The following is a 477,041-nucleotide window of genomic DNA, read 5'->3' as shown; positions in this document are numbered from 1 at the left end:
ATTGCAACTTTATTCCCTCCTCCCCACCCCGCAGAGTAGCATGTAGGCGTTAGCATGCCGGCAGACCTCTCTGCTTTCCTCTAATAAAGAGCTTTCTCTCTCTCTCTCTTGATACCAATTTTATCGCAAACTTAAAAAAAATCGGGTTGTTAAATAAATACATGAAGCAGTGGCGCCTCCCCAGCCACTTGCGATTTCTCTATGCCGTCATAAAATATTAAGTGCAGAGCACTTAAGGGGCTTGCCTTGTCGTCGTAGCTCGCTTGCTGGACCCAAGTAAAGTCACACGGCGTTCCGTCGTAGCGGCTGTCGTCGCGGCGTAATCCTGAGGCTTCGAAAGCCAAGCGGTTTATGTAGTCATAAGCGTTCGAACTCGTGAACCGCTGGCGCTTGTCATACGTCTCCCCGTTATTCAGCGCAAAGAGAACTTCAGGTAAATTTGAGGCAAAAATACGTAGTTAACCGACAGCGCTCGCGTTCATTTAGTTAGGAACACTCGTTTGGTTGGCTTTTACGATAGTAAGCGAGAAAAAGTGGCAGTGCAACGCCGTTACGTGCGGGGGGAAATGAACGAATGAATGACATTTATTAAGATGGGGGAGCCCACATGGCTGTAGTTGGGGAAGGGGAAGAAGGGAGGAGGGGGAGGTGATCACTCAATCGTTAGAGATGACTTGTTGGAGATAGATGATCAGTGATTTCTTTGGGAGGGGGATTGTAGACCCCATCTCACACTACCCTTGCCAGGCCACTCCTAATGGAAAACACTCCTAGAGCATGCAGAAAATTTGGGTCTTCGTACGGGGGATCATCAGGAGACGAGTTGGCGGGCAGAGCACTGAGCAAAGAATCAGCAAGCACAAAAAGAACAGAACTTCCGCTGGTGCAGTTTCAGGCAGGGGGCGCGTGAGCAGGGCGAAGGCGGAAAATTTGAATTGAATTGGGTGGTAGCAGTGGGCGGATAACGGCGCTAGAGGACATTATGGCGGATCACTGCTATGCACTTCCGACAGCTTTCGCATTGAGTGGAATGGCTTTGATTGTTTTGCGGGATGGCGGCCCCCGAGCAACGCAACAGCCAGGAAACTTGACTGCACGATTGTAGTGTTCCATTTGATCGCGTCCCTTGAATGATAAGGCGTCGTTAACACACTGGTAACTATGCTTTAGTGCTGGCCTAGATTACGTCACTGGAGCGCGAAATTCGACAGTTTTTAAATATGTCCTGTGTTTCTTTTTTTTTTCCGGCTGGCCACCCATTGCTGGTAAAAGGGGGAAGGGTTGGGGTAGGCCTGGTGTTTGTCGGCCCTCCCATACGTAATGGTATAGGGTACCGGGTAAGGGACAGAAATTACAATGGCCGGGCATGGGGCGGGGTTCTTTCTTTTGCTTTGGTGGTGGTGGGCCAGAGTGTATCCATATTTAACCAGAGGTTCTGTCGTGGGAGCAGCAGGTGTTGCTTGCACCCTGTAAATAAAGGTCGAGTGTAAATGCGTGCGTGCAGCGGCATTGTCCGCCTCATGACAGGCAAGGGAAGGTACCCAGACGACTCGTATCTCGGGTAGCCTGAAAATATCGGACCCATGAACCAGCGCGTACTGGTAAAGAGGGCCTGGACTGCGAGCCAGGCGAATGGCGAATCTGTGGTAAGTGAGCATGCCAGACACATAGTCAAGTTTCAGTATCATTGTTTATTTGCATACTAGCGGTGCTAGTAATCGTCGTCATATGTGTCGAAGAGGTCATCGTCTTCTTCGCGGTGAGTGGTGGATGCCATGTTATCCTCAGCATTGTGGACTTCCACCAGCTCTTCGTCATCGATTCGCGGTTGCGGTGGCGGCATCTGCAAGTGGACTCGGGAAGGATTGGTACACTCGTAGCCATGTCTCCAATTATCCATAATGGCTTCTAGAGAATGCGGTGGCCACCACGGTGACCTCTCCCAAGCAGGGTGTTTTTTCATGTTTAGCATTAGCGCTGGAGTATTTTTTTTACATGCGTGATAGCGCTTGGCGACAGCGCTGGAGTTCTTTTTTTTTTTTTTTTTTGCTAAGGCCAGTGGGCGAGCAGAGGACTCGGCTGTCCCCTCGAGGCACGCGCTCATGAACGCTGGACATTTTCTGGCTCCTCGGGGTCCTTGGCAGGTTTTTTTTTATAAAGTCACTGCGCGTGCCGGGGACGCGTTCACGAGTGCTCGGAATTTTTGGGGTATTTTTTTCTGCACCACTGAACTTGCGGCTTGTAGAACAGATTCGCTGTTGAAAACATTTTCAGTGGCTGGAATGGAGCCGAGTGAGTTGATAAAGGAGAGTTCTTGAAAATTCAAGGAAGCTGTATTTTGTCTTTATGGTCCTTTTAACACAGTGGCACAAGAAGTGGAAGAGCACTGTGGAGCGGAACAGTTCGTCTCAAATGGGGTATATTAGAAAGTTGACGTTGAATGACGTTAAATTTTTGACTTTGACATGTGCGCGAAAGGTTTTGGCTGTCTTAATCAGGCACCAAAAGCAATGCCATCCAATTTTCCTCCCTGGACCCTTTCGCCCATACATATGACATGCAGCATTCCCGGAATTGACTCCAAAAAGAGCATGCCTCAAAGTGGACTCCTGCAATTAACACTTCACCATATCTGCTGGATGTACTCTGACACAAACCACATCTTCACAGATGGCGCTTGCACATCTGAGCGCAGTTCTTCTGGAATATTTATTCCCTCTACTGGCCACACGTTCTCCTATCGCCTCGAGCGTGCTACATCATCGATGACCGCCGAGCTTCACGCCATCAAGGAAGCTATGCGCTACATTTTACGCCAGCGGCCAAAGCCATGGGCTGTTTTCACGGACTCGAAGGCGGGTCTCCAAAGCCTGCAACGCAGCGACTGCTTCACCATTCATGAATATGCCTCTCGTGGCATCAAATACCTGCACCACCTTGCCAACGACGCTGGACACCGTATAACGTTTCAGTGGATTCCCGGTCACTGTGGTGTTCTAGGTAATGAGAAGGCGGATGAAGCTGCTCGCAGGGGCCTGGATATGCGCAATGTGAGGAAGATTTTCTTCACTAAGCGTGATGCCGCAACTACGGCGAAGGCGCTCGTTTTAGTGGAACGGAACCGTCTCTGGTCCCTTCCAGATCACCACCATGCCTTCCTGCGCCCCATAGACCCTAAGCTCAAGATGAGGCTGCAAGAGGTACTTCCGCGCCGATTAGAGACGCTATACCACCGACTGTGCCTCAACGCAGCGCTTACGAAGTCAAACCTTTTTGGGCTTGGTATCACGAAAAACCCTTACTGCGACAACTGCGGATCGTTGGAAACCGTGGAGCATCTGCTGTTGGAATGCCCTGCATATATAAACGCAAGGTGCAATCTTGAGCAGGAACTACAGCGCCTCATCCCAGGACCAATTACCTTGAAAGCCCTCCTTGGTCCATGGTCATCCCCACGAGCTCAACGTGAAGTACTGTCGGCGTTGTTCGCCTGTCTGGACAGGATTGGTTTTATTCTCTTTCTTCCTCTTTCTTCTGCCCTGTACTCTATCGGGCCTTTTCTTTCTCCCTTTCCCCCTTCCCCCGCCAAATATCAGGTCGGTGCCCAAATTGCGGCAAACATCTCGGCTTTCTCCTCTAATAAAGAGCCTTCTCTCTCTCTCTCTGAACCTAAGCTTAAGCACACATGCTGTTCTTCGATTTTTTCCTACCTTGCTAGATTGGGCAATTTATAATGACTACAACGTATTGCATGTATATAGAAAGCTCAATTTATTACCTTCCCAACGTAAACTCAAAGCGCCTCTGCAAGCAAAGGCTTGCATTAACCATTAACACAGCCTTTTCGATCACCCGGATTCAGCGCGCACAATTGCGTGTTCATCTCAGCCATTGGTGGTGACGAGCGATATTCGCAAGTTATCGGCGCCCGCATAGGCGATCCCTTCCCAATTTTACAAATTATTTAGAGAAAAATAGCGGAACATTTATCCTAGAAAGGTGGTCGTGGAGCTACAAAGCACTGAAACGCTTACGTTAGAACAGTTTTGCAGTAAGGTGTAGAAACAAACAAACAAGTGACCCGGATGCATTTCCCCGAAATTATTAAAAATGTGCGTACACACGTTTCGTAACGAGATTGTGAACACAGAAAAGGCGCAGAATCCTTGAATAACAAATGCGGCGGCCTTAAAACTAATAAAGCAGACATGCTTCCTCAGAACGCGTTCATTAAAAACATGGAATTTAAAATGCCTTTATGCGGATAAAGCTTCCAGGGGCACTGCTAGTAATTCTTTAAACAAGTTAAGGGAAATTTTCGCCATAATTTAGTCAACACGGAAGTAATGAAATGTAAAGATACCAAAGGGCAGCGGCTCAACCCGGTGCTTGTCGCGGACAACTGCGCAGGCAGCGGTTCTGCAGGAACCGCTAATAAAGGGCACGGCCAGGTCAAGAGGGTTTATAGCTAACTCACTTAATAACATCATTTTGTTTCCCTAGATGGCGCCATTCAGCACCCCCCCCCCCCCAAAAAAAAAAATGGCGTACACAAAAACAAAGAAATCATAAAATCGCATTTTAAAACAGAACCAGCAGTGAAGAAATCTAGAGGGCATTTTTTCATTCACGAAATTAATTGTTGCGACGCCGATTTTCTAACAATTCGTAAGATAAAATGCATTCTTTTTTTTTGCGTGTGACCAAAGCATGGTACTTGATATGTGTTCATCGCTACCATGTGAGAAATGGTCCTTTTCCTTATGCTCCCCTGCTTGGTCCTTAGATGACTGCAGTATGCAATAAATAAATAAATAAATAAATAAATAAATAAATAAATAAATAAATAAATAAATAAATAAATAAATAAATAAATAAATAAATAAATAAATAAATAAATAAATAAATAAATAAATAAATAAAAAATTCAAAATATAAGTACCCACGTCGTGGGACAAATAGTTATCCTGACTACGAATTATACCCGCTGCGGTGGCGCAGCGGCTAAGGTGTGCTGCGTATCCCGTTGACGCGGCGTCGATTCTCGGCCACGGCCGCCGCTTTTCCGATGGAGGCGAAAAGCGAAAACGCCGTGTGCTAGAGATTTCGGCGCACGTTAAGGATCCCCAGGTGGAGCCCTCCACTACGGCGCGCCTCATCGCCTTCGTAGCGTGGGCGCGTTAAACCTCATCATCAATAAATCAAGTTGCATGCGAATCGGGAATCGTACATGTACGATTTTTCATCCCTATGCGGAGAAGAAACGTGACTATGACACGCAGAAGCGGTGATAGGAACGACGGGACCCACTTCAATCCTTCCAATATTTTCGAAACGTCAAGAAAAAATAATTCAAAGCTAGAATGAATAACGCGTGGAAAACGTAACGTCTTTTCGCCTAATCAATCTGGTTTCAGGAAGGGCTATTCCCCAGTGTCGGCACTCCTAAAAAGCGCTTATCTTGCGAGGAATCGAACAAAACTCACGACGCTTGAAAATTCAATGCATTTCCTTCAAGCCTTTGGCAGCTTTAAAAAAATATAAGCTTGTGGTTCTAGGAAATTATTTTATGGACTAGTACTTGAAGCTTACAGACAACAGGTTGTCACAAATTATGAAATATCGATTTTAAAGGCCATCAAATCTGGGGTTCCGCTGGAAAGCATTCCTTGGCCACTACTACGTCAAGCCGATTGTGTTATAAATAAAACAGATGCAGAGTGTGACTTAAATGCATATGTATCAACACTTACAATGTCATACTTAAAGGGGCCTGGAATACTCTTTTAACTATTTTTCTGAATCCTAAATGCTTTAGAAGGTGGTCAACCAACACATCCCGCACTTGGAATAGCGGGTCGCAAAGTACCGCAGCCAGAAATTACTCCTCCATAGCCATCAGATAACTTTTAAACTTGATCAAAATATTTTTCTCTCTTTCCTGGAATTAGAGTTCTTTGATCGATCTAATTACGTTATTACAGTACAGCGATGTAGGTGACTCGCCGCGGTGGCTCAGTGGCTAAGGCGTTGCGCCGCTGAGCGCCAGGACGCGGATTCGATTTCCGGCCACGGCGGCCGCTTTTCTGATGGAGGCGAAAAGCAAAAACGCCCGTGTGTACGAGATTTGGGCGCACGGTAAATATCCGCAGGTGGTCGAAAATAATCCGGAGTCCTCCACTAGGGCGCGCCTGATCGCCTGCGTTGCGTTGGCGCGTTAAAACCTGCAATCAATCAAATTAATCAACAGCGATGTAGCGCCTATTTGTCGGATTTACTTCAATTGAAGCATCAAACGCAATCGATAGCCACTTGATAAAAAAAATCTACAAAAGCAAAGCAGACACGGAAGGCGGATCTGCTGAGACGAGCAATTCACGCAGTGCCACTTCTGGCAGGCGGTAACTATAGTGTTCACATTGCTTCCAGACGCGAAGGAGCGGGTGAAAGCGTTTATCGGGAGTGTTGCGGGGTCCATATAGAAAACAAAGCTCCAACTTAGACAGGGACAGATAAAGTAAAGAACACAAGCACTCTTTATTCCTGTCTAAGTTCACGCTTTGGTTTTCCAGTATGCATCTACACCAATTAGCTCGTCTGTCCATTTTATTATTAGATCAAGTTCGCTTTTTTTACCGCGAAAAATCAACCCTTAAATATTGATTGATTGTGGGGTTTAACGCGCCGACGCAACGCAGTCGATGAGGAGCGCCGTAGTGGAGGGCTCCGGAATAATTTTGACCACCTGGGGATCTCGTACACACGGGCGTTTTTGCTTTTTGCTCCATCAGAAAAGCGACCGCCGCGGCCGGGAATCGAACCCGCGACCTCGTGCTCAGAACCCTTAAATATTCGTAACTTTCTTCAGATTAGCCATTACAATTGTCGCCTCAATAAAGAGTCTCGGTGTGATATTTGAACAACACGGAGTGTGCATTTTCAAGACGCCGCTAACCATATTTCGCTGGTAATTGTTATTCTAATGAAGCTTAGCACTTAAAAAAAATCTAATGGTACAGCGCACTTTTTTCAGACATTTAGTACTGCAACCTGATTGGCAGAAACACATACTTGTTCAACATCAAGAAGCTAAGTCCTATTATTGAAAAAAACCCTGTACACGCCATCTCTAATGATTTGATGGCGATACCAAAGTAGTTCTCATTAAAAATAATATTCTTAGTTGACCTTTTTTACGACACCCTTTTGCAGGTGGGTTAATAAACTGGGCAAAATAAGGTGATAGCGCACAGCGCGCAGGTGTCGAATCTAAGAAGGAATGACATCGATTCTGACACGTGCCGTAAAAATTGTTGACAATGGCGCTCTAATGCACGTAAATGGTCGCTTATTTTGTGCTTTTACTTGGAAGTGCCTCCACTATGCGTTTTGTGGGGGTCGAAAATGTGGTCCTACTTCGACTTTTGTCAAGCAGACACCTAAAATAAGGAATGAAGATTCAAGAAGAGATCCCTGCGTGGGTTATTCCGGGACTGCGATTCGACCCAGACGTTCTTTAAAAACATTCCTCGAAAATAGGACATTCAGAACACCACAAAACAAACATCTGTTCAAAGTGCCGCTAAAAGCGCTGCTACTGCTTAACCGTATGCTTCATGAATTTTTTTTCCCGCACATACAATGTTCCTTGCGGCAAGCAGTAATGGAATTCGTCTGAGTGTACCAGCATTAGAACAGTAGTTACGACTATTTTTGTAAGCCATTTGCGTGAATGATTTAGTTTGCAGGTGCACATGTGGCTTATGCGGGCTGGATAATGTTCTGTAATTTTGAAGTGTGAATAACCATTATTATTACATTAATATTATTACATGCCCGCCACGGCTGCAGCGTCATCCCCGAGTGCGGAATGGCCTAGAACCATACTACTAACGGTTCACACATTTCTCAGCAGACGTCTTTTAACGCCTCGCTTTCGGTACTATGCTTTATGTTCTTCGTTTTACGAAATGTTCTCGACGTAGATGCTGCGATTTTGGAAATTTTGTTTTAAAGCGAAGCTCTTTAGCAAATCGTAAATTTTCTTGCCTGCAGTTAAAAATACCAAGAAATTGCAGAACGCGCGCACGTGAGCGTGGGCCTCGCGGTGACTACGCGGCAGTGAACAAAACCAACGCCGCATGTGTAAACATTGCCTAACGCGTCGCCCGCTTTCCCATGGGAGCGGTAGGGACACTTAGTTCAGGCACTCATCCGGTATTTGGCGCTCGCCGGCGGACGTGCCGCCTTACGTCACTGCTCGCGAGTCGCGAACACTGCACCCACTTCTACAGCGTGTGTCTCTCAGCTTGCCTCGAAGGCGTCGGAGCGCCGCTTGAGGAACACAAGACAAACTGTCAACTATTTTACATAGTTGTCGAGAAGTGGCGCTGGTTGACGGACATGAAAGCACGTAGGAAGGCTACGGAGCGGGAAAGGGTAGGAGAGAACAACAGGAGAGTGGCTGTTTGGCCATTTTTCGCTCAATAGTTAGGCAAGTATTATACAGGCGGCGTTGACAAAACCAGGAAAATGCCTAGCGCTCGTGTGTGCCTGCATCGCCACGACCGCCCTCATCCCCTGAGCACGTTTGTCAAGCCAAGCATGCCCACGTAGGGAGATTAGCCAAGATTTGCGCGACCGCCCGGCAGTTAAAAAGCAAGAAAATGCCGAGCGCATGTGTGTGCACGCTTCGCGGCGACCGCCCCGCGTCATCGGCGCACGTTTGCAAGCCAAGCATACCCACTTAGAGATTGGCCAAGATGAAGAAAAAAAAAAAAACCTTCAGAGTTCGCTGTAATCGTGGCAACACTTGCTCTCAAAGAGAAATACAGGTCATAGCGTACGCCCCTCCAGGGTGATTTCCAAAGATTATCACTTCCAGAAAAATTAAGAAAGCTCACACTTATAGCTACAATGATGGAGTAAAGGTCGTTGCTGATGCAGCGAAGAAGCGAAGCGGCTGAAATGGGGATGGTCGTGAAGGCTGTGCATAGCTTCGCTATCTTCAGGTCTTACGCGTTAGTGTGAGCTTCCGTCATTTCTTAAAAAAATGTATGGTAATGTGCTGGAATCGAGATCAGCGTAAGAGCGGCGCGCTGCCGTGTAAAACTCCACGTTATTCTTGAGTTAGCGAGGTTTTAGTTGTGTTAAAGGGGATATTGCATATACGCATTCCTTACGACATTGACATAGCGCACAATTTCTACCAGATAAATATTTCTAGAAATCGTTCTAACACACATTATTTTGTGACTAGACTGCTGTGAGAAGTTAAACGACGCTAACAAAGCGTAAAAGTGTAAAACAAAAATTTAGTTAGTATGACATCACGGGACTGTTGTCAACGGGACTGTATATTGACAACGGGACTGTTGTCAATATTTCTTATGCTCACAGTTAGTGTACTGCATGATGGGCTGTCTCCAGTTGCTGAATGAGTGTAGTGGCCCCGTCAGGCGTTAATTCTGCCTTTAGCCACACCACCTAAGACAAACTTGTACTGAGGATTGTCTTGAATAAATTGAATTGAATTGAATTGAATTGAAACGTCCTTAAAGGACGTAAATTTCATAATGATCCGGGTTTCACAGGACGTTCCACCGCACTAATGGTTGATACCATAAGTACTTCCATAACAAGTACCATAGTTAATCATAGAGATTCCTACTACTATTTACAGCTGGAAATCTGTCGCTGCAATCACGTGCCATCGCCGGCGCTGCCAGCAACATACATCTCCTGTTGGCTTCGCTAGCCGCGTGGCTTCTTTCTGCTTTTGAAGCCAAAATAATCGAACAAAGGTGAACATTTTTTTGGTCATTTTGAGTGTGCATTCTAAATAATTTCTGACAAATTCGCCTTTCGCAGCTTCAGTGTTTGTATGAATAAAACAACTTTAAATAATCTGTAAATGTAGTAAACTCTAGTTTAAATGAACTCGAAGGGACCATAATCTTATCAGAAGCCCTCCCAAAAAAGAATCGGCAACACGTCCAGGTGCATGCAAATATCTTTCTTCAAGGCGTTGAATGAATCAGGCTTACAATTAAGGAAAAAGAAAAAAATACAATTTATTTGCGTGTGTAACTTGATAGAACAGTCTTCAAGTGCTCTTACCTGGTTTTATCCCGTCCAAGCGGCCACGGAGAGCGTACACCCGCTACCCCAAGCAACAACGCCACCGAGACAGAGAGGGAACTCCTCGCTTTCTCGACGGTGACGCTGTGGGACTCGCGAGTCGAACCGACGCGAACTCACATGCTCGCGCTGAGAAACGGCATTGGTCAGGAGAGCTGCTACGTTAGCGAACAGGAAGTCTCCATCGTCGCTTGTTTTTTTTTACTTTTTTTATCCTCCTAGTTTTGCGCCTCTCTCCCCCAGTGCAGAGCGGCCACAAAAATGGCCCTCGCTCTTGTTGTGGACTCCCAGGGCTTCCAACTTCTCCGTGCTCGTGCTGCCCAAGAGTCCCAGTGCCGCCTTGTAAGCCTTGCGAAGCATCGCGTCGATCTTTCTCCGTTCGCACTGCCTCCAGTTGTGGAAGGCCGCGACGTAGGCAACGTGGCTGACGACGAAAGACTGGACGAGCCTCGTGAGCCTCTCCTCATTCATTCCGCCTCTTATGTTGGATACCCTCCTGATGAGTCTCACTGCCGCGCCGGTCTTGGCCGCGAGCTTGGCCACCGTTGCTCCGTTCACCCGGTTTCGCTCAATGAGCATTCCCAGGATCCGGATCTTGTCCACCTCGGGGATGACTCGTCCCCCTTGCGTTCGCACCTTGATCTTCTCGCAGTCTCTGGTGCACTGCTTCTTGCGGCTTGTTCTCTTGGGCGGAAGCACCAGCAGTTCCGATTTTGACGGGGACCATACCAGGCCTGAGCCCTTTAGCTGATCTTCTATCGCCTCCACTGCTTCCTGCAGCTTGCTTTCAATGTGACCATCGCTGCCGCCCGTGACCCACAGCGTGACGTCGTCGGCGTAGATTGTGTGTCGCACGCCTTCGATTCGCTGCAGCCGGTTGGCAACGCCGATCATCACCATGTTGAAAAGGAACGGCGATATGACCGCTCCTTGTGGCGTCCCCTCGCTGCCTAGCGTCTTTTCCGGCAACTTCAGGTCCCCCGCACAGATTCTGGTCGTCCGGTCCGTCAAAAAGTCTCTAATATACTCGTACGATCTTCTTCCTAGGTTCAGGCGCGACGCTTGGGCCAGGATCGCAGAGTGTCGCACTTTATCGAAGGCACTCTGCAGGTCCAGACCCAGCACCGCTCTGTTGTCCTTGGTGTTCGTCTCATCATCCACGATCTCGCGTTTAAACTGGATCATGGCGTCTTGGGTTCCCAGCTTGCCCCTAAACCCGACGAGCGAGTCTGGGTACAGCTCTGCTTCCCCGCTGCCATCTGTTCATGAGCACGTGCTCCAGGAGCTTGCCCACGCACGACGTCAGGGAAATCGGTCTGAGGTTCTCGATTCCGGGCGGCTTGCCAGGCTTCGGGATCAGGATGGTCTTAGCTTCCTTCCACTGCCGTGGGAGACGTCCGGCCCTCCAGCACTTGTTGAAGTAGTCCGTGAGGGCCGCCGTCGCCGCGTCGTTCAGGTTCCTTAGCGCCTTGTTGCCGATGCGGTCCGGGCCCGCGGCAGATCTTCTGTTTAGGTCTTGCATGGCGTTCCTAACCTCCCACTCCTCGATGTCTCGGTCCAGCTCCGCGTTCTCCGCCCCCTGGTAGTCCGGGTGTTCTTCTCTCGGGGAGACCGGCAAGTACTTGGCGTCGAGTCTTGCCTTCACCTCGGCCTCCCCGTGCTCCGTCGTTGCTCTGTGGATGATCTTGCTCAGTCTGTGCTGTTGCGCACCCTTGGTCTGGGTCTCGTCCAGGAGATGTCTCAGCAGCCGCCACGTTTTGCCGACGTGGAGCTGCCCGTCCGCCTCCCGGCACGCTTGCTCCCATTGCTGCCTGCCGAGTTCTCTGCAATGGTGCTCGATGTTCCTGTTGATTTCGGCGATCTTCTTTCTGAGCCTTCTGTTCGTGCGTTGGCAGCTCCATCTCATTTTCAGGGCCTTCTTGGCCTCGATGAGGTGGGCCAGTCGGCTGTCCATCTTGTGCACGTTCTCGTCAGTCTCGATCTCCGTCGTCGCCCCGTCGGTCGCCCTCGCGATCGCCTCGGACCACGATTCGATGTCTTCTATGGCTGTCTGTTGGGCAGGTAGTTTCCTTCGAAACTCCTCCCAATCTGTGTATTTGTGCTTTCTTTTGCCTCGGTCCGCGCTGTGGCCGAGCGGGATCCGCACCTCCACGATCATGTGGTCGCTTCCTAGGTCGGTCCCGGTGTTCTTCCACGTTGCGTCCCTTTCGTCGCTGATCTTTACAAACGCGAGGTCCGGGGTTGTGTCCCTGGCCACCGACGTCCCCGTTCTCGTGGGAAATGCCGGGTCTGTGATCAGGGTCAATCCCGCGTCCGTGGCATCTTGCAGCAGTTCCCTACCCTTCTCGGACGTCTTGTCATAGCCCCATTCATAGTTCGGGGCATTAAAGTCCCCGCACAGCACTATTGTCCCGTTGCCCGCGACACTCACTGCTTTCTGTATGAGCGTGCGGAAGCTTTGCTTTCTGTGCATCGGGCTGCTGTACACGTTTACGACGAGCGTGCTCTCCCTCGCCTTCTTGCCGGTGATCACCTCCACCGCGCAGTTGTCAGTCCACTCACCGGTGGCCAACTCGTGCTCGACAAAGGCAAGCCCCTTGCGGACGAAGGTGCACACCCCGCCGACCGGTCTACGGCCGCCCTTCTTGCGCTCACTGTTACCGCTCGGGACCTTTGCTGCCGTGGCGTGCGTTCGGTAGCCCGGGAGCTTTGGCGTTTCTGCACTGAGAGTCTCTTGTAGCATGATGACGTCTGGTTTCCTTTCTGCGTGTTTTAGGAGATTGCGGAAGCCCAGCAGACGGCGCAGTTCGAGAGGCTCTCGGAGGCAAGGACCGGTCGAGCGATACTGCGCCGCCTGGGAGTCAGCGTAAGAAGGGAACTCGAGACGGAGGACCGAGTACCGGAGGGAGCGAGCAGACGCATCGTCGTGTGCCCGATCCCACGGAACGTGAATCCCACCTACAACCAGGACAGGAGGTTGGCGAGAGCCAAGGCGCTCATCGCAACCCACGCCAACGACGAGGGAGCCGTGTTCGTGGACGCGGCGAGTTACCGGAACATCGACGGCGCCTACAGCGTCAGCGTAATCGAGGCCAGAACTGGCGCGACCAGATCGACGGCCAGCGTGAGAGTCAAGACGCCGTGTCAGGCCGAGGAAGCGGCGGTGGCCCTAGCCATCGCGGACCCAAGATGCACGACGGTGCTGTGCGACTCCAGGACGGCAGTGCGCAACTTCGCGAGGAACAGGGTGTGCTGTGCGGCCGCGCGTATTCTGCGCAAGGCTGAAGCCGACGGTGACAATGACAGTGTCGTGATTAAGTGGTTTCCCGCACACGCGGGGGAAGGGGTAGCGAGCACGCTGGGGCTCGCCAACCACAACGAGACGGCCAACGCCGTGGCGCGAGGACTAGCCGGCCGCGCCGCGGGAAGGGCCGCCGACGACGTGGACTGCCCCGACAAGGACACTATGACCAGCTACGGCGAGGTGCTCTCATGGTACAAACTAGGCAGGAGAACGATGGCGCCGCCTCACCCAGGGCTGACCCGAGCCGAGGCGGTTGTGTTTAGGCAGCTGCAAACCAATTCAGTGATTACCCCAGTGCTCGCGAAACACGTGTGGCCGGAGGTGTACGTGACTGACGTGTGCAAACTGTGCGGGAGTGAACGGGCCACACTGGCTCACATCCTGAGAGACTGCGTGAACCAAGAATATACAAACAGAGGTGATGCTCTCCCACCGCCGTTCGAGGCGGCCAAGAGATCCAATGACTACGAAGAGCAACACAAGGCCGTCCAGCACATCCTGGCGGCGGTCGAGAGGCAGCGACCGGATGGGCGGAGCGCTGAAGGGGCCAGTCCCCGGAAGCCGACGCCCGCAAGACGCTAGCCTCGCCGCCAGGACGACGTAAGGCCACGTCGATCCAAGCCTCCGCCTGAATAGGTTGGGGCAGGGAAACTGAAGGCGCTTCAATAAAGTTGTATTCTCTCTCTCTCGCTCTTGTTTTTTCTTTGCTTTGCCGCTGGCTCCGCGGGTTGAAAGGTGGGAGAAGTGGTAGTTTTACTCGCGTGCCTTTTTCCTCGCCCCTCCCTTCTTACATGGCGCGAATTCGCTTCGCGATGTGGTTTATCTTACTTTTATTTCCTTCTTGGTCACGTGAATGTCCCGCCGCACCTCGCCAAGACTGCCATGTTCGCTATCCAGAATTGCCAGCAGTGGTGGCCACCACGAAAGTTGTTCGTCTTATCTGAATAGTACATGTAAGGCTGTTCGTCTTTAGCGGATATTTTTGCACTGGGTCTATGAAAAAAAAAATTACGCCCACCTCCCCTCACGGGAACCCTGGTATGATGCGACACTGAAGGGGGTTCTATTGTGCGTTTCCATTGGGTCGATTACTCGAATTGCGTGAACAATCGTCGGGAAACGCGAGAGAGAGAGATAGGGAGAGCAAGCGTAGCGCGGACGACCGTCGACTGAGAGACCGGCCGAAGCGCGGCACTCCGCTTATATGCGCAGCGCGCCCGAAGGAGGGGAGACCGCGGAGAGAGAGGGCGCTGCTGTCATGTGCCAGGGCACCCCCCCGAGAGGGGATGCATGAAAACCCCCAAAAATGAGGAAAAAGAACAAAAGAACGACATTTCGAAGTGCGCGCCAGGAGCGCGCCAATCAGCAAGCGCCATCGCCGACGCACCAAGGAATCCTGGGAAAAGGTGACAGCACACTGGTCGGCCAATCGAGGAAGGCCACGCAGGTGACAAGTGGCGAGATGGCCATATAAGGACAGGGAGGAAGCCAGAAGCCAATGGGAGTGCGCCACGGGAGAGCCCAGAGGGTATAAAAGCGGGGCGCACTAAGAGAAAGGGGGAGGCAAGAAACAGAAGACAACCAGGAGGCGGCCGGAGCACGTGCGCTTCAACGAACGAGCCAGGGGGACGCGGCCAGGCCATCGACCACGCCATCTGAGCCTGGGCGGGAGCGGGCCGACTGCGCATCGGCACCGTCATCCTCGGTGCACCACGAACCTGTGTCTTCGTGGCCCCAGCGGCATCGGTCGGGCACCAGCGGCCAGCGTCCACGCTCCGTCGACGTTCGTCTCGACGGCCCCGAAAGGCGAAGTTCGTGCCAAGCCTACCTGAGACCTCCAGCGGCAGCGGCTACCAGGGGGTAGCCACCGAGGAAGCACGCCGCCGAAGGGATGACCACGCGCGTCGAACGCCGGCATCAAGGACCTCCAGCAAGAGCGGCTACCAGGGGGTAGCCACAGAGGAACGAAGTGAGGACGCGCGGAGCCCACGCCGTCCAAGTAGTGACCGCGCGCATCGAACGCCGGCACCGAAGCGAGAGGAGGACGGCTACCACCGGGTCGCGGCCACGCAACGGGTGCGACACGTCAGCGCCGACGACAGCGGGGTAGGCCAGTCCATTAGGGACATATTCGTAGGATACAACTAGGGAGTTGTAGTGAGAAAGAGATCAAGTAGGACTTGACGTAATGAGTGAATTTAGACTGAAGGTGTAGGACGTTATTGTAGAGGCTTTTGAGTTTTGATTTGAATTGTATATTGAGCTGTGAAGTTAGGGGTTTGTGTTTGAGTTGTGTTTTGGGTTAGTTACAGATGTGGGTGTTTATCGTTTGTGTGTAGTTTAATCATTGAGTGCTTTGCGTGAAGGTTTTTTTGTGTGTACATTAAATGTGTGTTATGTCAAACTCGCCAACGGCCTCCCCGTGTCCATTGTTCCGAGCTGGTTAAGACCACCCCACCATCCGTTCGCGTGACAGCTGCACATGCGCACAGCGCGCTTGCGCCGCGTGCAGCGCCGCCCACCGGCGGAGTGAGAGTGCGCTGCGCCACGCGCCCGCAGATGTTGGGCGAGAGTGCTCGCTATCGGAGAGAGGAGAGGGGGTGAGCGGAGAGACGCAGCTGTGCGGACGCGGACGACGACGACGCAGGAAGGACAGGGCAGCCGGCAAGAGATGCTCCTCTCAGCGTCGCATCTAAAAATCATTCCCACGTTGTTCGGCATAAGCGAGAATTCGTCTTACCCGAGTTCGTCTTAACGAGAGTTCACTGTATTATTATTTTTTGCCGCCTTAGGAAGCTTTTGAGCTTGTTTTCAAGCCACACCAGGTAACGGTGGAACGTTTCTCTGCGGTACATGACAGCACACTCGCTGAACCGCGATTCGCCTAGACATTCGCAACAGATTTCCCTCTGGCACTTATCAGTATGAAAATTTATGTAACCAACATGCAATGATGCGTCCATCCATGCCAACACCAACACTGCTACATCATACACTACACATACGGCAGCGAGCAGAGACAACCCGAAGAGGCGCAAAGCGTCGAGCCATGAACATTTCTGCGAGACAGGAGTGCACGCCTTCTTTTCTCTTGCTGGCACGGCATTCTTCCGCTAAGCAAATGAGCCGCTGTGCGCATGTGAAATGCACTAGGCGCGCTACAGCGCCAGGAACGTTAATACCAGCAACAAAGACGTTCGTTCCCACATTTGTTTTGCTGGCTGTATATTTCAAGCAAAGCTTAATAATCCAGGTAAAATCTACAATAGGGCTCTGTCTTCGTAGCGTCAATTTGACCTTAAAACTTTGCCAAGGTCAAGCCAATGCCTCCTGCGGCTGCGCAGTGAACGAATCTAATCTCTAGTTCCTTCTAAGACGTGGGGTGCGGAAAGGGATTTCCTCCACTTTTCGGAGCAATGACCAAAGGGTTTGGTAAAGCGTTTATGATGGTGGAAGCGCGCATTGGGAGTAAATACCTCGAAAATTGTTGTTAAAATTGCCCCAGTAATATGGTTCAAGCTTTCTATACCCTTGCATGCATTCTGTCTGTCATTATAGTCCCAGAACGAGAGACAATAGAATGTCGTAGGTTCGTTTTTACCGCCAAAAGAGTCCTTTAGGTCAGTACGCTAATCTCAGCGGTCTGATTTCCGTCTTTCGTTTCTAAAAGTACATAAGCTATTCGGAGAACTTCTTAAAGGCTAACTGCCTTGTCTATTCTCATCTCCGACGCTTGCGTTCGTGTTCGCGCTATCCGAAAAAAGTTTCGTCCACAGAGAAGACATTATTGCCGCTATCGTTAAACCCACGCGGTTATGTTGAAATATCGTGGCCCGCCAGTCCATTCGGGTCTTGGAAAACGTGTCCGTGTACTTTATCTCACTATGAAACTTCCGTTACATCTCACAAGTCACAAATAAGAAAGGGAGGGTTCAAATTTCCTTTTCGGTCTGCCACCACCCTAGGCCTCTAAGAACGTGATTTGCTCTCGATATTCAGCGTCTGTCATCGACGCAGTCTCGAAGTTGCCACTTCTGCTTTCATTTGTCTCCAGCCACGGCCGAATTGGCTTCTGTGATATTGCTGCTTTTAAAAGGACCAGTCCGAGCCGAAAACCGAAGCCTGGCAGCAAATGTTTGCTTCCCTGCCGTGTCGTGTCGACGTATCGATCAGTGTACACCTCCGCGCAGAATAAAACGATCCGGAGGAAACCTGGACAGCCCCGAGTCCGAGTCTCTCGCTCGTAAAGCAAGAGGAGTCGAAGGCAGACCGACCGTCAAAGACGAAGGAAGAGCAAAACTTCAAAACACGCGCGTACATGAGGGAGTCGAGTCTGGAGAAGCAAGAAAAAGATCGCTGAATCTGTAGCTGGTAGGTACGGAGCGCGTTGGCTGAGCCGAAGTAGGTCTTGTCGGTCTTGTGCTTCTTTCCCTTGTACGAGTCGGCATCCCTTAGAGAGTCCAAACTGGGAAGAAGGTTGGTAAAAAAAAAAAATAACGAAGACGATACAAAGATACGACAACTACCCCAGACCAAATTTGCCAAAAATGCGAAATTTGTAATCAAGTAAATGTTTCTCCAAGGCTAATATTGCCCCGAACCAAGGTTAGTGAGTCGTTTTGCTGATATTTTCTTGCCAGCGCCTGGCGAGCCAGGGTTACCTCATCCTAAGTTGGAAGGTGATCGAGTGTCCATTGGCTTTCCTCCTGGCGTTAGGCCGGACTCGGCAATCACTCTTGAAGAGACAGACGTTAATTCGTTCGCCAGTAACCTTGACTCTTTCGGTTTCATGGACAGTGTTCTCGATATGATCGGATGTTTCAGCAAAGTGCTGCGCTCCAAGATGAATGCATGCTGATCAAACGCGGTAGCGTTCGATCTGCTTTCTTTACCTTGTGCAGGTAACTTTTTTAATGAAGACGACACCTTTGGTAATTTAGTCAGCTCCATTTCAGCCAAGATAGACCTTTTATAAGCCAAACGAAAAAATGCAATACTTATCAAAAAACTTTCAAATTTCGCGCTACGGTCAACTGTGTTAGCTGCAAATATAATTATCAGTGTCCATGGGTTAAACGCACGTTAGCGTTGAAGTGTCATGATCAAGCGGAACTAGCAGCCTCACTGCAATCACCCAGTCATTCTTCTAAACGCTGGCTTAGGCCAGCAGCTGCCAATTGCACAAAAAAGTTTCTGACGTCACAAAGAAATCGCCGGAAAGTGTTTTGGTACGGTTGAGGCGCTAAGGAAAGCGATCCCAAGAAGAGAGAGGACCACCATCTGTCGTTTCCTTCCTGTGAGGTCTCACCTTAGCGCCTCAGCTTTTCCAAAATGCATTCAAACCAGTTAGCCCAGCAACGCAGCCTATCCAGAAAGTATCTTGGGAACCGCCACTGCTACATATGTTTTTTTAAATATCTAGATTCCCGCCAGGGAACAAGCTGGCCGGCGGATAGCTCTGCGACATCTATCGGAATCGGCAGATTTTGTCAGCCATCGAGACACGCTTTTATCTCATGTGATTAACTAGAACTTGAGGAGTCTCAAGAAGCAATTATTTCAGAAATCTGACCAACAATTATATTTTTACAGCGACGAGAAGGAGGGGAGCGGCTTAGCCCAACCCCGGCTTGGCCGGCCCAGTGCGGTGCCGACATACCCACGGGTGACAAGGAGCGAGCAGCACGGAAAGAAGCCCCCAAGCAGAAAAAATCCAAGGGGAAACGACAGAACAGCTACGAAATAGAAGCAGAAGAAATTGAATTCCAGGACCAGCAAGAAACAGCAGACAACCGCAGACCCGAGATGCACCCACTTCCTCAGTACCTACCCGACAAGGACGGCACCTCATGGGCACACTACCTGAGCAGACGGCAGAAGCAAGCAAAGAAGAAGTAGGAACTGCAGGAAAGAGGAAAGGAAAATGCAGAAGCAGCCAACCATGCGAACGATACACAGAAACCGCGCTTCAGCGTCGTAAATAAGAGAAGACATCCAAGCCTCCCCAAAGAAGATGCAAAGATTATTATCGGACCCAAGAAAGGACTGCAAGTCAAGAATTACTCGGCGCAGCAGCTTGCAAAAGTTGTAGAACGAGCTGGCCCGGCGGAAGCAAAAGCATGAAGAATAACATCGTGACACGAAAATGTTGGCTCGAACATAATTGCTGTAAGCATGTCCGACAAAGAGGCAGCCAACGTATTCAGAAACATCGATGCTCTACAACGGAACGGCAGCAGGCCCGAAGTCACCGCTAATGTCGCCTTCACAGCGAACGTAGTGAAAGGCGTGGCCCATGGCTTCGAGCCTGGAACTACAAGAGAAGAATTAATGAGCTCCCTAAGAGTGGATGTTTGGCACCTTGACCACGGCGCTCATCACCTTTGAAGGGGATACAGTTACAAGGGTTGCATACGCCTACGGAGGTGAAACTACTTCCTATCTATACAAGCCCACCAAACAAGTATGCTTCACCTCCCTAAAACCAGAACACAGGGCAGACGTATGCCCCACCCCTGAAGTCACCATCTGCAAATTATGCGGCAAAGAATACCCGGAAGAACGGTACACTTGCATAAAGAAGCAGGGCCGTAGCCAGAAATTCTTTCGGGGGGGGGGGGGGGGGGGCAGGGAGGTTATGGATTTCTGGAAGGGGTAGTAGTTTTTCTGAAAGCAACAGTAAGTATTGCTTACGTGCTGCCTGGATAAGATTTCGGGAGGGGTTCGAACCCACAAATCCCCCTCTGGATATGGCACTGAAAAGAAGTGCTCATCATGCAAAGAAGGGCACGCTGCAGACAGCAAAGGCTGCAAATGAAAATTCCAGGCACCAAGGATTCCTCCCAGAAACTGGAAGAGGGAGAAGAATGAACCCAAGGACACCGAGCTTAGGTGGTTCGACGAGGATTGGCCAGAAATGGCGCACAACCCAGGACCACAGGAGGTGACCCCACCTAACCAGGGACAACCCAGGAGGTCCAGGAGTAGAACCCCCACAAGGAGGAACAAAGAAGAGAACACTGCAAAGGTGAGCCGGGAAGATGCCATTTTCCAGGACGATCACACACAAAAACGGAAAACGCCAATGACAGATAGATACAGAGAAGAAATAAGTGCACGAAAGGACCTTATACTAGAAATCAAGGCAGAAAACGCACTGCTAAAAGAAAAACTATAGAAATATGTGAAGCGTCAAACCCCCACAACAGAAGCCATAGAAAGTACATCAGCAAATATAACCACAGGACTCCGCCTACCCAAGAACAGACAAACGCCAGAGAGCGAAGTAGAAGCCAAACTAGAAGCCAAAGTACAACAACACCTCAACAAATTCATGAGCTCTATCCGTACGGAGCTTTACGCATGCATGTCAAGTCAAGTCATGCATGTCATGCATGCATGTCATGTCAAGTTAATGCATGGCAGAATGATACAGCTACTCCAGAAAACAACAGGATCTAACACGCAGGAGCAAGCCACCAAAAAGGAAGCTCACAGGCACAGGACAAATCGGAAGTTCGAAACAAATCATCGTAGAGAGAAACAATGACAATATGGAAACAGAGACCGAAAGAGAAGAAGATTGTGAAGACCCATAATCAGGCAAGTAACAAAGAACAGCTCACAGTAAAGCAGTGGAACTGCAGAAGCATACGTAATAAGAAGCACTCCCTAGAAGCATACAAAAGTAGCATGAATCAGAAACCAGACGTATTATGCTTCCAAGAAGTCGAATTTCAGACGAACCTCCAAGGCTACAACAGAATGAATTTATCCAAGGACTTAGGGGCTGCCATATATCTAAAGAAAGACATATGCAGCAGAAAGCATCACCTAAGCACCAAGGAGCCCACTGCAAACCGAGTAGAGATACTACCGACCCAAAGAGGGAAAAAAAGCTACTACATCCTAAACGTATACAGTTCCCCCCGAATACGAAAGAAAGCTTCATTCCCCTATTAAAAGAGCCCACGCAAAGAGCAAACAAGAACAACTTAATAATACTAGGGGATATGAATGCACCACACAACCAGTGGAACTACAATTTCGACTCGGTTAAGGGAAGAAATTTGGTAGATACTATGGAACATCTTGACCCACAAGCTATAAATGATACAACCAACCCTACAAGAACGGGAAACCAAAGGTGCAGGGACGCGTGCCCAGATCTGACCACAGTACCGATTACAGATAGACTTACAGCATGGAAGAACACCACAGACAATATGGGTAGAGATCACGATATTATAGAAATTAACACGCAAACGGACAACTTCAGGAGAAGAGCCACGAAACAAAAGATTACGAACTCGGACACCTTCAGGAAAAAGCTCAGTACAACAACAGAAATAGGGACTATAGACACCTGGTGCCATAAAGTAAAAGAAGCGCTCAAGACAGCCACCAAGAAATTTTGGACAAGAAAATGAAAACCTCTGCGTTGACAACTACCTTATATTTCTATGGAACAAAAACCAGAAACACATTAAAAGGCGGAAAAAGAAGAGACGCAACAAAAGCCTAAAAGCCAGGATCAAAAACCTAACGAAGCAAGCAAAAGAATACGCTATCCAATTAGCTGAACAAAACTGGCAAGACTTCTGCGACACACTAAAGAAGACCTTAAGCACATCGAGAACATGGGCCCTAATCAAAGGAATGCTTAGGCCAGAGAGAGAGAGAGAGAGAGAGAGAGAGAGAGAAAAAACTTTATTCTTTAAACAGCCCTAGTCCGGACTGTCGTGCCGCAGTTTCTTCATTAGGAGACGGCTGGTCCGTAGAAATACCGGAGGTCCGCACTAACACGAAGGCAGTGGGCCGCCAAAAGTTCTTGCGTCGATTTGACATCTGCGCCAGGACCCGGGTTCAACACCAGGAGGGAAATTAGGCATAACCTAAACATAGTAGCCCATGTCTTTGAGGGGACAAACGAGGAACTCATAGAAGCACCGAAAGAAATATTCGAGCTAAACGCGAAGATTCCCTCCATCACAAGGCCATATGAGGGGACAGAAAACGAAAAGCTAGATTGAGACATCTCAAAAGAGGAACTATACCAAGCTATACTACAGTGCAAAAAGAAAAGCACACCAGGAGAAGACGGCATCAGCAACATGATCCTAAGAAACTTGGGAGAAAAACAAGTGGAAGCGCTTGCGGAACATATCAACAACAAGATGTGGAAACCCAACTACCTACCACCGCAGTGGAAACACTCCATAATAACAGCAGTATCGAAACCTGGAAAGCCCCTAGGCATAGAAAATCTAAGGCCAATATCTCTCATACCCTGCCTAGGAAAGGTATATGAGCGAATAATCATGACTAGACTAGCGAGACACCTGGAAGAAAATAACATGTTCACAGACAGCATGATAGGCTTCAGAAGCGAACTCTCCACCCAAGCCGCCTCCTGCAGCTAAAACACGACATACTAGGGAACACTAACTCCAAAGATCAAAGCATCCTAGCAATCGACCTGAAAGGAGCCTTATACAACGTGTCACATGAGTTGATACTTAAGGCGGCAGAGAAAACAGGATGCGGCTAGAAAATCTACGACTACATTGCCAACTTCCTTTCTAACAAGACAGCCACCATAGGAATTGGGAATACTAGATCCGCACCCTCCGAGATGCCTAACAGAGGAACACCACAGGGCTCTGTTATTTCCCCATTGCTTTTTAACCTGACCATGCTAGCAATAGGAAGAACGCTAGAAGAGAACACACGGATTGGAAAGTCCGTCTACGCAGATGATATAACAATTTGGACCAAACAAGGCCCTCTAAACGAAAAGGTAAATACTCTACAGGAAGCCATAGACAGCATAAACGGTCCAATACAAGACAACGGCTTAAAATGCGCTCCAGAAAAGTCAGAATTGATTAAAATCAGCCCATCCAAGGAACCCATTCCCACAAGAAGCATCCAATTAGACAGAAAAATGTCCAATTCAAACCGACGGTCAGAATACTGGGCATGTACGTACAAGAAGACAGAAAAGCAACCACCACGCTGAGAAACCTAAAAAAAAAAAACAACGTAACAACTAGCGAGGGTCATCAGACGCATCACACGTACCAGAAAAGGTATGAGAGAAGAGGGCAGTCAAACCCATCCAATCAATTAATGAGCAGGATCCCGTACAGTCAACCGTTCCACCACCGGGACCAAGGCAAGAAGGGGGAGTAAACGCTATAATAAGAACGGCGTACAAGATCGCCCTCGGGTTACCCATCTACACCTCCAACGATAAGAAGTTCTACAACCTGGGAATCTGCAATACCTTCCAAGAAGTCCAAGAAGCCATTCTCGAAGCACAGAAAGAGAGGCTATCGAAAATAAGAAGCGGCAGGTAAATCCTAGGAAGAACGGAACACACCATTCACACCGAGTTCGTACAAAGAACAACGGAGCTGCAACCAGAACAACGCAAAACTCTTAAAGGAGCACTGACACCAATTTTCGGCGTTAATATTACTGCACAGTTCGCTTCCTTCACTCAACAGAATACCCTGGCTGAAATATGAGCGGCCTGCGACGCGAAGAACATAGTTCTATTGGATCTCATAATATCGCGCCGACGGAGCAGCGCGCGGAGCGGCACTCAGCAAATGGACATCAGCGTGACATCACTCCTGGAGAGGAAAAAGAAGTGACGCGACAGCGCTCGTCAAACATTCGTGACGTCACTTCACGCGCGCGGCCCCACGAGCGGCGAGCGGGCGCAACACCCTCTCAAGCGGGCTCCGGTGACGTCCGCACAAAGCGGTGAGGTCAGGCAGGGATTCTGTCATATGCGCCGTTCGGGATGAAAGAGCGGGATTTTGAAAAAAAAAAAAAAAAAAACGATTTTCAGGCCGTTCAATGTAATTAAATATCGCGCGCTGAAGTATTTGAAGTGCTGTTTCAGGTTGGCCAGACCATTAAGCATCGATAAAAGCAATAAAAGTGTAACATAAAATTTTCGTGTCAGTGCTCCTAAGAAAATGAGCCCCCTCTACAACAAAAGTGGAAGACTAGCAAGAATTAACTAAATAAGGAGCACATACGGGAAAAATCCAGATGCAGCACACACGGATGCCGCCACCAACCACCACGAAATATCATCAGCCGTAGTTGTGGATGCACGGGGCAAACTTCTCGACTTTCTCATGAGCAGAAAACAAACACCCCAAGAAGCTAAAACCACAGCTATACTACTCGCTGTAAGATGGGAACAATATAACAACAAAAACCTCATCATCATCACGGATCCTACAAGAGCAATTAGAAATCTAATATGCGGCCTTATTCCCACAGAAACCAGGAAGATCCTAGCAGCCGAACCAAAAGGCCAACATAGAATATTATGGAGCCCAGCACAGGAAGGCCTTGAAGGAAACGGGAAAGCCGACTCCCTAACGAGGCAAATCAACAGCCGCAGGGAAACGGACCACTCTTACACCCTCCCTCCCTTCATGTCGCTTAATGAATGGGTTTTTACACAAAGGCAAGCGAGAAAGACCATGCCCGCACCGCATCACATGTTAGATGCGGAGGAAGCAATAAACATAAGGAAACTACAAACCAATGTTTTGCCACACAAATCAAGACCTCATGGTCCCAGAGAGATAAGACGAAGAATGCCACAAATGCAAATTAAGAGCAGACTTATTCCACACAGTCTGGAACTGCCCTATAATCTAGCAACAGAACACCTACCAAACCTCTGGGAGTCCTGGGATTTAGCACTGTCCAGCTCGGACCTTTCGACACAGCGTGAGCTGCTAGCGAGAGCCAAGCTGGGGGCCTTTGCTACTGGAGTCCTGGAAATAGGACTTCACCCATAACTCTTCTGCAGTCTAGCTTTCTCTCTATTTTCAAATAAAGTTTACTCCCTTTCTCTCTCTTTCTCTCTCTGTCTGTCTCTCTGAACTATCTACATGATTTGTTCGAAGTTTGCAATACGATTGGTATCATTGTTATCGAAACAAGGCTGTCGACGTTTTAATGAACTAAGTTTGCATTCGGTGTTCGTGGCCTTTTTAAACTGCCACTTCGCGTTCCAAGCGAATCAGTAGGTGTCGTCGTTAGGGGGGGTACGGTTTTGGCGGCCAAGCTCGTCAATCCCACAGAAAGAAGTTCCAGTAGTTCTAGTAGCCATCATCATCATCACCACCAACAACTTTATTGAGAACGAGAGGGAAGCTAAAGAGGAGCCCTCTTTCTAGGGCCCCTGTGGCGTTTGTCCTGGTACAGGCCCTCTAGATTTTCCAAGTGCCGGCGGGGGAAGCTTCCAATAGCGCATACTGGACAGTCGCTGCTGCTATTCTATAGAAAAATGCTACATACCCACCGAGAAGCACATACCTGCAGGGCGGGATTGGCCAACGGTTAATAAGCGTGATGCAGGCTCGGCCACGTACAAGGCAATCATTAATCGCAATAGAGTCAGGAGTTCGCACAGGTTTGTCAGATCGTACGGGAAAGGACCCACTCAAACAACCATGGCAGTAAGAACATCGACGAAGGGGGGGGGGGGGGGGGGGGGGCAAGTGTGGGGTATGCCACTCGCGAAGTGTTTCACCCATATTGCAGTCAGCCCAAGATACACCACGCAAGGCATCCTATTGACAGGTGTTGGCAGGGGGGGTAGCAACAAAGATGGAGTAAGGGTCGTAGCGCCAGTGAAGCAGCAGCAAATAGGCTGCAATCGTGGACTTAAACCGTCGTGATGGTCGCGAAGATTGCGTACAGCTTCGCTACTTTCAAGACTTACGCGTCAGTGTCAGCTTCATTCATTTCTGTTTTGCTCTCAGTACCTGTGACGTGCAAATGGGGCATATATTAACCGAAGGTGAAACCAAACAAAAAAAAAGCCACATAGGCAGTGCTGAAACGGCTTTTATTGCACATAACTCTTCTGGCCTTCATGTTCAGCATCGAAGGCTCAGAACCAAAGCAGCAGCTTGCAATACCTTGGGGTGGATTCCTTGTGTCCTCTCTATAGTGTTGTGAGGCTAAAGTGTGACGTAAGAGTAAGCAGGCTGAGGTGGCAGGGAGTCCAGAGTGAGTGGCTTGTAGCACGTTTCGGCGGAGAAGTTCCCCATGGCGGCTCTGCCTCTGCAGCCTAAACGCTGGTCCTCTAGCATGATTCGCTTGTAGAAAATAGCTTGCTCGCTTGCGTCGCACTCGAATGGTAAGGGTTCCCGGTCACGGTTGCCGTCACTCATTACGTGAAACCTGAAAACGTAACAGGCAAACGCTTTCACGACATGCCAAAAAATGTCAGAATGGTAAATATTTTTGATTTTCAAAAGTCCGCTCTTCTTCAGCGATTTGCCGTGTTAAACAAGCCTACACACTCTCCCCTGCCCCGTCATGTGACAGTCTAGTCTGGTCAGGGCTTGTGAGGCTTAGGCAATCTTCCCGTAGCCAGATTTTTGTAGGTTCCAGAAATTCGTCCATAGTCAGCAGGGCTTTCCGATAAACATGTTCTTTGCTTTCCGCGTGCCTTATTAAATATTGGGCCGCTCATATTCAAGTAAACTGCGACAGCCTCAATTACTTTGTAAGGGTTAAAGGCTATTCCTTTAAAGGGACCCTGCAACACTTACCATCGACTACTCGGAATGTGTCTTGGGGTAAAGTCTGTTGTGTCAGCAATCTCCTCCCGCAAGAATTATGAAAATCCGTTCACGATCACCGAAACTACGCGCGATGAGAAATCACGCATAATTGTTTCCTCTCAACTCAAACCGCAGACAACCCGACGAAAGCTGCTCCGGGAGGCGGCTCGCGGCGTTCTGTTCGGCGGCCTTCGATATATCACAGGCCGGGGAGTTTTCTCCTTTTCTCAGCAACATGGAGGGGTCCTATTTCCGGTGTGGCGCCACTTAAAGCAGGCATGGCTGCCTGCTTTTTTATTTTCTCATCTACAAATTGGTTTCTACAAAAAAAAAATATTTGTGGGCCATCGCTCCTTTTTATTTATGTTTTATTGGCTGTTAACCTGCCATAGCTTGGCTGGAGCGGGTTTCGTTCCCCGAATTTTTTTTTTCGTTTTTTTTTATGGGGAATACGGAATTAATAAAGGAATAAAGGCATGGCTGCCTGGTCGCAAGCAAGCGGTAAGGCTGGTAGGGCTTTTTTGAAGTAATAAACCTTTGTTGTCGAGTGGTCTCTTTGAAAAGAAAGTAATGAGCCAGTCACTAAAACTCCGCGCGCACTCAAAAGAAAAGAAACACCAAAAGTATGCGTACAGTTGCAAACATAGAAGAGGTTGGTACACAAAAAATGCGAGAAATAAGCCGCAAACTTGACCAGTGACAGCCAATAGGACAGCCATGTCCCAAATGATGTCGTTTAGGCCACGCCAGGGGTGCATAATGAGGAGAATTGAAGAGAGCGCGGTTGATTTTTCCGCGTCTTTCACGGCGATTTTTGCGCGCTTACCGCTTCACGTGCACGTGTAATATTTGGCTCAGGTATTCCTGGCAGTGTAAGCTAAACGTCACGCATGTTTGCTTGCACTAAAACGCAGTCGTTATGGGCGATAATTTCTCGGTATTTCTTCGCAGCTGAGAAGAACGAAGTTATTTATCAATAAGCGATATGTTACAGAGATAAAATTCAGCCCAGCGAAAGACACGCACAGTGAAAAGGACGGGACGGGACGGTACGAGCGGCCGTCCCGTCCTTTTCCCCGTCCGTGTCTTTCGCTGCGCTGAATCTAATTTCTGTCGTCCCGTCCTTTTCCCCGTCCGTGTCTTTCGCTGCGCTGAATCTAATTTCTGTAATACGAACCAACTCGCCCAACAGCAGGTCTTACTGAAGAACGATATGTTGTGTGCGGTGCCTGTCACAGATTTCTACAGTATGTGTACCTAGGCGTATTGGACACTCGAAGTGAACTTGCACAGTGCGAAAAACCACGAGTAAAACTGAGAGAAAAAATCCCTAGAATGGAGTGTGGCTTTGCACTACCCTTGCTTATTCCTAGCGGTGCGAGTGAAGTCCCCTTCTTCAGTTTTGTCTGATGTTTTGCTTCATGGGCGTGACACATACTGGTCATTACTCCACTTCAGTGGCGTACGCGTACCCATTTATACAGCTTTAAAACGATATAGTGCGATCTGACAAAGGAGTTAAAAACATGACCGAGGAATCAGTGAAGTTACGAACCGTAGCAATGACGCTCCAGCCTCTAGGTGAACTTCTGGTAGGAGTGACTTGTCCAATCCGCCCACGACTGCCGGACGAGTGAACAGCCACCAAGTCGCAAAGGGCTTCGAACGAAGGTTGTTCCCGGGGCTGAGCCACACCTTCTCGTCGCAGTCCGAGGTAAACCGCTTCCATGGTATTGCGGAGTCGAGAGACTGCAGGTCCGTGAGGCCCTCGATTCTACGAGACAGCTCGTACAGAATGCTCAGGGCCGCCGTGCTCCCCACCGGGCCGTCGGAGTCTCTTGAATTCCGCAGCACAGACAGTTCTTTTGTCGCGAGAACGTTCCCGAAGACGATCGTAGTCGGTTCTCGGATAACCTTTTCCTTGTACACTTTTCCTTCATAGTTCATCGGTGGAAGCGCATCAAGCTGCATACAAGTACGCTGAGACTTCTCGGTGTGCGTGAGCTTCTTGAAAAGCGTGGCCTCCAGGAGCGTGGCCGGCTTTGAGTAGCAGTGACCCGGACCGCCTTCCTGGTAGAACTCCATATTCAGGAAAGCCCTCATATTTCCAGGTTCCTCCTGGAGGACCTCTTTGTTCGCCTCGGCGGCCCTCTCGTAGTCCCCTTCCAGAAAATAGGCGTACGCCAGGTGCTCCCTGATGACCACGGCGTCGTCTACTGTGCCATCCTCGACTCGCTCCAGAGCCTCCAACATCCACTCCTTGGCGGTCTCGCCGTCTTCCAGTTCACTCGCTGCCTCTCCCAGGTGGAAGCAGTCCCTCGCAGTCATCTTAAACGAGTACAGTGATGAATCGGGATCGACGGCGCGGCCCTCGGCGATCTGCTTGGCAGTGTAGCCCTCATTCTTCTGAAACTCGAGGACGGCCCGCGCTGTCCTCATGATGTCCTTCCTGGTGGGAAGCCGGTAGCGCCTAGCTCTCTTGCCGCCCGGTTTCATGGCTAGCAGAAGCTTCGAGTTTGTGTCGTCCTTGGCTTCCTCGAGCACCTCGATGTAGTCCTTGGCGAGCCTCTTGATGAGCAGGAACGCGTTCATGGGCAGGCCCAGGTACTCCTCTGGGTCGACGCCATCGTACGAGCGCTGCGCCACTTCAAGGGTGTCGAGCTTTCTGCGTATAGAGTCGAGCCTTTTGCGCTCAGCTTCGATGTAGCGCCAGAACCAGCGGCTCACCTCCCGGTACGACCGGGTGAAGAACGGGTCGTCGCGCCGAGAGCTGACGTAGTTGGGCGGGATGTATGCACCGCAGGGCTTGACACCGAGGAGAAACAGCGCGATCCAGAAAGCGACCACCGCCGCGGCGTAGGCCAACTTCGTCGCCATTCTGCTTCTCGATTCTTACGAATGGCGGAGAGAACAAGACGAACCCTTCTTCAGCTCTCGCTCTTCTTCTTCTTCGTCCTTTTCTTCTGTCGCGATTCAATGATCACGCGCACGTTGGGGTACCAGGCTGTTCTTTGTGATGACGATTGTGATGACGAGAATCAAGCCTTTCCTCTTTTGTGTTTGCACTGTTTGTTGTTCTTTTCTTTTTAAAGCAAAGCTTTCTAGCTCTACCAGCCAACGGTTCCTTCGTGGCGTGGGGGACAACAAACTCCCAACGCGGCGGAGGTGGCGGAGGAGGAAAGGAACGGGGGACGGAGGGTTTCACTCACTCAGCACACTGTAGATGGCGCGGCGAATTTACCCAGCGTTCTCCCCGCGGAAGTGCCAGCTCGCCGGCATCGGCGTCGGCGGTACGCCTTTGTCGTCTACTTTTGCGACGGCTGTTTTGGGCCTGTTTTGGTGCAGCTTCGCGCCCATTGCGTGCCGCCTTGGCACGGCTTGATTAACTTGTTCGAAAGCACCACCAGGGTAACCCGCACCCGACGGAATTAAGTGGTCGTACGGCAAACATACGTTAAGGATTGGTTTGGGGGGCGGGAAAACAAAATATACAAACCACATACAGACATCTCACCGCTAGAGAAACGCTACCTTTTTGCGCACTGCTTGCCACGAATGGAACACTGTTTTCTAAATTGGTGAATACAAATCGGTTGTGTTTTAACAGGTATTACAAAAGGCGAAAGAAGCAACTCGTTCTGATAAATAGCGATTATAAAAGTTCCCTAAGCTTTCTCGGAATTCTCAAACTTACTAAACTAACTAATTTAAATCGGTATAAATGGGAATCACTGAGCTCACATGCCGAATTGTTTCGGTGTCTGCGCTTGTGTCGCGGGGTGGTGTAGCCCCAAGCTAGCACATCAGGATGGCTAGGTTCCGCTGTCTCACCCTTCGAAAGACGCCCCTCTCCGTTTTCTTTCTCCCGACTCACGGCCGGGCTACAGCGGCGGCGTCCGCCGCTCTAGTCTGGCAGTGGCCGACGCTGCGGCTGCGTTCGGGACGCTGCCCCCGCGAATTCCAGTTAACGGCTGACAGAATCTCTTGTTTCACACTTTGTAGAGCTACTTCAGGGAATTCAAGTGACGTTGCATGGGCATTTGTTGTGGGTGTCGTTGGAAGCTTTGCTTTCCAACCACCTCCACAGCGTGGATTGGAGTCAAGTTTTTCCTTCTCCTTCCTCTGCACATATCCACACCAAAAGATTACCCAGGAATTGGTTTTATAAGAATAAAGTATTTAGGTTAACTGAAAAGCAAAGAGAAGAAAAGTCAAGGAAGAGGAGGACGAGGAGGGGGACGAAACGTTTATTGGAACTGATAATAACGAAGATAAAATGGGGGGGGGGGGTGTTGGCGGGAGAGGAAAAGAAAAGGAAAGGCACTGGGGATATTTTGAGCTCAGCAGGGAGCTCACCTGCATACAACTCAGTGCAGAGGAAGGGAAGTAGAGGGGGAGTGACTGGATCAAGTGGAGAGGGACAGAGGGAGAGAGAGGAAAAGGTTAGAAAGAGTCCTAGAGTCAGTCTGTCAGTCGTAGAAAGCTGTCAGTCCGGGCCACGGAGCAAGATAAACAGGAGCGCCGACTTCGCTCTCTCCGGCGGGCTCTTAATGTCCATAACTCGCGGAGCACAATGTAGATGGCGCAGCGAAAGGGACCTTAGCCGGCGGCGGCTAAGCGGCCGGCGTTCCCCGGGCGCCGGCGGGCGAGTTGGCGGAACACATTTCGTCGGCTCTGTCGTCTGCTTCGGCGACGGTAGTTTTGTGCACGGACTGCTTTGGGCCTGCTTTGGCGCGGCTTCGCGTTCATTGCGCGCCTCCTTTCCACAGTTGATTAACTTGTTCGACAGCACCTTCCGGGTAACCCGGACCCGAAGGAATTGAGTGGCCGTACGGCAAAGATACGTTAAGGATTGGTTTGCATGGCGGGAAAACAAAATATAGAGACCACATAGGAACATATGGCTGCTATACAAACACTACCTTTTGCGCGGTGCTTGCCGGAAATGTGGCTCCGTTTTGTAAATTTGGGAATACCAATTTGGCTGTGTTTTAACAGGTTTTACAAAAGGCGAAAGGAGCAACTGGTTCTGATCACTGGCGATTATAAAAGTTCCCTCAGCTTTCTCGCAGTTCTGCAACTTGCGTCCAAAACAGAGTGTGCCTAGAACACGGGCCGGCACTTACACGCTCATCAGAAAAGAACAGAAATGCGATAACATCACCCGCGACTGCCCGCGACGTAGCAATCTGCTCAAGATCAAGTCTCTGACAGTGCGGTCTTTTCACAAGCCTTCATTTCGCGATAACTCGCCGAAAGAAAAGGTTTAACGAGCCGGTTGTTTTGCTGGTCAGCCGCTTAACGAAAAAAAAAAAAACGCCGGGAACCCTGGTAGGCCAAAAAATTGCAGCCATACAAATCGCAGCATTTTATTTGGAGACCGCGGTGTTATCGACGAGATAACACGACCGTAGAGCGACAGTGAACATCGGGCGGTAAGTTGCGGCATGAGTTAAAATGAAGTATGCGTTTGATATTCTTGGGTTCCTTATCAAGCTGACAGTGTTTTTGTACACTTGATACAACAGGACAGCCGTCCAATTCAGTCATTGGCACAGAAATGTGCATCATTGCCGTTTGCCGATGGAGTCTCCGGGCGACGCTCGTAAGCGTTGTTCGTGCGCAGAAGCGGCATAAATAATTAAGCACGCGGCCGGAGAGCGAAATAGCAACAGAGGGTAACCTTTGCGCTGCATCGAGTCGTCGTAAGCAGAATCACGCTAGAATATATGTTGTGGCGTTCCATATTACTCTTGCTCATTCTTTGGTGCTTCTGAAGTCGTCGTCGTTCAGTTGCGTCTTACATGTGCTGGGTTAGTACAATATTTTTTAGTGGATATTCATAATGTCAGACTAAACGTTCCGGGAATAAGCGATCGCCATGTGTGCGGCGGCGTGCGATTATCTGCGCCGTCTATTGCGGCCGCGCACGGGTGTTTAAATTCCGCGCGTGCACGCATGCCTCCTGCATAGTAGGACAGGCCTAAGACAGACGTCGCTGCGCAAGAAAAGATGCCTCTGGGGAGAGCGAAGAAGGGAAGAGTCATGTACAGAGGCACAGCGACGAGAGGGCGAACGAAGGAGGAAGAGAGCAAAGGGAAAGCTGGGCGGCCGGCGGCGCGTGGACATTATCGGCCCGAGCAAAAGATTTTTTCTGGGCCACAGTCGGCGCTCCTCTTTATATCTTGCTCCGTGGTCCGGGCACATCAGTTCAGGCACTGCACTCCGGGCTACGGCCGCTGTGTGAGGCCGGTCGTCTCCAGGCAATGGAGCAGATGGCCGAAGACTTCCCGTTGGGTTGCCGCAGGCCCCTTCGGGAACAGAAGGTCCTCAATGCCATCGCTGGGAAGGCCTCGACGCTGGAGCGCTCAGTGGAGCTCTGCTCTCGGGCCCGCGTGGTGGGGGCAGAAGCAGAGTAGGTGCTCCAGCGTCTCTGGTTCCGGGCAGTCCATACATGTAGGGGAGTCCTTGCGCCCGTGTCGGTGCAGGCGCTCCACCACATTGCAGCAGTCCAGCCGCATGCGGAGAAGCAGGCAGCGGGCATCTCTGCTGACGCGTGCGGGCAACGGTCGGGGCGCGAGGCCGCTCATGACCCGAGGGTCGGGGTGCATCGTCTGCCCCATGCGGGCCAGGGTGGTGCGGGCCTCGTCGAAGGCGGTGACGTCTCGGGAGACTGGGATGCCCTCCTGGTGGACCTCGCCGGTTCGGGCGTCGGCATCCTCGTAGCCCCGGATGCCACTGTGGCCCGGCAGCCAGTGGAGCCGCAGGTCGCAGCCTCGGTAGGCTTGGCTGTAAGGGAGCTCACCGGGTAGCCGCTGCTGTTTATAGGCTGGTCGGCAATAAAAGACAAGCGGTATAATTTTCTTATTTCAGAAAGGTTACCGCTGCTTCTCGACTAAGAAATCTTGACTCTTGACTAAGAAATCTCGAGGAAAAGGACGGGGAAACGAGACGCTAACAAATAAGGCCGCCTGCGCAAGAAAAAAAAGAAGAAAAAAGTGCAGAGCAGAACTGCACAAACAAAAGAATGACGCAGAAAGAGAGTAAGTGAGGAGGCCCGGAGGGGGAGATTGGGGAAGAGAGAGAGGGAAGAAAGGAGAGCTTGTTCAGTGATGTTCCGTGAGGGGAATTTTCCCTTTTTTGGGAAATTTTCGTCTGTATTTTGGCCAAAAAGGAAAAAAGGAAATGTTTAATAGATTCAAGTAATTATAGGAACTATGGAGTAAAAAATAAAAGTAATGTCAGTAAACCGGACCTCGCATCCTTTATTGCTTTTTTGGTGTTGTTCTTTTTTAAGTTCCCCAAACAGATCCTCGGATTTGGGTTAAAATTTCGGCAGTTGTGTTATCGCAAGCCACAAGCAGCTAAGACTGTTTCCTGCACAGTTCATAAAAGATGAGGGAGCATATATGAAAGATTACTGTGTGAGAACAAGCTAGTGAAGCGTGGAGCGGCGGCGGTTGACGGGCTGAAGCCTGCTCGCACGTATTCCTGCGCAGTATACAAAAAAATATATTGGGGCATCATTCACACAGCCGTTCACACAACGGTCAAAAAGCGACGGCGTCAGCAGCCCCGGCGGTGAGCAAAAATTACCTCGATGACCCAGCACTGTCTTGCTGTTTTTCATGCGGGCAGTTTGAACTTTAATCTTTAGCATGCAAAGTAAGCATGCTGTTTGGTTCGAAACGTGAAATGCATAGTCAAATGCTTCTGACTGGAATATGAACTGAAATTTAGTTCCCGCCAAAACTCTGATTCTCTGAACGGCGTCTGTGTCCGGAAGGCTACGTAAAGTAGACATCACATAGGTGGTGCTGGCTAACGTGGAAAACCGAACAGGAATGCACGTAAAGATTTATCAAGTGCAGAAAGAGAGCGCAGGGAATTTTGCAAGGAATTATTGAGAAACCTGCGGAGAAAATATGCTTAAAATAAGGAATTTTTGACCCGAGAAATGGGAATTTTTCTCCCTAGTACGGAACATCACTGAGCTTGTTAGGAGGCGTGGTTCCATTGCAGATCCGGGTAAGAATGAATGAGTTCAGACAGGGATGGTTGACTCCGTCTGGACTACTGTTGCGAGGAAACTCTTGAAACCAAAGCGCCAGGGGTGTCAAGAGAGAAATAAGGCTACCACAATCATAGGCAACAATTATAAACCATTCAAAGGGAGCAATACATCAAAGGATCGAGGTTTATAGTTTTAGCAGTGGGAACAGTAGTGCGCTCGGAACAGGGGCCCACGAAGACAGGAAACTGAGAAGCTTTTTTTTATCCCATGAAAAGTTTTTATATAGTCTTTCGCCGCGGTTTACCGAGAAAAAGCTTCGTGAAAAATCTCGGCTCAAGCGAGTCTGATTGATATGGTCATACTTACGTTTTATTGTCCAAGGCAATACAATGAAAAATTGCTGCAACCGTTTGGAGGGGCCTTAAGGCATTAAACGGGGCGACTTAAACGACAAAATCCTTATTGTTGATCCGGAAAGAAAATTTCGAAGCTGCGAGGAAACCACGTCTTTCCCGCACTAAACCTTTTTGGTGTCCGTTTCCGTGGTAATGTCCCTCTCATTTTTAAAAAAAAATGATCTTCCGTTCTCGGGTAGCATGCCATTTGTCCTGATCCGGGGCTTCTATCGGAAAACGAAAACTTGAGCAGGGGGGGAGGGCTATGGCTGAAGAGGCTTCACTTCCTTTTACGATATCGTCGATCTTCCTTGGGTTCGCGTAACGAGGCACAATTCCGTTCTACGCAGTTGTACTTGTACTTGCTTCCGTCACCCTTGACTTCATGTCGAGAAACCATTCCCAGGTGCCCTAACCGCTCCGACACGAATACAGCAGGAAAACCACGATTTTAATAAATATTTTAGTTGATAGTAAGCCATGCTTCACAGACACGCAAGTGCTTTTTAAACACAGAGACCATGCTACCAGGAAAATTGCTGAAGCCTTCCATATCCAGATTAGGGGCTCGGATTGTATACGTAACCTATCACTGAGCATTCTAGATAAAGAAGTGTTACTTCTTAAGGAGAGCGGTTAGAAGAAGAAACAAAGAAAAAGAAGAGAAGAAGGAAAGGGGGCGGTTCTCTTCAAGTACGTCCGTACGCATGTGCGACGGTCACACGTGCCTGATTATTGGTTCTTGGCATGGTATACATGTGCTTTCGATTTTAATAAATCTTTCAGTTGATAGTAAGCGCTGGTGTCGTTTCCCTTTCTCGTCCCTGTGTCAGTTTGCGCTTAAGTTTTACTCATGGAAATCATAAACCGCAACGCAAGCTTCGGACTTTATTTCAATGAAATGTAATACTAGCATGGCTTGTCGATATGTACAATGACTGCATTTTATTGCTCTACTCCGCCATGTGCCTTCACCCTGACAATTTCGTATTGTCGTCTAGTCGGTAGGAATTTAAATGACCGTAAGGCTCACGTAAAATTCTCGGAGATAACATGAAATTGTGGGTAAGGTACGCCCTGGGTATCTGACATATAACGCGATGGCATTTACTGACTTTAGCTAATTCAGTCGATTCTTTCACGTGTTAAGCGGTAGTACCGAATGCTTAATTATTTGGCGATCTGAACAAGATATATACGTTTATAATTATACACTACCGCGGTGTCAGATGTTGGAACCGATGCGATTGTGCCTGAAAGTCACGCGTATTGTGTGGCGCCAAATTCGTCAAGCTATCAGGCGCTTGAGATAGTTTTACAATAGCCTCAAGGTGCTCTTTATTACATTGAAAAAAAGGTATGTACCCTAATTATTTTACAAAGATGGCTCAGCCGCAGGCTCTTGTCATATCCAAGCTCCAGGTACGCTTCAATACAGGGTTAGGTGTAAAGAAATGGTAACTGTTAGTGTATAAATTAAACAAAGTAACATGTTTACCTCCCCTCCAAGTATTGCCTTAGGCTCTTTAAAGGGACACTGAAGTGATATGTAAACATTGCGGGATTACTAGCGCAAATTGTAGTCCGGAGTCCCCAGGCCATGTTTCGACCACTCTAGGCGCGTTTACGCGATTTTATTTAGTAGAAAAACTAATTCGAAAACGCTGTCCTCCTCTCTTTACGCTCGCCCATTTTCTGTGGCGTTTTCGTGTGACGTCAGGAGGGGATGAGCTGGCAATTGGCTGCGCCACGGCTGCGCTACTGCACGGCTCCCCGGCCGACAGAGTCAGTCGGCCCAGCGTTTCGTCCGCCGGCCGCCGGCGGGTCGTCGCAATCAAGGAGGTTAAAAAAAAATTGCTTGGTCGCAATTCGTTCGCTTAGTTGAAACGAAGCCAGGACACGTTTGTGAATGGAAGAATGTGCCTTTCTTTACTTGGTTTGTTTGTACACTGTATCTAGCTCCAAGTCAAGGTCGCTTCACACAAGCGCTGCACATGCGACGCTTCACTGACTGGTACGCCAGTAGGAAAATATAAGGCCTCTTGAAGGCGGGAGAAGAGTCAGCGAAGTCAATATAGGTACTAAGAAAATATAATCAACTGATATTTTTACCGTACAGCGTAAAACTAGGGCGCGGGAAGCACTTTTTTGCGCTGGGCGAACAAGCACAGCGGTCAGCAGCACGACTACGCATCTGCGAACGCTTTTCCGTCTACGAAATGCAATTGCTAGACGTGAGCTACTGTGGAAACTCGGGCGACGCTTACTGCACGATCGCAGTACAACAAATAGTCACCTAAGCGGCTTGAAATGCCAAAACTAAATAAAAGTGTAAACCGGTTGTAAAATATATACCCTATATTAGCAAGGCATTCCCGTCCCGCTCCGTGGCCTAGCAGTCTCAGGCGCTAGGAATTCTCCGCAAATGTTTCGCGAGTCACGAGATCGAATCCCCGCGGGTACGTGCTTTTTTTTTTGTAAGTTAACTTATTTGTTTTCCGCCGATGTTTTCTATATTGAGTTCACCTTTTTTGGGGCCGCAACGTTCATGGCTACACGAACTAGTTCACAAAACGCGCGCAGGCTGGCACTGGCGCGCTAGCGAGTTCTCGTTGGCGTGCTGTTGCCATAAGCACCGACTGCTTGCAGGCAGTGGGCACAGGCCAGAATGAACAGACCCTTGGCCTGGTGCGAACACGCTTTTTACGATACAGGCATGAGGGAGGCAAGCTCCAAATATGGGGGAAAAGCGCATGACATTTGGGCGTCTGCGGGTACGCGGAGGGCGTTCATGCACTGCGTAGGTCTCGGCTAGTGAATGCTACGACTACAAGCCGTCCTGGGAGGCTTATCTTGTGCATTTTACAGCCGACAACATGGCAGAAGCGCGGTACGATGATTACTGAGATATTGAGAATGCCCATCCAACAAAGCCATTGGTTATGTTTTACAGAACCGAAACCGAAACTGAAACTTGTGTGATTGCTAACCTTGGGCATCGTCCAATCACGGCGCCCCTCCTCTCAACGTCACAGCCTTAGTTGGTGCGGCCGCCGCAAACCGCGCATGGTAGTTTTTCTTCTTTCGCGCTTTGTAAAATAATTACCGATTTGTCAACCGGATAAACGATGAAAAGTGTGCTAATTTGAGCCAGTCTACGCAGTGCAAGCAAAAACGGGAGCTTGACAAATTCACTTCAGTGTCCCTTTAAGGAACAGCTTGAAATAAAAGACGGTGGACGTCTGCGCCTGTGCAGCCTAAGATGTGGGCGCGATAGCGTGCTCCTGCAGGATGTTGCTGAGAAGATCACAGTTTCAGTGTCTTGAAGCGCCACGCGGACAAACGCCGCTACCGATCTTTTGGTATTGCGACGGTGACCGGGCCTTGGGAGCTTCGAAAAGTAATTTGCGATTTTTGAAGACGATAGTTTTTCTTGGGCTACTTAAACCCAGAAATTGTGGTCTGTCTGCATGTCTGTTTGCTCTGCCTGTGACTCGATTCAGCCAGCCGGCCAAAGTGAAACGAAGTCTGCGCAATAGTTCTAAATATTCACAGCCAAATCTAAACGTCTAAGTGCGTTTTATATGTTCCTACTTGCCGGCATTGTTGAACAAGAACAAGACACTGCGCAAATATAAGACAGAAAATCAATACACAAAGGATATTTATGGTAATTCTTTATAAAAAAATCCATAGATGCTTGATTTTTGCGAAATTAAATACTACATCCACTTCAGAAAAAAACTCACACTGTCGCCTGCTGTCACACGCGCCACTATAGCTTCTAGCGGAAATTCTAAAAACTCAAGCGGCAACGGTTACGACAGGTTCCACTAGATCGGTTCCATGTTCTGCTTGGAACGTACGTGTACTAGGGCAACGCAGTTCTATAAACGCTGAAGTAGGGCGCCTCGATTCACACGCGCCTCGGTCGTACTGGCATCGAAGCTCCCGGCCTGGAGCAGTGGAACGCGGTAAATTTAAATGGACTTGAGCAAACCATTAGCGTGTTTACCTTGGGAGGAGCGCGACGCAAGAGGAACAACATAGGAAGTGAGCGGAAAAGTGAAGGGGGGCATTTACTTGGCAATTGTCGACATTTGCAACAAAAGCAGCAGATAGAAGGCAATTTTTGATATGAGAATAATTTCTAATTTGTACAATTTTTAGTTCGTTTCTGTCCATACTCTAGGCCTTCCATTGGTTTCTGAGAGATTAGCGTAAATAGCTACTTCTTACTGCAAGGCTATATAAGGCTAGGATCCCGGGTTTCTCTTCCTGAGGCGACGATGTACTCTGCACCGCTTCTACACTCCTCCTCGCCACCACCGGCGCCTCTTTCACAAGTTTCCTACGCCTCGCAACAACCAAAGCCTCGTTCACTTGCTGTGGAATGAACTCTCGTCGTCTGCTGGGAGGAAGAAGAGTGGGAATCAAAGGAGTGTAGGGGCCCACAGAAGCGGGGATGAGCCCGAAAATAACAACGGAAAACGCTGACCCAGAACGTGCAGCCACCACCGGTGCCGCCTCAGGTTCCCATAGTCGAGTAGCGGCGAATCTCTCCCGCATGAAGAGCAACTTGCCCGCTAGGAAGGCCAACGCGAGCCAATAACAACAATATGTGAATTCACTGTAGCAATACAGTGATGTAGCAAAACCCGCAATAGCTACAGCTTCGCTGGCTTCGCTGGCTGGTGAAAGGGCTCTGAATTTTTGTGGATATAGGTGACGCACTGTTGTCGCCGGCACCAGTTGCGGTGGGAGAGGTGCCTCAGTGTGATAATAGAGAGTTTTCGCATAGCGGCTCCCGTACGCTACGCTAAGGTTAGCGGGTAGCGGGGCCGGACTGCGCATGCGCGCGCGGGGAGTGCGAGGAGGTTGCCCTCAGCGGAGGGAAAGAGCGGGCATGGCGAAGGCAGGCCGCGCGGAACTAATCCACCCCACCGTGACGAATTTGCTCTCCCCAGTCGCGCCCCGCTACCCGCCGCCGTAGCGTTAGCGGACGGAGCACGCTATGCTAAAACTCTCTAGTTTTAGCATAGCGGCTCCCGTACGCTGCGTTAAGGTTAGCGGGTATCGGGACCGGACTGCGCATGCGCGCGCGGGGAGTGCGAGGAGGTTGCCCTCAGCGGAGGGAAAGAGCGGGCATGGCGAAGGCAGGCCGCGCGGAACTAATCTACCCCACCGTGACGAATTTGCTCTCCCCAGTCGGGCCCCGCTACCCGCCGCCGTAGCGTTAGCGGACGGAGCACGCTATGCTAAAACTTTTTAATAGGGAGTTTTAGAATAGGGGGCCCCAACGCTCTGGGGCCCCCAAGCGTCTTGGGGCGTCGTACTGCGCATGCGCAGAACCCAAGCCGTCCTTGGGGTTTTGGGTTTGCGTTTAGCGCGCACGCTATTTTGCTGAAATAGCGGGCGCCCCAAAGCTGGAGTCTGCGTTCTTGCGTCGCTCTCGCAGCCAGCGAGACTGCGCGTGACCATGGCTGAAGCGAAACCTGCGGCTCGTCACCCGATCAACTACGACGATCGCTGAGCTGAATTTGTTGATTCCGCGCGTCGTTCGCTAGATATGGATAAAGCAGGTAATCGTGAAGCGTTTTCTGCCTTCAGAAACAGTCCGCGCACACGCCGGCCGCGCCTGCCAGCTCGGCACGCTCAGCGGCTCGAACCGGCGCAGACCACGGTAGCAACCGCTTGTCGCTACTCTTCCGAATCAATCTGATCACTAAAAAGAAGTTCCACATGCGAGAAAGTAGGTGTTAGTGTGATGAAAAATTGTGCTAGGGCTTGTTGTCAGGGCTTATTTTAAAAGCGGCGATCAGATATCTGCCGCGATGCTAAGCCTACGCTGAGCGGACGCGGACGTTCGGCGATCCGACCGATCGCCGCGGCGCGCGGTGCGCGGAGCGGCTGAGAGATGGCGCTACCTGCGCGGAAGCATCGAAACAGGCAATGCAGATGTCTTGGTCACCGATCGCTGAAACAGCAGTTATAGCTGAAATACACTTCCACATGCGAGAAAGGGGATGATAGTGTGGTGAAAAGTTGTGTTATGGATTGTCATTCGCAGTTGCACAGATAGCGGCGATCAAATTTCCGCCACGACGCTAAGCCTAAAGTTTCCGTCACCCGAGCCGAGCTGAGCAACGCAAGCCGGTTGCGGGCTGTCGGGGGCGCCCCTCTTCTAAAACTCTCCGCGCGCGAGCGCCTTGCGTTTGGGTTCCCCTAACTTCTTGGGGGCCCCCAACGCCGGCTTCCCCTATTCCAAAACTCCCTAATGTCAGTTGCGGCCGCAGCTTGCGACCGTGCGGCCACTGACTGGCTGGGAGAACGAACTTCACTGCGCTGACACTGCCCTTGCTGAAATCGCGTGTCTTTAATTTCGTCTTCGCCGTAATTTCATTATCCTGCTCTGCACACTCCTGTACGATTTCAAATTTCAGCTTCAGGCCAGGGCGTGCGTTTGGTTTCTTCCGCCGTAGTCTCCGGTTGGCGGCGATGATGTCTTTAATGTGGACGCGCCATGAGCACGTCCGATATCTGACGGTTAGCCCCTACGGAAAATCGCTTATTGTGCCTAGTAGTGCCCTCGCGTTAATAAATGAGATGATGGAAGCAGATTGGCTGCAGCGGATATACTTCTCCAGAACGTAAGGAACAAATTTTGGTACTTCCCCTTGGTGCCTATAGTGGGAGACTGTGTACTACGTTAAGAAAAATACCACACACCTAAGCGCTTCTTATGGCGAAGTAAATGAGTGTTCAATTGGCGAGTAGGAATTACGGTTCAGCGGACGCGGCGGTGTTCTACGGTGGCGAGAGGATCAAAAGCGGCCGCCGCGCCGGCAGTGAGATCAGTGGTGCGCAGCTCATTGCACCCTGGCTCGCGGGTACTGATATATCTTCACAGACAATGTTATGTGAAGAGCATTCAGGAGATAACGGTTATGGGCGAAATTGGTGCAAAAAATGTGAGCGGTATTAAGGTGAAAGCCTGACATCTCTGTTTCAGGCATGCGCATTGTGAGGTACAGAAAATCATGAGGTACAAAAAAAAAATTGCCGTAGCTTGCACTAGGGGTGCGAGGCTGGAGAAACAGCAGAGCTGGCGGCCCCTCTCCCTTCGTCGGAGACCCGGCTGTTGCACCTCCCATGGATTTCTGAACTTGCCGCTGGCAGTTCTCCATGACTGGCAGGTCCAATTCGTTTTGTCCGCAGCCTTTCACATCTCTCCCAAAGTGGATGGCGTTAGCCCAGAACCCACGGCAACCGGCTTCGCGAACTCGGCGCCACAAACGCTGGGCAGTGTGTTCTCTCAGGTCGAGCTGGCCGACGCCGGGAGCTCCTCGCGAGGCGCACGTACGCTCACATGCGCTGGGTGTTTTTTATTAGGTGCGGAGTACCTTAGGACCGCACAATGTCCGTTCGCGTCAATCCGTGCGCACACCACCATCAGGTGAAAATCAAGCGGAATTCGATTTGAGCCGTGAGTTGCAGTTTCATTTAGGGAATAATCAAGGTGCAACTCACGGCTAAAATCGGGTGACGGTCGGGGCGCAAATCGGATGTCACTCGGGGCGAAACTTGGATGTCGTTTCAAGTCCCCGTACTCCGCACCCTCGCCATCATTCGCGGAGTGGAGATGCTGCCATTTTCTCGGTACTTTTTGGGTGTTCCTCACGTGGCGAAATCCCACGCGCAACCCTGGACAACGCCGGGCGCTCCGCTCGAGGCGCACGCTCACGTGCGCTCGGTCCTTTTTATTCGATTTTACTTTCTGGTAACGCCATACGGCGGAACTAACAGCTCAAACAGATCTGCTGTTAATTGTAGGAGCGCGAGTCAGGGATCGCCCTCCGGGAGAGGGAAACAGCAGCACTGGAAGTGAAGGTGCCGCCGGGGTAGGACAGGAGGATTCTGGCTATGGGCAGCGAGCGAAGCGAGCTTAAAACTGTGCTCGTTGGCCAGGCGGCTACTCAAGTGGAGAAGGCCGCAAAGTTAAAACGCGGATCGACAGAAGGTCCAACTAGGCTTTCCTCTTCACCTCCTTAGGAAGGTCTAAACACACCCAGTAATTTTCTCTTTGCTGCATAATCGAGTGCTAGCATAATGCTGGCTTTTTGCTGGCATAATGACGCCTATCCGGAACATAAAGATGCGAAGGAAGTAGTGTGTTGCGACCAAGATGCTGATCTCCCGTCTCGCGCCTCACCTCGCGCAGGGGTCCAGCGCAGAGCGCCCGGCCTGGGCGGCACGTGAAGAACACCGTCTTTGTCGCTCCCAAAGCGCACGAGCTTCATTCACATCTCGGTGCCAACTACACCCTCGTTTAGTGAATACGGTTAGTGCAGCTAATGATACTGTGCGCTAATGATTCCAAACGTTGCGCCTATAAGGGGTTCTCGCCGTTAGTTTTATTTAAATCTGGGCCTGTATTGAGCGCTTTGTCCGTCCGCAGAGGGTTCGTCGATAAAAGTATTTTTGTCCGCACCGACGATTCATCCGAAAAACAAGCCCGCCTGGTTCTGAGGTCGAGTATCATGACGCGCAGGGGCGTTCCCGCTAACGATGTTGCGCCCGCCTGTTCCACAAATAAGGAATGCGTGCGTCGCCCCCTTATAGTGCTTTGCGGCCAACATGATGAGGTGAGTCCAAGAAAGCCGAAGCTTTCTTGGTCTTACCAGAGTTTGTCAATGCTTTTCTGGTCACGAAGCATGCAAAATCGAAGTGGTGATATGATTTGCCCCAGAAGGTCAGACATTTCTGAGAGCGCGGCGCGTTCGAAAATTGTAACTGAAACGCACTGCACGAAAGCCAAGACTACAGTATCACAGGACACATGATCATGATGATGATGATGATGACGACGACGACGACTATGAATAAAATCAGAAACGCGCTTCAACTGGCCGTGATCCAACCTGAACCTCTCGCATTATAAAGCGAATGTACCTCCGATTGCGCCATGATCGCCACCGGGACGCTCAGCTTTTATTTATTTTTATTTTTTGGGGTTGGGGGGGGGGGGGGGTTAGTTGCGCGGCCGTTGGCATTCAAACAACACACACTTCACCTTTAGCGCATTCTCTCTTCAAACGAAGTTGAAATCCTCTCCGTCAAACGACGACAATGGTCTAACGACAACGATAGGTGGAAAGGGGGCGCTCGGCTTTCGTGTGAGGGATTCGTTTGCTGTCGTCTGAGTTTAGACTTGACTCGCGGGAAGTTTCTACTGTTATCGTTGACGTTTTGAGTTTCATTGCAGCGGCTTTAACTTTGGTACTCCGCAATTTAATTTTCGCACGCGAAAAGCCTTCGCGTTTGAACCATCGCCATCATTATACAGAGGGTATTTGAATTTTCGTAATTTCATGCATACTGCATCAGGTTAGAACACGCCAGCAATGGTGCATGCGGAGGGATCCGACTTTGGCCCTAACGTTCCGCTTCGAGCTCTCAACGTCACGGGGCACCCGAGGCTTGTCGCACAAAGATATTAACGTTGTTGGGACATCGTCGGGCTCAACGTTAAGGTCGTCACCTTGCGTTAAGGCTAACTGTACATAGGCCTAACAACGCACCCACTAACGTGGATGAGTACCGATGACCGCAACCGTCGGGAGATCGCGCCCTAAATTCGCCAATTTCAACCTGGTGGTGATGTCAACGTTCCCACTAACAATTCACGCTCACCAACTCAAGGTGACTGGATAATACCGATGTCAGCTAGCGGGAGAACCTCACGGTGAACTGACAACTGTTAATCTCATGGCGGACTCAACAAATACGATCGATAGCGACGTAATGTCCCACCTACATATATGCTTTTGCAACTCAATGAGAAGGAATGGTCACACATTCCGATATCACAAGGGGAGTTTTATACAACCCCATAACTTTTTAAGCGAACACTTCTACGCCGCATAAATTTTTTTGGCACAATTTTTTTATGTGTCGTCATCATCGTCGTCGTAATTCCAGAAGGTATGCTGTGTGGCAACGCAGTGTCTAGAGTGCCGTAGGACGGCCGTCTAGCTTAGCGCTACAGCCATGGCTAGAGTGCTGTCCTACGGAATTCTAGTTTTTAAGATTAGGGTGATATAGGACAGAGTGGCGGACGTTGGAGTGTAGAAGTTCCGTTTCGCCTTCTCTCTCAAGGGCGGTGGCTGGAGTCCGGCTTTTGCCTCTTCTGTTTTTGTTTTTCTTAAATCTTAATTTTAAATAAAATTTTCATGGCTTACGCTAGTTCTTAGTGTATGAAATGATATTTTTCAGTTAGGTTACTTTGCGATGCGTTACGTTAATGGAAGGTGAAGCACTGCCAGACGTGGCATTATAGTCTTTCTTGCGCTACATAAACGCAGAAGCTTTGGTCTATCTGCCTGCCTGCCTGTCTGTCTGTCTGTCTGTCTGTCTGTCTGTCTGTCTGTGACTCGATACAGCCACCCGGCCAAAGGGAAATAAAATCTGCGCAAAAGTCTTATATATCCCAGCCAAATCTAAACGTCTAAGTCCGGTGTCAGTGTTCATACTTGTCAACATTATTGAACAAGAAGAAGACATTACGCAAGTATAAGGCAAAAAATCAATAGATAAGTGATATTCGCAGTGGTCCTTTATTAAAATATTCTGGATGCTTGGTTTTTGAGATAGCAAACCAAATACTCCATCAACTGCAGAAACCGACGCCTGCCGTTGCCAGCGCTACCTCCTGGCGGCATTTAAGAATCAAACGGAAACAGCAACGAAAGGTTCCACTTAATGGGATCCACGTTCCTCTTGGAACGCTCATGCAGTAGGGCATCGTGGTTCTATAAATGTTGTAGTAGAGTGCCTCAATTAACGCGTGTCTCCGTCGTATGGCAGCGCTGGCATCGAGACACCCGACTTGAGCAGTAGAACGCGGTAAATTTAAATTGACGTGAGCAAACCTTTAACGTGTTACCTTGGGAGGAACGAAACGGGAAAGGAACAGCATGAGAGGTGAGCGGGAAAGAGAAGGAAGGCCTTTACTTGACAGGGGCGTGAGTCGACTATCATCTTTCGACGACATTTGCAAAGGAAAAGATACGCGGCCATTTTTTTTAGCATCAGTTTTTTTAGTGCCGTCATCGTCGTCGTCGTCATCCTAGATGAGATATGCTGTGGGGCAGCGCAGTGTGTAAAGTGCCCTTCGACGTCCCTCCAGCTTAGTGCTACAGCCATGGCTAGAGTGCGGTCCGAAGGTATTCGAATTTTTAAGATTAGCGTGACATTATCCAGAGCGGCTGCTGCCGTTGGGGTGTAGAAGTTCCGTCTCGGCTTCCTGCTATGAAGGGCGGTAGCTCGAGTCTGGTATTTGCCTCTTTTGTTTTTGTTTTTCTTACATCTTAATTTTACATAAAATTTTCACGGCTTACGCTAAATTTTAGTGTTTGAAATGATTTGTTTTTCTGTTTGTTAGGTCATTTTACTGTACGTTGCGTTAACGGAGGTTGAAGCACTGCCAGACGCGGCATTTTTTTCGTCGAAACACCGATAAACGTAGCTTTAGCGGTGCGCTCATAAAACCGTCGGACGGCACTCTAGACACAGCCTTGCGGCGAAGCAAACTCTAAAGGCCCGATTTTAGAAGCCCGGTTATGCGAAAACCGTCGTTGTTGTGTCTGGTACAGAAAATTGCCGCTGCCCAAAGAGTAAATAAAACCTTTTTTGTTGGTATGGGTATGGGATTTAAGCCTGCGTTTATGGGAGAAGAGCCTAGGGTGTTATTACTGCGCAGCCTGCGCCATTTGCAAGTGGTGGAAGAAAAATGAATGAGTTTAATGAAGATGGCGTACTAACGTAGCCGTCGCCCTTCACCTGCTACGCCAGATGCTGCGCGACAACTGAACAATACGGCACGTGAGTAAAGGAGATGCACCCCAGCCGCGCCGAACAATGACTCTGGAGAAGCTGTAACATGTGTCACCTTTTTGCATATGCGTTTCGCACCAAAAGACTCCTCAGACGACCACATTACCACGGAGAGCGTCATCTCCGTCTATCATGGATAAGGTGAGTAGGGGTTTATATAGATAACGTGGAGGCACCGCTTCCGAGCCATTCCAGAAGATTTCCTAAGCGACCGTGAGACGTTCATACTCATGTGTCTCTCCTAGAATATAGCTGTAACCTTTTCAAGTTGCCCGGATATTTGCTCAGAAATATATTCGACCTCAAATTAGAAATAATCATGTTTTATTTCTTAGACTCGTTTGGACAATGCCCGGCAAAAACGTTTGTGAATAAAATATACGCTCAAATTTCAATACAAATGCATTCGCCATTCATTTTGCAGTATCATATCCATCGTTACTGCAATGGTATTGCATGCCATATTGCAATACTATATTCATCAGCTTCGCTATTCAATACTGCGAGCGAAGATCGAAGGCAATTACTTGTTCTTATTTTTATTAAAATGACAATGAGGCTTCAATATCTTCTTTGATTCGATGGTGTCTTCGTTTCACAGTGCTCAAGCTCAAAAATAATGCAACAATTTTTTAAGCAGAACTGCTATTAAAGTTTGGTTGATGTTGTCATGCCCCCTTGGTAGCGGCATAGCGCTGCTGGGCTTTTGAATACAACGAGTACTGCGCCTACTTTCGACAGGAACATAAAATTCTAGAACTATGAATAATGACAGCCCACACGCAGGTCATGCGAATTATTCAGCTGCCGTTGAAAAGCGACCTTGTATTCGCTCGCGATGCACCAATACAATTTAAGCAAGTTCCACCGACCCCATGAACGGAAGCGTGCAGGTTCAGCTCGTGAATAGGCTGTTCTAATTTTTAAATGCTTCTTCCTGGTGGCCGCGCAATCGATGTCATTAAATATACATTTTTTTCTTGACGTCAGGGGAGTGCGTTTGGCTTTTATCACGATTCCTCGAAAGAAATCTTGCAGAAACCACTACGCCGGGCGTGTACGACGTGCGAAGCATTATGTACGAGGATTTAAGACAGAAAATACAAGAAGAACAATTCTGACTTCTTGGACGTGGGCTAAGCCACGGGGATATCCAGCGCCACCGCTCGCACATGCGCACTTATGGTCGGTGGCGCCTTGAGCCGTGTGTTCACTAGTTTTTAGATGCGACGCTGAGTGGAGCATCTCTTGCCGGCGGCCCTGTCCTGCGTGCGTCCGTCGTCCGCGTCCGCACAGCTGCGTCTCTGCTCCGCTCACCTCCTCTCCTCTCTCTGATAGCGAACACTCTCTCCCAACATCTGCAGAAACCGGCCTGCCTTGGCCAAGGTATTATTTGCAAAATAAAAACACTCCTCACAATGAGCTGTAAGTGTCAACCTTTTGTAACAGCGCTTAATGCGTTCCGAGAGCAGCCCGTCATGAACCATGCCTGGTATTCCATTTTCAAGGTTCCGGCCTTCGCTTTCCGGGCAGCGACTGTGCAGGCGACGCCTACGCCTGAAATCACCTCCACGTGGAAGAATGTCGTACTCTGTTGCACATATTCATAGTGAAAGCACGGACTGAGATAACCAGGGCAGAGCACGCATTAGCGCTCTGATGTGCAGGTGAAAATGCTAAAAGCCCGGAATTACACCCCCCACCCCTCCGAATCCTCTGCGCATCCAATCGATGGCTGTTGTTCAGCGCGAAAGCCAGGCACTAGAAAGATGAAAAGAGAAAAAAGCCGTTTATTAGCCCTTTTGACATACAGCCCGCAACAGCGTTTTAATTACTGGGTTCAGGAGCATCATAAAACGCTCGGTATGTACTTAGCTTGAATTTATTTTTACGTCGACCACCCATCATGTTGCTTTTACCCGCTCGGCCACCCTTTGATATTTGGAGGAGCTGTTTTGCGCCCGAAACGCTTAATCGGCGAATGAATTCTGTTTTTTTTTTTCTGACCTGAACACGTCAAAAAATAAATAAATAAAAGCTACCGCTGCAGCGGAGCCTCTTGGCTATACAAACGGGCCCCGCGCCCCGTGAATGAATCTTCACCAAGCCGGCCGCTTTTGAGCAATGACGAAACTCGTCATTTTATCGCTTCTGTTAGTGCATTAGCGCACATGACATTAAACGCTTTTTACCGCACTAACCTGGCGTGCTTTATTTTGGACGCGCTGCATTTTTTTTTAGTTATCAGCGTATTCTAGAAAAATTCTTCTCCTGACGACACTCAAAGCCCAGGCGTTCGTGCGAGACCCGAGTATATTTCGATGGGATTTGATGTTATGTCTGTAACACATTTTGCGGAAAGCATAACGGAGCGTAAAAGGCTCAAGCTAGTATGGTAAGCCCCCTGTCAAATTGCCTCTCTTTAGATGATAAAAATAAGCGTAGATTATATTATAATATAGTATATTACATTATATTTCATTATATTATGTTAAGTTACATTATAATAATATATTATATTATGCGTGACACTGCTAAGCAAGAGGTCACGGGTTCGAATCCCGGCCGCGGCGGCGGCTTTTCTGATGGAGGCGAAAAGCAAAAACGCCCGTGTGTACGAGATTTCGGCGCACGTTAAAGATCCTTAGGTGGCCAAAATTAATCAGGAGCCCTCCACTACGGCGCGCCTCATCGTCTGCGTTGCGTCGGCGCGTTGAACCCTACAATCCATCAATATATTATGCTTGACTCGGCGAGCAATGGAACGGAAGGTGATAGGTGTAACGTGTACGGATAAGAAGAGAGCGGAGTGGGCCAGGGAGCAAACGCGTGCTAAGGACATATGAGTAGAAATTGAGAATAAGAAATGGGCGTGGGCAGGACATGTAATGCGAAGACAAGATAACCGTTGGGGTCATTAAGAGTAACAGAGTGGATCCCAAGAGCACAAGTGCGTGGAAGGGGGCGGCAGGAAGTTAGGTGGGCAGATGAGATCCAGATATTGATCGCAGTTAGTTAGCACAGAACCGGGATAATTGGAGATCTATGGGAAAGGCCTTTGCCCTGCAGTGGGGGCAGACAGGCTGTTATTGTTGTTGTTGGTGGTGATGATATTATATTAATCATCATCAGCATCATCACCTACATACTGAGGTCCACTGCAGGACGAAGCCTCGTCCATTGACCTCAACCGCTCCTGTCTTTCGCTGCCCAAGTCCACTGTTCGGCCCCGAATTTCCTTATTTCCCCCCTCCATCGTGTCGTTTGCCTTCCCTTTCTTCTATGCCCGTCTCCTGATACCCGCTCTATTACCCCGGTGGTCCACCGGTGGTCATTTCTTTTCAACATGGCCAGCGCAAGTCCATTTCCTTTTCTTTATTTCAACTTTGATATCATCCACTCGAGTTTGTTCACTGAGCCAGGAAGCCCGCTTCCTGTCCCTAAATGTTGCTCCTAACATTCTATGTTATATTATATTATATTATAATATACATGTATTATATTTTATATATTATATTATATATATTATATTATATTACATTAAACAGAAACATTAAATATAGTGAAATAACTTCATCCAAAGTGCTTCATTGCCCACTCTGCTATGCAAAAATAGGACTTAGTACCCGCCTGTAACGAAGCGTCTCCCAGGGGACTTTCTTATATTGAGGGCTTAGTTCACCACAATATTTTGTGTTCTAAAAGGTTACGCGCTCACCCGAAAAAATTCAGGGATACACTAGAGATTGCTTACGTGTGTAATTACGTAAGCTTGGCCAAAAGTGACACATCTACGTCCCTGTGACGCGTAAGGTGGATGCGAAGTCAGGTATTTGTTTTTAAGGAGGTTTGTTTTTAAGAAGCTGATGTCAGCCTTCTCCCGGGAACGCACATCTGCCCCAGAAGTGTTCAGTGAGGAAGAACGAATTCTTTTTAGCTTCTCCCCAACTTCGCTGCGAGCTGTTAACAAGGGACGTGCGAAACTCAGCAGGAAACTCGGCCCAACTGTAGAGTCGGTTAGCGGATAAACGTGCTGGTACAATTTTTTGTAGTAACCAGCCTGCCTTTATTTCCTTAATTTTATTTTTAACCTCCGCGCTCTAACTGGCCGTGTGCGCACAAAACTTTTAGCAAATGAGTTTTGTTCCCTAGGGGCACCTCATGCTTAACAGCGCCCTTTCCTCCGGGGTCCCCGGCTCGCCTTCAATTTTCTGCAGTCGCAGACGCATTGTTTGAATACGCGGACATAACAACGGGAAACTACATCTGCCGTGGAGGAGGCGACTCAGCTAAACCGGTGAGTGAAAGGTAAACCGCTTCTAACTAACGCATTTCCAACGAAAAGTGGCGACGTGACCACAGAAAGAACATTCGTACGTGCTTACACATTAATAGACGTATGCTCTCACGGCTACGTGGTTATTGCCGGACCTCCACCGCCCTTTTCCTTCATCAAGAATTTATCGAAATCTTTTTTTTTTTCGCTTACATTTAATGCTCCTTAGTGAAACGTTTATAAGTTCTACCGCTTTTCGCTGGTGTTGCAATAAGCGTATTGGCCTGAAAGAAAAATAAAACATCGTTCCATCGGTGGGCGACCTCCAGTCAGAGGCAATCTAGTCGAAATGAGTCCAGAGGATTATTTATAGCACTTAAAAGTTCTTCACGTCAGCAGCCGCTTGAACTGTCGAGTCCGCCCAATTCGCCTGGCCGTGTACCGGAGAACATTTGGGATCCACTGGCTTCCCATCAAAACAGAGTTTTATTTTTGTCACGGAAAGATCCCGAGATGAAGCCGCTTACGACTGCGGATTCCGGCGTTCCAGGGGACTCTGATGTGGCTGTATAGAAGAAAAAACTATCGTAATCAGTGACAGCCGAAGTGAATTATTAAGCAGTAAAAAGTACAATATTATAGTGGGTGTAAAACTAAATATTGCTGGAGCAGTAGCGAATTTGTTTCGGGAAGCTGCAACTTTTTTTTTTCAGCTGGTTTCATTTTGAGAGCAGTTAAATTTCAATTTTTTTATGGATAACCCCTCCCGTGTGTTGAGCATTCAGATCACTTTTTTTTACTACTTGACACAATCTTTTTTTTAATGAATTCGCATATTTATAAGAAAAAAAAAATGGGGACGCATTATTTCTCTCGTAGAATTGCGGCAAGAGAAAGATTTCCAAATTTTACTGCCGGAAACAGAATCGCTAATTATGATGCACGCATGCAAGAGCGGAAAGGAGCTTATATATGTACTCGCCTGTATGCAGCACCTACGCATCAGACTCATGCAGGACATTATTTTGAAAATTAGAAGGGTTTTACAGTGTTTCAACACGCCTAAATGGTTGGTAAAAAGAGGACCAGGAACAAAAACAACAGAAAGACAAGAGATGGCGAAAGAGCCACGCCATATAGAAGCTGTGTTGTAGTTTTTTTACATATTGTGCGTGTATAGTCATTTTCTTGTGCGCAGTGCAGTGCATAATCTTGCAACAGCTAATTTGACTGTTATCGTTGCTGCAATCAGTTCAAATTTGACTTAAGTCGGAAACATTTTTATGTTTGTAAGTATCCTCACTACAATTTTATTTTCGAGACCATCTGCCTCTAATAACCGCCCTGCTGATCTGCACGCTGGAGACTTGTGGCCACTGAGCAAATGCGTATGTTTGTGGGAATATAGACGGTATTCACTGAAAAGTTTAGCTGTCAATTTCTTCGCTTGGCAACACTGGAAACGGCCACGTACATAATCGAAGCGCCACAATCATGGCGCGGCTTGGGCCACTACGTCCGCACGCCGCAGAAAAAAAGCCCCGGCGTGCATCGTCTGCTCCGTTTACACCCGGTTCTCAACGGTGGTGTAAACAGAGATGTTATCAATCACACACTCACATTGGAGTCGAGGCATTGCTTCGCATTCAGGGGGGGGGGGGGGGGCAGAGTTTGGAACACATGTGCTTAGCACGTAGAAGTATCGCCATCCCGCGGAGCCTGACGTAACCAGTGACGGCGCACTCACAAGGTTGCCTGCATGCGTGCTTCACCAGTGAATACAACCTATTGTTAGCGGTCGCCAACGTTTCACTTTAATATCCGCCTACCACAATCCCGGTGCTGCCTTCGATGTGTCGCGGGTGGAAAATCTCAAAGATTACGTCTGCTCCCTACATAATTTGTGGGTATTTGAATGCACACAATATGATCTGGGTGAGCATGCATACGGACGTAAGGGGGCAGAAGCTTGCTAACTTGCCAATTAGCTACAGTATTGGACCGCTAAACGATGGCAGAATCACTTACTTCAAGTCCCCCACCTTCACCAGCTGCATTGATCTACCAGTCATCTCCACTAAATTTCCTCGACGGTTTACATGAACCATTGACGTAGAAATGAGGGGAAGTGACCATTATCTTATTTTGATAACTGCCCTGGACGCCTCCGAGTCATCTTTCTCTATGAAAGTGAAGTGTACGAACTCGGAGATGGCAGTTCGTCATCCCCAGTCAGAGCTGTGACTGGGGATGACGAACTCGTTGATTCGATCGCACCTTGTTTGCGGGACACCACCCGCTGCGTAACAAACGCCATGATATACCAAAAAATGATAGAGTACCAGATGGTATGCGCCATTCGAAGACACGTGGAGAGGAAAGCGTTGCGCCCCAAGGCCATAGAGGACCTGCGAGCTTCTCTTGAAGCGCAAATGCCTGTCAGACGGCACCTGAACAAGCTACGCCAACAACGTTGGAGGAGCTTCTGCGCTACACTGAACGTGAGGCAGCCTCTGACACGCATATGGCGAATTGTGAATTTGATGCAAAAAAGGCACCCAGCAGCTCCATCCATTCATTGTCCTCTTCCTGCACGGGTGCGCATCTTTGAAAGAAGTGGCCGAAAAATGCTGTAAGCTTCTTTACTCATCAGCAACGCCTCCCGAATGATTCGTATGTGCCTCCTCCTCCATGAATTCGGAATTGTCGGAGGCAGCCATTGATCCTCCTTTTACTATTGAAGAGCTTTCTTCGGCTATCTTTGATGTGAACAAGCGCTCCACACCAGGACATGAGGGCGTCAGCTACGAATCCATAGCCCATCTATATCGGCCCTGTAAACTACCTCTACTAAAATTCTACAATTTCGCATGGCCAAAAATAAAGCGTGGAAGCTTGCAAAAATAGCTCCAATTTTAAAACTTTGAAATCGCCAACCACTTATGCATCCTTACGGCCTATCGCCTTGCTCAGCTGCATCGGAAAGCTAATCGAAAAGGTGATACATGCCAGGATGGCATGGTTTCTCGAGAGCATGAAGGCTTATCCCCAGGAAACGAATGGTTTTCGTCAGGACAGATCAGCAATAGACAACATCATTGCTATAGTGTCCTCACTCAAAGAATCCCTTAGTTCTAGCTGCACAGCAAGCGCAATTTTCCTGGACAGAAAGGTCGCCTTTGGTTCGAACCTACACACAGCAATTCTTGCCGCTCTTGAAGACCATGGCTTTGGGGGCATGATAGCGGACTACCTTGATAGACTACACCTTTTCGCGTCCACTCTGAAAGGCTTTAATTCTCATTACGCCATACAAAAGGGTGCCCCACAAGGTGCCGTACTATGTCCGTTACTGTTCAACCTGAGCTTCATTTCACTCAAGACAATCCTGCCGCATGGAGTGAAGATCATGCTGTACGCCTATGATATCTGTGTGTGGTATGCTTCTCGATCCAAACGATGTACACATCAGCGTTTACAGAGGGCCCTATACAACATTTCTAACTACCTCGCAGCCCGCAGCCTTCAACTTTCTCCAGATAGGAGCGTGGCCATGGCCTTCACACGGAAAAATATGGATCGCTATTTAATAATACTAGGCAGCGCATACTTTCATATGCACGAGTTCAAATATTTAGGATTTTTAATACACCATAACTTGACCTGGTCACCCGGAGTCAAACATACGGGGCCGCAGTACTCCGGCCGCTCAGCGTTTGAAATGTCTTGCAGTTTCGCGATGGGGCAGTGATTGCCATTCAATGGTTATGCTGCACAAGAACTATACGGATTCGGTACTGCGTTACAGCCTCCCTCTCTTGCTTGTCTCCCTATCTGAGACAAGCAAGAAAAGCCTTGAGGCGGGAAGAAACAACAACCTATGCATTTCTCTTGAACTTCCGAATGGATCTTGGAGCGTTTGAACCGCAGCAGAGGCACGTTGTTTGCCTTTTGGAGTAATTAGACAACAGGAGACTCTTTGATTGCACTTAAGGCATAGGCTGCTCACAAAAGATCACTTCCTATGTCGCATCGCCACCAAGAGCAGTAAGTCTGGGTTCGCCCAAACGACTCACAGCATACCGCTGTATGTTCGAACGCAGCCCCCCCCCCCTTCCCCCCCGCCACCCCAAATATTGCCGCCACATTTCCCTCCGTGGAAATTTTCTCCCATACAAATTGAATGTGGTATCCCAGGAATTGGCCCTAAAAGACTATGCCCCACTCAGAAATCCTCCACATTGCTCTAGACTACATGTATAGAGCGCATTCAGCAAGAACATTTGTATTTACCGCCGGTTCATCAACCATACAAAGTTCTTCCTGTGGATTATACATCCCACTAACTGGTGAAATGCTTTCTTTTCGTCTGGAACGTCAAAATCTTTGACAATGTCTGAGCTGTATGGCCTTAATGAAGCTTTCGTTTACACCCTACGCCATGTGCCCCACCAGTGGAGCATCATCACACACTCTAATTCAGCGCTGCAAATTGTATCGACGAGAAGTAGGGAATTCCCCACCCCCACTACTCAAATCGCAGCATCTGACATCTCATACGCAGCATCTGACATCTCATACCACCGTGCCTGCTCTACTGGACACCGCATTAAATTGCAGTGAACACCTGGACACAGCGGCATCAAATGGAACCAAAAAGTCGACGAAGCAGCCCGTAAAGGCCTTCTGCACCGGAAATACCGCAATGTGTTTTTTAACGAAAACAGAAGCTTCTGCCATGGCTCACCGCTTTTCATTGACGGAAACAAACCGTTTATGGAATACCTTGCAAAATACCCGAAACCTTTTGCACACGATTGACCCAGCATTAAAGTTCACTCCCGAAACAGCTTCATTGTAACCTGGAAAAGTTATATCATAGTCTGTTGTACTGTGCATACACAAACACTCACCTATTTCACCTTGGAGCGACGCCAAATCCACACTGGGATAATTGTTCTTGTGTTGAAACAGTTGAACACATTTTGTTAGAATGGGCGGCCTACATGGAGCCGAGATCACACTTTCCTTGAAAACATCTAACGTCTAGAATAGAGACTAATAACTCTCAAGATTATTTTAGGACCGTGTACTTATCACTCGAAGCAGCGGCAAGCCCTAAATAGTTTGTTCTCCTATGTGGATGATATATTAATTTAAAAATTGTAAATTATGTGGCCCAAGCTGAGAACAAAAAACAAATGCGTGCGATGTTTTCGCGCTAAGTCCACGACAGCTTCTTTTCCTTTTCCTTTTCTGCTCAGCTCTTCCTTGGCCTTTTCTTTCTCCATCCACAATCCTCCGCGGAGAAGCATGTAGGCGACTGTAAACGCCGGCAAACCTCTCTGCTTATTCAATACAAGGCCTTCTCTCTCTCTGCAAGCAAAATGTGAGACTGACTTTTTTTCACCGTAATGGCTCCGCTGCTGACTGTGGTCGTGTTCCCGTGGCTTTGTCTGGTGGTGGAATATTTTTGCAGGACCTCGCCCCAAGATCCTCTAGACCCGGGTCCAGTAAATGAATTGAGAGCATCCCAGTGGAGGGAAGCACATCGCAATTAATAAAATGAGGGGAAGGATCACTTTATGGAAAGTGCAGCAATTGATTGATTGATTGTGTGGGGGGGGGGGGGGTTTAACGCGCCGACGCAACGCAGGCGATGAGGCGCGCCGTAGTGGAGGGCTCCGGATTAATTTTGACCACCTGGGGATCTTCAACGTGCGCCGAAATCTCGTACACACGGGCGTTTTTGCTTTTCGCCTCCATCAGAAAAGCGGCCGCCGCGGCCGGGAATCGAACCCGCGACCTCGTGCTCAGCAGCACAACGCCTTAGCCACTGAGCCACCACGGCGGGTGAAAGTGCAGCAAACTAAGTCACGCTCATTGTACATCGCCGAGCTCGAGTCGATCGATAAGTACGCTGAAACAGAGATAAAACTAGCGGCTTCAAGCACGAGCGCTAAAGGAAAACAGCTACTAAGGCGTGCCGCTATCTCCATCACACCTATACCCTCGTATAGGAGTCGCGCACATATTTACACACAGACCCACAATCTCACTCCTTCCCAGCCAGGAGACACTCTGTAGCAAATCAAATCGTTCATGTGACACCGAATGTAAAATCACAATTTGTCGGTTTAAGTAAACAGCGCTATTCGAAGTGCGGTGGAGCTTTCTTTGAAAAAGTGCGTAGAATGCATGAACTGCGATAAAGGATCGTCGTCCGGCCATTTGTTTGCGTACAGAACGAGTGGACGCGAGTGAAACAGAGAGCGCGTGTGCACACAGATTAGGGTATTTGACCGTTTGCTGACCTTGTTAACAAACGGCGGGACAATGCCACAGACAATCATAGAAGGAAGTGAAGCTCGAAACAGCGCACGCGTGACTAGTTCCTCTGGACGGCTCAGTTCATTTCTACAGCAATCGTCTGACTTCCTCTTCCATGAACCCCTTGCCTTAACACATGGGTGCAAAGCTAAACTCTTCGTTAGAATTGGCTGCGTTGATAAATTTAGATGAGTTCCTTTAAAATATACCCTTTCTTTCGTCTACCAGCCAGATTTTTAAAAAATATGACATTCTCCCTGCGTTTTCATTATATGATTACCGGCTCCTGATAACGTAGTCTGGATCATTCACTAATCAAAATGACGACTTCATTACATGTTCATCGAAATTAACAGCAAAAAGCTTAACTCGTCCGAAAAGGCATGCAGAGAAACGGTCTGTACCTACCACCCGAACCAGTTAAGGCACACAATAGTTAACCTATAGTTTGCCGGCCCTGCTTAACAAGATGAACTCGGAAAATTTTGATGGAGCTTGGTATCCCAACTTACGTATTAGATTGTATAGCCAGCAAACATGTAGCGCCCTCTGAGCTCACGAATTCTTCGGACATTTGTGTGTTTTTTGAGTTCTCACAGTTGCTTTTATTGTAATGGTCAATACGTTTTTTTTTTTCTTACGGAGAAAGACCCTAGACTTTTTGTTAAAACCAAGAGTCCTTTATACGCCTGTGTCTGTATATGTTTCGGAGGCAACGTTATTTATTATCCCGGAAATAGTTTTATGCCCTTCCGTTTATGAATTGTATATTGCATTTTAACTCGAAAGTGTTTTATTCCAGGGAACACAAATATTTGAGTGACGTCATATCCGTCACGGAAATGATGCCAGTACAAGGAAGGAATCGGACTGTAAAAGGTGCACCCCCGCACATAGGGTCTCCTTGCGGGGAAGCAACCTTTAAAACCAAAGAGTACGTTATTCTTTGGGTTGCTAGTTTTCGGGTTTTATCTTTTAACACGAAAGTGTTTCATGCCGGGATACACCAAGATTTCACTGACGTCATATTCGTCACGGAAATGACGCCATTACACCTTTGCCGAAGGGACCCACGAGCAGGACGTCGCTCGCCAAGCACACCCACAAGACCGCCGCTGACCCGCAAATCATGCTTAGCTGCAGATTTCGCTGCACATCTCACTTTCGTGTTTTACCGATTCCTATGACAGAGGAATCAACCACAATTTTTCGGTTATGTTAATATCTTCTTGACGAGTGTCGCACTGCCGACACGGCTGCCATTGTGCACGGGGCTGGAGCCTGTATCAAGCTGGATCCACAGCCTTTATGTCCAGCCCACTCCCCATAATGGAAAATGAAGAATTAAATTGAATTGAGTGCAATGGTGCGAAAACCAAGTTGATCTATTTGGCTAGCTTGCAGTACCGAGAACAATTACGTCCCCGTCTCTACAGTAGCAGTTGTTCAGTAAAATGCGTAATAGAAAAAGTGTGAATACAATTGCTCTCGCGTCACAGAGTTTGTGCACCACTGCTCATGACATCGCAAAAGGTGTAGGGTGAAGCGGCTTTGCTGGAACTTCTTTAAACGTTTCTCTGAAAATAATAGTAAACAAAGTATTTTCAACCACGAAATAACGTATCGGGCCATTTTTGTTAGACACAGCTTTCCGTAACACGTAGACTGCAGCAATTAGCTATTACAGGGTTTACGGGGTGGGCTTCGTTTCCTAACCCCCCCCCCCCTCATCCCGTCGAACTGTTGTTTCGGCTGCGATTTGTCCCTGTTTAGCCCTGTTGTACAAATGCGGTCAAAACATATTCGACTGCTGTTAGCGTGCGTACCATCGTCTTGTCTTATGGCTAGGCGTATCTAAGGCAGCTAACGGCAAATTTTCTAGAATATAACTAACGGGGACAAAGCACCATCGTCGTTGCCTTGCACCACGCCAACGATTTCTGGCACTTTTTCCCCCGTTACATTAGGTAGCTGCACGGCTGCCTAGGAAGAAATTGGTGAGGCTTTCCTACGCGTTAGCAAAATGGGAGAAAAATAAATGGGGCGACATTTGTAAATAGAGAAATCAATGCTCGTTGTTGAACAGTACCCAAACTGGCGACGAGAAGATTGATTTTTTGTAAGCTTTTGATAATCTTCTAAGAATGTTCTCAAAGAATCAAGATCAAGCTACGAGCTGAAAAAGTTGGGCGCTAGACAATGCTTGTTCTCTCTCTCTCTCTCTCTCTCTCTCTCTCTCTCTCTCACACACACACACACACACACGCACAAACACACACACAAACACACACACAAACACAAATACACACACAACACACACACAAACACACAAACACACACAAACACACACAAACCCAAACACAAACACACAAACACACACACACAAACAACACACACAAACACACACACAAACACACAAAGAAGCCACACAAACACACAGACACAAACACACACACAAACACACACAAACACAAACCACACACACACAAACACACACACAAACACACACACACAAACACACACACACACACATAAACACACACACACACACACACAAAATCCTGAGCCATTCGACTCTGAGAAGGGAGACGACCAGTGAAGCATTTTACCGCACGGCATACAGGTGACACAGAACTTAGTCGAAAAGTACCAGCAAATTTTCTTTTCTTGAGCCTTGACAACGGTCACAACAAAGGAAGAGACGTGAATGCAGGCACACATTTTGAAAATGTTGGTTATTGTTGATTGACAATGATTTTGTTTAATAGCGCAAGGGCTACTAGGCCAAAGAGCGCAAGCCTATTATTAATAACCTGCTCTAATGGAGACGTAAATGCTTGAGGTCCAAGTCATGTTCTGACCTCGCAAATGATGGCCATTTTTAAACCTACCTGAGATGCATATCCAAGTGATGAAACGTATAATCTCGAGGTCGAAATCACGAATTAAATGGCGCGCAACTTTTGCGGTGACCGCGAACAAATGGAGCAAACGCCGAGACGTTCGTTTTCTAATGCCCTGCGCTATAAAACACCTCGCGCTTCAAAGCACGGGGAGCCTCAACAAGGACATAAAAAATACGTAGAACCATAGCCATATAAGCTCCGCCTAAAGCACCCTTGAGGTACAAGTTTAGTTAACTTTACTTGGCATGATGACGAATGAACCGCCGCATCCAATTCAGCTGCAAAGCTCAACGTGGATATGAACGATACAAATTGCAGTGGTGCACGGAACGAAGCCAGACAGTGAGGCACAACCAGCTTATCGGACCGTTGGAGGAAATAGGCTCTCAAGGAAGCGAACTCACCGGCTATTTCCTCTCCCCTTCGAAACAGTTAGGAGAGGATGAACGGCACATTTAGGTCCCGCAGGCTCTACATAGTAGCACCCATTTTCCTGCTTTGTAGCTTGGTATACGACCATTCGAATGGGGTTCTTTAAACTACAGAAGTGTGGGTTGTACCTACGCACAAAATTGAGAGATAACGCGGTGTGTCCAGGAGGGGTGTCAGAAAAACGAACGGAAATATAATTGACATAAAGATTGTACGTTAATGCAAGTGTTTTTTTTTTCTTTTTTGTTCGCGCCATATCGCGGAGATGCTGCAAGATGTGCGATTTCTATTGTCTTTGTTCAACCGGCATGGTTTTCCTTGATGTTAGAAAAGCACAGAAAAAGCGCCAAAGAAATTAAAATAGCAGAAGGAGAGAACAACGGTTTGAAAACGAAAAAATGGTTGTGTGGCATGCTCCCCCGATTTTCCTGGAAACTCTTAGAGGAGTAATGGCCATTTGTTGTGACGTTGCGCGGGATAGCTGCGCCGTTAACCCATCCTCTGGGGAAATATGAGCAGCATTGAATCCTACGAGATCTCAAACGGTGAGTGAACGTGACTGAGAAAATTGGGTCGTGAAGAAAAGGCGGATGAAGCAAAAACTCAAAGAAAACTCAGCGGAAGAAACTAAGGGAATGGAGACAAAAGAAGATTGTCTGATTGGCCTGCCTTTTCTCGCTTGCGCCTTTATTCGTCGCGATATCGTAGACCCTTTCGTACAATCAAAACCTCGCTGCTCAGCGTCATCATGTATTTTCCTCCAGATAGCTGACCCGTAGAGAGCGATAAACACCCGTTGCCGTAATCACAAAAGCAGAAGATAAAGTAAGAAAGAAATTAGGGGATTGTTTCGGGAAGTAAACCGAATATCGAGTGAGAGTTCCGGCTATCGTTCTTAATTTTGTCGTACTTGTCTATCTAAGTATTGTGTTATTGTTTACCTAAATATTTGTTATTATTTGTATCAGTGTTCGTGTTACTTTAGCACGCTTAAAGACAGCACAATTGCGTACACTCTTAAATTAGTATTTTATATCAGCTCCCATTCATTAGGATCCGCTGCTATTGCAATGTACGTGGTAGTTCAGCCCTGAGATTGGGTTATGCGAAGATTTAGAAATCAGTAAACAAACGTTGTTCTTGACAGCCCTTGCATAACATTTAGTTCCTTCTAACTCGCGGTTCAGCGGTGAGATCGCGAGAAACACCCGCTTTTTTCCTTCTTATTTCTTTTCCCGGAAAACGACAAACCGCAAAACTGCGCATAGCTCGCCGTGCTAACGCAACCACGACCGGATTCTTCAAAAGGGTGCATATAAATCCACGCGTCAAAAAATTCCCCGCATTTCCCCGAGGGGAAGAATGTGAAAGTGCGAATGCACGAGTTGAATTTGCGCGGTTCGGTAATGTTCGCGAAAGAGAGATCCCACACACACACACAACTGCAAAGAAAGAAAGATGCATTTATTCACAGACACTTATTTGTGTTGTCGTTGTACTTGATTGCTAGAGCGGATCTCAGCTTTGAAATTTCGTGTCAGTACTCCTTTAAGCAGGTGCATTAGCCCTTCTCACGCCCGATTCCTGGCCAATCCCCCACGTGGGTATGTGCCATGTCAGCGGCCAGGCAGCGCGCGCCCATCTCCCCCCGTTGCCAAGGAAGACGAGGAGCGCGCGCACCCGCAGCTGTTGCTATGCGGACGGCGGCGGACGCTTCAGGCTCGCTTAAGAAGTGCATTCGCACTTAAAAGATTATATCCCGTAAAACATTTCCTACATTGTAGGTATTCCGACTTTATATTTCATTAGCCAGGGGACAAAAATGTCAAAAAAGGAAAATCGGAGATGACAAAATTAGAGAAAAATATTCATTAATTGTCTCTAATTTTACCAGTCGATACAACTGATACAGTAGCTTGACACAGCGGTTGATTCGGCAGCTAGCCCAGCTGCGGTTTGTTATCACTGCGGGAACGTGATCTCCACTGAAATTTTCTCTCAACAAACTACACTAATGTGCTCCTAAATGCACTGTCACGGTTGAATACCCCTTTTCAAGAGAAGCCAAAAGCGGTGAACTAAGCGATTGCGTTGTTTAGCTTATCTGTTCGGGAAAAGACAGCCGTGAAAGCGCATCTGCTCTCAAGAAAAGTCTTTTACGAAGAATATGTCCGGACATTTTCCTTCCTGGAAACTCTGAGACACTTTACTTCCCCTCACGGTTGCTATTGTAGTTTTCCCACTTTAGTAGCGGGTGCAAAATGAATACACAAATAAATGAAAGACTAGAAAGAACATTACAGATTGTAATTAAATGAAGAAAAACGCACTTCCTAGTGTAGGAACAAAAAAGTGACGGTCGTGTATGTTGCCATTAGCTGATTGTTTCATTTTCTTTCTTGTGACCTAGATAAATACGGTAAACTTCGCACTGCTTTCAAAGACTATATGTACCTTTCAATGATCAGTTTCAATATTAAATAACGAGGTTACATGGTGCCGATGAAGAAAATTCTTAGTTTTGGTCATGGCGACTTTTTAACAAGGATGGGTGCCCAAATAAATGAGAGTAAGAAGTGTGCTAGACACAAAACGTTCCAGGCAATAGGAGGTCTGTTCAAAACGATGCTATGATTAATTGCCGCGTCTTTTCTTCTCTTGCTGCAAACTGCCCCAAAAAGCGATGGCGCATTGCACGCCCCTGAATTGCTTTTAAATTAGGCTTAGGCTGTCAGTGCTCAGCAAGGTGTTTTTTTTTTCTAGAGCTTCCACAACAGACCCTCCAACTCCCTACTGCAACATTTCACTCGCTATTTTTTTTTTCTTCCTAGTTCCAACCTAGCTATCTGCGCTTTCCACAGAAAGCTTTACACGTACCTATTACGGCTTCCTTGTCTTGATTGCGTCCTGCGCACACCTAATTCTTTATTTTCTTGGTAGGATTTTCGCTCAAGCGTTTGCTTTCATGTGATGTACTACTTTAATCGACACTCCCAGCTATTGTTTAAACCTTGCTTGCACGCAATAAATCCCTTGTGTAACTGATGTCTGCTGACGTGCCTAGCAAAGCGAAAGCACTATTGCTGGCCCTGGCGATAGAACCATGAGCTATGGCCCACGGTAGTTTGTGTTTTAGGGGTGAAGCGCATTTGGGGATGGGGCTGTCGGCGTCTCCTGTCGTCGTCTTCCGTAGTCACGGTATTAAAACACCCGGACACTCGTTTTCCAACGACTCACGCTAGAATGTAATGCGTACTAAAAGTGTATAATGAATAAAGCGTGTTCGAAATAAGCTAATACAATTTAAAGACTTGTGCCTTGCTCCATGTCCGCTTCAGCAATCGCCAAGCACAAGCAGAATGTGTTTGTAGACGGGCTATAATTTGTTACACTGAGACACCCAGCGGCTGTCGACGCTAGGCCTTATCGGGTTGGGTGGACGGTCGAAGCAAGCAAAGGCATACATATCTGGTGCCGGGGCCTAGTTGATCACCGAGGATGAGTCCCCAGGGCGGGGCGCGGGTATTACACCGCACTCGCGTTGACCCCTGCCATTACTCCAAACTAGGGCAGATTGGGCATGCAAATTGCTTAAATCCGGTTCAACGCAACAGAGGGCGCCACCGCATCACCAAGGGCGCGACTGCTCCTCCCACTGGCGCTTCTCCGGCGCCCAATCAGCGCGCGTCGTGGGGCAAGAGAGAGATTTACAATCTTTGAATACACTTATACAATGCATTACACTTATACACTTATACAATTTGCCCTTCCCCAGGTTTCAGGTTAGTGGAAATGGCCCGTTTTTAAGGGCGAAACCCCTTAGGGGATGGGGCTGTCGGCGTTTCCTGACGTCGTCGTCGTTTCTTGTAGTCACGGTGCTAAAACACCGGGACATTCGATTGCTTTCCTACTCCCCGCGCTAGAACGTAACGCGCACTAAAAGAACACACCGGAACACTCGTTTTGCAACGCCTCGCGCTAGAACGTCTGATCCCCGTGGTCAAAAACGCGTACTAAAGGAACATACCTGACAGTCGTTTTCCAACACCTCGCACTATAACGCTTCGGGCTTCAAAGACACGAGAGCCTAGGCTTACAGCAAAGACGTAGCCTATACCTCTACCACCAATGGTTTCATCTCCATGGGCAAAAACGCCGAGAAGCAAAGATTATACTTGTGCACTGCATGTTTCGCCCATCCCCAAGTTTCATATTATTGGAGATGGACCGGTTATTTTGTTCGTTGTATTTGCGTCGTTCGCGCTTTGCGGGCTTTTTCTGAAGTGTAGCTGTGGTGGCTAGCGCTAGTGTCACTAAATATCTGTGTATCCTCTTGCCCCCCTCCGAAGCACTCGATACGGAGCCACAAGGTGCCCCCGCTTGTTATGGATTTTTTCGTTCCTTTTGGCACCCTTTCGTTTATTTATTTATTTATTTATTTATTTATTTATTTATTTATTTATTTATTTATTTATTTATTTATTTATTTATTTATTTATTTATTTATTTATTTATTTATTTATTTATTTATTTATTTATTTATTTATTTATTTATTTATTTATTTATTTATTTATTTATTTATTCCTCAGGGCCCACTTGGGGCTATGGCAAGAGTGAGCATTGAACAGTACAATTGATTGATTGATTGCAGGGTTTAACGCGCCGACGCAGCGCAGGCGATGAGGCGCGCCGTAGTGGAGGGCTCCGGATTACTTTTGACCACCGGGGAATCTTGAACGTGCGCCGAAATCTCGTACACCTGGGCATTTCTGCTTTTCGCCTCCATCCTAACAGTACAATTAGATAGAGCAGTATGATGGTGCATCAAAAGCCACATTCAGGACGAATATTTCAACAGGGGTATGCATCGGTTGTACAAATATTTCAGTAACGGGGAAGCCTATTATTAATATTTTTTTTCTCGGTGATACCAGGAACATAGCCTGTAAGACAACCATTAAAACAGACAAACAGCTTGCGTACATTGCAAAGTATGCTCTCTGCCAGAGCAACTCGTCTCTCAATTCTTTTACGGAAACGTTTTGTGATTACAATTTTTCTGGCATTTCGAAAAGCAAACCGATCATTTTGAAGACATTTGTACGAACAAAAAAAATCAGCCCATAATCAAGTGATCAAATTAACAGATGACTGAGCGGAGCGAGAATATTTAAAAAATGAAGAAGGTGAACCGACGTCTATGTAAGCTTATGGTCAGGCAGCATGAATGCTGACGGCGGTAACTTGTATTGTGGCCACAGCGTGAAAGTGGAAGATGAATACGAGATGTGGATTGTCTCAGAGTTGACGGAATAAAGAGAACAATACTACTTTTTAATCTTGACTAGTGAGCAAAATGTCAACGACCCTTAGGTAAACTGACTCGCATGTTTCGAAAACAAGCTGGTGAGCGAATCGTAAAAGGCACTGGCGCAAAAAAAATGCAAAGGCGATACGTCGAGCCCAAACAACTCGTAAGACTGACATGAAGGGGAAAGTTTGCCGACCTTTGAAACCCCCTGAACAATAGGCAATGCGGGGTTGGAAGCGTGGCGCGTCTCCTGAGAAATTCTAGCGGAGCAGCATCATTATTGTGGAGACGGATAAACATAACAAGGGTATGGCCAGAAATGGAATCGCTTAAGACATGGATTACTTTGGGAGCGGATCGCCGTGTTGTGGAATGAGGTACGAGCTCATATGGATGAGGTCGAGACAGACGTGTTTTGAAAATTGAATGCGAGCATTGTAGTTGGAACACACACACACAAAAAAAAGTCGTCCTCTCTCCATTTTTTCGTAATGCATGTACCAGACCGAGTCAGTCTGTAAATGCTGTTCGTTATTATTTGCGCATATACAGACACGTCATGTAAAGCACTGCCTCGCACCATGTTTCAACGAGGTTATGGCCCGTCGTATACATTCACGCCAGTGATGCAATCTCCTGGAAAAAAAAAGAAGTAAGAAAGTATTGCGATGAGTCGCATGCTTATTCAGCTAATCACGTCAGAATTGCGTTCACTGAGAAATTGCTCGGGGAACCTGAGTCTTAGAAAATTCCTCAGTGCAAAGTGGGCGTGATGGATGCAGTGCATATGGCAAATGCAGAACAAACACTCAAAATGCCAACAGGTTTCTCCCGTTGGTTAACCTCCTTGCCTCTCATTCTGATATCTTTTCCTCGTCTACACTCTGATGTTTTTGTCACCTTTGTGGGATCCAGCTTTCCACAGGTGATGCTGTCTGCAACTCCACAGGTCCTCGTGAAAACGCGAGCGCCTTGTGCTGCCTCCTGCCGTGATCTCTGGCTGAAACTATACTGATGTATCGTTTGTTATCCCACGGCAGCTCTTGTAATGAAATTATAGCGCTGCGTTGCTGGGGCGTTTTGTAGGAATTCCCCGCAATTCTCCGTCGCGCTTGGGTGAAGTTGATTCAGCTCATCTAGCAACAGAGCAACAAAAGCTACAGTCTTATGCCGCTTGTCCAGGGTGTGAGTTCTTTACAGCCAAATATGGCTGTAGCAAAAGTCGTTGGAGTATTTTCTTTTTTTTTTCAATTTTCTTTTGTTCCTCTTCGCCATTGATGTAAATTTATAGCATTATAGCGATGACTTCGCTAATTGTTTTTTTTTCGAAGGCGCAAGCCGTACTGCACAGTTGGTTCGTTTACGTTATTTTGTATTTGTATTTTGAACATTGTTTTGCGCACTTTTTTCGGTTATTCTTCTCTTTTGGGAAGATTTAGAAGATGCATATTGAAACGACGGAGACGTGATTAGAATTAGCTGCATTTACACTATTTACAAAAGGGGAAAATCGGAGTCGTAGAAGATGGCGGTTTTAGCTCCTGCCGGGCGCCACACTGATCGTCGTCTTTCTCGTCCTCCACGATTGGCCACAAGCCGTGCAGGAGGATTTCTCCTCGTATCAGTTGCTTCACCACTTCGACAAGGAAGGCTGCGCCGTAACATAACCCCCGGCGGCGGAAGAGCCGTTCCGCCGGTTGCTATTCAGGAGCCGACAAAGTAGAGGTGTACGGTTTCAGCAGAGCGACATGGACAATGTCTGTCGGAGCGACGGAAGAGGATGGCTGAATCGGGGTGATCTCGTACGTCACGTTGGTCACCTGGCGTAACACCTTGCAAGGGCCAGTGTAGCGTGAAAGAAGTTTTGATGACAGACCCACGAGGCGGCGAGGAGACCACAGAAGGACTACTGAGCCCGGAACATATTCTGCGGGACGGTGGCGTTTGTCGTAAGCCGCCTTTGGTTGGCTTGGGACTGGTTGATGCGGGTACGGGCAATCTGTCGTGCGTAGTCAGCGCGTGCAATGGCGTCGGTCGCGTATTCTGTCACAGAAACCTTGGACGAAGGAAGTAAGGTATCTAGCGGCAAGGAAGGTTCCCTTCCGTACAAAAGAAAAAATGGGGAATATGTGGCGGTGTCGTGCAGTGACGAGTTGTAAGCAAACGTCACAAACTGTAACATTACATCCCAGTCGCGATGGTCTGGTGAAACATACATTGCTATCATGTTGGTGATGGTACGGTTGAGGTGTTCAGTGAGCCCATTCATTTGTGGATGATACGCAGTAGAGAACTTGTGCTTAGTGCCGCACGAACGCAGGATGCCTTCGATAACTTGGGCTGAAAAGGACCGCCCTCTATCGGTGACGAGTTGGTGAGGGGCTACATGGTGTAAATTAACATCATGTAAAAGGAATTCCGCAACGTCGGCCGCACAAGAGGTTAGAAGGGCCCTGGTGATGGCAAAGCGAGTTGCATAGTCAATGGCAACGGCAACCCACTTGTTTCCCATAGAGGAAGTAGGGAAAATTCCGAGCAAATCTAGGCCGACACAGTAAAAGGGTTCAATTTGGACGTCGATGGGCTGCCGGAGGCCGGCTGGGGCAACTGTAGGCGTCTTCCGTCGTTGGCAGGGGTCACATGAGGTCACATAGCGCTTCACTGATCGGTACATGTTCGGCCAGAAGAAGCGGCGGCGAACGCGGTCGTAGGTCCGCGCAATGTCTAGATGGCCTGCAATTGGTTCGTCATGAAGTTGCTGAAGGACGGCCAATCGCAAGTGTTCAGGAACGACGAGCAAAAGCTCGGAGCCATCGGTACGACGATTTCGACGGTATAAAGTGCCGTCCTTCAGTAAATAGAGACGAGTGAAGCATCCTGCTGGGGAGAGTGTAGGCGTTCGTTGATGTGTCGCAAGCATTCATCGCGTCGTTGTTCGACCCCGATGTTGAGGAGGCATGAGATAGAGCAGACTTTGTCTTCAATCTCATTTCCATCAGGGCTGTCGCCGGGATGCGCAACAAGGAGTCGGCGTCCTGGTGCAACCGCCCGGACTTATGGACAAGAGTAAATGAGTATTCTTGAAGCCGGAGAGCCCAGCGGTCGAGCCTTCCGGTGGGGGTGCTTCAATGACGAGAGCCAGCAAAGGGCATGATGGTATGTGTCCACAGAGAAGGCCCGTCCATAAAGATGTGGTCGAAACTTGGTGACAGCCCATGCCAATGCCAAGCACTCACGTTCAGTAATTGAGTAGTTGCGTTCGGCTGGAGACAAGAGACGGCTTGCATAAGCGATCACGCGATCTTGGCCGTGTTGGCGTTGCGCCAGAACCGCTCCGATCCCATGGCCGCTGGCATCCCTGCGAACTTCTGTAAGGGCGGAAGTATCGAAATGGCCAAGGATGGGAGGCGTCGTCAATCGAGTTTTTAAAGGCAAGTTCTGGATCAGGCCCCCAAGAAAAAGGCACATGCTTCTTAAGAAGCTGTGTTAAAGGGCGTGCGATGTCGGCAAAACCTTGTATAAAGCGTCGAAAGTACGAGCATAACCCAAGAAGGCTGCGTACGTCTTTGGAAGAAGTAGGGACAGGAAAGCTTTGAACTGCCCTGAGCTTTTTTGGTTCAGGTTGTACGCCTCGCGCGTCGACACGATGACCAAGGATGGTAATTCCCTTGAGTCCGAAGTGGCACTTGGAGGAGTTCAGCTGGAGACCGGCTTTTCGGAAAACGGCAAGGATTGCCGATAGACGAGAAAGATGAGTCGCAAAAGTAGGGGAGAAAACGATCACACCATCAAGGTAACAAAGGCATGTGGACCACTTGAAACTGTGAAGGAGTGAGTCCATCATGCGCTCGAATGTCGCTGGCGCAGTGGAAAGGCCGAATGGCATGTCCTTAAACTGGTAAAGTCCGTCCGGTGTAACGAATGCAGTTTTTTCTCTGTTCATGTCGTCGGCGGCGATTTGCCAGTAGCCTGAGCGAAGGTCGATAGAGGAGACGTACTTGGCGTCGTGGAGACAGTCGAGGGCATCGTCGCTTTCTTAGTAATGTTGTTGAGATGACGATAGTCCACACAGAATCTACAGGTGTTGTCCTTCTTCTTGACCAGGACCACCGGCGATGCCCAAGGGCTGCACGAAGGCTCGATGATGTTTTTTTGAAGCATCTTATTGACCTCCTGTTGGATGACCTGGCGTTCAGTGGCAGAAACACTATATGGCCGCCGATGGAGGGGGCTCGCATCGCCAGTGTAGACGCAGTGTTTCACCAAGATGGTTTGGCCTAAAGGGTGGTCTTCGAAGTCAAAAATGTCTCGAAATTACCTCAAAATGGTCAAAAGGTCGTCAATTTGAGCTGGGGTTAGATCAGAGCCAATTATCTTAACAAATTTGTTACATTTGGCCTCGCCGCGCGGCGTATCATTCGGAAAATCGGAATGCCCTTCAGTCGTTAAGGTCAGAGTGGGGCAGTGGTCAAGGGAAAGCAAGGTCGTCAAGGACATTTCTTCAGGGAAGACTTGTGGGGAAGAACCAAAATTCAAAAGCGGAAGGGCGGCGTGATTGTTGCTGACTGTAATGAGGGAATGAGGGAGAGTCACCTGACGTACCAGCAGAACGCCAGGGATCGGGGCAAGGGCGTACGAACCATCGGGTAGGGCAGGACTGATGTACGTCAGTACGACTGTGCGTCATGTACGACTGATGATGTACTGATGTACATCGAGTAGGCAGGTCTAATGTGTCAGTTTTTGTGGCAAACGGGAGAACTTCTCCGACCGAAGGCGACATTCTACTTCATCAGTGATATGGGGAGAAATTGGCAGTCTAAGTCGAACTTCACCCGTGGAGCAGTCGATGAGCGCAGAAGTTTCTGTAAGGAAGTCGAGTCCAAGAATGATGTCGTGAGGGCAGTGCGGCAGGACATGAAATAATAGAGATTTGGTGATTCGCGATGGTGATACGAGCGGTGCAAGTGCCAAGAATGGGTGGCGTGCCCCCATCGGCCACTCGCGCTACACAGGAAGGGGAAGCAGTGCGAACTTTTTTGAGACGTCGGCGAAGGTCAGAACTAATTACAGAAACTTGCGCACCAGTGTCCACTAACGCCTGAACGCATACACCATCGACGGTTATCTGTAGAAGGTTAGGACGGGGCGAAACAGTCAAAAGAGGATTTTCGAGCCGGGTCGTCAATGCAGCGTCACCTCCAAGCGCTGCATCGTCTAGTTTTCCGCAATGGGGCGTCCAGGATAGGGGAGAGAAGAGAAACGGCGGAGCTGGGACGATGGCCATAGGTGACAGCGAGGGGACGGTGAGCGACTGTGGCGGTCAATAGGTTGTTCTACAGACGGGCGGGAGCCCGTGGCGTTCTGGGCTCGGCGAGGGACAAAAGGTCGGGTCGTCATTGGGCGTTGGTAATTATAAAAACCGGAACGGGGTCGTGGTGGCCAGAGGCTTGGACAGTATCGAGAAACATGACCGACGCGGTGACAGGCGAAGCAAATTGGTTTGTTGTCAGGTGTACGCCATTCATCCGGGTTGCGATATCGCGGAGGCATGTACGGGGCACGGAGAGCACTGGCGGGCGGAAGATCGTGGGAGCAAGGGCGACTTATGGAGCACAGAGAACCGAGTCCGCGATTGTCAAGCTCCTGCCGTACTACGGTCTGGATGAGGGATATCGTTGGTGTTGCGTGGTCTTCTGGGGAAATGAAGTTTGGTGGAGCCATTGCTTCCAGCTGCCGGCGTACAATGCGCACCACATTTTGGGGTGAAGTGTCGCGCGGAGCAGGTGGTGAGCCCTCGCAAGACGACGTGGCCGCTTTGTTGGGGAGCCTGGTGAAGTTTTGGACAATGCGGCGGCATTTAGCTTGCTCGAAGCGTCGGCACTCAGCAAGGACTCCATCCACGGTAGAGCAGTTCTTGATAACAAGTAAGTTAAAGGCGTCATCGGCGATGCCTTCCAAGATGTGGCCTATCTTGTCGGACTCGGACATGGGGTCGACCTATGCGCAAAGGGAAATGACATCTTGAATGTATGCTAAATACGGCTCCTTGGCCGTCTGAGCACGCGTGGAACGCTCTTGCTTGGCAGCGAGCTGACGTCCGAGGGGCTTCCCAAACACCCGCTTCAGCCTCTATTTGCAGATATCCCATCTAGTGAGCTCATGTTCATAGGTATCATACCACGTGAGGGCCGTCCCCTTGAGATATAACGCGACGTTTGCCAGCATGGTCATGGGATCCCAGTTGTTATGGTTACTTACACGCTCGTACTTGGTGAGCCAGTCATCCATGTCGACGTCACCGGGGCCGTAGAAAAATTCAGGATCGCGAGGGTGGGTCAACACAATCGACGGTGGCATGGCCGGTTGCCCAGAATCGGTAGGCATGGCGTCCTGAGAGAGCTGGCGTCCGCTCCGAAGCTCCGTCGTTTCACGGTATCGTTGTAGCACCTCACCACGATGAAACAAGGTAGACGCGATTAGAATTAGCGGTATTTGCACTATTTATAAAGGGGGAAAGACGGAGACGCAGCAGATGACGGTTTTAGCTCCTGCCGGGCACCACACTGATCATCGTCTTTCTCGTCCTCCACGATTGGCCACAAGCCGTGCAGGGGGATTTCTCCTCGTAGCAGTGGCTTCACTACTTCCAAAAGGAAAGCTGCACCATAACAATATTTTTGAATTTTTTTAGATCATTTATGTGTAATTGTTTTTTATTTATTTATTAATTCAAGGTTGCTTAAATTTCTGTCTGACCATTTATCTCCGTTTACTTTATTATAACGATAAACGAAGTTACTTCAACCAAATCTGCATTTTTTTAGAATTGCTGGTCGTTACATGGTTCTGGATGAGAGGGCGGGAGTACCATTAAAAAAGAAAAAAAGGATGGAACATGACGACTACAATTGCTTTAGTACCCACCCCGCGCATAATTCCTTGTAGGGCCGATTGACAAATTACGGCGTGCCCCAAGTAGAACTTAGAACGTGTGAGCTCCAGGGATTGAGCCTTGACGCTAACGGCTCATATTCGCCGAAAAGACTTCGGCAGGTTGTCGGCCCCAACAAGCTGTGCATGGCGCCATACTGGTACGGTGTCATCCGGCAGCACCACCAATCCCGAAAACCGGCGCTAAAAGAGACTATCGCTGGTTCTAATCTTGTACAGGGCCGTGTATGTGTGTGCGCGTGTGTGCATTTAACTTCAAAGGATCGGCGACGGGACCCTTCCGAAAAACGGTCAAGTGCGCCACACGGGGACGGCGTCACCGGGCCAGGAATGGGTCACAGTGCAAAGGGTACCTTGGTACCGCCTTGAAGACGCTGCTGGAACACCACCGATAAGAAGAACTCCTTATGTGACAACCTAAGTGGCTCATTATGTTCCCGCTGGACACGAGAGGACAGCGGTCATTGACGGCGTGGGAGGAAGAGTGGAAGAAAGACTAAAGGTATTAAAAGAGGAGGCCGACCGGAGGGCGGGGCAGTCAAATTCAGGGAGTCAGATCCAGAGAGTCAGATCCAGGCAGTCAGATCCGGAGAGATCGAGGGACAGCGATTCGGAGGCGGACGAGACGTGTCGCGAGACGCGTTAGGCCGAAGACAGGGGGGCTTCGGGCCCCGAAGTCTAGCCATCGCTCGGGTACGACATCTGACGGGAGAGCGACCTGGGGAGCGGCCGAGACGAGACGCACGAAGCGGTAGGCAGAAGGCAGGAGCGCTTAGTACTCCGGAGTCTAGCCATCGCTCGAGTGCGACGTCTGACCATTCATCTGCACACTTAAGCCAACCGACGTCCAGACATCGTACGAGACCGAGTCAGCAGCCTCATCACTGTGTACGCCACATCTTCGTTCTAGCCCGAGCCACAGCGGCGTAACCGCGGCGAACATCAGGCCCTTCGTACAAGCCCGTGCCGCATCACGCCAAAGCAGCCCAGCGACGCCGAGGCGTAAGCGAGATCGAGCCAGTTGATCCTATTAAATTCCATGTAAAAACTTCCATGTGTCTGTGCCTCCATCTCCTCATGCCCAGTGTGGACCCAGGGTCACGTTAAGAATCGCCGATCAGCACAACGCCCGACAGAAAAAGTCTGCGACATCGTAGCTACATCTTCAGACTACGAAAACACAATTGACCGGGGCCCAGTCCAAAAGAGTGCACGAAACCGCTGCGTATTCTCGGTTGAAGACCAGTAGGCAGACGCTGTTAAAGGAGCACCAATTTATTGGCGACCTTCCAACGGGTGATTCTGTCCAATTCTGAGGATGATGATGATGTCACGAGCTTCGCTGCCCGTGCGGTGGCTACTCGCTTCTTGTTTCTATTTCGTCGTCTTCCCAACCAGACCACATTTTCTAACAGGCTCCGGCCGGCCAAATATGAGGAATCTGGTTGGGTTCACGTCTAATTCTTTAAAACCTTAATGCGCTGTGCACTTGCGTCTGTAGCATCGAGACGACGAAGTAGCTGAATTGGCCGTGTCCAAGTCATTCCCGTAAATCTAGGCACTATGCATAAGTTGACATGTCCATCATGACTTCCGGAACTTTCATGATTGCCCGAATCAATCTTTTCCAAGAGCCTCCCCACCAGGGAGCTTGCTCAGCTACGAAAATCAAGTGGCTGGAGTTGTTCAAGAAAAAACCTTGAATTTCTTGCGCCAATAGGATCCAATTCACTTCGGCTGTTCCTGTTGCTTTCTTCTCAAGGTAATTACTGCGTACAGATTTCGGATTGTTGCTGCAATCTGTGAACCTCTTGTGCCAAGCGGTCAATCGTGCGAGGTGGTTCGAGTTTTCTGGTTGAGACGTACTTTCTGCGCCAGAGTTGTCAATTCCTTCACGGTCGAAGGCTTTTAAACGCGTTGGATCTTCGGAAGGTTCTCCCTTCTCTGTAATTTTTACGTGGTCAACACCCGAAGAGGGATTCTTCTGCGTTAATTCGCGGCGTTCAATGGCCACTTGAAAGCTTTTCACATTTCCTGAGCCGATGGTCGGTGAGATCGATGTCGCATCGCCTTGCACAGTCCATCCGAAGACCGTTTCCACAGCAGTGAGGTTTTCGTTAAGGCGATGAATGTACCCTGTCACGAATGTCCAATAGCAGTCCGTTCCGATAAGTAGGCTGATGCCTGGTTCTGGCTGAACATTGAAGCCGCAGACGTCGGCGAAGGCCATCGCGTTGGCTTCAAGTTTGTGCAGAGTCATTGGTTCTGTCAACCGAGGTAGGTCGTTGCATATCGCGGTAACTTCAACAGCCTCGATTTGAAAGCTATGATGGTCGTACTGGCTGTAAAGGGTCAGTTGAACTCTTTTGTACTTCTTGCAATGAAACGACGAGTTCCCCAATCCACAAATCGTCATCTGCTCCTCGGCCAGTACCTTTGTTCGTAACTTCCTTGACAGCGTTTCTGTAATGAAGGTACGCTGACTACCTCCATCAAACAGCAGTCTTACCAGATGTTTGCTAGCTGTTCCCTTGGCCTACACTTGTGCCGTCTGGAGAAGAACATTTCTCTCGGGAGTCACGGTCTCAATCGCCGTACTAGACACAGCCGTGATTTTTTTATGTGGTGGGCACTTCCAGTTTGGGTCGCACAAGGGAGTGATGTGGCGCCTCTTGCAATTTCTACATGATAGTCTTCCTGAAGTCTTGCACTGCTTGGCGCGGTGATAGGGCCTCGCGCAGCGAAAGCAACAACCCAGTTTTTTCAACGTGGCTTTCTTTTCTTCTAAAGAAAGTTGAGCCGTACAGTCGTTCGTGCTGTGTTCATTGGTATCCCAGAAATTGCATCTATCTCTGGACAACCTTACTGTCAGCGTAGAAGCAGAACCTTGAACGCTGTCGTTGACGTGACGCTTGAGTGAAGGCGTTTTAATTGGCGTTTCCGTTGCTGTCGCAGTCATCATAGAAGTAATTTCCCGACTCCGTACTTCTAGCTGCAACAGGTCAAGCAACATTGAGAGTTCATCGGGCCGTTCACCTCCCGGTTCTCGTGCTCGTACTTCCTTTAACGTTTGTTCGTTGAACTTGAGCACGAGCTCATAGGGTAACCTCTGTAACAGCGCAGTCTTAAGCATGACTCCGTACGACTCAGTGCGTACACCCAAGTTCTTCAGTGATCTAACGTTAGTGTGTACACGTTCACTCAGTGTCTGAAGGCCGCTCAAGTCGTTGCAGGAGGCCACTTTAGATAGGTTTAGCAAGTTGCTCATATGCGCATTGATTAACAAGGTTTAGTCACCAAAACGCTGCTGCACCAGTTCGATTGCTATGGGGTAGTTCTCTTTGGTTGTCCATAAGCCGCTTATCATGCCTTCCGCTTTTCCCTTAAGTTAGCTGCGCAGGTACTTAAATTTGTCCACATTGTCTAGCGATGGATTTTTATGTATTGTAGATTCGAATTGGTCCCAAAATTCTGCCCAGCGAATAAATTCTCCGTCGAAAGGCTGTATTTCGAGCTTCGGTAGTCTAATCTGAGCTCTTTCGCGGGATGGAGCGACCTCCTGACTTGTACTAATCGCTGAAGGGCACGTTGCCGCAAGTTGTCTCTCCGAACGATAGATCATGCGATCGATTGAGTCCTGGTAATGTTCTGCTCTGGCAAATTCCTCATCTAGTTCCTGATCTGCTACATGCTGCTCTATCTCTTTGTCCAAGTCGGCTAATACAGTCTTCTTCTGTTTGAGCATATTGAGGTGTTCATTCAGCTCACCGATAGGTAGTGGGTTACCATCCAGCAGGGATTTCATCTCGTTAATGATCTTTGTCGTTGATGCGCGGAGGGTCCCACGTTTCCTTTTCAGACGGTCCATGGCGAAGCCCGGTACGTTGATGTTACTCTGTCGAAGCTGATTCGATGCGCCGCTCGAGGCCGGGGTGTCCTTTTCAATAGTCTTGCCTCATCGGTAGGGGTCTTCAACTGTGTAAACCTTGCATCCTGGTCACGGCACCAAAATGTTGAAGACCAGGAGGCAAACGCGGTTAAAGGAGCACCAATTTACTGGCGACCTTCCAACGGGTGATTCTGTCCAATTCTGAGGATGATGATGATGTCACGAGCTTCGCTGCCCGTGCGGTGGCTACTCGCTTCTTGTTTCTATTTCGTCGTCTTCCCAACCGGACCACATTTTCTAACACCACGTGAATGGCGGCGGCAGCGGCAGTGTTGCCTTCGACGCCCCACTTTCTGCCCCTCTCCGCAGGTATATCGCAGCCCCAAGAGCCGACGCCACACTCGCTCCACTATCTCCTGCGCCTGGGCTGTTGACAAGCCGCGCCTTCTCTCCCCCCTGAATTGTTGCTCGCGGACGCGCTCTGCTTCCGAACATTTCCAGGTTCAGGTACCCCTGACGATTACTTTGAAACAGAAGTCTCACCCACGTGTTAGTGAGCCCTGAATGTGGGCAGGCCCCAAACACCCATCTGACGTTTCTTTGACCCACCAACCATTTTTACTCGACTATTTGAATGCTTCTCGGCAATTTCCACCGCACACTTAATTCTGAAGACTGTTTAGAATTGCCTCATTTAATGCATGACAGTTCGTTGTGATTGCGTTTATTTCGCAGCGTCAAGGCTCAGTGGGTAAGCATTAAGCCATTCACGAACTCTATTCACGAAGCTAGTTTAGCATCACGGATATTGTCTAGCAAGGCGCGGGTGGCAGAAGCGTCGAGCCACCGATGGTAACGAATGTTAGGCCTCAAGGCCTGCCACCATCACCTTTTTAAAGACGATAGTCTTTCTTGGGCTACTTAAACCCAGAAATTTTGGTCTGTCTGTATGTCTGTCTGTCTGTCTGTCTGTCCGTCTCTCTGTCTGTCTGTGACTCGATTCAGCCACCCGGCCAAAGCAAAACAATGCCAGAAAGGTACCAGGGCACATGCAATGTGTGAACTGCCAGCTGCTTCACTGACCCACATGGTTTGGGCCTGCCATCTCAAACCCCAGTCCGCCAACCCCGGATTCCTCATCAGTAATTCCGAGCAGTGGGAGGCCGCGCTGCTCAGCTGCATTCCCGAAGTACAAGCTGCGGTCATCCAGCTGGCGGAAGACGCCGCCAGGGTCCATGGGCTCCTGGCCGCCGTCTGACGAAGCGCCCACCCGGAACCTCCCTCTCGGGTGGTTACGCTCAGCAAAGATGACAAATAAAGTTTTATCTCTCTCTCTCTCTCTATGTCCGGTGTAATGTTCATACTTGTCAACATTGTTGAAGAAGAACAAGATATTACGCAAATATGAGAGAACAAATCAATACAGAAGTGATATTTGCAGTGTTCCATTATAAAAAAATCAAACATGCTTGACTTTTGCAAAATGAAATACTTCATCAACTGCAGGAAAAGAATTCACTCCGCCGTCGCCTGCTGTCGCCCGCGCCACTATAGCTTCTGGCGCCATTTTAAGAAATCAACCGGCAACAGTTACGCAAGGTTCCGCTAGATAGGTTCCACGGTCTGCTTGCAACGCACGTGGAGTAGGGAAACGCGGTTCTATAAACGTTGAAGTAGGGCGCCTCGATTAACGCGCGTCTTCGCCGTACGGCAGCGTTCGCATCGAGACAGCCGGTTTGGAGCAGTGGAACGCGGGGAATTTAAAATGATTTAAGCAAACCTTTGGCGTCTTTACCTTGGGAGGAGCGCGACTCATGAGGAACAACATGAGAGGTGAGCGGGAAAGCGAAGGGAGACATTTACTTCGCAAAAGCCGATAAAGACTATCGTCTTTTGACGGCATTTGCAACGAAAGGAGCAGATACGCTGCCAATTTTTTCTTAAAATATCCTTGGTCCCACAGCACGTTCATAATAGATGGTGAAGCCACGACCCCTGCATGACCATTTTATTTGTTGAAACATTGGCGCCGTAGAAAACACAAAAAATAAAGGAAAAATAGTCAGAATGAAAGGCAGGAATTGTTGCTGTAGGACGCAGCACGGGCCGCAATTTCTAGGCCAAGCCCGACCCGGCCCGGCCCGATAGAGTCCGGGCCCGGCCCGGGCCCGACAAATTTTTACAACATGAGCCCGGCACGAGCCAGACAGAGTTCAATAACATTAGCCCGAGCCTGCCAGACTGTTGTTAAATATCATCCCTAGTCCCACAGGCTATAAACATGAACTCTAAGACGTTTGCTGTTAACTTAAAAAGCATAAGCACAAAGCGATTTAAATTTTCTTTAACCTTGGACCGAACTTTGTACACTTTAAATGTCCTCACTTATAGGCTGTATTTTCGGCAGTCGTAGAACTTCATTTGCCAGCCTTCGAAATCCCGGCACACCGAGGATACCGTAAAGGATTCCGAGCAAGTGGCAAATTTTTGTTATTATTGCAATTCTTCAACAGTTACTGCACCTTTCGTTGTTCCATTCCTTGCTGAAATTTGAGCAAACGATGCTTCCGGTTTCACCACTTCATTTTTAAAGCGAAGCTTCTTGCCTCTACTCCCCAAGGGTTCTGTCGCGACCGTTGGTGTCAACATAAAACTCCCGCTAACAAACAAACGAAGTTACTGGCACCACCAGGAATCGAACCTGGAACGAATAAAGAAACGGAGCGAGAGCTCATTGTCTTACCGATTTAGCTACGAGCCGACGCGGAGACGGGGGAGACAGACGGTGCACTCACCGAGCACATCTGCTTATTTACCCCCTGCGTTCTCGCTGAATGCCACGTGATAGCGTCACGCGACCCCTCGCATCACTGTACGCTTCGCCCACGGCACGTGTAACTGCCGTGTGCGGGGATTGCGCATATGCTTAGGAGTTATAAAAATTAAAGGAAGCTCACACCAACGCATTCAGTCTCACCTCACCTCCATTCCTGCCGCCGATCTCGTCGCCTCCATCGGCGGCGGCAGAGACGGAGTAGAAGTGAGATCGTCTAACACAGGGTTTGAGCATCCTTTAATTTAATAAAAAATTGTTTCGACTCATGTGCTTCACCAGTACAGTACAACGAACTACTGTTAATGAATCATGCATTGATTTAACCTTAGCAAAGAATATCTCTTTGATGTAATAAATGGTGTGGTTAAGTGCTTCTCATTGTCTCTGGTTTCACTCTTGAATTCAAGTAACCTTGCATAGGTAATCGTTGTGGGTGTCGTTTACAGCTTCGCTTTGCGACCACCTTGACAGAGTGAGTTAGCGCGCTTGCTTGTCTTTTCATCTGGTTATGCTGGCAGCATTATTTTATCATCACTTCTGTTCTTTCTTGCCTTGAATGATGTTTTTTAAAAAATTATCACCCGAAAGAATTATGGGCTCTGTTTCCGAAATTGGCCCTCGAAACAGTGCAAAGTCCAGGTCGCGTTTTTTTCTGTTTGCTTTAGTTTGAAAAGCGCATGGAAAAGACAATCATGCTGTTTCTGTGGCTGGAGTGCCCTCGTTTTCTGGCCCGCTCTGAGTACGCTGATGGGGCCCAGACGTTTCTTTTTTATTGATGTGAAGGCTAAGCACGTCTTTTTTCATATGCTTTAATAGCGTCGTAGTTAATTTGCACTTCGCTTTTTTTTTCCCTAAACCTGAAAGATCACCAAGAAATCTTTTTGTTGTCAACCATTTAGAATTTTCGGCACAGGATTGCCGGGCCTCACGGCCTGCCTGGGCTGTCTCAGGCCGGCACGGCCCGAACAAATTTTGTTTAAAGCCCGAGCCCGGCCCGGGCCCGAGAAAATGCGTGTTTCCCGGCCTGAGGGGCCGGCCTGGGCCCGTGCAGTGCAATTGGTTAGCCCCAGTCGCAGTTGGGTGAGGGGACGAAACCTTCTTTGCAAACGTCTGGGTTTTAAGTGCTAATGCACTTCTTAAGCGACCCTGAACCTGCGTCCACCGGCGATGTCCGCGCACGTGGAGATGGGCGCGCGCAGCCTGGCCGCTGACATGGCACATACCCACGTGGGGGATTGGCCAGGAATCTCCTCGTCTTCCTTGGCAACGGGGGGAGATGGGCGCGCGCTGCCTGGCCGCTGATATGGCACATACCCACGTGGGGGATTGGCCAAGAATCGGGCGTGAGAAGGGCTAATGCACCCGCTTAAAGGAGTACTGACACGAAATTTCAAAGCTGAGATCCGCTCTAGCAATCAAGTACAACGACAACACAAATAGGTGTCTGTGAATAAATGCATCTTTCTTTCTTTGTAGTTGTGTGTGTGTGTGTGTGTGTGTGATCTCTCTTTCGCGAACATTACCGAACCGCGCAAATTCAACTCGTGCATTCGCACTTTCACATTCTTCCCCTCGGGGAAATGCGGGGAATTTTTCTTACAGTGTGCTTCAAAAAAACTAAGTAGTCTGTTAGAATATCGTAAGTCTTGCTGTTACTACTGCAGCGACCTTGTTGACTTTGACTGGTCCAAGTCAATCTTCAGATCAAAACAAGGCTGTCGAGGCCGTTATACCTGTATTCATCGCCGGCGAAGAGGTTGGCACGCACTGCTTGAAGCAAAGAAGAGGAGGGTTGCTTCCCCGCTGCGTACTTATGCTTTCTTTACGGGTTTATGCAGCGGTAAGCGCGACTTCAAGGTGCTTCCCGTTCTAAGATGAGCAGAATTAAATTTTAAAAAAAATTCATTCGCACTGCATTCTTTTAGAGAAAAAATGTAGGGCGTTCCACCATGCAAGGTAAAATGGCCGTCACGACACCAGCAAGAACTTGGCGTCACCGGGCACAAGTAAAACTGAGGCGTCGTGTTGCCCAAACGCCGACTCGAGCGCGCCATTTTCAAAACAGCACAAAACCAGAACGCGACGCCGTCCGTATACCTTTGGTTATGAACTTAGTTCTGCTTTATTTATATTTGTTCGTATTTGTGTTACTCGTGACGGTCTCTTTTTAAAAAAAAAGAACCTCTTTACCGTTCGCACAAAACATCCCCCCCCCCCCCCCCTGCTCGCTGATATTTTGAGCCTGCTGCAATAAAGATATCCCATGGGAGTTCCGTATGATGTGTGACCGCGTCGGCTTTCGGGATGACATCTCTCTCGTGCGGTAACACAAGCGGCTGGGGTTTTAGCTATTTAAGAGATATTACTGATTTCGGAAAGAGGAAAATGGCGGAATCTGAGACTGTTGCCACATTGTTTTCGTTCTGCGCGAACTGTGCGCCTCTTGGTGCGTTGCAAGCGGATCCCTTCTTACTGTTTAAGGGATAATTAAACAGCTCGTGTTCTCAACGTCAGGAAGCGTGTAACTAAAAATAGCAATCGTCGCTCGAGGTATTCTTGCGGACTGCTGCGTATCACGTTTCATAAGTGATCTTAGTCTTATGTGTTTGTATATGGTGATATAAACGTGCACGTTGTGCTTCAATTATTGGGAGGTCGACGCCCACGAGCGCATATCAGTAAGAAGGCTCAGGCTCCAATCTCGTTGTACTTATGCAGTAGTCTATATTTCTTTCTTTTTATTTTTACAAAATTTTCTGTGCGTTCAATGTGGCTTCCATAAATATTTGACCTTTTTTCTTTCATTGTCTCCTCTAAAAAGAGCTACCACGAGTTATAAGTATTTGTGCAAAGGGCCAATTTTTAGCAACTTTTTTATTATCAATACGTCTAAGATGCGATTTGAATTTTCCGCGTTCTTCTTCTTATTACGCTTATGTAAATGGTTGCACAACGTGCACAGCTGTGTTTCTGGATTTTTTCCTGGAGGAAAATTATTTCATCATCGGCCCATAGATTCATTTGGTTAGTCTCTAACCGCTTGGTGTAACTCCGCACACTACGATGATAGTCTAAGCACTTTAGCAATATTCCGTGACTTTACAACCATCAACCTCTTCTATTCGCCTCTTTATGTTCATATTTCGTATTTAGGTTAAATAAAGGCATGGTGACTACAGTATTACAAAATGCGGGTACAAATACCTTTTAAAGCGTGCATAAGGCCAACTCCCTTCAAGATGCGTTTCTTCAGACTGCCACAAAATCGGCCTAGGGCACGTTGGTGAACTTAACGAAGGCGACAAACTTTGGGCTTATCGGTTTATTGATTCACTGAGCTGTCCTTTCAGCATAAGGCGTATTTCTACACTACGATCATAACCTAAGTGACTTGAAATATTTTGTCTGGAAAATCCTCAAACTCTTCAATTCGAGTACATCATAGTTTGTAACTGAGTCAAATGAAGGCATAAGGCTATTGTATAATGCCGGTATAAATACTCTCCTAAACGTGCGCTAATGCCTGTGTTTTTTCATGCAGGTTTCTTCAGGCTGTCATAACATGGGCCTGGAGCACGTGTTTGTATGTTGCATAATCAATGATTAGCCCTACCCTGCTTTGTATGCACGCGCCAAGAAAGTAGCCGTGAACGCAACCTGCTTTTTTCTAATAACGGACGTACTTACAGGAAATGCAGTGCTTATATGGGCAGAAGCACGTGCCATCATCGTTCGCATGACAACGCGCTCGTTCGCATGGCAACGCGCGTATTTGTTATCGTCTTTTGTCTGCTTCCGAAAAGATTACACAATGCACCACTGGGGAAGCTTTTATTGCGTAAGCGTACCTGTCATGAAGTGTTCACGTTGAGAAAGTATACGCGATATTAATACGCGCCGCCAGTGGTTCGCAGTTTCAAATGTTCGGCGTTGCCTTCCTAGGAAGGACAAGGTCATTAAAAAAGTACAAACAACATAGAAAGGTTTTCATGTAAAAAACGTCATACTATTAACTGGTGAGAATACCATCTGGAGTTAGAGCCAGAAGGCTGGTTGGGATGCAAGTGTGTGTGTGTGTGCGCGTGCGTGCGTGCGTGCGTGCGTGCGTGTATGTATGTATATATGTATGTATGTATGTATGTATGTATGTATGTATGTATGTATGTATGTATGTATGTATGTATGTATGTATGCATGCATGGATGGATGGATGGATGGATGGATGGATAAATGCATGCATGCATGTATGTATGTATGTATGTATGTATGTATGTATGTATGTATGTATGTATGTATGTATGTATGTATGTATGTAGCGAACCAGAAAAGGAAATCAGGGCTCGTTGAAAGTAAGACAGAAATAAGGGTTGCCAGTCAAGAAAACCTCGGAAAGCAAAGGGGAGGATGTGGTAGGGTATTGAAACAGATAAAGAATTTGGACAGAAAGAAAGAAAGAAAGTGGAGAAAAATGCTCGCCGGGTGGGATCCGAACCTCTGACCTCCAGAATACCTATGTCCTATTCTAATTCGCTACATGCATAGCGAGGGCCTCTGTTCTGGCAGCCTTGGTGCCATAGGGAGCTTAACAGGGTTCAACGCTGGTCGAACACTCTCGACACGCCGTAGACACTCGAGTCACAGCCCGGGGGTTAAAAAGAAGGTCCCCTTCACCCTGAGTAGTCCGACTGGCGCTGGCTGCCGCCCCCATGTGCAGGAAACAAAAATACCTTAACTAAATACCCCAGAAAGTGGAGGGGAAAATAGCCCCGCCGGTAGAGTAGTGGTCATCGCACAAGACCGGTATTCTGGAGGTCGTGGGTTTGGATCCCACCGGGCGGCCATTTTTTCTCCACTTTCTTTCTTTCCAAATTCTTTATCTGTTTCAATAACCTACCACATCCTCCCCTTTGCTTTCCGAGGTTTTCTTGACTGCCAACCCTTATTTCTGTATGTATGTATGTATGTTTGCATATGTGTATGCATGTACGTACGTACGTACGTACGTACGTATGTATGTATGTATGTATGTATGTATGTATGTATGTATGTATGTATGTATGCATGCATGCATGAATGTATGTATGTATGCGTGTATGTATGTATGTATGTATGTATGTGATGATGATGATTGTTTGAGTTTAATGGCGCAAGGCCGACATGGGCAAAGAGCGCCACACTCAAAGTTATTTGATGAGGAGGGAACACGAATAAAATCAGTTAAAGACTATGAGCACGGCTGGTGTAACGGGCCAGGGTGAAGAAGAAGAGTGGTTAAAATATACATAAGGTGGCTGGTGTATAGAACCAGAGGTAAAATTATGGGTGGTATGAGATGAGTTGTAAGAAGTGAACTTCTGATAGGAACTTAAAGCTGCGCTGAACAGAAAACATGGCATCGTCTCCTAAGAAGTATGACGGGTGTGGTGGAATATGTCGTGTGTGTAGTTGTGGGAAGTGTTTGCGTCGTGTAATGTCGAGTGCCTTACATTGTATGATGATGTGGATCACGGATAAGGCCTCTCCGCACCTGCTGCGCAGAGGTCTTGGAGATCCAGTGAGAAGGTGCGAGTGCGTTGCATGTGTGTGCCCGATCCGTAATCTAGCCAAGGCAACTTCAGTGTATCTATTGCGTGTGTCAGTGGTGTATGGTCCCAAGTGTGGTTTTATTACGTGTAATTGTCTGTTTGTTCGCTCCAGTGTGTTTGCCATGTTTTGCGAAGTTGTCTGATGTGTGGTTTCACGTCGGTGTAGGGTAATGTGGTTATGTCTACTGTATTCAAGAGTGTAGCAGCAGCAGCCATTCGATCCGCTGCTTCGTTCCCGGTTATACCACAGTGGCCAGGGACCCAGCAAAGGACCAGTTCAAATTTGTGGACATACACAGACATAATACCCTTGACTATCAGATTGACAACATGGTTTTTGGAAGACTTTGTTAACGACAATGCCCGCACAACACTGAGGGAATATGTATATATAATGGATTGGGGGATGTGGCTCTGAAGTATATGATTAACAACAAGAAGTACACCGTAAGCCTCTGCCGTAAAGATACTAGTATTATTATTGAGAGCTCTAGTGACATTAAGGCCGGGCCCATGCGCCGCGAAAGACATCGATGTGGCAGTTTTAGAGGCGTCCGTGTAAAATTCAGAACATTGATTCTTCTGCTGCAAATACAAGAAGTGCTGCAGAATTGCACATGTGGGGGCCCGGTCTTTATCTACATGTTGGAAAGATGTGTCACAGGGCGGATATGCCACGGTGCTATAAAATCTGTTACAGAAGTTTGGATGGTGTCTAAAAAGGAGACAGACTAAAAAGGAGACAGGAGACAGACACCGTTTTCTAACTCTGTAAGAGAAGGGCGCAGAGAACGATGGTCGATTTAAAAGGAGTTTAGTCATGGACGTATCATAAAAAACGGATTTAAAAGGATGGTGAGGCATGTATGAAATTTTAAAAGCATGAAGGAGATCTGTGTATGCTCGCTGACGTTGTAGGTTCCATTTGTAGCACTCTACATAGAGGCTTTCGACCGGGCTAGTGCGGAAGGCGCCACACGCCAGGCGAAGCCCGAGATGGAGCACTGGGTCCAGCATTTTAAGGGATGTTTTACTTGCTGGCCCATAAACAACGCTACCATAGTCCAATCGTGAACCTATCAAGTTGGTAAAAACACGTAAAAGAAGTTGTTTGTCAGCACCAAAAGACATGTGCGACAGAACCTTCAGGATATTCATTGTTTTTAAGCATTTATGTTTTAGTTGTTTTATGTGTGGAATGAATGTCAGCTTTTCGTCAAAGATAATGCCTAAGAACTTATGTTCCTTTTTTAAAGGAATAGAGACACCGTGGAGTTGAATGTCTGGATCCAGTCGAATGCCACGCCTCTTGGAAAACAAAACACAAGTGCACTTCCCTGGATTAAATTTAAAACCGTTGCTATCTGCCCAGCCGGCAAGCTTGTTCACACCAAGCTGGACTTGCTGCTCGCAGACAGACAAGTTACAAGACTTAAAAGATAATTGTACGTCGTCTACATAAATTGAACATGAAATCGACGGTGGCAATGCCTTCCGAAGAGAATTCATTTTCACAATAAACAAAGTGCAACTTAAAACTCCACCTTGCGGCACACCGTTTTCCTGCACATGAACCCTAGAAAGTGCAGTTCCAACTCGCACGCGAAACGTTCTTCCAGACAGGTAACTGGCAAGCGTGTTCATCATGTTACCTGACATGCCAAAGGACTTCAAATCGCTGAGGATGCCGTACCGCCAAGCAGTATCGTACGCCTTTTCAAGATCAAAGAATACTGTCATACATTACTGCTTGGGGAGGAAAGCATCTTTAATATATGACTCTAACGCGACGAGTTGATCGCTGGTAGATCGCCCCGCCGTAAAGCCTGCCTGGCAGCTCTCGAGAAGACCGTTGTACTCTAAGAAGTACACGAGTCTCCTGTTTATCATCTTCTCAAAGAGCTTACACAGGCAGCTTGTCAGGGCAATGGGACGATAACTGGCGGGAGAGGAAGGCCCTTGCTTTAGGAAAGCCACTACTATGGCCTCCCTCCAAGAGCGTGGAATGTGCCCCAAAAGCCATATTTTATTGTATAGGTGTAAGAGTGTTTCAAGAGTGTCTGGGTGTACGTGCTGTATCATGGTGTATTTAATCTTATCTGCGCCTGGAGCTGAAGTTTAGCCCACGTGTTCAGGGCAGCCCTCAATTCATAGAGAGTGAAGTCGGAGTTGTAAGAAGTTTTTGATTTGTCTTTGCCTTGTAAGGGCTTTTTTCTGCTGATGTTTTGTGTTTCATGAAAGTGTTTGTGTAGTGTGCTGAACTAGACACGTGTTCGGAGTGTTGTGCAAGTGTGTTAGCCTGGAATTCCAGTGTGTTCCCTGTTGTACTAACCAGGGGCAGGCTGTGTGTAGGTTGTCCTTTTACTTTTCGTATTCGTGTCCAGATTTTGTGTGTGTCTGTGTAAGAGTTTATGGATGTCAAAAAGGTGTACCAACTTTCTCGTTTTGCCTCACGTAGCACAGGTTTTCCTAACGCCTTGGCCAGTTTGAATAAAATGAGGTTACCCGACGTCGGGTACCGACGAAGGATACCTAACGCCTTGTTCTGGGCCTCCTCGCACCCGCCTACAGTCCTCATTCCACCACGGCCTCCTCTGGTTGCGCGGAGAACCAGAGGCGTGGGCAATGGACTTTTGGGCAGCGTCGATGACGTGCGCCGTGAGGAGTTGGGTAGCTTCTTCAATGTGTAGGTGTCCTATGGATGTGTAGTGTATACTTTGGATGTATCTGTAAATGTGTTCCAGTTAGCTCTTGCTCCATTGAACCTGTTTTGGGAAGATGGACTGCATGGGCCTTTATCTATATATGTTAGTGAGGTGGGGTAGTGGTCACTACCATATGGGTCCGTACCCGCGCCCCCTCAATACAAGGAAAGAGAACTGCGGAGCCAATAGCCAAATCAAGATATGAGTATGTGTTGTGTCCTGTGTTATGGTATGTAGGCTGTTTCTTGTTGAAAAGGCAAGCTCCAGAGGATGTTAAAAACTTCTCTATCAGGCGAACTCGGGCATCCGTGCGAGAAGAGCCCCAAGGAGAATTGTGTACATTAAGGTTGCCTGTTAGGATGTATGGTTCGGGCAGCTGGTCGAGCAGCGCCTCAAAGTCAGAGCTCGAAAGTGCAAGATCACGAGGTATGTAAAAGGAGCATACCGTTATAAACCTATTAAATATTATTGTGCGGATGGCTTCAGCCTCAAGGATGGTAAAACCTATTAAATATTATTGTGCGGATGGCTACAGCCTCAAGGATGGTATACAAGGTTACAGGGTGGCATGCTAAGGATTTGCGGGCGAATATGGCCACACCGCCGGAAGAGTGTTTGCAGCGAACCCTGTCCTTTCTGTATACGAGGTAACTATTCAAGAAATTTGTGTGCTTGGAATTCAGATGTGTTTCCTGGACACACATAAAACTTGGCTGATTGGCATGCAGAATCTCATACACGTCGTCAAGATTATTCAGAGGGCCTCTGCAGTTCCATTGAACTATGTTTTCTCTTCCCATTATGATGTGTTAGAGCTACTGGAGTGTGACTATTTACGTAAGGTCCTTCGGGGCTTGCACTCTTGGGAGGGGTTTTTCAACTTCTCTGGAGGTTTAGATGGAGTGACCCGCTCCTTCCTCTGCAAAGCAGACAGGAAAGGTCCCACATCCATCTCATCAGCAGATTTGGAAGGGATACCCGGCGTACCGGACCCCCTGGACTTGGCACCCTTTCTGGTGCCCTTCGTTTGAGCCGCGACCACAGAGGGCGTCAGGAGCGCCCCGGGTTGCACAGGCGGTGCGGCGGGGGTGGGAACTACTGCGCTTTCCTCTGTCTCCATCTCCACCGTGCCCTCGCGTGTGCTTCGGGCCGGTGGAGAGAAACCAGTGGATGCAGCAGCATCCCCAACGGACGTGGTTGCCACCACAGCCACTGCTGGGCCACCGGAGGCAACCCGATGGGGCACGGGGGCGGGACCAGGTCCGAGTCGCGGTACTGGGTCCCCGCCGAGACCAGACGCCGCTCCACTCCCCGGCGAGCTGCGTCGTCGTACCTCCCCAGGGGGAAAGAGGCGAACCTCTTTCGCGCCTCTGGGAAGGTGGTGTTCTCGTTTACTTTCAAGGCAATGATCTCTCTTGTTTGAATTTTTCACAGCTCCTGGAATAGGCAGCGTGCGGTGCCTGGCAGTTCGCACAGGTGAAGCTCCCGGATTCGCATTTGTCGGCTAGGTGATCGTGCGCTGCACATTTTGCGCACGTTGGTTTACCACGGCAAGAGGTTGTGCCGTGTCCAAACCGCTGACACTTGAAGCCGCGGCGTGGGTTTGGCACGTAGGGTCGGACCGGACATCTCCTAAAGCCTGCGTTGACCAACTCACAAAGTGTTGAGCGGTCAAACGTCAAGATTATATGTTTAGTAGCTATTATTTGGTCATTTCGGCGTATCGTGATTCGCCGCACTGCTGTCACGCCCTGATCGCGAAGGCCGTCGAGCAGATCTGCTTCAGTCTCATTTATTAGATCTCTATCACAGATCACGCCCTGGCAGCTATTCAGGCAGCTTGATGTCAACATCGACCATGCGCGTTTGCTTCAACAGGTTACAGGATTGTTGTTTGTATTGGACTTCAATTAAGACTTCTCCGGCTGTGAGCTTTTTAGCCTTGTACGATTGCCTACAAGGCTTTCAAGAAACTTGGAAATGAGAAAGTCAGGCTGGGAAGTGATGGGTTTTGATTTATCCAGGGATTCTATTACCAAAAAGCTCGAGAAATTATCGGGCTTTGGAATAGAAATCGAAGACAAAAGAGGAAAGGATCGTTCGGTGCGGCACCTTTTCAGGGACCGATCACGTTTGGGAGGGGGGGGGGGTTCAGAAAATGCCATATATCATAGTATAGAAGCAGGGGACGGGGGTACTTTCTTCATCAGCCTTACCCTGATAGCTGAAGAGGTCCCGGAGCTCCCTGCCTAGTAAATAGACAGGGAGCCCATCCGCCGGAGCTTAACCTGGGCTCCGACGGCCACCGTTTGAGGTTTCTACCCTTCACCTTAAAACTCATTACCACGGTCGGTTACAGCGTGAGTATGGGGGCTCCGGGTCCGCGGTGTCGCCAACACCGTCACCAAGATTGATCAAGGTGCCCCGTGCGGGTGTGTGTGTGTGTGTGTGTGTGTGTGTGTGTGTGTGTGTGTGTGTGTGTGTGTGTGTGTGTGTGTATGTATGTATGTATGTATGTATGTATGTATGTATGTATGTATGTATGTATGTATGTATGTATGTCTGTATGTATGTATGTATGTATGTATGTATGTACGTACGTACGTACGTACGTATGTATGTATGTATGTATGTATGTAAGAAACAAAACATCGGTGACAACAGCGACCACAGTCGTAGTCGCTACCTTGTCACGTCATTCATCCGTCGAAAAGTCCCTGGGACGCGCCGGTATAGTATTTGTGAAAAAGAAAAACGGAACAAGGTTATTTAGCGTGGATTCATCATCATCATCATCATCATCACCAGCCTATCCACGCCCACTGCAGGGCAGAGGCCTCTCCCATTAATTTCCAATTATCCTGGTACTGCGCTAACTGCGACCAATTTTCCCCCGCAAACTTCTTGATCTCATCTGCCCATCCAACTTTCTCCCACCCCCTGCAGCGCTTGCCTTCTCTAGGGATCCAGTCTGTTACCCTTAATGACCAACGGTTATCTTGCCTTCGCATTACATGCCCTGCCCACGTCCATTTCTTCTTAATTTCTACTATTTCCTTAACACGCGTTTGTTCCCTGACCCACTCCGATCTCTTCTTTTCCCTTAATGTTACACCTATCATCTTCCGCTCCATTGCCCGCTGAGTCGTTCTCAATTTAAGTTGAACCCTCTTAGTGAGCCTCCAAGTTTCTGCCCCGTAGGTGAGTACCGGTAAGATGCAGCTGTCATACACTTTCTTCTTCAGCGACAATGGTAGGCTGCTATTCATTATCTGAGAATGCCTGCCATATGCACCCCACCCCATTCTGATCCTTCTAATTATCTCTGCCTCATGGTTAGGATCTGGGGTCACAACTTGGCCTAAGTTGATATATTCGCTTACCCCTTCCACTGCTTCGACACCTATCTCAAACCGCTGTGCTGTCCCGAGGTTATTGATCATTACTTTAGTTTTCTGCATAATAATTTTCAGGCCCATGGTTCTACTCTGTTCGTCCAGTGCGGAAAGCATGCTTTGCAATTCGTCCCCCGAGTTACTTAGCAAGGCAACGTCATCAGCAAATCTGAGGCTACTGAGATATTCTCCATTCACCCTTACTCCCACCTGTTCCCAATCCAACGTTCTGAATACTTCTTGTAAACATGCTGTGAATAACATTGGAGAGATGCTGTCTCCTTGTCTTTCGCCCTTCCTTATAGGTATTTTACTGCTCTCCTTATGGAGGGTGATGGTAGCTGTGGACCCATTGTAGACATCCTCTAGTATTCTTACATAATGCTCATCTGCCCCCTGCTACCGTATTCCTGAATGACTGCGGAGGTTTCGACCGAGTCAAATGCTTTCTCATAATCTATAAAGGCTATATGTAGGCGTTCAGTATAGTCAGCGCACTTCTCTATCACCTGATTGATCGTGTGAATATGGTCCATTGTTGAATAACCTTTACGGAACCCTGCTTGTTCTTTAGGTTGACTGAAATCTAAGGTTGCAGAAATTCTGTTAGGAATTACCTTGGTAAGTACCTTGTAGACGACTGACAGTAAGCTGCTCGGCCTGTAATTTTTCAAGTCCTTCATGTCACTTATCTTATGGATTAGGATGATGTTCGCGTTCTTCCAAGATTCCGATACACTTGCGGTCATTAGGCATTGCGTATACACGTTTGCCAGTTTTTCAAGTACAATTTCTCCGCCATCCTTCAAGAGGTCTGCTGTTATCTGATCCTCACCAGGTACTTGGCCCCCTTTCATTTCTTTCAAAGCCTTCTTTACTTCTTCGGTCGTTACTGATGGGATGTCTATCTCCTCTGAACTACTTTCTCGTTCGGCATTATCCTGGATGTTTCGGTGTACAGATCCCTATAGAACTCCTCGGAAACTGTGACTATTTTAGCCCTATTTGTGATGACATTGCCTTGCTTGTCTTTAAGTGCATACATCTGATTTTTCCCCACGCCAAGATGCCTCTTCGCTGCTTTTAGGCTACCTCCGTTCTTTACAGCGTATTCCATCCTCTCCATATTATACTTCCGTATGTCAGCTGTCTTACGTTTATTGATTAACTTCGAAAGCTGTGCTGGTCCTATTCTGTCAGCTGGGGTGGAGATTGTCGCGGTTTGCCGTTTTCTAATTAGATCTTTCGCCTCCTGGGAAAGTTTATACCAGTATCCTGTCGTGCCCCCAACTTCTACTGCGCACTCCGTGATAATGCGTGTAAGGTTGTCGCTGGCTTCCTGTGTCGTAAACTCTGCTTCCTCGGTAAGAGCTGAATATCGGTTCTGCAGCGCGATCCTGAATTATTCTATTTTACGTCCTACGGATAGCTCATTAATCGGCTTCTTTCGTACTAGCTTGTTGCGGTCCCTCCTCAAATCTAGCATAGTTCGAGATCTTACCATACGGTGGTCACTACACCTTACCCTTCCGAGAATTTCCACGTCCAGCCTGACGCCAGGGTTATCGCATCATATGAAGTCTATTTCATTTTTATGCTCCCCATTCCGGGTCGTCCATGTCCACTTCCGGCTTTCCCGTTTGAAGAAGAAGGTATTCATTATGCGTAGGTTATTCCGTTCTGCGAATTCGACTAGTAGGTCCCCCCTGCTATTTCTACAGCCATAGTTCCCAAGAATCAGGCTGGAGACAACTCCAGCCTGATTCTTGCCTCTTTTAGCATTGAAGTCCTCCATAACTACGGCATACTGTGTTTTTACTTTAGCCATTGCCGATTCCACATCTTCATAGAAGCGTTCCTCTACCGGGTCGTCGTGGCTGGATGTGGGCGCGTAGCCCTGTACCAGCTTGAGCTTGTACCTATTATTGAGCCTAATTACAAGACCTGCTGCCCTTTCGTTAATGCTATAGTAATCTTTCATGTTGCCAGCTATGCTTTTATTGACTAGAAATCCCACTCCCAGTTCTCCTCTGTCCACTAGACCGCGGTAACACAGGACGTGTCCATTTTTCAGCGCAGTGAAGGCGTCACCTGTCTTCCTAACCTCAGTAAGCCCTATGACATCTCATTTAATGCTCTTTAATTCCTTGAACAACACCTCTAGACTTAGCGTGGATTATCGGCGCTTAAACAAAGTAACCACGAAGGACGTGTATCCCCTTACACGGATTGATGGCACCCTCGATCGACTGCGCCGTTCGCGTTATTCCGTTCCCGTTAGCCGCCCTCCCGTCAATTGACCTGGAGGGCGGCTATTGGCAAAATTGAGGCTGACGAGCGTCAATGGGAGAAGACAGCATTTATTACCCCCGACGGACTACAAAAATTCAAAGTGATGACGTTTGGGCTATGTACTGCGTCGGCAACATTTCATCGCGGCATGGACACTGTTTTAGCAGGCTTGAAATGGCAGACGTATCCTGTTTACCTTGATGACGTCGTCATTTTCTATGGCAATTTCGACGACCACTTGCGACGACTTAGAACTCTACTTCAAGTTCTAAGTGAATGCTGGACTGACGCGCAACCCCAAGAAATGCCGATTCGCGTACGACCAGCTTAAAGTTGTTGGCCATGTGGTGAGCAACGACAGAGTGCGCGCTGACTCCGAGAAAACTCTGGCGGTCAGCCATTTCCCGACGCCATTTGACAAAACGGCTGTCAGGAGGCTCTTGGGCCTCTGTGGCTGCTACCGTCGTTTCATCAGGAAGTGTTCTCCCATTTCTGCTCCTTTGACTCACCTTACCAACGAAAACGTCACGTCTGAGTGGGCTCCTGAGCAACAGCAGACCTTTGAAGCATTGAAGGAAGCGTTATTGACAACACCTGTTTTGGGACACTTCAGCCAGGTCGCTGCGACTGAAATTGACATTGATGCTAGCAACAGGAGCTTGACGCAGTACTGATTCTAAAGCAAGACGGGGCTGATAGAGTAATAGCCTATGCGAGCCGCGTGCTGTCCAGGGCGGAAAGCAATCACTCATCAACCAAAAGAAGATTGCCTCGCATTAATTTGGGCAATCGCAAAATTTCGGCCACACCTTTATGGTCGCCCTTTCTCCCTAGCCACGGATCATCAGTCATTATGCTGGCTCGCCGATCTCAAAGACCCGTGTGGTCGTATAGCTCGCTGGAATCTTAGCCCTCATTCACACAGCCGTTCTTCACCCCGTCATGTCACCGTCACGTCACCGTCAACGTCACCGCCAACGTCACGGGCGACGGTTTTTCGGGCGATTTCTCGCCGAAAACGGTGCGACGGTGACGGGAGGCCGAGCTTTACGTTTCCGTCCCGTCAACGCGACGGGAGCATGCCCCGCGGTAAACCAGCTATTCAGAAAACAAATTTTTAAGGCTAAATTTAGCGAAAAGTGAGCACAAGCCGTTTTCTTTACTTTTCAGATTAAACACGCTCAATTCTAGGCTAAACTGATGACTAGGCAGACGACCCTGTACTCTGACGGAGAGCTCCAGTGCGAACGCTACTGCGTTTACGTCTCCGTCGCGGTTTCTTGACGTGACGGTGCCGTGACGAAGAAGGTGCCGCCTGTGTGAATGAGGGTCTAGACTGCAAGAATTCGACGTCGCAATAGCATGTAAAAGCCTGGGCGCAGACACAGTGATGCCGACTGTATCTCCCGCGCATTCGTGGATACTGCTTTAGACTATAACCGACGATGATGACAACGCCTTCTTGGGAGCGGTCAGCATTGAAGACATGGTGACGCGCCAGCGGAGCGACCCTGATCTCCGACAGGTGATTGACTTCTTAGACGGCCCATCAACTGCAGTCCCTAGAGCCTCCAAACGTGTCGTACAGGCGCTGACTCTCCGAGGCAATGTTCTGTGTATATAATAATGGCCGCGGATCTGCTCCTTTCGTTGCAAATGTTGCCAAAAGATGATAGTCGACTGGCGCCCCTGCCAAGTAAAGGCCTCCCTTTTCTATCCCGCTCACCTCTCATGCCATTCCTCTCCCGTCTTCTTTCTCCCAAGGTAACGCGCTAGAGGTTCGCTCAAGCCAATTTAAATTTACCGGGTTCTACTTCTCCAAGTCGGGTGTCTCGATGCTAGCGCTGCTGTGCCGCGGAGACGCGCGTGAATTGAGGCATACTTCTACGATGTTTATAGAACCACGATGCCCTACTGCACGAGCGTTCCAAGCGGAATGTGGATCCCATCTAGTGGAACCTTTCGTTGCTATTGCCGTTTGATTTCTTAAATGCCGCCATGAGGTAGCGCTCGCCACAGCTGGTGACGGTTTTCTGCCGTTGATGTAGTATTTCATTTGCTATTGCCAATCATCCGAAATTTTTTAAATAAAGGACCATTGCAAATATCCCTTGCGTATTGATGTTCTGCCTTAAATTTGCGTAATGTCTTGTTTTCGTTCAACAATGTTGGCAAGCATGAACACTGACACCGGACATAGACGTTTAGATTCGGCCTTCAGTATATAAGACTATTGCGCAAATTTTATTTCACTTTGACCGGCTGGCTGAATCGAGTCACAGACAGACTGACACGCAGACAGACAGACAGACAGACCAAAATTTCTGCGTTTTAGCAGCCCAAGAAAAGAACTTTCAGTCTAGCGGTCGCTCATGGCTCCTGGTCGCGCCTGGCAATCTACGCCAGGAAGGAAGGAAGTAAACTTTATTTTCCTGAGTACCCTTCGTCCAGGGCGCCGTCTTGGGAAGCCGTGGCCATGGCTTCCTCCGCTCTGGACGTCAGCAGGAGCTGTGTCGCAGCGCTGAGGTCAGCCAGACTTGCCTCCCAGGATGCTAGAGTTGGATTCGGGATGGGGGTCAACTTTGGATGTCGATCACAGGCCCATATTGTGTGGAATATGTTTGGGTAACCTCCGCAGAACGAGCAAGTAGGGGTGCCGGGTAAGTTTCGAAAACGATGTGTGAGATGTTCAGTGGGTAATGTGTTTGTCTGAATCTGTCGGAGGAGGACGGACTGCCGCCTTGTGAGTGTACGATGTGCTCGAAAAGACTCGAGGTATTCGCGCGGGCTAAAAGACGGCTGTGCATCACTTAAGGATGGCTGTGTACCGCCTAAGGTTGACGAGAACTGGTCAGGTGCCCGGTAAATAGTTGCTCGGGCGAGCGTATGTGCCCGCTCATTTCCTGCCAAACCTTCGTGCCCAGGAGTCCAAATAATGTGGAACGTGTACGGTTTGTAGTCGAGCGCGTCTTTGATGAGGCGGGCTGTGAGGTGGTGTAGATCATTTCTGACCAATTGTCTGCAGGCGGCTTGCGAATCGGTGACGATGATAATGGGTGTTTGCGGACGAACTATATGGGTGGTAGCGGCGTATATGGCTCGTGCAATAGATCGAGTTTCTAGGTCGTCTATATCATGTACATTTGGTTCAAGCGTGACTAGTTCGTAGTTGAGGAGTCCGACGACAGCCGTGAAGCCTCCCTCATCTTCCCCAGGATGTGTGTCAACGTAGTAAACGTGCTTGACGGGGCCGAGGCGCTGCAGTGTTTTCGAGGGGACGTTGGTCCTGATTTGGCGCCGTTCAGCATGCCGGTCGGGGTCCATGTTCTTTGGCAGGGGAGCGATGGTGACGCGTGCTCGGTGTTCAAGAGAGAGGCATCTTTTTTCCTGCGACGCGGATGGTGGTGGGTCCGCAGAGTAGCCAAGATCCTGCAGCATGTCCCTGCCTTGGTCGGTGCTATGGAGTCGGTGGAACTGTCCTAGGCGCTGCGCACTTAAGAGCTCCTCCAGTGTGTTGGTAACTCTGGTGGCCTGGAGCGCTTGCGTCGATGTATATTGCGGCACTCCTAGTGCTTGTTTTAAGGCCTTCATTCGAACTACATTTATGCGTTCGAGTTCCGTCTTCGTGGGATTTTGATATGGGAGGTAATACAATATACGGGAGTCGATGAGCGCTGCGCTGAGTCGCACAAGGTCGGCCTCTCGCATTCCCCTGTGCCGACTGGCTATGCGGCGTAGGATATGTATCACCTGTGTCCCTTGATCTAGCAACTTCCGTATGGTCATAGTTGATTTGGCATTACGAAGACGAAGTGCTTCTCAGCGGATCGCTGCTCTGTCGGTCTTCTAGTTTTTGCGTTTTTTTTTACGTTTATCTCGCCGGGACACCGCCCCCTGGTAGCGGATATGATGGAAGTGGAGCATGCGGACACTCCGCCAGGTAACCCGCCGTCGGACAGTGCCACGCCAAGGAAACGAATCTGCCTCCTGAGTGAGGCGGGCTCCGAGGACACCGAGCTGTATTCTGTGCCCAGCGATGACAGCACTGACGACGACTTCGAGTTGGTCCTCGGGAAGAAGGCTAAAAGAAGGCTGCGGGCAGCGGCTTCGCGGTCGACTGGAACATCCTCAACGTCGAGAGCATCGACTGTTACTACCCCGGCAAGGCTCCCTGTTCATACCGTCTTGTTCGTGCCGGAGTCCCCGAACGACAACCTCGGGATGCTCAACCGGCAAGCGATTTCTGTCTCCTTGGAAGCGATTCTGCCGGGGAAAATTAAGAAGGTCAGGATCAACACACGAAAGAATATTTTGGCCATAGACGTTGAGCATTCAGCTGCAGTTGAAACGTTGCATCAACTAACCACGTTGGGGGAAATGAAAGTTCATGCCTACATATCTCCAGGCCAGGGCGCTTCCGTGGGCGTCGTCTATGATGTCGACGTCTCCATTCGAGATGCCTACTTACCCATTCTCATAAATCCGGCGACGGAAGGCGCGACCATCAAGCATGTCACTCCTCTGGGTAAATCACGCTGCGTTAAGCTTGTGTTTCAAGGTGACTGCATCCCGGCTCACGTGAAGGTTGGCCACTTTCGGCACGCAGTTCGACCTTTCGTGCCGAAACCATTACAGTGCCACAAATGCCTGAAGATCGGCCATGTCAGCAGCGTTTGTGGACGCGCCACTGTATGCTCGAAATGTTCCGGATCCCACGATGCCAAAGCTTGCACCGTAGGTGTTCTTAAATGTGCCAACTGCCAAGGCGCACACGATGCCTCTTCAAAGACCTGCCCTCGCCTAAAAGAGGAACAGACGATTCTGAAGCAGATGTTAAAGACCACTCGTCACATAAAGACGCATCTGCAAAAGTGCGAAGACGCCGACGATCGCGACGGCGTAGGTCATCGAGCGCTTTCGTGACAAAGGCTGTCCACGACATCTCACGGGAGGATCCCCCAGCGTCGCAGGCACTGCCTCCGCCCCCGCCCCAGTCGCTACCTCCACCTGCAACGCCACCACCAGCGGAACCAACAATCTGCTTGGCTACAGCTTCAACGGAGGAAGCCAACAAAACTGGGAAGTCGTCCCCATCGGCGGAGGATTGGCCCAGGCTGCCGTCTCTGTCACCTACGGAGCCCCGACGGGAGGTGCTAAGTCTCACCAGTCTTCGAATGCCTCTTCAAAGAAAGAAGATCTGCAAATCATCGCAGTGCTCAGGGCGCTCATCAACGCCACTCGCAAGCTTCTTTATACTCTAAAGACGCCAACCGCCTCGTGCGCTATGGAAGTCCTGGACGCCCTGGATTCACTACTTGCTAGCCTCGAGTGAAAACATGGCCAAGGTGTCTTCATCAGTACGTCAGGAAATACGTGGAGCTTCCATTTTGCAGTGGAATGCCAGAAGCTTAAAACCTCGACTCTCTGATTTTCGCCAATTTGTGCGTACGAATCTCTTCCCGATTATTGTGATATGTGAACCAAACCTACCCACTCCCATTAGACTATCCGGCTATCAAAGCATCGAATCTTCAACCTGTGGGTACCGCAGCAAAGTAGTGGTATTCATCCGCCGAGATCTCATCTATACAGTGCATTCATTACGGCCGCATGACACCAACCAATATGTGTGCCTCACTGTAAAGAACCACAAGCTCTCCTTCACCCTTCTCGGTGCGTACATTTCTCCATCAGCTAATATTGACGTCCAGAGATTGAAGTATGTCTTCAGAACAGCACCCGGCCCTTGGATCATCACCGGAGATTTCAATGCCCACCACCCACTCTGGGGAAGCTCCAAGATGAACCACAGGGGCCGAAGACTCGCATCGTTAGCATCTCAATATGGACTGTGCTTGCTAAATGATGACAGCCCTACGTTTCTCCGTGGCACATCATACGGGAGCTCTCTAGACCTTTCCTTGGCTTCAACTCGTTTGGCTGGCCGTCTACGCTGGTGCACTGATATTGAAACTCACGGCAGCGACCATATTCCCACATACATCAAGATTATGGGATTCCATCAGTCTTTCTCGCCCACTGTAACCGCTTTTATTGACTGGCCTAAATTCCAATCCACGATGGAGGACGCCTGCCGGGATGGGCTTTCAACAAGCCTCGAGGTTGCTATCAGTAATGCAACCCAATCATCCAGGAGATATACCTCGTTATCTGCAATAGTCATGGATTTTGATATCGAACACGAACGCCTGCGAGCAATTCGACGGCGCGCCGAGCAACGGTACAGGCGTACAAAATCCGTGCACGACTTAAGGGCTGCCAGAAGCACACAGAAGCAAATACAGCGACGCATTGCGCAGGTCCAGGCACACAGGTGGAAATCATTTTGTGAGTCTCTCGACCCTCGAAAGCCTCTGTCCTCTATATGGAGAACAGTGCGTGGACTGGCAATGCCTGTGCAGCAGCGATGCCCGTTCAAGGCATTGGCACTCCATGAAAACCGTAGGGAGTTGGAAGTTGCGGAGGACTTCTGCGTGAGGGTTGCTGCAACAGCCGATAACGTTGGATCTGCGAGGAACAGCCAAGCTCCTCGTTCCCGTGAAGAACGTATGGATGTTCTCTTTTCAATGGAAGAATTAGAGGCAGCCCTGGCATCCTGCAGGCGTCGTTCTTCACCGGGTCATGATGGAATAACGTACTCCACCTTATGCCACCTAGGCCCTGGAGCTCGACAAGCGCTTCTGGACCTATTTAACCAGACATGGACAGATGGTGTCGTACCCCCACAGTGGAAAACAAGCCGTCTCGTTCCATTGCTAAAGCCTGGCAAAACTCCCCTTGATCTGGCATCATACCGTCCTATTGCCCTGGCAAGCTGCCTTGGCAAAATCATGGAAAGAATGATCCTCACGCGGCTACAGTGGTTCCTCGAATACCACAACGCATATCCGGAGGCTATGGCCGGTTTTCGACGAGGGCGTTCTTCTATTGACTGTGTGGTAGATTTAGTCACGTTTGTACAGCAAGAAAAAAGCCGCAAATGGCTCTCAGCAGCCCTTTTTCTCGACGTCAAGGGGGCCTATGATAACGTGCTTCACGAGTCAGTACTAGACGCCCTTCAGCACTTTGGACTCGGTGGCAGAATTTACAAATGGATACACAGCTTCTTGTCCGAAAGATCATTTTTTGTAATGAAAGAAGACGGCCCAACATGGCAGCACATCATCAAACGTGGTGTTCCTCAAGGTGGGGTGCTAAGCCCAACACTCTTCAACCTAGCGATAATCGGGCTTGTCCACGCTCTACCGAAGACTGTCCGTATATCCATTTACGCCGATGACATCTGCCTCTGGGCTTCGGCTGTTAATCGACCTCAGCTGCGAGCATGGCTTCAAAAAGCGGCCAATGTGACGAGGGCATACCTCCGAAAGCAAGGACTCAGTATTTCTAGTGAAAAGTGCGCGGTCGTTGCGTTTACCCGCAAAACCATGTCCCGATATCCCATAACCATCAATGGAAAGTCGATACCTCACTACAGAAATCACAAATTTCTTGGCGTGATCATCGACAGGGACCTGCCATGGAGCGCACATGTGTCTTTCTTAAAGAAGAAACTCACCGTCATCGCCCACATTTTAAATTTCTCGCTGGAAAGACGTGGGGCACATCGGTCAGAGGAATGCTGCAACTGTACCAGGCACTCTTGGGAGTTTTGCGCTACAGCTTGCCAGCGATATCCGGTGACTTCAACCTTGTTCAAGTTATAGATGAACACACTCGAGGGTCTAACATCTTAGATCTTGTATTAACCACTGCACCGGAAAGCATAGGATCCGTATGATACATTGATGGGTTCAGCGATCATAAGCTCCTTCAGTTTACATTTAACACTCCTTTAAAATTTCCAGGTGCCATCATTAAAAAAATACGCGATTATAACAAAGGTAATTACAGGGAAATGAACGCAGAATTGGAGGAATTCTTCAATGAATCCTTTCTACCCTCATTCAGTTCCCGGTCTGTGGATGACAGCTGGGTGCTCTTCAAGAACAAGATAGCCGAACTGGTCGATAAACACGTGCCTTCAATAACAATAAAAAATGATCAATCTAATCCGTGGTTCAACAGACAACTCAGAAACATGCGAAACAAAAAGAAACGATTGTATAAGAGTGCTAAATCTACTTCCAGTGCGTCGTCATGGGCCAACTATAAGGAATTTCTGAGAACTTTTAACTCTGCAGTACACAGTGCCAAACAAAAATACTTTTCTGAGGATTTACCTTCGCTGTTAAAAAATAACCCCAGAAAGTTTTGGAAGACAATTTCAAACAATCGTTCTAATAATGACATTGCAATACATGGTGACAACGGTGTTCCCCTCCAGGAACATGCGTGTACGCATGCATTCAACCATTTCTTCTCGTCGGTATTCACCCAGGAAGATCATTCCACCATACCCATGGTTCCCGAATACGATTACAGGTATATGCAGCCAATTAATATTACTCCTGAAGGCATCGCTTCACTAATTGGCAGTCTTAAAGTTTCCACTTCATCTGGTGTCGATAACATCAATTCAAAAATATTAAAGAACACTGTGCACATCTCTAGTCAAATTCTGTTCCATATTTTCAGTAAACCATTGACATCAGGTCTGTTACCTGCCGACTGGAAAATCGCCAAGGTTGTTCCCATTTTCAAATCCAATAACAAACATGCACCCGAAAATTATCGCCCGATTTCTTTGACGTGCATATGCTGTAAACTACTGGAGCACATTATTGCATCTAACGTGTATAAACACCTCGAATCCAACAACTTTTTTTTCGTACATCAGCATGGTTTCAGAAAAGGCCTGTCATGTGATACACAAATGCTGGAATTTACAACCGACCTACACTCTAACATGAATGCTAACCAACAAACAGACTGCATTTTCCTTGATTTTTCAAAAGCGTTCGACCGTGTTGCTCATTCCCGCCTCATTACAAAACTATCAGCCCTTTGCCTGGATTCTTTAACTTTATCATGTATTCGGAACTTTCTGTCTATGCGCCAACAATTTACCGTGGTCAACAACTTTTCTTCACACCTCGCTGATGTTACTTCTGGAGTTCCCCAGGGGAGCGTCCTGGGCCCGTTACTGTTCCTGATCTACATAAATGACTTGCCCCTCAACATCTCATCACGGATACGACTTTTTGCTGACGATTGTATTATATATCGTACGATTACTAGCGTTAACGACCACCTTTCCTTACAAAATGACTTAAACATAATCTACAAGTGGTGTAATACATGGCAAATGTCACTTAATTTGAGTAAATGCAAAGTAATGTCTTTTAGTCGGAAACACGATAATTCAGATTTTCTTTATTCCATCAACCACAGTGCAGTTTCGCAAGCCGCTTCCTATAAATATCTTGGTGTTCATCTAACACCTAATCTCTCTTGGAGTACCCACATTTCCGCCATCTGCGCAAAGGCTTCTAAATCGCTCGGTTATCTGCGACGAAATTTACGATGCGCACCAGCCCTTGTCCGCAAACATGCGTATCTAACCTTTATGCGTTCACAGCTGGAATACGCGTCGGCGATCTGGTCCCCTCACCAAAACTACCTAATCGTCCAGCTGGAATCTATTCAAAACAGAGCCGCCAGATTTATTACACGCAAGTACGACCGTCATCTTAGCGTTACCCAAATCAAACAAGAGTTATCACTTCAGCCGCTAGATACCCGTCGCACTATCGCGCTATTATGCCTTTTTCATAAATACATAGTTCGCGTCACACCCAACCCACTTCCTCTTAACGCCCCAGTACGTACGTCACGCCGCCTTCATAATAGTCATAGTTTCACGCGAATTTTCGGCAAGACGCTTGATTTCAATTCATCTGCATTGCCTCGAGCAATCATGCACTGGAATGATCTTCCTGACCAAATTGCATCCATACTTAGTCAAGATGGCTTTAGCGATAATCTGCACCGACATTTTTCTAGTAATTGTGTAATGATGAATTGCTAGAATAATATTGTTACTGTTTATGGGTGTTTCTCCCTTGTATTTGTGTTTTTGTGATGTTTTTTATTCCACAAAAACCCTGTGCGTTTGTGATCATTGTCTGTTAGAAACGTGTATGACGTGTTTCATTTACGTCTGTAAGCCGATTACCCAAACTCTATATTGTGTACTTGTCTTTTCTTCTTTTTCCCCACTATTTTTTTTTTGTGTTCTTTCAAAAATGTAACTCCCCTTACTCAATGCTCTTCAATAGGCCTTAAGGTATAATAAATAAATAAATAAATAAACATGCTCCACTAACCTTCGGGCGATCCAGAGCATCCAAGCGCAGGCTCTCCGCACGTGTCTTGGTTTGCCTCGATGTGCTTCAACAGTGGGCACATTATACATTGCCCAAGACTATCCTACAGCAACTTATGTGATCACTGAGACGCTACGCCTACACATCAGGCTCCTCACGAGGCTACCATGTCACCACCTTGCGCAGCTTCCTCAGAGTCGACCACGCTCTTCCTTTGCAGCCATTGTCGCAGCGCACAGGGCTGAGGTACCGTCAGACTACACGTCTGCGGTCACACCGTCCTCCCCATTGTGGTGCCTGGCAACACCGCACATTCGTCTGCATGTTCCGGGCATTCGAAAAAAGGCCGACTTACCACCACTGGCTCTCAGACAGTTTTCTATGCAGTTACTGTACGAACAACACAATGACCGGAAGCATGTATACACAGACGGTTCTGTGACGTCCTCGAGCTCGGCAGGTGCGGTGGTTATACCATCAGAATCAACCAAGATTCGATTCCGTGTCGCCCATGTGACGAGCTCGACGGCTACTGAACTTGCAGCCATTCGTGAAGCTCTTCAATACATCATGGAAGCTTCTCCCCAAAAATGGTCCATTTTTACCGACTCCAAAGGCGCCCTGCAAAGCTTCCGAGCAGCCCTGCGCTACGGTCCTTCGCACCAAATAGTGAGAGAACATCGGGAATTATTTCACCAGGCTGTCATAAAGGGCCATAATATTGTATTTCAGTGGCTGCCAAGTCACTGTGCAATCACCGGCAATGTCTAAGCTGATGCAGCTGCCCGCACAGGCCATGACAGTTGAAGGACCATCTTGCTTCCGCTTGCAAGGACTGATGCCGCTAGGCTGCTTCGTCAGTTCACGCGGAGGACCTCCATTACTCAATGGAATAGACCGGACTTTGTGCACCCGCGCCTCCACAACCAGGACCCTCTACTCCAGCGTCGTCTTCCGTGTGGGCTGACTCGATCACAGTCTACTTTACTTTGTAGGCTGTGGTTGGGAGTGGCCTTCACGAAGGCCTACTCCTTCCTCATCGGGATGGCCAGTAGTGCCCACTGCGACGCCTGCGAGGTTGAAGAGACAATCGACCATGTGCTTTGTTGTTGCCCCGAGTATTCATCGGAAAGACGCGTTTTGGCAGCCGAGCTCAGAAGATTAGACAATCAACAGTTCAAGCTAGAGACTATTCTAGGACAAAGACCCCTACAATCGACTTCGCAGAAGGCAACAAAAGCCCTTCTGCGTTTTATGAAGGACACAGGCTTAGCTGAGAGACTCTAGTGCCCACGAAGGGACTAAAGTGTGTGCGCGACCCCGCTCCTATCCCCCCTTTTTCGCCTGCCATCTCTTTTATCCCATGAACACCCTTGGATAACCTCTCGGCCTTTCCTTTCGCTTTTCTCCTCCTCCTCTCTCTGCATTGTGAGACCGAGAACCCTGATGTGAGAGCGTTGGGGAATTGGTCTACCTTCTATGGTGATGTGCAGTTGTTCTTGTTTCTGATGCGCCGTGTGCTTCGTGACCACCAAGAAGGAGGTCGTCGAAGCTTGCCACGATGATCTCGCTTCCGGACACCTCGTCTATAACGCGCGCGCGCGCTCGCTCCCCTCATTCTCCTCCCGCAACGCCGCGATCGAACTGAAAACTAATGGGAACGTGAGTCGACCCCATGGCTGCTTCGCATACTACTCAAGGTTCCCCTACGGGAAGATGGTAAATTTTTATCGAGCGTGTAGTTCAACGACACGGAGAGCCAGATTGCATAATCACCGACCGTGGTTCTGTATTCACAGCTCAGCTAATACAGGACATACTAACAATGGACTGGCGGAGCGCCTCAACAAAACGTTTACAGACAGGATGGCGATGTACGTAGATGTAGAGCACCGGACATGGGACGAAGCGTTTGCGTTCGTGACCATCCCGTACAATACAGCTATCTAAGAGACAACGGGATTTCCTCCGTTCCTACTAGTGCACGGACGGTAAGTGACCACAATGCTGGATGCCATGTTGCCACTAATTCTAGATAAGGCTACTGACGAGGGTGTCCGACTCGTCCCTCAACGTGGAGAGAAGCCTCGGCAGCTGGCCAGGATCATCATAAAACCCAACAGACCACAGGCGCTGCTCGTTTTACCCTTCGTCGACGTGATGCGCACTTCAAACCGGAGGACAAGGTTTTGGTCTGGACACCGGTGTGACGGTCGTGTGTGTGCCCGGACTACTCCGAGCCATATGGAAGAACTTTGGCCGCAAGAAGTTTTCCCGTGGGAATGCGCGGCCGCTTCGCTAAGGACACATGGTTCCTTTTTGCCTCGGGACGAGCCAGGCTTCCCTCCGCTCGACGCGTCCTTGGCGGGTGGGCAGACAGCCGCGTCGTCCACCGCCGCTTGAAGCCGGCCCTTCTCCCCTTTTTCCCCGCCGCTGCTGGGACGTAGGAGGAAGAGGAGATAAAGAGGAGCGAACGGAGAAGATCGAGGTTAGACTTGGGGCGCTCGTCTTGCCATTCGGACGCAGCCGTAGGAGCAATCCGAAAGCGCGTCCCTCCCAGGAGCCCACTCGCGGCCAGCGTTTCCTGCCCCGGTCTACACCTCGAGCCCGCCGAGCTACCGGTCCTGCCCAGCCTCCCCTTCCTGACCGCGGCCTACAGCTCGAGCTCGCCGAACTACCGGTCCGGTACTGCCTCTCGTTCCTGCCCTCGGGTTCACCGCGCAGACCTTTCGAGCCACCGGTCCCGCACTGCCTCCATCTCCTGGCCCCGAGACCCAGTTGGCCCGTCGGCGTCCCGTCGACGATTGACCCCCCTGCAATCCGAACGATTCCGCCCTACCTGGTGAGGAAGCCGGCCCCACTGAGGCACCCCATTAAACTAATTGTTAATGTTTTTCCCCCGCCTCAGTGTGTCTCATTTCCTCCTAGCTCTGCGTGGACCCACCTTAAGATGACTTTGTGACTAACCCATACGCCGAGCGTCACACCGGAGTGCTGCCGCGGACTGAGCGAAAAACGGCTTATGCGTATTTCAGGCCGTACACGGTACAACGTCGTATTGGCGACCTTAATTACGAGGTACTTCCGGACAAAATTTATCGATCGTCTTGTCGAACTCTACGCCCGGATGTAGTGCATGCTTTGCGTCTAAAGCCTTATTTTCAACACTGGGATGCGTAAATTGCTACCCAGATGCAGTGCACGGAATCTTTTCGATGTTCCGCCGCATCGGGACGATGCGTCTTCGATGAAGGGAGTAACGTTGCAAGTATGTACTTCCCGTGGCCGGAATTGAACCTGGGACCCTCCCGTTATGAAGCCGGCTTCTATCCGATTGCTCCATTTCAACATGGTCGAAGCGAACGCCAAACAGCAGGTACCGATTCGCGCCGTACACCCCAAACCAAAACCTTAGCCTCACGGAATGCACACCCGAGAGTGGCTGTGCGCATACTAGAAAAGTTCTCCGTACCTCCAGAGTAGCACAAACTCGCAGTGCGGGATCGGCCAACCAAACAATCCATAAGGAGAAAGCTTCGCTTCAACCAAAGTCATCGTTAGGTAGAGTGGTGCATAGTTTTTAACAGCGAAGCTGTTTAGCAAATCGTTATTTTCGTGTACGCAGTTAAAAATAGCAAGTAAATGCCGACTGCTCTTGAGCAAAAACATGTGAACGCGTGCCTCGCGGTGACAGTCCGGTAATTAAAAAAAAAACAAGAAAATTCTGAGAGCTCGTGCGTGCGTGCCTATCGGTGACCGCCCAGCGTCCTCGGTGCTCGTTTGTCGAGCCAAGCATACCCACTTAGAGAGATTGGCCAAGATTGGCAAAAAAACACACACAAAAAACTCCAGCGTTCCCAGTAGTCGTGGCAACACTCTCAGAACGAGAAAGGCTCCAGCAGCGTTCGCAGTCGCGGCAACAGCTGCTCAGAACGAGAAAGACACGTCATAGCGTACGCCCCTTCGAGGTGATGTCCAATGACTATAATTAAAAACTTATAGCAACGATGACAGAGTAAATGTCGCTCCGGGCAGCGATGAAGACACAAATCGGGTACAATCGTGGACTTAACCGTCGTGATGGTCGTGAAGGTTAAGTACAGCTTCGCTACCTTCAAGTCTTACGCGTTAGTGTGAGCTTCCTTCATTTTTTTTTCTTGTAGGCCAGTTATAATCACAGCGCCACAATGAAATACAAGTGAACATGAAAATGTAAACGATTTTTTATTAACGTTACTTAATATGGGAAGCATACCTTGAGTGAACACCACCACGCTTTCTGTCCCGTTTCTAAAAATGATTTCCCTTACTGCAAAGTTCGGAGCAGTCAGTTTCTGTTTTGTTTGGAGCTAAACTCTCGAGTAAATAAATATTTCTCTCTCTCTCAGAATTCTTCCACCCCGTGAAAAGGGAAGTCCAGCGACCGAAGCTGGCGCTCTGGTGGCATTGGAGATTAGCTATAATTGTAGGAATACTGGTGCGATCTCTACGTCACAGACTACGGACATACACGATTGGTGGGCAGAGACAATGACGGGGTATTATAGCGCGGCTACGCCAATCACGGCGTAGGCTCTAGCGCGCCGCAGAGGTGACCGCCGGACTGCGCGAGGCATCGCGCAATGTCTTTGGGGAGACGTACGCCATGCGTGGCGAGTAGTATATGCGACTTGGAAATGAGGCGGCGGCGGCACAGGGACTGTACCGTGTGGCTGTAACCACACTCCCTTCACTGAGCAACTCCAATGTGGGAAAGCCACCTTACAAAAACCAAACTTAAACAAATTAGTTCAAAGTCGGCTTCACTTCTAAACGTAAATAAGTTGCTAGGAAGACGTTTTTTAGGTTCAAGTTATCCTTTCTATGTAAACATGTAGAAGCCATCGACCTTTCTAAAGCGAAGCTTTTTACCTTTACTCCCCATGAGTTCTGTCGCGACCGTTTGTGTCAACAGAAAACTCCCCCAAACAAATAAAATAAGTCACTGGCCTAAAAGTGACTGGCCACAAGTTATTGGCCAGAAGTTACTGAATGTCAAGTGATAGCGTCACGCGACCTCTCGCGCCGCTGTGCGCTCCGCCCAGGGCACGTGTAGCGGCCGTGTTCGGGCCTTGCGAATGCGCTAGGAGTTATAAAAATTAAGGGAAGCTCACACCAACGCATGTCATCTCCCTTCTCATCCATCTCTGCCACCGATCTAGTCGCCTCCGTCGGTGGCGGCAGAGGCGGAGAGGAAGTAAGATAGCCTAACACCGGGTTTGAGCTTCCTATAATTTATTAAAAAAGAGTTTGCCCTCATGTGCTTTACCAGTACAACACAACGAACCACCGTTCATGAATCATGCATTGATTTAACCTTAGCAAAGAACATCTCTTTGAAATAATACAGGGTGTGGTTAAGTGCATTTAATTGTCTCTGGTTTCAGTCTTTGTGGAGCCATGTGCATGAATTCAAGTGACTTCGCATGGGTAATCATTGTGGGTGTCATTTACAGCGCCGCTTTCCAATCACCTTCCATGGTCTATTGGCACGCATTTTTTTTATTTCGGATGTATTCGTCTACACGCTGAAAATTGCTGGTCTGCGCTAGGTCTGTCGCCGGGGGCGATATGCTGGAACCTGGCCATAGACAGCTTCGCTGCGAAAAAAAATTGCGAAGTCATCATGTCCTCAGAAGTTGATGGCCAGCGAAGCTCGAAGTTTTCTCTCCACGGGCTAAACATTGCCGCAAACGCGCCGCGGTACCATTCGCTAGTGTGCCCTCAGCGTGTCACACTTCAGGGCGAGTTTGTAGTACATTCGCCAGTTACGCCTAAGATTAGGGTTTTAGGCCTCGGACTAACAGTTTTATTACATCCTCGAAAAATTATGACGTCCACCAGGCAGCTGTTCAGGCCTAGTACTTATATACCCAACGACGAAGAACTTTCACCGGGAGTGGGGCAAAACAGTCAGCCGGACACATCTGCTGTGGCGTAGCTGGACTTAAAAATACCTCTTCGCGTTGTTTTTTTTTTGTGTCCAAATAAATAAATAAATAAATAAATAAATAAATAAATAAATAAATAAATAAATAAATAAATAAATAACCTTGGGGACGCGCCCGTGTACGCGCCCGTGTACCAGCATAACACAGCGATCCAGCCGGGAGTCGTTACTTGCTGGCAGCGTGTTTCGGCCCGCCTAAATTTGAAAGGCTTCACATACTTGAATTACGGCGAAAAAATCTTTGGCGAGCGAAATGCGATCTTTTTATCGCTCTGGTCGCGAGCGATATGCAGGAGTTCACATACGTTTACGAAACACGATAGTTTTTTTAAAAGAATTATTGAATTATTATTCCCTGTGGCATCCCGGTAAATTTTTAGTGTGCCAGGGTGATTCTTCCCTACCCGAGTCAACTTTTATTTATCGCCATTAGCCGTCAGGCTTCCATACGGACGGGAAATTTTCTAAAAAATGACACTCTCGTGCTCAGTAAACTTTAGCGCATGACTGTACGCATTCTAGCCAGGGCGGTACTGTTAGTATAGGATAACAAAAAAACATCCAAATTTCAAAGAAGCTGGCCACCATGAGGTAAACTAGAAAGTAAATTACGAGAAAGGCTCGTGCACTAAAGTGAACGTGCATTCGGGAAGGCTGTGCTTGAAACGAGTCATAATTGATGACTGTAGAAATCTGAAGAAAAAGTAAAAATTCCATAATTCTCAAAGGAATGCAAGACAAAGTTGAGGAAAAAAACACAAAGCTAAAATTCGCATTCTTACATCAGTGACTTATAAAAGATTGTATGGAGCAGCCGGACATAAGGATTGTCAGGTGTCCAATTCCACTGCCTACAAATATATATTTTAGCTTCATTTTTTACTCTGCGCTTAAGGATGACCAATCTCACCGATAACACATCACCCTAGCTCTACCATACTGTTTCATACTGATATATAAAAGAGTGAAAACTGTCTCTGCAGTGAGGTGCCGCCACGGGGCACGCCATAACAGCTAACAGTGTTCCATTCTTATTTGGCTTGTCTGGATACATAACTTCTTGCCATTCCTTGCCAAAAAAGAAACCGCAGGAGCAGAATTTATTTGCTTGCTCACCTTGCATGAGGCTATAAAAAATCTCTGAAAATAAATATTATATTAGATATACTTTTATATTGATAAAATAACTTGATACAGTTTTATAACGACATTTTTTTTTTACTTTTGCAGCCAGAGGAAACTTTCGAGCTTGTTCATGATCCAAAACGCTTCTGAGCACCGCACGACGCCCTGCTCACTGTATTGCGGTTCGTTTAGTAACCAGCGTCAGAGTTCCCTGTAGTATGCATTCGTATGAAAATCTACGGGCTCAACTAGCAAAAACCCTGTGACGGGTTCGCGTCACGGGAATTATAGCATAGATTATTTCTTCAATTCCCCCGCCGTCACACAACTCTGTGCTTTATTGAAACGTAGGGCGCTCATACTGATTCGTTTATTGAATTTTTCCGGGACAACAAGAACAACAAGAAGAATTTAATAAATCGACTGTGCTAGATCAATGTCTTTCAGAAAATGCGGAGGTCGTAAATGTGTCCGGACGGGACGAGTGCGCGTGGGGCGCTCCATACGTGTCTCGTGGGACTACTTCGAATTCCACGAAAGTCTGTCCAGCGTTCCCAGCACTTTCAGCGAGGGACATGCACTGGCGAAGCTGTCGCATGACGTCTGGAGGAGTCCCATAAAATGCTACGGGGCGCCCGGAGATATTACTGTGGCGCACCGAAATTAACTTGTGGCCTACAGCGACGAGAAGAAATTGGTTTCACTGCCGATATCCCCCTCGATGTTTTGTTAGTCCTTTCGCCGCGTGAACGCATTATATTTACAAATGTTCATGGTACTTCCCTCAAGTGGGCCGTCTCGAATCTTTCATACTTTTTTAGTATCGTAGATTTTCTTCCTTAAAAGAGTGGGTAAAAACAGAAACCATAACAGCTAGCGGCTCAAAAAGAAACAAACATGATGCATTGCCATGACAGAACACGTCCGGCGGAGCAACATCGTCGCTTGTCCATCCGGACGCCTTCCCTCTCTTCGGGCGCGCGAGAACTCGTAGCATAACTTGGGGGAAACGCGGCTGGCTTTTTTGGAAGCGACGCTGCGCCGGGGGATGAAGGGGAAAGGAAGTGAGAGGTGGGGGAACGCACGGGACGAAAGAAGGGGTGCGAAGGGACGGGAGGGAGGAGGAGGGCAAGGAAGGGGGGCGACCTGCGCGCATGCGCACTCCGGCCCTTCCCACGCAGCCAATAAAAAGCGGGCTTTATTAGAGAGGGCAGCCCCGGTGAGAGCGATTCGGACTGCAGCGGCTGCACACGGGCTCGGCGAGCGTGAGTCCCGCAGAGCGCGGAGTGAACTCGTCATCCGGCCGCCGGCAACGGGACTTTTGCTGCGGGACCACCGGTGCTGCGAGCACGCGAGGTGCAACTTGTTTCGTCTCCCCCCTCTCGGTTCGTCTCGGGAGCGGAGCGACCCCCGAAACTCTTGGCCGCTCGATCCGGCCTCCCGCAGTCGAGTGGCGATTTCTTTCCTGCACTGCGACTTCCTCCTCATCCCGCCCTCGCCGGAGGTCCCGCTCGGGCCGGCTTCACTGCACTGCACACCGTCCCTTCTTCTTCTTCGTCGCCTGTGCGGACTGTGAGAGCCGAAGAAAACTTTGTTTCATAGAGAGCCCCAACTTCCCACGAGGTGAGTACGGCAGTAGGGGCGCTGTTGTGCTGTGGTAGAACTCCCTTCCCCTATCCATGGCATGTCACCTTTTTGAACCCATCCTTTTTAAGATGGGGTTGATGATGTTCACCTGAAAACGTTGCGAACAATATTTTTTATTTGCAGTCAAACAACGAGAGAAAGGTTCGGGCAGTCTATGCAGCAACATCGGTTTTTGTGGTCTTTTTTGCAGTTATCCAAGCGTCGTTTTCACTGATCCAACGTGGACTAAAGTCTGTAGATGCGAAATATTCGTGGGCTTCAAAACGTGTTTAGATAAGTAGTTTACACATTTTATGGTTTTAAATTTAGAGGCAGAGGTTTCAAGGTAACACATTCTACATGTGTGGGCATATTCGGGCCTTTAAACGTGCTTGCCAAATACCATTTTTTAAGTGTTAAAAGCACGTTAGATTGAAACACGCCATTTTTGAAGAACAATGGGAGTTTTGCATAATTGCGTTAGTCCCATTAAAAAAAAATACCGGATTGTTTGTATTTTGATTGTAAGAAAAACTTTTTCAGGCCCAGGCCGTGTTTGAAGTTTTGGTTTTCTTCCAACAGTTTATTATATCGTATCCATGTATAGAAAAAAATTGCCCACTTCAAGTTCCGTGTTAGATCTAACAGTTCCCATGTAAACTGAGCAAATGTGGCAATTGATCTGATGTTGCACAGTGCGGTGCCTTACCTGTATCCAGCCGGCTATATTTCTCGGATTCTAACCAAATAACACACACTTGTGGACTTAAAGGTAAAAATATCGTTTCAGGTATGTTGATTGGAATGCAGCATGGTTGCTAGTTATTATTAGCCTTCTATGTAAAAAAAAAAAAACAAAATCGCAAGATAAGTTGCCTTCGTTTCTTTGAAAAAACAGTATGGCACAAGTCAATTTGAGAGCGAACTTGAAGCTTCTGAAATATCGGGATAAGAACATGACTTTTAATGAGCTAAATGTACACTGGTAGCGTATCAATATCTCATTTAGTTTTTACTCCCACAAAAAGTAACATTAAGAACAACATTGTTTGCAAATGTCTTAGAATAGATTATTTCCTGCAATTATAGATGTAACCATTTTTATAGTAGCCGGCGAATTTTTTTTATTTCGAGGCTAGTATTCTTGGCGACGCCTAGTGGTCTCCAGAATTCTAACAAAATTTGAGAATAACCGCAGTAAAATTTCCCTTTTCCACAAAACAAATGATAACATCAGCAGGTCTATTTTATTTATTTTAAAGGACTGATGAGCAAGGTCCAAGGAAAAACCGTTTCAGTTATTATAAAAGCTATACAACCGGAAACGCCTTAGAAGAATGGATTTCTAAGATAACACCCCCAAAATAATCCCGAAGTGTGACATGTACCCAAAAGAAAATTGCGCGGGTTAAGAATTATTGGCTACCATAGGAATAAGAAAAGTATGACACAGCAGTATGTGTACACGCAATCGAAAAAAAAAAATTGGCCCGGTAACACTTCTTCAAACTTTTTTTTTAATCTGAAATTCTTTTGAATGCATTCAACAATTGCATCCTGTTCTTATATTAGAGGGTCACAGTATACTGCAGCCAACGACACTGCACCCATAACTTTTTCAAAATATTTTTTTCTCTTTCTCTGCCTGCGCATTGTTTGTGCACTCGAGGGATCGAGGCTATCGGCCGGCTTCCGTTCAGTTCCAGCAATCAACTGATGCGATAGCCACTTTAAGGAAAACCTCGACAAAAGGAAAGCAGCACCTGTTCTATGCAGTTGATAACCACAGCTTTCGCAGTGCTTCCAGTCACAAAGCACAGGGGAAAACGTTTATCGGCAGTGTTTCGAGGTTCCATTAAGCTGGCGTACTGCGACTGCTGGACAGTTGTCGTTTGAAACCGGAAATAAACATAATGAGGAGATCATTGTAAGATGAAAGACAAGCTTAAGAAATCAAAATCGTACGCAGTGAGACGTCACTGGTTCAAAGTTCGGCGGGAAACAAAATATTTTTTATCTTTACGTTGTCACAGAGGCAGAGGAAAGCAAACTTTTCCTAACAAATTACGGGTGATTTTTCAGAATTGAGGTTTTTATAGTTTTACGCACTGAAACTATACCTGGGCTATAAGACGCGACGTACTGGGGCGCTGTGAGTATTATTCAGACAACCAAGGGATCTTTAACTTGCGGCGGAAGCTTGTCAGGCGCGCGTTCTAGTATTTCGCCCCCATCACAAAAACGGCAGCCGTTGCCAGTATCGAGTCCGCGTCCTGGGCTCAGCAGCACCACGACATAACCACTAAACTGCCGCAGTCCGTGATTTCATCTGACGTACGCACATCCGAAGAGACATTACGTGGTTGAATTTACAGCATATTAGTCGGGCTCATTGTTGGAGAGTTCTGATACCTCATACGTTATTAACACACAGACTACTTTTGTGGCACTCCGACCACAAATCGATTCTGTCCAGGTAATTTTCTTGTAAAGCGGCCATGAAGACAAAATACGAGATTGGTTCATTGGAAATACTGTTCTGTCCGGATAACAGGGATACAAATTCCGTTGCAAGCTTCAAACAAATAATGTTGATATTAAGGAAAACATATGAATCAGTGACGACTTCCCAGCCACGTTTCGGCGGTTTTTTTTATAAAATCTTGTGCTTTTGGTGGCCGCCAACCCATAAGCCACCGTGGAGAAACACCACTGGGAGGTTGTAGCGGGCTCTCTAGTTTTCCGTTTGATCGTATCGCTACGATACCAACTTGTAGTTACAGACTAAAAACTCTGTTTTAGTGGTGGCCCATATTGCGTCACTCCCATAGCCTTATTAAATCACAGCAGCTTAAAATTTGAAAACTTCCAAGCGTTTCTTCGCTTAAAAAACGTCTTGCGGGGATAGAATGAAGCTGTGTGAGTTTAGAACTGAACAATGCTATATTTTGCCTTCATGGACTTCTAACTTAGCTACCACGCGATTATTTGTGGGGTTTAACGCGCCGACGCAACGCAGACAACTAGGTGCACCGTAGTGGAAAGCTCCAGATTAAGTTTGACCACCAGGGGATCTTTAACGTGCACCGAAATCTCGAACACAAGTGCGTTTTCGCTTTTTGCCACCACCAGAAAAGCGGCCGCCGCGACCGGGAATCGAACCCGCGTCCTTGGGCTAGCAACCAAACGTAGCAAACAAAACGTTCGCATAGTCGATCCCTGTTAGGCGCATATATTTTTGTATCGTGCTCTTTACGGTCCGAGCATACAATATAACAATCATCCGCGAAGGAACTTACACAGTACCAACTTCGGATCATTTTCTTTAGTTTCAGCCGGTTCCGACTTTGCTGCGTAACTTAGTAGCCGTCTCGTATACAATGCAGCTAACGTCCAACCGACGTCGAGGCTTTAACGAACCGTAATGTTTTTCCAGTGCCAACAGAGATGCGTAAGGGACATAAATGCGTAAAAAAATAAAAATGTCCCGGAGAAGCGAAGAAGGGCAATCCAGAAAACAGTAAAGCGGTTGTCCCAACCACGAAGTCCGCTACAGTACTTGGCTGCAGTAAAACGACCGAAATGGCTGGAATTACCTCTCGTCCAGCCGACGGTTCCAAGGCAACGTGCCTAAAATACCGACTAGGGGAACGAAGCCGCGGAGGATAACAATGTATGCCCCGAACGTGGGCACAAAAGACTGGCCGCACGCATCGACATGCCCGCCGATTACTTCTTTATTCCCCGGCCGGTCGGTCCAGCGGGGGCCTCACGCAGCGACTGTTTTGCGGGCCAAACTCGTTTCTGTTCCCAGGACGTCTCCGTGCTTCCAGGGGCAACGTCGGCGACGTGGGGACATTCCCTAGAACACACAGCGCCGCTGGCATAGTGCGAGGCTACGCCGTGAAGAAACTAGAAGAAGGGAAGCAAAGTTCATTCACTTGTTCTTGGTGTTCAGTGGTGGAACTGCCTGCTCGAACTGATGCTGATTAGGTGGAATGCCGCCGGTACTGGCGAGATGCTTTGGCGAGGAACGCAAGTTCGGTTCCTGTCAGTGACCGTTTCATTTCTGACGCAAGTAAGTTCGAAAAAAGTTCGTGCACGAATTTAAATAAATACCAAATAACAATTCATCTGCGCTAAAGTCAAGACGGCGGAACAGAGCATTATTTCATTTGAGACAACTAGCCTCTGATCAAACCAGCCTCCACTTGGTAACTAGCCTCAGATCAAGTTCCGGAGGACTATTTCATTCACACAAAACAAAATAATATGGTAAACACTTTCACATTTCGCGCTACACGACGTGAGCACGGACGCATTCAGCTCGTTTTACCTGGCTCGGATTTTTCCGACGAACTTCATCCAGCGGAAACAGGCGGCGGGATTTTTCCCCCTCAAAATTCCACATATTCTAGTTCAGTCTTCTTCGAATGAAATAATACTTTGATAAATGTGTCTAGCATAGCTGAACAAAAACCTACCCGACCGTTGTGGGCGCTCCACCGCGCCCCGGAGGCTGCTGCCGCGAGGCGAAGTTCGCACCATGTAGAAAGGGTTTTACGCGAAATTCAAAAAAAAAAAAAAAAAAAAAAAACCCAAAGCCCCTTTTCTAAGAGAAAGACGGTTACAACGCTAAGCTTTCTCCCAAACAATCTCAGTCAAAGTCAAAGTCCAAAATCCAGACTGATTCGACTGTGTCGAAATGGCGAAATCGGATAGACGTCGGCTTCATAATGCAAGGGACCCGTTCGATTTAGACCACGCGAAGCGTCTTTTTCTTGGGGCGCTTGATGTGCCTTCGCTTATCATCATCACCATCATTTTGGGATACCCATCGTGTAAAGTTGGCTTTCCTGCAGTTCGTTATGGTGACGGGACGGTCGCCACCAGGGGGCATAGAAAGATTTGCTTTAAAAACAGAATTACTAGCGGGGATCTTCGATTATCACTTGACGATGGACTTCCGTAGAAGGAGGCAGGAATTCGTCCTTCGCATATATTCCTATCTGTGGGGAATCCTCGGACCACCCCCGGACTCTCCGCTGTGGGCCAGAGACTGAAACGAACAGCCTCAGCGTGTTTCAAATGGTACGATGAAATGGAATTAAAGGCGCCGCTACAATTACGCAGTCATGTTTTAGGAGCGAAGCACCTTAGTGGCTCGGGATGTCGGCGTCTCATGTCGTCACGTTGCTAAAACACTCCGGGCCCCTCGTTTTCCGACACTAGCTAAAACACTGTAGTGCCCACAAAGGGTATAAGTGTCTGCGCGGCCCCGCTCCTATCGCCTCTTTTTCGCTTGCCCACTCTTTCGTCCCATCACACCTCTTCCCCTGTGTCGAGTAGGAATCCGGGCTCTAAGACTAAATAACCTCTCGGCCTTTTCGTTCCCTTTCTCCTCCTCCTCGCGCTACAACGCTTCGTGCTTCAAAAACACGAGAATTTCGCAGCAAAGCTGTATACCTCTACCCCCAATGGTTTCATCTCCGTGGGCAAAAACGCCAAGGTGCCAAGGCCTAAGACGCCGAGCGCTCAGCATCGAAACCGCATGATGGATGATAAGGCGCGAGTAAACAATGGGACACCCCCCCACCCCGCCCATGTGTTCCTGGTAAAGATTATGTTTGAAGATTTTCTTTAAAGGTTACGCAGGATCTAGTGACTCCCACCGGCGCTGCGCTTCTCCGGCGCCCAATCAGTGCTCGCCGTGTGGCAAGAAAGAGACCTACAATCTTTGAATACACTAATAGGTACACTGCATGCTTCGCTCATCCTCAGATTTCACTTTAGTGAAGATGGCTTTGTTTTTTATGGGCTAATCATATTAGGGGATCCGGCTGTCGGGGTGTCATGTAGTCAGGATACTAAAACACCGGGATACTCGTTTTCCAACGCCTCGCGCTAGAACGTAGCGCGTACTAAAAGAACACACCGGGACACTTGTTTTCCAACGCTTCGCGCTAGAACGCATGCTGCGGCATGTGACACGAAAACAATTTACGGCCAGTCTGTCCCTCATTTAACTGCTTAATTCCGGTTCAACGCAAGAGAGGGCGCCACCACCTCGCGCAATTGCTCCTCCCACCAGCGCTTCTCCGGAGCCCAATCAGTGGGCGCCGCGGGGCAAAAGAGAGACATCTTTGAATACACAAATCCACTACATGGTTTCACGTTGGTGTAGTGGGCCGGTTTTTAAGGGGCGAAGCACCTTAGGGGCTCGGGATGTCGGCGTCTCATGCAGTCACGGTACTGAAAGACGGGGACACTAGTTTTCCAACGCCTCGCGCTAGAACGTGACGCGTTTTAAAAGAACGCACTGGGATACTCATTTTCCAATGCCTCATGTTAGAACGCTTCATCTCCGTGGGCAAAACCCCGTACTAAAAGAACACACCGGAACACTCGCTTTCCAGCGCCTCGCGCTGAAATTTGTCGTCTCCATGGGCAAAAACACGTACTAAACGAACACACCGGGACGCTCGTTTTCCAACGGCTTGCGCTACAATGCTTCGTGCTTCAAAGACACGAGAGTTTTACAGCAAATCTGTAGGCCTCCAATGGTAGCCCTCCAATGGTTTTATCTCCGTGCGCAAAAACGACAAGCCGCCAAGTCCTATAGACGCCGAGCGCTCAGCATAGAAACCGCATTATGGATGATAAGGCGCCTGTGAGTAATGCGACCCCCCCCCCCCCCGTCACCCCGCCACCACCATGCGTTCCTGGTAAAGACTACGCAGAATATTTTTTAAGGCTACAAAGTATCTAGTGACTCCCACCGGTGCTTCTCCGGTGTCCAAAATAATCTTTGAATATACTACTGCATGCTTCCCCCTCCTCAGGTTTCACGTTAGTGAAGATGGCCCAGTTTTTTATGGGAGAATCCCCTTAGGGGCTCGGGCAGTCAGTGTCTCATGTAGTCACGGTACTAAAACACCGAGATCCTCGTTTTCGAAAGCCTCGCGCTAGAACACTTGCTGCGGAGTGTGACAAGAAGACATCTGACGGCCAGTCTGCCTCTAAATTAATCGCTTAATTCAGGTTCAACCCAAAAGAGGGCGCCACCGCCTTAGCAAGCACTCGGTTGCTCCTCCCACTGGCGCTCCTCCGGCGCCCAATTAGCGCGCGCCGTGTGGCGAAAGAGAGACTTACAATCTTTGAATACACTTGTACACTGCATGCTTCTCTCTTCCTCGGGTTTTACGTTTGAAGGGATGGCCCGTTTTTTTAGAGGCGAAGCAGCTTAGGAGCCCGGAATGTCTGCGTCTCATGTAGTCGCGGTACTAAAACACCGAGACACTCGTTTTCCAACGCCTCACACTAGAATGCTTCGTGCTTCAAAGACACGAGAATATTACAGCAAAGCTGTAGACCTCTACCCCCCAATGGTTCCATCTGCGTGCGCAAAAACGACAAGGCGGCAAGGCCAAAGACGCCGACCGCTCAGAATCGAAACCGCATTATACACTTTATTATTGAAACCGTGTCATACATTAAAACCACATCATCAAAACCGCATTATACACATATACACTGCATGCTCTGCCCCTCCTCAGGTTCCACGTTAGTGGAGATGGCCCGTTTTTGGCGGTTTATTTCGTGGGTAACTTCCACTCGCAGTAAAAAAGTACCTTTGACGTCATAAGGTGCCGGCGAGAAGTATTTGGTGAACCGCCCCTGCTTAATTTATTTTTTGTGGTACCTAGCTTATGTTTCTCGAATTTTGTGTTCAAGTTAGCACCATTATTTTTGAGACAAATAATTCCTTTGAATGAACTGAACTTTTATTTCGACCTCACGGCCCTCTTACCAAACATCCCCGTGATGCACCTCGTAGTTCGGATATTGATGCGTGGCTTTGACAACAGATTTGCGATCAAATGCTTTGACAAGGTGTTTGCGAAGAGTAAGTAATAGAGTGCATTTTTCAAGAAAGTAGCACTGTCTATTAGATTCATAACCCTGGCGATTTTTCTACGTGCACATAAGCTACGGGAGTTTTATCAAGCGACCTCGATAAAGAATAAAGACCTTGGAATCGAACTGGCCCATCGATGGCCAGCAGGACTAAGCACTGTGTGTCAGATGCTTTTAAAGCTTTTAAAGCACTGCTGTTCATTTTTTTCTTCTGGCCGTCCCCCCGCCTCCCAGCGTAATGCTGTAAAGGGCTGCGGAAATAAATAAATAAATAAATAAATAAATAAATAAATAAATAAATAAATAAATAAATAGGCCAAAGCACACTCACACAGTTTTGCTTTCGTCTTGCCCAAAACACTCTACGTGCTTCTTAATGTACCAGTGACACTATGCCTAGATACTAACATGTCGGGATAGCGCTGAAGTGTTTCCTCTCAACTTGAATACACCACGAAAGCGGGGCACTATAATAAAAATACACACCCTAGCGAATGGTGACTATACAACAGTGCTAACGCAAGGCGAAAGAAAAAGTATGAAGGCCGAAAATATAAAAAAGAAAAAAAGGTGACGGAGGGAAGTTGCAGGTAGAAATTAATATGCGGTCGGGAAACTGAGGTGCGGAAAAGGAAGAGGTTAGGCAAATGCGGGCAGGAGGTGTCAGCGGCGGAGAAGGTGGGGAGTAGAAATTAAAGGCCTGGTCCGTGTTGTGCACTCGCGGCTGGGACAAACGCGTGACACCATGCACAGAAAAGACATATTGGTTTTTTTAACCAAGGACACAGCACTAACCATATATATATATATATATATATATATATATATATATATATATATATATATATATATATATATATATATATATATATTCACACAGAGCGCGAAAAAATAAGGTTAGTAGAGACAGAGACACACGAGAAAGACATAGACAATAGAAATAAGTTTACTGACGTTTCCGGAAGAGGACTTCCTTTCTTCAGAGTACAGAATAAGTTCGTTTCAGAGTTATATATATATACAGAAAATGTAGCAAAGGCGAGGGCAAGGTAAGAGAAGGGAGAGTTTGTACAATTGGATCATGGTTGGTGGGTAGCAAAAGAATGAAGAGAGAGCGGGAAAAAAAAAGGATAATAAGAACACATAGTCACGCGGTACGAACATATGAAAGAAAGAGAGAAGAACCAAACAGAAAAAAATTAACAAGGTAATTCCCCCTCCCCCGTGGCAACAGGGGTAAAAGAGGGGTCAAAACAAGATATGCCCATGCACATGTTTGACAAGGGCAAAAAAAATTAGTCATCGGGAAGTCCTCTTCCTGACACGTCAGTAAACTTATTTCTGTTTTCTATATCTTTCTCGTGTGTCTCTGTTTCTACTAACCTTATATATGTGTATATATATATATATATATATATATATATATATATATATATATATATATATATATATATATATATATATATATATATATAATCTTTTTACGGAATAGCGAGTCCAGGCGTTCGCTCCATGGCGGCAGCGCAACCGGGCCGCTAGCGGCATCGTATTACCAAAACAGCCGATAAACGGGAGATTGTTTTTACCCTCGAACGGTAACCCGGGGAACGAAAACAAAAGCGTGCACGACGAGAAGCGATGGGGAAAAAGAGGCACATGGAATTAATAGCAGGCGAACCTGGTGCACGGCTAGGACATAAGATATTAAAGTCTTCTATCAAAAGGAGACCGTGACCAGCAACAGGCGGTGCGATGGCTCAGGTGTATTTTTTCGAGGGCGTGTAAACACTATACAACGTACAAAGTCACAAATATATATATATATATATATATATATATATATATATATATATATATATATATATATATATATATATATATATATATATATATATATATATATATATATATATATATATATATATATATATATATATATCATACAATAATCTACTGACGGCTATCACTGCGAAAGTAAACAATGCGCTATAGAATGCACCAGCTTGTCAACCAGCTTCTCGCCATAGGGTGGACAAGCTGGTTGAACACTGCTTGAACCAAATATTCACTCTCAAAATACACAGGTAAAATCTGTCCAGCCTGGTTAACACAGTGAGCAGTGACAAAACGCGTTCTGATAAGCGTTTGGGGCACAGAATTACAAACCGCAAAGTACGCTGCTGCACTTAAAGTGAGCGCTCTCAAGTATACCGGGATTTTTTAATAAGTACCGTCCGCCCTCAAGAAAAAAGTTTTAATGACATTGAGGAACAGCCCGAAGAAAAAATGCAGTCAAGAATCCTAAAGACATTCCCTAGAGACATTTTCCTCCAGTTGTAAAATTCGAAGCACGAAGAAAATCTCGTACTTCTAAGATGATGTACGCTCCTGTCGAACGGCACTTAGGCAATTAGTAAATTAGGCAACCGCTATCGCCGCAAGGTATTCAAATCTCCATCTGCGTTGACTGCAGACAAGAGATTGTTACGCCTGCGGCGTTAGGCACAGCTCTTCCCTCGAAGGCCTAGACACAAAAAGCAAGAAAATACCCCGAGAGGGCGACTGAAAAACGTCGATTTCCGAAAAAAGAAGAAAATGACAAACAACAGCAATTATGTCGAAAGAGTGCTCTATGTACAAGAGCTCCTTGACCTCGTGCATGAGGTCACACCTGATGGAATGAAGTGAAACGCAGCACACGTTGCAAAAAGTTTAGTACAGTGTTGTAATCTACAACAGAAATAAAAGACAAAGTAAGTGTTAACGACAACGTGAATAGGATAGCTACCTCGTTTTAAAAGATGTGGTTGGAGATAATTACATCGGGATGTGACCATTAAACCACTACACTTCATTTTCCGCGGTGTTTCGATTCACCACTAGGTTTCTCAAATGCAATGGATCTTATCGTCATGCAAGGATCTGAGAAGAAGAAACGCAGGTTTTGTTTGATAAGCATTGTCATGCGCGCAGCCTCTTCCATTTTGAATAAGTCAGCGAGAAGGAGTGAGAGTCGGAGTGAGAGTTAGAGTGAGATGAACAGGACGATTTAGCTCTCCTTCCGAGAAACGCATTTTCAAAACCGCTCGCCAGTCATCCGTAAGGTCTTTCCGAAACTGGAAGAATACACGCGAGATATCTCGCCAGGGAGAACGACGTCAGTTTCGGTATATGACGTCCTCCAGAGGGGACTGGAAGGTAACTCTGCTTCGAAATTCTGCAAACAAAGCTGACCGTCAGATCACGCCATTTGGGCATTCCGAGACAAAATGTCTGACGTCACCCAGTTCACCAGAACCACCGCACGTCGAGCACAGCGGCAGTGAGGCAAGGTTTAGCTTATAAAGCTGCGCATTGTTCGGGCCGAATTCTTCCGCATGGGGGACAGTAATGCCGCCTCTGCTCTTTTTATGGCTTTGTCGCGCCAGGCGGGTAATGCGGACGCCACAGGGACCTAAAATTATCAATGGCCTGCCTTATGCGCCGTTCATTTGGCACGACTTCCAGCAAGCGAGTGCAACAACGCGCGTCTTGAGCCGACGTGTCAGCGGGTTTATTTCATAGCCCTCCTATGAGGAAAAATACCCTTTGGAAGAGCACATAAAGGCCGTTTTTATAGAGAATTATATGCTGTTATTTCACGGTTTTTTTTTTTTTTTGCAGTAAATGAGCGCCCATTTCCGCATGCCGCTTTTTCGTCCCAGCTTTTTAACCTCACAGTCCTCCCTTCATTATTTCGAGATAGGTGTACGTCCTTCGATATATTCAATCATATACCCGTTTGTCATGATCCTGGCGTCGCTCCTTATCAAGGGTACGGGGGCCATAAGGTGGCCTTAAGCCCATTTCTCTTCTTTCCTTCCGGCTCTGAGTGTTGAGCCGCCGATAGTTTCCTAATCAAACATTTACTGTCACCACCATTGTTTCAGTCGATCACACGTCAGAATTCCTTTATGTGGACTAATAGGTGACACCACATTTATTACAGACTGTGATGTGCATTCGGATCCAGCGAAAAATGTGTCCGTCCTTCCGTACGTCGCGAAATTTCTGCACTCTCGGGCTCACGTGCGCCAGGAAGGCCGAAAAGAGTTCAAAATTATGAAAAATGTTGTTCGGCGGAACAGGCTCCTTGTGAATCTCTCCTATGCTGTTGGTATGTGCGTACCTTAGAAGTAGGAATAGCGAGATTTTAGACTATGTGTCAATTGATCAGCTTCATCATAGTCATCATTTCGATTCGTTTCTATGCAGCCGGGGATGAAGCAGTCCTCCCTAACACAATGTTGCTTGATAATTTATCTTATCTTTATCTTAAGCCTGGTTATGTTCACTGCAGGACGAAGCCTCTCCCAAATATCTGCAGCAACGCCTATCGAGTGGCTGAACGCCGATAGTGTGGTTGTATAATCATTGGGAAGTTTTTAGCTGAATCAAATAAATAGCTGAATAATTAGCTTAATAATTAGCTGAATCAAAATCACGCTCATAGGAATAAACATCGGCTATGCCGCTCTTCCCTAACATGAGGAGGGATGAAGAAAAATTATTTCGCAAATGCCGTAACGTCTCCAGCATCAAAAATACCGAAATTCATGTTTTGTTTCCTAACCCCGTTCTTTACAATAGGAATGAGCCGAACTTTTGTTTTTAGATATTTCTACTGAAGGAAGTCTTCTGCAACGCTCTTGCTGCTCTCAATTTTTAAAACTCTTAGGAACGATTCTTGCTTGTTTTCCCAGATTGAATTATACCGGGTGACGTGTTTCAAAGGCGACACCTTCGTAAAGTTTCGTGAGTTTTATAGCTGAAGGCGACGTGACAAAGTATTACTGACACAAGCGTAATGCTTCAGTGTGCGGGTGCTCTGTACACTATACGCTATTTCAGGAAGTAAAAGCAGCGCCTTAACGCTCAGGCGAAAAGTAGCAACAACGATAATGGCGAAGCTATTCTTCTGTGACGTAGAAAGCTGATAATCAGAGAATGTAATCGTGCTTTGCGTTACGGGCCTCCGACCAGGGGTCATATCCGACCACTGAATAAAGTAGCCGTGACCACTGGTGTTCTGGCGAGCTGGCTAAAAAAAGCCGATCCCGCTTTACTTCGACGCGTATCACGTACAATACGCGGCAAATGAAACGCAAACCCGAAAATATTAATCAGAACACGCATAATTGAAAAAATACTGTTCATTGAGGTCTAATAGTGGCGCGCTATTGGTATATTCGGAAAGCCACAATTCCGGTGTTTGTTTTTGTAACCGAGCCACGCGTCATTTTGACTTGCGTGGAAAGAAATCGTGCTATTTGCGTGCTCTGATTGATATTTTCGTGTTCGCGTTTCATTTGCAGCGTATTGTTCAACAAACTAAACACGTCTGTGGGCTCTTGACGTTTACCTGTATTCACTGCTTGACTGGCCGCGGTTGGACACGTGAATTCATCATATGTGATCCGCCAGCCAGCCATCTGCGATGAACTACACGGACACTTACAGGAACTTCCCATCGCAGACCCACCAAGCCATTAGGTTTCCCCTAACAGAGGCACTTATACGTAGCCGCAAGAAAGGAATCAAACTCCTAATGGCAGAGGTGGGTGCGTACGTTCAATCCCGGGCGTAGCCTCTGAAGGCGAGGCTGGAGGTTCGAAAGTGAAAACAGCCCTCCAAGCAGCTTTTGATGTCAAACGCCCTACCTTCGAATGGTCAATCGACACCGCTTAACACGTAGTTTTGGCTATGGCTGTGCGCTCAATAATGGCACTGCCAAGATCAATAGCACTTACCGAGAGTGAGTTTTAGTTTTATATAAAGCAAGAATATCCACGGGCTTATTTCGGCAGCCTAAATGCGGTCCGTTGACCGCATCGCGAGAACACCTGCTCGATGGCTTAATAACTGGAAAGAATAAAATTGGCGCTAAAGAGACGAAGATGAAGCAGAAACAAAGAACACATACAAGCGCCTACTTCGCCTTCGTCTCTTTAGCGCTTGTTTTATTCTTTCCATTAAGCATGAACCAACTAGCTCAAGAAGTTTTGTTAAGGCTTAATAACCACGTCGTAACGACAGCTGCATGGCCTGACGTTGTAAGATAGAATAAATTATCATTATTATGCAACAAAATTAAGACGATAGCCTTGAAAGCATGCGTAAATCCGGCGTCCTCATCGGCGTTATCGGCGGTGTTGAGGGTGCCGGGGTGCTTGCGGTGGTGCCAAAAATCTGCTTGGCTGAGACGCCGAGACACCCAACAACGATGGGCTTGTAGCCCATTGGCTACAAGCACGGGTACGCGCCGGTCCAATGTTAGGCCTAACATTGCCCTTTGAGGTCTAAAATCGTGAACCGGTACCCGACGCTCCGGGTACAATGAGTTCGCCGTTACGTAACCGAACCCCTCGAGTCGACTCAAGGGGGTGGTCAGTGACGATGACAGCTTCCGTAGAAGGTTACGGCCGATTCACCAGTTCACAATGGCTGTAGTGTCAACATACCCACCGGAAATTCACACATACCCAATCGGGGTACTGGCCAGGATCCACGACAGCTGCTGTCAAAAGCTCATGACCGATTCATATCGACGTATTCATACGGTGAAACAAACGTATGAGGCTGTCGCCTATGACACACGTAAGCAGTCTGAAGTGTCTCTCTAAATTTTGAAGTCAAGCTTTCTATGCCTCATTTATGGCGTCAATGTCTGAGCAAAACGCACTGCAGGAAAGCCAACACACACAATGGGTTTCACAAAATGATGTTGTTGATGATGATAACAAAAGCATTTTATGCCCCGCTGATGGCTTCTTTCGCCTCACTAGTGCCGCCCATCGTTGCCCCTAAGCACACTGCTGGAAAGCCAACTTACACAATGGGTTTTTACAAAAGCGCATCGAGCGCGTCAAGAAAAATGCTCCCGTGGTCGGAAATTCGGAATCGAACCTGCGTCCCTCGCGCTATGAAACCGACATTTGATTTTGAGAAAGGCGATTTGATTTTTTTATAACCATTATGTTTAACGATGCTTATGCTGAGCCCGACTGTAGAATGAAGGATAACCGGGCGGCGTCGTGGCTTTTACACCACCCACTACAAAAGTTCAGCATGGCTTGCCAAGCAATATTCATGTTCCGCACAATGCTCATCCCATTTAGATGTGTAAGTATACCGCAGCATCATTCACGAAACACCAACAGGACACCATGGCGTAATTCGAACGTTGTGTTGATTTCAAAAGATTGAACCGAAGACAATCCCCAGCTCCACCCACGATTAGTCTTCACTCCGGAAGAGTCGAGGGGAAAGAACGTACAAAATTTTGCTTTCTCCTTTTCCGTAATTTTTTTCCTCCCCTCAACGACGAGTCCACGCAAGCTAACACGGCTCTCGTCGAATTTCTCGTGGAGTGGTCCTTTTTAATTTTTATTCTAACGTTTGCGAAGAAAATGAATGCGACCTGAAGAAAATGAAAAATTTCGCTTTTCCGAATTGTACAGAATAGCTGAAAATATTCCTTGTTTTTCTTCAGTACGAGTGCGAAACCCGCGGGGGTTATTTGTTCCCGACGAGAAATGAATAAAAACGTTGTCGCTGGGGTACCCTTACACCCAAACCCGAATTCGTACACTACCTGTCAGGCGTACTGCTCGAGTTCAGATCGATAAGAACGAATATAACCACACCCACATTCATTTTCTACAAGGATGTGCTTGTTCCGTTCAAGTCAGTGTGGTCGCCCTTCGGTAACGTTTGGAAATTTTCATTCATTCAAACTTTTATAAAAAATAATAGATTGCTCCACTTGGAAGGGAAAATATCGTAAAAGAAGTCAAACTTTTCGGGTGCACGAAAACTCGGTTTGCTACGTCTCCTTGTCTCGAAGCAAATTTTGCGAGAATAAATTCCGCAATCCTCGGTGATGCACTGCAGCTTGGAATACAAAACTGTGTTAACAGTTCTTAATCGTTTGTTGTCATACATTTCAACCTTCTCTAAGTTTGCTCCGAATTACCGCGATTTGGGTTGTGTTATGAAAAGGAGGATACCGCGCAGCAGAGCTCTTTATTCCATGTAGGACTGGACGCTAAAAATGCCGACTGGAAAATTGCTGATAATTTTTGTTGACAAAACCGTCGGTGCACTGAATTTTATAACCGATAAACTGAAAATACAAATGCTTTTTGACACTCCTTTTGAGCGATGAAATTTTTTAAACCGGGGAGGTAACCTGCAACACGTTCCGTTCAGATTGATTCTCCCGGGGAGGACCCGTTTCAATTTTTTATAATACGAATAATCATAAAACCTAATTCCCGTTCCATAAACAGAGATACAGAAAAAGAAACCCAGGGAAAAAGCTGTCATAGACAGCTTGTCGAGGCCGCAGCTCCCATTTCGCAAAACCGCAGCATTGCGACAAAAAAAAAAAAACAAAAAAAACACGCAGTTTTAAATGAAACCGGTAAATTTAACAATAAAAAGCTAACAATAAGACATTTTTTTTTCGATGCACGCAATACCCCTTATCTTCAACGGTTATAAAAAGAACAGTTAAACAAGAAAGCAAGAAAACAAGAAAGCAAATTACAGACATTAAAAGGTTAACACATTTCGGTACACATGACACGTAATTGACGCTCAGAACATTTATAGATATCAAAATCGGCGCACTCAAATACGAGAAGGCAGGGCATACTGTATGCGCTGTTTCCCGGTGTTCAAACGGGCTATAAAGACCTCCCAAGGATTCTTATTCCTGAAAGGGCAATTCATTTCTTTCTGTCGCAACTGGACCAAATTACGCATATGGTTTATGTCTCTTTTTTTGTTTATATTTTGAATCGGCTATGCACACGATACCTCGTATCAACAAAGTTTCGACCTCTGAACGTGGCTTGGCTACAAAAATTGTTATTGGAATCCCTGTATTGCAGTTGTTTCGAAGACAATTTCTTAGACCTATATTCTTTATACTTCATACGTAACCAGCCTTTATCAGGTTTGAAATGGCAGAGTCAGAATTCAATCTAAAGACTTTAAGTACTCAGTTTGATAAGCAGATGCGAAATCGTAAGCATCTAGCAAACAATGATCGCGTAGCGGAAGGTGTACAAGTTGCAGTAAAAACTTGAATGCGTAAAAAGAAGTATTTGTCGATTTAATTGTTTTCACTATACGCCGAAATAATTTCGGTTTATCGCGAACTTTTCTCTCTACCATGACACGATCAGAAAGGAGAAGGAGGAGGATAAACTTTATTGACACCATCGTAATGTGGTGTGGGGCCCTCAGTCCAGGACTCCATTGGAGACCCCTGCCGCAGCGGCCCTTTCCACCAGCCGAAACTGGGAATCGAGACCGGAGCTGGACAGCTTCTTCTCCCGCTGCTCACGGGAAGGGTGGGATAGAAATAACTACCAGTAGTAGCCACGGCGGATTTAACAGGTCCTCCTATTTCATACTGCACCCAGCCAGTTTTGGCCCGCATTAAAGGTGAAAAAAAAAAAACACACGTTAGCGTCGAGCACATACAAGAGGGGATTTATTATATAAAAAGCACATACGGCATACCTATCGGTTAGGCAAACCCAAGGGAACCGGGAAAAAAAAGGCAGGTTTATTAAAATTTAATCTATACCAGGTGATTTTTTGCTTTTATTGAAAGCGGAAATGCTTCCTTCCCTACCAGGAAATTTCGCTGCAGCACATTTTGAAATGGAGGTAGTCTACTGCGTACGTATATGTTCGCGGTAGTACAAACAGACAAGTCTCGCGGGGTCAAGATTGATTGATTGATTGATTGATTGATTGATTGATTGATTGATTGATTGATTGATTGATTGATTGATTGATTGATTGATTGATTGATTGATTGATTGATTGATTGATTGATTGATTGATTGATTGATTGATTGATTGATTGATTGATTGATTGATTGATTGATTGATTGTGGGGTTTTACACCCTGACGCTAAACAGGCGATAAAGCGCGCCGTAGTGGAGGGCTCCGGATAAATTTTGACCACCTGGGGATCTTTAACGCGTCGAAATCTCGAACACAAGGGCGTTTTTGCTTATCGCCTCCATAGGAAAAGCGGCCGCTGCGGCCGCCGCGGCGGGTGGTTCAAGTGTGAAACGTGAGTGATACGGCACAGGATAAGAGGAGTTTCCAGAAAGGACCGCCGGTCATATGCTAGCCAATTCCCCACATGGTTCTCATAAAACTATCTTCACTTTCAGAATGTTATGCGTGCCATCCAACGCCCACCTGGCCGGTTCGTTCTCAAACCGTACACAGAGTTCATATGTCTCACCCTTATCCGCAGTAATAAGATCTCTGCCTTCATTCTTTTAGTCCCCGGTCACACGCCATGGGCACTGGGGAAATCACGCAGCGAACATCTTCACGGGAGCAGTTACGTCTCCCCGCTCCTAATATCCCGTCTTGCCCGATCGTTTTCGCTCGTGACCCTCGCTTTCACCCTGCTCACGCGTCAGCTGTCGAACGTCGAGCCATTGATCTTGATCTCTCGTCCTGAATGGTTCTCTTCCTCAGACGCTGCCTTAGAACAACGCGGAAGCAAAGATGGTATACCACAAAATACTGCACAATCGCACGGCGTCATCGATGAACGTTCAGAATCCGCGTACAGCTAATCCTGAAACGCCCGTTTTAGTCGCGGTTTGTTCTTTACGTCGTACGCGGCAAGCAATACTAGACGATGATTCATGACCAGTGGACAGCTCTCGACATGCCGGCTCGAGTCACTACCTAGGGGGTTAAAAAAGAGGTCTCTTTCGAACCGAAGTCGTCACAGCAAGCGGCTCTGGCTAGCTACCACCCTTGAACTCAGAAAATAGGTATTGATGGAGGCGAAAAGCAAAAACGCCCGTGTGTACGAGATCCCCAGGTGGTCAAAATTAATCCGGAGCCCTCCACTACGGCGCGCCTCATCGCCTGCGTTGCGTCGGCGCATTAAATCCTACAATCAATCAGAAAATAGGTACATACACTTTAGACGAAAAGAAAAGAGAGGTGAATTACCAGTTGAGCCTCTGTAGCTAAATTTGTAGAGCATCCGACGGGTTATCCGGTGGTTGTGGATATTTAAATCTCAGCTTTATGCGGCTAGGCGAAAGCGGTCCTGTGTATGCCGAAAACTCTTCCTCCGGAACCTGATGAGCATGCGTAAAGGAAACACGTTGGAGAGGAGTTACAAGTGAGCAGAGAGAGCATGGCTGGATTTATATCACTCGCAGCAGGTGCGCGCAGCGAGCTGTTGCATGAAGCACTGATCAAGCAATAACAGCGGGCGTCTTACGAACATCAATTCCACTAATGCATTCAGTGCAACAACGCCAGAATGAGCATACGCTCAGACAGTGTAGACAGAAGAGAATAGCTCTACTGTTTTCTTCGATAAGTGGGATCGTCATCGCACTCATCGTTCGTTTCCGCTGGTCAGTGAGGAGTCGGTCGAGACGATAACGAGGCTTCTTGGGGCGCAGGCTTATACACGGACCCAGACATACATAATGCGCTGTAATTATATTTTCGTCACGGTTTTAAAATGTCGCTCAGTTTTCTTCCGCGGCGGCGGCCGAGTCATACGGTGAGTCAGGGAGCGCGACTCGCGCTCTTCCCACGAGTATCAGAAAATTGATTTGATTGATTGTAGCATTGAACGCGCCGACGCAACGCAGGGGATGAGGCGTGCCGTAGTGGAGCGCTCCGGATTAATTTTGACCGCCTGGGTAACTTTAACGTGCGCCGAAATCTCGTACACACGGACGTTTTTTTTTTTTTGCTTTTCGCCTCCATCAGAAAAGCGGCGGCTGCGGCCGGGAATCGCACCCGCGTCCTCGTGCTCCGCAGCACAACGCCTTGGTCACTGAGCCACCGCGGCGGGTAGCACCAGAAAATCGCGATATCACCGAATGACAAACAACACACGAAAACCACCCGCCATCAGACGCCAACACAAAGGCAAAGCTGGACTACTTCCGAGGAGTAATATACGGCACCAGTCCGTTTGCGCTAACAGCCCGAAGGGCACATAAAAAGGACGCCCCTCGCGGACGTCGGAAGAGCCCTTCGGAACTACCGCCCGCGAAGGTGGGAAACGACTGCGGGGGCGTTAAAAGGATCTCCGGGCTGCATCGCCTATCGCGAGCGAGCAAATTGTCGCGCATTTATCAGGTCGCGCAACGGAACACAGCCGGCTCATGTATGGCGAGCTGCTTCCCCTCTCGCTGTATGCATCATATCCACGGCAGCAAACGATGCCTCCCCCGTAACTCGATCCGTGAGAGCACGCAGCGAAAAAAGGAAGCTCGATGCTTCACCCTGGTGTTATTTCGAGGAGCGAGGCGGACGAAAGCTATTGTTCCAGCGAATGAGGCGAGACACCGGCCATCAGTTCCTCGTCCCCGCCCACCTGCGTTTTGTTGTTGAAATAAGGAAGCCTGGCCGTGGTCAGCTAAGCTGCTGGCGCAAATGGCGAAAGCTTGGCTACCTCCAAAACTGCGCCTTGCCCGACAAACCGAGGACCAATAGGTTGCTCGTTGTGATCCTCCAGCCCGGATTCTGTCTACGCATATGCCGCCCGAAGTGCGATCGAGAGACATTGCATGCTGCACTATAGAGTGTAATATTCGGATGTACTAGAGAAAATTCTGGCGCTAGCGTCTTGGCCAGCCGCACTTCAATGGCCGCGGCATCATGGGGCCACTGTGAAGCGTTCTACTGCACTTCCGATGGCTCGAGAATAGGCTCAACTATTGTCCGTGGCAAAAAAAAAAAAGGAAAAAAATGAACTCGTAATCGTGCTGTTTTACGAATAATCACACTGGTTTTTAAAGGTGTAGTTAATAAAGCGATTCGTATCTTGCAACACCAACAATAAAAAATGGCTCCATTGTTACTTTTGCCATCTACATCGCCAGTTGCGCCGCTGTAAAATTTTAAAATTTGGGTTGGAGTCAAAAAGGACAGTGAACTGAGGACATTAAGGTACTACGTGAAAAATAGGTTCTACGAGAGGAGCATCTACCGTCTGAAGGCAAAGTCTACACTGTAAAATGATTTACACAGGGGATTTTTGGTGTCTACAGCTCACACCTTTACACCCTACCAAAGCCACATCACCCATTTAAAGGGGCCTTTTTATTGTTAGTTACCCCCTTTGAAAAGGTGTCTGGTTTTTGATAGGGTTTAAGAGTGTTAGTTATAGATAAAAAGGGTGTAAATCGTTGTACATCGTGGAAAGAGCGGGATATCGCCGAAGAATGAAGTAAACTCCCTTTTGGTGCCGAAGTAGCGCGTTTGGGAGTACATGCTGCTAGCTAACCACACGCACGAAGGGCGCCCGACTCAAGAACAATGTTACTCACAATCGAGAAGTCACGTGACAGTCCAGTTAAATGAAGAAAGGAACACTCCACACTGCTCCGTATCAAGGTTTCATTCAGTCTAGGAGGAGTGGGCGGCTGTAGCTCCGCGGTGCGGCCATGACCGCTAAACATTAAGGTGATAGTGACGCGGCGGAAACGCTGCATCAGGAGGGCTCTAGCATGCGCATCTGAGCTTCCTGAACATCCCACTGACCTTCGTCCTGTCGTGGCACCATTATCGGAATCTCGGGGCTGCAAGAATACTGGTTCTTTTTTGAACTCAAAATTCTACACCCGCCTCAAAATGGAATGGAAGGCCCGCCATTTTCTGGCCCCGAAAAAGGCCCGCATACATAGGATTTGAACTGGGTCGGCGAAGCAAGTTTTCGCGCACAAGATACGGCGCTCAATGATGATGATGATGATTTATTTTTTTTATGTCGCAAGGCCGACTAGGGGCAAGGAGCGCCAAAAACAAGGTACTTCATGAAAGATAGGGCGCCCAAGGTGATTCCTATCACTCACGCTGCTCGGCCAGTAATGAGACTACACACTTACTGCGGATGGCCCCTAGCTTTTCCGAGTACCGACAACAGGACTTTGAAACAGCGCGAATCGTCAGCCCGCCTAGTCCGACCGACTGAATTTATGCAAGCCCACTGAATCCAAGCTGTGAACGGTGACCACCCACGGCAAAACGGTATTTCCTCGAGACGCCAGTCCTCCACCACTTCCTTTAACATCCGTACATCATTAGGTCCATTATTAATTTATTACAGTTTCCCAGTGACCATAACCTCGCCCCCTTCCCTCAGAAACAAAACTACACTAAAGCGGAACGTGTCGTCTTTGTACTCTCTGTGAATAAGCCTGCATGTGCCCACCACCATTATCGCCACCACGGTGGCGGGTGTTACCTGATCCACTGGCTGTCAGTTGTCGGCTGTGCTCCCTCCTCAAAATCGACTAATCGGAGGCGTTATGAGCCGTAGCCCGGCGCACATACAGCACCAGCCGAACATACTTATAGCCCTCAATTTCGAATACCCGAACCCACCAACGCTTCAAGAGCACTCTTGACTGCTCAAAATCGACCAACTGAATGCACCGTAGGTATAAGTGCAACTTGACGCATATGTACTCTCTATTGGGATGAAAACTGTTTGCACACGCCTGCAAGGAATTTCCCTCCCGTAAGTCGTATGTGGTCTTTCAACGTCCTGCCTAATTAGCGCGGTGAAAAAAGGAAGTTTTATTTCTGGGAAGGTTTAGTATGGGCGATTTAGTCGCGGAACGGCGGCTTTGCGGGCCCCAGCATGCATTCAATGGTTATTTGTTCGCGTCTTTCGAGGTGCCATGAACAAAATTCAACAGTGTTTTAAATGAAAAAAAAAAAAAAAAGAAAGACTAGCTTTCGGTAACTTACTAAACTATTCCAGTCCTGGAAGACTTTTTCCTTAAATCAAAAAAAGATGGTCTTTGAACATCCCTGTCTAATTAGGGGGAAACATGAAACTTGTACGCTTAGGGGTTGCTTCTGTTTGTGTCTTTGAAGGTCCATGAAGACAAAATACAAATTTGTTTATTTTAAAGTACCAGCGTTTACTGGCTCACTCAACTTCACTCCGGACTTGCAAGGTGCTTTAAAAAACAGGACAAATTTAAACAGTTTCACATTTCGCGCTACACAACGTCCCCATTGACGTAATAGGGTGAGCCCTAACAGCAGAGTTCTTACTGTGTCAACTGCCGTTAGTATTCAAGTCATACGATTAAACAGAACTAGAGGCGCCACCAGTCTCACAAGCGAGACCCTCTGACGTCATAGACATCTGGTGACAAAGTAGCGCGTGTACTGCCGCTATTTCAAGTGTTGTACCAAACATCTAGCTTAGTTGTTGGGAATTTGCGCTAAAACTGGCGCCATTGTTATTGTGTAAATGCAGTTTTTGAATAAGACAAACTTATATTTTTATTTTGTCGTTATGGCCTTTTCAAGATGTCCTATAGACAATCAAACGTCTCAAGTACATGACATGATGCAATGGTTCTCAAGTGGGGGACCGCGAGGGCATTTGGGGAGTCAGCGAAGCCTCCTTCAAAACTTCCCGCCTCCCGCCTTCGCCATTCTTTTCTCGATTTTGCCAGCACTTGCTTGCAACGCAAAAAGGTGGCTTCGCCGCATTACTTGCACGTTTAGTTGCTCCGCGTAGCACATATTTTAACATCTGCTTTCTGAACAACGCATCAGCTATGAGAAGAAAAAAATCAGACAGAAAAGGCAGCATTTGGGTTTTTACAAGATTTTAGATTCAAGGAAAAATTGTTGCACATTATGACGCGCATCGTCATTAACGTCAAGCAGAAAACGCGGGCATTGAATATGTGTGTGGGCGACGTAATCTGCAAATGCAAATTGTTTGAAATTATGGCACCGATCAACGTGGGCTCCATCGTGGGGTCCCCCATTGTTTTCGTAAGGCCAAAAGGGATCCCAGAGGCAGCTATGGGTGAGAACCACTGATATGTCATAATGCATGAACTTTGCTTTCGAGTGTCGCGTATACATTAGCCATACAGATAGCTACTGAGCTTTACTCTACAGATACGGGCGAATTTGTGACCTTCACTTCAGATGAACTGACGGATAACGTCTGTACACTGGGAGCAATTTTTGGCGTAAAAGTCTAGCAGAAAATTTTTTTGTAGAAAGACACTTCCCGTGAGTGTTTGTTAAAAGAAGTCAGCGTGATATGGCGTGTATGAGTTTGTCCTTGGCCCAGGCGAATAAGGGCGCATGGGAGGTAGAATACAGTCAAAAGGGTGAACCTTGACGCTACCCGAACGCCGAATAATGGAATGCATTGATTTCTGTTAAAATTTGTTTAACAGTTTATAGTAAAGCTTAAATCTTGAAACGGTGAAAAATTGGTCAGGTAAGTATAATGAACCCACCGTGTGCGAAAATTTATTTTTATTCTAAATTGATTTGTGGTTTTTATCGTGTTTTTTATCATCTTCTTAAGCTCCTATGGAAACGAGCGGGAGGTCCCTCTCCACACGAAATAAAATCCTGTGTACGCCACTCACCGCTGAAGTGATGAAAAAAAAAACAGTGGTTGATTCCTCTCTCGTGGGAATCAGTAAAACACGAAAGTGAAATGTGCAGCGAGATCTGCAGTTGAGCATGATTTGCGGGACGGCGGCCGTCTTGTGGGTGTGCTTGGCGAGCAACGTCCTGCTGGCGGGTCGCTTCGTCAAAGGTGTACTGGCGTCATATCAGTGATGAATGTGACGTCAGTGAAATCTTGGTGTATCCCGGCATAAAACACCCTCGTGTTAAAATATGAAACATAAAAACGAACAACCCTAAGTATAACGTACTGTTTGGTATTAAAGGTTGCTTCCTCGCAAGGAGATCCTGTGTGCAGGGGTGCACACTTTACAGGCCGCTTGCTTCGTTGTACTGGCGTCATTTCCGAGGCGGATAGCACGTCAGTGAAATCTTGTTGTATCAGGGGGAAAACACTTTCGTGTTTAAAAAAAAATTACGGCCAGATTTTATTTGGTTAACCTCGCCAAAAGACAAATCTTCAGGAATACTTTATTTGTTTCTAGCCATTTGTATTGAGTCCTTTCTAAACGCTGAAACGAAGTCGTTACTTTACAAAGCTAGTAAATGTTGAAGAAGCTCTGTCAAAACGCGTTTAAAGCATTTTTATACCCTTGCGTAAGAAATTTTGCAAAATCCCGCCACGCTGGGCCCATTCGTCTGTTGAAAAATTCCCTCACCAGGTTTCAGAGTTTAGGTCTAGTCGTTTGGGCTGGGCAGTCATCGACCAGTTAAGTCAGTCTGTCGGTCGGTCGTTGGGCTGGTCACGACAACTTACCTTCATTAGTGCGGGCGGAGCTTTTTTATCCCCTCACGTTTATAGTCATCCCACTGTAGCAAAGCTTGAAGGTTTACGCTTTTGCGATTTTACTTAACGCTAAACTTTTCACGGGGACCTGTTAAAGTCGAGTGTCGAGGCGAAACAGCCTACACGTTCAATTCATGTCTAACGCAACGCCACTTTTGCTTCATTACGCTGCTACCATAGGATTCCATGATATTCACTACATTGTTGCCCTAATACTTCGCAAGCGTGCACTCATAGGGGGCTAAAGAAAAAGATGACACGAAGAGCAAGCACGGATCCATGCGTTGTTTTCTGTGATCTGGGTTACGCGAGTTGTGAGCCTTCTTTTTCACGGAGCAAGTTGTCCAAAGGAAACACGTTTCCCTGGAAGTACACTGACGCCTTATCGCTCATGATTGCTGGAACTCCCTCTTGTTAACTCTCGCGGAGAGCCCCGCATAGAAACAACATCACTCAAGTTCGTGACGCTGGCCCCTGCCAACGACAAACGTGACGTGCCTACATTGTCAGTGTGAATGATTTGCTGGGATGATGCATGAGGTTTACAACTCCAGTCCGAACGGAAGTTTTAAGTTCTCCGCCCGCGATTGTGACAAACCGATCCTTTATTCCTCCCTGCCCAATTTCGGTGTCCACCTTGTGTTCCAAAAACTCGCTCTTATTGCTTTTGAAGCACCAAGAAAAAAAAATCAGCTTGTAAACTTCACCACTTCTGATGAGGTGAAATGGAAAATCATACGCAGGAATTTCTCGCATACGTTATTCACATGGCATGCCAATACGTCACAGTGCACTTGCGTCACAACTTGCGTCACAACTTGCACTTAATGACTGACGCGTCCCCTGCGTGATTTCCTGCACAATAGTTTAGGCGTGTGAGGTGGCAGTCTACCATTCACTCATCTTTCATCTTTCCTTCACTGACAGGTAGGTGCATAAATACACCGAATAAAACAGTCTGAGTTATAGAAGCTGAAACAAACATCGCACAATCAGCTTATACAGACGCGTTTTCTAGGTCCCCAGCTTATGGAGCAGCAGGAGGACGCCGCAAAAGTAAAACGATATTTAAACACTGAATTTAACGCTGAGCGCTCGTACACGTGTTCTGTTACTGTTTACTCCGATCATTCTGCCACTAAAGCAATTGAAGCCGTTAAAGCCGTTTCAGTTAGCATTTATACTAAGGAGGGAAGGGTGTTGAAGGAAGGCGGGAAAGTTAACCTGGCTAGAGCCCAGTTTTCTATCCTGCACGTGGGAAAGGGAACATCAGCAAAAAAATGAAAGCAAAGAGCGAAGAAAAATTGGAGCAGACAGCTATGCCCAGCGCTGAAGCACTAAGCTTCTTTGATATATTGATGGGCTAAGCAAATCACACGCGTATACGCATTTCTCTTAACCATCATGCAGATGCCGTTTCACCATTTCCTCTTATCGTTCCGCTTATAATTCTCTACTAAGGCAAGAAAAAAAGGCCCTACTCACTTCACGTCGTTCGATCCAATAACGGAAACGTATCCCTATACGTCCGTACGACCGAAGAACATAAATATACGCTCGTGAGCCATAACGAGAGAAATGATATCACCGTTTCGGTTGAGTGGCTGACATTGGCGACGCCGACGCCTCGAATTTTCCGAAATCAGGTTTCCGGTGTTGTTTTCAAAGCCATACCAGTCGGCACGTGTGCGTGGAGAGCTTATATAAATTGCAGTGAAAAACAGATCAGGTGAATGTCGTTTCTCCTGGACTCCCCGAGCATAGGCGTGGCGACAGCTCTAACTTTTTACATCGCAATGTCCAAGCTACTAGCTTTGTATGATAGTAAGTTTTATTAGATTTGTGTTGTTCTAAGTGTGACTGAGAGCTGCTCCCGAAACAAAATTATATTCCCGCCGAATATCTTGGCAAATCCAGGCAGGTTTTTTGCGTAGTTATTTTGGTGGCGACCCCCCCCCCCCCTTTTTTTTGAAGTAGTGCACAGTGTCCGTTGCAAAAACATTTCTGCAACAACAGAGTGAATACAAAGATATTTATGCTAAAAAATTTTAAAACTACTAGCACTTGTGTCACGGCTCATTCATGCGAACTATGGTCAGCACAAAACAAATCATGGGCGTACTTAAAGCAGAATCAGTACATAAACGGATATTGCAGCATTCTTTTAATTCAAAGTTTCGGTCGGAGGGTTTCTTGCAACAACAAATAAAAGAAACTTGGATAAAAAGCGGTGCTGAAGTGAGGGAAACGAAAAACAGCGAAAACAAATCCCAAATAAGAAATTAAAGCCATTCACTCAATTTGAAAGCTGTCGGAAGTGCAGAGCAGTAGGCGTTGCGCTGCTGAGCACGAGGTCGCGGGTTCGATTCCCGGCCGCGGCGGCCGCTTTTCTGATGGAGGCGAAAAGCAAAAACGCCCGTGTGTACGAGATTTCGGCGCACGTTAAAGATCCCCAGGTGGTCAAAATTAATCCGGAGCCCTCCACTACGGCGCGCCTCATCGCCTGCGTTGCGTCGGCGCGTTAAATCCTAGAATCAATCAATCAATCAAGTGCAGAGCAGTGATTCGCCATAATCGTATGTAGCGCCGTTATCCGCTCACTGCTACCACCCAATAGAAATCAAATTTCCCGCCTTCGCAGTGCTCGCGAGCCCCCTGCCTGAAACTGCGCCAGCGGGAGTTCTGATCTTTTTGTGCTTGCTTTTCCTCCCGCCCGTGCCGGCGTTGCACTACCACTTTTTTTCGCTTACTATCGTAAAAACCAACCCAACGGAATTTCAAATAAATGAGCGCGGGCGCTGCTGGTTAATTACGTATATTAAAGACGATAGTCTTTCTTGGGCTACTTAAACCCAGAAATTTTGGTATGTCTGTATGTCTATCCGTCCGTCTGTCTGTGACTCGATTCAGCCACCCGGCCAAAGTAAAGCAATGCCTCCGCAATGCCTCCGCAATAGTCTCCGCAATGCCTCCGCAATAGTCTCCGCAACCCGTCTAAGTCCGGTGTAATGTTAATACTTGTCAACATTGTTGAAGAAAAACAAGACGTTGCGCAAATATAAGATAAAAAATTAATACAGATGTGATATTTGCAGTGTTCCTTTATAAAAAATTGTACATGCTTGACTTTTGCGAAATTAAATACTTCATCAACTGCAGAAAAAAAATTCTTTCCGCCGTCGCCTGCTGTCGCCCGCGCCACTATAGCTTCTGGCGCCATTTTAAGAAATCTACCGGCAACAGTTACGAAAAGTTCCACTAGATAGGTTCCACGTTCTGCTTGCAACGCACGTGGAGTAGGGAAACGCGGTTTTATAGACGTTGCAGTAGGGCGCCTCGATTCACGCGCGTCTTCGCCGTACGGTAGCGTTGGCATCGAGTCACCCGTTTTGGAGCAGTGGAACGCGGCAAATTTAAAATGATTTAAGCAAACCTTTGGTGTCTTTACCTTGGAAGGAGCGCGACGCAAGAGGAACAACATGAGAGGTGAGCGGAAAAGCGAAGGGAGGCATTTACTTGGCAAAAGTCAATAAAGACTATCGTCTTTTGACGACATTTGAAACGAAAGGAGCAGATACGCGGCCAATTTTTTTGCCTCAAATGTACCTGCAGTTTTTTTTTTTTTTTGCAATAAACAATGGAGAGATTGATGACAAGCGCCAGCCGTTCACGAGTTTCGAACTCTGATGACTATATAAACCGCTTGGCTTTCTAAGACTGTGGGTTACGCCTTGACGAGAGCGGCTACGACGGAAAGCCGGCTCTACTTGGGTCCAGCGAGCGAGCTAAGAAGACAAGGCGCGGCCCTAAAGGGCTCTGCACTTAAAACCGAGACTGCCTCGTATACTGGTGCGAGCAGCGCACAACAGAACAAAAAGAAACCGCACAGAAAAGGCTCTGGCTCACGATTTCGGTTCAAGTGGTGCCCAGTCGCCGTTTTCTTGAGCAAAACAAAAGTGAAACTTCTGCACACCGCCAATAGTACTGCACTTGCGCGGTAGCGTCGGCTGTGCAGGGAGTTCAAGGTGACCCCACCCCCGCAAAGCGGACAGAAACTACGCCGCATCGTTCTTTTTCTGAGCGATGTTGTAAGTCTTCACAATAGACAACAAGCGTATAGTTGTCAGGAAAGATTTTTGTGAATAAAAAATTAAGTCGTGGTATGTTCTGCACAACTTTGTTCCTATGCTTCGGTACTAACGGGCTACGAATCAGGTTAGACAACCAGGGATTCTTTAACTTATCCGGAAAATCATGCACACGAGCTTCTCGACAGTTTGCCTCTACAAGAAGTTCAGTCGTCCCGGTTCCAACCCGGAACCTTAGGCCTAGTAGGCCGATCTGTAGTCACAGCGCTTCTAACAGCAACATTCAAAGAGGGATTGATCTTGCGACGCGCATTTTCTTTTTTAACGGGCACATGGGATAGCAAAATGTGCTATCAAAGCAGCCTAAAGACCCGGCTAAGATTCAATGTCCATACAGAATACGGCAACAAAACAGCTTAACCACAACAGGCACGCGGTTGTATGTAATTTCTTCACGCTCTTACGACGAGGCGCTGCAGGATTCTCTGGTAGCGCGAAGTCACGCTGACCCGTGTTTCCGTTTCCCGTGAATGCGATAGCATTTATAAGTAAAGACTTCATTGTGAGCCCGCCAATGTCATAACTAATATACTTGGGTAAAAAAAAATGTCTTGAGTGGCTGGAGAAATAAATACTTAGGAAAGTGCAAACAGGTGCAACAAATCCTACAAATGGTTCTAACGGTGGGCAAGTTGACACGTTGTAAGCAGACGTAGGTTTTAGCTACTCTCCCTCTATGTTGCGCCAATTTTTTTGGGGCGAAGCTGTTTAAAAATGGGTATTTTTCGTGTCCGCAGTTAAAAACAGCAAGAAAATGTCGAGCCCATGCGAGCGCCCCCACGCGAGTGCATGCCTCGCGGCCAACGCCCAGCGTCCCCGACGCACGTCTGGCAAGCCAAGCATACCCACTTAGGTTGTTTGGTAAACGTTGGAAAAAAAAAAAAGAAACTCCAGCATTCGCTGTAATCGTGGCAAAACTTGCTCTGAAAGAGAAAGGCGCGTAATAGCGTACGCCCCTCCAAGGTGATTTCCAATGATTATCACTTAAGAAAATAATAAATGAAGGAAGCTCAAACTTACAACAACAATGATGAAGTAAAGGTCGTTGCGGCAGCGAAGAAGAAGCAAATCAGCTCCAATCTGATGGTCGTGGAAGTTGCGTACAGTTTCGCTACCTTCAAGTCTTACGCGTTAATGTCAGCTTCCTTCACTTGTTTTTGCTACATGGATACGTGGCGGTATCGTTAATCTGTCGTGCATGTCGGATGTACGAGTTCACCGGTATCGGAATGTGCGTTACGGCGCACAGGTATCACAATGTGGGATCAACTGTCTGTTTTTTTCCCCCTAAAACCGTTGTTCGTCCAAAACACCTCTAAAGGATGCTTGTTATCTGTCAAGCTATTTGCACCAAGATTGAACAATAAGGGTGTAAAAAAGTGTGTGCAGACATGAGAACCGGCGTTTCACGCAATTCGGCAGGGTGGAACGTACGATTACGTCATTACTTTAGAATATCACGGCAGTTGCCACAACTGCCCGAGCAGGGAATACCGTAGCACGGAAGGGTGTAGCCCGAAAGAACCCATTCCCGTTTGACCCCTTCCCATTTGAACCCATTCCCGAAACGCCCTTCCCGCTTGACCCGTACCATGTGCGCCCGTTCCCGAAACGACCTTCCCGTTTGGGCGCTTCCTGTTTCAGCCTTTTCCCAAAACGCCCTTCCCGTTACAACCCGCTCCCAAAGCGCCCTTCTCATTTGAACCCGCATCGTTGCAACCCATTTGAATTTCTGAAAATATGCCATACTGTCTTCGAAACTGTTCCCCAAAATGTGCTTACAAGCAATGGGTCATGCGCTAAAAACTTGTATGCACCAAATTTTCCGGAATCGACCGATACTTCCGGCCGATAAAAGTTTCCAAATGCCTTAGGCCGATACTGCCCTCTTGACAGAAAATTTGTAGCGGCGAAAGTGTACTATAAAGATACCCAATATCTTGAGTAATGCACGCATTCGATTTTTCTGCAGTTGGTGTTCGCACGTGCGGCTGAAATTTATTTATCAGCCGCTCTTATGCCCATTGTTGGGAGCGTAGCTTTGTCTTCGGGTTCGAGAGATCTATAGATCAAGGATGTCCGTAAGAGAGACTTTTAAAAAAGGCAAAACCATGTGCAGAAATCTGAGAATTGGTTACCAATGCCTTTCCTACGTGAGTAATGGGCAGATATTTTTACTTATTTACCAATACTTTACGGCCTGATCGGGCTCATGCAGGAGTGAACATAAAAACACATCAGTATTGATTGGCGTAGTTTAAAAACGCCACACACAAATAAGTAAAAGACATAAATATGTAATAGACGCAAAGGGGTCCGAACAAGGATATGCATTCGTAATGTATTCCAGTTTGAAAATACGACGATTCAACCAGAACACATATTTACAACACGTGAGGAGAATTCTTCTAACGATACCGAGTTCACTGTTCGTTCAGATAACTTATTCCAGTAAGAAATTGCACGAGGAAACAACGAGAACTTTTGAATAGTAATTCAGCTGATTGGCTGCCTAATAGTCTTACTATGATGTCTTCTCGCTGAACGTGTAAAAGGCCCTTGGATGTAGTATTCCCGTGACAATTTTAAGTTTCTGTAGCAAAGAAAATTTAGGCTCGCAACGACCCTGCGCTGCTTAAGTTTCTGAAGTTTTGCCCTATTATGCAAATTGAGTACGCTAGAGTGACGGGAATAAACAGAATCAATAAAACGTAAAGCTAAGTTTACAATTTTCGCCGCTTCTCATGACTGCGATTTTTTATAGCCAGATGTGGCATATGTATCCAGATACATAGGGTTACTTTACTTTTATACGCCTTTTTATCTTTTATGGTTTTCATCTGTTTCTTTTCGACATTGATGTACACTTGCGCTACTTTAACGATTAAATGTGTTAGTCTGCCAAATACGATTTCTTTCAAAGTGAGGGTGTTTTTGCGATTATTTATTTGTACTTCCGCGGTGCTTTTCTGGACTTTTTGATTTTATCATTTTTTTGGTTTGTTAATTTAAAGATTTGTTTCTTAATTTAAAATATTTGTTTATTAATTTGTTAATTGTTTATTTGTTTGTTAGGCTTTGTTAATTTAAAAGATTTAGTTGGTATGACGAATTGTAACCAAATGTCGTCGTCTCTAGATTCAAAAAGTGAAGCCCAGGTTTGAAAAGCAGTCAAGGACTCTGGCCGTACTGAGCATGCTATTGCAACGGCTGTGCACAAACGGAAATCAATTAAAAATAATATGAAAATGTTTTTTATAACGTTTCATAAACTGGGTACGTTATTCCGGGAATGGGCTAAATAGGAAAATACGAACCGGGAAGGTTCTTTCGCCCCTGGTTGAAATGGGAAGGAATAAACGGGAAGGTTGAAATGGGAATGGGTTCAAACGGGAATGGGCGAAGTGGGAAAGGGCGAAACGGGAAGGTCGTTTTGCGCCGGGTTGAAACGGGACGGAACAAGCGGGAAGGGTGAAATGGGAATGGGTTCAAACGGGAACCTCCCGCACGGAATGCTTAAAAAAAACAATGTCATTTTGATAAAGGAGGAATCGTTAAGCGACTAACGTATTTCAAGTGCCGGCACTCGGTGCATTTTTCTGACATTATAACGTTGGACAAGCTCAGTTTTCAAATCACGCTCAGTGTATTTGGTAGAGTGCTTGCCGAGCATAAGAGTTACTTTTAGAGCCTAATGAGTATTGTCGCTTTGACTGGTGGGAATATGAAAAAAAATCTTTTGATGCACTATTCATTCCCGCAACAAGGTGGTCGCGTTCGAGCTAATCAAATAACTTCGCAGTAATCTAGTTTTGTATGGCGCGAAAAATCAAATAACCCTGATAGAGACTGCGCTGCTGAGCCGTTCATGCTGTCTTCGGAAACTTGGATAAAAAAAACTGGCTTTCATTAGTCCTAATTAGTGAAACCGCCACGGGCAGTTTGCGCAAAAGCTGCTCAGGTTAGGACATCACGCTTTGTTCCGAGAGAGTAAAAATAAATGTTGTTTGCATAGCAAGAGTAAGGCCGGATAGCGAAAAGGAATGACATGCGGCTAATGAGTGCTGGGCGAGGCCGAACAAGGTTTTGGCAGCTGACCTGACCCTGAGGCAAGCTAGAAATGACCATGCTGTATTACTTGGTTATATATATATATATATATATATATATATATATATATATATATATATATATATATATATATATATATATATATATATATATATATATATATATATATATATATATATATATCAGAGAGAGAGAGAGAAAAGGAAGGACAAAAATGATCAGAGATGGCCAGCAGAAGCCCAATGTGCAACACGCAAAAACTTGGCCAAACAAGCAACATGGAAATCGAAAGAAAAGACAACGCTGACGCAGGCGGGCTAATCACCTGACATCGTAACAACAGCCAGAGTGACAGCTCCATTTTTCTCAAACGTAACACGTTCTGACCGCTTTAATACACGTCAGGTACCAAACAACATGAAAGGCGCGATTTATCATGGCCAGCGCTGTTGAATATGCGCGATGGGCATGTTTTTAGTCTATTGTTGCCGTCAATATTGATGTTAGACAGAAGAATAAGAGGTGAGGGTAGTGTCTGGGGTGGTACAGTTCAGGAAGTTATAAGTGGTGTGATGTGAGGAAGATGTGGGGAAGATCTAAAACTAGTGGGGCAGATGTGAAAAAAAAAAAAAAAAAACTTCCGCCACCTCTGCAACTGAGATGAGGAGACTGAGGACACATCGGATCTTGTGCCTTCACTGGCGTTAACTTATCTTTTTGTATGTGTTTAAATCTGCTCTTGTTATAGCTTTAAGGTGTTTTTTCTATGTTTTTAACTTGCCGTTTCTATAGTTTTATATTAGCTTTTTTACAGCTTTCACTTGGCTGTTCTTTAGCTTTAACATGGTCTATTTTATAGCTGCTAACATGACATTTTCTATAGCTTTAACTAGGCTCTTCTTTAGCATTACATAGCCTAACGCAGCCAATCCCCGACGCGCGCCTCGGCACCCGAAGATCTGCGTCGGGATGCTCACTCCCCGCATCTGCTCGTCGGCTCCTTGCCTCCTCGCCACTTCCCCTCGCACTTCTTAAAGTAGCATTTCAATCTACACTTTGCTGCCCCGACTTTTGAGCGACGCCCGGCACGGGTGGAACTCAAGTTTAAACAGCTCCGCTGTTAAAAAATGGCTGCGGCTTAGCTCAGCTAACCCTGGATATGCAAAACGAAAGTTTTACATAGCCTGGTTAAGTCTTGGTTTCCCGTGGTTAACCTTTGATTTAGCTGTAATTTTTATACATTCATCCAAATCCTGCCTTTGTATACGGTTGTGGACCACAGCAGGGGGCGGCAGAAAGTTAGATGGGCAGATAAGATCAAGAAGTTTGCGAGGATAAATTGGTCACAGTTGGCACAGGACCGAGGTAATTGGAGAATAATGGGACAGGCCTTTGCCCTGCAGTGGGCGTAGATAGGCTGGTGATGATGATGGGGGTCCCGCTTCAGCATTTTCCGAGCCGAACGTTCACACCCGGGGGGGGGAGGGGGGGGGGGGGTCATCCGCGGGGTGGTCAGGCGCCGCTTACCGACGTCGGCTCAAAGCCTCGAGCTCCCGCGCAACGCTCAGAGAAACCGGCTCGGCCTCGCTCTCATTCATGAGGAAGTCCGCATGCACGCGGAAAGTCACGTGGTCATGTGCGAACCAGCTGCTGAAAGCGCACGCACCAAGCCGGCAGCGGCGGTGGCCGCGGCGAACGCTAACTGCACTCGTCGGCCGTGGCCCTTACGAAGGGTGTTTAGCGAACGCGGCCGTGGGTAGAGCTCGGTCCGGCGAGTCACGCGATGCGTTGCGAAGGATACGGCGAAGCTGCGGTCAAAGGAAGGTCAAATTTACCGCGGCGGCGAAACCGCTCGGCCAGATTACCCCGCGCTTTAACAAGCGTGTCTGCGCCAACCAGAAAATATCGTGCGTGAATAGCATTCATTTCTGCTTATGAAGCGTTGTCCACTATACCACCACGTGTACGTGCTTCATCATGGGAAGTACGTGCTTCATCATGGGAAGCAACTAGCTCGCATCGACACATTAATTCAGTTGATTGATTGATTGATTGATTGATCTTGTTAACTGGCCGAAATGGTTGAGTCCACTAATGGTTCGATAAAGAACTGCCCAATATACACCCCCGAGGGCACGTGGCATTGCCGATGAGATGATTATAGTTGCTGAGGGCACCACAACTTGCATTGACCCCACATCACTGTCATGCACGATGCTGTCCTCGACTATTATTTATGCCAGGAAAAGCGGCCTAGTGCGGGCAATTTAGGAGTGGTCTACACAATTTATAAGTGTTCTCTCGTCAAGAAGACCTCCATAAGGACTGAGTCCTTCCCTCTCCTCCTTTCCCGGTGGCCACTGGCCTTCCTTTTCATTCAAGCTCGCAACAACAACCACAAGAATATTTACGCTTGTATTATGCGAAAGAGTCAATGAGTCAAGAACATAATTTTCCATCTGCGCGTTTTCCTCCGCCTCTCTGTTACTATGACTGAGAGCCTTGACCAATCGACCTTGTTAGGCTTTACGTTTGGCATCCTAACATCTTGCCAACAACGTCAAAATAAGAGCACGCCAAGCCTTGGGTATACCGTTCGATGACGTCGGACCTTAAAACGAAACGACAGGCTTAACGTTCAGCCAATTCGCACACCCGCGTCCCCGTCCCTCCCTCCCTCCCCTGCTGCTGGCTACATACGAACGCTCACGCCGTTACTAACGCTTCATCCTAACAACCGCACAACACATGAGGGTAGGGTGCATCAGGTAGTGTATAAGATAAAACCAGCTCGACGAATGAAGTTAAAACAGGAACGGAGAATTGCACGCCAAAGGTCAAGTGGCCTGTTCACCGGCCTCTCGTTGTGAGAAGCCAAGAAGGTGTCAAGAACTGATGCTGAGCCTCCGCAGAGAGCTTTCCACGCTGACATCAACTCCTTTTCTCTCTTTTCTTCGCTACCTTTCTCTTTTGACAGGTAAACTTTACTCAGGTGGAGACTAAACTAACATTGTCTCAGTTCTTCGTCCCGTGCCTTGGGGGGCTCCTTGGTCCAGGAGTTCTTGGGCTGCGGTGTGCAGGCGGGCCCTGTTAATTATCTGAAGAGGCTGGATTATTTTCTTAACTTAGGATCCTGAAGATTTGGTGCAGTGAGTGGCTCGGCGGTTAGCAAGGTAGAAGAAAGAGATTCAAACCAGCCGAAACCAGCATCGAGCACAAGATTTCCTCAATAATTTATTAATTTATTTATTTATTTATTTAAAATACCTTACAGGCCCCTGTTCAGGGCATTGAGTAAGGGGGGTAACAAAGGAAAAAGTTACAGATCAATCATCACAAAATCACGAGTTAAAAAAAACATCAGAACAACTTATGACAAGGTTCGCAATACACGTGCAAGTTCGAAAACGATAACAAGAAAAGGAAAAGTCAATATCATATCGCACACACGTAAACTGCGCACAAACATTGCAAGTATACTGAATGCTAACACGCTAGTAGGTAAACAGGAGAACAACCAAAGATACCCAAATATGCGCAGACGAATAGCACCAATCAGTTTCTGCAGTCTCGAGTATGCACAAGGGAAAGATAACAGGAAAAAACGCAGAACAATACTTGCGCACGTAAAGAGACATTGTCGGCATGAAATGTTCGTACTCAGGCACAAAGTGCGACACTGGCAAAAAAAAGAAAGAAAGAAAGAAAAATAGAAAGCCCAAGCTAAGACAGATTGTTTTGATCTTCCAGCAGAGAAAAAAAAAATTGGAGGAATTGAAACGCTTCTAACGGAGAGGATTAAAAAGGGAAGTAATTTGAGGGGGCGGATGACGGCGTTAGAGAGATAGGTGCATGCTTCTTCAGGAAAAACAATTCGTGTTGCGCCTAAATAATCACTTCCGCCGCATACAATGGGTAAACGAAGGGATTTAAGGCACTGATTACGAACCTTGGCCAGAGGTACAGATAGGCAGACAAAGCTTTGATGCTCTTTCTCTCTTTTTTTGGAAAATTTGTGATGAAATGCTTGCTTGGTTCTTGTATTGTACTTTCTTAGCGTTTGAATAAAACTAATTGAAGATCTATTGGGGGGTGGGGGGGTGTATTTAAAAGGGCCATGCAGACAAAATACGTTTGTTTTATTCGAAAGATTTGGTGTTTTCTATTGCCCCCTGCGCTGGTCCGTTAGCAAACGTTGTTTTATTCACTAGGAAATTATTAAATTTAAGTTAAAATTTTGATTCTCCCGCCATGTCGTGTGTTTCGTGACGTCTGCGATGAAGCAACAAGGAGAGGTTTTCAAGCGAGCGTTAGTACGTCGTTTAGTCTGCAGCAGACTCCGGAACGTCTTGTTTACCTTCAGTTCTCCTAGATGACGCCACCATGCTGTGCTGAACCTCTGTCCGCCCTAGCTTTGCTTCTGACCGTATTTGCACCTGGCTTGTTTTTAATGAGGTCGGAAGCAATCGTTTCGTGAAACATTCGGTGTGCTCGACAAGCAGGGTCAGGTGAGACAATGTCGCTTGCGCCAATCTGTTAGTGTCTTGTGAGACAACCCCGGGAGCCGGGCTGCTGTGCAGAGTGCGCACAGTACCAACAGCGGTATGCACTCGAACTTCCATGTGTACACGTACTCTCGTAACTTCTATTATTTACCCCACCATTCTTACTGCTATAAAATGAATATGCCTTACATTTAAGCGAAAATAGCTCGTTCTGGAAGCTTATAAACCCTGCCTAACTCATGTTTGCTTTTGTCGGCCTGAGCCAATCGCACAGCTGTGCATATTACGCCATAGGTTATAGTTGCGGGAAATGAGCTAGTGAGTCGCATGGTGGCTCCTTTTTTTTCTAGTTATATAGCTTATTTGAGCGAAATTTACGTTAAAAATGGTGTCAGTATGATTCTAACGAGGCAATCTTTCGAATGAACCAGATTTGTGTTTTGTCTGCATGACCCTTTTAGGAATAACATTCGATAAGAAGTGCTGAGTGGCAATTAATTATCCGCTGCTATTTCGGGTGTAGTTTAAATTGTCGTGTACTATGAAGTTGACAGCAATCTAGGAACCTATCTGCAACCACCGACATTTCGCTAGGTAGCTCTGTCAATGCGCAGTAAACCCCCGCACTGCTGCCATCCCCGTGCCGACGGTAGTGACATCGCTTCCGCCGACGTACGCCAAAGAGCCGCCGTCGATAGTTGCTAAAGAGAAAGCCGCGCGGAGAAAAGAAATTTCAGTACAGACAAACGTGGTCCCGGCTGTACAGCTTGTATCACGAATGTCAGGTTACGGTGGCGTAATGAAGTTATCCGGGGCCGTCGGCGGGTCGCGATAAAGTGAAGAGCTCCGCAATTGACTTGGGCAAGCACTTTGTTCTCCAAGTTTGCTTTCAACTCGCTCGTGGACATCTAAAAGGGCTTGTAAAGTGACGCTTGTTGCAAAGCTGACCCTAAGAGCAACTTTTCGAGTGATGGAAATACTCCCGACGCCGCGGCTACCTCGCCAAATGGAATCGTCGGCTGCTGAACGCCTGCAAGTCCGAGGCACACCTAAGCGAAAAAGAACAACTTTTGACAAAGAGAAACTTTGGTGTTCTTGGAAGGCCTCCCCTAAAAAGTGTCTGCCTGTAATCTGGTTTACTAATCACGGCCGTGAAGCGTCGGACGTTACGAGCTTAGCGAAATTTCTTAGTCGGAACGCTTCCCGCGCTGACGTCATTGCATTCAAGCGGAAAGCGAGCTCAAGGGGGCTGCGGTTTCAAAGTATAATGATGGCGAAAAAATAGCCTCAAGTGAGTTCGCGATGTAAATACAAACTCCCGAAGGCCCTACACTTCTTTTTATACTTCCGCTACTTGCGTTGGCGAGATCGTGCCAGTAAATTTGTAGGAGAGTTTCCTAATCCTCTCGTAGTTTCGCGGAACATAAGGAAACTGGCATATACAAAGTATTCATATCGACAACAGGCGCGGAAAGACGTAGACTAAGAAAGAAATACACAGGACGACGCGCTTATTCGCCTCTGTTTTGAAGTATTCGCCTCTGTTTTGAAACCAAAAAATCATAAATGACTAAGTTATAAATGGTACCTGCTGATATCGTGCCGTGTTGGCGCTATTAGAAGTTTAGAAAAAAAATGCACTTTTCTGTCTAAACTGCAAACGCTCATTATTTACGCAATGGTATAAATGACCAAACATGAATATCCTGAGTAAAATCCGATTATTCTGTCTGCAATAACCACACTCTTCATTATTTTACTAATATATATATATATATATATATATATATATATATATATATATATATATATATATATATATATATATATAATTTAAAAGGGAGGACTGACATAGGTGGTCGAATCACTGCGCAAGTAGGCCCCATAGAAAAAAGGAAAATTGTTCGGGAAAGCTGGATCACGATCGTGAAATCCCTGTTTGTTAATGCACCACGGACATCCCGGTATTACAATCTTGGTGTGGCCGCGTGCTTGGGAGAACATCCCTGGCTGCTTGATTTTGTCTCGACTGTGCTGTAACCCGTCTCTCACTTCTGCAATGCCGTTGTGATTAAATATCATTGTAAGTAGCGGGGGAGACGGAGTACGAAGTAAGCCATTGTAAACATTGGAACTTCGGAGCCGCACGGAACCAATACCTGTCACCCCCGCTAACGCCGCCCACCAACCACTCTCAGCGACGCAAACGGTCGTTTGCGACGCCACGATCCCTTTACGAGACCTGGCATTTTTCAACGGCACTTGCGATCGCGACGACATAAAAGATTGGTTGCCGTCATACGAGTGAATGAGTGCCTACTAGTGCGAAGATTGCACAAACCTGTATAACGTAATCCTATACCTTACGGAGTGTTTCTGGTGAATTTGACAGACTGGTGGTTCGAAAAATTAGCGCTTAACTATGCCTACGCATGCGCGTACAGTAGTAGAGGTAGCATTTAATAGGTTACATCGAAGATGTTCTGAATGTCTGCAGGCTCGTCAACGCGGCTATGACCAATCAAGATAGTTTTACTTTTCCTATCTGTAAACAAATACTGTTCACATTTTCTTGTCACGAGGTGTTAGTATGAACATCATTCCAGTTTCTGGGACCCGCATATAAATATATAAGGATTTTGCTTTCTGTAGTGTGAACAAACGTTGCATGTACCACTTTTTTTTTTCCACATATTGTTTGCGCCTGTTCGGTGCCTGTTCACGGTTTGCGGAGCCCAGTGAAGTTGCTATAATATAGTTTTTTTCACACACCAAGTTTTCACCTTCGCTACCTTTTTTGGAGTAAAATTAAAACAAAAATAATTAGAAGATTAGGCCCATTTTGAAAAAAAAAATGAAGACGACGCGTACCAAATGTTCATTGTCGACGGCTCCAAGGCTCTCGCTTAGGTCATAGCGTCTTCCAAAGTTAAGTTGAACTGCGGGGGAAAAGAGGCTTTAGTCGCAAGATAAAAAACCTCAAGTTCGCCTTTTACTTCTGAAGAGGGCGACGCGCTAAAGTCGTCTACTCCTTATAAGTGGTAGACGCAAGAGGCAGCGCCCAGGCTTACAAATAAGGTGCCCTCCATCCGAAGTTGTCGGAGTGGCACTAGCCCGCCTCCAGCGTAGGATACGGTTACATTTACATAAACACTAGAGAAAGTGGCGCAAAATGCAGCTTCTCCGGTAGCATGTTTCGTACGGCACCAAACGTACAATACGAAGGTCGTGAGTTCGAGTCCCACACGGGAAGCCTCCTTTTTTTTGCTTTGTCACTGAGGAAGCCGATCAGAACTGCAATAACCGTTTAAAATAAACGTTTATTCAATCAATTTCTTTCATATAGCGAAAATATGGTGAACTACTTTCTTTAAGCTTTCTCGGCTTTCTTGCCCCTGCCTAGTCCTCTTTGTGTTCATTCAAGGCGCGATGCGTCTCCACCTGAAATGCAACGGCCAGTGGTGGCACTCGAATCCAGAAGATCATCACCAAGAGCAGAAAGACGCCCTGGGCTCTGCGCCGCGGTATCGCGCCCGATATTCTAGGACTAATTTAATCTTACAACGAGAAACGAAAGCTGTGCATACTTCCGCAAAATGCTTCGCAATTTATTAAAATCACTCTAAGCCAGTACAATTTGCAACGCAGGCTCCCGCTAGGAATTCCCACACACAATACCTCTTTTCTCCAAGGGTGGGTTCGCGTTTAGAGGCTCTCTTGTAGTGCCGCAAAAAAACTCTACACGGGTTCGCAATACAAGAGGGGCCTATAGGAGATGTCGGCCATAAACAGCGAGGAGATAACTTCATTCAAACTGTATTCCCCTCGGTTTTTTCTTTTGCAACGGTTCTACGCAACAACCGCGGTTCCACGGGAACATCGTGCTATATCCCTGCGCAACAAAGCTGGAAAGCAGACAGGTTAACCTGATTATGTCTTAGCGCGGAGAATGAATAAATTTTCACCATGACGTCTTCCGCAATCCAAGACATTATTCCCGTGTGGGCGCGCGCGCGCGTGTGCGTGCGTGTGCTATTGTGTATAGTAACAAAAAAAAAAGCACTTGTTCCTATTTTCAGGTTCTCGTTTATTATTCGTGGGAGCATTACGTAAATACTATTCTTCACGAAAGGAGAAACAGAAAAAATTTGCATTGGGCGTTCGCGCGTTTGTGAGCGAGTTCTCGAGTGTATTTTCAGTGGTTTACGAACGCTAAGCTTGAGTTATACTTCGAGATTGAGCCTAAAGAAACGCTAGAAGGTCATCATCATCATCATCATCATCAGCCTATCTACAGAAACGCTAGAAAGTAACTCAGTTTTATTCTTAAATTTTGAACACCTTTATTTGATAAAAACAACAATGAGTTTATTTCCTGGCTTAGAGTTACCTCAGGTCCTCCATTACCGTCAGTATTGTGACAGATTAACTGTAGAAAGACAAAAATACCTGGTCTTCAAAGCCTTGTCTAAGGTCATCACTCACTGATGTGACATTTGATCAATGCACAAATACGGTTTTATTTCGCATGTTAGTGGATAAGAATTCTGAAACCAACACTCACGACGACGCAGGTTCGAGACGGGCAGGTTCTTTTTTACACGTAAGAAATAAAAAAGACGGCTTTTTACGGGAGATATGGGGTACCGTAAATACAATCAGCTTTAGCCACGACGTTGGAACTAATCGGCCGAATTCCACCACGTAGGGCCTCGCGTTTCAAGTGTCGCTTCTGCTTCGGGGCATTCTTGAGTTCGAGTCATGGTGCCTTCACCGGTGGCGCACCGGCGGAATCCCTGCTGCACATTTAAACCGGAAATCCTTTTCCACAGCCATGCCTGAATACGAACGGTGTAGGCGCATCAGACTCCCATATTAAGCTACCTCACCGGCACGCCCTAGTATGGTGCAATTTGATTGTTCACGGGGCGCCCAAAAATGAATTCGCGACAGCTCGCGTGTGGTTGTTGGAACTGCAATCACAAAGCAGCGCCATCGACCCTTTTGATTGGAAGCTTTTGCTACAGGGCATTACCCTATACTTTTTCGGGTAGTCCATGGGGGAATGGGGTTTCTATATTTAATTTGAGCCTAAAGAGGGACTTTGGGCTTGGACATCGAATGACGAATTGTGTTCACGCAAAACCTGGTGAGAATCCAAAATCCTCTGCCGGTAACGACAGAATGAACATAGTTATTCATTCACTCGGTAAAGTAGAATTCCAGAGGGCTTAGATTTCGCATGCATTTCACAATGCACACAGGCATTGTACAGAAGAGGGAAACCACAAATAGCGTTCACGTAAGGCTTTTTCGTTTGCTTAGAGCAAAGAATAAAAAAAAAACGCTGCACACATTTGCGACCAGTTAGTCTCCTCTCGCTCCTTGCTGGCAAAATTTTAATCTCGCACACACATCTCATTTTAGAGCAGGTATCACCCTCCTCGAACGGCCATTTTCTTATCGGCTTACGTAGCTGCCATTCACGAATAAACGACAACAAAAAAAAAAACAAATAAAGAGACACAGAATAAAAAATCGGAATACGTGGATGAAGCCCGGCGAAAACTCCAATAGAAGACTTTCGCGAGAGCGCTACTCTGGCACCCGGGAGGGCCAGGAATAAGGGGTATCGCTTATACGGTTCTCGGCTGCCGCTACGAGGAAACTAGAGGCGGAGAGAGGGAAGGGAGAGGGGGAGGCGGAGGAGGCAGAGGTGAATTCACCGGGAGTCGATGCAACTGTGTTTGAATTGGCCCCGAACTCGGCAGTGTCAACAGAGCACACGGGCAGTTGGCCATGTCGTCTTGCAGAGGCAGGCTTGGACGTTGCGCTGCCCTTGCTGGACAGAGCTGGCGCTCCACAGGGTGTTGGCAACGGGGTCTCCTTTTCTTTGTTTCTCTACCGGACCTTACCCGGGCGCTGATATATCTCGGGTAGTTTTAAACCGGTCCCGAACAGTGCTTCGGAAACTAATATCCGGCCCGAACGGGCTTGCATGACACTCCCTCCGTTCACTCCACTTGTCTCGCCGCCTACCCGCGCTTCTCCGAGACGCCACCGATCAAGAAGAAAGAGTTTCACTTTGGGCGATAAAAGCGGAGCCTCTACACGCTGTTCTCGACAAATTTATCGCTCGAGGAAAGAACGATCTTCTCATAATACCGTCCGGAGTTGTCATAATATCAGCTTGAGTCTATATATACGCTTCACTGCTCTTCAACGGCGGGGGAAGAAAGCGCCCGCTTCAGTGTTTGGATAGACTTACTAAGTACAGCTCGTCGCGTGTGCTGTTTGTGAACACGAAACGTAATTCCGAAAAGGTCGCGTCATATTGAAGACTTGGACGACATTGATCTTCTTTGGCATGCAGTTTTATTTCATGCTTTGCATGCTCTTCTGATAATTAGTGTGCGCTTTACTTCATTGCAATAAAGACGAGGAATGGTTCGGCTTAAAACGAAGTAACCATAATTAGTGCTTCCATAAAAGTAAATCAGCGTTGTTTCTAAACTCTACTATGATTGCATAGCTCCCCATTGCTTTGATCCCTGCAGGCAATACTCTGTTTGTGAAAATCAAGTACATCTTCATGGCAAAGTGACGCTTTACTGAATCACGGGGATAGAAATGCACTTGATGTTCATTATGATCATGCACGTTACAAAACCATGGCCTCCTATTATTATTAATTGATTGGGTTTGTGTTTACTGTCTGCGTCTGGACTAAAAGCTTTTTCTTTCCTTAGTGCGGAAAATATTTTCATGGTGATCTGTGTCACGACCAGCAAAAAAATTAAAGATGAAGTTTATTCAGGGTCATGATAGACAGACAGAGAGAGAAAGAAGGGGAGGGAGGGAAAATGGGGGAGCCGTAGTGCCCACTCCCCGGCCTTCGTTACAACTCTGGGGTTCCAGTCCTTCCAGGTTAGCGAATATTGAAACTCAATGAAAGGGGAAAAAATCTGCACGTAAAGTCTAAAAAAAAGAAGGGGGTTGTAGGTAAAGAGGGCGTAAAATCGGTGAAAAATGAGCCCACGCTGCGTTTGAAGAACGCTCTTTCTTTTACTGTTGCTGCTTCGAAACATTGCGCTCTCAGCGCAGGTACGCTACTGAAGCAAATGGAGCCAGTAGATGGAGTAGCCTGAAATAAAAAAAAAATAAGAAGAAAAGGTGAGAAGAAAAAGAAAGAGAAAAGAAAAACTTGCGCCCTCACAGTGATATGAGAGTATTTCACCCGATCTGACATGGGGAAAGGAAAGCCACTTCAGCAGTCTGACGTCATTCCAACTGCCGACAGAACTAGCGAGTAGTGGAGGCCCTCCCGCCAAGCATTACCCGGCAGTGTGGGCAGCCTTGTTTCCCTTTTGACAAAGAACCGAGAAAGCCCCCGTAGTACAACACCAGCTTCAACCGCGCCCACGCTTCTTAATGCGTCGGGTCAAAAACGACGGGGAAAAAAATGAGAGGGAGAAGTGCGGATTAAGACACGACAGGAGTAAAGAGCACAAAGAGAAAGTGGTATTACATAGTACATACAATGAGTCCACTTTTATTCGCCCTCTCAGCGCTAATGCTCCGCCGTGGTTTTCCTTTTCTTTATGGAAAACTGAGAAAAGGGAATTCTAGACGCTTAGAAAGCTACCAAACAGTAGATTAAATGCCACGGAACTCAAAATGAAGAACTTGGCAGCCTGGAACGGCCATTTAAGTTGGGAACATCGCATGTAGTGTTGCGTGGGCAAACCTACGTGCGTCAAATTATGCAAGGCCGAGCATTAAAAAAAGTCATAAGAAACTTGTTCGTTCCTTTTAGTTCCCTCAGCACGCGTACATGATCCGTAATACCCGACTTTTCATCCAATAACACAGAGCACTTCTATAAATCCCTGTTTACTGAGATGAAACTTCGGCCGTGGGCGAACAGCCTAAACTAAATGAAGCCAATCGAAAGAAGCCGATTGAATGCCTGCTGCGTACTACTACTATTACTATTACTACTACTACTACTACTACTACTACTACTACTACTACTACTACTACTACTACTACTACTACTACTACTACTACTACTACTTCTACTACTATTACTACTACTACTAGTTCTACTACCACTATTACTGCTACAACTACTACTGCTATCACTACTAGCTCTACTACCACTATTACTGCTACATCTACTACTACTACTACTACTACTACTACTACTTCTCCTTCTTCTTATACTTCTGCTGCTACTACTGCTAGTACTCCCACTAGTACTACGACTACTAATGCTACTACTACCACTAATGATAATATATTATTAAAAATTATGATAATAGATGTTAGCGTCGTCATCATCGGGACATTTGTGTCTCCTACAAGGCGTAGGCGTCCTTCCTCTACATCCAGCCCGTGTCTTGCGATGCCCGTGTCCAATCTTCGCCCGAATTTCATTATTTCGCCAATACATCGAGTATTCGGTATTCCCCTAATTCGAGTTCCGTCTCTCGATAGCCACTCCGTGAGGAGGAGGAGGAGGAGGAGAAGGAGGAGGAGTAAAAGGAGGAGGAGTAAAAGGAGGAGGAGTAAAAGGAGGGGGAGGAGGATTGCTAGTGGTATCCCCTTTAAAGCGGGGTGATGATGTGTCGTCTTAGCAAAAGAAAATGAATATACCTATGTTTTATACCCGTCTTTTAATATTAGCGCTGCCCTAGGGCAAGCGCAAAAAATTTATTAGCCACAAAATACTCATTTTTTTCTTTTACAGGGGGTAGCTGTGCTATGCAATATTCCCCTCTCTGCTTTTCGTCCACCAGCATCCTAATCTTCGTTTCGTCACCTCGACATCCTTGAAGATGACTCCCTCTCTGCTACCCTTAAATCCTAGGGCTTCTGGAAGCCGAATATTTCCCTCGCGTAGATTTCGATGGATACCCTCGCATTCTAACCCTATGTGCCGCATAGTTCCTGCTTCTTTTCCGCGGACGACGCGTACCCCATTATTTGGTGTATACTTCCCCACAAAGCTCTTAGTTCGTAAGCAACCTGCTCCAGCCTGAAAAAGTAAAGCACTGCCCTGGGAATTCTCGCAGAAATGTTTCTTTCTGATGTCCAATTTCTCGCCCCTGTACATCTCTATAACGACGTTTCGGCATCCATTTTTTTCTCCCTTTATTCGTTTCTATCTGCCTTGCCTCTTTTTGATTACCATGACTGTCTTGGATTCGCCACTGTTCTTTGCGTATTTCATCGTTAGCCTTCTAGTCTTCCTTAGCCACTGCGTGCTCACGCTTTTCATGTTTAGGTGCCTCAAAATTTTAGCTGTCCCCCTACGTTGATTCATTGCTTTCAACCTCCTCTCAAAACACATTTCGCTCTGCGCTTCTCGAACTTTAAACAACGGCAAACCCATGTCTCTATGCACTGCTTCGTTAGTTGTTTTTAGATGCGGCGCACCTCTTGCTCTGAGGCATGTCCCTCCTGCGTCGTCGGCGTGCGTCCGCACGCCACCGGCGCATGCGTGACTCTCCCCCGTTCGTCTCTCCCACAGCTGTGCACAACACTCTCACTCCGGCGCATTAGCCTAACGACAGCTGGCGCGCTTGGTTGGCGCGCGCTTCGCTGCGTTAACGCTGCGTTAACAGCTGCTCCGGTGCGCATGTGCGCGCATGCGCCACTCTCTCCCGCGGTCTCCTCTCCTTCAAGCGCTGTGAATATAAAGCGGGTATCGCTCAGCTGCGGTTCAGTCAGCGCTCGCTCTCGTTCTTCTCGAACATCGACGATGAAACCAAGATTCGACCACTGCTGCGGCAACCGCTCACTGTGCACTTTACTGACCATAAAGTCATCATTCTTAAATGTAATAAAGAGCTGGGTGGTGGTCGCTAAAACACGTGTACTCTCTCATTTCGCGTATGCACGCGCCGCATCACACCAGGGTTCCCTCGCGGGGAGATGGGGGCAATTTTCCATGTTCTCCGTTACCCTGGTGGTCCATGCCACCTGTCGTCAATTCTCCGCATTACATACCCAAGCTAAATTAGACGTTACAAACTGAAACCGCTTTCGTTAAGGATTTTCAGTTCCTGTAAAAGGAATTGTAAGAAAAAAACAAGCTCGAACAATGTACACTGCAAAAAAAAAAAAAGAGTGCTTCTCGTCAAGCATCAATCGGACATCTTATGCGCAATAAAAAGAACGGTAATTTCGGCAGACAGTAATTTTTGCCATGATAGCAAAACAGCGCCCATGTTTGCGTAATACGCATAAATATCGCCCGTAGAAAGTTGACAACATCTATGGTACGGGGGTCAGTTCTATGCACTACTTCAAACCTTGATTGGCTAGCAGTACTGGCTTCGATTTCGTAAGTGGCGTATTGCGTCTTGGAGCAGACTCCTTACTCCTTACCAATGGCATTACTCCTTACCGATGCTCCTTACGGATGACAAGGAAATAGTAATTAACGGAACAAGATTTATTTTCTTCTAAGTATTCAATCTCCAGTAGAAAAGTCAGTGTAACTATATATAGGTTTAGTATTAAGACAACCTTTCAACACATTTAGACTTAGCATCATAGTTACAAACGATACAAATGGTGTTTGTGCCACGTGTGGCCAGCGGATATTAAGTCATTTTTATTTAAATTACCGGAAGTAGTCTCAAGCTCAAACAAAAAATGACAGAAGATTTGGGCACGCCAACCACAAAATATTGGGCAAAAGTAGCACACATTCGGGCTTGCAAAGCGTTATGCAAACCACCACCGCAGGCATGTTCTACAATGTGAGTTTATAGCACTTTGCTAGTGAGGGCGCCCATCGTATTCAGTGTACCAGCACACATCTCGAGTGATCTAACCTCCTAGTAGTAGCACTACTACTACTACTACTAGTAGTAGTAGTAGTAGTAGTAGTAGTAGGTCAATGCGACCGCCGGAATCATGCGGCGCAGCGAGATAACGGACCCAAGTAGAGCTATTCAACGCAGAAATTTGGGCTAGTCGGTGATACGACTTCAACATGGTAAAAAGGCCACTAGACGGGGACAAAAGAAAAGACAGTGACACGGTACGAGCGCTAAACATTGTGGGGGCCCGTGTTCCCCTACGCCTCGCCTGCACATGTTTCCGCGAGCTGGGAGCCGCCATTTTGGGTAGCCGGCGCGTCACGTAGGTCGTGTCCTCTTCATGACCCCGCGCGACGCGCCGAACCGGCTTGCCGCGAACGTGTGCGCGAGGGCGCGAGGGAAGGAGGACCAGTTTGTCACCTTCCTTAGCGCCACCTTCTCCCCGACCTGGGGAAGATCCCCTCTCCCCTCCGAGCTGACCTGCGGGACGAACGAGCGCTCCGGCGGGGAGTCGACTGGGCGATTTGGTCGGAGTCGGTTGGCTCGGCTGTGCCTACGCCGAATGCCCCGATGACGGTGAACCCAGTTGGCTCCACGGACTCTGCCGAGAGATTCTGCCCTGATCGGTCGCCTCGGGATGCCTCCCCTGCTCCCGCGGCCGTGATGACGGATATCGAGGTCTGAGCCCAGCGGCTTGAGCGAGCGACAGGAGCCACTGTCTCCCCGCGAGCGATAGTCGTGTTGTCTGGTGTATGCACTGTATCTGCCAGGCAATAAAGCCTCCCTTTGGATTGCCGGAGCCTGTCTACCGCATGTGAGTACTCGAACCCGTGCGTGAGTCTTCGGATTCCGCAGGGCTAGTGTACGGCGCGTAGCGTTCTCTAGCAAAGCTAGCCGGGGTCCTCTGCTATCCCGTACGTTAGCCCACATTGGCGCCCAACGTGGGGCCCACAACATCAACTGAGTCTTTATTGACAAGAAAGGCTATATACATACATACAAATGCGCAGAAACACTAAAAAGATACGTAAGGCGCAGCTTTCACAGAAAATGTGATTGACGCTGTAGATAGGCTTTTTCTTTCTTGTGTGCAAAGTCAGCGGCGGAGTGCTTACGCATTCGTCGTTTTCCTTGAGAATACAAAACGCCTCGAAGATTTCTCTTTGTAAGTTGCATCCTGAAGCTGCGCAGGACGCGTGTTCCCTGAAAGTCAGGCGTGCAAGAGCACCACCGGCAGTGATCTTCCAAATGTCCTCCCCCCCGCCAATGAGTTTACGGCTGCGCGGTGCTCTCTCAATCTTTCATTAATGCAACATCCGGTCTGTCCGACGTAGCATTTTCCACAATCTAGTGGAATCCTGTACACCCCACATACTTTATATTCCACGAAGCGTGTGGTATGCTTAGCTGTGCAGCCAGCCTTCCCAGCTTCATTGTTCACGGCTTTGCACATACGTGCAAGCTTGCCTGGCGCCAAAAAAACAACCCGGGTGCAGCACCTTCCCGCCACTTTTTTGAGCCGGTGGGACAAATTGTGCACGTACGGCCCGACCACAGGCCGCGCCTTCTGGCGTTCAGGTTGATTCACTCTAGCCTGGCTCCCTGAATTTGCTTCTTTGATCAAGCTTCCACCCTGCTGAAAAATTTCGTATATACGGAAATATGGGAATACGGAGTACTTTACTAGAATGACACAAAGCTGTAAGAAAACACGGAATATTTTTGAGAAATACGCATGAACGAAATAGTACATACTTATCCAAACATTTGACACCGATTTTATGTCTGTAAGTGTACTAGAACCGCCAAATAATTGTCCGTATGAACTCCGTATATACGGAGTATACGGAAAACATACGGAGCGTCATTTTGCCTATTATTGAAGATAAAAACACGAAACCTGTGCCAAACGTTTTTATTACGCACAATAATGTGATTCCCTGTTTTTTATACTCACATCTACTTTCGGTTGTCTTGGGGAGGCATAATCCGTATGAACTCCATATTCCCATAATTCCTTATATACGGAATGTTTCAGTAGGGCAGCTATGGAAGCCAGCAATTCTGCAGGAAGACCGGCATTGCGCAGGCGTCGAGCTTGGTGCTGAAGGCTACATGAAACTTGGTAGCAACAGGACTTTTTGAAAGCCGCACGCATGCAGTTTTTGGCGATACCCCTTTTCACAATCTTGGAATGGGCCGAATCGTAGTTAAGGACTGTTTTTTGTTTTTTTTTGGACCGGGGATGGTATCTCCAGCACACTTGACCCTCGTGGAAAAGGTTGCTTAAATCTAGGAACTGAAGGCTTCCCCCTTCAGGTAACTCAAAGGTGAACTTGAGCCCTTTGCCACATGAATTAAAAACGCCTAGAACTTGGTTCACGAGTTCAGCCGAATCTTCGGACAGACCGGACGTCGGACAGACCGGATGCTGCATTAATGAAAGATTGAGAGAGCACCGCGCAGCCGTAAACTCATTGGCGGGGGGAGGACATTTGGAAGATCACTGCCGGCGGTGCTCTTGCACGCCTTACTTTCAGGGAACACACGTCCTGCGTAGCTTCAGGATGCAACTTACAAAGAGAAATCTTCGAAGCGTTCTGTATTATCAAGGAAAATGACAAATGCGTAAGCACTCCGCCGCTGACTTTGCACACAAAAGAAAAAAAAATTAACGCCAATCTACTCTGTGAATGCGTTTGGAAAGCAAAGCTGTGAACGGCACCCACAATGCTTACTAATGCGACGTCACATAATTTACTCACTTAGCTCTACAAATATTGAAACCAGAGAGAAGTGAAATTCACTTTGCATACCCTTACCCTCTACTCATTCAAACAGATATTCTTGGTAAGGTTAAATTAATGCATGAAGCATGAACGGTGGTTGGTTGAGTTGTATTGGTATAGCACATGAGTGGAAACGGCTTTCACGAAATTAAAGCTCAAACTCGGTATTAGACGATCTCACTTCTCCGTCTCTGCCATCGCGAACGGACGCGACGAGATCAGCGGCAGAGACGGAGCAGAATCAGGAGGAGGAGTAGGAGAGGCAGAAGGGGGAAATACTTCTAATCAGATTCCTGAATGGCCCAGAGTGCGGTCCAGGGGAGTGGTTCCTCCTTCACTGTAGCCCATATTCAGTCCGCGCCACGTGTACTCCCTCTACCAGCTGAAGTTGGGTAGGCAGAGAGGGGCTGGACAGCAGCATCTCCCATGGCTCTTGTTCGGTAGTTGACGGGAAGGGAGGAGGGTGCTCAGGGCTAAAGTCGCACACCCCGATTATGTGGCAGAGTGTTCCTACTTCTGAGGAAAGTTTACATTCAGCGACGTAGCGATTCGGGTGCATTAAGTGAAGACGCGTCATGTGTGGGAATGAGCCGGATTGTATGAGCCGTAGGGTAGGTTGTTGTTCTAGGGAAAGGTCAGGGTAAGGCGAAGGTAGGTTCTGTCTCAGAAGGCGATAATGCTGGGTTACGTCCCTGATTGAGACAAGCGGGTGACCGTCATCGTGCAGCTTCATAGCAGGGGGGCTAAAAGTACGGCTTGGTGGACGTATTCGTTGCCTTCCATGGAAGCATGAGCGGGCATCCAGATGAGCTGAATGGAACCATTTGGGGAGTGGTTTTTTAGCACACGCAGTGCGGGTCGGGACACCAAACTCGACAGGTAATTCCGGTAAGGTTGTTGGGAAGTGGTGACTACCTTACGAACCCATGGTTGAGTGAAAGCCAAGGCGATGGCTGCATCTTCTGCTGCCATCATGTCTTCGGTCTTAAGTGAGGCACAAGCAAGGGGTTGGTTCTGAAAGTAGCCACGATGATGGCGTACTGCTGCCCTCGATGTTGGGAGGTGTCTGTGTAGCTAACTGCATGAACCCCACCGAGGGTGGTGTTGAGCGCTTGAGCCCGTGCTTTTCGGCGACCCGTGTAGTCTGAGGGGTTCATATTTCTAAGCAAAGGGAGCATCTTTGTTTCCTATTGCCAAAAGTCCAGGAGTACATCAAGCGGAGTGACATTCTGTGCTGCCCAGCGAACCTCGTGAAAGATAAGGCGACCCGCCGCAGTTCTGCTCATTCGGAGCTTCTGGATAGAAAGATGGCCCTCTTTCAGCTCTTCCACCGTGTTGTAGAGCCCCGTGCTAAGCAGGCTCTTTGTGGACGCACTCATTGGAAGACCAATGGCTTGCTCAACCACCTTTCTAATCATTATATAAGGCATGTTTACGTCCTGCTTGCCGAGAATAAGACACGGAGTTGACGTAAGTGATGCTCGAGAGGACAAAAGCTTGAACTAATCGAACGGTATGGGATTCCTTGAGGCCTCGCTTCTTGGTGGCAACTCGCCTGATCATGTGTATGATTTATTGATGGTGTGTTTGAGGCGCTGCAAGGATACGTCACTCTTGGTGTTGGCCTGAAGATGGAGGCCCAGGATCTTGATGCTGGGGCTTTGAGTGATGGCCTGGCCATCAAGGAGTATTTGAATGTGTTCATTGAGTTATCGATTGGCGTGAGGGGGGACGACAAGGAGCTAAGATTTTTACGTGAACACTGGAAGCCACAGGCCCATTGGCGTACTAGAAGTGAGATGCCTTGGGTTGGTGTGAGCTTCCTTTAATCGCTTTCGCGTGGCATTTAGCAGGAATGCAGGACTTATACCCCTAGATGTGCTTGGTGAGTGCACCACTTGTCTTCCCCGACTCCGCGTAAGAGTTGGGGTGGGACTTAAAACTATTCGGGCTAGTTTCCTATGCAATAAAGAAAAAAACGTGGGCTCGTAGCTTAATCGGTAAGGCAACGAGCTCTTGCTTTGTTGCTCTGTTAGTTCCAGGTTCGATTCCTGGCGGTGCAGGAAATTCTTTTATTTCTTCGCGGGAGTTTTCTGGTGACACCAACGATCACGAAAGAACCCTTGGGGGGTAGAGGTAGAAAGCTTTGCTTTAAAAAGCCTATATCTACAGCGTCAATCACATTTTCTGTGAAGCTGCGCCTTACGTATCTTCTTAGTGTTTCTGCGCATTTGTGCGTATGTGTATAGCCTTTCTCGTCAATAAAGCCTCAGTTGACGTTTAGCACTCGTCCCGTATCACTGTCTTTTCTTTTGTCCCCGTCTAGTGCGCTTTTTACCATGTCGAAGCCAAGTAGACCTTCATGTACCGTTCGTCAGTGGGTCACGCTGAGGCTTCGAAAACCACGCAGTTTAAATAGTCATAACCGTTCGAACCTCGTGATCCGCTAGCGCTTGTCATACATCTTCCCGTCGTTTAGCGCGAAGCAAACTATAGGTACATTTGAAGCAAAATATACGTAATTAACCGGCAGTGCCCGCGTTCATTTAGTTAGGAATGCTCATTGGGTTGGTTTTTACAATAGTAAGCAGAAAAAGCGGCCACGCAAGAAAAAAAAATGTCGCGTTCGAAACGACGCAGGAAGGCTCCAGCCGCGCAAAAAACAAAAAAAAAATGGCGTGTTCAAAATGCCGCAGAAAGTCTAGCCGCGCAAGAAAAAAATGGCCCGTTCGAAATACCAAAGAGAGGCTCCAGCCGCGCAAGAAAGAAATCACGCGTTCGAAATGACTCAAAACAGCTCCAGCGTACCAAATTCAAGCAAGCAAAAAAAAAAAAAAAATCCCTCTGGTGCAGTTTCACGCAGAGGGCGCGCGAAAACTGCGAAGGCGGGAAATTTAAAACGGATTTGGTGGCAGCAGTGAGCGGATAACGTCGCTGCAGCCCATTATGGCGAACCACTGCTCTGCACTTAGTTCCGACAGCTCTCACATTGAGCGGAACAGATTCAATTTATTTATTTATTTATTTATTTATTTATTTATTTATTTATTTATTTATTTATTTATTTATTTATTTATTTATTTATTTATTTATTTATTTATTTATTTATTTATTTATTTATTTATTTATTTATTTATTTATTTATTTGACTAAAATTATTGAGTTGATTAGTCGTTTTGGATACAGTTGTCCACTTCACCCTTGCGGGTATGTGCCTTCCTGATTTTTGAGATGCAGGGCATGCAAGTTAACCACAAGTTGGTCGTTTGGGAATGACGCTGGACATTGAAGTGCAGCCCTAAAGCCTGTGAAGGCAGCCTCCTTCGAAGAGGTGCGTGGGGCAGCTCACCTTCGAGGTTGTATAAACAAGGCGGACCGCTCCATCGAATGTTCCGGACAGTTCGTGAAAAAATGTCTTATTTCCCCTGGTACACCACACGTTGGTCACAGGGCCCGCGAGTTAAGCTCATTATTCCGGATACGGAACAGCAAATGGCAGATCTGCACTTTTCATTCCTTTGGTAGCGCATGGGCACAAACGGGGGCAACCTAAACTGTTCGGTGATGGCCTGAATTAAACAGCGCCGTTCTTTGGACACCGCTTTCAACGAGCGAGAATAGGAAGACGGTTCTCGGACCAACTTAAAAGCGGCTTCGTTACCTTGTCGCCTCTTCGGGTATTCATTTTGTAGAAGCAGATGATCTCTCTTGGGCGACTTCAACGCAGAAATTTTGATCTGTCTGTCTGTCTGTCTGTCTGTCTGTCTGTCTGTCTGTCTGTCTGTCTGTGACTCGATTTATCCACCCGGCCAAAGTGAAACAGAAGCTCCGCAATAGTCTTATATACCAACAGCCAAATGTAAACGTCTAAATCCGGTGTCAATGTTCATACCTGCCAACATTGCTGAACCAGAACAAGACATTACGCAAATATAAGGCAGAAAATCAGTACATTAGTAATATTTGCAGTGTTACGTTATTACAAAATTCATGGATGCTTGGTTTTTGCGATAGCAGATGAAATACTACTTCAACTGCAGAAAACCGTCGTCTGCTGTTGCCCGTGCTACTATAGTTCCTGGCAGCATTTAACAAATCAAACGGCAACAGCAACGAAAGGATCCACTAGACAGGTTTCAAGTTCCGCTTGGAACGCTCGTGGAGTAGGGCAACGTGGTTCTATAAGCGTTGAAGTAGGGCGCCTCGATTCATGCGCGTCTCCACCGTACTGCAGCGCTGGCATGGAGACACCCGATTGGGAGCAGTGGAACGCGGCAAATTTAAATTGACTTGAGCAAACTTCTAGCGCGTTATCTTGGGAGGAGCGAGACGGGATAGGAACCGCAGGACAGATGAACGGTAAACAGAAGGGAGGCATTTACTTGGCAGGGGCGCCAGTCAACTATCGTCTTTCGTCGATATTTGAAACGAAAGGAGCAGATACGCGGCCATTTTTTTATCAGATTGTAACCTTTGGCCAGACCCCGTATTACTTGCCCGTTCAACTCCACTTTTTGGCCTAACTCTAGCCAGGGTGTCCTCCCCCCTAGGTGGTTGCCGAATCCTCGACGATCGTTTTCAATCCCTAGGCGTTACGGCCATCACCGTTCTTTCCGTGGCTCGTGGCGCTGAGCCAAGGTTTCTGTCGAAGTATTTAGTAAGTCCCCTCCTGTACAGTTTAATTAAACTTCTGGCCATTCTTTTCCCACTTTTAGCACACTCCCATCATATCAACTTTTATTTTGGAATGTACCAATGTTCACGTAGACGCACTCTGTATTAAAAACAGGCTTCCTATTTGGCGTACTAAGGAAACAAAAGAAACGTAATGAGTTTAACTAGCGCTGTAAAGTGCAAGGTTTGAGTTTAAGTTTGCTTTCATGGGTTTTTAAGAGAATTCATAATACGCTTTGTAGTTTATCTGAATGATTTTGGTATTTTTATTGATGCGAAGTTAACAGCGGCGCTGACAGCTATAAAATACACGATATCGTGTGTAGAAGCAATAAAACGCAACAAAAATGTCATAAAGCTGCATAAACATCATACGCACCTTGTAGCCAAATTAATGTCCGTGTTTCTGCTCCGGAGCTCAAAGCAGCTTGTAGCGCAGTTATAGCATTTACGTCATTGACGTAAACGCAATCTCTAAATTTCTATGCTTTGACTTGGTAGCTCAAACAAGCTGCCACATGCAGTGCGCGAAAACACAGCGGAAGCAGATAAATGTGTTTCTATGCGAACAAAGATATCCCAAACAAAAAATATCTCGCTTAATTGCAAGTAGACTAGCTTGTTCTGAGAGGCTGGGTAAGGGTGAGGCAACCTGTACACGAAGCAGCTGCTGCGTTTCTCCGGTGGTTGTTTTTATAGATTGGTGGCTCGAAGGCAGTGTCAACGTGCGTCTCATAAAAAAAAGGGAAGACTGACGACAAAAAAAGCCGGTAGGGCGTTCGAAACCTTTCTTATAATTAAATAATGACGCCCTGCAGTTTTCGCGAAAAGTTGCATTTCTTTGTCGTGTTCAAGGTAAAAAAGACAAATGCAAGCAAATGATAAAAAGCGACGTTTTGGGGTGAAATTTCGCTGGCTGTCGAATCATTTCACGAGCCGGATGTCATTTTTTTTCTTCTTTTAAATTGCTACTTTGGCATGCAGTGGCAGCGTCAGAGCAATTTGCAAGGTAAGCGCAGAAAACGCTGCTGTACTTCTCTCTTTTTTCTTTTTTTTACTTCTGCCTCACAATGGCGTTTAGGCAAGCATTCGGGCAAATCCTCACCGCGTAGGACGCACATCACCCTGCCGGCTTTCCACTCTGCTGAACTGAATTATATATGCTTCACTCGGTTGCCCGCTGCACCCAAGCACAAACTCATTCGTTCTAATCATGTTTCCACGTGCCGCCGGGAACGTTACGCCTTAGGCTAATAATTTTCCCCGATTTGCAGCGGAGTTCGTGCTTAAAAAAGTAAAACAGTAGTGAGTGCGAAGTTATGGTCGCTGCCAAAGCGGAAACACGAGGGCTACTCTTGCAATTGCTGCTTCGGGAGTTCTGCGTAGGCTGTAGCTTTGTAAGCTGCTCCTGTCCCTTCGTATTTCTTCGTTATCGCATTAATATTCAAATTCAAATGTCCTTATTTCATCATCCTAAATCACATTTCGGTTTTTCGGTTCGGTTCGGCACGGTTTTTTTTATATATATAAATCTGAGCGGAAATTAAGCACAAGCTGCTTAAAGGCCCGACGTTAGAGAGAGACTACAGGGGCCATGCAAACAAAACACACGTTTGGTTCATTCGAAAGATTGCCTTGTTAGAATCATACTGACACCACTTTTACGTAAACATTGCTCAAATAAGCCATATAATAAGGACAAATAGAATGGCCGTGCGACCCACTAGCTCATTTCCCGCAACAGAACCTATGATGTCATATGCCCGGCCGTGCGATTGACCGAGGCCGCAAAAAAAAATAAAAAAACGCAAATTAGGCAGGGCTTACAAGCTTACCGAACGAGCTATGTGCGCTTAAAGTAAGGGCACATTATTTTTATAGCAGTAAGAATGGTGGGGTAAACAGTGAAAGTTACGAAAGTGCACATAAACATGCGTGCTGCTGTTGGTACTGAGCGCACTATGTTTAAACATAGTGCGCGCAGTAGTGCAATACAACGCGCAATACAACGAATATGAGGGAAATTGGAAATCAGAATGATATGGGTAGTTATTAAAAACAAATTGAGTAAAGCGGTGATGTGGGCTAGTTGGTGCCTAATTCAAAACAGCGCTAGTAAACTGGACAAGAAAGCAGTGTTGTGTGCTGTCATTCCTTGACCCATTTAATAGCGCTGCTTCGAAGCCCTTAATGATGATGATCGTTGAATGTTTATGGCGCAAGGCCAACTGGGGCAAAGAGCGCCAAAACAATAGTCGATGATAGGGGTGAAACCTTAAACACTAACTAAAATCAGCCAAAACAAAAGTAAAATCACAACACGACAATGAGCATGGCTGGTGTATAGGGCCAGATTTCATGATGCGTGATAGGAAATGAGGTTTAAAAACTTGACGTCGGACAAATACTCAAACACACGTTTCACGGAAACAATGGCATCATCACCTAGGAAAAACGATGGATGTAGGGGAATATGTTGTCTGTAGAGTTCTCTGAAGTGTTTGTGTCGTGTTGTGTGAAGTGCCTTGCATGTGATTAGTATGTGTACTACGGATAGGGCCTCTCCGCACCTGCTGCACTGGGGTCTAGGAGATCCCGTCAGCAGATACGAGTGAGTTGCATGCGTGTGCCCCATCCGTAGCCTACCCAAGGCGACTTCCGTGTGTCTGTTGCGTGAGTCAGCTGTGTACCGTCCCAAGTGTGGCTTTATTACATGTAGTTTGTTGTCTGTCTGTTCGTCCCAGTGTGTTTGCCATGTTCTGCGCAGGTGTTGTCTTATGTGTGGCTTGAGGTCTGTGTACGGTACGGTTGTTATGTCTACAGTGTTCCTGAGTGCAGCAGCAGCTGCCCTCTCGTCTGCCAACTCATTCCCAGCGATCCCAGCGTGTCCTGGAACCCAGCAGAGGAGCAGCTGATGCTTCTTTGCATACACAGACATGATAATGTTAAATACAAGATTAACTATGTGGTTTTTGGGGGGTGTATGCGATGACAGTGCGCGAACAACACTCAAGGAATCTGTGTAGATGATAGACTTCGGAATTTGATTTTCATGTATGTGTCGTACAATCAGCAAAATCCCTTCGAATTCGAAGCCCTTAAAGAAGTACAGGAAATAGTATAGTTTTAACATGCTCTACCTCTCTTTCTATCCACCGGTAAGTGTTTCTGATACGTATGAACTTCGCTAACTCGTCTTTGCTACGTTGAAGTGCACTGGCGGCGTATCACGTGCTGCCTGGTCAGGCTTTTGTCGGACAGCTCGCTGGGTGACCGGCTGTTTGGTTCGCCATCTGCTGTAAGCGCTGTTTTTTTTCACGTGAAATGGAGCGGTCAGCCCTTCAGCAAGCATTTCTGCTATCATTTTTTCTTATTGCACTAACTTCCTCAGCAGCGCGGTCAATACGATAGTAGAAAAACAGAAGAATTCAGATATCCTGATTACATAGGGCAATAAAAGTAAATAATAAATCAACATGAGCTCCACAATAACTCCGCTGGTAATTGATACCAACAACGGGTTAGTGTCCCCCAATTTTTCGTTGTTGTCCCCACTACATCTGGTTTCTTGAGGAAACAAGTAGCGGTAATTTAGTTAAGTGAGGGCCGCTGTTTATAGTTGCCGCTTTGTATGTTTCCGCCATTTGTTCCTCTCCTTATTCCTCGCGACCGCCTTCGAAGCCAAAGATAGACTGCCCAGCCAAGTGCATATTTGCGCAGAACCACGCGACGGACCCTAAGAGGAGAGGCACACGGGAAGAGTGGGGCCAGGTTCTTGTACGCACCTATGCTTCCCTTGTGGGGGCTACAGTGGTATGTCCTGTGGTACGATGCTGAATTCGTCCCGCAAGGCTTACCGGCATTTCGTTCTGCTGGGGTTATTTTGGGCTCCAGCCTCGAGTTAACAAGCCAATGTCGTCCAAAAAGGTTAGGATGAGAAACGCGACTTCTCCACCGTCGCCTCTGCGCAAACAAACGCATGCAAGGGTATGAGCTCGGCACTGCCCACAGATATCGGGCCCTATTCTAATACCAGTAATGCGTTGTTGTCTCCCCGTCGGTACACTTCATTCTGCCGTGTCGTATCCGCAAGCTCATGGTAGGCGATTAAGCATAACAACCTAAAAAAACAAGCATAAAACAAATTGGTCGATGCTCCCGCAGCGCACGACGTATTACGTTGGGCAGAGTATGGAGTGATGCCAGCTTTCCTTGCCTTGCTTAGGCAAGCTGAGGTTCATGCAAAAGGGATAAACAAGGATCGACTCTTCACCCGGGGCAGCCTTTTTCGACATTATATATTAACCTTTTGGGGAAAGATGCGACGAAACATGGTTGCAGGTATTAAAAATTCAAATTTTTGAGGCGGGCCGAAGCTACATCCGGGTTATGCGGGACGCTGCAGAGAACGCCTGTGGATCAATTTATTCTACCTAAGGATCTTTAAAGTTTGCGCCGATACCTCGACACACGAGAGATCTCGTTTTTTTGCCTTCAGAAACAAAAGGCTACTGGTTTCGGCAGCCAGCCCGCGCCCTCGAACTCAGTAGCACAAGGCCTTAGCCACTGCGAAACCATGGTGAATGTCACAACACTTCTGTTTATTTTCCGTCCCTACCAAACTTCTTTGCTTTGTGTTCGCGTTTTTCATGCTGAGCAATGTCGAATCCGTACTATATAATACCAGTTGCTATGTACGATGATGTAGGTCAATTAGAATGTACTGTCACCACATCAGTCGTAGAACGATGGTTTGTACTTGTGCGTCAAAGTTCAAAGATAACACATCAACATGCGTGCTACCACACGCTAAAGTAGATTTGGTGTCAGATCATAAAACTTATGTTGACAACTGCGTGCTCTGACTGTGTATCTGCTCACTTAGCTGCAAATTTCGTCGAAAGACGACAGTCTTCTGCCCCCACGGCGAAGTAAAGGCCTCTCTTTTATCCCCGCCCACCTTTTATGCTTTTGCCCGGCCGCCTCTCTCCTTCCACGATAAATATGATGTAGGTTTGCTCAAGTTCAGTTTTCCCGCCCTCGCACTGCACGTATGTCATCTGTTGGAACCTTTTGCTACTGTTCGACCTGGAATGCCGCTTCGAGTTCTTGGCTCTGGAGCATGCATTTTTGTATATAAAGTCAAAACATTGCTTTTAACGCGTTTTTTTTTAATTTTTCTACAGCAAAACTCAAGCATACATGTATTTTAATTTACCAGAACACTGCAAGTACCAGTTATGCATTGTTTTCCCCCTCAAATATGACTAATGATTTCTTTTTGTTTAGCAATGTTGACGGGTATGAGCAATGTCACCTGCTTTAGTAGTTTGGAAACGTTTTTCTCATATAAACTTCTTCCTCAAAAATTGTGCTGCGGTTTGGGTGTAAGGTTCAATCAAGGAACCGACCGAAAGACCAACCAACCGACCAACCGACCGACCGACCGACCGACCGACCGACCGACAGACAGACAGACAGACAGACAGACAGACAGACAGACAGACAGACAGACAGACAGCACAAATTTCTGGGTTCAAGTAGCCCAAGAAAGGCTGTCGCCTTTAGAATGCGAGGCAGCTATCGGGGTGCTTTTTTGTTATTCGACAAAAGTTTTGCGTCAACTTTATTTGTTGGTGGCTATGGACTATTGCTCGCCAGTGACATCCCTGCATAGCGGGATTCAAAAACGCACGCCTCATTTTGCATGGAAAAGCTGGAGGCGCCATTGGCTGCGTGCAAGCGATCTTCATCTCCTGAGCATGACGGAGTGACATATACTGCTCTCTGTCACCTTGGCAAAAATGCCAGGCAAGCCTAGTTGGAATATTTCAATGAACGATGGTGTGATGGTTCCATTCCACAAGAATGGCAGTCTAGCCACCTCGTTCCGCTTCTAAAGCCTAGAAAATCTATGCTGGATCCAATGGCATACCGACCTATTGCACTTGCGAGTTCCGTTGGAAAGCTGATGGAGCGAATCATTCTTGCACGTATGGAGTGGTTCCTTGAGCATTACAATACCCTGATGTTATGGGGGATTCCGTCATGGGCGCTCATCCACTGACTGTATCATTGATATGGTGACTTTTGTGCAGCAGCGGAAAAGTGCGAAGCCCATATGTGCTCCATTGTTCCTTGACGTTAAAGGGGCCTATGATAACGTGGAGCACGATGCGATTCGTAAAGTACTATAGGCTGTGAGGTTCGGTGACTGGGTGTACCAACGGATGCAGAATTACCTCACGGGGAGGTTATTCTTTGTAATGACTGCAAATGGACCGCTATCAGCTCACTATACAGACCCTGGTGTTCCCCAAGGAGGCATCCTGAGCCCTACATTGTTCAAACTTACAATAATTGGCCTGACTTTCTGCCTTCCAAGGAGGGTTCAAGTGTCCATATACGCCGACGATATATGTGTTTGGGCAGATAGCGTGACTCGTCGGCATGTGCGCGCCCGACTGCAAAATGCCGCAGACTTGACGACCTCCTACACGGACAAGGGTTGGAAATATCCAGCAGCAAATGCGCCGTGCTTCCGTTTACACGAAAGGCTATGTATGCGTAACCTTTGTATATTAATGTCGAAAGGTTGTCTTATGTGAGAAATCACGAGTTTCTCAGCATGCTTTTCGACCGAGGCCTTTCTTTGAGCGCTCACGTAAACGTTATAAAGAAGGGGTTTTCTGCAGTGGTACATGTACTCGAACTCATTGGCGGAAAGGCGTGGGGAAAGCCAATGAATTCGATGTTACAGTTGTACAACGCACTGTTCTTCGGCTGTCTGCAGTATAGTGCTCGTGTCCTTTCTGCAGCGTGCCGCACAGCTACTCGGTCACTTCAGGGTATACAAGCTCAGGCCCTGCGAACCTGTCTCGGCCTACCATGGTGTGCGTCTATAGCAGCGACCATTGCCTTGGCTCGGAATCACCCTTTGGCAACCTTTGTGGCAGTTGAAATACTCAGGACACATATGAGGCACCTCACCCGTCTGCCTGATCATCCCCTCGCGGGTATAGCAGCGACCCCTCTTCGGGCGTTGTTCACAAACGTCGTTCGTTTGTAGCTTCCCACAACACCAACATTCCATCGAACTATACGCCGGCGATGCGATCGATCCTTCCGCTGTGGTGTGTGATGCAGCCCCGAGTGTGCCTAGATATTCAAGGAGTAAAGAAAAAGCGTGATATTCCAATACCGACCCTGCAGTAGCTAACTTTGACGTACCTGCAAAATACATACAGTGACCGAACCCATATATACGCTTGGTAACATCGTCGGGTTCTGCTGGCGCTGTTATTACACCACGAATGTCACTCGTAGAGCAAATTCAAGATAGCCAATCCTACAACCTCCACGGCTACAGAACTTAAGGTCATCCGTAGCACTCTTCACTTCATCGAGCAAAGTTCGTGCCGGAGATGGGCGATCTTCTGTGATTCAAAGCCTGCACTTCAGTCACTCCAGTCAGCCCTGTGCCGGGGACATCACGAACAGTTACTGACAGAAATAAGAATGGTGTACGACCGTTCCGGCAAGGTGGACCATGATGTACCCCTGCAGTGGCTTCAGAGTCACTGCAGTATTGTCGGCAACAAAAGTGCGGCCGCTGCCGCCCGGTTGGCGCATCAAACAGCGCCGACTGTACTCATTCCACTGTCTAGGACGGACGCAGCTAGGGCCCTCCGCATACTTGCCCGGGAAACAGCAGTCTCCCAGTGGTCTGCAGAAGAATTCACATGTGCACGCATTGGTGCCCTTGACCCGCACCTGCAACGTCCCCTTCCACTATGCCTCCCACGGTATGACGCAACTCTTCTTTGCCGTCTCGGGCTGGGGGTGGCTTTCACAAATGCTTATTCATACACAATAGGAATGGCAACAAGTGAGGAGTGCGAAACGTGTGGCACGCCGGAGACTACATGCCAGGTTTTATGCGAGTACCCACGTTACTCGCCTGAAAGAAAGAAGCTGTCGTCAGCACTGAGGAACCTGGACTCTCGGTGACCCTTTTCAGAAAAGAAGATTCAATGTCACTGGCCTTTTCTGTAATCCGCTCAGGAGGCGATTAAAAGGAACTCTTACGCTTCCTACGGGCGACGAGCTTAAAAACAAGACTATGGACTGAAGGACTCCAGTGACTATCACCGAACTTGAACGTTTAGTGCTTCAGCGATGGGCATACTTGTCTGCTCTAACTTTTCTTCATTCTGTGCTTTCTCTTTTTTCCTTAAGTACCCTTTCCCACGTGCAGGATTGCAAACTAGGCTCTTGCCAGGTTAACTTTCCTGCCTTCCTTCTACATCCTTCCTTCCTTCCTATGGAAGAAGTAATCATGGGATAATCGGGTACCGATTCGTTGCAGGTTTGCTGTAAGCAAGCCTTATTTGGTTCATAAGTGTGATGAAACGGGTACAGGTAACACGCGTGCATCAGACGCATCATGACTTCCGGCTTTAAAAAGCATTGTCCATTGAATGTCTTGCTGTGGGTATCTACCCCTGTGCTACATTCTTGAGAGTACGCGAAGAAGGTTCGTGTAGTGGACGATCCAAGCGAATGATTGATGGACGGATTGATCTTGTTGATTGACTGATATTACCTCTTCTATAATGTAATGTTTAATACACACGCACATGCAACTAAATAAATTACCGATTCCAAGCCCCCACACCCCTCCTTTTCAGGACTCGTGCCTTGACGAAAAAAAAACGCTTTCGTTTATAAACAGGTCCAACTGGTACAAGCTGTGGTCATATATTAAGGTTGACTGGACCTATTTTTGGTTGGTGGTTACATGTCTTGCTTTCCCAAAAACATGGGTCCAGAGAGTGCGGGGCTCCGAGCAATGCGTACACCGACCTTCTTGTCAGTGTTTAAACCTTTAAACCTTCATAGGAAGTTAGCCACTTAGTGAAGCGGGTATTGGTCGTGCGTCAGGGCACGCAGGAACCTACTTCAACATTCCAAAGGGGACCCGACACAAAAACCATCGAACCAGAGGTCCACTTGTCCGAGCTGAAGATTTAGAGTTTGACTTGATCCGCCCAAAGTGTCTTCCGGCTGCTTTGAAGTGCTGTCAAGCGTCTTTTCTCGGCACAGGGCGTAGCCGGGAACTGCCTGCTCGTATTTTCGAACTTAATTAGACGAGTTCTTAAGCGCCTCTTGTAAAAGCAGCGGTGCCAGCAGCAGAAACGTTCAGCCCCGCCCGCTCGTTGAAGCACTTACGCTTCGCAGGGGTCGATACGCGCGCGCGAAACGACCCGGACAGTGTACAATGCGAAGAGCCGCCGGCGAGCGAAACTGGTTAAAGGAAGTGCATAAATTCCTTAAGTGGCGAGAAGCTGAAACGGGAAAAAAGACAACGTTTATAGGAGAACCCCGCTAGTTTTCCCCCTAGAAGGTATTTATGTATTTCGTCGGGCGCTCGCACAAACTTCATACTCAAACAAGCGATGCCCTTTCGAATATGGAAGTTGGGTGCAATTTACAGAATACCATTAACGCTGTGGTGAGATATTTTTATTTTGATATAACAGACCTATTCTTGTATCCAACGCTTAGAAACGCGCACAAAAATTAGCTCAAGACCACGTCGAAGCGAAAACATTTCATGTACCAAGCAGATCTGCGTACGCTTCAATAAAAAAAAATAACCCGAAATCCCCAACGCTTCTCTTCTTCTTAAAAAAAGGTATTTTGTAGATTAATGTTGGAGATTATTATATCGATTCAATGTTTTTAGAAGCGAAAAAGAAATCCTAAAAAATTACGCATTTCCTCTAGTTTTTTTTTTTACCACGAAGTGTATTATTCTCCGTAATGGAGGCGTGTAGAGCTTAAACGTGTCTAGTGCCGTCGCCGACTTGCTACAATGACACCAACAGATAGATCTGTACGTTCCTCAATAATGATAAAGAAGGCCAAACAAAAGGCAGATGCCATTGCTACCTGTAGTGGGTGCAGGGGAAAAACTGCACAAAAAGCGCACAGTAAATTTTTCTTTCACTTTGCCGTTCCATCAACGTGAAAGAGCCGATGCTCTTTGGAGGGTCCGTCGTGCATCGAGATTACCTTTCTTTCGTACCTAATTGCTAAGGCGACTTGGACACCAGAATGGTGCAACGCGGCCAAGTTGAGCTCTGCAAAGCGCTCAGTTTCATACGCTTAAAACGTTTTTCACTTTGATTCTCTTCTTACTCTAAACAAGATGTTTGAAGCATCAGAGAAGAGCGAAAACCCGTCAACTCCATCGCAAACTTCCAGCGAGTATAAAGTCCGGTGTCTCCCCAGAGACAGCGAGAGGAAATAGTTCATAATATTTTTTTTTTCTTTCGCTATCGCCGTAACATGCTGCAAAACAATTCAATTGCGAAATCAATACATAGAATCTCGACGCGACCCTTCATGTTAGAGAGGTTCACTTGCGACACACACCCAGAGGCTGTACGCCGTGGTCGTAAACCAGGGCATCATTGGCGACCATGCCTCTTCTGGTCAGGAGTCCGACCCACGAACTCGTTGCGGCGGAGCTAAAACGCGACGACACTGCCATGACGAAAGAAAAAGGGGAAGAAAAAGGATCCAAAGTTCAAGGAGGCCGCATCTGCTGATAGGTCGACTGGGACGAATAAAGAAAATGTGACAGGGAATTAGGGAAGAGGGCACCGGCCGGAGGTATACGAGCAAGAAGACGATCCCGACAGAAAGAAGGGGGGTGGGGGGGGGGGATGCGGGGATTCTCCGGTCTCGTCCAGCCGTACCTGCGTCCCCAGACGACGCTAGCCAATATCCGTCAGGCACACGTTTGGCCGGTGCAACCTATTGCCGTCCGTCTGCGTTCGCTCCGCTGTCGACGTCGTTCGAAGCGTCTACGAATGACGCGCTCAACCGGGATATGGATGTCCTCAGTCTCATTGTAATGGCGTCCACTGGACTCTCAGGCGCATAGCTGAGCGCCCACGCCCCCTTATTTCTGCGTTATTTCCGAGAAGGGGCAAATCTCTTCATCCGCCTCGTCTTTTTAGACTTTCTTCAAGCCTCCACGGGGCAATTCGGCCCTGTCAGTTCTTCTCCCCGGTGCTCAATGTCAATTCCAATTTTAGGGCCACGCGGATCTTCTCGGTATAAGAAACACATTTTCGTTTTTCGCGCGCGTCCTGCGCGAAACTATAACGTCTAGTTTTCCCTGACAACTGCGCTTCTTTCTCGGCTGTGTCCGGATTCTTCTTGAAAACTTAAATATATTAACCTTTACTGCGACCTTGTTTCGACAGCACCGGTAGGTAGCGCCGATGTTCAATTTCTTAAAATACAATCAGCGGAGCCTTCCTTTGGTATGGTTGGAGGGCGAAAACGTAATTCGATGTCCATTCCGGGAGCGTAGGAAAACTTAAGACATCACCAACCCACACACAAAAAAGCGAAGGTTCAAAAACAATAACGTTCATAAGGAACTCTTTAAAAATATGTGAACAACAGTGAAGTTCACTGTACTTCACCATACTGGCCAAAGGCCAGATCACCTACCGTTATTTGGTTTACTTCTAGCCTTCATCTTCATATTTTAAGCATACTCCTGCGATTGGTAATGTGAGGCCCGCAACTAATACGACTTTTCAAAGTCGTGAGTGTATTTGAGGCGTTTCTAAAAAAAAAAAAAGAGCCAGATACACCTAACGCGAATTTGAAAAACAAGCGGAAGTTCGTTACCGGACCTAACGGCAGCGCCGTCAAAATTATATCTTACATGTCAGCTAGGAGAAGTTTATGGCCACAAGTAATTAAAAATTATGGCGTGAATTTGAGCAATATTGAGGTGATAAGTTTGGATTTGGTTCATATTGAATTTAAACACTCAAGTTGACGCTGCATTCTTATGAGAACCTAATTTAAATTGACTTTCAAGCATTGTTCGATTGAGTTTTGGTGAAAAATGCATTAAAAATGTGCATCAAGGCCTCAAGAACAGTGGAACTATACATTGAGAGCAGGTGAGTCCTCTTGGCACCATAGCTGCTCTTTTCGAATTCTTCCCTGGGATAATTATCTTGAGCACGCCTCGAGGCACTAACGAAGTAAGCAAGCTCTTCATTGCTTTACCACGAATTTCCAAAACGCTTCACAGAAAGTCTGCTTATATCTTATTCTTCACCTTGATGAAGTGGTTCGTACTCCCAGAGCAAGGGGGGGGGGGGGGGAGAGGGCTTGTAAGCCGCGGCTATTTAGTTGAGGACGGAAATGGTAAATATGGGAGCAAAAAAATATAACAAGAGTTATTTCCGTAGAAACGGGGGAGACGAACTGAAATCATTGTTTCACATCTCTGTTTCATTTCGCTCACTTCTTCCGTTCACTTCGTCGTTGAAATCTGGATCTTTCGCCGATCTCTTAATTGCCGTCTGAATTCATAATAAGCAAGCTCCGAAACGCAAAAAAAAAATCCCGAAAACACCCACGGAAGTCTGCACACTAAAGCCAAAAGGAAACTCCCATTGGGCAAATGCATTTAGCTCATTTTGATCCATGAAACAGCAGGATATGACTCATTTTCGATACGAACTATGGTCTGCGCAGACGCTTTCAGGTCGTTATCTCAACTCTTTTCTAGCCATCCCCTTTTTAGGGGAAAGTTCTGAATTTTTCTTGTCACTGCAGCTTTATCCGCCTCAGTTTAGGTTTCTGGATCTGGCTCGTTTCGAACAAAAAAACGCCTCATCAGTTCGTATTTGTTACAGCCCCACAACGTGCAATGTTTTATTACAAGCATGTTTCAGTTTCTTTTAAGTCGAAGTTGTCCTTCCTGAGCTCCTAAATAGTTTTCTCTTTCGTCTCGCGTATTCCTCGACTCTTGGCATTTCGTCATGCTGTATTGACACTGCGGCAGTGCAGCTATCGTCGAAAACTGCAGTTAACGATTATTTTGCACTAAAATTCGTGCAAGTTCTGTCTTGCTGCTATGATTCAAAAAGAGTACACCGAAGCAAGGTTTCTACGAAACAGTTTTATTCCCTACTGTGGAGGGCGTGGTGGAGGGCTCCGGATTAAATTTGACCCCCTGGGGATCTTTAACGTGAGTCGAAATCTCGTACACACGGGCGTTTTCTTCTTTTCGCCTCCATCAGAAAAGCGGCCGCCACGGCCAGGAATCGAACCCGCGTCCTTATTCTCAGCAGCACAACGCCTTAGCCACTGAGCCACCGCGGCGGGTAATCATAATTGATTTAGCTCCAGATTTTTTTTTCTACCCTCCGCCATGTACAGCATGGATCGTAGTAGGCACAAATGGCATCCTTGTTTTTACTACATATAATTTTTGAATTGCGGAGTGCATTTCTTCCCCTTCTTCGTCAAGTGCACTGTATTACCTTAAAGAATTGTGTCAACCCGTCACCTGAGCGGAAATCTAGTTTCATAATGCTCCCAAACAATTCTCTGTTCACATTTTCACATGTCCTTTTAGTGGCCTAAAACACCATCATAATGGTCTACCATTGGCCATCAAAATTTCAACGCATTGAGTTAGCACAAACAAATTCATATCCAAGTGTCTGCATTGTTTTTATCCATCCTGAAGTTCGCAGGGGATTTTGTTTTCTGCATTGCTAGAATAAACTTCTGATTTTTGTTACAAGCATTATGTATCTCGGTGATGTTACTATAAGCGGTCTGTATGGAACAACAGTGGCTTTGTTGTTTTCACCATTATACATTAAATTCAGCTCACCATGCAGCATGTCCGCCCGTGTTTGGTTTATTTTGCGTCAGAGTATTTAGCGACTCATAAATGTTCAACTTTTTTTTTGAACAAGCACGTTTATCAGCCTTATTGGTATACCTTACGGGCGCTAATTAATGTCGCGGTGGGTGGTAGGTGGGGGGGGGGGGAGAATCGTTGGAGTGCCGTGGTCATCTGGATAATTTAGGAGTACCATTGTGTTCTAAGAGAGATATAAAGAAAGACGATAAAGGAATGCCCCGTCACCGAGCAACCTCGCTGGTTTCTTTGCCGCCGCGCAATCCAAGTACGTAACTCAATCACGTGCCCCGACATGTCTATTGCCTTGTGTTGAATTCAGGCAGCTAAGGCTGTCGAGTTGTTGCAACGCCACGTTAGCTAGATTCTAGAAGATGTTGGTTGTGAGGATAGACTCGCGTTACAACGCGCTTATTTCTTCAGCAGAGTGGCCTCACATTTTAACCTGATTATCGTCCATGTTAGGGGAAAGAAGTTCATGATCATGGCAATGATATCCATCGTGACGTAGCTACTTGTGGTGCGATCTCAGAAGGAACTTCTGGGGCAGCACAAGGGCTTATAAGCTCTTAAGTTCTGGTCTTCACCGCTAGGCGGAGGGTTTTTCAAACGGGATAAATTTGTGGCGGAGAGAGTTTTCGGCATGTACAAATGATGCGCTCAAACCAAACCGGGCACATTATCCTACTCTGCGATGAAGAAAAAGAAAACCTCGCCTATTTTCATTTTACAGAGTTACGCGATCCTAACCATTTTTTTCTATTAAGTAAACCGGGTCACAGCCTAATTATTACAGGCAGCTTCTTGGCCAATCCCCCGCGTGGGTACGCGCCATGACTTCAGGAACCAACCAACCAACCAACCAACCAACCAACCTAACCAAGCTGGAATTAATGAATTTCTCGGCGCACTCGTAGTAAACTGCGATATAACCTGAATTCATTCGAACAGTTCTTTTCTCTCGAGAAGGCGCGGAAAGGGGACGTGCAAAATGAAGGAAAGCGATAAGTATTAGAACTCTGCCGAACGACTGACGATTTAGTTTCTTCTGAATACCTAGCTGCTCTTTTTGGCGCGTGTCCTATCGATTTCATAATACGCCCAGCGCGAAAAGCCGTCGCGGCTTGTTCCCTCCGACGATGCGAAAAGACATTAGTCGATAGCGAAATTGAAAAAGACCGGGCGCGCAAATCTTTTTTCGTGATTAATTGAAATAAAACCTTTCGTGATAACAAACCAAAAAAAAAATATTGCTGCCAGAACGAACGGAAATAGATGTTCGTCCACGATTCCAGAAAATACTTCCTTGTATTACGTTTAGTCTTGTGCCAGTTGTAGAAGTCGGCATTGGGCATACGATAGACCATCCGGCAGCGACAGCGTTTTAAACAAAATCATATCTGAATGTAACTACAAGATAAAGGGTCTGCTTCTACACATGACCGGCTTCTATTCTGGGACAACGTCAAAGACCCCTCGGAACCTTAGGCGTTAACCCTTAAAGAAATATCTCTTTCACTTACACCTTGTGACTGAGAAACCTTAGCGACGCAATATTGCAACAAGACGCATTCATTTGCATTAAGAAATTGGTATGTTAATGACGGCTTGTAGGAATGCGCCCTAGATATTGACGTGGACTTCGCCCGAAGCTCGGAAGTTCTATTGGCCCTCGAAAGGGTATAAGATTAATCATGTTGTGATTTTATTGCAGGTACATGTACACGAATTTGAAAGAAAAAAAGTCTGTTTTATAATCGCTTCCTTCTCAAATGCGGAAATATTCCTATCCTGTATCCGCGCTTCACCGAACAAATAATGTTTCTATAACATTGCAACAGCTTCACGACATTCTTCTTTACGTCCGCGTATGTGCCTAGTAGATAAATAATTTGGTAACAAACATACGTAACCGAAAACTGTTTTGGAATCGGGCAGAGCAAAGTAATGAGACACATGACACTGACTTTTTTACATTGCTGCTAATGAGTTAGAATAGTAATTCAGCACTGCTGACTACGACAGATTATTTGTTTGCAGATACAGACAGACAGACAGACAGACAGACAGACAGACAGACAGACAGACAGAGACAGACAGACAGACAGAGACAGACAGACAGACAGACAGACAGACAGACAGACAGACAGACAGACAGACAGACAGACAGACAGACAGACACAGAGAGAGAGAGAGAGAGAGAGAGAGAGAGAGAGAGAGAGAGAGAGAGAGAGAGAGAGACTTTGGTTATATAAAAGCAAAGCGCTGTGCCATCAATGTGTAACTGCCTCAAAGGCTTCTTTGCACAGGTTAAGGGTACAAGCGCTTTTCAAGGCACTGGAGATCGGGACCCAATAACGACAGAAAAATAGCAACTCGGGCGTTCCACGTCAGTCAAAGTGTTTAGAACAATAAAAAGTTGCAAATAGCAAACATTGCGGTCTAAAATCCTGTTTTGTTTACCATTTTAGGCAAAATAAGCAAGCCGGAAGTTAAGAGACTTCTGCCACCATTTAAACCACGAGGGCCTTAGAATAAATCTTCATACAGCCCTCAGCAAGGAAGAAAGGCGAGAAACGTCAATTTACAGTAGTCACGGAAAGACACGAGACACTCCGCGGACTTGGCCAGAAGCCATGCAATGGAACCACATACGACCACATAAATACCATTTCCAGTCGAGTGCAGGAAACCATTAATGTAGCCGTGCGGGTAAACTGGATAACGGGACAAGCAAGCCAGATGTGGAAGAAGGCCGCTTACGCTTAGGCGATCAGCCCTGCTAAACTCTACCCCAACCTGGCCTTAATCTACCCGGCTCGTTAGAATCCAACGCCGCAGCCAGGCACGTGTCCAATAAATCCGTGCAGAATTTGATACCACAAGATCCCGCTCCACTGCTTTGAACTAAAATGACCCATGTAAGAATTTTGTCAGATTCTGGGCTGAGGCCAAACGCCCTCAGTGAAATCTACTCGAAGCACATTTTCGGTAGGGCGCCTCAAAATGGTTGCAGCTCCTTTACAGCTCTTACACACTGAACAGAACTCAACGCCGTGAGTTCCGTGAGCGCCGTAAGTAAAACCAAATCAACGCGTGGTGAAAGCACGTGTGAGGATTCGTTAGTGGTCGCCTTTCAGTGCCCCCAAACAAACGCATTAATCATTGCCTTTGGCACTGCGCGTCCGCGTTAATTGTTTCGCAGCGACGGTGGGCGCGAATGGTCCGGCATTGGGAGGTTGCGGCATCGGCCCAGCCGGCAGCACACGCCTCGGCGGTTAGCCATCGGTGCGTAAGCAAGCGTTCAGACGCTCGACAAATGGTCACCCTCCCGGCAATATTGTTTTTTGCTAACCGCGAAAAGTTCGCGGTATTATCTCGTGCACTAATTATGTCTTTGTTTGTTCTTACGTTGCGAAGGAAAGAAAAAAAAACGAAAAAAAAACTGAGAGTTAGAAAAATAGAGTTGTAAGTTCTAACAGAGTCCGTCAATGCTTTTAAGGACTCTGGTTCTAACCTCACACTTTTTTTCTTTTTTTTTTCGGAACATTCGAACGCACGTGATGTATAAAGACCAAAACTAAACATATCACGGTCAGCTCCTTGATGGGCCTCTTCATCAAAGTTCGGAAACCATGATTCCGTTCTTAGGGTCAAAATGTTTCTTTCTCCGTGGTAAGGCTATTTATTTCATGCGCCTCTGAAGCAAGAGCTTGACTCGCACTTTCCCCAACGCTGCGGTGAATTCTTCAGAAACCCTACTTTGGGCGACGCACACGACGGGAGGCAGTTGTCATGATTCCATAAATAAATTCGTGGGGAATTTTTATAGGTAGTAAAACCACTTTTCTTTGTGTTTTCTCGTCGTTCTATTTGTTGAACTCCCGGGCGCGCTCGGCTAGCTCCAACCTCTGCTTGGGGTCGTAGCAAGGGGTTGCACAACACAAAAACTATGGCGGCTGGAGTGGCTGCTGGAGAGCTGTTGGCAGTGCCGTGCCGTTAGACATAGGGCTCGTGGCAGCGCCTATACTCCAAGCCATGTTTTGACTTCCACCTTCCTTTCATATATGTTATTTTACAAGGGAGTTATTATAACACACGCTTCGCTCTTCTTTCGTCCGTAGGACGAAGAAATCGACCGCGTATCTGCTGACTTCATGAAAAATGTCGCCGAAAGACGATAATCATCTGCCGCCTCTGCCACGTAAATGCCTCTATTTTCTTCGCCGCCAACCTCTTATGCCCTTCCCCTCCATTTCCATCCTCCCACAATAAACACGCAGAAGGTCTCCTAAAGTCAATTCAATTTTCGCGCTTTCCACTGCTCGCGCCACCTACTGAAACTTTTGGTTACAGTCGAACTTGGATCACTGCCACGAGGTCCACGCTCGCGTGAGCTCTTTTTGCATTGCGGGGTCAAATTATTGTTTTCAACGAGCATTTTTTATTTACTTTGTGCATTGGTGCTTTGCCTCAAATATAACTAATATTTTCTTTTTGCTTAACAATGGTGACAGGTATAAAGTATGTCTCCAGATTTTATTTATTTATTTATTTATTTATTTATTTATTTATTTATTTATTTATTTATTTATTTATTTATTTATTTATTTATTTATTTATTTATTTATTTATTTATTTATTTATTTATTTATTTATTTATTTATTTATTTATTTATTTATTTATTTATTTATTTATTTATTTATTTATTTATTTATTTATTTATTTATTTATTTATTTATTTATTTATTTATTTATTTATTTATTTATTTATTTATTTATTTATTTATTTATTTATTTATTTATTTATTTATTTATTTATTTATTTATTTATTTATTTATTTATTTATTTATTTATTTATTTATTTATTTATTTATTTATTTATTTATTAACTACTGCGGGCCAGAGGAGGGCCATAGCAGGAGTGGGGACAAAATAATGTGTACAAAGCAGATATATCATCACACGATCAATATTATGTGTACATGCCGGGTGGAAGGTAAGAACAAAAAAATGGCAAATAAATACAAATTGTTCATATTGAAGCAGTAGATACATAGTACGGGACTTATAGATGTTTTTGGTTAGTTTCGCAGACACCATACGCTGTAACACAAGGTGAAAGCGGAGGGGAAAAAACTGTGAGGGGGGTGAACACCGGCTGTCGGTGTAGCGTATGTGGCCGCTGTAGCGCACGAACAGTGCCAGGCAAGGCATTCCACCACTCTACTGTGAGAAGAAAGAAACTACGCTTGAATGTACCCGTTCGAGCAAATAGTGCTTGAAGATTAATATTGTGATGTCTTCGCGTTGACGATAGTCTGGAAAATGGGAAGTCATCACTGCGTGAGTGACCTGGCGAGTGTAGGGCAGAATACAAATTTTTAAACGACTCGATGCGGCGACGTGAGGCAGCCGTGGTTGTATTCAGGGACAACGAAGCAGAGGTGGGCAATAACGGGTTCACAAAAGTTTTGGCTATATTACCTTCTCTTTCAAGAATTTTTAAAGACGATAGTCTTTCTTGGGTTACTTAAACCCACAAATTTTGGTCTGTCTTTATGTCTGTCTGTCTGTCTGTCCGTCTGTCTGTCTGTAACTCGATTCAGCCACCCGGCCAAAGTAAAATGCTTACTGCGCAATAGTCTTATATACTCACAGCCAAATGTAAACTGCTAAGCCCGGTTTATATGTTCATACTTGTCAACTTTGTTGAACAAGCAACAGATATAACACAAATATAAGACAGGAAATTAGTACTCAAGGAACATTTAAAGTGTTCCTTTATTAAAAAAATTCCTGCATGCTTGGCTTTTCGATAGCAAATGATATTTTACATCTACTGCAGAAAACCGCCGCCTCCTGGCGGCATATGAGAAATCACGCGGCAACAGCAAAGAAAGGTTCCACTAGCTAGGCTATACGTTCTGCTTGGAACGCACATGGAGCACGGCAACGCGGTTGTATAAACCTTGAAGTCGGCCGCCTCGATTCACGCGCGTCTCCGCCATACTGCAGTGCTGACATCGAGGAACCCCGCCTGTAGCAGTGGAACGCGGTAAATTCGAATCGCCTTGAGCAAACTTTTAGTGTTTTGACCTTGGGATGAGCGCGACGGAACTGAAACAGCATGAGAGGTGAGCGAAAAAGCAAAGGGGGACACTGCCTTGGCATATGTCTCAAAGACTATCGTCTTTTGACGACATTTGCAACGAAAGGAGCAGATACGCGGCCAATTTTTTAAACTTGTGGCCGGATAGCTGAATCGAGGTGCAGACAGACATACAAACATACAGACAGAGAAAAATGTTCCTGTTTGAGTAGCCTAAGAAAGACTTTCGTTTTTAAAAAGCCGCTCGTTATCTCAGCTACCGGACCGGTGTCCTCTGCACGTGCCGTGGCTGACCGCGCGTGTTCTCCTCTCGCACTCTATGCATGCTCACCGTCAACCTTCGGCCACCCATTCGCCTCCGGCACTTCATGTTTTGGTACTAAATGGTGGATATTGCACCCTGAAAAAATGATTTCTTAGCAATGCACTTCTGTGTAGGGTGAAGCCGACTCTGGGAAGATCGGTGTAAGATTTGTCTGGTATGCTGGCTTTCTCCCATTATTCAATGCACACTAAAGCCTAAAAATAAAGAAATTGTGAACGCGGCGGGAGGAGACCACCGACGACGATCGGGCCGCGCACGCCAAGCATGAGCGCTATGCCCGTAGGGAGCCATAATAGCGCGATGCGGGAAGCTGAAGACGTCGGCGCGGCTACAATCCCGCTGAACGCTTTCCCGGCGGTTTGAGCTGGAGTTCGTGGCCAGTCAATTCGGTGTCGCTTGTGCGGTGTGTGAGCGTTTGTCGTGCCCCGGGGTCATCAGTACTGTTACCACGGTAACCAACAAAGAGCTTTGCTGGTCATCCACATTCGGAGAGAGGAATGAGAAAAGATTTTTTGCCCATTTTCTGTTTCGCAGGTCGAGGACAGCAAACTAGGAAATAGCATGGTTCGCATTCCCCCCTCGTGTTACCGGCTTCCTCCCTTCCTGTAATTGACCTCAAGTGGTACACTTACTCATAGCATAAATGCAATGAGAATTTTCCGTGAATAATCTATGCCTGAGATTGCCCCCGACACCAAAACAACGCACACATAACGAACACCCAACAGCGTTATTTTTATTATGGCAGAAGTTGTTATGGTAGGCCAAAATGAACCAAAACAGCGCAGCTAACGGCTGAGAACCTGCCCCCTGTATGTGAGCTCTTAGCCGTGTACGCATGCCTGCTAGCACGATGCATTAATTTCCCGCGGCACCACTTCACGCTTAAGCACATCCGCTTTGGAGAAACGCAGATGTTGTGCGAAAACGCCTTAATTATTTTAGTAGAGGGAAGGGGGAGACTAGAAGTGGACTTCGGCTAAGCAGTGCCTATCGACGACTGTTGAACGAGACTGAAACTTCCGGTTATATATGCGTGGCTATTTGTTCCCAAACTCCCTTTATCGACGCACGCAAGTGGAGGCCAACCTTCTCAACGTTTTCTAATTATAGCAGGGTTCAGTTAAAAATGGTAGCAAATAAACAAGCGCTTTACAGCCAGTCTTTGGCGAAAAAGATTACGAGCTTGCCGGTTCGCATGCCTAATTAGGCGATTTTTTCCCGGGTAATGCATTCAGTGAGCACGGCTGTATCCTTCAACAAGCCGTTCATCAAGGAATGCGCTCCTATACGCTTCTTAAAATAGTAACGGTTTCTGTGCGCTCTTCTGTACCTGTAATCTTCATACCGCAATACGGCTTGGTATTATAATGGGAGTATATACTCACAAGTGCACACTACATTATATATATATATATATATATATATATATATACATTTTTTTTTCACCCCTTTCTTTCTGACTCAAAAAATTCTTCATCTGTTTCTATGACCCACCACAACCTCCCCTTTGCTTTCCGAGGTTTTCTTGACTGCCAACCCTTATTTTCTGTCTTAATTCACCGAGCCCCTCATTTCCCATTTCTGATTCGCTATATATATATATATATAATTTGGGAATGAGGGGCTCGTTAGGAAATACAGAAAGAAATGCCGGCAGTTTACAACGCCAAAGGAGGCATAGGGAAATGGTTAGACTATTTTATTCGAGATCTAATCGAAAGGCGTGGGTTCGGTCCCCACTCTGGGCGCGTGTTTTTCTTTCTTTCTTTCCTTCTTTCTACGTAAATTAATAAAAAGATATAATTTCAATAACGGTCAAAAAAATAGGTTGGCGTTGTAGACTGCCGGCATTTCTTTCTGCATATATATATAGCGAATCAGAATGGCAAATGAGGGGCTCGTTGAAAATAAGACATAAATAAGAGTTGGCAGCCAAGAAAACCTCGGAAAGCAAAGGGGAGGATGTGGTAGGTCATTGAAACAGATAAAGAATTTGGAAAAAAAGAAGGAAAGTGCAGAAAAAATGCCCGCCAGGTGGGATCCGAACCCACGACCTCCATTTTTTTTTCCACTTTCGTTCTTTCTTTCCAAATTCTTTATCTGTTTCAATGACCTACCACATCCTCCTCTTTCCTTTCCGAGGTTTGCTCGGCTGCCAACTCTTATTTATGTCTTATATATATATATATATATATATATATATATATATATATATATATATATATATATACACACATCACGCAGTGCACAGTCTGGTGCTGGACTTTGTTTTTTGTCTGCCTTCGAACGCTAATGATTGGAGGTACCCACTGGATGCGTAGGCGAGGGTTGTGGTATGTAGGTTGTAGTGTACTATACATATATACGTACGTAGATGCAGCCTCAACCAACCCAACCCGGAAAAAGTCAACTGTGCACGTTATACTAGCCGCGTGAATTAATCTATCCGCTAACGAATGAAGATGGCGCCAGCGTTCACGCTTCTTGGTTGACATCTACAATTACGCCAGGGTAATAAGCAACGTCATTCAAAACACCAGACATCTGAAGAGGAGTTCTTTCGGTATGTTTCCTAATAGGGACTCACTTCGTACATTTATTTATGTGTGCGCTTGAATGTGTCAGGTCGAGCGTCTGAGCGGGAAAAAAGGTTGGTGATAGCAGCCATTTTCCGTCGCTGCAACTGGCGGCGCAGTTAAGCCATCTAGCGGACGTTGTAAGCGGTTGTTAGACGCTAGTCAGTGCGTCACGCAGAGTGAGTTGAGGCTTCAAGAAGTTTTAATAACTCGGTCAAATTGTTTGGCTCGTTACTGCGAAGCTGTATTTGCCGCTCTCGTTACTTTTGAGCTGACACTGCTGCCGCTGTTCCCCGGCCAAACGCGCCACTCATGCAGGGCGGCTTCTCCTCGCCTGTTGCTCCGGTGCCGAGAAAAAGTATCCTCGGTTTCTCAGAAAACCACGAGATTGCACGCTGGTCTGCGCGTATATCGTTCTCAGCCACAGCGGATGTGTCCCGACAGCACGTGAACAAGCACGAGTGAAGTTGCTCTAAAACACCTCCACAGCTTCCAGGACATCCAGGCCTGAAAGAATGGTCACGCAGAACAGGACACGTGTCCGCTAGCAGCAAACCGTGGCGCAGTCCGCGAATGTTTTTTTTTTCAGTATGCTGTCTTGAAGACGTGTCCCTTGCAGCGTCCTTGGGAGTGCCGCTTTCCGTGGACATTCAAGTAAAGGACGTTTGAGGACCGTGGAGAATGTCCCAAACGTGCTTTACGGGCTATAAAAAGCTCTGATAGAGTACCTGCAGCCCATAGGTCAAGATGGAACAAAACAGGCCAAAGAAACTGAACGGAAAACGAGAAAAATACAAACACGGGCGCTGCTTTGGAAAGAACACAAAAGAAGAACAGTTAAGCAGAAATGCTATCTCCTTGGGCAACAAGTCGACTGACGGTTTTTGGACGCATGCGCCCGCTCGCTAGTACATCGAAAAAGCCATCAGTATGAACCAACTGTTTTGTGCCTACAGTATTAACCAGCTAGCCCGTCTTCACACTCTAGTAGAGGCCTAGACTAGTCTCTGTAAATAACTCAGCGCCTTCGTGCGAATCTAGATATTCATCATCACCCCCATCATCTTCATCTCGTCACCAACTGGAGTGACAAGTTGGGCATTTTAGCCCGGCTAACATCGCCAGACTTCCTTACAGATCGTTCGTTCTCTCTATGAGCCACGGCAGCAACGCGAGGCGGCAATGAAAGACGACGAGCATAGAGAAAACTACGCCCAGAAGTGACGAACGAACGAGAAAATACCACACGCACTTTTGTCTCAACCCAGTTTTGCCAAACGCCCGTGCAACCATTTCAATTGGTGCTACTTGAACTCCATTGTGTAGTTCAAAGCACTGACATTAATGACGACGTACACCTCCGCCATTTTTTACACTCGTGGCTTCCCGAAGCTTTTGGTACATTTATTTTTTGCTCCATTTCAAAGGCGCATGCTTTCTTATATGTGCTCACCTAATGAGTAAATTATTAAAAAATACCGCGGTAATACAAACGACAAGGAAAGAATTAAGTTTTGAAGGATTGTCATTACGATTAGGAAAGAAAAGAGCATACCGTAAACGTCCGTTAAGGCACACTCAAAGGAAACGCAAAAATTTGTTCGTAGTATTAGAAATTTGGCTCCCGACGTTTTTCTGCTTTCTGCACGTTACAGGAGAAAAAAAAATGTATTTCATCTTAACTATGAAATTCGGCTGAACTGAGTTCATCTAAACGAGGGCGTACTTGTCTATCTGAATAATTTTGTAAAATATTTCACGCAGGAACCTTTTAGTATATTTCGTCTTTTGTATCAGTTACAGGGGCTGGTGGCAAGTGTGGAGATCCAGAGATTATTACCGCGACGCTGGTTAGTCACGGTTTCGTGGATTTTTTTTTCTGCGTCAATAAAGACACAGTCTGACTTCTCATTGTACGCAATCCAATCACGTGCGAGTCTGGTTTACTCCGGCTCCCCCAAGGTGGCGGTAAGTGTCCACGATGCAACTCGGCCGTCCACTTCGAAAGGTTGCCGACCCCTTCCCTATGCGATCCGGAATATTAGTTTCAGTTGTGGCATTGCCAGTGATCGCAACATCCTTACAAAAATGAGAGAAGAAAATAAACGCACGCAAGGTTTGACTTAAAGGCACAGATGACGCCAAATAATTTCTCAGTGTTTACTTTTTTACGTGTATGGTACCATTGCAAGAGAGTTTGTTGCTGGGCTTGTTGGTGCATATTAAGTTTAGAGGAAACCAGCTGAACTTTGAAAACAAAGCACTAAGTGTTAACAAAGAAGTGACAAGAACACAGTGACAGGGACACAAAACTGCCCCTGTCACTTATTAGTTAACACTTAGTCCTTTCTTTTTCTACGTTCAGCTGGTTTCCTCTAAACTTAAGGTACCTTTCACAGCCCTAATCCAGCTTCAACGCTTTAAATCCAAAATGATTTCTTGTTGCTTTATTTTGATAGTTTACTACGAATCCATAAGTGCAAGCGTGTAGACGTGTTTGCTTATTCCTAAAAGCGGGATAACATAAAGGCGTTTTTTTTTTGTTTATCTATATATATTTTGCCAACCAAGGTCTGTCCATTTAACGCCAATCGCATGCAGCAAGCCCATACGTAAGGCAACAAATATGAAGCATGCGCAACCCTTCGGATAGACTCGGGCATGCCCGTAGTGGCCGGTGCGTCTGCAGGCCTCTCATGCGCCTTGCAGATCGGTCACGTTAAGTGCGCGCTTCCTACGGAGTTACCCACGGGACCACCGAGCGCAGGCAACACGCGCAAGTGCTTTGAACGCAGGGCTCCTGCATGATGGCCGGCAGCGTATTACGCTCCGCGATGCAGCCCTCTATCCCAAGACACCATTTTCTTGCCGCACGGCAAATATCACCCCCACCACGCGACCGAGCTGCCCAGGTGGTCTTTCCGGTGCACGACCCTAGAGGAGTGGAAGCTCGGCCACTTTTGTGCTGATGCACAGCATGAACCGCATCGGTGCCGGGCGAAGGTCATGCAAAACAAGTCAGTTTCTCCTGGACATGGTTGCTGAAACGAATTATCTGTAATTTGTGCTAAGGAGGTCGGATTAACTTAATATCATGCTGGGACAAACGCACGAGTTTACAGGGAACAGCAAAAGGCACAATAGTGACACAACCTCTCTATGTGCTTTTTTTGTGTCTCCTGTTCTCCGCATCCAGTTCACGCCGTTTAACCCGCATTATGCGAAGAATGTCCTAACTAGTCGGGGCAAGATCCTTAGTACCGCTTTAGGCAAAATATGCTTAGCGGCCCCCCGGCGCCACGGCCTTGTACATTCGTTTTATTATCACACTTTACCGATGTCAGCTAACGAGGTAAGAAGTTAAGGATTCCCAAGCTTCGGTCGGGCCAGTGAACAACCCTTATAGCGCATATTGCGAAATTAACATCGCTAGAAGTGTGTGGTAAAAACAAAGTGGCCTCTCTCAAGGTAATATTTCCCGATTAATCAAAACAGAGTTTCGGTATTATAGAAACCATCACGCAAAAAAAGATGTTGCTACATTTAGTCACATATTTCTGGAGAAAAACTATTTTAAATTTAAAAAGAAATTTCCGGACACCTAAGTCTGCTCGCGTGCTTCGAAGGAGAAAACGTTGTGGCTTATCCGGGGGGTGCTTATCACAAACCCCTTTACTGCTACACCCTGCGTTGTGTCCCTTTGTTCGCTTTCGCTTCTTCGTATTTTGTCGGGAAATAAATCCACAGGCAGGCTGGCGACACTTGACGCCACAGCTTCGCCAGAATCAGAGTCCTGGCATTCGCCTATCATACTCACGTGCCGTCACGCTCACCTGTCTCCCCAACACGCACTAGGCTTACTTCATTTCCACCGCTGCAACCTGTGGAACTAGCCTTGTGATAACGCACTTGCCTCTTACTCCAGAGTACTGGGTTCTATTTCCATGTGAAGTACGATCTGTTAGTTTTGCAATATTTATAGCGGAGGCCATTTTATGTATAAAGCAAATACAACAACAACAACAACAAAAAGCGCCGGTTTTCGGCCTGTCCCTTTCCTTAAAGTCCCTCGTGTAGACACTGGCGCTAGAAAATCCTATCACGGTTTTTGGCATAATGGAGCGCTTAAGCACATAAGAGCCTTACATTCAAGGAAGCAATATTGCCGAGGTGTCTGTGAAACAAATGAGACAGCGAGCCTTGTTTGTGTTAATAACACGCGTACAGCCGCTACTGGGCCTGATTTACATCCGCGCGCGCTGTATTGCTGCCGCATTCGTGGCTGCGCGGCTGGACACAATTGAGTAGCTGACCCGGATTCTGCCAGTCTCGCGAGATTCCCTTCTCCCCTCCGGGAAAGGGTGCCCGTGTCAATTAGGAACATCGATGTGCCCGCGCAGTGTTTACGTCTCCGAGAACCCAGCACTGATAAAAGGATAAGGAGGCTCCTTGGACACGAGCCCGAGACCGCAGGCAGGCTGAGGAACAGGAACGTTTAAAGGGACCCTTCAACACTGTTTTCAACGTGTTTTTTTTTTCTAAACCCTAGATTCTCTCAGAACGTAGTCAACATACACATTCATTATATAGAAGATGGGGTCACAAGGTACCTCCGACGAACATTACTACTTTACGCCCATCACGTAACTTAGAAACTTGCTCAAAAGATTATTCTCTCTTTCCCGGTCTTGAAGTTCTTCGACCGCTAGAATTGCACCATTACAGCGGCGTAGTGGCGGTTTGCCGGTTTTCTTTCAGTTGCGGCAATGAACGCAGTCTATATCCACTCTAAAAAAACTCACCACAAAAGCAAAGAGGAAACGGAATGCGTATCTGCGGCGACGAACAAATCACGCAGTGTCACTCCGTGCTGGCGATAACTGTAACTTTCACAATGCTTCAAGGCGCGAAGGATAGACCGAAAAAGTTTATCGGAAGTGTTGCAGTGTTCATAGAGTTTCTTACTATATAGACTAGAAAAGAATTTGGCGCTAGCGTCTATGCTTCTCATATCAAGGCCGTCTGTGTCGTCATGGGCCTCCATTATGAAGAAACAGTAATGCAGTCACTGATGGAGGCAAAAAAAAGTATAATTACGTTTCAGACCCCGCGGGGGTTCCTTGTTCCCAATAAGGCAAAAATGGACCAGTTCTCGAATTTAAAGGTGAAGTTTGTGACGCAATGATCGCATGTGTATCAATGGCAACGTCCCTTCATTTTGATTCATCGCATCGGAGTGCGTTTATGTGAACGAAGATTCCAGTAAAAGGCGTGATGTCCCGTTTCGTTCTTTAGGCAGAACTACCGCGTTGTCCCAGTCAATATCGGGCTGTTCCTTGTGCGCATTAGAAACCACTTTCCGGCTTTTTCACGTCGCGTTGGTGCTCTTCCGTCTTTCTGGGGAGCTTTCCTGTTTTGCCGATGTAAACGTCAACGGCTAAATAGAAAAGTTGAAATTTGCGTCGCAAAGTTCACCTTTAAATTCGACAACTTGTCCATTTTGGCTCATTGTGAACAAGGAACCCGTGATGGTTTAGAAACGTGTTTATGCATTTTTGACTTGGTCAGTGACTGCATTACTGTTTTTTCATACAATGCCTGACCAAACGAACTCCCGTCGAACCCTTGTAAACTGCTTACATCATGCCTCAAACTCGCCTTAGTTTTGTCATTGGCTTGGATTGAAACGTTTTATTGGCCGTAATTTTGAATACAATTCCCCCAAAACGCCAAGAATAGTGTGAAATTATATAATTATAAAATAAAACACGCTGCACCAAAGCTACGGAAAAAGGAAGTAAAGCGTATTTTTTGACGGAACAGTTGTGCCTACTATTCTGCAGACCAAGCTGGTAGTTAACGGCAATGTTAAAATTTAGGGGGAAAGTCATTACAGCCTCTTAGTTGATTAATTGTACCATTATATCAAATAACGTGTTTGAAGAGCTCGGAAACGTTTTTGAGCGCGCCTATGAAAACGTCCCTTCGTGGTGAACCAGTGCAACGACCATCAGCTACAGTTTAACAAAACTTGTTGTTGAGCGAGTTAGTTCATACTTGAAGAAAAAAGAAAACGTGGCGTCAAACAGCCGTGGACGAAGACAAGAGAGGACGGATATAGGCGCCCGTATCTGTCGTATCAGTAGTTCAGAGCAGTTCAGACAGTAGTCCAGAGGAGATAGACATCCCACCAGTAACGACCGAAGAAGTAAGGAAGGCTTTGAAAGAAATGAAAGGGGGCAAAGCACCTGGTGAGGATCAGATAACAGCAGACCTCTTGAAGGATGGCGGAGAAATTGTACTTGAAAAACTGGCAAACCTGTATACGCAATGCCTAATGACCGCAAGTGTACCGGAATCTTGGAAGAACGCGAACATCATCCTAATCCACAAGAAAGGCGACATGAAGCACTTGAAAAATTACAGGCCGATCAGCTTACTGTCAGTCGTACACAAGGTACTTACCAAGGTAATCGCTAACAGAATTTCTGCAACCTTAGATTTCTGTCAACCTAAAGAACAAGCAGGGTTCCGTAAAGGTTATTCAACAATGGACCATATTCACACGATCAATCAGGTGATAGAGAAGTGCGCTGAGTATACTGAACCCCTATATATAGCCTTCATAGATTATGAGAAAGCATTTGACTCGGTCGAAACCCTAGCAGCCATTCAGGCTTTACGGAACCAGGGGGCAGATGAGCATTATGTAAGAATACTAGAGGATATCTACAATGGGTCCACAGTTACCATCATCCTCCATAAGGAGAGCAGTAAAATACCTATAAGGAAGGATGTCAGACAAGAAGACACAATCTCTCCAATGTTATTCACAGCATGTTTACAAGAAGTATTCAGAACGTTGGATTGGGAACAGGTGGGAGTAAGGGTTAATGGAGAATACCTCAGTAACCTCAGATTTGCTGATGACGTTGCCTTGCTAAGTAACTCGTGGGACGAATTGCAAAGCATGCTGTCCGCACTGGACGAACAGAGTAGAACCGTGGGCCTGAAAATTAATATGCAGAAAACTACAGTAATGATCAATAACCTCGGGACAGCACTGCGATTTGAGATAGGTGGCGAGGCAGTGGAAGTGGTAAGCGAATATATCTACTTAGGCCAAGTTGTGACCCGAGATCCCAACCGTGAGGCAGAGATAAGTAGAAGGATAAGAATGGTGTGGGGTGCATATGGCAGACATTCTCAGATAATGAATAGCAGATACCATTGTCGCTGAAGAAGAAAGTTTATGACAGCTGCATCTTACCGGTACTCACCTACGGGGCAGAAACTTGGAGGCTCACTAAGAGGGTTCAACTTAAATTGAGAACGACTCAGCGTGCAATGGAGCGGAAAATGATAGGTGTAACATTAAGGGACAAGAAGAGAGCGGAGTGGGTCAGGGAAAAAACACGTGTTAAGGATATATTAGTAGAAATTAAGAAAAAGAAATGGACGTGGGCAGGGCATGTAATGCGAAGGCAAGATAACCGCTGGTCATTAAGGGTAACAGAGTGGATCCCTAGAGAAGGCAAGCGTTCCAGGGGGCGGCAGAAAGTTAGATGGGCAGATGAGATCAAGAAGTTTGCGGGGATAAATTGGTCACAGTTGGCACAGGACCGAGGTAATTGGAGAATAATGGGAGAGGCCTTTGCCCTGCAGTGGGCGTAGATAGGATGATGACGATGATGATGATGATGATCTGTCGTATCTTGTCTTCGCCCAGGTACGTTTGGCTCTTTTTTTTGGCAGCTTCAACTTTCGCGGCGGCATATTACCCGCTCAGTCATACGTTCCTTCGACTCCGGCATGACCAACGTTAGGTACAATCACGCACTGTCTGCTGTTTCACCGAACACGCAGATGCCACGGCTCACGGCCAAGGATTTAACCCCCCCCCCCCCCCCTCCAATACCCCCGAACGCCGCCAGGAGAATTTGTACACCAGCCCCCCAAAAGGAGTCCACAACCACAAGTATTCCGCCCTAGGGTTCATACAACCCCTCCCCCCCCCCCCCCCCCCCCCCAGGAGGGATTCGACGCCCCCTCGAAATCGAAATGAAATTCTGTATAAACCCCTTCTCACGGCTGCCAGAGAAGAGGGGGGATTTCGGCTGCCTCGTAGCTTGTAGGCATGCTAATGCATGGTGAAGAAAGCAAATAAAAAAAACAGCTTAAGAATCTAATTGTCATGCCAAGCCCAAGCCAGAAGCTGAGGTCTTCCAATAACCCCACAACGACGTGGATTCCCAGGTGCAGTTTCCTCTTTAGTATACTTACTAAGTATACTTATTTATACTAAGAAACTCTATTGCAGAGTCGCTTTAAGGCAGGCAATGTAATTCGGCCACTTCAGAGCGCAGCGTCGTTTAACAGTTAAGTTGTCTAGCAAATTGTAATTTTTCGTGTCAGTAGTTAAAAATGCCAAGAAATTGCCGAGTACACGAACGTTAGCGCGGACGTGGCGGTGACCGCCCGGCAGTTAACAAAACCAAGAAAATGCCTAGCACTCGTGTCTGCGTGCCTCGCGACGACCGCCAAGCGTCCCCTGCACACGTTGGTCAAGCCAAGCATACGCACATAGGGAGATTGGCCAAGACTACGGTAACCGCCCGGCAGTTAAGAAAAAACAAAGAAAATGACGAGCGACCGTGGGTGTGTGCCTGGAGGCCACAGCCCAGCATCCCCGGCGGCATTTGTTAGGCCAAGCATATACAATTAGGTAGATTGGGCAAGATTGGCCAAAAAAACTACAGCGTTCGCCGTAATGATGGCAACACTTACTCTGAACGAGAAAGACACCTCATATCGTACGCCCCTCCAAGGTGATGTCCAATGATCATCACTTCTATAAAAATGCAAGAAGCTCAAACTTATAGCAACAATGATGGCGCAACAAAGGTCGTTGCGGCATCGAAGAAGTAATCGGCTGCAGTCGTGAACTTAAACCATCGTGATGGTCTTGGAGGTTGCGTACAGCTTCGCCACCTTCAAGTCTGAAGCGTTAATGTGACCTTTCTTTCTCTTTTTTTTTTGTTTTTTTGTTAAGCTTGGTGTTGAGTGATTGTGGTCATGATTAACACAGAACTCGGAATTCGCAGAGCGGGGAACAGCGATATTTATCTCAGCGGGCGTAATAAAATATTATTTTTCCGCTTTCATAAACGCAACATGAGGGGAAGAGAAGATATGGATTAAAGAAAGTCCATCAGGAAAGAGCACTTACAACGCACGGCCTTTGTTTTCTGGTAAAGCTCCGAAAAGAGGGCGTCAGGTTCCTGCAGGGGCGACCGCATCACAAACTGCCAAAATGTTGTCTCACCGATTTGCAATGTGGTTTACCGCGCCAGCCTTAAAGGGACCCTGCGACACTTCCGAAAAAATTACGCCCACCTCGCCTCGCGGGAACCCTGGTGTGATGCGACGCTGAGGGGGGTTCAAGCGCAAGCGGAGAGCAACCGTCGACCGTAAGGCCACCGGAGAGCGCCACACCGGTTATATGCGCAGCGCGCCCGAAGGAGAGGAGACCGCGGAGAGAGAGAGAGTACTGCACATGCGATGATGATTGATGATTGCTATTGGTCTCCCCTTTGAAGCGGGGTGATGACATGTCATCTTACCAAAAAGGACTAATATAATCATGTTTTACACTCTTGGTTTAATACTAGCGCTGCTTAGGGCAGGCACTAAAGCTTATTAGGCCTGTATTACTTTTTTTCCCTGTTACAGGTGGTAACTGTCCTAGGCAATATTCCCCTCTCTGCTTTTCTTCAACCAGCATTCTAATCTTCTTTTCGTCCCCTCAACAGCCTCGAAGTTAACTTCCTCTGTGATACCCTTAAATCCTAGGGCTTCTGAAAGCCCAATATTCCCTTCATGTAGATTTGGATGGATACCCTCACATTCTAACACTATGTGCCGCATAGTTTCTGTTTCGTTTCCGCAGACCACGCATACCCCATCATTTTGTGAATACTTCCCCACAAAACTCTTAGTTCACAGGCAACCTGCTCTAGCCTCAAAAAGCAAAGCACTGCCCTGGAATTATCGTAGAAATTTTCCTTTCTGATGTTCAATTTCCCAGCCCTGTACATCTCTAACGACGTTTTAGCTTTCATTTTTCCCTCCGTTTATTCGTTTCAATCTGCCTTGCCTCTTTTTTGGTTACCTTGGCTGTTTTGGATTCTCCACTGTTCTTTCCGTATTTCATCGTTTGCCTTCTAGTCTTTCTTAACCACTGCGTGTCCACGCTTTTCAAGTATAGGTACCTAAAAACTTTAGCTGCCCACCTTCGTTGATCCATTGCCCTCAACCTCATCTCAAAGCATATTTTACTCAGAGCTTCTCTAACTTCAAACGACGCCCAGCCCATATCTTCCTGAACTGCTTCGTTAGTTGTTTTTCCATGCGCGCCTAAGGCCAAACGTCCTACCGTTCTCTGGTTTACTTCAAGGCCTGATAGAACATCTGATTTTAAGCAGAGTACAGCATTCGCAAACGTGAGACCCGGAACCATTACTCCTTTCCACATTCCTCTTACTACTACTTATTACGGAGTGAGAGCGTGCTGGGCCTCACACCCGCAGATGTTGAGAGAGAGTGTTCGCTCTCACCTGGGCACGCGCCGGCGCCAGTGCGTCTGCCGCGGCTATGACGCAACACAATCCAACACAATCACTTTAATCTAATCCAATCCAAATCTAATCCAATCCAATCCAATCCAACCCATGCCAAGCCAAGCCAAGCCAAGCCAAGCCAAGCCAATCCAAGCCAATCCAATCGAATCCAATCCAATGCTCCTCGCGAGAGAGTGTTCGTTATCGGAGAGTAGAGGGGGTGAGCGGAGGAGAGTGCGGACGCCGACGACGACGGACGCACGCAGGAAGGACAGGGCCGCCGACAAGAGATGCTCTCAGCGTCGCATCTAAAACGCTTGCGCTCTTTTCTTCGCGTATGGAAGCACTGCGAAAACAATGGGCATGGCCAGCACGGACAGGCACTTCGCGATTTGGTGGTCATCGTAGATACGCCTTCCGTTTCTGCTTTCCTTTGTGGCTTTCTTTGTGAAGTGTCCATCGAATACCTTCATTGCTGCAACCGAAGTAAAAAATCCGGCCAATAGCCGCTGTACCAAGACCTGGAAAGAGAGCACTATCTTTTGAGAAAGTTTCTAGGATATCTGATGCGCATACAGAAGTAATATCTGGCTAAGGTACTTTGCGAACGACTAATTTAAGCATGTGTGTGTTGACTACGTTCTGCAAGCATTTAAGATTTCGAAAAAAGTTGAAAAAAGCTTTGCGGGGTCCCTTTAAAAACTTTGAGTGTCAACTGGTTTAAGGTTATTTCTTGTTCCTTCTTCGTGTACGCACAGATCATGTGAGTTAGACTTGTTAGCTTTGCGCGTATGCGGGTGTGTCGTCTCCATCTACGTCACCAAACCGGCTAGCAGTATGGTTTCAGAAGGCGGCAATTATTAAAGCAACTATTCCGCAAGAAAAAGTATGCATGCAGGTCACTCGGAAATAAACCCAGACGGTGTAACTACATTCTAGACGTAAAGGTGCTAAATTAACTTGAAAAGCTTTCCTTGTGGATGGAAAAACAATTTTCGTTGCAATATTTCGACGTGAACAAAATAACTCAAATTATCACAAAATGGCGACACCAAGTACGTAAACAACATCCCTCATCCCGTTTCCCTATTTTATTTCTACGAACCTAACGCCAAATAACAATTTTATCCACTGTCAGATAGCGCTGTCAGATCTGAGCTGCTGTTTGTATTGGCCAGAAGCAACTGTTCTTTCATATATATTTAAAAATAAAATTAAAAGGCCAATTTTTTTCATATTTTTACAAAAATGACCACTCGCAAACAACAGACCAACGGCACCGAGTATGAAGTAGGAAGAGACAAAAACAAATTCGTTGCGCTGATAAAACCTTGTTTTCGCCTTTGTTTTTAATTCTGCTGTTGCTTTCAACATCTTAGCAAACAAGCCAGCTCAAAAAAGCCTATTTGCAAAATAAACTCCCACGGGAAAAAGCCATTACATAAAAGTGCGAGGTTTGTTTCCTTTTTTCAATGCTTTCGATGCCTCCACTTATTAAGAAATAACAAAAATCTCGAAAAGTCAGTGTATTTTTATCTTTGTGCAAATTGAGTGTTCATTTCCTCGGCACATGCCGTTTACCCGGCCACACTAACCATCTAACGACAGAAAAAAGTATATTTGTATGGTTTGTAAAAAGAAAAACGCAGAGAGACCTGCTAAAAAGCGGGATTACGGCAGAAAAATTCGCTAAAAATGAGGGCTAACAACCTCAAGTACACGACCCGAGCGATGCAGTGTTGTGTACTCGTGGCAGTCAGTCGTCGTTTTTTGCGCTGTCTTGCAGTACTCCTTTACCAACCAACTGGCCCCACCTCAGACCTTAAAAGCGGAGTTTTTTTATTCCGGGAAATGTCCTTCAATTCGTGGAGACAGACTGCCAGACTGCCAATTACACTTGTCCTTGTCGCACCACTATTAACGCTGACAGCTACTGCCGTCGTGTCACCCTCGTACTTGTCAGTAACGGAGGGAAAAGTCGCTTTCGACGAGACGGAAGCCAATCGATATCATAAATAGGGCCAGAGTCTAAGCCCCGTAAAGCCTTCGTGCAAATGGCGCATTAAAAACCGCTTTCTCGCAATTTGGACTGATCAATACTGCTTAACGACACCCCTCTTTTCCATCCGCGAACAGCACTAAAAATAGTCGTTCATGTTTTTCTGCGTCTTACTTCCTTAGGAAGACGGATTTTTTTTATTATTTATGCTAGTTTATTTTTTTTTTTGCAGACAGTATAAATGATTTATCATTGGGAACTCGAGTTTATAGTTATTTTGTTTTTGTTGTCAGACTGGTGGAGGCAAGAGAAACCGAAGAAAGTTCGACGCAGTCCAGTAAAGACAACTGATCGAGCTCACAGCAAAGAACATGTTTGTAAGAAACACTAAAATACAGTAAAACAGTAAAAACACAGTAAAAACACAGTTAAAACAGTAAAAACACGTATGTAACATTATGTGGCTTCCTTTTCATTATAATCGCAGTGTGAAATTTGTGGGTCTTCTCAGTGCCGTTGTCTTTGAAAACATCTTATGGATGTAGTATTATTGCTGCTTGTAACTGTGTTTCATCAATATCATAGGACGGGCCAGAGAGGTTGGGCGGGTAGGATTGGGCTTTAAGCGGTTGCAACACCGACAAGGAGGAAAATAGCCACTCTAATAAGAAGACAAGTCGAAAGTGGTACAATCTGCGCTTGTATGAAAGGGGGCCATTTTTCAATTACTTTAGTTCGACGAATATCAGTGCTAAGGTTCGCTCATTCAGTTTCTTCTCGGGATCAAAGCAGTCAGAATAGTTAGCCAGAAGTTTCAAGTACTCACTGCAGCGGCTCCCTCCCTCCCTCCCTCCCTCCCTCCCTCCCTCCCTCCCTCCCTCCCTCCCTCCTTTCCTCACTCACTCGCTCACTCACTCACTCAGAAACGACTCCCAGAAAACAAGTTCGGACAAGCTTAGTCGCAAGAGCAAATTGCTTAAACAGTATGCCATGTAGGGCCCGATGTTTGCCGTCAGTTTTTCAAGCACGGACGGAGGTTTCTTTTGGACTGACTGTTGCAGCGGGCTCTAATATTAGTATATAACCTTGTGTATCGGCTCTCCTGCGACCCTCCTCCATATAACCTGCATATAGACTTCATTCTTCCCTAACGTATCTAATCTATAGCTACCCGACGCCATTTGAGAACTGCAATATTCATCGTTTGGTACATTTGTGCCCGGTAAGTCCTTATTTCTGTTGCTCTGTGTTCTGATCTTGTTTGCCTAGTTCTTGCTCCAAGCTCACTTACGTATTTGCTCACCTACCGGTTTAATAGAGAGTCCCACAGCTTCTTTACTGTGCGACCTGAAGGAGCTAAAAAAACGTTGCTCGAGTGCCTTAAACGACATTATCTAACCGCCATCCTTGTCGTCAAAATAGTCTTATTACTTAGAAGTTCAGTACGCAGTGTTTTTACTCGGCGTGCCTTGACCCACTACAAATGCTTGTCCTAGAGCGTAATCCAGAGTGTGCTTGCATTCGCGCAACTGAACTCTTATGAATCGGCGGTGTAAACAAGCGTAGTTAATAGCTGGAGCGAGAGAGAAGATTGAAGGAAGAGAGGTCGGACAACTTCTTCTTCCCCTTAACTGGGATGAGAAAAACGTAGACTGCACGCCCCTGCTGGGCCGTGAAGTAGTCCGAGGTCACTGTACCGCGCTGAAATTTTACTACCACGCTCAAATCGGAGGTCAAGGCACGTGAAAGAAACTGGGCAAACGACTATCAAGGGACAGCAACACTGTTCTGTCCCGTTGGTACTTCGTTTTATGCGCTCCCTCCGGGAAATTCAACCAGTTGCCCGCAGACGGCGCTCTCAAACGCGCAGGAGTAATTTCGCGCCGGCTAAACACAGCACCCCAGAGAAGCTCCTGACCGCCAACGAAGAAATGAGAGACACGTTAGCACTCGTAGCCTTTGAGCGCAGGGCTCTCACGTTACTCCCGGTCTTCATCACAGATGCTCCGCTCGTCAAACTTTTACCGCAGCCCGGCAGCGTCCCACACTCTGTTCTCTAACGGCTTCCGCGCGTGGCCTCGTTAGTTTTTAAGGAGCGCCGAGCCGGCGTTTAGACGGCTGTCATCAGGAACCTTCTTATAAAAGTGAAAAAAAAATTATATCGTCACTCTCATGGAAGAACGTGACTCCTGAATCATAAAGCATGTTTTCTTTCGTGACTCGGCCACAAATGAACAAGACAGTCTGTTTACGGAAGGTGGTGCTTGAACGGCGACTCACTCGACGATTATACTTGCTGTCACGAAGACGGGGCATACTGTTCCAGCCCTGCCTGGTATCATCATGAAGTTGCGGCTCATTTTTCCCTCTTCTTTATATCCCCAAGCAAGTAACACCACTTCTCTCCCCACTGTCAGCGTTCTCTGGGAGATGTCACACACGCACACACTCGCGCGAACACACACAAAAAAAGGAAGTGGTGGATGTGACGCTTGAGCAGCCCCGACTACGCGCTGTAGGAGTGCGAGCGTTAAAGCCCCCTGCTCGCATCACTTTCTGGTCAATGCGAGTCGAAACGTAGGAGCAGGTCACCCACGACACGGCGCTTGCTTTCAACAAACGCGCAGTCGGAAGCCGCAGCTCTGCTCGCAGCCCATTGAAGCGGGATAAAGCGACGTCTGCACGCTGCCGCCACGTCCGTGTATTTCGCTTTTTTTTTTCGACTCTTCCCGGGGTAGAAAAGCCCTACTTCGCCCGTTTGTACGGCTTCGATGTGAGATTGAAGTTTTTTGACGTAAACCCACGACGTTTCCGGATGAATTGAATCTTTTTGTGTGTAGGTTTACACTCGTCTATTAAAGCTGCTGTTGACGACGAGCGCACTTAACAGCGATATGGGGAAGTGGTTAAAATGATGCTTTCAACATCTCTATCTCTAAAAATAAGCTAACGGTTTGACATGTACAGCCAAGACATACAAAGGAGATGGAGAAAAGTATAGTCGCCTACGATAAGCAAAGTTTGGGCCGTGATTCACGGCCAAGATTCGGGACGATTGCAGCAAGCCACGACAATTCGGAAGATAAATTTATACTTGGGATGGTATCTGCGCTCTTCGTAATTCCTTTTATAGCGGGATTGCTTCGAAGAATACTCCATTTATAACCCTGCTAGATAAGGTAATGAGAAAATGAGGACTGAATTCAGATTATGGATGGCAAGTGCGGGCAGGATTCATTTGCGTTTTCTTGTGCGCATTCAATGATAATGATGATGATGACGAGTCTTTGGGTGTGTATGGTGGTTCAGTCTCAATGAGCTTTTCATGCTTACTTTTGTCCCTGTGCTATTACTTACTCCGTTCTCGTTACTTCCAAAAAATGATTCATGGAAGGATTGTTTTACTGGAGAAGTGTAACTCACCATTCAGTTCATTTTCTTGCTAAAGACGCGCCTTTATTCGCGGGTAAAGAAGGCTACTGTTCCCTACTTCGAAAGAAGGGACACACTCTTCAAAATAAAAAAGGGGGTATTTTGAGCCCGTGGACCTCAGAATGAGCACGCATAATTTTGAATAGTACCTGAGAGCTGTTACAGCCAGAATGATTCTCTCATGTCACTAGCCCTCCTGACTGCAACTACAACTTGCTGTCTTGTGGGATACCTTGCTAGGTTGCGTGAATATTTGCAGGAATTGAACGGAGAATTATCGCCTTTCATTTCTATTTCTTTTTCCCCGAAAAGTACTTTTTTTCGTCTTCAATGGCACCGTCAATGAAAGACATCATCCTGCCATTTCTGGTGAAGCGGAAACCGCAACCAACCCCGAGTTTTATAAAGGACCGAAGGGTCGATGACGGCGCTGTTTTTTAGCCAGTTTTGTCACCATGCAAGTGTCAATCCGGTTTATACCAGCGACACTTGCAATCGGTGGCAACAAAATCCATCATTTTTTATCCCGATGCTATTGTCTGCACCCTCAACGGATCATTTGAGAACCTTTTGGTTTTACCGATGTAAGACGAACCGCCCGTTAGCGGAGCGTGATAAACGACACGCTTAACGCCTGCAGAGGTGTTGTGTGGCCCACAGGGTTCATCCGGTTTGACCTTGTGGTCACCCTGGTGAACTTCACTAGCCTATGAGGAGAGGCTCCGGTCGGGGTACGGGAAGGTTTAGGGAGCGTTACAATAACGCTGGAAAAGTAAATTAATTTATTGCCATCCATTGCAAGTCGTGCGAGTGTGAACCACAGCGTGTGAGGCCAGGTTCAGACTGTTGCTGCAACTGTCGTAAAAACAAAACAAAAAATGACGTCACTTCACGTCTCAGCCAACCGAACTGCGTGACAGGACATTTTTTAAATGCAGAGAATTTCTTAGCCTCGCCTCTTCCTGCGTCGGACGGCGTCCACAGCTCCGCGTCCGCAGCAGGTGCGCCTCTCCTGCTTCCCTTCTCTCTCTCAACAGCAGCTGACGCGCGCACGTGTCGTAGTCAGCCCGTTCGCTCCGTCGCGGTCTCCGCGTAACAGGTGCGTGATAGCAGCGCGGTGGGGCGTGGAAGGGCGCGCGCTGCTCGCGCATGCGCGCTCTCCCCCCCCGTACTGCTCTCCCTCTACTGCGCGCGTTGCAAATATAAAGAGGCTAGCGGTCGCTCGTGCTTCAGTCACTGCGTTGCTCCTTCCTTCCTTGGTTGACGCTCGCTCCCACGTTTACTCGTGTCTGCTACTCCAGCATCACGGAAGAAGCGATGGAAGCAACACTACCTTCAACCAGTACTGAGGCCCCAATGCTCTGCATTTACTCGTGTTCCCCTCGCGGGAAGGCGCGGGAATTTTTTTACGTCCATAGATCACGATATGGATTTTGCATCGGTAGACTGAACATAGCCTGACACGTGCAGGTTAACAGGAGTGACCGGAAATCGAACCAGGCGTGAGATCCTAGAAGCACATGAAGTTGATCGCTTAGGTTATGCGGGTTGCCCCGGTTATCGTAGCCTCTCTTCACCTCAGCATCCGGGAGCGGGGAACGAAAAGGAACAAGTATTGTTAAAGTTTAGTACAACGACGCCACTGAATGCTTTCTCCGGTTTTTCGCTTTCCCATCGCTGGCTCTCCTCTCGCGTTAGTGGGGAGTTGCGCTGCACGGAACAACTTCCCACACATCTTCACAACTGGGAAAATAGAACACACCTCTCACCCCCCCCCCCCCCCTTTCTGCCCTCCAGCTCCGGGGAGAAATCGTAAAAACCAGCATAGTTCAGCTATCCCCCAGGACGAAGAGTTTCCGGACTCATATTTGAAATAGAGGTACAAAAATAAAAGAAGTCCCAGTTCTTTTCATATTTATCGTCACTTCTACTTGCCTTTACAAAGAAGTGGACAAAGGAGGACTCTCCCTTAATCCCCGGCCATTCCAACCCTCCTTCAAGTCTTTATAACCACCGCTGCTGCCACTACAACGTACGACTTGCTCGTTCGCCAGGAGAGCTACATTTTATGCTCCTATCGGCTGCGGGAAGCTAATAGGGCTCCCGGGAGTCGTCAATAACTGCGCCGGCAGTCTGCGACAATAGCATTGCCTCAAGCTTCCCTCTCGCCGTTCTGTTTTACTTAAATTATCATCCTGCCATTTATACTACAGATGTACACGCGAGTTCCTGGGATTAGTTTCAAAGTAGCTTCCAAGCGGTGTTTATGAGCGCTTTTGCTTTTTTTAGAGCCTATAGGCACTACCAAAGCTACGCTTGTTACCAGCATCGAAAAGTACCCTGTGATTTGCTCGCCGAAGCCGATTGCTTTTTTTTCGTTCCCATACTCCTGTTATTAAAGAATTTTCTTTGAAGTGACTGTAGAACACTTTTATTGCACCAATTGAAGGTAACCGGCTGATGACGGCGACATTGCTTGTATGAACGTCAAGGAAGATATAAATATATTTGTAGTGAGTTGAAGTTATGTGCGTAGAGCAGTAACGGATATATGGGGTTGGGGGGCTAATCTAAGGGCTTCATGCACACATTCAATGTGTTTTAAAAGCGGTTTGAATGTTTACAAAGTTCGAAAAATTGTGCAGCAGGATTTTTTCAGGCGCGACTGCACATATAAACAGTAGAGGAACACTCACGCCTAGGCTTACACAACAGTTTCCATATGTGTGTGTTTTTATAACGTTTCATCTACCGCTTTTATATCATCGTACAATAAACCAACTATAGCTAGAAGTGGCATAATAGTATTGAGATTATATGCTTTGCTGATTACTGGCTCATGACCACGGCTGAAAATGTAGATTCAGTTTCGGTTTTCAGTCAGTACGGAGTGGCACACAACACGTATTATGCCGTTCCGCTGCTCTCGTCCAAATACCGCGTACAATAAAAACATTTCTTTTTCTAGTGACTGTGTTTTATCTCCTGTACCAAAGGCCATTTTCTTCTATTTTTTAACCCTAGGTGTTTCCTCACAATGTCTGTTTTTTTGTTTTTTTTTTAGGGAAGTCAGATTACAAATCTTCATGGTAGTGGAACGGCTTTAATTTTTTTCGTTCGCCTCACCACATCCCCGTCCCACTACCCTCGCGCACAAACAAAGGGTTTTTCTCCTCCTCGCCCGAACTACCAATAGGGCTATACAGACGACCACCAGGATCCTGGAATAGTGGGCCAGCGGGAGATGTGCTGCCCGCAGTAGCGTGTGGGCCTATTGCAGTGTGTATGAAAAACTTTGAAATTCAAAGGCGTTAAATTTATAACAGTTCGCACAACTACGAACTGCCCCCTTCAGGATTTCACAACCTCCTACAGTTCTGGCCGGGGAGCAGTTGCTGGAATTTTCAGTGCCTGGATATGAAGCAGTCTAGTTGTAAATCAGCCCGGTGTGCCCCGGTTTTACATTTTTTAGAGCTTTGTAAATTTGCAGCAGAGTTGGTACCTTTTTTTGCCACACCTGGCTGTCCCAGCACAAGGCAGTCTTCTATTCATGTATAAAATAAAGCTGAATTGATTTAATTTGGTTTCTATTCGCTGCATCGCTTGAACTTTCGTTTTTATTTTGAGGGGACATGTGAAGGGCGAGCTTGTCATATAAGAATATGTTATCACTTTACCAGTCGTTTCGCTAAGCATGTTTCCGTGTTTACGGCAGCACTGCTAACACGTCACCACTTGCTAAATTAAGATCGTAAGAAACTAGAAAGCTTTTTTAAATATACGCTAATGGAACAAATTATATTTTATAAGGGTATGTTTTTCGCAACTTAACTACTGGTCTTACTTCCCACTTCACTAAACTTGATGTTTTGATTTCACAAGCTACACCATAGTATAAATTATAGAAGACGCCAAGCTTGTTCGATTTTCTGCTGCCCGTCTCGGCCCAAGACACGGATCCTGCATCACCCTTGATGTTGTTAAGTTTAATGACAACGTTCTTTCAAAAAGGTCTGAAGGCGGGCTAGAAGGTCTGACAACAATTTTATTTATATAAACATTCGTCGTTTTTCCCCTTGCTAGTCAGCCCTCATGACTATTTTTGTTTCAACATGTATACCTTCATCCAAAACTTAGGGGGAAAAAATATAGCCTCGTTTCACATCGTGAACGCGGATTACAACCAGCGTCAGAAGAACTCACTCAAAACTAAGTCCTCAGCTTTTATTTTAACGCTCTTTAAAAGCACTGTCAGTCCTTTGATGTAGTAAAGCTGTTTGGATGCATCATACAACTCTGTCAGCCCTTCAACGGTCCTTCAACTTTTCCTCTTCCGCTAATTAGCGTTACGCAAGTCGGTAGATAAGAGGATCGCAAAAACTTCCGCCCAACAAACTCTGACAGGCCCAAACCTTGTCGCGTAGGTTTAGTGCAAACCTCATTGCCTTCAACAATGAAAATCACAAAACACAAGCACGACTGCATCAGGCGGCTGCTTGGCGCTAATAAATTACAGTCAATAAAACGGGGCTTGTGAGAAACGAACAAGAAACAACCTTTCGTGCGCCATCTATGCATAACGCGCCTGTGACAGTTTACTGTAAATGAATAGGCCGATGGTAAAAAAAAAAAAAAAAACTACACTAGGAAATGGGTGGAGGTGGATGTCATTACATAAGTGGTTGAAGTCACGTTGTGAAAAGATTGGCGCTCGAAGTAAGTAGAAATTCAGCACGTAGCTGTGCTGACAACAGCGATTCCTCATCAACACGCGGAAATCGAGTTTCCATGCACTTGTAAAGAGCATCCGTTGATATTTACTACAATAAAGTAAAACAGAGGTGGTCAAAGCGAAGGATTATCAGCTCTTGGATGAGCTGGGCGCTTAAGTATAGAAGGACGACTGAAAAGCGAAACACAAAAGCGTTTTTTTTTGCTAGTCCAGTAATACGTTTGCGCTCAATTCTATCAAGTACGGAATACCAACTAGGCTAGTATATTATGTTACTCAATCAGACGTCTTGGTAAGCAGGACAGGTCACCTACGTGTTCGGCCACAGACTCGTCCTTTCTATGACTTCAGTTGGTTAACCTGTCCCTCACGTATATATTGACGATTTTTCCCAAGTGTAAGCTCACGGCCTCTATACAATTCTACCCATTTTTTCTGCCCAACGCCACAAGCAAACTGGCAACACAAGAACCTCCGCTTTGAATTGCCTGGTATTGCTGTTATTGTGTATGTATAAATTTATTGCCGTTGCGGACAAGGTTGGAAGAAGGCCAGCTTCCCCCAGACAGAAATACAGTTTTAGTGCCATCACTGCAACTTGTCTAAACGAAAACACGCATCGAGAATTCTCTGAGCAGCCAGGTGCACTTCCCGATGCAGTAAAAGATTTTCCTTTTTCATTTTATTTTTTGTGTGGTAATCACGGAGTCGGCCGGCCTGCCTTTTGCTTCCTGATTTGTGTTGTCCTCTGATGCTATTTGTGCCGGAAGCCCGAAATACTCGTGCCATTTCTGGTTTTTGTGTTGCGCGTTCTGTGTGAAAACAGCAGCATCTACATTGACAGTAGTGGGCGCCACCACATATGTCGGCGATATCTGGTTAGACACGCTGGTTAGCAGGAGGAGTTGAAACGATAGACTGTGGAGAATGAAGGAGGCCCACAAACCCATTTTTACGGGAACGTAGTGTCGAAAGTGCTAAAAATAGTGCCTCCATTCAGCAGCCTATAAAGTTTTTCGTGATAAGGAAGCCGCGTTTGACAAGCCGCCTGCTTAGACTTTCACGACCGACTCGTTGTTTCGACTACCCGGTGTGCGGTCGGAACGTCAGGCCAAGAAGCAGTGCGCCAGAAAATATCCGTAAATACTGCCAGGAAAAGTTCCCACAAAGCGATGGGGGCGCCCTTTTTTACCCTTCAATTTCCTCCGCTTTTGCAGGAAGTGTTTTTCTTCGCACAGCATTTTTGTTGACGAGCATTACATTTCGTGTTGTTAGAAATGATGCCCAAAAGAGGGAAGGGAAGGGAAGGGAAGGGACTTAAAGGAAAGAAAGGCAGGGATGTCAACCAGGCGGTCGCCCAGTTTACTATTCTACACGGGAAAAGGGGAACAATGTAAAAAAAAAGATGAAAACAGTAAAACAAGGTGAACGTAAGGACGTCGCGTAAAGAGGTGTGCCCAGCGTTGGGGCACTATTTACGATAGATTTTATTGGCTTCATAGAGTGTAGTCTTTTCTGCTGCAGCCTTGGGTGCAAGTTCGTTGTTTTTGTCGCCTTGTGCGTAGATGACTGGAAAAGGCCAGTGGCCCAGGATTCCTTAAAGTTCCCTTAAAGTTGAGGAGAGTTGCCTTCTTGCCGATGAAAAACGGGAACACTCGCATATAACATGGCGTATGGTCTTCTACGTGTCACTGTCTCACTGTCTGCCATTCCGATCAGACAGGAAAAGAAAATCACTAAGACACTTAAGAAGTTCATATAACGTGAATGCGGTAATATCAGTGTCCAATCGCCGAAAGTGTGCTATTATTATCCTTATGATTGTTTTTCCTCTGCGTCTTGCTCCCCGCTACTATAACTGAGACCACTGATAAATCGCTCTTGTTAGGCCTAAGTTTAAGCTTACCTAGCGTTTTTCCGCTCTAACGTTATATTTAACGACCTGCCAAGCAACGTAAAACTCACTGTACGTCAAGCTGCGGTTACCATTTGAGGACCTGAGATTTCAAAGCGTTAAGCTAGGCCTGACATCATGCCAGCACATACTCGTGTCCCTTGCCCTCTCCTACTGCGTCGCCAGCACTTCGGCTGCATGTTGTAAAATGTTTTACCTTATGCCATGTTCAGACTACCGACGTAACAGCGATATTGTGAGCTATGGACGTAAAAAAATGCGTTTCACGCAGATCTGGCGGCCTTTATCCCTTTACACACGAGCCTTTAGATCATGTGTTGACTAGTGACGTCAGAACTTGACGGGCGCCAGTGAGGCTCGGCGGAGCCATGCCTAGGCTAGCGAAGCGAGCGAGAAGCTATGCACAGCTGCGCCAGGGGTTGCTAGGCAACGCGAGGTGACGTCACCACTTCACGACGTTTTTTAGTGCCACAGGCAAATAACGCTTGGCTTAAACAGCTCTGCTATTTAAAGTGTGCCCAAACTTTCGCCTTCAAATCAAGGAAGCAGACTTATGTGCCCGAGAATTTTTTTACACTTAAAGCGTGCACAGACGCCAAAACGGTGAGAGTAAAATAAAGTGAGAGTCAGTACCATCGTTTCCGAGTTTTTTTTTTCATTCCACGAAGCGTTGTTACCTGTTCGTCGTCAAGAAGCAAAGGCTGTCCCGAGCTTCACACCTGCAAACTTTCCACTGAACGTTTGCTAGGGTTGGCTTTGTTACATAAGACATCAATATGTGGCAGAGCACGCTTTACAGTGATGTCGCAATAGTGTTTTCTCTAAACTGGGAAACTATGTTCACAAGAGGATAAGCAATCAAATGCTTGTCAACTTGCTTTCAGAGCGCAAAAAAACTTGCTCCTGTATTTTAACTTTGTTTCGGATACTGGAAGTATTCCCGCTTTGTGGCGCTGGCATGGGTAGCACCGCTTCTGAAGCCCGGCAAGTATCAGGCAGACATTGCCACATACCGGCCCGTTTCACTCACATAGTGTGTGGCTAAGTTCATGGAAAAGCTTGTGAATGCTAGGCTGATATGGTGGCTCGAAAGTAATAAAAAGCTTCCGTCATGCATGACTGGCTTCAGGTAACGTTTGTGCGCACAAGACCGCGTCTTCGACCTTGTTAGTCATGTTGAACACCAGCGATCTTATAGACTCTCAATACTGGCTGTGTTTTTGACGTGTCCAAAGCCTACGACAACGTCCTACAAAGCGGCATCATAACAAAGCTACAAGAAATGGGAGTGACAGGAAATCTTCCCCGCTTCGTGCACGCTTTCATCACGGTTCGCTCCATGCGGGTGCAATTAGGGGACGTTTTAGGTAGCACTAAAAGTGTATCGAGAGGTGTGCTGCAGGGAAGTGTTCTGTCCCCTACACTTTTCAATGTGGCTATGGCGACCCTCCCTCGATCCTTAAAAAAAATTACACCCTCTTCCCACGTGGGAACCCTGAGGGGATGCAAAGCCGTGCAGTAGTAGCGTGTTAATTGGTTGTTAGAGTAAATACACGTGTAGTAGCGTATTAAATGTCCTTTATTTATCGAGTAGTTATGGGGAACTTTTTGCGGCTTTTCGTTCTCGAAGCGAGGAATCCGCTGTTCGACGCTGGCGTTTCGAAGCGTTGTCACGTTGCCGAACACCATCTGGATCAGCTACTCGCCGATGGCGTTTCAAAGCGGCTTCTCATTCTCGTAGCGAGGAATCCGCTGCTCGACTCTGCCGTTTACGTTCGGCGTCGCGAGCTCTCCTCTGTGCAGCCTTGTCTTCAGAGGCACGAGACGAGACGAGCGGCGAGGAGGAGCGGCGAGGAGGAGAGCGGCGTTATCACAGCTGGTTAGGGCTCCTGGACCGACAGTGTTGCCGGTGTCTTCCTGGGCCGGCACGAGACGAGCCGAGCGGCGAGAAGGAGAGCGGCGTTATCACAGCTGGCGTGGAGAGGGGGACGACGAGGAGAGGTGCGGACGCCGGACGACGGAGGGTCGACTAAGAGATGCTTTGCATCCAAAAGAATTGCAAGTCTGTGCACTTATCAATATATTCAAACGACTTATGCATCTGGATCTCCGGATATCAACACAAGCGGTTGGCTATGATAGCTCAAGGAGTAATTCATTCCGTACAAGCCTATCTCTTGTTTGTGGGACTTACGGTCTGCGCGGGAAAACCTTGCCTTGTTTTGTTTCCTGGAAGGCAACGGAAAGCTACGCGTTTCAATCTAACCTTAGGTAGCTTGCCAATCCGGCAAGCTAATCGTGCGAAGTTGCTCGGCATCACCGTAGACTATAAGTTATTGTAGAGGCAGGCCGTGGAGTCTCTTGTCACGTCTTTGGTACCTTGCTTAAATGTGTTTCGACGAATTGCTGGAACCAACTCGGGTAGTCGCCCGTAATCCATGCTTCGGCTCCACTAGGAGCTCCTTTTGAGTCGAGTTCTTTACCAACTGCCTGTTTTGTCTCCCTCCGAATCCCAGTATGCTAGTCTGGAAACACTGCACCGACAGGGTGTTAAGATATCTATAGCAGTTCCCCAGGCGGCGGCAAACATAAATGTCATTGACGAGTCCCATCTTCTACCGCTTTGCTTGATGGCGTCTTAGCGGCTGCTCTTGAAGCTCGTTAGGCTAGGAGAGTCCGGTGGAATCTCGCATACACGTGGCACTCAACACTCTGAGCGTTCTCTAACCGAATTGGCGGAAGAATCAACACCACTTGGACCCGCCGTGGTCTTCCGACACTTTGGAGTGTCAGCTCACCATCCCGGGCATTCGCTCGAAGAGATTTACACCAGTGGCTGAAGCGAGAATGTTAGCACTTGAGCACTTGAACCGGTAGTACAGTAGTTGTGTCCACGTGCGTACGGGCGGATCTATCTACCGATAATTAAATACCAACGCAGCGGCCTTTGTGACTTCCGGCATGAACGTTTCCTGGGCCACTCGCATTGACCATTTGACGTCATCAACAATGGCGGAGTGTACAGCGATTGATGTGGCCTTGAAAAATATCAAATTGCTTTGAATGCGGCGTGTAGTAATTCTAACGGATTCGAAGTCAGCCCTACAACTTTTTCAGCTTATATTTCCCGAAACCATAGCTCCAATTTGAGAGTTCGTGCTCTGCGACAATCCTGTGCTTCAGTTTCCCCACAATGCACGTAGTCGACTAATGATATTTTGTATTTCGACGAATGATGATTTTGAGCAGACGATTTGACTCAAAAGTTGTACTATAGCCTAACCCAATGTAACCATGTTGTTCTGCATAATGCAATGCCACAGCCCAGATAGAATTTTTGGGTCAGTTGATATGCCCGCTGCTGTCGTCACCGAATTTGTTAGGGGTGACGGATTGTATCGGCCAAGTGAGCCCATTGTGGCGAACCTGAACCACTGCATCGCCTCGTAGAATGCAGGGCGTCTACACTAAGTTCTAATACTTGTAAGAACCCATCGCTTGCTGCCGCTTGCCGCCCTTAAAGATAGCTGCACATATTAGGAGTATGTGCAACTCCGATGACATTGCAGATGAGCCAGTTCTTGAGCAACTGCACATTTTTAATCTTCTTGTTTTCCTAACCCTACACGCTACCATTAAGATTATCGATGTGCATCACTGCTGAAGCAACCGCGCAATCTTTTTACACTCTAATATTTTCTGGACAAACAAAAAACTCGTAGTTTATCTCGGATGCTGTAGTCTTGCGTCCACGCGAACATACCTTTAAAACTGCAGCAAGTTCAACGTTACTATCGTCCTTCGGAGTCAGTAAGCTATAGAAAGTACCGTACAGAAGAGTCCGAAACTGTAAATGAGACGTGAAGGCCACGACTCGGGGTACGCCCGGACAGAAAACAAAAGAAACAAAAGTAATTGAACGCAACTATTGTGCCAGCACGGGTTCAGAAGTCACGAAGTAGTGTAACGATTCCTTACGGCACTTTCCTAATAGCAAACGTGGGCGCAACTCTACTTAAAAGTGCCAAAAGTCAACACAAGGCGTAAAAAAATAGAGCCGGGGTGTTACTCTAATGGTGTGGCCCTGGTGCTGATCCGCTCGCGCAATTAGAGATGTGCGCTCTATTCCAAATGGCGCGTTTCGCCGGACACAGACCTTTCCGATGAGCTTGAAAAGGGTGCCCCCCGGCGCATCTGTTCGCGTCGCAACGCGCCTTTGGAGGCCAGACCGCGTGAAACACGCGTTAGGCAGAGCGGTATGCAATGGGTTTTATAGCCGTGCCGTTTGGCACAAACTAAATGTCACTACAGGTTAGTTAAACCCCTTTAAGTAACTACTTTTGAGAAAAACTGGGACCGCAACAGCTTTTTCATCTTGCCCGTTGGTAACGCAGGCCAACCTGTTTCGCATATTGGCTAAAGCTGCGGCGTTTCAGGAGCGTTAATTAGTTTCGCCGTTTCGATCCTTTGGTGACCCTAGATAGAGGGGCAACCGACGTTGCCATAGATTGCGTGGGACACCCTGGTGGTGGGGCCTACGTAGATTTGATCTGTACGCCGGCAGTTAGTGGAGATGTTGACGACCACCGAGCGAGAATCGCGCGAAGCCCATCTTGCGAACTTAACCCCATCGAGAATGTCTGGGGAATAATGAAAATGCACCTCGCCAAATGAAATCACTGTGGCAGCACAGCTGACGAGCTGTGCAATGGAATTGCACAGGAACAGGAACGCCTTCCCTCCCGTCCAGAAATTGTAGAGTCTCTTTACGAATCGCTTCCCCCACACATTCGCGAGGCAATACGGCAAGTTTGCACACACCTAATCTGCTTGTAGCCTATTTATGTACCGCCTATTTATGAAGCGAATAAACCATCCCAGTTGTTTTCAGTGCTTGATATCAACTCCTCCATACTCGTCACATAACAGCCAGCACTGGTTCTTTATCACAGACCTGCTTGAACGCCAGTTTTCTGTAGTCACTGAGATGACAATAAAAGGAGCGCCCGACAACATATCGCAAACATGAACGGCGCCGCTGCGCACGTAAGCGCATGCCACACGCTATCGGCCGCCGCAAAAAATCATACCGCTCGCTCGGAGCACCGCGCACGGCACCGCGGGGTGCCACGCTCAAGAGAAACGAAGCGCTGCGGCCGAGATCGAGAAAACTGACATGGACTGACTGGACTGGAACACGCATGCGCCCTCAGCTATCTCGACAGCAGGCGCTCGGCCCGAAGACGTCGCTTCGATAGTTCTTTCTTGTTAAATAAGGGCTGCCTTAGGCGGCGATAAAAGGAATGCTGTATATGATATGATTTTGTATTTGTTGCTACTGTGCTCCAAAATGAAATGAATGCGGACAGAATTGTCGATGTTTCGTGTTCGTAGGCATTTGTGGGGTAATAGGTTATTTTCCTCACGAAGCACAACATGCTTAGTGTTTTCAATATGGGATACCGAAAAGCTGGTGCTGGCGATGTTAGAGTTGCGAGCACAAAAAACAAGTAGCAATTGAAGCAAGTGAAGTATTTAAAAAAAAAAACAAGTGAAGCAAACTGCAGCTTTTATGTTATTAGGTGGAGCCGGCGCGGCGCAGTCAGTGGATGAGATGTTATTGCTGTAGTCATTGTGAGAAATTTAAACGCTATTGTGTGCAGACGTGATTTTTTTTCTAGGCATGACGGACAATCAGTCACGAAATGTGTCTTGTTCTATTGTTTCTGCTAGTAACATGTGTTGCATTCTTATTGTTGGAAATGAACGATTTTTGTATTTTTTTAATTTACTTATTTTTTCTCTCTGTATTGCTGGATGTTATTGCGAAACATGCATATTTGATGTAAACGTGTCCTCTGTTGCGAACTGCAGAGGGTCAGGAGCCAATGCCTTGACTCCTCCCCCGTCAGCAGGCATTGTAACACCGTCTGCTAAAGAAATGAAGTCTACTAGCTGGTTTTCGAAAATGTTTATACTCCCCAAATGAATGCTGCACGCTTCACCCCACAAAAATATAGAGTATGTGAAATTAATGTGACTGCGGTAAAAGAGGGAAAAAGAATAGGCTGTTAAAATGTATTATTCATCGTTCCCTGGGCTTTCAAGCATTTCAGACAAATTATGCCGATTTTATTTTAGGCTGTGACTAGCGTTCCGTACAGACGAAACGATATACAATTGGTAAAGTTCCGCCCAGACGGAACGGAGCGCTGCGGGTTATCCTTCCGTCCAGACGGGATAAAACTGAGAGCTCAGCGCTCCGTGCAGACGGAGCCGGCGTGAAATTTGTACAGTTCCGTCCATACGAAAGCAAAACCGGCTGATTAGACGCCATGCTCAGTCTCCAGATTTGGTGTAGAGGTTGCGCCTCGGATAATGGCACTATTGTACCGGGTTCGATTGCCCCCGGAACTGCTCTATCTTTTTTGCGTGGTTGTGCTAGCGTTTTGTAACAGCTAACTTTGCGCCCATTTCACAATTGACGTGGTGAGAGCAGTCGGTCTTGATTTTGCACTCAACCGGCCGCTCCGCGCGCTCGACTAGAGCCAAGGCCGACGGATCCATCGCCCGATTACCGGCCATCTGTAGTTCGTAACGGTGATTACTAATTGACGGTTATTCTGGCTGGTAAATGAGCGGAAGCGGTTCGTTCGGCTGGGTAAATATCAAGAAAGACTGCTCTCGCTGCTTCTTGTGAAGCGGGCGTGGTCGAGCTTGGCGGTTCGTTTGACGGCCGATCACCTGTAATCGTTGAGAGTGATCATTAATTAAATGTGACTCTGGCTAGTCAATGAGCGGAAGCGGTTTGACCGGTTGGGTAAAAAGCAACAAAACTCAAGAAAGGCGATCGGACTAATTCTAACTCCGTCAAACGGAATTCCAAGCCGCTATCTCGATCACGCCGGCTTCACAACAAGCAGCGAGAGCAGACTTTCTTGATATTTACCCAGCCGAACGAACCGCTTCCGCTCATTTACCAGCCAGAATAACCGTCAATCAGTAATCACCGTTACGAACTACAGATGGCTGGTACTCGGGCGATGGATCCGTCGGCCTTGGCTCTATAGTGAGCGGTAGCGGAGCGGCCGGTTGAATGCAAAATCAAGACCGACTGCTCTGCACCGCGTCAATTGTAAAGTGGACGGGAAGTTAGAGGTTATAAAACGCTTGCACAACCACGAAAAAAAAAAAAGACAAAGCATGTCCGGGGGGAATCGAACCCGGTACAATAGTGCCCTTATCCGAGGCGCAACCTCTACACCAAACCTGAAGATGAGCTTGGCGTCTAATCAGCCGGTTTTGCTTTAGTGTGGACGGAACTGTAAAAATTTCACGCCGGCTCCGTCTGGACGGAACGCTGAGCTCTCAGTTGTATTCCGTCTGGACGGAAGAATAACCCGCCGCGCTCCGTTCCGTCTGGATGGAACTTTAGCAGTTGTATATCGTTCCGTCCGGACGGAACGCTAGCCACAGCCTTCATTTTAAGCCATTTCTACCCAAATATACCCGGTGTTCTCAATCAATTATCAAACCGACGTGCGGTTAGAGTCTCTTATCTACCTTTTACATGAACGAAAGAGGAAAACACTCAAGTAATTCACAAATGAAACCAAGAAACGCTTTTGGTGAAAATGCAGCGATCATCGCGAACATCTTCACCACTTCTTTCGAAAGGCAACTGCATATCATTCTGAATATTTCGTTGTATAGTACAGGCGCATCTTTCGACAGATATATATTCCAGCACCAATAATATAATATTATTTCGCGAGATCTTCCAAATTTGATCCGGCCATTGCGTTACTGCCATATATCGAGATTCTTAATACGTAGGATGATGTTTTGAACAAGCAGCGTTCTTTATAATACAGGTTGTACTTGTGCAATGCACAAGTACAACCTGTATTAGTGTAAGCCCACTTTCAGTGTGCTTGCACACGAAGTGCAAGCACGCTGAAATGCAAAATTTAAGAACACGTTTTCTATTACCTTAGGGCCAATATTGCAATTTGCACTCACATAAAAGCAAAGGTAGGATGGGATTTTCCCATTGTTTCGAAACTTCAAACTTCGAGGTCCCACAATGGCGTTTATTGCGTGCGAGAAAAAAAAAGTATGCAGTCCCGCTTACAGCGGTAGCGAGAATTATCCGGCCCGAGAGAGTGTGGTTTAACATTCAGCGCGATATGCGCATGCAAGTGCTAGGACTACTTCGTGCACCCAGGACATTAGGGCCGCTGAGAACCCCTCCACACGCAAAGCCTTGCGCAACTCGAGTCGGGCCACCAGACGACTCCTGTCCTAGCCTAAACGCGTTTCGCGAGCACTTGTGCGGTGAATACTATAGGGTTCGTTATCATTCCAAGCGCGCAGCCTTTTTAAAAAGCTTAAGCATCTGGCCCTGTCAGACACCGTACTTAAACGGCGAGGGTGCCTTGCCACCACCTAATGGGCTACAATAGTGGCCGTCGGAGCCGTTTCCCAGTGTTTAGTCGGGACTGCGTTTCCTCAGCGGCTATTAAAGGCTTTCGCGCTGGCGTGTCGTAACGAGCTTAGAGAAACGTGACTTTAAATTTTGCCGCTTTCACGCCGAAAAACAGTGCTTCCAGTCACCTTTTTTGTCCCCTTTTCTCGCAGTTTCGCGACGTGATCTGAACTCGCGCGGCATTCTGGGCCAACTTTTCTTCGAATCTTTGGCATCAGTTCTCTAAACTCACTCCTTTTATCTCGTCGCCCGATGTAAACAACGCGGAACTTCTCAGTTCTAACGGATGAAAAGAAACCATCAACGGATCTGCTTGCTCCTCTGAAGAAGAAATTTTATAGTGAGCAAACACGATAGAAACCGGAGCGCCTCTTCCAAACAAGTTTTCCGTTCTATTTCTACCGCTTCCCTTTTTTCGCCTTGCTTTGCTGAATTGCCGTCCCAGATCGAAAGTGCCCCCATCTCGCGTAGTGCGCTTTGAACAAACGATCCGTCGGATACGCCCAAACAAACGCACGCTGGCACACACACCGACACAAAAGAAATGGTCTCAAGAACATCGCGTTGATCCTCCTGTCTCGTTCATTTGCGCTCAAAAATAATGCGGTCCCGTTCCGGCGCGTTCTGTTTGTTCGTTTGTCTGTTAGTTGTGTTCATTCAGCCGTCAAATTTCGCTGATTGCGCGCTTCACGGCAAACATAATGCTGAGACAACAGTCGACTGCCCTGTTGTGTGTGCACGAACAGAGATGAAAGTTGAAGGGCGAGGAGCGGCACTGATGAAGACAGTTACAAGATAAAAGTTTCAAGTACCACACGTGACAAAGTAATCGGGGAGCCATTTTTACGCTCTCTCTTAAGCCCACTGCGAAAGAATAAAAAAATAAATCCGCGTAATCACCGTTGCATCCTTACACCACACGTGCTTCTGCTTGTCTTCCTGGAATGGCTTTTTTTTTTGCTCATTTATTTGTCGGCTTAAAAGGAAGTTTTGAAAAGGATACTTACACAATTGCTTTAAAATAACAGCGCGCGGGAACATTTTAGTACACAATGCTTGGAATCCAGCTGAATACTTTTCCAAAGCTTCAAAGGCTGGAGGGAACGTTGAATAATGCATTATTAAGAGCGTTTCACGCGGGCTTCGATTTTTCAGGGAAGTCCTGAGGGATTTTATGGTGGAGAAGACCGGTGTTACTTGAAAAGCGAAGCGCTGCGCTGTTGGAGCTCAGACTACTGCACTAAGCCCAGGCGTTCCCACATCCCAGTGGTTACTGAGCAGTCCATCCGCCTTCTTGCTTCTCTCTGGGTTAGCAATGGACGTAAGCAGCGACGAAATCATTGAGGAACAGTTTTCTGGACGTGGCGCGTGTTATGCGAATAACGACGCGGTACTACGTATCGGTACTTCTAAATTCCCGACACACCGATAAGGCTAAGCGCGTCGCTTATACGCTTGGGAGCATATTGCTTTTCTTTACAGTAATGGTGGTATTGGTTTTGTTTTCCTGCATCGGCGATGGTAAATACGCAGGCGTTTATACTAGGAAAGTTAGGAGATTGCCGCCATATATGCAAAAGTTTTTTTTTAATACATAACTAGCCTCGGTAACGAAATACAGCGCGCTTATCAAACAAGCTCTCAATGTTCCACAGTAGATGAAGACTGTCCTTGCCCTGACCGGCACTTGCTAAACCTATGGGATACCTACTACATACTCGTGAACCGCTACAAATGTAATGGGAGGCGATTTCGAGACCTGAAGCGAGCCCGGCTCAAACATAAAGAAATTAAGCGATACGAAAAAGAACTGTCTTTCTTGCGTTGGACGGAATACTGCGACAGCTTCAACAAAGACACCTCTACTAAAAAGCTGTGGCACACATTTCGATCCCTTAACGGCAAGAAAAAGACTGGTAACTGTATTGCCAAAATTGCTCTCAACATTGGGTGTTCTATCGAAACAATTGAACAAGAGGCCGCTTACAACTTCTTCCCCAACGCCAGCCTTACGCCTCCACCTCCCCACCCTCGCGTAACGGTTACGGACGAGGACAATGAAGAATCACTGTTCACTATGGCGGAAATGGAGACTGCCCTCCACCAGGTTAACAAGCGTAGCGCTCCTGGTAAAGACGGTATCACTTGGACTATGCTTCAGAATTTAAACGAACAAAACAAACAACTCCTCCTCCAACTCCTCAACGATGTTTGGAAATCTGGCTCCATCCCTGCCTCCATGAAACACTCGGTTATACAACCTATCCCCAAGCAAGGGAAACCAACAAACCACGTCCGTAACCTCCGACCAGTCTCTCTAACATCCACGATAGGTAAACTTCTTGAAAGGATGGCTGCTAATCGTCTCACTTACCACTTTGAACAAATGACCAACCACTTTCACCCTGGCCAGACTGGTTTCCGCCCCAACATGGGGACTCATGACAGTCTGTGGCTTCTAAGACGGCTCATCAATTCAGCTCGACCAGGCCCGCCATCAGGACAACCACATATTCTGGTGGCAGTTGATCTGCAGAAGGCCTTCGACACGGTGTCGCACGAAGCCATACTGGACGAAATCGAGAACAATTATCCGGGCAAGAGGATGTACAACTACGTTGCCAGTTTTCTAGAAAACAGAACGTTCGAGATTCGAACGGGCAACGACGATCCGAAGACATACTACAATGATCGCGGAGTACCACAAGGCTCCATAATATCACCCCTGCTATTCAATTTGGTGATGAGAAAGGTGGCAATTGACATACATAAAACCAGCGGCGCGCGCCTCACCGTCTATGCGGATGATATCACGCTGTGGACGGAGCGAGACGATTATCCTACCACTGAGGAGGCGTGCATAGACCTTCAAGCAGCCCTTTTTGCCCTAGAAAACGCCATCCAGGCAGCAGGAATGCATCCCTCACCGGAAAAGTCCACTCTACTGCTTTTGGGTGGCAAAGAACAGGAAAGACAAAAAGTCCATCTTTACCTTGAAAATCAAGAGATTCCGCTGTCCTCGCAAGGTTGGATCCGCCTACTCGGCGTTCCTATCAGTCAAAAAGGCAACGCCACAGAATGGCTCAAGCAGGTCCGACAGGGCTGGGATGCTACAGCCCACCTTATCCAAAGAATCGGCACAAAATTCGGTGGCGCAAGCACCGCCCTCATCCGGAACATCGGTAGAGCCATTCTAACTTCCCGGCTAACATATGGCGGGACCTGCTTCAACCTGACGCAAACCCAATTAAATAAAGTTCGAACACTGCATCATAAACTGCTTCGAGTCATCACCGGACTGCCTCGGCACACCAAGCTAAATGACTTGTATACTTTTGCATCGCTGCCACCAATTGAAACAACGCTGGAAGCAGCGCGCGACAACCATTCCGACCGTCGCGAACTCACCGTTCAAGGTCGTCATCTCATCGCCTACGATGAGACGCGAACTTTTACACCTGGCCCGTCAGCAGACCCTTCTTTGACCCGAAACCCGCCTTGGCAATGGACACAACCGGTAAATCACAAACCAAGGTCGACAAAAGAGCGCAAAAGGCACAAGCATCAAAGAAACACCCTATCTCGCTTCCAGCACCTACTAGAACCAGGCACATATGCCATCTACACTGATGCCGCACTAGCATCCGACCGATTTACGTGCGGGATACACCACGTCAACGATCCGAGCTTGACAGAGTACTTGACGTTCTCTACGAAAACAGAAATCGACCCACTTACAGCAGAACTTAAAGCCATTCTACTGGCCACCGCCCTACTTAAGAGGGATCTCCCGTCCATCAAGACAAAACACAATCCCTCTAAAGTCGTCATATATACTGACAATGCAGAGGCAATCAGCACAATGCACTCTCCAGATCCGCATGACTATATCTCCAATGCAATTAGACGAACCATCGACAACCTTGCCGAAATGAATGACACCACAATTCTTATAGAATGGACCCCCGGCCACCAGTCTAACCCAGGGAACGAGACGGCCCATCGCATGGCATCTGTGTCACTTCGTACCTCCCAGAACTCTCGTGCGATGCCCGCCCCACTTCCCGAACCTGCCCTCAACAGCCCAGTCGTCGAACGCCGTATCCGAAAAATGCGGCGACGCCGTCACCTCAAGGAAACGACCCCAAGGCCAGACCCACCAGTTCCCGAGGACATCCCGCGAGGCCTCCAGGTCCTTCTGCACAAGGCCCGCTCCGGCACAGCGGTCACTCCTGACGTCCGCGACCGATGGACGTGGTACCGACGTTTCGGCAGAAAAAGACCAGATGGCTCCACACCTGTTCCCCCTCCTACCCTTCCCTGCCCCTTGTGCAGTGCCGACCAACCCACCATACACCACCTTCTCTGGAACTGTGCCGGACTCTCCGAGGAACGGCGTAGGTGTCTACCTCCTCACGTCACTTCCCTTCAAGAATGGATAACGCCTTCGAGCGACGTGAAAGAAACTTTACTGACCCTGTGGGCATTTGCTGAACGTACAGGTGTAGTGAAAATGACCTAAATCAAGTGGTCCGTGTGCGGGGCGGACATGCTTTGTGATTGAACCCAATCCCCCCGCTGGTTTATTTCCCCTCCTCTTCCTCCCCTTCCCCTGCACGAGGCGTCCGACCTCTCCCTTCTAAATAAATTCATTCATTCATTCAATACATTCTGCAGCCACGTGCCGTAAGTGAGGCTTCTCCCAACCGTATCGACATAGCTACCGTACGTATGGCGGCAGATTTGAAGAATACTCGCGGCAATAAGGAGCTGTACTTCAGCATTCTGTTGCTGGTTGAAGGGCGCTGAGAACGTGGAAGCGGGTGAAAGGGCAGCCATGCGCAAGCCTTTGCGAGGCTTAGCTCATGCTTGGCGGTGTTCGTATACTGAAGGGACGTACGACTTCGTGCAGCGTGCGTTGTCATTCCAAAAGGCGATACACGGCATTTACATCAGGCGTTGATCACATGGCGGGGTGAACCATGCTCTGTCTGATATGTCCGAAACAACGGAACGAATCACGATACGAGTTCAAAGGGATGTAAAAAAGACTTGATGCCGGTCCGACGAGGTATATGCAAGAAGCTTCAAGGTTACCACTATCTATGGGCCTCCTACGACGTGCATGGGGGGGAGGGGGGGGGGTGCTGTCAATTTTAGGGGCGAAGCTTTTCTTGCTCGGGTCCTGTCCCGTCCCTCGTTGCTGCTGTACACGGCACCACGATGATTATTGTGGAAGTATCCCCCTAGGGATTGGCCAACCAAAGATTATCCGAAGAGGTCAAAACGTTCAACGCGTTCGTTGCTACCCAACAAGGAGGAGAGGAAGAAGAAGAGGTTGTCATTCGTCGCCTGCGAGCTCAAGACACGTACCGGGGGTACGCGACAGAAGACGCTCTGCAGAAGGCGACGGCCAAGGTGGCTAAAATGTCACACACCGAATTCGCCAACTTACCCATGGAGATCCTCATCGTCCCAAACAAGCCCTACATAATCACCACAAACATCGACGTCGTCAGGGGCTTGTCGACGGAGCGGCGGGAAGACTCAAGCTTTGCGAGCGAGGAGGGGGGGTCTTGACGCGGCGGCGCCCGGTTTCGATCCCACGACTCTCTGGCCGCGACGAAAGGTACCTGGCGCAATTCCCACTGCGCTACAAACCGAGACGCGAGCATGGCTACGAACGCGCCTGATGTCCTTCACTCATTCAGATGGTGCGCGCCGTCAAGAAGACCTATAACAATGTTTCACGGTTTCACCGATAATTTTAGCTTCGCCCCTCTCATCATCATTCACTTCGTGGAGATGGCGGGATTTTTTTCTTTTATTCTATGCCCTTGTTGACTGCATGTGGGCGTTCTTTCGGCTTTAGAGCTTTTATTTGTCTGATATGTGCGGCTTGTAATTTTCTGTCTGTTATCCAAAATATGTCGTCAGCATTTGTGTTTATCTTCTTACGGCCACCCCTCCCCCTCGCTACTCCGAACAGAGTTCTCACAACCCCGCGCTACTTCAAGCTTTTTCTCTTCCTACTCCTCCCTCTGGGTTACAAATGGACATCGTAATCTCAATAACAGCAGTGCGGTACACTGGCAGTCTCGGCTCATTTATCTTTTTTGATTGCCCACGAAGCTGTAATAACGGCCACTACCATTTAAAATTACGAGAGTGATGTATTGTCTTATGAGTTGATTTTGATTCTTTTTTGTGTGTGAGCGATCTTGCAGCCAAGCTTTGCCTCGGCGGATTGTTCTCCTACAGATAAATTTTGTACAAGCTCCCTTCGAAATAACGCACTCGTTCTCATTCATGATCGCTCTGCAGTTTGGTCACTTGTTACCGCCATAAATTATTCAACAATCTCTGCTCCAAACTCCGAAATATCCAGAAAAAGGAAGACGAAAATGTCTATGTAATTACCTTTGAACCCCCTCCCCCCCCCCCCCCCCTTCTTCCGCAAAGAAGAAAAAAACATAAATATTGTGACCACATTACGAAAGTCCATCATAATCGCTGATTACGTTTAGCTGAAGTTCATCAATTTCAACGAATAGGCCGGAAGAACGGCGACATTTTTTTTTCCTTTCTACGAAACGTCTCTCAATCAAGCAATCCAAGTTGATTTCTTCTTCCTGTTTTCGTTCTAGAGGAAGACAAAATGGTGATCTTTAGAGCAGCCGGCACTCAATTTTGTTGAATGCCACATTTCGTAGTTCCCGACATTGAGCGCTCCATGCAGAAGCCTTGTAGAGCCATATTGCAATCCCGATGCAAGTCATAAAAATTTCTACAAAGTTACGTTGCCGTTGCCTTTCGAAAGAATGGAGATACGGGAAATAGGAAATGAAGAGAGTTTATCCACTGTGACGGCCTTACACTGCGCTTATCAAGGGGGCAAGGGAGTTCTAAAAGAATGTCGTAAGAGCCAAAACATAAGCAAAGAAGGTGTCAAAGGAGAAATAAAAATAGATCAAGAGATACTCAAAGCGCTCGGCGCTAAAAGAGAACTATCACCAGCGAATATACAGGGGTCCACACGAAGAAGTCTCTGGAGGCGTTTGCATATGTCAGTTGGCCTGAGAAAGCGTAGAAGGGCTTTTGCTGCCTTCCAGAAAAGTGGCCTTGAGGCGAAAAAGCTTAAACAGCGCTTTCACTGCACCAACAATCGTTCAGTCTGCGATGAAGTACAGGCAGAGTGGACGGATCAGCTGTAAAAACCGCAAAGGAAGGTTTGACATCCACCTGAATACAGGCATACGGCTACAAAGGAAAGCTATACAGCTTTCTCAGAAACTTCGCAGTTGAAGAAAAATTCGTCCTGGTCCAGGACGAATTTTCCAGAACGAATTTTTCTTCAACTGCGAAGTTTCCGAGAAAGCTGTATAGCGTTCCTTTGTAGCCGTATTGCTGCATTCAGGTTGATGTCAAACTTTCCTTTGCAGAAACATATTCCGCCTTGGGGATTTCCCCAAAATCAGGTTGACTAAATAGCTGAAAAACCTTAAGCATCTTTAAGATGACTGTTCGAATATCAGAACGAGAGTTTACTATAACACGCGCTTTGAATTATTAAAGGTAGCGAAGAAGGACGAATAAAAATGTAAAAACGACCTATTTTTAAGCCAGTATATTCCGAATCTCACATATGTCTGGTATTCATCAGGGAAGAGCACCTATCGCGCCGGGGATTTTCTAGGATGTAAAGGAATATGAGCGCTCGACAATGGATGGGTGAAATTGCGCGCAGCCAGAGCAATCTCCGGCGGGAAAGGTTTTCATTAGGGGTCCGCGGAGACCGCTCAAAGACCTGGCTCGAGGTCTTCAAGGAGACGGCGCGGCCGCGCGAGCGCCAAGAGGAGAAAAAGGCCACCGTGTCTAATGAAAGCGGCGCCCCTAGTGGGCCGAATAATCACTGCCCTAGGAGTCATGGCTCGGCAGCGCTCAATTTGGCCCCTCCAATAGTGGTCATGGCCTCTGCAGAGGCTTATCTGTTCGAGGAGATTGATAACCAGGTGCACACTAAAATGGCGAAACCCGAACAATGGGCTCGAAGGCAGATGGGCCGGCGTTGGCGGCCTCATTCATGGATGACGCAAGCAATCGATGAATGCGAACAAGATATCGGCCACAGAAGGGGTGGAGGGAAACATTCTGGAAAGGAACTTCGTTAAACTGCGGTGAAAGGGAAAAAAGAAAGAGGGGTTGTGGGGATTCCTGTGCGTCTTTGGGGGCGGCGGATGGAGAAAGACTGGGATGTGACCCTCTAGGGGACCTTTACACTGGGCCATATAACCCGGCAGAAACATCTGCAAACTAACCTAGCAGCATTTGTTCCCGTAAGCGTTTTTGTGGGGGCTTCCTCCACCGGAAAAAACAGCCCGTAACGAGCCCCGCTGATGCCGATATTTGCTCTCAGTCAGTGCAATGACAGTGGCATTGTGAAGTAAAGTTTATAACAAGCCCTTAATGCTCTAAGAGAGGGTTTGCTTTTCACACGAAGACCTGCCTTACAGTCGAAACGTAAGAACAGTTCCCCTTTTCGACAGGCGTGTCTCATTTTCTTCAGCTTCAATTCCCGTGATTTTTGCTGCGGTCGTGTCAGCGGTGGTCTTTGTGACACTTCGCTTAGGCGTGTGCTATATAACGACCTTTACATGCTCCAAAATAAAAGGGAGGCAATTGGCACCGGTCAATCATATCGATGAATTAGGCCAACGTCAATTCGGCATCCGCTGTATCAGTCTTTTTGCGCATAGATGTTTTTGTTGTCTCAACATATGATTATGTCCACATGATCAGGTATGACATCCAATTCTATCCTAGTTAAAATACAGCAGTAACAGAAACTGTCAGAGCACAGGTTCAGTATAATTCGCTGTTTTCATAGCCTACCATGCAAGATTTCCTGGACTGGCGCTAACGCGTTGAGAACCTGTCCTTTTTATGGTCACGTCTCGTCGACACGGCCTGCTGTTAACTTCACCTTAAGCCGCTTCCCCAGGCCATTGCACCTACGCAGAGAAATACCCATTTCAACTAGCGGTGTAAGCGGGCTAGCAAGTGCATATCGCGATGGTAAAAAGCGCACGTCCCAATTCTCTTACTTCATCCAGTTTTTAAACAATTGAAGCTTAAATCAGTAATACAAAAGAACCAACAGGAAGTCACCACACCGCTCGGGCAGGAAAGTGTCCATAAAACTGAATCAAGAAATGGCAAACAAAAAAAAATGCTGGCGATTACAATATTCCCTTAATGGGAAATTTGTTCGCAGCGCGAATTGCAGTCTTCTCGGTCACGGCGCATAGCTGCTGCGTCTCAGGACGTGATCTCGTAATGAGCGAACGCACGGCGGCGCGCGCTGCTCTGCCTTTATCTCGCAGTGCGTCGCCGCCGCCGAGCATATTCTTGGAAATCGTGTGTGAACCTTCCGCGAAAATGTCACGCGAAAGGTCCTAAGGGGCGAAGCACCTTAGGACCTCGTTTTGTCCGTGGCTTGTCCTTTGGCGTCCGTGTACACAGTGTTGCGCATGCGCGAGGAGCATTGGATTGAATTGGAATTGTGCATACTGTACACACGCGTCGTCACTCATTTACATGCGCGAGGACAATGTCACGGGTGATTTACGGTAAGAACGATCCCCAGTGCTTCGCCCACTCGTCATGATTCACTCATGGAGATGCGTGAATTTTTTCCCTATGGCACCGGTTCCGTCCACTGACTGTGGTTATCGGGTGGCCACTTCAAGTACGTCGCAGGGCTTTTGTCACGTCATATAATGGCGCAGTGAGCGAGTGATTTGAAATACATTTTCTTAAGCACTGATCCCTGGGCGACGGCAGTAGTGCTTCCTCTCGACCAAAACTGTATCGAGGTATGAGCTGCCCAATTTCCCAAATGAGGCAAAGTTGTACGGTGTCTTCACTGTCCCTTTAAGCGTGATGCTGATTCCAGAGCACGGGTTTGCTTCAACAAAAGCTTGCACGAAAGAGCTCCGAAGAAAAAACTTCCAAGCAATTAGTCTGTAAATAATGCCAAGCCCGGGGAGGCTGGATATTCCACTGGTCAAATAATTTCTTTTTTTTTTTTCGGCGCACGTGTAACCGGCCTCAGTGCATTCGCACCGCTAGCTAGCAAGAATCCGGGGAAGTGCGCAAAGACCGATTCTGCGATCAAGCCGCACTCACTAGTAAAACTCAGTCGCTCTCCGCTGACCACGGCGAGACCACTTAGGGAACAACCCAGTCTGGCGTTCATGGTAATGCAGCTCAAAGCACGGGTTCGGTTGGACAGGGGATGCATTACTTTCGCGGGGCTTGTGCTCATATATATGCACGCGTGCAGGTACACGGAGTGGCGCGATGTGCAGCCACGGAACGGCAGAACAGGCTGCAGGACTTCTCCGAATAATGTGTCTCACTGCAACAAACGATACATCATAGGCATTACAATCTGTGCTATATTCTCGACTTTTTGGCATTTTTTTTCTTGCAGAACGCGTGTTACAGTGCTAGCTACGAGAACTCAAATTCTGGCATCTTTTACGCACGCGCGCACACAAAAGACGTGGCTCCACTGCCAAAGTGTTTATTGCTTCCCTACAACCGTACATTTTGTATTCTTCAACCAAAAAGGATAAAAATACGAAGCTAGTCTTGTATGTCCCTGAGCTCGCCACAACGCATGTCATTTTACAAGTACAAACGCAAAGAAAAATCAGAAACTTATTGCATTGAGTGGAAACATTTCAGTGCCCTCTCCGCACGTTCCCTGGATATACTTCCTGCGTGACCGGAATACACTCGGTGCGCCAAAAACGACAGCAGGCACTTCTCAGTGTACTCGGCCATCATCGGGCCCCTCCATCTGCTGCGAGCCCGATGGGTCCCTAGTGGCCCGTCTCAGTTCTTGACGTCCTTCGTCCTCTATGCTTCTGCCAGCGCCGCTCGGGGTTTTTGACCTTGGTATCGGGAGGCTGCTGAATTACATTAACAAGAAGCAGCTCGAGAAAGCCCGGCTGCAGAGAGCAGTACGAGCCACTAGGCTGATGCTGCGATATATCCTCGGAGGTGTATCAACGGAGCCGAGCACGAAATCGTTACCCACAAACTGTGGGACTCTACTGTCTTATTTTATGCGACTTCGTGTAAGGTTCGCGGTATGTCGCTTCCACTCCAATCCATCGGTGATGTGAATTTAGTAAATTTTTTTACCCTTTTTTTTTTTGCATAGATGTAGCAGTTCCCCGACTATACTTGTCTGAACCAGTGCCCTGCAGGATCCGGTTTACAGCAGCTGCTTGCGATAGGCTAAGCGATAATTACTGAAAGTATCGACTTTGTCTCACGGCTGCAACTCTTTCTTCACAACAACAAAAAATAGCTAGACCCTAGATCGAGGTCTTCTCGATGTTTTGCATGTATGAAACAAAGCAGCTCTTGTACACTACGGAGGAACACAGCGAAAACGTTTGTGTAGTGAGGGAATACACAGCGCAAGCGCTAGCAGAACTGCCATCCCACTACAAGATGCAGTCCTTAACAGGAGCAGTATTGAACCCTCATACATTATACATACATAGAGTCACGAGGGGGGGGGGGGGAATCAGTGGGCGCTAAGTGCGCGCGCAATAGCGTGTGACGCGCTACAACCTTGATTTAAACCAAGCCTGGTTACAAGAATCCCGGTTATAGATGGTGGTGGGTGGTACGCGCCCACGGGCTTCAAGTTTAGGATTTCTCGTTAGATGAATTTGAAGCAAAATGGAGAGACGAGCTAGTTGGTGAATTCCGTGAGTGAAACTTAAGAGCAAAATGACACAGGGACGAGAAAGGAAAACGATATTAGCGTTTGAGTTTGCCTTCTGCTTCAAGTTACGCCCCTGGCTTCCAAATGAGCGATTATTCAGGAAAAAATATGTCCCACCGACGCTTGAGTGTTCCTTGCGGCCATTAGTATAAAAATAAATAAATAAAATACATTCCTCTTAAGCGAGGTTTTAATTTTTGTAGAGAGACCGATGGAATGGCTGAGATAAAAAGTTTGTTTCACGGAAGACTGGCAGCCCGAATTTATAATTTACTTCCGCCGTAATTCAGCGCCCCAAGAACGCGGCTCTTCCGGTTGGAGATGGGGAGGCTGTGATTGGACGGAAGCTTTGATTACGTGAGCCAGCAAATTTACGTGGCGGTTGCAGACGGCGTTGTTCTTGCCATGCGCCCTAATGAGCAAACAAGAAATTTGACGCTTTTAGAAAAAAGCGAATGGAACAAAGCGCCTCGCGGTGAGGCCTGATTGTGTTACACTTTTCGATTTAAATTTGGGACTGATTATGAAGAGGGCCGAATTTTGAATGTTCTTAGCTTCTTTGCGCATTTTAGCATGCCTCGAATAAAAAATTAAGTTTTTCGCCATAAGCAAAAAGGATCAACTTGTTAGTATCGACCGCTGCTCTAGCTGTGCATAACGGTTCGTCACACCATTTCTTCGCATCTACGGTGGGCTAAATTTCGAGCAAAAAAAGTTACAGCATCCCGCCACCACGCCCCCCAATTTAAAAAAAATACAGGTTATTCATTGTTTTTCTCCCCCACAGGGCTTAATTTAAACAGGCTTCATTAGGCGCGTCGGCGCTCTTTTTAAACCTTCAGCTCCCGACGCGTGTATAGCGCCCCGTCGTTGTTTACCCGCCGCGTATCCCGCAGCTGTCACGCTCGCAGGCCGAACCGGTCGGCACCGTTGAAGCGCGCGCCTTTGTACGCCCATCGAGACAAGCGCTACGGGCCTATGATTACCAAGCACCCGTCCGCGTCAATACATGCCTCGGCACCCCCGTTTACACAAGCCTCGTGGGAGCGGGCCGACACCGATCGGTTAAACCGACGTGCGCGCACTTGCGTGAATGCGAGTTGAATTAAGCAGGGCCGTATACTTGCACGGAGTATATATTTGGCGCCGTAGTCGGAGCGAGTGTCGCGTGACGGCGCGGAAGACGCAGGCAGGCTTCCCCGCCACGCTTCCCCGAAACGCCCTGTCTTCGCGGGGGTTTTCTAAAGGTTTGCGTAATGCCTATTGGACCATGACGTCAGATAAAACAGCCGATATTTTCGGCTAAAATCACTGCGCAGAGTTCGACCACCGAATATCGCGGTTTAAACTACACTCGGCCGGTGGAGTTATGTTCTCGCGAGCTCTCTGTTACGGGCTTTCGCTATTGACAGGTGACGAGCATTGTTGGCCACAGCGCGGTTAAAAGAGTTGGGATAAGGGCGTGTTGGGCGGAAAATGAATGCGAGAGAGCCGGCGGAAAAGAAGGTTCGGTGAATAGAGGGAGGGTAGCCAATGAAGTCCGCATGACGCAAGCGTGGCTTTTAGGGCTTCGAGTAAATGTCAGATGCTGGAGTCGACGCTCCTTCCTTTCTAACTGGCTCGAATCAGAGCTATAATGATGTAGGTCAAAGATTTGGAAAGGAAGCTGCGGCACCTCGACTTAATTTTTGCTATTCTGGGTGGCTTCTTACCTCTCCGCCGTTCCTTAATTTTGAAGTAGACCGCCAAAACGTGTTTTCTTTTTTTATTTATTTTTGGGGGGGAGGGGGGGGGGGTGAACTCACATGGTTCCGCTGATCCGCGTTGTATGATCAACCGCTTTAAGCGATTGAGTTGTTCTGGCCTCGTAATTTCTTTCTCATCGTCCCTCGTCATAAACAGCCTGGGCATGTACGTAGACGAGAAAATCTTGTCAAAAACGACGGAATTCATAATACTCTCCGAAATTTGAAGTGCCCTGCAAATGTGAGAACGTCGCCTCTTCTTGCCTTTTGCGTAAGTCCATGACCGGCTTTCTTTTTCTTTTTTTCTGTAAATTCAGCCCATCGTTCAACATTGCGGTTTTATCTGAACAAGCGGCATATATAGAACCCATGCTCATATTAAAATGCTCCGCGTGTTTTGTCTTACATCTCGGCAGCTCGCAAGGCTTTTATAACGTGATCATCGCTTTCTGGCGAGCTTTGGGCTGCCGTCTACAGCTGACTGCTTTGCGACTGGTAAATCAGTTAAGTATTTCTCCGTAAAATGGGCAGCTTCGTTGCTTCTGTGATGGGCGGTAGCCAACGTACACGTGCAACTGCTTCCGAATGTGTGGCAGGACCAAAAAGTCAATACGGCAGCATCTTGCTGCAACGTGGCGGCGCGCCTGCACCGACACGGGCGCAAGCAGTCCCCCGCATGTGCGGACTGTCCGTGACGAAAGACACTGGAGCACCTGCAATGCTTGTACAACCCCTCCCCCTCCTCCCCGCTCCCCGCGGCCCTGATTACAGAGCGCTCCAGCGTCAGGGCCTTACCTGCGCCGGCATGGATGACCTTGTATTCCCGAAAAGGCCTGCCGCACCCCAACTTGAAGTCTTCGGCCAGCTGCTCCACTAGCTGGACACGACAGGCCTCACGCAGTGGCCGTATAGCGCAGAGCGATGGGCTACTCACTGACGTGCCCGCAGTAATGTTCCGTGCAGGGAATTTTCCCTTATTCAGGAAATTTCCGACTGTCATTTCAGCCAAAAGGAAAAAAGGGATTCTTTAATGGATTCAGGGAATTTTAGGAGTCGTTGAATAAAACGAAAAGTAACGTCAGTAAACCGGACCTCGCATCATTTATTACTTTGTTTCCTTTCAAAAAGTTCCCTTAAAATTTGGTCGGATTGATGTTCAAATATCCGCAGTCGTGTTACCGCAATCCACAATCATACAAGATCGATTCCAATCTAGTTCCCAAAACAGGAGGGAGCATAGAGGAAAGAGTATTCTATTAAAGAGAGCTAGTAAAGCGTGAAGCGGCGGTGGCTGAAGGGCTAAAGACGGTTCACACTCTAGGTGCACCTTAAGGTGCTGTCAAAAAGAGATACCGCCAGCAGTTCTTGAGCTCAGCTAAAATTATCTCTTTAATTCAACAATGTTTGTTATTTTTCATACGGGCCGTTTCAACTGAAAGGTTTAGCCTGCCAAGTAAGCATGCATTTAGGTACAAAACGTGAAATGCCTTGTGAATTGCTGCTGAGCGGCCGATGCACTGTAATTTATTTTACACTGGAACTCTTATTCTCTGAACTACGTATGCGTCCTGAAGCCGAAGGCTCCACAAAAAAACGTAGTTGGCCCTGGCTAACACCCAAAATCAACTACGAATCCACGTAACGATCTTTCAGCTGCAAAATTAGAGGGGAGGGAAATTTGCAGGGAATTCTTGAGAAACTTGCGGGAGGGGGAAATGCTAAAAATAGGGAATTTTTGGACGTAGAAATGGGAATTTTTCTCCTCAGTACGGAACATCCCTGCGTGCCCGGACTGATGTGATAGTTTTTATTTCTCTTCCTTTCCGTCTCTATGTTTTTTACACTCTCCTGTATCCTTTGAGCGCCCTGCAGAGCTCAATAGTATTCCCAGAGTACTTCCTTTCCTTTTTCTTTCCCTCGAACCACAACCTTACTACTACTGAGTACGTTCCTATCATCGTGCATATGCTTCTGGGTTTGTCGCTCAGGTGGGACGTAAAGACCGGGTAGACCTTTACTGGGCATTGGATCCAAATGCTTAGAGGCTGTGCCATGTGGGCGAAGTGATTCGGCTTACCGACATCGGCTTACCCACACAAGTTTGCCGACCCCTGAAATGAGAAGAACCTATTTGTTTTCCAAGCCCAGTGAGCCACTCCGCACCGTTTTTCCACACGCATCGTGTGCCCGAACCAGCAGACAAGGGCACTTGGACCCTCACGTTTTCTTACTCGCATCGAAAACACGATTACGTTTGCGCCGCTATAAGGAGCAGGCATGAAAACAAACGTGGCTCGCAGATTCGGCGCCCAGTTCCCCAGTTTAATTTTAACACGAAAAAGTTTACTTCCCCTTTCTCCTAACAGCCCGGTTTGTATTTCGCGCGTTCGTTTTTCGCACTGCCCTGATAGTAGTTCGCGTCGCATCTGACAGATGGCGCCACCAGTCCACGGCGCGCGCGCCGCTCGTGGGACCTTGTTCTCGGCTGTTGCACTCAATCTCTGCAAGAGGTAGTGTCAACATCCCCCTCGCGAGGGGCACGATCAAATGCAGAGCATTTCCGGGGGCGCACGACGTTAAGTAGTTTGCGTTACATTAATGTTGTTGCACTTGTGGCAACTGCTGACGAGAGAGCGCTCGTCAGCAGTAATTTGAATGAGTCAAGGATATAAGGCGCGTCCGTAGCCTCCCATTCTGTGTCGGCTTCGTGGCGCAGTGGGTAGAGCACCATGTACATTGCGTTCCGCCCGCAGGGTCGAGGGATCGAAACCTGGCGCCGGATAGTATTTTCTTTTATATAGTGTAGGGGGAGGGATGCGGACAACGACGGTGCGGACTACGACGGGACAACGCAGGTGAGATCGTGAGTTACTGAAATGCTCTGCATTTAAAAGCTTTATGCCCGGGTACACCAAGATCTCACCGGCGTCATATCCGTCACGAAAATGTCGTCGCCAGAAAAAGTCCTATTTATGCAGCTGCGCCCGGATTCGATCCGCGAACTCTCTCGCCTTAACGGGAGCTACACAGCGCTCTGCCCCCTGCGCTATACGAATTCAAGCGCAAGTAGGTCTACTAACGCGCCTTATGTCTTCCCCACTAATTTCTTCATTCAGATGCCGTCTAGGCGATGCCGCCGTCTAGAAGTTAAGCGAAGTAGTTCATGACACTAATGACCGCCGACAGTTGGCGCCTCGATGTCAGTGTCTTCGCGTACGCGGGACGCGGGTGAATTAAGGCACCCTCCTCCACCTACTGCTTTCGGTTTCGGCTTCGGTTCCGTTTCCTTCGCACTGTTTTCAAGGGGCTGTGGTTTCAGTCAGATTTACGCAATGTTCCGGCGCGTGCAATCCAGTGTCTAATGTTGATTCCTCTAACGGTGCCGTACTGACGGACTATAAGTAGCGATGTGCAAGTTCATACGGATGCACAAAAAATGCTCCTGTGAAGGCACATTTCACTTTCGTGTTTTACCGATTCCTATGAAAGAGGCATAAACCACATTTTAAGTACAGTGCAGCTATTTACACCACGTTTGATCTTTGAGCAGGGGTTTGCTAACGTTCATAAAATGATTCCAGCGAGCTGACTCTGTGTCTACCACATATTTTGACCACAAGGAGTCAATTATACTAATGAACGCAGCATGCTGGATATGCGTTTGTTAACATACCTTGTTGGTGTCTAAAATATTGCTTGTCCATTTCCAGTGGTCACGAAAAATTACACACAAGAGTTCGATTTTCCTCTAATGAGAACGCCTGCACAAACTTAATAACGCATAGCATTTCTTGTCGAGTGCGTGGGGTACTAATAATAAATTAATAAATTTGCGTAAGGGTTCTCATTAGAGAAAAATCGAACTCGTGCGTGTTATTTATTGTAACACCTTTATCGTTACAATGGCGTAAATGGAGATAATTGGTCGAACAGAACTTTGAAAAACAAAAAGGTAAGACAAATAGAAAAAATAAGTTCCTCAAATATGATCTGACAAGATGAAATATATGCATCTTATACATTTACTTCCCACCCCCCCAAAAAAACGAAGACTAAAACAAAATGACGCACAAGAATATTAGAAATACGAATGGAAGATAGTATAAACGGACAAACACTGCAGTACGCCCTGCATCTTCCAAAAAAAAAAACACATAATTAGCTATGCAAAGGCGCCCCATCGCTATAACGGCATAAATTTACATCATTGGCGAAAATAATCAAAAGAAAACTTAACAAAAATAAAATAATCCAGCATCTTTCCCTACTCATAGCCATATTTGGCTGTAAAGAAGTCCTCTAAAAAAGCGGCTTAAGAATGCTGCGCATGATTAGACAATTCTCTGAATTTGTGCAGATTTTTCGGGGGGGTCTGTTACGGTTTATAAAACTGATTATTCTCAATTTTCCGATCTTCAATATTAATGGCACTTAGAGGTTCAATACTGGGCGTAATCAAGAAAAGTGAAGGAAGGAACAAAGGAACAGTACAGGAAAGGCAGGGGGAAGGAAGGAAGGAAGGAAGGAAGGAAGGAAGGAAGGAAGGAAGGAAGGAAGGAAGGAAGGAAGGAAGGAAGGAAGGAAGGAAGGAAGGAAGGAAGGAAGGAAGGAAGGAAGGAAGGGTGTAGAAGGAAGGCAGGAAAGTCAACCTGGCTAGAGCCTAGTTTGCTATCCTGCACGTGGGAAAGGGAAAATAGGCAGAAAAAAGAAAGGAAAGAATGAAGAAATGTTGGAGCAGACACGTATGCCCAGCGCTGAAGCACTGACACTGAATGACACTGGAGGCGTTCAGTCAACAGTCTGGTGTGTAAGTTCGTCGCCCGTAGAAAGAGTAAGAGTTCCTCAGTCGCCTTCTGAGCGGATGACAAAGAGGGCCAGTGGAACAGAATCTTCTCCTCCGAAAATGGCCGCAGAGAGTCCAGGTTCCTCAGTGCTGACGGCAGCTTCTTTCTTTCAGGCGAGTAGCGTGGGCACTCGCATAAAACGTGCCGGATCGTCTCCGGCGTGCCACACGTTTCGCACTCCTCACTTGTTGCCATTCCTATTGTGTATGAATAAGCATTTGTGGAAGCCACCCCCAGCCAGAGACGGCAAAGAAGAGTTGCGTCAGACCGCGGGAGGCTTAGTGGAAGGGGATGCTGCAGGTGCGGGTCAAGGGCACCAATGCGTGCACATGTGATTTCTTCTGGAGACCATTGGGAGACTGCTGTTTCCCGGTCAAGTATGCGGAGGGCCCTAGCTGCGTCCGTCTTAGACAGTGGAATGAGTACAGTCGTCGCTGTTTGATGTGCCAACCGGGCGGCAGCGGCCGCACTTTTGTTGCCGACAATGCCGCAGTGGCTGGGAAGCCACGTTGCAGGGTGACATCATGACCCTCCGGGCAGCACGGTCGTACGTCATTCTTATTTCTGTCAGGAGCTGTTCGTGATGTCCCCGGCACAGGGCTGACTGGAGTGACTGAAGTGCAGGCTTCGAATCACAGAAGATCGCCCATCCCCGGCCCGAACTTTGCTCGATGATGTGAAGAGTGCTACGGATGGCCGTAAGTTCTGTAGCCGCGGAAGTTGTAGGATTGGCTCTGTTGAATTTGCTCGACGAGTGACATTCGTGGTGTAATAGCAGCGCCAGCAGAACCCGACGATGTTACCAAGCGTATATATGGGTTCGGTCACTGTATGTATTGTGAAATACGTCAAAGTTAGCTGCTGCAAGGCCGGTATTCAAAGATCACGTTTTTTTTTTTTTTTTTTTTTTTTTTACTACTGGAATATCTAGGCACACTCGGGGCTGCTACACACACCACAGCGGAAGGAGCGGTCTCATCGCCGGCGTATAGTTCGATGGCATGCTGCTGTTGTGGGCAGCTACTACCCTTGCGAACGACGCCCGAAGAGGGGTCGCTGCTATACCCGCGAGGGGATGATCAGGCAGACGGGCGAGGTGCCTGATATGTGTCCTGAGTATTTCAACTTCCACAAAGGTTGCTAAAGGGTGATTCCGAGCCAGGGCAATGGTCGCTGCTGTGGACGTACATCGTGGTAGGCCAACACAGGTTCGCAGGGCCTGAGCTTGCATACCCTGAAGTGACCGAGTAGTTATGCGGCATTCTCCAGAAAGGACAGGAGCACTGTACCGTATACAGCCCAAGAACAGTGCGTTGTAGAGCTGTAACATTGACTTCATTGGTGTTCCCCACGTCTTGCCGGCGATGAGTTGGAGTACATGCACCACTGCAGACAGCCTATTCTTTATAGCGTTTACGTGAGCGCTCCAAGAAAGGCCTCTGTCGACAACTATGCCGAGAAACTTGTAATTTATCCCATAAGACACCGTTTCGCCATTAATATACAAAGGGTACGCATACATAGGCTTTCATGTAAGCGGAAGCATGGCGCATTTGCTGCTGGATATTTCCAACCCTTGTCCGTGTAGATAGGAGGTCTTCAAGTCTGTGGTATTTTGCAGTCGGGTGCGCTCATGCCGACGAGTCACGCCATCCGCGCAAACAGATATTTCGTCGTCGTATATGGACACTTGAACTCTCCTTGGAAGGCAAGAAGTCAGGCCAATTAGTGTAAGGTTGAACAGAGTAGGGCTCAGGACGCCTCCTTGAGGTACCCCACGATGAGTTTAGTGAACTGATGTCGGCCCATCTGCAGTCATAACAAAAGATGACCTCCCTGTTAGGTAGATTCGAATAACAGTAACAACCCCTGCAAGGGCTCGTGTTTCTAGGCTCTGATCTCCTTCAAGTATAGCGAGGTGTTCTCCCATAATGAAGGCACTCATATGAAACATCTTTTTTAAACGTACGAGGCGGCGTGGCAACTCTTGAAAATTTGGGATGAATTCAGTATCTTTCAGTTTCTAAGTACTAGGATTTGAACATTCTTAGCCCGAACCCGAGCCCCTGTTAAACATCTTTATTTTACCGTACTAGTGCCCGGAAGTTGTGAACTGCCCGACAGCCTGTCATCGTTTCTTAAAACTCCGCGTTAATACACGGGGTGATGAACTGGATGCTTCGTCAGAAACAAATAATAATAAAAATGCAACTTTGCTTTCCTCGATGTGTGAGGACGTCGGAGCTAACTATACCGCGTTCGCGCAGTACGGATTGAATCACCAGTTGCTTCTACAGTTGCAGTCATAGCAAACGTGGGTGGTGCAATGAATTACGATCATGTTTGAACGACAATTCAGAACACGTACCAATTTTTTCGTGCACATAGCAGAACCCATGACCTCCAGCATACTTGCGGAGACGGTGATGGAGTCTCCCCTGTTTGGGCAACTCTGTGAGTTCAAGTAACTAATAAAGCCATGTGTTGCTGACACATGTCGGAGACTTTGGTGCGCCTTACGTCATATTTTTTGTCAAGGTACATTGTTGGTTTTGGCTTAGCAGTTAGCCCCCACTACAAATGTTGGTTCGCCGCAAAGCGCCCTGAATTTACGCGCACTGAGCAAACATTCTCAAACGCTTTTTTTTTTTTTTACTCGTGTGACCATTATTTCAGGCTGTTGACTATTCGCATCGATGACGACAGGGCGACAGCTAGCATGTTTACATTTAGCTTTTTGTTCAATCCCTTGCGCTTAGATCAAGCGTGACGCGAACGAGATTGATTATTTTTTTCAGCTTTTTCTACAATCTTTTTTGTTGAACAGAGGACAGCTAGGACGCAACGACGACAAACTTTCTATTTCTATTTAAGGGCCCTTTTCTAGACTTCGTGAAGTCCCCGTGAAATGTGAATTCGCCAGAATCCTTGTCGGACTGGCTTTCAGTTTTGGTTACGTGCTTCCAGTTAAAAAAGCGGCTGCGTGTGCTTTCGTCATTTTGACATTTCGTGACGTTTACCCCATAATTCTTGGCCGGAAATGACATAGTAGACCTGTCTTTGCTATTCAACAACAATACGGCTTGTACGTCAAGACCTCTCTGTGATTGACTGAGAAGGAGCAACGTAGTATAACCAGTTGGCGGGAACGCTTGCATCACACACTGTCACCATAGAGAAAGAAATACTGGTAAGAGTGGACACTCCCATAGAGCCCTGCGGCCGAATGACTGTACTGTAGTGTAGCGCACCGAGCGGACGGAGAGCCAAACTACTAACCATACTTTCGTACGTTCACTTTCGGTTTCGGTTTCGCGGACACCGATTTTGGCGGGTAGTTTGAAGGACTGGAAAACGCTGCTCACAGCGACGGGCATCGGTACGGTATTCGGACGCTTTCATGCAATAATTAGTGTTTATTTGAATATATCATTCTCAGGCTTAGTGCCCGTATGCTTTTACAAAAAAAAAACATTTTTTCTGAAAACGTGAAATTGCAATTTACAGTACCACTCACACTTGGTTAAGAATTCTGTCGCGTGTTCACATGTTGCCGAGCCACATAAAAGAGACACACCATAAATGAAGAAATATTTATTGCATGGCACTAAACGGAACAAGTTCAAATTGTCATCATTCTTTGCAACACACAAATAATAATAAACAGTGAGTAATACACAACAGAGACAATACACAGTAGTGAGAGGAACATACGTATCCAGGAATGAAAAAAAAATGCACAAGTAAAGGTATCACAACCACACAAAGGATTTTTTCTCCACGGTAATTGAAAATGCAGAAAACCCAGAAACTCAGCCATCCACAGATTTACTTGTATCTACGACACCCTCAGACGCTCAGGCGCTTTTGCAGTCATACTAAAATATCAACCATAACATAATCTAGACACTGGGATACTTGCAACTGTTTACAACCACTATCTCCGCAGATAATTTTCTTAGTCTGGCAATTTCTCCAGTTAGGATGTGAAAGAAGGGAAAAACTTTGGCTTTGATGGCCTCGCTTATTTGATGAACGCTAATGAGATCTATTGCCTCGGGGCAACTTCAAATCAGTAGCAGTAATTGAACAGAAATCCCATTTATGTGGAGATGCACACGCAAAAGGTTAAGAGGAAAAAAATCAACTTCCTATTGGTTCCTTGCAAGGGTGCATTTTCCCAAGAAGCCGGGTTACCTTCCGAAAGCGTTGCCTTCCCAGTAAAGGCAAAGGGCCAGGCAGGGATATTTAGGTACGGGCACGTCGTCAACCGACAGGTTCCAGGCTCGATTAATGCACACAAATTCATGCCTTCCGCTGTCAATACGAACAGTCTAATATAAGAAACAGGGAAGCAGTATATGCTTCTCGTGTATGACACAATGGTGGCACATTACAGAATCCCATAAGCATTTGACAACGTAGGTCCCAACATGGTTCTCTTCATCTAGGCCAGTCCGACAACAGGCAGCGCACGTATGGTGACAAACGACATTTAGCATGACCTCTTACCCTGGCAGTCTTCATAATGTAAAAGGGTTTTTGTGAATGTACTGTTTTCACAATATTACAACTAGCAGCAACAATAACTTGCGAGTGGAGTTTGGAGACTATACGCTGTTGTTAGTGGTTTTAATGATATGAGGCATATCAGTGATAAAAACCGTTTGTTCCTTGAGCCAACGATAGTCTTTTCAGTGGTCGCGCCTTATTGAGTGCCGAGACTTGCGTTAGGTTTTAAGTGCTAATGGCAAGGTTCAATAGATGGAATACAGTTGCGGTATCCACCAGAAGCATCAATAAGGTAGCAAGAAGCATTGCAGGCAGTCATCAATACAACTGAATAACTCTGGGAGAACAGTTGGCACGGCCACTTTTGTGAGTCCTGTGAGGGCACGATTCATGAAGTGCTTGCACCATGTTTGGTATGACGAATGCAGCTGGCTGGTTGGCTCTGTCTTGAGGGCACCTGTAGACCTGCACAGGTGATAGGTGATATAGTACGCAAACTGCTTGCAATGACAGATGATATGCGAATAGTCTGTAAATTTCACTGCAACTAGTATTCAAGTATTGCCTCCAGTGCATGCCACCTATTTAAAACACAAGTTATCTTATTCTATTCAGCAATCATGCGGTCAAGCTATTAGCAACACTTAAAATATGGGTCTTTGTAATTTCGCAACACTGGTTAGGCACATTCTTAATGCAATTCACCTATTGTTTGGGTTAACAAAAATGATAACGCTGCTCACATAGCCTGAATCCCTTTGTCTTTTTTTTTTTGTAAAATCAGGACGAAGAGCGAGAGCGAGCTGAACGTTAAACAAACCTGTTGCCCCACGGGCTCGCGAAAGAAACGCATCCCGAGAACGGGCACCTGGCGAAAGTATATTTGGGCGCTGTGTGCGCACCATGGCAAGCAGCAGTGAGCGTCGTACTGAGTACTACTGACCGCCAAAGGCCATGCCTTAAAAAGATATGACAAGAAACACAGTTCCGACTGAATAGGTGCAATCTGCGCAATACGTGTTTAATGAAACTAGCCAAAATATGACCAGAGAAAAGAGAGCAAACGCTTGAAAAAACGGCAAGTGTGGAACAGTTGTATGCAATGCCTGCGATACCGGAATTGATATACGATGTAGAACGAAGACCAAATTTGAAGGTTTCAATGCACTGCGCACTCACCCCGCCTCGAGCAAAGCTGTTATCTGCCGACGAAAGACGCGTTTTTACCGTACCTGGCGCGCCAAAGCGAAGCGACGAGCGCGCGTAATCTGCATCGGCGAGCGGGTTCGCTTTGTACGCAGGCAGCTTGGTATGCACCCATGTGTAAAACTTACGATGAGTGTAGGGCTGCTGGTTATGCCCAGATAAGTCAAATTAATGCAGATACGGCTACTTCGCCGTGTACGTTAGCCCGGACGGCTTTGCAGCGCATCACGGCCATAATAGCAGTAACAGTTGGCCAAGCTAGCAATGGCTAGCTAGTATAATACAACGCAGTCTGCGGCTCACGTAATTCAGTGCAGCGACAGCGCACAACGCCTGCTTCGCCTACGGACCGCCGGCCGGCCGGCCACTTCCGCAACTCACAGCCGTCGTTTGCGGCACGTAAACGCTACGTGCGACGACGGGCGCGTACCGCTGGCATCCCTCAGCGCTAGATAAAACGGCACAACCAGCCTAAAATACCATTACGTCCAGCTAAAAAATTGTGTCTTACGCCTTTCCGGGGCGTTTCCAAAGCGCTTATCTTAAAGACGCACAAGGAAACGTAAATATGATACGCCACACCAGCACTTCAAAAAAGAAAGTCTCACCTTTCGTTCAGGAGAGGTTAGCACGAGGCTGCAGAAACGCACGTGCAAACGCTGCCGAAAGAGCCAAATGGCGGCTTGTGCTTGCGGCTTGGCCAGGCTTGGCGCAAAGAAGCCACAAAAATTTACATTGACAGCCATTCAACTTATTACACAAATAAAAATGTGTAGTCTAATGTGTAACAAAATTTTAAAAGTATAATATTGTGTGTTAGCTTAATTTTAAATATATAGTTTTTTACCACTTGCGCCGACTGCCGGACGGCGCGCGAGTCACGCCACTCGGCCGCGATAAGCCCGTGTGTCCACTCTTCTAATTTTTTTATTTCTCTATGCTGTCACTTATAAGCCTGCGTAAAAGTGACGTGGTGTTACGTAACAGCTTGTAAATGGCGGCTGCCGTAGCCATAAAATAGGGCAAAAAATTTCACCGACCTTCGGCGCTGTGAACTCCCCGTGAATTTGCAGCAGGCGCAGTTTCGCACGACGCGCGGTTTCAAACTGTTTTCTAGCGAAAGAAATAATAGTTTTGACTGTTTCCAAATTTGTTTCCGTATTTTGTTTCTATGTTTGGCAATAAAATAGCAATTATATGTTTGGCGTAACGGTAACATAAAAGGGCATTCTAAGCCTCTTCATTACAAAGAACCTAACGCATGACATTTGCCCATACCCCTCCTATAATAAACTGGTGGGTCAGATGATCGAATTCAAGGGAAAAAAACAAAGAAAACTGACTTTTATTCATTACTGCGCTGATTGAGTTCGAGGTTGACGAATGAGTGAATCTGCGGCGTCGATGCGCTCAGCCGTTATCAGGCGTAGCGTTTCGCTGTCCTTACCGCGTCATACAACCGATGGTCATGTCTTCTTCTGTGATCACGATATAAACTCGTAACATAGCAGCAGACGATAACGTGGCAGTGGTGGCGGCCGGGAAAAATGACAACGCTACAAAACGTGCATTGAAATATGTTACTAAGAGCGGTTGAAAGAAATAAATTGAACACCAAAAAGTCTGACGTTATTTAGCTTAACACACGCCTGTCGCTCCGTTTTGTAGCTTTTGGATCAACGTTACTTGACCGCTTTGTTGTGTTGACGCCAATTTTAACCTTAAAAAGTGTGCTTCTCTTGCTAGCCTCAGCTGCCGTCCTGATTTTTATTAGACATGCCAAGTGTTTTTATAACCTTTATGCGCAATATTTGATAGCTTGGTTGTGATCTTCATAAGCCAAGCGTCAAATTACGCTGCACATCATGACAGCTATACGTACACACGTCGCTGATTGCTTACGTTTTGCTTACGCAAAAAAATATGGCGGATTCAGGTGAATTTATGAAGTCGGTAGTAGGCCCCTAAGAGCTTGTCGGCCGCGTGAGTGTGAGCCATTCCGTTTTCTGTCGCCTACCCCAAGTTCAGTTATTCAACAACAATGGCTCCACCTGATCCTGTGCGCATGCGCAAGCCCACATAGCGCAGTAGGCAAGAACAGCTAGAAGATAGAGGCACTGCAAGAAAGATTGTAGGGCCGACCTCAGAAGGCAGCGTCCTCGTATAATGTACGACCTTTTCGTGCTTGTTTTGAACGCAAGTTAAACTTCTACTGACGTATGCCATCACGTCTGGAAATGTTCAAGTATTAAGTGCGGCTCGTGAACTCGGCGCTTTCAAAATGTGGTAGGGTCAGTCAATACCCAGACTGAAACACAACCTGTGCGCCGCTGATAAGTCTCACGGCCTAATTAAATGACGTTGGCCTGAAAGTGGACGACTGCTTTTTGACTCGAAGCGGTGACCAGGGGAGCCGCCTGCGCGCACGAAAAATTAGGTTCGGTGATACCTCCATCCACGCAGTCTTTGAGAAAAACGTCTATTTAAGTTTGAAGTCCTTCCCAGGCTATTTCTGCGGATTGATTGCAGGTGGCATCCAACTTCAAGTCATTCTAATTTCCATTCCATTCGTCGAGCTTATTAATGCGCGTTATTGATGAATTCCTAACTCCGATGGACGCGACATGTTGACGGGATTATTTGTAGTGCCAAAGCACGTCTACCCTGCCTCCGTGGATTTCGCGCGCGTGTAAGATGAAGCCTCGGCAAAGGCTTAACCGTTGCTAAGGGGCCAGCCGAACTGCTGCGGCCAAGCGGCACGGGTATGCCGGGGCCCAGCGTTAGGCCTAAGGTGACGCAATAGTATGCTTTGCTGGGCGATTTGGGTTGCGGCTGAAACTAAACGAGGTGGCAGTTGAACGGGGACAGAGAAGGATTAGCGAGTATACGGGACAGGCCCTTGTCTTATCTAAGCGTTCTTCTTTCGCTGTCGCCGTCCTAGTGTTCTCTCGTTTAGCCTACCGTTACTGTTGGAGGTCTAACACCGTCAGACGCAACACCGCGGCAGCTTGGCTTACAATGAGGTTCACGCTCCTTGGCAGAGGTTAAGCTGAATGTTGGGGCTGTCGGAAGCTGAGTCTAAACAGAGGCTTAGCAGGGGTGGTTGGCCAGAGATATAGTCGTTGTAACGGAGAAAAAAAGGAAGAGAGAAAAAGAGAGAAAGACAAAGAAACTGCCGTGCGGCGTTGCTGTTATGAGGCCCGTGTGGGCTCAAAATAGGTTTTAGACTTCGTGCGGCTAACGGAATAGTCACTAATTAGCCACATTACAAGTAGTGGCTAAATTCACAAGTAGTAGTAGTATTAGTACTTTTACACCCGCCGCGGTGGCTCAGTGGCTAAGGCGTTGCGCTGCTGAGCACGAGGTAGCGGGTTCGATTCCCGGCCGCGGCGGCCGCTTTTCTGATGGAGGCGAAAAGCAAAAACGCCCGTGTGTACGAGATTTCGGCGCACGATAAAGATCCCCAGGTGGTCAAAATTAATCCGGAGCCCTCCACTACGGCGCGCCTCATCGCCTGCGTTGCGTCGGCGCGTTAAACCCCACAATAAATCAATCAAATTAGTACTTTTATTATGAAACAGGTGGGTGGGTGATTAGAACGGGGTGACGATCATTACAGACAAAACAATGCTGTGCTGCAACCGGGGGAGTACTCCATCAGCAACGTGAATTTCCTTTTCTCACTAATGGTTCGGCCTTGGAAATCGTAGCGAAAGAAATGTAGCATTCACAGTGCCCGTACTAGGCCGCGTTTGAGGAAATATATGGCTATGATTGTGTAGCATTACCACCTTTAAAGTACTTTGGCTTTGCGAAGAACGCGCTTAGAATGGAGGTCGTTTTAAAGTGAATGCCTGCATCGCCCGAGCCTAAATAGTCTGGTTCTTGCTGTCATCGTTTATCTATTATATTCTTAGTGCTTATTAAATGATTAACTTATTGTTTTTTCAAAGTATTTTCTTAGCGGTCGAGCGGGGGAACGCCGCTTGGCTATGCGCGGTAGCAGACGACGCGCCTTGAACGCGCCCAGTGTCAGTGGAACACATCAACTACCCTGGGTGTTTTTTTTTATTGCTTGCAAGGTTTTACTTCCTCCTTTGATCTTGAATGAGAGTCTCCGAACTACAATCGAACGACGTTGCAGCGTGTACAGTCGGAAAACGAATATGCCGCTGTTTTAAGCGATCTTCACGCACGCCCGATATATTACCACGAGTACCAGCGCAATCCAGCGCGAGGACATATAAGCTGAAGCATGAACAGTGTGTTTATATAGCATCGACGCTCCGGTTGTCGGTTTATCTGAGGCAAACGAAAAGTTTGGAGTGCGTTAGAATGTTGTTTAAATTTGATAAAAACGTCCAACAGCGTCTGAACAAGCTCTTTAATTTGTTATACAGTTAAACCTGGATGTAACGAACCTGTGCGTCATGAATTCCTGGATTTAACGAAGTTTTTCAATTCCCAATTTCCAGCCCCATTGAAGCGTTAGCGACCTCTATGTAATGAAGGCATTATGTTGGTTAACCTTGGTGTAACGAATTCGCTACGCTGATGATTCATTATATTTCGCACTTTTTCCGGAAAATCGCCTGGGGAAACTCCCTAATTTAGCTAATTTCGCTGCAGAACCGCAAACTGCCGTGCATTTTCAGGTGTGAGCGCGGTGCCGATTATGTGCCAGGCTGGCCTGTCGGCGTGTAGCCAGAGTTCACTGCTATCTGTGGTGTCGGTTCGTCGGTGATGAGTTCCGCTGCCAGAAAACGAAAAGTTTTGTCTTTTGAAGAGAAGCTCACAATTTTAAATTCTGTGTCCGCCGGTGAGAAAGAGCGTCGCCACACGTTACCGTACCCCAGCTAGCACCCTATCACCGATCTTGAGTGCGGAAAAGAGCATCAAGTTCACCGTATTCACGAAAAGCCGCCCTTTCAGCATGTTTGTTTCTTGAAACACGTTTGGTCACCGAAAAGTGTCAAAAGGTAAAAGTGGTACTTAATTTACGTTTGTGAACATGGGGGTAAGTGACCTTGCTAAGCTGGTGACTAAGTGCTAAGCTCGTGGGAGAGCAGTTGGGGCAAATCGCGCACTTTTCACTATGAAATAAATCCTTGAAGGGTGAGCTCATCGTCACGGCAGTTTAGCATATTGGCTTAGTTTCTGCTCCACTCACGAGGGCCTTAATTTGAAACCTGCATGTAACAAAAAAAGGTGGAATTTCTGTCGACTTAGTTGTATCCACGTTTAACTGTAGCGAAACAAATTTCAGCTTCCCGAGTCAAAATAGCTTTTCATTGACCAACAGTTTCCGAATCATTTTCCCGTCTTTGTGCTGCCCCGTTTTCAGGGAGCAGAGCGTGGTGATAACCTACACTTGTAGTGAACTGTTATACTTCCTTATTACAGTAAATGTTACCGGAGAAAGTGCTGCTCCGCAAATGGCATGTATAAAGTATAACGGCAAAATGGAGGGCTCAGAACGATGCCGAAACAGGTCCTATTATATCCTCACAGCTCACAGTAGGGAAAATACGCCAACAAGTTCCGCTAGCAGGTGAAATTGAGGCGACCGAGGTTCACTTTCCTCGGAGCATTGACGAGGCTTCGCTGTCTCTACAGCAGCGCCTGACAGCGTGACGTCAAATCAAGAATAGCGCCGAACGTCCTACGACTCACTTCTCCAGGAATGGCGAGTGACACCGACCGTCCGCATCTTGTGTTTGTATTGCTCGAAATTCAGGGGATAGCGTTACTGTCTACCGCGCGTGTAGATATTTATATCCCATTAACTACACCTTTATATTGGCTGCTTCTGAAGACAAATAATACAAATATCGGCGGACGTGGCACTCACTGACGAGGGTGTGTGCACTTTCTAAATACGACCCCGGAACTGAAGCAATGCCCGTTGTGGACATTGTGACCTTCTCTTTCCCCCTACCCCCACATCGTTACTTCCTTCCAGGGGCTTAAGGCCTCTCGTTTTAATAAAGCGTTTCGCTCGCTCTTTCCCTTAACGTTATAGCTCATACCGCCCACCCAGCCCCCTGGCGAGTAATAGGAACGGCGCTGCTAAGCATACCTCGGCAAAACTGGACGCCACCCACTCGAACTCGCAAAACAATATATTTCTTCGAAGCACCACATCGCGCTCACGCTCACCACTCGTCCTCGCCACTCGCGCACACTCGCACAGACAGGCAGACAGAGCAAAATTTCCGCGTTTAACAGGCCCAAACAATCATGCAGGAGTGCTCGCGTTCGCGAAGCGCTGCTGCTAAGGAAATGGCAGCCTCCAAACGAACGCACGCAAAGCGACCGAACTGGCTGGACATCCGTGTCGAAGCTTCTGCGTGCCGCTCACGAAGCACTTCGACTGGCGCAATGACGTTGCAGTCAAAGCAACTTCGCCATGCCCCCGCGTCACCGGCGTTATCCCCAGCAGTTCTCGGTGTACACAGAGTGTTTCGACGATAACTGGAACACTTTAAAAATTTTCCTGGGCGAACCGCCGCTCTGTTCGCGCTCAAACTTGCCACGAAGGTCGCATTTTGTGGTCCATTTTGTTTGATACCGGGAACTACGATGGTACTTACCTGTGTATTCTGAAAATAAATAAAAACTATTTTCGCCTATGGGAAAATGGCGGCCGATTTGGACGTGCGAGCCAGCGCAAGTTGATGTTGGAACGACGGAACCGCCTGCAGAATGAAACGCACGTTTGGGATTCACGTACGGAGCCAAATGGTGCAGCAGACGATCAGAAAATGCACCTAAAAATGAGCTAGCAGACGATCAGAAAACCTGGTTTTCGAGCTCGCACGTCCAAATTACCGCCATTTTCCCATAGGCGAAAATCATTTTTATTTATTTTCAGGATAAACAGGTAATTACCGTCATTTTTCCCGTTGTCAAACAAAATAGACCACAAAATTCCACTTTCGTGTGAATTTTGAGCGCGAACAGGGCGGCCGTTCGCTCAGGGAAATTTTTTCAAGTGTTCCAATTACCGTCGCAACACACTGTATATGCTCCAAATATCGCTATATGTAGAAGTTTCGGCGAGAGCTTAAACAATTCTGCTGTTAAAAAAAATAGAGGGCTCTACGGCCGTTACAAAAATGTATGAGGTGCTGACACTGCTATTTGCTGATACCGGTTAGGGTAATTCACAAACGAAGTCACGGAACAGGAAACGCAACAAGGTGCACAAAGTGCAGCCAGGAAAATCTCGTTATTTTTCTAACCCGTTTGCCGCAGGTATTGTGGTTGTTATTAATTTCTCATGACGGATTATACACTGCATCCATTCAGGGGAAAATGACTGTTTAAATGGTAAGCTTACCGGCAATCTTGCTTCCATGCTGATCCATTCTTCGAGCTAGCCGGCCACACACAACTTCTGCAGAAAACTCCGTGTGTCATCATCGTCATCATTAGTCAACGCACAAGTTCTACAATACGTCCTCTAAGTTGCTCCTCACCTGCAGTTTCCTGCACTACCACTGTGACTGATACAAACACCGACCTCACGCGCACTCAGCCCCCGAAGCGGAAACTTTTTGTTGTGGCGAACTTGCCCACCAACATCTGGCTTGGAAATGGTACACGTAACCAGTGGTCACGTTTTGAAGGCGCCAAACAGCAGGAAAGTTCTCTTCACCGCAGTTCAAAAGGCAGCGAACACCGACGAGTATCAGTCGTCATTTAGTCCACAGAAAACGGCCTGAACCACGTCGTTTTCACTGCTACGCATATCCGCACAACGCGCTCCCACATCGAGGAAGGCATTCCCAACAATTTACACGGCGTTTCCTCGCAGCCAACTACCTAAAACAGCTCGAAGTCCAATCACGGGACTGAGGGTATTCTAAGCATGTCAGAGGCGCTGCAACTGAAGACTTGTCTGCGGACGAAGGCAACTAACTGGCCGTCTAGACAGGAATGACGAGGTGTCCTCGCGCGGCGGGCGTTGAACAAGCACCGGCGCGCGGAAAACGCAACTTCACCGCATCATGATATCGCTTGCGTTGTCGCAGGCAGCCCGCAAGCGCTTGCATCTTAAATGCCGTGCAAGCATTGCAAGTCATTGCGATTGCCGACCACGACAACCATGTTCTCGTCAAAACGAACAAATGGACGGCTCTCAGCCCACGTTTCGGAAAACCCTGATGGCAGCGGTGGCGGACAACGGAACAAAAAAAGAAAACGGCATCGCTGCATGGATATAAAAGCCGTCGTGTGCGATGAATGCCGATAGTGAGATAGCGAGAGAGAGAGTTAGAGGCATTGTTTGAAACCGCAGTTAAGACAGTGAAATTACCGCCGGCATGGGCCTGACAACGACAGCGGTGGCTCTGCTCCCCAAGAAGATAGGGAGAAACGCTAAACAGCTTCTGTGGCTGACCAATAATTGTGATTGAACCACGTTAATTAGGTTTCGCTTGCCTTCTCCAGGGATCCACTCTGTTACCGTTAATGAACAACGGTTATCTTGATTTTGCATTACATGCCCTCGCCATGCCCATTTCCTCTTCCTAATTTCTGCTAATATGTGCTTAACACGCAATTGTTCCCTGACCCACTCCGCCCTCTTCTTGTTCCTTAATGTTGCACCTATCATCTTCCGCTCCATTGCCCGCTGAGTTACCCGCAATTTAAGTCGAACCCTTTTAGTGAGCCTCCACGTTTCTGCCCCGTAGGTGACTACCGCTGGCAGGGGGCGGCAGAAGGTAGGTGGGCAGATGAGCTCAAGTTTGCGGGGATAAATTGGTCGCAGTTAGCACAGGACCCGCACAATTGGGGATCTATGGGAGAGGCCTTTGCCCTGCAGTGAACGTATACATAATGGATGATGATGATGATGGTGGTGGTATGATGATGATGATGGTGGTGAATTAGGTTTTATTGTTAACCCGCAGCCGTAGCTCAGGGGCTAAGTCGTTGTGCTGCTGATCTTAGGATTTCTCACTTGATCCCAGCCGCCGTGGTCGTCTAATGGTAGCGGCAAAGAACGAGAACACCCGTGTGTTGAGCTTCGGCGAAACGTCGCTTTGTCGCAAAGCGTATTCTGCTGAACAATTCTGCCGACGGACCAGGTCGATGAGAAACAATTGATTATGGGGTTTAGCGCACCGACGCTACACTCGACCTTTCCCAAGAACACGCGTGGCGTCTTCTGCAGACGAACACCTTTCCTAATCCCGCAAAACAATCTTATCCACCCTTCTTTATACCCCTCCCCAGAATGCGGTGCCCTCGCCACCCTTCCTGGCATCGTGTGGGGACGTCCTAAAGACCCGTTTCCTTCAATTACTTGTGAGGAGCAGTGGGAGAAGGCGCTGGGGAGCTCAGACCAAGGGGTGCGAACCGCTGTGGTCAACAGAGCTACCGAAGTCGCCACTCGGTTCAAGCTGGGGGCCACCAAAGACCCTTAGACCACAGAACGCTCAATAAAGTCTCTCTCTCTCTCTCTCTCTCTCTCTCTCTCTCTCTCTCTCTACACAGGCGAGGAGGTGCGCCGTAGTGGAGGGCTCGGATTAATTTTGACCACCTCACAAGAAGAAATGCCACAAACTAGCGATATACAGCTTCACTGTAAGAAAATTACTGCACTGCCACCAATTTCTCAAATAAAAATTCTGATAACGAATCGTTGAATAAAGCAAAACAATCAATTATAACACAATTCAAAATCTACAGAAAGTAAGAGATATTAAGTCGTTTTTACCCGGTCTTTCGATGCACGGACATATCAGCAGACGGACAGTTAGGCACACCTACGCTTCACTTCAGGGCGATTTGGGTACAATTAGAAATTCTGTTGTACCACTGAATGACAAAAAAAAAAACAAAGTGAACAGTTAAAAATCAGTTGCAGTTTTGTCGATGCTTCTACTGTCGTTTTTATTACGCATCGTCATAAATAGAGTCAATTTTTTGGAAAAAAATGCTTCTGTCATTAAGTACTAAAGATGTTTCGTCGTCTCGTTCTATTGATTTATTTTTCTCAAAGATCTTTAAAAACGCTTTTTTGGTAAAGATTGTGTTTGTCTTCCTATTATGATTATTTTACGCATAACTAATTTTGCGCATATTCTTTAAACGATTTTCCCGTAAACATTTATTAAGAAACGTTCCTCAATCAAATCTTTACTTTGTTTACTTCTCCGCCAGATATGCTCTAAACATTTTTGTGTATTTTACTGAGTCGACACGCTTTTTGTATGGAACTATAGAATGTGTGCTTCAGTTATATCAATGAGCCATGGGGAGTGCTGGCCGGTACCTTTCGCGGCGCCTCTCAGCACTCACGAGTGATGAGTGGGGCTAACCGCAAGTGGCGCTCGCACTCACTCGCACTGGAACGCCTCAGCCCGAAACTATGGTGAGGCTCACTCGCCACTGACTCGTGAGAGGCGAAGGAGTGGTGCGTGAGGTAAGCCTGCCGGGCTATACGCGCTGCTAACTACAGCAAGGTAAATGTCTGGCTCCGCTATCTCTAAACGTAAGGCGGATTGGAGATTTGTATGTTTCCTGGTAGTCTGGCTCTAATTTTGAATACGTAGGATAAACTACTATATATTAAGTAAATAATTAATTGCAAAAGTATAAATAATAGTAAAAGTATAAATAATAGTTACGTAGTTCGTGATATACAACGACGACCCGGCAGTAGAAACTATTTGCACAAATGTTAATTTCAGACTTGCTCGGAAAAAACAAACAATGTTTAATGTGTAGATTATCTTGTGGAACGTTATAATGTATGTATATCATCGGTGCAGGGAGTTGATCATACACCTGCCATGTAGACTGTGTACATAGTTTTTTATGTTTCGAAAGCCTACAGACGAAGCCTTCACCCTGCAGGGAACATAAACAGGTGGACAGTAATTGTGATAATGATGTTCCCGATGACATATTATTAAAGAGTCAAATAAGCTTCCACCGCACCCTGGGAACGTTGTGGGGTCGAGAACCTGTGCAAGCGCCTTTCACGACCACATGCGTGAAGGCGCCCTCTGCTTCCTCGGCAGCGCGAGGTCGTTTCTTTCTTAAAATGGCGGGCACATTAGCTTCTGGCGCAAAAGAAGCCTAGACAAGAAGTGACAAAATGAAGTGTTCGAGCAGTTTAGTTCACAAAAGTTTTTTTTTTTTTCACCTTCTTTAGCTACCTAAGTGTCTCGACGTGTGAGGTTAAAAACCATCAGGTTGGTATTTCAACGAGAGGAAAAACATCAAAAATTAAATATGAAAGACCACGATGCTTTCTCAGGCCCTGCAGCGTAACCAACTTTCGCAGGGTCTTGAAAAGTGCGGGGCCGGTGCGAGCTTCCAAACTGGCAGCTGTGCGAATGGGCACTTAGCAAGGCTTGGCGCTTGCGCATTTCGGCCCGGGAGGAGAGACCGGTCAATCACTCCCTCAAAGCACCATGCCAAACTCGCGCTGTCATTTTTTGCACAAAAGGAGGGAATAAAGGAACAAAAATAAAACACTCTGCAGCATCGTTGTGGTAGCTTTTACCGCCTCGCTTGCCTCGCTCCTTGAGCTTCAGTCGAGTTATCGTAAATACTTTTTGTCCTGTCCGCACTTCGCGCTGCTGCTATCTTTCAGGCAACACAAAGGCAAGCCTTCTAGAAAGCCTGTCGAGCACAGCGAGAAACATCTGATCGATAAGGAATCTCGGGAAACCGTGGGAGCAGTGGGGGAACTCTGTGGCATGCGACTTTTGGGCTGGCTTTAAAGCACGCGAACAGAAAAAGTTATTCGGGGATATGACATTTCTTTTTTCCTTTGCTAGTTCTTTCATGCCATTTCAGAAGGGTTCAAAGCCGAGCTACCGTGTATCTTTCCCTTCTTTGCTCAGTGAACTCACGTCTTCTACAGTCTTCAGCCTCCCAAACGTTTGTGCGTACTAGATTTCACCCTGATCCTGGCCCGTTCGGAGCAGTAGCGAAGACTTCTTTTCGATCTGGCTTACGGTCGCGTTAAAGTAACCATAAAGAAGACTACATCCATCCCGGCTATATTTGAAAGAACTAAGGTTGGATAAGTCGCTCAACTCTATTTTAGCCCCGAAGGGAGTTCACTTCACAAAAAAGTATGAAATATTGACAAGGTTCTAAATTTCCCGCTACGCACAATCAATGACGTCATTGGGGGAGTGCCAGCACACAGTAAGTACTGTTTGTTAGCGATATATTTTGTCGGCGGCAGTCAATCCCACAACCTAGTTCCTTTGGCATCACAAGGCAGTGCGATAAACTGACTTGTGAGAATCCACTCTTTCCGCAGTTTCATTTATTAACCAGCGTCATTGTTTGAAGTTCGCGTTAAAATTGGCGTGATTTTTATTTTGAAACAAGCGCGTATGCTGTTTTTATTAGTATTTCTTTGTGATAATGTCCGTGCTCCAAGGCGCCGTTTTCACTCCGAGGTTGCTGGAACGTTTTCAAATGGTTTTCTTCTGTTTCCCCTACTCGTCCCAACCAATTTAAAAATGGAAGAAAGACTTTCACTGGTACTTAACGTGACAAAGCAAATACGTTTTTCTGTTTCGTTTTCTCTCTAGTCAGCTTTAACTTTTTTTATACTGGCACATTTTGTCACTCACTGCCATGGAAATTGGTGGCTGCCTCAACAGCCTCTTACTGCTGTCACAAAGCGGTCTCCTCAGACGTGGGTGTAAATTAGGCACGTTTGGGGGAACTCACGTTTCTTATTAAAATACAAAGACCCCATAATAGTCTGCGCGACAACTGTCCAGGACCGGATTTCTCCTAGATAGATAACAAAGTTTCCTCTCTCTCTCTCTCTCTCTCTTATATATATATATATATATATAGTCGTGAAGTAGAGTTCTTAGTTGCTGCAGGAGTACGCACAAAGTAGAAGTACGCTCTTCGGAGACTTGATTTCCAACGTTTCGACCTGAGACAGGTCTTCCTCAGGAATGGAAGCTTTGGGAATATATATATATATATATATATATATATATATATATATATATATATATATATATATATATATATATATATATATATATATATATATCACCCTCTCCACATGGGTGGCTGAAGAGTTCTCCATAGCTCCGGTCATGACTGAAGCCATATTCCCAATCACAGTCACATACTCCCAAGCTGCTAGCAGTCGTAGCTTTTGTCAGTCAAGGCGGCACCGGCAACCTCCAGCTACTCAGCCTCACTCACTCCTCTCGGAACATTGACCTTGTTTAGACTCCAGCCCACTCCTCACTGGCGGGCAACAACTATGCGCATCTGCGAGCCCGTGCCATTCCTTGCCAGGCTTCCGAGGACGCTTTGGACCCTCCCTTCTTGGTCACCTTCGAAAACATTACCTAGAATTAGACTGCCCTTAGACAATCCCCAACCAGGGCCTAGGGCCTCCTTCTCCATAAAGCCTTTCGTTCGTTCATTCACCACTCTCCCATCTTCATGTGCCAAACTGCTCGAACACGAAGAAACTACTCTCCTTAATCGACCAGACTTAGGGTCATTCCGACCGTGGTGTCCTAAATTTAGGGCACTGAACCCAAAGTGTTGTAGCAATTTGAGAACAAAGCTGAAACGGCTAGTTTTCTGGAAAATAGTTCTTCAATGATGCCTCTTTCAATACGTATAACCATTGTTAGTTTTTTGCAGAAGTTGAAGGCTGGAAAGAGGAAGGCATTGCAGTAAAGACTAAACTGAAGTCAGAATGATCCCAAGGAACGAAGTCCAAGTTTCAGGACATGGCTGTATATCTAAAAATACTCGCACTACCAGCTTTGTTTCTTGTACGTTGGCTCAGTGCTTTCCAAAATTAAGAAAAACAAGAAAAAAGTTTCCGCTGTAAATTTTAATTTGAATTGGCCTATGACTAAATTGTATGTCTTGCTTGTAAATGGCTAATTACTTGTATGACAGGCTTAATTTTTTGGTGTGTAAGCTTATAGGGTCCAAATATTAAAGAAAACACATCGAAAAAATCTTTTCGATAGAAAAAAAAGATTCATGGCTGAAAGGGTTAAACTCCACGCCAATATTTTCCCTCACCCCACTTATCTACGCCACACATAAGTGGTATTCATTGAAAAGTTTAGCTGTCGATTTCTTCGCCTGGTAACACTGGAAACGGCCACAGACATGGCCGATGCGCAATGGACATGGCGCGGCTTGTTCCTCTGCGCCAGCACGCCGAAGGAAAAAAAAACACAGGCGTGCGTCGTCTGCTCCGTTTCAACCCGATTCTTAACGGTGGTGTCAACAGATATGTTATTAATCTCCCTAACATTGGACTCGAGGCATTACTGTCCGTTCGGTGAGGTAGAGTTTGGAACGTCCAACACAGTCATGTGCTTAGCACGGACAAGTACCGCCATCCCATGGATCGCGACGTAACCAGTGACGGCGCGCTCACATAGTTGCCTGCACGCGCGCCTCGCCAGTGAATACAAGCTATACAAATACCCTGCAGAATGCAAAGTTTGCTTTCAACCAGCCACCCTAACGCATATCGTCATAGGGTGCACTCGCAACCCAGCCCTGTCACCTCGTTCCTCCCGTCTCTTCCTTCCCTTCCCGAGCTGTGGGCGAACCTGATGACCAGCGCAGACCTGGACGCCCAGTGACCACTGGTCTTTATATGTCAGAGCCCGCCAAGTGGTGACTTGGGCTCCTTGACTAAAATCCGATCCACTTCCCTACAAAATAGTTATTTGCTGCTACTACTAAAGCTATAAACGACAGGCAGAGTATAACGATATGGGTGATAGAGACTGATAATGGGCGGGCAGGGCATAAAAGTGACTGACTGGCGCAGCTGTGGGGGCATGCCCGAGAATATTTTGTTCTGTAGCGGTTTCAAAAAGTGGATGGTGGTAGAAATCATAATAATCATAATCATCATAATCATCTCACCTCAAAGGCACCACCTACAAACTGTGCGTTGCTTCGTAAATCATGGATTGGGTAAGCATAAACCAAGGCCATTGGCGATTTGGGTATGATGTTGAGTGTGTATGATGAAAAACGCGGCCAGCACAAAAGGACGAAGAAGGACAAGAAAAGGGGGGACAATAGCGCGTTTTCAAATGAATGAACATTACGTCTTTCCAGCCTGCATTTCACATATTTTTCAATGAATATACAACACAGTAAACTTACACAAAAATAACGGTATATTCGTTGAATATATCACTCGCTGCTCTGCAATTTAGGGACATACTGGAAGCGCGAGGAATAAGATTAAAGCAGACAAACTACCGTCTGTCTCCCTTGACGTCATTGTATGTCGACAAGATTTTCCCACGGTGTACGGGTAAGTTTACCGGATAAATGGTGTCAGAAAAATCCTTAATGCGGAACAAGTTTCTGTACAAGGATACTCCCAGCCTCTTCTTTTACTAAATGGGCGCAGCTAGAACTGGTTACAGACAAAAGGGGCATGAAGGAGCGGAATCGTGAACACAACCAAAACAGCAGCGTGCATCATAATTCACCGCCAGATGAAAATGAAAGCGCAAACCGCACAACGTAAAAAAACACCGTCAAGAGTTCGTCTTATTTTTATTCATGCGCGCTCCTACTAACCGTTAATAAACGCAAAAATAAGAAAACTCCCACTGCGCAGTTTCTCTTCGAAAAACAGTACACAACAGCGCTGAGGAGTCACGCCAGCTGTCAGGAATAACAAAAAAAAAATAACAGCGTTCGTGGAAGGCGCATTCTACTCCACTCCGGTCAAGTGGAGTTCACACCATTCGTATGCAGCCGGCGTGTTTGATAAATGCTTTCGGCTGCTGGAAAGCCTTTGTAAGAAGAATGCCGCGGATGCCTGTATTCACAGAAGATCTTGCTTAACTTCATCGCACTGCCTTGACATTGACAATGCGCGCGGCTGGAGCGTCTTAGCGAAAACAGATGACTATTTATCGCAAGAACTTTATCGCAAGACTATTTATTGCAAAAAGTGTTTGTTCGGTGGGTCAAATCTTCTATTCACGACGAGAACCGGAACAATTCGACACTGCAAGTTTTCGCAACCCTCTTTTAACAGCTCAGATCATCAGACGACGAACGTGTTTATTAGGTTCGTCACAATACGCAACACAAGTTCCTTTTGCGCGACTGCGACAGGGAAACGCCTTAGAACTTCGTGAACTTCTGCGTCAACGGTGTAACCGTGCTGAAGCAGCGGTAGGGACAAATACTCTCGACTCTTTTAACCGGCTCAGTATTGGCCGATGTTCTACAACCTTTAAGTACTGATTTTCTCCTGTTATTGCAATGTTTTCTATGCTCTTTATTTATTTGATTTTTTCGTTCGCCCTATTCATTATTGTTTCTATGTGCTCTTCCTCTTTTTTTTCTTTTTTTCGCCTCACTATGCCAGCGGCGTGCCTGCGCTCCTTATTCTGTGTCCCGCGTTCTTTTTCGCTGGTTCTTTTTATGCACGGCATGTTCACCTCCATCTGAAGTATCAAGCGACGCCGTTTGTGGTGCTAACCTCTTCAGCGTTCATTGAAGCTCCCTCCATCCCTCTCTCTCTCTCTATCTTGCATAGCGGTTTTGTTTCCTTTTCGTCGCGGGTTTCTACGAATGATCACCGTTGTTTAGTTCCTTTTTAAACTCACCTGCCTCACTCAGTGATAGAAGAAAAGTTGGCGAGGTTACTTCCAAACTTTCTTGTCATCCTCTCATTATTACTTGCGATTGGGCAGCCTAGCAGCTCACACCTGGAGTATCAGCTTAAGCTGACCTCCGGGGAGCTGCTGCCTGCGCGCGCCCAGGACACCCTGGACTGCAGACGTGGCCCACGCAAGAAAATAGTTGAACCGTCTTATGTTCTCAATTTTTAATGCAGGTTGATTCATCGCTTTCCTTTTCCTCTGCCTCCCACTTATTATTTCTCGTGGACGTGTCATGTGGCGACAAGTCACGCGGAGGCATGGACGCACCATGGACATGCCCCGTGTCGCACGGAGCATGAGATAATAAAGGCTGCATTTCAGGCTGAATTTAAGTGTAAAATTTCGGAAGAGGCTCCTTTGATTACTGGTCAAAAAACCTGAAGCACAAGAGCAATAAATAGCACTGTGCGCCGGTCAAGTGCGGCCTGGAGTTCGTTAACCCTTTACGGCCCGGCCCACATAAACGTGTGGGTCAACAAATTCATTTACTAAGTGGCACCTGTTTCGGTTTCGGTTTCACAGACCCGGGTAGTCGCTGCGAACGCTTCCGAGACTTATTTGGTTTCGGCAGTTCACTCATTTCGCCACCAGGGGGCGAGAAATGGCGCATTAAAAACGGCGTCCCAGCCGGCGCGATCACGCTAGCCGCCTTCAAGATGAAAACTGATATTTCTTCTTGCTATTCTCGTATTTTTTGAATAACAAGCATAAGACACGACTTGAAGGAATTCGAAAAACACGATCGGCTAAAAAATACACCCGTTCCCTTCTTGTGCGTTACGTCATCACGCATGAAAAACGCACACACACATATGTGTGGGCTGGGCTTTCGTCGTCACGTAAATTTCGCTGGGCGGTACAAGGTGGCGGGCTTGTGCACTGTTGCGCTAGGGATAAATAATTTTTTCTTGCTTTCTTAGTGTCTCTTTATTCGCGGTTTTGTGCTGGGTCGTTGGGAATGTTATCTGGCGCCTTAGCATTGAACTAGTTCTGTAATTACTTGTGATAATAATAGTAATTATAATTATTAATTACATTAATTAAAACTTAATTATTTATTTTCACAAAATCCCATTTATATTATACATACTCCTGAAATCAATATAAAACTTGTAAATAATGCGTAAAAATGAAGTTTTTCTGCGCCTGATGCCGTTTTTAGTGTATTTTTACTGTCCGCAGATCATACGAATAGAAGCCCAGCCCACACATATGTGTGGGTTGGTTTTCTGTGTGAATACTCTGAGCTTTCCATTTTCACTTGTATAAGCAGCTTTAAGAAGGGGTAAATACGCAAAGTTTAATTACTTGTGGCCATTTTTTCTAAAATCTTTTTGTTGGGCAGGAAAGGGTTAAGCATACCACGTATGCATAACTTGCTAACACTGCGACCCCCACAACAGGCTGGTCACGTAGTTTTACAACAGTCGCAACCAATTCATAGAGGAGGAAATAGAAAACAGCGCGCACCAAAAACAAAAAAATAGTACATCGCGTGTATGACACGAGGGCGATAAGCCGTGTTGAGGCATGTTGAAAAGAAGGCGAGAGCGAAGTAGAAGACACAATATCGACTGACGTCATTGCATCTGCCATTGGAGCAATTAAGGCGGCCAAGCAATTAGGACTGCACCGCCGGTGAAGTAAATGAGACTAATTGTGTTCACCTCACATGCCAAGACAGGACCTGTAACGTCTTTTTTTCTGACTACGTCATGTTTTCTCCGTCGTAGTTGCTGTTTATCTTCCTTCCCTTTTTTTGTTTTTTTACCTAGAGCTCAACTGGGAACAGAGTAAATACACTTATAGGCACATAATTGCTTCGCCTTTCTTCCTCTATGCTCGTTGGCCCAAACGTGATGCCGTTGTCAGCGCTTAAACACTAGGAAAATGCATTACGAGAGGCACGCGCAAGGAGGTGGAAGTGAGCCCCGGAAACGGGAAAGGCAAAGCCTGCTCAAACAGAGGCGCCCAGTCACGTTAATAGACGTGGTTCTGTGAGCACAACAAGTTTGGTACATTATCACTCTCGTACCATTCACTTCCTGTGTAATGTCCTTGTTGACTATCCTTCTCCGTTTGCCACCGAACGTGATGCATGCCTTGCTCCCGGAAACAAAAAAGCAATGAGAGAGATGTGCCCACCTCGGCGTTGATTAGTTACACTACCTCAACTTTCTTTCGTACGCTTGACCCTTCGTGGTGCTCTATCGGCCACCTCCAAGAGCGGATGCTCCACTACGAGGATGCTCCACTAGTTTCTAATGAATCCCGCCTGTGCCACTAGTACGCATGGTCTTTAATTGATCGGGCATATTGTTTCACAACGTCAGCGGCTCTTTGAAGGGTATACGGAACTTCAACTAAAGCACCTGTGTCAGTTCAAATGGTAATGCCATCCGCATATGCGCTATAAAGACGGGGAATGGCTTTAAGATGACGAGGGAGGTCTAGGAGTGCAATATTTAAAAGTAAAGATGAAACAACATAATCTTGAGAAATGTCTCGATCTCCTACGGTGATGTGGTCAGATTTCACATCACCTGCTTTTAGGGTCGCCTGTCTGTGCGTGAGAAAATCGGCTGTATAGGCGTAAGCACGCACGCCGCGGCCTGTTTCTTTGAGACGGGAGAGGATGGCGGAATGAGAGACGTTATTGAATGCACCCTTTAGACCCAAAGCAAGAATGGCACGAGGTGAATTTCGGGAGGCTGGTATGAGAATTTCTTCTTTTTGCGAAGGCGGATGTCTTGCGGGCACAGATGTTTTCTGAAACTATACATAGTATTTGGAATGAGATCCTTGGCTTCCAGGCAGGGTTGTAGACGCCACAGTAACATACGTTCCACCAATTTACCGTCACAAGATGTTAAAGAAATAGGGCGAAGGTTGTCCAGGGGGGTGGAGCCGGGTTAGGCTTCGAGATAAAGCGGATCTTTACTGTTTACCATTGTGGCAAAAGTTTTCCGGATTTCCAATGAGCGTTAATATGCTGCAGAAGATGTTCCATTGATTCATTATCCAGGTTCGCTAACAGGCTGCAGGTCACATGATCCGGGCCCATGGAGCTCTTTTTGTTGCATTCGGAAAAAGATGTGCGGAGTTCATAAAGTTTGAAATCTCGGTCAAGGTCCGAAATCGGCTGGCCTGTGTAGGGAGGAGGAGTGAAATTTCTGGCTGTGTGGAGATATTTAGCTTCTTGGGAAGGCATGAGGTCTTCAGAAGAGTATAGGCCAGTGCTCGATGAGACGCGCTCGTATTGGTTTAGGGGTCGATGAGATGCCGGAGCAGGTGCCAAGTTTTTGTGTTGTCAGGCTACCTTGGAGGTTGTCACACAGCTGTAACCAATTTTCTTTAGAAAGGTGTTTGGCGTACTCCGTTGCTTGTGGATTAGGAAAAGCGGTACGGGGTCCCAGTTTGCGGCTGTGCCGTTGCCGCTTTCAGAGCTTGGTGAGGCTACGTCGTGCCTCCCAAAGCCTTGGGAGTTTTGGGACGACGACAAAGGTGTGGTAGGTCATAGCCACGGTTTTGGTGTTTGAGTTGTCAGTTCGAAATTAATCATCAATCTATGCTGATAGGGGCTGAGTGGAGTCACCAGTCCCATGGTAAGCCTCGCTCGTAGCTGGTGCTCCCTTCCCATTTCGCAATATGCGGGCCTCCAAACACCCGTCCTGATCAGCGTCCGCATAATCCGGCTTCTCGTCTTCGTGCCGTCTCCAATACATTGGTACCTAATCGATTGTTTTCCGGCCTAACCTCTATTCATCCTCCCTTACGATAAACCCGATACACATACGATTTCCTCGTTGAGACCGGTACGCTTCTAGCATTGTTTAGTCATTCTGAAGTCATGTTAGGGCCAGCGAAACTTTTCTAAAAACACAATTTAAAGCAAAAAAGATCAGTTCAGTAGGTAGATTCCAGTAGGTAGATGCAGGCGCTGTAACACGATAAGAAAGTATCACAACATCGAATACACTAGTGTGCAGTCATCTCTAACAGCTGTTTGGATTGCGATTGGGCTATCGCAATCCAATATTACTAAAGGAAAACAAATTGAGAGATAATCCCAGTTTTGCGGAGCGAGTACAAAGTGGTGATGATAGTTGCAAATTTCTTGCAGGCAACTGATTTATACTCTAAACAACAGGAACAAGGCCTTCTTTTCAAACCGATTGCTTTTTAACACGAAAGTGTTTTAGTCAGGGATACACGAAGATTTCCCTGACGTCATATCCGTCACGGAGATGACGCCACTACAACGAAGCAAGCGGCCTGTAAAAGGTGCACCCCTGCACACAGGGTCTCCCTGCGGGGAAGCAACCTTTAGTACTAAAGAGTAAAGTGTTGTTCGTTTTCGGGTTTTATATTTTAACAGGAAAGTTTTGTTATGCCGGGATACACCAAGACCTCACTAGCGTCATATCCGCCACGTAAATGACGCCAGAACACCTTTGCTGAAGCGACCCGCCAGCAGGACATCGCTCGCCAACACACCCAAAAGACACCGCCGACCCACAAATCATGCTCAGCTGCAGATTTTGCTGCACATCTCACTTTCGTGTTTTACCGGTTCCTATGACAGAGCAATCAACCACAGTTTTTTTCACTTATAGCAGTGCCATTCTCATTGAACTACCTTTCATTGTGTATCGAATCACCCCCCAAAATACTTCAAGGATCATGCCCATCGATATATCAATCAGGAAAGTTGGCGCTGGAACACGCTCCAACTCCGTCTGTTGTTGGAGCCAGAGCCTTAGTGTACCCTCTTTGGCACCAATCAGATGAAGAACTATCTTGACTACGTGTCTACGTACCTCGAAAAACTCTTTCTGGTTGAGAGAGACAAATCACTTTATTTTCCAAGCAAGTTGGCTAGGAACGCGAGGTGCGAAAAGAACCGCTAGTGCACCTTCTTTTGCTTATTCTGGGCATCAAGGGCTGCTTCTGAACCTTCTGATGTCGCACCGATAATATTTAATTGTCGGTGACACCGAAGGCAATGGCTGACGTTTCCTCCATTGACCTCAAAAGCCTACCGATAGTTCCCCCACAAACAAACAAACAAAAAAACTTCCGCGTATTGCAGAACGCACGCTGTTCGCTATCTGCGCATTGCGCATGCGTGATTTCTAGCGTAAGCAGCGTATCTGCTTGCTCTGTTTAGGCGCGATGCCAGTGCTCGGAGCAGGTGCAAGGTGGCGCTTAACAAGCCCCAAACTCAAACATGGCACAGAGACGTGTGACAAGTGACAAAGCTAGACAAACGAATAGCGTTTGGCTTATCTCAGTTGTTTACACTCCGTATGCTCGCGTACTCAGGGCCCAGAAGCACAGCTGCGGGTTAAGCCTTCCTGTCTCATCATGCATTGACAGCGTGCCAGATGAGCCGGAGCTAGCAGGTATCACCACGCACAATGTATGGACATCGAACAGAGCTTCGCTTCGCGTACACCGCTGATGGTTCAAGGCCGAATAAAATGCGGCCATAGTTTACACCTTCGCCTTAAAATAAAAATGTAGCTAAATTTTGTTCTCGGTAGGATTCGAACCCAGAGTGTCCGGAACGCATCCCCAGCACCAACCGGGCTCCCGGAATCCAGCTAGTGAATCCGTCGCGGCTTTCTACTCGTAAACGTGTGTTCACGAGTAGAAAGCCCGCCCATATAAGTATTGGGCATGCTAAAAGACAACTAGCAATTAGACGAGTGGGGAAGTGCGTCCCCGTTAAATATCTCTGCTTGGCGATGCGAACACGGGTATGTTCCGGGTCATCGTACAGAGTAAAGATAAAAAGACTCAAATACACAATGGTGACGAAGGTTAGGATTAGTGGACAGATTCGGAATTTGAACGCCTATGCCTGATAACGAGAAGACACTGACGGCAATCACTCCTTTAATGTTTTCCCACTCACTGCCTTGTGAGGAGTTCTTGGGCGTCCGTGTATTTCTTTTAATGCGGTCATTGCAGTCAGCGCGCTGTCAAGCCTAGAATCAAAGTCGCTCGTTATAGTTTCGCGCCATGCCCACTAACAGCCAGCCACTTGCTTTATGCCGACGAACCATAAAATTGAGGTTCTCGAATTGTTGACTCGAATCAAGTACGATGCCTATGCCGCATTTCTCATTGCGCACCTTAAATCCTGCAACGGTGGAGGAGGAGGCAATATCGCTTGCCTTAACGCACCGGCCGACTCCCACAATTGTGTCCTCCGATTCGAAAACGGTCATTCAAAGTTTCGCCAGGGGGCTTCTATCCCCACAGACACTGAAAATTCTCTCTCAAAATCTCCCCTCCACCTAAGTAGAACTGATCTGGACCCCTGCTCACGGCGATATGGAAGGCAATGAGGCGGCCCATCCTGCTGCTCGAGAGTTCACTTTCCGAGCCGGCCACAGCCTCGTCCCCTCGCACGGTTCCCGATGAGCTAGAGATAGCCTACTCAGCTATCACAACATAGCGACACATTTCCGCTTCGCCCGTCGTGTATATCCCCCTGCCCACGTCAGTCTCTACAACGTGCAAGAACGCACGCGGCGCCTTCTGCAGACAGGTAGCCTCCCCTGTCGCGCGTTGCTCCATCGCATTCACCCGTCTTTATTTCCCTCCCCGAACTGCCCATCATGCGGCATTCCCGCCACCATATCCCACACCATGAGGGCTTGTCCCAATGATTCTTTTCCCTCCATCACCTGCGACGAGCACTGGGAGAGGGCGCTGGGCAGCTCTGATCCGGAGGTCCAAGCCTCCCTGATGAATCGGGCTGCCATTGTCGCCGCCAGGCTAAGCCAGCGGCCACCACGCCCCCGTAACACAGCTTGGCTCAATAACGTTTACCTCTCTCTCTCTCTCTCATTGCTGCACCCGCTTCCATGTTTTAAGTGACACTTCTTTTAATAAATACGTAGTGCGCTGTCAGATCGCTCGTGAGGTACCGTCCCCATCGTATGCGGCGGGGCTAGACGCTGTATTTCTTCGGGCGGGCTCCACTCAAAATATGAGTGTCTGGGTTTGGGACTGCTAATATCATGGCCACGGCGTCAGTCACTTTCGTTTGCTTTTATTCTTGGGCCATTGTATTTTTCTTAACGCTTTCATCGCCCTTCAGCCAGCGAGGGAGGGCATTTCAAGTTCGCTGTCATGACCGCTTCACTCACTCTTCTTTATCTTCTTTTTTACCCTTCTTTTAGAGCCCGTGCATAGCCGATGTTATAAAACAGAGGTTGCTGGTCGGCGAGCTGAGTTCACATGTGCGCATTTCTATTTTTACTTCCCGTGTTCGAAAACAGCCGAATGCTTGTCTGGTACCACTTCTTCCGCTCAGCACGGGCGAAGCAAAATACCTTGCGTGTTTCTGTTCCGCCCCCAATGCCCTTTCCGTTCGCAATGCTGCTTTCAAAACGAGCTATAACGGCGCAAGAAATGTTGGAAATGAACGTTGGAACATTCTTACCCGTGGTGCTGAAACTGCGCAAAGACATGAAATCAATATCTCATGTGGCTTGCTACACTACTGCAGCTAGCTTTAAAGCCTGTCGTCAACACACCCCCCTCCAAAAAAAGCAGTAGATCAATAATTTTAAACCCAAAGCGTAACTTTCCGTTAAATTGACAGTGATAGATGAAAATTCCACGCTCCAGGTACCACACGGCCCGCCTGAAACTCCCCCCATAGGCCACACCCCATCAGTTTTGGAGCTTTCAGACTTTGAGGAAACAAAAAAATGCCTGAATCGCTAGCATAACGCATAGCTTTTTCCGCGCAGCGCAACCCTTAAAGGGCGAGGTTATAGTCCATTTCGTAACCCGCATAAACCCTGCCTTATACACCAAATGCTTTGCGCCATACCGCAAGTAAAAAGAAATATTTCTTTGTAAACTGCAAACTAACAGACGTTCAAGCTTTCCACACAGGTCGAATTTGATAGTTGCTGTTTACGTAACGCCTCACCTGAGTGCCGGAATCATTCGGTGAACGTCGCCCTGTGGAATATTCGCGCTTCATCACTGCCGCAATATCCTCGGGAGCTGCTAACGCAAGCAACGACGGATTTTCGTGAACTCCGAAAAAGGTTGAAAGTCTTATATAGATCTTATAAAAGCTTTTTCGGAGGAACGAAAACTGAGAAACGGGGCAAAATGCAGATGATGCACTTCCAGCTCGAGGTCCATGCATGTTGCGCGGCAAAAAGAAACTTGACGTTGCGAAATATTCACCTCAGGCTATGCATTATATATACACAGAAAGAAAAGCCGGCAGTCAAGAGAATGATAAGTAGGGCGTAGGGGAAGTACTTCGTCATTTATTCGTTCCGAAAATAGAAATATTTAAAATCTTTGAAAGAAAAGAAAGACGAGGGAAACTTTCGCACTGGATGTAGGCCTAACCCAAGACGTTCGAATTGCGCGCTCGGTGCTTTACCAGCTCGATTGCCTGGGGTCTGCATTCTAAGCCACAATTTTTCCGGTGTTTACGTTAACCTAACTGTATCCAACGCTTGTGGGTAGTAGCCAGTGCCGCTTCGACAACTCGTGGTGAATGAGACCTCATTTTTAACCCCCGGCCGCGACTCGAGCGTCTACAGCCTGTCAAAGAACAGTCGACTGCCGGGAAACCCTTTATGCTACCTACTGGCATCAAGGCTGCCAGAGCCGAGGCCCTCGCTATGCATGTAGCATATTATAGTAAGCAAAGAGAGGCTCGTTAAATAAACACAGAAACGAAAGCCAACAGTCAAGAACACCAATAAGTGCACAGGGGAACCAGTTCGTCCTTTTTTTTTTTTTCGTGTGGAATGAAAAATCTGGAAATACTTAAAGGAAAGAAAGTGTAGTCGAATACGTGCTCCTAGGGTGGGTGAGGAGCCACGACCTTCACATTTCAAGCACATACCGCATTATTCGATAAAAACATCCTACAATCAGAACCTCGTGTCTTGCGTGCAATCAAGCTCTGTTTGTAACATCCGGAGCCTAAACGATCAGGAAGCGTATATTGCGTCTTGTCTGAAGGGTGTCTCGATTCAATTCAACTCACTACATTTATTTCACGGTGCAATCAATGAGGATGCAGGGCTGGAAAGCTGCGTATTTCTTCTCATTGCGGCGGCGCAGGTCTCAGGCATGTGCCCCTCCCGTTCCCTCTTCTCGTTCGCAGCGGTCCGCAGCAGCGCGACAGCAGCAGCGGCGGCTGTGAACCAGAGGCCCCGACTTTGGGAAGGAAGCGCAAAGAGGGGGATGCGGATCGTGTCGTGGCAGCAGCCGTGTCCGGCGTGCCCGTGGCTCCTGCTGGCGCTCTTGGTGAGCGACGCGGCGCTGGGCGCGCGGCTGGGCGGCGTGGCGGGCAAGCCCGGCCTGGACCTGTCCGACCTGTGGAAGCGGGGTCCGCTGTCGCTGCGCAGCCGCGCGGGGCCGCTGCCCTCGCTGAGCATGCACAACCGGGACCACATGCCGTCGCTGTCCATCGTGAGCCCGCTGGACGTGCTGCGCGACAAGATGATGCAGGACATCATCGAGCGCAGCATCAAGAACAAGATCCAGGCCAACGACAAGATCCTCAAGGACCTCGGCAAGCGCAGCGCCGCCTCGGCACCGCCGCCGGACGACGTGGCCGCCAGCCTGCTACGGCGCGACGACGACCGCTCTTCGTTCAGCCCCCAGGTGCGTGGCAGCGGACTGGCCGAGGAGGCTTCGAGGCCGCCGCGGCAACTTCCTCTCGATGAGGCTGTCAGAAGGGTGCATGAAGGGTGCTGTCCAGAGGTGGCGGCAGCCATAGGAACTAATAATACAGCTAAACGAACTCTTTTGTGGCTACGCAGGAACAGCGACAGCCCAGTGCGACTCAACGTATTTTTATGCGGGAAACCACAATCGTCAACAGGTTAGCGGTGTTCCAAAGCATTTCACCATAGCGTTGGAAAGCCATCCAGCTACAAATGTTAGCGCTGGTGCAATACTATACTGCGTGGGGCGACACCGCCCTGACATTTAACGAGTATGGCAACGAAAATGTCGTAGCAATCCGAAATGTGCGGGAGGAAGATCATAAAGAGGACTAGTGTAAAGTAGGGAAAAGTAAGGGGTGATAACCATGTAAACAATGGTCACGACAACGAGGAAGACAAGGAGGAAACGAAGGCAAGGGTGGCCTTGATAAGACCTAGACAGTTGCTGCGCTGTCAGTCAAAACCGGGCATTGCATTAGGCGGTGATTAGGTCTGCCAACGCGGAACATGTGGTGGTACGGACAAGGTTTCGGGTGGATCATTATACGAAGAAAAGAGAGCAATTCTTCTGAAAAGAAAAAATTGGCGCAGCTTGTCCTAATGGCGCGAGGCTGGAGAAACACAAGAGCTGGGGTCAATTTAGCTTCTTCCCCCCTGGGATCCGCTGTCAGTGCCAGGTAGCGACCGGAACGGCCTTGTAAAATCGGGCTAAACTTGGCCTCGCCCCTCAACGCTTATCCTAGCACAGCAATAACAGCCCAAAACCTAACAAAACTTACCATAGCCTAGCAAAACCCAGCGGAACCTTGCAGAACCTAGCAACACCGGAAGATTGCGGCGATTCCGCTTGTACTCCACAGTCCACATCTCGATCGCGGTACTCGGAATCCTCCGCTCTTCGTTGCCGTTTAGGCGCTGCGGCTTCGGTGCGATACTACGGGTTGGGTCGTAGCCGTGTATGATGTTCTGGAGCAGCGACACGACGTCTTTCGCGCTGCGCTTCTTCATCCTCGGCAGTTACATACTTCTTCGGCGGTCCCATGCTTTGCGGGAGTGCAAGCGATGGGCTGGGCGGGGAGTCACGAGGCGCTGTGTCGCTGACGCGGCGACACGAAATTTTCGCGTCGGTGCAGTGACGTCATAGCTAGGAGAAGCTTGGCTCCGCCTACTCAGCTGCGCGAAGATCGTGACGGGCACCTGGAGTCACGTAAGCTTGTCCACTTGTTTTTTTGTTGTTTTTGCTAACGCTCCCGGACCAAGGTCAAGCTAAAATAGCTCCGCTGCTGAAAAGCACAGAGAGGTAGGCCTGCCGATGCAATGTGTATAGTCCTACCCTCACCTCCCGCTACCTTCCACCGCCTCTTTTGTTCTTCCCCCCCCTCACAGCAATCAGGGCCGTCACTTTCTACCACTCTACTTCCCCCCTCCCTTCACACAACGTTGCCTAGCAAAGCTCTCATCATCAGGCCGACCTATGTTTGAATGCTTATATTGCAAACAGTTCATGTCAATAGTTCACCATGACGAGCCCTGACTTAATGTGGAGAAGCCAAGCCGTTGCTTTGCAAAAATGCCAGCACTGCCTTGAACGCTGTGGGTCTGGGCACGGGCCTGGCACGGATACCTCAGACAATACCCGATTGTCATACCAGGCCAATGATGTCACTAATTTTTGTCGCGGGTTCTTGTAGTTACGGAGAACGTTTTGGCTTCAGTAGTACGGCATGTTTTAGAGCCAGGAACCCTCGCACCGCCGATAAGGTGCTGGAAGCGAAGGGTAAAAGCTAGGCCGAGCCGCAGCCGGTGAACCAAAGACGCGTGCCTTCACTGAGTGCTTTTGAGCATCATTTTAACTCTTCGAAGTTACCGTATGCGAGAGTCTTGACATCAAAAACACATAAAGTCTCAAAGCATGAGCGTGCACGATGAAACAGAGCCGCCTCACCAGGTTTCCATGCGGAGATTCATTTTTCTGATCTCCCACGGGTGGACTTTAGGAAGCACTTTTTTTCATCTCTTTTATCGCCGCTCTTCCGCCTCAACCGAGCCTCATTACCTCACCTGGTTAGCGGAGTTCTACACTTAAGGAACGGTATGACTGCTGCCTTATACCTTTCTGTATTCTGAAATGATGCGCGAAACTGCATTGTGCCTAGAGGCAAAACCCGCTGGTTCGTACCCCGGCGGAGCGCTAGCCGCACCCTAGCTGAAAGCGGTTATTTAAAAAAACTGAATAACAAGCCCACACTACGATTGCAAGGGTGCGAAAATTTTTCTTTCAGACCACTTTACGCTGAGGGTGAATAGGCATTTCGATTGCAAAGATGCAAGTGGTAACAATTATTTTGACGAATACATTTGGGTTCTTCCTCAAAAGCTGCCGGCATTTTGGTGGGACCTAGCGAGGTGCAGCGTGAATTGCACAATCCAAAAACGCACCACCATAGCTGGCAAACTTCAAGAATGAAGTGCTAGACAACGTGACATTTGCAGCGCTTCAACAAAACTGAGTTCAAACAAAGAGCAGGTAACGTTGATTGAAGCGAATCAGTAGAGAACATGACAGTGAACATAACCCCCAAAAAAGCCACACACACTGAACATAACCACATATCCCCGTGGATTTTGGCACCAAAACCAACAATACTATGCAGGGGGTCCCAGCTACCCGCTGCGTAGAAACACGATTGCGTCTACATTTCCGCTTACTGCAGCCACTAAAAAGTTAATTATTCAATTTTAGTTAAGCCACCGACATCAATAGTTAGCACCTCATTCTGTGTCCCCTTGGGTGCATAACCTCACTGTAGAGGTGGTCTTCACGTACATCTAAGCACCTCATTTAAAAAGAAAAAAAAATCCTGTCGACTTAATCTTGATCAGCCTGCATATGTAAGTGCCGGCGGAGGACGAGGGCCTGACGCAGAAAATTCAAACCTGCGAAAGTGCCTATATCTGGGCCCTGCTTTGAATGCGTTCACCGTCGGTGTCGAAGCAGCGAAGAAGGTGGTTTACAAAATCCTTTTCCGAAACGACAAGCATCTAGTGTCGCGGGTTTTCTTTTTTTCTCTCCGGATCCAGTATTGGTAGCGTTTGCTGGAAGTTTTCTTTTCCCGGAGTGTTGTTTTTGCTATGCAAACCCACCGCGCTGCCAATTTCTGAGCGCGCCTATATACCACGATTTCGAAAGCGTCGCGAAAAGCGTTCTGGGAGTCCTGACGTGGTCTGAGGGCGTTTCGTTCGCGTGTGCTCGATTACTCTCGCAGGTCTTGTCTTGGCCTGGCCTTTAGTGTGTTGCGTGTACGCCAGCGCAACGCGGAGTCAATCGAGGACGTAAAAAGACCTGGAATTGCTGCTTGCGGTGAATACCCGATAGGGCTCAAAACTTGTGGATAAACCTAGGATGACACTCATAAGAGAGGGAACAAGCAGTAGTTCCCGCTGCGGCACTATGTCTGAAAAACTCCTCTTGTATCGCCTGCATGCAGGGGGCTTCAGTAAACAAGCCATAATAATACTTGCAAGGGCGAGTTGGTGCATGATTAAAAGTGCACGAATGAAAGTCAGTTGTAAGTCAGCGCTCGTGTTTGTCACCTTCTTCTTCTTGTGTTTTGTCTGAGTTTGCGCTGTTCCCCTTTTGTAACCATAATAATAACTATAGGTGGCCTTCATTGAAAAGTTTAGCTGTCAACGTCTCCGCTTGGCAACACTGGAAACGGCCATGGACATGGCCGATGCGCCACGGACATGGCGCGGCCTGTGTCACTGCGCCCGCACGACGACAAAAAAAAAAAAAAAGAAAAACACCGGCGTGCGTCTCTGCTTCGTTTCAGCCCGATTCTCAACGGTGGTGTCAACAGAGATGTTATTAATCGCACGCACATTGGACTCGAGGCATTACTTCGGAACGTGCAGCACAACTCATGTGCTTAGCACGAACAAGTACCGCCATCCCGCGGAGCCCGACGTAGCCAGTAACGGCACACTTACATGGGTGTCCGCATGCGAGCCTCGCCAGTGCATACAAGCTATAGTATTCAATCAATAAATGTTCGGTTATTTATCGGCCTGCCTTTGTGCTGACTCATGTAGACCTTAAATTGAATATAAAAACAAGCAAGTTTAATACAGCACTCTGTAGATGTCTCGCATAGAAATAAACTTAGAAGGCAATTATTAGTGAGTAGTATTAATATTCTGACGCTGGTGAAACATTTCAAGGAACATTTTGAGTAGCCCGCTCGCAGCCACACGGTGCTACTTCAAGGTGCATTTTCACTGACAATCTTTCCGTGGACAATATCCACAGTGACTGACGGAGGAAGGAAGACGGGGTAGAGGATGCTAAGACAGTGACGATCAGACAGTTTGGTCCAGCCCGATTCTGGTGCGATCAGCGCTACTCCCTGTAAATAAATTCATCTCGTCACTTTAGACCATAACGATGTTATAATTCATTGGAAGTGTGCGAGTGAGCATTTGGCGGGCGCGGAGGATGTTAATGATAGACGCGCCGACAAAAAAGTGGCACGTTCGCACGCACGGGGATTGCGGACGGCACGCGAATGATTTAGGAACGCTGGTGCTTGTGTCACTGTGCTCGGCTTTTTTTAAGAGCCTTTATTTTGCCACAGGGAATAGATAAGGGGTATGAGTTGATGACGAGGAAAGTTGATTAAACATGAAAATGTTCGCTTCGCGAATGAAGTCTAGGAGGGAACGATAACAGGGCCCATGTATCCATACTCGGCTTAGCATCGCTCTTGAGAGGCGCCAATAAACCCTGAAGATCAGCTTTCCCTTTCGTACGATTGTAATTGGGCAATTAATGATGATAATAACGACTGAATTATTTAAAAAATCGATCGTCTAAATGATTCTCTGTCTTTTTTCTTTCTTTCTTTCTTTCTTTCTCATTGCAGGAGTCCTTCTCGGAGGAGCTTCTCTGAAGGCCGTCTTACAAGGACAAAGACTCATCTCTAGGAACTGCGGAAGATGAAAAAAAAATGTCGCAACAAAAAAACCTACATATCCCCCCTGAGATACCTCAACAGGGTTTCTCTCTATCTTTCATAAAACTGATAGAGAAGTATCAAAAGGTTGTTTTCCAGACAACAAAAAAAGTAAAATCACACACTCCCTTATCTCGAACGCCGCTCCAAATGTACAGCCAGTCGTGAAAGCTGCAAAGTTTATTTGCTGAACGCCGAAGCTCCGGGAAAGGACGTATCGAAGCACCGCGCACCCGCACGCGTAACGAAATCCCGCCAAACACTCCCTATCCACAGTGGAGCGCAAAAACCATCGAGGAAACTCCGTCGGGAGAGCGCATCATCCGGCAAGGCTTCTTCTTCGCTTTTCACAATGTGTTGCGTGCGATTCGGGGGCAGCTTGATCCGGGGCACCCTCCTTTTAACGGGCGAATCAAAGAAAACGTACGAGCCTAACCACGTAATGTGCGCTCCCACGTAGCCGTTTTCACATATCCGTGGACCTTTCGGAAGGCTGTTTGAGCCGGTGCCGCTGAGGCGACAGATCCAAAATAGTGCGTGGCATTTTAAGGTTAGGAGAGCACGTTTCATGAACCAGAAGCTGTAGAAGCAGTGGACCTTCTCATAGCAACACACACAGGGGAAAATGGTGGAAGAGATTCGTCGAAGCGGACCTTGCCGAGAGCTTGTCATACTCTGTAAATACTTAACAGCGCTTAATATTATATATAAATACGTATTTTTAATTTCCGACCTCGATATCCAAAGACATTGTGTAATATATATTGTTGTTGAGCCCACCGATGGTCTTTCTAGCCTCAAGTGTACATATCTATGTTCCGACCTTCGCGCTGATCGGTTCTGGTCGTGGAGAGAAAGTGTATAGCGTAAAAATGGGGCCCGTCTTCTCTTTTGTCCTTCTGTTCTCCCCCTACTTCGTCGCCGGAGGGTTTTCGTCCACTTGGGACACGATAATTTCGTCTGTCGCACTAAACGCGTCTCTACAGCAACATAAGCTGTGTTGGAGAAAGATACATAAAAGAAACCACTGGTGGTAGCGAACTCAATAAACAAAGTGCAAAGTGTGCCGTGTTGAGTGTTTGCTATCGTCACAGAAGCGGCAAGAAGTGCACGGGGACGGATTAATCGCAGCTATCCCCAAATTAGTCTTACTACGTAATTATCTTTGTATAGAACATGAACGCGAGGCTCAGCACAAGCTATCTTCTTCAATTTGGAAAAAAGAAATGCTCTTCTAAAATGTGTATTACCGCTTACCGCACCCCGAATATAGTTTGAAGAGAGACCGATATAATTTGCGTCTGAGAACTGAGAAACCCTAAAAATATAAATTATTTGCGATTCACGGCAGCCTTGCGTGGAACCGGTCCAGGTTAGTTAGTCCACGGTGAAGATTTTGCGACGCCAGCTCCTGCTGACAATTTCCTTTTATACCATTGTTTTTATGTTGAATTAGCGGCGATATGTTCATCGAACTCGAGAAAGGTTGAATTCGACAAAATACGAAGGCTTTAGTGCAACTTCTGTACGGGTACAGCACAGAGGACTAGATGTTGGATATTGACCAGAGGCGCTTCACTTCATCGTGCACGATGCTGTCAACTATACGCTCGAAATGTACCAGTGTCGAGGACGCACGGGTATCCCAAACGGCAAGGTCCCGGTAGATAGACCCCTATAGATCGCAGTGTATTATTCCCCGTCGTGGTCTCGCGTCTCAGTAGCAAACCCCCACTAGTGCTCGGAGTCGTCGCTCCCCTTATCTCCGAGCTAATCCCGAATGTTTCGAGCGGATCGTCAGATATCCCTCTACCAAGGATGGTCAGACAATCCGCGTACACAACAGACGTCGTCGTTGTGATCGTCGTTTGGCGTGTTCCCCGACAAAGAGCAGCTACAGAAGATACAAAGCACCGTCTCCTCCGTTCCCCCTTCTCGAAGCTGGGGCGCAACGCAGGCGCGGGCACCGGTAAACAACCAGATGGAAGCGTGCGTCTCGATTCCCTTTCCGGCGTGTGCATATCGTGGCAAAAGCGAGAGAACCTAGGCCTAAATTCTGTTCACCCGCTAAGTCAAAAAAAGCCCTTCACACTTTATTTCTACAAGAAGCAAAGCTTGGAGGCAGCAACTATGCTTAAGAGGCGCTAGCATCTAAAAGACAAGGCAAATAGTGATGTTCATAACGATTCTTTCTATTAGAAATCCGCCCGCGCTTCGCGTTTTGTAGAAAGCGTCATTGGTGGTGAGTGACTTCTAGCGAATCGCCGATGCGGATGATAGACAAAAGTGGCAGCACACATGAAGCTATCGTTAAAGGCCAGCGACTGCACCCGCTATGCCGGCAAAGCAATAAAAATAACCCTGACTTCTGCGAAAGCTCCTAGCGCCGCCTGCAGTCAGCTAGTTTCAATCCTTGCCTGGCCTCTTTCCCTTTAAGCCTACACTTCACCTTGCATGTTCGCCTTTTGCTTGGGCAGCTCTCTTTTTTATCTGACCTGGTCAGCGAATGTTAGCGCCACTCTCACGGAACGGGAATCGCAATGCACGCTTGCGTAGCTGAGTTGATGGAAAGCCCTTGCCTTGGTGGCAGGTTTGTTAGCGGCGAGGTAGATCTGCTGCGTAGAAAGAAAGGAAGTGAGTCAAAGGGGGGCTGTCTCGGCTTCCCGTTTTCTTTTTATTTTAATCTTAGCTCCCCTCGTTCCCTTTTGTTTAAGCCGTTCTCTTTCTAACGAGGTCGACAACGCCAGCCAGTGGGTCGTCCCTTCGACATTGCATGAATCGATGTGTAGCTGTATGCCCCATGCTTATCCAACCTCTCTCTTTTGCCTTTTGAACTGATTTCCCGCGCAATCGCCTCCTGTTCTCGCGTTGCTGCGGATGCCATGTTGAAACTTGTAATTAGAACTGAATGTCGACTGTTCATTAAACTTATTTTGTTAACATCTTCCTGTGTCATCACTTCGCCCGACTGCCCGCTGGGCCTTACCGACCGGCGGTGCAATGTAAAAAGGAAGCCGACAGCAACGACCACACGTGGCGTACAAGGTGAGTCAGACATTGCGGGGCCCGTGAAACGGATGGCTGTCGCTGCGGGAAGCGTCAAGCTTGCGCTCACAGGGGGCCTTTTCACACCCGGCTGGACTTCCGCATTTCGCCCTTGCTGCAACCTTTCTGGCAATACAGCGGCGTTGTTACGTCTGGGACACATCCCGGTGCCCCGTCTACGTACCCCTGCTTCAGTTAGAGGCAACAGGATAAACGGTGCGGACAACAATTTCGGTAACTAATTAAAACCACGCAGTAAGCTTTCTCAGTGTGCTAAGATGACTTTTGCTATGTTTCAAAGTCTCAAATACACAACTAGCTCCTTAAAAAAAAAAAACGGGCCATCTCCACTAACGTGAAACCTGGTGAGTGGCGAATGTGCTGTGTATGAGCGCATTCTTGGCGCCTTGGCGTTTTTACCAATTGAGATGAAACTGTTGGGGGGTACAGGTATACAGCTTTGCTGTAAAGGTCTCTTGTCTTTAAAGCGTGAAGCTCTCTAGCGGGGGATGGGGGGGGGGGGAGGAGGGGGCGTAAACGAGTGTCCCGGTGTTGTTTTTTTTTAGTACGTCTTACGAAGCGCTCCAGCGCGAGGCGTAAGCGAGTGCCCCGGTGTTTTTTTTTGTTTTTTTTTAGTACGCGTTACGTTCTAGGGCGAGGCGTGAAGGAGTTTCCCGGTGTTTTAGTACCGTAACTACATGAGACGAACGACGATTACGACGACCACAGGAGACGAGGATCGTTCGATAACCGCGGTCCTTTGCGTACCGATAGCTTTTAATGCTAAGGCATAGAGGGACACTGAAGTGAATTTGTCAAGCTCCCGTTTTTGCTTGCACTGCGTAGACTGGCTCAAATTAGCACACTTTTCATCGTTTATCCGGTTGACAAATCGGTAATTATTTTACAAAGCGCGAAAGAAGAAAAACTACCATGCGCGGTTTGCGGCGGCCGCACCAACTAAGGCTGTGACGTTGGGAGGAGGGGGCACCGTGATTGGACGATGCCCAAGGTTAGCAATCAAACAAGTTTCGGTTTCGGTTTCGGTTCTGTAAAACACAACCAACGGCGTTGTTGGATGGGAATTCTCAATATCTCAGTAATCATCGTACCACGCTTCTGCCATGTTGTCGGCTGTAAAATGCATAAGATAAGCCTCCCAGGACGGCTTGGAATCGTAGCATTCACTAGCCGAGGCCTACGCAGTGCATGAACGCCCTCCGCGTCCCCGCAGACGCTCAAATGCCATGCGCTTTTCCCCTATATTTGGAGCTTGCCTCACTCATGCCTGTATCGTAAAAAGCGTGTTCGCACCAGGCCAAGGGTCTGTTGATTCTGGCCTGTGCCCACTGCCCGCAAGCAGTCGGTGCTTATGGCAACAGCACGCCAACGAGAACGCGCTAGCGCGCCAGTGCCAGCCTGCGCGCGTTCTGTGGACTAGTTCATGCAGCAATGAACGTGGCGGCCCAAAAAAAGGTGAACTCAGTATAGAAAACATCGGCGGAAAAGGAAAAAGTTCACTTATAAAAAGAAAAGCACGTACCCGCGGGGATTCGAACTTGTGGCTTGCAAAGCACTTGCGCTGACATACCTAGCGCTCCAAACCACCCAGCCACGGGCGAGCGCTGCCGACCTTGAAAATATAAGGTGTATAATGTATAACCAGTTTACACTTTCATTTAGTTTTAGCATTCCAAGCAGCTTAGGTGACTATTTGTTGTTTTGCGCTCGTGCAGTAAGCATCTCCCAAGTTTCCACACTATCTCACGTCTAGCAATTTCGTTTCTTAGACGGAAAAGCGTTCGCAGATGCATAGTCGTGCTGCTGGCCGCTGTGCTTGTTCGCCCAACTCAAAAAAGTGCTTCCCGCACCCTACTTTTACGCTGTACGGTAAAAATATCAGTTGATTTTACTTCCTTAGTACCTATATTGACTTCGCTGACTCTTCTCCCGCCTTCAAGAGGCCTTATATTTTCTTACTGGCGTACCAGTCAGCGAAGCGTCGCATGTGCGCTTGTGCCGCGCTTGTGCGAAGCGACCTTGACTTGGAGCTAGATACAGTGTACAAACTAACCAAGTAAAGAAAGGCGCATTCTTCCATTCACAAACGTGTCCTGGCTTCATTTCAACTGAGCGAACGAATTGCGACGACCCGTCGGCGGCCGGCGGACGAAACGCTGGGCCGACTGACTCTGTCTGAAGGCCGGGGAGCCGTGCAGTAGCGCAGCCAATTGCGAGCTCGGCTCCTCCCGACGTCACACGAAAACGCCACAGAAAATGGGCGAGCGTAAAGAGAGGAGGACAGCATTTTCGAATTAATTTTTCTACTAAACAAAACCGCGTAAACGCGCCCAGAGTGGTCGAAACATGGCCTGGGGACTCCGGACTACAATTTGCGCTAGTAATCCCGCAATGTTTACATATCACTTCAGTGTCCCTTTTTTTTAAGCAAAAAAAACATTGAAACAGAAACATAAGACTCCCTACGTGTATTATACGCGGTAGCTGTTACGGACAATCACCCTGAGCGTGTATGTGAGAACTGTGGGTACGCTTGAGGGTGCTCGTGACCGCAAAAGTCGAATTTTTTAATCGATCATGAGCTTCCGACGGAATCTGCCACTTTCACTGGCGAATCCCCTTGAGTGTGTTTGTGAGAATTGTGTGCGTGCACGTGCGAGTGTGCGCGTGTGTGCGTGTGCGCGTGTGCGCACGTGCTCCCGCGCGCACACACACACACATACACACACACACGCACACACACACACGCACCGCACACACAGGCGCGCACACACGCGCGCACACACACGCACAAACACGCACGCACGCACACGCACACACACACGCACACACACACGCACATCACACCCACGCACGCACGCGCGCGCGTCCGTGCGTGCGTGCGTGTGTGATGTCGCTGCCAGATGGGACCGGACTGGACAGGAGCAACGTTCATTTACAGGTCTTTTCGTCGACCATAGGCACACGACAACAGTTTCTATCATCACCGGCCAACAAACCTGAGGGGGGATGTTGACAGGCCTGTATTCAGCTTTAACGTCAGGTAACCTTACGTTGAGCCAAGCGACAATTCAAGCTACGTAAAATCTATGCTACGTCAAACTGCGGGTACGGTTTGGTGACGTTAGACCTCAAAACGAAACGCTAGGCCTAACGTCGGGAGGTCGCATTCCCAAAAGTAGCATACTCGCGATCTCCGCCAACGGGATGAGAATTGAGAATTATGGGTGGGTATGTTGGCATCTCAGCCAATTGTATTTTTGGTACCATCGCCGTGGTGCTAACGCCGGATTGTCACTGTATCGACGACGCAAGGCTATCGTCTTAAAGGGACCCTTCAACACTTTCGATAAACGCTTTCACTTTTCCTTCCCGTCTGGAAGCACTACGAAAGCTAGAGTTATCGCCAGCACGGAGCGGCACTGCGTGATTTGCTCGTCGCACCAGAAACGCCTTCCGTTTATACTTTGTTTTCGTGACTTTTTTTTTTTAAGTTGCTATCGAAAAGCCTTCATTGCTGCAACTGAAGGAAAACCGGCCAACAGCCGCTACATGGCCTTAGTGACGTAATTCGAGCCGTCGAAGAACGTCAAGACCAGGAAAGAGAGAAAAATCTTTTGAGCGAGTTTCCAAGTTATCTGATGGGCATAGAGCAGTAATTTTTGACCTAGGTACTTTGCGACCCCCTAATTTAAGAAGTGGGTGTGTTGGGTAACTACGTTCTGCAAGCATTTAAGATTTCAAAAAAAGTTGAAAAAAGTGTTGCAGGGTCTCTTTAATACATTGACAACTGTTTCAAGTGCTGGCCTCTGTCGCGTTCCCCCCTGCTATACTCCGCCACTGAAGCGCGAAATTTCAGTTTTTCTATAATTCGTGCGTTTTTCTGTTTGTTAGAAGGCGTCTTTCGTGGCTGGAATGGAGATGAGTGAGTTACCAATGACTAGTTTTTTCAAACTGAACGAAGTTTTGTCATGTGTTCATAGCACCTTCAAAAAGCCGCCGTCCAAGAAACGCGGCCACTAAACTCCCGTTGGCTGCGACACGTTGCATACCGTATGCATCATAAATAAAACACCGAGAAAAGGGGTGTGCCACGCGCCTGAGAAAGAGCTTTTCACTTAGGCTATTTTCCCTCCTCTCGCCCAGTGGCGCAGCAGTCACGAGCGAACCACGGCACTCCGCGCAGCGCAGAACGTGCGGGAGTTCTTAAATTCGACATTCATAATTTCGCCAGAAACTTGTACAAGACGCTAGGATTTGCACGAAATTAGCCGTCCAGCACTCCTTCCCGTAGAGTAGTACCCAATGGCTTCGATCTCCACGGAACTTGCTACAACCATACATTCAACGTGACATCTCCCACAAAGCCACGCTATTCTCTCAACGATAACTGTGCCAGGAAAATTTGCAAAACACAAAATAGAGTAATCAGTAATGAATATAATGTGATGCCTCTTAATGTCACCTATGAAACGTTTCAAGCAGTGCTTATCTCAAAACGAAAATATATTCGTCGAAACGCTCCGAAATTCGCAGGCCCGCTACTCGGCGAAGACTGACGCGGTGCACTTAACGTAGCGGATTGTTGCTACATGCGAGCAAAGTGCACAACGCGGAACGAGCGAATCAGCTCTCACCAACCCGGCCAGCATAGTCCAACGTCGATTGAGACCTTCCAGAAAATAACCCAATATTATAGACTAAGTAGGAGGACCTTTCCCCCCGCCCAACCCAGTTTGTCTAAAATGCAGGAAAACACATTAAGACGAACACAAACAAACACGTTCCCAAGCCCAGTACGACTAAATCATCTATTCCCCACCCAATACTCCACGGAGTGTGCGTTTTGCGGCAATTCAGGCACACTGTATCACATCGTCTGGGAGTGCGACCAAAACCCCGACCTTCCCCCCATTCGCAACCTTTCCCGTGAACAGTGGGAGAGCACGTTATCCAGCTCGAGCCTCGACAACCAGATTATCTTGGTTGACCGAGCGGACAGCGCCAGGATTGCCCATGGACGTCCGGAGTAGGAAGCCACCTCACAATTTATTTTTGCTCATTAAAGTTTCTTCCCCCTCCTCCTCAGCCAGGGCACGTGGCGGCAGAGTGCGATCGCCACTCGTGTCACAGATTCGCAAGGCCTTCCCTCGCACAACCCTGCAGGAATTTTACGAGTGATGACGTCCCTGGATGCGCATGTGACGTAATAAATGGAAGCAGTACTCCTTTCGCCCAAAATACGAACGATGACACTGCCTCTCGTTATGGTGCAAACCTCCTGCGCTGACGTCAAGCAAATAGACGACACGAATGGCGATGGAGTTCATTTCGTAATAACGAGACCTAGAAAAGGAAAACAAGAATTCCCGAGCGATTGGAGTAATAAACAGACACACTTGACAAGCGGTTTGAAAAGGGAAGTAAAAGCAGAAGACGCTGCACGTGCAAGCGACAAACGGGAGACCTGGAGGACACCATATAAAGAACGCCGCTTCTCTGCAGACCGCACGGAGGCCCGTTCACCCAGAATCTGTACATATAACTAGAACCAAGCGCGCACCAGCACAACTTCACAACACCGGTAAACATCAGTACAACAGCAGTACAACACCAGTTAAACACCAGTAAAGCAACCCAACCGGACGCTCTCGGCACCTGGATGTATACATGCTATATAGTAAGACTTCAGTCCTGCCAAGCTGGCGTCTACAATTCATGAAGACATTTTCTCTACCCTTTCTCCTCCTTCATGGAAAAGTTCCGAAGATAGTGAAATGCCGGAAGGGGATAATCCAGACCTAGGCCACGGTGTTTTCATTCATATGGCATTTGAAAGCGACCTAAGTCGCGGTTTGTAAGAAGGACTTATCGAATAGACCCTTTAAGTCTGTTCAAAAAAAAAAAAAAAAAAAAAACATCCGGTCCATGTAAGCAAAATACCAGCCGCTGCAACGCGCCTTGATGCAGCGGATATCGATGACAAAGCTGGCGGTGAAATTCTCAATTGCAAGAACTTTTAAACTAGCAAAAAAAGCAGACTGGGTGGGAGCTTGAGGAATAAAATAAAAACTGCCGTTCTTTTGACTGCCACGTAACTACGCTCACCACAAAAAATCTATTTTTACATTTGCTTTAGAGAACATGGCGAACGCAGTTTTCTCGCAATAGAAGTGCGGAGGCAATTTTCTTACTACAATCGGGCAAAATCTCAAACTGTATCGAGAAACCTTGCTTCACGCCCGGGTTCATGTATTGGACACGGTTGATCCGCGCGGCCATTTCATTGTCCTCGCAAGGAGATGCTGGATTCGATAATCTGCAAGAGGAAATCGTTACGATCCCCTGAAAGAGTATAACGATTGAATAAGGAGTTCCTGAAGGCATCGCATGCGGTAAGTTCGATCGGAAACCGCCCGGAATGTTTTCCATTACAAGACCGCAAATGCGGAAGGATCCGTACCGCACAAAAGATGCAACCATGACGCACTGGGGTTTTGAAAAGGGCGGAAAACGTTCCGCAGCAGCTCGACCAAACTTACCGGTAGACGACATCAATAGAGTGACCGCGCGTAACGATCCTATCAAAATGGCTATATTTTTTTTTTTAGAGAGAAGCAGTATACAGCTAGATTCCGACCAAACCTGCCTTCGTCGATAGAGCTCGGTATACTATAGAAAAAGAATTTTCGTCTCTAAAGCCACAGCAAAATACTCTGTAGTTATCAATCCATTCTAGGTATCTTACAAAAAAAATTATACTCAAACTTGCCGCTAGAACGACTATCACAACGCCCAGCTTCACTTACCCGCTGCAATTAGGAGATGTACAGTGCGCACAGGCTGGCCGGACAGTTGTAGCGCGATGGGGGATATCTCCAATCTACGACGGCCCCTTCTGTCCGTGGCCAATTCTTGGGGCCGTCGTAGATTCTTCCGTCGTAGAACGGTGCCACAGCCCACTATGGCACTTCCGAAAGCTTGTACATAGAGTGAAACGGCTTTAAATTTTTCCTTGCAGTCCAGTATTCTCGCTTGTATTATTTGACGTTACAACTTCACAGCAGTGGAATGGCTCTAACTTTTTTAAGTGCGAATGCACTTTATAAGCGACCCCAAACCATCCACCGCCGGCGGCGTTGGCGTCCGCAGTGCTCCTCTATATTTGAAAAAGAAACAGCATCCGGCGCCAGGTTTCGATCCGAGGACTTTGCGGCCGCAGCGCGACGCTCTACCGACCAAGCCACGGACGCGACGCTGATATCAGTGTTAGTGACGCGCCTTATATCTTTAACGCATTCAAACTACGTCGTCAGCGGCGTGCGTTGGCGACTCAGCGGCGTTATAGCGGCTTGATAACTGCGTGGTGTACACGTGATACTACAAACCCGATGGAAGAGATGGAAGAGAAGGCGGCGAGGCGGTGGGCTGCGGGGGCCGAGCGCAAGCGCCGCAAGCGGGCCGACAACCGTGCATTCGCACTTTCACATTCTCCCCCTCGGGGAAATGCGGGGGAATTTTTCTTGTTATAGGTCAGACTACATCACTAGACTAAATAGCTTTTTTCATTAGGAGATTGAGCACACAGAGCTTCCATAAGCAGCCTTTTGCTACTTTGAGCAAGGCTGCGCATCTAAAAAAATGTGCAGAATTTCGGAGAATTGTCTATAATGTGCTAGTATTCTTACACCGCTAGTCTTCATTGTGAACAAATTCAAGATAGCCAATCTTACGACATCCGCGGCTACAGAACTTACGGCCATCCGTAGCGCTCTTCACACCATCGAGCAAAGTTCGTGCCGCAGATGGGCTATCTTCTGTGATTCGAAGCCTGCACTTCACTCACTCCAGTCAGCGCTGTGCCGGGGACCTCACGAACAGCTCCTGACAGAAATAAGAATGGTATACGACCGTGCTGCCCAGGCGGGTCATGATGTCACCCTACAGTGGCTTCCTAGCCACTGCGGCATTGTCGGCAACGAAAGTGCGGACGCTGCCGCCCGGCTGGCGCATCAAACAGCGACAACTGTACTCATCCCATTGTCTAGGACGGACGCAGCTAGGGTCCTCCGCATTCTTGCCCGGGAAACAGCTATCTCTCAATGGTCTCCAGAAGATTTCACATGCGCACGCATTGGTGCCTTTGACCCGCACCTGCAGCATCCCCTTCCACTAAGCCTCCCGCGGTCTGACGCAACTCTTCTTTGCCGTCTCTGGCTGGGGGTGGCTTCCACAAATGCTTACTCGTACTTAATAGGAATGGCAGCAAGGGCGGAGTGCGAAACGTGCGGCACATCGGAGACGATACGCCACGTTTTATGCGAGTGCCCACGCTACTCGGCTGAAAGAAAAAAGCTGTCGTCAGCTCTGAGGAACCTGGACTCTCGGCGGCCATTTTCGGAGGGAAAGATTCTGTGCCACTGGCCTTCTCAGTCATCCGCTCAGAAGGCGACTAAGGAACTATTACGTTTTCTACGGGCGACGAACTTGAACAATAGGCTATAAACTGAGAGCTTCCAGTGTCAATCGCTGTCAGTGCCTCAGTGCTGGGCATATGTGCCTGGTCCAACTTTTCCTCTTTTTTTTCCTCTCTCTTTTTTGCCCATTTCCCCTTTCCCACGTGCAGGATAGCAAACTAGGCTCTAGCCAGGTTAACTTTCCTGCCTTTCTTCTACATTCTTCCTTCCTTCCTTCCTTATAGCCAGATTTGGCTTTGAGTACCCATACACGCTGGGTTATTTTGTTATTTTATAGTTTTTTGTTGCTTTTCGCCAACGTTGTACATTTTAACTCTATTATAACTGTAGCATTAACTTGGCCAACTGTGTATTTTTGTTCAGATGCAAGCCGTAGTACACGGTTGGGGCTTTTTCATGATTTTGTTATTCATGTTTAAAACGTCTTTTGGGCTTCTTTCTTGTTTGCATTGTGTGTGGCCTGTGTAGAGGATAGGCATTTTCAAGCCAAGCTTGAATTGGCTGACTTGCGCCGTCGGTAGTGGCGTGCGCAGAAACGCCTTGCAGCAAAGTCAACTGTATCCACGTGTTATAATTACGACGACAACGGTTATGATGATGATGAGGAGGAGGAGGAGGATGACGTGGATGACGATGATTACCTTGAAGTGCCCACTCGGGGGAATTGGCCGGTGACAAAATTACTGACTGTTCCCTGTTGGAGCTTATAGATAGTTTGTTGGAGCCCACCGTTCGCAGCTGGTGCGGGAGCGCGCTTACAAGTGTCACACACTTGTGCGCGCGACAAATGGAGCCACACTGGGAACCAATCAGCGTCGTCGCTCGGATCTTTCCACATCGCAGGTTGCTCGCTCTCGCCGGGCAGTTCACCGTCCAGCGCGACATGGGTTGGCCACGCGTGATTCGCTCCGCGGAAAAGTGGGAAGCTATTGAGGAACGTAAACGTTCCCAATAATTGCAGAAGAAAGATCTGCAATAACGTGTAGTGGCAGCAGCACCCATCTGCATTTAGGGACACTATCATCATCATCCGCATCCTCCCACAATCATCATCAGCGGTGCCTGGCCAGGTCAGCTGTTCCACGCTAGAGTGTTCTATCCACGCGACACAGGAGTTCGAACAGGACTGCGCTCCAGGGGCGGTCGCATGTCTACGCCGCTCTCTAAGCCCCGGCCGGGCCTTACGCACCTGAATAAATGTAGGAGAGCCACAGCGCATAACCAAGTCCACGGCTCCCTTTCCTACAAACGTATACTGAACATTTGTGTTCGAGTAAAGCTCAGCGAAACGAAAGGCTTTCGTTTTGGTTGATCGATACTTGCGTTTTCATTTCGGTCATGGCCTTCTGATTTTGGTAGAAGTGTTGCCGTTTTAGTTTTACGTTTATTGCGTGTCTATTTTGGTCGTCTTCGATTTCACTAGGTCAAGCTACGCGTGCACCCCAGTTTCCGGAGGGAAGGCGTTCGTTATTTCTTTTAGTCTCGCGAGTTCATTTTTATAACCGTATAATTTTTTGTATTTTCTGTACTTCGAGGTTTTTTACATATTCGTTTCGTTTTTTTACATATTTCCATTTACGACGATTAAATGTAACCCCGCCAATTATCCGTTTGTTATGCAAATTCGTTACACGGTTGGGCCGGCCGGGGAGGGGGGGGGGGGGCGTGACGTTACACGGCAACGAGTACTTACCCATTTAAAACCGCGCACGCAAGACCAGTGTGTAGTCAGTCAGTAATGCAATCGCAAAGTTATGACATACCAACTTGGTGAGGATGCTACGTTTTAGTAACGTCAACGATTTTTTTACTAACCTTCGTTACAAAATCTTAACAAGCGGAATAATAACGTTATTGCGCCCCTATTAAGCTCGCTTTTTGCCATCTCCCTAATTGATTTTAAGTAGAATACAAACTTGGACTAGTTGGTACATTACGACGAGGAAAAACTGCGCAGAAAACAAGGACAAAAGAACGAGACTAGACACACGGATACACTGCGCCCTGTGCGTCTAGTCGATTTCTTGTGTCCTCGTTTTCTGCGCAGTTTTTCCTCGTCCTGAATCGATGTATGGTTTCCAGAAATTTAATCGTAAAGGCTGTCAAGATCTACATGAAATTGTCCCCTACCTGTACTACTAACAACTCCCACTACTGTAGCTCGATTTGCGAGCTGTCGGCCCGATTCCTTTCTTGGCAAGCCGAGCCGACTACATCCCTCACAACGAGCTTTAAAAACTTGCTCTGCTTCGTGCCATATATTACTGCCGCCTTTTCAGCCGTTGCCTCGGTTACATGGAGCCGAAACCATATTTTATCCAGGTCCGCCTACTTTTATGGCAGCCCCTTTAAAAAACACAAACAAGAAAAATGAAAAGTTGCGAAACCGATCCTCACGCTGTGACCTCGCCTGCAACCTGCCCGGGCGAAATTGCCCGATAAGTGAAAACGCTGTTCCAATCGCTTTGTTCCCAATGGCGGAAAGCGAGCAGCGAAAATGCGCGTGGCACAGCACGAATGACAACAGCTCTCTTTGTGATTGATCTGCGACGGAACAAGAAACGCGCTACGACGGGAGTAGCGCAGTTGAGCAACGAAAAGGCAAACGAAGCGAGGTGGAAGGAAGCGATGACGGATTGCACCCCTCGTGGTCATTTCGACTCGCACGATACAAGCGACTCGAAACGAGGTGCTGCGTTGAAACACTCAGGAGATTGTTAATTTTTGAGGCAGGGAGAATAAACTGTCCTAACTCAAGTTTGTTCTCATTCATTTTTTATGGCTCATGTTTTGACGACTCGTTGGTGTTTCTGATTTGTAGAGAACGTTCTTGAATGTCCCCCTGGGGTCGCGCAATTGAGGTTGCCAACGAAACAAAAAGTCGGGAAACTCAAAAGCTATGGCGCATAGAAAAGATAGGTTGTAAGAAAGTGGATTCGGTTTTTTTATTATTATTACAAGTGTAAACAAGCGAGGTGTACTGGTATTGTAGAAAAAACAGTACGAACGGTAAAGTTTAAGCAAGAGTGTATACTTCAGTTCTGGCATAAGTTGCGTGTTTCTTTTTGTTAAACGTGCTTGAATGTTTTTTTGCGAAAGAACGGCAGCACCTGTTGCGATGGCGTAATAGTAGTTCTGCCTTCAAGCATGACTTCTTGTTAAATCTAAAATGAGCAAAATTTAGTATCCATAGTTCAACTAAGAATACTACCCAAGACAGAGATGAGCACTTATTTCCTCATTAACTCCTCACCTGAGCCTTCCCCTGTTCCCGAGACATTCCCGAGAACCAGTCGTATTTGGAATTCATACCGATCACTCAGCAGTGATGTAAAGTTTAGCCAGAAAAAATATAATATAAAAAAATATTGGCGCAGCTTACATTAGTGGTACAAGGCTGGGGGAACAGCAGGGCTGGGGGTCGACGTAGCTTCTCCCCGCGCGGACAGCCGATCCCAGAAGAGAGGGAGCAGCCGGACCCCGGCAGTGCAAAGCCGTTTTGGAAGGCACTGCAAAGCAAATGCCATTAAATTATGGGCAGTGACTTATTCAGTAGCGATCGTAGCCACCATTTCGTCGTCGTCTTCCGACGGCACAGCCACGTAGGGCAAATCCTCAGCCCTTCGTCGCCGTGGTACACCTCCACTTCTCGTCAGCTGGTCCGGTGACCGCCTCCATGGGTCGGTTGGTTGGTTGGAGCCCTAACTCCACGTGTGGATTCTGAAGGGGTGGCTTGGCAGATTCGGCGTCATCGTCTTCGTCGTGGCGGACTCGTGACGCACCGGTAGCGACGAAGGCGGGAGCTTTTCATGTGGTGTAAGCCCGCGCGCAAGCCTGGATGATGCCGGGCGGTAGCCGCGAGGCGCGCATTCACGTTCACTCAGGTTTTTTTGTTGTTGTTGTTTTTAGTAAATTCCCCACGCGAAGGCCGTGTCCTGCCCCTCGCGGCTGGAACGCCGGGCGGCTACCACGGGGCATGCGCTCACGTGCGCTCGGGGTTTTCTGTCTCCGCCGGACAAATTTGTGCCGACCTAAACAATAGCTGTGTTGTAAAAAGGAAAATATCTTCGACAAGCTATCACTTACGCCCCATTATAAGTCGGAGCGCAACCCATACTTTGCCGAGGCGCTCGAGGGAGGCGGTTACAAGGCACCAACGACTGGAAGCGTCCGACCAATCACCAGACAACCACATTCTTCTCCGCGCACCAATTACCCAAAGATTACTGTAACGAATACCGTACTTCCGAACGTACTAAAGTTTCGAATACCGTACTTCCAGACAACCCCAAAAGCAGAACGTAGTCTTTCGTTTCATGACTATTACTTTGCCATTTCAACTAAGGTTGAAGATAATTAAGACTAAAATGCCAAAGTAATGTAGCCACACGTACACCGAGATGTACAGATATAATTCGAAGCTAAGACAAAAATACGCCGTACTGTACTCACTGCTACGTTAAATCTGCAACAGTTCATAGAAGAAGAGAGACGTATGGTGCACCCCGCTGTTCGGAAACCTAGGCCTAACTAATTTAATTTAGAAAGGACTCATTCTGGTGTTACTTTCCGATAGTTGTGTTCTCGGACCAGCAAGTCCATTAGCGCTTCCGAGGTGGAGTAGCCGAGTACATAACCTCGGGCCCATACTCATTGCCCTGGAAATGCGCGCGCTTTACCCTCAATGGTACTCTTTTTTTGTATCTAACCATAAAATCTCACGCTAAATGGAACCTGGTATGCGTGCGCCTTAATATACGTATCTTTGCTTTCCTCTCCGCGGATTCGTATTTCTAGAATGTAGTATTATTGGGTCCCTTTCGGAACTCGAACGCGAACGGTACATTTGCGAACCGTCCGCGCGGCCAATTAGAATGGGTGCGAGGATTAGGGAAAGGCCATGGTAAATCCTCAAAGTCTGTTCGGAAACTTAACTCTTCCGAAAATTGGCGACCGCATTGCCGCTGTATAGCGTGACTGAAATTCCAAGGTACGCTGGCGGCCAGCACAGAATATTGCGAAACGGTCTGTGATCCCCGGCTCACTCCGACGATCAAATTAACGTACACCGGCTCTTTTAAGATAGATATATATATATATACATACATGCTACGCTTCCACAGCTTCCACACTTGCCACCTGAAGATAGGGACTTCACCAATCCCCCCTCCCCTCCTGTAATACTCATTTTAAAGTAACTCAATCCTACAGCGCGAAGTAGAGTAATGTTTTAAATTCCCGTCAGCAGTCCTTTTTTTATTGAGATGCGCTTCTCCTTTTGCAAGTACTTTTCGCTCTTTCTTATTAATATGTTAAAAATACAGACAAAAGGACAGCTCTATTTTACAGGCCGCTACAGATTAGCATTGCCGTAAAATTACCGCGAAAATAGAAAGCCAGAATGAGGGCAATAAACGCCATCGTTTGTGTTTCGGCAGCAGGAGCTGCCAGCGAGCTTGAGCGGTGATAGGAGGCAAGGGGCGGCTGTACATGGACAAAGCCTGCTTGTCCTACAGCTCCCATTGACGAACCAATTCTGAGGAAGCGATTCGGAACACGAAAACGTGCCGATCTAACCGCATCTAGAAGTTCCCTAGATAAATACGTGTTTCTCTTGTGAAAGGGAGACGCGCGTAGGCCGCGTGAAGGGAGACGAAACAAAAAAATTCCCCGCATTTCCCCGAGGGGAAGAATGTGAAAGTGCGAATGCAGGAGTTGAATTTGCGCGGTTCGGTAATGTTCGCGAAAGAGAGATCACACACACACACACAACTACAAAGAAAGAAAGATGCATTTATTCACAGACACCTATTTGTGTTGTCGTTGTACTTGATTGCTAGAGCGGATCTCAGCTTTGAAATTTCGTGTCAGTACTCCTTTAAGCAGGTGCATTAGCCCTTCTCACGCCCGATTCTTGGCCAATCCCCCACGTGGGTATGTGCCATGTCAGCGGCCAGGCAGCGCGCGCCCATCTCCCCCCGTTGCCAAGGTAGACGAGGAGATTTCTGACCAATCCCCCACGTGGGTATGTGCCATGTCAGCGGCCAGGCTGCGCGCGCCCATCTCCACGTGCGCGGACATCGCCTGTGGACGCAGGTTCAGGGTCGCTTAAGAAGTGCATTGCACTTAAAATCCCAGAGACTGCGCTCTTTCCTTCCAAAACATGTGGAAACTTGAAAAGCGTCATATTGTGACGGCATAGACTTTCGGGCCGCATGGTGCATTTATGTGAGGAAAACTGCTGATATGTGGTCAAAACTGTGAGGTGTAAAGGCGTTACAGCGATCAGCCCCATAGCCATGTCGTAATCCCTTTTACCTGGTATCCGATGCAAGAAAATTAACAAAGATAGGTCTGACATGACCATGTGACGTTCATTATTAATGTGCGAACATTATATGGCTCAATAGATCAGAGACCTGGCGTCTCATCCCCATAGACGGCGCAACAAGCCCTACTGTACAATGAGCGAAATTACGGAGTTATTGAGTTGAAGAGGTGGATTAATTTTAATCTGGATGGGTCTCCGGAATACGAGACCAGCATACATCCCCTACGGCCGGTAGAGTGGTAGCTGTACCTGACTAAAGAGGGAATATAGAATACGTCGTGGCATTCGAGCGTACGTTGGGACATGAATTGAGTCCTACATGAGTAAAATGCGCAAGCTAATTACGTTAAGTGAGATAAAGATAATGATGATAATGACGGCGATGACGATGACATTGGGGGGGGGGGATGGGGGTGGCGGCTGATGATATATTCTCATAGAGAAGTAAGCGGCCACAGAAGGTGATGACAACAAGCGTCCGCGTACGATCCCTTGTTTGCGCAGGTGATAAGGTATCCGCTCCAGTCTCCGTTTTAATGAAATCAAGGGTGGCACAGGCATATATGGGAGAAATTGTCGTGACACAATTGATTTTGTTTACTTCACCAGGTGACTTGCGCAATGCACGCAGAGCGAGTGTAAACATGTTTGCTTCGAAAAAAATCTGGACAATCAGTTGGTGAACCGTTATAAGTGCGCGAGAACTGATCCTTTTTTGGAGTTCTGTTGAGGCACGTTACCTGCCCTATAATACATCTGTGGGAGTTAGCTGGAAGACCTGCGTTTGCTTTAGACGCTCCTTTCGGGGCACCGCCGCTCGCTTATTATGCCGCTTCGCTCAAGGTGCCTACCCGAGGTGGAACAGTGGTCTGAATAGTAGCTCGCTCCAGACCAAGAGGCTTTCCTCATGTGCACACCATGCCGGCACATATATTTAAACTCATAAAAGAGGACGACGGCACAAAAAACTAGCACGGGAAGAGTTATAAAACGAAAACCGAAAGCCTAAGACACGGACAGCCGGTAATTAAGGGCAGAACCTACAAGAAATTAGCCTAATCTGTAGGGAAGCATCGCTACAACGTCACCCTTTTTCACACGGAACGCTTCCGCTCCAAGGACCGCGTGCCGGCGCTCCGCCACTGACGTCACGCTCCCCCCTGCGCAGGCGCACCGCTCCATTAAAGAGGCCTAGCTCATCACGACGAAATGATCCGGCTCGTTTGAGCGTCCTGTGCTTGCTCATAAAAAAAGAGCAATAAATTGTTAACAATACGGGCGCTAGCCAACAGAGTCGGCTAAAAAAATCCCGATCAACGGTAAAGTCATCCCAAACACCAGAGGCCGTGCGATACTGTGTTATTCTCAACAAATACTGCCTGCCTTCTCACCCAAAGTGGGCCGTTATCGGTGAAGTTAAAAGAAAGTTAGAAACAGTTGAGGCCGACTACACGTTCACTTATTTTCCACCAAGAGGTCTCATAGCAGACCTTTAAAAATTGCCTGCCGTCTTCGGAGAACCGAGGACCGGTGGAAGGGCCTTCCAATAACACACGCAGTGTTTGCATTCGGATTAGCAGACGGCGTCTCCGTGCGCATCACAACAACCGTACGGAACACCAGGCACCTCAGATGGCGTCCCGCCGCTTTCGCCTTGACAGCCGTACAACGTACGAAGAAGAGAAAAAAGGGGGGAGGAAAAAAAGAACGAACAGAGGACGTGCCCAAAATACAAGGCGCATCCCGCACGCACACGCACGCTTGTAGTGCGCATGCGTTCACGTGAGCAGTGAACGAAGACAGAAAGGTCGCCCTAAGAGCTCCTCGCGTGCGTGCGGTAAGCCTCGTGCTTGTTCAATATCGCAGCGTGCTAGAGGAAAAGGCTCGGCTGCGCAAACAGAGGGGCGGCCGCCCCGCGTCCCCACAGCGATGTGCTTACGAGCAGCCAACGGCGGGAATTGCTCGTGTGGGCCAGCGTAGTAATGGCAAGCAGCGCGCCCACGGCCCCAAATCCTCAGCGTTGCCAAGCAAATGAGGAGAGATGATTCGTAAGAGCCATCCACTTGGACCGCTAGCTCGCGCTTGTATTTCAACAGGCCCGACGCTGCTGGCCAGACACGCTTCTTACGGCGAAGCGAAGCTTACGAACGCATAGGAGTTGAGCGACAAATTTGGAACAGTAACTGCATGCGCGTTTAAAACGTAACGGTCGTGTAAACGTGGGTCACACTAGTGTCCGAAACGTGCAAATGCAATGAGTGTACTCCAAAGTGGTTGAACATTTCAAAATAAGTAGTAAAAAGAATGAGATCAAATGGCACGGTGACCCGAAACACTTGAGAGGCTGAGCACTCTACTACTGAAGTTGTTTATGAGCTAACGAGAAGGTTATAATTGTGCATCACTTCTAAATACAGGCTGGCCATGTGGTGGTGCAACGAACGAAAAGCTAGTAAAACGGAAAGTCGGGAAAGTTGGTTATAAACTGAGAAATGCATTGTGCTAGCGACCATTAACCCTTTCGGCCCTGGCGTCGTCATTTGACGACACAACAAATAATATTTTCTAGCGCCTTAATAAGAACAAAGCAAAAACTGTTAGTTCGCTGTGCGAGGGATGTTCAAGGGCGCCTCTCACGATAGACATCACCATTGTTGAGTTTTCGCGAGGCTGGACGATATGAAAAGAAGCATTAAGCTTCGGGGGACACAGGTTATGACGGCAGGGCGGGTAAGGAAACGGCAATTCCGGTTTGTCAAAATGTCTACAAATCTGTTAAATACTTGAATTACCAGCTTTATATATTCTCTAAGATCAGGGTGCTATAGGATTTACAAAAAAAAAGAAAAAACTTCTTTTTTAGGAGAAAGAAATTTTTTTATTGTCTAATGACCTAATTAATTGTCGGGCCTGTAAATTAATAATTACTTGCACTATTGGCGTAATTTTTCATTTCTGTGCTTCTGAGTTCCAAAGCTGTACAAAACCACGCAGAAAAACCATTTTCACTTGAAACAAAAAAATTCAGGGTTGAGGCTGTACGCAGCGAAAGCGCGCTGTGTGTATATTTTTCGCGTGTTTTGTTATCTATCCCAGTTCTTGCAACTAAACCTGTCAGAGTGATCGTTCAATGTGGCCGAGCTAGAACGGCTGCCGCTGAAAATTTATGTAATAGAAATAAACTGTTTGAAAGGCTTTTGAATCAAAGTCCAGTCATAATAGAGATTCTGAATTTCCTTCATGAAGCGAAGTGAATTCATTCGACAAGAGTAGGAAGTAGCGGCACAGTAGCCGAAATAAATGGTTAAAAAAGGTAAGAAGAATATTGATTTATTTTTGGGGTTTTACGCGCGATGCAACGCAGGCGGTGAGGCGCGCCGTAGTGGAGGGCTCCGGATTAATTTTGAACACCCGGGGGTCTTTAACGTGCGCCGAAATCTCGTACACACGGGCGTTTTTGCTTTTCGCCTCCAACAGAAATGCGGCCGCCGCGGCCGGCAATCGAGCCGGCGACCTCGTGCTTAGCAGCACAACGCCTTAGCCACTGAGCCACCGCGGCGGGTGTAAGCAAAATTATGAACCGAAAGAAAGAAACCCGTTTCTTATACAGTACTAATAGTTGCACTGAAGAGCTTTCAGTTGGGAACAATTTTTGGTAAGAGTTTCGATTTAATCGAGGGAAACATGAAAGTCAACTGCGAGACTATTAGCTCTCCTTAACATTTCCTAACAGCGCCTGATTCAGTTTTGGTCATTGCCGTACCGGGTCGCGTATATGAGTTTCCTAGTCAGTACTGCCAGCCGTCACCTGATCTTGCTTATGGAGGTTATATCACAGCATAAACGTACCTGAAGCATACAAAACCACCCTAATTTAAGTAAATTACAGCCAAAATGGTCCGTTTTAGCTGTTATATGCAATGGTTTAAAACCACGGTGTAAAAAAATGTTCAACAGAAATAGTCGAAACCGACCTAAAAGGGGAAAACCCGCGAAAACGTGCAAGAAGCCGTAGCTGAAACTGACCAAAAAACAACGAAAATACCCGAAATGCCATTTATAATGCATGAAGATGTCATAAATAGATTATATGCGTGATAACAAATGTTGATATTGCCACGAACCATGTTTTGGGTTTGTTTGTCTGTTTGTTTGTTTATGTTTTGTTTTTGCTGACCGGCTGCGCCCGGCTTTGTTATCTGTGTTAACCGTGGGGCAAGTGAAGCGCGTGTTCCATTCTTTATGCCGCACGCGTTATCTCCTTTGATAGAGAGAGTGTGGCGAACTAACGACACCAGCCTAGAATAATCTTCTGTGATCTACAGTGTTCTGGATGCAATCCGACTGTTCGAGAAGCCCTCGCGCCGAGAGATAAATGACCGCAGAGCAGACGCCGCGGCATTCGACCCGCCGACACTCTCCTGCACACGCCACTTTGTTGACTGCTGCTTCGCCGCCTGTGCATTCTTTGAGTTGTTAGGGGAGCACAAGTTCGCTCCAATAAACTTGCTTTATCTTCAAGACAGCTGCATCGTCTTTGGCTCCGCGACAATATTCAAATATGACAAACCCTTGAAAATGGAAAAACAATATCGGTAACGGGATTTGAACCCGGGGTTAGGATGTTTGCTTCGCAGGAGCGGAACTACACACTACGGGAACAAGCTGTTCTAAGCGATTAAATAGAGGGTCACATGCACGTGGACATAGCTTCAAACATGCCCCCAGATGGCGCCACGCGTCGCTTGGCTGTACTGACTAGGAAACGCTTATACGCTACGGGGTCGGCCTTTCTCTAACCTACTCGGTGTTAAAGTCATCGTCATCATCATCATCAACATCATCATCACCACCACCAGCCTATCTACGTCCACTGCAGGGCAAAGGCCGTTCCCATTAATCTCCAATTAACACGGTCCTGCGCTAACGGCGACCAATTTATCCCCATAAACTTCTTGATCTCATCTGCCAATCTAACTTTCTGCCGCCCCCTGCAACGCTTGCCTTCTCGAGGTATCCACTCTGTTACCCTTAATGACCAGCGGTTATCTTACCTTCGCATTACATGCCCTGCCCGCGCCCATTTCTTCTTCTCAATTTCTACTAATATGTCCTTCACACGCGTTTGTCCCCTGACACACTCCGATCTCTTTTTGTCCCTTAATGTTACACCTATCATCTTCCGTTCCATTGCTCGCTGAGCCGTTCTCAATTTAAGTTGAACCCTCTTAGTGAGCCTCCAAGTTTCTGCCCCGTAGGTGAGTACCGGTAAGATGCAGCTGTCATACACTTTCTTCTTCAGGAAAAGTAGCGCTCCACAAACGGCAATAGAACCGTGCGCCGGTGGCTCATTAAAAAAAAAAAAAAACGGTGAACAGGTAACCGCTTTATCAAACACAAGTGGCGGTATCCGGGAAGAGCGTCCCGACGCCTGCAACCACGGCCTACACGTTGCCATAACCTCGTCCGACCGCTCCTCTATAAGGGAACTCCGCAAGCTCAGCCGTCAAAGCCTCTTATCGTAACACGTGCTGGCTTAGAATTCGGGTAACGCCCGTCTACACCTAAGCACCAAGAAATGCTTTGCGTGTAAAAGAACGTAAGCCGGGTTATAGATACGATGCACTGAGTTTCGTGTAGAAACAGCTTCGCCATTTCACGTTGAGCGTAAACTCTCACCGTAAAAGCACATAACAGCTCTGAAGCACACTTGAAAGAGAGCTTAGTGCAAAAAACGTTTCTTTTTTTTTTTGCCCGCTTTGATAGCGACAGCAATATATTGTTTACATGAGATAGGGGGAAGCAGTTTCACTCGCGCGTGCGTGTGTAATTCCAGCACGGCGACAGCTTTACAGCGACAGCTGTCTGGAGCTTGAACTTCCTTTCGCGACATAAAATCTAGCAAACGCTCCTGTAAAGCAGCATTTTTTACGATAAGCCTGTATTTGTGGCAGCGCACGCTTTACAGGTTGCAGTAACATTTTTAGATAGAAGTGAAGGAAGAGAGAGAGAGAGAGAGAGAGAGAGAGAGAGAGAGAGAGAGAGAGAGAGAGAGAGAGAGAGAGAGAGAGTTCTTGGGAAACAAAAAGTAAAACAGTAGCGCTGCATTTGAACTCGCTATTTTTGTGGTGGTTTTGCAAGGTTTGAAGGCTATGGCGGTTGCTATAACCTTAAAAATTGGTAGTAGTGGCTTAGCTCTGCTATGCCAGGATATACGTAGCGTGAGCTAAGGTTCAGTAATCCAGTAAAATCCAGTACAATCCAGTCCAGCCCAGTCCTGTCCAGTCACTGCTCCTCGCGCATGCTCAGCACGGCTCTTCACGAGCACGCGAAACGGTATCAAGCGGCTCCGGTGCAGCGTCAGACTTGGCGACTGCGCAATTGAGGCGCCCACCTGGGCACGCGCCGGCGCCAGTGCGTCTGCCGCCGCTATGACGCAACACAATCCAACACAATCCACTTTAATCCAAGCCAATCCAATGTCCCTCGCGCTTGCGCAGAACGGCCATTCACGGCCCACGCGAAACTGCTCAACCTCGGCCAGTGTTGCTTACGCTACAAAAGTTTGTACGTGTTGCTCAAGAAAAAAAAGATAACTTTATGCGGCAAAACTTCCAAAAGTAACGTCATTATAATCATCAGCAGCAGCCTACTGAGGACCACTGCAGGACGAAGGCCTGTACCTTTGACCTCCAACCGCTCCCTTCTTGCGCTTCTCGAGTCCACAGTCTACCCCCGAAGTTCCGTATTGCATCCCTCCATCCCTCCATTGGCCTTCCCCTTCCTCTAGACCCATCTCTTGGTATCCCCTCTGTTACCCTAATTGTCCACTGGTTGTCGGTTCGTCTCACCACATGGCCAGCCCAAGTCCATTTCTTTTTCTTTATTTGAACTATGATATCGTCACCTCTAGTTTGTTCTCTGATCCAGGTAGCTCGTTTTTTGTCCCTGAGTGTTATTCCTAACATTATTCGTTCCATGGCCCGTTGAGCCGACCTAAGTTTGACTTCTAGTAGTTTAGAAAGGCGCCAAGTTTCAGCTCCGTATGTAATCACCGGCAGTATGCAATGGTCGTGGATGTTTCTTCTTAGTGACAGCGGTAGCTTACTTTTCATTATTTGGAGTGCTTGCGCTTGCTGAGTATACTCCCCAATCCACACCTGTTCTGCGCCAGATTTCTCTCTCGTGGTTGGGGTCAGCGCTAGCCATCTGTTTTACTTCTTCGAACGCTTCGTTTCCTAAGCTGAAAAGGATGTTTTTGTCATGTTTATTCCCCATTGCTTCAGATTTTTTCACATCGTAGTGAAGAAGATTAGCTATGCTCCCCAAAAGCATCGAAGTGATCATTACCCAGAATGGGTCGTGTTGACCAGCGTGAGCAGCGTCATCTTCAGCATAAAGAGAGTAGAAAATACTCATCGCCATTGTTTAGAGCTACGGGGTTCTCTCGGACTGCCTCGGTCTGTTCATGGCTACTTCCCTTATCCTCGATTTCTAACCTCTCACCAGCAGAAAGACTTTCGCGAATAAATCATATTTCAATTTTTTTTTAGCAACACAGCCGGGCTTTCTGATTTTAGTTCCTCAAGCATTGTTTGCATGTGTTCTGCAGTCGCACTCAGCAAGACTATGTCGTCAGCAAACCTCAAAACGCTCAATTATTCCCTGTGTATCCTTAATCGTATATGTTTTCCCCGTCAAGCTTTCTAAATACCCCCTCCAAACATGCTGTGAATAATTTTGGGGGAAGGTACCTCCCTGTCTTACTCCCTTACAGATCTGAAATTGATCGCTTTGTTTATGGACGGTCATCCTGCCTGTGCATTCCTTATATATGTCTTCTAGAAGCCTTATGTAGGTTTCCTCTATTCCCTGGTCTTTTAGTGCTTCTAAAACGGCTGCGGTGAGTACAGAATCAAACGCTTTCTCGTAATCTATGAATGCCACGTAAAGGGGTTTAGTGTACTCGGCGGATTTTTCTATCACTTCGTTGACGACATGGATTTGATTAATAGTTGAGTACCCTTTCCTAAACCCAGCCTGCTCTCTGGGTTGATGGGAATCCAGGCTGTCACCTATGCGGCTAACTATAACGTTGGTAAACAGCTTGTAAACAACTAAGGGTAGGCTGATGGGTCTGCAATTCCTGAGGTCCTTGGGACCTCCCTTCTCATGAATCATAATAATGTTGGCGTTCTTCCAGGCTATGGGCACTTTTTGAGTCTTCAAGCATTCTGGAAATAGTGCAGCAAGCTTTTTCAGTACGATATCTCCTCCTTGCTTCGAAAGATCTCCGTCGTCACCTCCAGCTTTTCCTATTTTCATGCCTGTGAGAGCCTTTCCAACTTCCTATTTAGCTACTAAAAGGGAATCGCAAGTTTAGCTTGTATTCTCAGTAGTTTCCCCAGGTCTAACGTCACTGGCACAGCCTGGTTTAGTATCGTTCTGCTAACCTAATCATCTCGTCTAAATTGTGCGTAATGTTTCCCTGCTCATCTCTGAGTGTGTACATCCTGTTTTTGCTGATGGATAGCTTGACTTAAAAGTCTACATGACATGAAAGTGTCAAGTACAGCAGATCAGTGAATTAGCCAAGCTGTCGAAACTGATTAACAGAAGCTAAACGAACGACATTCGTGCATATAACGCGGCAGTAATCGAGGAAACATTGCAAATAGAAACTAAAAGAAAGCTAGCCAAAAGTAACAAATGTAGCTAATTGGAGCCATTATGTCTATTCTGAATGCAGCGTATAAATTACTTCGAGGTGAAACACTGCCTTTTCATTTTTTTTGTGAAATCACTTATTTCTATAACGCAAATAAACCCAAACGTAGTTTTTGTTAAACAAACCATAAATACGTGCGTATTCTAAAATGAAATTGCCACGCTGATCACACAGGTTCTCCGAGTGCTTGTTTCCAGTCGTCTGCACTGTCGTCTGCATTGAACAAGTTAGCAATAATCATTTGAATTGGTTGCAAAAATTGCGCTTGTGATAACTGAGGATGGAGCGCACACAAATTCAATGATTAGTTAGAAAATGCCGAAAATGTCAAACGTTATGAGTAATCATCTCCCTTTACAGCGTTACCTTGAGCTTCAGTGACAAGACAAAATGCAAACATCTTTGAGGTCACACAAAGTCAGCGTTTCCTAAAGTATCGGAAAGTCTTAAACTCAGTATTACAGTACACATCTAATCTCAAAGTATATGAATGAGTTGTCGTCTTAGGGAGCCTCAAGATTACTTGGAGCGTTTTCTCGAAGATGTAGCACACAAATTTTTTCAAGGTAAAACATACACGTTAACGCCTTAGCAGTAGGTCCTACAATTTTAAGAAAAATATTTTACGCGTTTACTGGTCCTCAAGGAAGGCTTAAACATGTAATGATTCATAACGGAATAAACCCTAGCCGGGTGTCGGAGTGATACAAAAGCGTATATTGTTGGCACAGCAGAACACCTTGCTGGACTACTAAGTGAGCAGTTCCCATGGTTCCAAGGGCAACAAAAAACACGGGCGGTGAACACACAGGACACAGAATAGACAGGACAGAGCAAACAGGATAGCGCTCCTGTCCTGACTACTCTGTGTTCACCGTCCGTGACTTTTTGGTGCTTCAAATCACGGGAATTGTTGGCGCATTACAGTTAGGTCAGGGTCGCCCCACTTTCGCTTCTCAAATAACCAGGTCTTCTTGTTTCGCTGCCCGGCGAGGTCAGAAAAAGTTATGATAAAAGACACGCCAAAATATGCTGCAGAAACGCTTGAACTGGAAGCGGCAGATCGGGCGTCACCATACACACATGCTCCATTAGCCATGGCCGGTGTAAATGGCAATATGACGTGGAGCACTCCCACAGGGCAGTAAGTATGCTAATCACTAAGACTTCAGTTTGGCCTTAGCTCCAGCATTAACCACACAGATCTCACCCTCGTAGTTTTATAATGAGGCCAAACAACCAGACCTCACTCACTCGGTCGATGGCGGCGTCCGACGTCACTCCGCCTTGACCTCATCCGCACTTTATTTGAGGCTGAGGTAGGCCACATGAAGAAACATTACGATGCTTGTCAGCACCGTATGCGGCTTTTACACCATGTTACGAATCGGCCAGCGCCGCAGTACTTCCCCGACTCACTCCTCGGCTGTGCAGCGAAGCCACTCGTGCGCCTTTGAAAACAGGCGCGACCATGTCGGCAACAAGTTGCGACAAGCCGCGTCAGACGCTTCGCTTTGGGCGCATTTCAAAACTTCGGTGGCTACCGGCGAGGCTCGTCTCCACGCTCTTCAAGGACACAGAGGCCCCGTCGATCGCAACGGAGTCCTCCTCTCTCCCCTCTCTCGGACTCAATGTGCGCGGAGGCTACCGACGACTAACGAACACTGGAAAGAGTCTGTGTCTGTGACGTGTGTGTGTCTGTGACGTTCGTGGCGTGTTGCCGCTTGTTTCGTTTGACCGTTATCGCTTTTGGGTATAAATAGAGCTGCCCAAGCGTTGTAAACCATTCCTGTTTGAGCAGCGAATCGATGCTGTCGCTCTGCTCGAGTCCTGTATTGTAACCTCGCCCGTCGGGGCATTGTTCTTTGGCTTCGGCTCACCTCTCGCTATGAAGTAAACAGTTACGTTAGCCTACGGCTTCTGGACTTCTTCACGGCTGCAACAGCGGCTGGCCGCTCGCATCATACACGCTACCACTCGTATGTCGGAGGCCACGGAGATCGGATCGGGTGCCCCCGCCCGGTCGCAACAACCAGTAAATTAACCCTACCAGCTTGGCTGTAAATTATTCAGTGATAACTTCTTTCGTGCAACTCTGGCGCGTGAGTGGGTGAGGGGCATACGCGAATACGTATTTGTACATTCACTTAAACAATCCTTTCGTATAGATTACGAGTGAATGAGTTCCGATACCCCACGTATTTGCCTTTGTCGTCATCACCATCCCTTATTTGCCCATAAGGGACCTGATGTTGTATTACATAAGATATACAAGAAAAACAGGTGAGTGTGGGGGGGGGGGTGAGAACATTTAAAATCCGTTCGTCAGTTAATGAAGACGAATCAGAATAATACACGCAAAATTGTTTCCATTTGATCGAAAAATATCATTACAGATCATTGATAAACATAAAGAAAGACGTTGTGGTTTAAATTGTGTTTCGAATTTCGAACAGCTCTTACAGGTATCGAAAATGGACTCAAATCTTCAATCAGAAGAAATAATTTGTTTAAAGCGTTTAATAGCGCAAACCACGCATTATGTTTTGTACATCTTTGTGTTTTCACCAGCGTCTGGTCGTGCCCGGCTGTCTTATTTAAGTCAGAAGTGAAGCGCGCGTTTCCACCTGTTTTTTTTTTTTTTTTTTGCATGCCGCGCAGGCTATCTTATTTGATAGGAACAGTGTATCCCCCTGCCGTCACTCTAACAGAATGTTCGTCTTTGATCACTGAATTTATAGATTTGATTCGATGGTTCTCGAAGCATAAGGCCGAAAGAGAAATGCTCACAAGGTAAGCACTGCTGTATCCGTTTCACTGACGGTCATTTATGCCCGTCACGCCGCTCACTGCTGTCTCGACGTCCGTGTTTTCGTTAAGTTCATTGAGGAGCACAAGTTCGCTCCAATAAACTTTATTTCTCCAAGAATCTGCGTCGTCCTTGGCTTCACGGCAATATGATTACAGAGTATCTGATGAAAATACAGAAAGGCGTTGTGTTTAAATTGTGTTTCGAGCAGTTCTTTGAGGTTTCGAAAGCTGGTTGCAATACTCAATCAGAGAAAATTATTTATTTAAAAGGTGATTCTTCTCGCTGGGCTGCTTTTCGCGCTCTTAATATTCTCTCCATAGATCCCAGCTGTCCTGCCGACATCAGAAGAAGCTATAATGAAAGAATGTTAACCAGGCACTACTAACGTAACGCAAAAGAAACAGAGCATGTTGAGAACGAAACCAAAAATCGAAAGCCAAAGAAACAACTAAGAACTGTAATGAACTGTAGAAGAGATCATTCAAAACTACCCGCCGTGGTGACTCAGTGGCTAAGGCGTTGCGCTGCTGAGCACGAGGTCGCGGGTTCGATTCCCGGCCGCGGCGGCCGCTTTTTGATGGAGGCGAAAAGCAAAAACGCCCGTGTGTACGAGATTTCGGCGCACGTTAAAGATCCCCAGGTGGTCAAAATTAATCCGGAGCCCTCCACTACGGCGCGCCTCATCGCCTGCGTTGCGTCGGCGCGTTAAACCCTACAATCAATCAGATCATTCAAAACTAAAACGTCCATGACATAAGGTTGTAACAAATATCGTGGCGGCGACTCTCCCTCCCCTCCCCTCAACGCGTCCTTTTCCACCCCCAAATAACATAGTGCTGACGACGAAGAGTCCATAGTCGTCATTTATGCAGTCCACCTCTCGGGAGTAAAACCAGGCGGAAAATTGGGAACAACATGTGACTGACAAAGGCTATTTATTTTCTGGTTAGCTCTGGAGTATTGTGGACATAAAAACAACATAGCATGCTGCGAGTAACCAACTGCCGGTTACATCACTTGAAAAGGAACACTACGCTTAACTGCCGCTCGCAAAAAAGACAGGCGTGTTCTACAAACTTCAGTTGCACATAAAGTTTCTAAAAGGTGAATTCATTGACTAAAGCTGCTTACTTCTTCTGTTCGAATGTGCCAGAATTCTTGCCTCATGCAGACATTAATACCTTCACATCGCATTTGCCCATTTCATGTTCGCTTCACGAGAGGAACTGGTACAAGATGATCGCGAAAGTGGCGACGAGTGAGAGCACCTTGTTGATAAGAGCACGGTCCACTTCGAAGAACTCGGCCCCGGACAGCTGCACCCGGGCATCTTGAAGGTGGCAGACGAGGTTCTTGACGATGATGCCGAAGGCGAAGCCGCGGTCCTCTTTCGAGTTGACCATTTTCAGCGCATAGCCCAGCGAGTCGGAGACGTTCTTGGCCACGTTCGACGCCCCGAAGGTTAGAATCGCGAAAACGGCCGCGTCACGCGTGATGTCCACGAGAACGAACCCGTACTCGGGCAGCTCGGCGTCCCCCGCCACGCCCAGAATCGAAGACGGGACGCAAAAGAGAAAGCTCGCCGTAAGATCGGCGTACCACAGCGACAGCATCGTGCCGTAGGTGTGGTTTAGCGCGTGTACCGCGTCTGATATCAGAGACAGCCTCAAAAGCAGTCCTTCCATCACTCGTGCTTCAGCATAACCTGACTCGACACGCGCTGACGCCGACTCTACAGCCAGCCTGAAGCGCAGCGTGACGTGAGACAACATGTAGCACAGAGCCACGAAGAAGACGATCGTCAACGAAGACATACTTTTCGACAGGGTAAGAAGAACAGTGTCCACCAAGACAACGATTCCATGAACGGGCTTCGGGACTGAGGATGAATCTCCACGATAGTACTGAGCCGGAAAAGCGTCGTGCTGGTGAACGCCGAATGCGCTGGCCGAGAGCGCGATCCAAAGCACGACACTGCACGCGACACAGAAGCTTGTGAAGAACTTGGTGAAGCGCGCCAGCAGCCTTGTGTGCACCTCTAAAGAACCCTCGAATATGCTGTGAAATCTCGTGACAAGGTCTCGCAACGCTTCTTGGTGAAGCAATATGTGTACTGCGCTCAGAAGCGACGTGACACTCCTGAAGACGTGGGCGAGCGCAAGCAGAAGTTGAAAAGAGACCAGCGGGTGTTTACCATCACATAGGGCGACGACTAGGCGAGCGGAGTAGGCGAACAGGACGAAGATTAGGGGATAGCCCCTCTTCTTCCTCGCCGCACCCTCCGACTTGGGGAACATTCTTGGCATTCCGAGCGCCGCCAGTGCAGACGTAATTCCATGAAAAGCAGCCGTAACGTCCGGGAGAGGTGACTCGGTTTGTTCCCTCTTCACAGTGATTCTCGTGACGGCCCATCTGGAGTTCCGCCCCTGTGGGTGCAAGCCCTCAGACGCGACCTTCATGGCTGTCGGTTGCTCAACGCACACGGTGTTCGGCTGCGCAGGCGAGGCTTGCTTGGACAACTGAAGCAGGACGCGTTCCCCGCAGCGACCCACAGCTTTCGGCAAGGTTAAACGTTGTACCCACCGATGGTCCCAAATCACGTGAAATTTGCATAATATCGATGTCACGAGCCGCGCCTAATGCAGAGGCCGTAAGAGTTGAGGCAGCGGCAACCGGAAGGAAGCACCCGAAGAAGTCCATTTTGTTGTCTCACTTTAAGAGGGACGAAGCCATCAGAAAGACATTTGCATCTGTTTTTCTTCGCCCGAATAGGCACAACAAATGAAGGCACAATAAAATTACAAGAAAAAGGGATTACATACATGTCAATGACGGGTTATTTTATCAGCGAATGGGGGGGGGGGCTTGGAAAGAAGACGGTGCGGGAGTACGGCAATGCAGAACCGACTTTCGATATTCTATTAAAACTTGACTGAATTCGGCGAAACACCGTTTTGTTTATACTTTTTACGCCTAGGACATCTCCAATAGCAAAATTGCTTCAGAGCGAAGTTTTACCCGCTGCGTGCGGAAAAAGATCAATAAATGTTTTAGGTAATTACAGGCTTCAAAGCCTGCCTAATAGGTTTCAGGTGGATAATTTGCTGATTCTTTTACTGTGCTTAGGTGAGCCCAAATGTATTGATTGGTCATCAAAAAAGAAATGTCTTTTACAAAACCAAACCCATCTTCAAATTTTTGTGCGCGCGCGTGTGTGCGCCTGTCACACAGAGCAAGAAAAAGACAGGAGGGGAAACGACGCTTCCTAGGGCAGCCAGATAACGCAATAAATGCTTCGCGTAGGTTAATGTAGCGGCATCTGCCACGGGAAACGGAACTGCGCGGCCGCAGCGATCGGAAATTCATTGCACAACCGCGGAAGGAATTGCGGCCGGTGGCCGCTATCGTTTCGTCCATCAGCTGCCCCTACCCTCTCCTTCATCGTAGCGGTTACAAAGCCTCCTAGCCCGCGTTAGGTTTCAATGTGACATTGGTGACATTATCTGGTCGCTTGCCCGCGCCGGCCACAATGGGCCGTTTCCCCTCCTATATTCAGGGTGATAAAAGTTCAGCCGACAGTTTTTTTTTTTTACGCTAATTGTGATGTTGTGCGCCCAGGGTGACACCGAATGAGGTGGTAACTATTGATCTCGGTGGCTTAACTAACTAAAATTGAAAAATTTGCCCGCATTTCCCCGAGGGGAAGAATGTGAAAGTGCGAATGCAGGAGTTGAATTTTCGCGGTTCGGTAATGTTCGCGAAAGAGAGATCACACACACACACACACAACTACAAAGAAAGAAAGATGCATTTATTCACAGACACCTATTTGTGTTGTCGTTGTACTTGATTGCTAGAGCGGATCTCAGCTTTGAAATTTCGTGTCAGTACTCCTTTAAGCGGGTGCATTAGCCCTTCTCACGCCCGATTCCTGGCCAATCCCCCACGTGGGTATGTGCCATGTCAGCGGCTAGGCAGCGCGCGCCCATCTCCCCCCGTTGCCAAGGCAGACGAGGAGATTCCTGGCCAATCCCCCACGTGGGTATGTGCCATGTCAGCGGCCAGGCAGCGCGCGCCCATCTCCCCCCGTTGCCAAGGAAGACGAGGAGCGCGCGCACCCGCAGCTGTTGCTATGTGGACGGACGGCGGTCACCGGAATTCAGGGTCGCTTATAAAGTGAATTCGCACTTAATAATTAACTTTTTAGTGGCAGCAGTAAGCAGTCATGTTTGCATTGAAAAGTTGGACGCAATCGTGTTTCTACGCAGTTTCATTTGGCGGAATTCTTCTTGCGCACCCGTGAAGCTTAATTGCCGTTCGCATGATTACGCATGCAAGACAGCGAGGACCGGCGCAAAGCTCCGCCCTTCTGTGACGTGCCTGCTGTGTACGGCGTTTAGTTTGACAACGGAGTGAAGGCATAGGTAAAAGTGATAACTGGCACCCTTCCGGTCTTGGCTGGTGTTATCGCAATCTGCTGTATTCGGAATCGCTATCGAAACGTGGAACAATAGGGAGGAGCTTTGCGCCGGTCTTCAATGTCTTGCATGCGTAATCATGCGAACGGCGATTAAAATTCGCAGTTTTATATCTCAGAGTACGGGTGCGCGAGAATTCGGCCAAATGAAACTTCGTAGAAACACTATTGCGTCTAACATTTCAATACAAACATGACTGCTTACTGCAGCCACTAAAAAGTTAATTATGCCACTGATCAGCGATTACCACCTAATTTTGTGTCTCCCTGGGCGCGTAACCGCACTGTGGAGGTGGTCTTCACGTACATCAAAGTGCCTAATTTATAAAAACCCATCGACTTAATTCAAGTTGATCCCCCTGCATATATTCTTGCTCCGTGGCCGGTGGCATGGACGCTGTCTCCACCCCTTCGTAACAAATGAGCTGTTTGTGTGATGGATTTGGGTCGTACCCGCCAAATACCTACGAGTCTTGCCTTTCAAACCGGTTAGGATCCCACTAACGGCAACCCTTGAATTTTTCGTATTAACGGATCCGCCTGTCGCATGCACGCTGTCGGCAACTCGGCGCACATATTAATAAAGAAAACTCAAAGGTTTCCAGTACTGGGATCCTAACAGGTTTGAAAAGCGGGAATCGAGGTTATTAGGTCAGTATGACCAAGAAGTAGAGTTGGTGGCACGAACAGCGTGGGATGGGCATGCTTTTCTGCGTAGAAAAGACCAGACGGCGCTACTGCGCCCTTTTCCAGAGGCGCCGCCATCGCAGTCGCCCTACTCCAGGCTGTTGGCAGTCGTTATCACTGCCGTTGTTTCGGTGTTGAGCAGCAATTAACCTTTGTCAAAGAAATCTGATCGCCTTTGGTATCCTAGTACCTGGCTAAAAACCTTTTGTTTCTAATCCGACCCGCCTGAGCTGGTAGGAAACTGCTACAAATCGAGTTGCTTGGTGTCGTCTGCTAACTGCACAGACGATAAGATGACGACGCACAACTGCCATGTTTATTTTTTTACGAGCGGATTTTTTTGTATGGGTGCTTACTGTGAATTAGGTCCCGGTGTAAATCTGTGTGTGGCTTTGCCTTTACCGAAGCAAATTATATCAAGTACTCAAGCACAAATTAGCGTAAATTTTAACAGGGAAGCCGTTGAGCAAATCGTTTGTGTATGGTGTCCGCAGTTAAAAATACGGAGAAAATGCCGAGCGCTCTTGAACGCGTGCCTCGAGCGCACGTTCGTCAAGCCAAGCATACCCACTTAGGGAGATTGGCCAACATTGGCTACAAAAAAAACTCCAGCGTTCGCCATATCGTGGCAACACTTGCTCGGAACGAGAAAGACACGTCATAGCACACGCCCCTCGTTTGTTCGTCCTCGTTCCGTCGTGCGCGTGCGTTCTGTACCGTAGAAGAGCCGCGAGTTGAATGTCGAAGCTGTAGTAGGTGATCCAATTGACTCCGCATGGCCTTGCCGCGGATAGTTAGCACGGCCGAGGGTAAAGAGGCCGCTCTGCTTCGAGAGGCTGTGCGTGCAAATCATCCGCTTGAGACGATAAGCTGCGTTTGCGAAAAAAGCGACGAGCTCACTCTGGCCTTGCTCAACATGCGTTCATTGAAATGCCATGCCGGCACCGCAGCATACTTGGAACGGCGGCGCACTCCGGCTTTGCAGGAGCATTTAGCTGCAATTTGTTCCTCAATGCGCCACACTGCACGAATGCAGCATGAAAAATTTGCACGAAGGAACATACTTGCACTTTCAGCTCGACTTTCAGCTGCGCGCAGTCTACGTCGTCTGTGATTTGCAATTGCTGAGTGTGGGCTTACATCATACACATGGCATGTCTCGTAAAGGTAGCATCCACTGTCCAGATTTGCCGATCTGAGAAAAGTTTTTGTGGTTATCTAGGTTTTGCAAGCCGTACCGCATCAGGACTACAGAAAGTCATGCAAAACTACGCTGCGCTGACCGCCACCGGCATTCCACTGACGAGCGGTTCGCCACGGGCAGCGCTGTTCGCTGCAGCGACGGTGGTGCCACAAAACTGTCGCCCGGCCCCTATAAAAGAGCTTACGTATAACAGACCGCAAAAAAAAAAAAAAAAAAAATCTTTGCGCAGCTTGCACTAGTGGCGCGATACTTGAGAAACACGGAGCTGGGGGTCGACCTAGCTTCTTCCGGTTTCGGTACATTTTGGTAGGTTTTACGATGTTCTTGCTAGGCTAGGCCAAGTGTTGAGGGATGAGGCCAAGTTTAGCCGGATTTTACAAGGCCGTTATGGTCGGTCCTCCACACTGACAGCTTATTCCAGGGGGGAAGAAGCTACGTCGACCCCCAGCTCCGCTGTTTCGGCAGCCTTGCACTACTATTGCAAGCTGCGCCATTTTTCTGAGTTTTAGTAGTTGAAAGACTATCACCTTTTAAATGGTATAGTAAAGGGTGCGTATACGCATATGCCCCTTGTGCTCGCACTCGAGCAGGCGCGAAGGCCAGCTTTACTGTTATACTACCCTTTCTGCGGTGGTGCACCCTTTACGAGAGGCGTAGGTTTTTTTCTTGCTTTTTTTTTTCTTTTTTGCTAACGGCACCGGACTGAGCTCAAGTTTAAACAGCTTCGCTTCTAAAAATATTTCCGGGTCGCTTTGTGGTGTCTTCATGTGGGCATAACAGCACGGATATCGCAAAGAATATCAAGATTTGCCTCTTTTCACATGTCGTTCACGTGGTAGCGAAAGGAACGCTTGAACGCTTGATACACCAGAGCTTTGAAGGAAGTTTCAAGGCCTGTTCACGCTTGCGACCGAGACGATAAAAGCGGCGAGATTTCATGCGTCGATCCGGTCGCATCGCTCTTGTCGCGGCGACAAAAATTAGTCGAGACCGATCTAGAAGAGCGACTCGAGCGATGCGACAAGAGTGGTGTCGGGCGACTGGAGCGACAGAAATCGCGTCGCTTTTGTCCCTCCGGTCGCAAGTGTAAACGAGTCTTCGCTCCTTGAAGGAGGCAAATTGTGAAGGACTCACATTCCGGTGAACCTGCAGATTCATTTGTTGAGTCCTGTGGAGAGGGAGAAACATCGTGGTGTGACTCGCGCACCTTATATTTTTCGGCACTTGCGCTTTGCCGTGGCTTTTTTCTTACTGGTGGAACTCTTGTTGCCGGCCTTTTTTTTTTTTTTTCGGCTTCCGTATCGCACTTTGGACAGAAAGGCCACAGTCCGGCAGGGTGGTAGGCGCACCGGGAACCAGTGATGGCTTCGGGCATGCAAGTCGCACTGCAGAGCTCTATTACGTGCATGTAATCCCGCAATGTGTATTCTCGCTCAAAGTGGCGCTCACAAACGGCTGAGGAAGGTTTGTACAGTCTTCTCAGATTTTGTTCCCCCTTCTTGCGTAGTTCATCATCCAGGGACATCAAACAAAGACGCCTTGGGGGCACCTCGATTAGCGCTGTGACCACCCGCAGCAAAGCAATGGGCGTCTCTCCGTTTTGGCATCGCGGCTACCCGGCCTGTCTCACCTCCAATCTATATCTAGCACTCGCAAGAACATTTTTTTTATTATTCCACGCCTCTTTCTGCTGAAGGGGAACATCACGGAAACGTAGAAAACGCAGAAAATAAAGGAGCTCGACCACTAACATGCGGAGAGTCGTCCGACGGCGCGCCGACAATGTGTCGAACATCCGCTCGTGTCGTCTGCGCCACTAGCAGACGACACCGAGCAACTCAATTTATAGTCGTTGCCCGATAGCTGAAACTGACCGCATAAGCAACGAAAAGTTCCTATAAAGGTACGGGGTTAACAAAAGCAAGCATCTTCTTTTTTTTTTTTTTTTTTTGGTAAAGGTTAATTTCTGCACCACATCAAACGACAACAGTGGCGCAGCTGGAAGAGGGCGCAGTGGTGCCCCTGGCGGCGGCAGGCGCGTTTTGCTTCAGCCGATACGCTGCTAGCGCGCTTCCGTTCGCTCCACTAGATCATTCTGCACAGAACCCTCAGTGAAAGTACAGTGAACTACCAACCTGCCTATTCGTAACGGAGCGGAGCCATAGACACTGACGTGCAAGATAAAGGTGCAGGCGCAAGCCAAGCTCCCAGTAAAACTGAGCTTGTACTTGCATGTTTTGAAAGACGTTTGGTGTTATATACCCTGAGCATTAAAAATTGCTCTTGGGAACACGGCATTGTAGAGGTTTTTACCAAACACAAGCGGCAAACGAAGATGCCGGATCCTGTGCTGCCCAAACGAGCATATTCACGAGCAACGCTTGCGCATACGCGTATTAGCAATGTTGACACCAAGAAAAGTCTTGCAGGCCTCCTTTTAAAAAAGTTAGTGAAGGGATTTTTAAACATTGCCTACTTACTTCATAAGCTTACTTTATACCATGTGTGGGCAGTTCCTGCCTAGCGCGCCTGTTTCACTAGCAAAGTGCATTGTAAATTGCCTCTTCTCCTTATCACCAAGCCCCTCGACTATGTGGTGAAGTCAAACTGTGACGACACAATGGCATGTCCGCGGGATGGGATGCAGTGGATTGCGGGCGCGATCAGCCCTCATCAGCCGCGGATGAATTAACACATAGTTGACGCCAGCCATAAAGTGAAATTCAAATTTCGTGGACTAGCATAAAACTCCGGACACATTGCTGAATGCTTGGGCGATGGGGGCGATGAATGCTTGGTATTGTTTCACCTGTGTTTTACAAACGAACTAAGGCTGTAGGTTTGGCTTCCGAGAAATAGTGAGATAAACTATAATTAAAGCTTAACTGGACAGTGCCAACACTAGTAACAGCTTTTTGTTACACTATTAAGCAATTTTTCTCACCATTAAAGACGCTATAATGGACAGTACGTTGTAATTAATAACCCAAGTAGTTGCGGCATCAGTCCCTCCAGTGTTCACCCCAGCTATGATGTCCCTTCTGGTCACACCATCGTTGAGTAATTGAACGATCGCCCCCATTTATATGGCAGAATCATCACTCGGTCCGAAATAAAAAGCGACGGGGTAAGGGTCGAGCGTATACAATGGCCAGCCGGCACCGCAGTGAAAGGTGTTATGCCTCCTCATTGACTTTATCGCAGACACTTGTAGAGGCGCCCTTAATTTTACATTAACGGTGCCGCTATGGCAGAACCATTGTCCGGCTACTTCACAAGGCTATAGAACCGCATGATACAACAGCAGCAGCAACAACGATAACAACGACAAAGATACGTCAAGACGCTTACTGGAAACAAACACATTCAAGGCCTATAATTTCTCGGGGGTTGATTCTGTCGCTTTTAAATCCTATTTTGCATTGCTATGGAGTAATGAATTTTATGTAATAACATTTATAGACACTAATCGTTGCGGAGAAACGCTACCTTATCCAATCCCCTTTCCCGCCTATTAACGTTTAAGGACATGTACAACACCGTTTTTCCGCTTCCCGCATCAAGTATTAACCCCGCCCCCCCTTCCCCCCAATACTGTCCGCTTAATCCAAGGTTGTTCATGTTTCCTAAAAGACAACAAAATAATTCCTTGAGTTACGAAAATTTCTAACAATAACAATTACGCCGCGAATAATGAAGCCCTGTTATAGGTTTAAGTGATCAACTTAATCTAATAATCTCCGTACGAACTAAATAATAACGCGGAAATAGACGTGTCCCTTTGACGGCTGTCGGCCATAGCGTTGGCGCAAGCTGTCCTGTCTGCGTCTTTGTCGCTCTCCACGTGTCACCGACGCTATTTGTCGGCATCCGCCACGGGAGCTATGTTTGGGAACGCGCCGAAGCATTTATTTCCGCGTATCCGCAACCGATCTGCTTAAAATCCCACGCTTTTAGCTGGAAACATTATCTTCTCCGAAACAGGCAGCGGGATTGACCCACATTTAGAACAGCGTTCATTCTATTAATCCGATACGGCGACTAAAAGCGACTGTTTCTGAAGTTAATAGGCTAACAGTAAGCTAAGTTAACTAGTAAGAAAGTTACACTTTTTGCACCCGGACGAGCCCTTGTTAGGCCACATAGAGAACAATGTGCGTGTAACGTGCCCTCCCCTTTTTTGTACCCCTTTCTTTTTAGTTGCTTAATCATACCGATAGCGTCAATACAGTCTGTCAATTTCGAAACAGTGCGCGATAGCCGGGCCACATAAAAAAATTGGTAGAGGAGTTTATTTCTCTGCTTCCTTTTTATGATGTTTTTGCCTTGCTTATTGGAATAAGGGGCCCAGTTTAGACTCCTGGAAACAGTTTTTAGTGACGCGTCGGCGAATAACTGCGACCAACGAACCATGGCTCATATTTATTGTATCTGAATGCGAGCACACCAACGTACGCACAACGGGGTTGTTGAAACATAGTGAATGCGAAAGCAGTAGAGTCGGATTGCCGAACGTCTCTTTTCATTAGCATAATTATTTTCTTTCTTTGCGTTCTTTTCTCCTCTCCTCTACTACGAGTGAGATACTTGGTCAATAGCATTTCTTAGCTATACCTGCGCCATTAGGAGAAACATACTTTCTTACTCCCCTTATTGCTACTTCTGCAGTGAGCGTGCTCAAATTACTCACATTGACCTCAGCATATGCATCTCACACCCATTTACAAGTCAAAGGCCGCAATGCATTTTAGAGCTGTCTAGATGTGGTGGCATTGCGAATACTTGCACGCCTTGCATTTTGTAGTCCTCAGGTGCAACTCCTACTCCGATCCAGATTTTCTTTCCAAGTCAATGGCTTCACTTCGTTTACCCGCCGCGGTGGCTCAGTGGCTAAGGCGTTGTGCTGCTGAGCGCGAGGACGCCGCGGGTTTGATTCCCGGCCGCGGCGGCCGCTTTTCCGATGGAGGAAAAGCAAAAACGCCCGTCTGTACGAGATATCGGCGCACGTTAAAGATCCCCAGGTGGTCAAAATTAATCAAGAGCTTTTTTTAGCGTTTTTTTAAGGGGCATGGTTTGCATATCCAATTGCATTTTCATTGTTTGCATATCCATGGTTTTCATTTGTCTGCATCCAAAAATGCAGACAAAGAGTCCGTGTCGGAGCTGTCGCGGCTTGACATGACGAGTCGGCGTGTTTACTTCCGTGGTGAAGCACGTGTGTGCGAGAGCAGACGCCGCAGTAAAGTCGCAGCGCACCGCAGCACCGCATGGTAGACACACGTGGCAGAGCGTCCTCGCAACACTGTGACGTCACTGCTTGAATCGGCGCCCAGAAACCGAAACCGAATCCTGTTCACATGAATCGTGCGATAATAATTTTTTTACTCAAAACATGTGCATGTGAGAGCATGTATAATGCTTTCTAACGAAATATAAAACGTTTGCAACAAAGAATGCACAAGCAACAAATTTGGTGGCACAACACCTTTAACACGGACACCTCTCTCTTTTTATATATTTCCGGCGCTAGTACCCGGCCATGCCCGGGCGGGCTATTACATTCATCACACTAATGGGTATAACACGTGTTCATTTATTTGTTACTTCTCCTATTTGGCCAGTTCATCGTGAAGTGGTGCACACTGACGAGCTCCTGCCTGCTGTCAATACAAGGGCTCCAACCGCAGGCGCGTCGTGGTAATGTAAAATGACTGGCACAATTGGGACTTTCTGCAACTCTCGCTAAAAAAATTCACCAAGATGGTGCGCTCGAAGCGAGTGAGTGAGTGAGTGAAAAACGTTTTATTCAGCCGGTGAACTGCGAGTGGTTCCCAATTCCAGAAAGCCATGTGATGAGCGAGCAGCCTTCGCTCTGGAGGAAGAATTGTCTGGACATCTAGATCGCTGTCAGTCACCAGGTTCTCCCACAGCTCATGGCTGGGAAGAGTGGATGGAAGAGGGGGGAGGTTGGTGTTTTGCTCGCGCTGCTAATATGATATGAGGAAGAGTGCCAGGTTGTAAACAGAACTTGCATTAGGCAGGAGATTGAGCTGTGAACATACGATGGAGGACGACCGGGTGAGGAAGGGTATTCTTACCCATAGGAAGTGCTATCTCAGCAGGTATGAACGATGTTCATCGGTCACAGTTTTGTGATAAGTAACATAAGCTCCCTACGGGAGGCGCGGGGTTGCAGAAAGTCCCAACACATGGCGAGCACTATGCGAACGCGGGAAAATTCAACTGAATTCCACGTCCAGCGGGGTGTAAATTAAAAAAAAAATTCGCTTGCCTTTTTATCCGCATGCTAAGACGAAATCCTCAAATCGATTTTGGGCAATTGGGTGGGCAGCATTTTCAAGCAAAAACGAATTGGATATATCAACGGGCTGTGTGGTTATTGAGGAAGGTGTAAAAGCACACTGTTTTCCCGAAATCCAGCATGCCTCTATTTGGTGGGTGCCATATAAAATGTTGTTTAGATACCTGAGTAAGTTACCTACCTCAACAAAAACCAGTTCAATATCTCAAATGGCGTGCGATAAAAAATTAATATCTGAAAAACTATTTCACCACTTTTCACTCTCTCCATGGTGTCATTTTTGAAATTTTCAGCAATATTGACCTCCGACACCGTAACCACAATGTCATCATGAAATTTGAAGCAGTTAGAAAGAGCAGTTTAGCTAGGCATGGATATCACCTGTTAGGGCTTTTCAGCTCGTTAGCCGTGTCATTTGTAAACGAAATGGCCCTTTTACCAGCGTCGCAGGGCGAAATCCTTGAATTCGGTTTTCTGCATTTGTATGTGTAACATACGTTAGCAAAAATCAATTGGATAAATGAATCAGTGAAAGATTTATTGGAGAATCTTTAGGAACACCCATTTTTTTCCTCGATAGTGTTGGTCAGGGTGAAATTCAAAAACTACTTTTTAGATATTCTTAAAAGCTACACATATCCGCAAAAATCACTTCGATATGTGAATGGGTGACCGAGAAAATCACGAATTTGCGAAAACACAATTTCGCCCTTTACTTCGGTTACTAGCGCAATTTCCGAAAAACCCGCCTTAGTGATTACCTACTCTATGACGCAAATGTGCCCGCGAAATTTCAAGTGTCTAGAGCTACAAGTTTTGGCTGGGCGTTGATGAGTCAGTCAGTCGGTCAGTCAGTCAATCGGGCACTTCTCTTTGTAGGTATAGATAAGGTGGGCCGCTATACACCAGGCCACAAATTCATCTCTAAGAAGGCCTTTTTCCGTCGGCGGCAATTTTACTGGGGGCATTGCTGCGTCACAGGGGACCGACGCGCTGTATTTTTAACGACGTGAATAATTTATAACTTCGTTGCCGCGTGTGTCGCGGATAACAGGTTTGAAACTAGCGTCACTAAATAAAGGTCTGGCTGTCGTAACCGCATGTTTTAGCGCGTCCAAATATTCCATCCCTTTGAGAACGCGCGTCGCGGGTGATCGAGTTAACGATTAAATAAACAATAAAAATAATTAGATAAACAATGACGGCAGAAATGAGAGAAGGTATACGCTTACGCGAAATACGGGCTGACTTCGTCGGACAAGCTTTTTTTTTTTGTATTCAAGGTTTGTGGATTGATTTAAGGCCTAGGTGGCGGTTGCAAAATTTATTACGGCTTCTTTCATTGCGAAACTGGAAATAGCAGCACCAAACAGCACCATTGATGCTGCAAGCTCGTGCCCACGCACACGTAACCCATATTCACGTAGGAGATGGGGCAGAAATGGCAAATTCAATACCCTACTCAGTGTGTTTTGTAGGTTGGCTGCCTTAGGCAAATACCCGCATATGCACACATGTGATATGCCCACGCTCGAGATTTTTTTATGGTCATTATTGTTCAAAGCGATAACTTTGGGATGCGCCGCGTGAAATAGTGTGCTCGGAGAATCAGTTATTGTTGCTTAAAGCTACCATTTTTGGAAGCACCGTATGAAACGATGTCCTCGGAGCATAAGCTTAATCACACAGCCGCGCCTGAACACATATACCTATAGTTTGTATCTGCTTGCTTCGATCGCATGTGAGCATTTTTGTCCACAGTGCCAAGCTATAAAAATTTGTGTCACACTGAGTTTCGAATGCGCGTGTTCAAAGACAATTCCCAGGACGCAAGTGAAGAGCCCAGGGGAAATTCCTAGAGGCCCTCACACCGTCCCGTAAAAATGTCACGTTATTATTAGCCGCAAGTTGGAGTGGCTCGCAACTAAGGGAATAAGAGGAGTTGCGCTCAGTCACAGCACGACGCTGGTGACTAGGCGTAAGCAAACACTGGGCTAGAACAACAACCTTCTTTTCAAGTTTTGTCAGCAGCTAATTTGGACCAAATGACGTGTTAAAGATTTTTGCACCGCAAATGACTTTAATCGTTCATAATATATTTTTTATGAAAACAGAAAAAATTTTTGATAAGACCCCTTCTGAAGTCTGATTTATTTAATCTTAGCAACTTTAGAAATATGTTACCCGATGTTCCTAATCGCCAAACTACCAAAAATATACCCAGCCCTCCTCCTCAGCATCTTTCCCAATCCAAAAAGTCCTCCAGAAGCTTGTCTGCTTACGGGACCTAAAGGCGAAAGCCTAGCCATAACTACAGACCTCCTCACTGCTACATCGCGTTTGCGTCCCTTCCTTCGCTTTCGTTCCTTCGTGTTTTGTCGCGAGTCACTCCGACGGGAAGACGCGCAACTCCTTCGCAATTCCCCCTCAGTCAAAGCTCTCCTCTGCATGCCCCCGTTCTACGCACGTGCAGTCACGTGCATCTGTCACGGCGCACCCATCAGGCTAATTCCTGTACCTTGACGGCAGGGTGCCGGCAGAGTCATCTGGCAATTTGGGTTTAAATCCCACGCGAACCCTATTTATTTTCCCTTTACAGCTGCAGCCATTTTGGACCTATTCGTGTTGACGCGGACGACGGCAACAGCGAAGACGACTGCGGTCACTTTTCGCGTTTGTTGAGACACCGAAGAATTTTGCCTTAACAAAGGAGCCTAAGTATGTCCGAGCGAATTCAGTAAACAGAGCTGATATGACGAGGGCCTCAACACCAATCGTCAGTTTCCCGGGATCACTTCGTTTTCAACTTGAAGAGCAGCATGGCGTTACAGGGTAATGGTTAAGCCACATTCCTTTCATTTTCCATTTACAAAACATTTGGAAATAAGAAAACTGCGGTGCTAAAGCGTGAGCCCACGTTAACGTGACTGCGGTTTTAGGCCCCACATAGCCACGAAACCGCTTCGATTCTCAAAAGGAACAAAAGCCAGAATAGGCTGACGTCAGTCGGCTGCGTCTGAAGCTGGCTGGAAACGTCGATAAAGCGTTACCCCGCAAAGCCCGTGTAAGTATCGACCTCGCCATAGTGCGAATAAAAGACGTGCCAGACAACGAAGTGTCTCGGCCAGCTGCGACGAATGACTTCACAGGGCAGCGTGAAGAAAGAAAAGTAAAAGAGTGCTACATCCGAGAAGGTGGACGCCTTGCCGCAGCGATGGTCCGCGACCGAAGCAGATTCGCGATAGGGGCGTGACGTGGAGTGCTTCCATAGAGCCCTTCGTTGGGGTCAGTTCGGGGTCCCGGTCCGCTGCACGTGAACTAAGACACCGATTCATTCATTCATTCATTCGTTCGTCTGTACAGACGATTCATGAGTACACGCTGGTGAAGTACCAGAAAAATGAAAATGGAAGTATTACGAAGATGTGGTGTGTTTATTTGCTTGTTTATTCGTCCGTCCGTCCGTCCGTCCGTCCGTCCGTCTGTCTGTCTGTCTGTCTGTCTGTCTGTCTGTCCATCTTACCATCCGTCCGTCCGTTTGTCTGTCTGTCTGTCCGTCCGTTTTCTCGTTCGCGTGTTTGCTTGCTTGTTTGCTTGTTTGTAATCATCATGTACCGTTAGCATATTTCTGAGACCATATCAGCTAGGCATACACGTTGGAAATGCAGTACTAAAAACAGGTTATACAGCATATTACAAGTACCAGAATCACCGAACGCAGGGCCGTTAAAATATGCTAATTTTGCAGGTCCAATTTTAAACAATACACTGACGATATCAAACAATTAAAAAACGTAGCAAAGACACTGCCACAACTGTTGTTAAGGGGAGCACCTTTTCTGGCCCGTTCTGCAAAAATCCAGCTCCCAGCGTTCCTATGACGGAACCAAAATCCCATTGGCTGAGAAGTCGGCGTAACCATTACACTATTCTCCCTTACCCGATCGAGGAGATTGGCAGCCAGTGACGACAACAGCTTCCGGCAGGAGCTCACTGCCGATTCACCGATTCGCGCTTAGCTGCGACGACGATCTAACCATTACCATCAAAGGAGGGCATTGTCTCCGCGTTTCACTTTGCATTTGTGTGGTGGACTAGCGTCTACCACGGCGGCCCCTGGTTAACGCGGACACACACGGAAGTATGCCCCCGGGAAACTGTTAAAGCATATTATATCGGCAAGTGGAGGGGAGAGGGAATGGGTCAGCCAACTTTCAGTCAACCTGTTAGAGAGATTACGTTTTTGAGTGGCACATGATCACGACCTTGCTTCTGTTCATTGTTGCTGGCGCGCAGTGTGTCACGTGGTTCTTTCAACATTCTACGTGAATAGAGATTTTGTGCGTGTGCGTGCTTCCGTGCATGCGCGCGTGTTTTTTTTCTAATGCAACACCAGTTGATTGCCTCCATTTGTGTGTCCTTTCTTTTCCTCTGACCTTGTGTGCTTGCGCTGTTTTACTAGAAGTCCCCCCCCCCCCCCCCCTTGGATTTGTGCGCTTGGGATTCTCGAAGGGGCCTGCCGACCCCCAGCGGGAAGTTCGGCCAGGTGTCCCACTACCGGGACACGACCGGCCCCACGCAGCGGCTGTAGTCCAGACTGACGTGGCACTGACTGAGGTACCCGGACCATACTTCGGCAAAACTGGACGCCTCTCACTCACACTCTAAAAAATGTATTCTTTAGGGGCCTAGCTCCTCAGGGGTTGGGGCTGCTGGCGTCTCCTGTCGTCTTCGTAATAGTCGTATCATGTAGTAACGGTAATAAAACACCGGGAAACTCGTTTACGCCTCGCGCTAGAACGTAACACGTGCTAAAAAAACACCGGGACACCCGTTTACGCCTCGCGCTTGAGCGCTTTGTGCTTCAAAGACAAGAGACTTTTACAGCAAAGCTGCAGTGTATACCTGTACCCCCCAAAGGTTTCATCTCCGTTGACAAAAATGCCAAGGCGCTGAGAATACAATTATACGCTGCATGCTACGCCCCTCCCAAGGTTTCACGTTAGCGGAGATGGCTCGGGATTTTTTTTCCTCAAGCACTCGCACGTAGTCACGCTCACCACTCGCTCTGACCACTAGAATCACTCGCGCTTACGTTCACCTCTCGTCCTCACCACTGACCCTCACCATTCGCACAGACAGACGGACGGACGGACGGACGGACGGACGGACATAAGGACGAACGTAACGACAGCGCTCGCGTTCGCCTAGCGATGCTGCTAAGAAAGGATCAGCCTCCAGACGAACGCACGCAAAGCGACCGGGTGTCTGGATAGTGACGTCAGCACCCGACATGTCATGTTCCCCACCCGTGCTCGTGCGAGGAACAGTGAGCGCGCAGCAAACACGTGTGTAGTGTTCATCGAGCCTGAAACATGCGCCCAACCAGAGTTACTTGATATAGGAGTTGCGCAACTCACCATAGGCCCCATACATCAAAAAGCAGCCTTAGGCCCACTGTTTTGGATTTTTTTTCCTTACAGTGGCGCCGTCAGTTGGTGACAAAATAAACTATACAACGTGCTTCGCCGCTTGACGACCTATGGGAAAGATGGTATTTGGGTGCTTACGTAAATTTGTTGTGCCAAAGGAGCCCAATGTGTTCAACTATGCTAGTGTTGCATATGCATTCGAAGCCAGAGTAGTACAAAAATTCCATGTGTAGTCAGCGAGATGCGTCGTCGCTTGCGTATTGTCGTCTGCTGCGTGTCATCTACGGTCTTTCGGCAGCAATTAATAACAGTTAAAAATTCGCTTCTACGGCTTTGCGCAAGCTTGAAAGGATTATTTTGAGCGGTTTGATACTGTATTAGTTTTGGCATGCAGTGTGCTGTAGGCACAGCGACAACTGCAAATTTAGTACTTCAGGTAGGACTTATGTTGTGCCCTAGTGCCCGCACAAGCGCCAATTGTTCGAGGCAGTCGTGCAGTGCAAACGCAGAGACAATCACAACATAAGAACTGGAGTAAAAAAAAGCAATAAACAACCTATCAAAGTTCAAAAATAAAGAATTCTGCACCTTTAAAATAAATTTTAACGTTAAGTTGTCAGTTTGAAAAATTAGTTTTTTTTTTTTTTTTAATAGCGCGTGCGGTGGCCACAAAGCCGCCACCGGATGCACAAATGAAAGTTTGAGGGGTGCACATGGGTCTAGGTGCGGGCTGTTTTTTGAGGCGGAGTTTCGCAACTGCCTACATCGAAGAGCTCTGCGCACAACCACCAAGCCTGGCTTAAAAGCGACCCGCACGACTGCAATGGGAGTAGTTGGACGGAACAGCCGGTCGCAGCGGATCGCCAGGGTGGGAGCAGAAAGAGGCGGTCAACCACAACTATGACCTTCGGCCAGCCCGGACTAACCAGCACTGCACAATCAGGGCAGTTGCCTTTTTCAATATCGCGTTGCTCCCGTGACCGTTTTGTTTCAAACGGATATTTCTGCAAATACTGTTTTTTTTTTTGTTGCTGTTGGTGTTTCCCCGGAATAAACCGGTGATTTCTGTTTTTTGCGTGTCGGCGTCGCTTCATCGGGTGGGTTCAGGATCGCGAAAAGCCTCACACAGGAAGGAGATTCCTGTAGAAGTTTCGACGAGAGTGTGTGAGAGCCATTTTCGACCGTAGTAACCAGTTTTCGAATCGCAAAAAAAAAAAAAAATACAGGGGGCGCTACTGCCGATACAAAAGCTTACGCAGTGCTGACATTGCTATCTGCTGATACAGGTTAGGGTAATTCACAAACGAAGGCACGCAACACGAAGCACAGCCAGGCGCACTAAGTTCAGCCAGAAAAACTTTGCTATTTCCCTAACCCGGCTGTTTGCCGCAGGTATTGTGGCTATTATTAATTTCCAGTGAGCAGATTATGCACTGTTTCCATTCAAGGGAAATATCGGTGTAAGTAGTAAGCTTACCAGCAATCTTGGTTCCATGCTGATCCATCCTTGGAGCCAACCGGCGGCACACAATTGCAGCGAAAACTTCTTGTGTCATCATCATCATCATTAGTCAACGCACAAGTCCCAGAAGACGTCCTCGAAGTTGCTCCTCACCTGCTGTCTCCTCAATCACCACTGTGAATGACACGACGAAAGACCTCACGCGCACTGCAGCCCCGACGTGGAAAATGTTTGTTGTGGCCAACTTTCCCACCAACATCTGGTATGGAATTGGTAAACCTAACCAGTTGTCACCTTTTGAAGACGCCAAGCAGCAGGAGAGTCCTCTTCACCTCAGTTCAGAGGGAAGCGCCACCGACGGGTATCAGTCGTCGTTTAGTCTACAGAGAACGGCCGGAACCACGTCTTTTTTACTGCAACGCGTATCCGCACAACGAGCACATCCATCGAGGAAGGAACGGCCAACAACTGACACGACGTATACGCGCAGACTACTACTTAAAACAACCCGATATCCAAGCGCGCGAACGAGGGTACTCCGAGCGTCGCAGAGGCACCACAACTGAAGCATCGTCAGCGAGCGAAGGCAACTTGCTGTCTGGACAGGCGTGACGAGGCGTTTTTGAGCTGTGGGCGGCGCACTAGCACCGGCGTCGGGTAGAAAACGCCACTTCACCGCGTCATGGTATCGCCGGCGTTGTCGCAGGTAGTTGCCGCATTGCAAGTGATTAAAATTGCCGACCACGGCAACCATTTTCTCGTCGGGACGAAGAATAAACGGACGGCTCTTGGCCCGCGTTTGCGAAAACTCAGATCGCAGAAATGGAAGACGACGAAACAAAAAAAAAAAAAAAAAAAAAAAAAAAAAAAAAAAAAAACGGGCATCGCTGCATTCCGCTGAAATCCTTTGTGCACGATGGCTACCGATAGAGAAGCAGCGTAAAACAGCTTCTGCGGCTGTTCGATTCCGGCCACGGTGACTGCTGTTATGATGGAGGCAAAGAGCAAAAATGCCCGTGCGTCGAGATTACGGCGCACGTTGAAGACCCCCGGTGGTCAAAAAAAAAAAAACTGTGGTTGATTCCTCTGTCATAGGAATCGGTAAAACTCGAAAGGGAAATGTGCAGCGACATCTGCAGCTGAGAATGATTTGCGGGTCGGCGGCTCTCTTGTGGGTGTGCTTGGCGAGCGACGTCCTTCTGGCGGGTCGCTTCGGCAAAGGTGTACTGGCTTCATTTCCGTGACGGATACGGCGTCAGTGAAATCTGTGTATCCCAGAATAAAACACTTTCGGGTTAAAAATCCGCAGTCCTCCACTACGGCACGCCTCATAGCTCAGAGAGAGAGGGAGCAAACTTATTTCGCAGCTCAAATTCGAGCCGCGGTCATCGCTCAGGTGCAGCTTCGGCGTGTTAAACTCCACAATCAATCAATCAATCAATCAATCAATCAATCAATCAATCAATCAATCAATCAATCAATCAATCAATCAATCAAGCTTCTGTGGATGACGAATGGTTTAATTGAACCTGTTAATTTGGTTTAGCGTTTGTACCGCAGCAGCTAGCTCAGTTTCTAAGGCGTTATGCCGATCCTGAGGACGCCAATTTGATCCCAGCCGCTGCGGACATTTTCTGATAGCAGCAAAAAACGAGAAAGCCCATGCGTCGGAACTCGGCGAAATTTTACATTCCCGCAAAGCGTAATCTGCTGAACAACCCTGCTCACGGACCACGACAAGAGTAAATGCATGCGTACGAGCGATATACAGCTTCGCTGTAAAAAAATGTCTTCACTGCCACCAATTTTTAAAATAAGAATTGTAATAACTAATCGTTAAATAAAACAAGCCAAGCTACGGGAAGTGAGGATTAGAATAAAACGTTTTCATTGGCCAATTTTTGCACGGACTTATAATGCGCGGACATATCAGAACACAGAGTTAGGCCCCCAGACGTTTCATTGCAGGGCGACTTTGGTACACAAAATCGACCGCGTGTTTGCTCACCTCGCTGCAAATGCCGTGGAAAGCGGGTGGTCTTCTGCCGCCTCTGCCACATGAATGCCTCTCTTCCCTCGCCCGGGCCACGTCTGCCCCGTTTCTTTCAAACGTGCACGGCGAACACACAACCCGAGAATTTCACATGACCATTCCACCCGCCGCCACAGAGTTGGAGCTTTGCGCCATCACGGAAGGGGTCCAGCTGGCTGTCCGCCTGCTAGCAGCTGATTCAGGCACATTCCGAAGCGTCACCATATTTTCAGACAGCACAGAAGCTTTACGGGATCTTATCGGACCACCCGGACAGCACAGTTGTTTGGGTCCCCACTTCAAACGTTGTTGTGCAGCGCTGCGACTGCGCACTCGCATAATTGTCACGGTACGCTTAAGTCCCGGGCACGCACAACCCCTCGGTAGTGAGTGGGCCCATAAGCTGGCGACGAGGCTTGTCGTAATTTCCGCCCGAAGCTTGACGGCTCCCTCAACGAGGTGTTCTGCTTTGATACCGATGGCGAACGCCGCCGCCGCCGCCGCAAGGAGCGCCGCCGTCACGATCTCCCATCGACAGTGCCCATCAACCCGGACCCACATGCTTCCTGGGATTCTCCGCGCCGCACAGGTCTTCCTAAATCGTGCGCGTTCTGGATACGCGTTAACTGATGACGTCGTGGCCAAGTGGGGGCACACCTCGACGAGAACACGACGGGGTGGAAATTCTACTACAGCAGCTTCCAACAATCTTTCACCTAAGCAGGCATCACCGTCCGACCCTTTATACGTCTGCTGTGCATGTGGGCAGGCGCTGAAGCCCACCATACATCGTCTTGTATTGGACTGCATAGGTCTCATTGGGCCACGCTCGACACATCTGCCTGCCTGGGTCCTTGCTTACAAAGACTGGACCCGTCCAAAAGGCCCGCATCAAAGAGACTTCATCCGCATTACGGCGGTTCGTCCATGACTCCTCCATGTTGAGACATTAATGATGCCCTCGTCTTCCACCCTCCCAATTTCTCCATGCGGCCTTGGCCACCCTTCCAATAAATGTTCGTTTGTTGTTGTTGTTATTTCTTTCTATCATCCCACGATAAACACGGATGAGGTTTGCCAAAGTCAATTCAATTTTTCCACGTTCCACTCCTGGCGCCATCTACTGGAATTATTTCTGTAGCTGTTGAACTTAAAACACTGTCATGCGGTACAAGCTTGTGCGAGTTCTTTTTTGCATATATTTCCAGATTTAGTGGTTCGAAAATGTTTTGGCTACATAAACTTTTCGTTTAAGAATTTTCTTAACTTTTGTTTGGGTGGCTGAATCGAGGGACCGACAGACAATTTTTTTCCAGTTTTAGTAGCACAAGAAAGGCTAAAGAGATCCTTGCGTGCCGTTAATTGGCTGAAAATAAAAAAAACAACAAGAAAGTCAGCAGGTGAAGACGATTACAGGTTTTTCGATGTTCCTATTATTGTTTTTATTACGCATGCTCCTAAATGAACTCAATTTCTGAGAAGCAATTCTTTCATTAATTGAGTGTTTTGTCGATTTTGTTTTAATGTCTTTTTAAGATCTCTAAAAAAAGTTTTTCTAAACGGTGTGTCCGTGTTCTTATGGTTATTTCACGCATAATTATCATCGCGCAATATTTGAAACGATGTCAATAAACATTTATTAAGTATCTTTCCTGGATCCTCTTTATTTTAATTACTTTTTTCCCAAGTTTTCACCAAACATTCTTTGAAATATTTTGCTTTTTACAAAAGTATAGGATGTGAGATAAAGTCACGGAGTAACAACAAGACAGGAAAGAAAACGGTAATTCCGGCCCCGGCCAAATAACGTCACAGGCACTTGGCCTAGCTTAAGCTAGGGGCTTCTGTCGTGAGAGAAGAAACTTTGCAGCCGCTGCAATCGGCAATTCACTGCGTAGCCCCGGAATGAGCTGTGGCCGTTATCAATTGGTCCACCAGTAACCGATCTTCTCTACTTCGCCGTAGCGGCTACAAAGATTTGTATTGCGCGTTGGTTTTCCGTGTGACATTATCTGGTCGCTCGCCTGCACCCACCAGAATGGGCCGTTTCTCCTCCTATATATATTCTTTCTCCTCGGCTTCAGTGATATCAATGAGCCGTGATCGGTGTGAGCCGGTACCACTCACGAGTGGCCGCTACCATGGAGTTTCTTAGTAAGTATACTAGGAAACTGCGCCTTGTAAGCCATGTCGTCGTGGGAGTTCATGGGAAGACCCCCCCCCCCCCCGTTTTTTTTTACTTGGGCTTGGCATGACAATTCCATTCTTAAGCGGTTTTTGGGGTTTGCTTTCTTCACTATGCATTAACATGTTTATGAGCTACAAGGAAGCCGAAATCCTCCCTGTTCTGTGCTAGCCGTGTTCGGTGAAACAGCAGGCAGTGCGTGATCGCACCTGACGTTGCTCATGCCGCAGTCGAAGGACGCATGACTGAGCGGGTAAGATGCCGCCGCGAAATTTGTAGCTGACGAAAAGAAGAAACAAAACGTACTTCGACGAAGACAAGATACGACAGATACGGGCGCTTGTATGTGTCCGATCTTGTCATCGTGCACGGCTGTTTAACGCCACGTTTTTTTTAGGGGCGAAGCTCCTTAAGGCGTGGGTCTGTCCATCCTCGACGTATGTATGTAGCCACCTCTAGTTTAGTTCTTGGATTGTTTACTAGATGGCGTGGCTACCTCTAGTTTAGTTCTTGGATTGTTTACTAGATGGCGGTACTTGTATATGATGAAAAGATGCGCTTGGATTGTTTACTAGATGGCGTGGCTACCTCTAGTTTAGTTCTTGGATTGTTTACTAGATGGCGGGGAGCGTTGTAATAAAATCCGTTCGCTGTTGGCGCGCGCTCGGAGTCGCCCGATGGATAAGGCTGCAGATGTGCGAGCCCGCGAGGCAGAAGCACTCCGTGAAGCTGCGCGACGCCGCCGCCAAGATCCTGCCGTACGAGAGCGGGAGGCCGAAGCGTGTCGTCTGGCTGCGCGACGACGCCGCCAAGATGCCAGCGTTCGAGAACGAGAGGCCCAAGCGTCACGGCAACGGCGCGAGGACCCTGCCGTACGCGAAGCGGCACGGCTGCGGCGCGAAGAGGATCTCCAAAACGTCAGAGAACGGGAAGCGGCGAGAAAGCGCGCGTATCGGCAGGCAGACCCCGATGCAGTGAGAGCTCGTGAGGCGTCTGCAAAACGCATCAGGCGAGCTCAGCCCCAAGGTGCCGACGCGCGGTTTAAGCGAGACTTTCTAGACGTTACGTTCGGACACAGATGTAGTGGGCGAACTTTCACTGAAGAGTCACGGTTTTACCGATGATTTCCCCTCAGGAGCTTCGCCCACTCATCATCATTCACCCCGTGGATATGCTGTGAATTTTTCGACCTCGCATATGGCCTTTTTTTTTTCTTAAACTAGTTGGCGGTCGGTGCACCGGTTCACCACAAAGGCGACGTTTTAATAGGCATGCTTAAAAAACTTCCGAAACTCTTCAAGCAACTTATTATTTGCAATAATGGTAAAATTAATAAAATCAGAGTCTCAAATGAGTTCCCACTCAAATATTAACCTTGTTCGTAACTACAACCGTGGTCTGCGGAATAGCAGGCACAACCGTTCCGGCCAAAATACGCTTTACTTCCTTTTTCCTTAGTTTTAAAACAGCTTGTTTTTATTTTCCACTTACATAATTGCACACTATTCTTCGCGATTTTTGTGGCACTTTGTTTAAATTTGCGGCCACTAAAACATTTCAATCCAAGCCAATGATGAAACTAAGGCGAGCGCAATGTATAATGGCGGCCCTTGACGACACAGACGGCCTTGATGCGAGCCGCGTAGACGCTAGCGCCAGATTCCTCTCTAGTGTATATGTAAGAAACTCTATGGCCGCTACCACTTACGAGTGGTAAGTGGGGCTTACCGCGAGTGGTGCTCACACTCACTCGCACTGGCCAGTCCGAAGTGATTCTCTGGTTCATCACCACTCACTACTGAGTGGTGAGTGGGTGGTGTGTACGCGTACTCGTGAGTGAGCCGGCCGACCAGTGGCCCGGACTGGCTGATGGGCTAGCCTAAATTATACCCCTGCCACACGGCAAATTTAATGTCATTCCCATCGAATGTCATTCGTTCAAAATGACATTTGTTTGCTGCCCCGCGAGAGAATGTAATGACATTCGATCAAAATGACATTAGGGACCGAATGAGTTACCGGAACCCATTCGACTGCGTTCTGCCAGCAAACGTATTATCTCGACCCCAGAGACTCGGTTGGAATGCCCACACAAAACGGATTACTGAAGCGTCAGTAGCATTATAATATTTTTACATACGTATAATTTTTAGTATTTTATTTATTTCTATGAAGCAAGCCGAATAGAGTTGTCAAAAAGAAAACTGCTATAGTCTCGCTACCAGGTCAAACGCGCACCGCTCGAGTGCTCATTTGACTAGGCTTGGCTCATGATGTTTAATCATGTTCACTAAGTTGCTGCAGCTGTTTTTAAAGTGCATTCAAAAGTTAAGTACAGGTGTTTAAGCTCATTTCGCTCAGTTTTCGCAAATATTGAAGCGCTTACTAAAATATTTTCTCCACGCAAATTTTCACCCATCGCAGCTGCCATCATTTGCAAATGACATTATTTTGGCAGTGTAGCAGCGCGTCAAGAAAATGGCATTAAGTCGAACAAATGAGATTCGATTGGAATGACATTACATTTGCCGTGTGGCAGGGGTATTGCCCCTCCTCCTGTTTTTTTTATTCTCTCTTTATCGATCTCTTCTAAGCTCTCCTTCATCTTCTCGGCGAGCTCCCTGCCGAGCTCAATAATATCGCCAGTGCATTTCCTTTCCTTTTCCTTACACTTGAACCACAAACAACCACGGCGTGGACGCTGCCTTGGCTTGACTTCACTCTGTAGCCACCACGAGAACGAGTTTGCCTTTTCTTCTTGCGATATTTTGATGATAAGATTACCAATAAGTAAACCAGGTGGGAAGCTTGAACCTTTCTTATAGGCAACAAGATTTTTTTTTCAGCTGAAACATTCCAGCATACTTGCCTGCAGTAGTAGCATAAAATGCATTCATTAATAAGAACAAAGTAAATAGATTCTGGGCTTCAAAGAGCAGCAGTGCTTCACTGAATATTTGAGGCGCAGTGTTGGACAATTAAAAGGAAATTAATCTTTGATCAATTTATTGCTGCCGGAAAACTATCTAATATCGCGTACTGTGTCCGGTTTCACTGTAATGGCGCTCGTTTTGTAAGCATGCTACATGTAGCAGGATTTCTCTACTCACGGGTCACATGCCTCTCCAATGCCTCCATTAATTGGCCAATCAAGTGCCTAGTGGTGAAACTTATCCTCCTAGGCTAGTAATCGGACAGGGCAGGAAGCTAGTTCGATTACGAGTTATGTTCACTCAAAGACCGAAACCTGCCTTGTGTGTATGAATGTATGTATGTATGTATGTATGTATGTATGTATGTATGTATGTATGTATGTATGTGTGTGTATGTATGTGTGTGTATGTATGTATGTATGGCTGTGTGTATGTATGAATTCATGCATGCATGCATTTATGTATGTATGTATGCATGTATGGCTGTATGTATGTATGTATGGCTGTATTTTATGCATGTATGGATGTATGTATGTATGCATGTATGCATGGCTGTATGTATGTACGCATTATGTATGGCTTTATGTATGTACGTATGTATGCATGCATGTACGTATGCATGTACGTACGCATGCATGCATGCATGTATGCATGTATGGCTGTATGTATGTATGTATGTATGTATGTATGTATGTATGTATGTATGTATGTATGTATGTATGTATGTATGTATGTGTGCATGCATGTATGGCTGTATGTATGTATGTATGTATGCATGTATGTATGCATGTATGTATGTATGTGTGTATGTATGTATGTATGTATGTGTGTATGTATGTATGTATGTATGTATGTGTGCATGCATGTATGGCTGTATGTATGTATGTATGTATGCATGTATGTATGCATGTATGTATGTGTGTATGTATGTATGTATGTATGTGTGTATGTATGTATGTATGTATGTATGTATGGCTGTGTGTATGTATGAATTCATGCATGCAGGTATGTATGTGGTATGTATGTATGTATGGCTGTATGTATGTACGCATTATGTATGGCTTTATGTATGTAAGTATGTATGCATGCATGTACGTATGCATGTATGGCTGTATGTATGTATGCATGTATGTATGTATGTATGTATGTATGTATGTATGTATGTATGTATGTATGTATGTATGTATGTATGTATGTATGTGTGCATGCATGTATGGCTGTATGTATGTATGTATGTATGTATGCATGTATGTATGCATGTATGTATGTATGTATGTATGTATGTATGGCTGTATGTATGTATGTATGTATGTATGTATGTATGTATGTATGAGGCGTTTTTTTTTTCAGAATGAGCCAGATCCAGACACCGAAATTGAATCGGATAAAACTGCGGTGACAAGAAAAACTCCGCAACTTTTCTCTAAAAGGGTGGTGGCAAGAAAATCAGTGAGCTAACGCCCTGCCAACGTGTACGCAGATCGTAGTTTGTATCGAAAATGAGCCACATCCTGCTGTGTCAAGAATCAAAATGAGCCAAATGCATTTGCCCAATGGAGTTTGTTTGACTGTTCAGGCTATTTCGTGAGTGTTTACAGAAGCTTTTCTTTTGCTTTTCGCAGCTCGCATTATGAATGCAGACGGCAATTATGAGATCGGTGAAATACATGTCTCCAGATGTCAACGAAGAAGTTAACAGAAGAAGTGAATGAAATAAAAGTGAGAGATGTGAAGTAATGATTTCATCTCGTCGGCCGCGTCCATATTTTATTTTTTTTTTTATTTACAAGATACTGCAGGCATGAAGCCCAAGCTGGAGTGGTACAGGCAATAAACAGGAAAAAAAGAATATGAAAAGGCATCAAGCCTAACATCACATACATACAACAACCAATTAAGCGGGATTACATGACTTACATTTTGCAAAAAAAGGGGGGGGAAGAGAAACATGGCACTGAAGTAAAGCAATGCAACAACACAATGAAACAGTGGATAAGACAACAGCAAATCATTTTCACGTCAACAGGAAGACATGCGCGTCAATAGAATCTGTCGAAAGAAGGGCGGCAAGCGGTAGCTTGTTCCACTCACTGATCGTGCGTGGAAAAAACGAAAATTTGAAAAGATTAGTTTTGGCGAAATATGGAGTTAAGGCAAGAGCGTGTAAATTACGACTGCACCGTGTTGCCAGGAGACTAATGTAGGAGCTGGAATCAAATACGAGCTTCCAGTTAACTAATTGATAGAGTAATTTTAGCCGAACTGATTTAAGTCGGGATTCTAATGTTAGGATACCATGTCTTTCCATGAGGGCAGAAACGGAGTCTGTTCGCCCGTACATACCATAAATAAAGCGGATGGCTCTTCTTTGAATTCTCTCGAGGCAATCGATATTGGTTTTCGTGTGAGGATCCCAAATAACGCAAGCATATTCGAGTTTCGGTCTAATTATTGAAGTATACGCTAAGTATTTAACTTGAGATGGAGCATCCTTGAGTTTGTGTGTTAATAAACAAAGTTTACGGAAAGCTGCAGCGCATATGTTAGTAATGTGAGAGTTCCAACTTAAAGGAGTACTGACACGAAATTTTCGTGTTACGTTTTTTTCGCTGCTATGCGTGCCTACCAGCCCACTAATCATAGAATGACAGATTAGACGGTCGAGCGCAGCGTAAACATTCATTTACGGCGTCGTTTATTCGTGCCAGTTTCGGTTTCGACTAAAAAACGCCGAGCGGCCGCCATGACAGGATGTATTACATGACGTCACCATTCTTGCCGCATCGCTGCCTCTCTGGAAGCGCGCGCGAGCGAGCGCACGCGCGCGCCCAGACCGGCCGAGGTTTTCGCCATCCCCACAGGCCCGGGCAGCATGACGTCAGTTTAAAAACCATGACGTATACACACGCCCGAGCAGCGCGCGCCAACCACAACCAGCGCGTCGGCTTCGTCACGGGAGCCCCGACGTCGGCTGTTTGGGGCAAGTAGCACATGATGTCACGTCGGCCCGCTCTGGGCTTTCTCGTGCGGGCGAAGATTAAAATGGATTTTAAATATGTTCCGCTGAACGGTTGCTGTTGAAACTTGCTGGGAGATATCTCCTGATAAAATGGAAGCGTTTTACATAGTTATCTCAGCTTTGAAATTTCGTGTCAGTACTCCTTTAAGGTACTGGTTAATGTTAAGCCGAGATATTTGTGTTTTTATACTTGCTTTAGCGGTTGGTCACAAGTACAATAAGTAAATTCCAACGGGTGTTTATTTCTCGTCATTCGGAGGTATACTGTTTTGTCATGGTTTAGTTGCATGTTAGAAGTTTTGCTCCAAGAAGCAACATTTTCTAACGCTGAGTTTAACGCAAGTTGATCCTCGATGCTATTAATTTCGTTAAAAAGGATGCAATCGTCTGCAAAAAGACGTATTTGGACCGGATTATTTATAACATTAACAATGTCGTTACAAAAAATAAGAAAAAGTAAAGGCCCTAGCACACTTCCTTGCGGTACGCCAGATGTAACAGGGAGAGCGTCAGAGGTGCTTCCATTTATGTCGACGTACTGGTTGCGGTTAGTTAAATAGGCAGTTAACCAAGAAAATATAAACGGTGGAAGCCCGATTTGAAGTAATTTGTCGATTAATTTGTCGTGTGGAACGCGATCAAATGCCTTTACTTCAAATATGAAGTAAATCTGCTGATATTAATTTTTTATTCCCATATTTACCATTTCAGTGCTCAACTAAATACCCGCCTTTTACAAGCACCTGCAAATCCCCCCCCCCCTTCCTCTGAAGGTACGAACCACTTCATTAAGGTAAAGAAGACATGACCAGCCTTCTTGTGAAGCGTTTTGGAAATTCAGGGCAAGGCAATGAAGAGCTTGCCTTCAAGAAAATTATCGCGTGGAAGAATTCGAAAACTACTGCTAATGGTGCTAAGGGGACTCACCTGCTCTTCATGCATAGTTATACTGTTCTTGGAGCCCTGTTGCATATGTTTAGTGCCTTTTCCGCCAAAACTCAGTCGCACCATTTTTGAAAGTAAATTTGAATAAAGTTTTCATAAGAATGCCACATCAAGCTGAGTGCTTCGATTCGTTATGAGCCAAATCCAAACTTAGCAACTTAAAGGCCAACTGCACTCAATTTTTTTTTCTCCAAATAAGTAGTCTACGCTCTTAAAATCACCATGGCGAAATCCTTACCTTCGTAATCACAGAGAGCGCTAGGTACCGCCGTTCAAAGTACCTCCGAGCAGACGACGTTTGCACCTGGCGGAGAGTCGCCGTAATAAGTTCCGAGCGGCCTGTGACGGAGGTTGGGGAACCTGTCCCGTGAAGCTCGCGCTTCTCCTGCGACGTGCAGGGCGCTCCGCCGGGCGCAGGGATGCGTTCGCCTGGGGTTTCTCTGCTACACCAGCGCGCTGTACCGGCGTCGCCATCAAATGTTTAAACTAACCGCATGGGCAGTAATATCCCCCATTTTTCGCAATGCAAAAAAAAAAAAATGATTAGAAGCCTAAACCTATTCAGGCGCTTGCGAATGTGTTGGAGTTAGCAAAACTCTTTTTACTTGAAAATAATATTTTTACTCAAAGAAAAAAATAGCGCGAAAGGAGCACTTGCCTTACATTTGTCATTCGTATTGCATTTACCACAGAAAAAAAAAGATATATTATAAATTATTGACCACTTGCACTTCCGCGTCCAATATTGGCCTCATTTGGGCGGGCCCAACGCCACCTCTATCCTTTAGACATTTCTAAAAGTTTTACGACCCAAATAGAGTTCTTGTACACGCGGCTACAAACATTTGTGCGACTTTTGTCTCCCTAGCTAAGTGAACCAAAATGAGCCTTTCTCGTAGTAACAAATACACCCGCACAAATATTGGCCGTCGTATTTGGGAAGTGCGAAAACTAAACTGCTCCTCTCCTAAACAATAGATTATATTTTTGTTCGATTCCCAAGTGAAGTATTTACTTTGAGCGTTAGATTTAGTTTATTTGAAAGTAAAACGTTTTCAACAGTACCTGTCTCTGGTTAAAGTAGAAAACAGCGGTAGATAGGAAGTGTTTTCGTGATTTAGTGCGTCATTTAGCTCTGGAGGCAGTCTTATAGTTTCAGGTCCCTTTTATAATTCGATTCTCGATGTGCACACAGGGGAAAAAATACTGGGCCGATATTCACGAAGCTGTTTGCATGTAATGTATAGTAGAAATAGTGATTTGTCTCCGCCCGCGTGCGATTTGTTCCCTTCAGAGAGGGCGACGTGATAGCCGAGGGGTCGGCTATAATAAAAGCTGCTTTTCGATATCGTATACGAGCAAATAGCTTTGTAAATCAGGGTCCGTTTTTTTACTTGCAATGCCAAAAATTGCTATTCCGGCAGTTATTATGATGGAAAAAATTACTGTCGGGCGGTCTACTTCGATTGATAGAAACGGGATGCCGGAATTGCGCCCAACTCCATTATCATGGGTGAACGTTAGTGGAAATTCTTCTGTGGAAATAAAAAAGCGAAACGCGGTGCTACCACGCGCATTTGAAGGCGGCTCTGAGCGGCCGCCGGCTCTGGCGCGGTCGCTTCCGTTCCCTCACGTACGTCACGTCCGGCCGCCGCTATGGCCGCCTTTTCTATTCAGTTTCGGTTCCGAAAACGCGAATGCGTTGATGTTTGAAGCGCAGTATTTTGCATTTCGCACCCTTTTTATATGAACTGTTAGGTGACATTATTTTTACGTTGTCGAAAATTTGAGTGCAGTTGGCCTTTAATATTGCTCAAATTCACCGCATAATTTTTAACCACTTGTGGTCATAAACTTCGCCTAGCTGACTGTAGACTATGTTATATAATAGCTGTGAGAGCTTTGCATTTAGGCCCGGTAACAAACTCCCGCTTGTTTCTCAAATTCACGTTAGTTGGATCTGGCTCTTTTCGAAAAAAAGCGCCTCGTATGTATGTACGTATGTATGTATGTATGCATGCATGTATGTATTTATGCATGTATGCATGCATGTATGACTGTATGTATGTATGTATGTATGTATGTATGTATGTATGTATGTATGTATGTATGTATGTATGTATGTATGTATGTATGTATGTATGTATGTATGTATGTGTTGATTGATTGATTGATTGATTGATTGATTGATTGATTGATTGATTGTAGTGTTTAACGCGCCGACGCAACGCAGGCGATGAGGCGCGTCGTAGTGGAGGGCTCCGGATTAATTTTGACCACCTGTGGATCTTTAACGTGCGCCGAAATCTCGTACACATGGGCATTTTTGCTTTTCGCCTCCATCAGAAAAGCGGCCGCCGCGGCCGGGAATCGAAGCCGCGACCTGGTGCTGAGCAGCGCAACACCTTAGCCACTGAGCCACCGCGGCGGGTTGTATGTATGTGTGTGTATGTATGTATGTATGTATGTATGTAAGACAGAAATAAGAGTTGGCAGTCAAGAAAACCTCGGAAAGTAAAGGGGGGGTGGGGGATGAGGTAGGTCATTGAAACAGATAAAGAATTTGGAAAGAAAGAAACAAGTGGAGAAAAAATGCCCGGCAGGTGGGATCCAAACCCACGACCTCCAGAATACCGGTCTGGTGCGATAACCACTACGCTACCGGCGGGGCGATTTTCCCCTCCACTTTCTGGGGTATTTATGTTTAGGTATTTTTGTTTCCTGTGCTTGGATGTGGTAGCCAGCGCCACTCGGACTACTCGGGGTGAAGGGGGCCTTCTTTTTAACCCCCGGGCCGTGCCTCGAGTGTCTACGACATGTCAAGAGTGGTCGACCAGCGTTGAACCCTCTTGAAGGGACACTGAAGTGATATGTAAACATTGCGGGATTACTTGCGCAAATTGTAGTCCGGAGTCCCCAGGCCATGTTTCGACAACCCTGGGCGCGTTTACGCGATTTTATTTAGTAGAAAAAAATAATTCGAAAATGCTGTCCTCCTCTCTTTACGCTCGCCCATTTTCTGCGGCGTTTTCGTGTGACGTCAGGAGGGGATGAGCTGGCAATTGGCTGCGTTACTGCACGGCTCCCCGGCCTTCAGACAGAGTCAGTCGGCCCAGCGTTTCGCCCGCCGGCCGCCGACGGGTCGTCGCAATTCGTTCGCTCAGTTGAAACGAAGCCAGGACACGTTTGTGAATGGAAGAATCTGCCTTTCTTTACTTGGTTAGTTTGTACACTGTATCTAGCTCCAAGTCAAGGTCGCTTCACACAAGCGCTGCACAAGCGCACATGCGACGCTTCGGTGACTGGTACGCCAGTAGGAAAATATAAGGCCTCTTGAAGGCGGGAGAAGAGTCAGCGAAGTCAATATAGGTACTACGGAAATAAAATCAACTGATATTTTTACCGTACAGCGTAAAACTAGGGTGCGGGAAGCACTTTTTTTGCGCTGGGCGAACAAGCACAGCGGTCAGCAGCACGACTACGCGTCTGCGAACGCTTTTCCGTCTACGAAATGCAATTGCTAGACGTGAGCTATTGTGGAAACTCGGGCGACGCTTACTGCACGAGCGCAATACAACAAATAGTCACCTAAGCTACTTCAAATGCCAAAACTAAATAAAAGTGTAAACTGGTTGTACAATATATACTGTATATCACCAGAACCAGCAGAGAACGCGCATTTTTCGATTACTATAAGGCACTGTTCGCGTGCAGAGAAACCGACATAGAAAAATACAAGCGAGATTTTATCGGTGCGTTGCCACTCTTGGATGACGAAACAAAGGAATGGCTCGAACAACCCTTCTCGGCCGAGGAAGTTAAGTGTGCCATCGAAAACCTGAATCCGGGCAAGTCACCAGGTCCTGACGGGCTTAGTGCGGCGTTCTATAAACATCTGAAATCTTTGATATCTCCTGTTCTTGCCGACATGTACAATCAAGGCTACGAAATTGAAGCGCTTCCTCCATCTTTTTCTACCTCCCATACAATACTAATTCCGAAAACAGACGACAGGCAAAAATTAAGGGATGTTAAAGCATACCGACCAATCTCACTGACAAACGTTGATTACAAAATTTTTATGAAAGTTCTGGGGAAAAGGTTACAAATGGTAATCCAGAAAATTGTAGGTCCACATCAGACGTGTGGCATCAGGGGTCGTAACATATTTACGAATATCCACAAGGCGAGGAGCGTACTGGAATGTTGCGATGCAATGGGCTCGGGCGTGGCGATTCTCCAACTCGACCTGGAGAAAGCCTTTGACTGCGTCTCCCACAAGATCCTGTTTTATGTTTTAGAGCACATCAACCTTGGTTCTGTCATTGTACGGGGAGTGGCGATGGCGTACCGGAACTGCACTACACGGTTGATAGTGAATAAGGAATTGGGAGCGGTCATCGAGGTGCAGCGTTCGGTGCGCCAGGGTTGCCCCCTAAGTCCTTTATTGTTTTGTGTATACATAGAAGCGCTGTGAGAGAAGAGAGAGAGAGAAAGCTCTTTATTAGAGGAGAAAGCCGAGATTTTTGCAGGAATCGTACCACCGACATGCTACTCGGCGGGGGAATGGGTAGGGGAGAGTAGAAAAGGCCCTATAGATACAGGGCAGAAGAAAGAGAAGAGAAGAAGTAAAAAAAAAAAAGAAACGGGCATCATGTAGTTTGTGTGAACAGTTCGACGAACGTCATGTTCTCAGTAGTTTAAATCAGTTCAGTGACGCCGATCTCGTCCAGGTATTCAAACAACGCCTTTAGTGCTTTGCGTTGTGCTGAAGGAGTGTGCCAGGGGCCAAGGAGCACTTGTAGGCTGATTGGTCCTGGGCGTAGGTGTTCGATCTTCTGCTCCAAACGGCACCTTGCGAGCATGTAAGCGGGGCACTCTAACAGTACGTGTTCCACGGTTTCTGGCGATCCGCAGTTATCGCAGTAAGGATTCGAGGTGGCGCCAAGTCAAAACAGGTAAGTTTTTGTAAGCGCTGCATTGAGTCGTAATCGGTGATACAAAGTTTCTAGTCGGCGCGGAAGTCGCTCTGGCAGCTTAATCCTCAGCTCGGGGTCTATGCATTGCAAGAACGGATAGTGGTGCTCTGGAAGAGACCAGAGACGGTTCCGCTCCATTAAAACAAGTGCCTTCGTCATAGCTGAGGCATCATGTTTGGTGAAGAAGACCTTCCTCATATTATGCATTTGAAGGCCCCTGCGAGCTGCTTCATCTGCCTTTTCATTACCTGGAACACCACAGTGGCCTGGTAGCCACTGAAATGTCACTTGGTGCCCAGTGTCTTTGGCCTGGTGGTGCAAGTAAGTTATTTCACGAGAGGCGTGTTCGTGAATGCTGAAGCAGTCGTTGCGCAGTAGACTTTGGAGGGCTGCCTTGGAATCTGTGAAGATGGTCCATTGCCCCAGTGGTTGGCGGAGAATGTACCGGATGGCTTCCTTGATGGCGTGAAGCTCGGCTGACATAGATGACGTTGCCCGCTCGAGACGATAAGAGAACGTCTGTCCAGTGGACGAGATGAAGATCCCGGAGGAACTGCGGCCAGGCGTACACGACCCGTCTGTAAAAATTTGTTTTGTGCCTGAGTATATATAGTCGGCAAATGTGGCAGAGTGTCAACTGTAACAAGCCGCTTTGATTCATATTCTTTTTAGAGTCGATTCCCGGGATGTTGCATCTAATATGCAATGGCGATAGGGTCCAGGGCGGGAAATGAGACGGCATTGAATTTGGTGCCTGGGTGGGAATCGAAAGGTGCAACGACTTCAATGTTCGACCGAAACTTGAGTTCCCATTTTCTGTCAGTCGGGTTATTGTACGGGTTTTGGCGTGCATCCGATGTCGCAGGTGTATCCGCACGGTTTCTTGGAGCCTAATCACGTCCAAGGGCAGACAGCCAGCTTCAGCGACAGTACCCAAGCACGACGACCCTCTGGGAAGTCCGAGGCAGATACGGAGGCAATTGTTTCTTGCCGCGTCTAGCTGTTTCCTGCTTGTTGGTGTCAGATTTTGGAGGACAGGGAGACTGTAGCGCAGTATGCCGCCGACATAGGCTTTACATAGTAGTATCATGGAGCGGCAGTCACTGCCCTATCGACTACCGGCAAGATACCCGACGATCTTTGACATCGCAGATATTCTCGTACGGAGCCTTTTAACCTCCGGAGCCCACGAAATACTGCGGTCTATTAAGATTCCGAGGAATCTTTGAGTACGTACATATTGCAGGGTACGGCCTCCGAGGACTAATGGATATTGCTTCATGTTCTTGCGAGTAAAAGCCATCGAAACACTTTTCTCAGAGGATAAATGCAGTCCTATTGGCGAAAGGTATGCTGATATTTTCGCAAGAGCTTTCTGCAGTCTTTGTTGTGTGGTGCGACGTCACCGCGCCGCACTCCAAATGCAGATGTCGTCCGCATAGAGTGTGATATGTACGCCACGCGGGAGGACTCGCTTTAGGTGGATGAGTGTCAGGTTGAACAGGAGAGGGCTCAAAACGGCCCCTTGAGGCACTCCTTTTTGTATAGCGTAGTAGGACGTTGGGCCTTCTGGAGTGCACATGAAGAGTTCTCGCCCCTGTAGGTAGTTTGTTATCCACGCATAAAGTTTTCCTCCGAAGCCAAGAGCAGCAAGAGATGTTAGGATTGCATCATGGAAAACGGAATCGAATGCCGATTTTATGTCCAAGAATACTGCAATGGGGATGTATCCGTTATGTAATTCGTCTTCTAGAGACGAAACCAGGGAAATTATGTTGTCGATGGCAGCTCTATTCTCGCGAAAACCGTTCATCTCAGGTGGATAAAGTTTTTTGCTTTCAAGGAACCAGGTCATTCTCCTGTATATCATTTTTTCCATAATTTTACCGACACAGCTTAGCAAAGCTATCGGTCTGAAAGAATCATACCTCGTGGGTGATTTTCCAGGCTTCAGGATGGCCACGAGCTTTGCTAGTTTCCATTCTGAAGGTACGGTGCCAGTGAGCCAGAGTGAATTGTAGTATCCCAGGAGACGTAATCGAGAGTGGTGAGACAGGTGAGATATGGCCTCGTAGGTGATTTCGTCTTGCCCAGGCGAAGAACGTTTGTTGGCACGGGAAATGGCTGCGTTGAGTTCTTGCACGATAAAGGGGAGGTCGATGGCGGGGCAAGCAGCTGGCGGTACTTCGGAGGAGCCACTTCTAGGGCATGTCGGAGGTACTGATTTTGTGGTCAGGATTCTACAGTACTCTTCAGCCGCCTCTTTTGGGGAAATGCCAATGTGCATCGATAGCGCTCTGAATGGGTATAGCTGCTGAACATTGCTGTGCATTCCCTTAACAACGCGCCAGATGCGTGACAGAGGTTCGTGGAAGTCTAATTTTGAGCAGAAATCACGCCACCGCTGCGTTCTCAACTTTTCCAAGTGACGCCTCACCTTCCTCTGTGTTCTTCGAGCCTCTCGTACATCTTCTAATGCCTTAGTGCGTCGTGCCTTTCGTTCTGCTCGCCTGCGAACGGCTCGTAATTTTTCGTAGTCTTGGTCGGTCTTTACATGTAAATGTTTCTTCATGGTTCGGGAGGATTCTTGAAGGCAGTTGGTTAAAATTGGTATAAGGTCTTCGTCCGGAGTTGCTGCTGTGATTCTGAGGTCTGCAGACGCCCTGTAGCCTTCCCAATCTGTGCATTTGACCCTCAGTTCACGTCGAAACATAGCTGCACTGGGGGAGGATATAAGGATGGGGTAGTGATCACTCCCTCTTGTTTCGAAGTCTGTGCACCAAGCAAATTTTCGGATGAAATGGCTTGAAACGAACGAAATATCAATGCAGCTGGTGACCTTTGGGTTTTTTAAGAACGTCACACTGCCGTCATTGAGCGGTTCAATAGAATATTTTACCATCAGCTCGGCGAGTCTTGCTCCGCGAGAATTCGTAGAAGCACTCCCCCAAAGTTCGTTGTGTGCGTTAAAATCATCGCAGATAATGTGAGGCGCGGGCGTGCTGACGATGATTTTTTCGAGTCTTGAAGCATCAAAGGCAGTCCCTGGCTCCAGGTAAGCACCAATGAGTGTAAATGGTTGTTTTCCGATAACAGTCTTGGCGCAGACGTATTCTTCAGTGTGATGAGGTGGCACGGCCACGGCTGCAGCCGACACGTCGTTGCGGAAACCTATAAACAGCCGGCTTACGCCATTTAAACGTTCCGAATGATAGATGTGGTAGTTTTTTAGACGAAAGAGATCCCCAACACGTGATTCAGATATCACTATGAATGGGAACTGATATAAATGTACGAGTTCACGAAAGTCTGCAAGTTTCGAACGCAGGCCACGGGCGTTCCATTGAAAGATGGTACAGCCTCTGAGGTGGGCGTTTAGAGACACTTTCGGAGATGTCGATGATTGCTGAGTCATCATTGTTGCGATCGGCCGGCACGCTGTTGCACCCTGAAAGTAGATGCTATGAGGGGTTCTAAGGCTAGAACAGCCTCGACTTCAGGGAAGCGCTGAGAGGAGGAGTTGGCACGTAGCAATGCCTTGATCGCCGCAAAGAGCATCGGAACAAGCATATTCACAATGTCTGTCTGGCCGGTCTGATTTGCTGATTCATCATGGTCCTTATGGGAGCGCCGTTTCGAGGGGGAAGATGCGTCCTTAGAACCAGCATCAGAAGGGACTTTTGAATTTTTGGTCGACGATTGTTCTAGGACGACTCCCGCATAAGACTTGTTCGGGGGCGCGCTACTCTGAGCAGGTGATTCATGCGACGATTGCAACGCAGTTACGAGGTCTGGGTTATGCGAAGGTTCGCGCCGACTAGGAACTTTGCCTTGAATTTGCTCCACATTGCGAGCAAGAGTTGCGGCCTTTTTCTTCGGGCAAGCTCCAAACGACGCTGGATGTGGGCCATTGCAGTTTGCGCATCGTGGTTGGGCGCGTGAGGTGCAGTCTCTGTATGAGTGAGGCCCAGAGCAAACTTTACATCGTATTGGCCTTCTGCAATTTTTTGCGATATGGCCATGCCTCTGGCATTTGTAACACTGCGTGGCTGCACCAATGTATTCTGTAACGGGAAAGCTATAGAAGCCAAGAAATACTCGCGCAGGAAGTGGTGTGCCCGCCTTGAATTCAAGAATGACTGATCGCCGGCGGGTTTCAGCAACGACACTGTCCTCGTTGCGCGAGTAGGAGACTTGCCTGCGGGCAGATAGGACGCCTTGGTCACGTAAGTAGCTCCCAAGTTCCTCATCCGTGTATTCGAGAGGGACCGCTTGAATCCTTCCGTAGGTAGCCATGTAGGATTGTGGAACCCGAGCTTCAACCGCAATCCCAGCAAGGGTTGACACATGGAGGAGACGATTGGCCGCAGAGAGAGAAGGCACGCTGACAACTAGGCTGCCATCCTTGTTCAAGCGATGAGTTAGAACTTTTTCTTGTGCCGCGGCCACAACCTCCGCTGCGACGACGTTGGGGTTGGCTCTCCAGAGACTGCATCCTGCTTCTGTCGGTTGAAACACTACAGGGATTCCCGTGGTTCGCTTTTTCTTGTACGATACAAGAGTGTATGTCTGATCCATTTCTTCCACGTTGGCATCAGGAGCGTCAGCATCACCTGGAGTTCGGTCGATCGCACGCTTTTTAGTGGCTGGTGGGCTCTCTGTGGTTGATGTCGAGGCAGGTGTGTCGCACGACACAACTGAAGGTGGCTCGTTTGGTCCGGACGGTGCGATCATGATGTGGCCTAGAGAGTCCATCACGGCAGCATAGAGAGCAGGCAACGGCGGCACCCTGCCGAGCAGCAGGGTGCGCTCGCTGGTCTCAGCAAGCCGTTTTACACGGGGTTTTCGTCGCCGGGGCGTCTCCGAGCGATGAGGAGGAGGCAGCCCGAAGGAGAACAGGTGTTGAAGACGGGAAGACACGAAAAGTGAAGAAATTGCAGGGCAGCTAGAGCAACCAGCAAGCCGAACCGACTTCTTCTTCCTTGCCTCAGCATCATTCATAATGCTAAAATAAGCGGATTTAAATTACAGGAGACAGAGGTCAAACTTCTCGCCTATGCTGACGACATTGCCGTTGTTTGCTCGAACAAAGAAAGCGTGATGTTCGCCGTGGAAACAGTGAAGCATTTTGGGGAGGTCACGGGGAGTCTGGTAAATTGGGGAAAATGCCTGGGGTTTTGGCACGGTGAATGGAGGTCAACGCCAGCGATCTTTGCTAATGTAGCTTGGGTAACCACCCCAGTAAAGTACTTGGGAACCCCTCTGGAATACTATCGCGACAGTGAGCCCTACTGGCGGGGGCAGGTGCAATCACTGAAAGAGAAAGCGGAAAAAATGAAAGCAACTGGGCTGTCAGTGTTCGCGGGAGCCACGACTTGTAATCTTTTCTTCGTGGCAAAGCTTTGGTTCGTTATGCAAGTGCTGCATTGTTCGCGTTTGAATGTCCAGAAGCTGCATCGCGTATTTGCTGTTTTTGTGTGGGGGTCCACGTGGGAAAGGAGCAGTAGGACGAATTTGTTTCGGCGAATCCGTGAAGGCGGATTAGGACTGACTCATCTGTATGTACGGCAACTCGTAAATCGATTTTTATTTCTACGCGATGTACAGGACCCTTTTCTACGCACTGTAATCCAAGTTCGGTTAATGCGTGCTTTGCCAGAATTTGTGGTTTCTTCAAGTTGCATGCCAGGTGGTGTCCATGGATATTTTAAAGAAATTGTTTTGTCATTCCGATTTTTAACAACGCGTTTTTCGATGCAATATCTGGCCAGTGTAACTAGGAAAAAATTATATAAGGATGTATGTGACGTAGTCTTCCCAGTGCCACTGTATAGAGCTCTGTACAGCAATGGTCCAGGACAAGATGTGTTAAAAAGAGTCAAGCGAATGGAAGTGTCACCTGGGGCAAAGACTTTCTTTTTTAAATTGCACACGGGTACACTTTCAGTCGCTACTTGGATGAATGAAAGGGGGCTCTCGGTTCCATGGGGAACCGACTGCCCCATTTGCAAACAACCCGAAACTGTGGAGCAGTGGAGCATGTTTTTCTTCATTGTTGGGCCGCAGTGTTCCTTTGGGATGTCCTCCAACGGTCACTCCAGAAAGATTTTCCACTTAGTCCACACGGTATTCGTTTTTTGTGCATTGATAGAGAGGATGGTGTACCATTTGACAGTGTCATGTTGTTAGGTCTGCACAGCATTTGGCGTTCTCGCATGGCTTGGCTGCATTGCGATGTCGACGCGCGACCAACGAGACAGTATTTTAGGGAAAGTGTGTCACAGTTTGTTGAAGTTCAGAGAGCGAAGAACTCTCCGCCAGAGTGGTTGTCTAAAATTGAACCCCTTACTACGCTTAGGGAATTTTAAATGACAACACCGGCCCTGGGGGGCATGGCGGCATTACTGTGATTTTTTCCTTTGTCATTGTACCTGGTACCTTGTGTTGCTGTCCGAGATGGGCAATAAAGAAAAAAAAAAAAAGCCCCCGTGGCCTAGTTGTCTGAGGCGCTAGGTGTGCAAGTATTTTGCAAGTCACGAGTTCGAATCCCCGCGGTTACGTGTTTTTTTTTTTTTTTTTGTAAGTTAACTTTTTCGTTTTCTGCCGATGTTTTCTAGATTGAGTTCACCTTTTTTTCGGCCGCAACGTTCATGGCTCCACGAACTAGTTCACAGAACGCGCGCAGGCTGGCACTGGCGCGCTAGCGAGTTCTCGTTGGCGTGCTGTTGCCATAAGCACCGACTGCTTGCAGGCAGTGGGCACAGGCCAGAATGAACAGACCCTTGGCCTGGTGCGAACACGCTTTTTACGGTACAGGCATGAGTGAGGCAAGCTCCAAATATGGGGGAAAAGCGCATGATATTTGGGCGTCTGCGGGTACGCGGATGGCGTCCATGCACTGCGTAGGCCTCGGCTAGTGAATGCTACGATTCTAAGCCGTCCTGGGAGGCTTATCTTTATGCATTTTTACAGCTGACAACATGGCAGAAGCGCGGTACGATGATTACTGAGTTATTGAAAATGCCCACCCAACAACGCCACCAGTTGTGTTTTACAGAACCGAAACCGAAACGGAAACTTGTTTGGTTGCTCACCTTGGGCATCGTCCAATCACGGTGCCCGCTCCTCCCAACGTCACAGCTTTAGTTGGTGCAGCCACCGCAAACCGCGCATGGTAGTTTTTCTTCTTTCGCGCTTTGTAAAATAATTACCGATTTGTCAACCGGATAAACGATGAAAGGTGTGCTAATTTGAGCCAGTCTACGCAGTGCAAGCAAAAACGGGAGCTTGACAAATTCACTTTAGTGTCCCTTTAAGCTTCCTATGGCACCAAGACTGCCAGAACAGAGTCCCTCGCTATGCATGCAGCGAATCAGAATGGGAAATGAGGGGCTCGTTGAAAATAAGACAGAAATAAGGGTTGGCAGTCAAGAAAACCTCGGAAAGCAAAGGGGAGGATGAGGTAGGTCATTGAAACAGATAACAATTTGGAAAGAAATTGGAGGAAAAAATGCCCGCCAGGTGGGATCCGAACCCACGACCTCCAGAATACCGGTCTGGTGCAATAACCACTACGCTACCCACGGGGCGATTTTCCCCTCCACTTTCTGGGGTATTTATGTTAAGGCATTTTTGTTTCCTGTGCTTGGATGTGGTAGCCAGCGCCACTCTAAGCTAAAACTCTTATGTCGTTAGACCTCAAAGCGTAACGTAAGGCCTAATGTGAGGAAAATTATGCAAAGCGTTAGCCAATAATACACTTTTTGGGGTTTGTGCTGTCTACCCCATTTTAATTAACGTTAAGCAACCCTAACGTTGAACCTAACGACTTGCCAAGTAACATCAAACTAGTACCAGGAAAGCGTCGGCCGATATCCTTCTGCGGGTATATGTCTACCCGTCGCAGTCAAGGGACCTTTTAGGAACCTTTTTGCTGCTACTGATGCAGAAGCCGGCTTCTTTGTCCGAAAAGGAATTTAGTGCTTTCGCGTTAATGTCCAGGAAAAGTACAGGGAAATAACGTTGTATTCCCCACCTTTTAATTGCAGCAGAGCACGCTACTACGATGCAAATTTCGGCTCCTCTGCGTTTTGGCTTTCTCTCGCTTCATTTTGCGCCACATAAACCTGTTATGGTTACGTTTGTAAGCACACAACGCATTTAGGACACGCCAAAAAACGATTGCGGCGTGCTATAGCGCGCGACTGTCCTCAAAAGCTACCCGGAAACCCGGTTCTGCGCGTTGCGCGGCCGCCCTTTTGAGCGTCAGCGACGGCAACATCGCACCATGCATCGCACTACCACCGTCACCATCGCAAAGCGTCAGGCACAAGAAAGTTACATTGTCGCCTCGTTTAGACATATAAGTTGCAGTGCCGAGCTGATTTAAGCTCGCATGTGCGTATCTCGCCAATCCAAAACGATTGCGACCTCGTTATAGCATAAAAATATAAAAATATATGTTTCGGGGATGTGATTACACATAAGCAACCACTGTGCCATGAATCACAAGAAAATATTGGGCGTAGTGCAAGTTCCGCGTTACTAAATATCTACAGACTTTGTCAAAATTTTGAAGGCCATGGCGAAGGTGCACAGGCGGGAAAAAATTCGACGTACAACCTTACGTCCCGAGTCAGGCTGAAACGTTTTATGCGAGAAAGCTGGAGAAAACACTTTTCTTTCTCGCTGTCATAAAATAATTCTGTCACATTTAAAGCTTATAGCTAATTCTTTGAATTCTTTGTGGTCCATTGGCCTAGAAAATTTTAACAAAGGGTTAACATACCCAGACAACGCCCAGACATCCTAGGTAAATGCTAGGGATATGCCCCAGTTGGGAGATTGGAAACTCCCCAAAACACCCTACATAAGTTCCAAAGACATGCAAACTGGTACAAAAAAGAGCAGCCTGGGATGTACCAAATTAGGACTTAAATGGGAGGTCTAACCTCCCGTGTAGAACAAAGAAAGGAACCCCTTGGAACGTTTCAAAAGGGTGCTTGTAGGACCTTCTTGGGATGTCTTATTCGTTAATACGGTTATAGCTCAACATTTAATTTCAGTGGAGCTTTGCCGTCACTTAGGTGCACAACCGGATTCGCGCCCAAAGCAAAAACCATTCTATTTGGTGAATCCCACACAATACAGCGCCCAGTGGCAAGGTCAAGCAACAGACTAAAGGTACACAATAGACGTCTAATATTACAACTACTGTTCTTCAGGACTTGAACTTCTGTTACTGACTTGCTGTTAAGCTGAAGTGAACTTATGCAGAAAAAAAAAATTGATGTATTTGAGAGAGGGAGAGAGTAAACGTGTTTATTGCGAAAAGCAATGGGGAGGAGTCTTCAGTCCAAGACCCCTTGAGCTTTCCCAGCCTCAACAGCCCTCAACACCAGCAGGTGCTGATCATCGAAGCCAGAGCTGGTCAGAGCTCTCTACCGAAGCTCGTAAGACGTAACGGAGGGATTTCGCTAATGTGGTGGGGCGTTGGCGCAGTCCCCTACCATATGAAAGAGTGTCCCGGTGGCTTCGCAGAAGCGGCATTGCGGGGAATATACGGCGGGGTGCAATATATGGCATTTAGTGGGATGGGAAAAGGTATTTGTTTGGAGTGCACGAAGCTGCCGTTCCTCCTCATTCGTTAGGTGTTTATGCGATGCTGGATAGATGACGCGTTGTAGCTTATAGTGTTGAGTTGTTTCGTGGTATACGTCATCAACGGGGTTGGCCTATCCTGCTCGCTTCCCGGGCCCGGCGGGGACTCTCGGGTTAACAGGCGGGCGATTTCGTTGCCCGGTACGGCAGAGTGGGCGGGTGCCCCTATGATCATGAAGTATCTGTCTGGTGGACGCTGGCCGATGATTTGGTGGGTTGTCCCGTGAATTCGCCCGCACGAGAACTTACGGCACGCTTGCTGCGAATTTGTGACGATGACTCTCGCTGTAGTTTGCGTTATGGCGAAAGCGATGGCAGCTTCTTTCGCTTGTAAGGGGCCGTATCCGGGTAGGGTTATAGGCCGCTTACGTGCTTATTGTGCTGTACAACCACGGCTGTCATTGCTCTTATGCCAGGATAGGAAGACGCGTCCGTATAGGCTGCGGTTGGTCCCTTCCCTTGGTATGTGTGGATGTCCTTGTTGTTTTCTTCCCTGCGCCCTGTGATGCACAGGGTGCATGTTGCGAGGGAGCGGCGCAATGTAGAGCTGTTTCCTGATACTGAGGCGGATGTTTCTCATTTGAGATGTCTCACGCGGCAGAGGGGATGTGAGCCCCAGACGAGAGAGAAGAATCTACCCTGTGCTCGTGACTCCCAGCCTCAATCTTTGGCTCGAAATATGGGCCTCTATGAGCTCATCGGCGGTATTGTGAAGGCCGAGCTTTAATAGCTTGTCGGTGGCCGTACTGACGGGAAGTTCGAGAGCCTGTTTGTAGGCCTTCGTAATGATAACATACAGCTGTTCAATTTCTTAATAGGGTATGGCGCATGTAATTCTTGAGATTATGAATGTTTCGACGAGGCGAAGGGTGTCGGCCTCGCGCACTCCCCGTGTTTTGGTGGCTACACGCCTGACCATGTGTGTGACCTGGTCCGACGTATGTTTCAGCCTATTTATAGGATGAAGTTTGTACGATCGGCTTGAAAGGTCACACCAAGGATCTTGATATGCGAGGAGGGAACGATAGTGTGGCTTTCCATGCTGATAGTGACAGTGGGTGACCTCTGGAGGAGTTTCTTTCTTGTAGAAACAAGGAGGAGTTCCGATTTTTGCGGAACCTATTGGAGGCCGCAAGACCTGGCGTAATGATTTTCCATGTTGTCTGCAATTTTCAGGCGCTCCTACATCTCGCCTAGGTATCCGGTATTCAACCAGATGGTAATATACAAGCCGTGATGTATGCCCGGAATGGAATCCAATGAGGGAGGGAGACCGATGAGCTCAATGCTAAATAACAAAGGGGAGAGCACTGCCCCTTTGGGGGGTGCCGCGGCTGCCGAGCAGGATCGGATCTGTGGCTAGGTCTCCCATTTTCAATGTTGCCTTATGACCAGTGAGGAAATTCCTAATGTACTGATACACTCTAAGTCCGCAGTCGAGAGTATTTAGTTGCGAGAGGATGGCGGCATGTTTAACGTTGTCAAACGCCCCCGTGAGGTCCAGCGCAAGGATGGCTGTGGGTGAGTTGCGCGTGGAAGGCAGCATTACCCCTTCCTTGAGCTGGAGTAAGATGTCTTGCGTGGGGAGACAAGGTGGAAAGCCAAACATGGTCGTAGGTAGCTTATCGTGATCTTCAAGACACGTTTGTAGTCTGTTTAAAACGATGTGTTCTAACAGTTGCCCTACACGTGATGTTAGGGAATTAGGTGAAGGTTATCAGTGCTAGGGGGTTTGCACGGCTTATGCATAAGCCTGACTCCCGCTGTATTCCATTCATCAGGGAGTGCACGAGCCCGTCTGCCAGACGTGATTGAGATAATCTGTTAGATAAAGCAGGGAAGGGGTGTCCAGGTTAGTCAGGGCCTTGTTTGTTATTTGGTCCATTCCGGGTGCCGTGTTGCGGCAAAGCTTGACCAAGGTGGCCATATACTTCATGCAGATGGATGTCGTCGTATAGGAGCGGGTTGGTGCTTCCAGAGTAAGGGGGAAGGGGCTCCGTAGGGTGAGTGGGAAGATAGCGGGCCGTAAGACTGGCGTAAGCTGGCAACTGCGCAACGCGCTCTCCCATCGCTCTACAGAAGGGGGATCGGGTGGTTGGGGGTTCAGTGGGCACATCGATACAAGGTGCAGGGTCGTGGTGGGAGTGTCGCAGCGTGAGCAGTTGGGTGCATAGCAGGTGGAGGAGGTGCGGTGGAGGGCGGCGTGGTTGTGGTATGTGTGAGTTTGAAGTCTTCGCCAGATGCGGGCGTCGGAAACGGAGAGCGAAGGGTGGGGAAAGGGATAGGCGCGTCGGGAGGCCCTGTAGTGGTACAGGATGTCGGTGTAGGTTTGTTGGAGGGGGGTCAGAGCAGGGGGACCGTGGTCTAGGTTGAGGCGGCAGGCCTCGTCTGTGACGGCCCGGATAAGAAGATCGCGGGCCGTGGCGTGAGCCACTTCGTTCCCAGGGAAGGACGTGTAGCTCGGTGTCCACACGATGCGGGTAAAGGGTAGAGTGCGGCGCTGGGACAGGATGTGGAGTCCCAGGGTGAAAACTCTGCCTTGAGCGTAGCGGCGGCAGGCGCTTGAGAGTCCGTGAGCACCGTGACAGTTGGAGTCGTAGCGTGAGCGATGGCGACGGCTATAGCGGCTTCTTCTGCCGTGCTCGTTGATGCTGTTTGCAGACTGGAAGCAACGAGGGTGACGGCTTCGCAGCGCACTACGGCAGCTACGTGTTGCTCGTTGTCGGGGGTAGGGAGTGGCGTCGATGTAAAGGGCAGTTGAATCACTGCCGTGTTTTCGAAGGAGGCGGGTCCGATGCTGTCGTCATCCAATGTTGTACGTGGGGTGCATATGGCGTGGGATGGGAGGCACCCGTATGCTCGCGCGTTGAGCAGGTGGCTATTGGTTGGGAGTATCGGGAGTCTGCATGTCGACCGAGCTTATGCAATAGGTGTCGGCCCGTTGGGGTGAGCTGCAGTCGTTGCAACTGGTTGTTTATGTGGGCCTCCATCAATTCGGTGAAAGTGTTCTGGAGACCGAGTTGCAGTAGCCGTACGGTCGAGGTGTACATGGGCAAGGCAAGCTCTGTCTTGTAGGATTTCCGAATTAGAATGTCAATTTTGGCCTGGTCTCGCGGTTTGAGGGCATTGCTTGAAGAATGCGGCAGGTGTCGGCTTCTCTGAGACCGTGTCTTCAACAGGTTCGTCGGATCAGATGCGTTAGTTGTGACACAATAGTTTGTAGGCCGGGGAGATATGCAACTCCCGAGCCGTCGTGGTGGTAGTGAACCCCCATAATGCGCAGGGTCTTGACAGTGAGGCCGCAGTTGGCCGCCGATGTACATTGTGGGGTCGGGTGTCGGGTTCGGTGGTCGTCCTCGGGTCCTGTTTCGGAGAACGAGGACAGATTTAGATCGGGCACATGAGAGACCGCACTTACAGAGGTAATGCGAGATGACGTCGACTGCTTGCTGTAAATTGTCTTGCTGATAACCTGGGGAGCCTGTGTTAGTCCAGAGCCTGAGATCATCAGCATATAGAGCGTGATGTATGTAAGGTATCTGTGCAAGTTGTGCTGGAAGGCCCAAGAGGGAGATGTTGAATAGCAAAGGGGAGATTACTGATCCTTGGGGCGTTCCCCGGGCGGGGATGTAGAATTCCTCTGTCTTGTACGGTCCGAGGTGTAAGGTAGCCGTCCGGTTTGTGAGGAAGGCGCGGACAAAGTTGTAAGTTGCCTCTCCACATCCCGTGGTTTAGAGTTGTTGTAGGATGGCGGTGTGGGTTACGTTGTCGAAAGCCCCTTGTATGTCCAGGGCTACGATGGAGCTTGGGTTCGTTTTGCTGACGTGGTCAATGATTGTTTCTTTCAATTGTAGGTGTACGTCTTGAGCAGACAGATGTGCCCGAAAGCCGAAAATGGTGTGGGGAAAGCGGCCAGTATCTTCTAGGAGTTCTGTAAGGCGTCCGGAGACCAAATGTTCGTATAGTTTTGCCACACATGAGGTTAAGGAAATGGGTCGTATTTTGTCGAACCCCAAGGACTTGTTTGGTTTTGGCAGTAAGGTAATATCAGCGTGTCGCCACTGCGAGGTGTTCTTTCTTTCCAGTTTTCCAGACTTGCGACACTGGGCGTCTTCCACGACCCGCGCCTCATCATAGCTCCAGCCTCAACCTACAGCCCCCTAACTTGGACGGCGACTCCGGCAGCGCTGGAAAACGCCCCGCTCATCTGCAAAGCCCCACCGCCGAAACTGAGGATGTCGACATCAGCTCCGACGAATTCGACTAATGGGCAAGCATCCATCTCTCTCTCCCCATTCTTTGTTATCTCAGTGTGGCAATGTAACTGTCAGGGTCTCAAACGGAAACTCTCTTCTCTTAGAACATTTATTCAAACTTGCCCTACCCCCCCCCCCCCCCGGACGTAATTCTCTTACAAGAATCTTTCTGCCTGCCGCGAATCCCTGGCTATGCGGTGTATCACACAGGGAACTCCACGGATCCTAGCTCACTCTGCCTTATCATCTCACTTTCCATTTACTCCGCTTGTCGATTCCCTCCCATCCTCCCCAGATTTTATGGCCTACGGGGTAGTCGTCTCATTTACTACACTTACCGCACCCATAAAACCACCGCCCAGGCAAGAGGGTTCCGCCCCTAGATTCATTGTTCTCCACAAGCGCTCGTCAGACCCCACCACTTCAATTGCCCCCCCCCCCCCCCCCTTGGGGTTACCCTCGAATCGGGATTGGTGGCCGTGCTCTATAGCGCAAATCGACCTCCCTCCTCACAGATCCTGATGTTCCCACACGCACTGGCCACAGTGCTGCCCGAGACACAACTCCGGACTTAGCTTTCTACAGAGGCCCAGGCTGCCCAACATGGTCACACACGCATGAGTTCCTTGGCCGTGACCATGCCTTCTTGGAAATCACGTTATCATCCACTCGTCCACGCCGGCGAGCGCATAAGCCTACAAAATTGACAGATTGGCATGCAGTCAGACAGGCCTCTTTTCCCCCTTTGGACCCCGCGGACCCAGATTCCTGGCTTCAATAGATACAGGATCTTTGTCAGCGGCACACTAAACGCGTCTACCCGAACACGGAGGCTCCCTACATCAACACCCATCTCCTGCACCTATGGGATGCCCATCGTTCTCTTCTTAGGCGTTGGCGCCGCCAGAAACACAATTGGAAACTGCGCCTCCGTATAAATATCTTGACCCAAGAGGCCCAAGCGTATGCTGATGAACTTGTTCGCTCCAACTGGTGGAATCTCTGTGATGAACTTAACCCACGAATGCACACTAAACGTGCTTGGCGCCTCCTCCGTGTCCTGCCCTTCTCAACCCATCTCTCGTATCCTGCTCAACACTGGGGCTTCTCCTACAGAACTCGCTAATGATCTGCGACTCCTCCACTTTCCTGCCAGTTCAGATAACCCACCTCCCGCACTTCCAATTCACACATTTTCACCATCTCCTCTGGATACTCCCTTTACGTTGACCGAATTACTCAACGCTCTCGACCGTCTACGACGAGATACCGCACCGGGTGAGGATGGTATGCAATATAAGCTCCTCCGAAGCTTCCCAGGTGAGGGTATTCAAGATCTTCTCCGCCTTTTCAATAGCATATGGCAAACTGGCCGAATTCCAGAAACTTGGAAACATTCAAAAATTGTTCTCCTTCCTAAACCTGGTAAGCCCCATACGCCCACCAACTTACGGCCCATTTCGCTTACCTCGTGTGTCGGGAAGCTGCTTGAGCGTATGGCTCTCACTCGTCTTGAGTGGCATCTCACACATCACGCTCCCTTGCCTGCCACCCAGACTGGCTTCCAAGCCCACCTCTCCACCCAAGACACCCTACTCCGCCTAAAAGAGGATGTGTACGAAATTTCGAGCTCAGCCCAACTGCGGGCTATTACTTATAAAAAGCTTTCGATCGCGTTGCTCATGCCCCCATCCTCGACACATTGGCATCAACGGGGCGCGGCCGCTGCATGTACAATTACATTCGAGATTTCCTCTCGAACCGCACTGCCGCTTACTCGATTCCCGGTTCACAGGCTACCCCTTTTTATCTCACATCAGGGACCCCTCAGGGCTCTATACTCTCCCCCACTCTTTTTAACCTTGCCCTGTCATCACTGCCCCCGCGACTAGCCAGGATCCCCGGCCTCAACCATTCCATCTACGTGGATGACATTACCCTTTGGGTGAACTCCGGTAGTCCGGCACATATCGAGGAAACCTTACAATTGGCCTGCGACACCATTCTCGACCATGCATCTTCCATTGAGCTAAACATATCAGCATCTAAATCTGGCCTTTTAGTGGTGTCTAACCGACGAGGCCCTGACCCGGATCGCTCTTTAATACAGCTGTCGGTTGGCACAGCCTCCATACCACAAGTGGATTCACTAAAAATTTTGGGCCTCACCCTCACACGCAATGGATCTGCTGTTCCTCAACTACAAATACTCCACTCCCAGATCTCTCAGGTCTGTCATCTTCTCAAGCGCGTTTCTAACCGCACACAAGGCCTCAAAGAGCCTCACCTTCTCCGCATTGTGGACTCTTTCGCGACATCTCGCGTCCTGTACACTGTGCCCTACCTCCGCCTCTCACTTGCCCAGACAAACCGTCTTGAAGGAGCCCTCCGTGCCCTGTACCGTTTGGCACTGGGGATACCTGATTATGCCGCCACACAAGGCGTCTTAGCCATAGGCATTCATAATACCCTCGAGGAACGGATCGCATCTCACCTCCAGGCCCAGCTTGAACGCTTAAAGCTCTCGGCTTCAGGTCGGACGATTCTCACCCTCTTAAACTACCCAACAGACGTCTTCCCCCAATCCCTCCCGAACCTCCTCCCTCGTCGTTTTTCCCAAACCTGGCAATTGCGCGTATTCCTCGCCACATGCACCCTGCTCACAACTTGGTGGTCCGCAGGCAACAACGCACAAAAGCATTGAACAGGCGCATTAATTGGCTTAAACAGCATGGTGCGGCAATCTACTTCACGGACGCCAGTTTTGACTCCACTTCTATAGATGGTGCTATCGCCCTCCATAGCCCTACCCGATCTGTAGACACCATTGTCCACTTAAAAAACGCCCCAACTTGTACAACCCTCGAAGAATTAATTCTCCATAGCCGCCGCTGTCGAATACGCTGTGAAAGTCGAGCCCGCTGCCACCCCAATTTTCGTGTTTAGTGACTCACAGGGGGCGCTACGAAATATTTCTCGATACACCACACACCCTCATACCTCTGACACCCTCAACTGCGCCGTTCGCGCCCATCCTCCCTACAAGATAACGCTGGTATGGGTCCCCGGCCACGCCAACTTGGACGGCAATGCTCGAGCACACGAGCTTACCCGAGTACTCTCCCCGGGTCCGCCCATGTTGTGGCCCCATGTGTACCACCCTGGCAGTCAAAAGATTTCAGAACATCAGGCACGCCGACAGCATCTCTGCGCGCTACGCGCAAGCAGGCAGTGTTTCCCGGTCCCCCACTTCGCCCTCTCCCGTGAAGCCGCATCTGTGGTCCGGAAAGCACAGACCTCATCTCTTATCACTCCATCCCGTATCCACTACATGCATGGCATCCTCTCGCGTCCCACTTGCTCTAAACCCAACTGCCCTTCCTACCCATCAGTACGACACCTTTACTGGGAGTGCCATCCGCCAGACCTAGCACCACACCTGCGTTCCCGCATCGCTTCCTGGGAGGACTGGTTGAACCCGGGTCCTGGCGTAGATGTCAAATCGACGCAAGAACTTCTGGCGGCCCACTGCCTTCGTGTTAGTGCGAACCTCTGGGAGCTCTACGGACCAGCCGTCTCCTAATGAAGAAACTGTGGCACGACGGCCCGGACTATGGCTGTTTAAAGAATAAAGTTTTCTCTCTCTCTCTCTTTGCAGTGCCGGTTGTAGCAATCAAGGAGGGAATCAAAGTGCTCGTCGTTCAAGTTCCGAAGCAGCTTGCATGTCGTGCCCCGGCGCCGAATTGCGTGTTACCTTGCGGGTGCTTGTAAGAGTTCCTCGCGTGTGTCAAGGCTCGTCAAGGTTGGGGTTTGGAGCCCCTTGGTAATCAGGGTGGGAAGCAGGCGACGGAGTAAGCAAGGAGCCAAAAAGCTTCTTTTGAAGAGAGGAAAGCAGCTGGTCCGGGGGTTGAGAGTGATTGTGAATGAGACGGGTGATGTGTTGAGTAATGGCGGTTTTGGATGGCGTATTGTCCAACAGGTGCGGAAACATGTTCCATGCTTTCTTTGTCGTGAGGGATCGGTTCAGTTGGTCGCAAAACGTGGGCCAGTTTTAGTTTTGGAGATGTTGGACGTACGTGACCACCTCTTGTGTTAGTTTTGCGATGTGCCGTTTGAGTGAGCGGTTGTGCTTGTTGCGACGCCATCGATTCAGTAAGCCACGGCGGGCTTCCCACAGGTGGTCAAGGTGGGTATCGGCTGCTGGGAGATCCTGTGAGTATGATGTTCTTGGTGTAATTCTGTTGAAGGTCGGCCAGCTGTTGAGTCCATTCTTCAATGTCTTCCGTGGGTAGTATGTAGGGAAGGGGGGCTTTCCGGAGGGCCTCCCAATCGGTTAGTCGTGCCACTCCGGTGCGGTGGCGCGACGCATGATTGGAGACACATCGGGCAATTATGAAGTGGTCGCTACCCAAGGTGTCCGGCTTCTTTTCCCAGTCTATTTGTCGGACATGTCGTGTAAACGTGACATCGGGGATGGAATCCCGCGTTACGCTGTTGCCGAGCCGGGTAGCCTCGGTGAGGTCATTTTCCAGGATGAAATGGTAATTTTGAGTAGCGTGAAGGAGGACCGTGCTTTTCTTTGATGCGTGAGGATATCCCCACGTAACATGCGGTGCGTTAGAATCCCCGAGGAGTATGCACTGATTGTTTCCGGTGAGTCGGGCCACTGTATGAAATAGCTGTTCAACGGCCGTGAGAGGCTGGGTGGGGGACTGTACAGGTTCAGGATAAAGAGGCTTTTTTTCCGCTTATCGTGAGGGATGAGCTCTACCAAAACGTGGTCGATAGGGGACGCCGTGGGTATCACTTGGGCCGGAAGGGTACGCTTGACAAATATTGTCGTGCTGTGGGTTGGTGTAGGTGTTGTAGTCGCGCAGCGTGGGTGATGGGGTGTCCGTTTCTTGTAGTGCCAGTACGTCCGCGGGGTTGGTGGCCATATAGAGTTCAAGGGAGGGTTTCTTGCTTTTAAATGATCGACAGTTCCACTGGTATATAGTTATAGGGAGTTGCAATGTGTGCCTATGGGTCATTTTGTCCGTTTTGTTTTTTTGGCTTGGGGCAGGTGTTCGAGGAGGAGAGTCTGCTCAAGGGAGGACAATCGTTCCGTGACAAGACGGAGGGTGGCGTCGGCCGCCTCCGCGATCATTTTAGTGAGGGATGCCGTGGATTTTTCGGTATACTGCTCGACATATGGGACGATGCGGGCTGTGATTTGCGTGTTCGCACTTTATTCTACTTGGGCTCTCGTGAAGGTAGTGGGCGCCTCGGTAGCCGGCGGCGGTGGATGAGGTAGTGCAGCGCGTTCGGCTTCCAGTGCTTCCACTCGGCTGAGAAGTTTAGCGTTTTGTTCCTGCAGTTGTTCGATGAGATCGCGGGGTGGTTGTGGGACGGGGAGCGAGAGTGGGAGTGAGTGAGACGAGGTAGGGAGTGGGGGGAAATTGGGCGTGTCGCGTTGGAGGGAGGAGGAGGAGGAGGGAGGAATCTGCATTACATAGCGCTGACTAAACGACCACTAACATCGAGCGCCGGACTTTTAGACGCCTAATCTGACACTAAGGTGAGACAAATCGGACCTCGAAAGCCCAGATTGTCGGCCACGGGAAACAGCCAGCGCGCAGCGCCCGCTAGGCCTACTTTGTAGGCCTAGCTCTTTGGAACAACAACCGAGCCGCCGCCGTGTGACCATGTGCGACGCGCTATCACAGCCCGCACCCCAGATCACCGACATGGAACTCGACCAACTCAGTGGATGCACCATTCACCCTGATAAACCGTGGATCCAGCACATAAAAAACCGCAAGCCAACCAACGCCCCGGCCGCGCAAAGAAGCCCGATCGCCCATGTGCACCGACCACCTGCCACGCCGCTCTCCAAGACGGCGGCCTAGCTGTGATCCGCGCAACTACACGATCATCTAACCGACCGAGCGCGGGGCTCAACCTCACCAGGCTGACCAGCACACCACTCACCGAAGCTTTTGCAGCCAAATGTGAGCTCGACCTGCCGTCCTTCTATAAGGAAGTTACCCTCCATGTGCAACCGACTCAGAATGTGATCGTCGCAAGTACACCCGACCCTGACCTTGCCATCACTCTCATCAACATACAAACGCTTCAGATCTTAACAGTGTTTTACGAATTTGCCATATATATGAAGCCTCCGCCCGGAACCTGCCGGGGTGTCATCCACGGCCTGGAAGCCACCATTACCGACTCAAACCTCCACGACTATCTCCTAGGAAATCAGCCGGCCCTCATCCACGCACGATTCATGGGTCACACCCGCTCGGCGCTTCTGACTTTCCAAGGTAACCACGTGCCCTTCTACGTAAAGGGGGGCAGCGTCCTCCTCCGTTGCTGACCATTTCGCCGGTGTGTGCAAGTTTGCCGCGTGTGTGGTGAACTTGGACATCGCATGGACGTGTGTCCCCAACCTACTCTGGAGGAACGCACCACTTTTCTACGATACCCACAGCAACTCTTGGGTGTGCACTCCCCAACCACTCCCACAGGAGGATTTTGACACCCCACCCAAAAATATTCCACAACCACGAGCCCTCCGCCAAGGGATTTATACATACACCCCAACAACCCCCGGGAGGGCCTCGACGCCCCCTCAAAATCGACATTCTGGATAAACGCCTGGATAGACGCCGGCTTCATAACGCGAGGGACCCAGGTTCGATTCCGGCCAGGGGCAGCGTTTTCTTTTTCTTTCACTTCAACCACGATCATTTATCACCATCGTCAAAGAAAGTTGGTTTTCCTGCAGGGCGTATTGGCGTACAACGGCATCAGTGTAGTCACTAAAGCTTCGCTTTACAGAGCCGAAGGCATAACTTAATCGGTTTGCTGCATGGCGAGAGATGAACAGCGACGGTACAGGAACATCATCCTTCAAGGCGAGCTTACGGCATCGCTAACAGAGCGACAGTGCATGGGATCCGATGCTGTCAATCGAATGAAATACGCGCTCGGAGAAACCGCTTATTTATCCCCCGATGCGGTCGAACAGCTCTCCAAATGCTTTTGCACACGGCCCGAACACAATACAGTCACACGTAAACACTCTTTCCCGAGTTCGTGAGAACCGCGAACGAGTGTTTCTCAGAGCTTTGCCACACTACACCAACTCGTAGCACGCTCGAACAGGGTAGCGACGCACTGAATGGTAACACTGAGGCGAAGACCCGCCAAAATGCGCGCCTTTGCAGGCGCAATTTTTCTTTTAGTAAAAACAATGGGCAGGGAAAAAAAAAAACAAAGAGGTTTCTTGGTGTGTCGACTGCCGTAGCTGACCCCGTGCCGGCCACTTGTTAAAAAGGGAGCCCTTGTTTCAAAAATGGGCACTTGTTTAAACAATAAAAAAAATTAAAAACTGCAATATTGCTTTGAATGTCGGAAAAGCACAGACACTCACCAGGACACGCATATAGCGTGAACAAGCCCGCTCTGCAATTACAACATAGCCATAGCACGAGTAACGTGGCAGAAAAAGTCGTAGGCGTGAGCGTTTTGGCAGGAAGGCATGTATAATTGGCTGGAAACGTGGCTGATTCAAAATCATTTCTTTTCCATTTAAGCCTCTCAGAAGACATGACCATCGCTGTAAAATTACAGTGAAATGCTTATAACATTTTCGTTACAACTTGAACGTTTGCCCATTCAAACACACCCACACCCAATTTCTTGTAAAGGGCAAATGAATGGTCCCATTGCTACTGTGATATGTAACCGAAGAATATACAGGGCTGCTTTGTAAAGACTACAAAACATATTTTATACATGCTCAACCTGTCAGGTGCTTATATTACAACTGACTTTTTACCCAGCCCCACGATAAGTACACGCACTCGCATCACCCACGATGGGCGCGTCACAGCCTAGGGTACATCCTCTGGGTTATGCTGCGACAGCTGCTACGACAGAACGCCGTGTGGCTCTACTTTGGTCCAGCGAGCGAGCTACGACAACAAGGCGAGCCCCTAAGGTGCTCTGCACTTAAAAGTGTCTGGTTGTTTGAGTCCTCGATGCCAAGTGCAGATGCAGTGGATGAGATGCGTTAGCTGGGTTATGGCAAGATGCATTTGCGAAGGGGAGCAGTCCCTGAGCCATTGGCTTGAATTGTGATAACAATATGGACCATGGTCACTTGTGTGACAGGGGTGGAGGCAATAGTGACTGATGGGTCTGAGGTTGCTTGCAGGGTCGACTGTGGGTGCGGGCTGGGAGGACAGGATTTGCAGGAGGCACAAGCGAGGCCTCTTTTACAGGGGCACTCTAGCAAGTGGTCTATAGCCGGTATTCAATGGCGCGGAATGCATCCAGGCAACCAAGTGAGCACCGCCATATCTGTGGCCAAGCGTCTGTTGCTAGGCAATGTTGTGCGCACGGCCCGCAGATCAGGCACCCTTCTTCTCCTCCATTCAGCCGTGTGAGTGCGCCCACGGCCGGGCTAGAGCAGCGGTGTGCGCGCATTGATGGCGGAACTTTACGTCGAGACAGGGCTGCATTGTTCTCGCCGCCGCTGCGAAGGCCGTGTCAACACAGCGCGCGCCGCCGCTCTAGCCCGGCCATGGTGCGCCGTCACTCGTTACGTTGGGCTCCGCGGGATGGCAGTATTCGTCCATGCTAAGCATGACTGCAAAACACACGACTGTTTCACGTTACAAATTCTACCTCACCGAACGCACAGTATTCCCTCGAGTTCAATGTGAGTGCGATTAATAACATCTCTGTTGATGCCACCATTTAGAATCGGATTGGAACAAAGCAGATGACGCACGCTGGTGTTTTTTTTTCTTCAGCGTGCGGGCGCAGTGGCCAAAGCCGTGCTGTGTGCTTGCCGCATCGGCCATGTCTGGTGTTGCCAGGCGAAGAAATTGACCGCTAAACTTTTCAACGAATAGCACCTATAGCTAGTTGCAGCCCATCTGGTTGTTGGCTGGGCAACAAGCTAGCATTAACCCACATAGCTATATTGTCAAAGTAACTGGATTGGTACAGCAGTCAGCTTTGCAAGGAGTTTGAAGGCAATGTTAAAAAATAAGGGGGAGATAATCGAGCCTTGGAGCACTCCCTTGGCAGGTGAGTGGAAAGGACAGATTTGTAAGCAGATTTTAGTGTCACCACTGAGTTTGTGAAGTCAAAGTGCTGATTTAAGTAGCGAAGCTGCTGTAAATATGGCTGCTCTACTGATACATCAGCACTCTAAAGATAAAAACAAATATATTAGTGTTCAACATAACATATAGCACCGCACTAGCTAGCTCCCTGCTATGCCCACAGCGACACCATCTTACTGCAAATATTTTCACAAAGGAAATGGTAGTTCACGAGGTCACGAACACATGCAAAGCAAAAAAGAAGGCTTGTTCTTTATTTTAACATTAAGTGAAAATCGCGGCATATCACTAGGCAACAATCTATACAAAAACGTCGCTATATGAAGGAACCTTGTTAACAACATCATCTAATAGCTAATACTAACAACTTATTCCGGTTTCATAAGCTTGTTCTTGGCACAGAAAGTTCGGACGTGCCCGTAGAGTTTTGTGCTTTGCTGTCGATTTCTGTCCAATTGAACACTGGTGTGGTGGCTGCAGTGTCGACTGTAGCAGGAGGGAAGAAGTGGTAGATAATCTGCTTGCTTTGCTCGTAGGCTCCCAGGAAGATGAAGCCACCCACTGATAGCGAGACCACTCTAGGGGTGACTCCACTAAACAACCTTGAAAAAAAGAAAAAAGTGACGAGAACATGCAATGGGCAGCATTGCACAATTACTTTTGCGGCACAAAAGATGGCACAATATAAAGCAAACCTTACGAGCACAAAGGGTTTTCTGAAACAGCTGTCCACAGATGTAAAAACCACCAAAACTTGATGAAAAGCAAGTAAGCTCTGATTACTATATGGCAAACAGACCACAAAGCTCCTTACCCAAAAAAGCAAGGCACTTGCTGTTAGTTGTGTAATAAACGGCCACCGGGTGGTGCCAGGTGTACTGCAGCGCGCGTGCCTGCTCAAGAGACTCCGTGACTCACCGCAGAGTGCGCGCACCGTCCTGCGCTTTTGTGGCGTTTGTTTTTTTCGTTTGTACGGGCGTTTTGTCTTACCCCCGCGCGCCGCGCGCTCTCGCGTATTATGTTTCAATAAAGAAGATGGCAGCTTGACGGCCGCTCGTCGTTTTTTTCGGCTCCTCATGAGGCTGCCGCATTCTGTGCCCTTCGCATTGTGGTCATGCTGCACACACCACAAAAACTAACACTTGCTTGGTCACAAGCATTACATACCAAGGATCATTTCCATGAGTTCACTTGTGGAGGCACCAGGCCCTCCAATTATCCAAACGCAACTTATCAAATATGATTCCCCCTCAGTCAACAAAATCTCAGTTTTATGCACAATGACAGTTTTGATTTGATTTTGATTTGATTGTAGGGTTTAACGCGCCGACGCAGCGCAGGCGATGAGGCGCGCCGTAGTGGAGGGCTCCGGATTAGTTTGGACCACCTGGGGATCTTTAACGTGCGCCGAAATCTCGTACACACGGGCGTTTTTGCTTTTCGCCTCCATCAGAAAAGCGGCCGCCGCGGCCGGGAATCGAACCCGCGACCTCGTGCTCAGCAGCGCAACGCCTTAGCCACTGAGCCACCGCGGCGGGTGCACAATGACAGTCACAGCTGACAACCGCTTCCCCAGCTACACTTTTCACAATTTCAACAAAGCCAATGCTGAGATTCCCTCAAACTTCGCCACACTTCGCCACTATTTTACTGCAAAGCAGTCTATGTCTAACCCCCCCCCCCCCCCCCCCCAGTTTTCATTCTGGTGAAATCGATTTACTTGGCGCCGCTGCGGTGCTCCTTCTCGCCACCGCCGACACCGCTTTCACAGCTATTATTCCCCTCGCCGCCACCGATGCCTCTTTCACAAGTTGCGCAATCGGCTGATAACGGCGGTAGCACCCTTATCAGGCGTTACCAGAGCAACTTGCCCACTTTGAACACCTACATGAGCCCATAATTATTTTCAGCGTGAACGGCTTCCGCGCGACATTTCCACCCGTGTATGTCATGCCTAAGCACGTGCCAATCGCCAATTGTTGGTTTATGTGTGCACTGGTTGGGGGTAGAAGGAGGTGGGTGGGCATGCACAGCTAGCCTTCATGCCGCTGCCGATGACATGCGCATTGTCCTGGCACGAAATTTAAGCGTGGAACTCTCGCGGCTCAATGCAATATGTCAGCTGTCCTCAATGGTCAAGCGGTTTGGGTTTGGGTTGGTGTGTTACACGGACAGTGAGATGCCAACGACGCGAGGAGGAAACAGACAGCCACATGTTTGTACACCAGAATAAAGCTCGAGTCCTTTCAGGTTTTAACTCCCTATGGCCAAATGCATGTGTGTTCGCTCAGAGGAAGAACAGCAAAGATCAAAGGAGCATCTGCCCGAACAGAAGTGCGAATTGGTGCAGAAACAACAGGAAGACGCTGCCGCCGCAGTCTCCACCGCAAGTTTCAGCTCACCGAGTAGCTGGGAATCTCCCGGATGAGCCGCAACGATGACATGCGCCAATATTTCTTGTTCCGCTTGAAAGGCTTTTAGAGTGACAATTTTGGCGGTACCTTTCACTTCTAAGCACGCGCTCATAACTGGTTGCTGGTTTATCAGGCACGAGTTGGGAGCGGAGGGAAGGAGGAGGGCATGCACGCGTAGATACAGGTTTCATGTCCTCACTGATGACATGTCTGTTGTGCTGGCTAGTGGGAGGTTTAAACATGTACAGTCAGGATTAATTTGAAGGTGATCGCCGGAGCAGCGATCCGCAGGACTTTCAACCTCCACAGCGGCAGCTTTCAGAACTTCGGAGACAAAGGTGGCAGTGCCTTCTTCCCCCCGCTGTCTCTTGCATGATACAACTCTGATACAACCCGTAACATGGTGTTGCTGGTTGTTTCTTTGCCACCCAGGTGATTTCCTTCAAATTGATCCCAATTGAATGTCCCCCGCCTCAATGCGAACTTTACGGTGTCCTCGGTGGACAAGCGGATTAGGTCGGTGTGTTAAGCAGACACTAAGATGTCTACGACGTGGGAGCAAAATAAAAAGCTCCATGTTTGTCCACTAGAAGAAATCTTGAGTCCTTCAAAATTTTATTGGGCAATATTTTAATTGCTTGACCGCAAATTACAAACAAACACATTTTGTTTTGTGCCTTTTGTGTACTGCGTCCAGCTTTGCAGGTTATCCTTCTTCACGGAGTGGAAGGGCACTACTTTTTCTCCCCTCTCCACATCACAACACAGGCCAAGTTCAAGGGAGGAGGGACCCCACTGATCACCGCCACAATATTGGTTTCGAAAAGCAAAATACCAATACTGTGTGCACTCAATGCTGTCTCCATTGAAAGAACCTTTTTAGCTACATCGTTCTTTCATTGGGAAGCTACGACAGTGTCTTTTGCAACTGGTTACCCTTCTCTCCAACTAATGGTGTCAGTTGCAGTGGATACCACCAACATGGTGAAACAGCACAGTCACATATCATTACATCATTACAAGCTGGAAGAACGATTGTGCCTAAAATGCACTTACAATCCAGTGCTTTGGGATGGAAACCTCTCATGTTTTGTAAGCCTGAATACTGGTTGCTAATGAGAAACTTGTCAAAGTGCTCCGCCTACTGATGCTTTCTGCACAAACCACTGCCCACACTCACCATCCCTGTATTCAACAACAGCCTACTAGGTCGACTGCAGTACGAAGGCCTCTCCCATCGACCTCCAGCCGCTCCTGTCCTGCGCTGTGGTCCATTCTTTGCCTCCGAATTCCCTTATTTCATCTTTTAATTGTATTGATGGCCTTCCCCTTCTGAAATCATCTCTTGGCACTAATTCTGTTACCCTCGTGGTCCACTGGTTGTCATTTTGCCCGACTACATGGCCAGCCCAAGTCCACTTCTTGTTAATTTGAACTATAACATCTACTCGAGTTTGCGCCCTAATCCAGGATTCTCGTTTCCTGTCCTTGAGGGTTACTCTTAACATTATTCGCTCCATGGGTTGTTGTGCCAATCTAAGTTTGCTTTCCAGTTGTCTAGCAAGGCAACAAATTTCCGCTCCATATGCCATCACTGGCAGAACGAATTGGTTGTATATTCTTCTTTTTAGTGACAAAGGTAGCTTACTTCTCATTATTTGGGAGCGTTTGCTGAGTGCAAACTACAGTCTAGTCCACTTACAACAATATCCAAGTGCAAAGGAAATCCCATCGTTATAACCGATAATTGTATTAGGCGGGTTGCAAAATAAAAAGACGGAACAGAGCGCAATACATTTTATTCGCATGCCAGCAAGGTCGTACTACTACTAATTTGCGGAAAAAAAGCCACAGTCGGTCACCTTTGTTTGCCGCGTGTGAAGCTAGCGCAAATCTTTTCTAAGAGCATCTATAGGTGCTTCACCTAGCTGAGGTAAATGCCCTTGGCAGAAACAAAGTACTCGAAGGACTGTGTCACGCATTGGGCCTCCTATGAAGACACTACCTGAGTAGGCTGCGCAACCGCGTCATTAGAGTCGTCACTGTTGCACTTTTGGTGCACAATATAACCGGATTCAATCGTTATATCTGATATCGTGCCACTGGAGCACTGTAATAAGTGGTTTATTTTACCATAGAAAGAATGCAAAAGTTGACGGTGCCATAACTGTTCATCGTTATATCCGATCTATTCTTATAAACGGTATCCTTATAAGTGGACTTGACTGTATCACTCTAAAAATTAATAAATCTCATTTTGCCGCCAACCCACAAAACACTGTTTCTGCGTAATCAGCTGCTAAACATGCAACAAGTGAGGAAACCATTCTTTTCCAAAGCAACAACAATGTCATCTTCTAAATGCACATAAATGGGCATTTGGGAAAACTTACCCTGGGAGTCCTTTCTCACGCCACACGGTTTTGAGGGCCGCATACATGTTCCCAGCAGCCAGATGACTTGTCCTCTGCAAATTTAATTAATAAACACAATTTTAACAAAACAACACCTAAACAACGAGATGGATTTTGCTCGAACACTGCATCAGTACTTAGCCAAGACAGCGGCTAAAACAGCTCCGAGCACTGTGACAAAATTAATGCAGTAAACCCCAGTAAACGGTGACATAAAAGCAGACCACTGAGAAAATTTTATGGTACTTTCACAACTTTCTTGGAAGTATGCGTGGATGTCTGATTTAATCTATAATCTGGCCGAGAAATATATTATTATTATTTAAAATTACTGCTCCATGCAAGTCTAAGCATTTTTTTTTTCTTTTGCAATCTCAACCATGGGACTCGTCACTAAGTGTTAGCTAAATGTGCACTTGTGCCATTACCAGTAGTTTAGAGAGTATCCTGAGGCACGGTATAACATCCATCAAGCACAAATGACAGAAACAAAAACATTGCACATCTAATGCATTGCCTTTTATTTTGTTTCCTACTAGTATTGTTGGAGATTCTCTCACAAAAATTTCACTGTCTGCAGCTCACTGAGGCTGTTCGAAAGTTCAGACTCCACTCTGCTGAGAAGGTCGTCTAAGAAAGCGGTAACGGGCCCAATGCCTGGCAGCAACAGAAGCACTTCTTATGACCTGGCCAATCTCTGTGGGGGTTCTACCGCATGTGATGCCTTTACGCTTCATTTTTCCAGCAGGGAAGTGTTGTGCGCAAGGTGAAAACATCCTAAATTTTGATGACCAATATAAGGGGGGCATTTATTACGCAAACATGCTTAGTGAAGACGCATGCAAGCAAATACTGTACGAGCTATCACTGACGCAAGTTGGTTAGACATTCTCAATATATGCGCGGTGGCCCACACAGATAAACAAAAATGGAGGAAGGGGTTAAGGCATGGGTGAGTGCAAGTTTCAATTTTGGAGCCCTTTTTTGTGACAGCCATATGAGGGTAATGTCAAAAAAAAAAAAAAAAAGAATACTGTGCCACACTAAAAACAAAAGAAACTCTTAACCGAAAGTTTTTCTGCAACCACCTCACTGCAGGCATATCAGCAGCAACAGTGATGGTGATGACAACAGTGATGGTGGCGTGCATCACAACCCAATTAGGAACTGTTTTGAAAAGTCATGCCGTCAACTAGTCCTCCCTGATGCGTCAAATCTAAAGCTATTCTCAATAAAATTCACCAACTTTCGAGTACAATGTGATGAAAATAAAGAGGCCATTGAGTTCTCACTGCACCGTTCACGGTTACTGCTGGTAACTTTCCTTTATGAAACTAATTGTATGGTTCACATCCCGATTGTTCGAAGCTTCGTATTTGCTTCAAATGCAAAAATCACTATTTGCACAGGCCTCCTTCCATGCTGATGTCCTAAACAAGGTTAAATTTAGCTCAACAATCTACCAGTTGTGCAGGATTTGTTCCCTCAGCAAACTCTACGCCTGTACCAAACACAGCCAAAGAAATGCACACACACCTGTGGCTGCAATTCAAATGTGAATAAGTTACGAGCAGTACATTTTAAGTTGCTGCAAAGTTATATGTCAGCTATAGTGACGGTTCAGCCAAGTTAGAATGTGCAGCAATGCTTTTCTTTGGATCAAGGAAGGAAGCAGTTCTGAAGGTGTTTCGGAGCAGCTCTCTAGCAGTTTTGGAGCAGCAAACTTACAATTTTGGATCACCTTTTGAGCCTTAGAAAAGTAACCTACAGTACCCTCTATAATAATATTCCTAACATTACCAGTAAACGTTGCTCTGCAGTCCAGAATAAATCCATCACAAATTGTGATCCCCAAGGGCTTTATTTAATGCCCTTGGGGCTCACAATGTCTTTGGGAGTGGGAAAGGCAACGGCAACCGCGACAACATGTGGATAATTCGGAATTTTTTTTTTCACGCAGCTGCAACTTTCGGCAACTGGCGACCTATGACACGATGCATCCACTGATGCGCCGACACTATCACCGAGGGACCATGGGGCCCCGTCACCGGAACGTGCAAGACTGTTGTCTCAAGTACCAACACCATGTCCGCTCAGGACCAGCGACGTATTTCCGGGATGAACCCTTCAAAAGCGAGAGGTTGGGCCCTGCAAGCTTCAATGGGAAAGCAGCAGCAACCATGACGACATACGGATAATTCAGCCCTTTTTCTCACATAGGTAAGGGACTCTGGCTACCAGGTTAGACGACGTGGAGAGCAGCAGCCGACTGAATCTTGTCCTTCACGGCTTAAAGTTGGGAATCTTGCGAAAATGCGGTCAAGTCCTTTTGCCAGCAAAAACGACAGGTGATTGTTGGAGCCGTACAGAGAGTGCACCAAATGGGAAAACATGACCTTCACCAAGATTATTTAAAGGGACCCTGCAACACGTACCATCGACTACTAGGAACATATTTTGGGGTAAAGTCTATTGTCTCAGCAATCTCCTCCAGCAAGAATTATGAAAATCCATTCACTACGCGCGATCAGAAATCACGCATAATCGTTCCCTCTCAACTAGACTACGGACAACGCGACGAAAGCTGCGCGCTCTCTCCTGGAGAGGGGGGCGGCTCGCAACATTCTCCTCCGCGGCCTACGATATATCACAGGCCGGGGAGTTTTCTCCTTGTCTCTGAAACGTGGAGGGGTTTATTTCCGGTCTGGTGCCGCAAAAAAGCAGGCATGGGTGCCTGCTTGCAAGCGTGCGCTCCGGCTGGTAGGGCGTTTTTGAAGCAATAAACATTTGTTGTCGAGTGTTCTGGTTGAAAGGGAAGTATTGAGCTCAGCACTCAAACTCCACGCGCACTCGAAACACAAAAGAAACAGCAAAACTGTGTGCACAGGTTCAGGCATAGAAGAGGTTCACACACAGTGCTGACAACGGCGTATCGTCACAGGAAATGCGAGAAATTAGCCGCGAAGTTTACTAGTGACAGCCAATCGGACAGCCATGGCCTCCGTGGCGTCGCTTAGGCCATGCCAGGTGTGCATAATGAGGAGAACTGAAGAGAGTGCGGCTGGTTTTTCTGCGTCTTTCACAGCGATTTGCGCGCTCACCACTTCACGTGCACGTGTAATATTTGGCTCAGGTATTTCTGGTAGTGTAAGCTAAGTGTCGCGCAGGTTTACTTGCACTGCTCAAAGAGTGTTGTAGGGTCCCTTTAAATAGAAAAACTTGAAGCAATACAGAATAGTGGAGCAAGGTTCATTCTCAATAATTACACTTGGGGGACAAGTGTCACAGAAATGAAAGCATCAATAGGCATGGAACCTCTCAGGGAGCGACGTAAAAAGCGTAGATCAAAACTTCTATATTGTATACAGTATAACCACTTGACAGGAATTAGCAAGGACACATATTTGCAACCACCCCATTACATATCACAACGACGGGATCATAGTAATGAAATAAAAGAGATAAAGTGGAGAACCAATTAAAAAAGTTTTCTTTTTCCCCTGGACTATATCTCAGGGGAATGAATTGGCAGCCGACATCATTTCTACCAGTATTGTGACCTTCACTCGTCAACTTAGTGAATTGTGATGCTGTCGTCCAAGTGTTATTTAGTTGTGTGCTCCCTTTTAGTTATTATGTATTGACAAAACAGTGATTGTGATAGTGACTTTATTGCCATTTGTGTTTTGTTACCCACTCCCCTGCTATAATGCCTCTGCATTTCAGGGTACTCTGTAAATAAATAAATAAATAAATGCTAAATCGGGTTGGAGACCAACAGGCAAAGTGCTTTCACAGACATAACGTTCTTTCTCAACCCCCCTTGCTCTGTCACTGGGAGAACCCCTATCGACTCCCACTTGTATCAAAACTTTGAGCCAGCATCACGCACATACTATGCCCATTCATTACTTCAAGAGAGCATACCGTACTTGCTACATGTGGCATCACATAATGCTTTGCACCTTCCCCACAAGAAAACGAAACCAGCCACTGAGCGGAATGGTCAGCAGAGCAGTCACAGAGGCATGCATCTCAGCAACAGAACCGCCATTACTGGTTTTGAGGACCAACAATTTGCCAAAAAATCAATTTTCTGCGTTAATTTTATTTGCAGTCTATAGGTCCCAAAGAATGTACCTGCAAAATATTATAGCTGTACCATAAGTATTTACAAAGCTGTCACCATTTGAAGTTGGCTAAATGGCCATTTTCCCCTGCATTATCAAACTTTGTGCCTTGTTTTCTCAAAACCAGTTTTTTTCCCATGAGGTCAACTGTCGGGTACAATATCTTGGGATGTGCTGGTCGGATTTGCGTCATTCTTGCTGCATTTGAAAGCTTAAGAACTGAACAGTGCAATAAAACCAGAAAAATATAAAATTTCTTTGTACTAGTACAATTTCTTATTCATTTTGTTTTACGAAAACATTGATAATTGATGACCTGACATTTAATAAGTTCAGAGCAATTGCAGAAACAGTGATAAAATTACTGCTGTAGTATAGTTGCACTCCCTGGTCCTTCGAGAGCACAAAGGAACAAGAATTATTCAAGTATATCATATGCAGATAATTAAAAAATTGCCCGAAATGGAATGACATAACATGTTGCAAAACTTAGAACTTAGACTATCTAGATGAAAACTGACTGCATATTTGTGCTCAGGATGTTAAAACACACTTAATGTGCAAATTTCAAAGAGATGAGATTGGTTCAAAAATAACAAAAATGTCTTCAAGACCAGTGTCCCCCAAGTCATAAACAGCGAAATGGTCAAGCAACAGCCAAACAATACGGGCGGCGAAGCACAGACAACCCTGCCTCCACTGCTGCCTGAACAAGCCATGCGAACAGACATGCTTACCTGGAAGCGCAATGCATGAAAAGCCCACAAAAGAAAGCTGGTCAATCGTGATCAAAACGGAAGCAGCTCATTCACATAGCAGTAGTGCCAAGGGCTCAGTGACTCTCGATTCCTGTTCTGGCGTCTTTGGTCACTGCTCGATCATTACAGCTTAGTTTGCTGATGCCGGCCCGTTATCAATGAAAAGCAAGGTGAAAGTAACAAAATTTATATGCACCGTGGCACCTGCCCCACGATAACACAACCACAAGGGTAGAATCTCTGATGCTTCACAGCTTTATCGCCATCGACCTGCTACTGCGAGCCATCATCTCTGATGTACTTGAGGGCAATCCCCATTAAGTAAAATCATCACCATAAAGTTTTGTATTGCATAAGCGCACATCTCTCTTCTTCCACTGCACTTCTCTGCTGTTCTAGTGAAGTTTACACCCAGATGGTCGCTTCTCTCCCCCCTTGAAACTTGAGTCTCATCCCTGGGGTACGACGAAACCTCCATTGTGGTTATGCCGGCTTTGCTCAGGTGTTTATCAGCAATTTACACTCATTTATCTCCAGCTCCTCTGCCAAATGGTAAAAGCTCAGAATAACAGAAGTGTGCTGCCTAGCGCTGCCAAAGCGTAGCACGAAATACCCCTGCACCATAGAGACTGTTCTGCACAGCGTATTTTAAATCAATTTTAACTTTTAAACCATTAAAAAAAGCTGAGAATGCAGTTTATTTTGACATAAGCATCAGCATGGCATGTGTAGGCCACAGCAGCCAAAATGTTGATGTCAGGCCGCACGCAACGAGCCAGTCAGAATGTGCCACATGGGCAGGGCTCGACTAACCAAGCCAATAAGAAGGGGTGAGCAAAGGCAGGGGGACTATGGCAACGGTCCCAAACATTCAGACCTGCCAGGCGTCCTCTCTTAGAGGAAGTTAGGCTTACCATCATTGCAGGTTGCATTTGACGGCAACTTTCACCATCGGTGTAGATGAACATTAGTGGCACAATTTTCACCCACACCATTAGCTCCTTTCCCTCCAGTATAACTTCGTTTTCACCAACAAACAGTGTTGACAATGACTTCACCACGACACATATATTACGGCCCCTTTGACTAGTGGCAAGGATTAAGATTAACAGCACAATTTCAGCCACATCATCAGCTCCTTTCCCTGGTGTAAAGGCTTGTTTTCACCAGAAACCACGGTGCCAATTACTTCCACAAAAGGGGGTAGTGATCAACTTACCTCTGCCAGAATGATCCTCGTCTTGGCAACATCAAGTGGTGTGGTGAGCCCTCCTGCAATTCCACCTGTCGAAAAAGGCAGAAGCCAAGACGTGAAGAGAAAAAGCTTCGAAACAATACGCTGCCCCAAAATGCCCTAAAGGCAGTCAATGACACAACCAAAGATGATTGGGAATGTTTGTGCTCAGTGGGTAGTTCAAAGTCAACACTGTCGGATACGGCTTTGCAGCTAATCTAATATAGCATGTCCTTTTAGTCCTCAAGAGTGAAATTGAAACTCTGCAGCTCATGAATAACACCTTGCACAAGATACTGTTCCTTTAAACCACCACAGGGATCTTGAAGCACCACGTTTTTTAATCACAAGATGAGGAACAAGAACACAGAAGATGACACATAGAGCACTGTGTGTGTCGTCTTTTGTGTTTCTGTCCCTCGTCTTGTGCTGTGCTTCAATACTTCACTATGTACCAACTCGCCCATACCAATACTCTTATGAAGCACCCCCTTTCAATGATCGGGTCCGGACTGTTCCGAGTAACTCCCTCCACAAGAAGAGTGTGAATGCAATGAGATAAAACAGAGTCGTAAGTATGAGCATAAACAAATTTATAAGCATGAGTTATGAGTACGAGTATGAACAGAGAAACAGGGCCTCTTCTTTTTCCTCCCCCTTAAATGCCTCTCAACACTACGAAAGTTGCAGCCCACTGCCCAAGTTCCCTCATTACAGCCTAGTTATTATAAAAGTTTGCTGTAAGTGCTGTGAGCAAAAATAGGTCGAGCATATTCCCGAGAACATGAACAGCAGCCTACCAAACTACAAAGTGTTTGCCTTGTATCCTTTGTTGAGCCTGCAATCGTCTCCAACTCACCAGTGCTATATTGCGCTGCAACTGTTTGTGCTGCATCGTCAGGAGATATCCCTCAGTTTGAAGACACAGAATACACTCAAACCTTGTTAAAATGTAATGGGATATAACGAAGTAAATGAAATTTTCTCAAAATCTCCATAGAGAACCATGCCTTTGAAACCTCATTGTAACGAAGTAAGGTTAACCTGTTAGTGGATATATCAAACTAAATTAGTCTTAAACCGCTTCCCCCCCCCCCCCCCCCTCCAAAAAAAAAACCATGCTGCGTGAAGCACTCTGCGGAGTTTGACACTCATTCGGTGCAACTGTTTTAAAACTCCCACGTCGGCCCCACGGCTATTCGCAGCCACGCCGCGCGCAGCCTCTCTAGCCCATCCGTGGCTCAGCCAGTGGGGCGGAGCATGCAAGCGGGCAGGCGGACGACGCCAGTGTTGCAGTGACGCCAGTGTTGCTCCAATGACACACTCGGTGACGCCGGTGTTGTTGCAGCAGATGACTTTTTTTGCGATTATATCAACGCCAATGCCGACGCAGTCACTACGGAGCAGGGATTTATGCACACCCCCTAACGGAAGCATTTCGACACCCTGCTAAAACGATTCCACAACCACGAGCACTGTAGTCTGCCCGAATACCATATTTACACGATTCTAGGTCGACCCTTTTTTTTTTAATTTGACAATCCAATGTTTGGGGGTCGACTTAGAATTGAAAACAAACCGTCTACCACTAGTAACGGCAAGAAAACGAGAAATGGGGGTGCTATGAGGTGGGGACAGCTTTGCACCCTCGTTCCCACGGTTATGGTCCAAAGTGTGAACCGCATGGGGTGTTTTCTGCTCGCAAGAATGCACCCCGCTGACGCTGCCGCGAATACCACCCACATGCTGCGCGCTACGCGATCGGCGGCGGCAACATGGCGGCGTCACCAGCCGCGAAGAGGTGCGCGTAGCTCCAGCAACCGCTTCTAACCGCTCTTTAAGATATCACGGAAGGCACAAACGAAAGCGTTTGTGCAGGAAAGGAGCTGATAATGTGGTCGAAAACGACACTATAATGCATCCGCACCACTAGGAAAAATGCGCCAATCAAATACCCGTCACCGTGGTAAGCCTAAACGTCTCCGGCGGCGCCAGCTGGCTGTCCCGAGCGCTTTTAAACTGCCGTCATGAAGAGCGCGCCTCGCCATTGGGGCAAGACGTCAGGCTCCTCCCACAGCTGCGCTCGTCACACGTCATACCGACGTAGAACTTGGAAGCTGCCGCACGCGTGGAATTGTCGACGCGGGCGAGAAAAAATCACCCGCGCAACGCCGACGCGCAGGAATCGCATGCAACAACGTGTCAAGAAGCGTTTTATTCGTCTCTCATAAACAAAATGAGTATTAGCGTATGCCTTGATTCAATGGGCGGCGCTAACGTAGCCGAAATCATATTACATTGTTCAGTGCACTTCCGAACGCGATGATGGGAGGTTAGTCGCTCAAAAGTAAATTGCGCGCGACCACTTCCGTCAGCCGTCATGTTGTTTGTTTTGGTATCACGCGGCAGTGGCCGCTGCCAGTTGCTTCGATGGTTGTCATCTCGCAGCGAATGTGTTCTTCCCGCTCAACCCACAGCGCATGGTTATTCCGGGCACTATACAAAAGCTTTTCTTTTTTAACATCTACCGCACATACCGCAAGCGCACGGCTCTTGTGGGAGCATCGATCATTGATGGTAAAGCCGCCGTACGGGTTGATGGAAGAGCTTCTCTTTGTGATACGAATTTCTAGGCGGCGCTCGCATTTTTTTTCTTCCGAGAGATGCAACTTTTGGGGGTCGACCTGCATTCCAGTCGACTTACAATCGTGTAAATACGATATATACACACCCCCCAACGGCCCTCCAACCCCCTTCCCCCCCAGGAAGATTTCAACCCCCCCTCCCTCCCCAAATTGAAATTCTGAATAAACCCCTGCTACGGAGGAGCCGACCGACGATACTATTGTCGCAGATATCACGGACAAACCGACACAAGCGATGACGAAGACGACGTGGTCTCCCATGCACTACTGTTGACGTGCCAACGGTTCGCAAGCACGTAGTTTCTGCAGCGCCTATGGCGACGCCGAAAACGGCATCGACCAAGTGGCCACCGCTCAAAAGAGAGTCTTTCGCTTGTGATGTCAGAAACAACGGAGCATCATGGACTGTTTTCCAGCTATGTCTAGTGGTCAATAAAATAGGCAGGGTGCACATCGAGCAAGCAAAATATTTGTCTTCTAAGCAATTTGCATTGCACGTGTGGTCGCGCAGCGGTACAGTGGGCTGCGAGGCATTTTCCTTCTTTGCATGCTTATAGTTGTGCACCCAACTGAGCATACATTACCGTAAACCGTTATAATTGATATAACGAAATAATTGCAGCTCTCCTTCAACTTCATGACAACGAGGGTTGAGTGTAATCACAGTCCTCCTTGTAATCCTACCAACACAGGAGATTAGCCAAGAAGCTAGCTGTTCATCATTCCTATTACCATCACCTTTGCCAATGCTGAACTGTCAGTGACCAAAACAACCGCCACCACTGCCTTCACAGTCTTCAGTGAGACAGAATATTGGCCAATGAATGTAGTTTGGCACGATTGTTTCCAATGGCCACCAGCAGTGATGTTTTGGTTGACACTAAAGACTGGTCAAGGAGACAACTGTCAACTTAAACTTAGGTCTAAATCATCCGCAGCTGCACCAATGTCACAACACACCTACACGATTGGTATATCTTAAACTACCAATTAGCTGCGTCAAACAGGCACGAGGTGGCATTTTGCACTGTTAAATGCACACTTTTAACCCTTTCAGGGTCAATGACGTACATGCACGTCATCACTTGTATGTTTCAAAAAGAGCGCCTTTCTTGATCATTTCTCCCGTTTGTCATGTGCTGCCACACTGCGGAAATACGTGAAAGTTTTTTCTTGTGTCGATTTATTTTTTACGCTTCACTACAGCGGTGCACCAGCTATAGCTTGATCTGTTACTCAGTCGTTCTCTTTGTCACTTTATGGTAACTCTATGTCACTTCACATTATGTCACTTTATGTCACGTTATGGTCACCCTAAAAAATTGTGACAATTTTTTCTCAAATGAGACTCGTCCAAAGAACTGAAATCAGCAACAAAACAAAAAAAAAAATCGACCCCGGAGATGGGGGGGGGTGTCGCATTTGGCAAAAACATTTGACCATCAAAGAGTTAAAAACTCCTCTCCACACTGCTGACAATGCAATTGAATAAGAGCCTACCTGCGACAGCTCCGCAAACCGCAGCCTGCCAGGTCAGGAGTGAATCTGGGTTCGCGAACATGTTCTGAAGAGAGAGAAAAAAAAAGAGAGATCTGGCCACTCAGTCTAGAGCGATTTGCACAGACAAGCAGAAAATAAAACACGTTAGCACAATAGCTGCAGAAACTTCAGGGTGCAGAGCACAATACCTGCATAGGTGCTTAGTTGAAAACACAGCTATTTTACAAAAACTGAACTCGAAATAACCAGATTTCAGTGTTTTTAGTTATGGGTACAGTCTGTACCAGGTTTGTCTTGAGTGTGTGAGCGTCTTTGTAGGCAAGCTTTCAGATTCCATCAGTGACAGCTTATGGCAATTCTCGGCATAGGTACATTCATTTAAATTGCTTTAGATTTCTTAAGATACCAACACAAAATAAAAATTGAGCTAGGCGTTCACTTAAAAACGATGCCTTCATGGAAGAAGAAAGACTGCTCCGGCATTTTAGAGAAGCCTGACACACTGTAAAGTCCTGAAATCAGCTCTCCGAGATCTTCAAGGTGTGCCAGACTGCTATAATTAATTCATATGAGGTCGTTAACATAAAGGCAAAGCTTGCGACATGCCAGTTACAACTTACTTTAAAGGAACTACAACTCACGAAACAGCAAGGAGCACTGAACTAACTTCAACCACACTGGCTTGTTAAGCATATACAGGGGCGGAACAGGGTACATGGGTTTGGGAGCAGTCCTGGAAGCTGTCAAAATTGCCTTCTGTAGCAGGCTCGGAGCAGCCCGAAAGGACGTTTGGCAGGGGGGCTGGCACAGGCTGCAGTGCCAGCCCCTGCCAATTAAGTTTAATCTATTTATCTACTATACTAGGCGTTCTACCGTGCATTGGAACACATTCCAAACGAGGAACGCAGTTCTTGTACTATATCTGGAAATTTACAATATGCGGGATTATCTGCCATCGGCTCCAACGAGTGCGCCGCATTATTACCGTTCAAAGGGGTAAACCTCACGCGCAGAGCCGAAAAAGATCAAATAACAGGCCTCGCTTCGTGACCGGTAGACGGCAGTGTTAAGGGAACTCTTTAAACTCACGGCGGCAGTTTATAAAACAAGGTGTTTGCTTGCATTTTTTCTATCTAACAGTGGTTTCAGTATGTGGGAAGCAGAACATAGCTTTGTCTTCACCTATCGTGGGTTTGCGAGAGTCGAACATACGCTGTAGGCTATGTAACGAGAGCGTGTCAGAAGGCATAATGCTAGACAGTCATCTACATAAGCAAATCTAACCCCAAATTTCACAGGTGAAAATGAATAATTAACTCCCAACAAAGGCGCATCAAATCAATGAGCAAGGGCAAAGCGTCGGAGACCCTGTTTGTTCAATACATGCAGCTAGGCTCATTAAAATTGGTCAACTAGATTGAAGTTCACCTCCAATAAACTACAACCTTTCACGTGAATATTATTTTGTTTTCTATCTGTTTGTGATGTGACACAAAAACACTTTTGGTCATTTTCTATTGATTGTGGCGCAGCAGATGGCACCGGCAAACAAAACTGCGCAAAAGCAACATAAATAAATCCAAAGGCAGAGAAGGTGCATAGTGCCTGTGGCCTTACAGTTAAGCAAAAGCCAACTTCCATAGCCGCTCACAACTTTGATGAGACTGAAACCATAATTGCATTGAAACCGAAAACACGATGTTTCAGCCAATTTTTCGGGCACGGGGCGTCATGGCGGCCGTGTCTTGTGGCTCAATCTGCGCTCTGCGGTGCAGGATAGCACCGATAAACGAGTTTGGCGCAATAGGGCCCGTTTGGCGGAGGGTGGCACAGCTAAACAAGTTTGGTGCTCAATAGTGCAAATGGCGCAGCCGTTCCACTACTGCATACACCAAACATCCAGTGGCTTTTGTGTTTTGCGTCTATCAAATGTCAATCCACTACTGGTCAGAATCAGTAAAGCCGTCTTTTACTTTGCATCTATAAAATATACAGCCGCTGCCAACAGGAATAAAACTTGTAAGTGTATGACCAGCAGGGCACACCTCCCCCAGCCCCATTGCGCACATATTACAATAATTAATCCGGAACTAAAAGAAGGTGCAGTAAGAGTGTCTCAGCCTTACAGTCAATGTTTAACAGAAAGAACACTGTCACTATTCTGCAAAATAATTATTCCTTTTTTGAGTGACATGATCGGCAGCAATAAAAACAATGCAGTAAAAGAATTATATCGTCAAGGTCTTTCATGGCCCATTAAAAGGAGAAGGGGTGGGTGGGGAGGACATTACCCAACATCTGAACAGGGGAAGAAAATGCATACAAAACAAAGAAGGGTTAAAAGTCAGTCTCAAAAAAGCAACAAGGTTAATAAAAAAACAAGCAAATATGCCAGGAAGAAAGACGTACCTTTAGAAACTCCCAGAGGGGGAACTGGATAAACGAAAATGGGATCTCTCTTGCCACAGTAGTCCAGTAGCCCCGGTAAAATCCCCGAGTCCCCTGCATTAGGCAAATGTGAGTCACCAGCACAATCTTCTGCCGCTTGCTGCAGCCCCTGCCACCTTCCAGGAGAATATGCAGAGACTCTGCATTTTTATCAGCACACAGAGAGGTTTCTAAACTGTGTACACAGACTAGAGGGTACAATAGACAAGTTTCCCTCGGCAATCGTGCCACTCTGTGTCTCATTTAATCCCAATCATGCCCCTCCATGCCGCTTTAGACTTGCATTGTGTGGTTTTGAACCCGAAATATGCCTCTTCAGACCTCACTGCATGGAGCAGAGCCCACCACCCAGCAGGCTCAATGTACAATGAAGTTGCTGCACATGAACTCTTCGGACAACTAACTCACGTGGGATGAAGTGATCTACCTATCTAGGGCGACTGGGGGCTGACAATTGTGTTCAGCCTCAAAGAGGCATGTGCCACGATGGCAGAGTCAGTACGGCCGCTTGCAATGCAGACACCAAGGTAAAATTGCTGCCGTAACGGCACACCGCACCATCCCGTAGTCTTCCGTGAGCCCCACACTGGCCCTTCCCTCTGCCAGAGCCGCCACATACAGTCAAACCTCGATATATCGAACACGGGTATATCGAATTATTGCCTATATCGAACACTTTCAATATCACGCGGAAAATCACATGCATTTTTAATTTTTTATTTCGAACTGGGACGGACATGAAATGGGTACATCGAACTCCGCCACCCCAGACTGCCCAGACCGCTCGCGCTCTGTTGACAGGCGGCGAGCTATGCCGCGGTACCCTCGAGGATAGCGGTGGCGCGATGGGCGTTCCCGACTGCTGCGCATTGGTTGCACCGAAGCAGAATTGGACGGTGCAAAAGAAGAATGCGAGCTTGAAGAAACCTGGGGCCAGCTGGAGCGCTTTGTTGGTGTTGAGCCACGAAGCATGTGCATTGATGACTTTGTTGGCGGTGACGAAAGCATCGGAACGACGGCGGAGTTGACGGATGTGGAGATCCTAGCGGAGGTTACTACTGAGCGCACAAAAAAAGATGCTGTTGAAGTTGTACCCGCAAGCGCTGATAGTGCGCCACTCCCGACTTCAACCGAGGCTTCAGCGGTTTTGGCCCTACCGCTCCGCTACTGCAGCGGTATAGAAGGCACCGGCCTGTCGCTTGTGGAACGTTTGGGCTACGTTGAGGAAGTCGTGTATAACACGCCAGGCTACCCTGCTGCAGTACTTTAAGCCAAAAGAAAAAATACTTTGAAGCGCCAAGTGAATATTTGCTGCACAATTCGTTCATTTATTGATTTGTACAAGTTTATGACGCGTTTTTTGCGTGATTTTATATATCGAATTCTGGTTATATCGAACTATTTCGCGGGAACCGCGCTGTTCGATATATCGAGGTTTCACTGTATGCTACGAACAGCAAGGAACTAAGATGGCCTCTCCTCTTAGTTCCTTCCACTGCCACAAGAGCACTAAAACCTGTGCAAATGCCACAAACACCACAAAGCAATGCAGCAAAGCTCATGACATAGTTTTGAGGCGGAACACCTTTCCAGCAAAAAAAAAAAAAGCCCAAGCAGGATACAATGGTGGGGCATCTACACGCTCAGATGCTACTGCATGAAGTTGCATTTATTTTTTTAGTTTTAAATTTTACTCTAGAGCTTCCCTTCCATGCTCGACGGTTGTTTCATATGTGAATCTTTGCAGCGCCATTACCCACCATTAGGCTGACATCCCTTTGAAATTGCTAAAGATCAAGCAAGCCATTCTTTCTCAACAGCGCCCTACAAGAGAATGAATGAATGCCCAATTTTAATAATGCACCACGGAAATAGATGGGGATCTGCAGGGATAAACAATATTTGACGAATGCTTAAGATCAGCTGGGAGAGCGAATTATCTTAAATGTAATTACGAGCGAGTGAGTGAATTGTCTGCTGAGGTGGACATAACCATGCATGGAATTGCTGACGAACCCGCTGACTAAGCAACTAGCACATTGAATTACAACCCAAATATAAACTTATTCTATGCAATTTAGCCGTAACAGTACTCTGCTGTTTCGATGTGCAAGACCTTAAAAAATCTTAAGTCAGGTGACACAAAAGAGAACTATGCTCCTTGCCAGTGTTTCCCTAACCTTTCTAACTATACATAGCCAAACTCTGTACAGTCTGCTAACAACACTACACAAGGTATTGCTAACAGTCGACTCCCAAGCTTGGTAAAAAAAAGTCAGCCTGATGGCTTTATCATGGCATGAACTGGTATCTATTCATTATCACGTTATTAAACTTCGCAAAGTTCACAACTGCACAAGCATCACGTTTAGGTCAGGCACTGATTCTTGCATTGAAATTTACAATGCAGAACAATTAAAGCTATTAATGATCCCCAACCTAGCTCTGGCCACTTTGCTGGACACTTACTACGAAGCTTTTTCTGGACACTATGAAGCTTTGTGAACTCCAAAGGGGTAAGCAGCGAAGCAGAAACAAAATTGCCCACACATGACAAAAGCCCATACCTCAATGTTCATGACATTCCTGAAGGTTCTCCAACTACTTGTGTCATGATTCGCCTGAGTTCGCTGCTTCACAACCTCTACAGGAACCCTCAGGGTGCAAGCCGCCTGAAAAAGAATGCCGCTCTTGAACACAGCAAGTCAAACACGCAAGTAGGAAACACACTCTGACTAAGGTCCCACAGAGTACAATGAAGCACAAGTGACCACCCCAGTTATCAAACAAAAGTTGACACATCACAGAACCCATGAAGGTTCCTCATTCCCACTGAGCTAGAGATGAACCAAGTAGATAGTAAGTACATGCACAGAAGCAATTACATCAAAAGTGCAAATTAAAGGAGGACAAGTGTAACCACCGCATTGAGTGCAATTTGTTTACATGTATTCGGATACTTCGATGGGCAAAACATCACTGCAAAATATTGAGTAGCAAACGCCCATAGCAAGCATTTCAAGTTTCGCATACAGTAGAGCCTCGTTACAAGAGACTCTGTTACAAGATACACTTGGTTATAAGAGACATTTGAATAAAAGCATTTTGGTTAGTTTCCCAATGTTTGCCATGTTAGCAACATTGCATACAAGAGACACACTTTCCAGCTCCCTAGAGTGTATTTTGTAACGAGGCTTTACTGTACTTGCAGACGTACCTTTAAGGTATCTTTATGATGACTATGAGGTTTAACGCACCGATGCTACACAGGCAACGAAGCGCGCCGTAGTAGAGGGCTCCAAATTAATTTTGACCACCTGGGGATCTTTAACGTGCGTCAAAATCTCACCCACACGAACATTTTCACTTTTCGCCTCCATGAGAAAAGTGGCCGCCGCGGCTGAGAATCGCAATTTCAGTTATAAAGGGCTCGAGCAACTGAAAGCTGTAGAGTGTATATCCTTTTGCCGAAGACAAACAGTACCCTCTAAAACCCCTTCCAGTGAATCCAGTGCAGCTTTTAGGGTGCTGTCAGGAGCAACAAAGTGAATTTCACGCAAGCAGTAGACGGAACGCACTTCGGCGCCACCATGCAGAAGAGCGTCTGCTGTTGAGACACTGGCTGTGCAGCCTGTTTTAACCAAGCATGCATCGTCACTGGCTCACATGAGTCGATACACTGCTTGTAGTCAGAAGGACCGAACAGTGTCACTTCAGCTGAGCGTGTGCTGCGCCATTTTAAAGCACTTTCGCTGAGCGGTGGTACTACTGTACAGTGATGCACAGAATGAGTGTGCTTATTTTGTTACCCCTTATCATGAACTCAAGCACGGGACGTGCTTCCTTCATACAAGGCCTGAGTAGTGATTTCCGCTTGAGCCAGATTGCTACTGTTTGGGTCATAGAAAGGCTCTCGATAATTTGAAGTCACTTCATTGTTATTTTTGAGTAATTAGAAGTGGTGTGCTGGTTCCGGAAATTTTACATGCAATCTTACAGAAGGAACTGCTCGATAATTCAAAGCAAAAACCCACTATTTTGAATAAAGTTAGTTATTATGAATATAGGAAGTTATTTTGAATAAAATGCATCAAGCTGACTGTCAATTTTCGACAAATATAAAAAAATTCAAACGCAAAAACAGCGCCTTGTTCTGTACTGATGTTGGTGCCATCGCAACTGAGGCAGCACACAGTTGGTAAAGCAGCGGGCCAATTGAGACTCGCGCCAGCGTATGCATCTCCCTGTTTTGAGGTCCACACGTCTTCAACCTTCTTTGTTGCACACAGCGCCGTGTGAGCAGTTTGTGTGGTGGCCACTTCAGGCTATGATTTTAACGATAAGACTCAACTACCAAGGCAACCCGTGTCGTACACTCCACTTGCATTGAAAATTGAGATTCTGCATGAAATCAAGAAGGGAGATGTGTTGCAGACTAATAACAATGTTGTTCTTGTGCTTTTTGTTTAATTGGAAGTTCATTTATTTCAAAGTGTTTTACAGCCCCGTGGGCTTCGTATTAATGGGAACCGACTGTACGAGAATGAGGAATAAAAGAAAAACCCAAAAACTGCAAAGTGTTAGCGTGCCAAAAGATAGCAACCGCAAATTCAGCCGCTCCACCCAATCACTTCGAAAAGACACCTAGCACATGCAGTTGAATCGACCCTGTTTGGTGTAGCTGTTTACCAATGGCATATCAACTCATACGAGCAAACGAAGAAGCTTGCAGATAAAATAGGCTGCACAGCCAGTATCTCGGCAGCAGACGTGCTTTTGAAGGGCGTCACCGCAATGTGTTTTGGCTGCTGTCCAAGCGTAATGTAGACTTTTTCTCCCGATACCTTCGAATACTATCAGTTAGAAACCCAGGATGTACTAATGTAACAATGCAGATACTGGAACTGGTTCTACTTTTTATTACTTTTTTTTTTGCTATAGCACAAGTCTACCATTTTAAATTCAAATTTAATGCTTAACTCTTTCGCTACCTCGCCTATTCAAATCGATCACCAGTGATCGATACTCTAAACTGCCAATTTCAACATGTTGTAGTAGTTTCTTAGGCACCTAATGCACCATTGGTCAGACTTCACTTTTAGAATCAGTTTAAATTTTCCCGCTCCAGCGACATTCAGAGTTTTGACAGCGTTTTCGCGAGCTGAAGTGCGTGTGTTTTTGCGAAAGAGGGCATGGCTGCTGCGTATGCCAAAAAAGCATGCCGCTCGTGGTTATGCTGCATTAACATCAAATGTTCTTGATTAAAAGGCTCCCAGCAAATCAAATACCAATGTATGTTGTCAGATTTGTAATCCGACAGTATTGAGGGGTGATAATTACCTGAAAATGACACCAGCTATCAACTAGTGAGCTTCGGTTTGTAGAAAGGGCAGCTTTCTTCTGCCAAAGCCGATTTCTGAAGGTGCCCTGCATGTCTAACAAGTGGACCTAGTATTTTCAGCCAGTTTCCTGCATTTTCAGTTTCGCTTTTGTGTTGGGAAATTTATATTTGGCGCTACTATGCAGTTACCCAACTTCAAGCAGATTTGCCATAGCACCTAGGTCGCCCACTATTGTTCTTTGAAAAAATCACACAGCTCGTTATTTCACTCCCCCAAAGCGTTGCTTCTGTGATAACAGCTCCAGCTGAAACTCGAAAGATAACACCAAGTCGTTGGATATCAGTTCAGACAACGAGAGCCCTTCCAATGCGACTTAAACATCACCAGCTGTACACAGGCCACTTTCGTTTCCATTTGAGGGCATTTCCGGAGGTCTAGTGCCACTTCTTAGTAGAACTGTCTATTCTGGCAAAATCTTTAACAGGTTTGATATAGTTTCTTTTCGATAATATTAGGTGGCGCTGAAATGTAGCAGGCTTGTAGCGCTGAACTCTTTTCTTCCTGCAACAGCAGCTCGGTGAAAGCTTGCTGGACACGATTCTAGCGCACTGCACCTTATTTTTGCAAGCAGGGCTACCCAACGAGTCAGAAGATGATAATAAATCGCACGTGAAGTTTCTGACACATCAGTGATGATCACAACGTCAACCAGCATCCACCACCGGGTTTGCGCATTGCTTGCCTGCCCTGAATCTTATGCTGGACGTGGCCATTGACAAGGGATTTTCTATCACGTGTGATCTAATCAGTGCCTCTAATAATGTCAAACCACCAGATTTCTTCTACAGAACCATCCAAAATTGTGCATTTTGGAATGGAGGTTGGGCTTCACCCCAAGGTACGGGCACCATGCATGCTAGCCTTTTTTTTTTTTTATATCTCACAAATTGTTTCGAGCAACTCAATTTCCTTTCTTCAACGTCTAGACTAAATTTTTGAATTTGATAATTTTTTAGCAAGCATTTCTTATGAAAACATTATAACAAACTGGCGTTGTTGGGAAAGGCGTTGAATCATCTGCTTATGTGCCTAACCAATAAGTTTAGAACAAAAAAAATGGTTTCTTAGACCCCTAAAAATTGGTCAATTTCCCGTGGTAACGAAAGAAAGTGGCAAAGCCAGGCCAGTACTAAGTTTTGCACTGTGAACCTGCTTTGCAATCAGCTATGCAGGCAAATCAAATTAGTCAAAAATGCCCCGCTAGTCCCTAAGCAACAATCAAACGTAGGCATTGCTGCCTTATAAAACGTTACACACAAGCAAGACCGAGATACAGTTACACCAATTTTTATCAGTCTACTACCACTAAGACTTTGCATTGTTTTTAAGAAGAGGTATCAATTCACCCGGAAAAGTGCTGCGAGACGTTGAAGATTGTATGCACTAGTATGTACCTTGCAGCATACCCACCACTTCGCCGCAGGCTGCTGCTATGCTGGGCACTACTGGAGTCATAAAACCTGGCATAGTTGGTCCCAGCAGTTGTTTCACACCCTCGTAAGTGCAGAAAAAAAGTGCAGCTGGAATGAAAAAAAAGAAAAAAGAAACAACGCATACACATTCGTAGTGATTGAAAGCATCCGATAAGGTGGGAATTGGAAAAGTCACCACATTATTGCGCTCTGATACAAACCCCAGCAGCCACAACTGAGCTGTCCAGTGGTGGATCTATGGGAAGCGGCAGCGCCTTACTTCCAAATGCCTTCTGAACATGCACTGCTCAGCCTCGGGTACCAGCCGTTGCCTCTCTCTCTCTCTCTCTCTCTTGGCCATATCACACGGAACACTGGATGTGCTCAGGAGACTAAAAATGCGTCACACCGTGAATGCCAGCTCCAGCCCATTGGATGCACCCACCGCTGTATTCTAAGCAATTCAGAGGCCCTCCATTTTAGCCATGTGCTTCAGACCTCCCGATGCGAGCAGTCCGTCTTTATTTTTATCCAACTGGCTAAACCGCTCACTGGCTAGCTAGGGTCGAGTCACTGTCATGCCCACTTCCCAATTCCCGGTGAGAGCAGTCAGTCTATACCCAACCGGCCAAACTGGTCAGAGTCACTGTGAATTATTTACTTACTATTCTTTGCTTCGATGCACCTTTACGGTGCTGGTATGTTCAGCATATATTTAGACACAGCGATAAAAATCTGTCCAAGGTACGTATAGTCCCTGGGATCACCTTTCAACGCTTCGAGAAATTTTTTATGCATTTCTCAACAGCGTCTGCAGCCTAAACATTTTCCATGTTCCCAACTGTAAGGTCTGGCCACAAAATCTTCTACGCAATGTGAATAAAAAGATATTTAAATAAGCTTTTTTTTTTCCTATGGCATAGATGAGTTTGCCATCGAGAAGTTTCAAGCAGGTTTATTATTAGCCCGCAGAGAGGAAATGTCAGCACAGCTGGTTTCCTTGTCGCAAGCTATGAGCGCTGGCCGGCCATTGCCCTGACCGATCACAGAGAACGTACGGCCGCCTTGCCCCCAGCTGTAGCCCGGCCGCGAAATGCTACACTCCATAATGCAAGACCACCACCACGTAAAGCTGTACGGTTGAGTCAGGGTGGCTCTTTTGCCAATGGACACCACAAAGCCGACGCAGGCGAATGAGATCGATAAAATAAAACTCGTATTGTTACGCAGTGCGAGCTTGTAATATAGTTTCAATAAGCTGTACTTACACGTAGGTGCGGAGCCAAGCGCAGCGGATGCAATACCGGAGTAAATTTTTGAGAAACCCCCGGCCTTCAGGAAGCCCTGCTGGCTTTGCAAGCGGGTTTTAAGTGTGTCGAGTGGAAACAAGACGACATCCACAGTCGTCCCGGCAATGGCACCAGCCTGAAAAATAAAAATAGCACATATATTAAACACACACTACCGGCGCCCATACATCGCGCGCACGTGTCTCAAATCGATCTAGCAAGCATCAGCGAAACCCACCACTAATGAAACGAAGAATGAAGGGGTCTTCACGTTTCCCATTTTGCTTAGTCAGAGTTGCTCTCAGAACCTAGCATCTTAAAAATCGGTATCATTTTTTGCTGTCTGCTACAGGCTCACCACAGCAAAGAACGGCATCGTTTCCTTCATCCGAAAATGCGACAAGCGGCACAAGCGCTAAAGCTCCGGCAAGGTCACGTGATGAAACAAATGTGAGCTACACGTGAGGCTACACTATCGTAATCTAATCTTAATCACGCAAGTTGTAGCTAAAGCATGAATATTGCAGAATAATTATAAGTGTGTGTTTTAATTACTTCCTTTTGTATCACTTTTCAAAGCCATACGGCCATACCTTTCACAGATAGCCAAAGCCGAAGTTTAGCCGTTTAGTTCGGGCAGCGCTGGCGAAAGTATTCTCCGGCAGGATGATTGTCAACTTGTTTTCGTGGCTGTATGTTGTCATAATAATCTATGTAATGTAAAAATCAGAAGCACTAGTCTTTCATTTGTTTTTTGCTTCTGCCAGGATGCCATAGAAGTTGACAGCGTGATTGGAGGTATGTCGATTTTGCGCGATGATCATGGAAGTCCACTTCCTAAGATTGACCCTGTTCTACTGTAAAAAGTACTGCCATTCAATAAGAAAAGTCACAGCAGTAACGCGTACATTTATCTTGCAGCGTCCCTGAAGTATTGATGAAGAAAGAAAGCGTCATTCCTTGTGGCGCCAGCGACGGACCATCAAACGACGCTGTCGCCCATTACGTGCTGTTGCAGTCAGGAACAGCCACGGAGCATTCCATTCACACCGTCAGCGAATCCGGAGACGATGAAGTGTGTATAGCAGCCGATCCTTCTGATCTCTCCGGCACTGCGACCGGCGCAGAATGGCCCTCCACGTCGGCCAGCTCTCCCGAATGCCCGCCAGACACAACTGCGAAAAAGGCAAGGACGCGGAGAAAGCACTCTCTTGTGTGGGAGCACTTCGACCACCACTCGAGGGACAAGTACTCGTGCGTGTGCAAGCACTGTGCCATGACTGTGCGCCTCGGCAAAGAAGGCGGATGTGGCAAGTTGGGTACCACGGCGATGCGTAAACATCTCGAAAACCACCACGCGCACCTTATTCCCGGGCTCCCACCGCGGCCGGGTGCCGAACTGGCTTCTGGTGGCGAAGCAAGCACTCTCGGCAGGAGGAAGAGGCCATCATCAGTCTGGCAGCACTTCGATCATCACGGCGACGACAAATTCTTGGTCGTCTGCAAAATCTGCAAAATGCGCGTGCGCTTGGGGAAGGAAGGTGGCTGCGACAAGGTGGGGACGACCGCAATGCACAAGCACGTCACCATTCACCACCGGTTTCTGCTCCAGAAAAACCCCGCCCTTGGTACGGGACATGAGGCGGCAGCCAAGACGGCCAGGGCACCGCACCCATCGCCGCCGTCTGGTCCTGCTCGTCATACCGAAATTCAGAGTCACAGTCGGGTCCCGGAGCTTAACGAGCCCGACCCAGTGGCACTCAACCACGGATTGGCTAGGTACATGGCTAACGGCCTCCATCCGTTCTCCCTAGCCGAAGAACCTGCTTTCCTTGAGTTCATGCGTTGTTGCGCACCGCATTGGTGCGTGCCAAGCAAGACTTACTTTGCCCGTGGGGCTGTCCCTGCTCTCGCCACAATGATCAGGGAACGAGTGAGGAAGGACTTGAAGGCCTGCGTTGGGAAGATGGTGCATTTGGGTGTAGAGACGTGGCAGGGCCCCAACATGTCCGACCTAGTCTCTATTTCAGCCTTCTGGGTGAAGTGCGAAGAGCCTGACATGAGCCTCGCGAGGTGCAAGGCAATCCTAGAAGTGATAAACCTCGGAGAGTCATGCAGCCTCGAAAACATCAGCCAGGCGCTGGGAGCAGCCATTCAAGACTGGCTGCTGCCTCTGGAGCTTGAAGTGGGCAGCGTGGTCAGCGAACGGTGTCCTAGCACGGAGCCGGCATTCCGGGATATGCGGCCGCGGTATATGACTTGCATGGCACACTGCCTCGACTCTGAGGTAGAAAATACACTCTTCAACTTCCATAACCAACTCGGAGAAGCATTTGAAGTGGCCCGTGCCGTGTGTATCCATGTGTGTAGCAGTGAAGCAGCCAAGGCCCGCTTCAAGGCGATACAGTCACACCATAACCTTAGGCAACGACCGCTCGTTCCAGACTGTCCCGCCGACTGGAAGAGAACTTTGCGCATGGTCAAACTGCTCTGTGAACAAAAGTTGGCAGTGAACGAGTATCTCAAGGAGTCCCGAGGATTGTCAATAAGCCCCGAACAGTGGCTCGTGCTTAGGGACACTGCCAGCGTGCTCCAACCTGTAGAAGAGGTCATCCGCCTCCTAAGCATGAACACAGCATCCCTGGGACAGGTTCTTCCCCTGCTCTGCTTTGCCGAGAAGATGCTGCAGGCCACAATGGAGAGGTCGGAAGTTGGCACGCCTGCACATTGGCTAGCGTCCCATCTCATCTCCAAGCTCGCCACAAACAGTCAGGTAAATGCAGTGAAGGCGGACCTTGCTTACTGGACGGCAAGCTTCCTGGACCCCCGTTTCAGAGACACCTTTTGCAGTTACATTGACGGAGGGCAGGCGACGGCGCAGCAAAAGCTCAAGCAGGTCAAGAGCCACCTCCTCGCAAGGATGTCTGAGAATTATGCGCGCAGCACCAAGTCGGCGTGCACGGCTGCTGCCAATCCGCCGACGCAGCAAGTCGCAGCCGGCCAGTCACTTGACGAAGACTTTTCGCTGTGGCTTACCAATGCCGAGCTAATGGGGCTGACAAAGTGCAAGGCGGAACCTCCGCCGGATGACACGAATGCTGAGGGAGTGGCGGCTGCTAAGCTTGAGCTGGAGGCATACGTGCAAGATGCTCTTGGCGACTTTTCAGCTCCCATGAGCGACCCAACCCGTTATTGGCAGGCAAAACGGACAACGTGGCCGTCATTGTTTTCTATAGCAGCTGTATGCCTGGCATGCCCCCCCACGAACACTTACTCTGAAAAAATGTTTGCGAAGTACGGGGCCGTTGCTTCTGAAGGAAGGCAAGGGATCAGTGTGAGCACCCTTAGCCTATTGTGCTTTATTAGAATGAATCATGAATGGGTGCCAGAGGATGTTTCTGCTGCAGAAGCCAATGTGACTGACTTTGTAAAGAAGGAATTGGACAAAGAGGGCGGTGAAAATGATAGTGTCCAAGTTTTGGATGAGGAGGCAGAAGTGCTACTAAAGCGAGTTTTCTTTAGCGACTGAAGCATTATGGTTGAATAGCCATTTCGCCATATTGCAGTGACCGGCAACGTTTGAGGGTGGAAAGCACCTGAATGCTGTGAGATTTTCAGTTCATAAAATCCATTAAATCACTTGTTTTCATGCATGGTTGTTCTTTTGGGGCCTCAAATTATTAAAGTGAACAACACAATGGTTCACATTCATTTTGATTCATAAGCTTACAAATGTCGCATTTGTTTCGTATTCACAAATTAGGTAATGACAAATTGTTACTACTGCACATTGTGTATATAACTGCAGATTACGCACTTATCTGCATTTGTGGCTGCACATGTAGCCCACCTCGTATATCAGGTTGCTTGACAAGATTGTAGCACAGAGAAATTACATGTTAGCAATCTTAAACAACGTAATTTCGGACATTGGCACGCACAGATTATTTTTAATTGTGATATTTTTTTTTTTTAATTAGCTGTGCAGTGCTTTCAGCTGTTGCACAGAAAAGGGTCGTTTTGAAGACGAGAAGTGATTGCAAAAGCAAAAGAGGCAGAGCTATAAGGAGAGAGACAGAGGTGATTGTTGGAAGAGAGGAAAGGAAAGTGCACTGGGGATATTGAGCTCAGCAGGGATCTCACCTGCATAGGGACCATAATACAACCCAGTGCGTATCTATAAACGTTGCCAGTGCGGGGGGGGGGGGGGGGGGGGGGGGAGGGGATAAAATACTAGGGAGGAGGTTACGGATAGAATAGAAAAGATATTAAAGAGAGAGAGGGAAAAAATAAGGGGCAATACATCGACGAGTTATATAATGTAGACCTCGATATAATGTAGACCGTCTGTTCTCGATAAATCGTGGTGCCATAGCGATAATATACTCGCGGGGCACTTTTTGGTTGCCCCGTCGCGCACCGAGAAAATCGACGGTGCGCCGGGGGGCAAACCCGAGATGCATCGCGGACGACGCCGCCGCCGTCTGCTGCAGACATGGAGGAAGGCTGCAGAGACGCACCCGTGTCAAGGCGGAAGGAGCTGTATATTGTTGCTGACAAGGATGGCGTGCTTGTGAATTCACCGGGCAACGATGCGACAGGCTCCTAATGGGCGGTAACAACGGCCAGAGATTGTAAATGAGGACGCGAACTTCGTATACTTCAAAGACGGCTGACATTCGTTTCGTTCGATCGAATTATCATGAACTGTCACCGGAGTGCCTAGACGATGAAGACCTACTTGTTTTGCTGTAACGGAAGGGCGGAACAAAACAGGCACTCGCATTATGGCTCAAACGAAGATGCGAAGTAGCTTGTGTAGCTGTTTAGTGGAAGCAGTGGCGGTACGTTGTTCCGCATGTATGACGGATTTGAGTTGTGCGTACATATAATCATTGGCCTTCCATAAATACCACTTTCTAATAGCGCTGTGTCTCATTACAGTGCTGTATTGCTACTTGTGAACGATTTTATGATTAGATAAGAGATAGCGCCTGGGTAGAACCGCCACGGCCACTCGTTTGTCCTCGATCAACGCTCCGTGCCGGTACGCACCGTCGTGGGGCACTGTCATTTCCTCCATGGGCACTGTGCACCGCGCCGGTTTTGGGGGCAACACCAACGTTACTAGGGCAACACTAGAGTCAGGCAACACCACACCGGTGCGTGTTTATCGAGGACGCTAAGTTAAAAGATGAGGGGAAGCTTGTATAGATGGCGCAACGTACCTCTCTCTCTCAAATGTGGCGCAAAACAACAGTCAACATTCATACCTATATTGTTTCTTGTATTTATTTCCTGTTTAGATCGCGCCGCGCAACTTGGCTGTGGCGAAATGCAGCGTGAGCGCAGTTAGCTGCTTTGAAGCGAAATGAAACATGCTGAAGTGCTATGAACAGGACACTAATGTGTAAAAATAACGTGCGACTCGACTATGGAACTGAGCCGAGCATCAGAGGAAGAAGTAAAATCCTGGTTCACCGATCTCCGTCCTGGAAAAGAGATCTTAAACGTGCAGTCAGCAGATGATGATAGCAAAAGCGGAGATTCAAGCGCGTAAGTAGAGCCAGCGCCAAAGCCGCGTAACAACCTTTTCTTTCCTCCATGCGCGTAACGCACAGTCGCGTTCTGCGTGACCCGGCCTAAACCCAAAAAAACGAGCGCGGGCCACTGCAGTGACGCTTGCATGCCAAATTACGCGGGCAGGGTTTCTGCGGAGCGCCGATCGGAAACAACCGCGTGCTTGTTCGAACACGTCATATTCATTTTACAGCGAAGCTGTCTCACGTTAGGATCTGACCGTAAATAGTGTGCGAAGGAATCGCACGCGTTCGCTATAGTGTAAAATGCTCTGTGGCTCTCTACGTATTCTGGAAGAAAATCGTACTGAATTTGGGCGCCACGACGACTCTGTCATTACGCCGAGTTTTATTAGTTCACAGTGAAGTTGTAAACGCTACAGAATTCTAGTCTGTTGTCAGCACGTCACCGTCTATGGAGAGAGTATGGTTACAGCCAATAGAGAGTTTTAGCAGTCCGTATGCTCCGTGTTGTTGGTGGTTGCCATGTTGACCGGGACGCGTGGGACGACCGGGACCCGACTGCGCCTGCGCGCGCGGGTAGGGCGAGGAGGCGAACCCCATCGTGACGAATGCACGGGCATGGCGAGGGCCGGCCTGCGGAATAAATCCACGCTACCGTGACGAATGCGCAATTGCCCAGACAGGTCCCGGTCAACACGGTAACTACGTACAAGACGGAGCATACGGAGTGCTAACTTGTTTTATCGAGACTATCCCGAAACTATGCAGTTTTAGCATATCGTTACCGTGTTTGCGTTACCGTTTACCGTGTTACCGGAAGAAGCCGCTAGCGACGGTGAAGCCTGTGCCTTTAAGTTACCGTTCGCAGTACCTCTCGCACTCACTGCGCAGTCGACTCCCGCAAACACGGTAACGATATGCTAAAACTCTCTACTAACTATACGGGAATTAATTCTGGGGAAATTGTTTGTCTTTATTCTATCAATCTAGTCACCATACATACATCAATATTGTTTTCCACCAATAGAGCTTTGCTGGTCTTGCTTCATACAGTTGTGAAAAGGGTCTAGTTTTTTTTTTTTTTTTTTAGAAGTAGCAGCACTGTCTTGTACCCCATAACATATAAGGGGACATCCCTTTGTTGGGCTTCTGCTTCTGTGATACACCACCGATGCTTTATCTAACCAAAGTTGTGCAGCGATCAGCAGATATGCACACAACAAAATTAACACCCTATTTAGCTCACTGGCAAGGCCTTGCACGAGTTGTTTTTTGTGAGGAGTAGAAGTATGAAAACATGCTGCAATAGAATCTGATCATCTCTCATTTCGACGACTGCTTTCAGCTGCCAGCAAGCGCCCTCACACAAGTTTGTCACTGCTACGGCATGTATAGACCAAGTTATTCGAAAGACAATGCAGAGGAAGAGGAGATTTGACAAGCTAGACACCCATGGTAAGCACACACACCTTCAAAAACAGTGCTCTGTACTGCCTATGGTCAGGTTTACTCAAATGAATTCACAGGAATGAATTTGCACTAGCCCCACTCAATTGTTTGTTGACATCTACCTGCCTGGTTCAAGAATTGGAACCCGAACTAAACATCACCGCGCATAATTTGCACAATTTGAGCCAGGATGCTGACCCCCTACACGAATTAAGGGCCTCAACTGATGGCAGTCTTCCACTTATTTACGTCTGAAGCACCTCGTGTTCTTAGCTCACCATAAATTATTCAGCACTAACAGGTATAGCAAGAGGCTCGCTTCAGTGAAGACAATATTTCCCTTTATATTGCACCCAGGCAAAATGCCAGTTGTAAGAACTTGTCAGTGAGTTCATGCGTTCAGGCTTGTAACAGAGAATATGTGGCTGCACTGCAATCACCACTAACCTACCCCACAGTAGTTTCAAAACTAGTTCACCCTTTGTTGGGAAAAATCAAATTGTGATTTTATGCATCGAAGCTGCACCTGCACCAAAACGCTTCATAGCAGAAAGCTACACATTAGTTTAGACCATGGGCCATCTCTAATGTAGGCAAAACTTCGTTTTTTGTCTCCATTGGGGATTGAGCCATGCTCAGCAGCCCAATGCTTCAGCCACTGCTGCAGATGCACACGTTTTACTGTAGTAATAGTACAAAAGGTTTTGCCAACAAAATGAAGGCGCACATTAGACAGACCATCTGAGAGAGCAATAAAATGCTAGTTCGCATTTTAAGCACCTCCTCAATGTTCTCTACAATTGCATTCTGCAGAAAAAGCGGAGGTGGAAGAGGAACCTGGAGAGGAGAGCAAGATAGAAGCCATCAAAAAGCCAGCAGCAGTGCCTTTTCCTCGGAGTACGGGACACGTGGACGCACAAACTTTGTCGAAAGCTGCAAAGAAGAGACTGAAAAAGAAACAGAAGAAAGCTGCAAACGGCTCGTGAGGATGCCCCGGACCCACGCTGCCGCTGTACCTGCCAGGCAATACAACCGCCGAACGATGGTTGCCAGCAGCTGCTGTGCTACATGAAATAGAGTTGACTCTGCACGATGAATAGGCTGGATTCCCACACGACGCACCTTTCCACTGCCGTCCGACCAGCTAAAAAATGAACGAGCTGCCTTTCTACGGCTTCAAACTAACACATTTCCACGCCCCACGAGGCTACACACCATCCACCCCACGTTATACTACCCCCTGCCCAGACACTGCAGCAGCCCAACTATGCTCCACCATGTGGTTTGGGCATGCCAGTCAAACCCAGGCATTGATGCAATCGCTAATGCCACTCACGAGCAGCAGAAGAGTGAGCTTGCCAGCTCAGATCTGAGTAAGCAGCTTTGGCTCACTGAGAGGGCGATGACAGCAGGCCACACCAACTAAGTCCTGGACTGAGGACCCCGCCCACGAACCTGCTCAACTCCACTGTTAATAAAGTTTTGCTCCTTCCTCCTCCTCCTTTCACCAAATAAAACTCTAATGTCTGAAAACAATGATTATAAAAAAAAATCACAAATTTTGATTAATTGATTGTAGGGTTTAACATGCCGACGCAACGCAGGCGATGAGGTGTGCCGTAGTGGAGGGCTCCGGATTAATTTTGACCACCTGGGGATCTTTAACGTGCGCCGAAATCTCGTACACACGAGCGTTTTTGCTTTTTGCCTCCATCAGAAAAGTGGCCACCGCGGCGGGTAAATCACAAATTTTGGCTGCATTTTAACAACCAGGTTCCCATTGGTAAACTGGCATTTTCTGTACCAAAAAGAGCCTGGGAAACACGCTTTAAATGAGTGCTACTTTAGGCACTAATTGTTGTAAATAAATAAAAATACGCTAACTGCCAACACAATCAAGCAAGTTGGATAATGTGTGCAAAGAGGTCTTCCACCTCTGCTTAAAGGAGCCATGAAGACAAAATACAATTTGCTTTTATTAGAAGAGTGCTTAGTCCCGATAACAATTATACCAATATCATCACAATCTTCGAACAAATAACGGAGATATTAAAGAAAACGTGTGAAGCAGTCGCGACCCCCTAGTTAATTTCCCGCAACTTTTCTATGACTTCACGGAACCTTGTTTGTGCGATTGGCGGCCGCCTAACTGACCTGTCGCGACGACACGACTGGACGTCTGTAATGGGGCCTCTAGTTCCATTTGACCGCATCACTTTGATGCTCACGTGCAGTTAACGCACTGAAAATTATGTTTTATTGTTGGCCCGTATGACGTCATTCTTGCTCATAACACGTCACTGTGGCGCAAAATTTGAAAGTTTTTAAATACTTCTTGCTTTTTTTTTCGTTAAAAAACATCTTTTGTGGCTGTAATGGAGCTGAGTGAGATACTGAATCCTAGTTCTTTCAAATTAAACTAAGTTGTATTTTCTCTTTATGGCTCCTTTAAGTGCTAAAAATACGCTACAAACTGCCAACACAGTCAAGCAAGTTGGATACTGTGTGTAAAGAGGTCTTCCACCTCTGCTTAAGTGCTATATGTCTAGGACAAAAGCAGAACAATGTCAAACCAGTGCTTCAGGTATTACTGCACGAAGACGCCCAAAGAATAACATTTGCATTAAGGCAAGTTTCAGGTGTACCAGCAAAGCTATGCGGCACACATTTTGCACAGTGCTGGCATAGAACACAGCATTCAGTGCTCATTTACAGCAATGCCAGTATATAGCAATAACTTTGCAATCTTCACTATTTCAGCAGCCTTGCTAAAAATTTTATTCACTTCGAAGTACCTTGCATGATGTTTTTTTTTCTTCAAACTGCCGCCATTCTACTCCAGTGGTGAAAAATAAACTGATGTGGGAGGGAATGCAGCCAAAGCACAATTATGCAGCTGATAGCAGTGAGCACTTTGCTACCGCCAGATGAATGCGTGCAATCAGGAGACTCAACATAGCACAAAAAATGAACTTTATTGGCTATGTGGGAACCTCATTACAATAGCATTTACATTAAAGCCAAGGCAGAAGGGTTGAATTATTGTTTGCGTACTTTTGCATCACGACGACTGCCTTGTGTGAACTGATGACAACGTGCATCATAATGTGACTGATGCAAACGTGCAACAGAGACAGGAATGCCTAGAAACAAGAAGTGTTTTTGTCATTGTTGCCGGTTCCTCTACAGTCCCAGGCAAAACCTGTTTTGAGCACAACACCAGCAGCGGAAATGATCTTTAACAGCACTCCAATCAACGAAAGCCAGAATGGTACAATAAATTTCCACGCTCCTGGTGAATAAATAAGAGGGCCTATGCTGGTTGCTGAAAGAATGCACTCTCTCCCAACTACAATCCTTACTTGCCTACCGCATTCAAACAGTGGATATTTCAGTAGCACGTTTGCATGAAGAAAAACGGATAACGAGAGGTGCCAAGGCATGTTAGGGGCGACACTCTCACAAAGAGGACTTTCTTTAAAAAACACCCACCCAACAAACAATGTCTGCAATGACACAAAATACACAAGCGGGTAAGGGTGAAAAAGGCGAGAAGTTCCTTTTTGAGACATAACCATATTTACAAAAGAGAGAAGTGCGCCGTTCATTCCAGGTAAGAGCACAACAAAAGGCAGACACGTGGCTTTTAAATACAATCTGTCATACCTTGGGGCACCCGTACAAAGAAGTGTCGCGCCCCAGCCCCGCCGAACACAGTTTGTGCAACCTTGCGCAATCTTCAGCTACCACGCGCAGGGGGGGCTATCACACCCATCTTGTAACCCGTTCACTGCGCCTGCAAGTTCAGTCTTTGGTAGCCTGAGCAGCCCGGCCACGCCATCCTGTCCACAAGTGCGGCCTCTTCATTGTGCGAAGTTGCATCACGTACTTCTCCGTAGTATCAAAAAAAAGAAAAGAACCTTCTCCGAGCCCCCGCGTCTTGCCCGGTAGTGTACCAATGCTCCCCACATGGCTCAGTCCGATCACTTCATTTTCCCCCGTTCTTGAAAAAGAAAATCCGCACAAGCAGCAGACAGGTGAAGATGAACGCTAGTAACAGAGAGGCCTAATGATCTCGCTCGACAGAGCAGCGACAGAACACAAACGAAACATGGCAGCATCCTATCCTGGTCTGGCAGTGCTTGCCATAATTTCCATAGAACAGGCCGTTCACAGCACCCAACGAGCAGCGGGTGTCGCCGCGAATGTATGCAGCACAAAACTTCGCTCCGTGCCGCTTCAAGGTCACTCACAGAGTTGGAAAGGGGACGGGGGAAAGGCCAGCAGAACCAAGGGAAGCTCAAAAAAGGCTTCACGCACTCTTCAGCTGTTAATAAACTGCACAACAGCACGTCCAATGGGCCTGCCACAGATTACAAAACGATGCAGACGCTGTTTATTTCAAACACATCCTCGGCTATCCACAACTCGCCCCCAAAGCTGGTGGCGAACGTTGGCAAACGGCACAGCCGGACGCCGTCTCACGTACATGGCCGCCACGCGTTCTGCCCTCTGCGGCTGTTTCTCGCAGCAGCGGCCGGCTCTTGGGAGCACGGACGGACCAAGCCTCCAAGGGGGAAGGTAGGGGAGAGAGAGAGGCGAGTGTACCGAAGAAAGGGAGAGAGGAAGAGGGGAGGAGAGGGGGCAGCCTTGTTGTTAGGAGGCGTCGCTGCTGTTGACGACCAGGAGGGACCCCCCACTGCCCCGGCCGGGCGGAGGTCTGGACGCTGTGTCATCCGACGTGGAAGTGGTGGTGGTAGAGGCGGTTCCCAGGCAGCTGCCAGCCAATCTCTCGATGTCGTCCAGGCTCAGGCTGGCAGCACTCTGGGCAAAGTCCTGCACGCAGGTCAGGCATTACATTAACACGCACGTCTCTAACAATGTTTTGTTGCAAGCCTATGAAACTGGAGGTGCTTTGCAACAAACGGAACCAATTTTCTGCTGAGATTTCACGAGTACCAATTCAGCCCATCACAAATGTGATTTGCTATCATGCAGAAAACTACTGATCGAAACAGCATAAGTGTGGCCACAATGCACATTTTGCACATTTGGATGTTTTCTATACTGAATTCACCATTTTTGGGCTGTAACGTTCATTGCTCCACGAGCCAGTTCGCAGAACACGCACAGACTGACACTGACGAGTTCTCGTTAGCGTACTGTTGCCATAAGCACTGACTGCCTGCAGGCAGTGGGCACAGGCCAGAATCAGCAGACCCTTGGCCTGGTGCCAACACGCTTTTTACGATACAGGCATGAGTGAGGCAAGCTCCAAAGATGGGGGAAAAGCGCATGGCATTTGAGCGTGTGCGGTGACGCAGGAAGACGTTCATCAATTCCAAGCCATCCTGGTGGGCTTATCTAAGGCATTTTACAGCCGACAACATGACAAACACGATACGGCAATTATTGAGATATCAAGAATGCCCATTCAACGATAAAGTTGGATGTCAAGCTTGTTGTTTCACAGAACTGAAACCGAAACTTGTTGGAATGCTAATCTTGGGCATTGTCCAATCACGTAACACCTTTACCTGACATCACTGAGGTTAGTTGGCGCAGCCGCCACAAACCGCGCATGGTAGTTTTTCTTCTTTCAGGCTTTATAAAATAAATATCGCCTTATCACCCCGATAAACGATGAAAAGTGTGTTCATTTGAGCCAGTCTACGCAGTCCAAGCAAAAACGGGAGCTTGACAAATTCCCTTCAGTGTCCCTTTAAAGGGACACTGAAGTGATTTTTACATGTAAACAGTGCGGGGATTAGCAGCACAAATTGCAGTCTGGAGTGTCTAGGCCATGTTTCGACCACTCTCGCTGCGTTTACGCGACTTTTCTCAGTAAAAAAATCAAACTGAAAAGGCTGTCTTCCTCTCTGCATCCTTCTTGCCGATTTCCTACGCAGCTTCGTATGACGTCAAAACAAGACAGTTTGGCCTGACTGCGCCACGACTCGTTTTTGTCTGGTAGAATGTGCCATTAGTTTGTTAGTTTGTAGACTGTATCAAGCTCCAATTCCAAGTCGCTCCACACAAGCTCACAGGCGACGCTTCGCTGACTGGTACGCTAGTAGGAAAATCTAAGGCCAATTCAAGGTGGGAGAATAGTCAGCAATGGTAATATAGGTACTAAGAAATTAAAATCAACTGAAACTTTTATCACACAGTGTAAAGCGCTAACCACATGGAGCAATTTTGCAAGTGATTGGAAAGAGATGAGACTAGCGACGAACTACTTTTCGCCGCAGACCAAATCACTCATCGGATCGCTTGGTTCTGGGTCGCCAGAAAAATCGCTCACCTCCCGGAAGTGGCCTCAGCGACTAGCCAATAGGAGAGCCGTAAGGGGCGCAACTTCCGGCTTAGGGAGAGCATGAGGGGAAAGGGTGAGCGGTGGCAGAGTACATCCTAGAAAAGTACAACCCTTTGCTTACTGAAATACTTGTATTTCCCGTTTTTGTGACAAATGCACACACAAAAAATCCCTGCGGCCGTGTGTACTTCAATAATCGTATTGGGCGCTGTGCGGCAATATTGGGATCGCGTTTCGAAGTCGCTCGTGTGATCGCTCTCATGTGGTTGCCTCAGGGAGCGATTGGGATGAGCGATTGTGGATCCCCGTCGCATTGCTTGTCGCGTCGCTCGCAAAAATTGCTCCATGTGGTTAGCGCTTAAAACCAAGGTGCGGGAAGCACATTTTTGTCCTGGATGAACTAGCAAAGGACACATCTGCGAACGCTTTTCCGCCTAAGGAATGCAGCCGGTAGAGATGAGGTATTTGTGGAAATTTGGGGACACTTACTGCACGAGCGCTATTCAAAAAATAGTCATCTAAGTTGCTTGGAATGCTAGAACTAAATAAAAATGCAAACAGGTTATAGATTATATACTTTATATTTGCACTCCTGGCAGCGCTGGCTTATGGCCGAGTGGTCTGGAGCGCTAGGTATATTGTTCTGCAGTTTACGAGTTCGAATCCTCTATAGCGCTTTTTTTTTCTTCTTTTCTTTTAAGTTTATTTATTTGTTTTGGGGCGATGTTTTCTATACTGAATTCACCATTTTTATTCAGTATAGAAAACATGGTGAATTCTATACTTAATTCACCGTTTATGGCTCCACAAGCGAATTCGCAGGATGCGTGCAGACTAGTTCTCGTTGGCATAGTCAGAAGTGAGACAGCTGAATCAAGTTTGGGAGCAGTTTTTGGAGCAGCGAAATCTCAATTTCGAAGCAGAAGAACCTTGGTTTGGAGCAGAACGACATTTATTATGTCAACTTTTGGCAAATTGGGGGGGGGAGAGCACTTTAACACTGAAATATTACTTAACACTGAAATATTAATAAACCTTTTCTACCAGAGTATCACGAGGTACCAAATGCACTACCTTTATACAAACCATTTTTCAATTCTTTGGCTTTGTGTATAGATAGCATAAAGGTCCGTTGAAAAACATCGAATTGAAAAACTAAGCAATCGTAAGGCATTTTTATTATCATGGGAATGCCGAAATTATTATTTTTGTAATCCCAGATTCGGCTTTAAGCACAAGTGTAGAGCCACGGCAAAAGTTGCGCAAAGCAAGGCGACAGTCGTCGCACCCCACCAGCTTTCCCATTTCAAACACTAAGGTGCACGTTCACTACGATCGACCGTAATTTGAGTAACGTTGATATGTTCAGCCATCTCCCTTTTGGCATTAAATTTCACTTCAGATAGATGAACCATTATTACTAGCATGCAATAATAGCCTGTCCCGCTATCGGACACTGCTGGAACATTTTGCAGCGATGTAGCCTGCGCCGCCCCTTTTGAAGTGTTGACCGCCCCATTCCCGCCGCTCGCAAGCTCGCTGTCAAAGGCAGCAATAACTCCGCAAGTTTATAACAACGCAATGAGTCCGAAATTTCACTTCAAGCGCACACCACGCCTCACACGAAACGCGGCAAATTTGCGGGCACGCGCTGTTTTTTAAATGCAGAGCATTTCAGTAACTCACGATGTCACCCGCGTTGGCGTCCGTAGTCCGCGTCCGCATCGCTCCCCCTACACTATATAAAAAAATAATACTTGCCGGCGCCAGGTTTCGATCCTACGACTCTGCGGGCGGAACGCAAGGTGCACGGTACTCTACCAACTGAGCCACAAAGCCGACACAGAACGGAAGGTTACGAACGTGCCTTATATCCTTGACTCATTCAACCGTCGGCCAGAGGTGCGCCCTCTCCCCCGCGTCCTCCTCGCCTTCTCTCCGCTCGCAACGCCCTCTCTCGCCGCGTTCGGTTCGGGCGCACAACAGGTGGGGACGTGCGCAACACCCTCTCTCGCCGCGTTAGGTTCGCGCGCAAGAACAGGTGGGGCGCTCGCATCGCGCTCTCTCGCCGCGGTCGGTTCGCGCTTAAACCACATATGTCGTTCGCGTGCGCTGTGGTCGCTAACATCTGTGGCGTGATCGTGACGTCAGCATCACGCGTTCGCGTGGTGGCGATTTCGGCGCTATAACACTCTCTCGCGAGGGGCATTGGATTGGATTCGATTGGATTGGATTTGGATTGGATTAAAGTGGATTGTGTTGGATTGTGTTGCGTCATAGCCGCGGCAGGGGGTTCACGGCACGTTTCACCATCGACTTCATCGACAATGTCTACGCTGGAAGACAACAATTACAACAACAACCAATACGTAATTCATACGACTTGCAGGCGCACCCCCCCGCAGAAATGCTCTGCATTTAATCGTGCCCCTCGCGAGGGGGATGTTTTTTTATGAACTCCACCTTTCGAGTGGCGCAACTTCCCGTAACAGATCAAACAACTAAATGTAAACCTAGCCACCCCCATAACCAAAAGCACAGTAGAAATCTGCGAAGAGCGGTCTGCCTGAACTAGAGTGAACTAGCCTGAACTACGAGCAACTGCTTCGCCCGCAGGCCATGTTTTCCGATCTTCACCATACCAAGATGGCGGCGCCCCGCATACGTACGTAATGTCGTTCCGCAGATATAGTGCTCAGAAAATTGCCGTTTTGTCATTAACTTGAACAAGTTTTGTCGCCTCAGTAAACATTAGTATTGTTATACAGGACTTTGCAATGATTTTCGATGGGAAAGCTTTAAAAACATACAGAATATAACACGTGCAACCCGACATTGTGACTTCCGAAAAAACTACTTCAGGGACCATTTTATGCGGGTTTGTTATTGAATGATCAATCAATTAATTTTTACAAACAGCATCAGCTTGGGGGTGCTGGAAAATTATGCAGTCAGTAAGCATTTTTCCCCACTGAAACTGATGGGAGCGTTAAATCATTGGCTCTCAGACTGTTTTGGAGCAGTTTGGTGCAATTTTACCAATTTTCAAGCTTTTAGAGCAGCCTGGTGCAGGAAAACCAATTTGTATCAAATCTGCGCAATATGCGCAGCTGTCTCACCCCTGCATAGTGTTGCCATAAACACCGACTGCTTGCGGGCGCGACCCCAATCAAGAGACCCTTGGCCTGGTTTGAACCCACTTCTTATGATACAGGCACAACCCAGGCAAACTCCAAAGGTGCGGGAAAGGCGCACCGCATTTGAGAGTCTCTGGTGACGCGGAGAGTGTTCATCCACTGTGTACGCCTCGGCTAGTGATTGTTACAGTTCCAAGCCGTGTTTGGTAGGCTTATCGGATATTTTTCAGTTGACAACATAGCACAAGTGCAGTATGTTGATTACTGAGATATAAAGAATGCACATTCAACGACAACATCGGATGCCAAACAGAAACTTGTTTGAATGTTAATTTTGGACTTCGTCCAATCACCTAGCACCTCTTACTGACGTCACTGCTGTTAGTGGGTGCGGCCGCTGCAAACCACACATGGTAGTGTTTCTTCTTTAAGGCTTTATAAAATAAATACGGCCTTATCGCCCGGATAAACAATGAAAAGTGTGTTTACTTGAGCCAGTCTACGCAATGCATGCAAAAACAGAATCATGACAAATTCCCTTCAGTGCCCCTTTCAAGCCCTCTGCTCATTGCTACAGACCTCGATGCTTTATAAAAGGCTTATTTTCATTCCCAATTGAAATTGAAATATTAATGGCATAAACAATAAAAATAAATGAGTGTAGTAAATTTTCAAAGTGGATGAGGTCAGAACGCCAACACTAAATATGTTGGTGGCCTGCTGGGGGATCCGGACCAACTGGCAAGGGACTGCTTCATTTTTACAGGCGTGCACATTGTGTTCATCATCATCATCATCATCATCCTATCTACGCCCACTGCAGGGCAAAGGCCTCTCCCATAGATCTCCAATTACCCCGGCCCATAGAGTTTCTTAGTAAGTATACTAGAGAGGAAACTGTGCCTTGTAAGCCATGTCGTGATGGGGGTTCATGGGAAGGCGCCTTATTTGGCTTGGGCTTGGCATGACAATTCGATTCTAAAGTGCTTTTTGGGATTTGCTTTCTTCACTATGAATTTACACGTTTACGATCTACAAGGAAGCCGAAATCCTCCTTGTTCTGTGGTAGCCGTGTTCGGTGAAACGGCAGGCAGTGCGTGATCGCACCTGACGTTGCTCATGCCGCTGTCGAAGGACGCGTGACTGAGCGGGTAATATGCCGCCGCAAACTTTGTCGCTGACGAAAAGAAGAAACAAAACGTACTTCGACGAAGACAAGATACGACCATGGGGATACGACAGATACCGGCGCTTGTATGCCTCCTATCTTGTCATCGTGCACGACTGTTTTACGCCACGTTTTCTTTTTCCTTGTTAAACTAGTTGGCGGTCGGTGCACCGGTTCACCACGAAGGCAACGTTTTAATACGGACGCTCGAAAAACTTTCCCAACTCTTCAAGAAACTTATTATTTGCAATATTGGTAAAATAATAAAATCAGAGTCTCTAATGAGTTCCCCCCCCCCCGCCCCAAAATATTAACCTTGTTCGAACTACAACCTCAGCCTGCGGAATAGCAGGCACGACCGTTTCGGCAAAAATACGATACGCTTTACTTCCGTTTTCCTTAGTTTTAAAACAGCCTGTTTTTATTTTCCACTTACATAATTGCGCACTATTCTTCCCGTTTTTGTGGCACTTTGTTTAAACTTATGGTCACTAACGCGTTTCAATCCAAGCCAATGATGAAACTAAGGCGAGCGCGATGTATAATGGCGGTCCATGACAACACAGACGGCCTTGATGTGAGCCGCATAGACGCTAGTGCCAGATTCCTCTCTAGTGTATACTGTAAGAAACTCTATGCCCCGGCCCTGTGCTAACTGCGACCAATTTATCCCCGCAAACTTCTTGATCTCATCTGCCCATCTAACTTTCTGCCGCCCCCTGCAATGCTTGTCTTCTCTAGGGATCCACTCTGTTACCCTTAATGACCAACGAATATCTTGCCTTCGCATTACATGCCCTGCCCACGTCCATTTCTTCTTAATTTCTACTAGCATGTCCTTAACACGCGTTTGTTCCCTGACCCACTTCGCTCTTTTCTTGTTCCTTGATGTTACACCTATCATTTTACGCTCCACTGCCCTCTGAGTCGTTCTCAATTTAAGTTGAACCCTCTTAGTGAGCCTCCAAGTTTCTGCCCCGTAGGTGAGCACCGGTAAGATGCAGCTGTTATACACTTTCTTCTTGAGGGACAATGGTAGGCTGCCATTCACTATCTGAGAATGCCTGCCGAATGCACTCCACCTCGTTCTGATCCTTCTAATTATCTCTGCCTCATGGTTGGGATATGGGGTCACTACTTGGCCTAAGTAGATATATTCACTTACCACTTCCACTGCATCGCCCCCCCATCTCAAAACGCTGTGCTCTCCTAAGGTTATAGAGTGTTACTTTAGTATTCTGCATATTAATTTTCAGGCCTACGGTTCAACTCTGCTAGTCCAGTGAAGCAAGCATGCTTTGAAATTCGTCCCCCAAGTTACTTGGCAAAGCAACGTCATCATCAAATCTGAGGTTACTTGACGTGTCTGAATTCATTTGAAGCTTGACGTGTGTAAACTCATTTGCACCTCACTGCACCAGATCCCTGGTCAATTGATTAGAGTTAACACTCTGAAGCCACACCTGGGCTACGAGGCATGCCGCAGTGGAGGGCTCTAGATTAATTTTAACGCCTTAAGCACTGAGCCATCGCGGCAGGCTGTAGCACATCCTTCTCAACCAGTATCTAAATGCATGCAAAACTGCTAAACACCTTGAATAAGTTGTTGCCAAAAAACACCCTCTAAAACACTAATTTTTACCACCTCAGCATGTACAAAAATCATGCACCACCAACGTAAAATGGTTTTTCTTTGCCACATGACTTCATTTAGGTACAGGGTGGATTAGAAGAAATACAAGCAATGGAGCGCACAGCCTCCAACGTATGCCGTACTATCTGGCTGCAAAGTCAGTAAGCTGCGCGCCTGCGCACTCTTTGAGAGCGTTTGAGAGTGTGGCCTACATATATGGGAAATGCTTGATCAAGAAGCGACGCCGGTCATTTATTTTGAGGCACCTTTTGACGTGTGTCGCCACTGAGCAGGATGATCGTTCAAAGGGCATCATGCTAGCTGCAATCAGCCTGCTGCACGCTTGGCTCCCGAATGTACTAGATAACAAAATGCTGAGCGGTGACAGAGTACACAAAAGCACCTGAAAATAAATGACCGGCATCGCTTCTTCATCAAGCATTTCCCTAACAGTAGGCCACACTCAGTGATGTGATTGGGGCGAGTAATTTTGGAGCAGCTTTTTGGAGCAGCCATTATTATTTGAGAAATATTGCTAGATGGGAGGAAAACAACCGAGAGGAGCCCCAAAAGCAGCATCCTGGGCACACGGAAATGTTTAAACAAGTAAAGTGCCAATGGTGCAGAAGAGTTTCTGCTGCACAGATGTCTTTTAACAGTGGTTATGAAATGCTTTAGGACAGCACCGAAAGAGTTCGTTTGAGTGTATACAGTCACTACATGAGCCAACAGATCACGAAGAAACTTGACTTCTTATTTTAAAAAAGACTATCGGGGTAGCATTTGATTCGGTAGGATACAGAACTTTTCATAAAACCATAATGAACAAAACACAGTCACATAATGTGGACAGTTTGATGTACATGAAAACAGAACATTTCGAAGCTAGAAACGACTAGTCTACGCCCGTTACAAAGGACCCTCTTGATCCGGAAAAAACGTCCGTTGTAGCTGAAGTATGCAGTATCCGACCGGAAGAGAAGGGGTTGTATGAGATTGAAAGTGGGTACTTTGACTGGTATTGCATATACATACTATAGAAACTTTGTTCTTTCTTCACGCCTGCAGCACCTCTGCACAGTGTTCGCACAAGGGCAAAGAATCGCCTAAACACCATTTCCAAAGCTTAGCACCGGCACTTGGAAAAGGCCTAGTGCGTGCGGTCATGTGTGTGAAGACACATGATAAGATGAGCAAATAAAGCAAGAATACAACTAGGAGTAATTATTAACCAGGTACAAAAATCAGTCGTGGCCATCGCAATTAGCTAGGCTCTTAAATCCCTTCGCGACGTGGCAGAATTCCCTGAAACGGTTCGTCAAACAAATCGGATCGCTGCCTGACGTTTCCCCAAGGCATCTTCCGCATATTTTTATTTTAGTCTGTTCACTGAAACAGCTGATACGAAATAATCTGATAGACAGCTATGAAACCGAAAGTTCGACCAGTTGTACTGCACACGGCTACCGGCAGATTGCACACAATGTATGGGAACCAACCCCCTACTTGAGGCATTTCTTACCTTTTTCATCTAACACAGGGGTCTCAAAACACGCGGCCCGCGGGCCGCATGCCCTTCTATTGCGGCCCGCGGCCCTCTCACGAGTGTCTTGGTTCATTTGTTTTTCTTTTTTTAGCGAATGCGTGAGTGCGCGCCCTGCTTGTGTAGCCTAGGACGCAGATGGCTAGAGACTGCTTGAAAACGCGTTGATAGTCTTTCACGGCTTCGCGTTACCAGAGTGGAGACCCCTCTGTTCCGGAGGCAACTAAATTCGGGCGCAGTTAAGTCGGGTGCACAATGGTCGCAAGAAACTGCGACTTGTGGATCGAGCACTCTACAGTGCGCACAGGGCTGGGCGAACACAGGCTGCGGAGAAACTTCCCCCGGCGTTTTATGACCCTGCGAACGGGGCTTCACATCACCAATGAGACGATGACGCTTTGACCGGAGTTTTCCAGGCTTCCGCGAAAGCACGAAGGTTTCTGGGTGTTGTGTTGTTTGTGGATATTCGCTTTCCTGTTCGTCTTGGTTTCAAACACTTTTACTGCGCTGCAGCTGTGGCGAAAAGGGCGCAGCCACACGTCGGACCATAGGTTCAGGCTCCAAAAGGCACCCACGTGCGTTTAAGGGCGTGTCGCAGCGTTAATTATGGCCAGGGAGACAGCGACATCGCGTTGCTGAGGAAAATACTGCCGATTGCACTTCTACACTGTTCACTTCCAGACATCAAACGCCCCATATCTGTGCGCGTGCGTTAAATTGAGACGCCAAACCAAGCGCCTATCCTCCGACTCGCAAGCTGTTGACAGCACTGTGTATGGTAGCGGCGCCCTAAGTCAATCATGATAGAGCGCACTACATAATTGTGCTCCTACGTCCCTGTCGCCTCCGTAAATGTAACAGGTGTCTTTTTTACCTTTTTTGGACGATCTGCAAATAGCGAAGCTTTCTGCTGTGGAAGTCTAGCGAGCCACAGTGTCATTGGCCACGCAGTCTGCAAAACGCAAAGTGGAAGACGAGAAGAGGTGCTTTCAGGAGCGATCGAAACTTTCTTATTTCTTCACGGAATCAAGAGACAAGGTGTGGTGCTTAGTCTGCCACCAGACTGTGGCTGTGCCGAAAGAGTACAATGTTCGACGCCACTTCATGTCTTGCCATCACGAGAAGTATGGTGCTCTTACTGGCAATGTTCGCGAGCACACCGTGACTCAACTGAAGGCGGCGTTGGGAAAGCAGCAAAACCTGTTCAAAAAGGCGGCCAAAGCAAGAGACGAAACGGTAAGGGCAAGCTTCGTCATTTCTGAGCTTATTGCCAAATCATCCAAGCCTTTCACTGAAGGCCTGTTCGTTAAGCAGTGCCTGCTCGGAGTCGCTGATGCTACCTGTCCAAGCATGAAAAAGACATTCGAGAAAATAAGCCGCTCTCCAAACACAGTCGCCTAGAGAATTAACGAGATCAGTGGAGACATTGAAAAAGGATTAATCAACCGATGCCAGGAGTTTGAAGCATTCGCTACCGCAGTAGACGAAAGCACTTACATCACTGACAACGCATAATGTGCTATTTTTGTAAGGGGTGTAGACAAAAACCAGAACGTCATTGAGGATCTTAATCCCAATGAAGAGCACGAGATATTCTTTCTGTTCTCGAAAAAGTGGTCGAACACACTGGACTGCCGTGGGAAAAGCTGGTTTGTTTGGCTACAGACGGTGCGCAATCAATGGTGGGATGCAAGAGCGGGCTTGTTGGTCGATTGCGGACGAAACTCACTGTACTCGGAATCACCAATCAATTTACTGCTGTTCACTGCATTTTGCACCAAGAAGCACTGTGCGGCAAGTTTCTGCAAATGAAGAGTGTCATGGAAATTGTGCTCAGCGCAGTGAACTTCATCCTTTCAAGAGCTCTTAACCACCGCCAAATTGTATCTCTTCTAGAAGCGGTTGACAGCGAATATGGTGAAATTTTATGCCATACAGAGGTGCGATGGCTGAGTCGTGGAAGAGTGCTGAAACGATTTTTTAATCTCCGAGAGGAAATAGACGCCACCACGAAGAGCAAGAACAGGGCCATTGTTGAGCTGTCAGACGAAACGTGGCTTCACTCCCTTGCATTCCTCAGTGATATCACTGATCATTTGAGTTACCTCAATGTTAAACTTCAAGGAAACAACAAACTGATCACGAAAATGCATGACGACATTCAGATCTTTCAATCCAAATTGCAGCTTTGGGAGAGACAGATGAGAATTCAAAAGTTTGATCATTTTCTAACCCTGAAGTCGCTGGAGAACGTGGATAAACAATCCTGTGATAACTTCGCTGACCTCCTCCATGATATCCAGAGAGAATTCGAAGGACGTCTCCAAGACATCACCAGCCTCGCCGATGCATTCCGGATTTTTTCAGGGCCGTTTTCGGTGCCGGTGGATGATGCAGCGCCCGAGTTCCAGATGGAACTTCTTGAGCTGCAGGCTAACACTCCGTTGAAGCAGACATTTCAAGACGTGGCTGTACCAGACTTCAAGTTTCTTGACGATGCAAGTTTTCCGGAGCTTCGTCAACAGGCTGCAAGGATCATTGCCATGTTTGGAAGCACCTGCGAACACCTGTTTTCCTTGGTGAAGGTGAACAAGTCAGCTCTCCAGTCGAGGATGACTGATGAGCACCTGCGATCGACCACGGGGATCGTTTCGGTGCAAGAAGTTCATGCAGACATTTCTTCTCTAGTCGCAGCCAAACGCTGCCAGGCATCAAGCCAGCATGTTTAGAACAATAGCAGCTACATTGAGCTTCTCAAGGAATAAAGTTTTGTGACTTTCATAAATGATACTGGCAATATTTTGTCGTCAATTACTATCAATAACGCTTATTATAGTAAGATACACAGACGCAGCTGCCGTGAAGCCTTTTTTTTGTGAGGCACCCAATGCGGTCGCCACATGCTGAAGCATAATCGTGGAACAAATATTTGATATTTCAGAATCGGCGTCCACATTTTAGTCATTCTGGAAATTGGTATAGATATGTGTCTCGAATCCTGACGCCCAGTTCCATTCAGGAATGGCAGCGTTATCTGACATTTTGTTAACCATCCCCCTCCCCCTTCTCCCCCCTTCGTTTCAATTTTCTTCGCTCTCCCGGCCCTTGCGAGACTAAAATTCGTGACTGCGGCCCGCTCACTGATGTGAGTTTGAGACCCCTCATCTAACAGAACAGGAATGATGCATGTGTGGGAATAATGAAGACTGAGCTGATTCGACATGTTCAAGCTGGAGGAGTGTGTATTTATCCATCAAAGTAACGACATCGCGGGTCGGATCACTTGCGGCAGCCTGGTAGCTAGCACCCGAAAATGAGCACAAGAGGACTCCTCTTTTCTCAGCTGTGGGCTTAACTCTTTCGCTACCGCGCCTATTCAAAATCGATAAATTTGATCGATACTTCGGGAGCGCCTTTTCATAGCGTTCCCGGAGTTGCTTGAACAAGTAAAGCCGTTCGGAGTTAGATCAGAAAATAGCCGTTCAAAATAAGTTTTGTTTTCATTTTTGCAACGGAAATGTGATTTTTGACACGCTTTTGAATCACCTGGGTGTGGAAAAGGAGTGTGGTCATCGCGCGTCACTGCTACCAATGAAGAATGCGTGCCACTCGTAATTACTCTGCACCAGCATTTGTTTTTTGCTATCAGAGCGTGAATGGTGAACCAGCAAACAATTTTCAATCGTCAGGTTCGCACTCTGGCAGTAATAATCCCAGAAATCGTCTGAAAATGTCAAGCACTGCCTGATTGCAAAGCTACTTTATGATTTCAGACAGTTTTGTTGCCTTTGCGCACGTTGTTCTAAGTTCTGTGGTAGACCTACCCCAGGACCATTCGCGAACAGTTTACAACAGTTTCGGTTTCGTTTCTGCATCGCGAAATTCATATTTAGCGCTACTACGCAGTTACCCAACTTCAAGGCTACCTGCCATGGCACCTGGAGCATCCGCGACTAATCCTCGAACAAAGCACGCCACTCCTGTTTATGCATGTTTTTTTAAATGCAGAGCATTTCAGTAACTCACGATGTCACCCGAGTTGACGTCCGTAGTCCGCACGCTCACTGCGCATGCGCGTCGAGTCGAGGCGATAGCGAACACTCTCTCGCGAGGGGCATTGGATTGGATTCGATTGGATTGGCTTGGATTGGTTTGGATTAAAGTGGATTGTGTTGCGTCATAGCCGCGGCAGACGCACTGGGGCCGGCGCATGTGCAGTACTCTTTCTTCCGCGGTTTCCTCTCCTTCGGGCGCGCTGCGCATATAACCGGTGTGCCGTTCTCCGGCGAAGCAACATCCGCGCTTGGCTCAAACACCTAGAGTCCACGCCGCTTTACAAGTACGCCAACGTCGTCGACTGGGACCGGCTTACGCAGTCCCCTCAACGTATATAAGCGGCGGAGCGCGCGTTCGGAATTCAGTCAAGGGCGTCTTTGCTTGGCTTTCGCTTGACGTGACGCTTTGCTTGACTCGAGTAGATGCGACGCATTTACTCGAGTTCCCCCCGTGGGAAGATGCGGGCGGTTTCCGCATCGCGTGCTTGTCCCAAATATTGTGCTCACTGTAAATGCAAAGTCAGTCATTGACAAGATGTTTTTACGTTATGTGGGGGCAAATTCGTGCCTCTGATAATGTCAAATCACCAGATTTATTCCAGGGAACCACCCGAAATTGCACATTTTGAATTGGAGGTTGGGCTTCACCGCATGACACGAGCACCGTGCATGCTAACATTTTTTCTAGGGCATGTTTTTGAAATGTTTCCCTGCAAAATGTATATTCTCATTTTTTTCTACTACTGGTGGTTTGATATACACAACTCCTTTTTTATCATTTTTTCCGACAACTTGACAAAAATTCTGATTTTGATATTTTTTTCACAACTATGATATATAAAAACATTTTAAAAACTGGTGTTATTAGAAAGGCCGTTAAATAATCTGCATTTCGTGTTCTTGTAATTAGTGCCTAACCAATTTTTTTAGCAGGAAAAAAATATTTCTTGGACCCCTGAAAATTTGTCAATTTTCCGGCGGTAGCGAAAGAGTTAAGAAGCGCAGGCTCTGCAAAATGACGTCGAACGGCAGCCGCGACGGAAGGTAATCAGTGCATTTTATGTAAATGCTTCTAGCACCCAACCTAAATGTCTATTTCTCTCCGAGTTCCCAAGACGAAATTGCACGCTCCGTGTCACCTCCGACTTCTACTCTTGCTTTCCAATTTGCAGGGGACTAGGCTTGCCACAACGGCAACTCTCTGGCTTTCTTCGCGTGGTAAGACTCTTGTCTTCATAAAGCGTTCACCCAGCTTGTGAACGAGGGCCACCCTCTCATCATGGAGTAAGTGGGCCAACGGCTCACTTCTATGAAACAAAGAAAAAATCACTGGAACTTCGACCGCATTCTTCACGAAGAATAGCTTTGCAAAGAAAGTTTTGTCAAAAAATGCTTTCCTGAAGCGCTCCCAAAGATGCCCTCCTGAACGACATCTTGTCAGACAAGACCACTTTCTTCAAAGCTGGAAACTGTGCAATAAACCGGCCTACAAGCCAGTCCCAAAGTAAGCCATTTTGAACTTTTGTCCCCTTTTCCGCTAGCTACCCTTTCAATTCTCTCTCCATCTCAACCCCTCAGAGCTAGTCACGTGACAAGACCACTTTCTTCAAAGCTGGAAACTGTGCAATGAACCGGCCTACAAGCCAGTCCCAAAGTAAGCCATTTTGAACCTTTGTCCCCTTTTCCGCTAGCTACCCTTTCAATTCTCTCTCCATCTCAACCCCTCAGAGCTAGTCATGTGAACTCCTGCCAAGCTTTATTGCAAAGGAGATACCATAGATTTTCTCTTCTCCAACGCTTGTGGCATAAAGACGACTCTTCAGACAAGAGCGCACCACATCAAGGAAACCCGGCGAAACAAAGCTTCGGCGCAAGATTAGCACAGATTGCTTGAAATGTTGAAGGATGTAGCAGGATTTACCTTTCGGCGCAGCTATCACATCACTGCACACTCTCAAACGCTCTGAAAGAACTCCACATGCGCGCAGTTTACTGACAGTGCAGCCAGACTGTGCGGCATGCGTCGAAGGCTGTGTACCCCGTTGTTCGTATTTCTTCTAATCCCCCCCCCCGTACCAGTCTCCAGAACACCTGCTTTTGCACACTGGTGGCTTTCTCTCTGCTCACTTTTCTAATTGCAACAGTTTTTTGCATTCAATGCGGGAGTTTGTGCAGTTAATGGCTGTTGCCGCACCTAACTACACAAATTAAAAGAGGGTAGAGTGCTGAGGTCATGAGACGTGGAGAGGGGAGGGCAAAGCAATCAGTGTGCAGGGCCGCTGCCGCTGTAGTTATGCTTTTGAAGAAAATGAATTCTAATAAAACTGCACTGCAGGAATAAGAACATACTAAATCAGTCCGCAATAGCCATAGAAAGAAAAAACCTGAAGCCTGAGCAGTGAATGGCTAAACCGCAACTTCGAGGATTTGCATTTACATAACCCGGAGCGACAAAACAAAAATCGCAATCTGAACATCAAAAAGCACTACTGGCTGATAATGGTAATGTTCACAATAAAATAAAATCACCAACAGCAACAATGTACAGCAACCAACACAAAATCTAGACGTGCTATCAGATTTCAACATAACTTGTTTAGAGTAGACACAGACACCTCGATTTTGTTTTGCTTTGCACTGTGAGCCAGAGCTGCTTTCTACAAGGTTGGTAACAGAAGAAAATAGGTCATGAACCATACATCCATCCCTATTCATGGCAACCATGGCATGTCATTCCAGAGCATTGGAAGCAAGCAGCCTGGATTAACTCTTTCCTTACAGCGCCATAGGCCATCGGACATGGAGTTCCGATGATTTCAAACGTCCCGCAAAAGCTAAAAACGGCGCCTGGTGGACAACTAATGCCATCTGGCGTGTTTAATGACAACTCATTTTTCGATTTTATTATGCTTTGTTGATAATTTGCGTGCAGAGACCGCGCCAAGAGTGAAATTTGAACCTGAGATAGTGGCGAGTTGTGTGAAAATGGCATCCATCAGACACGGAGTTCCAATGATTTCAAACGTTCCGCGAAAGCTAAAATCGGTGCCTGGCGGACAACTAACAGCATCTGGCATTTTATTGACAACTCATTTACCGATTTTATTATGTTTTGTTGATATTTCGCGTGCAGAGACCGCGCCAAGAGTGAAATTTGAACATGTGATAGTGGCGAGTTGTGTGAAAACGGCGTCCACTGTATTTGGACTGTATTTATAAACAAAACGGGCTTCCTATCTTGCGACTGCGGCTTTACATACTGATGTGTAGGGTCTGGACAACATACAGTGGGGATATTTTGCCAAATGCGCCACGTCATATCGCGTTATCACCTTCATGATAGCCTGGCACTCGTGTCAGATTACTGCTACGGAGTGATGCGCGACACTTCTCAAGAGCACTGGATTTTAAGTGCGAATGCACTTCTTAAGCGACCCTGAATCACGCGTCCACCGCCGTCCGTCCATCCGCACCACATACCCACTTAGGGCGATTGGCCAAGAAGAGTTCCTAATTTCTTTAGCACATACCCACTTAGGGCGATTGGCCTAGTCCTCCAGCGCGCCACCGCGCCCGCCGCCCCGCCCCGAGCCTGCCCCCAGGCCACCGACGCCATCGACGACTGCTGCTTTGCCAGGAGCGGAAGTCGGGGCGAGTACTGCGGCGTCTACCTCGTCGGTCACGTCTACGCGAACCTCGTGTCGCACGCCGTGTCCACCTCGCCGGTCAGGGACGAGTCGCCGTACAGTGCCGTCTACACCGACGCGTACTCGGGCGACGGAATCGTGGTCGTCACCCTCTACCTCGCGCCAAACATCTCGCGCGACGACGTCGTCGAATACGTGGACGCGGCGATGGAGAGTGTGGCCAGGTGCGTAAAGCCCTCGGACCCGGTCGTGGTTGTTGGGGACTTTAACGTGGACGTGCGAAAGGGCGGCGAGTGGTTGATGGAATACATGCTCGCCAACCACTTTATGACGTGCCTACCGCTAGAGGCTCCCACCACCATCAACGGCAGCTACATCGACCTGGCCTTTGCGAGGAACTGTCTGATACGCGCGGTCTTGCAACAACTCTTGACCGTACATTTCAGTGAACACAAGGCGGTCATAATGACCGTCAACTACAACGACAACACCAACAAGTGCTGAATAAAGAATACTGTCGTTTCACTTTACTTGCGTGTGTGTGTGATCTCCTCGAACACACACTTTAATTCACCAAGATTTCCAGAGAACGACTAACGGGGTGTGTGAATCCCCACTTGATCACGCGGGGGTGTTAAATGCAACTAACGGGCGAATGCCAACACAGTTCAACATAACTCCCCCTCATAGCATCACCCGTGAATTCGCACTTCCCCATGCTCCCCTTCGGGGAAATGCGGGTGAATTTTGTATTTTTTCTGGTTTTTTACCACTAAAGTGAAAAGGATTTTGTGTCAGAACACAAAAAAGTGTGCTTGGACGCATGACCGACTTACACTCGAGTGGCTTCAAGGAATGGCACAGCCGTCAGTTTCGCTAGGCTGACGGGCCCACAAAAATACAAAACTTGGTGTACAGCGCTGATATATATATTGAATCATAGCCAAGAAATGTAGGAACAATTTGTATATCTTAGAATTCCTAAAATAATTTTAGGCTCATTACAATTGCCTATTGCTGCCAGCCGGGCCGCTACCTGTGCTGCCAGCCGGACCGCTACAACCGATAGACGTCCCAAATGAACCGTTCCATCGGGTTGGTGTCGACTTACTAGGTCCCTTTCCTGAATCTACCTCGGGCAACAAATGGGTTGCAGTTGCTACGGACTACACCACGTGTTTCGCCATTACCCGTGCCCTTCTGACAAGCTGTGCGATCTACTCCGTGACGTCATTCTCCAGCATGGCACCCCTCGACAGCTTCTTACCGACCAAGGTCGGTACTTTCTGTCCCGAGTTGTCAGCGACATTCTTCATTCCTGCTCTACCGCCCACAAGATTTCGACCGCCTACCATCCTCAAACAAATGGTCTCATGGAACGTCTTAACCGAACACTCACGAACATGCTTTCGATGCACATGTCAGCTGACCATCGAGACTGGGACAATGCATTACCTTATGTCACATTTGCCTACTCTTCCCGGCATGACAAGACTCGATTCTCCCCCTTTTATCTTCTTTACGGACGTGAGCCGACATTACCGATGGACACATTGCTTCCTTCCTGCCCGGTTGCTACGGAATACGCTAACGAAGCAATCACACGGGCACATCTCGCACGCGAATTGGCTCGTGCAAAACTCTCAGCATCCGAAACGTCGCAAAAGATTCGGTATGATCGCTGCCACAGGAGTGTTAGCTATTCCCCTGGAACACTCGTTTTGTTATGGTCCCCCAGTCATCGTTTGGGCCTGTTTCAGAAACTTCTGTGGTGCTACAACGGTCCGTACCGTGTTTTGCGCCAGGTAATAGATGTGACCTACGAGATTTCCCCAGTACTGCCAACGGGTTCACCAAGTGGCTGTCAATCAGATATCATCCATGTGACACGACTACCCTACCACGCGCCCACACCCCTTCCTGCTACCTAGCACCGGGACGGTGCTTTTCGTCCCGGGGGTTGTGTTCCGAGAATGATGTAGTGAAACCTCATCGTTGCCGCCTGAGAGATCATGGGGCTATGTGCCCGCGCCATGCCGGCTATGCGCCTAGCGCTGACAGAGAACGAAGAGGAAGACGAGGATTGGTCTCTCGCTCGTATTGCGGCCACCTTGCCAGACTGGCGACTCTTCCCACTCGAACTGCTATTCTGTAAATACCTGCTAATACACCACTATTCCTTGCGCCTTCCTCGTAACAATACGTTGCGTGTACAGTCAAACCCCGCGATAACGAAATCCCACGGGTACGAAATATTTTCGCATCCCCGCCGAACGTCCATAGACGCCCATGTATTTTATATCTCACGGCAACGAAATGTTTTCGGAAACTGATCCCGCGTTAACGAAATTCGGTGCAAGTTTGGACGGCATTTTATCTACCCATTGGAGGTTAACTGTGTCCAAAAAGTGCTCAAATGAATTTTTTTCGACTCGAAGTGCGTCAACTTCAGCCACAGCATGCTTGCATGGCCGCCGCCATATTTGTTTACAAAATACAAAAGACCGCACAGCCGGCGGCAGTAGAGGCAGCCGCGCAGCGGCACCACCAGGGGGTGACACATGGTGACTCAAGTCGCGGCTTTGGCTTGGGCTACGCTAGCCCACTACCGCTGAACAGCGTGCGTGCGCTTGTAGTTTGTATGCGGCGATTGGCATGTTTGCTCTCAGTAAGATGCTTCGCCAGCCCAAAAGTAGAGGTTTTCATTGCTACGAGATAAGGCGACCATCATCGCCCAAGTCAGTGGCCCAAGGAGGATAGCGCCGACGAGTTTGGAAACACCTGCAGCTAGCTCAACCATTCTGAAAAGCAAGGATTCCACGAGTTCTCAATGGCGCACGTGCGCAAAACAAAACAGTGACGGCTGTGGCCTTTCTGGACGTCAACAAAGCAGTGCTCACTTTGTTTTCTAAACAGTATTGGTGTAACGAGGTGTCACTTCTGTCTGGCAAAGTTCGCAAACAGAAGCAGCTGGGCTTCGCTCGCATGCTCGGACTACTCGGTGCCGAGGGCCAGGGCGAGAAACGTGCAGAGAAGGTGAACCCACAGAATGTTTTGGATGCATTTGACACGATCTCATTGTTCTTGGGCGCGCACGACGACTAGCAATGAACCACTTGTACAGTGAGAGCTGAACTGTGACGCTAGCTGCAAGGTAAGGCTCACGAAGTAATATAACTGACTTTAGAAAATAACTTTTTGGTTTGTGGCCAATTTTTCGGTCGTTTATGTTTCATTCTCGCGGCAACGAAATTCCCGCAAAAGCAAATTTTCTGGCTTTCCCCGGCGGTTTCATTATTGAGGGTTTCGACTATATACATTTTTGTGCATTTTTTTTCTGATTATTTGACTAATAAACTGTAAAAAATTGTATCTTTCACAAAACTGCTGTTATGTGTTTGTAAGAGCAATCTATAAGCTACAATTCCATGCATAGCGATGCTAAATGTGTCCACTAGCTCAAGAGAAAGAAATAGTTTTGTGGAAGCACTCAAAATCGGCTGTTTTTCCTCCGTAACGAAAGAGTTAAGGAGTAACTCTTCTGGAGGACATGCTATATTAAATCAAAAAGGGAGTTGGCATAGCAATTCACATGTACAACAGACAACCGGTGGGCAACACACACAGCTGTATGGATACCAGGATTCAGGATGAGGCGCAGCTGGAGAAACAAAGTGCAAGCACTCAGGAGTTACAAATGAATTGTGCAGGCATGGGTAAGGAGTGGTTCGAAGCCTCTGGGAGAGTTTCTGTCTACCGTGGACACCAGCCAGTGGGTGGTGATCATCATAAATACAGCGCCCACTGCCATGAAGCACCAAGGGCTATTCAGCTGCACCCCAAACTTCAGAAACATACACTTCATTTTCACTCTCCGTAAACCCACCTCTATACAAAAGACACTCAAAGCAAGAAACAATTTCGCTGTTACCAACGGAATAACATGGCCTATTTTGCCAATTCCCCACACTAGGTGACAGCCAGTCCTTTGATAGGCCATGAAAGGAAGTCATAAAAGACAGGTGGTGTTGCCCAAGCACACTTTTTCCCACAATGATTCCAGAAGTCACAAATCAAGGCCTATTTAGGAGCTCATTAGAAGGGCTCCGAAAAAGAAACACACAAGGCACATCGTGAATGCCGAAGAAATGCTCCTGTGAATAGCTAGGTTTGCTTTTTTTTTTTTTTTGCAGCAGGAAAGTAGTTCCCGTAAAGTTGCTATTCACGATACTGTACCGTAAAAAGCAAAGTGAGAGAAAAGAGGGAACATCCCACTCTACCTTCCTAACTATGTGTGATGATGAGATCCTTGTGGGTGTGTGGAGCGTAGTAAAGGGACTTGAACCATCAAAAGAAGCCACGGTACTCGAATCCCATGTAAATGACCGCAAAGCCCACGCAAGTACACTTGCACTGAATGACGTTATCGCTTGAGGAACGTGCACAGGGATGAGACAGCCCAAACAAATTTGGCAGCAGTTTTTGGAGCAGCAAAATGTTGACTTCGGAGCAGTTAAGAACATTTAGTACGTCGTCTTACGAGCTTTTAAAAAAATAATATTTTTGGAAATTTTGGGGGCAAGTACACTTTTCAACCAGTTTTGATTACACCAAACACTGAATTACAGCCTTTCGAGAGTGTTTTTGAAGAGTATCACAAATCACTAACTGCACTAGCTTTTTACTAACTTCTTCATTGTTGAGGCAGTAAGCAGCACTGACAGCAAAACTGTCATTATTATTATCACATTTAAAGGCTCCACAATCTTGAGGTGTTTTTTTCACCAATCTGAATGCTGGAATTGTCATTTTTGTAATTCCAGGAAGGAGTCTAGAATCATGGGAAAAGTTGCGCAAAGCTAGGCGGCGTTCGTTGCGCCCCATCAGCCCACTCGTTTCAATCCCCGAGGCGCACGCTGACCCCATAATAATGTAAGTAGCACTGCTACAATTTACCACCTTGCTTCTGGCATTAAATCTCACCCCACATACATCAACTGTTATTATTCGTGTGCTATGGTAACCAGTTTTGCTATAGGGCGCCGCTTGATGAGTCTGCAGCGATGCAGCGCAGGCTGCAACTCGAGGGTCGATCGTTCCATTCCCGACGCTCCCAATCCCGCTGCCAAGCACAGCAACAACCCTTTGTTTTATGGCACCATAACCAGTAGAAAAGCTTACTTCTTGAACCACACTTATAGACACACGCACCATGTTTCGCACTCAAGGACAAAACACGCTGAAGTCGAAAGCCCCACATTTTGATGTACTCCTTCCTTTGAGCCACGCAACTTCCCGTAATCTGGTACCAATCTCTAACATTATCCTCGCGTTAACATCAATGTTCAGTACCACAACAGCTAGAAAGAATAAAAGGGAACCCAGCTGACAGCGTAAAATAAAACGGAAAATATCGGCGAAGCACACAGTGTCTGAAGTACAAAGCGGCAGATGGATCAGGCGGTGGCCATGGCCAATCGGGAAGGCCAGCCGTTGCAGTGAACCTGGCCTAGAGCACTGCAAGGGCCCGGGCCCGCCCGAAAGCCCGGGCCGCCCGAAGTCGATTTTCGGCGGGCCCGGGCCGGGCTCGGGCTCGACGCCGTAGGCCCGGGCCGGGCTCGGGCTTGAATTCATAGGCACGGCCGTTAATAGATCCGACGTGAAGTGTAGAAAAAAGCATCAAAATGAATATTCTTGGTTTATTTTTGCGCGCTTCTTGCTGTTGTACTCATTGTTTTAAAGGGACAGACAACAGATTTTTGTCACGTGTATGTTCTCTAGCTCATATGAAAGCCAGCGTTTTATATAGCCCGGTAATCACAAGCAATTTTTAAACAAACTGGCGGAAATAATTTTAATTTGGCAACAAACTTATTGAAATCGGAAGGGTGGCGGTTCGTAGTGTCGAAACTTGACACTACAATATGTGTCCCTGTCACGTGACCTGCAAACCTAGCAGCTACTGTAACTGCTGAAACGTTTATTTACGTATTAAAAACCTTTTAACACAAGTATTTGTACAAGCTTAAATAGTATATGTATTTCTAAACATTACTTTGAAAATTCTAAAGACACGCCGCCCGCCGCCGCTGGGTTGCTCTCAGTGTGGCTGACTGAGCCACCATGCCCAGAATCAACGGCAGCGTTCAATAAACAGACCCAGCGAAGGAGCTTTGATGATTCTGTCTGAGTCAGGGGAGTTTTTTCTGCCAAAAAAAAAAAAAAAAAAAAAACGTCGCGCCCGGGGAGAATCGAACTTCCCGCCTCCACAACGTGAAGCCAGATTCTACCTATCGTCTACCCCAACAGATGGCGCATTCGTGCAAAATAGACCCTTGCATTAAAAAAACACATAAAGGAACAGGAAAGCCTGCGATTCAAAGTTTTTTAGCTGGGCACAAGTTTTTAAATATCGTTTTTTATTTCGCATACAGACAAAAGTATGTTGCCGAGCTACTCTATGTCATGGTTGCCAGCATTAGTTTTGGGAGGGACACATACGGTTCGTAGATCAAAAAATTCGATTTAAAAAGTTCTAGGGCGTTATCAGCAAAACCGTTTCTCGTCAAGGTGCTTTAAGTGATGCCCTTTCATTTGGGATAGAGAATATATACTCGACAAAATCGGTTGTCTGTCCCTTTAAAAACGTGTTTTGCTGGGTCTGATGGCCACTATACTGCAATTTTAATTACATTTCTTGTACTGCATCAAGATTTTATATTTTGGTGTATAACATGCCAACGATACGATTACAAGATATGCCCAAGAGGGGAAGGAATTAATTCAGATATCCTGGAGCTGTGCACCTATGTCTATGTATGTACACGTGTGTTTTAGATGTTGCACCAATCAAAATGCGGCTGCCGTGGCCAAGAATCAAACACGCATGCCAGAGAAACACCACAGCTTAACAACCACTGCAGGTGAAGTATTTCAACAAGCGTACATACTCGTTGATTCAAATGCGGATAAAAAATTTTCACCAATGCCAACTTGTGGCCGAGACAACCACGTGAAGTTGCCATGAGTCTGGTAATCAAAGGTGATGGTGTCTCTCGTCTAAGAATCCTCGGTATTCAATAGTGTGGAATGCATGCAGGCAACCAAGTGTGCGCCGCCAAATCTGTGGCCAAGCGTCTGTTGCTAGGCGACGTTATGCGCACGGCCCGCAGATCAGGCACCCCTCTTCTCTTCCATGCAGCCATGTGAGTGGGCCGTCACTCTTTACGTCGGGCTCCGCGGGATGGCGGCACTTGTCCGTGCTAAGCCCGACTGTGAAACACATGACCGTGTTTCACGTTACGAACTCTTTGCCGAACACAAAGTATTGCGTTGAGTTCACTGTGAGTGCGATTAATAACATCTCTGTTGGCGCCACACTTTAGAATTGGATTGGAACGGAGCGATTGACGCACGCAAATGTCTCTTTTTTCTTCGGCATGCGGCAGCAGTGGCCCAGGCTGCGCCGTGTCCGTGGCACATCGGCCATGTCTGTGGCCGTTTCCAGTGTTGCCAACCTAAGAAATTGACCGCTAAACTTTTCAACGAATACCGTCTATACGAGCTATTATTACGCCGATGTGGCGTGAACTGCAGACGGTGAAAGCTAAACTACGTGCACTTTTAAACCCTTATTTTTTGCGTTCAGTTCATGACGTGCTTGTACAGACTAGATGCTCCGTCTGATGGCCCGGAATATAATAAACAAACTTTCTTTAGCGTCAAAGACTGGACCTGGTCACACACGCGCGGGCCAAAGAATAAGGCCAAAGGCCAAAGGCCAATAAGGCCCTAGGCCAAAAAATAAATTACCGGGCCGGGCCGGGCCCGGGCTTGAGATAGCGGGCCCGGGCCGGGCTCGGGCCAGGCTCACTTATGAATGCCCGGGCCCGGACCGGGCTCGGATTAGGTGTTATGGGCCCGGGTCGGGCTCAGGCTTCGCGAAGAGGGCTCGGGCCGGGCTTAGGCCTTAAAATCAGGCCCGTGCAGTGCTCTAACCTGGCCTGTGAGCCATTCACGTTTTAGAAGCTATGGTTTGCTCCATTTGTCTTTGTATGTCTGCTGTTTGTGCATTTGCTTGTGACCGACAATAAAAGGGCTGACCAGAAAATGGGAGGCCTTCCTCCCCGCTGAAACTGACATGGGCATCAAAGTTTCCCGCTATCCTGAAGCAGTTTGATGCAATTTTTGCACTTTCCATGCTAAGAGCAGCTAGGCGCAGGAAAAAGCAGCAATTGCATAAAAACTGTGCAAAAGTGCAGCTGTCTCACGCTCACATGCAATGAAACACAAAGCAAAAATGAAAAAATTTTCAATGCAAACCAGGACAATAAAAGCATAGGCTAAATGGCATGATCAATTCGTTTGCACAAAAAACTGCTTCCTTTGTCAAATTCAGAGGCCCCACCTCTGTTTTAACTCTTTCAGACACCGCTCGCTATTTTCCTTTACAATTTTTTTTTTTTTTTTTTGTGGTTTCTACGCTCCGTATCTCGCCAAATAATATGAATTGGCAAGTTGCTGACCCCAACACAATCTTGTTTTTTTTTTTTTAAAGTCATGTATAGAATTGTGTACAGAGGGCAATACCCTTGCCTATAACAGAGGTTTCGTACTTATAGCCTTATCTTGCCTCGGCCGAAAAACATACGAAGAAAACTATTGTGTCATTCTGAAGTCTTGACCATATATTTTGAACTCAACATTTTTTGTGACAAGTGTGAGTCCACAGTTTTGATAGGCAAGCAGTGAAGTTGAACTCAGGGTTATAGACAAGGGTGTTGTGCACTGTACATAGCGTCACAGAGGTCAGGAGCATCAAGTAGCGCTGAATATTTTCACATACGTATATATTTGTGTGATATGCATTGCTTCTGCATTTTTAGGGCCGCACGTCTTTTGAGAAACTGAGGAGAGAGTTGAAAAACTTCACCCGCTGAAGCCATCGCGCGCGTCGCCATTTTGTTTGTTTACACTCTTAGTATTCTTACGAGCGGCCAGATGGCCCTAAATCTTCATTGTTAGATTAAGGATATAAAATTATGCTAAACTAGCGATTGGCATTTCTGTTTGTAAAAACCGCAGGATTGAAATGTACACAGTTATGTACATAGCGTCTGAAAGGGTTTAACAGGAATTCAGTTTGTCTCTTAATGTTCCTTTAAAGATGAATGTAGGGAACAGGCTAAAAAAACAGCCTTATCATGCTGGCTGGCTAATTGGGGACCGTCCATGCAGAGGTCAAGCATTGCCGAATAAAATACCCAGCTCTGTTCCAAAAGCCACAGAGTTGGCTCTGAGAAACGAAGGTATTTTGTCACCACAAGCTCGAACAGGACCAACAAGCGCGTCAGTCACTTCCTACTATAATTATCAAAAAATTCTTACAAGTCAAAACCAAGTCAAAAGTTAGCCACTGCTTCACACAGTACGTACATGTATGCTACCTGATCATGCCTACAAATAACTCCACATTTAACCTCGGCACAATACTTTTAAGAGTAAAGCAAAGGTAAGTATAAATGTTTCAACCACATGCCAAACCTCTGATGTGCCCCCCCCCCCCTTTCCCACACAGAAAGCAGCATCACACAGCAACAGAACAGGTGTTGGGTGCTCAAAACTACTAAAACCACCAAGGCACAGTGCAAGAATGCTGCACCGAAATTTGCTTTCAATATGTTTCAGTCCCATTCAAAGGCATATACAATTTACTGACTTCAGGCAGTCTGATTTTTTGCATGTAACATACTCCTCTCCCCAACAGGCAAACATTAAAAAGGGTGCCAGCAAGGGGCCTCAAATCTGACTTCATTACTGAACAGATGTACCGAGCTGTGTGCAACACAACTGACATTCAGGATCAAAAGCATTGCAGCAAGTGTAACTGACATTTAGGATCAAGAACATTGCAACAGCAGCGTAAAAAGCATACTTGTAAACAGTTTGACTATTTAAAGCTTTCCATGGTAAATGAGGCACACAAAGCTGAAATGGCGAGAATGCTTTTTTTGTATGTATCAAAGTTCGTGTATACTTTAACAAAGGCTGCTCTGAGTTTTTTTTAGGAGCACTCGAGACCGAGGGAATTTACGATTCCCCTTACCCACCTCTGCTGGGAACTTCATGGCCTGTTGCAGAGTGAACACTTCAAACGTGTGAAGTTGCAAACTGCTAGCAACCAGCCAATTTTTTTTTATGCTACAATGCATAAGCACAGTGAGATATGCAAAAATATATGGTTCCAGTGTGGCTGCTCATTTTTAAATTCCCCTCAAAAACTGAAGAAGCGCACTTGCCTTTTTGTATTCTTCTAGCACTTTCTCTGCGTCCTCATGAGAGAACTGGGACAACAGGAATTTGCGCATTTGGTCCCACACAACTGTCGAGTTGTCGGCTGCCTTGAGGACAAAAAGGTGCAGCCTGTTTCCTTCCACAATGTTGTAGTCCCCCAGAGATAGGCTATCTGCACGGGCAGCGGAGGGGGGAGGGGGGAGAGAGAACATCACGCCCGCGAACTCCCCAGTTGCTGGCTCACAAGCAAGGAGAGCTTACAATCGTCGAAAGCACACACTGTCAAACCGTTGCTGCACAGTGGGGACATCAAAAACCTATTCAAGCTTAGGAAATGTGTACATATAAGGCAGCAAGCAGCCCAAACCGCTCTACTATGCCAAAGGAAGTGATTAACCTTCAAAGTGCCGCACCTTTCTTATAAATGATTAACTAGTCAGAACAAAAAACGTACTTAAATGTAAAGGTAGTTGGGAAAAGAAATAAAGCGAGACACCAAGCACGCTCTATATGTAAAAGTGACCGCTTGGGAATAGGAAACACCATTACCGGCCGTACAGGGCTATCCTTGCGGCCTCTCTCGCAACTACAGGGCGTTATGGACCCCCACCTAAATGAATTCATAACTGGTTGCTATAAGCGAATAATACGCGCACCATGCATGAAACAGATTTTACGTATTTTTACAAACCTGAAAGCGTCTTCCCTTTGAACACAAGACGCTGCTGGTCTACGGGAATTTGCAACTGTTGGGCAACAAGGTGTTTCACAGCGCTGATTGAAGAACTGGCAGATACCTGAGAAGAGATACTTTTACAGAAAACGCACACAACGTTCTGCGAGAAAGTGCGATTCACGAGCAACGCATAAATAGGAAAGAGAGAAAGGAAGAGTCCGAAACGCGACACATTCCAAAACGAGTTGATGACGCTACAGCGATTCGAGTGTTACGCGAATCGGTAGTTGTGTATGGTGGCCTTTGAATTCAAAAAGGCTGTACCAGTTACTGTTTTCTAGCATGCAATAAAGGCCGGCTGGCTTGTATACACTGCATAGAGGCAAATTATGAGCTGCAAAACGAGTTGTAGCGTCTCGCAATTTCTACTTACCTCTATTGTGCATTCTTCACCCTGAAGGATTTTCACCGATATGAACATATTGCACCACTGTTTGTGCGCTTTTCAAAACCTAATGCTAGTAGGCTACTGCACTATCATGACCGCACCAAGTATTGAAACGTCACGGGCAGGAAATTTGGGACGAATTTCGACTCCAGCACCCACAGCCAAAAACACAGAGCAAACGCAGCATAGGCCTAACTCAAGAGAATGCGGAGTGATACAATGTTCATTTACGTAATTTAGTGATATGTCTAAAAAAACCTTTAGGTACTAAAAAAATTCAACATTTGAAATAAAAATTAATTCTATTCCTGTCTGTCTGAGAAATTTTAAGCAGGTTTATATTTTCAACACTACTTTTTAATGCGCTTAAATTGTTCTGAGTGCTAGGGCTCAGCTGTGAGGTATCCTAGTGAGCAAACGTTTACTGTGTTTTATGTTTAGCTGTGCCTTGGTTCTTTTATAAAACGCTTATAACATTAAAATAAAAAGCTATAAATGCGCATGCACATTATTTAATTATAAATGTACCATTTACACTGCAAAAATAAAACTGAAACTGAAACTGAAACTGTTCGCCTATTTATGCGTCGAATTTTCAGCGCAATGTAAACACCAATAAAATTCCGCTGCCCGCCGTGTGACATTTAGGTTTCTTTCTAATAGCACGTCTAATTTGTTGAGCTTTGTTCTTCGCAAGCGATATTCCTACGACACTCTATTTTAACCAATCATGAGTGGAAAATGAACTCCCCACACCGATGGTGAAGCGCGTGGAAATGGAACAAGCTCTGCGATGCCGTCCCAAAATATCCAATTACGTGTCGGCTCTAGAGGCCAGTTTATAACGCTGGTCTCAAGGTTTATGTACCTGAAACTTATTATATTTCTCAGATTTTGTAAGTCTCCGCTGGCCAGACGATAGGCAGTATTCTTTAGCGTATGCGACCTCATTTTTTTGTTCCCACTGGCCTCGCTTCCTCTGACCGCATGTTATTCTTGCTAATTGCGTGCTCTTTTTCATTAAACGACTGCTTTTCTATTCCACTTTTCGTATGCTTACTCTACATCCCATTAGCGACCTTGTGCCCAGGAATTCGCAGATTATTAATAGAATTATCCTGGCCAGTGCACCAAACCGAATTTTCAGCCCAAGTACGTGGTTCGCTTCGCGAAGGGATGAGAAAGTGGGAGTGGTGATTTCGCCCACGGATTTCAGCTTGTCTTTTTCGTTGGGTTTACTAGATTATATTTTCATCTTCCATGCAGAATATCTCGCTCTCTGTCTCGCTTTCAGGAGACTTGACCTAGCGCAGTCTTCAGCAATGCTTATAATTATTTGGAAATAATTTTCTGTGTTTACGGCTCTGTCCTCCTAAACATTTTAGTTTGTACTGAAAAAGTCTTATTCTGAGTCCCCACTCATTTGGGAACGCAAAATGGCTGCCTGGCCCTTTTCTGGCAGGAATAGTGGCATTAGCGTTGCCAGTTATTTATGCCATTCCCCTCTAGGCCACGTGTTGCTGGCTAGTTACCATCGATTACCTTCTGCTCCCAATGTATCTGATCAGGGTTGAATACCTCCTGTTTCGTCGTAAACAGTCCCGCTTACGGTAATTAAACCTGACTCCATTTCGCTTTGTTATATCTACATCAGGGAGGTTTGAACACCTCTCCTTTGGGCCACCTCTGCCAAGGAATCGAGTCAGTTAAGCATTTCGCTCCTTTCTGCCCCCAGTTCACTAATATAGGAACCACCTAGAGGATTCCCTGCGACGCTTAGTACTAGTATGGTGTCAGTACTAGTTGACGCTTCTCCGGGACGCAGAGCCGCGGCCCCCCTCGGTGATGTGTCTGCGCGCCATCCACTCCTTACATCGGAGACTGTTCGAATGTCGTGCTCGGATTAGTCCTCTGAAATCATCTGCTGCCCGGATTAGTCATCTGTCCCCCCCCCCTTCCCCAACCCACCTACCCACTCCCTTAATCTTAACAGCGAAGCTGTTGTAGAACCAGTAAGTTCGGTTTTGCAGGGGAAAAAAATATAAAGAAAATACGCGCTCGTGAGCGCGTGTCTCGCGGCGACCGCCGAGCGTTTACAGCACGCGCAGTGGTTAAAAAAAAAAAAAGCACTGGCAAAAACCACGAGCGACAAAATTCTAAGCGCTCGTGAGCGTGTGCCTCACGGCGACTGCGGAGTTCCCGGCTCTCGCAGTGGCTTCAGAAAAACAAACAAAAAACAACAAAAAAAAAACCCTCCAGCGCTGTCGTCAAGCGCTACCGAGCGTGTAATGCTTGGCATGAGGAACATGGCGATATCGATGCATACGACGACGACTACTACTAGCACAGCTGCAAAGCAACGACGGGACATGTAACTAAACAAGTTTAAACTTCTACAAATGGGTGGCGAAAAGCAAAAACGCTCGTGTGTACGAGATTTCGGCGCACGATAAAGATCCCCAGGTGGTCAAAATTAATCCGGAGCCCTCCACTACGGCGCGCCTCATCGCCTGCGCTGCGTCGGCGCGTTAAACCCTACAATCAATCAATCAATCAATCTACAAATGGGTGATTATGTGTCACTCAGTGCTCACATATAAATCAATCCTGCAGCTTCGCTATGGTTGAAGCCTTGCGCGACTTAGTGCAAGCTTCGCCAGTTGAGCTGGTGGGAGTCTACAATGCTGAGGATGACTTCGCATCCACCACTCGCAGCGAAGAAGACCTATTCGATGCATAGGACGACGATTACTAGCATCGAAACTATAAAAATAACCAATGATACCGAAACCAATGTCCGGCAATGCTCATTTACAACAAAACTTCGGCATTCAATCTTGCGCGTGAGTGCAAGGTACCCGGAATTTTTTTCTTGCGTGCGTGATTTTTTTCTCCTCTCCGTTCAGTCTAGATGTGTCCTTAATATTCCCACTTCTCTGGTTTTATTTGTCAAGTCATTAACCAAATTTCAATTAAAATCTCTATTCTAATTTAAACTCTAGTGTTGTTCCTTCATGCTATCTTACAGCTGTGTTACAGTATACTTGATAAGGCCACCGGAATAGGTTCGACAGCAGTGGTGTCATGTTTTTATTAAAAGTATGGCAGCGAGTAATATATAGGAGCTACCGAGATAAGCAAACGTCTTAAAAGTCACATGTCATGTAACTAAAAAACTTTTAGCATGACGTATATGTTGTGCAACACGCTGTATATCCCTTTTACATGACTTCTACTCTTGCATTGGATTCCAGTCCTCCCGTAGGAGCCCATGTAGTGACAGTGGGTTCGACATCGCCCGCGAACCGAACACGGCATACCATGTCTATATTCAAACGGACCGTCCGAGAACCGCTTGCGAAGGGCATGCTCAGATCCGTCCAAGTCTTTCGCACCTCTTCACTTGCCGTGATCGACATCGCGCTTAGGCTTCATGGCGTAACAGAGTGAGATATTGCATGCGATGCCTTCTCACTCGTTTCCTCGTGCGAATTCACTGCCGGGTCTCTCTTGCGCCACCCCATAGCAAAGGCGTTCGCTTTCACTTGTGGCGCAGCTGTCGTCGTCACCACAGCAACTGCGCTCAATAAAAGGGGAACCATACACACGCTCTCGGAGGATGGAATCTGTCAGCATGTAGGTAGAACTAGAGTCGCCAAATACGCTTTATTTTGAGGTAATACGTAGAACTTTATTATCTAATGAATCTAATGGGTGGCGCTTGGGGCTGGCGCGGGAGGAGTCTGGACTAGACGTCCTGAACGGAAGAGGGCTCGAGGACGTTGTGCCGCAGCACCAGCAAGGACTTGAGAATTGTCGTGGTATGATCCACACTTCGCCTCATCCCATATTTCCTGAGCGGCGCGAGTCGGGATGGATATTTCCGGAGCAGCTGGTCCCGCTTAGCAACACCCTCGCGCTACTTTAGCGATTCTCGCGCTCCGACGCCATGCCGTGCGTGCTGTCGACCAACGACCCTGAAACGCCACGAAAACTGAAAGACGCTCGCCGTACTCTCTGTGGAATGAGTGACAGCCCGATCGCCGGTGGTGTACGTAGGAGAGACATATCTTAATTGTGTCCAAGTCGACATGGCCGTGGCGGTAGCGAATTGCCGAAACACCTTCTCAACGCGCCGCCTCACTAGATGGTGCTGGCGCAGCGAACCTCAGCCGCATGAAAGACGCTACACAACAGCAAAGCGAGACTTTTTCTAATGGCGAGAACAAGGCTAGGGAGCGGCACAGCGTTCACACAAAGTAACACACGACGCGTCTGAGGAAATTTCCGCGCGGGTGCTACGTGGACATTCGAGAGCAGTATCGCCAGCCCGTCGAAACACTGAAAGACAGGAAAATCAATCCGCTGCACTCGTGACTATCGGGACTTAAAATCATGCGAATTCTTTATTTTGGAGCGAAAAAAATGTGATAAACGTTAAGCGAATAGCGTTGCGAATTGAAATGTTTGAGGTATAATTTGCATGGATTTTTGCAGGGCGTTCCGTGCACTCCTTGGCAGCATTCTCGGGACAGCGTGGTGTTCATCAGAGTGTTCATCAGAGATGTTGGCGCGGTAAAATTCTTACAACACTCGTGCGAAGGTAATGCAACGTTAGCGCGGACGACGTAATGTCTCGATATTGCATCTACGGCGTGATTATACAAATTACTTCGCGATGACTTACACATTCTCCAGCGCAGGTACTTCGCTCGATGTCACACTAGATACGTTTACGATAAACCTGAGTCTGCAACACAATCCGCCTTTCTCCGTGGCGGGTACGGTTCCGCTCTGGTAAAGCATATGATGCAGTATCGGCCCATTAACTCGTAGCGGTATTATACAGTTGACGCTGAATGTATAGCGTTTCCCATGGGGCGCACTGACAATGCATTGCCCCTAACACCTTCCACAAACTGCTTACATGCCCCCTTCCCAACACCCCTCCTCCTCCCGTTCATGATGGCCCCGAGAATTTACGCGACCAAGGGTTACCGTGCTTCCCCTCCAGGCTTGGCCGCAGTCAGCGGCTTCGGACGCATCGGTGATGGCGGCTTGCAAGGGAATAGCGTGGAACCTTCATCGAGGTGGCAATACGACGAAGGCCTTCACTTTATTGCACACAAAAGTGTCTCCACGCAGGAGAAGCTCTTTTATTCTAAAAAAGAAAACACTGTTGGAAGTACCCATAGTTTCTTCTTGTGCGGGACACGGTGCCACGCGACCACACTTCTGTTTTTCGCGCCAAGCCATCGCGTGTTTCGAAGTGTACGAGGCCGTCTCCATTTAACGTCTTTGTAGAAGCAAATCTTACACCCCGGCTACACTAGGGTCCGAATGTCATTTGAACCAAATGTCATTTGAACCAAATGTCATTTGACTCAAATGGGGGTGCTTCGAATGCCATACAGAATCCGCCGTGCTACACTACGATTTCAGTGGCATTTGAAAGCTTGCCGTGCTGTAGTGGCGCTGTTATCCCCCGTTCCGTTTTCGTAGAATAATACATCAATCAAATTTATGAGCAGTCTAAGGCAGTAAAAATGATACCAAATTAGAAGAGACATCAGTTTTGAGTCTAATGTGGAAGCTGTTCGCGAAGGTTTCTTCTTCTTTTTTTTTTTTGCTACCGACCCACTGGTTTTGAGAGTATGAAAATTAAGTATGTTGATTTCATATTTTAAGTAAATGAACAGTGAACAAAGTTCCATAAACATAAATATTTTGCTTGTTTTCGGAAGTATTATATTTTTTATTGCCGATCGAAGACGCTGCGTGCGAGAGTGCTAGAAATGGCATTTGAAATCCCAAATGTCTCTCTCGGTGCTCATTTGGCTCGAATGTCATTTGAGCCGAATGGCATTTCAAAACCTAGTGTAGCAGAACGTCATCGTGTAGCAGCACAACTTGGCATTTGAGTCAAATGACATTTGGTTCAAATGACATTCCGACGCTAGTGTAGCAGGGGTATCAGCCTCTTCATAAATCGCTTTCCTTCGCCTGCTCGCATCGTATCTTCTTCACTTCCTTCGTATGTAAAAGAAACCGCCACCCGAATTGCAGCAGTTTTCTCCATGATACCACAAATGCGACATGGAATGGGTTGAAACCGACCCCAACAGTCCGTGTTTGTGACTAAGACGCGTGCCCAAACATCGTAAAAGCAAACGGGTAGCTCCGTTTTCGTCTCTACGTAATTAAAAGGAAGCAAGTGCGGTAACAGGCAACACAAGAGAGTCCCTGTGTCCAAGCGGCTGCCCCTATGGTCATCACTGAGAATTATAACCTCAAGCACCAGTGTCTGTGCACGGCGAGGGTGCTGACTAGGAGGGCGATGACGTGGGTCACCGCCGAGGGCAGTAGGTGTTCGCCCAGCGACGTCGGGCGGTCGGCCGAGAAGTCTTGCTGGCAGAACACGAAGAGGAAGTCTACGGCCGTCGTGTTGTAGGCCGTGGTCGCCTCGGGTCGGCACCCCGACGAGCTGAGCGCGCGCACCAGGCAGCGCGTGTGGCGCACAAGGTCACTGCAGTCCCGCTGCGTGGCCTGGAAGCGAAAGACCCGCTTCCACGCCGTGCCCAGATCGAAGTTGGCCGTCCGGCAGTCGCCCGCGCCGTCAGAAACGGCCCCGATGCAGTGGCCGTCGTAGAAGAGGTCTGCGCAGACACAAGTGCGCGAACAGTGGTTACTTCATTTGGGACCGCGTACAACCATGCATAACCTTTCCGTCATTGGTAGCTGGCTGCGTCGTTGGGAATCGGCATCTTAAGATGTGAAATTAAAGGATACAGCTTGTGTCATCTGATCTGCAACTCGTTACAGGCAACTCTTCTGCATACTGTTACGAATCGGCCAGCAACACGTGTTTTTCCGCATCAGCGACCACGTGGGAATCGACCATGTGCGCCCACGTGTCGGTGAATCGTACTTCGTGTCTCGCCATGCCGGGTCAATCACCTCGCTTTGCAACGTGTTTCCGGCAGCTGCCAGCGCCACACCCTTCAGGCACCTGCCTTGACCTTCCCGGCTTAGACGTTTCGCTATCAGCGCGATCAGAGTTGATAGTGCGACCCCGGCACCTTTCAAGGACACTCTCCCCCCTCTCTCGGACGCCACAAGGGGCGAAGATGACTCGCGATCTTGGAAAGACTGTGCGTGTGTGTGTCTATGATTTCGTGGCGTGTTACTCTTGGGGGCGTTTTTTGGGTATAAAAGAAGCAGCACAAACGCTGATATTCATTCCTGTCTGAGCAGCGAATCCATGCGGTCGCTCTGCTCCTGTCCTGTATTGTAACCTCGCCCGTCGGGGCATTGTATGTTTTTTTGGCTTCGGCTCACCTCTCGCTATGAAGTAAACAGTTACGTTACCCTACTGCTCTGGACTTCTTCACGGCTGCAACACCGGCTGGCCGCTCGCTTCATACACGCTACCCATCGTATGTTGGAGGCCACGGAGAACGGATCGGGTGCCCCCGCCCGGTCGCAACAATACATGCCAAAGGTAGCGTTTGATGGCTGCCATGCTCGACATAAACCTGTTTTATGTTAGATGTTATATTGGATCTACAAAAAATCTATATCGAGCAGAGCCGCTAAAAGACTAGTGGGTTTAACGCACCGAAGCTACGCCTGGGCTATGTATGAGGCGTGCGGTAGTGGACGACTCCGGATTAATTTTGAACACCCGGGGATCTCTAACGTGCGCCGAAATCTCGTCCAACGGGCGTTTCTGCTTTTCGCCTCCATGTATCTGACCCGCGTCCTTGGGCCCAAGCACAAAGCCTTTTTCGTGCTGTAATGACGAACCAACCAGCCCGAATTCAAAACCTTAGATTCTCTACGCGTGCTCTATCCCCTCTCTTGTTCTGGGCTCTTCTATATCGCCCTCTCTGTTTACACACTCACGCGGATTGACCAGAAAATTTTCCGACATGCTTCCTCTATTCGCCATGTAATAAAACACACGGACACGTAAAATGCAGTGTCATTGTGCGCCCTTTCGCCGCATATAACCCATTCATTGCTAAAGGACGGAATAGTCAGAATGTGCGTGAGTCGGACATATATACTAGTCATACTGGCATTCGTACACTATAGCATCTGCGGTGTCTCTGTGGGAGAATGCGTCCCGATCTCCCGCATAAATAACGGCCATGAATAGGCGGCAATGGTAAAGCAATGACGGTGAGCGGTCGTCAAGCGGCTGCGTAACGACTCCTGGAATCGAAAAATCGAAGTCGACGTCCAGTTTCAGAGCGCTTTTTGTATAGCGAAGTAGATAGAAAGAAAACACACGGAAGAAACAGCTTTACCATCGATCCCTCCAAAACTCAAGGACACACGAATGAATTGACGTCACAGTGATCGCATTGTTTGGACATCGCTGCACACGCAAAGGCTCGTTGGGATTCGGGCTCAAAAAGCGGTTAAAAATATATATTCCAGAAGAATGCGTAGAGACGACGCCAGTGCCCATAAACCGGAATGCGTAACAATGCAAGAAATATTCGATACAATTTATGCGGGAGGAAGTTCTGACAATATCAGAAAATAGCAAATTGCACCTGAAATCTCCTTTTAACAGCCAAGCTGTTTAAGCTTTTAGTTACGCCGCCCAGCGTCACCAGAAAAAATACAAAGAAAAAATACCGAGCGCGCGCCTCGTGAGGAGCGCCCGGCTTCGGCCAGCTCGACCTTCGAGAACACTCTGCCCAGCGTTCGTGGCATGGTCTCACGCGTGCTGTTCTCCTCGCCAGTTCGCGTGCGTTCGCGCCTGAAGTGGGGGGCACAGAAGGCGAGTTCGCGCTGCAGACGCCGAGTTCGCGAAGCCGGTTGTCGCGGGTTCTAGCGCGTGCTGACGCAGCCTACTTTGGGAGAGATGTGAAAGCCTGCGGACAAAACGATCCGGACCTGCCAGCCACGGAGAACTTTCAGCGGCAAGTTCGGAAATCGATGCGAGCTGCAACAGCGATGTCTCCGACGAAGAGAGAGGAGCCGCCAGCTCTGATGTTTCTCCAGCCTTGCACCACTAGTGCAAGCTGCGGCAATTTTTTTCGTATTCGGGAAAAAAACAATTACGTCACGCGAGGCTATAATATTTTGTTAATCATTGTCCTTCCGGTTCGCTGCACAGTTGTTAATCTATCGTACAATCAGCCAACCCATGTGTATTCGATCTTTAAATTACCTGATTCCTAACCTAAATAAGCAATCTCGACGATTACCCTGTCCTGGGCCGCCCAATCAAAACGGTTTCGATAATACGTGCAAACAAGCGCTGTATTCCAGGTTTGGTTATGATAAAAACACCTCGTAATTGACTGAGCTGCATTAAATGTGGGCACACGTGATGAAACTGTCATGTCTCACTCTGCCGCCCTACAAACACAGTAGTCATCATCATCATCCCTACAAACACAGTAGTCATCATCATCATCATAATCACGTGGTGCAGTTGCTTCTCTCACTCTGCAGCATGGTGCGGTCCTTTCCGCAGAGCAGCTGGAAGGAGGAGACCATGGCCTTGATGAGCCTCTCGAAGTACTCGCGCCGTACGCCGCCCAGGTCGCCGCAGTTGAGGTAGTGGAACGCGTAGCACTCCAGCAGCTCGCCGAACCCGCTGCGCGCGCAAAGGACGCACACACAGTGATGCGCTGGTATACATACCACACGGGCTGTTCTCTTTTGTATAGGATAAGGACATTCCTAGGCTACCTAGACGTGAAAACAATTAATCTAGAATTGTTACTGGCGCGCCTGCTCACTAGTGGGATACTGACCTATTGGGAGTTCGTGGGTAAGGGATGGTGAGGGAAAGACAAATGTAGAGGGAAGGGAAGGAAGGCAAGTGGGATTTAGCGAGTATGAATAATAGAGGAGGGAGAGAGAAAACATGCGAAAAAGAGCATGAAGAAAGACTCTGAAGGAAAGTGTGATGTGCGATTCGGGGGGGAATATGAGGGCGGGGAAGAACATTTGGCGGTAGCGGCGGTATTAAAGAAAGGAAAGAGAGATAAGGAGAGGAGGGTAACCGAAGTGGGAAAAGAAAAGGGTAAGGGAGGGTTGTTATGAGCTTTGCAAATAGTTAGCGCTTCCGTACCCGGAAGGTTCACATCGAAAAAAATTGACCGCGCATCTGCTCGTTCCGCTGCAAATGCCGCCGAAAGGCGGAAGCCTTCTGCCGCCCCTGCCGCCTCTGTTCTCTCCCCATACCTCGGCAAAACTGGGCACCACTCGCTCACACTCACAGAGAAAAACATATTTTTCCTCACGCACTCACTCACCCTCACGCTCACGCTCACGCTCACTACGTGGCCTCCACAACTCGCACCGACCCACGCTCACGCTCAGCACTCGCACTCCCTTGCGCTCACGCTCACCGCTCCACTCACCCACGCTCAACGTTATTCTAGAAACGTTGCCCACGCTCAGCACTCGCCGTCTCCCCTCGAGTGTGTGCAGCAGGCCCTCCACGAGTCATGAAACCGAACAGTATTCGTGCATTACGGCGTCAGAGGGACACCCAAATCATATCCCTAAATCAACACGCCACCAGGGAATTAATTTTAGGATGCCGCATAGCAGAAGCTCAGTGACGACATATTTCCGAAGCTAAAAGCAATCCCGTCATTAACAATCATCACAGCGTGTGGCTCCTGCGACGAATAGCCAACAGGGAGTACACAGCGGTATAAGCTCCGAAAATGGCGCGAGCAACGCGAATGCACTCGCGAGCGATGAGAGGGGCTCCCCGCGAGTTTCTCTCGCACTCGCGAGGGGTGAGTGGGGCTCAGTGCGCGTGGGACTCGCACTCACTCGCACTCACACTCGTCAGTCCAAAACGATGCCAAGGCTCACTCACCACTCACTCACGAGTGGTGAGTGGGGGTGTGTGAGTGCCCTCGTGAGTCCCCCTTGCCCACCTCAGCCTCTTCTCCTCCCTTTCGCTCTTACCATGGTTAATGCAACGCCGATTTTCCCAACTGAATTTTCCCGCGCGATTTGGTGAATGAGTGCGCAACTTACCGCCCTTTTGATCGCGCTTTTTTTTAAATTTCCACAGTAAAAACCCATTCACAGTGTATTTCTGAATAAAAGAACGTTGCAACTGTCGGTTTGTGCTGTTATCTTGCCTCAAGTACGCCTGAGGTTTCTTTGTCACTGTCTAAAGTGGACATGTACTCCCCATTCCAGTGTTTTCATGATCCTGCACACACGTACTTTTTGTTCAAGGATCGTTTGAACTTTTGGCCAGGTGGTTAAATAAAGCTACAGACAGACAAACATTTTCGCGTTTTGGCGGCGCAAGAAAGACTACCGTCTTTAAAATCGTCTCCTGCAAAAAATGCAGGCCACGGAAAAAGCCTGGGGCCATGGTTTGGATAGGTATTTTCGCACATAAAACGCTGTACCTTGATCATGCAGATTGACTCTGTGTTGACGTCAACCCTGAGCGGAGCTGCCATAGCCTGCATGTGACAGCCCATACGGTTCAGCTGCGATGTATACAGATATTTTAAGAAGTGCTTATTACATTTGGTAACTTTCTCACAACCATTACAGATACCTCACGCTGTTATATTAGTTTCACCTGCATCACTATAAAGCAGTATTCTTGCGAACTGCTGAATTGTATTTTTTCAGCATTTCTCAATGCCATCGGCCTTTCGCTCTTCAGCACTCGTCGATTTCACCGCTGTCTCCGTAGGAGGATGGACAGCGTAGGCTTGCAGCAAGAGACCGCAGAAAACACAAGGCGGCTGAGGCGGCGGCATGCAGCGACACGAGGAGTGTCTAGGGAGCTGGTTCTTGTCACTCGTCGTGAGCGCCTTGTTTTCCTTTCTTTGTGCGGCGGCCCGTTTGCCACCCCTGACACACTGAGCGTGTATCTCTGGTCGATTGATCCTACGCAGCTCCGCATACGGTGCGTCAGGAGCCTTGCCTGAAAAGCATCCCACCTCAGCATGCCGCAATAGTACGGGGATAGCACGAGGGCACAGTGAATGAATGAAACTTGGAAAAAAAAAAAAATTGCGCCCACCTCCCCGCGAAGGGAACCCTGTGTAGATGCGACGCATCGTGGGGTTCACTTGGTGTTTTTGTTGGATTGATTCTGAAATCGCGCGAAACATGTCGGGAACGCGAATGGTTATTATGTTTTATGATTATTATTATGTTTTATTGGCCAATCTTGGTCAACCTCTCTAAGTGGTATGCTTGGGGCTTCGCTGTCGCAACGACCTTTACTCCATCATTGTTGCTGTAAGTGGGAGCTTCTTTTATTTTATTGCAAGTGTTAATCACTGCCCCATCATGCGTTGTACCAGTAGCATCTTGACGTAGTTTGAATGAGTCAAGGATATAAGGCGCGTTCGTAGCAGTTGATTCTGTCTCGGTTTTGTGGCGCAGTGGGAATTCGAGCACCATGTACCTCGCGTTCCGCCCACAGTGTCGTGGGATCGAAACCGGGCGCCGCTAACTATTATTTTTTTTATAGTGTAGGGGGAGGGGTGTGGACGGACAACAACGCCGTATGGAGGGACAAGGCGAGTGAATGAGATGCAGGCGCATCTAAAAAGACGCAGCAAAAGAAAAAAAATCATCTTGGTGTTGAGGATGTTCTCAAAGCCGGGAAAAGACACCAAAAACGAGCGAACACATGGCGCTAACCCGCAACTATTGGTTTATTGAAAAGAAGCTAATATGTACTGACTACGTCTCACGTCGTGCATGTTCGGGGTGTGAGAGGTGATAAACTTTCCCTTAAGGATTTGTGGTGGCGACCAGCTGAAGTGTTCCACCGGCTCCAAGGTGAACAAAAAATGTTTAAACGAGAAATGTGGGTTGTCTGAATCCTTTAGAGAAATGTGCATAGGCAACGGTGTAATTATTCTATTACACATATTACAGGGGCGGAAGGGCGGAAGGAAGCTCCGTTTCATCTTGGTCCTCATGTTCATGGCCTGAGGAAATGGTTCATAATTCTATTTTTCCGCGTGAAACGCAATCTCACGCAGGCACGCACAAATATCTGTTAACGCTCACAACATTGAAATTAGAACGAAACAAAAAAAAAGTCTACGGTGTGTGTCCTTTTTGATAGTCCATAAATCGCGTACAAATCACCAGCTTATGAGCAACGTATACATGTACACGGCCGCAAGAGGCCAGCGTCGTTTTTTTTTTTTATCTTTCGTCATTCTTTCAGGTTATCGTGACAAAGACAGATTTTAGTTCACCATGCCCAAGGTACATATTGAAGAAGTTGTAAAAAAATTGCCCCCACCTCCCCGAAGGGAATCGTGAGGAAGTGCGAATGCATTTCTTGCGCCGAGAGTACACGGCGTAGTAATTCTGACATCGCCTTGAGAGGCGCCCAGCCAGCGAACGGTCTAAACTGGAGCAGAGCGAGCAGGAGACTGTAGCGAGAGAGCGCGCGCGAGCCGACCCACGGAGGTCTGGCGGTTTATCGCTGCATATAAAGGGGGGTAAGCCGCGCTGAGCGCGCCGAGCCAGGTGGCTGAGAGAGAAGGCGGGCGCGCGAGAGAGAGGGGTGCGCGCGCAGCTGCAGCCAGTGAGGAGAGAGGAGGAGTGAGCGAAAGGGGAGGGGGACGCGCGCAGCGGCGCACGGCAGCTGCCTGGAGAGGAGGTGGTGCGTGACGTCACGGCGCGGGTGAGGAGAGGGATGCGCGCGGCGCACACCGCCGCGCCGCGAGGGAGCGGTGAGGGCGTGGCGTCACGTGGTGAGTGACGTCACTGCGCCGTTGCTACCGACGCTCCTCTCCGCTCTGCGCCGTTGCTAGGGAGAGCAGGGCTGCGGACGCCGCCGCCGCCGGCGGTGGATGGTTTGGGGTCGCTTATAAAGTGCATCGCACTTAAAAAACAGAGCCATACGAAGGAAAGTATAGATGAGTTCGAGCTTAATGAACGTCTGCGGAGAAGTCGCTATAGTAAATCTATACATTCTTGATGAAGGCGACTCTATAAAACCTGAGTTCGTGATGAGCTTCTGCCGTGTTTATTAATACTCCATAGAACCTCCATGAAACCGCAAGAAATCTCAATTGATTTTTATAAGGAATGGTTCCTGTCCGAACCCCACTACTGCAATGCCCACTGACAGTTGGGGTGACGAAAAACGTACTCGCACATGGTGGCTAGGTCCCCCGGCTCGACGAGAACCCGTCCCCTGGAGCCGAACGCTCTGTTGCGCAGGAAGGCCTCCACCAGCGGGAAGTCGCGTTCCAGGAATATGTTGAAGCACACGTCGTAGTCTTGAAGGCCCGGAAGGCAGCCCCGAGCGCCAGGTGCCAATCCTGCAGGGATCAGGTTAGAAGGAAGGAAGGAATAAAGGCGAAGGAAAGGCATGAACGTCAATCAGGCTATGGCCTAGTTTGTTATCCTACAAGTGGGAAAGGGAAACAATGAGAAACAAAGTAGAAAACAGGAAAAAAGGGGGAAGGTACGAACAGAGCGTAAAGAGGAGTGCGCAGCGCTACGACAATATAGACGATGGAATTCAGCGAGTCCATAGAGAGTAGCCTTTTGGCTATACAGTCTTCTGTACAAGTTCGTTGCTTTTAGGAAGCACAGGAGCGCTTCTGTCACTTTGCGCGTAGATTACGGAAAGCGCCAATTGCTCATGCAAAAATGTGCGGCAAATAAGTTATCTTCCATCTTTTGGGTGATCTACGGTTGGGCCATCATCTCATGCCTCGTCCTTTGTTGCTGTAGGAATCTCGCGAACAAAGTTAGTTACTTAAATACTGCCTCCTGGCCTAATGTTGCTAGCGTGCAACGCAGCATAGAACGTCTCCGCTACGTTCATGATCTCATTCTTGTTCGCAATGTTCCCAGAGTCCGCCTCAAAGTGCGTGCATTATTTATTTACAAATAAACTTGTTCTCGGCTGCCCTTAAGTTTTGCCCTTTTTTTAACATTTGTTAAAACCTTGTCATGTTGTTGGTACGAATGTCACTAACATTCAATTTCAATTTCAATTTTACTGCAACATTGTGTACATAAAATGCCATGTCGATAATATGAACCTGAACACACAAATAGCGCGATTACTTTCTACGCAAGTCAAAATTACGCACGGCTTAGTTACGAAAGCAAAGTTGGGAAATGTGGCTTTCCAAACATACCAACAAAGTGCCGTTATTGGACCTCCAGGAACTGTATTTTCTTCAATTTTCTGAGTTCTGGTTCATAGTTTTGTGTTCTCATTTCATTTGTTCATGACTGTACATTTTTAGTCAGGTTTAAATGCAGCGGCGTGATAAACGCCTGGGCGGTTAGTAGAGTGTTTTAATAATCAATTTCGACAGCTCTTCCATATTCGATGTGCTGCATATTCTTGCAGTTTCCATATTTGTGTGTTTCGCGATCAGTCCATTTCTTTTCTGAACACTATACCGGTTTCTTTTCTAGGTTATTTCCGCCCTACAGCTAGTGCTGCAACCGTGATTTTCGCAATTAGACAGCCATTTACTAGTAGGCCTACGCTATCGCCACCTTCCAAGACTGACCAAGAATTCCTTTAGAAGCGTTATTCAAAATTTCTGCATTCTGTATTTTACTGGTTTGAAATTGGTTTTCCTACTTATATTTATTTTGACCCTTTTTTTTTAAATATAGCCTGTAGTTTGTTCTGCACCTCGCCAACCTGCGATCATTATTCTTGCCAAACACCATAGCCCCCCGCACATGTGGATTTAGACTTAGAATGAAGTTGATTTCATCTTTTGCTATACCGTTCGGTCTGACCATGTCCATTTCCTACTCCTTCCTTCGCGAAAAAAAGTATTTATTACCCACGGGTTACGTGTCTCCTCAAATCCGACCAGTCCATAACCCTGGCTATTCCGACTACGAAGTTTCGAACAACTCGTTCGACTAATTGCATCTTGCCTACTTTCGCGTGTAAGTCTCCCGTCATTGTCGCGTCCAGTGGTATTTTTTACCTTATTCATTGCAGACTCGACATATTGTTAAAAAGTGTCAACAGCCTTTTTATCGTACAGTAGTTGATGCATATTGTACCGCTTTTAATCAGGACTTGGTTAAGCTTGATCACAACGGCTGCGACTCCTTCGCTACTGCTGTAGAATTGCCGCACATTTCCTGCTATCGCTTTGAGAATCAAGGCTCTGACCCTAACCTCTCCCCTGTCTCAATGTACTCTGTAGCACAAAATATGCCGGCTATTGAGCTGCATAAAGGCCTCACCAGTTCTTCTAACGTCGCCTATTGCTATGATATACCTCACTTAATGGCTGAGAACTGCAATAGCACATAAGTTACACTCGCTACACTGAGTTCGTGCGTTGAACATTGCCAGGTTTAAATTTCATAGGCGACCTGTCCGGACATAGAGATTCGTAGCACCCTCTGCTCTGTCGCTGACCTTACCGCTGCCGTGGTCAGTTGCTTTAGAGTTGCTGGGGGCTGTTAGTTCGGTCGTTGATTTATGAGGTGGTTGCGGCCGAATTCTACACGACGGTGGCCAGATCCTCTTTCGGTTAAGGAGTGCTGTTTATGCCCCAGAAAGCCTTCCTGGCATAGTTGCATCTATCTGGTGTAGCCTCCCTAGTACTCGGGACTACGTTTCTACCAGACCAGGTAGCCCTACAAAACCTGGGTGTGTGGTCCCCGTGTTCATTTGACATCCAAGTTCGTTTTTCAAGGAAATTCAGCGCCATGCCCCTCTGTGATGGCGGATGACCAGCGAAGTTGTCTGTGGATTATTGGTCGGCCACACACTCCCGCTCAAACCGCGTCGTCGCGCCGGGGCAGCTTTCAGCAGGATTGTAGCCACGCCGTCGTCTCGCATTTTCCGCCTCGCGGTATGGGTCCCAACGGTCAATAACGCTCTTACGCTTGGCTTTTTAAAGATGATAGTCTTTCTTGGACTACTAAAACGCAGAAATTTTGGTCTGTCTGTCTGTCTGTCTGTCTGTCTGTCTGTCTGTCTGTCTGTCTGTCTGTCTGTCTGTCTGTCTGTCTGTCTGTAACTCGATTCAGCCACCCTGCCAAAGTGAAACAAAATCTGCACAATATATCTAATATACTCACAGCCAAATCTGAACGTCTAAGTCCGGTGTCAGGGTTCATACTTGTCAACAACAAGAACAAGACATCACGCAAATGTAAGGTAAAAAATCGATACATAAGGCCTATTTGCAGTGTTCCTTTATTAAAATATTCATGGATGCTTGGTTTTCGCGATAGCAAATAAAATACTACCTCAACGGCAGAAAACTGTCGCCTGCTGTTGGCAGCGCTACCTCCTGGCGGCATTTAATTAAGAAATCAAACGGCAATAGCAACGAAAGGTTCCGTTAGATGGGATCCACGCTCCGCTTGGAACGCTCGTGCAGTAGGGCGTCGTGGTTCTATAAATGTTGTACTATTTATAGGGTGCCTGAATTCACGCGCGTCTCCGCCTTAGCGCTGGCATCGAGACATCCGACTTGGAGCAGTAGAACGCGGTAAATTTAAATTTACTTCAGCAAACATGTGACCTGTTATCTTGCAGATGAGCGAGACAGGAGAGGAACAGCATGAGAGGTGAGCGGGAAAGAGAAGGAAGGCCTTTACTTGGCAGGGGTGCCAGTCGACTATCAATCAATCAATCAACAGCTTTTTTTGTGAGTAGGCTTCACTGCGTAATAAAGAATGTGGGAAAGCTAGATTACAAAAACCAAGCTTACACCTAAAGTTGGTTTCACTTCTCAATACAAATGCATGGGTGAGAAGACTTTTTTTTTCAGGGGCACTATGCACTATACCATCTAATATCAAAATATAACGCTCCGGAGGCGCACAGGCGGCCAAAGGAAGAGGGTGTGCCGAAGTTGAACAGGAGGGGTGCGGCTTTTCTTGTCCTACGGCCGGAAAAAAAAAAAAAAGGGGGGAGTTAGCATACAAAATGTCCGATGTAAAAAACTGAGACCACGCTGTTCCGACTGGCTAAAGTACACTCTCAGCAAAACGTGGCTTTAGGGCCATTTATGCATCTTATCTTAGTTCATGAGTGTTTCCAACTCGGTAATGTATACATGCGCGTGCGTGAGTGGGTGCGTAGCGACACGCCAGTTTGAAAGCCGTACCATGAAAGAGCATATACTCCGTTGATTCGATATGAAGGCAATTTCCCCCAATTAGGTAAATTAAAAATTCATGAAATAAAGCAGCAGCAGGTGAGCCAAAACTCTATTTTCATTATTTTGGTCAGCATCGTTGTACACCCAATCTTCTAGGTAAGCCTTTACCCACCAAAGCGAGGACAAAATACTGCGTTTAAATGGGCCGTCACCAGAACAAATAGCATATACAGGGAAAGGGGGAGGGGGAAGGAAGTGGAGAAGAAAAGAGAAAAGAGAAGGGGTCATTGAGCTTTTCTATCTGGCTGTTTACCCGCTAATGTGACACTCACAATGTATCTCTTCTGTCCATTTGATGCGGCACTGATTAGAGCCTTTTGGCAGCCCAGGCGCCATCAGCTGAGAAAGTCAACGCCCGCGCGTCACTTCGTAATTATCTCCACGCGACGAATTTTCTTGTCCTTTGGCATAGCTGACGAACTAGCCCTGTCAAGCTTTAAAGGAGCCATGAAGACAAAACACAAGCTTGGTTCATTCAAAAGATTGCCTCGTTAGAATCATACTGACCGCACTTTTAACGTAAACTTCGCTCAAATAAGCTATATATATAATTAGGGAAAAAAGTAAATGGCCATGCGACCCACTTGCTCATTTCCTGGCACAGAACCTATGTTGTCATACCAGCCAGGTCTGCGATTGACGGAGGCCGGAAAAAGCAAACGCAATTTAGACAGAGCTTATAAGCTTGCCGAATTCGCTATTTGCGCTTAAATTTAAGCCACATCCCTTTGAAAGCGGTAAGAATGGTGGGACCGACAGTGGAAGTTACGAAAGCACACGTAAACATAGAAGTACCGATGCGTACTGCTGTTGGTACTGCGCGAACTATGCTTGGTTTAGCCAGTTTAGCTGCACAGGACTGCGGGGCTTTGGGGTAGGTTTAGACGACACTGGTTGATTGACGCAAGCAACGGTGTCTTACGTGACCGAGCGAGCACTCTGTTTCACGAAACGATTATTTTCTCCCTGAACAAAAACAAGCCAGGTTCAAATACGGTAAAAAACAAACCAGAGCCAGAAAACGGCTTGCCACGGTATGGTGGCGCCATCTAGGTTCACTAACGGTAAACAAAGCTTTCCAATCGGCAGCAGAGCGGTCGGTTCCTGTGATGTCATTGCAGACCCCGAAAACACACGATTTAGCGGGAAAATCGAAATTTTAACGTAAATTGATTAATTTCGATGTGAATAAAACGTTGTTTGCATCCGGACAAGCACTGGGGACACTATAAAACACGAAATCTTTCGAATAAAACAAACTTGTACTTTGTCTTCATGGCTGCTTTAACACATGTAGTGTAATATCGCATATACGCAGTTCATCTTCTTTCGTGAGCTAGCTGTGTGGTCAATTAGACCGTAAACGTAAAGCGTTATCCAAACGAAATAAGCGGATTAACCGACTGATACCATTCTCAATGTCATCATATTGCAATTTAGAAAATTTCGCTGAGATCATAGAATCAGTATTCGAAGACTTGCGCGTGTTTTCTACCTCTTAAATGCACTTCTAGTTAAAATGCACAACATGAACTCATACTTCCAGAAACGTCATCTACAAGACTTGTGCGAGCTTCAGAAACGCAAAACTATAAGAATTTCAAAACCCCGGCCATTTATAAACAACACTGCTATAAGTGCGTAGTAGAAATGTTCGCAGCCATCAGCGCTTCCCCTCTGTTCGCGTGATCTCCGCAGAGTGGTATCCGCCACACTCACGGCGCGGGTGGCGATTCTATCGGATAGTAACGTGCTAGCGGGGCGGTGTCCACGTCCTATTTCCTCTTCCGGTAAGGCAAGGAAAGTGAGAGCGCTGATAAGTTCGCGTGCCCCGGGGGGAGCCGCGGAGCGTCCGGTCGGCTTTACAGCCGCTATCAGCCCCTCTCCAGGCTAATGGGCTTAGAAGCGCCCGGTGTAATGACACGCGCTGCCGGTAATGGCGAAAACGTGATGCAGATGAATACTAGCGGTTAGTTACAACACGGTATACAGTGTTTAGTGTTCATGTAAACACTCTTTCACACGCACATACTATATATATATATATATATATATATATATATATATATATATATATATATATATATATATATATATATATATATATATATATATATATACAAAAATAGAGGGGCCGGCAGTCCCAAGCGCCAAGGAAAGCACAGGAGAACATGTGGTCTCTCATTTATTTTTCTTTAAACAGATAGTTTTTAACAGCGGAGCTGCTGCACCTGGTCGTAATGTGTGGCGCGTAGCGCACTAAAAATACAAAGGAAATTCCGAGCGCTCGTGAACGCGTGCCTCGCGGGAACCGCCCAGCGTCCCCGGCACGCGCAGTGGCTTTAGCAAAAAAAAAAGAGAAAAACTGGCAAAAACCACTAGTAGCGCCTGGCGTTGCCTAGCAACCAACAATGCCCCAGCTGGCGCCACACTTGCTCCACGGAACCTCGACGCGCCTCCGGGAACGTTGCGCATGCGTCGTGTACGTAGGCGCCGCCGCTGTGCGTCCCAGCTGTCGTCAACCGCTACCGTGCATGTAATTCTTGGCATGAGGAACACGATGACATCAATGCATATGAAGATGACTACTACTGGCACAGTGCAAAGCGACGACCTAACGTGTAAATAAACAATTTCTAACATGTAAAAATGCGTGGTCATGTGTTCTTCAGTGCTCACGTATAAAGAAATCCTGCAGCTTCGATATGATTCAAGCGTTGCGCGACTTAGTGTAAGCTTCGCCAGTTTTCAATTTTAAACATTTGAAAGATCGGAAGAAAGTTGCGAAAAAGATACTTTCCAGGTGGAACCCGAACCCACGACCGTATATATATATATATATATATATATATATATATATATATATATATATATATATATATATATCAGGGTGTCGAACCGGAACCGAACCGAACCGTAAACCGGAACTGAACCGATATTTTTGCCGGAACTGAACCCGAACCCGAACCGTTATTTTTTGAGCGCGCTGAACCCGAACCGGAACTGAACCGAAAAAAAAATAACGGTTACCGGTTCATGCCGAAATGGTTCGACCCTCTGTTGTTGATATTGCACAGTAAATGCAATTCAGGCCTTTTTTTCTTTCACGTACCATCAACTTCGTACTTGCTCGGGTACTTTCCCCTCCCGACAATTGAACACTATCACGCTCTATGTAACAACAGGGGAAATGAATTAGCACCATTGTAGCAATGGTCTGTTGCTGCTGGAGGCGCGAGCGTAGTGCAAGCTGACCAAACGAAATGTCATTCTCGGCAGCTTGCAGGGGATATAAAACGACTTTGCCCTTCCCTAGTTGCGACTTCATTGGAGCAATCAGGCTGCAGGAGTGCTCCACTGCGCAACAGCGAAAGCTCACACCCGATGTGTGCAAACTTTTTGCATTTCATAATTTGTTTAAAAGGTCCGACACCTGCAAATTATTAATACTTGACAAGTGTGACCGCAGGAGCTGCTCAGTGGCTAATCCGTTTGCTAAGCCGTTTGCCCAACTCGCTACATTGCTTCTACTGCGACTCGTTCCGGAGGGGAGTACTGCTGTGGACGAATTTAAGAGCGTCTACCCAAAAAGTCCCATCTCATGCTCCGCGTGACAAATTTCCCTTTCATTTTGTAACCGCATTATCTGTTGTAAGATTCCGCAATGTAGCACACGGAACGATGGTAGGGGTTCAGGCGGTACGATGACATACTGATTGTAATGCACACTTTCGGTATCGCAAAAGGAATTGCAGTGGTCAGAGCAATAATGCAGTGACTGAGCATTAACTAAAGCTTACTTTTAACAAAAGTGTGGCTAACACATTCGATAAGGTGACAGCTAACAAATTATTCAGGGTGACCAAATATTCTAATTCATTGGTAGTATTTATGTGCCTGTTGTAGGATTTTTCTGTTTTGTTACAAATATAAAAAAAAATGTGCGCTATTGGTATTAAGCGCTGGTATTTGAACGCGCCAGTACGCAGGACTAAATTTCAAGCTTCAAGGTTAGCGTGATGGGTGATTGCATAGCGACGATTGCGATTTCAACAAAAAAGGAAAGGACAGAAAATATATCCCACCGTCATATGTCTTGGCGGTGGCTTTATGAATAGTCGCTGGGACAACATAATGTGAGCGAGAAAGAAGGTGGTAAATCGTCGCCATTTCATTTGTTTTTCTAATATCTCGTGATTGTTTAAAGTTTGCTTTGCAATTGCGCCACTGCCCTTGGGGAACAGCAGAATTTTGAATTTTTGTTTGTGTTTTGACTTGACGGTCGTTTTAAACTAGTAAATGTTTTTTTCTAATTTCAGTGATAATTCAACTCGTCGAACCGGTTCGCGAACCGGTTCAAGCTCCCGAACCGGTTCGTGAACCGGTTCGGTACGTGATTTTGTCGAACCGGAACTGAACCGGAACGAAATTATTTCACCCGAACCCGAACCGTAACCGAACCGGTATTTTTTTCGGTTCGACACCCTGATATATATATATATATATATATATTCATTTCAACTAAAAAAATTCTTCATCTCTTTCTATGACCCACCACAACCTCCCCTTTGCTTTCCGAGGTTTTCTTGACTGCCAACCCTTATTTTCTGTCTTATTTCACGGAGCCCCTCATTTCCCATTTTCTGATTCGCTACATGCTTAGCGAGGGCCTCTGTTCTGGCAGTCTTGGTGCCAAAGGGAGCTTAAGAGGGTTCAACGCTGGTCGACCACTCTCGAGATGTCGTAGACGCTCGAGTCACGGCGCGGGGGTTAAAAAGAAGGTCCCCTTCACCCCGAGTAGTCCGAGTGGCGCTGGCTACCACCCCCAAGTGCAGGAAACAAAAATACCTTAACATAAATACCCGAGAAAGTGCTGGGGAAACAGCCCCGCCGGTAGCGTAGTGGTTATCGCACCAGACCGGTATTCTGGAGGTCGTGGGTTCGGATCCCACCTGGCGGGCATTTTTTCACCACTTTCTTTTCGACTCAAAAAATTCTTCATCTCTTTCTATGACCCACCACAACCTCCCCTTTGCTTTCCGAGGTTTTGTTGACTGCCAACCCTTATTTTCTGTCTTATTTCATGGAGCCCCTCATTTCCCATTTTCTGATTCGCTATATTATATATATATATATATATATATCACACGAAGACAGTAGAACATTGGTCTAAGGGACAGCCTCAATCACGTCCCCGTGCCAACCTTTCGACATATGGTGCTTGTTGATAACTATGTAGGACATTGGGCCCAAATAAATTCCTCTCTACGACGTGAGGTACGCATCGGCGTGTACGTTTCAGTGCATGAATACGACTTGACTGACGTGTGCCACACATCCCTGTCACCTTATATCTACCTCGCAATTATGTAAAAATTTCTGGCATCGTCTAAGGTCGCCGAATTAAGCAAGCTAATCTCAAACACCTGCAGGCCTATCTTTCTTCGTTTTCGAACCTTCAGATTAATGCACAGCTCAGACGTTACTGAGCCTGAGTTCAGGCGTACGATTCCCCACCAGAAAGGGCTCATGACAATGGAGAAGCACAGACGGGCCCCAGTACTTGTCACACATTCCTCATAGCACTGGCTCTGTGTTTCTCGTGATGAATCTCTGAGTTGATGCGAAAACTTGGACATTCCGCTGGTGTCCGTGTTGGGGCAATGGCCCGGTGGGCCCTGCTTTCATTTTGCCTCTGCTTCTATCGCCGTGTGCAGGCGGCCGCGTTATCGCTTTGAAGAAAGAGACGTCCCACGCGCCAGCAGCTGCCTTGAGGGCCCGGCCGCAAACAGAGCGCGGCTCCCGGGCACCTTTAGGACTCGTGCCAAGAAGGCAGATTTCCAGGCGGAATATCTCCGGCGCAGCGCAGAACGGCCACCGTGAGGCCGGACGCTTTCTTTTCATGCTTCCAGGACAGCGCGGGTGGGTGCGGTAGAACGGGGAGCGGTACCGCTGTTCGATGGAAGCGCCGCTAAATCCGCTCGTCCTGCGAGTTTGTGTACAACGACCCGTATAGTACGCGGCCCGTATCGACGCCGGGCTCTTGGGAAGTGACCTTTCCCACAAACAACCCTCCGGATGGGTAGGAAGCCGGACACGTAACCGCTGGAAATTCCCGGGTGGAAGTAGGAGAAAGAGAAGCATGTGCACATGATCTCGGTAAATTCCCTTCCTCTCAATCTACCCTTTCCTACTGTCTTTCGCGATACCGAGAACGCACGTATACAACCTACAGGTTTACGTTAAAGTTATGCGCAGCGTTACTGAATTTGTTTCATTGACATCATCAAAACATTGCAACTAGAGAGCATCACTCACTCATTATCGATCATCTCAATCAGGTGATTTAGTATTTGTGCCTGACTCCAGCAAAAATAATTCTTTACTCCAGGTCCAGCTATACACAGGGTCATTTTGACGCCTAGTTTCTCGATAACCGGCTACTAAAACTTGTCCATGCGGTAATGACGCTATGACATGTGATACCAGTTGCAATAAACTGTCTCGCCTGCTTCTGTTTTTTTTTAGCCGCAATGTGCGCCGGCATCCAGCCACAAAAAAAAAAAAAAAGAAAACGAAAATACCGCCTGGAGCTCCACCTTTACAGAAAAGCACACTTGCTAGGAGCGCGGCAATTACTTTGGCTTAGTTTAAGCCAGTTGTCCTCGATTCACGCTCCCACACAGCAGAGTTTGTAGATGCCCTCCTCATCGAAAAAAAAAAGTTACATGAACTGCTGAAAGGCTGGCATAAAACCACCGTACAAGTTACACGATTTAGCAGTTATAGAGCTAGTACGCTCGCGATGGTAGGTGCGCCTAATCTTATCGTCACCAGCAGGATTGCATGCCTTAGCCACCCGGCCACTACAGTGAACGCTAGTTAATTCGCATTATGATAGGATAAGGTTACAGCAATCCCATACTAAAGAAAAATACTGGGCATCTCGGAATACGGTTGGTATATCGATAAAAGTAGCGGTTCTGTAACGCGTGTTTTTGGGTGAGGCCACGTAAAGTGTCAAATAGTCTACGATTGAAAGGATAACCAGCGCAAAACGACGAACCACAAGAAAAGGGTACGAACAGACCCGGCGCCGACTCACAACTAAAGTTTTCAGCTGAACGCAAGGCTGAAATCTTGTGTTTTGTCATTTTGCGCTGGTTATCCTTTTAAGGATGTACCGACTCGCGCAATCTTCAGTTTCAGCAACGATTGAAAGCTTTCGTGGTTTTTATGCTGGCCGTCTAGCCCGTACAACGCATAGTAGTCCTTTGTTTTTATCTCCACCAAAGTTTAGCTTTTTCCTGTTTATTGAACGTACCCTTAAAGGACCCGTAAAAGTACTCTATACGAGGAGGGGGCACAGATCAGAGCTTCAATTTAGAAGCAAAGCTGCGAATCAGTTTCGACTGTATTGTAACCTTAACATTGAAGAACTGCCTCAGCGGAACGCGCTTAGCGGGCTTCACCCGAGAAGGTCCTCGTACGCGCATGGTCGGCCTCGAGTCGGTTCAGTAATCGATACGCTGAGTCACGTGGCCAGCCTGCACGTGTCACCGGCGACGCCACGGCGTCGCGCCAGAGTGACACATGCGCACGCCTCTCGAGGGTTCCAGGAATGAATGCAGCAAAGGGAAGCCCGAGAAAAAAGCGCCAAAAAGAAACACATATCGGGTTAAGAGAACGCACGCGCGTCGGGATCACCCGGTGGTATCTGGAATGTCGAGGCAGACGGTTAATGAAGATGTTTCAAGAAGGACGAGAGGAGAAGGGGGTGAGAAGCGGCAGTGGTCAAGGCCACCGATGCCACATCGGTAACGGTCGGCGTGTCAGATATGTTTGCGACACCGCACACCCGCAGACTTGTAGCCGGATGTTTTTGAACTGAACGAGTGGAATCCGGAGCGGTGCAGGTCCCCTTCGAGTTCAGTGTGTAGAGCGGACTAAGCCGTCCAACCTGCACATCTTGTCTGTAGAGCCGTTCAATTTAGGCTCCTGGCTTAACGCACATGTGAAGGTGTTTATTCGTTAAGGACAAATTCGATTTATTTTTCCCTGAAGCAAGAAAAATGCCCGCACATTTCAGAGGACAAAGTTTTGCTGGAACCAGATCTTGACAAGGTGTGGCTCATTGATTGAGTATAGGAAAGAAAGCCAACGGTCAAGAACGCAAACAGTTTGGATGTAAGCAAGTTTGTTGAGTGGTATTACAGACCTAGTCTATTTTGTTATACACATTCAATGGACGTCTCTTGTTTTATCGTATAATACGGTGCATGCTTGGCTCCCAGCGAAAATTCGTCCGCAGGATACGTCGCTGCGCACGGTCATTGTTTTCATAATATGCACCTTACTAAATGGAGGGTGACCTGCTCCTCTAGCGCTCCTCAAGTTTCTGTGGAGTGGGACAAGGAGGGGGAGTCGCAGTCCGGCCTTTCCTCACCGGAGGTGGATTATAGGAATGGCCGAAAGTCTCTGGTAGAGGCATTTGCTCTGCAATGGACACAAATAAGCTGTGTATTATGATGCTGATGCCGACGACGACGACGATGATAGCAAAATAGAGTGAAAAGTGATCCTCACAACTAAAAAGAAGGATCCCCTGCCTTGTAACGGGTGGTGATGTGTCGTGAATGAATACGCCTATCTCTGGTTATCACTATTTCACGTTCTCATAAATAACAGACCATAGAAGTTAGTTTTTCCCGCCTTAGCACATTTAGCACATTTTTAAATATTTTACTACTACTTTTATACTACCTTTCCTGTCAACGTTTATCCCGAAAGACCTCAGAAATAACACTGTGGTACTCTAGGCACGTCGCTCAAGCTTTAGACCACCACGAAGCATTCACGCATCGGCATATACTTGCCCCGCGTTTCTTTATCCAGGCGGCGGGATGGACACAGGTTCGTACATCTCTTATTTGGGGAGCATTTATTTTTAAGGTGGCCCAAGAGGTCGACAGCCGACTTGTGTGCGCAGGAAAGAGTTGCCGCGCTGGCGAGCGCAGTACGTGCTCGACAACTCCTTTGTCGTTCACCTATCGATCTGTGTAGTTCCCGAAAGTAAGTTCAGTGTCCGACCTTTGAAGGGCGTGTGAGTGCACCGTAATGAGTTGGGCAGAGCGCCAGAACTTGCGACGTGCTGCATCGATCTGTTTTTCATGAAAGCGAAGCACGTAAGCGTTGATAAGGGACGGCAGATCTCTTTATTATTCAAGCACCCGGCGTAGAACAGGAAAAAAAAAAAGAATTTATTCGTTACGCGTTACCAACGGTAATAAAGTATTTTTATTAGTTAGATTATGCGGTTGGCACGCATGTTAAGCTGAAAAAAGCCGAATAATTCAAGATTTTTGATTGAGACTGACGACATTCTGTTCAGTCCTTCCTCTGGGCGTGATTTAATGCTGCATCAACTATGGCGTTGTGGCCAGCGTTCTGGACGGCACAGAAACGCTTGTGCTCTGACTGTCAGAACTTTATCGAGAGCGGTTTCTTGACATTAGGTGTACTTTTTAAAGTGCAGAGCACTTTAGGGGCTCACCTTGTCGTCGTAGCTCGCTCGCTGGACCCAAGCAGAGCCATACGGCGTTCTGTCGTCGCGGCGTAACCCAGAGGCTTCGACAGCCAAGCGGTTTATATAGTCATAAGCGTTCGAAACTCGTGAACCGCTGGTGCTTGTCATACATATCTCCCCGTTGTTCAGCGCAAGGAAAAATATAGGTACATTTGAGGCAAAATATGCGAAATTAACCGGTAGCGCCCGCGTTCATTTTGTTAGGAACGCTCGTTGGGTTGGTTTTTATGGTAGTAAGGGAAAAAAGTGGTAGTGCAATGCCGACACGTACGGGAGGAAAAGCAAGTACAAAACGAACAGAACTCCCGCTGCTGCCTGCAGTTTCAGGCAGGGAGCGCGCAAGCATTGCGAAGGCGGGAAATTTGAAATGCGTTGGATGAACCTCCGTTGAATACATCAGGAGAGGAATGAAACCCAGGGCTGCACTGCTGTCACAGTGAAAAAAAAAAAAAGAAAGGTAATCAGCAGCAAAAACAAAAAGAGGGGTGTATGTTTATGTGAACTAACATAACAACAAACTATGTAGTAGTTTATACGTTCGAAATACTTTATTTTTTGTTTCGTAATTTTATATTTATTATTATTATTATTATTATTATTATTATTATTATTATTATTATTATTATTATTATTATTATTATTATTAGACAACTTCAGCCTTGTCCTTGTACATTTAATTTACAAACACTCATATACATAAACTCTTCTCAGAATTTTTCCTTGTGTATCTCGTCGATTTTATTATTTGGGATGACAATAAAGTCTCTCTCTCTCTCTTATTATTTGTTTGTTTTGCACGGGTTACAAGTGCCTTCATGGTGCTTTGCTGGGAAAAGATTCATAGTAAATGCAACAAACTACCGTACCAAACAAGACGATTCCAGGAACAAAACATAGGCCCCCTGAAAGTGTGGTGTCAGTAATGGCGAGCGATTTGCCACGAATAGTACGAAAGAAAAGCAACAAACAAGCTGCTATTTCAAGTTTACCAAACTCAAGCCCGAAAGCCAGACAATAAAACACTGAGTGTCGCAAGCACACCATAGAAGGCGGAGAAAAGATCTACACAACGACAGCATTGTGTAGTCGTAGTCACAACGTAATGTAATCACAAGGTAACGCAGCTGATTTAGTTCCTGAATAAATTTGCTGCGAGTCAGACCTATGATAATATTACAACTTTTCGTGAGTTGTTGCGTTGGCGAGCAGAAGTTTATTTAAAGACGTCGTCGGTGCTGTTAGGCGATACAGGTGGGTGCGTGTTCACTTGATTACGGAAGCAAAAGCCAGTGCCAATAGATTGATAATTCTCGAAGCTGTAGACAATGTTCAATATTTCTGCGAAAACCCTGAGGCACACCGAGTGCATATATGCACTCATGATCAAGAGAGAAGTAACTACACAAATGACGGATGCGCATGTGCTCAAGACACTACTTTCAACTAATAATTAGGCTGGGAAACAAATAAATTGTTTCATTATACCCCACTTGAAAGGGTGAGGAAAGAATCATACGCCGGAAATCAACATATTATTAAGGAGCGCAGTGAAATTAACAAAATACTACATGCGAAAGAGTGAAGGGGTGCCAAACTTCCTCAAAGGCACGAATGAGCACAACTTTATGGAGGGTGGAACATAAACGTGGAATGAATATGAAAAGTTAGACGCGAAATTTGGGCCGTATTTTGAAACTATTTCATCCACAGAGAAGGGTAAAATTCATTGACAAGGTGCAGCAATAATATAAAGAACGAAAATATCCTAAGCACGCTGAAGCCATGCCGCTGTTATTCGGGTTTATCCATTCGCTGATTACATTTAGTTTATGGTATAAGGCAGCGCGTCCCTCAACAGCCTGCATTTGAACCGGCTGCGTGCCGCCTACGGAGGGTGACTTACCGGAAAGGACCGACGCGGTGAGGAAAAGCCCAACCGCGGGCCACGGAGCGCTGAGACGCACTCTCCATTGTGACCGGCTTGTCATCTCATCTTACTCCGCTTCGTCTCGCTCCTAGCGCGCAGAAGAGGCTGGACGGGTCAGCTTCGAGTGCGGGCCTGTTCACGGAGCGCTAGCCGCAGCCATGCCCTGTTGTCCGGCGGCAACAACGTGCTTCTCGCCTGGACGTGGATCGAAGGCAGCCGCTGGAGCGGTGGCGGCTGACGACGCCGCTGGGATTGCCCCATACCGAACGTCTGCTTCGCCCCTTCCGTTGCAGACGACAGACATGGCCGTGGTGGCTGCAGAGGGGGACGGTGGAGAGGTCCAGCGAGAGAGAACGACGACAGTCTTGAGAAAAGGAGAGAGGGAGGGAGAAAGGAAGGAAAGAGGGGAGAAACACGCACAAACAACATGGCGCTGCGGAGAGCTGGGCGAAAAGGAAAGGGCAGCCGCTATAAAATAGGAGGAGGTCGCGTGCTTCCCCCGCGCAAGGCGGCCGAGAGCGAAGGTCGAGGAGCGAGAGCGGCGAATGACGTAAGGGGGCGAGCCTTCCGGCGCTTTGACGCGATTTCGACGGGTGGGCGGGAAAATCGAACCTCTCCAAAGCCTCCACCTGGGCCGCGCGCTTTGAGGTTCGAACTGGTTCGTAGAAAACTTGAAGGAAAGCGGCATGATTCCGTTGCAGGCATCCATGCATTGTAGGAGTTCCCGAAAACGGATTATGTTTTCGGCAACTAAAAACTATAATACAATAACAATACAATTACGCTAACAACAACAAAAAAAGAGAACGATAGCTGCTCCTCGGGCGCCCATGACTCCGCGTAGCAGTGGCGTAACTAGAGGGGGGGGGGGGGGTACAAGTGCCCCGGGCGCCACTTGGGAGGGGTCGCCGAGCCGAGTCTGTCGGTGTTGGTCTGTCCAACTTGTGTACGAGGGGGAAAAATGGCAGCGGGGCTATCTTTCAATTGCAGGGTGGCGCAGCTACAGAAGTCATTGTTGGAGAGAGTTCTTGTTTGGGGTTATTGGTACGGCATCGTAACACAAGGATAGCCCTGCGGAAGGCGAAGACGGAGAGAAGGGACACACACGAGGCGCCGGCGCCCCCCGCATTCCCCTGCAAAGTGCCCCGGGAGTGTCCCCCTCTCTTCGTCCTCGCCTTCCGCACAGCTATCCTTGTGTTACAATGCCGCTGTTCAAGCAATTAAACTGTTCTCCTTGTCGGGAAGCGCCGCACACATGTATGAATACATAGGTACGCCCGGATGAGGGAGTTCGGAAGGCAACACGGGATGATATCCAGTGTGCTTGCGTTCGTGCTGTACGTTCGCATGTGTTTTCATGTGCAGCGACGAGAGGGGGGGAGGGGGGGGGGGGGGCGTGCGTAAAATTTGCGGCCTTATATTACGATTAGCCCTTTGCGGGTATTCTTACAAGGCGAGTGAAAAACGTTCAGGGAATTGTAGAGATCCTGGTATTTAAAAGTCGCGGTGCTTACTGTTGTCAAGTATGAGTCGGAGATGGAGTGCAAGGGTCGAAGCGGTAAAGCCAGTCAGTAGGTACCTTGAAGACATATTTGAAGTTTTCCATGGCAAATAACGGCAAAGAAACGAGTGAAACGAGAAGTGATCGCACACAGCTATTGCACCAGCGGATGTTAAGGTATGATGTTTTTATTTTGCTCGGCTTTTGGAACAAGATTTTGGTTGGAATAGATCCTGTTTAAAGGCTGCAAGACTCAATAATAAACTTTTACGAGGCTGCTTTAGACATGAATGCTTTTAGAGAACAGTTTCGTGACGAAAGGGAAACGCTGGTGAGTAAGTCACTCGATGAAGGGCTTGGTGTCTGTGAGTCGTGGGATGTCAATGTTGAAAGGCGTTCGAGACGAAAAATAAACAGATGGCTGGTGAAAAGTGGAAAGGAGAGGCGTGAACGGCTAAGCAGAAAATACAAAGGGTCATGAAATCCACACTCGATCGTCCTCATTCTGAAATGGACGAGAGGTTTACTCGCCTGCAGGATACCGATGCCAAATTTGGCTTTTTCCTCGACATAAACACGCTGTGCTGCGGTGACGACGAGAACGAACTATGAACAAATTGTACCCCTTTGACGAGTTTTATCGTTGCGGCGGTAACGCGCAGGACCTCTATGAAGAAACTAGATTGTCCATTGCTGTTTTCACGGAGTGTTGACCGGAGATTATCAAAACCTGGAGAACTTCTGAAATTTGTCATACAGTATGGGGAAGACAACGTATTTCCCAAACTTCGCGTCGGGATTCAGATAAAGTTAGCCATAGCCGTTTCCATATCGCTGGCTGTGAAAAATCCTTCAGCAAGCTGAAACTGGGCCCACGACAGACTTTCATATGTTGCTCTGCTGAGTGTGGAACGAGAAGAAACTGTAAAAACAAACTTTGAGGACATTATAGAACAGTTTTCTTTATCGAAAGCAAGAAAAGTGCAGCTCCAGTTGTTACGGAGTGCCGTAGTGTATAGTATTTTTCATATTTGTGTTATTAATAATCAACTGATCTAATTAAAAGGTTTAAAACTCAAAGAATGCGTTTATCGACAACTCTTTCACGATGAACATCAGCACTGGCGTCACACGAGGCAATGATATGCTGCCAGGAGACAACAGTGATTGCAGGAACGAGTTTTTGAATGCATCATTAGCATTGATAACCAAATGTGGGCACACTATGTAGATTTGAAGTATGATTAAATATTCTGAACAATACGTTTAATGGTAAGACAGCGAAAAACGATAACAACTGTGTACATACGTACTTGGTCGTTTTCTTCTGTGCCTTTGTGCATAATTTATGAGCGTCGCCTTATTCGTGTCATGCGAGGCCACAACAGCTGACCAGCAAGCTCCATTTCTTCTTTCACTTTTTTTTCTACGCAGTGTCTAGAATTACCTACGAGGGATCCCGAAATAGAAAACAAACGTTTTTTCCTGCGGAACTTTTAGCCAGTGTCTACAGTTACGTTCGACGGAACCCAAAATTGCCAATTAAAGTCACATTCGACGTAACTTCAACCGAATAATTTGGGTTACCTCCGGCCTAGCCAGGTATTTCACAGAAAGAATTAGAGTGCGAAATAGAAATTAAAACGAGCACATCGGCCATACGGAACACTACATAGGCGACCCGGAATACCGCAAAGGAGCAGAGGAAGCCGCACCTGGCAGTCGGAGCCCGATAAAAAGGGAGGGGCGGCAGTGTCGTACCATTACCTCCCAGACAGTAATGGTCGTGCACCTTCCTCTCAAACGGGAACGAAAGCTCGTTCCTCATTCCTTCCAACGTTTGAAACGAGTTTCCGTTGCAGGAACACTGCGAAAGGAACGCGTTCCAGTTATATTTCCAACATTAAAACTTTTCGCTACATTAACGTTACATTTGATTTTTCTTTATTAAAATATAGCGCCGGATAATCCTGAGACGGAATAAAGTGAGCAATTCAAAACTCACATTGAACTACGTACATTATACGAATATGAACACCGCCGGAAGCAGATTATCTGGCGATAAAAAGAACCAAAATCAACGCTCCCACACGAATTTTTTGAGGGAGCACCCGACATACCCGAGACAGGCCTATCCTATGCGGCATGACGGCATGGGGGAAGGAAACCACAGGAGGGACCGTCACGGGACAAGCTTGAAGCCTACCCAGCTCCCTGTTGTGTGGCCCCCGCAGCGACTGAGGGGCCACCACCACTTGCGCATGGGTCTCATGCTCGCGCTTTATACGAAGAGGTGGTGGGCCCCGTGGATGCGGGACCTGGTGGCCCAGCTCCTGCTCTGGCAGCTGACGCTAGGCTGGACGTCCCAGGTCTGCGCAGCAAGAGGCGGACGCCCCACTGCGGACAACTGCAGCTGGAACGGGGCGTCGTGTGGGGCGACCTAGACAGCCACGCCCTTGTTTACACGGACGGCTCGGTGCGGCAGCAGCAGGAGTCGGCCGCAGCGGCTGCCGTGCTGGGAGAGGCCACCCGGCCGGCGCGGCTGCCCTATGCCTCATCTTCGGCCCCAGATGAGCTGGTGGGTGTCGGACTGGGCCTGGACCTGCTGCTGGAGATGGAGCCCTTGCCCGAGCGCTGTGCCCTGCTGTGCGACTCCCGGGTGGCCCTGGCCCTTCTCCGGGAAAGTTACATCGCACTCCCTGTTGGTGCGGGCATCCGGGAGAAGGTGGCGCAGCTGGCGGACCGGGGCACTCGGCTGTGCCTGCAGTGGGTCCCCGCCCACATCGGTCTGGATGGCAACGTGCGGGCGGACGAGCTGGCCACCGGGGCACACGCGCTGCCTCCGTCGGACATGGTGGCCCAGGCGGCAGCGGACGACGCCTGCCTGCTCATCCAGCGACACCTCCGGACCAGGCATCCAGACCCACGGCTGCGTGTCGGAGGGGGTCTGCCGCCTGTGCGGGCATCACGCCTGCCTCGTCGACTGCGCTCGCCGGTCCTGCGCCTCCGCGTGGGGGACGCGTGGACCGTGGACGGCAGAGCGGAAACACCGACTGTGGCGGGTGGCCAGCTCCGCTTGCGCTCGCTGCCGAGCGCCCGTGCAGTCCCTGCCGCATGTGGTACTGTGAGAGTGCCCCAAGTTTGCGGCAGGGCGGGCGGAGCTTCTGGCCGTGCTACGCGGAGTGCGGCACCGCTCGAGGAACTGCTTTGGCCCCCAGGCAGTGCCAGGGAGCGGGACAAAGTGCTCGAGGCCCTGGGTGCATACCTGGGTGCCTCGGGGCCCCGCAGCGCACTCCGCTACAACATCATGTAACTGCCCAGGTTGCAGTGGAGTGCTGCTGCCGGTGTAGCTTTCCTGTGTGTGTATATATGTGTGTGTATGTGTACAGGTGTCTTTTCTGCTACACCTTTGTGTCCTGTACCTTGATGATGTATAGTAAATGCAGAGAATTTCAGTAACTCACGATGTCACCCGCGTTGACGTCCGTAGTCGTAGTCCGCACCCCTCCCCCAACACTATATATATAAAAAATACTATCAGGCGCCCGGTTTCAATCCTTCGACCCTGCGGGCGGAACGCAATGTACATGGTGCTCTACCCACTGCGCCACAAAGCCGACACAGAATGGGAGGCTACGAACGCGCCTTATATCCTTGACTCATTCAAACTACGTCAAGAAGCTGCTGATACAACGCATTCACTACCACCAACTCCCCAAACACTAAACGTTAACGCAATACACCCACCCCCTATGCGACGCATTTACTCGAGTCCCCCTCGCGGGGAGATGGGCCCAATTTCTTTTATATGTCTAGTGCTTATATGTATTTGTCCTTTGCTCTATTGTTTAACTCTTCGTTTTTTTACCTATACGTTGTATATATGTTCCTTCTTAATCTTGCCCACGTCTTATATGTGATTCATGTAAGCCCTCTACCCTATCCCCCTATTCCCATGTACTCTTTCCTCCCTATCCCATTTCCCCTGCACCAGCAGGCGTTCCAGTGTCCGACCCTAGGCGAGACAATTTACGCCTGTTGGTGGACCTTCCTTTATTTCTATTGTACAATAAATACATACACACAGACCACCACGCGTCACAATTCTTGAGCATCCGTTGTATCGCTAAACTCATCTGCATCGGCCGATAAGCTATACATGCTGTGTGGAAATGAGCCGTATTTTATTTATTTATTCTGAGCCGGACTTAATTTTACCCCCTCTTTTCCCGCTCTACCTTCCTTATAGGCCTCTGAGCCAGCTCTTTTCCCAATAAAGTTACATTTATTTATTTATTTATTTATTTATTTATTTATTTATTTATTTATTTATTTATTTATTTATTTATTTATTTATTAAACCCTCAGTGCCAAAGGCGTTACAGAGGGGAATGGTGTGGTGTGAGAGCCAGAAAAGCAGCAAGAAAAAGTCGAGATACAATATTACTGTAAAATCATTAACACGGTGTGTAAAAAAATTCAGGGAAGCTTGCACTCACGCGCAAGGCTTGATAGGCGGAGCTGTTGTGGGTGAGCCTCGCCGCACACTTAGTTAAGTTTAAGCATTATTGCTTATTTGCATAGTTACGGTGCCAGTAATCGTCGTCGTATGCATCGAAGAGGTCGTCGTCTTCTTTGTGGCGAGTGGTGGACGCAAAGTCCTCGTCAGCATTGTAGACTTGCACCAGCTCTTCGTCATCGACTCTAGGCAGCGGTGGTGGGATCTGCACGTCGTCTCGGGAAGGATTGGCCCACTCGTAGTCATGTCTCCAATTAACCATTGTGGCTTGTAGAAAATGCGGCGGCCGTGGTGACCTCTCCCATTCAGGCTGTCTTTTCAGCTTTAGCATTAGCGATGGAGTTTTGTAGCGTAAGCTACACTGGCCGAGGTTGAGCAGTTTCGCGTGGACCTTAAAGGGCCGTGCTGTGCTAGTGCGAGGAGCATTGGATTGGATTGGATTAAATTGCATTGTATTAAGCCTGCTATACCTAGTGGCGCAGGCCGAGGCATTTCATCTTTTATTTTATTTTTACTTGCCTCAAAATACCCATGTATTGGAGTGGATTGGAAATACAATCCAATTGGAGGGAATTGTGTAGGGAATTGGGTCTGCACATTTGCCGGTCTGCGCATTCCAGAGGAGTGACGCCATAGCCGCGGCAGACGCACTGGCGCCGGCGCGTGCCCAAGCTGTGCGCCTCCGTTCCGCAGTAGCCATGTCTGACGGTGCGCCGGAGCCGCTTGATAGCCATTTCGTGTGATTCCTGGAGAGCCGTGCTGCGCATGCACGAGGAGCAGTGACTGGACTGGACTGGACTGGACTGGATTGGATTGGATTGGATTGGATTGGAAATCGTTTTAGCAGCAGTAAGCATGATAATCAGGTAACCCTAGACAACCAGGAAACCTAAGTATAACCAGTTGAACCTTAGCTCACGCTACGTATAGACGAGCTAAGCCTCTGCTATTTTTTTTTTACATGCGGGGAAGCGCTTGACAAGAGCGCTGGAGGTTTTCTTTTTTTTTTTTTTTTTAATAAAGCCAGTGCGTGTGCCGTAAACGGAGATCGTTTTAGCAGCAGTAAGCATGATAATCAGGTAACCCTAGACAACCAGGAAACCTAAGTATAACCAGTTGAACCTTAGCTCACGCTACGTATAGACGAGCTAAGCCTCTGCTATTTTTTTTTTACATGCGGGGAAGCGCTTGACAAGAGCGCTGGAGGTTTTTTTTGTTGTTTTTTTTATAAAGCCAGTGCGTGTGCCGTAAACGCTCGACCGTCACTGCGACGCACGCGCTCACGAGCGGTCGGCATTTTCGTGGTAGTTTTTCATGCAACGACGAACTTACAGCCAGTAACAGCACCTCCACTGTTAAAACAATTTCAACTGCGACTCATGAAAAACAAACTTTAGAAAAGCTCATTATTATGCAGCATTAGCTAGACCATTTCGAACTGGTGGATGTCATTAATTGATGCAATGTTTTTCAAAAGGAAGGCGATTCCAGTCACGACTTCTTTGGGGCAAGAAAGAGTGAAAGCAATGCATGATTTTGCACATACGAATTCCGACTTTGTGCTCATGGTCGATACGAAGGGATTGGTAATGTGGCCTAGGTATCAGCTGGACAGGCAGCACAGGGTGGTGATGCGACTTATGAAAAAGAGTTAGTCGTGAAATCTGACACCTAGTACGCATAGACCGGAAGGCTAGACAAGAATTAATCGTAGCAATGCTCGTGGTTTGATTGTATTTGTGCAGCACAAATCTAACAGAATTATTTTAAAAAAGTTCGGTGCAGTTGCAAGTTTTTCCTGAAAATTTAATGTTTTGTAGAGCAATAATTTGAGCTACGAAGGAGCTTTAAAGAAGTTTCGGTGCAAGTACCCTAGCATGCGGTTAGCCTTGTTAACAACATACGCTAAATGTGGAGCTATGCTGATGAAGCCGTAGATAGCTTCTATGAGGACGTCGAATCAGAAATGAAGATGGCGACAGCGCAGTTCACGATTGTGATGGGAGATTTTAACGCAAAGGTCGGTAAGAAGCAAATGGGAGGAAGGTCAGCGGGAAACTTCGGAATAGACAATCGCAACAGCCGAGGAGATACACTGGTGGCATTTGCAGAGAGAAATAACTGAAGTTAATGAACGCATTCTTCTACAAACGAAAGAATCGGAAATGGACATGCAAATGTCCCGATGGTACAACCAAAAACGAAATTGACTTCATTCTAACTTACAACCCGTTTATCGTGCAAGACGTTGAGGTGCTAAGTAAGATTCGGAGCAGCATTCACAGGATGGTTAGATGCAAGCTAAGGCTGAATCTCTGAAGAGAAAGTACAAAGCTCGTGAAAACTAAGAAACCCCGCCTGGAATCAGTCAGAGCCAGATCGCAGGAGTTTGAAATAACTGCACTTGTAAGGAGACAGGACGCTTCGCTTCAAAACAAGTTCTCGCTTTTGAACTAGCAGTAGGAAGTCAGTGCAGACAGGCTAAATGACAACATAACATCGGCACTCAGGGAATCAGCAGCAGCTGTGGGAGAAGCAACATGTAGAGAACAAACTAGAAAACTATGAAAACGAAGGAACTAATGGCGAAACGTAAGAACATGAATGTGTCAAGTACGGTGGATCGGATTGAATTGGCCGAGCTGTCGAAACTGATTAACAGAAGTAAAAAAAAAAATCGTGCGTATAATATGACAGTGATGGCGGAAACGCTGCAAAAAGGGGAAGCTTGAAAACAACTGAGAGGAAGCTAGCCATCGGCAAAGACGAGCAGGGAAACATTACGCACAACTTGGACGAGATAATAAAGGTAGCAGAACGATTCTACACTAGGCTGTATGTCAGTGCTGTTAGACCAGCGGAAACTACTGAGAATACAAGCTCAACTTGCGATGTCCCACCAGTAAATAAAGAGGAAGTTGGAAAGGCTCTTAAATGCATGAAAATCGGAAAAGCAGCAGGTGACGAACGGCATAACCGTAGATCTTTTAAAGGAGGGAGGATATATTGTGCTGGAAAAGCTTGCTGCACTATTTTCGGAAAGCTTCAAGACTGAAAAAGGGTCCATTGCCTGAAAAAAACGCCAACATTATTTTGATTCATGAGAAGGGAGGTCCCAAGGACCTCAAGAATTACAGCTATCATCAGCGCACCGTCAGTTGTTTACAAGCTGGTTAGCAAAGTTGTAGTTAGCCGCATAGGTGACAGCCTGGATACCCATCAACCCAAACAGCCGGCAGGGTTTTGGAAAGGGTACTTAGTAAGCATGGATCAGATCCATGTCATCAACGAAGTGATAGAAAACTCCGCCGAGTACACTAAACCCCTTTACGTGGCATTCATAGATTAAGAGAAAGCGTTTGATTCTGTACTCACCGCAGCCGTTTTAGAAGCACTAAAAGACCAGAAAATAGAGTCAACCTACATAAGACTTCTAGAAGACATATATAAGGAATACACGGGCAGAATAACCCTCTATAAACGAAGCGATAAATTTTCTATCCGAAAGGGAGTAAAACAGACAGATACCCTCTCCCGAAAACTATTCAAAGCATGTCTGGAGGGGGTATATAGAAAGCTTGACTGGGAAAACATAGGATTAAGGAAACACAGGGAATACTTGAGTGTTTTGAGGTTTGCGGACGACATAGTCTTGCTGAGTGCGACTGCAGAACACATGAAAACAATGCTTGAGAGACTACAATCAGAAAGCACGGCCGTGGGGGCTAAAAATTAATGTAAATAAATCTTAAGTAATGAGGAATAAGCGAGCAAAGAACGTCTTCTTCATCTTAGGAAACGCAACGCTACAGGAAGTAACAGAACATAGCTATCTCGGACAGATAACCCCCAACCCCGAGAGAGAAATCCGGCGCAGAATAGGTATAGGCCGGGGGACACTCGGAGCACTCCCGAATAATGAAAAGTAAGCTACCTCTGTCACTCAAAAGAAAAATCAACAACCAGTGCATCTGCCGGTCACAACACACGGAGCTGAAACTTGGCGCCTTACTAAACAACTAGAAAGCAAGCTTGGGTCGGCTCAACAGGCCATGCAACGAATAATAACGGTTCATGTAACGAATAATAATGCCTATGAAGGAGAAAGCGCAAAGGCGCGTCCAGAAAACCGGACTTGGCCAAAGGCAAGTCGGAATTCTGATAAGTATAAGCAGTCGTAACGCGTAAAAAACAACGCGAGTTCCGATAGGTTGTTCCTGGTGAAGCATCAAAACATTGAGGAATAAACGCGTCGTGTTTGCTGAAATTGCAAGTTATATACGATGCTGACTGCCCGATTTTGAAGCTAAGGACTTTATTGCGAGGCCTTTTGAAGGGCGTGCCATTCGTTCGTTCGTGTTCCCAGTGACGGTGTTGACGGTTGAGAAAGCGGTCCAACGCCAAGAATCTCTTGTGGTAGAACAGGCTGTGAACAGGCTGTATGGGGCCGCTTTTTGAGTCGTGTGTTGTCATTTGCGCATCTTCCAAGTGAACAGATAATCTGCCTGGTGGGTACTTACATTTGCCGCGTGTCCCTTCAGCAGTGGGCGGATGGGTAGGCGTTGATTTCGCTTTGTACAGTCTGTCGAAATTTTCTATGCTATACCAAAGGTTTTTGCTAGTTTGGTCACTGTCAAACGTTAAGCAAAAACTTAACGTTTGGCTATGACCAAACTATTTTATGAAAGTAAGAAGGAAAGGTATTTTCTCTAGCCTTTTGGGATAAAACGTTTCAGCATCGCTCGAGAAAAAAGCTTGTACAGCCGTCGGATTTTTAACAGCGGGGTTGTTTAAGCTAGTGGCACTAGATCTAGTGAGTTAACAGGAAATTCCGCTCGGAGAAGTGGAAAGGGGGAAACGCTAGGCTAAGAAGTGTGAGGGAAAGTGGCGAGAAGGCAATGAGCCCACAAGCAGGTGTTGGGAGCGCGCGCCTCGAGAGAGAGAGAGAGAGAGAGAGAGAGAGAGAGAGAGAGAGAGAGAGAGAGAGAGAGAGAGAGAGAGAGAGAGAGAGAGAGAGAATTAAATTTTATTTGCACCCGTCTAAAATGACGAGGGCGAGGGCATTAGCCTAGATCCCCGTTCACCCCCTAACCGTCGGCCGGAATCCCTTGGGATTCGGCGGCGGTCAGGGCCAGACCGATGACTTTACGTTGCTCTTCTGCTTTATGGTTGAGTAAGATCTCCCAGGATACCACATTTCTGTTCGGGTCGTTTTAGAGAAGAAAAACCCCTTCCCGTTGTCGGAATCGAACCTGGTCCCCTAGCTTTATGAAACCGGCGTCTATCCCATGACGCATTATCACATTCCGGGCGCACAACACTTCCTTTGGGTTCGTAGCGCGGGCGTTGGTTGTGGACTTTGGCTGAGTGGAAGTGCACTTTGGTTTCGGGGAATTTTGCAGTTTGGATTTTGGACTTTAGAAGGGTGGATTGTGGACTTTGATTTTATGCAGTTTGCATGGGAAAAGCTTCGCTTTTGAACCGTCTTTTTCTGCAGAAAGTGTCAGAATTAAAGGAAAAAATAAGACAAGTTAAAGCTGGTGAAGGACACCACGTCCGCTGTTTCCTCAGTCTTCACATCTCAGTTGCTAAGGTGGCCGACTTTTTTTAATAACATGGCGGGAGCGTCGACCACTGGGTGAGTCAGGGCTTTATCACGGGAGAAAGCGGCTAAACAAACGAGAATAGATCACACTGTTCGCATGCGCAGAATGGGCCTGCCAGTGCAACTGTCGTCTGCTAGGCTGTTCCCACATTCACTACAAAGTTCATTCTCACAGTTAATCAACCGGTTATCTTCATTGCCGTTAACAAGGCGCACGAGAAATCACTGTCGCCACCCAGCAACTAAGATAGCCGCTTGATTAACTGTAGGAAGGGGTTATGTACTGGTTGTGGGAACAACCTAGCAGATGATGGTTGCACTGGCGCACCCATTCTATATATGTATACGCATGCGAACTGTGCGATATATTCTCCCTCGTTTAAGCGCTTTGTGCTGTAATAAGGCGCTGACCCACCCGCCACTCGACCTTCCCGCGATATTATTAAATAATTCAGCCGCTGTACTTCCACTTTCTTGTGGTCTATGCACTTTTGACACTACCTAGAAGATTTTGTCAGGGACTGGACATTTTGAAACATTCTAACCGATTTTTGATTGGGGTTAAACTCTTTTACGCTGTAAATAAACAAACATAGTACTCGATGAAAGCAACACTGCCTTGCTTCTTTATTGCGTTGACGAGTTTATTTCAACGTAAACTCTGGAGCCGTCATGTGTTGATGTGAGCGAAAGTGTTTTGCAGTTACAGTAAATTTTGCTGAGCAACCCGTCATGGTGGCGCGGTGGCTATGGCGTTGTGCTGCTGAGCCCAAGGACGCGGGTTTGATCATGGCTGCGGTGGCTGTCCTTCTGAAGGAGACAAAAAACAAGAACTCCCGTGTGTCGACGTTTCCGCGCAGGTTAAAAATCCCCGGGTGGTCAAAGTTAATCCGGAACCCTCCACTGCGGCGTGCCTCATAGCCCAGGGGTAGCTTCGGTGTGTTAAGCCCTACAATTTGAATCTGAATTCTACTGGGTAGTATCAGAGGAGGGAGGGGAAAAGGTGGGGAGTGGCAGGGGCAGCTAGTGGTCGGAAGTGGGAAATGGGAAGGAGTGGAGCGTAAGGGGCTGGAGAGAGAAAGGAGGAGAATGGGCGTTACGGGGCACAGGCGACAAGAATGCTGTCATCTTTCGGCGTCACCTGCACTGCAAAGCAACGCGGCCCTTATTTTAGCTAATCATGGTGACTGGAGGTTCAGGAGGCTTTCAAGCGTTATCAGTCTTAGTGAAAGCGGTAAGACTCGTGCCTGTAGCTAAGGGCCCATAGAATTACGAGAACCAGCCTTGTGACGTCGCGATCTGGCGTAATATGACGGACCGGCGACAACTGTTCGGTAATGAATACAAGATGGCTGTGCGGCGTCGTGGAATGGTTGGGCGATATTTCCTTTGAGGTTCACACAAATTATTTTGGCCAATAATATGGATGGTATCGCTAATAATCTTATTTATTACGAATTAATTTATTCTGCGAGCAGTGGCCAACACCCTCCCTTCACGCGAAAGGAGCATACGGGGGCTCGTTAAAGTACGTGTACATTAATGTCGAACTTGCCGTGCCGCCATGCTGACGGCCGCCAGCGGCGTAGCGCCGCGCTGCGGGTGAAGGCTGCGGCGCCACGCCGCTGGCGGCCGTCGTCAAGGCGGTACGGCAAGTTCGACGCTAGTGCGCACGTAGCTTTAAGCTGGGGACTCGCTATCCTCTCTGCGTCGGAGTCGGTGAACGCATTAGCTTGGGGAGACCGGAGGAGACCTGATTAAGACGGAACTGCAGAGTGGCGTCGTTGTCTCGGTAAAGTTTCTGTGCTGCCGCTACTGCCTTTTTCGGGATGGGCGATATGTCCACGAGGCTGACGTTAACGGCTTACGCCGTAAAGTGTTACCACGGTGCAGCGTCATAACTTTTAACACGAAAGTGTTTTATGCCGCGCTACACAAACCTCACCGACATCACGTCACGGAAATGACATCACCAGAAAAAAGTTCCACTGGGGCGGCGGCGCTAGGATTTGAGCCCACGATCAGTCTGGCCGCAACGGGATGTGTGAAACGCTCTGCCAAATAAGACATGCCTGGAGTGCTGTACAAACGCGCCTTATGTCCTTCCCTCTAACTTGTCCATTCAGATGGGGCTGCCGTCTAGGAGAGGTGAAGCGAAGTAGTGTGTCATGCCGCTCATAAGCGCCGATAGTTGGCGCCTCGATAGGGCAGCGTGTAGCTGCGGAAGCTGCTATGTTTACTCGTCCGCCGCCTACGTGGAACACCGCTCAGCTTGTGGAACGCCGCCGCCGCGTTCCACAAGCGTTCCACAAGCTGAGCTCGTCGCAACGCAAGCCTCTGGCGAACACGCCATGGAGCAGGACCAATGTGGTCGCACCTTTGCCTAAGCGACCCGCCAGCAGGACGTCGTTCGCCAAGCCCACCCACTAGACCGCAAATCATGCTCCTCTCGCTGTAGCGTACTGTGATTTGAAACGATTCGCTGACAACCCGTTCGGTTTCGTTCGCACGGTTTGCGGGCGACTGGGGTTTGAATCGGATTTACGCGATGCTCCGGCGCGTGTAATCCAGGTGTCTAATGTTGATGCGCCTAACGGTGCCATACCGACGAAATATAAATACCGATGTGCAAGTTCATATCGATGCACAATAAACATTCAAATGCTCCTGTGAAGACACATTTAACTTTCGTGTTTTACCGATTCCTATGAAAGAACGATCAACCACATTTTTTTCAGGGCCCGTTCTACCCAAATATCTGTCGGTTTTTTTTAGCAGCTGATGCATCAAGTTACTGGGCTCGACAACATGGGCTTCATGCCTGCTCCCACGTGGGACCATCGCTATTCATGGATAATGACAACAGCAAAAAATTCAATGCACACAATATATTTTAGCGGGTTGGGGACAACGCGGAAAGGTTGCTTAAACGTAGGAAATCATGCAACAGTGCAGGCACGACCACAAGAGAAAGACATT

The 477,041-nt window shown here is 47.5% G+C and overlaps 7 protein-coding genes across 12 annotated transcripts; 3 read left to right on the top strand and 4 right to left on the bottom strand.

The window, feature by feature from the left end:
* Positions 1–26,333: 26,333 nt before the first annotated feature.
* LOC144153865 (prolyl 4-hydroxylase subunit alpha-2-like) lies at positions 26,334–328,911 on the bottom strand. Of its 4 annotated transcripts, none has more exons than XM_077685596.1 (2): positions 28,613–29,934; positions 26,334–26,671 (listed from the first exon to the last, which is right to left on the bottom strand). In XM_077685596.1, the coding sequence occupies exons 1-2, from the start codon at positions 29,932–29,934 to the stop codon at positions 26,449–26,451; spliced, it is 1,545 nt and encodes a 514-aa protein (XP_077541722.1). In that variant the 3' UTR covers positions 26,334–26,448. The 4 variants fall into 4 exon arrangements, 1 of the variants encoding a protein (XP_077541722.1); XR_013319400.1 differs by lacking the exon at positions 28,613–29,934 and adding an exon at positions 328,085–328,911 and having other exon boundaries at positions 26,533–26,671; XR_013319401.1 differs by lacking the exon at positions 28,613–29,934 and adding an exon at positions 254,977–255,588 and having other exon boundaries at positions 26,534–26,671.
* Dh44 (corticotropin-releasing diuretic hormone 44) lies at positions 113,166–282,015 on the top strand. Its single transcript, XM_077685597.1, has 3 exons — positions 113,166–113,299; positions 273,492–273,994; positions 278,982–282,015. The coding sequence occupies exons 2-3, from the start codon at positions 273,572–273,574 to the stop codon at positions 279,006–279,008; spliced, it is 450 nt and encodes a 149-aa protein (XP_077541723.1). The 5' UTR covers positions 113,166–113,299; positions 273,492–273,571; the 3' UTR covers positions 279,009–282,015.
* A 38,524-nt stretch (positions 328,912–367,435) lies between the features above and the next one.
* Positions 367,436–393,292, bottom strand: LOC144152864 (mitochondrial S-adenosylmethionine carrier protein-like). Its single transcript, XM_077684375.1, has 9 exons — positions 393,088–393,292; positions 392,829–392,985; positions 391,559–391,668; positions 387,314–387,418; positions 384,708–384,800; positions 382,299–382,362; positions 378,139–378,203; positions 372,011–372,084; positions 367,436–367,805 (listed from the first exon to the last, which is right to left on the bottom strand). The coding sequence occupies exons 1-9, from the start codon at positions 393,127–393,129 to the stop codon at positions 367,583–367,585; spliced, it is 933 nt and encodes a 310-aa protein (XP_077540501.1). The 5' UTR covers positions 393,130–393,292; the 3' UTR covers positions 367,436–367,582.
* Positions 393,293–393,455: 163 nt separating this feature from the next.
* On the top strand, positions 393,456–396,507 carry LOC144152863 (zinc finger BED domain-containing protein 4-like). Its single transcript, XM_077684374.1, has 2 exons — positions 393,456–393,647; positions 393,771–396,507. Exon 2 carries the CDS (start codon positions 393,787–393,789, stop codon positions 396,376–396,378), a length of 2,592 nt encoding a protein of 863 aa, XP_077540500.1. The 5' UTR covers positions 393,456–393,647; positions 393,771–393,786; the 3' UTR covers positions 396,379–396,507.
* A 919-nt stretch (positions 396,508–397,426) lies between these two features.
* On the top strand, positions 397,427–400,915 carry LOC144152569 (uncharacterized). Of its 3 annotated transcripts, none has more exons than XM_077683877.1 (3): positions 397,427–397,464; positions 399,738–399,847; positions 400,655–400,915. In XM_077683877.1, the coding sequence occupies exons 1-3, from the start codon at positions 397,442–397,444 to the stop codon at positions 400,825–400,827; spliced, it is 306 nt and encodes a 101-aa protein (XP_077540003.1). In that variant the 5' UTR covers positions 397,427–397,441; the 3' UTR covers positions 400,828–400,915. The 3 variants fall into 3 exon arrangements, 2 of the variants coding, with proteins under 2 accessions (XP_077540003.1, XP_077540002.1); XM_077683876.1 differs by lacking the exon at positions 397,427–397,464 and adding an exon at positions 398,156–398,405; XR_013319187.1 differs by lacking the exon at positions 397,427–397,464 and adding an exon at positions 398,905–399,090.
* Positions 400,916–402,797: 1,882 nt separating this feature from the next.
* Positions 402,798–433,081, bottom strand: LOC144152568 (ubiquitin-like protein 4A-B). The gene is made up of 4 exons (XM_077683875.1): positions 432,743–433,081; positions 432,325–432,430; positions 431,639–431,805; positions 402,798–404,677 (listed from the first exon to the last, which is right to left on the bottom strand). Exons 1-4 carry the CDS (start codon positions 432,788–432,790, stop codon positions 404,498–404,500), a joined length of 501 nt encoding a protein of 166 aa, XP_077540001.1. The 5' UTR covers positions 432,791–433,081; the 3' UTR covers positions 402,798–404,497.
* Positions 433,082–438,240: 5,159 nt separating this feature from the next.
* LOC144153776 (uncharacterized) lies at positions 438,241–462,760 on the bottom strand. Its single transcript, XM_077685502.1, has 4 exons — positions 462,414–462,760; positions 446,901–447,072; positions 442,225–442,376; positions 438,241–439,413 (listed from the first exon to the last, which is right to left on the bottom strand). Exons 1-4 carry the CDS (start codon positions 462,496–462,498, stop codon positions 439,040–439,042), a joined length of 783 nt encoding a protein of 260 aa, XP_077541628.1. The 5' UTR covers positions 462,499–462,760; the 3' UTR covers positions 438,241–439,039.
* Positions 462,761–477,041: the final 14,281 nt, after the last annotated feature.

Source organism: Haemaphysalis longicornis, unplaced genomic scaffold (assembly GCF_048455015.1).
Source record: "Haemaphysalis longicornis isolate Haplotype H1 unplaced genomic scaffold, Haemaphysalis longicornis Haplotype H1 scaffold_9, whole genome shotgun sequence".
Taxonomy (NCBI): domain Eukaryota; kingdom Metazoa; phylum Arthropoda; class Arachnida; order Ixodida; family Ixodidae; genus Haemaphysalis; species Haemaphysalis longicornis.
This window is presented reverse-complemented; position numbering and strand designations above follow the sequence as displayed.

What these genes read in the sequence shown, in the direction of transcription:
- LOC144153865 (XM_077685596.1), bottom strand. Translation starts at nt 29,934, where the DNA reads ATGGCGACGAAGTTGGCCTACGCCGCGGCGGTGGTCGCTTTCTGGATC. An exon ending in GCTGGAGCGTCATTGCTACG is followed by an intron (nt 26,672 to 28,612) that starts GTTCGTAACTTC and finishes TTACGTTTTCAG; the next exon opens with GTTTCACGTAATGAGTGACG.
- Dh44 (XM_077685597.1), top strand. Translation starts at nt 273,572, where the DNA reads ATGCGGATCGTGTCGTGGCAGCAGCCGTGTCCGGCGTGCCCGTGGCTC. An exon ending in GCTCTTCGTTCAGCCCCCAG is followed by an intron (nt 273,995 to 278,981) that starts GTGCGTGGCAGC and finishes TTCTCATTGCAG; the next exon opens with GAGTCCTTCTCGGAGGAGCT.
- LOC144152864 (XM_077684375.1), bottom strand. Translation starts at nt 393,129, where the DNA reads ATGGGAAACGTGAAGACCCCTTCATTCTTCGTTTCATTAGTG. An exon ending in GGAATGTCATGAACATTGAG is followed by an intron (nt 384,801 to 387,313) that starts GTATGGGCTTTT and finishes TGCCTAATGCAG; the next exon opens with GGGACTCGGGGATTTTACCG. An exon ending in CGAGGATCATTCTGGCAGAG is followed by an intron (nt 372,085 to 378,138) that starts GTAAGTTGATCA and finishes TTAAATTTGCAG; the next exon opens with AGGACAAGTCATCTGGCTGC.
- LOC144152863 (XM_077684374.1), top strand. Translation starts at nt 393,787, where the DNA reads ATGAAGAAAGAAAGCGTCATTCCTTGTGGCGCCAGCGACGGACCATCA.
- LOC144152569 (XM_077683876.1), top strand. Translation starts at nt 398,284, where the DNA reads ATGGAACTGAGCCGAGCATCAGAGGAAGAAGTAAAATCCTGGTTCACC. An exon ending in AAAAGCGGAGATTCAAGCGC is followed by an intron (nt 398,406 to 399,737) that starts GTAAGTAGAGCC and finishes GACTGCTTTCAG; the next exon opens with CTGCCAGCAAGCGCCCTCAC. An exon ending in TGACAAGCTAGACACCCATG is followed by an intron (nt 399,848 to 400,654) that starts GTAAGCACACAC and finishes TGCATTCTGCAG; the next exon opens with AAAAAGCGGAGGTGGAAGAG.
- LOC144152568 (XM_077683875.1), bottom strand. Translation starts at nt 432,790, where the DNA reads ATGTTCATATCGGTGAAAATCCTTCAGGGTGAAGAATGCACAATAGAG. An exon ending in GTGAAGAATGCACAATAGAG is followed by an intron (nt 432,431 to 432,742) that starts GTAAGTAGAAAT and finishes ATCTCTTCTCAG; the next exon opens with GTATCTGCCAGTTCTTCAAT. An exon ending in CAAAGGGAAGACGCTTTCAG is followed by an intron (nt 431,806 to 432,324) that starts GTTTGTAAAAAT and finishes CTGCCCGTGCAG; the next exon opens with ATAGCCTATCTCTGGGGGAC.
- LOC144153776 (XM_077685502.1), bottom strand. Translation starts at nt 462,498, where the DNA reads ATGACAAGCCGGTCACAATGGAGAGTGCGTCTCAGCGCTCCGTGGCCC. An exon ending in CACCGCGTCGGTCCTTTCCG is followed by an intron (nt 447,073 to 462,413) that starts GTAAGTCACCCT and finishes TGATCCCTGCAG; the next exon opens with GATTGGCACCTGGCGCTCGG. An exon ending in GACCTAGCCACCATGTGCGA is followed by an intron (nt 442,377 to 446,900) that starts GTACGTTTTTCG and finishes TTGCGCGCGCAG; the next exon opens with CGGGTTCGGCGAGCTGCTGG.